The sequence below is a fragment of the Larus michahellis genome, chromosome 23 (assembly GCF_964199755.1).
Source record: "Larus michahellis chromosome 23, bLarMic1.1, whole genome shotgun sequence".
NCBI classification, from domain to species: domain Eukaryota; kingdom Metazoa; phylum Chordata; class Aves; order Charadriiformes; family Laridae; genus Larus; species Larus michahellis.
Genome location: NC_133918.1, coordinates 5,486,253 through 6,045,843, shown reverse-complemented (window position 1 = coordinate 6,045,843; position 559,591 = coordinate 5,486,253). Strand labels below are relative to the sequence as shown.

Genomic DNA, 559,591 nt, shown 5'->3' with positions numbered 1-559,591 from the left:
AGGCATCAGAGGGTGACTTCAGTAATAAAACGCTCTGCAGTGACAAACAGCAGCGGGAGAGGCACTGGCAGAAGGTCACATGTGTTTCCAGCTCCTTTCCCCATCTCTGCTCAGTGATCCCAGGCAGAGGTGTGACACCACCTGCTAACACACCGCTCAAGATGACTGATCCAAGTAGAAGTGACAGCTCTTGGCAACACATGACAAGCCTGAAAATTCAAACCAGGTCCTCCAAAATGTTCGGCTAAGAGTCAGCAAGCTGGGTTCTCGCTGCTTCCCCTCTTTCACAGAGCAGTGATGGAGAAGGGCCCGGAGCACAACTCCCCATGATGTCTCTTGCTCTAGTAGGGAACGTCGCCATGGCCCGTGGGGTTGGAAGGGTGGTCTGTCCGTCACAGCAGGCTCTGGAGGCAGCTCTCGGGCTGTTCCTCTGAAAGGACCTATGTGATAGCCCAGCTTTGGTGCATAAACCCACCTCTTCCTCCCCATCTCCAGGGCAATGAGAGACACCCAGGTAATCACAGTTGTTGGGTTCCTGCTGTTTGGCAGCAAGTGAGTGTGCCAGGAGGGATTCGGGTACAGAGGCATTGCTAGGGCCACGCACAGGTAGCCGTGCATCCACCCAGCCCAGCAACATGAGGTCTGAGTGAGCGGGTGTGTTGGTGCCAGGTATGGAGTTTTTGGGGCTGTGGACAGGGATGGGTTGTGTAAGTGAGGGTGGAACCATGTCCGTGACTCTGCATGGCAAGCCAGAACGTGTGCAGGAGGTGTGATGGGCTACTGAGGTACGTGTGGGATGTGGAGAGGGAGTGTGTGAGTGGTGGGACAGGCGACTGTGCGAGTGTTGCGGCTGCACGAGGGCTTCCAATGGCCCCATTATAAAGAACACAGAGCACTGAGACCCCAGTTGCTTTTTCTTTCTCAGCCAGCACTTAAATGCCAACACAATAACAAACACAATGCATTATTTAAAAGCCTCTGTGCTTGACCCTACAAGGAGCTTTTCAATCTCCTGAATGTCGAGGAGAAGGATGTTGCTGTTTCATTGATGGCTGGGGGGTTAACCTCCTTCCCGTTTACAACACGACTGGGTGAGCGGCAAAGAGATGCTGAGATGATGGGGCGGGGGGGCAGATATGTGTGCAGAAGGGACTGGGTATGAAACCAACGTAGTCACCCACACGGAGCCACCGGTGAAGTCGATGCTGTGGGCTGGGAAAGCCAAGGGAGAGGAAGGATCAGTCCCTAGAGAAGGAACACAAGTTTAGGAGCAGTAGCTCGTGAAGAAGCTGCTCTCAGCCTGTGCTGTGCAGACCTATCAAGCTGAGTTTGTTTGTTGTTTGGTCTTGGTGGTTATTAGTGCTGGCACTGAGCTGCCAGCAAGGCCGATGCGTCTGCCCGTCTCGGGGAGCTAGAAGGCCACAGTCTGTGGCTGCAGTGCCCAGGGGGCTGGACCTGTGCTGGGGCTGGGGTGGTCCACTCAGCGGCATGGGGTCGTTTGGTCCTGACTGTCAGGAACTGCTCCTCAGCAGTATGTCACCTGCTGCCCCCACTCTTGCGTCTTGGGGCAAAGCAGATTTGGCCATGGGCTTTTTACTGCTTGTTTACCAAGCTGCAAACTCTTCTTGCTCACTGTCTGCTGTTAGCAAATTAAATGTTTCCAACCTCCTGTCCTGTTCTCTGGCTTCAGAAGAGACTTTTTCTTTCTCAAACTTTCAGTGAAACCCCTTGCAAGGCTGCAAGTCATTATCTGCGAGTCACTGTTGGAAGGAGGTTGTGAGCAGTAGCAAAAGTCAGAAACCAGGATCTCTCTGTAAGCAAAAATCCTCAATCAGTTTATAAACAACCAGTGGTATATATCTATATCTAGCAAATGTTGTTTTGGAGATGAGAAAAGGTCACCAGTTGCAGTGGTGGCATTTCACCCCTTATGACCTCATTAGAGGTTTTTCCCAAGTAAGCCACTAGTTTCATTTATTTCACAATGAGACTGACTTTTTTTTCCCCTGTCTGCACAAAATATGAGCCAAAGCATCCTTTGCAGGACGAAATGTACCGTGTTAAGAGGAGAGATGCTTAGTGCTTAGATGCTTTTCACATTCAAAGCACCTGAAAGGTGGTACACAGGAAAAGCGAGAATTAAGCAGATGGGTGTGTGGGTGATGTGAGAGCACGTTCTACTGGGCAGGGCCATTCACTCAGGTGCTGTGAGGTTGCGATCACAGCCAGCTTTGGCTGAGGAGGTACAAAGACAGGTACATAGAGGGGAAACTAGCTGTGGTTTGGGATCTGGAAGCTGGGCTCCTAGCCCTGCTGAAAGCCGTGGAGTTCCCCTGAGGATGCTCAGCGTGCGGGTGCTCCTGCCTCGCCGTGTGGGAGGTGAGTCTGGCACTGAGCAGCTGGTGCGGGCACACCATGAGCCTGTTGCATGGGTGGGGGGAGACCCCACACCGTGTTTGGGTATCTCTGGGTGCTCGTGTGAGCAGAACGTCACGGGCTCTCTGTCCTGGGTAACGGGGGTGGAATTATTCAAGATTTGGTTGTTAAATAGTTAGAGCTGTCCTGGTTAGAAGCTGAGTTTTTTATTATTCTTCACTCTGTGGTGATTTTTGATGGCCCTGAGTAAAGTACCCACAATAGTCAGCAGCACGTGATGAGGCAGTTTGGAAATCCATCTTAGGCAGCTTGATAATTTTTGGCACATGCAAAGATAGGCATATTTGTGCTTCCCTCTTTTATTTGTACTATGGAAGGACCAAAAGGTCACAACTATAGTCTTGTCTTTGTAAATGCCGCAAATATCATATTTCATCTCTCCTTTACTGATGATGATGCTGTGCCCTGATTCCCTGCTGCTGCCACTCCAGGTAAGGCTACACCTGGATGAAAAGTTGCCTAAATCTAGCTAGAATGGGCTTGGTCTCAGGGTGCAGTAGACAAAAAGTGAAATTTCCCAAGCACTTTAGGCGTAGTTGACATGTTTTTGACTCATAACTAGGCACCTAACTCACACAGACTGGAACTTACAGCAAGGCTTAATCTCCTCACAAGAGCCTTTTAAAACTTGTTCTCCGAATCCAATATGGATTATAAATCATTCGAACAGATGAGGAGGGATCCAGAATGGATGAGGCACTGGTAAAATAGATTAGTTAGAATATAGAACAGATCTAAAAGCATGAACAGCTAGAGAGATTATTAGATCAAGAAGGTGAGATTAGATAGAGCAGCTCTTAGTCTGCTACCCTGGCTTTCTTCTTCGATCTCCCAGCCAAAAGCTGTTGCTTATGCAACGCCAAAAACCAAAACACACTTCCTTTAGGCTTCAAAATCAGGCAGCGTTTGAATTTGTCCAGAACTCTGCCTCCATCCCTGCCTGCCTGTGCTGAGATAGGAAAGGCAGGCGCTAGCAGTTAGCGAGGGCTGTGGTCCAAGGTCTTTCTAGAGTTGGGGTGCAACGGGCAAGCTCTTGGCAGAGCTCATCGACTTCAGTTCTCTGGAGCTAAAAATGAGGGGAAGAGCCCAGGCAGGCAAAGTGTGCTTGATTTTATTTATATTTCTGCTCCACACCAGCAGTTGCTGGAGTTGACCCTTTGGGTATCTTGCTTATTGTTGCTGGAGGTTTTTAATGTTTGTCTTTCCAGAAGCAATAATTCCAATGGATGGAAATGCAGTTAAAGCTTCTTAAAGCAATTAACTCGTTTGCTTTGGCCCACACTGCTGGGTAGTATTGTTAACTGGAAAACGTTATCCATTTGTTTATATTAAAGGGGAAAAGTGAGAGATTTGCAAAGAGATTGTTCGGTCCTAGTGGGCTGTAAACTGTTCATCTAAGAGGAGCAAGTGGAGCGCTCGCAGGCTCCACATGTAAACCGTGTAATCACCTTGTTAACACTCTTTCCAGCAGTAACTTCCCTGACTCCTGCCTGCTCTGGAATATTCATGTGCTCATGCATCATTGTAATGAACTTATCAACACATTCATAAGCTATTAATTAAACATTTATTAGTAATTACGCTTTTGGATTGCCTCATGCATAACTCCTGGTGTTATAAATATGACATCTCACCCCTGCGATTCCCCAGCCCATGGGGCAGGGAAGACCCCTCTGCGTGGAACAAGGCTCCTATCTCCCTTCTGCCCAGCCCTCACCCATATCTGGCTCAGCTCTTACTAATCAGCGTATTCTGCTTCCCTGGGCATTGTGGCAATGAGCTGGTAGGAGAAAACTGCAGAATTCACTGGGTGATGGCCCACATTACCAAGGCAAATGTGTGCTGCGGGGCAGCAGCATGCACAGCCATGGCAGATCCTCGCTGCAAATGTTACAGGGATTTCCAGATGAGAATTAATGGACTTTCCTTGGCTAGCGTAGAAGAAAATGTTCTACGTGTGGTTGTTTATTATTTCTGTTACAGTCACTGTACTTGCTTATTGCTTCCATCTGTTGGCATCAAACTATTGGCTCTTGCCTTATCACTGGGATGTAAACCCTTCACGGGCAAGGAGCGTGGTTTGGTGAGAGGCATAACAAAAGCGCCTGAGAAATTTAGGTGCTTAAAGACTGGGATGCCTTGGAATCAGTTCCAGAGAAGAATGCAGGTACTTAATTCCCAGAGGTTTCATTCAGGAAGAAATATATTTGATGGCCCGAAATATTAAGTGCATAAATTGTTACCCTTTCGGTCTTGTGAAGCTGTTTGCTCCAGACCATCATATCTCCGGTTGGTGCCTCAGGAGATCGTTAGCTTTGTTGTATGGTGTTCTTGGGGAACCACTCGACCCAGACCGCATCCTGCTTAAAGAATACGTAAACTCTTACTTGGGCATAAGTTGTTCTGCCTGTTCTTCCTTGCTGCCCTTCCTCTTTAGTGCCAGATCGGACAGGACAGGATCAAGCAGACCAACTGGGAGATCCAGAGTCATCATTAAAAATAAAGCTGCTCTCTTCCCCGTTCTCCAGGCTGTGTCTGGATCCACCAGCATCATTAGTCAAAGGAGCGCAGACTGATTTAGAAGGAGCCATGGGACCCGCTGGCAGCTAGTAGCCTCCACAAACAAAACTCTCTCTGTCCACTGCCCGCGGGCGCTGGCTCTCTGCTGCTGCAAGGGACCCTCTGAATGATCCCAGGCAGGTGGCCCCAGCTTTGCCGCTTATATGTGGTGATTTGGACAAATTGGCATGAACAGGAGATGCTGCACTAGGTCGTGTGCTGTTTTATAAATTTTAATCCTCGCTTTGAATTTTCCAGCAGAATGGGTTTGCTCTACCTCTAAGCTGGAGGGAAACTTCTTTTCGTTACCCTGGAAACATGAAGACGACAGATCCATCGTTCATCGGCAAGAGGGAGAGGATGAGAAAGAAGCAGATGACAAAAAAGTATGGAGGGGAAGACCAAGACAGTAAAAGGGCCTTTCAAAGGAGCCAGCTTCACCTACTGCATCAATGCTGGGAGCCGGGATTGCTCAGGCTACCACCAGTGATCAGGATTTCCCAGCATTTCATCAGATCTCCCGTAGCAGCAGACTCACTGGAGCAATTTTGCTCAACTTTGACAATAAAGTAACGGGTGATGGATTAATGTTAATATCTCCTTGCTCCCTTCCCAGCTCTGGCAGCTTGGAGTCAACTCACACTTTACATACTTAATCTTTTATCTCATATAAACCCAGGATGTTGCATATACAGAGCACACCCGAAGGTCAAAGAGCCTCTTGGTGAGGAAATGGCCAAGCTGCAGAACAGGAGAAAGCGGCCAAAAGACCTGTCCTGGTACTGTAGAGAGCACAATCTGGGAACAGGAGAAAGCCACCTCCCCTTTGCCGAGAGCCCGTGAGGACATCAGAGCAATTCACCTGGTTAAAGTCAGGCAGGAGTTTACATCTCCTGCTTAATTGGCTTTGCGAGGAAGCCGATGGGTTATTCTTGTCCAAGCAGCCACAGAAGAAGCTCTAACACCCAGTGTGGGCAAACCGGCCATACACACAAGGCACAGAAAGGTGGTGATCAGGCTGTGAATATCCATGCTGCTCTTGCAAGGAGCCAGAAATCAAATATGCCTTCGGCTACAGGTGAAGTCAGGGCATTTCTGGGTATCGTGTCCCTGGTGGCAGCTTCAAAACAAATCAGAGGAGTTGCCTCTTCTGCATCGTGGGGTCTGGCATAAGTGCTGGGGGAAGCTGAAGCTTGGTCTGTGCCATGGCACAGCTCCATCAAGATACACATCTATGCTGCAAAGTTTAAATTTAGGGCAGGGACCTCTGCACTCAGCTCTTGGTGAGAGTAACTCAGTTACTTCATGTCACCGTGTGTCCTGGATGGTACAGGGCAAGGAAATCCACAGTGCCACAGAGTCCCTTTTTTTTTTTCCCCCTGTGAACTGAGAGGTCTGGAGAAGATAAACTTCAGTTAAAGGGAAAAGAATGCAGATTTCTGCCTTTCCCACTGAACTTGCCGAAGTTAGACTTGGAATTTATTTTTTTTTCCCTGCTGTAAATGTGAGTGAGTACTGCAATGCAACATCCAGCTGCTTAAAATCAGGATATGTAGTTCCTGCCCCCCTAAGTTCCCTGTGCTCACCTCCTGTTTCCATGCCTTAATGATATAAATCCCGCTCCTGCACTTTGTCTCCCTGCTGCCCTCCAAAGCACCAGCTCATATTAATCTTCTCTCTCCTTGCTGAGTTGCAAAGTGCTTAAAGGCCAGGGCTCCATTTTCCTACTCTTATAAAGTCCCCTGTGCTCTCGTGGCACCATGCAAATAAATACACGGTAATAAGCAGTAGCCTCTCATCCACAGAGAGCCTGGGGTTTGCCCCAGAGCTTGCAGGAGTGCCAAGGAGAGAGTAAGTTCCCCTTGCCCTGCTCAGCTGCATCCTCCCCCATCTGCTGCCCTCGCTACCTCGCTCTGCTCCCCCCTGGCCCCCCAGACCTGCCTTCATGTCTCCAAGTTTTCCCTTGTCACTGCCCGTGTCGTCCTCTTCCATTGCCACCCTACACCTCCCAGCACTGCAGCTCTGTTAACTGCCTTAGCTTGCCTCTAAAGCAAGCCCAGGGAAGAAGAGAACAGAAAAAGGAAATATTTCCCTCAAAGCAAGAAGATAACCAGCGTGGGCCAGGTAAAAGTTGTTGGTTTTGTCCATATTGGAGGAACTGTATCTGCTGAGATGTGTAGGCTGCCATCGGAGGCAGAGAGCTGAGCTGGCTGGATTTTAACTTGCCACTGCCATCTGCGGGGCTGTTGTTGCTAGTAGCGAAGCCGGGCGGTCTCGGGAGGATACTGATCTGTGTTATGGTTATTATCCTCTTCCCCAAGGAAGTTTGCAGTCCCTTTTCCCTCCCGCACCCTGTTGCTGGAGCAGTGTCAGTGTAGCTGCCAGGCAGAGACAAGTGTAGCAAACGCTGTTTGACAGTGTGTTTTGGATGCATTTCAGGTGAAAACACAAAAAACCCAAGCGTGTTTGATCCTGGCTGTACCTGCCTTCCATATTCATGTTCGTGCGCCTCCATGTCATTATGGGATTAAAGCATCATTAAGCACACAGCAAAAGCCTTTGATAACGCTCTGCCCCATGCTCCTCCTTGCCTTTCTTTTTTGCATTTCTCCTACCCTATCCTCTTCTTTTCCTTTTTCTCTTTTTTTTTTTTATCTAGGCTTTTTCCACCTTCCTCCTTTCTTCTCCCCAGTCGTTTCAGGGATGCTTTGGAGTAATACCTCACCGAGATATGATGCAGTTGAAAGGACTGTATTCTGACTGGTGTATATATCACTTTTAGTGAGGCAAACTGGAGGTAATGTCATCCAGTGCAAATCTGCGCAGCTCTATCCGGGTCCACAGTGGCTCTGCCAGTCTGGAGAGCAGAGGCCGTGCTGCAGCTGAGTTGGTGCAAAGAGGGTGGGGAACACAAGCAGGTCCCCAGCGTTGGGTTCTGGTGTAAATCTGGGAGTTATTCCCCTGGCATCAGGGAAGCTGCTTCAGATTTACACCAGGATAGCGGTGATCAGTATCTGGTGTTCAACAGCCACTTTGCAATCTCGTTACTGAGAGCTGCAGAGTTTCAAGCAGCTGCTGTAGAACGCTAGTAGTATTTTTAATAAGGGTGCTGAGACCAATCTACTCCTGTATGGCAAACGTGACAGCAATTTAGATTGAAAGCCTCTGTTTTCCAGACAGACACTCAGCCAGTTAGTGCAAACAAAAAGGCACTTGTAACTCCGGTCCTTTAATCCTACTCTTTGCTTCATGATAGATAAGGCGTCGTGACATCAAATTGCACTAATATGGTCCTCTGAAGATTAGCGCTGTGGACAATGCTTGTCGTCTGGCTTTCCCTGATATGTTTTCTGAGTGTAGCGAGGTCTAGTGGTCAAAGCAGGGATGCTGGTATGGAAAATGGGCTGTTCTCATGCTCTCCCTGCCTCTGACTTCTATTCTGCCAGTGACCTTGCCTCTTGGATTTTGCAGTTGTAAAATGGGCATAATAGATACTAATTGCCAGGGTGGGGGGAGCTCGTTGGGGGATGGCTAATGATTATTGGCTTGAAAATTACAGAGGAGAGAAAGGAAGAAACTGAAGGAAGGTTTTGCAATGAGTGTGGGATGCAGGAGCTGCTTCTCTAGAGATCTCAAAGCTTTTTCCTACAGATGGTCTCTTCCTCTCATTTGAACAAAGGATCAAAAAAAAATAAGGTCAAGCAATTTGCCCAAGGTCATATGAGAAGTCTGGGAGTGGACCCAAGTGTTGCAGGTGCTGCTGGCCTGCTGGCACCAGTGGGTTGTGCTGCCCATTCACAGACAAGCTGTGGGTGCACACAAACACCCCACCACGTGCTTCAGTTCCCTGCACCGGGCCTCGGGCAGAGCTGGGAGTCGCTTCAGCAGACCCGGAGCAGCATCTGAGGGGGAAGTGATGGCCGCACAGTGGCTCTGCTTCCGCGCATCCAGTGTAAGGCCAAGGAACTAGAGCCTGGGCTAAATTCTCCTCCCAGTTTCCTTCTAAGTAAACCCAGAGCATCCCCTGGGAGAGAGGTGCAGACTTGCTGGGCTGGGTGTGAGAAAATGATGGGAGCCTGGAGTCACTGTGTATCTTCCCAGGCTCAGCAGCATGCTCCCTCCACCTTCCCAAGGACTCTCCCGAGTACCCCAGGCATAAAAAACAGCCTGAAGCCCACCTGGATCTGCCGTGCGTCTGTGGATGAGCCCCTGCTGAGCCCAAAGCCCTGGGCTTTGCTTTTGTTGGTCACTCAGACCACCAGGAGGAGGTTGCTGTGCTCAGCCCTCACCCTGAATGGGGCTGTGGGTGCTGTTCTCCGGTGGCTTCTCCATCCCATGGCTCGCATCCACCCTTCAGAGAAGCCTCACTGCTTCCATGGAGATGGGCATGTCCTGGTACATCAGTATTCATCTGCCTGCCTGTCCTACAGCTCCCAAAAAATCCCACGCTGTGCAAGGTGCTGCAGAGTCTCCCTTCTGCTTGGTGCAGGGGGGGCCATACCCTGACGGCACTGCCGGGCCAAAATGCAGCGTCAGGGAAGGGGAGGCACGAACACAGCGCTGACACCCCACTGCGATCATCCGTGACTCCATCAGCACCAGAGGAGACAGGAGGTGTGGGAGCAACGTCAGCCCAGCAGGGAGCTCACAGCAGCCTCTCTGAGATCAAACTGTAGAAGACTGGGTAAAATGGACAGGGGAACAGAAAAAAGGAGGAAGATGCCTCAAGTCAATTACACCAAGAAATACTCTGCGTGAGGTGAAGGAACTTCACAGCGGAGCCAAGGCAAAACAAGCAGCTGAAGTCGAGAAGCAGATTAGAGCCCTGTGGCCAGGAACAGCAGCCAGCCCTGCATGAGCAGCCGCAGAGGGAAGGGCCCAGCAGGCGATGCCAAGCCGCAGAGAGGCGAGGAAGACAGCGGGTTAAACACTCAGGCCTGGGAGAGGACGTGAGGACTGTGCTGTGGGTTGTTAGATCCCGAGAGTTCCCTGCTGGTGCTCCCTCTGGAGAGGCCTTGCTCAGCCGACTCTTGGTGGATGAAAACAGCGGTGGGTAGACACCGAGGGCTCAGTACGCTTGCAGGTACTGCTGCTTACCCAGCAGCAAAGACTGCTGGATAAAACAGCTCTGAAGTGAGGAACCTATCTGCACACTGCAGACACAGGGAGCTCAGAGGTGTCTTTTGTGAGTGAGTTTGTCCTGAAAGTTTTCAGTGATTAATTCTTTGCCTGGGCAATGCAGGCAGGCCACGGGCTGGGGCAGTTGTAGCTAAATCCCCACTGCGCTGCATTGAAAGTGTGGTGCGTGAGCGAGGGCAGTCTGGAGCCAGGCCCTGCTTTCTCCTGGCTCCCGGGCAGCGCTGCTCTGGCTGCCAGGCTCCCAGGGCCGGCAGCAGCCCTGTTCCTGCTGGCGGGGACCAGGCTGCACGCACGCAGCTATTGCCAGGCATGGCTACCAAAGGATTCCTGCTCTAGCAAGAGCCTTTTGTTGTTGTTGTTTCAAAGGCTTTGAAATGCATGTTTCATTCTTCCTTGTTCTGACATGACAAAGGACTGTTTTAATAGCTGTGTATTAAGTCTATTCAAGGGGAGAAAATGAAGGACTGGTTTAGCCTGCAGTTTGGGGAGTTGGTCTGTTATCAATAGCCTGTTTCCACCAGAGTTCACCAGGAGACGGCGTCAGCCTCGCCAGGGTCAGTGCTGGAGTATTCTCTGGTCTATATTCCCTGGGTGTCAATGCTCAGCCTCGAAGGAGGATATATTGCAATGCAAAGGGCTGATTCTTCCCTCCTGTCCCTCCCCTCCTGCTGAACGCCTGGAGATCCCTGACTTAGGGCGCTTCCCTTTCAAATATTTTCCTGCTAATATAAAGAGAGCTCTCAGGTCCTGGTGTTCTGGCGGGCAGGATCCTCGTGCCAGGCTGTGAAGCAGGACAGGCCAATGCCACCAAGCTGCTCCTGAGCAACGCGGTTTGCAGCAGTTTCCCTTGGCAGCAGCAGAGCTGTGTCCCATGCTGGGACTGCCCACACCTGATCCGGCCGGCCGGAGGATCGCAGGGGCAGGGAGCAGGGTGGACTCGCGGTGGAGCTTGCGAGGCAAGGGACTGAGAGTGACTCAATATGTGAAACCTGACAGCACTGTGCCAAGGTCTGGCCACAGCACAGGGCCACGGAGGGGAACGAGCCTCATCAAATTGAGCCTGGGAAGGTTTCCAAAACCTTGTCTTCACGAGGCAACAGCGTGCAGGTTTGCATAAATATCTCTGAAATTCATCAAACAGCTCAAATGAAATGCACTAAGGAAGGAACTTCTTCTGCATTTAAATCCGTGCACAGTTGCTCCCCTGTCTTTGAAATCCAGCGATGCCCGCCCCTCCATCAGCCTGGGAGCAAGGTACCTTCCAGATGGTTCCCCCATCCTAAAAAACTGCACTGCACAGCCGATTAAATTCTGCTTGTTGTAATTAAGCCCGACACAATTAGCTGTCAAGCAGGGCACTCATCTGTTTTATGTTGCAATCTCTTCAACAGGCGAGGCTGCTAGACAAGATTGTCACTTTTCGAAAAGATTTTCATTAGTTACCCTGGGCTCTGTGTCAGACTATGAAATATAAAAATGTGCTCTGTAGCCAAGTCAGGGAAATTCTCATTTAATGTTCCACATAGTATTATGAAAGTAATGTACTCTGAAAATGAATGCATTTTGGAACATTTCAGAAGAAATGTAATTTGTCTGCTAAGTAATAACTGCATGTTCATGAATTTACTGATTTTTTTTTTTCAATATGCCTTTCGTAAAGTTGGGAAGACTTTTTCTGACCTAAAATGAGAGGAAGAGAAACTGTTGATTTTAATGTTACTCCTTCCCCCCTCCCTCTCTCCCTCCCTCTTTCTTTCAATTCTTTCTTTCTTTTCCGTCACTTCCGTGCACCCTCAGTGTAAGAACCAGGCTCTGTCCCATAAAAGGGGAAGCTTGGCAGAGAAGAAATATGCAGCTCAAAATGGAAAAGACAGAAAATAATTGTAGTCGGTGAGGAGCAAGGGGGCTCCATCTTTCTGTGCCTTTAAGAACAGAGAGCAAGAAATCCCCTGTTGCTCCTCACAGTTCAACAACCAGCATCTGGCAGTGGAGATGCAATTACAGTTTCCCTGTTTTGGTGGGACTGTGAATTTTCTGCATTGCTAATGTCAGAGGCTAAGTGGGGGTCAAACACACAGAACGGCAGTGCTTCTCACCACCAAAATTCGGATTTGCAATCAGAGAAAACGAGGTAGTATTCCGGGCTGGCAGAGCCTTTTCCTTCCCTTATAAATAGATGCGGGACCATGGGGCAAATGCCATAACCCAGCCAGCGCGTTGCCTCCCTCTGCGCCGGTTCATCTAGGGAAGAGCCGTACCTTCAGCTCCAGTGCTGAAGCGTTCGTGACTCTGGGTTCGGATCTGATGGTCTAAACTGGGGATTTTGCACAGCCTGGGAGGTGGGAAGCAGAGCTGAACGGCCACCGAAATGCTGGCTGGGCTTTCCATCACAAGAGAAATGGCTGAGCTGGAGTTACTGGGTTCAACCAGGCAGGAATTTGGTAGGGGGCAGAGGGGGAAATGAAAAACTTGATTTATGGCAACAGGTTGGGAAAAAAAGGAGAAAATAGGTGAGGAATTCTAGTGAGAATTGGGACTGTAGTCAGAACTGGCATGAGCGAGGTCAGCAAGCTTCTGCATCTACTCTTAAGTAAATGCGTGATTTTGATGGTTGAAGGATGACGTGGTCCAGCCCTGGGTGAGCCAGCAGAGCTGAGGCGGGGGTGTCACTGCGTCCCTCCAAGCCACGGTCAGAAATTACTCTCCTCTGATCTGTTATTACCCCCGCACTTGTGTACTCACAGCCGCTGGGTGGCCTTGAACAGGAGCAAGTAAAGAGTGGCATATATTACTGTCTTGCTATGTCTGTATAAATTGGGGTTGTCAGTTTATATGTTGAGATGAAATATAGTTTTCAGATCATAAGAAGTTATGTGCTGAAGTTTGAACCCTGCTGTGACAAGCATTACCCGGCTTTGTTTGCTGCCTGTTACTGGCCATTAACTCCCCGGGCAGACTCTCTTATTCAGAATTCAAGTGGCTTTAATCAGGCTTCGTTTACCCTGCTTGGGAAGGAATAAAGTTCATTCAAATTAACACCACTTTATCTCCAAATAGAAGCACCCCCACATGAGGTTCAGTGTGCATTTTAAAGATTTATCTGTTAAGGCACACCTTTTCCTCACTCAGTTTTCCTTTGTAGTGAGGCATTTTCCGGAAAATAAGCTCCCATTTTCCCAGGAGCAGTTCTGGAAGTTGTCTTGTTCCTGCCCTGGGTGTCCGGAGCTCGGGGCTGGAGTGCAGCCCGGTCCACTAGCATTCAGCCGCAGAAGGAAGGGCAGGAAAAACTCCGCAGAAGTGTGAGACAGAGCAAATAAAAGCAGAGCGGGTGAGCAGGAAAACATTGTCTCTTAATTGAGCTGGGGGAGAAGGAGTAGTGGTGATTACAAGGCTTACAGATCTTTGTTTACGAGAGCTGCCTTCCAGCTGCTGTCGCCATTGGACAGAAGCATCCAGGCTGCCCTTGAGAGAGCATCACGCCGGGAGGAACTGAACCAGAGCGGCTGTATGCAAAGCATGTGGGGTGTGTGGCTGTGTACGCGCCGTTTCAGCGCTGTTCCCAAACGCTGCGCGCACTTTTGGTCCAAAAAGCAGAGTGCCAGGGTTTCTCCTCTCCAGCATGTGCCCTTGCTTCAGCCAGGGGCAGAATCACCGTGGGGTAGTGCAGAATAAAGCAGGGCTTGCTCTTGTATCCCAAATGCTGATCGTTACGACGGTCACATACACTGTGGCTTGCAAGAATGGGGCAGAACAATGCAGAGTCACAGTTTGTTTGCCACAATGACAACCTGCATAAACAAATTCTAACACGTCTGAGACAGGAGGGACTCGGGATGCCCATGCTGGAGAGCTCTGCTGCATGTGCACTGCGTCTCTGGACATCTCTCCACCCTGAGCTACTGCTCCAGCAGGCTGCCAGGGCTTTAACATCCCAGAGAAATGGCTCGCATCCTTTTTCACACCGAGATGAAACGCCTGGGCAGAAAGAGAGGGTCTGTGCAGGAGCCGCAGATGTATGGCAGCTCCGCTCCAAGTCCTGGAGCCATCTCCTGGGCAGGCGGTGATCAGTCCGGCAGATGCTGCCCTCAACACCCGCCTTCCCTGCGAGCTGCTTGCTCCACGTAGGGCTGGGACCCGCTGCGCGGCTCCCTGACGCTGGCACCCGCAGGGATGCTGGTTTTGCTGCTGCAGGTGGCCGGTACGTAGTGGTATGTGCTAGCAGGGACTCTTGGCTTGCTGCGACTTGCTGCTTTATTGCAAATAGCTTTGGCCATAGCTGCTGTGATAACAGTAAAAACCAAAGCCCAAAAAATCCTTTCCTGCTCCATCTTTTAGCTGGATCTGCTGCTGGCAGAGCCTTAGCCAGCACCAGGTGCAAGGGGCTGCTCAGGGGGTGCAATGAAACCCGGCTCTGCTTTTTTTGTGTCTGTTTAACCCTTTCTTCCCTCCATTAATATTTGTCAGTGGCAATCCCTCCCTTCCTGAGGGGCATTTTCCCCTTTTGTGAGTGTTTTAACGCTGGGAGAAGAGTGAGGAAGAGATCGCTGAAAGAAAAAGGCTTCCAGGTACTGTAATAAATCTCCAGGTGCCTCCTTTCTCCCCATGCCGTGGCTGCTCGCCACAGGCTGGGATACACAGGCAGCCCCATTTGAGTTCTTGTTTGGCCTTGCTTTGGGACATCGCATAAGCAGAAGCTTCAGCATTTACCCCTGTGCTGGAGTTGAAGCCCATGCTTAAGGAGATTCACAGCCCTTTTGCTTCCTCCTCAGCATCTCTCTGATGAGGGCAAAGAATCCTGCCAGTCCCATCTGGTTCATCCTGCTTGGACCATCAGCCACGACACGCTGCCCGTCTCGGCGCTGGTCACAACTCCCTGCTGCATTCAGAGCCTTCGTTAGGTTTCGTCGAAACCCGACATTGGCAAAGGTTTTACAGCAGTGACCTCCTACACATCACAAACCACAAGTATCACCCCAGCTCTCCAAAAAGAACCTGAAGGGGTGGAAGAGAAGCTTTCTGTTGTCTTTCAGGTAAGCAAATTTAAATACGTAACTCTGTCTGACAGTTTCAATTATTATTCTTTTAACCGCACTACAAGAGAGGGAAAAAAAAAAAGAGATTTATCACAAAAGATTATTTTGGGGAAAGGGGGGGAGTGATGGGGGAACTCTAGAATGTTTTATTTATGTGAAAACTGCAAATTACCTTAATAAATTCCTTTACTAAGCTGTGTCAGCTACTAAAACATTGTTCTTTGTGGGTGAATAACTTTTAATTTGAGTGTTCTAGTATTCAGCAGAGTGAGGTAATGGATTAGCAATTGCCTGTATTGTAAATGTCATCTTGGCATAATTAGGGTGATTATTGTTAACCAGTGGAGTTTAGTATTTATCTGTCACCGGGTGAGAGAATATAACAAAGCCCCAATTAGTTATAAATGGTGGTGGGTGGTGGGAATGGAACACAGCCGCTGAAATGCTATTTTTGTTTTAAATTTGTTTCAGTGTTTATTTGGTTTTAACATCCGCATTAATGTGATCCCCTCCTGACAAGAGGGGTGGCGAATCACGTGCACATGTAGATGCCGTGTGTGTCAGGCCAGGAATTACAGCAGAGGAGGCGGCGGGAGCAGCACTCCAACTCACTGCGTAAAGCACGGGTTGCTGCCTGCCTGTTCTGAAGCAGGTATGTGTAAACTCTCCTCCACTGCGCCCGGCTAGGAATACACATCATCCCTGAATCCGTCCAGGCTCAAGAAAGCGTGAAAAAGTGTAAGGAAAGCTTTTTTAACTGACTCCATCCTGATTTCTCCTTTCCTGATCCAGTCTCCTTTGGCTCTTTGCCCTGGGAGTTGTACTTACCCTCAAATGGCCCAAGGGAGTATTAGATCTGTGGTAACAGTCACTCCCTGAGAAATGGGAGCAGAGACGCAGGAGAAGTTCACATCGGTAGAAAAGGGATGCTAAATTGCTGGAAGACAGCAAACGTTACTCCAGCTTACACTCCTCTCTGATTGTGGTGCTTCTGCTCGCTCCAGTTCCCCAACATTTGCACCCACCGGTTGCTGTGCAGTTTAGGTGGCCTTTCCAAATCCAGCCCTGAAAGCAGCAACGCAGTCAGGAACCGCCTGACTGGGCTGCGCCTGCTGTGCCATCGTCTCCGATGGACACCAGCATGCCCAGACACAGCGCCAACGGGAAATTTTAGGTCTTAATTCCCCTGTAGGCTCCTCGCTACCCGTTCATTTCTAACAGCGCCCTGTTCCTGATGGTCAAACGGATACTTTAAGAGGAAGTGGTCGGAGTTCAGCTCTGCAAGGGAGGGGATGCAAAACCTTATTACTGGCAGCTATGGAACGGTGTCCCCGTAGGAAACATCATCTCCTTTCCCCCCAGGGCAGTCAGCAGCTGGCTCAAGGCACCGGGGTTAATGTCCTTTGCGAATACTTATCCGGCCTAATAGAACTGGGGATATTGCTATCACTCACAGATATTTCAAATCCTTCCTCTTAATCCTGACAAGCTCTTGCCCTTAATAACTTCAGTGGGACTTTTGCCAGAGCAAAGACTGTCAAGTCAGATTCTCAAACGGAATGAAAAGAAAAGCAGGAAGGGAAGTTCAAGGTGAGGGGTTTTTTCCTTGGTGCTTTTTATGGGTGTTCATAGCTGGAAACTGTTTTTTTTTCCTTCTGATTATCTAAATGATGGATGAGTCAAACATCTTGAGAAATGTTTCCAGATCCAGACACAAATGACAGAGGATGAACTGAGCAAAGCCATCAGAGGCTGAGAAAAGACAGAGAAAGAAGACTGAGAGAGCTGATAGGGAAATAAAAGAAGCGGTGGGAAGAAAGGAGGTTTTGGAGGAAAGCAGGGATCATGTACTTTATGAAGCTTACACTTCATATAGAAAGAGCTTATACATTTTTAATTAATGGATATTTAAGTACATTCCAATAATCAGTTGGTTTAGGCTATCTCAGACAACAGGTTTCTTGTGGCCGTAGTGTATTAGGTGGTAGCTCCTTAAATTCTTTGGAAACCTTTTGCGGTGCTCAGTCTCCTGTGGCACAGATTATCTCAGCTTTCTTTAAAAATGAGAGGAACATTTCTGTGCTCTCTCTGTGGCAGAAAACTTAGGAAACATGAAGCTGAGAGCCACAAAGCAAATAAAGATCCAGTTCTTGTTTTAAGACATTCTGTGATTGCCGGAGATGCTCCTACTCTAGGGAGGGAAGAGGCATGATCGATGGTGTGCAGGGTTTAGGGCAAGCGATGCTGATAAGCAATGAGCTCTTGTCAGGATATGAGCCACGAGAGGAAATGAGCAGCAAGAACAGAAGATTTGAGCTGCTCTTAGGAAGAACTGGCATTTTCCTGCACCTTTTAAAAGTAGGCACAAGGTGCCAGGGGATGCCTCCAGGACACCAGCTCAGAAACTGGACGAATCTTTCTCTGCCCAGCTCAGCCTTGTCCAGCACAGCACCATGTGAAGTCTGGCAACCTAATATCCTCCTGGGGAGCTCGTATCCCTCCAGGCCCAACCTAACCCTGAACCATTTGTTTTCTCCCAGTGTGCAGAGACTCACCTTTTCAGCCAAGGAAGGAACGGATGTCTCCACCTGAAAATCTGCAACATCTCTGGGAGGATCCGGGAGCCTGTGGCCACAGTAGGGCACGACTGCAGCAGCCAGAGGCTTGCCAATAAAAATAGAGCTTGACCTGGTTTTGGAGTGGGTGCAACCTGGATTTACTTCCCACAAGACTGCACAGGTACTGCTTCCATTGTACACTATATAAAGCTTGTAAATACTCTATAAGCCTAACTGAGATCCCGATTATACCTGAAACAAGCCCATAAATCCAATGTATTTTTTTGCAAATGCAGCCAAAGTTCTGCTATTATTTATTTAGATGCATCTGGGAGCTTACAAATTTGCAACGATTTGCCAGGACAAATATTTTTCAAAAAAGTGTTTCCTCCTCCTCTGTAAACATTCTGCCTCCAGCCTTTGTGGGAAAAAAAGATGTTTTGGCCAAAGTAGAAAAAATAAAAATCTATAAGCATTTTATAGAACTCGTCAAATACAATTTTAGTTTAGTTTTACAGAGAAGCAGGACTTTCTATTCTCTTCAGCATCTATGGGAAGGTCAATATTACTTCTATAAAACCTTCAGCAGCAAGGTTTTTTACATGGGTACGTCCACTTTCCATGGAAAGTCAATAGATACGCTCAGAGCAATTCCGGAACAGAATAGGAGGGATCAAAAGGGAGTTTTTTGAGAGGTTGAGCTCACTTGAACTGAAGAGGAATCTAATTCCTTAGAGGCTTGATCCAGCCCCTACTGAGAGATACGAAGTTGCTTCAACAGAAACAGGACCTGACCTCCACCAAGAGACAAGCCAGGACCTGGAGGAGCCCCAACTGCTTAACACAGGCACAGACACGCCAGTGGCCACCTCCTCACCCTGCCTCTGTTTGGATTGCAGTCAGTCCCTGGAAGAAAACAGAAATCTGTCGTAATGAATGGAGCGGGAGGCTTGGCTCAGTAGCACCATTTAACACCTGATAATCCCTCATCCCGATGTGCTTCAGTTTATTAGATATCCCTAGAAACAGGCGTGATGGAAATACCATGGAAACATGACAGCAGGTTGAGCTGTCAGTTCACGGCCTCTCCATCGATAGATCATAGAATCGTAGAATCATAGAATAGTTTGGGTTGGAAGGGAGCTTTAAAAGGTCATCTAGTCCAACCCCTCTGCCATAAGCAGGGACATCTTCAACCAGATCAGGTTGCTCAGAGCCCTGGTCAACCTGACCTGGAATGTTTTTCGAGGGATGGGGCATCCACTGCCTCTCTGGGCAACCTGGGTCAATGTTTCCCCACCCTCATGTAAAAAATTTCTTCCTTATATCTAGTCTAAATCTACCCTCTTTTAGTTTAAAGTGATTACCCCTTGTCCTATCACAGCAGGACCTGCTAAAAAGTTTCTCTTCTTTCTTATAACCCCATTTTAAGTACTGAAAGGCTGCAGTAAGGTCTCCCCGGAGCCTTCTCTTCTCCAGGCTGAACCCCCCCAGCTCTCTCAGCCTGTCCCCACAGCAGAGGGGCTCCAGCCCTCCCAGCATCTCCGGGGCCACCTCTGGGCTCCAACAGCTCCGTGTCCTTCTGCTGTTGGTGCCCCAGTGCTGGAGGCAGCACTGCGGGGGTATCTCACAGAGCGGAGCAGAGGGGCAGAATCCCCCCTCGTCCCGCTGCCCACGCTGCTTTTGATACAACCCAGGATACAGCTGCTTTCTGGGCTATGAGCACACATTGCCGGATTCTTCAGGGAGAGCGGAGTTGGCATCTCATGGGCAACTCCCTCTCCCCAGCTTCATGTCAAGAGCATGAAGACACCCCCATGCTGCAGCCAAGACGGACACTTTTTCCTCAGGTCTGGAGGGGGAATCCAGCCACCCACGTCCCCAACTGTCAGCACCAACAATCCTCCTGTAGTAACAGCAAAAACCCCAGTGTGGGCAGAAAGGGGCAGATTAAACTGGCTGAACTAAGCTGGTTGCATCTGGGGACACCAGAGGGAAGTGTTACTTCCTTCCCCCCGGCCTTTATGCTTCAGCATTGCCACTTGGCTCAGATAATTCACTTTTAATAGTCTGGTTACAAATGAGATTGCAAAGGAAGCACGTGACTCAGAACAGGGATTTCTGAGTCACATTCTCATTTCCCCCACATGCCTCCTAGGCCTCTAATAAACTACAAAGAGACATTAAGAAAACACTAAGAACTCTTTATCTGCTGAGATTCGGGAACTGGTACAGTGAGCAGGCAATAATGGATTCGGTGTATTTGCAATACATCCCTGCGGCAGCAGCTGAACAAGGGAGACGGGAAGTTCAAGTGCTCAGGACACAGACTGCCCGGATCAGGTGGCCAGCGGTGGATAGAAAGTGGGTGAGCAGCGTCTGAGGTTGAACACGCCTTTCCCAGACAGTCTCTCAGGAGTCTTTCAGCCATGCCTACGCCTTGTTCCCTGGGAAATCCAAGGGGATTTAAGTAGCTGTCATCTGTGCTTTGAGACATGTTCTACATCACATGCTGTAGGTGACCCTGCTCTGGCAGGGGGTTGGACTAAGTGATCTCCAGAGGTCCCTTCCAACCCTACCATTCTGTGATTCTGTGATCACCCCCCAACGCGTGCTGTATCACTTTGGCCAGGTTAGATCGCAGCATGCAAATGGGAAGAGGAAGGGGCCACAACCTACCTCTGCCTACCACGTCCCTGACTGTAACACCAGTTCAGCAGACAACTGCAGGTAATGGGAGAGTCAGGCCTAGGGAATCAACAGGCAAATGTCCCCCCAGGGCAAAGAAATCAATGCAAAAATCAAGTAGAGGTTAAAAACGCATACATACAACTAATTACAGAAAGAGAGCTAAGCCTGGGGTGGATGAGAGCCCTTGATAAAGGAAATGGCTCCGCCAGGTAAACGAAGGAGTTGGCCTCAATGGCTTGGGTTATTTATTTTATTTTTTCTCTTTCTTCATGTAGGTCAGATGTTTTCCCGAGGGGGTTTCTCTTAACCTCCCTCTTAGGATCTCAATTACATACTCAACACAGATTAACAACAACAACAGATAATAGAACAGTTAGAGCAAAAGGAACCTTAGAGGAAAACACAGTGCACTTAGACCAGAACAAATAGCAAAGGGTTCATGGGGAAGGAAAATCAATGCGGCTGATATTTATTGCACTCTTTATGGAGGGAGATGGGACTCAACCAGAGCCCATTTGGAGTTCTGTTCCATTTGGGTTTGCCATAAACAAAAATGATGAGTCCGGCCCTTCATTACGGTTTTGTGCCCAGCACATTTTAATAAGGGTTAGGAAAATAGACAGGGAGGAAAGAAAAAAGCAAGAAAAAATAAAGAGAAAGAAAAGAGGTGAGAAAAATCTCCAGCTAATTCATAATTTAGTATCAGTTCTGTTCAAGCTTCTGTTGGATCTTCCAACAGCAACATCCCCTTTCATTCGGATTGGATGGCTGCTGTTCAAACGGCCTTTTGATGCCACACATGAAGAGAAAACAAACAACCATGAGCAGGGAGGGGAAAGGGAAAAAAAGAAGGCAAACAATGCAATATGTATAGAATCTAACACAACACAGCGTCCCACACTGGGAGGCAAAGACCAGTGGTGGTGACTGTAATTCAGCACGAGCGGGAAGAAAGTAGAAAAAGAAAGGGCAGAGGAAAAGCACGTTGTGAGTAATCAAATCCTTCTTGCTCTCACGCACTTGCCTCTCAGCATACACACGCACAGCCAGGTGTGCACAGACACACTCGGAGCCCTGTAGCAGGAGTGCACAGCAACGCTCCTCTGCCTGTGCGCTCACCGACACTTGCAGGGACATAACCGTGATCTCCACGAGGGATTGCACGGCCCTGAGGCCATGGCATGGGGCACAGGACCATGTGCCGTGCTGGCTGCTGCAAAGCAGTTTCTCACTCTGCCCCACGCTGGCTTGCACGCACAGAAAGTCACATATGTGCGTGTGTTTGTGTGCAGGTGTCTGCAGTGACCCACAAAATGTGTTCTCCCGACTTGATCCATCCTATTACATGACTGACTGTGCTCAGACGGGGTGGAGACTGATAGCATTGAGATCGTGCTCCAGTCAAGGAATTTGAAGTCTGATTTGAGGTGAGTCCTGCTTCAAGTATAGCTCAAAATCAAATTATTTTAGTTGTGGTAGGGAGGGGGAAGAGAAACAGAGTTGGTGAAATAATAGCTACTGTCTAGCTAAGATAAGCCAAGCAAGACAAAATATTAATTCTGATTCTGTTAGCACACCAAACAGAGGGAACCGTAATTCCATCCACCTGTCCAAATCAGAGAAAATTACTGTCGCCAATGGTGCATAATTCAGGGGCAATAAATCATTAAAACCAGGTAGAAATGGTAACGTCCCACTATTTGATCCCATTGATAATAAACCTGTCTGGGAAAGGGAGATCCTCTGAGTTAGCGGCTCATGTTTCTTTGCAAATGGAGGTGTGGGTAGGCTTTGAAGCTTTCTTAAGGTTCACGAGCCTCACTGATAGTGGAGAATATTTCCAACCCAGACTGCATGCTGATATCTGGTATCTCCCCATTGCACAAGCCCAGCATCAGACTGAATTTGAGCCGTCTCCTCAAGCTCACGGCTGCGTCCGTCCACTTGCTCCAAAGGGTGGACGGGATGACTTCAGACCTGGAGGAGGCCTGAAGATAAAGCCCTGCCCTGCTGTGCTCTGCTTGCTCCCAGCTCTGCCAGTGATTTGCTGTGTCATCTTGAGCAATCACTATGGCTAGACACGTCCCCTTTCATATCAGATGGCTCATCCAGGTGTCCTCATTAACCTCATTAACTAATGAGCCAAACTGATCACACACGTCTGCTGATGAGACTCACTTTGAGTCTTGGAGTGCAAGTATTGCTCCATCAGCCCACAGTAATCCATCCAACATGATCAAAAGTCTCTTTCCAACATTTGCCAGCACAGCAGGAGTAAAAGGAGATTGCACTGAACTCGGTACTTGGAAAACAGAGGTGTTGCAGGTGAAACACAAGGAGTTCAAATCAGGATCGAGAGGAAACTATTCCCTGCTCTGTAAAATTAGTGCATTTCAGAAAGAGGACACATCCAGTTTCTGGAGCATCCTCAGTTTGTCATTTTCCCCGCTGCTCCAATCACTTTGGGCTACCCTGGAGGAGTGGGGCCGTAATCACTGCCAGCCACAAAAGAGACAGGGAAAAAAATCTCCTGGTTTAGGGAAGTAGGGAAACCTGTGGCTCAAGCTGTGTCTCTGTAGGAGCTGGAGAAAGCTGCAGCTTTCTGCAGCCACCTGGAGCTTAATTGCCACTTAAAGGAATTATCTTCAGCCTTTATCCCTAAGAAAAACAACTATTTGTACAGAGCAGACAGATAGGGAAGTACATTGGAAATTGCTTTGTAGACCTGCTTCCCCTTCTTCCCCCATGCTCGAAGTGAAAGAAAATAGAAACAAAATTCAGTCAACAGAGACAAGAAGGAGAAGAGGTGCTGGGCAGGGCATGAGCCTCCAGAAACTGGAATCGAGAAAACAGACACTTCCAAGCATCCCCTGGTCTTGTGTTCCTTCCTCAAGCGCCTGCAGTTGGTCTCTGGCACACGCTCCTGAGGGACTGGCCCTACGTCTCGCCAAGGGCACCCTTCTCATGTCATCTCTCAGCGTAGCTTTTGCTGCTTTAGGCATTACCATAATTAATGTTTTTAGGGAGTTCTCCCAGCCTTTGATAGCTCAATATCATCACTGGGATTCTGTCAGGAAGACTATTTCTTCTCTCCTTTAAAGAAAAAAGGAAGCTCCTTTCTCTTTCATATGTACCAGGAATAACTCCTTGCTGAAATGAGCTACTCGCTGTGGGAGAAAGGCACTGCACAGACAGGCTTGAAAACTGACAACTTGCTATTAAACTACAAAAAAGTCACCTCCCCAGTGATGGTGGAGGCTTAGCAGCAGGAGATTTTTCTCTTCTGGCATCCTTTTGCTGTTCTAAAAGGTTCAGAAGAAGTTGTGAGAAACCAGAACTGGGCAGGTCTAGCCTGGTGTACCTTAAACTAGCCCTGGCTTAAACCCTGAATCGCATTTTTTACCCTCTCCATTGTCATACAGTCTTGCCTCATAACGTCACGTCCAGACTCCCTTCTGAACATCTCTCTGAGCACTTGGTACTGGGGCATCCAGGCCTCTCTACCAGCAACCGGCAAGGGTGCCCTACAGTAAGAATGGCCTTCAATGCTTAGGGCTAGACAAAGGCTCCAGTTACTCGTTCTTCCTTTTTCCTCCTTCGATTCCTAATTTTAGTGTCTCATTAGTCTATGGGTGGCTCTCCTTACTCAGAGCTCTATCCTGCTTCTGCCTTACATCCCGGTCTCTCCTTCTTCACCCAGGCATCTCTATATACATCAGTCCATGTACATTATCAGTTGCATTCCTAGCATATGGCTTTCAGGCACTTGCTTTTAGAAGCATTAAAATCGCCTAAAATAATCCAGATTCACTCTCACACCACCACATTCTCCAATTCACAGTCAGGCGCTATCACCAAAAGCTTTATATTTAAAAAACTTATTGTGACTTTTTTCACAATGCAATATTTTAATTCAAACCATCTAGTATTACCTGCACGTGCCCTGGGAGGCAGAGCAGACAGCGGGAAAGTCCTCAAACTATCAGCATAAAAAGGGATTGATTGAAGGACAGCACTGGGTCAGTAAGACACATTCTAGACGTTCATATTCCAAAGAGGTAGAAGAAGAACTGATTTTGGAAGAATCACTTTTTTAGGCAATAACACATTTCTTGGAGTAACTACTTCCCTGGTCAAAAAGCTTCATACCTAGCAGTTTCTTGGTTTCATTTTCTTGTCCTCAATCCTCAGCTCGTGCACATCAGCATCTCTTTAGAGAAGTCAATAGAGATATGTCTGTTTATGTGAGCTAGCGATCTGGTCCAAGCCCCAGTCTATATTACAAAGAAGTTTCAAAGAGATTCTTGGCAAATGAAAAAGGAAAATAAAAGTCTTTTTGTACTCTGAAATTTCCCAGGAATAAAACAAATGCACAGTCAAAACTATTCAAATGACATTTCAGGAGATCAGTCATAGAATCTATTAATGCATTTCTTTTTAAACGGATGTAGTTTGCAAATTTACTTTGGGCTTATAGGCTAACCTGTTCTATTGCCATCATGGCCAAACCTGATTTCTGACATAAGACCCAGCTCTGTGTTCACAAGAGTCTCCACGCTGAAATGGATAGGATACTGCCTAACGTAGATAGGGTTTAATCAGAAGAATAACTTAATAAGAATCTTATCAAGGTTGTATCAGCTCTTGAAGCCAGGCTACATGCGTTTTCAAGTAAGTCAGGCACGTACCCACCGAAAATCACTCGATTTTTCAGAATACAAGGTCAGAATCAAGCACAGGGTCTCACATCCATGCTCGCATAAAGCAGTGCCGTACGCTGGGGAAAGCTGTTCTGAAATCAATGTGACTAGTCGCTCGGTAAAGCTCTGCACAGCACAGTCCAGTCCACAGCGTTTATAGCTAAAGGTTGTAGCTACAAGCTTGGGCCTGATTCCCCACTGCATGCTGTGAACAGTAAATTACAATTATTCCCACTTTTAAGGTCCTTACCTAAAGAGTTTTATTCCTATAAAAGCAAATAACTGCTCCCCATCTTCTGGTATTGCTGGAGCAGAAAATGTCTCTGCAATTGTGATTCTCTCTTGACTCTGTATTTGGTGGTGCTATTACACCTACCTCAGTACAGGTTTTATTATCATGTGCAGGAAGATCATTTACAGGCAGTGGGTAAAGAGTAGTGATGCTGCTGAGACTCTCCAAGGAGCCTGGCAAATTGGCGTTAGCTGGTTCCCTAGGAATACACGTACTTCGCAGTCCAGTGCTGCCCCTGGCTGCATGTGGTGCGTTCTTGAAGAGAGCTGGGATTGGGCTGGGACCCAGTTACTTCTCATTTCTGCTTTCTCTTTGCTTCTGAGCTCACATATGCCAACTTCACCGACATGGATGAAATAAGCCTGTGGTACGTGGCAAAGAGAGTTATAGAGGCTGTGAGCAATGAGTAAGCTGGAGCTTTTGTTTGTGTATCAACAGCACAACTGTCAGGTGTATCCTGGCTGCAGGCGTTTATTCCAGGTGATGCTGTAAAGAGCAGAAACAAGATAGCAAGACGCTGCGTGCCACATAGGGTCTGCAGTGCCAGCAGTGAGAAAGCTCTCACAAATTAAGCACAGCTGACCTGCAGGAATGAGCCTAAGCAAGAGTAAGCCATAATAGTCACACCTCTTTGAGGGCCTCTGTTTCATTAGAGAGGCTTTAATAGCTTTATAAAATCAGGAAAGTATTTATTATAGCAATTTACAGATGGGAACATAAAGATTCTGAGAGGTAGTGGCTGGCACCTTCAGATGCTGGTCGAGATCATGTGCGCTGTGTCGCTAACGATCCAGCAAAGGGTGATTGTGCGTGTCTCAGGCTGAACATGTACAGCAGCCGTAGGCAGGGGCCACTTGTGAAAATCTTGCCCAGTTCACTTTGTGAGGATCCCACAGAAAATCAGTGGTAGAGAAACAGAAAGGAGGGTTGCTGACCGCAGCGCTCCCCTGGCTCTTCTCCCCAGGAGACCGGGTGCAGGCCAGGCTCTGTGGAATTCAGACATCAGGCTCTCGCCAGTCCCTTGAGAGAAGGGTGTGCAGGCAAACAGTTATCCAGCTTTCCAAAAACACTCTCCATCACGGTTATTGCCACGTTTGCCTGGTTACCAGCAAGATTTGGATTTGAGTAATGGCTTTGACCCTCCCTGAATCCCATTGGCTTAAGGCTTTAGTTTGTTTGTGTGTCTTCCTCTCCTCCTCTTGTTTTAATTATGATAGATTTTACTAATTATCCAAGGAGAAACATGAACACAGATTAAAAACTGAACTGTGTAAGAAGCTGGGGTAGCTGAGATTGAAGGGAAGGGGCTGACGTGGCTGCGCTCTTACTCAGACTTTGCGCTTTTACAGTGACTTTCACCAGGGAGTCACATTTGCTGCTCAGACACGAACTTTCTCATGAAGGGTGCCCATGAGCAACAGGCTCCCATGGCCAGCTGCACAGAGAGGAGCAGTAACTTGCCCGCGGGAACAGAGCATGACACAATTTCCTCCTATTAGATCCATTAGGGAGGGTTATGGCTCCGTTCTGGCCATCTGACTGAACGCAGCAAGAGTAGAAGGATGACAATACTTTGTTTATCCACTGAAAGGTCTCCTGTGCATCCTAGGAAATAGCTGGCCCTGACTATTGCAGGTGGGAAGGCAATGAATTCGACATACTTTGGGGAAATCAGAATAGCTGTTGCTAAGGTCTGTCCTCCCGTGAGCTCAATCCTACTGCTCTACATTGTGAACGCAGAGGAACAGGAGCAAGTTTAAGTGACTCAGTACTTCAGATTCATCATAGGTTCTGAAAATGCTAGCGAGAGCAGGGCTCATTTGTTGATGTCTGTTTGCAGGGGTTTATTTGTTTGAACAGGCTAATCAGCTATCAGGATGCAGAGGCAATTGCTTAAATGTAAAGGAAAAGGAAGAAATTGTTCAAAGCTATTCAGATGAGGTGGCATGGTTTGCGTTTTGATGTCGGTGTGCAGCCAACTGACAAATGCTGAGCCACAGTCTGGTGTAAATCCAGATGAATTCCATTAGAATCAACAGACTTGCTTCCAATTTATTCTGATGTAAGAGAGAGCATGATATTTCCATTTAGATTTACATTAGATTTGTTTCCTGTTTTCCATAATTCAGTCAGTTTCCATTGTGTACAAAACCAGCCCGGGCCAGATCTTGATCTTATTTGCATTGGATGAAAACAGTTGTTTCAAATGGAGCTACACTGGATTTATAATTGCATAAATGAGAGCAGAATCTGATCTATTCCAAGTGAGAATTTCCCAGGGCGTTGCCGTGTGAGAACACCGCTGCCGTGGTGATCAGGTGCTTTGCCATTGATTTCACTGGAGAATTTTCATCTAAATCCTGGACTGGAGCCCTGAGCTTGACAGCTGCTGCTCCGCGCACCCAAGGTATAGAAGCCCCTCTTCCCTTCAGAAGATGAGCTAACAAGCCAAAACCTCCACCATCTCGTGACCCAACACACAAATACCATGCATTGGCTTAGAAGAAAGTCAGGAATGGAAAGCTCTCAGCTTTGCCTGGCAGAAGTCTTCCTCAAAAGATACATTGGCCCTGATATATTTCATTTTTCATACGCATTGTTTATAACCCAAGTTCTCCATGTTGCCTTTTGCTTCCTACAGATCTTCTTCCCTTCAGGCCTTTCCGGCTCCCCTTGTTCAGTTGTAATTGGAAACGTTAGAAGCAATACAATGATTCTCTGGCAGATATGGCTGGCTCTGCTTTGGTGGCCACACTGCCAGCGATAGATTGGGTTATTACTAATAACTAATAAGAGGGTTATTCTCAGCAACATGTGCAATCAAATGGATTTACTCCTCCCCATTGAAGCTGCTTATTTCACTGCTAGTGGGAAAATAAGGCCATTTAGAGTCATTTATGGTACTTGCAATGGCTTTTCTGAGTAGATATACAAGCTATGTGCCATAGCTTCTAGGAGGACGTTGAACTCCGCTCATCCATCTGGCTTCACCACCTCTCACTCTTGCTGTCCTCTAGAAGCCACCATTTCAATGGGACATGAACAGGCATCGCTCTCGCTCTGGATCTTACAAGTGCTGTACGAGCTCAGCTAACCCTTCACGCTGGCCTCCCGTGACTGCCAGCTATAATGCTTTATAAGCACAGATATTCCACCTCGATTCTCAAAGATGAGTTTGGCTGTGAAAACATGCAGCTTGATTCGTTGTTACCCAGGGCCTGGGGAAATGCAAAGCTGACAGGCAGTAAAAGCAGCTACATCAGCAGCGTATCACTTTACGTCGATAAGGCTTGCCATTTTAAATGAAGACGTACCTCTTCCATTTGCATTTGCAGGACTCCTGTGTGTTTAATTCCACAGTAACTTTAGGTTCCTTTACAAATTTAAATATTTCTCTTAATTTACAACACTTAGCACCAAACATGGGAAGACAACAATTACAAGAACAACAGCAATGACACCAATGACACCACCACACTCACAAGTCTATCAGTATTAGGAGCACAATATGTGGCAGATTGAAATTTCAGCATCTCTATGCTTCTCTCACCACGTCATCTCAGCCCTGTGCAGAGAGACTGGAAATTACCCCATGGGTTTGGCCTGCAGTATCTAAAACAGAGCCTTGAAAAAAGAAGGCAATCATGAAATTTCCAGTGTAGGCGGCAATCTGTCTGTTAGGTTTGCACACATACACATTATCGGGGCCCGCGAGTGCCTAAAGGCAGTCGTACACAGAGCAGCTCAGCAGCTTGTGCCTATAAAACACAAAGGCACACCAGGTTCTCTTCTGTCTGATGCTTCACAGCGAGCAGTAACTGAGCGGGACCCATCACGCGGTAACAAAGGCTGACATAAATACTTATTTGTGATTTTGTTCCCCACGGTTTTTATTCCACCATGCAATTTGCATTACAACTGGATCCTAATTGTCCATTTTAGCAGGCAAAGAGCAATCTGATACAGATTATAATATGCGAGGTAAAGCAGCAACGTCACAAAATAGGTGCTACCAGCTAAAGACAACCTTTCTGTCTCCCAGGGGTTTGACACCAGCTGATTAAGCAAGTGAGCAGCACTGCCTGGAATTAACACAAGCTCAAAAAAAACAGGACACTGGGAATCTGCTTAACCAAAGCAAAAGTGCCAGAAACCCTTTCAGCGAGGCTTCCTGATAGCCCTGAGCGTCTGAGGCAATGTAGTCCTGAAGGCACCTTTGAGGTGACATGGTGCTACTGTCCTCGGTGAAGGGACACCTGGGAAGCAACACACCACAGGGCCAGTATGGCACGATGGCCTGACAGCCCTGTGAGGGAGCATCAGCACAGCTGCCTCGAGAAAGGAGCCCCTGCGAAGCACCACTGGTCCCACGGTGTTGCTGGAGGTAACGAGGCACATTTGGCCTCAGCAGCCCGTCTGAGGTAGCACAGCAGAGCCACCATGGGGACAGAGCCCCAGAAAGCAGCGTGTGGCCCTGAAAAGCAAGCCATGTGGCTGAAAACCAGGAACACCTGGAAGGAGGGCGCTTCCAGGAGGGAATGCCACACAGCCGGCCTGACTAAGAGAGGCTAACATGGCACAGCTGCCCTGTGCCAGCCGGCCCCTGCAAGGAAACGTGGAGCAGCTGCCACGGGTTGGAGAGTGCGTGCAAGCACTTCTGCGGGAGGGAGATCCATAATGAAGTGGCCTCACAGGAGAGATGAGACAGCCTGCTCGAGACCCCGAGAGCTCAGCCGGCACAGCCACTGCGCTGAATTCTCCTCTATATGAAAAAACCTCTGTATTCCCAGGGTCGCTAGTGCAGACTCATTGATTAGAAGGCAGGGCAGGAAATTAAATGAGGCAGGTGAATTAAAGCCAGACTTCACAGGCTGCATCTGTTCCTCCAGTCCCTCTGGGTACAACACTGATGTAACTTTAAAAAATAAATTTAGTGCTGAGGAAAGCTGCCAGGCTGATGGCCCTGTAAACTGAAGCACTTGATGCATCCCCAACTCGGGTACAGGAGAAGCACAGAAGAGCTGCTGGAACATGCCCCAGCCTGAGCTGCCTTGCTGAAGCACAGCGGCTGGCACAGATGGCCTGCCTGGGCTTGTCGTCTCCTCGTGAAGCTCCGGAGAAGGAGCTGTCTGGGAAGGCCTGGCTGTGGCTCCAAGGTGGAGGTGAATGCAGCAGCAAACAGCATGCTTTTGGTAATCCTGTCTGTGATGCCCCGTCAATAGCAGGATCCCAAAGATAAACACTCCTGACAAGAAGAAATCCCATCCATGGTGCAGCATGTGAAGTTGCAAACGTCTCCATCTTGCAATACGCCCAGGCTGGCACACAGGCGGGAGCTTGCACGCCTTTCAGCTTTGGTCTTGTCCACACCTGTGTTCATGGAGAACAAGGGAAACACCTGTTTCAGAGCAGTTCTTACTATCAGCATCTTTCCTGGTATTTGGACATACAACAACAGCCCTATACTCTGCAGTCTAAAAAACCTGTCTGTTTTTTGATGGACCTAGATGAACGAGGAGAGGCAGGACATCTCAGATGAGACCTATTTTGCCACCTAAGTGGGTGTCCAGAAGAGGATTCAAAGCATGTGTCTGTCAGTTTGGAGACCCCACCTTCTTCTTCACCAGACTCAGGTAAACCCCAAATGTCTAAATTAGATTGTAAAAAGTGGCTGTCCCCTCTTCTGAGAGCAGCTGAACGGTGTCATCCCAGCATTTAGCGAGCATTAAGGATGCCTGAAACTAAGGTGTAAGAGGCAGCATGGGGAGGACGGGCAGTAGGAGAGACAGTGTAGAACAAGCGAGTAAAAGGGTTGTCCCACTGCCTTCCCAGTCCTCTCATCACCGGGGGGTGGCACAGTCCTATCTGCAAAGCATTAAAAATCTCTTGCAGGAAAACAACATAATGAACAGGCAAATAAAGAAAGAAAACAGCTCTTGTTCCTCAGAGCATAGCCTCTTTTCTCATATATCTTGCACTGGATTATGGCATAGAAGGAAAAACAGAAATATCTCAAATAGATCCAGTTAGTTTTACCTCTTTTTATGCTGTACCTGTGGCTGTTTCCAGGTGGTTTGCTTTTTTTTTCTTCTTCTTTTTCCCATGTGATAAAATCCATCGTTTGAAGGACAGCAACCAAACCAGCTCGTCCTGCTCTGAAGAAAGGCAGCAACTGCACTTAGAATAAAAGATTGTCAGGCAGATTTGAAGTGTCAATCAAAGCCTATCTCTGAAAAAAACATTAGTCCAGGCAGCTCCCCACACCACCACAGTTAATTTATTCTTTCCAGATATCCTCCTGAGCTGCAAAAAGCCTTCCAGAGCTGACCAGAGCTGCCAGCTACAGGCACGAGGTGTCAGAGCAGATACTGGACCTAATTCAACTCAGGTCAGTTTGCCTTTTGCAGAGCGAAAGACTGTGATTATCAGGTCCGGAGAATACTGGTCTCCCAGGCTTTGGTGAGGCAAACTGTACCTTTTACTAGACGAGGGGCACAGATTTAGAACTCTGTTGCTGAGTGTGTCCCATCTTCAGTGGCAAGCCTCCACTTTAATATTATTATTATCATTTAAATTATTATTTATGACCGTACCTAGGGCTGCGCGAAGCACTTTCCAAGCACTCAGGAAAGTACTGGCCCTGCTCCAAGAAACTCATTATTTTAGGACAGACAGACGCGCAGAGGCGCCGCACGGTCAAGTGGCAGAAATGCTGACCCAACAGCACCAGCGTGTTCTCCACTGCGTGCCTAACTTTTTGGTTGACCTTGGAAAAGTCACATTCCTTCTTCCCATGCTTAGTCCCATCCCACTCTTTGTCCATCTCAATTGCCTGTACTGAAAGTTCTTCAGTTGTGACTGTTCACATCTTTGCCTGTCCTAGAATCTCTTTCTGCACAAAGTCCAAGGAAGTACTTGGGGAAATATTTTTCTTCCTGGGAAAAAAAGAGACTGGAAAATGAGAAATTCCATTTGCCATGGTGTTTCTTCAAACACTTTTGTTGGGAAAAAAAAAAAGAATCAAATGTTTTCTCATTGCCAAAAAAAGTCCAGAAAGGCATGTTTTTCAGTTGAAAAACAGAAAATGCAGGTTTGAGGGGTTTGGTAAGACAGTTGCCAGTCAGTGAAATTTTCTGGGGAAAGTGCTGTAGTGGTTAAAGAAACATCCATTTAGTCCTGAAAATAAGTTTGAACCTAAAAATCAAGTTGTTCTGTGAGCAGGGGAACTGGTGAAACCCGTTTTCCTTGTGATTTGTATATTACAGGTGCTTTTTATTTCTTCCTTTCTTGGTGCTCCCAGCTCACTGTAATATCCCCGGGGCATCCTTATCCCCTCCAGACCTCGCCAGCAAAGTCCTCAGCTCTTCCAACAGCTTCTTGCTTTGCAGGCGAGGGCAGGAGCTGGTTTGAAGCGAGACAGGTACTGATTGACCAGCCGGCATCTAAATGCCACTTGGTCTCCTGGCTGCTGCATCTCGAAATAGATAGGGAGCAAGAGGTGTAATTACCTTTCCTTCAGTAGGATATTAACTTAAATGTCTCTCTTCTATCCAGCTGCTGTTTTTTCACAAAAATTGCAGGAGTCTTGGGTCTGTAAGACCTCTCTCTTTCCATCAAACTGGGCTGAATCAGGTCACCTGGTTCAGAAGGTATTGGAGCGGAGGGACTGGCACACAGATGGAAGAACAGCTTATAAACCTTCTAAACCCTGGCTCAAAAATAAGGCCGTTTCGATGTAACGATGGGTCCCCAATGTCAGGTGAGGTAGTTGCCGTAACGGTGACCAACCAGTCTCTGTCTTTTGGATATACAAAGGCTGTCAAGCTCCAGGACTGTCTGTATTGTGCTTACAGCTTATTTGCTGTATAGAGCCTTCAACCTAGAAATCAGGGCCCTGCTGTATAGGAACTGCTCAGGAGCCCAGACAGTCCCTGACCTAAGTCGCTTCCAGTTGGATGGACAAAGAGTGTGAGAAAGGGAAAAATAAATTATCTCAGACTTACACATAGGAAAACAAAGGCCGAGATCAGCAACTTACTGAGATGTTCTGTGAGAGAGTTGGAAGGAGTCTCAGTTGTCCAGCGTCCCCATCTAGGGCCCTAAGCAAAGTCCACCTCAGCTCCTTCTTGCTTCATCACCCAGGCAGAAGTCACCCTTTCACGGGCATTTCACTCTGATTCACTGCCCTCAGGAGCTGAGGCAGTCTTACCCGCACTTCTTTGGCAGCTGAGACCACATGGCACGCTGATGAGGAAACGTTATTTGTTGTTTTGTTTGGGTTAATTATTCATGGGTACTGTGCTGAAAACACTCGGAGCTGCTTTCTGAACAGTCCTTCAGCTGGCGTGCGGGGAGGGACTTACCAAAGGCTGGTGGCCGGGCTGCCTCTCCACAGCCAAGCTCTCTTCCATCTGCTTCCCTTCAGCCCTTGTCACGCTCCCCGTCTCTCATGGCTTTGGCTGTGCTCTTTGGCATCATCTGAGTAAGAAAGAGGCAAATACTTGGAGCACTGTAGACATGCAATCAAAAACGGCATTTGACCAAGGAGGCACTCACCCTGGCGTGGGGAGGATGTAAACCTGATCCTCTGACTGGTTTGTCTTTTCAGTCCCACTGTACAGCTGAGGAAAAGCCACTTGCAGGGTTTCAGACCTGTTTATCCTTCTGCAAAAGATGCCTTCACCCTCCAGATAACCTGCAACTGTCTGGAAGCCCTTTTCCCATAGGCAAGGCTCTCCCTCTTTAGTACCTGCTCCTGGAAATCCATTTTTCATCTCAAAACAGGGCAGCCTGTAGCTTTAGGAGCACTTTGAGGATGTTTACAGTAAGACAGAGCTTGAATTGCTCTAGACACACTCACCCACGTGCATTAGCACTAAACGGTGGTTTTCTGGGGTTATGGTTCCATAAACATTTTCTGATAGAGGTACAGGCCCCGCACAGAAGACTTAAGCTTAGCAAAAGTAGGATTACTTTCTTAGTTACTCTTCTGAAGACCCTTAGAAATCATCTAGGGCTACCCCCTGGGGTCTCCAGAACAGAGGCTGAAGCTCTTGCGAGTTTCTAGGGGTACCTCTTCAGGGCTAGCATTTGCTTAGAGGGCTCATTAGCGTCCCTTGGACTGCAACCAAGATACTCGTGGCCCGTAGGCAGCAGCTCTACCAGGCAGCCACCCCACCCAGCCGAGCCAGTAAGTGCAGGGCTGAGTCTTTCGACTCCTGTGAATTGCTCTTTGCAATTATGCAGACAAGAAACTGAGCCTGCGCTGCAAACATTTCATCAGGACTTACAGAAGTTCAAAGTTTACGGGGTGGGGTTTTTTGTTGGGTCCTAGCAAAGGCCACTGTAAGTCTGCTTCGGCTGACATCAACTGCAGGTTGGGTTTTCTGCAAAACCCAGAATGGGATTCATATTCCAGCACTTGCCTTCCTCACTTGAAATTCCAGGGGATTGTAACAGCCCAGGGTTTGCTCTGAGCCCACCCTGTAGCACATCTGCCACATACAATACCAGGACATGGAGAGGATATTTATCCCAACTGGGCAAAATCCTCACCTGGTGTAAATCAGCACAACTACAGAGAAGTCCAGGAAGCTGTGCCATATCACACCAGAAAAGAGCCTGCTTTAGAATATACTTTCCATTCATTAATTCTTTGCCTAGAGCCAAGACAGACCCCCCATGGGACACATCAGCTCAGTTTAATCTACTGCAATCCCATGCAACTGCGCAGGGGAGGAATTCAGATCCTGTGGACCATGTTCTCCGCTGATGCAACCCTCTGCTTTGCTTAAATGAGCTTCTTGTGCTGAACAGTAAGTAACTGAGCTTAATACAGGTGTCATTTTCTGGCCTGTACTCTGCAAGAGGTCAGCAGAGGTAACTGCACGGGTGCTTTCAGAACTTAAAAATCACTTAACTGATTTTAAGGAGTTTACACCAGCGGAGAGCTTGGCCCGTGAGTAATACACATAAATACTACCTTCAGCCACAGAGATGGAGAAGTCAGTCCCCCACCTGGCTGTTGCCTAAGTAACGCATCTCTAGGAGGATATTTTTTAAGCCAGTGTTATTTATCCAGTAGATGGAAGCGGGCCTGTTAAGGCCGTACCAGGTCAACATATGTCTAAGCATGTGCTGAAGAACTTAATTAGTTTTCCCTGAGAAGAGAGACTCCCAGTGCTATTAAAAGGATCGTTATCCTAGTGTGAGATGCCTTGGAGCCTGCTGCTAGGCCTAAGCTTAACAGGGCAAGTCTGTAGTAGTTGAATGGGAGCGAAAAGTCTCCCCTCCATGCTGGGGAGTAACTGCTGAGCAAGCCCAGGAGCTGGGAGGTCGGTGCAAGGAGCAGGCATCACAAAATCACACTGAGAGCTGCTGCAAGCGACTTAATTCATCTGGGCTGTAATGACAGCTTTCTATGCGGGGTCAAACTGTGGAGATCCCATTATTTTTCTGGCTTCTCTTTCTAGAGATCCAACATCATCTGCTGTGCTTGGTGACTACTCAGGCCATTCTAGTGAGAATGAGAAGGGGTGACAGGATAGGGGAGTAATATAAGCCTGGAGAGAGCCACTGCTGAGCGTCTGTCATCTCAAACACCAATCCTTAGGTCATCACGGGAGTCAAATGTAGGCAGTAGTTTCTTAGCATCAGCTAAACTGGACCTTATGCAAGTGGCTTGGTCATGGTTTTCATTTATGAGGCCAAAAATCAGAGTCTGTAAAGTGAATGCCAATAAGGGTATTAGCCAGGTTCCCCAAAGATGGATGGTTTTGTTATTCTGCCAGGAGGTAGCTCCTTGAGCGGATGGACCTTTGGAAAACTAGGCTGAACAGCCTCTGAAGGATAAAACAGGGTCGCAAGCATATTAAAGCTTGTACAAGCACTGGCGCTCACCAGGGACACTGAGGCTGGGTTGCAGAAGAGGGAGAACCCTGGACATGCTTATCTTGACCTAAGAGTGGCTTATATACCACGTGGGAGCTTGGTCTGCTCTTCGAGCTGTCAGGAGTTGTTCCTAGATGAGTTGTTATGGTAACTGAGCTAATGCCCCGAGATAGATGTTTTCAGGTGGCTCCAGGCCAGAAAATCAACACCAATAGATTCTGGATAATAGACTTCTGCTAAACTCAGTGCCGGCATCTACTTTATTTAACCTATTCACCAATGACTTACTGAACTCCATTCTCTGGGCAAGCTATATATGATGACAATAGCTGCCTGGCCTCAATGAACCTCGGCTTCCAAAAGACTGAGGGGATCCCATGTGCTGGGGCTGAGCCTGTGCCAGTAAATTAAATGTGCCTGGGACTTTATTCTGCATTGGGAGGACAGCTGGCACAGAATGGCCAATATTTTCCCACTAAATTCTTACCCTCCAAACCTGCATGGCCGCATCCAGACAGCCCATAAGGAACAGTCCCTGGCCCATGGTAGCTCCCAAAATGCATCTGGACTGGGCCAATACCGTAGTGCGATACTCCAACATAGAGCAGTCCAAGCACTGGTGAATTGATTAGTACAAACCGTGTCTGACTGGGTGCTAGAGGTGACCGCATGAGAAAGGAGCCTGACTCCAAGTGCGAGGGCTCTGTCAATGTGCTGTGCTTGTACCACATCCAGAGCCAGCTGGAGCTCTACATCCTTAGGAAGGGTCAGTGATGGGCAGACAGCACATCTAGGAACCGCTCCGGATCACCCATTTACATCCTCTATTTGAAATAGTTCGTGGGTTAAGTGGTGGATTCGCCAGTTCAAGACAATATCCCTCCACCTAACATCAAACCTCAAAATGCAGCCAACAAATTGTCAACGAGGAGCAGCTAATGCTGTACACCCACTATCCAGCACTGCTGCTCACTACACCATTCCACAACGTGCAGCCAGCAAAGAGCATCCAGGTGGCTCACTGCAGCAGACAAAATTTGGGAACAGCCGTGCCAGTTTCAGGAACTCCCACATCACCACCAGACCAGCTGAGCAGCTACCTGGCTCTGGGGCCCTGCACCGCCTCCAGAGCGAGCCAAACAGGTTCTGCCGTGGCGTGGTCCACAGTGCCAGGACTGATCACGCCTTGGGCGTTTGGGACAGCCTGCTGCCTGCTCTTGTGGATGCTCTTGCATCTGTGCTGCTTGGCTGCGCTTTCCATGTCGAGACTCACTGGTGGTCTCCTTGTGTTGGGCACCAACGGCTTGAACACCGCAGGCTGGCCCAAGGCCACTGAGCTGGGGGGTTTCTCTCTCTGCTTGTTCATTCACATTTCAAGTCTTGCTTTGCTTGTTTTACCCACTTGCAAACCATGTTATTGTAATATGTAGCTCTCTAGGGCAGAAACTGTTTTTCAGCGCGTTCTTTGCTCAGCTTCTACTGCAACAGGATTGCAATCTCAATCAGTGCAGCAGTAATGTGATTAACAAGCCCTGCACAAGGGGGAATTGCATCCCCAGTGGATGTGATATTCCCAGTTCTGGCCTGCCCGTGTGTTTTCCCAGGGCGAGAGGTCATATTGACTGAACTCCAGAATGGCTTGCTTGAACTTTTAAACACTAAGGTCCAAATAAATTTTCGGCATTAGCTGGTATGCTGATCCCTTTCCTGCCAAGCTGCAGCCTTAAGTGAATTTTTATGACTAAGTTATAAACCCCAGAAAACACGAGTAAGAAGTAGAAATGCTGACTTGGCCTTTGCTAAATGCCAATTATCTACAAAGGCATTAAAGGGGCGGGGGGGAGATGAAAAATAGGGTCATTTTCATGTTTTTTCTGGTTCAAAGTAAACTGTCCCGTGAGCCCCTTGTAGGAACACACAGCATACAGAGTGACCATTAATATTTATAGGCACGACACTGAGCTGCAGACCTTGGCAATCAGAGCAACTCCACTTTTGGAATTAACACAGCTCTGCTTGGCTGGCATCTCAATACAAAAGAGTAAGTAGGAGACACCAAGATTTTCAGGGAGAACTTAAGAAGCAGATGCTGACCTTTGATGGAGAGGGTCCGTACTTCACTGGAGTGGAGTGCTTCACTCCACCTCACTAGTACCTCACGGTGAAGTACTAAAACCAACTCTTAAATCCTCAGGGCTGCTGGCCAAACCCAGCACCGTGTTCTCTCTGCCTCCTAGACAGTCCCAACACTGCGTAGGCTACTCTCCTCCTATTCCTCAAGGCTGCGCAGTTACCCAGCTGATACAGACCAGCACATCTCCACGGACACTATTGGAGCAACGTGGATTTATAACACCTAAAGATTCTGGCCAAATATAGGCTCAAAATGGTGCTGTAATCTCAATTGCAATGCAGCACTTGCCTTCTCCCACTCTGTATTTCCTAACTCCCAGTTTAAGTGATAGAGTGATAAAAACTAGCCCTCTTTATGCTGAGGATCTGGCAAGGAGCTGAGTGACAGAGGCTGTGCTCAGCCCAGCACCACGTACCGAGCAGGGCGATGATGCCAAGCTACGCACAAGCATGTCTCAGAAATATCTAGGGGGACCACGCTACGATAGCTCGGTCACCCCTGTGAGCCCTTAGAGAAACGTATCTCCAGTACCTGGGCGTTTATCGCTCCTGCCACACAAAATACTTTGGGAGTGGCTGAGGTTGTCACAACCCAATAATCCTTCATGTCCAAGAACTCGAGGAGAGACATGACTTCAGAGAGAGACTCTTCACACACCCCCCAGTGCACCCAGCCCTGGGAAAAGGAATAAGAGATTGGACAAAGGTCCTTGTTTAAGAGCCAGGAGGGTTTTGATGAAATTCAAGGAGAAAAATATTAGAAATCCCACTCCTTTTTCATGTAGTCACAAAAATTGAGCTGGAGCTTTCAGCAAAAGGCTCTAAATTTTCAAAAATGGCCATGACTCCAAGTGGGCAGCCTGAACTCAGCACACTGGGGACGGGATCTCCTGGTGATTTTGGCATTGCCGCAGTTACGCCCTGCTTTTGCAGCATGTGGGAAGGTGCATTGCACGTTACGGAAATCAGGCATCTGTCAAAAGAGCGTCAATACGTGCGCTCCATCAACAGACTCCCTCAGAATCCTTTTTTACTCTCGAAAATTCAGGCTCTGCAGTTTAGGAAAATAAACACTGGAAACAACAACAAATAGAAATGTTCCTGCCATTAAAAACAAGGTGAAAAGGAGGAGCTGAGCCAAGTTAATCAGAGAGCTGAAATGAGATGTTGGAGAAAGGGGCCGTGGGTGACTTGGGGTTTGCAGTTAGCTGAGCGATGTGAAATCTCTTGTGTCTGGCTGAGCTCTGAAAGGAAATGCTTTATTAAATCTTCTTTGTGTGAGATTTCAAGCTGCCTCTGGACTGGAAAATAGGACCATTCCAGTATGTGGCATATAATCAGGAACTGAAGTCTTTAGTGCAGATTTTTCTGCAGTGGAAGCTCTGATCAGCATAGACACGTAACTCGGAGGGCTCAGGATTCAGAAAGCTGAATTAGACACAGCGCACCCGCGCTCTGCTGTGCACCTCTTCTACCCGCTATCCCCAAAATGCTTCACAGAATTTATCATGCTGGCAGCAACGACCAGGCATTAGGAAAGACAGCGCAGGTGAGCATAAATTCACCCCACTGAATCTAAATCATCCTGTGGGCCAGTGGGTCTCGGGTCCTTTATCTCAGCTTTCATTCCCACTGGAACACAATACTTGCCCTGACTGATCTCCTTCGCACTGGTTATCCTGGAAGTCTCTAGTCTCACTGTACTTTCTGCCATGTTCTGGCCACATCTGGGGAAGTTACAGCTTCTTGCCGTCTCTCTCCAACACCAGCACTCCTGGTGCTCTGCCGCGAGCTGGCGGCTCACAGCTGCCCTCTGTTAAAGCAGGACTGTGCCACCCCCACCGACTTGCGGAAAGTATCTAGAACAAAGAAAAGGAGGAAGCCAGGCATAGCAGGAAAGAATGAGGATGAGAGGCTCCCAGAGCACTCCCCTGTGTCACAAAATCTCCCTTGCCCTTTTGCACGTCTTCTCTCCCTCTGTGCTTGGTCACGGAGTTGGGAAAGTGAGACCTGATCAGAGACAGGACAGGCAGCATCAACCAGATTTCCTCCTCCTCTTACCCGCTTATTTCACTAGAGCTGAAGCGCCTTGAATCTCAATCTGCCTGCTGAAAGTTGCAGGGTTTGAGTTTCCCGATCTGCTTTCTGCAAACCCAACAGGGAAGCATCCCAAAGGGCTGAGATACGCCGAGCATTCCCCTTCCTTTGCACCGCCCCTGCTGCAGACGAGCTCCTTGCCTACCTTTTATTGCTGACAAGAAGCAGGACAGAGCCATTCTGGATATTGGCTTCTTTGAGAGTCTCGTGCTCTTCGAGCTGCCTGGAGTTGTAATAAAATGTCTTCTTCCAGGAAGTGACGCCCTCCCGTACTAAGTGAGCCCGCAGGTCCATCACTGTGTCTCTAGGCTTGACCGTCAGGGGCATCATCAGGTCCTCATCAGCCAGGTGCACCTTAATGTGGTACCTCTTCCAGCGAGAAAGGCTCCTTCGCAGCGTGTCCATCCTCTCCAGCTCAGCAAGGCCAGTGTGGCAGAGAGGAACATCCAGCTGGGAGGTTGGTAGAGCAGGGATGTGGCTCTGAAGAGGCTGTCTGCTGTGAACAGCTTAAAATGTCCTGCCAAACCTGTTCCTCCCAGTTGCCGTGCTGCGTGCTTCACATTCCAGGGAAGAGCTCACCTGGCTCCAAGAGCCTGCTGGCTGGGAAACGTCTCCATGAATCATTTCCACACACCCCTAAATCCCATAATAATTACAACGTCTTCTCAAAGTGCTCTTCATTCCAATGACTCTCAGAGGACTTTAAAGCTGGATCTCGATGGCCATTAGAAACGTGGGTGCATGTGAGAAATGAAGGGGTTTAGTAACCTCTTGTCTCCTGCTCTAAAAAGCTGCCAGCTATGGGGTAGATGATTAGTTCAACAAAGTAGGCGTTGAGGAACCTCACAGCTATTTAACGTGGCCATTTTAATGAAGAAAAGTACTCTGCATAGTGAAAAATTCCTCATGGGGGAGAGCCAGAGCGTCCTGAAGGAGACACAGAGCCTGGCTGGTGGGAACACCCCTCCTTAGTGCAGTGCAGTTTCCCCCGAGGAGGTGTGTACAGTTATTGTAGGCAAAGAGGCCAGGACCCTCCAAAAGGAGTGGGACTCAGTCGTTGCTCCTCATACTGTCAGATATCTAACACTGACTCACACGTGCTCCTCACTGGTTCATCATCTTGATTTCCTCTTCCTTTCAGATCCCTGCCTAATTGAAGGGCTGGTCGTATCCTGCTCTAGCACGTGAGCAGGGACAGCATCACGGGGCTGCAGACACACCACGCAAACAGGCGACAACAGAGGCCTCGAATACCAAGAGGAACAAGCAATACTTCGGTAAGTACGATACCTCCGAAAGGAAGGAAGCGATGCGAGCCGTGGGAGCTGGCTGTAATTGAATGATCCTGCAAGGCAGACTCTGGCAGTCACAAGATGATACTTCAGAGCAAACATCATCAAGATAAGGAAGTCCTGGTTTTTTCTTTTTCTCAAAAAGATCAAGTCACCCTTTTATCTTGTAGGTAATTTCCTCTAGCCCATATTACAGGAATTAATTCCCTTGTCCATTCTCCTCAACGCAGAGCAGCATTTTCAGACCAAAGTACTGCAGGATAGTTGACTTCAGAGTCTGCTCTTCACTAAAAATGGGCTGCTCCTGCCTATTAGATAACAAAACAAACTGTCAGATTTTCAGATATGGTAGCAGTCAGCTCCCATTGAGAGGGTCAGCTCCCAAGAGAGGTGTCCCCTATCCCACTGCCAAACAAGGAGGTTTCCATCCTGTCTTCACACTTCCCTTCTTTTTTCCTCTCCAGCACAGTATGTCTCTGCCAAGAAGAGCAGCGAATATCTTCAGTTACACTACAGGCCATGGAGATTTTCCTGTGCACTCGAGAAGAACTGAAGCTTCTGCTACCAAGATTTTCTTTCCAGAGTCAATCAGTGTAAAGGTATGATTGTTTTGGTGGGGACTGGGATTCTTGGGTCCTCGCTCTGCCACTGAGTTGCTGCAAAGGCTTGAGATGAGTCATGTCATGCCTTTGTGTTTCTGTTTGCTCATCTCATGACTGCTGCATGGTGTAACACGTGTCCATTAAGCACCTTGTGGGAAACAGGAACAGCTTTTAGCAGAGTCATGGTCTGGAAGCATTTAAAAATGCCTGGCTCTACAAATACGTCAATAATCTTCTTGAAGACAGGACACCACCGCCCTGATTAGAGCAGGAGAAACTGAGGCACGGAGTGGTGCAAAGCGGTTATAACAAAAAATACCAAAGGTTAGGCTCTGCTCCCCATATCTGGGCACCCCAGTGAGAGGTCTTGTTTTCAGAGAGCTAGAGAAGCTTACAAGCCTAGGGCCTGGTGTATCCTTCTCCATTGGGGTGACATTCATTTGGGGAGCCAAAATCCGTCCCTGGTGTAAAGCCAGAGTCTCAGGGGTAAAGCAAGGGTCTGATCCAAGTCCCACTGCCATCCAAGGGCAGACTCTCATTGACGGCAGCCAGAACTGGATCAGGCCCCAGACGTGCTGAGGTCTGATGGCTCCGGCCAACAGAATCTGCCCACTGAGTGCCAAAGGAAGCATAAGGCATTCTCATTTCAGCAGAGCCCGTCTGGTGTCAGCGAGTCCATCAGCTCCATCCTTCAAGCATACGTGACAGCCTGACAGCTGCCAAATACCTCCCTCAGACACCTTTCAGACGGCTCCTGTTTATTTTTAGGACAGCTCTTTCCAGTCAAGGCTCAGATGTGTATCATTGCGTAGAAAGGGGGGATGGTGGCAGAGAGAAAACACACAGCTATCATTTTTATTTCTTTGCCTATGATGTGCTTGCAAACTTCTCTCGTGTGCCCACATCCGCCCATATTGGGACCCCTGATTTTATGACAAGAGATGATATTCTAGCCTGTGGAAGCCAGGATAAGGAGAAGCATAGCAGCGAAGTCAGGTTATGAAATATTGAAGCAGTGAAACCCTCACTGGAACACGTGAATGTCTAATGCCAGTTCCAATTAATTTTGAATTTTTCATTAAACCATTATTAAAAGCAAGAGGACAGACGAAATAAGGGAAATTGACTTGGGCAGTATATTAAGTACCTTAGTTTTGCTGGAGGATGTTTTATTATCTGTCCAAAGCAATTATTTCACCAGCTCCTGACAGTTTGTGGGCTAAACAGAGGTACAGGATAAAGTTCTAGATGGTCTTTCCTCAAAGTTATTTTAATCTCCATCCCCTACCCTGCACCATGCAGCCTACTTGGGTGACGGCTCTGGCATGTCATATCTAGAGGACAAGACATGGAGTCAGAGTTCTGAGAATCTCTGATAATGTGTCACTCTGGCATTATTTACAAATCAAATAAAAACTTATTGACTTAAGCTTTTCCCCATATTGAGGGCAAACAGAGGACGTGCAAACATTCAGAGAAACATTCATTAGGAAAGCCTGAAAAGCAATTTAAAACCCAGGTGGGCTATGATTTTTTAGTGGGGAAAAAAATAAAGCAACAGCGTTTATAAAATGTTGTCTCCTCTTCTGTTCTGCAAGCTTCCTTACTGCATTGACTAGAGCAAAAGAGAAACACCTGCCTGAAGTAGGTGCTTCATTAAGATGCCTCAAGCTGGTTGAGGTGATCCTCGGCCTTATAATGTCTTCTTACAGTGCTAGAATAGAGACACTTATTTCTTAGGTGGGTTTGGGGGGTTTTTTTGGCAACGGCTGTGTTTTGCTGCTTGCTGTGCTGTTCTCCTTGCAAAGGACACAAAGAACTGGGATGTTGCTCTATAAGGAAATAAAGAAACCTTTATTTTGTAGTAACAACCATAGGGAAATTGCAACATCTGTGGAAATTTTGACCCTAATTCCCCTGGCAGAGCCTGTAAGTCTGGGGAAACCACTCTCACAGTGCTGGCCTTTCAGGCAAGGAAGATACTTAGCTGTTTCCTGACGCTCTCTGATCCCAGGACTTGCGGTCAGTCATGCTGAACACTAAGGATTTTCCTCTGATGTTTGTTTGGGGTGAGTTTGTGTTTGGGAGCAGATAGACAGCAAGGGATGAAGTGTGAAGATGGCTGCCCTTGTCAGGCTGACCGTGCTGTACCTGCAACTCTACAGCACTGGCTACCAAAGAGGGCCTTAGGACTCCCCGAGGCACACGATTCTGCTCATGGGCACGTTCTCTACCCTGCGATTGTCTTTCTGCTCTGATAACTGATGGTGCGGAGGGAAGGCTGCAGCGTTGTGAGCTCCGAGACCCACGCTGGGGGCTGGGGAGCACGGGGCTGGGAAAGGTTCGCTCACAGGGAGTGAACGGCCATGCAGGACAAATCATCAGGCTTGACAGTGATAACTTAACGTTAGAAATCTCCAGTCCAATGTGCAGCGTGCCACCTAATTCATCCAGTGCCCCAGATAGCTCAGGTGATGGGGCAGCTTAAGGCGCGAGTATTTATATTCCTGAAGTACCCAGAGGCCCCAGCTAGAGCTGTACCACCATGTGCCGAGCGCTTTACAGATAAGTAAGATGAGTAAGACCTTTCTTATCACCCAGTGCTTTCCTCCTCCTGAGATGTGCTTGGTTATAAAGTGACTGGGCTCACTTTATATGTCAAGTTACATCTACAGCAAATGAACAAAGAGCTAATAAATGATTAATAAATGCTTTGAAAAATGGGTAATTAAATGCAACAGCTTTTTAGAGTCCAATGGATAAGCACAAAATATGTAAGCGCAGGCGATAACGCTTTCTCCTGATATAACTTATGTACAGCATACCGCTCACATCTGCAAGAGTGCTTAGGAATACTATTAACTTCTTGCACACCAGAAATAAAGAGAGCCTTTCTATGATGGAAGAGCACTTCTCCTGGGGATTAGGGCAGAATCCTCATTGTTTAGGCCGTTTAAAATACAGACACGCTGGAAGGTGCTTATATTAACATATACGGGAGGTGTGAGGGATGAGGGAAAGTGACAGTCCTGACCCTGTCCTGTCATCTGCCTGTCAAGCTATAGGGTCCTGTGCTCCCAGACCAAATGGCTTTTCTGTTCCACTGAATTCCCAGCCACAATCTCCCATCCTTGCCTGGCACAGGGGAAAAGGTCCCTGTCATCCTGCCCCGTTCCAGACAATAGTCAGGAGTTCTCCATCTGCTCTGGCAGCATAACAGATTTTTTTTAAAAAAAGATATCTCAGAAAGGGAGGGTTTATCCCCCTCTCATTGTTTTTGGTACAAATGAGGATTTCTGCCACTTAAAGCAGCTGAAGTTACCAAGCCAGACAGATCCTGCTGCAGGATTGGACTCCAAAAGATCCTACAACTTCCCTGGCTAGCTGCCCAGCATCAATATTGCATTAATGGGAGCTGGTGGACTCTGTTTGGCATGGGATTGAACTTAAAACGGGCTCCAGAAAAAAAGCTATGTATATTCAGCTTTGGTGGAGCAAGCTTGCCTAGTTTTGGAACACAAATGAACCTGCACGTTTTCTGAGCAAAAGTTGGATGTGAGTTGGTGACATTTTCTGGTGGAAAGGGAAATGTGAAGGGAAAAAAAAACAGTAACGCACATGTTAAATGAACCAGTCAAGTGCAGACAATGGAAAAACTGAAAAACGGGTATGGGGGAAAGCATTTTGCGGTGGTAGTTATTTCTCACTGCAGTTCTTTATAACTTCCCAGATGGGAGATTCATGACCCTAGGAAGAAGTCTGTATCCTCCAGGGTTTGGCCTGCGGCAGCCCATGACTCACTCGCCTACCAGGTTTGGCAGTAAGCTGAGAAACAAGCAAGGCAGCAAAATGTCTTGTGGAAACAGCAAAATGAAACAAATTAATTGCTGGAAGAGCAAAAAAATAAACCTCTCTGCACAAAGGAGGGCCCTAGATGGAGAGAGAGTGAGCGCTTATGCCACTGAGGACCTGGTATCCCAGGCAGCCAGCTCCATTTATTTGCAGGAGAAAGAAATTAAGGATGCCTCTGTCTTAAAAAGTGAGGTAGACGGAAATAGAAGATTTGAGTCTTTACCAGCCATTCCACCAGCAGCAAGATGGTTTTCCAGGGCTCAAGGAAGAAGGAGAATTTGTGGATCTACATTGCCATCTAATGGCAAGGAAGAGCTTAAAGCTTTCACTGTGGCCCAGAAATGGGCAAAGTAACTCAAGAGGGGGTGGTCCAGAGAGATGACTGTCCTTCGGTATAAAGGCAAATCCTTCTCTGCAAAAAAAACGGTCTCACCGGTGAAGGCAACGCAGCCAGCCCAGAGAAAGGAAGAGCAGCCAAAGTCTTGGCATAGAGGCTGCCGATTCCTCCTCTTCTGGTGCTCTCCACTCCATTCTGTATTAGCCAGGAATGTTAACATGCATATAGGATGGGATTTGCTTTCTTCTGGTGTACTAGACATTGGCAGTGAGACGGGCTTCCCAAACAGGTGCATGTTTCAGGTGCTGAGTGAATTCTGCCAACCTATTCAAAACAGTGTCAAGTTCAGCATCTCAGGTGTTCAGGACCCCACTGGGAAATGCAGATAACCAGGATTATTTAAGAAAAGAGGTAAATTCCCCTTGGATCTAGGCACGGGAAGAGTAGATCTACCACTTTGGTCACACCTAGCCCAGTACCTTGTCTGCACCTGTGGTGAGTAATGGATGAGAAAGTATCAGAAAAGGAGTATTACAGATTGTTACTGCTGGGCCGTACGCATCATGCTGGGAGACAGCTCTGCAGGGAGAACCCACAAAGAAATTACGGATTTTTTGTCATTTGAAAGGAAACGCCAGGAAGAGACGAGTTTGATGTTCATTCTAGTGCCACCTTTGCTACAGTATGCTGCTAATGATACACCATATTATATAGTTTCTAGAACAGAAAATTTACGAGAGTGGACTATTAGGAGATACTTATAGTAGGAAACTGATAGAAATTTGGTAAAGGATTGTCAACAGCTTCTTTCTTCTGTTTTGAAACATTTGTAGCCTTGACACATGCAGCTTTACATACGAGGAGGAGTTGGAGCTCAGTCAATGGGAGAGAGAGGAGGTGATCTTTTATGACCAAGAGCTTAGAGCGGAGCAGGGGCTGGGGGAGAAAGTGGGGATATAAAATGTCTGCTTTTCCCAGATCGTGAAATGGGACATGGTGGGGTCCCACCTAACTCCTGGGCAATAAAAAAGGAGCACGGGTTGAGAGCATAGAAAATTTTGAGACCTGCCAGACTTCAGGCCACAGGTCCAACCCCTCTGCCCCAGTCTGTTAAAACGCCTGCTGCGACACGCTTCCCATGCAGCGTGCTGCCAAAGAAATGAGCACACTCTTGAACAATCCAGCTTCATTTCCTTCTGGTATCCTCTCATATTTATGCACCCAACCTTGCCAAGCCTTGCTGGGCCCAAACAATCCTTATGAAAGAAAAGGAAAAACAAAGGAACTCCTTAGAGCACCCTCCCGCCCGCCTGGAAAATAAGAAATGCTTTGGAGGGCTCTTCTTTCTCTCTTGGTTTCTCACTGTTTCCCAAGCTAATGAAAGCCAGAGGCTGTGGGAGTGACAGGGTTATCATTGCCGAGAGACCAGAGTGAATTTTTCAGGTACTTCTCTCCAGTTCGTGAAGCAGGGAGGGGAAGAAGGGAATGTACCTGGTTGAAGGGCTACACAGGGTGACGTGTTCCTTGATGTTCCTTTCTAAATGTGGCTCTGAGTCATGATACAGAGTTGATTAGAAAAATTATCTTCCTGCAGTAGAAATACAAAGGCAAAAGAGTCTTGTTCAGTGTTCACTTCTCCAGCACTGATTCTGGGCCTGCCCAAGCCTGCAGCGGGAGAGGGGCTGGTGAGCTGGCTGGAAAGCCACCTCTGCTCATCTCAATAATCAGAAATTATGAAGAGGCTGCGAGAGCAGCCATAGAAACAGCTCAAAACATGTGCCTAAGGCTATACGCAGCTGTAGTCCCGGGGAGAGGCGTGCACGGTCTTGCATCTGCCGCCATCACATGAGTTCCCACATGCGCCAGGTCAGACGGGGCTAACACGGTCCTCCCCCACCTGATGTGTCTCCAAAGCTGCGCCCCAAAACCTGCTCCTTCTGAAAAAGAGCTACAAAGAGGGCCTGTGGCACATCCACCCCCCTGGCTCGCGTGGAGCAGGAACACCCGGGCAGGGTCCGGCCTGGACGCAGGATGCCCCAAAGGAGCTATAAAATGTGGCTGACTGGTTTGAACTCACAGGAGTAGTGTGTTGACCTGGACCACCGGGTCACAGCCAGCAGAAGAAAGTTTTTAAAGGTGTACATTGCCCCAAAGAAGGCTAGTGGAGATCACCACGGCTGCACCGTCAGCCCAGACCCCTCCAGCACCCCCTGCCCGGGGCCGGGCCCAGCAGCAGCCTGCGGGGCAAGAGGGCAAGGGGAAACGCGAGCCGTGATGGTCATCAGTATGGTTTATTAGTTTTTAATGCCGTTTCTGCAGGTTCAGCAGCGCTGTTAATTTTAGTGCTTGACCCCGACTTCTTAAACCAGTTCCCAGGCTCAGGACCTTGATGCAGTGAAATGCCGAAGTTAAGACTCAGTAGCCTTGGTGACTATTAGGCAGGTATTCTTTATTGCGGCACCGGACGCACAGTGGACTGCTCCACCTAATGTGCAGATTTTATCTTTCACTGCTCAAATCATCAGAAACTGACAAAAGATGCCCGTGAGGCCATCTTGTTGCAGCAGGACCTGCGGGCCAGAGTAGAAAAGGCAAATATGGCAATTTCTGGGGGGGAAAAGCATGTTTAATTACGTGAGACATGCCAAGGAGTATGGGCACGATCTGAGTGGGGAAGAGCAAGCACCGATTTCCCAGCAAACACTCAACTTACAGCTGTTAAAAATTCATAGCATTATTTCATATATGGGGGGGAGGGGACGGGACGCAGAACGGGGTCATTTAATTGCCGCTAACGAGGGATGGAGGTACAGGAGGTGCTGGGCGGGCCCGGCCGGGGCTGAGGACGCTGAGGCGGGGCGGGACGATCGCGCACAGCCCTCTGGGAGCTGTAGTCCTCGGGCGCGCCGCCATCTTGGCGCCTCCAGCTCGCAGCCCCCCGGGGCGCTTCCTGGCGGCCATTTTGGGCTGGGGGGCCGAAGCCCTCTGCGTCAGGGAAAGGGTGGGGCCGCCGGGGGTTGAGGACTTGGGTTTAGTAGCAGTGTGAGCATTGGTTTTATTTTGAATCGATACAGCAGGAAATCTCTCACAAAAGGCAGCTTGAGCAGCCTAGCGAGCGCTCTGACTGGCACAGAGGTGCTTTGGGGATGTTTTTTGGGGTTCTGGCCTTGCTTATAGGCATTGTGCGGGTGTTGGCTCCATGTTCATTCTACCATTAGATAAATAAAGAGCAGTTTTTCCTTAGAAGTCTCTCTTAAGGCCTTTTGGTGCAATGCCAGCTCACTCCAGAGGATGAGGGAGTTCCTGTGTCTTGTGCTCAGTCTTTTGGTACCCCTCATGCTGGGGATGCTGCGAGCGCTTCTGAGAGAAGGCCTGGCAGGGTTTGTGAGGGTGTGCAAGGAGTTGGGCCTGTGTGTGGCCTGGGAGTGAACACAGGGCAGTGGAGGGCAGAGGCAGAATCAGTGGGAAAGTATCATGAGGTGGCTAATCGGACCTGAATTTGGGAAAGAATAGACTAGACTAGAATATCTCCAGTTGGAAGGGACCCGTAAGGATCATCGAGTCCAAATCATCATTTGTATTGCTGGTTTTTGCTTAGGCAACAGAAAAGGGGCATCTGTTTTATCAGAAAAGAAAAATAAGGAAGAGCATGTGTCAGTGTAACTCCTTTGGGAAGGCACCAGTGAATCTAACTCCTGTGGTTTTGCTCAAAAAGTGGGGGAATGTGAGGGCATGCAGGTCCCAGTGTAGCAAAGTCAAGTGCTTTCATTCTGCTCTGAGAGGTGCAGTAATTAAGCCCTTGCTACAATTAGGGCAAAGCGGGTGATGGGCGCTGTGAAGCTAAGCTGGGGCATCCGTAGGGATGGGAGAGGACAGTTGGAGCACGGGCATGTGTCTAACAGGGCTGGAAGAGCAAACAGGGCTCATCCCAGGGCCGTTGGGTGCTCTTGTTGGTGTCCTCAGTGGAGCTGCTTCTGATGATCTTCACAGAGCCTACTCATGCCTTGCCTGACAGAGAGAAGGTGACTGCTTCATAAAGCAGAAGAAATAATTTACAGTGCTCATACGACTGCAGCTTCAGGTGCATTGTTCAGTTCCCAAAGTATTTAGTGAGTGAAATTTCAAAGACAGACACTCCAACTCGCTGAATGCCTTTGAGCCTGAACTTGAGATCTAAATCTGAGTTCTGTTATGTTCCTTAATCCCAGTGCTTATTTTCACAGCAAAAAAACCCTGCTGTCTCATAACATATCCTGCATCTTCTTATAACATAAATTTAGCTACCTCTTAAGTGTAGATTTTTTTATTTTATTTTATGCATGGATTTATTTTGGAGTAATCCAAAAAGATCTTTCCCTTTCCTTCATTAGTCTTATGCAATTATTATAAGAAGCTAGGCCATCCCTGTAGATCTATTGGGCTGTTTAATTGCTCTGCAAACACGGAGGGGTGCTAATAAGCTTTCTTTCAAGCATGTGTTCATATGTCAACACTTTTGCTTCTGTCAGAAGCTTAAAAATGGAAACAGTTTTCTCTTTAAGAAAACAGGACCCAAATAAGGAGATGATGGAGTGCTGAAGATTCCTCTAGTGAGTCTGTTCCAGCTCATTCCTTAGAAAGGCTGCGTGTGAAAGATCAGAGAAGAGGCCAGTAGATCTGGGTTTTGTCCAGGGGTCTCTGGGTTTAAAGCTCTCTACAACCACTTGAGCTCATTTTCCATGTGGCTTGACTGAGTACAACTCATTTCACTGCCCAAGCTGTTAAAAATCTAGAACTTTACTCTTCGGAATTCTTTCAGTTGCGCAACAGATACAACCTATCCTTCAGCAAAAATGGAAGCTATCAAGAAAAAGATGCAGATGTTGAAGTTAGACAAGGAGAATGCCATTGACAGAGCAGAGCAGGCTGAAACGGATAAGAAGGCAGCTGAGGACAAATGCAAACAGGTGAGTAGAAATAAAGTCACAGATTGTGTGTGCACTGCAGAAATAAGTGTAACAAAATACTCTGTTGCAGCTTTCTGATTCAGAAAGCAAAATAATTTGAAGTCGGGTTTTCTGTTTATCTTCTTTTGAAGTCTTTTGCTTTTTTGTGATGTTACACTCCATGCAGCCAGGGCTAGGTATGAACTTATCTTTTCAGCCATCCAAGTCTTTGTGAAATTAGCATGATCTACACATTATTAAGAGTACTTTGTCTAAGTTTTCCTGAATCTTAAATAATTGCCTTAGTTTTCGTGTGCTTGTGGTTCCCTGGAAAAGGCCTGACGTGCTCCAAATCAAAGCTGCGTACCTTGAACACCTGTAGGACTAGTGTTAATACCTCCTGAAGAGTCAGCTGCGCCTAAACATTAATTGAGCCTCTCCTTGAAGTGAATTAATAAAGTTCACGTGACTAGTCCTTGGTATAGAGAGTGCCCCTTCAAGGTTCCAGCTCTGACTCAACAGTAGATATGTTGTATTATTTTTTTGTTAAGAATAATCAGAAATATCTTAATTTGAAAGCTCTTCTTTTAACTGAGTTTTAGTGATAACATTATCGTGTTCTTTTGTTTTTCAGTGTTCTTTATTCTGAGTATCTACCTTATATTTGAGCTATAGTATTTTCAGAATGATCTTGAATTGAGTTGACTACGCTCAGGTTTCTTATAGCACTTTGTGTAAAATTCCCATGTCTTTTACATCCTCTAAATGTGGCTGCTTCTACTACATCTTCCAGACTGCTAGAATACATTATTAGCATTCATTTGGACAAATGTGTCTTATGTTCAAGTTCAGATTGAGATCCTGGATGATAGTAATAAACTTTCAGGGTCAGCTGCTGCTGTCTTCCCTCTGCCCCCCCAGCGTAAGGAAAACTCCTTGTCCTTTCTGTGTCATTACAGTGAGCTCCTACAAGCTGCACACATCGCCCCGTGTACGTAGTCCCTGTTTCTTTCCTAGCTTCGGAGGTGTTGATCAGATGCTGTTCTGTTGGGACACACAGTTTCCCCGGCTAATCTTTCTGTGCTCACTAACAGCCACAGCAGATTGTTACTCAGTCAGTGGTGACTGAATGCCTACCCTTCCTTTATGTTTAGTTATCAAAGGTGATTTCCTACGGCGTGATAAATGACACACTTTTGGGAATTTTCAAGTATCTATATGAAGGTAATTCACAATAAAAAGCTAAAAGAGAAAAAAAAAATCTTTGATCTTACTCTTTTCTGAGTTGTCTAAAATTTTTCAGCTTTTTTTTTTTAATGTGGGCACAGTAGTCAAGTAGTGATTTTAATATCATACACAAAGGAAGCATCTCCTTCATCCTGCTTACTGGCCCTCTGTTAAAGCATCCAAACAAGCGTATTCTGTTCTCTCACACTGGTTACTCTGAGTAAAAGTATAGAAACATAACAATGTTCCAGAATAGCACGCTACCAAAAATGTCGTTAAAGCTATCTTTGAAGCTAGAACGAAGAAAGTCAGTGCACTAAAACACAAACTATTTTGAGTGAACTATTTTGATAGACTAAATTTATGTGAAGGCGGAGCTAAATGGTTAAATCAGTTTCTCTACAGACTGAACTGTTTTGTGTTGCAAATGAAATGATGGAGCAGATGGGCTTGCAGGCGCACCCTTATCAGCAGCCTCCTGATAATGTAAATTCTTCAGGGAGCATGAGACAGTTTGTCATTAAACAGTCTCCCGGCAGGTTATAAATAGGACTGTTCTAGCGTACAATATGGATTTATATGGTATGGAGGAGAGAGTCTGAACCTCATGGTAGGATGGAGCGTAGTTGGCCCACAATTAGCCAGAGGATAATTGGGGTCAGAAGGGACCTCCAGCCATCGCGTCCCACCTCCCGCTTACAGCAGGGTCTGTCATGGGCCAGACCTGGTCCCTACGGCTTCCAGAGTCGCGTTTGGTTAGAAGTGTCTTCAACAACATACAAAAGATGATTGGGGAACGACCACTCGTTTTTTCTCGCTATACAGGAATTTAATATTTTCCTAATAAATCATCAGGTAATAGTGTTAGAAAAAACACAAGGATGCCATTTTAAAACACTTATGCTGTAGAATTAGGTGCTGCAGGGTGTTGTGGAGTCCAAAATAGAAATGAGGTGACAAAGGCCTTGTACCCAGTTACGCCTTAAACCAGATGCTGTGTGTACGGTGGCAGGAAGTGTTGTCCTAAGGGTGGGATGTTTTTAAGGATCTTTGCCGGGCAACTGCTACCAGTCACGCTCAGGCTACCTGCCCCAGCAGAACTTTGATCTGCTCTTTCATGACTCTTTTCTATGTTATGTTAAACTAATAGTAAAGAGGGGTTTTAACCATAATAGGCTGTAACTGATAATATATCAAAATGCTCACTTTGGGTTTTTTTTTCCTCTCTTGAAAGGTAGAGGATGAGCTGGTTGCTCTGCAGAAGAAGTTGAAAGGCACTGAAGATGAGCTGGACAAGTACTCGGAGGCTCTCAAAGATGCCCAGGAAAAACTAGAGCAGGCTGAAAAGAAGGCGACTGATGTACGTACCTACGGCTAGTATTTGCCTGGAACTACTGGCTGGTTTGTGTGTAGCACACTGGTGCCAAGACCCACTGAGGACGTCTGTGTTGCAGCACTGTGAGCGCGGTACAGGGAGGGCAGCGGTACGTTTCAGCTACGTACAGCTGCTGTCCCCACTGCCAAGGTGGGCTCGCGCTGCCCGTCCTGCGCCAGGTGCGTGGCAGCCAGCACCGCTCAGGGCATTACGGGTACCCACAGGGGAATGCAGGGGGGTCTGAAACGGGGGGCAGTGTTTGTGGGTGGAAATCCTTTAGGAAAGGTGAAATCTCAGTATACAAAATGGTGGCGTTTGAGGGAGGCTGGGACAAAGCAGGGATCTGCTGTGCCGTAAGGCAGCAGTTTGCCTTTGGGCGGAAAAACCAGTCCCAGCTCCCCAGCCACGCAGCCCTTCCTTTTGCTCTCAGAATCGTTAGTTTTGGCTTCTCTCTTGCCTGCCCGGGCCCCAACCCGGCGGGCACACGCCGGCGGCGGTTTGCTGCACCCCACCTTCGGGGTCCTGGGGACGGCGGGGGTGGCGCGGGGAGCCCGGGAGTCCCGCCGCCGGCTTCGCATCACCGAGCGCCGCGGCGGCCGGGGCCGGGCTGGGCGGGGACCCCGCGGGACGGCGACCGGGGGAGCGGGCGGGGCGGCCCCGGCTCGCCGCCGTCCCGGCGCTGCTTGCGCCGAGTCCTGGGTGCTACGTCACCACCCCCACCTCCACCTCCAGCCGCGTGACGTCATCGGCCCATTGAAAGGCGCGGGGCCGCGCGCCGCCACGTGCAGCACCTCCGCGCCCTGCCCGCCGCCCGCGCCGCGCCCATGGCCGCGCCGAGCTCCCTGGAAGCGGTGAAGAGGAAGATCCAGTGCCTGCAGCAACAGGCGGATGAGGCGGAGGATCGCGCCCAGGTCCTCCAGCGGGAGCTGGACCTGGAACGGGACCTGCGGGAGAAAGTGAGACCGCCCGGGCTGCCTGCGCGCCTCTCTCGGTCGCTCTCTCCCGGGCTGCCCTGCTCCTTCCTTCCTGTCTCTGGCTCTCTCTCGCTGGGGCGCGCCTGGCTCTCCCCTGCTCCGGGAGGACGGCTCGGCCGCCGGCTGCCTTCGCTCCTCCGCTGTCCCCCTCGCTCCTCCGCTCCGCAGCCCCGCTGCGGAAACCGCTGGCGCTGCCGCAGCGCCTCGCCCATACCGGCCGCCGGGGGCGCCGGGCACGGCGGCGGCTCGTCCCGGGCGCCCGCTGCTTATCGCGCTTTGGGGCCGTTTCCCTTCAGAAAAAAAAGCGTTGCGAGCACCGATCGGCATCGGGAAGCGGTTACGAGTTGAGTAGGAAATGGCTGGTTAATTAGGAAAAAACGCTGCATGACAACGAGCGGGGAGTTCCCGCCTCGGCGCCGCACCGCTGGCTCCAGCACAGCTGGGAAATGTCCGAACTGCTGGAAAATAACTTTCCCTCCTGCTTTTCACAGAGAAATCAGAACTCTCCACTAGTGTGCGGCTCTCCCGGGGCTGGACAGCTGGTTTCACTTAGATTTGTGTGTGATCAGCCTTCCCGGCATCTTCCTGCTATTTTATCACATGTCAGCGAGTTAGTTTTACCGTATAAGGACTGCGGGCTGCTTCTGGGAGAGGTGGAGCCACCCCAACTCCGGCTTCCCAGTGGCCCCGACTCCATAGTTTTGGAATCTTGCTTAATTAAAGTATGACTTAAAAGTGGCCTGGCTATGGAAGGAGTCGCAGGCTGCCACATAACAGATGCCAGTTTTCTACATGATTGATGCCTCGATGTAAATCGAGAAAGTTAAACACATGGCACTGGGTAGAAAACAAATGAAATACAGGATAATTTGTGACTAGAGGAACCCTGGGTCAACTTCCATTTGGATAAGTCACTGAAATCCTTTCCAAGATGGTACAGCTATGAATGGAAACCACTTCCTCCAGCTTGGGAGGAGCGGTCAGTAACCAAATTGGCAAAGCTGCAGGAAAACAAATATTTTTTCAAAGTGTTTAACACAAAGCATAAAACAATATAGCCCATAAAAGTGGGGGTTTTTTAAATAAAAAAAAAGTTAATCTTATATATGGCAATCATGCTCAGATTTGCAGACTATTGAGTGCGCAGTTGTTAAAGTAGGGCTTTATTTTCCTTCAAATAACAAACAATTAAAGGATCCATATCTTAATAAAAACGATGTATTTATGGACAGAAATTTGTTCCTATTGTCTGTATGTGAGCATTTTTCCCAAGAATCTCTCCATTTATTATCTAGTCTTTTTTTAAAACATTAATAGTGTGCCCAATTACTGTGCAGTTTATTCAATAATATATAAACAGACCTTATTATTAAGAAATGCTTTCTGCCCAATCCCTTAAGTACCACAGGAAACAATGAAAAGGGAAACTGAACTTAGTTTAAGAACATAGCCAATTTTGCCCTATTTATGTTACGCAGACGACCGATTCTCCCATGCTGGGGCCAACTGCATCTGCCCAACTGACCGCGTAAAGATTATGTAGCGTTTGCAGGCTGAGGAGCCCAGAATGGATAATGAAATAGCTTTAACTCCAGCAGTGTGCTGTGACAGGATATTGCTGCAATCTGTGATGAAACCAAAACCAGGGAAATCAACTGTGAAGTTTTTGGAACAAGCCCTTACCCAAACGGTTCAGTTTTTAACTTTGGAATCCTATGGGCAGACCCAGCCCTGTGAAGTGATCTGAAAATACTTCTCCGTTGGCAATCCCTGCCGAATCCCTTGTGCGGCAGGAATGATAAGTACCATTAATAAAGAAAGGAGAAGCACATACTCCATACCTTGAGATTCCTGAGATGCCATAGTTTAAACAAACAACAAGCAGAGACAGAGGGGTTCCTAGAGCTTCCCTGCGTGTACCGAGGAGAAGCCTTTGCAGTTTTAAGGGAAGTGATTAGTTGAGAACATGTGTCGGCCGGCAGCTGGCTGTGCGTAACCCGAGTTCTGGGCGGTTGTTTCGTACAGGCCGAAGGTGAGGTGGCAGCGCTGAACAGACGTATCCAGCTCGTGGAAGAGGAGCTGGATCGTGCCCAGGAACGGCTGGCCACAGCCTTGCAGAAACTGGAGGAGGCCGAGAAAGCGGCGGATGAGAGCGAGAGGTACATTTCCTTCCGTTCTTCTTTTTCTTTTTTTTTGGTAAAAATTTGAATACATATGAATAAAGTATCCCTGTATAACTTAGTATCTGCTAATGCACATTGCAGGCCAGAGACCCACAACTAGAGGTGCCTTTTTTATAAGCTTAAATGAGTAATTCTGTTATCCTCGAAGAACATGATAGTATGGTCATAATGGGCCACTTTTTGGTTACAAATACTGAAGCCACTGTGGGATCTTTGAAATAAAACTGCTAAAATGCTTCTGCATTAAACACACTTGCCTTGACTTCTGCAGAGGAATGAAGGTTATCGAGAACAGAGCAATGAAAGACGAAGAGAAAATGGAAATTCAGGAAATGCAACTGAAGGAGGCCAAGCATATTGCTGAAGAAGCTGACCGCAAATATGAAGAGGTAAAAGGGATGAGGAGATGCTTAAACGTATGGGAGAACTGGCACCAGCTTTGTTACTCTCCAGTTTAGTCATTCCTTGTATGCTTTTCCCTGTGTGATGGTTCGACGTGCAACGTTCCCAAAAAGGGGCAATTTTAGTAGATATTTAGATATTTAATACTAAGAACACTGCCAAGTCTAACTTATTTGGGGGAAAAGTCTTTTGTGTCTGTACGTGTATGTTTTAATCTAATTTGTTCATTGAGAAGGAAATGACGAGCGCGGTGCTTTGAGAGAAACGGCTACGAAACTGCAGACTGGCTCGAGACAGCTGTTGTCTCTTTACAGGTTGCCCGTAAACTGGTTATTTTGGAGGGTGAACTGGAAAGAGCTGAAGAGCGCGCAGAGGTGTCCGAAGTGTGAGTAACTCCAGACACACGGCGGCAGTTCAGAACACAGCGAAGGGCAAAGCTGTATTTCATTAGAAAAATCTAGTACTGGGAGGCAGGCGTGTAGCATACGTGGAAGAGTTTTTTTGTACCCTGCATACCCAATTTCCTCCTTTCAGACTTATAATTACTTCACCGCTTCTATTTTTAGACTTCTTGAAAATTAAGTTAAGTCATAACAGGGACAGTAGTAATTTATACATTTATTTTTTTTCCTGTAGTAAATGTAGTGACCTTGAAGAGGAGTTAAAGAACGTCACTAACAACCTGAAGTCTTTGGAAGCTCAATCTGAAAAGGTTGGTTCTTTCCATAAACTAAGGGATGGGGCAAAGTCAGAAGTTGTAATTAAAGTCCATAGAAATAATCCAGAAATACAAAGAAAGTGAAAGTGACTTGCTCTTTAACAGAGACTGCTGAGAGCGCTGAATCCGTTCTGCCCAACCCAAGTCAGTAACCTGATAACCATCAAGCCAGACCCTAAATCTCCGTTTCCCACACCAGTCTGGTGCTGACTGAGCCTGATTTTCTGAGATTGCTCTTTTTGTGGGTTTTGCCCTCTTCATAGTGAAAATTGTTAAAACTCCTGATTTCATTAAAGAGTCGTTTCTGGCTAGTCTAAACCGGTATGGAAGGCTTCCTGCTCTCTTGCCCATTCCGCTAGTTTGTGCTGAAGCCTGTTAAGGTCTAAGATGACTCACGAAGGAGCCTGGGCATCCCCAGTCTTAAAATGATGGTTTGTGAACCAGAGTCTGAAACGTCTTGGCAAAGAGGAGCGACGGACAGAAAGGGTGTTTGCAGCCACTGTAAAAGGAAAAGTGGTTACAAATAGGTCATGGTTTCATAAACATCTATTATTGTTGCTACAGCTTCCCTTAAAGAGTGTTTATTGTTTTCACAGTACTCGGAAAAAGAAGATAAATACGAAGAAGAAATCAAGATTCTGTCCGACAAGCTTAAAGAAGTAAGTTTATCCGTCCCCAGACTGCATTTTGGCATCATTTTTTAAACAGCATCCAGTTACTCTATTTAATTTTTTTTAGGCTGAAACTCGTGCTGAGTTTGCGGAGAGAACAGTTGCCAAACTGGAAAAGTCTATTGATGACCTGGAAGGTATGAAATTACTCGAGTTTTGTTTAAAAGTGATCGATTTCAAATCAGAAAACAAAATTCTAGGAGGGGCATCAGATTTTATTGGGACAGGAGAGAAGGCGTACGGGTAGATGGGTGGGATGTGCCCACTGGACACGTCTGTCCCGTGTGGTACCTCCTGGCCGCAGGAAGTTCTCCTGAAAGACGTTCTCTTTAGTAAAACTGGTAACAATAACCTGATTTTGGCCAACTCACAGATACACGGACTCAAGGGCTCTTTTTATTCATAATAAGGTGATAACCCTGCTTCGTCTAATTACTGAAAAATAATTTAGTGAGATTAAAAAAACGTAGATGAAGCTTCTGACCTGGCAGCTGTGTGGATTTTTTGCTTTCATGCCGCTACTCAATTACGCATCTCTTCTCTTCTTTTGTTTTCCGCCCCAACTGCTCTGGCTGCTGCCTTCTGCCTGTCTGCGCCTCTCCTCCTGTGCGCCTCTTCCTCTGGACTGTTTTTCTGCATTTCTTGCTGAACGTGCCTCTGCCCTGGGGACGGACAGACGAGCTCTACGCTCAGAAGCTGAAGTACAAAGCGATCAGTGAGGAGCTTGACCATGCTCTCAATGACATGACCTCTCTGTGAGCGGTGCTGGGGCCGCTCTCCCTCCCCGCATCTCTTAAGCTTTTCTTGCCTGTAATACCTGTCACTTCACGCAGCTTCCACAAGTGATCCCTCAAGCTCCTCTGTAAGGACTGAGCTCAATAAAAACAAGATACCTCTGCCTTTCAGCTTTCGGGGTTTATTTCCTTACAACTCACCTAAAATACACCAGTCGCAGCTGAAGTACGTTCAGCCCCTCCGGCCGGGGCCGGGCAGCTGCAGCCAGCAGAGGCGTCCCCGTCGGCCGGGGCAGGGCCCGCGCAGGTTTTAGTGTTCCCGAGGATGCGGAAGGCTTTGAGCGTGTTCGGTGCGTGCTTGCGGCGCTGCATCTGCCCAGAGGCCTGTCAGTTACACGTGAAATCAAAGCACGAGTCTGTCACGTTAGGTGTAGGATGTGTCCCAAAACCTTACTTAATTACACCAATTACCAAAAAAATTGGCCCTGTTTCATGGATGCATAGTGGTGTCTTGACCACGAGGGTAAGTAATCATGGGGTTTTATTTAAGGGGAAGAGGCTGTAAAATGATGAGTTTTAAGGTGTGTTTTTCTTTTTTCTCACCAGAAAAACTCGCTCAAGCCAAAGAGGAGAACTTGGGGCTGCATCAGACACTGGACCAGACGCTGAACGAACTGAACTGTATATGAGCTGCCGACGGGTCCCTGCGGCCGGGGGACCGGCACCCTCCCCGCCCCCCCGCCCCCCCCCCCTTCCTGCAACACCAACTAAGTTATGCGCAGCCGGGCGGGGGTCCCAGCGCGGCCGAGGCTCCGCGGGGCGCGGGAGAGCGTCGGCCGCCCCGGCCCCTCCTCAGCCCCTCCTCAGCCCCTCGTCAGCCCCTCGCGCCCGTCCGCGCGTGTCCCGGCGCCGGCTGTGCCCGGCCGCAGCGTCACCCCGCCCGTCGCGGGCGGCTCCTATTAAACACTTTCTCCCGGTCCCGCGCCGCCTCCCGCCCTTTCTGTAGCGCTTCTCTGCGGGTGACGTCACGAACCGCCACGCCAAGCCGGGGGCGGTTAAAGGCGTGACGTCACGCCAAGCCGCGCCACGCGCCTTCCGCCCGCCGCGGGAAGTGACGCCCGACCCAACCGCCAATGGCGCCGCCGCTCACACGCCGAGCGGAGGCCGCCGGCCAATGGGGCGCCGGCCGCGCGCGCTTCCTGACGGGCTCAGCCAATGGGTGCGCGGCGGGCGGTGACGGGCGGCGGCGGCGGCCCGTGGGGCGGCGCGGGGGGCGGGCGCGGGCCGAGGGGCGGCGCCCGGGAACATGGCGAAGACGTACGACTACCTCTTCAAGCTGCTGCTCATCGGCGACTCGGGCGTGGGCAAGACGTGCGCGCTCTTCCGCTTCTCCGAGGACGCCTTCAACGCCACCTTCATCTCCACCATCGGTCAGCGCGCCCCGGGGGCCGGGGGGGGCCGGGCCGGGCCCGCCGGCGGCGTCTCGCTCCGCCCGGGGCAGCTCGGTTGCGGGGGGCGCGTTCGCGGCTGCGGGGGCCCGGCGGGGGATTCGCGGCCCGGCTTTCGAGCGGCTCTCGAAAGCCCGCGGCCGGGCGGCTCCGGCCGCTCTCGCCCCGCCGCTGGGGCTCGGCCGGCGGGCGGGCGGGGGGAGGGCGCGCCGCGGGCGCTCCCGCCCGAGAGAACGAACTGAAAAGCTTCGCGGTGAATCTGGGGGGGAGGGAAGCGTTGATTCGGTCTGGGGCAGAAACTCGGAGTAATTCAGTTGGTTCCCTTCGCAGGTATCGATTTCAAAATTCGGACCATCGAGCTGGATGGGAAGAGAATCAAACTGCAGATCTGGTAGGAGTTTGCTGCCGACGGGGCGTCTGCGGCGGGGGGTGCTGTTACCGTCGAGCCGTTCCTGCAGTTGTGCTCGTCAGCGCTTCACAACAGCTTAGACACTAAGAGGGAGTTTTAGTGCGTCTAAAGACTGGCTCGGCAATGTTTAACTGGAACTTTTGGTGGCTTTGCCTCGAGCAGGCCGTTTGGCTGAGCCCCGTGTTCTGTCTGTTCCAGGGACACCGCGGGGCAGGAGCGATTCCGAACCATCACAACCGCCTACTACAGGGGAGCGATGGTAGGAGCCGGACGGGTGACGCTACACCGATCCCGGGCGGTTGGGCTGTCACAGTCACATCGGCCAGGGTTAACGTGGGACACGCACAACTGTCTGTCGGCCAGGTGTAAACTCTGCCGCACTAAGCCCCTGGAGCAGTGCTCCGCTTCGGAGCGGAGCCGGGAGTTCCAGGGAGCTCCGGGGGCAGGTCTCCTCCGGGACTCGTGCTGTGGATGCCCGTCCCGCGCGCCTTATCTAGCGAGGCACAAGCGGCGGTTAAATGTTATGTAGAACCGTGAACCAGCTGCTTTAAAAATAGACTTCGTTGAGTCGCTCCTTTCTGCCGCAGACGAGTCTTTAACTCGTGCTTAAACTGACTGAAACACTCTGTCTCCTCCTTGTTCTTCAGGGCATTATGCTAGTCTATGACATCACCAATGAAAAGTCTTTTGAAAATATTCGGAACTGGGTCCGGAATATCGAAGAGGTAATTTCTCTATTTACTTACTCTATATTAAAGGCACTATTTTTTCCTCCCAAAGTAGTTGAAACTTAATTGGTTCGGAAGTTTCTTTTGAATTCATGTACTGGAGGGAACTTGGAAAATAAGTTCAATGAAAACCAGTAACACCTTCTGGAATGTGCCGGTTCACAGTTATTTGCTGCGCTCGCACACAGGGAGCACCAGCTGTGGGGACCGCAGCCCTCCTGGTGACGAGGGCACCTCAAAGTCGATGTTCTCCTGCCACGACAAGTGACCTGAGAGCTGTCGGTGTGCAGGACCCGCGCTGGGCATTGGGGAGCCCGTAAATCTGCGGAAGGTGCTCAGCAGCAGCATCTCCGTGTGACGCACTTGCCGCATGCCTCATCTCTCTGACAATATTTCTCTAAAAACACCCAAGCCCAAGTCTTTGCTTTGATGTGTTTCTGTCTCAGCACGCCTCTCCAGATGTTGAAAAAATGATCCTCGGGAACAAATGTGATGCAAATGACAAAAGACAAGTTTCCAGAGAGCAAGGGGAGAAGGTAAGTGCCGGCGCTTTAACGTGTTTCAGCTCAGGCTTTTCAGAGTATAAAACTCGCCGCCGTCACTGTCCGTGCGCTGGCACTCCGGGGGTGTCTGAGCAGAACTACTGAATGTCCCGAGCTGTAGTTCAATACGTTTCCCCGCTCTGATTAAAAAAACGAGTCTGCATTAAAAATTCTTATGAATGATCTGGTCAAGATGTGTTGGGTGCAAAGCACGGAGTTGGATTTTTTTCTTAGAAAAAGGAAGAAAAAGCATGCTAGAGTTTGACATTTAGGAACTGTCTCTTTTTGGCTAAAAGCCGCTGAGAGAAGGGAGACGGGATTGTCTTTTCTGGCGTCAGATGTTACTTGGTCAAGGTAGAGACGGTGTGTCCGTGTGCCGCAGATGTTACAAGACTGACAAGATATCTCTCTGTGCAAGGGAAAAATAAAAGGAGCAGATTCCAACGTGTGCGGGGTGTGAAACAGCAGAACAGAGCCCAGCAAGAGGAGCTGCTAATAGCAATGAGATCTAGTTCCTGAATTTTACTAATTGTTCTGCCTGAGTAAATCCCCACGTTGCCGTGACTCGCGCCGGGGCAGACCCTGCGCAGGTGGTTGTTTGTAGAGCTGTTCCCGCAATTCTCCAACTAACGTGAATCCTGCTTTTGTTCAGCTTGCTGCAAGTTTTGGGATTAAATTTATGGAGACCAGCGCGAAAGCAAATATAAACATAGAGAATGTAAGTACTGCAGCCTTTCTGCTACGTTTAGTGTCCTTTGTGCAAACAAGCCCTGAGGACACCTGCCCGTCCCGGCTGGATGCAAAACTCGGTCGTTAGATCCCGCGGTTGGGTTGTTAATGCATATCGCTTCTTTAAACTGACCTTGGCGCTTAGAGCGTAACACAGGGGTGTTGGAGCAAACAAAAGCTCAGCTGCCTCTTTGCATTCAGTAACGTGGTTGATGAAGGGTCACGTTTTCCCACTCGCTGAAGCCGGGACATGCCCCGCCGTGGGCACCGTGTGCCATTGGGGGGCTCGGGCTTGGAAAGGGGGTAGCGGAGTTGGAAAAGGAGCATTAAAACCTGGAAGGGGGGAAAAAACACTGGAAAACTTGACATCCTTCAGGAGTTCAATATACATGGAAACTCGGGAAAGCAGCTTATTGCTAAACAAAAATATTAGAATATATTTTATTAACCATGTAACACTGAACTGCTTTGTCACAGGCATTTTTCACTCTTGCAAGAGATATCAAAGCAAAAATGGACAAGAAGTTGGTGAGTAACCGTCACTTGGTCCACGCTGCATTTAAATAGGAAAAAAACCCAAGCACGAGCCAAATAGCAAGTACTGATGCGCGGCGTATAAAAGGGCTGTGCGGTCTCTTTCCTGGGGGGAGCACTGAAGGTTATAGACATTTATTTTTAGTTTTGTCGAGCTACGCTCTGACCTCGGCTTACAAACAATTGTCTCTGCGGTTCAGGAATTAGCTGCAATGGCTGAGGTTTTCTAAATAAAAGCATCTTATTTGTTCATTGAAAGTCAAGTGAGTGGTAGAGCAGTTTAATGGTATTTTCCTGCTCTTGCAGTCTGAAAAACGGAATCCTATAAATGAGACACGCGGGAGGCCCACTGCGCGCGTCAGGGTAGTGCTCAAACCAGGATGGTTAGACGTAGGTGAAGAGCTAATTGTTTCGATAACTGTAGCGGAAGTGTTCTGAGAAAGGATTGGGTTCTCTTTCATACAACAACCAAACGTACAGCGACGTCACTCTGTTCCTTACGAAATGAAGGTAACGGGGGTTCCTTCTGCGCCTACTGAGCGTTCCCCCTTCACGTGACCAGACGCGAGCTGACGGAGCTGTGATACTTTGGCTCCTGCTGACGATTCCTGTTCCGGCAAGAGCCAAACACGTTCCTCTGACTTTTCTTTCTAAAAATCTCGGCTGTCTTTGAGTTTATAGAAGGACAAAGCGTAGGTGCAGTGCAAGTAGAAATAAGTAACTGAATATTCTTTGCCTCTTCAGGAAGGCAATAGCCCGCAAGGCAGCAACCAGGGCGTCAAAATCACACCAGACCAGCAAAAGAAAAGCAGCTTTTTCCGATGTGTTCTTCTGTGAGGGACACGGCCTTAATCTGAGCAGCTGCTCAGCTGAACTGGACTGTGCCTGTTCTGAGCGAGAGTTCCTCTGTCTGTGGACTTAGCGTTTCCAGCATACCTTGTCACTTTGTGACCATCGGAATAAGAAATTGTTTATTTTAGTAATTGTCTGACTCTTCAATTTTGGAGATGAAACAAGTTTATTTTTGTCAGATTGCCACCGGGCGCGTGTATTGTCTAGCAGAGGGGGTACAGACCAAACCTGTGATACAGCACCGTTGCTGACAGGCTTCAATCTTTGTGTTCGTATCTGTAACGTAGCCCAATTAGAAAGATTTAAGTTATGATCAGAATAAGAAACTGAAACGCCAATGCTAATAAATACAGGTATGTGTCCGTGGTAGATGTGCATATCCGTAGATGCGATTAGATCAGTCGCATCGAGCCATCAGTAACCGCGCTCCGGTGAGCAGTACAGGCGTACGCCTTCCAGAAGGTGGAGGGAAGCGTTCTGATCTCCACCGCTTTGCTACTACGGAGAAAATCCTTTGTCTGCCTGTTCCTTACTCAGTTGCGTTATTCTAGACAATCCACAAGTACAATTGAAGTTTAAAAAAAAAAAAAAAAAAAGAAATCCTCCTCAAAGGAATCTCTATTTTTTTAAAAAACCAAAGTGTGCTGTAAATATAACGGATCCTTGCCATCAGGAATGACTTTATCCATGTTAGACTTGAACGTGCTTAATGAAGTACTCCGGGCGTTTAGACGCGTTTAACGGGAGACGACGGCTACGTTGAGTCCCACGCGAACCGTCCGTCCTCTCCTCGGGGAGAAACGGACCCTGGTTGGGGTAGGGACACTCACTCGACATCTGTAACGTTATGATGGGCGACTTTTCCTTCTCCGGTCGAGAATGACTCCAGATCTGTCAGGATGCAGTAGCTAGTTTTAAATCATGACAAGAAAATGTATTGCACTGCTTCCAGTTGTGTGTTCTCATGCACACTTGCTCACATATGCAAATAAATGTTGCACATATGAACACTTTCTGAAAGCAAACTTTTTTAAGCTGAGATTTGCCTTGCTGCTGCGTATGATCGTGTCAGATTTCACGCAGCAGCAAACCTGTTGATAGCTGGCATCAATGCAAATGACGTTTCGTCCTCAGTGGAAATATTCCACGTATTTATTCCTATAAACACAGTCTATTACATTCCGATGTATAAAATGTAACAGCCAAGTAAAGCTCGCAGGTAGGTAATAGCCCTCGGTTGCGAGGCCGTGAGCCTGACTCCTCGTTAGGCTGACTCCTCGTTAGGCTGACTCCTCGTTAGGCTGACTCCTCGTTAGGCTGACTCCTCGTTAGGCTGACAGGGGGAGCCAGGAGGAGCCATCTACTTCACAGTCTGCTGTCAAGTGATGGGAGTTACGGGATATTTAATGCAAGTGAACGTAGCGGCTGTGTCCTGCAACTCACTGGAATTGTTAACATGCTTTGTTTACATTGACAACTGCACTTAAGGGTAAAATTAAAGCTGATTTTAAAGTTAATGAATTTACTCACCGGGTTTGTTTTTTTCAAGTTTGTGGTATTACATTCTGGCCTCAAAGTAGCGCTCGTAAGTATTACTGAGTTAAGGATCTATCAGATTCATCATTAAACTTTGTAATCTGCAGCATGCAATTGGTCTCAACAGGAGTATTGCCTGTTCTTCTAAAACGGAAAAAGGAAATTTTACTGTATAATTTACTGGTTTATAAAAATGTATTTTATATGCTACCGCCTCTTTCTTTTTTTTTTTACCGAGCTAGCAGATTTCAGGGAGCTCTGTTCATGATTAAAGTCATGCGTAAAGCTTTCCTCTAACCAGAACGTTATGGTGGGGGTTTTTTTGTTTACTCGTGGCTTTTTAGCGTGAGGACTTGGTGAACACGCACCGTAGCGGATTACACGCAGCTGTGTTTGTAGGATAAAATCACGTTAAGCTACTGAAGAGCCTCCCAGTCACTGTGTGCTTCGAGTCAGCGTCTGCTTCAGCGTGTCGTTAACGCCGAGCGCTAGGTGGGACGAGCGATGCTTCTGTCTGCAGAAAAGGACGCTTTTAGAGGCTTTGTGTGCGCCTCAGGAAATTATCGAGGCAGAACTGGGGAGGTGGTTAAGGCAGGGGGTGAGTGTTGCTTTCCTGCGCAAACCAGATCTGGTTAATGATTTGTTTCTGGTTAGCAGTAAACGTGGACTGTCTCGCATCCATCCTTCTACTGTACGGCAGCCAGGGGTTGCAGCCAGGCATGTTTTTCAAAGTGACTGGAAAAATAAGTGGTTAGACAAACGTGATAGCACGGGCCGTCCACCACCGTACCGGCTGTTGCCTGTTGGCAGTATGTAAATCGATAACTCATCTTGAGACGAGAAAGAAAAACCATATTAATCTTGGATTAAAACCTGAAGGATGGAATTGTGTACTTCGCTCCCCATTTTCTAAATCTCAAGTTATTCTTTCTGCGTTCAAAGCTAACTCTTTGTGAATACCTTTTGTTTAAACTTAGGCTGGTTGTTGCACATGTTTATATACCTAATTTATAGCGTGATTTCCTCTTACAAAATGATTGGTTTTACTCCATGAACAACTACGTTATTGCCCGATCTCAGGAAGTTTCACGCAGTTACTGTGACTACAGTTATCACTACTTCGAGGGTGTACAGACTACACAGAAATCAAATCCGTGTGAGCAATATGAAACCTAAAATGCAGACGTAAGACAGGACAAGGCTACAGACACTGCGGTTGCATCTGTGCTTGGCTGCGTGTCGCTAAATACGGACATCAGATCTTGGAGAAGTACGATACGTAGTTGATGTTTCCATCACATCGTTAAATTACTGTGGTTTTTAAGTATGAATGTTATGGAAAACACAATGATCAAAAGAAGTACTGTGCACGTACATACAGTGATGTGTTTATATGTAAGCTTGCTTTAAGTAAGGAGTGGAAAATCTGAAATTGGATACAAAATGTGTAAAACAGGAATTTAAGTAGATATGAAAAACTAACAATGTGCTCGCTACCCATTCTCAGTGTCTAAATGCCACTAAAATTTCAGGTAATCGATTAACACTTGGTTTGTAGAGAAACAAACTCATTTTTGAGCAAGTTCTCCAATTCCCATACTTTAATGAGTATCATAGAATTCTGTGGTTGACCTTATTTTCGAGGCTGGGTGCGATATTTCATAGTCTTCACCCTCTCGGGTGCAGCCCTGTCGGTAGCTTGTCTGTCAATAAGCGGTGGAACTGCTGTGTGAACACTTTGCCATTTTAACACTCGCGTTGTCTCGGTCCCTGCTGATAGGCACAGCTAATCTTCCGTGACATCAGAGCCTTACGCCAGCATCAGACTTTCAGCCTCAGATTTATAAATCCTATGGATTGTTGTAAGTCTCTCTACTGCTGCTGAAAATTATTTGGTCTCCCACGTGAGATGCTAATCATCTCGCTGACAATTGCGCAGGGTTTTATTGTTGTGGTGGCCGTGTCTTTGGCTGATGATCCCGCTCAAAAGCTGCCACGGTTTCGTGTTCTCTTTGACTTGAAATGGCTGGTGTTTGTGCTGGAGAGGAAATGGACAAACAGCTGCGTAGAGGATGCTCTTCGTTTGTACTAGAAGTTGGTAGGGGTTGGGAAGGAATGACTGACTTCCATCTTCGTTTATAGATTAAATAAAGGTCCGTTCAATTGAACGCTAATGGTGACGTGCAGTCCGATTGTTTCAGGCTGCCTTAGTCTTTGACCCATCTCTTTCGCTGATCACCGGAGCTTTTCTTTCTGTAGGTGACACGAGTTTAGCAGGCTGGTCTCCCTGGCCTTTCTGCAGGAATCACATGCTCTACGTTGAGCGTGAGTTGGGACTTAGGACTTTGTTTTGAAGGGAACTTAATGCATCCCAGTATTTTTAAAAATAACTGTAAATTGTGTTCTTTAGAATGACCACTTTTGGCTGCCCCCCTTCCCACATTACAACTGCTTTCTTAAACACTTCTCATTGACTGTCATGTTTGTATTAAAAACAAAACTGTTGTTTATTACAGTGTGTATGTTTTTACTCTGTTGTACAGGACCCTAAGCACTGCATAAATAAACTTCTTATGAAAAGAGCATTTTACAAACTTGGTTTGTCCGTCTTGTTCATCATTCGTGTGTGTAGATTATTGCGTGGAAAATAGGGTGTTTCTAAAACTAGAAAAGAGGAACAGGAACCCAGGGTGGGCTCTTTTGTCCTTTAAAGTGTGTTGACTTTTCGTTATAAATTCTGAAATGGAGAGCTCTTCTCTGTATTCTCAGAACTTGTACTGGGCTTCTGTGACACACCAGGAGAACACTTCAGCAAGTTGATTCACTGAACCGTTTGTTAAGAGTGTTAAAGCTGATCAGAGGAGTTGCTTACGCAATTTTGATTAACCATCATGTTTTTGAAACTATTTTTGGGGGGGTTTACTGAATAAGGCATTTTCTTAGGCGTTTTTTTAGAAGCTACGATTTGATACAAGTTCCTTTACTACTTGGTGGTGTCTGAACTTTCAAAAAAGTACTTCCCATCTCACTGTCTAGGCCAGATTTGCACTAGCTGGTGGGGAAACTTTGTTAAACTACAGGGAAATCGTGATGAAGAGTTTAAGGAATGGTTCCTTTTAAAGAGGTGAACAAGAGACCGAGTTCTCTGACTGGTTCGGTTACCAGAAATTGTCCTCTTTGCTCCTCTCATTTTGCTCTCTCGTGGACGGTAATCTCAGGTGAAGTAACAGTCGTTGAAGGTTCAAGAAGCATTTCCATTTACACGTTTCACTAGATTCAGATTCGAATGTGAAATGTGCTATTAAAAAGAGAAATTAACGATCACTTATGTATCACTCTAGTCAAAGGGACTCACTACAGTTAATCCCAGGACTGTACAGTAAATTGGAAACTTTATTTTGCAAAGCAGTTGCAAAGAATAGGTACGTTAATGCAAGATCTGAGTGCTGCTTTGTGTAAGGCATTAGAAATCCCGTTAAGACTTAAACATTGGGTGAGCTAATCTCATATACTTGTCAATGAAGCCTAAGGGCTAATGTGAACTTTTTAAGTTACGAGGACTATCTGTCATGTAAGAAGTACATCGGAGGTTCAAAAAGCAAGTCGAGAAGCCTCCACGCTTTTTTGAGCATCTGTTTTCCCAGCCTTTGCAGTGGGCAGCTCTACTAGAAACTGTCAGGGAAGACTGATGATCTGTAATGGCTGAGGAGATGCAAAACACACATTTCGGAGACTTCTGACAAGAAAACTAAGAGCAATTTTGTGGTAGAAGTTAAAAGCAAGTATTACCTGAGGAAATCTGGAGCTCGTATTATCATATGCTGAAAGTCTTCCAAAGACAGCTTGCCATCATTGTCCACGTCAGCTTCGTAAATCACCTTTTCACATACCAGGCTAACTTCTTCTGGGGTAAGTTCATTTCGGGTTAATTTGTTAACAGTTTTCTCTAGATCTGATTTGCATATGTAATCATCATTGTTAAAATCTGTCAAAGGAAACAAAAGGAATTCAAGGTGACGAAAGTCAGCATTTTATATGGTTGACTGCCAAGACATAATTAATAGGAAGGGTTTGATTCCCAGGCCATAAGGTATTTGTACAAGTAGAACTTTCAAATCAGAAGTGAAGTCTTGCAGTTATCCATATTTGTTTGCACAAAAATTCAATAACAAAATAAAAATCCAGGAATTATTTCTTCTTATCTTCCCTAAGGGTAACAATTATAAATAGCTTAATGGCTAAACATAGTCTAGCCAAAATTAAATCATTCTAGCAATCAGTACTACCGAACTGAGCGCAAGAACAAAATGGGTTGTTCAGCTTTGGTGAGAGTTGACTTTTTTAACATCTTTGCTGAATCATGTAAAGTTTAAATCACACAAAAAAAAAAAAAGTTGGTTTGTTTGATATATTGTTTGGCTTTAGCTGATCATGAACAAAGTAACTGGAAATGGTACTGTAAAAATAAATCTTTGTATTTGTCCCTGGAGAAAAATGCTAGAAGTGAGCTTCCCTGCCTCCCGCCTCCCCCTACCAAAACCACCCGCAGATTTATGGGCAGCCAAATCCCTTGTGCTGCACTTTTCCAAGCAGCCCCTCAGGCAGAAGTATTTCTTAAATGTTTATCAGCTCTTGAAAACTGCAGATAATGCCAGGTTGCAAATTTTGTAGTAAATCCTAATCCTAAATAAGTAAGAGAAGGGTAGAGACAAAAGGATAAAGATGACCAGAAGTTTCTAAGAGAAAGAACTGGCATTCAAATGAAATTAAAAGGAAAGCCGTATTAAAAACATACCTGACTAGAAATCATTATGGCAGCAAAATGAATATTTTGCATCCCTACATGAAGCTGCAGGATTTCCCCAAAGTTTACTTTTTATGCATGTCTCACTCACCATAAATTTTAAAAGCATAATAAGCTTTCAGGTCTCTGGGAGCCATTTCACTCAGCACTGAAAACATGTCCAAAAAATCATCTAAAGTCATGTTGCCGTCTCCATCCTCTGAGAAAACCTCTGCTATCCGCTGGCGGAATGGATTGTCCTGGGAAACAGAAGACAGGAGCAAAGGAAGGTCATCTTTACTAGCATTTATTTCAGTGCAGATAAGACATAATTACAGAATCACAGAATCTTCATGGTTGGAAAGGACCCTTAAGATCATCCAGTCCAACCAAACAACCTACAATCTCTGCCACTGGACCCTGCCCTGAAGTGCCACATCTAGACGTTTCTTAAACACCTCTAGGGATGGTGACTCAAGCCCCTCCCTGGGCAGGCTGTTCCAGTGCCTGACCACTCTTTCAGTAAAGTCATTCTTCCTAATATCTAACCTAAACCTCCCCTGCCGCAGCTTCAGACCGTTTCCTCTGGTCCTGTCGTTATTCACCCGGGAGAAGAGGCCAACACCCACCTCTCTCCACCCTCCTTTCAGGGAGTTGTAGAGGGCAAGGAGGTCTCCCCTCAGCCTCCTCTTCTCCAAGCTAAACATGCCCAGCTCCCTCAGCCTCTCCTCACATGCCCTGGTCTCCAGACCCCTCACCAGCCTGGTCACTCTCCTCTGGACACGCTCCAGCACCTCAATGTCCCTCTTGTACAGCGGGGCCCAGAACTGAACACAGCACTCGAGGTGAGGCCTCACCAGTGCCCAGTACAGAGGCACCATCACTTCCCTGCTCCTGCTGGCCATGCTGTTCCTGATACAAGCCAGAACGCTGTTGGCCTTCTGGGCCACCTGGGCACACTGCTGGCTCATGTTAAGCTGGCTCCACCAGCACCCCCAGGTCCTTTTCTGCCGGGCAGCTTTCCAGCCACTTGGAGCGAGATTATTTCTGTTGTAATCCCTTTTTGGCAAATACTCCCCTTTCTGCTATTAAGTTCTTGTTTAATGTTGTATCAGAGGTAGACACGGCTGTAGCCTTCTTTAACCTTTGTGCAATTTCAGGGTGTTTCCAGGAAATTGCTTGAAGCTTCCAGAAAGACTTTTGACTTCAATAGCCAAATTTTTATTTGTATTTCAGCCTCCCAGCAATTAGTACTGGATGAATTATTAAAAAAGAATAGATTAAACGGAAATGTGTCACTCGATTCTAGCTGTGCTCCTTGCTCTGTACCTTCAGCTCTGGCATGCTGCCAATGAGTTCATAGGGAAGTGTCACGTCTGGTTTGTCTGTGTAGTCGAGTGGAACTAGCTGTGGGGCTAGGTCTCGGTATCTGTAGAACAGTCTGAAATAGAAAGACAGGCTTGTTTGGGGAACGCCGCGAACAATGTGTTTGCCTTTTCCGTATCTTCACACTTTGCATCCTTTACCAGACGGATGACATCCGTCCCTAAATAACATTTAGTATCCTCTGTAGTTGTGGGTAGAAGAGACAGTGTTAAAAAGAACAACATAGCGTAACTGGTGAGAAATAGAGAGCCTTCATGCCTACAACACAACAGGTGAAAATGCTTACACAGGTCAGGCAGCCAAACCGCCAGACACCCTGGTATCTGAAAACAGATTTTTACAAAGTTTCAGATTTACTTCTACGTTGCCACCAACGATATTCAGGCACATAGTGTAGTTATGATTTATGTGTTTATGATAACAGGGCACAAGACCTTCAGCCTGAAGGTCCACCTAATCAGTTTCCAAACATACCAAATCTTGTTACAAGGCACAAGGGGTCTGTTTTCCACATCCACAATAAATGTCACCAAAAATAATGGGCTTCAATTGGAGCATGAAAGATTCAGTTCAAATGTCAGCATAAAACCCTGAGTGCCTAAAGCCATGGGCATGAAGAGAGAGAGCTGGGACCAACTCTACCAGGTTTTTATCCACCCCAAGTATCCTCCTCGTTTTCCACAGAACTCAGGTTCAAGAGACAGAAAATGTGCATAATAATTTGGATGTATTCACCACTTTTTCAGCGTGCTATTTGCTTCAGTTCTCGTGCTAGAGTAAGGATCCCATTCACAGCTGTTATTGACAAAACAATAGGACAGAATTTTAAACGGGATCCTCATCAATAATAAATGTCTTATTCATGACGCAGTTATGGTTCTGGCCTCTATTTACTACATGGAAAGGCAGACAGATTTAGATTTCTGTTATTAAAGAACCATTCATATTTTAGCCTGTATAAAATTCATACACATATCAAGGTTCTAGAGAGGAACACGCTCCATACAAAATTGTCACTTGGGCTCTGCCCTTCAGAGAAATTAGCAAAAAATGTGCGATGACATCGTGAGAGATGCAGAAACTGAACGCTTCCCTTTCTGTTAGTGTGCCCGATGGTTAGGAAAGGCAAACGCAACTCAATATGATGTACGTTACTATCTGGGTAAGTCGTCTTTACGAGAGGAGAACAAGTTGAGGTTTTCAGTGAAGGCTCTCAGCCACTCATGAACAGAACACTGAACCTGTCTTTATCGGATCCTTTGGCCAGAGATTGAGGGTTTGATGAGGTGCATGAAGGCTTTGGGGAAAATGCACCTTAGAGTATTAGCATAATTATTTACATGAAGACACAAACAAAACATGCATAATATTTGACACGACCATAAAGGTTTTCATAAAACAGGCAAAGTATCCCAAAGAATAACAGTATACTTTGAAGCATTTGTCATAAAAAAGGTGAGGGGAACATGGATGTCACTGGCAAAGTATGTACTAAAATATAACTCATTACATTTATTTCTGATAGAGAGACTGGTACCGTAATATAAAATTTCATTTGTATATAAAAAAGTAACAAAAAATGTTCAAATTGCCCAAAGGTATTGCTTTAAATTTGTGTAAATCCATTTCAAAATAATTTTTAAAATACCTCACCCTATATGTAACCTGTCTTTATAGCAATCTCTGTCCTTTACCCACAAAATGCAAAAACAAGACTCACCTCAGAATCTCTTTCCTTGTAAAGAATGTGCAGTCCTATGAAATAAAAAAACAGGTAATGACAATTTTTAGCATGAAGTTATATTGTAATATACGTGGCTAAACATTAACACTCTTTCTTTTTGGCATATAATTAGGAGTATTTTATAACCCTTCTTCTTGATGTAAGAATCAAACTACGTTACTAAAATCTTTGCTGTAATTTAGTACTTCTACTTAATCATTTTTAAAAGAGATTGTTTTTAAAAAAATCCTCAGCATTATTCAATGTTCTGTCCAAACAGCCATTTAGTTTGTTTTATACCTGGTATGCATCCAGTTGCTCTGGAGTGAAAATGGTTTGCTTGTTGCCCATTTCTAGCTCTGAACGCTGATTCTTGTCCTATCTTTCTTTCCTCAAAGGCACCTTTATAGGAGGCCTGGATATTTAGTTATTAAAAGCTGCAACAATGAGGTTCAGGTATAGCAGAGGATCAAGTAACCAGCTTCCCTGTTCCACAGGCTGCGAAGTATCATAATAGGAGCATTTCATCAAATCTTTAGTCTGGCTACTTAAGGCTCTTCTCCAGCATCACTCACCTGTCTCCTGTGAGCACAACAGAGACTCATGTTACAGTATTTAGCCAAACAACTAATTGCTGCTTGTTTGTGTCTTTGAGGGAGCAGGTAGGCTTCACGGGCCGTACTTCTTCATTCCTTCAGGTATGTATGGTAAATTAACTAAAAAGTGTTAGTCGTGTCTTTCTTCTTTAAGAAGTAACACCAAATGCTAGAAATTAGTAACAGTGATGGTAACCCCTCGTCCTTTCCTCTTCACTTTTCCCTATAATAGACATTTACACTAATGCTAATGGTAGTTTGTACTGGAGGTGGTATCTATGAAGTTCACTCACCCCCTTTATTCTGCATTATCTGCTAACACAGATTGCCACTAGTTAATGATTATTAGCGTGATATGGTACATATAGTGATACATATAACACTGAAAATACATGTGAGTATATAGCTCATACGTGTAAACAGAAATGTGATGTTGCAGGCACTATGAAATATGGCCATCAAGGGGAGGAGGAGGAACTGACTGCACAACCAGAGCACGTGGCAGGCTGCCTTATTGATCAGGGCAGGCTGTAAAACAGGATCACCGAACGTCGGGGTGGGAAGGGCCCTCTGGAGATCGTCTCCTCCAGCCCCTGCCAGAGCAGGGTCACCCAGAGCAGGTGGCACAGGAACGCGTCCAGGGGGGTTGGAATGTCTCCAGAGACGGAGACTCCCCCACCTCTCTGGGCAGCCTGCGCCAGGGCTCTGCCGCCCTCAAAGGAAGGAAGTTTTTCCTCATGTTGAGATGGAATTTCCCATGTCCCAGTTTGTGCCCGTTGCCCCTTGTCCTGTCGCCGGGCGCCACTGAGAAGTGCCTGGCCCCATCCTCTTGCCCCCCGCCCTTTAGATATTGATGAGATCCCACTCAGCCTGCTCCCCTCCAGCTGAACAGCCCCAGGGCTCTCAGCCTTTCCTCACGAGAGGTGCTCCAGTCCCTTGACCATCTTCATTTCTTGGCCATTCCTACCGTCTGGCTGGGTGGGCCCCTCTGTCCGGTGGAAAATCTATTCCCCTCAGGGAAGAAACGCCCGCCTCACTCATCAGCGCGCCTTCAAATAATCAAAAATTATTCAGAATTGTTCTTTTCGGCGCGGAACAAGGCGCGTGGGGAGGGCGGGCGGGCTGGATTTTTTGCCCGGCGCGGAGCGGGTCTCTGGACGTTCCCCTCACGGGGGGCGCGGAGCGGCCGCTGGGGGGCGCGGCGGGGCGGCGGCGGCGCGATGGCGGACTACGAGGCGGTGCAGCGCGGGCCGCTGCGGCTGAAGGGCAGCGGCGGGGCCCTGGGCGCCGGCAAGCGGTGAGGAGGGGGCGGCGGGGAACCGGGGAGGGGACACACGCACACCGGGGAGGGCCGCCGGGGCCGGGGCCGGGCGCTGACCGCCCTCTGCCCGCAGGAAGAAGAAAAAGGCGAAGGACAAGGCCCAGATGCTGGAGCAGATCGTCAGCAGCAAGAAGCAGGAGGAGGAGAAGAAGCGCGGCCTGGACAAGCGGACGCCGGCGCAGGTGGCCTACGAGAAGATGCAGGAGAAGCGGGTAGGGCTGCCCTGCCTGGGCCAGGCCCCTTCCGAGGGCTCGGGGTGGGGGGGCTTCGAAAACCCCAATGGACGCCTCAGATGCGGCCGCTGAGGGGCGACGAGTGCTGAAGTAACCGGCCTCTCCTGTGTCTTCCCCCAGCAAATGGAGCGGATCCTGAAGAAAGCCTCCAAAACCCACAAGCAGAGGGTGGAGGTAAGCTAAATCATCCCCATTTGCTCAGGCTTGTTGGGCCGGAGGAGCCGTTTCCCCTCTGCCAAAGAGGAACGGGGCGGCAGAGGGTCTTGTGGTTCTACGGCGGCGATGTCAGCACCCAGCATTAAACGTTTTCTTTCTCCTTCTCTCCCCTAGGACTTCAACAGGCACCTGGATACTCTGACTGAGCATTACGACATTCCGAAAGTCAGCTGGACTAAGTGAAGGGACTGCTTTCCGAGGCTGGGGATCAGGAGTTGTGTTTTGTTTGGTTTGAGCAGGGTTGCCATGTAAACCTGCATCTGCTCCGTACTGAGAGTGTAATATATCTTCTGAACGTTTATGACTTTGTACTGTCTTATTTCATTGTTTTGTTTTTTAAAAGCAAATATTCAACAAAGGCTCTTCCTGGCGGATGAGCTCTGATTTATGTAGGCGCAGAGGGCTTTTTTTTTTACTGCTTAAAGTGAGATTAAGGCCAAGATCGATTGCTGTGAGGCAGCTGGAAAACTTGCCTTTGTTTAATACTAACAGTTCTTTTTGGAGGCGAAGGGTCTGACAGTCTCACATAGTGTAAGCTTCTCTTGTAAGTTATGGGAATTGTGTAATTTCCTTCTATCTAGAGTTCTTTCAGAGGTGGGGGGGTCTGCTGTAACTTGTAACTTTGATGTAACTTATTAAAATGCTGCTTTCATCCTTTTTTTGGTGCTGACTTAACCTATAAAACCAGGGGCAGTGCACTGATGGAACAGTTTTTGAGCTGCCTGGCCGGCCTTCGCAATTCTTGCACCCTTCGTGACATGATGCGTATTTTGATGTTTAAAATCCTAACGTGCCTCTTAAACCCGAATATTGACCCTCTGTTGTCACTAGTTGGGCCCTGGGTGCGCAGCCTCTGTCCGAGCCCCCTCCTTTAGCGCCCGGCCCCGACCCTGGTCTGTTCTCGGCGCCGTGGGGACATTTTCCAGCGTGGGGGAGGGGGGAAGATGGGACTATTTAACCGGCGTTGCAGGAGCTCAGGTGTTCTTCCGCGGCAGAGCCCTGCGCCTATCCCTCCCCGCCGCAGCCGGGTCTCGTTTCGTCACTTCCTGCCGGAAGTGCTGTGCGGGAAGCGGAAGTCGGTGTGTCTGCGGCCGGGCGAGACGGCGGGCCGGGCGGGAGGCGGCGGCGGCGGGGCGATGTCGGCCAGCGCCGTCTACGTGCTGGACCTGAAGGGGAAGGTGAGACCCGGGCCGCGGCGGGCTCCGCGGGGCCGAAGCGCCGGGGCCTCCCTGACCGCGGGGGTCGGGGGCGCTCCGGGGTGTGAGGGGGCCCGGGATGGCGGGGCCCCCCCCGGAGGCTGCAAGAGCCGCTTTCCCCTTCCCGGCCCCTCGCTCCAGCCCCGGTTTCCCCTGGCAGTGCGGGTCCGAGCTGTGGCAGGGGAGTCGGGGCCTGTGTCTCCTCCCCGCAGTTGCAGATGCTGCTGGTGGCAGATGTGCCAGCACGGCCCTTGGGCATCGCCTGGGGTAATTAATCTCTGCTGTAATTGGAGGCAGTTTGTCTCGGGGGAGCTGCGTGTTTTCGCACCTTAAAAGCACTACTAGGGCACGGGCAGCGATAGGTGAAGAATAACTCCGAGAAACGTTAATATGTGAGTTTGCAATGAAAGATTAGGATTTGCCTTCTAATCAGCAAAGTGTTTTGGGGTTGCGGTTGGCATTTATAGTACGCACAGAGGCTACAGCGAAGCTTGGTGACATTTTAAAGTTAATTAAAGAGGCCTTCCAAATATTTTGTGTGTTGGTCTTGCGTGGTAGCATCATCTCATGAAAGAAAAAAATACAACAATTTTGTTTCTCTCTTTATAGGTTCTGATCTGTCGGAATTACCGTGGAGATGTGGACATGTCCGAGGTGGAGCATTTTATGCCAATCCTTATGGAAAAGGAAGAAGAGGGGACACTTTCTCCTATTCTAGCACATGGAGGAGTTCGTTTTATGTGGATTAAGCATAACAACTTATATCGTATCCTTTATACTGCAGATAGCTCATGTATGCTGATAAGCCAAGTGCTGCTGTGTTATTTTCGGTGTCCGTGTCTAAATGCAAAACTAGAGAATGGGTGAAGTGACATAAGCAAGCTTTATTAAATAAAGTCATTTTATGCTTTACATCGTGTCACGTGCACCAGCAGCACAGGGTGCAGAAAAGTGTTTGTGTTAATTTTACCCTAATAAACTATTTCTTGAATGTTTATCTTCATATCTTATTAGGCCAGAAGTACTGTTAATTAATTAACTTTTAATTTTTTTGGCCGACGCTACTTGCCTAAAGGCTTTTAAAAAGGCACTTACTAAACATTTTATTGGAATGGTAACTTCGAATGCATATTCCTGAACATCCTTTATCAGTTGTTGCAACTTCTAAGAAAAATGCTTGTGTATCACTGGTGTTTTCATTTTTATATAAAGTAGTTCAGGTGAGTCCGACTTTTCAAAAGTAACTCTGTTGTCTTTTCTGTTCAATCTAACTCTGATCTAAACAGAAGCACATAGAGCTTTCACGTTGTTCAACAACTCTGTGGTAATAGCAATTTTGCTTTATATTTGATTATTTTATAGAACTATCTTCCTAATCACTAATAATGGAATTGGTATTTTGTAGCTGAGTAGGCAAAGGATGTGACACAATGCTGTAAGTAGTTGCACAAGACCTGAGAACACAGAGGAGACTTGTGAACTTGATGCATGAGTAGTGGCGTACCACATAGATTCTATGTTTGGTTCATCTGTAGCTGGTATGAAAAATATTTTCTCCAGAATAAATATTTTTCATAATAGTTAGAGTTGCTTGTAGGATTCTCTAGCTCTCTTTTAATTGAGGTGGGTTTCCTGAGGCTAATCTTCTGAACAGAATGCTGTTTGTGAATTATGGGGTTTGTTTTGGGGCTTCTTCATTATTATTATTTTAGAATGCAAGAATACATTCTGAACGTGCTGTAGTTCCCCAGTTAATGTCCTCCTTCTTCCCCTCCCTCCTGTCATTTTGTTTCAGGTTTTTTCTGAATATTTCAAGGAGTTGGAAGAAGAGAGCATTAGGGATAATTTTGTTATTATTTATGAGTTGTTAGATGAGCTTATGGATTTTGGTTACCCACAAACCACTGATAGTAAAATTTTACAAGAGTAAGTATCATTCCGTATCACTCACAGTGCCAAATTCCTTGGAAAGTTTTGAGCATTTTTCCATATACAAAAAAATATTTTGGCTTGGTCTAGTTATCAAAATTTAATGCTGGATAAAGTGTAGCTTTGTAGTATCAAACTTCTATTTATTGCTGATGTGAATCTAACATTAAAGGTGCTGCAAAAGTTGCAAAGTATAATTTTCATTTTTTTCATGCCAATTATGTGGCTGTAAAGGTACATCACTCAGGAAGGTCACAAACTTGAAACTGGAGCTCCACGTCCGCCTGCCACTGTTACAAATGCTGTTTCATGGAGATCAGAAGGGATAAAATACAGGAAAAATGAAGTGTTCCTGGATGTTATAGAGTCCGTTAACCTTTTGGTGCGTACCTTTTAACGAGAATTGTAATAGGAAGTGTTGAAAAGCTTATTGTCCGAAAACCTGCAAGGCTACAATAAACAGTCAGGCTGACTGTGGCTGGTGTACTGTGATGCTCCAAACAGTGTCGGTCATTAAGACTGAGTACCCATAAGGACATCCAGTAGACAGATAATGCCTTACGTGGCTGCACTGGTGATTTCTGATACGTTCTTCACACAACGGGTTGTCAGGCATTGGACCAGGCTGCCCAGGGAAGTGGTGGAGTCGCCATCCCTGGAGGGATTTAAAAGACACATAGACGTGGCGCTGAGGGACATGGGTTAGTGGTGGCCTTGGCAGTGCTGCGTTAACGGTTGGACTTGATGATCTTAAAGGTCTTTTCCAATGTAAACGATTCTATGATTCCTTTCCTGCTCCATCTGTGCCTGTCACCTTCCTGATCTATTTCTGCTCTACTGGATTAATTTCTTAGAAGAAAGACATCCAAGAAAACCTGGGATGTGGAGATGGGGTGGGAGTGTTGTTTGGTGTCACGACATACCACATCAGAGCAATCTTACCTTTCTCTTCTATTTTGTTCAGGTCAGTGCCAATGGAAACGTATTGCGGAGTGAGATAGTTGGATCCATTAAAATGCGAGTCTTTCTCTCGGGAATGCCAGAGCTGCGCCTTGGTTTAAACGACAAAGTTCTCTTTGATAATACAGGCCGTGAGTATTTCGGTGATGTCTCAGTAATTGTGAAAGATGTTATCTGCAGTCTTACGTTTTGGGATGCTTGAGGTTCAGCTGAAAGGATTTGTTCGAAGATGATAGAAATACTCCCTTTGTCAGTATAGAAAACCACATTAGGTCTTGTGTGACAGTACCAAGCACAGGTGAAATACCATGGTAATACATGGAAACCATCTAGGCTTCCTCATCTCTTCTTCATTGGGACTTCTCTAGTCCTACAGACCCGTAGCAAGCTACAGAGGATATTGGCCAAAGAGAGGAATGTGAGCAGACGGCTGCTTTGCTGTGGAACTGGCTGGGATGAGACTTTGGGCGTAAATTGAGTAGCACCTTGAAATGTGTATCTTCTGCTAGGTGGCAAAAGTAAATCAGTAGAACTGGAAGATGTAAAGTTTCACCAGTGTGTTCGTCTCTCTCGCTTTGAAAACGACAGGACAATTTCTTTCATTCCGCCTGATGGAGAGTTTGAACTCATGTCGTATCGTCTCAATACCCACGTAAGTCTGGATGTATGGATCTCGACTGTAGGATTTTATTATATGAGAATGTTTTAGATTGTAGGCAAGATTGCTAATAGCTTTTTCTTGATTTTATTTATATTTTTTTTCTTAGAGTAGTTTTCAATTCAACCGTTCATAGCAAAGCTTTGTGCTCGCTCTTTTTGGAGGAAGTAAGAATGAGTTTAAAAATAACTTGGCACTAACTCTCTGCCTTTTCAACTGCTGTTGAAACTGGTTCTGAAATACTGTTCCTGTGATGATTTTTTTTTAAGCTAACTACATGATGAAATGTCAAGCACAATGAATTGCTGCACTGACAGCACCAGTATTTATGTCATTTAATTTTATTAGAGCTTGCTAGCCACAGTAATAAGGATAAGCTTTCCTTTTAGAAAAGCAAAAATTCAATGCAGAGAAGGTCTATAATATGCAACCATGACAGGAAACAACAGATGAAAATTTTAAGATTAATTTTTTATTTTAAGAGTGGTGGTTTGAATTAGAGTCATTTTTAGGGCTTGTGATAGTTCAAGCCCTAGTGTGTTAAATTACCAAATATTTTGGAATGCAAGTGTTTGTTATTAGTCTGAGACATACCTCTTTAAGCCTATAATTCCTGTAACACTTGGTCGTTGGTACATCAATGCTTGTTCATGTGTTTTGGGTTTGTTTTTTTTTTTAATAAAAACACAAGTTGTTTTATCATTTCGAACACCACAGGCTTTCTGTTTTCTGTGGGGTTCACGTGTGGAGTGTAGCTTTGTGGAGAAGCAACACTTTAATGACCGTGTCAAAGTAAAACCTACAGCTGTGAGGTGTTTTTCCCCCTTAGGTAAAACCACTGATCTGGATTGAGTCCGTGATTGAAAAACATTCCCACAGCCGCATCGAGTACATGATCAAGGTCAGAAGTTCTAAACTCATTATGGCTGATTTTAGTCTTCTCTCTTCATTTCTTTTCAAAGCTTGGCCAGCACTATGTGTATTTTTGTACAAGTATTTAGTACTTCTGTGGGACTCACATCTTTTTGAAAACTTGATTTGTAAGTTACAATTTCTGCGTTACGGTTCTGTTTCTCAGAGTGTCGATAGGGCTGGAGGGGAATTGTGTGTCTTGCAGCTCTCTGAACTCACCAGTATTATGGAAATAATGCTGCTTTTCCGATTTTTCTTCTTCAGGCAAAAAGTCAATTTAAGCGTAGATCAACGGCCAACAATGTGGAGATTCACATTCCAGTTCCAAATGATGCAGACTCGCCAAAGTTTAAAACCACTGTTGGAAGTGTCAAATGGGTTCCAGAGAACAGCGAAATCGTCTGGTCCATTAAATCTTTTCCAGTAAGTGTTATTTTTAGTCTTATCGCCTAATAGTGTAATAATTACTTAGCGTTAATATTTTATGAACATTCAGACTAAAGCAAATTCTAATGGTATCAGAGGAGTCGTACTGTCCTCTTCCTCTTTTCCCTTGGTTGAGGGCTTGGAACTCGCTAATACGTGTTTAAGAAACTGTTTATATTTTTTGTTTAACTGGGATGATTTTTCAGAACTGGGTTAGGGAGCAGATTTTTGAGCTGTGTCTGTGGATGGTGTAATTCCTTGGCCTAGACCTAGCAGCAGCTGTTTTCGTTTGTCAGGCTGTGCTTCTTGGGTGGTTCCATGAGCATGAGCTCTTCCAAACGCTCGTGGTGCGGCAGTGCAGCGCCCTGTCAGCATTGCATCAGTGGCACCAAAAAAATGAACTTTTGTTGTTGTTGTTTTCCTCTTGTCTTTGAGTACGAAGCTGGTCTTAATTTGATCTGCATCTTAAAAAAAATAAGTGTTTTGTTTTTAAAATAAAAACAAGCGCTCACTTTTAAGCCCTAGAGAAGAGCTGAAGTGAACAGTGGAGTTCAGCAATTTGACATTTGTATCGTTGCAAGGGTTTTTATTTTCTGTTTCAAGAAGGAAAAAAAAACCACCACATCTGTCCCTTTTGGGTAGGGTGGAAAAGAATACCTGATGAGAGCTCACTTTGGACTTCCCAGTGTTGAAGCTGAAGATAAGGAAGGAAAACCTCCCATTAGTGTGAAGTTTGAGATTCCATATTTCACCACTTCAGGAATCCAGGTTAGTAGTTGGCAATAGAAATGCTGCGAAGTTAACATGCCAGGCTCTGAACACACGAGTTTTTCTCATCTTCTTGGTGATTCCTGTTCAATGTTATCCATAAAAATTATTTTTGACCCCAAAAATTTTTTTTGCCAGGAGACTTTATTTCTTAACATCTCTTTCTTTCCAGGTTCGCTACTTAAAGATAATTGAGAAGAGCGGCTATCAGGCTCTCCCCTGGGTCCGTTACATTACCCAGAATGGAGGTAAATGGAAAGCAGTAAGCTGTAGACGTCTCCCACTTGCGCTTTTTGTTTCTCCAGCATACACCTACAGACTGAAACACACAAAACCGGTTTGCTCGTATTCTTGAGTACTAAACTGTACGGTTTAGACACATGTTAGATTAAGGTGTGCTGCTTTTTCCAGTCACCTTTTTTGGTGTCTTAATAAAAGACCCAGTGGGATAGTTCAGTAATGCTGCTGAAGTATTGTGTAATTAAGATGGGATTCAGTGAGGTTTTTGGAATATGAATTTAAAAAGAAATTGCTCACACATATCATTCTGCCAGCTTTAAGGTGTGTAAGACACTGTCTACTAAAAGATACCAAATCGCAAGTAAAAGCAGTGGGGGTTTGAGGTCTTTGCTTTTTGTTGTTTTTGCTAATTAACTTCTTCCTGACTTGGAAGCATGAATGCCTGCAATTACCTCGGTAGCTTTAGAGCCCGTTTTCATGGCCATTCTACACAAAGATCTGGTTTTATTTCATATTGCTTCGTCCCAACGTGCTGATCTGCTTTACTGCCTTCAGTGAGACAACTTACTAAAACTGGGGTTTTGGGGTTTTTCTCCCTTTACAGACTACCAGCTTCGAACACAGTAAAGCACCTCGCAAGCACCACAGACAACAAAACTTCAGGCCTAGAATTTGTTTGCAGAAGCCTCTGTGGTCCTGAGAGCTGTGAATGTTGTTGCCAAGGGTCTCGTTTCTGCAGTCTTGGATTGGCAGGCGAAAGATTGGAAATTTACTGTTTTCAATAATGTGTTTGAGCATTTGAACCATTAGTGTTGATTGTGTGAATATTTATTTCATTCTTAGAACATGCTGATCTTGCTGCTAAATGCTAATTACATTAGGAGTAGCAGTTACCTTGAGGAGCCAGGAATACAGACCGAACCTTGAGAATGTCTTGTCAATGCCTCGTCCGTTACATTCGCAAAGTTTCTCCTATTCGTGTTATAGGATCTCTAAAGACGTTGGCAGCGTTACGCTACAAATTAGGGAGACGATTGTGCAATTAAATGACTGCTGAACACTTAGTTGTATTTAGCCCAAGGTATTTATTTTTTTTCTGGGCATATGGGTGCCTTAACTCATTCAAAGCTGTTAACTTATAAAAATTTACAGAATGAGTTGAAACTATCTGAAGTCAAAAAATGCTATTTGCTCTTTTTGCATGGTTTCAAACCAGTTAATCTGACAGAACAATTTCAAGTTGAAGGGTTTGGGAACAAAAATATGGGTGTGTTAAAGACTAAGTTAACCGAGAACAAGAGAGCGCAGAAGTAAATGTCTCTGGGAACATCTCTGTGGAAGCACGATGATTGCGAGCTCGAGGCAGTCGAAGTGCAGACCGAAGAGTTTCAACCCTCCGATACCCCTGGGGCATGCAAACCCCATGCCGATTGACTAGCATTTGCTTTTTTCTTTTTAATTTCTGTTCGTAAAGCAAGTTCAAAACTGTGATGTGTAGGCATAAGACCTTAGATTAATAATTAAAAAAGAAAAAAGACTGAACAATTTTGGAGGTGATGAAACTTGGTAGGAAGATTGGGCTTTTATTATTATTTTTCCAGATAATAGTAATATACTCCAACCTCTTCCTGAAATCGATTGTTGTTTATGAAAAGGCTGATAAAAATACCGTTGCCATCTTTCTTCCAGCTTGCCTTTGTGTTAATTTAGGGTAAATATTTCCCTTTTTTGCTATAGTTTGCTAGAGTTGTTTAACGTTGTTTGCCCTAAGGGGGATGCTTGCTTTCTCAGTCTTTTCCAGTTGTTAGCAACTAGTATTATAACTTCCTGGCAGAATGGGTAACAGTTCAGAATGTTATACTTAAAGGTATTATTTTTTTTTACGTGCCGTTTCATTTTTTTCTGAGAAGCTAAGATTGGCATGGGTGTACATAGTTATTTTGATTTTTCAGAAAAATTTTGACGGTTATCAGTATTTTCTTTAAACAATTTTTTAGAATGTTTTGGGTTGAATTTAGTACTCCTGACACGCTAAACTTAAACCACCGAAATCTAAATATATGTCCACAAACGTGATGTAATACACCGTGTGCAGGGTTCTCCACACCACTCTGACAGTCCTTGACTCTCCCTCAAGATCGAGAAGTCCTCGTCCCCACAAAGTCCATGTAGGCTATGTAGAGATATCTGTGCGTACAGTAGATACTATGAGCAAAAAATCAACTAAATTCCCCTGAGATGCAGCTGCTGTAACGTTTCAGGAAGACCTGCCTCGGAAAGGCCCGACCTCGGAAGGCCCCTGGGCAACGAGCAGAGCTGCTTGGCCAACGGTAGGTGTGGACGCGGCGATTCTGCAGGAGGGTTACTGTAGTTGTCACCCCACCAGCTTGACGCTGAAACAAACTAAATCGTCTTGTTCGAGATTTTGGTTCCGCTACTCGTTTTCATTTGAACAATTAAGCTTATGACTGGACTCAACACTTTTATATTAAAACTGTAACTGGTTGACAAATCGCTTTCTGATGACTCTCTTCTTCAAAGTGTTCGCTTTAATTATTTGCCTGTACAATGTGACTTTTAATAGCTTCATTTATATTTCTGTTGAAAGTTGTATCTTGCAGACCAGAACAGTGTTTTTCTCATATTTTGTCGCAATTTGACTTGATTTAGATGATGGGGCATAATAAAATAATAAAGGAATATTATGGAAATAATAAAGGGCAAAAAGTCCTCTTGGAATCAGTTGTGCCTCACTTGCTCTTTGGTGGGTTGTCTCCAAAATTTGCCCATGCAGCATAAAATCGGTGCTATTTCAGCGGGCAGCGATGGGGGGTCCCTGGGAGCTCCCGCAGGCGGAGGGCAGGAATGGAGAGGTGGGACGTTATTCCAGCACAAGCTCTTGTTCAAGGAGTAACTTTGGGTTTGGTAAGTTTTGTTCTTGGAGCAACTGCTAAACCTTTCTGTTCTCTGCCTAATGTGGAAAAATGTAAATTTGATGGTCTGCCACTACGGTACAGGTAAGTGCCGAATATAAAATACTTTTAAAAGACAATTTGCATAATTCAAATAAGTGGTAAAGTATCTCATCTGTGTTTTCAGCCCGGTGTGGTTTCCTAACTCTGTTACCTGGAATTTGGAACAGTAAAAGACTAAACTTCTTCGGTGGCCCCGAAAACACATCTCCGCTCTAGCACTAAGCCCGCAGTGATTAAATCTCCGCCGGCTTCTTTCTGCAGTCGGCTGGGAAGCAACTTATTTTCCTTCAGCAGCAGGAAGCGTCGCCCCCTCTCCCTCCCCAGCATGCGAAACTAAGCTCACGGACGCGTTGTTTAATTGCGAACTGCTCAGGGAGCCGTTCCCCTGGGGGCGTCAGTGGCGCTACCCCCCGGAGGAACGGGCAGCGTGGCTTCCCGCAGCGGGGTGCGCGGAGCGGGCGCCTGGGCTTTCCCGGGGTGAGCGGTGGCACAAAGCACTGCCGGGGCTCCAGCACTGCCGGGGCTCCTGCCCTGCCCTCCCCTGCCCTCCCCTGCCCTCCCCTCCCCTGCCCTCCCTCCCCTCCCCTCCCCTCCCTCCCCGCCGCGGCCGGCTCTGCCGGCAGATGGCATCGCGAGCGCGCCCGTCGCTTGGCGCAGTCGCTCACTCGAACGCTGGGTACAAAATGTGTCTCTGGATTTGGAAGGTATCGTTTTAGTTCCGGTGAGCTCATTAAAAAAAAAAAAAAAACTCAAAAACTCTCTCTATATTATTTTTTTAGGCTTATGCGGTATGATTTTTGGAGTTCTGGAACAACTTCGTTTGGTTTGACGGTTCTCTCGTAAGGCGCTCGCTCGGGTTGCTCTCGCGTGGCTGGCGATGGCGACGCTGCGGAGCGCAGGCCGTCGGCGCAAAGGGCAGGGATGGGCCACGCTCACGCCACGGGCGCAGCTCGAGTCGGACACTGGTGGTGGTGGACGTTGCTGGGGCGCGAGTTAAGACAGCTCATGGTCTGAAAGCTCCTGTTTGATACAACATATGAGAGAGTTTTCTTTTTCTTTTTCCTTTTTTTTTCCCCCCCACTTAATTACCTCTAGAGAAAACTAGTTTTCTCTCAATAAAAGAAGCCAGAACCTACCACCCAACCACGTACAACGGGTGCATTGGAAAAGCTTCGTCCCACCTCTGTCCTCCAGCTGGGAAGACTTTCGTTGCTTTTCTTTTATGTGTTTCTGCTCTTCCTCATTGCCAGCCTTTTATGCCTGTATACTGTTCAAACTGCTTATATTTACTTCCCGACTCTAATCTGAGCTGATTTTGTCTTCTAAAACATCCTTACACGGAACGAGAGACAATGTGACTTTAGCCACAGTGGGTTTGGGTTGGGTTAAGCGCTTGCACCTGTTTGTTTCTGACTGTATTTTGTGACAAGAAATGGGCTAAACCTTGGCACCTCTCTCTCGGTCCTGTGCCAAGCGCAGTATGTTGCAATTCGTTCAGCGCCTTTTTTTTTCCCCTCTGTGGTTGACACCCACTGCTGTTTGTAATTTAGCGGCCCTGGCACTGCGAGGGTTGATGGCCTTGCAGAAAATAGCGTGAGAGAGCGAAGTTAAGGGACAATACGCATAATCTTAATTGCTGTGGTAATTAATTATACACCGATGTCACTTATGCTACAGGAGAACTTGTTCTGAAATCGTGAACAATCGTAAACCTTTTTCCAGTGAATTTTGTGCAATCCGGAGTGTCATATAAGTCATGCCCTCCCTGCACACAGATAGAACTTGTTTCTCTTGCAGTTACGGCACGTTGTCTTGACTCAGCGTTTAGGAAAGCGCAGTTAGTCACAGCGCTCGCCCCAGTCAGATGCAGGAGGTTCCCTTTTGTAGTTATTTCGCGTTGTTATTAGCGCAATAGTTAAAGACTTCGGGTCCTTCTGTATTTCCTCCCCTCCCGGGGCTGGGGAACTGGGCTGGAGCTTCGACCTCTTTGGCTTGGGCAGCGCAGGGTCCGTGGCCAGCTCTGGCCCTGGGCTCTCCAGGACGTCACCGTTGCTCGGGGCAGCAGCGCGTCCCGCTCTCTTCCTTGCGCACCAGCTCCTAAATGGGAAAACGTAATGTGTTTGTAAAGATGGGGAGTTGTAGCAAAACTCTGTTGTGTTTGTTCTGAAAATGAAGGATTCTTGTTTTATTAGGAGGTGTTCCGGGCTAAGTTCACAGGAACCTGGTGCAAACGGCCATCTGAGACGGGGGTCGTCAATAGCCCTGCCAGATCAATGGCATCGCAGGGGAAGACGAAAGCCACTTCTCCCACTTCAGCTGTTCTGCCGCTCCGTGGTTGTTGGCAGACGGGCTGAACCAGAGGATTTGGATAATTTTGAGTTTAATATCAGAAACGATGCCCAGCTTAACCTTATGACCTCTCTCTCCTTCCCCTTCTCCCTCGAAGCTGCCAGCGTTTCTTTATGCTCATTCTGGTCCCGTTGGCGGCCCGGGCAGTTGCAGCTTTGCGCTGATGCAACTGGTGGTGCTGGAGGTGGAATTACTCTGGGTTATCCTCAAAAAAATTACGGACTAGAGCCTGGAGCCTCCAAGTGCATTTGCAGGCTGACGGTCACATAAATAAGCAGAAACAGGCCCGAATCAAATGATCAGCAACGTGAAGAACAAGACGCTCCCAAAGTCAGCGTGCTGGGCTACGGCCTGTTCTGGAGAAAGTTTTGTAGGCTTAGTTCAAATCTTGGCTGTGGATTTGTACCTTGGATCAAAGTTTTGTTGCAGGCCCTTCTCCAATATAAAGCAAAGAAACGTAGAACAACAAATATCTAGTGAAATCCAAACACAATCTGCTCTATGTTATGCTACAAAAATGAATGAACTCTGCCTCCCACCCTCTCCCACTGTGACTTGCTGTGAATAAGCACTGCTCAAAGGAAACGATTGCAAGAAGTTCTGCCTCTTTCCAGCAGGAATAACAATTGAGCAAGAAAAAAAGCGCTGACTAGTTTTATCTCTGCTCTTCCAGTTGGGCAGGTACAGGTGAAGAGCAGCATTGAAAGGACTCGCCCTTAGCACAGAACTAAAGCCCAAGTATTCAATTATAAGGCTTTAAAAATGTTTTTCCATTAAGCTAAGAACAACTCTTTTCTGATCTGAGACTTTCTTACACCCTCAGAAGCAGCATGGTGGTTCCACCATGGCTTTTGAAGGACAGAGGAATATCGAGGGGAAATCAGGCAGACTAGGCTAAACCCGTACATTTCTTATTTACGAATCTTCGAGCCACTGGGTTACAAGTCACGACGTACCCGGTGGGTCGCAAGGGAAGGCTCCGCAGAGTGATTCCTGAGGGGCAGACTCTGGATTGCACTGTTGGCAAACCAGGAGTCGAGCCTGTGCTCCAAATCACTCCGGGTTTTTTCCACTTTAAGCCTTAGTTCAAGAGCTTGTAGAAGCTGTTGGTTCCTCCCCATGTTCTGGTGAGCATAAATGTGCTCCTGCTCCTGCTGGCGACGAGGGATCCCTGCGTCCCGCACAGTCCAGGAGCGAGCAGAGGTCCTGGGTTTCTCGTCCTGTCAAGATTTAGGAGGTTTTACCATAAGGGCTTTGTGAGTGGGCTGGCAAATACCAGTTGGGTGTCAGGTGGGAGATCTCGCTTGTGCATTAGAAATAGACTGTTAAGAGGTGACATAATACCCAAATCCAGATGCAGTTTTATATTTTCAAGAAGCTCTTCCTTAAAGCTCCGCAGTGCTGCGTTCCAGGCTGCGTATCGGCCGCTGCCGCCGTCTGGCCAAGGAGATGTCGCAAAGCTACGCAGACAGCAAGAGTGTGAAGAGCCTTCGGTGTAAAAGTTGGATAAAAGGTCTGGGGGACATAAGGAGGTCTGTTTAGAAATGCCAATCTTATAAACAAATGAAATCTGCTTTTTAATCTTCAAACATAAAAAGCCAGTCTATACGTGGAAAAGGAATGTTTAAAACTGACAACAGAAAATATTACAGTGTAAAATTCCACCTTTTCACCGCATTTGCTTGGAAAAGGACCCGCGAGTCGAGCAGCGCCCCGTGGCGGAGGTAGGAACCCTTTGCGAATACTGCGGAGCCCTCGAGGCTCCGGCCACCTCTAATTGCTCCCAGGCCAAGAGCGAGCGCATGGCTCCAGAACGAGTGTTTATTTTCTTGCTGGCTTATTTATTAAAACAAAAGCACAAGACAGAGCGCTTCTACGTGTTGTGAACTCTACAATTGTTAAAGTTTCCAAGAGGTCACAAGGGTCCCAGATAACATTAGCAGCTAAGTGTGATGTTGTCCTTCTGCGTTATCAACAGGAAACATCTTTACCAGCACAGGAACTACAGCTTTGTAATTGGCCTGGTGCAAGAACATGACAGTATTTTCTCATCCTATCAGGACTCGGATATTTTGGGAGCTGGTATATAAAGCTCGCAGCACACAGTGTCTTTTGGACATTAGGAACAGGTTCATGGCAGAAATCAGTGTGCTTTGCTATTTTAGTAGTTGCTATAGTTGCAGCATGAATGATTTTTCTTGCCCTGCATGCTTCAGGGTGGTATTGCGTTACAGTTCGTACGTATATTTTTATTATTTGAGTGCAGATGGACATATTTAAAGTAATGAACGTGGTGATACAAGCCTTGTAAAGAAGCCTTTAGCAAATAAACAACGAATCCATAAATCATATCAATGCAGGCCTTGTTTAGCTTTCATTAAATACTCGCAGACTTCTATGGTGCGGGATTGAGCTCTCTCCAAGCAAATTTCAGATTCACTAGATGATAAAATGTTATATTTGGGCCCTGAAATAAGAAGCGTTCCATGCACTGAATGATCTATGTGTTGAAAGGAACAGCCCTTCTGTCTCACGGCAAAAAGTCCAGCAACGGCTATAACGAGTATTAGATCAGAGCAAATAGCGTTTAAATGGAGCTGTAAAGAGCTGAGCTGGAAGGGGGCCAATATCGCAATTAATATTCCGTACAGAATTACACCACTCGCTGATTATAGCAAACCTCATTCGGACCATTTGATAAAGCTGGAGCGGTTTTTCCGTGGCTGCCGTCGCTGTTTTCATCCAAAGTAACTGTAACGACCGAGAAGGAAAAACGACAACAACAAACCCCCAGCACGACGATAACCCAAAATTTGTCCTAAAAAGTGCATAATGAGACATTTTAGTAACTGGGGGGTTGTTTTAATCCTTCAGAATAAACAGCACTACGCAACCTTTACTGCACTAACCCATGGCTGCTCTTCTAGCGCTCCCAAAGTCAGATTTTTCTAACTTTCACTCTTACTACAATTTTTGTTAAACATCCCTTGCCTTCAGAAATGGCTGCTCTTGCTGTATAGCAAATCCTTTGGTAGAGATGGGCGAAGGGATCGGTTTTGTTATTGCTAAAACTGATTTCTGCCATGGGGAAAGTGGGGATTTTGTTTTCCATTTCAGCACTTGGTTGGTCACAAAGCTCCACGTGGCACCGCGGCATCCCTGGCCCATGCCATGGCTCTGGATTGCTCTGCAAACTTCTGTCCCCAAACTTATCTCCGTGTATTGTGTCAAATACCAAAAATATCAGGGGCTGGTGACAACAGGAGTTATTTCCGAGGGACTGACACAGTGCATAGATGGGGCATTGTAAGAGGGTTTTTTCCTCCCTCTGGCTCACTCTTGCGACACACCGGGGGAGGTGGCGGCGAAGGAGGGAACGTTTTGGTCTCCTGACTCCAGCGCTTGAGTACCCCAGCTCTCCGAGGCAGCACTCTTGAAGCAGCTTTCTTTTCTCCAAGCAGTGTTTTGTGACAGTACAGCCAGAGGGGTTTAGATTAATGAAGTGAAATTTTTTTTGTAGCAAGCACAAGATTTAATTTTTTTTTTTTTTATTGGGGTAGGAACATGAATTCGGCAGAGAAAAGAAACAGCAGCTGCAATGGCTGGAAGTTAAAGCTCAGCAAAGTCAAGTTAGAAAAGAAGTGTTTGCTTCCAGAAGAGCGTGTGTGTTTGCGTGCGCGTGTTTGCTGCTGGAAGAATTGATGTGGGGCAGAGCTGAGAGGTCCTTGCACGAAGATGGGGGTATCTATCTCCTCCAAAAGATGCACCTTCTCCAACAGCTGCAGTCCCGGAGCAGCGGCTCGTGTCCGTGGGGTGGGCTCTGTGCGGTGCATGTTATTAAAGGTGATGCTATAAAGGACCGTAGTGGTCCCTCGCCTCCAAAACTTCAGAGTAATCCTTCCTCGAGGTTTTTTTCCCCTGCTGAGCTCATCAAAGCTCCTGCCCTCGCAACAAGCCGCACACCTCCACTCTCAGTTTGAATTTCCTGCAGGTGCCATGGGACGTCCCCGGCTGAGAGCGGGGCACCGGGCGCTGAGTCAACGCGGAGGGAGGCTGGTGCCCGGGTGCCTCCGTGGGCAGCCCGCGGCAGGATTACGTCTGCTCTCGGAGAACTTCTCACCCACGTTTCCTGCACAAATCCCGGGTGAGAGTGGCGGTCGTGCGAGGGCACGGGGGAAGCCAGCGGCGTGGGAAGGCATGACGGCACACGGTATGTCCCATGCCTTCTTGGGCAGCTGGTACCAAAAACGTTCCATTCCCTGCCCTCCGTCCACATACACAGCCCACTGCTGGAAATATCGCCTCTTTTTTTGGACTGAATACCAGGTATTTTCCCCTTTCCCCCTCCAGCACTTTGGTCACCCTATCCTTTGACACATGGGTTAGAAGCTGCTGGCTTCGTGCTTGCGTGGGGGATGCTGGCCTCACGTCTGCTGGCTTCCGACCACCTCCTCTCCCCAGACCCACAGAGTGAGCGCGAACGTAAATGTTACAGCTGCTTTTCCCTGCATCCCTAGTACATTTCTGAAGGGAAGCTTTTTATGGTCCAACATTTAATCGTGCCCCATGCTGGATCCCATCAGCCACAGCCTTCAGCTCAGAGCCATTAGAAAGCGCCATAAGCAGAGGAAACATTTCAAGACTGTATCACAAATGCGGGGCCATCTCAGGGCGCAGGAGGAATTAGCAGGTGCCAGTCACAACAAATTTGCACCAAGATCTTTTTCTGGCGGTGGGAGTGCTGGTCCCCAGGCTGCCCAGCTGCTGCAGAAGAGGCTATTTGCAAGCAGGGCACTGCACCAAGCCCGTGTCCTAAAAAGCAGAGCTTAAAGGGCTTGGAATAAACCTGCTGGAGCTTGTGCAATGGGGCATGACCGAGCTGTGCCGAGCAAAGGTTTGCATTGTGGTGGAGCCTGGCAAAAGCTGTTGCTGTTAACTGGAGCTACCAGCGCGGAGTCGGTGCTGTCTCCGAAGGAAACGCGAGTACGGCTGCGCTTTGCTCACAAGAAGGGTGAGGCACCCTATTTAGACTGAGCAAACCAAACCTTCTGCAGGGCTTCGAGAGGCTGCAAAGCACAAAGTTTGTAGCACCCTCAGGGTGGCGAGGTGTCTGGGGCTGCGATGCTTCGCCTCTTTTTTTTTTTTTGGGTGGCTCCGTCACTGCTTTTATCTTGATCTACAACAGGGGAAGGATAGTTGTAGCTAATTCCCACGGGCCTGCAGAGCATCAATGAAATAAATTGGAAAAGCTCCTTAGAGAAAGGCAGGGAAGGATTGCCGTCAGCGTGGCTGAAAGTGAAAAGGCTGAAGGCCTTTGGCCCGCACGGGGAGGAGACCATCTTCTTGTTTTTCTGATACTCTTGAAGAGAAACAAACAGCTGCTTTTCGTTTTCTGTGTTGACCAGCACGGTGGCTTCAGCAGGGGCGAGCCACGGGGCCACTGTCGCAGCCGTCGCGATGGTGCTCGGGGCTGGGCTGAGCCCGTCTCTGGGCTGTCGGTGGCACCGCTCAGCAGGAGCCAAAAGCACCCAGGAGCGGGGAGAGGGGCTGGGACGCGGTGGGGGGAAAATGTCCTGAATATTGATTTTTATGAGAAAAAAAAAAATACAAAAAGACCCCTACAACTCCAGCTTGTTTTAGCTGGATTGCCTTTTTAGACATCGTTAGACCGAAAGCAACTGGGCACCTGTTAATTCCCATTCCCGTACTGGGGCGTTTAACCCCATTTGCGCTAACAAAGAGCCAATGCTGAGCTCGGTGCAGAGCATAAATGAACCGTTTCTGTAGAAAAATACACTCTTACAGTCTTCTGTAAAAATACCTTTGGGCAAAACAGATTATTTTGACTTTGGACACCATCATTCACGAAACGCTACGCCACAAGTTTGGTCTGAAGGAAACCACACACGATTTGACTCTTTTATCTCCTATCAGCGGCGGAGAGCTCGGTGCGGTTACAGTTCTCCTCATTTCTGAGAAGAGAGGATCATATTTAATCATTGTGTCAGTTGGCACAAACACCGTGTTTGTAGTGAAATGCTAAAAAACAGCACATTTATCTTTCCCTTGATCAAGATTTGTACGATAGAAGCTCTTAACGTTAAAACTCATCAGTAATGAAACATTTGAAGGGCTCAGCTACCCAGCTTGTTTACTGTAGCTTATTTTAAAGAATGGTTTGACATCTCCTGCCTAATATAACAAATACAATATCAGTAATCTCCACCCAAGGGCATTCGTTCCTTGGCAGACTTCGCTCTGGCTCTAAGATATTATTCCTGGACTTTTTTTTGCAGGGGGGTGGGGGAGTGACAACAACTAACTTGCTTCACTGAGCAGCACATTTCAAAATCCAAAGTGCCTGTAGGGGTTGCCTCATAGCACGTCCTTACCAGCTGCGCGAGTGGAGAAGCCAAGAGTAATTTGGAGGGGGAGAGAGATTCTGCAGCCCAGGAAAAGCGCTGTGATTCCCGCTCCGACCCACACCAGAGGGGCCAGAGAATTTCACCCGCCGGTTCCTGCGCTGCAAAGCTGAGATACGCTATTGCATACGGCGATACGGCATGACGCGCTGCTTAAACGGGCCTAGTATTGACCTGCCCTGATTCGTATCATTTTATTGGCACTGACTTGCGCTGGTATATGGAGAAGTCCCAGGCACAGGAAAGCCCCCCCTGCACCACAAAGTGGACAAGTGCCGAAGAGAACCCCAGGGCAGTCCGTGCCCTAAAGAGCTCGCGTACCACTCGCCTTTAAACCTGGCGGGGTTTGAATCTCTGTTGTAGGGCCAGCATCTGTACGATACCCGCCTTGTCAGGGACAGCAAAGGCTGAGAGCTCAAGGAGACATGCAATGAGTTTTGTGTGTGCTCAGACTGCAGTTTCAAAGAGGACAATAAATTCAAAGAACTCCTTTTCTGCAGGAAAGGCTATTTGAACTTTCAGGACACCAACAGGAGGAGGTGACGCCAGGGTCCTTCTGCCTGGCACCCAGGCGCTGCAAGGACAGGGGCTCTCATGTCCTTCCAGCAGCATCTCGCCCAGCCACAGCAGCACCCACCAAATCCAAAGGAAGAAGGAGTACTTCTAATAGTCACGCCGATTTACGCTGTGTCAGCGCAGCTCCTGCATCAGGTGCTGTAACAGCAGCTCACGGTTCACAGGACCATTGCTTTCGTAGAGGTTTGAGTTTCGGTGGTTTCTAACGACTTGTTCAGTTGATATGAAAATGTGGAGGAGTTTAAAACTCAGCTGTGCTTTTGGCAAAACCCAAGCCAAACAGCCGATACACAAGGCAGCGCTTAGCCTGCACCGTGTCCCTGAGAAGACTCGTTATCACCCCGAAGCTGCCTGTTTTCCCCCTGCCACCGAGATCCCATGGCCACACTGGTGCCAGTGGCTCCTTGGGCCACACTTTGCAGAATCATCCCTTTGCCGAAGCATCTGGGGTGAAAAACTGAGCTGCTCCTCTGCTGCCACGAGCCCATTTCCTTGGGAAGCGCTGCCACAGGGCCAAAGGCACAGGCAGTGGCATGATGGAAAAGGCACGGCGTCGGCATCGCATCTCGTAGCAACCCTCCCCACACCACGGCATCCCAGGAGGGATGGGATTGGCTTCCAAGCGAAAAAAGCCCAATCAAACAAACCCATCCAGATGACCTCAGGACAGCCAGCTCCTGAGCGTCCCAGCGGGGGGGTAACCCCGCGGGCAGTTGCCTTGTGCTGCCATCTCCCACCTTTGTAAGGCGGGAGCCTTGGCCGGGCTGTCTCGGGAGGTTTAATCGGAGCGTGCTTGTTTTGTGCCATGTGTTGCTCAGCTAGCGATGGTAGTTATACACACATGATACATATTTACACATACAACAAGGGGGGTTGTGGCGTTTTTTTCCCCAAAAAATATATTGAGACATTTAATTCTGAAAACATGCACTATGGCTAAATAGCTTCTTTTTGCATACAGGTCTCTGTCTACAGAGTCGAGAGCCCTTCTCCTACAGTAACCGTCCTCCAGTGCGCCGCTCAGATAAAATCCTTGCATTCGTATATGTGTGTGTGTGTGTGTGCACACGCATGTAAATATAAGTTATATAGAGAGAGGTTATACGTATGTAATTTAGTCAGAATGCAATGACTTAACTGTGCTTGCTCTAAAAACGAAGTACCAGTAAAAGATGAGTTATGATGTTATAAATCTCCATCAGTCAGGAAACTGGACCCAAGCTAACATTAACAATTGCAGCACCTCATACGTACTGTCCAGGACAGTATTTTATAGAAAAGCAGAAAGCGCTGAGTGAAAAACAAAGCCCAACCCGTGGCCAGCACAGGCAGCTTTCTCACTCGCTGCGCGCAGGGAGGGAAACAACTTTCATTTACTTGGCGGCTGCGAGGGAGCAGGTGTGCAGCCCGCGGCCGGCCGAGCTGGAGCTGTGTCACGGTGAGGGTCAGGGAAATGGGACCAGGGATGTGCACGTAGCTCAGTCTCATGCTCAGATGGCATTTTGTTGTAACCTGGACGCTTTTCTCTCTCTGGAGGCTTTCTTCTCTCCTGTCTTGGTGCACCTCAGAAGGGAGGAATTGAATGTCCCGTTAGAGTAAACCGAGAGCTAATGCTCATACGGTTGATTTAATACTTTGACACTATGTTGATTAAACCCAGATCCAAATCCTAAAGACAAAGCCATACATCCTGAAACATTAAAAATGCTTTATTTCATCTGTCATCCTGTATTGGAGTATTCTGAGCGTCTCAGGAAGGCTTGAGCTTCCTTGGGCACGGCCATTTGGGCTGGTTTGCCAAAGGAGCATCTCTAGAGACCCAGGATGAATCTACCCCACAAAAAGACATTGCTGTGCCATAGCCCCCAGGCTGGGAACCCAGGAAAAGGGCAGCTCGAGCAAACATTGGTGGAAAGAAAAAAAAAGAAAACAAAACTTGGGGGGAGGGAGGGCGGTTGGCCAAACACATCTCTTGAAGTTTTTCTGCAGGTGGCTTCAGTTTCAAAGCTACTTGTGTCCTTTACTACAGAGTATGTGGCTGTCCACAGCCCCTTGAGGTTTAGTGATCTGGAGCTAATAGCAGGGCTTTACACAGACGCGCGGCAGAGAGCACTGGCAGTCCGGAGGCCTGCAAAACACCCGGGGTGGATTCAATTACAGCTTTAAGATGAGCAAGTAAAGCAGCAACAAAGGACCGTAGCTTCAGCCTTTGAAATGCCAGTTTACAGCATGAAGGCAGTGAAAAATAATACTTAGTTAACTTCTTGTTTAGGAAAAAATAGCAGAACACTTCCTTTAATGACACATTAGCCAACAGTGGTGCTTTTATGACTCTTTCGTAGTTACCGATGAATCACTGGATGGAAGCGCGGGGACAGACTGTTCCTATCTAAAGGTTGCCGTCCTGGTGGTTCACCGTCACCCGAAACAAGGTGCGTCTCTTGGTCTTGCTCTCCCTCATGTCATCATCATCAGCAATTCAGCTGGTCCAAGCTCTTGCAGGGCTGATCAGCCCCAGATCACCTCTGATAACCCCAGAGGTCTGTATGTCACCAGCAGAGCCGTGGGCGAAGGCAGCTCCATCCCCGGAGCAGGCTCTGGGCTCTCGACACCCTCACGGCCAGCGTTACGGTGTGCCACGGCCAACCTTACGGTGTGCCACTGCCACCGCACCTCGTGCTTCCCGTCATGGCAAGCCAAGGTGTCTCTGGAGCTTATCAGGCTTTTCTTCCGTTGTATTCCCTCCTAATGCAGTTCATATGTTTATAGACATTTCCCTTCACAGGCATCCGTTCTTTCCAAATTCCTTACATTTTAGATTATATATCCTTGGTTTTGATCTTTTGCATTAAAAAAATGCTTTCATTTGAAGCTTAATAGTGAGGACTCAGTGCATCTGCCAGAGTTCCTGGCACAGCCAGCGTCCTGCAGGAGCAATTACTTTCCAGTGAGTCTCTAAAATTGCTTATTTACTTTCACTTGTATGCCAAAAATACTTTAAAATCAGGACAGTTTTTTCCAGTTACACAATCACCAGAAATATCTTGAATCCATACACTTCCACTGTGGTTCAATAGTCAATCTGAAAATAGTCAGAACCGTTTATAAAGTATGTAAAAAAGTGTTCTCTCCCAGAATTCAGGCTTCAGAAGCACAGCTCCGTGTGTCCAAGTCAACGAACACTACAAAGCAAAACCAATCTCCCTCTTTTATAACAACACGGGGAAAAGAGACGGCAAACGCGAGGGCAGCCAGCCTCTGCCGCTCTTCAGCAGCTTCCTGAGTGGAATTATCGCAGCCAACCACTTCTAGAAAGTCCTTTCATGTCTATTCATGTAGGGTTTATTTACTGCTCTTGGCAAAACAAAACGATGGTTGATTTCTGACAAGCCCTGAGATTGAGGATATTTTTCCATTAGGGTTTTTCAACTAATTGTAGTTCATTTAGAACATTAGAGTAGCAGCTCCTACCCCTTCAGATTTAGCAAAAGCACGGACAAAACCTAGTTTTCAGTAATCCTGGTTTAAGTGTCAGATCCTCCCCCCTCCCTGTCTTGAGGGCACAGGTAACAAAATGGACAACGACCTTCTAAAGATCTCAAAGCGCTCTGCAAATTGAGGGCTCCATTTGTTTTCCTTACTCATGCATATTTTAAATTCCCTTTTAAGTTTCAACGGTTTGCATGGGTGTAATTCAGAACAGACTGGGGCCTTACATATTTTGCATACCAACAAGTTATGTGAGTCCAATTTCTGAAAAAAAAAGATTATATGAGCATTATGATGCAGTTGAGGAGTAACTGTCTGGAAAAAAAAAAAAATTACAACAACCCCAGAAGGATTTACTTTGTAATTTTAAGCGCATGTTCACAAATGAAAGCAAGCATTGTGTCCACCAACAATGACCGGAACGGAATCAGCCTTTCTCCAAACCTACTGAAGAACCATGATCTTAATTTGCAGGTTTAAGTTACTAGCACTCTTTTTTTTATATATATATAAGGCATCTAGACTTTAAATGATATTGCAAAAGTAGAAATAGCATGATAAACCTTCAAAGCCGAAATAAAAAAGAACCTGTGTTTTAACTTAGTGTTGAGTATTTATACAGCCGGCACCATTTAGTCCGGCATGTTTGAATGAGTGCAAGTCTGTGGTTGCAGTTGTGTATAAAAATATTGTAGCCTGCTCCTGCTTTAGGAACTAAACTTCAGTTCCCAATAGCTCCCTCTGTAATTCTCTTTCCAAATAAAAGGAAGAACTATTCCTGGCTCGTAACGGTGTATTTCTGTGGCTTCTTGAACTATAATGAAGGCAGTCTGGAATGTTAAAAATTACATACTCAATGCCAGTTCTTAACCCAGGGTAATTTAGGCTTTAAATGTTTTGAAGTTTACATTTTGAGTCTGTTATTGTACAACTTTTTAATTAAAATGTTGCTGTAGTCCAGATCACTAATGCTTCTTGCTCAAAGATCCATTAACATCTATCTTAAAACCACTACTTAGGGAGTTTGATAATTTTGGTATTGAGGGCTAAGGCCATCTGCTTGGAAAATTATTTGGTTTTTATTTGGCTCCTTCTAATTGTAGAAATTCAAAGACATCTTTGATATTCCAACAACGGAAACATCAGTTCTCTTTCTGTAAATGCTTCAGTGCTTGTCTCTACTGTAGACTAAATCTTGATGCGGTTCAAGAAATAACCTGCCAAGCTTGTCGCTGATGAATCGGGTTTGGATTTTCCCTGTGCGCTGCAGAGGCGATATGTACCATTGATGCTCATTATCATCTCTATGTTTTCCCATCAAAATGCTACTAAATAAGTCAGAAAAATGTGGCAAGCTCACTTGGGGCTTCTAGATGTCATCATAACCCAATAATAGCTATTCTTAGGATTAATAGCACCACTGACTCTTCTTGTTATGATCTGCAGCAGAGACTCAGGAGATATTTATGCCCTGAAATATGCCTTCACGTTTACATCCTATGTACAAAGAAGCGAGACTTTAACCTGACTTTGCCTCTCAGCTTAAGATAAAAATCCTCTTGTACCATGTGTGGTATTCAGTGGGAATTTCAGTCCCGTATTAGTAAGGGATACAAAATCTGGTTTTGGTGGTTTATTTTGGGGGATGAGGGGGTGGGGGAGGAGGCGGGTGGCAGGGAGGTCCCTTCTAAAGCCAATGTTGAAGCTGTCCCACTTTTTGAAGGAGATTCCCTCAAGGATTTCTCAGCAAGGTCCCCAGCAACTGGCCATAGGAATAACTCAGCAGGATAGCAATGGCTTCACGATAGTTCTGCGTATTGAGGGGGCAGTCAGAGCTTTCCAGCTGAAAAGACCTGTGTGCTTCCTTCTGCCAAATAACTCAGCAATTTAATTACATTTAGCCCAGGTTTAGATTCCTCTTTGGCCTGAGGCACTTGTGTACATATCGTGTGCGTGTGCGTGTGTGTAAACCTACGCATGAAGCAGGTCTGCTTTGCCTGACAACTCACTAAAACCTACAGGACCCCACAGCAGAAGGACCCCGAAATGTGAGACAGGACACAGGCCCTGCAGTCCAGGAAAGCAGCTTTCTAACAGCGGGAAGCACCTTGTCCACCCTGAGCCTGTATAATGTACAGTTATACAGCTATTATTCTATTTACATTTGCTAATTATTGTACAATAATAACAATTTCCAGCATAGCAGCCATAGGATTTTTATGCAGCTCCCTCCCCGCGGTGCAAGTGGCCCCTAAGAGCTTAGAGAAACCTCTGGGCTGCTTTAAGCAAGCAAGGAAAAAAGTCCTTTCCTATCTCAAAGCGCAAGCCCACAATCAGTCAGCCAAAAGGCACGTTGAAAAATACAGCGGTCCTTGTTAGTCTCTGACTGTGTTGCCTGTGGAGGCCTCAGACCTTGACTTTTATCACCCTACACCAGCCACATGATTTTATCCACAGTGCATCTGCTGACATGACACGGTATTCTGCACCATACCTTATTTTTAGCTCCAAATTTTGTTTTTCAGGTGTAAGTAAAACGAGGTGTTATTATTTCCACATAATCAAGGCAAAAACAGTTTCACTTTCTTTGAAGCTTTTTATCTCCCTACAACTGGATTTGAATCTCTGACTTCATCACCACAACCCCAGAGCCATAACCACAAGGCCACATGGTCCCAGAGCTGTTTTTGGAGGTGGTAGTGATGTGAGTTATTTTAGAAGCTGCTAGCTATAAATTTCAGTTATATTTGAAGGAGGGTGAGTTAGCTTTGAAAGTCCTCGGTGAGTCTGTCCTTCAGTGACTAGTGGGCAATTACTGAGGCCACTGGCAAGAGCTCGAATGGAAGGCTGTCCTGCAGTTTCTACCATAAACCACCGAGTACAAACAAACAGCAATTGTGAACGACAGTTAAACTAATTGTCCTTGTTGGTATTACTATCCCAAGACGGGTTGTGACGCAGAAAGTCAATCTGCACAAAGTCAGTTTTTCATTACAGTGAGCTCCAAATAGCATCAAAACAAGTCAATTTTAGACCGCTTGGCTGCGCGTGATAAATGCAACCCAACCACCTTGATTCTTTTTTAAAAAGGCTTCACCCTGACCCTTCAGTTCATGATGCATTTTTGCACTCTTGGTTTCCTGCCTGAAAATAAACGTGAATCTGCTATTGCGTACTACTTGTTCCATAAACTACACGGGCAAATGCTCTGAGCTATGACTGCAACTACAAAACCTACATTTGCAAAATAAGGATCACTTGCCAAAATGATATCCTGAATTTGAAAGACTTGCGTGCCAAGATTCATTCAAAGGAAGGTGCGCCTGGCACAGCCAAAGCCCAATTGTTGGATATGATATAAGATAAAAGCCCCAAACAAGCAACGAATGAACAGCAGAACGAGTTGCTAAAAGCTACAAAACGTGGGGTTCAGCTCTTTCACATCTAGAAACTGTTTACATTTTTCTTTTCTCATAAGAGTAATTTTCAACTGCAGAAGTTAACCGCATCTGTGTGAAATGTAGATAACTTTGGGAGTAAAATGATTTCAATCAGAATATGGGTCATCTGAGAGATCATTCAAGATCGTACTTGATACACCCCAGCTCCCAGTTCAGTAGTTGGTTGTCACCCATGAAGCAAAGCACAGCTGCTTGAGCAGCGTTATTGGGACCAGTAAAACAGGCATTAATTGCACTCTCTTCTTCCTGATAGAGATGACCTTTTCCGATGGAGACGCTCTCACACAACAGCCAGACTCCAAGGGAAAGGCAAAGGGTAAAAACGTCACACAAAACCAACAGAGACAGTCAATCGTAAAAACAGAATAATTCATTTTTTCTTTCTATAAGGCATAACCTAGTGGTTCAGGGTGTGAGGGATGAGACTGAAGGACTGAAGAGAGTCCTTGAAGGAGGAAAAAGAAAATAGGAGGGAATCCTACAAGTCTGTAGATCTGGAATAGTATTAACTGCAGTTGCCTCTAGCTGTCTAAGAACTGGCCATATCATCCCAAGGCGGGATGAATTCTCCATCCCTCTCTCCTTTAAGTACAAACAGAGCCTTACGATTCCTTAGCCTACGTGCTCAAGCTGTGGATGATTAAAATTGCAGGGGGAGAATAAGCACACCTTACTGCCCGGCAAGCAAGAAACCGGGCAGGGCAGGGAAATCCTGCTCCAGTGAACCTGCTCCCGACGACCGACGACCGTGCTCGTCCCTCCAGCGCCTGAGGTCAGTCCTGGGACTGGAGAGGCCAGGTAGGTGTTACAGATGATTCTTGTTCGTGCCCAGGGCCATAAATAACCCTTAAGGCAACGCTGACCCAGACAAAGATGAGACGAGTGGAAATACTCCTAGAAAATAAAACAATCACTTAAGTCTCAAGTTCTAGAGTTATCAGCAATTATTCCAAGTCATTATTACTCATAGACATGGGAAGTCACTTCACGGTAAGATTTCTTAGCGCGTTTTAAAATGTCAACTTGGGAGAAAATAGCATTCACAGTACTGAAGGTCACATCTATTCCAATACTTTAAAGCAGTTTTGGAAGCAGGATTCCCTTTGGAATTGCAGTGAAAAATCTGAAGGAAAAATAAAATACGAAGGACTAACGTTACGCGTAAAACGCATGGTAAAGGCCCCGATAAAGTGCAACTGACCTCTTCTGTTGTCTCTCAGGAAATCAGAAGTCAGTTGTGCCTGTTATAACGATTATTTAATAGTTGGGGAATGGCAGCGTTTAGAGACCTGTGCTCAGCGCTGGACACAGGCCTTTTACTGAAGAACTCACAACAGCCATTTTGTCCCGGTTTCCAGGAAGGAAAGGTTGCTCCTGGAGCCTAAGAAAACTGTCACAAAAATCTCGAAGGAAAAAGGAAAAAAAAAAAAAAAAACAACCACCAAACAAACAAGGAAAACATTTCACTAGAACCCATCTTTGGAAAAATATAAAAATATTTTTCCATCCAGAGAAATAACTATAAATAATGTTTGAACTATTAAAAGGGTGAACGCAGAAAAAGGCTATTTACATAGGAGCATTTTGTGCTGTTTCAGTCTAATTTGTCACCGATGTAGGAGCCTCATACGTTAGCTGGAGGAAATCCAGAGCTTTCAAAGGTTTTCTGTCAGGGCTTGAATAGTTGCCAGTTTTTTTAACGGAGCCGAGCAGTCTCAGGCCTGTTGTTCTCAGAGATTTTGTGAGCCAGGGCCGCATGTTAGCAGGAAACAGAGCCAAGTGGGCTTCCTGAGCGTCTGAGAGAGGAAACACTGTAATAAGCATGGAGGCTGTGGTTAAAAATAACTCTGGTATATAAAGGCTGCGAAGGATCCCCTCTCGCTCATACGCGCCGCTGCCTCTTGGCCGGCTGCTTCGCGCTGATTCCATGTGAATGAGACACTTTGCCATCTCATCGGAGCAGGTGGTTTTCGAGCAGAAGACGACAGAAAACAGCCCGCGAAGGAGCCGAGCACAAGATAGCACTTATTTTGCATGGTTTTTTTCCAGCAAGCAGGATCCTAGGCTTTATTTCAAGAGGGCTGTCAGGCTTAGCTACGCTTTAGCTACGGACAGAGTGTTTCGGTATCTAACTTTAGGCTGAAGTAAAAGTTATGTTGAAAAATAACTCGGTTTTCTGTGATATGAAACTCAAAAAAGGGGAACAGGGTGAATCACGCAAGCTCTTGAGCAACAGGAGAAAGGGCCCCCTAAATTGTTACCACCAGGCCCAGCGTGGCTTGGACCACTTCTGCTACAGCAGCTCTAATCCCACCCTGTGCCCCCCCGGCCCCGGCGTTGGCCAACTGGAGGAGCTAAATGTGGCAACCACCAGCTGAAGGGACTGGCAACCATCAATCAGTGTTTTGCAGTCCCCCTGCGCTGGTTTCTCACCAGGCAGAAGACTGCCTGTGCTTCTCCTCGCCGAATTCATTTTGCATAGCATTAGGCCCATCTCTTTTCCTTCAAAGGCAGTGATTTTCCTTGCAAATGTGGGACAAAAAAAATCATACTTGGTTATTTGGGAAATCAAGGCACCCTTTTCCCTGCTGTAACCTGACACTAACATCCATTCTGAACACTTCTTTGTAGCCCACATTATGCTGTAATTGGCAAAACACATTCTTCCCAGGCTTGTATTTTTATTGCAAACATTTATTTGGCACTTTGTGTGGCAAATGAAAAGAAAATTTCACAACTCATTCTACAAAGTTGCATTGTATTAGGCTGTCCCTTGAAAAGCATTTTATTGCTCAAGAATAGCTGTAACCGTTCAAGGGATTTCAACAGCATTATTCTCTTCAACTATAATTGCTGTAGATACTATATCTGCTATAGCACAAAATATTAATAATTTTGACCAGTATCAACCCTGAAGACTGGCACTTAATTCCACCCTCGACCTTACTGTCGGCAATAAGTGTGACATTCCTTGAAGGCATCTCGGCTGAACAATTTGGAGTAAATTTTCAGGTGCATGAACAAAATAAGCCGAAGTTTTGTTTCTGAATAGAAAGCTTTTTCTACAAGACACAAAGCATTGTTTCTAAGCTCAGATGTATCCAGGAATCTAAATATATAAGTATCCTAAAAGGATATAATAGCTCAAGAGAAAAAAAATGGTCACAACAATGGACTGTCTGGAAAAAAGTCTGTCCCAAAATATCCCACTGAAGTTTCAAAGCTTAATCATTATGATATAACTAATTGTGATCATGGAAAAAAAAAAACCATATATATATATATATATACACACACCATTCTGAATACTTCAGTGATGCAAGTCCGAAAAGGACTTCACAGTGCAGGAAGACAAATGAGATCAGCTGCTCTATACATACAGCCTGTCCTGCGAAGATGCCTGTCTCCCTCTCACTGGCCAATGCACCAAGCTCTGATTCATACTTCCATGTATTCAAACAGGGAAAGTAATTCCAGGCAGCCAGCAATACCAATTAACAGTGTCACAGTTAATGAAATGCTTGCTCCAGTATTTCCCATTACTCAATGGCAGGACATATGACTAATAAATAATACAGGTGCAGTACAAAGACGGTATTTTATAAATGAGAACTAAACCCCACATGTTCATCACGTTAAACGAGGCTTTCCACCCTACGCCCTATATGAACTCCTACTTTGTATATTTGGTGAATAAACCTCCATTTATCAGATCAAACCATAACCTATAAAGATATTCTGCATGAGGGAAACAAACCCAAAGCCTTCCTAACTTCTAAGCAGTTCTCTGCTTGTGGCTGGTTTTAAGCTTTGTCCAGTCTCCTCTCCCCCTCCCCCAGTTAAAACCTGTGAACTTCAAAGTGACAAAAAAATCTGCTAAGGCGGCCATCTGCATCTGCCGTGCTGACTCAGACTGCAACACATCTCGCAAATTAAAAAGAGAGAAAAGTGCATCTGATTAGTTCTTTGAAGTCCTCTCAAACAGCATTTTTTCCTGCATTAATTAAACCCCAAACACAGTTCTCACTTCTAAAACCAGTTAACTTTGCATGTCTTACAACATTACTAATTGTCCCAAGTGGACGTAAGAGATAAGACATCATTTTACTTTTTCTCCTGTCATCTCCAAGCAATTATGCAAGTTCTCTCCTAAAATGCAGACCAGGAAAGAGGTGACTAGTATGAAACCTCACCGTGTAACACCCATTCTGTCCCAGAATTAAATGAGTTTCATCTTATTGGGCTCCTGGCTTCGTGGAGGCTCTTACATGTTTGTTAATAGTAACAATAATTTTTCTGAATGAAACCACATAGGTGCTTTCCGACCTATGCTCCTGTTATTCCACACCCTTGTTGCCCATTTCTTAACTAGGGGTTTGACTCTGTAATAAAAAGTATTTGGCAACAACTGAAATCTGCCAGTCATAATCAGTGACCGATATTTTAAGCAGTTTCGCCGATACAATTAAACACGCTTGCAGAGTTTTTGAAACTGTGGTATCATTTCACAATTCTGTAAAAAAAAAAAAAAAAAAAAAAAAATCTCTCAAATGTGTTTTTAATTGACAGCTGAAAGGGACATCTGCAATACAGCATATGTGCATTACACACACACCAGTAAAAGCTGGCAGAAACACAGCTACATACCTAATCAAAGCTGATAATTAAAAAGCTGGCATAAATTGTTTACATTTGAAGAGCGCCCAAATCAAAAATGACAAAAAAATCATTTACAGCTGAACACTATCATTCTTCACACAGCAAGCTCAAGTAACAATACGTAATTATCTTGATTAAATTCATTAAACGGCTGATTTTTTTTGCATGATTTACTGAACCATGAATGTACTTTAATGATGGGAACAGTATTTTCTTGCACATTTCTGAGAAAGGTTTGATTTGTATAAGTCAACTATTTTATTGAAATGGCTCGCCTTCAGGCATCGATGGAAGCCTGCCCAGCTAAAGCCTGCAGTGGTTGCAAGTATCGACGCTTGACATTGGCTAATCTTTGCGAGCTGAGTTAATTAGGCTTTCACTAAAACGAATTAAGATTGCCATCGCAATGAATGGAAATGGTACAACTGTCAATAATCGTGCTGAAAAAGCGGAAGTGCTAAAGAATATTTCTGTTCTCTCTTTGGGAAGAAGCCAGATGCTGTATTCAGATCAGACACTAATGATGTTGAAATACTTTCCATTCCAGTAACCAAGGAGGATGTTAAAACAACTGCTACTCATCTCAAACAATATTAAGTTGCCAGGTCTGGGCAACTTACAAGTGAGTGTTTCAAAAGAACCAACTAAGGACATATCCAGATGGGTAATGTTTATTAGCAATCAATTTCAGAACAGTGGGGAAGCCCCAGGTGACTTGAAGAATGTTAATATTATGTCAATATTTTAACATGGTAAACAGAGTGACCCAAATACGCCTGTCAGCGTTACAGAAACCCAGGCAAAAGACTGGAAGGACTTGATACATAAAAGGAATTATAAATAAAAACTGTTTAGTTAATGGCAATGGTGTTTTAAATACGGCAGTGGTGCTGATGTAACAAGCAGATCTCTGTAGGGATTTGCCTCAGCGCAGTATGATTTTCACAGTAAGAAACAAGAACATGACAAATCAATATGGTGTGCACACGCAAATTGGTCCAAACACAAGCTGATACATCTTGAAATCTAATTTAAATTTTAATCAAGCAGGTTTATTAGTTCTTGATCTTCTTTTATCATCACTTACCATTCAGTGTTGTTAACAATGACCTGGAAGACAACAGAAACTTGTTACTGATAAAGTCCTAGACGACAAAGATCAAGGAAGTACAACATAATTTGAAGAACACGCCATTGTTAAAGAACTACTATAACTGCTTCGCTATCCAGGCAGAAACAAACACCACACTTGGCTGTACAGACAAGCTTAAGGCCGTACTTCTAGCGATGAACAATGCAAGCAGCTTTGCTGGCATAGACAAAAATAGGTGCCTACCTAGGCCAAAAGGTAAAAAAAATGGGGCAGCAAAATTGCTCTGCTGGAGACAGCAAATGTCAGATGCCTCTTCTCCTGGTACCTTTTCAGTCCCTGCCTTCCATGTGTGCAGTCCTAGATAAGCTGGATTCCTCCCAGTTGTTCCAAGCATCTAAGGATGCTTCCCAGCCCTGCTCCACGGCCCCCCAGTGCTCCCACCGTGGCCTCCCAGGGCCCTGCTCCGCCTTTCAGACTCCCCTTGTGTCACCATTGCGACTGCCACCATTGCCATCAGTTACATCTAGTGGAAAAGCCTTGAGCCAACGCTGGGTGCAGCCCATATAGACATGGTGGTGGTGGTGCCCTTGACTGGGAAGCTGAGATGCGATGGAAGAGCTGGGGGAGAGGGGGGCTTTGCCAAACAGTTACTCACCCAGGAGCTTCAGTGCGATACCGCGACTGGAAGGGCACAAGTGGCTCAAGAGGGGTGACTCGTCCTTGCCTGCTGCTCCACATTTTCCGTGCTCAAACCTCAAGGAAGACTTTGGAAACACGCACATAGTTCAGAGGAGAGTCACTAAAAAATATGAAAGGAAAATATGCCATACTAAAAACTTAATGAGCCCCTTCAACTTCAGCTTATCAAAGAGAGGGTTCACCTTTGTCTTTTAAGTCTATGAATGGGAACCAACTCCAGTCATGAAAGGGCTGGTCAAAAAGGCTCCTTTATCCAATTAATTCATGATGTTACTTTAATCAGATAAAAGGCCTACAGGATTAAATCACTCCCCAAATGAAGAAATGCCTCTTCAAAAAAATGCCTGTATATTTCATTTTGTGTGGTTGTCTACATCATTGTTGTTTACATCTTCCTTGAGAGCAGGCTCTAAAAAGTATTAACTCAGAATGTGCAGTTTAAATTAGCAAAAATAATTGTATAGTCAACAGAACTATGGCACTTTGAGACGCAGGCAGGGAAATCCTCTGATAATGCTTGTCTCATTTAAATATGAAGTGGCTCGTCACAGTGTCAGCAGTATTGTGATTTTGAACAGTGGTGCTAAGAGGTCTCATTCTCGGCTCGTTTACCCTGCTATTATTGCGTTTGCTCTAGGTGCAGTCAGGGCTTTCTGAGAACAATCCCATGAGAAAGGAGCTTTTTGTTTGTTTGTTTGAGTTCTGTAATGACTCAGAGTGCTCTAGCAGCCAGGTGACGTGGCCATTCTCACCAACCCGTCCTGCTGCAGGCTTTCACCAAGGGTGCAGCTCGGCACAGCGCCCCGGTTTTGATCCTTCTATTAACATGGGGAATTTCGATTGCAATCCCTTAAAAAGTTTCCCTTGATGTAAAAGCAACAACAGAGATCAGCAGCAACACCTAGAAAAATCAACTTTGCATACAAAAATGGTTGAGCCTGGGTTTGCTTTGGCTGGAAGACAAATCACACATCGTTTAGCTCTCCTCTACCCACAGCAGATTAACAAATACTTTTTAATCTCGCATTCTTCACATTTATACACCAGTGGCATCACTCCTGACCGATGCTGCCATAAGTGAGATCAGTGCCAGGGTCTTGGCTTTAAATATTTAAAATAAGCGTTGCATATAGCAAAAAGCCAGAAAATGTCAGCACAACGATCACGGACCAAGTGGAAGGTCATGGCAAAGTTGTACTCACTTGGTACAGAACTAGTGACTCACAACGTAAATAAACTCTCACATTCGTCTCACCAGGTTTAGTATAGCTATAGTTTTTAAGCTTTGCCGCTTTACTTGAAAACAAAAAGAAACTAAAGGCAGTGACTTTATTATTTTGTGCGCTTGGCTTTCATCCTCACTACCCACTAAACATTTCCTTTATGCAAAGAAAAAACACAACACGGTTAGGTGACAGAGTCAGCGCAATGCTATAAACAAACGTCCTTCCAGTGCCTACTGGAAGACGGCATCCGACTGGAGCTTCTCAGTGAAACGCACACGTACTGTTGTATATCCTAGAAACAAAATATTTTGTTATAGCTGTTGCTGAAATCACAAGCACATAAACCGACGCAGACATTCGGGGTGTGTTATCAAGGGAACATTCACATTCATTCTGAATTCATCAGAGTATATTTTCTTGGCTGACTCACAGCACCATATATACGTATTGTACACTTACTAACATTTTATTAGAGGAAAAGAGTTTACACTGAAAGATTACACAAGTGTGACATTACATAGCTATGAGTCATACATCTTTGTGTACTTCGTTACCATGCATTCAGTGTATTGATTCTGCTCCAGTCACAGAAGTTTGGCTGCTCCTCCTGGCCATCCCGTGAACTTTTAGAATAAAAAGTATAGAAAGTTAAACAAGAGATATTCATTATTTTAAAACATGTGTAGCTATTGAAAGGATCATTTACTCACCCTAGCAACCGTGCTTTCCTGAGATGGCTGCGTACAGCCACAAGCCTGGGATGGGCTCTGGCGAACACGCTCCAAATGCTTCTGAGAACCAGAGCCCATCAAGGGCCATCACTCTTTCCCCTCATGGGGCACACAGAGCATAAAAGTGAGAGTTGTTCTCCTACACGCTTCTGATCTCCAGCTCACTTAGAAATCCTTTTAGAAGTTATTGCAAAGGAAATACGGAGGAGGTAAGGGGAAAGCATAGCTCTTTCTCTGAACAGGCTCTCAAAGAATCGGTCTGTCCTGTGATAGATCATCATTTTTCCTCCTTTAAGAATTGCCACTTTTGCTCTTTCGCTCTTGGATGGCTGCCAAGCAGCCGCGATCCTCGAAAACAGGAGTCTGGGGCACGTTATCAGAAATTATTGGAGAATAGCCCCTTCAGACTGGGCATCGGAGCTAGAGGCCAAGGTAAGGGAGGAGAACAGTCTTCCCTTCTGAAAAATCCAGCCCAGGACCATAAATTGGCCATGGCCAGAGGAGATCACAGAAGCTACTTGCATTATTTCTCTCATAATGTCATAGGGAAACGTTGATTTTGGCAATCTTTCTGCAGCAAATGGAAACTCTGCTAGAGACCTGGACTTCCATTAAACGCAAGTCTCCAGCATTTTCCTCGCAGGGAGCGGGTACAAGAGTGGCATTAAACACCTCTCTGTCACTACTGAGATGGGTCCACGAGACACGAGGGTGACCGGAGCTGGGGGTCTCTGTCACCAGCTCAACCCTGTGGCGCAGGGCAGCTGCTGCCCTTGCTGTGCTCCTTACACCTCCTGCTCCCACCCTCGTCTTTTGGGTACGGTCCCACCACGTCCCCCAGGGGCGAATCCAGGCTGTGAGGGGTGTGGGGAAATCAAGACCCCTCATTCACGGTGTCTTCCTCAGCATCCCCGGGGCAGGGATCCCTCAGTGTCCCCCATCCCACAGCAGGTCCCTCACGGTGTCTGTCGGAACTCGGACCCGCCAGTGTCCCCTCACGTCATGGCCAGTCCCTTGGTGTTTCCAGGGCAGGGACCCCTCAGTGTCCCCCATCCCACAGCAGGTCCCTCACGGTGCGTCTCACGCACGGTCCCCTCACGTCAGTGAGGGTCCCTCAGCGTCCCCGGGGCTGGGACCCCTTCTGTAGCCCCTCCTCGTCCCCAGGGGGAGGCAGAGACCCCTCGGTGTTCCCGGAGCAGGGTCCCCTCAGCGACCCGAGGCCGGGGGTGGCCGCTCGGCGGCGAGCCCCAGCGCGGAGGGGACGGCGGCGAGGGGGCCCGCCGGCCGCCCGGGCCCGGCCCCGCTCCGCTCCGCTCCGCCCCGCTCGGCCTGGGACCGCCGCCGCCGCCTCCTTTTATACCGGGGCTAAATTTAGGCTGCGCCCGGGCCGCTGCCTCCCGCCCGCCCCGTCCGGGACGCGTTTCCTCCGCTCCCTGCAATTGGCTTGAGGCCGCCCGCGCCCGCGTTATAAGCTGGGGAGGGCGGCATCGCCGCGCCGCGCCGTCCGCCCTGCCGCTCGGCCCGCACCATGGCGCTCAGCGACACCATCCTGCCCTCCTTCGCCACCTTCGCCAGCCCCTGCCGCGAGAAAACCCTCCACGAAGTGAGTCTCCCCCCCGCGACTCCCCCGTTCCCCTCCCGCCGCCGCGCTGAGGCCGGCGCGGCTCATCGCACGGGTGGGCGGCGGTGCCGCGGCCCCGCTTCGCCCTAAATCCCCCCCTCAGACGCCACCTCTAACCTTCTCCCTTCTCTCTCTTCCCCCAGAGGTGGAAGTGTGACCAGGAGGCCAAGACCCCCGCCAGCACCTGGGGCGGCCTCTCCCCGCGCAAGGAGGATGAAGATCTCAACAACGTGCTGGATTTTATCCTTTCCATGGGCAGCGACGGCTACGGGCAGGGCGCAGCCGGTGGGGACTATCCCCCTGCCCAAGGGGAGAGCGGTGGCTTTTACCAGACAAACCCGTCCCCGGGATGCTACAGTGCCCTGGAGCAGGGCAGCCCCCCGCCCTACAACAATGGCATGGTGCCGGAGATGATCCGATCCGAGATGGACTCCAACTACTGCCCTCCTGGCAATGTCCACGGGCGGTTCTTCGTGACACCCAGCTTTGGGGGCCCACAGTTCGTTGAGAACATTAAGCCCGAGCCCGACATGGACAATTATGGACCGGTGCTGGGTCTGGTGCCCCAGGCTTGCCCGAAGATCAAGCAGGAGGGCAACGCGACCTGCATGATGGCCTACGAGCAGCCCCGGGTGGCCAGCTCCCCCCAGATCCCTGGGGCAGAGACGCCCCCGCTGAGCCCTGACGATCTCATGGTGAATGACTGCCACACGCAGATGATGTGCCCCTCGTCCGTGTCTTTCCAGCAAAGTTACCACCCAGCCTCCGGCTTCCACCACCCGCAGACCCATCTCCAGTACCAGAACAACTCCCAGTTTGGTCTTTTCGAGGACAGCCTGCCCTTACAACCCTCCGCTCCCAGAGGCATGCTCACCCCTCCGTCCTCCCCTCTGGAGCTGCTGGACTCCAAACCCAAAAGAGGACGTCGGTCCTGGCCGCGGAAGAGGACGGCCACTCACACGTGCACCTACGCGGGCTGCGGGAAGACCTACACCAAGAGTTCACACCTGAAGGCCCACCTCCGGACGCACACAGGTAAATACGGCAGCTTGCCTTCAGCCCATAGCGCCTGTGTGAAACAGTTTGCAGCCTCGGCTTTAACCCTGTGGTGCCTTAACTCCAGGAGCATTCAGGGTTGAGCTGTGACAGCTGATCAGGTCTATCGTGTTTAAGTGTTTTCCTGTGTATACATAAGCTTTTACTGAGGGCTTCCCATGCCCTTTCTCAAAAGATTCTCACTGCAGGTATAGATTAGTGGAGGAATTGATAAATCTGGTTGGGCTTAAAAGCGCCTGGAGCTTCTTGTGAAAGGGCTCGGTAGCAAATGAAAGGCTGTGCCGAGATAAACTCGGAAGGGTGCCTGGCGTGTCACGCTGCCGGCCCGTGGGAGTGCCGCGCTGAGTCACGCTCTCTCTGGTCTCTCCGCAGGTGAAAAGCCCTACCACTGCAACTGGGAAGGCTGCGGCTGGAAGTTCGCTCGCTCCGACGAGCTCACCCGCCACTATCGCAAGCACACCGGCCACCGGCCCTTCCAGTGCCACCTCTGCGACAGGGCCTTCTCCAGGTCGGACCACCTGGCTTTGCACATGAAACGGCACATGTAGCCCGAGAGAGACTGACCTGCCGACAGCGGACGTTATTTAACTGCTCAGGTGCAGACGCGTTAAAAAACTTGTAGCTGGTACTACGTAGGGAGGCACCGATGCTCTAGCGATGGAAGCGGAGGAGGATTCGACACAAGGAGGCTTAGCCAGGCATCTCCTGCAGAGAATTTGACGTGACTGTACAGTGGACCTGTCCCGGTCAGGAGAACAGGGGTTATTTATGCAGCTTCTGTGAAGGGTAAACTCCGTAAGACTCCATACAGATTGTATAAAAGAGGCTGTAAATATGTTTTTTTTCCGATTCTAACTGCCCGGTCCTAAGCTTTACAAGACAATGTTTGTATGGAAACTGCCTGAAGTTGACCCTAGAAGAGATTAAATGAATGTTACTGTAGCTAACGATGTTATTTTAGATCTCAGTCGGAGGCATGGCTAAGAGAACACTCCTATTGTTAGACTGTTTGTTTCACAGGTGCAATAATATTCTTGTTTGCCATGATCTACACTAGAAGTACAGGGCTTGATGTCTTGTAAGAAAATAACCTATTTTACTGTAATTTTTTTATATATTGTAAATAATTTTATACAATGAAAAATATTGTATATGTAAATAGGAGACAAATGGGTATTTTGCCTATTTCTGTTTTTATAAAAACACGATTTTTCAATGTTTGAAAACATTTCATCTTTTTAATAAAATAAGTTTTTAATTGCTGTGATTTTTATTCTCCTTTTGAGCTCTCCCTGTTACTTTTTCCCCTGACGGCTGGACCAACAACCACCTGGTTGTGTTTGAAATTATCAACGACTGTAAGAAGCAGCTTCAAAAAATCTGAGCTATGGATTTTTCTAAAATGGATAACAGAGCACGTAATTCATTCTCAGCGGTAAACAAGATACAATACGGTGTTTTATCAAAAAAATCAAATGGGAAAGTAGATCACATTCAAAACACACTTCCTAAAAATGGTTAAGTAAGCAACACTCTAATTTCAGTCTCATTTCTAGTTTATGCTAGACTATTTTAATAGCATCCTTAATGTTTTCCAGATGCAGTTATAGTTTTGCCAGCAGTGTGTGGGTTTTTACTATAAATTTAAACACTGCATTTTTGTAATTACGGAGGCTTATTTTAAGGCATTCTTGTACATAAATTATCCTTGCTCTCGAGAGCTCAGTGCAGAATTCCAGCAGAACAGTAGTGGAATTTAAACATAAATTCACAACACAGGTTAACATACCTTCATAACTCATTCCCAAAAACTTAGAATTCACTTAATAATTTTAAATCCCACCTCAGGAGTTGAGAAAGATATTTACTATTTTTAAGGAAAACAAGGTAGTCAAGAATCCAGATTCCGGAAACTAATTTCAAGTAAACCGGATGCTGCAATAGCTGTAGCAGTGAAAAGCTGCAAAAAAAAAAAAAATCAAAAAAAATCAAAGGGAACCCCCCCCAAAAGCTCTTCCCCAACTGTAAATGAGCTCACGAGTCCACGTAGTTTATCTGTGCAATTACCCTGAGACTCTGAGGAGGATCCTCCGTTTTTGCAGCTCCGGTTTAGTGGTGAGCCTTGGCACTCCTAGAACAAGAGCACTGTTAACCAAGCATGCAGAGTCAGCTTAATGTTGGAGCACTTTTTCCTTACCATCTGGCTACTGGGAACTTGACTTTAATCAAGATTGTGACATTTTTCTGACTTTACAAGTTAGGATACGCAGGAATGAAATCAACAGGAATACATTTAGAGTAACTACAAATATAGCTATTCTTCTGTGAAAGCAAAGTCTGCAGTTGTTCATGTGGAACAGATGTATTTTGGGCTTCTAATCATTGACATGGAAGAATGAGTTCCACATTTCACTTTTATAGCTCTTTCAAAGTGAAATATAAGGGAGATTTAACATTTCTTCATTAAAAACAAAACGCATTTATTTGCTAGAAAAAAAAATTGCACAATCTAATTCCAGAAAGTGAGGATGACTTAAAGATGTTCTAAAATTAGCACATTCATTGTTGCAACAGTTCTAGGTATTTCTTTCTCTTTCCCCATAGCCGGAGATTTTCGTATTTCAGCACGTCCTTCAGTGTTTATAACCTTAAGAACATGGTTTTTGAGCTTAATTCTTACCCTTTCCATAGTCACCCGGCTTTCCCTTGCTCTTTCTGGGGAGCTGACCATGTTTTGGGTCATTCCCAGGTTTCATTTTGGTCACTGCCAGCGCAAGCTTAAGCTTTCTGCTAAGGTAATTAAAAGAGGCACAGTGGGTTGAGCCCTCGCTGGCATGGGTATGGCCCCCCCAGCGCGCATCAGCCCCCCGCTGGCACAGGGGGTCCCCCGCAGAGCTCTCCAGCGGTGGGGAGCTCGGCAGCATCAGGAGGTGTTCATCGGGCTCTGCCGGTCCCCGGCCACCTAGGTGACCCGTCGGAGGCGGGTGCTGGGCGAGGTGGCCCTTGGGGCTGACCACCTTTGCGCCCTCCCAGGTTAAAGGCGCGAAAGGCAGCTGCAGCGATGAACCAGCAGGACGCATGAACGCTGCACGGTGCCTGCATCCACAGATCAATGTCACTGCAGCCGCCGACCCCTAAAAACCCCACTTGTGTGGCTCCTCCATAGCACCCACCACAACGGCACGGGTGCTCCTCCTCCGGTAGCTCTGCGTGGGGGCGTCCCAGCTTCCCCTTGCTCCAGTCCAGCGTGAGGGGGGTAGAACCTCTGCTGCCTCTGCTCCTCTTCACTAGAAGGTCTTGAGATAAGGCACTTCTTATCTGCATGACATCATGTTACCAAATCGTGATGAACGGCGGGGACCTGCTCTGCTGCGAGCTCTTCACGATGTAAAAATGAGCCGGTTGCGTCCTTTGAGATTTTAGATTTGTTGCAACTCAACTGAAAATAGGGCAAAGCCATCCCCTGACACATAAATATAAAATAACCCATATAAAAATATATAAATACAGGCCTCTGAAAGTGGGGAGGGATGGGGGGCACAAAACAGTAATAAAAGCTCACGACCAAATTCTAATTGTTTAAGGGAGGGCATGTACGATAATTTCTGTGTGGTCTTTACAGGAAACTGCAGGTTCCTGAATCTTGCGATAATCTTGTAGCAGAAAGAAAGAGATGCTGATCTCATTCTTCTCACATTCTATTATGAGTAATTGTCAACTCTCTTTTTCTTTTTTTTTTTCTAAATTGCCTTAAATTAGTACATCCAAAGATGTGTTGATGTGATTCCACCAGTCTACCAAACCTCCCCCGGCCGGCAGCAAATCACTAATGCTCTGCAACATCTAATAACAGACCATCAGGTCCTCATCTTTTAAGTAATTTTGTTCTAATTAACACGAAAGACCCAGAATGCCGGCTGCCTCCCGGGGAGCACGCAGCGAAGACCTGCCCTTCCCATCTGCAGCTATCCCGGATCTGAGTTTGACGCTCCAGGGAAACTAAAATAATAATAATAAAAAAAAGAAGTTGTAGTTAAACCCAATGGGAGGAAATGTAGAGTCCGCTGTAAACAAGATTTTCACACGTATTCTTATAAGATACCACAGTGATGGGCTCACTACACTCGCGAGGTAGATTGCCAGATTAGATAGAGCACGTTAAGTACAGAGAGGAGCAAATCCTGCACAACGCTCCGAGTGAAAGTTTTAGCAAATTATTTCTGAACTCGAGACACCATCCAGAGGAGTTACTGTTTAAAGTCAGTTAATGCCACCCCGGGTTTCAGAGCGTCGTGTTTCGCTAGGCTGAAAACCGTTTTTTCCTCCTCTCACCTGCTGCCTTCAGACGCGTCGGTTAAACCTGCGCGATGGGACGGGCTGCAGCAGGCACCCCAAGGCAGAGGCTGCTCAAGCAGCTCCCAGCGGGGCCGTCGCAGCCGCTCGTCACCTTCCAGCTCCCCGGGGGGAGACGCAGCTCCCGGCAAAGCCACCCAGCACCCCCCAGCACCCCCCGCAGGCGGGCAGGGTCCCCACGAATCCATTTTTTTAAACCCCGAAGTACAAGGCTGGACTAGAAGCCCTCCAGCCTTTCTGGAAGTTCATTTCGATTTGCAGTTTTGCAGCTGATCAGGGCCGGGGGTGTGCGTTAGCCTTTAATTTTGGCCACAGCTCAGCTCCTGCAGGGAGGGGGGGTTTCAGCCTGCGCCAGACCTTGGTTACTCGCGGCCGTTTACACACTGCCTGAAAACATCCACTCGCTCTAAACTTTGGTCCTCTGTCCACAAGAAGTGCCAAAAAAAGTTTGTCCATTCTTCAAATTATAGGATTGTGCGGTTCTGTGGTTTTCTGTGGTAGAAGCTCTGTGGTTTCCAAAGCTATTTTGTGCACCTATAACACAGAGTAGCTGTTAGGCTTTTCTTAAATGGAATTTTCGAAGCCAGAATCCCGAGCTCTAGCAATTTCTTTAGCTATATTTAAATAAAACAACTACAACAAAGTCATGTAGCCGTCGCTATGGCAACTAGCAGTGTTGGGGGGAAACATAAAGAGGAAAATTCAATCCCAACCCCGTGTAATTTAACAGGGAGAAAGCTCTCCCCGTTGCTAACATGCGAAACGGACTTGGTGGCATCCACAAACCTTAAAATCCCTGCGGGTCCTTGGAGCAGCCGCTCTCAGCTGGGTGGGGAATGGGTCCCACCTGCCCGGGACTCATCCTGCCGAGAGCAGAGGGGGCTGCGGGACCCCCCCGCCGCGACCCCGGCTCCGTCCCAGCGCCATCGGAAAGGTGCTTCCCACAGACTGGGAGGAGAAGGGAAAGATTTACAAGCCAAACGCCCCTAACCTAAAGCACGCCGCCATACACAACTCACGGGCCCTGGAGGCAACTGGCTCCACTTATCGATTCCCAGGGACTCCTTAGAGCTCCACACTATGTGATCCCTAAAAACCGACTCCCCATCACTTCGGCTGGGACTGGGAACAGTCTCCGCCACAAAACAGTCTTTAAACTTGAAACGCACAGAGGAGGCAAGGATTTATCCTAAACTCGTTAGGCAGAAAACATGGCTGATTTAATCTTTTGAGGTCTGACTTTTCAGCCACAATCATTTGATCTTATAGTATTTTACGTAGACACAAAAAATGAGTCATATGCACTGCTTTATATAATGACAATGTATTAACTTCACAAAAACCACCTTTCCAAGCACAGGACGAGCAGGAGCAACAAAGTTTTCATTTACTCTGTACCCACAGTTAGCATTAGTTACCTGCTTATTTACCTGCTTCAATTATGATTCCCTTTAGCAAATCAAAAGTATTCTGCCCTTTGTAGCAGGCATAAATTCAGCGACACAGAAATTGCAGGCGAACTTACCTATTGCAGGTTTATAATTAGACATGGTATCCCTTTAAATTGCTTTTACTTTGGTTTCTTGCACTTCTTACAGCCGAGAGCATTCCTGGAGTTCTGACCTATCGTCGTGTCGTCAGGAAACATCTGGAATATCACATTGGACATCCCCTGTGACATCTAATGTATTAGGCGAGAAGCTACTGAGCCTGAGGCTTAAACACAAAACAAAACTCACACACACACACACACAAATCCCCAAATCCCAACCACCATGTTTTTTTTTTACAGCCCGTGCATGATGACAGCGTAAGTGGGTTTTGATATATTGATGATATTCTATGGCAAGCACTTGGAAACCGAGGGATACAGACGTCCGGGTGCCCTTCCTGCGGGTGCGAGGGACGGGCAGGGAGAGCACAGGGCTCGTTCCTCTGTACAGTTCCCTGCGGAAAAGCTGAGACTGAGGACACCACTTACGGGAAGCTGAACAGCAGAAATATACTGTGTTTGCAGCTGATGAGAATTCATCAATAGCGAAGGCCATAACTTTTGTGAAAAATGCCGTATCAGCACCAATAAAAAGTGTTAATTGCGGTCATTAAATTAAAAAAAAAATGCTAACCAGACAGGAGGTAAAAGACGTTCAGAGTGACTAAAGCCATAGTCATGGCGAGCAGACAGGAGATTCAGCAATTTTCTCCCGCCAGCGCCTCCCCAGGAAAAATATGACGGCAATTTGAGTGGCAGGGACGGCAGGAAGGGCTGCGAGAGTTTCACAACACAGGCTGGTCTTGGGTCACAGTTAGGTACAGTCAACAAAGGCTACGTTTGCTTTTGAGGTTTTGCAGCTGGGCTCGTAGCTTGGGGTTCCTTCACGTTTGAGTTCCCACTTGGAAATGCTTCTTTGCAAGCAGGATGCCTACGCTCTTCTTCCCTTCCCAATGAAGGGCCTCTACGCGACGCCTGGTACAAGGAATCCTTTGGGATTGGGCACGGACAACGGAGATGGGGCAGATATTTGGGAAAGGTACATTGTCAGACTCCAGAAACTTGAATGGGAGCAAACCATGGAGCCTTCGTGTTCTTCACGTTTCCGTAGGCGAAGAGGAGCATCGTGCGACGAGAGAAGTGGGGGAGGAAGCTGTGCCCGACTCCGACAGACAGCAGTCAAATCCTGGCTTCCAAATGCCAGCGTACTAAAAATACTGCTGGGGAGCAATTCCAAGAGAAACCTGCCTTGGCGAGCTGTGGTTATCCCTGCCAACGTGTGCAGAAGCAGAGTAAATAAAAGAGAGATGGGAGAATAATGAGTCAAAGTGAATAATGCGGAATAGCACGATGGTGAGGTGTGTTTTTCCAGCAAGCAGAAAGGGTTTGTCTCTGGTGAGCTCCAGCCCCTCCCGGTATAAACTGCCGGGATGTTTAGCGTTGCGGCACACAAAGGGTTTTGGAAAGGGTGCGGCGCTGGATTTTCTGACTGGTCTGTACAGACCAAACGTGGCTGGGACGAGGAAGAAGGGGAAGGAAAGAGGGAAAAAGAGTGCGCGGAGGGCACCAGCCGAAAGGAAAAAAGATCCCAACGCAGCGTTAGGTGATTGTTCTAAGCAAGAGTCACAAATTTGACACAAAAACTTGTGAAGTCACAGACAAAAAAAAAGTAAAGAAAGATTGCCGAAGTCTCAGAGCTCCAAAAAGTAACTTTTCATTTATTATATTAAACAATAACATTTCTCTTATTATATTAAACAATAAACACATGAGATGGGTTAAAATTAAAATACCTTTCAATTTGTTATGATATTTGAAAGATAAATATAACTACAATAATGTACATATTTGGAGATTAGTCAAATTTAGGTCAACACTGCAGTTTCCACTTTGTTTTTCCACCTTTTTTAGGTCAGACTAAAGACCGTCATACGAAAAGGGACCCCAGAAGAGCACTCTGTAACTCTAAGAGCAGAAGGAACCATAGTCACTAGGAGTTTTCCTTTTAAGGTTAAACTTCAAGGGGAAGTTGGAAAAATGAGAATTCCATTTTATAACAAATTAGCCTTTATTTATAAAACTTTCAAGTAAAAAGAGCAGTATATCAACTGATAAAACAGGTGTGTCAATGAATAATAGTTAACATATTTACTCTAAAAATAAATCTTCTATGATTCCACCATACTCCAAGCAAAATTCCTTTCTAAGAAAAGATGTTTGTTGTGAAGTCTATGGAGCGGTGCAGTGGCTGACACACAACAAAAACCCGGCTGTTCTGCCGGTGCAGGAAGAGATTTGACATAGAGCGTCATTAGCACAGATCAATTCACTTTAACAGAGTGCCAGCTCCAAACGAGGATTAAACAGAAAGAAGCTCCCGAGAGGGAGGAATAAAATGCAGAAGAAGGGAGAAATCAAACTCTTACACAAGGAAAGCAACGATTCTACTTGGACCAAAATTCCTTGGGCCTCGGTTCTACAGAATAAATACTCTTCTCAATGGAGAAACACTAAAGAAGAAATAGTAACCCCAAAAGGATTATAAGAAGAATCCAAGAAAAGTGCATTATCTTTGAGCAGAAGATGACAAAATAATTTCTACAAAATTTCTGACAACAGATCTCACAGACAGGAATTAAAAACAAAAAAGAAAAAGAAAAAAGGTTACACAGTCAGACACAGCTTGGAATTTCCTACACTTTGAGAGCACATTACATGAAAAAAAAATACATTAAAGACTGATGATCCTCACAGGGCGGGGATTTCATAAGGAAAAATTTGCCAATATAAAAATATTTCATACAGCATTATCGTAGAAGTACTACTTTTACGAGCATCTGTTTTTATTGCAGAATGACTGGTATGTTTTACAGCAAGACTATGTGGATATAACTTCGGGAAACCACTCGAGGCCAACGTGAACGCACTCCTCTATAAAGGATGATGTGGGTAATTCAATACCTGTGTCCTACATGCAACGTCTGCATGCGGAGATTCAACGTGAGCAATTGTCCGTCTTTCCTGTTTTAACTGTTGTGCCTCGGTGCCGTGAGCAATTCACGGTTTTCCATGAGTCATTCCAGCAGTGACGACACTGTGTATAAAACACACATGGGCCACTATAAAAGCCTCCTAAACTCTTTGTGATTGCTCAACGCACCACAGAGTCTAATAATTTACCCGAGTAGAAAGCAAGATCACCTCCATTCTTTCCTCCGAGCCAAGAATGCAATGGATAGTCATTCCTCCTGAAGCAAAAGCTTAGGTGGAAATGGAGGAAAACCAGAGCTGAAATCCAGATGACAATTATGTGCAACCCATATAACTGGAATGAAGCAAGAAAAACATGTTTTCCACCTTAGCGTGCAACTGTTTGGGGTGTATGTGTGCACGGGAACAGCTCCTTAAAAATGATTTTTAAAAAAAGGGAAAAAAAGAAAGAGAAGTGAAACTACAAGCAAATGCAGGAGAAAATTCATTGCCTCAGCCTAAAGAAAAAAGAAAAGATGACAGGACCATCACGTGCGAGGAGATCAGCAGTCGAGCCCACGGTTCAAAAGAGACTTTATGAACTCAGAAGAATGTGAGATCACATCCAGTGCAGACGGTACCTACTTTCTGCCAGCTTTCTCTCTCGCACTCGGCACAGCTACCGAACACAGTTTTTCATGCCAATGAAAGTAAACTTGAAACAAATTTATTAAAGAAGTCATTTCTCTTTTTTTTCTTTTTCTTTCACCAGAACTTTGAAATTCTAAGAGCCATGATCTAATCTGCATTTCTGTAAAAATTCCATTTCTGGATCCATCTCTGTTTAGCGAATACATACATACACACAAGCTTTAATATATAGAATATATATGCATATTCTACATATTCATTGTATATACACATTTTATGTACAGCACAAGTAACTATATACTAGACATAGTATGTGGACATATATAGTATATACACACACTATTATTACATTATACAATACACTATATATATATATACACACGTAGACACAAATAACATGGATCTCATAATGTACACTCTATATGCATTGTGTATACTCACATTTTATATGTCTTGCATTGTACATATTTTCTCTGCCCAAATAGCAATAGGCCTATTTGTGCTTTAAATTTCACTGTTCTGGAGGAAGAAGATGATCAACGTCTTGCAAAAAAAAAATGTTTTGTTTTAGAAGAACAAGTGCAGGTATTGCAGAGTTACAAGCCTAAGGGAAGAATGTGGGTCATCTTCCTTTTTGTACAGAAAACTGTATTAAACGCAATGGGGAGAAATCCCAGCAAAGTTTTCTTCCACTGCAGTCTAAAATTTTGCATCAAGAGTCTCAGTAAACCTAAAGTTACTAAATCTAATACACTGTGCATAGAGAACGTGTTCTGTCCTTGTTCATTTGCTTGATCGTCTGTTAGTGCCCAAGCAAATCTGAAGAACGAGTCAATAAGGAAACAGGAAAATGAGCAATTAGTTCTACTACTACATGGAATGCTAGATTAATTCACATTTCTGGCTTCCTGCTGAACATCTTGAGAACTCCGACTCGTTGCCTTCGAAGCGTTATGAACTCCAGTATTTTAGAGCCCTGCCAAAGCAGCAGAAAGCCTTGTTACGGTACGTAACTCAGCAAAGGAATCAGGCAATTTAGCTCATCCACCCTGTCCCACTGGAGTGACATCACCCAAGCACTCATCCAAAAGTGGTTTTCCTTTCTAGAACGGCACTACATATGAACGGGGGCTTATTGTAGCAGAAAAGACACCACAAAGACTCAGGCCCAAATGAAAATGAAAAGGAGAAGCTTACATGTGAACACAATTTGATTAACTTCACCAAGAATCCTGCAGCCACTCAATTTTGAAAATTGCTCTTTCAGAGCAAGTTTTATCTCACGTTAGCTACAGACAGACCCAGGTTTGCTCTCAGAGACTTTCAAGTCCTGTACCCCAACAGAAAAGAGAATTTGCTGACACTGTGGTATGTTTGATCATATAATCGAACGTATTTTAGAGAAAAATGACCACAAGGGGAAGGGATTTCAAATCAGTTCTGTAAAATTAGAAATACCTTCTACTGCATTCCAAAGGGGTCATTAAAAGAGTATTAAAGATCATTACATGGTTGTTTTTGATAGTAGAATGCATCGTCTCCCCTTCTGAGGGTAATTCAAGATTGACACTACTTGTAGTACCATTAGCACAGGAGACACACAGCGAACAGCAAGCTGTGACTCCTAAAATTGCATTTTGAGATACGGGGTTTTTTGTCGTACGTATTGCTGCACGTGGAGCTGGACGTGTGCGCACAGACACTCGCGGGCACTCGCCCACACACCTACTCACAAAAGCCTGAGACAACCAACGCCGCACCTTAGCTGCCTTCCAGAGCTGAAAACTACTAAGAAGATTAAAACGATCCAATCTGATTCTCACCTCCGTGTAAGGAAAGCATCCAGAATAAGGCAATTACAACAGAACGGGGAAAGACTGTTTTCAATCAGTGAACAGGCACTATCTTTGTATCATGAAAAATAAAAGGAAGCAAGAACGTAAAAAATATAAATGCATTAAAGATGATGAAGGAATACCACATTTTCAAAACAAATAGAGAAAATATTATAAGATAAGGGCTGCATCAGTAAAAATGCTGTTAAACTTTGAATTCCTAGAGAACCAAGGATAGGAAAGCAGATCTACATTAAGGACATTTTAAAAATTTTGTGCTAGATGCTTATTCTATTTAGACATAAAAGTCCAAGGCAAAGTCAACTGAAGGTTTGGAATTCCTGTAATCAGAAAAGGCGTTTTTAGCACGTAAATAATTCACAGACTCATCCTAAGGGCCTATTTTATACATGACCCGTAAAGCACATTCCGTGTTATCCTGACCAGGTGGAAGCATTGAGTTCTACAGACGGATATAAAATCTGTTCCTACCTGGACTTACTACTGCCCGCCGTGTTTTACGGCCAATCCCGCCTATCAGTACTTCTGTAACTTTGGCAAATAAAATCTGTTTCTGCTTGGCCTTATTTCAGCTAAATTACGTTTGATCTGTAGCCTCATTAAAATAAGGTAGGTGGAATTAAAGAAACAGCGGTCAAGACTGTCTCCCACAGTCAACTGGGTAGGAGAAACGACAGGGTCTGTGTTCTGGTGGCTGAAGCAAGAGAGGGTAAGAGGAGCCGTGGGGCTGAACGCTGCTCAAGCTCTGGAAGTTTTCCATTGCTTGATTTTACACGAAAGCAGCACTCAAACCTGTATCACAATCCTGCAATCGTATTCGTTCATGAGACAAAGCAAGATTTTACCTAATGATTTAATTGCCAAATTATTTGTCCAATCTACTACAACTGAATTAACTCCCTCTTTTACAACATCCCATTAAATTATTAAAACTCAATGCAAACAAATGTTGAAATTAGAACTACTCATTCATCGAGGCTTCAAATTTGTAATATTTGACACAGTTCACTGTTTGTGTTCATCATATACAAACTGCCAGATTCTTTTGTAAAAGCCTCATCTGCTGGATAAAAAGGGACCATCTAATAATGAATTTATGCTGGAGACTTCAACACAGATGACATACTGATTAGCCTACCATGAATCATTAAATAAACGTAACGAGTGAAAGCTAATTCTATAAATATTATCTTTTTATGACATTTTCTTTGAAATTCATACCGCAGCCTCAAAAAATCAATGGAATTCAGGTAATAAAAAGCCAGATTCACAAGTTGCAGTTTACTATATGCAACGTTGTCTTCTAGATAAAGAAACTTTGCTTTCAGTATCTTAGGATCATACGTTAAACTTCTTACAAGCAGTAAATTTTATCTAGAACATATAATACAGCTTATACAGTGTTTCCTGCTTATTATGCACTTGAAAAGCCACAGAGTGCCCAGTTTGACGTAACCAGTCTTGTTTAGAGTTGAAGGTGACTAAAGTATTCACAACATAAACCAAGAATTTAGTATTTTTTATAAAAGCCATGGTTAAAGGTTTCACTTGGACAGGGTGGAGCCAAAGAACCTCTATTTAAGAGTTTGGCATATCGGCCTTACTGAGCGCAATAGCCAGCTCAAGGTCTTCTTGCTCTTGTCTCCGCAATCGAGCTAGTCTTTCTTGCTCTGCTTTTTCGCTCTCACGCTTTGCCCACGCCAGCTGCTGCTCTTCATTTCCAAACTAAAAAATGAAAACGGAAAATAAATTAATAAATTTACCAAAAAGCTAGAAGAAATTAGGCGAAAAATACAATGAATCAAACTTATTAAATATATGAATCGAGTATACCAAGCTGTTTCAGGGTAGTTCTGGATTAAGACAGAACTTCACTCACTGATTTCCTCACTCCATCCTTTACTTTATTTCCTTAATTTCTTCCTCCTCCCACCAGGAAACTACCCCATCTGGGCTGCAGGTCCCTGCAGCCGTGTCTCAGTTGTGTATGAAAGGGCCAGGGGACGGGAGCCAAACAAAAACTCCACACGCACAAAAAAAGCAAGTTAGTGGTTTGGGAGCACAGCAACCTACAGCCGTTTTTAAGAATAGTAAATAGTGGGTAAAACCAGGAGTTATTTACTCTTGTGCAACTCCATTGCAGAGAGTTTTATTGTACGATTTCCTGCTAAGGCTGAGGGGTTTTAATAATGACTGTGGAAACTGCTGATTTGTGGGAAGTTTCGTCACCAAACCAAACGTTACAAAAAGTGCTTCTGTTACTGTTTATAAAATACATGCAGAGTTTTTTCCAGTAAGAAATAATGTAAGAGAATCCAATTTACTCCAGCAGAAAACAGTAAGGAAATGTAACACGTCACAACATGCAGCTTCTAAGCCCGTCTGAGCTTCTCAAAACACATTTAAGTAAGTTCACTGCAGCAAAACTATTCCAAAAGTATATTCCAGTATCTACACTGAAGTATGCAAGAGTTTGCTTGTTTTAACTTTTTGCACAAAATATTAAAATATTTTCTTGAAATCACAACAACTTAAAATATAATCTGTTACTGTTTAATTTTAGAATTCGCTGCAGAGGACGATGTTAACAGAAGCGCTCGCGCAGCTGCATGCAAATGTTTGCGTTATATCCCACTTCTAAAATTTGCTTTGTGCTGTCTTTTTTTGAACGTTCAGGAAAACATATTATTTGGTTTTTGGTTTGGGTTTTTTTTTTGTTTGTTTGTTTTTTACGAGAAAACTACATGGAATTTATAGTTTCAATTTCAGCTGAATGTATACTGCAAAAATTGCCGTGTGGTCCCCAACGCGGCACGGCTGAACACAGCGAAATCCGCCCTTGCCCCAGCTGCTCCGGCTGCGCCTTCCCAGGGCAGCTTCAAAGACTGAACCCAGCAGGAAATCCAAGTGCACGTGCCAGCCCTGCGCCCTGCTGCCCCTACACTCACTACCTGATGGCCCCCACCCTGCCTTCGCCACCTGCACTGTATCTAGAATTCAGATTTTTTAAATAAATGCATCTATTTGAATTCTTTCAACCCAAGTCCAATTCTCATTTACTCATAATTTAGTTAAATTATGCCTTATCCATGTACTTCTGGATATTCACAATTCCTCATTTTATTTTGCTCAATATGATTTTTCAGATAATTTGATGCAAAAAAAAAAAAGGGACTATTTTATAATTACTGTTCTTCAAACAATACCTCTGCTGTCATTGCTATCAAACTTTAGATGAGGATCTTTGCATTTGATATTATTAAATACAACGACAGTGCCACACATTTTCTGATGTTTTATAATGAAGAAAACTCACTATCGTTACTCAATTAAATATCATCTGACAGGTAAGATTTAAAAGCTCACTAAGACTTCAAATAGATGTTTTTTTTCAAGATACAATAAGGACCGACTCAAAGGGAAGTAGGACTTCTCCACTGATTCCAAGAATTCAAAAAGATCATATAGCCGGGATGGAGACTAACAGTTACTATTTTCAGAAATACAACAAGCTTTGGTCAAACCCTGTGGGGCGGGTTTTTCTTTTTTTTTTTTTTTTTTTTTTTTTTTTTTTTTTTTTTTTAATGTCGAGAGAACAGTTTTAACTTATATAGCTTACATCTTAGGATAAGTCTTCCAAAGCTTATGAGAGTCCCAATTACGGCTTGTTTATGGAACACAAGTTATATTTTTGTGGTTAGAAGTGCTGGTTAAAAAACAAAGTAAAAAGTAGGCAAGTGATTCATTGGAAACACATCTGGATGCGCCTCATTACCAATGGTTAGCATAAAGGAAAATTTTCAGGAGCACAGGAGACAGAGAAATAGCAGTTCATTAATGCCACTGGCTCTTGCAGACTGTCTATAAGAAGGTAATGTAACTGAATTACAAGCCATTTAACACAATAACAGCTTCTTTGCATATGTCCGGGTTTCAAGACATCTATAAATATGTATCACATATCTGTCAATTCTTGAAAAACCACTTTTTTCTTCTTTTTCAGAAGTACAGTTAGACCCAAGGCATAAATGAGGAAAACAGCAGCCAAACTTATCAAATACACAAAAAGCTACACTGACTTGCATTTACTGAATTACCAGCTTATATTAAGAGAATAATTTTAGTTTAGTTCTAAGTGCTCTATTTCTTGGAAATTTAAATGCTTTCTGTTGGCAGAAAGATTGCTTTCCTTGTTGTTCCGTAAACTGAAGCTGGAACCTCGAAATACCTGAAACCTGAGCTACCAAAAGACTTTGTTTTGGTCCAAAGAGTTACATTTAATGCCAGTGGAAAAGCTAAGAACACAATGAGAATATACTTAAACTCTGGGTGCATGAATTTGCCAGTCTCTCCAAAAAAAAAAGCCAAATTTTCTAGAGTGCTACTAAAACCGAGTAAGGTTCTCATGTTACTTCTTTGCAACAGCAAAGAATTCCAATCAAAAAATCAGGTTATTCAATTATTCAAACCTAAATGATTCTACGATTCTGTTCTGAGATTCCACGGACTCAAACTACGTGTCAGAAAACCTTCCGGAAGCAAAATTGCTTTTCATTTCCATTATGAGCAGAGTTTTCCAGACATTAGGCAAAGACAAGCGCAATATTCTTGCTGATTACGAGGTAACTTGTACCCTTAGGACTTCATCCAGAAGGGTTAGGAATTATCATGTGTAGCAATACAATTGTGGTACAGGCACGCAAAATATAAATATTGAAAAGAAGAGGGATGAAGTCTCTTTTCTTTTCAGTCAAATCCAGTTAACACTTTTTTTTTCCCTTACAGCAATAGAAAGTAATTCATGAAACCAATTAAAAATTAATTTCATTGGATGAAGTGCCACCTAGCAGCAATCAGAATTGGCTACTGCTCAAGATACAGTTTTTCTTACTTTATCCTTATCTTCTAAAGTTAATCTCATCTCCTGAAAACCTGAAGGCACGGCAAATTGCCCACTAGAGCACCCACTGGGATGGGCAGCAGAGATTTTGGTTAATCACCTGGTACAACCACTCAGTGTAAGCCACACTTTTAAGAAAGGCAGTCTGTAAAGCAAGACGACAATAGCTGGGTACCACTCAGTCCGCTCCGTTACTTGTCTTTCATTCATGGAAGAAATTAGATATTCAAGAAATTTCAGATAAAGCAAGTTTTGCGTCTTATTTTTATTAAGAATGTCACCATTTTGTATACAATCACAGAATTTAACTGTGCAAATTCAACAGGCTAGTACTAACTGTGGTAAAGCATACATCAGATCTCAAACTTTGACGTCTTCAGGATCATAGATAAATTAAAGCACTGAGGCCAGCTACGAGTATGCACAGATGACCTCAACTAACAATATCAAATAGGAAAGTGATACACATTTACTATTAACTAGGGGAAAAAAACCAGTAAAAATAAGCAACCTGAAAGATTGGGCTTAAAGTTCTCCCTTTGCTGAACACTGAACTGTGTCCACCAGAGTTAAGTAGCAGATTAAGTTGGCAATTTTACTGCATGGCAACGTGACAGAACAAAAACACATGAAAGGAGGAAGAAGCCTGGGGCGGTGGATGGAACAGATTTCTATCTATTCATGGAAGCAGCAAGAACCACACTACTACTACATTTACAACGATTTCCAACTCAGTAACGTACCTGCCAGCACTAAAAACAAAGCCGGGCTTTTAGAAACCCTGATATTTTATACTGAAGGGGTACTTGGCTTTGCTTTCAAACCTTCTGATACTGTCTTTTGGAGTGCAGGATGGATGTTTCTATATTGGTTCTACAAGACACTTTTGTTTTCTTTGTCTAACAAGGGCTTTTCTACAATGTCAGTAACTGAAACAAAATTCAACAGCTAAATTTTCAACCTCTGCCTCGTGTAAGTATCTTTACGACCACATTCCATTGTATACAGCAAACATTGTGACAGGATTGTCAGCACTTTTTTCACAAACAATTACAAATACTTTATGGAATCTTTCCCTTTAAGGAGTTGCTTGTCAGGATATGGTGAAATTGCTATAGAAATGTTTTCAACAATTGTTTTGGAATCTTTACATCGTTGGCTCCCAAAAATCAGTTTACAAAATAGCCTCCATGCAACAAAAACAATACACAGATTCGGCTACAGAGAATTTGTGAGTAAAGGCACACTGTACTAAAAGAATTTAAATGCAAGTAAACCCTTTAAAATTTAGTATGAAACTTTTTTTTTATTGAAATAATGCCTTTTTATTACAGAAATATTAATACAAAAACAATGAGGACAGCATGAAGGTACTAGGAGACAGAAGCCAGTGAAGAGTAGGTCTGCAGTTAAACCAAAACCCCAACAGATTGCTGCAAGCAGAGCAGAAAGTGGTTTGCTCAGAGACAATGAACTTAACTTACAGAGCTGAAGTCTGCAAACCCCAAGGAAGAGTCTTTAGAAGTTTTACTTGAAGAGGAGGGAGCAAATGGATCTTTTCCACTAAATGGGTCCCCAAACCCCTTTTTACTTTGAAACGGGTCACTGCTGTCAGCCCCAAACGGCTGGAATGGATCATGGGGCTTGGGAAAATCTGAAGACCCCAGGTGGCTTACAGGAGTACTTTTACCTGGAAAGTTTAGGAAAAAAAAAAAAAAAAAAAACAAACACAAAAGGAGAAAAAGAGAAGTTACTTACCATGGACAATGCAACCCCCTTACACAGGAAACTGTGCTGATACACTTTAGCATCATCCATTCCTCCTGGGGTGGCTTAAAATTGTACTGTAATTGTACTCATTTCTCAATGCAAATAATCTCAAACAGTTGTTTTATTTAAATGGATTTATCATCTTACTTATACATACCGCAATATTAATACCACCAAGATTTTACACGCTAAAACCCAACATAAAGGCATTAGATCAGAAGAATTTGACCAGCACGACTTTACCTCATTTTCCAGGATTAGAGATATTTCAAGTTTAAGTTTGGAATCATATAAAAGACAAAATAATTAAAAACGCATATTGCTAAAGATAAATAATTAAGCATGTTAAATAGAATTAAGCAGCCCCTTATCTGTGACTCTACAGAATGCATGCATTCTGGGTGGTTTTGCGGGACTTGTTTGTCCTTCTACCATCGCGTGTACAAGGGAAGAGAGCCATTAAGAGATCGCCTTGTTCCGGGTGCTTGCCGCGCAACCCGCCTCTTGTAGGTGACTGCTGCCGCCTATATTCCACCCCAACAACAAATGAAATCACAGGAACTATTGCGTACGCTCATAAATAATGGCTGTATGTTTTATTTGTTGCAATTGGCACCTCAATTTTTAATTTTTAATTCCCCTTGCAAAAAGTACTATTTTGTTAAGTCAAATAACTAAACAGATAAACGTAATTTCTTTTTCTCTTAAAAAAAAAATAATAAATTGCTCCTGACAGGTACACAATCTAACCTCCAGGGAAAATAACTCCTTGGATGAACAATCCTGATTATAATGCGTAACTGACAAACAATAAGGGAAAATCTAGAAACATTTTTAAAAGAAACAAAAAATCTAGAACTTCCTGCATAAGAACCTGAATTACATACATTATTTGCATTAATGAAGCTATCTTTTTTGAAACGTCCAGTTCTTCAAACTGTAATTTAATATAGGAATCTTATAATTTATTCATATCAGGATACACATACTGGGAAAGCAGAGAGAAATGGTGCTGAAACCCCAAATTTCAGAGCACGTTCTTGGCATATCTGAGACATAACCTGGTAGCTTTTAAGAAGGTGCTTCAGTAGTTGCCCATGAACTTTATGATATTTGCTCAAAGCTGTGGAAATCCTCCTTTGTCTAAGAAAAGCGAAGATCAGCAAACTTGCACTAAGTAAATAAGCAGCAGCAAGAATGCCAGGTTCGGGTTTCAGACAAAACACGGGGACCACTTGCAGGCACCGTGCTTCGAGGAAAATGGGGAGCAGGAAAGCCCAGAGCTGAACACGTAGACAGCAAGACGTAGAAAACACGACACATGCAGTAGGAGATGTAACTGGGTTTGTTCACTCTTAAAGAGTATTCAAAGGGAACGTGATCACAGCCCTGCAGGCACATCTTCCACCAAGAAAAAGGCTAACAGATTTAGATTCCACCAAGAGAGATTTACATCAGACAATCCGTAACATTTTTAACAGTTAAGAATACTCGCGACTGCCTAGGGAACTTGGTAGTTCCCTAGACATCACCACGTCCAGGAGGTCTGAGAAATGGTTTCTAGAACTCACACTGGTTTAGCTGCTGTGAAGCTGGAGGATAAATGAGATCTCTTAACGTTCACTCCAATGCTATTTTTCATGGTACAGTACGTGCTCCATCCTGGTTAACAGATGTGGCAAGGAGAGACGGACACCCATATTGGCAACCATGTGTGGGACTTCTAAAGCCAGGCACATCAGCCCAGTGATTTGTCCTTCATGGAAGGAAGCGACAAAATATACAGGAAATACCAGCAGCATTTGCTCTCCCCACAGGCATGGACCCTCCTTCACCAGTTCCAAACCGCTTTTCCTATCAACGGAGGCCATGTTTTGTTCTCTGAAACGGAGTGTGGCGCCTACATCCCACACATCACCACGCCCTTCAGGAGATCTCGCCTTCAGTCACAGCTATGCAGCGTTAGGGGACTAAGCAAACTGCGTCAGAGATGAGTAACTCAGCATTTTCTATGTAATTGTCCAGATAAAAGAGCAAATTACTTTAAATTATTTTAAATTACAAAGAGAATTAAAGTATCTATAGTTCTAATTTAAGGCCAAGGCAAAACAAGAGCCCTCTACACCTTCTTCTCCTTCCTCTATTGCCAGTTACTAGCAAGTAAATCCCCCCTGGTGCCCCTCACCCTATATTGCCCCAAACCAATTTTGATTGATAGAGGCAAAATTGACCCATTTTAAGCTGCCCTTTTCTTAGGTTAAATCTTCCGTTGACGAAACCACTTTGTGGAATTGGTGACTGTTAATACAAACGCAGAGTTTGCAACGGATTTGCTCAGCAAACCTGTTTTTTTTTTCTAGGTGGCCTGTTTAATGTTTTCGCACGAAGCCCCTAGTGGTTTCGGAACGTACACAAAGAGCATCGGGGTTTCTTGTGCTTCATCTTCACAGCAGATTACAAAGAATCACTTTACTGCAGAGGAAATGTCACCATGAATATTAAAGTTAGTGCTAATAATATTGAAAATTTTGATTTTTATGTTGTAAGTGCCATTTTCATCAGTTTTTGTATGTTAAAGAATAGAACAGGGATTTAATTTCGTTATTTTGAAGAAAAGGTGAAAGAGGGTGACCTTTCTAAAATCAGGTTTATTTTTTGCAGAGCTATTTTAAGGGCAGTGCCCACGCTGAATACGCCAATCCTGGCACTCACGATAGAGTCCTCCTTCACTGTACCTTGTACGTTGCTTATAGTTTGTTTTATCCTGCCACACTCAGCAAACACGGTTTTGAGGTCTGGTAGAAGTTTATTTCTTTCAGTTAGATGTCCAAAGTTACTCATTTATCGGCCACAAATTAGTAATAACACCATCAGAATTACCTTTCTGACATCCTTGCTGGCTTACACCAAGTGTGAATCTCCCAGTGCAGTAAGTGCATACTTAAGTACACAAAGATTTTTGTATTCCCACATTTAGTGTGTCAAGGATGTGAAAATACAGTATTTCTATAAAAAAAGCAAAAATACCTAAACCACATTAAAAAGCCACCAACTGAACTGAAGGTAAAATCGTAATATTGCAAGCTATGCACTTAATAGTAACTGCAATTGCATTAATCTTATATTCACTGGAAAATGGTACGTTTTTACATGATACTGCTCATCGTTTTTGAGGTATGGCAGTACGAAAGTGCAGGCAAACAATTGTAACCCTTACTTATTTGATTTTTCTGCTAATAGTTTCAGGGGAAAAAAGTTCAGAAAAAAGCAAAACAGGTCCTATTCTGAAACCACAGCAGTTTCAGCAGTTACCCAAGTGGTGCACCCAAACCACACCGAGGACTCACTTCAGCAAAAAGAGATGATGAACAAAATGGTTTACCACAGCAAATGCTGTTAACTTATAGTGAACTCCACCCATACGAAGGCTTTATCTAATTTCATACCCCACAGCAAACTTCAGGCTTGAGATCTACAGTTCAAGACAAATATAATCTCACTGCTAAAACACAATTATAAAATTTGTCTGACTGAATTACAAGATATTGACAACGAAACAATGAAGTGAAACGCTGATAGTTTGCTCGATGTTGCAACGATGGTCCTAACTTTCTGCTTAGGAGAGGCCCTTCCTGACCGAGGAGAAGCAGCTCGTTTCCATGTGTTTGAAGACTGGGCTCTGCAGGCTGATGGGCAAACAGGGCACAGTTGAGATGACACGACTTTAAACTTTCACTAAACAAACACTCCTTTCCAGGAAACTTTCTAAAGTGAAAAACACTTCGAGAAGTCAGAGAGATGCTACATAGGATAAGCAGTGATAGGGTGAGTTAAGTCCATACCTGCGATTATATTTCAACATAAAGTGCCAGGGCTCCTACCACTCACAGCTCTTATAAACCAGAGGAAGTGTTACTCCAGAAATCTTTGGAGACTGTGCAGTATGTGAGGTGCCTCCCGGCACACCTCTCCCTTGGCCCTTTACCAAATTTAGGTATTATTCCTAACTTACTCAGCAAGTTGTTCACCATCCTGTTAAATTATCCAGCTCTTCCAGTGGTGCAGAATAAGGCTTTCATGAACTGTGGACTTTAGGAACTTACAGAAAAATTATTACTAGTTTTCAAAATATGGTTGAAGTTTAGTTAAATTAAAACCAGTTTTCTACAGAATACTCAAAGGTATTTGTCCTCAACAGGGGCTATTTCTGCACTGTATTTCAAACATAACTGTTTAGCGATAAAGCTCTGCACAAAATCACAATATATGCTTTTAGTAACAGAAGGAAGAATTTTTCCTATGCAAAAAAGCCCTCAAAACTATTTTTGCTTAGTATTTGCAAAATGTGCACCGTGAGCCAGCCTGTAACTCTGAAAACCTTAGCTTAAGAGAAATATTCTGAAAACTATGAACCTCTTGAAAGGTGAGGTTAGAGAAATCGTTATACATTCAGCCTAACAATCCGTTCTGAAACAGATTCTGAACAGCCTCTTTCAACAATCGGTACTGAAATATCTTTGCTGTGAGAGATCAGCACAAACAACAGAATCAGAGCGTGAATGGAATTTTTAGTTTGTGGCTGGGCAGGTGCTCCACCCATGAGTCATTTATCCTCCTCAGCAAGGGATGCCTGTGTTCTAATGCAACTGTCAGGGCTTCTAGAAGGCATGAAAAATAAAAAAAAAAAGCTTTCCTGTCAGTCACCAACTTTGAGGCTAAATTTTTCACTCTCGGCTGCAGATGAGGAAAAAAAATATAAAGGTAAACAGGCACTGCGCTACTTGTGAATAACCCCGGGTACCCAAGAAGCTCTAAGGAAACAGGTGTGTGGTACCACTCCGAAATAAACATCACCCTCCTGTACTCCTGTGATCACGCAAAGAATAAAGAACAGAACGCTACACTCTCCTCTAGACCAAATGATTGATCCCCACCACTCCAGCACTTGAATATGCTCATATAAATAAATGCAAGGGAGTTATTTTATATTTTTTTCCCCCGCTTGCTTAATATAATTCTTTCTTTTGTTCATAACTCCTGATTACATCTATTACACCTAACATGGCTTCTTTCTTCTTAAAATTATCTTACTAAATACATAGAATAAATTTCTGTGCAAATTCATATCCTGGGGGTGTTGTACATGGTTCGGGTCAAAAAGAATGGCCACAAAACCATGGTGTGTTTAAACACGAAGTATTCATAAGACATAATTTTCTTTAAATACATGAAATCAGTAAATGCACAGAAAGCACAATTCTGTTTGGCTGTTTTAAGTAAGATACTGAGCAAACTGTCAAGTCCTAATTTTCATCTAATTAAGACACTGAAGACAAAGCACAGGCAAACACTATTATCGAAAAAACATTTCTATGTCCAACTCAAAAAGCAGCAAAGACCTATCTATGCTCTTTTTTCCTGACAATTGTCAATACAAGGTCAATGTGAACTGACAGTGCTCCTGTACTGCTTTATAGCTGAAAAATAAGTCTAAAATGGTAAAAAACAGTCAAACCATAAAATGCCTTAAATTTAGAGAAGTGACACATATGAAAAAGAACTATATTTATCATTGACATAAAGGAGGAGGAAGCATCAAATACAAAGGAAGACAGCAGCAGAACAGGGCTGTACAAACATCGCCCTTCTGATCTGAGCAAGCAGAGTGGTGGCTGGCAGCATCAGGCATCTGGTTATGCACAGCAGTAATAAGAGGCACCTAAAATGGTTCACGGGGTGCAAAAAACGTCCCATAGAGTGAATCCAGCTCAAAAGCTTGGAGTTAGACATTGCTGGTCCAGGTAAGCCCGGAATGTGTGTGCACGCCCCACCTGGGTACCCACTCACTCAGACTCTGATGGCAAACAGCCTTCAGAACATTTTATTTCAGTATATATTCTTAATTATGAGCACTTAGCGGGAAAATCTGTCTTAAATTTACCTTCCAAGGTGCACACGCCATATGAACAGAATGGAAAGCTGCTCTGTGAGCTGGCTGTTAATGTTTCTTGCTCTTCTAGCTTCTTTGGAGCTGACAACAATCTTCTCCAGCCACCACACTTGTGAGAAAAGGGCAAAGCATCCTCACCCCAAACTAGGGAATTATTACTTCTGTAGATGATGGATTAAAACACGCATCACAGCTAAAGAGTTTTCAGATCAGTTCAATAAAATATTAAGATCCTGAAGATCTTAATAGATCTTTAATAGATCTTAAAGCCTGTGAGAATGAATCGAAGTTCTTAACTCAAACACAGATGTGTTAACCACTAACCTCTGAAATGACAATTTATAAATTCAGTTGCCAGCATACATCAGAGCTACAAAGAATAAATGGATCAAAAACCAAAGGCAAAGTTCTCTGACAAACTCACTGTGTGCAGTCTAGCATAATAATTTCACAATATAATTTATTTTAATACCTGTACTTCAAATAGCAGCTAAGTAAATCCACTGATTCTTGTCTCACATGGGATGAATTCAATACGTAGTCCTTTGAATTCCAAGTTACAAGATATTTTTCTGCTATTTACGTATTGGCATCCCAAAGAAAAAAAATGAATTTTGAAGAGTACATTAGCATTGAAGAAGTTCACTATTAATACAATATCCACCACCTCCATTAGTCACTAGTACACAATATGTTTAATATAAATTATAACATTTACACAGGCTAAAAAAGCTAGTGAGATAAAAATAATTGGTTTTATTAAATAATCACTGCAAGAAGAAAGCACACTGAAATTGGAAAGTACATTTTCTTTCTGCGTTTTTAGGACTTTTATATTCTTTCAAGGTTAAAAAGGTCAAAACCACTGTAAGCAAGCAATAAAAATTTAGAAGAGGTTGAAGGTTACACACTGGTTAGTGGTGAAGGTTCTTCCACTAATATCACTGGTTAACAGTACTGTTATAACCGCAATGTGGAATGCATGGTGCTGCATTTAAAGGAAGTGGTAAGGGTGGGGCAAAAGCAGTAGGTCCCACGATCAAAGCACTAGAGCATTGAATTTTACTTATAACCCAATCACTGACACCCACACAGCAACTTCCTGTACTTTAAAAAAAAAAAAAAAAAAAAAAAGAAAAAGAAAAAAAAAATCTGTTTCTCTCTTTTTGTAATCAACAACTTTTACCTAGAAACTACTTAGCGGTGAACTCTGACTGATTTCCATCTGCAGCTCACGGCAGAAAACATAATTGTTAGTCTGTGAGAACCTACAAAAAACATTTTAACTGACAGGTTTCAGTGTATCGGTTCTTTCGGACTTTTTTTTATTCTTAATTACACAAAAGTCCCGCAAACCCCAAGAACTAGTGTAAGAAATATCAAGTGACCAGAAGCTTGGTAGTGCTAAACACTACAGGTAACAGACAATAAAACGTACTTATAAATCTACAAAACTTAGCTATGTTTTAGGACAACTTGAGAAAATAATTTGCACTGGAATTCAGATCCCTGTCACAGGTCACCTTTGCTTAAGTATGTCAATATACACTACTATTATTTTGGTTACTATAAGTAATTAATATTGTTGTGTTTTCTGTTTATCAAAGCCGATTAGGCAAAGCACAGGCCTGTTTATATCTGGATAATTTTTTGTTGCTTTTTGAGCATTATTCAATAAATACAGAAAACCTTCCCCTTCTCTCCAAAGAAACCTTCAAGTTCTCCAGTACCACCTGGTGAACATCAAATTACTTCAGCCAAGTCCCGGGGGAGCTGTACGAAACCTAATGTCCACTAGGAACTTCACAACCACGAACGTATTCCTGCAGAGAAAGAACACGCACATACTCCCCGTGTGGATTTTTATTAGAACAGTCTAGTCAGAAGTGCTAAAGAGCTTTTTCTTAACTGACCTTCCTCAACCTAAAAAGAGAATCTTAAACCAGGTAAGGGAGAGAGATACTGATTTTTCAAATCTTTGCATGTAACAGATATGTTGGAGCTTTGATGTACACTGGTATCCAGGCTTGCTGCTTCTGAAACACCTTCTCCTCGTCATTCTCTATTTTATTCACTGATTTATTACCCTTCCTCCAATTCTCTTTAAAGATTCTGCACTTTACTTTTAAATAGTTATATTGAAAAAACACAACAGAGCATTTAATCAGAAAAAACAAACAAATGAAATTTCTCTTGGACCAAGCAAGGATCAGTTTAAGACTCTGTAGCATCTAAAAGATCTTGAAAGACTTAGGTTCAAAAAGGGGTGAGAAAGAAGGAAAATGATTTAATGAAGGACAGAACACACGTAAGCCTGAGATTCAGCCTAGATACAATTTTAAGGAAATAACCTCATGATTGTCAGCCCCTCTCTTAACCTTAGTTTTCGAGAAGGGAAAGATACAGATCTCAAGGGTGTCTAATCCATGCCCCACAGCAAGTGCTTGCCTGTCCTTGCCAGATAGCAACAACCACAGGCAGCTCTGAACTGAAGTATCTGCTAACACAGTCAGCAGATCTGAAGGTCCAAGCTTTGGAAAAAAACAAACACCAACTAAACCCAACCAACCCAACCCAACCCACCAATCTCCACGTTACAAGCAGCCAGCAAACAGGCCCAGATTTGCAAGGTCAGACAACGATCGCCCACTGCAACCCTGCTGCGTCCAAAGCCGGCAGCAGCAGAACCGTTCCCTGAAGCCTGCTATGAAGACTGTCTCCAGAGCCTTTATATGAGAGCAGCTGAGCTGAACTACACATTCCTTTTCCAGGTACATCTGAAGGCCTTTTGATCTGGCCTTCACTACACGGTAAGCAGAGGCTGTGCCTCAAGCGTTTCCCCAGCCCCATGCTCAGAGCCAAAGGTTTGCTCTGCCTTTGTTGTCATGAAGAAACGTGACCTGATGCACAACTCCTCATGCATCTGGGCAAAACGGACACATGGGCAAGATGGGAACTGGGGCACACGTTGGTCATACCCTGATTGCCCAGGACACCCTTGACGGATTGATCAGACAATGCTTGCATGTCACACAACTCCTAAAAAAACCTGCAGATAGAAAAGCGCTGAACTGGGAACCATCCCCAGTGGATTTTGCTAGTTTCGCCTATCACAAACTACTTGAGAAATATGCAAAAATATTTATTAGTATTTTCTACCTGACTGTAGAGTGTTGAGGACAAGTAAAGCTTTATATTAGATCTTCACTGCACCTGTCTGACAAAATGAAGCACACCACACAAGTGCTTTTCAATATTAAAAATCCCCCCCAACAGAAGTAAGTTTTACTAAAAAGAATATGAAGTGGGAACAGAAAGGCAAACTACAGATTTGTCTGGTAATAACTAGCATTTATTCATCCTTCAGCAAGATCTTTATCACCTACTTGTTTTTTTAATTAAACAGACCAATGAGAAAGGTAAGAAACAACGGAAGTTTCTTGTCTGTTGTTTGTTTTCTGAGCAGCGTTCCCATTTCTAACACACACTTGTACACCCGTATCTCTCGCTAGAATCACACTATATTACTATATAATTTCTCATGCTTTAAGTAACCACTGAAGATTGCCTTAGTTGTGGAAGGAAGGGAGGAGTATAACTGCATAAGCACATGAGGCTCATTTGCTTTAAAAAAACCCTTGCTTTGTTTCCTCCTTAGTCTATTTTATCATAACAACATTTGCTTTTGGTAGAGCAGCGGAACCTTACAAATATTGTGTCTCCCAAGAAGAGGGGAAGGTACACATTTAAACAAATTTTTTAAAAGACTGATTAAAGGCTGAGTGCACATGTCTAAATTCAAAACAAACTAAAGCTAAGCATTCTCCAAAACTCCTCCATATGTACAAAAGAGGGAATGAAGAGACATAAACCCAAAAAAACCTCATGTAGGCAAGTCAATCTTCTGGCATGTATTTCTCATCTTTACTGCTACTATTGCACTGTATTTGCTAGGAATAATCACGTTTCGAACAAGAAACAGAAAGAAACCACATGAAAGAGATAATATAGGTATATTTAGTATTTGTTTGACTCATTCAACTTTTTATAGGCCCTCTAAACACTAAATTATTTTATGTAGACATTTCCTAAAAAGATGGCCACTTACATACTTTCCTTGAAAACCAAATACAGAAAAATAACATCATTCACAATGGCAAATAAGATTACCTTCAGCTTTCATATTTCTGCTTCTATTCATTTGTCTCCTATTAGTTGATATTTGTCATCATTACATATTATGGGCTTTCTAATTACTAAAGGCTCTCTAGTACCTCAATGGTAGAGAATATTTACACAAAGCAAGCATGAGCAGACCCCTTCAAGACCTTTTCCACAATCCTGGAGCATTTCCTGACAAATCTTCATCACTACTCACCTACACAGAACCTCATCATTTGATTTCAGGGTTTTAGTGTGCATCATCATCTCTTGAGCAATAAAATCATAGGAATAGGAACAAACTAATGCTGCTTGCTTATAATTCTATTGTAGTAAATAATATTTTGCAAACTGTGGATCAATCTACGGGATAGTTAATGAGATCTTCAGAATACCCTGACAAAAGAAAGCACTTTTCATGTTATCCAAGGAGCTAGTTCTAGCATAACTGGTTTGCAAAACCAGCCAGATCAACAATACCTTTTATAAACAGGATGGGTGCAGGGTGCGTGCTTTGCTACGAAATGCAGTAACAGAAAGCTAGGCAACCCACACAGTTAGAAAGGGAGACATGAACAATTAATCTGTTTTCTTTATGTTATGCTTCCTAACACTGTCAATGGATACAGGAGAATACTAGATATTGACACACATGTTCAGTGCAGAATTATGTGCCTATTCATAAACAGAATCCAACTTTTTTCTTTTTTTTGAGCCAACTAAATGCTGACTGCTAGTATTAACTGAACTATACCACTGTTGTTAAAAGGAGACTTGAAACTAACAGCTCTAAGTGGCTTCAGTTCTTAGAACAGTTTCACTGGTATCTGAATATTTTGAAAATCAACTCTAGGGAAGACGAAGAAGTAGAGGCTGAATCTCCATTAAAAGAGATCTTATTTTCAATTCAGGGGATTCAAACATCTCTAAGAATTTCCATACATAATGGACCTGAAGCAGGAACGAGCCATATATCCAGAAAGTGTTTTATATTAAATTAATGTAGCAATGCATGAACACAAGAATGATCATACCTGGACAGATCAGGACAGGTCTATCTAGCCCTGTACCCTGTTCTTGTTAGTATCGAGTGGCAGATGCCTCAGGAAGAACATCAAAACCAGGTAAAGACACAGCCATACTTCAGACTACCTTGCAGACATTCAGCAACACCGGAGCCAGAAAGAGTACTTTGGCTTTTGGTAGACCCTGTTGCTCCTGTTGGATTTTTCTTCTAAGAACTATCTAGTTGTTTTTAAAGCCCATTTAAACTTTTTTGCATTCACCATATTCTCTGGCAATAAAAAAAAAAAGTCCTAAATTTAGAGTATTGTATAAAAACAAACCTATTTGTTTATTTTGAAGGTGCCATTTACTAATCTCATTTGTTGCCTACTTGGAAAAGACACATTTCTCCCCCCGCCATTTTCCCTGCCACAAGTGATTTTACAGATCTGTCACACCACTCCCTAATCATCTGTTTCCCAGCCTGAAGAGTTCCAGTCTGGTTTACTGACAATTTCTGGCAATTTACTGATAATCCCATACCTTCCTCCATGGTTGAAATATAAGATAACAAGATAGAAGACTGTCAACTTGTCCTTATGTCCAATAATACACAGAAAATTGGGGGAATTGGCTATTAAAAAAGGAAAACCTCCTTACCACTGGGTGGCTTGGGTCGCGGAGGGACATTTTTCTTCGGTGGCAACGCTGGTGTGTCTGATTTGCTTTTGAAAGGGTCATCTGAGAATCCCACCCCTCCAAAAGAGGAGGCGAAGGGGTCTGAAGCTACTGACTACATGAGTAAAAAGAAAAGAAAAAGAATGTAAGCGCATTGTATAATACCTGTTGTTTCATGAAAGATACAATTTAACTCAAGTAAAAGCATTAACTTCAAAAAATGAGGACGCATTTACAGAATTATGTCAGTGGTGTAAGACACTAATGCCCACTGACAGAGGTGCTAGGACTTCATTAACATTCAAAAGTACTTACGCTCTTAATGACTTAAGTACTTCTAGAACTTTTAGCCCTAGCAAAAAGCTGATGAGAAAAATAAAAGGAAGTAAAACTCTGCTTTTTACTATTTGGCAACAAACGGTCATACTACACTCTGGCCCTTGCTCTGATAAACAGAATGATGATAGAAACTGGAAAAACATGGTAGATAGGAGAATGGAGAGCTTTTTTCTACGCTTTTCTTAAGTTACACACAGCTATTTGTCTTTTTTGTAAAAGCTCAAGGAAAATTCCAAACCCATATGTTTAATGTTTCCTATATTCAGCTGTCTCTTATGAAGGACTCTGCTATTGATTAAAAAAGGCACGAAAAAATTACGCCATGCAGGGAAATTTATCATCCTGAAATGAAAAAAGAGGAACTTTGTAGGCAAGGCTAAAGCTCGCAGTCTGACTTTCGCTAAAACTTCTAACTCAACCCAAACACATCAATATTTGTAAAGACTGTTGCCACCTAGCGGAGAGCTAAACCCCCCACAAAACAGAGTAACAACGGTAAGAAAAAACCCCCAAGAAGTTCAATTAGTCACAGTGACACGGATAATCTATTTTCTAACATCTACTCTACAATGTTGAAGCGTTCTTGTAGAACTAAGTGTAGAAAATTGGATAACTGATGTAAGTAACTGTAAATTCCAAACTCCATCTCAGAAGGCTAACAGCAGACTGTGACCGATCCAGATGAGGAGGTAAGGACCTAGTTCTATTTGAAATACCCTATTTACTCAGTTTATACCAAGAACCCAAGAAAAAAGACTACTCTGTTAAGAGCTATGAAATGTCAGCACACCATGTTTTCTACCTTCCTCTGGTTCCCTGTACTCACGGAGAAGTTTAAGAACAAGTGAGGACACTATGAGAGATGAAGTATCCAAGAAGCAGACTTCAGGATGGCTGGACATGGAAATATATTAATATCTGGAACAAGTACCTTTTCTTACAAGTGAAAATTAGAAGTTATTTCTTTTGCTCCTCTGGTATTTGAAAACGTTCATGAAAAGTTGATTCAGCTCTGCTGAATCTACCAGTCTTGCTAAGACTTTGCCCTGTTTGAGATGCATGGAAAATGCTTCGCTAAGTAACTGGTGAGGTTGATCGGAAAAAAAAAATTAACAGAAGTGGATTGTCAGCTGCAAAGTTACAGTCATCTCACACCCTTAAAAAAACACCTCTGCACATACATTTTTAAAAGGACAGTTGCTTTCCTCGTAACCTTTACCTTTGACATCTGACTGAAGTCTGCAAATCCCTCACCACTACTGAAAGCACCACTTCCAAACGGATCCAGTGTTCCAAATGGATCTGAAACAGATACAGGAAAAAAAGAATATTAAAATAATACTTAAGAATTATGAAGAATGCTTGGTGACAATGAAGTACAAACTAGGCACCTGGATTTTGACCTGACATGAGATGTTTAAAGAGAATTCCATAAAACAATAGGTTTGCTACCAGTTGTTTGGAGGAAAAGGAAAAAAAGAAAAGAAATAAGTCAAGTATATAGTGTATGCGAAGACTTAATCTTCATAATTCATAATAGGACCACAAAGATATTTGTGAACAGTTCACAAGACACCTTCTTTATTCTCAACTTTTACATTTGAATCTTCTTTCATAAAGAGATACCTCATTCATCTTCATGAGAAAATTTTTTTCTTCTTACCTGGACCTTTTGAAGAGATACTGGAAGATGTAAAAGGATCACTGCTTTCAAAAGGGTCAGGCTAAATAAGAAGAGATATACATAATTACTGTTCTGCTGTACTGCGCGCTTGTCTTTTTATGCACATCAAAATCTCTTGCCTTAAGACAAATGATTTCCAATTTCAGACCACTCTGTTCAGTGGATATATAGTAGCATAAAATCGACTGATTACAGGAAATTCGCATTATTAATGCATTTGGCTATTGAGAGCCTTGAACAAAACACCAAGTACCTACAAGCAAAACACATTCAAGTGAAAAGTGTATCACACTGAAATACAAGTTACCAGGGAAAAATAAGAAGTGACACCCCAAAGCCTTCAATCTTTAAGCAACAGGGACTGAATATTCAGGTCAGGTATTTACATTATTATTAATTCAGAGAGTCTGTATATCGCTTCTTTTTAAATAGATGGTGTTTACAGTTGCTATTCAGGTTGGAAAGTCTGCTGTTACCTAAATCCAAACCTACATTGCAAGACAAACTAACCTCCCACTGACTGACACTGGAATACTGTTCTAACCCTTGGGTGGCAACAGACAACGAGTGCCACAGGGTGAAGGAAAGGTTCAATTAACAAAAACAAAACAAAAAATCCACACTGCCTCTCCCAAAATAACCCTACACATACATGTAAGGGCAGCTTAAGAACCGTGACTCTACATTTGACAAATGTGTTCTGTGCAGTCCTTCCACTGTGCTGGTGGCTCAGAAATCCGTTAGCCAGATCAGTTCCTCGATCCGATTCACTATGTGACTGCACAAATAGGAACATCGACGGAATGAGGGTAACGGTGTGAATGAGTGGGTGCTGGTGGCTTGAAATTCCCAACAGAAAAAGAAAAAAAAAAAAATCCACCTAACTGCATCTTCATGGTGAATATACACCATTATCATGGAACTGGAGAGAATGAACAAACTCCTGATTGCCTTAACAATCCATACTCAATTTTAAGAAAAAAATTAATCATATTTCATCAGTTGGAAGAAAAGTATTTAGTGATATTTCATTCCTTTTTGCTTTCAGACAACTTGTCTGAACTTGTCAATAGTAAAGAAATTATGATGTGTAGATTTAAAAATTACTGACCTTTGAGGGTAAAGCAGGGGGTTTTGTGAATGGATCTGAGGTAAATGGGTCACTCTTCACCTGTTTCTTGAAGAAATCCTCAGGGGCAGAACTACGAAATGGGTCACTTTCCTTAAATGGATCACCTCCAAATGGATCTAGGAGTATTAAAAGGTAAAGAGAATGTAGTACCTACTGTGTCCATAATAAACTATTCTATATTTGACCTCATACTCACTCACCTAATTTTTCTTATTAAAAAACCACAATGATTTCGTAAATCTGACAAACTTCCAGATACCTCTCTATACAGGGTATTTACCAAGTTTTAATAAGTACATGTTTATATTAAGGTTATGGACTTTATAGAGAGTTACATGCACCTCATTAACATATTGATCCCAAATGCACACCCTGTCAAGGTTTCTATGTTCCCACATGCAAACGAAAAATCTGAAGCCAGGGAAACCTTGGAAGTCTTTGAGCTTGGCTACAAATTGTTTCTATCACATCTGTCCTGTCATCAAAAGGGCTATTACCTGCTGGAGCAGGTGGTTGTTCTGCAAAAGGATCATGCTGGAATGGGTCACCTATGCAGAATAGAAAAATCATTTGTTTTATCCACTACTTAGCAAGATGATAAAAGTTAGTGAAAATATCATTTACTCAACGATTGGTCTTCAAGGTCTCAGCTAAAACACTGGTCACTTACTGCCTTTGAAAGGGTCTGCTCCCTTAAACGGATCAGATTTGAAGGGATCTTCTGACTGGAATGGGTCTGTATGCAATTCTTGTGTATTATTGGTAAACACCAAGGCTTTATTCTTAAATGGATCATCCTAAAAATTAAGAGGAGAAACATTACAGCAACTTCCCACGATTAAAATGCTCAGTTAGCCATTTAGCAGAAATTCTAGGGTATCTGGGTTCCTGTTTAATGATCTTAAGAATTACTTCCTAAAGAACTTTCTGAATAAGTGGCTTCTAAGCAGAAGTAATTACACAGCAGAAAGTGTGTAGCCTTGGGCTACACAGAACATCAAAAGTATATACAGGTAACAATAAAAGGTTGAAATGTTTGTCTCATTAATATATTCAGTTCTCAAACACTTAAATAACAAAACGAAAACTCCAACCACCACACTATCCAAAATCTCTTCTCTCCCAGTTATTTTACAGCTCAGCTTCAGGTAAGACAGTTATTTAAAAGAAATGGATCCACAAATCATTTGTGGACTACAAATACAAGAAATTACTACTGAATAGTCATACACAAGATTGCTCCTTGTTAACTCATTCTTCAGCTTAAGGTTCCAAGTACTGACTTTGCATTGCAAAGCACTACATGGCAGGATGAGCGTCACCCCAACATTTTGACAATTGAGAGGTTTGTCAGTGGAATCCAACCCATAGCTTTGTCAAGTTACAAAAAAATCCTTTACAAGTAAACTAAAGCTGTGACACCTCTTCATCATTTGCATCTCATACCCCGTCTTATGTCTGTTTGGGGTCTCTGATGAAACCAGTCCTTGCCACAGCACCTGCACAACAGAGCCCCAGTGACAATCAACACCATTCCACATTAAGGTACGAAATATCTAATAACAACTACCCACTTACACTGCCTCCAACACAAGAAAGACATGGGATTTGTGTCATGCCTTTACAAGATGCAAATGAAGTAGTCTTAACTAATGCTTCTCAGAACAGCAGGGAGAGAGGTGGGGACAAGAGGAAGAGGAAGGAAGAATTAAGAAACAGGAAAAGGACACAATGGTTTAAAAAATTTACTATGAACAAAACTGCAGTTTTCTTCTGGTTAATGATTCTCAGGTTTTGCAAATAAGAGAAACATCCGGATGTTTCCACTGGAAATTAAACATAAAGTTTATGCAAGCCATGCAAGCACAGAAACTAAAGTGTTTTAAGAACACATCTCTCAATGTATTGTTGTTTTTCCTCTACACTTTTCTGCTTTTAAGCATTTCGTTTTTACGGAAAAAGTGTGAAGCAGGGCAGAAAGGTAGCGTGCCTGCTGAATATTTATTAAGAAACTATACACAATATATATTTAACTTCGTACTAAAACCTGTGCTTACAAGGATTCTGGAAGATATATTTCCCTAATGAGGAAGCACCAAGTAGATGTGCAAGCAGAATCAAGCAAGTATGCAACTTTTATATTTAAAGCAAAGAAACAGGCTTAAAAAATGAAAAATCTTGTGATTTGGAGTATTATAAAATATCCAAATCCACAACAGATACCCAACAGAAATTGACTGTAAAAATCTTGAAGAAAGAAAAGAAGAAACCAGAACACTTGAATTGGAAATAAAGTCCTACCTGCTTCCTGAGACTAAAGGTGTGACAGGTTACAAGTCAAGGGTTAACATGACCTTTTCTCTTTGTTTCCATAATTAGAGTTTGCTTATATATCCATACTGTTACAGTTACACAGGTACACGATCCTAACAATCCTAACCCAAAGCTTAAAAATCAGGTTTTCTACCAGCATTAAAATCTTTGCCCTGGAGATTGCTGCCTTGCAGGAATCACAGTATTTGCCAACATACCAAAAGCCAACTAAAACATCTTAACTATTTCAGACTAGGTGCAAGTCACAAACCTAATTATTCTAAAATACGCTAAACAACAGTATTATTTTTTTTTTACCATAGCTCCATAATTGTTTCTTTCCGTCTGCCCGAGGCCTTCACTTATGTCTGCTAAATTCGTCAGACTACCACCGTGAATCCCGTTGAGAGCTTCATTATATTCTTCTATACTCTTATTGACTTCTTGATGGCTCTCTTGAAGTTGAGAAAGTTTACTTCTTGCCTAAACAGTGAAAAATACTTTAGCATGTTACCCATTCAATAACGCTGTCATTATTGTTAAACATGGTTGCCAGACTATGGCATTTTCCCCCCACCAGAGTTGAACTTTTCTTGACTCAAACTGGGAATTAACCTACTAAGCACCAGTCAAAAAGGCTTATTTCATGAACCAATATTTTTTTTCCCTCTTCTGAAAAATAATCTTTCTAGGTGATGTTCAACTCTTGGTCTTCCGGGAAGCAAAAAAGAAGTTGTATGAACTACAGTGAATACCTGGTTTATTTCTTCCTGTGTTGATTTTAAAGATTTGATTATTGTTTCAAGCTGCACTTTTCCAGCCTGGATGCTCTGCTCTAGCTGAGTCTCTTCTTGCTGGAGGCGATTCAGTTCTGCTTTTGCTCTATTGAGGTCATCTTCCTGTAATTTTAAATCTGATTCCTGAGATTGAATCTGCATTTTTAGTGATGAAATCTGAAACAAAACATTACAAAAATCAGAGTGAAATTTGAAATAAATGTAACTTTATAAATTTATAATAGATACTAGAAAGTTGTAAAACAACCTATCAACTGCTAAGGAAGATAATAAGAACTTAACATGAAGAACTGCATGCTTCTTAGTACGTTACACAAAATCCTTGATAGAAGTACGTAGGACATTGGATAACATCAAGACAAATTACTATTTTAAATGATAGAAATACCACACTAATTATAAAGGTAATTAAAAGGTGTTTCTTAGATGGTCATCTTGTAGTTTTCTGAACTTGGCTCCTTTTCCATTCAAACATTTATCAAGTATTATAAAGTTATCAAGTACTATACAGTCCTTTCTTGGACCTCTGGATTTGTGTGGAAATTGCTATTTATGGTAAAAATGAATTAAATAAATAGAATGTCCTTCAACAAAAGGCACAATACTCTTGAGCACGTCCAGAATTAACGTACACTCACCACCTGTGTTTCTTCCTGGCATTTCTGCCTTACATCATTCAGCATATCTTTCAGTTTGGCTTTCTGCTGGTCCATTTCATCCAGGCGGTCTTGGGCATCTTGTTTCTGAGCCTCTAGTTCTTGCAAGTTACTTGTCTCCCTGTCCAAATCATTTTGCAGTTCCTGAGGAAAATTCCACAGTTTGTAACTTACATTTAGCTGCTGTCTTATAGGAATGATCAAGGACAGACACACAGGCTAGCAAGCTCCAGAAGACTTTCTATGTCATGTAGGCTATTCCCTGCACGCGTACGTTTTGTTTCTGCAGGAACTCGTATGAGACATCAGGAAGTAAATCAGTGCCCACAAGATGGAAAGAGACTGTGACACAGAGCGCTTGTAATTGAGCTATCCTAATTAACAAAACCAACACTCTTTGAACAATAATTTCCTAAACTACAGTGTTAGTCAAGCACTAACAAAAAGACATTTCAAACTGTTCATGTATCATCTTCTATTTATACTAACCAGCATCAGAAGAAAACGTTTCTGATGGAGAACAGGAAAATAAAGATATTTCTGTAAGTTCGAGGAAAATCCCACGAAAAGAGAAAAGAAAGACTTGCCCAGAAGCAACATAAGGGAAGACAAAGAATGCTTAATTCCCCATATATAATTTTAAATTAAAATGAAAATTAATAATGATAAACAAAGTTTTTACCTGAACTTCATTGGTTTTCTGTCTGATTGATTCTTCCTTTTCTCTAATGTCCTGCTCCAGCGAATATTTTTCTCTATAAGATAAACAACCACATGTATTCATCATCAGTTAAATAATACAACACACAAATGCATGCACACAAAGAAATCAATCAATATTATTCTGGAAACACCTGCAGCTAAAAATGCCAGCCCATATTCTGGTATATTCTTTGAAGGAGCCAAGGTGTATACATATCAATTATTCTTCAAAAAATACTATCTGTTCCATAATCAATCTTCTGAAATCACCTGGTAGAATCCAGGCCAGCTTTACACAATTGGCTAATTGTAGGATATCAGGGGGAAACCTGTCACCAACTTCAGTGACAAGTTATGATAAATTTACTACCAGAAAACAAAAACAATGGACACATCAGTATTGTATACTTAATTGGTTCTCCTAGTCCATGATTTTGTTAATAGTCCACAACTATTACCTTTGCAGCTGTGCAATTTCTTGACTAATATCATCCAGTTCCTTCACCCCTGTAAATTCTCCTGATCCAACGGAACTTGAACTATCCTGTTAAGAATGAAATAGCGAGACACAATCCTCTTTTTATGTATTTGCAAAATTCTGTGGGAGACATCGAATTATTATGCAACAACCACCAAGCACGCCACACAAGTCTGCTGGGAGACAGGGGAATTTTCCCTAAGCCCATTTAACAGATGGGAGAGTTAAAACACACAGCAGTTAAAGGACATGCACAATGTCCATGAATAAACTGCAGGCAGTGGTAGAATTAAAATTAAAAAACTAAAAACCCAGCTCTGCTACAGTCAGTAGCAAAACTTCCAGGGAACTTAATGAAATCAGATTGTAATTTCAGTCTTCTTGAGCCCTAACACAAATTAATGACAATTTCTGCAATTATGCCCAATTTCCTGCAGTGCAGGTCATTCCTACAGCCATTCAGGTGTCAATCAGGGAAGATGCAGTGGGTACCACTTGCCTTTTAAACAAGAAAATTGTCATTAGAAGTTCTTAAGAAAGGATCTCAGCATTTGATAAAAAATTTGTCATTATTATAAAAAGGATTGATAGCTTTTTGAAAAAAATCACGGCAACTCAGCAAAAACTGCAACCTGAACTCACTGCTAGTATGACAAATCAGGAGAACCACCATTTTTAAACAGCATTTTAAAAAGAAGAAAGTACAGTTTGCTTACTTGCTCACTTTGAGATTGCTGTGATAGGCACGGAGTTTGGCTTTATTCAATATAAAAAAAACCCCAACAACCCAACCAACAAACCACAAACATATAGCATAGTAAAATCTGACATTTTTTGCAGAAACAATAGGTGAATATCCAGTTTAAATAAGTTAATTACGTCCTCATTTTTGGATGAGCATTTCTTTTGTTAATATGCCATTAAGTAATCATAGATAACAATAATCCAGACTAATTCTTCAAGCTAGCAAATCAAAAGCTTCTAATATCACTTTTATCTTTTCTGACTAGATACAGATTTGCTGAGAGACCTGTACTGTATGCTGCACAGGATCATAATAAGGTGTTACCCAATATGATTGTGAAATAAGTTAAAACGAGCTGCTGTTTGATTAGGGGAACACAGTCCATGGTTCCACAGGAACAGAAAACTATTCTGCTATGTTCACAGGAGCATACAGTTTATTTCATGTTATAATGAGCTAAACCACAGTAAATGAAAAAAAAAAAAAGATACAATGAAGTGAAAATAATGGGAAGCTTAAAGCTCTTGCACCAAGGTATATTTATTGCCTACAGGTTCAGAGAACTAGTGCATTAATAACTTCAACGTGCCAACATCAAGCTGCCCGTCAAAGAACTTCCTGACAGACTGCTACAACTCAAGTTGTTGAGGGAAGCACTATCACCAGGTCAGCAGCCGATAACTTCCCACTACTGTGGCATTATCATCATGCCAAGAGCAAGTGTCACAGAACACAAGAGGAAAGAGACAGAAGAAGGTGTAGAAATAAAAACTGTTTTGAAGTTACAAGTAGCGAACATAAACAAATTTGCATTCTTTTGGGTGTTACAATTACTCACACGACGCATTTCTGTTAGTGCTGAGATCTCAGATCCTACAGGGGTCAAGTAACCTGACAGAGTCTACAGAAAAAGGATATAGGAAAAACTTTAAAAGGACCAGAGCAACAGCAACACTTAAAATATATTTAGAGGCTGAAAAGCTTTCTGGTTAGGGAAAATAAAAACGTAAAGGAAAATACTGTGTGATTTATAGAAAAGATGAATGTACTGACACGACAGAAGTTTCAGAAACACACTAACACATTACTGAGGAAAGGAACAAAGCAGGTTCAGTAGAAGATTAGATACTGCAGTAAAATGGTATTAACAGTGATGGATTAGGACTAGGGACTGTCATGCTGCAAGGGATGAATAAACCACCAAGTCCCAGAAATTAGGAAGTCATCCCCTTTCATTTGGAAGTGAGCAGAATCAGGGACAGGCTGCTAAACCAGCTCGTAACAGTTGCTTTTAACAGTTCCCTGAAGTTAAAAAAACAACCAAACCCTTCTCTATGACAAAGGAGTATTTTTCATGTTAGACTTTTCTCAGTGGCATTATTCCTTTATGTACGGTATATTCTACTGCATTCTTCTTTATTTATGGTCTTGTTAAAGATGTATGTATATTTTCAAATGCTAAAGAATTTTGTAAGAGGAGACAAGAAAAAAAAATATTGGCAACCCTTTACCATAATACTACCAAAAAAGGAAAAAATTGACAACATGAATACTCAAAGCCCACTACTTTCAAAGCACATAAGCTCAGTATTATGTACAAATAATCAATGACCTACCTGTATGGGAGTGTTCCTCTCTGTGGGAGGGATCATATCTGGGGTCAACACTTGTGGAGGATCAATCCCTTTACTGACCTTCTGCTGAATGAGATACATTGCTAGTGCAAACTGATCTTTGCTTAGCTTTCCCATCTGTCTTGTGTCTGCCAAAGCCCTGGTAAAAAATAGATCATACTCATAAACAAGAAAAGTTTATTTCTCTTCTACCACATATACACGTAATTTCTTTTGATTCATCTTCATCAGTTGCTTGTTCTAGTAAAAGAGTTCCATAAACAGAGCAGTATTTTATTAGACATACATAACTGAACAGAACCGTGTTACTCTGAGAAAATATTTAGAGCACTAGAACTTCAAAAAACAATCACAATTCAAAGACTGACCTATGCCCCCCTCCCAGAAAAGCAAAGTGAGTATTTATTTATCCCTTGTTTTTCCATATAGCCCACATATCGTAGTATGGCAACAGACAAGTAAAACAGGTGTTTTTTTTCATTTGGGTTTTTGTTTTTTCTTTTAATGTTAGGATCACAGTTCTGGCTGGATAATCTGACCAGATCAGCACGTTACAAAAAGACAGCTGCTAGGGAATTCTTACCATATATGTGCTAGGAGATTCTGAGACAGACCTGAATGCATAAAAATGTCCTTTACTTCTTGGCCACTCACAAAACCATCCATGTCTGTGTCGGTTTTTAAGAAAATTTCGTCGTATCGCGCTTTCTCAGACATAGGTACTACCCAGTTCACAGATGGCTGTAAAACAAAGTTGTATATTTCAAAAGAAGATAAACAGTCTTTACAAACACACTGACTATATATGACATTATTCAGAGCTGGACGTGCCGAACACCTTGCACAACCAAATTTGATTGGTAAATAGGTATTTCCTCTCTTACCATTAATGTTTTAGCTTAATACTTTTAATCCGAATTATAAATACTGACAAACAGCTATTCATCAGTTTAAAAGCATTCATCCTTTGGAAATACGGACCCAACTAGGCATAGTAAGTCCTCATGCTAAAAGAGCTTTGGAAGGTAGATTAATGATTTCTTTGCTATTAAAGTAGATACACGAATAAAACCTTTCTATGAAAAGTGAAAATCCACCATAAAATTTGCTACCTCATGATCACTCTGACTAAAATTCACCTGCTCTGCTTCCATTCTTACAGGTCTTACCATCCTCATTTCGTTCCCTCCATCCAAATCACCCAACAACAAAGGCATTTTCAGAAAAGTGCTCGCATAAAGCAGAAATTAAAATGCAGTTTTTTCCTGCAGTTTACTGATACCAAAAAAAAAAAAGAGAAGGAAAAAAAAGAGAAGAAAAAAGATTTGTACCTGTGCCTGTTTGATGCTGTGCTTGGGAGACAGACTCCCTGTGCTGTTCAGACTGTTGACACTACCATGAGACGGGGTAGAACGGAGACTATCTTTTGGCGGAGGACTTGCAGGGAGAACAGGAACTGCTCCAGGAAAGACAGGCGTCTTCTTTCTTTTAGAAGGTGGTATGAGAGAAGGGGGTAATAGTGAAGGAACTGGCTCTTTCTCAAGAGCTCTATAAACCAAATGCATTGCCTGCAAAGTCAGAAAGGCCAGATAACAATAACAATTATAAGAAAAAGCAACAAGACTTTCCAGTGTCATTCTTTTACATATTAATAAAACACAGGCAGTAAGATCAGAGATGTAAACCAGAGCAGATAATTTTGAATGTAATTCCAAAATGTTTAATCTTGATGACACGGGCAAGGGTCAGTAGATGGATTTAAGAAAGATCATTTAATAGCTTCATATGAACAATTTAGATTAGAACAGTGGACTGTAGCAGAGAAAGCTGCAAAGCTTTTCAGAAAAAACTGAGCAGTTTGCTCTAGCAGACACACTGTGAATTGAGAATTCAAAGCAACCTACCACAGCAAATTCATCTTTGTCCAGATGACCATCTTTATCAATATCACTGAGATCCCAGACCTACAGCAATTACGACAAAAACAATGATTTAGAGAACAAGTTGCATTTTGTGCTTTTGATGTTTATCATCATCAAATTAAGCATGCTCTCTAAAGACTCCTAATAGATCTTTGTGGAGATCATATTAGCTATATTAGGCCTAGCTAAACATTCTCTGATTAATTCATCCAGTCTCTGAAAAGACTGGATTAGCATTTTCTGGCAATGTGAATCAACGCTGGCTCTAACAAATTCTGGACGCAACACAGGTAAGTTTGTCATCTTTCTATGTTGCAATTAAGGAGTCATCAGACTGACAAAAACCATCCAGACGTGGCTTTCAGAATTGTCCAGCAGGTGTGGGCTAGCAGATCGTCCAGATTTGTCTTATAAGAAAGTTAAAATATTTTTAGAAAAGTCAATACGTTTCTAAATTGCATTCCATTCCTAAATTTCTAGTTTTCATTTTTAGTCAAAAAAAATATGTCCACCCCCCAAAATTTTCAACAGGAGAGAATTTAAGTTTCTATCAGCTTTAGTTCATTATTAGGTCAAGTACAGCCAACGAGAATTAGGAGGATACAAAACTTCGTGTACCCTAACGCTCAGCCACCAGCTAACACTGTTTAATCATCAATGAGACTTGGAAACGGTGCAGTAGAGTGGACAGAATGCTACGACTGAGGCTCAGGCATCTGAACTCTACTCCCAGCTTTATCACTGGACCCCTGTACAAGTTTCAGCTAGTTCGCTTAGTCCTTTCCCCATTTCCTCAGTCCCCCATCTTGTCCACAAACTTTTCTGGAACGGGAAAAAGCTTCCTGAATTTCTATTGTGACAACAACAAGATAAAATACAAAGCCTTTCAAGACTGAGTACTTCATAGTGGTAGAGAATTGAAACAAGTCATATTTAGATTTTGTAGATATACAGAGAAATACAGATAATACAGAGGCAGTTTTTCCTGAAGAGATGAAAATCTGTACCGCAGATACAGCTCTTACATAGAACGTATTCATTCGCAGTCATATCAATATGCAAAACATTAAAGAACACATATTTTAAATGGAAGCAGAAAAATACTTTAAGGTTTGCTTCCCATGCAAATATGCAATGGATGCACTAAACTCAGATCTCAGAAGGATTTATAAATATACATGAAAAAATACTTGACAATTTGACAGCTACAATAAATGAAGATGTTTTAAAGTGTTCTCTCATACAAACAGTGGATAGATTTAATCGTATGTCTAATAACCTGTATTTGTAAAAATGACAAAACAGTGAAATATAATGTTATAAAACCTATTATGGTTTAGAGCTTTCTCTTGTGTTTAAACAACCAAAAATCAAAATTTCCAGCTCTTAAAATGAATACAGAGATAACGAAGCCAATCTACTCTAGGGACAAAATCACTACTATTATTCTTATTTCTAAGAGGAAGACTTCAGAGCCTACTTAATGTTCTTGCTTTATAGCATGCACTCAATGTAAAATCTCAGCCAAAACCTGATCTATGTTGGTGAGTTACATTTAAATATTTAACATTGCAACTACGAGAAGCTAAATAGAGAACTGCTAAATCTAAACAGCATACTTACCCTTCCTAGGATATCAAGAGGTAGCTTTGAATTCATCAGTACTGGTTTTACTTTGTCTCCTGAAAGTAAACCATTTACTGGCAAAAGGCTTTCAAAAATACCATCAAACTTTGCTTTTTCTTCCACCTAGTTGGTAAGAAATAGCCTGAATAAGTAAAAAAGTGTGCCTGTGTGAGTGTTGAAAATGAGATCTTGCAAGAAATTAAGATTGGTTAGCAATGTATTCATTCTAAATGTCCAAGCTTTCTTGCAAGTGCCACCGTGCTGTATTTAAACGTAAACCCCATGGAGCTAGATTTAGGAGCTTAATTTCAAAGCTAAGGTTATGATAGCTACAAGATTTTAACATGCAGCATACAACATGTTTCCGTAGTGTTCTAAAAGGACAATGCATTCTGATTAAAACACTGCTGACCAGATTTTAAACAAACTTTGACAAACTCCATAGAACAAAAAAAATGTTCATCTCAAATAATTTGCTTCCCACTTTAAATTGCAACATGCGAGTACAAAAAAAAATCAGCATTAAAAGTTATTCTATTAGAAAGTCTTTTAGAATATGTCTGCATTTGAAAATTAACTATATCCAAGTATTCCCATGTATGTACCGAAAGTTACTGTTTTCCAATGATATATACAGCGTGTATCACTGACTACTAATTAGAACATATGAACTCCAGCTTTAAATTAATACTTCAGGACGGATTTGGTGAAATGCTTTGCTGTTCTCAGTGGGGTTCCTTTATACAAACATGAAAGTGCCTACTATTAGGATACTGGAAGAAATCCAGGCAGAAGATTAAATTCATTGTGTCTTAAAAACATCACACCAGGGGTTGTCAAAGCCTTGTTTAATACTTATTTCAAATACAAAACTACAGCTCAGAATTCTCTGTTGTGCACAAATCTGTCATCAGAAAGGGAGGACTTCTGAAATGTGAAATATATTTGATAAAAAATTCTCTCACTGGGAAAATTACAGACAAGGAAAATATTTACTTGTAAAGAATGGATGGAATGTGTTGTTTTTTATACTTACCCTAACAGCCCAGTGAGTCTCTGTTGAAGGTGGTGTGATCAGCAAAGGACTGCTAGTGTCATGCTAAAAATTAAAGATTTTTTTTATGTATATGTATATATATATAAAAAAATACATACACACACTTCTCTCTCTAATCCTTACTAATTGCTTTAAGAGATGGTTATAGATATGAAGCTTAACTACACTGAAAAAAGAAAAAAGGCTGCACGTGTGCCCAAATAAAAAAATAAGTCATACTCATTATTCTATTACAGTACTTGGATAAGGACTTCATGTGCACTAAGTACACAAACACAGAACTAAGACACATTAAAGGGGGTTCCACAGCAGCTGCTGCAGGCAAAGCTGCAGTCGTGCCCTTTACCACAGACTCCTGTTGACTGAGTCAGAAAGTAATTTCTTTTTTTTTTTTCTTTTCTTCTTTCATAAATTTAGAGTTTAGCCACATCAGCTTCCTGAACAAGCTGAGCGTAGTAAAACTTGCATCAGTTTTGCAGTCCAGGAAGGTGCTGGTACATATGACTGAGGAAGACAGGACTATGGCTGCCATGACTGCAGCTATCTTAAGGAACAGCCTGACAGCAGCCTGAAGTCTCAGAACCATGACATTTATGAAACAGAAGATTATTACAGAGTTCCAACTGAAGCCTTAGTTCTCATACAAGACATACATACATTTAGGTAGATATTACTTACAAATTTGGGAGGTGGTACAGTCAAGTTCAGACTGCTCAGGTTGACATCATGGCCATTCTGTGCGCACGCTACAAGACGCAACGCGACATAGAAACCCTACAAACAATAGTCGTTTTTATTAAAAAAAAAGCAGCCAGTCTAAATCAGTCTCCAATAACCCATTTATGATTTTTACTAACATTGTACAAATGAAACTCAGTAAAGTATGGAAACAACAGCTGTATAGCCCCATTCAGTTAACTGCATAGTGACAACTATCCCACTGCTTTTAAAGATGATTCAGGCAAAACTTTACAATAACATGGAACAAAGCTCAGAAAACTTCAAAGCTAGTTTTTAAGAAGTACTCTCCCATAACTAAGAAGATTTCAGCAGTTTTTCTTCAAAATTAATAATTTTTTTTTTTTTAAAAAATCTCTATATCAACAACTTGGTATTTGATATTCCAAGCCATTTTTAGTAATGCTAGTTATATTTTTTCATGCAAGACTTCTAAAATAAATCTTAAAATCACAGTTTGTATTTGTGAAATATACACACACACTGGTTATGTACAAAACGAAAGAAACAGAAAATTAGATCCAAATTCCTCCAGCAGCCTCACCAAGTATAATATACTTGGATATGAGCAGGACTAGGAAAAAACACTCACCTTATAAACAAAAACTTAAAAGAAAAAAAGCTAATGATAACTACTATTGCTATCAGGGTTTTCTTGAAACAAGGCTAATTTGTGGAAGGTAACACAAGCAGTCTACAGGCACATTTCACTTACTTGTTTATCCAAGTATCCTTTACCCTCCGGGTCAGCCAAATCCCATATCTGCGGAGATACAAAATAAAAGCCATTGTGATTTTAAGATAAAACTTAACTCATCTCAACAGTCCATATTTTATGTCTTCTTGAACTGTTCATTGCAGCTTTCAAGTTATGACATACAATGCTCCTTAATTCTCAAGTTAACAACAAAAATGTCACACAAGAGATGATTTTTCCTTTTAGATTCCTGTGAAACTCAGAACAATCCCTTGGAGCTATTCCCAATCCGTGGTTAACCTACTGCTCCATGGATCTGATTTGCATTCCACCCATCTCCGTTTTGCAAACCCCGTCTGCTCAATGTTAGCTGCACTTAAGCAAGCGCACACATAATTACTGCATTATCCAATTCCTTCAACTTACTTTTCCAAGGATAATATCAGAGAGACCGGATTTTTTAAGAAAAAGCGCAGCTTCACTTGCCCCAACTCTCCCCGTATATGTTGGATCTACCTGAAAGATAAAAATTCCCACTCAATTGAAGCATGTCTGTCACGAAAGCAGAGGCAACAAATGAAACATCTCTTCTCTCTAGGTCAAAAGAAGTTACAGAAGTATGCATTACCACTGCGCAGAGAGAACTTTCGGAAGTTTAGCACCGCAGTGGGGAAAGGAAAGAGGGAAATCTTGGGGAAGAGGAAAATGCACTTTATTTTTAAATTACTTTTTTTAAGAACCTACCTGTTTGTAATAAGTTTCGTATAATGGATTCCCAGTAGAAAACTGAAAAATAAGAGAAACATTAAGAAAACGAAGAATGAACTGCAATTACAGACAGCCCACCTTTAGGGATTGACAGAAAAAAAAGCGTATAGTATTTTGTGTATTACTTCTACCAAAAATATAGAACGGTAGGTTAATTTGCTGTGTTCCAAACTGGATACTTCAAATCTAAGTGTGAGTAACAGTGAACCCTCAAAACTTGCAGCCAACAGACTACTGTCACCTCTTAAAACTTCTTATTCACCAGCACTCATACTTATACTCGCACTTTTAATTAACAACACTTTATGGTAATAAGGTTTTGCAGAACAGCTTTGAACTATTTGCCAAAGTATTTCAGATCACAGTTTGAGAACACTGATATCAAAGGCAGAGTTTTCAACATAATGCTGACTTGGCTACCTCCTGCATTGTAAACATACTTATGGAATATTTTCAGCAGACAATTATGAACAGACACACACAGAGCGAGCCCTGGTATCAAAATATGCCTGTGTTTATACATTGTCAGGGCTAGGATCTTAAACTGAAACGGAGTTAAAAAAAATAGAATGAGTAGTTAATTAACAAATGTCAGAATTCTCTGGCAATGTTGTTTGAAGATTTCACCTTGGTGTCATCACTGCATTACACCAAAGCAGCAGACACAAAGGTGGGTCCTGCCCTTTCAGGACACTGAACAAGCAGATTCCTCATCCCTCTTGCTGACATTCCAAGCAAATGGGAACTGAAACGCCCGAAGAGGTGGAAGCCCCAACACCCATCTTCTCACTCGTCTCCTACAATTGCCACACAAGTTCTAGCCATGCGTAGGTTATACCTCCACACCGTTCTCCACGCTCAATGTCAAGAGCAAAACCGTTACAATCCAGTCTCAAAGAAGTCATCCCTTAGAAGAATCAAAAGCCTTAAAAACAAGCAACAAAACAACTCAGTAACGCACAGTTTAATAGGTGAGACACAGAGATGTTGAAACATCCCAAAGCCTGCTTGGACGACTGCTCTCCACCTACAGGACATAAGTCAGACACCTGACGAACGATTATTTCGCACTAACTGTGATCATTGGTGTGTCACCTCCCAAATGCTACCTTCTTCCTTGTCATCCACACGGATTTCTGGGTGTTCTTCCTATGCTGAGGGCAAGGGAGACAGAAATATGATGAAAGAAAAGACCAATGAAGGGCACGAAATTTTATTTTACACAAAGAGAATCTTCCTGTAAGTTTACAGTAAACTTGCCAAATCTTGATTTAAGGAGCTATCCAAAATAACTAAACCCTATTAACCAAACGCAAATACACAGACTCTTTGAAGATGAGTAGTTCTACTTGGCTAGAGAAAACATGTGTTTTCAGAAGTTTCCTAAGCATCTTAAATGTACTTCACTTATATCCATCAACAAAACAAGCTGCTGCATTCTCCAACATCAGTACCCTCTAGAAGCTCTTGCTCTTCAGTAGTGGACAGGAGTTCAGAAGATGAAACTTGCAACCACAACTCATAAATCTGACTCATCTTTTTGCTGGCTTGTAAACAATCAGCATAGATAAGCACCATGTTTCTGTCCAAAGTAGGAAACACATCATTCAGAGAAAACATCCAAGCAGGAAATAGTCTGTTCAACTCGGAATAAAATCTACTACGTTTTAGCCAACCACCACCAAACTATATACCTCTCGTTGATCAGAAAGCTCAGAGAAGCTGCCAAAGACCAACTACAAGCTGCTCTAACTAATTTGGCGAGCATCCCGCAGCACGCAGACATTGGATTCATACCAAGATCCAGAGCAAACCACTCCAGCAGCAGTGTTGCATGATCTCATCCCACCACCAGCCATCCTTGTCATCCTCATTTGATATTGTCAGCCATGGCATACAGCTGACTTACCTGACAGAGGTGGCAGGAAGCCAGGGGGGATGTGCTTAAATGCTGTGAAGTTTCTTCTACAGCAATATATTCATCCAAGTGCTGCTGGAAAGCACTTCATCTACTTGCAGAATTTTACAAAGATTAAGCCTCCCTGACCGATTTACCTAAATGACTGCATCTCTGTGATGAAGCAGACCAGACAAAATGGGTTCAAGTGATAAAAATAGCATAGCTGCACATCTACCCATCACCACATGTGACTACATCACTATTATTCAAGAGGATTCTGTAATTTGATGACAACTGCTGATGAAGAACCTACACAAGACAGCCTCAATGCTGGCAAACACCGACATGAAAAACACTTTGAAAAAGAGTTTGCAGTTGGTGAGTGGTCAAAGGATATATAACCTATTGTACAGCTGTTCAGTCTGACTTACAGGTTAACAACCCTCTGGTTTCTATGCCTACTCCATATTCCCAAAACCGTCACCTATGATAAACACTTTATGCCACCTCCCAAACAGACGCTTCAGAACCCTGGTGCCTTGTTTCATCTCTAAGTTGATTTCCTGTACAAATTCAAAGTTCAAGACTCAAACTTGCACTCTCAGAGCAGATCTGGTACACTGCATTTGTGGTATGCGGTACACGCACATGGATACACCTCCACGTCCCTTAACACAGGTCTGGGAAAAAGGCAGGCATAAGCTGCTGCCCCCAGAACAATTAATAAAGCCAGTTCCTAGCGGCCCCCTTTCCTGAGGTCATCTCCAGGCCACAGAGAACCCTGGATCAGGTGAACTATTTTCCTTGGTGTCCTCCTGTTCAACCACTCTTGTCACATCATAAGATGGATGAAAATAGGTACTGTTGAAAGGGGAGAAAACAAGGTGTTCCACAAAGATCAGAGCCAAAAGAAGGTTGCTGCTGCCCCAGAAAGATTACCTTTGCCCTTACTCTACTTCCCGGGTATCCCGAGTTGTCTCAGAAGACCAAGCTACAAAATGATCTGCGCTGTCCCACTATCTCTAACTTAATTCTCCACAACCTCCAGAGGCTATAGGTTGAACATGCCCGGCACAGTGGAAAGACCACTGATAAGGTGATCAAATATTCAAGAAAATAAAGTTACCAAAGGTAAATCAAATCCAGTTTCAGTTGTTGTTTAACCCCAAGAACTGATTTTACATGCTTGCTCTTCAACTGGGTTTATGCATAGCCAGGTGAAACAGACAGCTGAAATGTTAAATAGTTTGAATACTGTAATTTAGACATGTAAATTATCTTTCATAAAAAATAATAAAACCCATAATTTCATAGAATAGAACCACAATAAAATTGATTTATGGCAACAAATATGATTAAACACTTTCACATGCTTGAATTGCCCATATCGGTTATAGCTCCTAATATCTTGCTACCAATATTCTTATTGTATATCTTTCTCGGTGAACATGCTTCAACCTGACAGCATATGTAACATCTCCTATTCCTTTTAATACCAGTTCTGGCATTTGTCATAACCAGCATGTATCTCTGTATTAATCATGAAACTGAGACTATTAAAAGAGGAAATTTATTAATATCCAGGAAAATTCTGTTTACTGCTCGGATTACAGCTAGGTTACTCTTGTTAGTTCAATATAGTAAAAAAAAAAAAAAAGTTTGAAAACTAGAATGCTTCCAGTAAGTAAGCTCTAAAATAGTACGTCAAAATAACTGACACGTTCACAGAACACGGCGCTGTTCCCTAAAGATAATGTATTATGTTATACAAAATAAAATGCCACTGATGCCAGTCTCTCAAATATCAATTAGAATGTAAACAACACAGAAGCAGGATTTCTACTATAATAAATATTTGATATATTTTGTCAATGTACTATAGAAGATAGAAATTCCACAACAAACTCTTTCAAGTCCAGAGGTTATTCTACTTATATATTTTGCACCACATGACTGCTCTTGAAAACTTTTGGTAACAGTCTGCATGTGCATGGATGTTTTCAGATGTTTCTGAACACGTTCATTTAATTAGAGAGATGTTAAACAGGACTCCTACTGCTATTCAGAAGCTAAAAAGCAGTGTGCTCTCTTGATAGGACACACAGGAAATTACATATTACCCAAGTATCACATAACTCCATTGAAAGACAAATTTTCAGAGTATCACAAATAAAAGTCCATTATTAAAATAAAATTGATAAATTTAAATAACTTGAACATATCAATGGCAGTCGTTCTGAATTCCTGACTGGCCAGGCCACAGTGTAGAAAATAGTTTTAATTTCAAGGCCTTGGAAGGTGGTGGGGTGGTGCTGCTTTTGTTTCCAAAGAAATAAGTAAACTGACTGTCTTCACAGGAATATGGGAAAGAATAAACAGTGATCACACTGTTCAGGTTTAAGTTATTTGGGTGAGAAATTAATCAAAAAACTTTTAACAACAATAATCTACTCAAGGATCCCAAACATGAGAGCAGAGCTCGAAGCCCAGCCTCTCCCAGAGGCACGCTGTGCTCCTTGTGCGAGATAAGCTCCAAGGTCCAGGGTCTTCCCCTCCCCTCAGAACCCTCATTCTCCCGCTGATGGGTGAAAAACCTCTTTTTCACTCCTTCATTCTGAGTTCCTTCCTGGCGCACCCGCGCAATGGCCACGCTACTTGTGCACCTCCCAAGTATTAAGCACAGTCATGACACCCCGACAGCAAAAGGCGACATTAACCCTGCCTTACAAGTAGGAAAATAGGGTGACGCGACCAAATTCGGAGAGTCCGGAGCAGAGGGCGAGCCCCAGCCCCGCACCTCAGACCGCCGGAATGCCCGCGGCCCAGCCCCAGGAGCTGCAGCCGGGGAGAGAAAGCATCCAGAACGCCTCGGCGCTGCCCTTCCCCAGGGGGGCAGCTCCGGGGCCTCCATCAGGGGAGGGCGCCAGCGCCTTTTGTACCCCCACAGAACCGGCGCCTGCCCCGGCAGGCTCAGCCCCGGCCCGACGGCGGGGGGCCGGCCGCCCCCGTCTGGGGCCTGCTCCCCGCCGCGCACCGACCCGCTCCCCGCCCGCGGGCCGAGCCCCCTCCCCGGCGGACGGGAGAGGCAGGGCCTATGCCCCAGCGCCGACCCGGCCCCGGCGGCACCCGCCTGCGGGAGCGGGACCCGCAGCAGGGAGGGCCCGCTCCGCCTTCCCCGATCGGCGCTCAGCCGCCGGGCCCAGAGGGCCGCGTCTCCCCTCAGCCGCCCCCGGCTGTCCCCTCCCGGCAGCGTCCGGCCGGTTACCTGCTGGCTGAGGGGGATGAGCGCCGCCATCTTCCTCCCAATGATTCGGGCAGCGGCCGGGGCGGGGGGAAGGCGGGGCGAGCGGCGGCGGGAGGCCGCCCGGCCGCGCCTGGCACCGCGCGGCCCCGCTGGGCCGGGCCTGGGCGGGCGGGGGCCGGGGCCTGCTGGGCCGCCGCCGGGGAGTCGGTCGGGGCGGCTGAGGGGAGGCGGAACAAAGCGGGCGAGGCTTTATCTGTCCCCGGCAGGCGCTCCCCACCCCGCCGCCGCTCAGCCCCTGCTGCCCGCAGCCGCTCTGCTCCCGGCCATGGTCACCTCCCGCCGCCTCGGGGAGGCTGGCCCTGACCTACCTACTTAGGGACAAAGTAGGTCTCGGGGAGACGGCAGCTGCCCTGAGGAATATTCTTCCAGGTAACCGGTCGACCTTTTAGCTAGATGACCCGCATCCAGCTTTCTCCTGGACAAACCTAGTTATTTTACTTTATTACTCTAAACCTTGTCAAAACAGACTTCGCTACATTAAGCTTCCTCTGGTTTGCAATCAATATTCAAAGTTAACAAATCCCTGCCTGGAACGTGTAAATATCAAACATCAGACTGAACAACACTAAATCATTGTGGTCATATAAAAGATAAATAAACAGGAACGTGTAAAGGGCATTACAGTGTATCTCAATAGTTTTCCAAGTTCTTCACAGTGTTATTAGGATTGTTTTACAAGGGACAGCACTTGGACAAGCAGAAGCGAAAGAACTCAACCTCAGTCGCTCCACAGGCAAGAAACTGGGGCTTCCACGGATCCTCCCGCTCCCTCTCTCCTTACCCCAGCAAGGTCTGCGTGCTGGTGTAGTCCAGAGGTAAATGCAAAGCCATTGGCGCTGGAAGGATGGCTTCAGCTTCTGCTAAATTGATAGCATTAGTTCTTGGAGGGGGGGAAGGAAACACGGAAGACTGGAAGGACCTGAGGAGGAATGAAGGAAGTGACTGAATAAGGTTACAAGACAGGTCAGACAGAAAAATAGGCTCATCCTTCACTGTTTCAAATTCTTCCCCCCACTGCCATATTAGAAAAAAAAATTTAAGGCAGCATCCAGGCAGCGTATGTATTAGTTTCAGATTTTTTTGAAGGGAAGATTGACTGAACACATTTAAATTTCACGGATTTGTGGATGGACAGACCGCTGTCCCTCAGGTCCCACACCGAGGCTGAGCGCTAGAACGTTCTGTCAGCAGATGAGCAATGGCAGAAGTGCCAGGAGCCGCGGGGCTGCGGTAATCCCCAGAACCCTGCCAGGTGCACAGTTACTGCAGCAGCTTAGCAGAGCTTATCTCCTCTGCAGTGTGAAGTATGTTGTGAAACACGCTTCACGCACCTGAAACGCCAAACCTTTCAATGAAACATCATAAAAAGCTTATTATGATACTTCCTCAACAAAAGTGAGCATGAATTTTACATTTACTATTAAAGCATGAAAGTGTAAAACAGTTCCAAAACCTAGTGCTTTATTACAGGTGCTTTGAATACATTTTAGCAGTGTTAAAGATACAGTTAATAAAAAAAAGTAATTAACCTTTTCTATATAGAATTTAACTACTTTTATGGTATTTTTATTAAAAATAACTGAAACCAATTACAAAATTTAATGTTGAATTTTGTAAAAAATCCTGTTTTAGTACAACTCTATTGGTGAAGCTTTCCACAAGCTGTTAACAAAACATCAAAATCCTTAAGTGCAAAAATCCCTAAGTGATTTAAGTGAAAATAACGTGAGCTTCCTCCAAATAACAATTAAAGCTCCTCCTTCTCAACAGCATTACTTTCCACATTCTTTTTTTCTCTCTAGCTTTTTCTTAAACCGTTACTCAAAGTATTTTTCTTCTGTAACCCCTTCTCTCTCCTGCTCTTTTCAGGACTCTAAATATTAAGACTTCATTTTTACGCACCAATAGGTTCTTGATCAGATTAGACAGGGCATGTTTAAAATGTGGTAATAAAGAACCAAGACAGACAAAAGAATTTCATGTTACCTTCATTTCTCTCTCCCCATGTTTCATCTCCAAAGTCTTCTGCATAAACCTCATCATCTGTTATCAAGAACTTGCCAAAAACTGTCAGCTCTCACCTTTGAAGGAATAGGGAAAAAAATGAGGATGCCTCTTTGTTTTCTTAAGTGTCTTCATCTCTCTCTTTTCTTTTTTTAACAGTACTTTTTTATCATATATTCAACATAGAGTAATCATGTAAGAACCCCATAGATTTTTTCAGAATTTGATGAAGAATTCTCTCTTTTTGGGCACCTGTTTTCAAGAATCTAAAGAACTTGTTTTAACTTTAGGTACTTCACTGCACTTTTAAGAAGTTTTCAGTCTCATCACTGAGAGAGGAAGATCTCAGAGGCACCCTGGAGGGCAGTTTTCTCCTCATTAATCTTTGGGTAAATCAGGGGTCACTGAGCTGCCCGAAGCCTCAGTAAATGCACCTCAAGTCAGATGGAGCAAGTCATGCTTTACAATAATTACACAAATTAGTTTAGGCCCCTCAATTACCTGTAGATGATTATCATCCAAACAGTAACTACAAGAGAAGATCAGTCTGTTTTACAGATTTTTCAATTTTGTACACATATTTACATATAAGCAAGTTAAAGACATAAGTCCCTAAAATCCCAAACCAACAGATAATGTTTATATGGAGAGGGTAAACAGATTGCTACATACACAGTGAGAAAAAAGGTTTTCTTTTCCAGTAAAGGCACCTCACCTGCCAGACATCTAGTCCAATGATGCTAATATTTTCAAATCCGTAGACACTGGAGTCTGGCGAGTAATTTGGATTGTCAATCTGTGGATGAGGCCAAACTCCTCTGTAATATGGGTTATCAACCTGCCTTCGTTTCTATTCCCCCTGGGATAAACCACATGTTCTGAATACAGTCAGGCAAAGAAAAGTTGCTTAAAGTGTTATCCATAGCTAGGATTATGAGATTATTTATGCTCTGTATAGAGGATTCTTGACCATAGGATAATACCATTCTCCATTCACAGCATCATCCCAATCTTCAGGTTTCTCGGCGCTAGTGTCCGTAATGTATTCAGGTTCATCCCAATCCTTCAGAAAAAAAATAACAAACACAGGAAGATTAAGAAAATAAAAATAGTCCACAGTTCAACTATATCAAATGTGTATTAAGTAGGAATGAAATAATCCACTAAGGCAAAATAAGGAGAGCAAATTACCTCAGGCTGATGTCATTTGGATCATCAATTTGGATTCGATCATCCCAATCAGTGGGTTTCCTCACTGTTGGATCATTAATTTTCTTTTATGTTTTTCCACCATTTCCACAACCATCTTTGAAGAACTGCACAACAGCAGTGCCAGTATTTTAGTAATGAAGAAATAAACTGACCAAACATAATGTAGTAATGTGAATCTCCACTTAGGTTCCTCTGATACAAGTTTGAGGAAAAAATCTTAACGTATCCCCCACCGCAGGCTATCTTCTGCTCACGTTTCACAGTATACTGAATGACCAGACTTCCCTTTGTTACTAAATGGTTTAAAACATGAGGAGATAGCATAAAATTTAGAATTTTCACAAGGTTGTAGACCTGTGGGGATATTAGTAGAGTAGTCAAACTTAGATTTTTCTCCATTTGCAAAGAAAAAATATTTTTATTGCCATGCACGGCACATGGCAATATAAAGGCAAATACCCAGCTCTCAAGATGGTTCCCATAATGTATTTTGAACAACTCCCACATACCTTTATCTCACACTGGATCTCCATAAAACTTCCCTGCTGTGAGCTTAAACCTCCCGAGGTCTGCTTTGAGCTCAGAATTCATCCACCTCTTCACCCAGCTGGTTGTCCCATGAGGCCAGCACCAACACGACAGTGGGGTCAGTGAGTGCCGTCAGTACGCCAGACTTCCTCCCCACCACCTCACATGCTCCTGGCTGTTACCGGCTGCTGCCTCGCTGCCCCCTCTGCGCTACCCTCCTGCGCTCGGCCAACCTCCGTCCAGAAACTGCTCCTGGAAACATGCCGTGACAAATCCAGTGCGGCCCCGAGGAGCAGGGCCATGGCCGCCGCCCTCACACCACCACCGCCGCCGCCTCGCGCCTCCGACCAACGCCGGCTTCGCGCCTTCAGGGCCCCGGCCTTCCCAGGGCAGGCTCTGATTGGCTGCCCTTTCCTTATTTATTATGATACGGGATCGGATTGGCTTAGCGCCCCCCAGGGAGGAGCGGTCTGCCACGTACCCGCGCGGCGAGGTGCACGCTGGGGCTTGTAGTCGGCGCTCTCAGTATGCCTTCTTAGGATTGGCTGGCGCGCGAGGGATGGCTCTGAGCGGAGCCAGTGAGGGGGCGGGGTGTTGGGGAGTCGCGGTCTCCGGGATACGGTGCGGCGCCGACCGCTCTGACCGCGGTCTAGAGGAGTTGCCGCCGCCTCAGGGCGCTCCGTCGCGGATGGCGGCGATCGCTCGGGCACAGCGGGCGCCTGCGGGCGGAGGGCAGGTGAGGGGGCAGCTCTTGGCCCGGCCGCCGCCCTCGGTCTGCCCCCGGGCCGGTGCTTGAGCCGCGTGTGGGGAGGGCCCACACCGGGAGTGGGAGGAGGCGGCCCAGCACAGGCCGGGACGAGGGCAGGGCGGCGGGGAGCGGGGGCGTCTGCGCGGTCCGGGGGGCTGGGAGCTGAACCGGGCCGTCTGCCTCCGCCGCTGAGGGCTTTTCGCTTTGCATCCTCTTCTGGCAGGGACACAGCGATGGTCCCCGCGGGAGAGCCCTCACAGCCGGCTGCAGCCACCTTCCTCGCTCCTGCAGCGGCCTCTCTGTGGCTGACACAGAGTTGGAGAAACCTGGCAGAGCTCCGTTCTGCCGCAGTAGATTCCTAAAGGTGCGCAACGAAAACGTACCTGGAAGCCCATGGTGCCAGACTTCGGGGAGCGCTGGGCAGACAGTGAGCAGAGATGTAGTCAAGAGCACTCCGGGTAACGCTTCCCACACACGGTCGAGCTCAGCGCTGAGGAAAGTGGCACAACTGGAAAGCAAAATCATGAATCGAAAAAAGCAGATGGAATTGCAAAACACTGACTTGGGCCAGAAGCCTTTGGATGAAGAGTCCTTCTCATCTGCCTCCAGTCATGACCGTAGTGCAAGGGGCAAGAAATATCTGAAGAACTATGCTATTGCCAGTGGAAATATGACTCTCAATAATGCCTGTTCTAAGGAAGAGGAAAGCATCCAAAGTCCTAAAAAGAATGTTATGGTTAAACAGCAGCTTGGTTTGGATAGTGATGAAGAGGAAATGAGACAATTGATGGAGAGCTCGTTGGAGTTGTCCAGTGGAAATGAGAATGGGAGGGTGGTTGCAAGTGATTCTAAATGGGGTGGAAAGGTAAATACAGACTTCACTGGATTATGTGTTTTTATTTATGCGTTTATGAAATTGTTTCAAATTGGTAGGTCACTTTTTATTTAGATAACACCAGAAATTAAATTTTAATTTTGCATTCGTGGCTTGCTCAGGGTATGATTTAACTTCAATTCACATTTTAAAATTACTGTGGTTTACTCATTATAATTTGTTTTCCCTTTCAGTGTTCTACACATAATAAATGAAGTAACATGTAAATCTCTTTTTCATGTTTTTCAAAAGAGTAAGACTCCGGTTTCATCGGGAGCACCTCCTCCATCTCATAAGGAAATTTCACTGACAGAGGTATCTAAAAAATCTCCTTTTCGTAGCAAAGACTCAGAGAAAAGTGGTTTTGGTAGAGTTAATTCACCAACACCTTCAACAGCCAGCAGAAACCCATCAGTACGGCATAATACAAGATCTCAGTCGCTCTCTTCTTCCATGAAAGACAATACTGTAAAGGTTACTCTGCCTACAACAGGCAACACCAAACAAAGCCAAATATCATTTGACAGTGACAGAAGTGAAATAAAATCATTAGATGAATTGTTTTCAAAAGCAGATGATGCAGAAGATTCAACCAGTAGCAGCTCAAATGGTAAGTTAGTTCTAAAATATTGTCTCAGTAGACTTGGCATGAATTGTACTACTAATCTACTAATAAATTTACTAATAAAAATGACCAAATACTCACTTTGAAAGGATTCAGTAGTATAACTTTACATAAACCAAGGCTTTATCAAAGGAATTATGTTGATGTTTCTTTTTTCTAGTGTAATATATTTGTATTATTCTTGGCTTTTGATTTAATGAGTTCAGTTTTATGATGCTTCCCTGGGTGACACCTAATTATGAGATTAAAACAATTACAACACAATAATTTTCATATATCAGTGGGACAATGTACTAATGGGTCTGAGTGAGAATAAGTGTAAATGAGGGGCAGCAAGAATCTCTTGAACTTGCATTAGCAGATCCACTGATGGGCCAAGGAGGGAACTTTAGAAAGAGCTGCTGCTAAGTTAAAGATTTCGAGAGACTGACAGCTATTACTTTTTAGTATTACACTTTGAACTGGGAATGTAGTACCGATTCCCCCCCCACCACCACTTTTCTCACTTGAGGGAAAGCGTACTGTAATTTTCATGCAAATTCTCCTGACTATTTGTCATTTGATTGCAGATTTCAGACTGAATATCCTGAGCCTCGATGATTTGGCACCAAATATCACCAGTGAGGCAGCAGAATTAAAGCAGAAAGTAAGTAGAAATTCCCTACTAGCACATATTTTCATTGTGACTTACTTTGGTGGAGGATGGCTATTCTAAAATGGATACTTCTGTTCTACTCATAGGCGACCTGAGGTGTGGGCATGTCTCGCTTAGCTGTAAGGGTTAGATCAGGATTTTACAGTCTACTGAAACCTCATCGAATTATTTTTTTAGTGTCTGCATTTCCTTACTCAATGTAACAGCACTGCACAGTTTGCACGGTGACACAGAAGAGCAACCTTTTTATTTACTAATAAGGTAGTAGCTAACACTCAGTGATACGCGGCAGAAGAGATGAGGAATAATAGAGGCATATTCTAGGTTATATTTTGTTGATTCTCCTAACATACAGCTGGTTTGGTTTACAGGGGACAGACATGCAAATTACTCAAGAATCAAACAGAAAGCCAAAAAAAGATACATTCCTGGTGGAAAAAGACCAAACTTCTGTTAAAATGACAAGTACAGTGACTGGTGTGAATGATGCTTCTGAAGGGGATGTTGAAAAAACTGTGACTGAAGCTGAAATCTCTGAGCATTTAAGTGGAGTTTCTCCAGATTTTCATAAACACGAACAGGATTATCTTGATCATGATGAGAGAACCATTAATTCAGAATATTCTGAAGACTTTGAAAGGTCTCTGTCTACAACAGACAGGGAATCTGTTTCGAAAATGTCAGAGGAATGCTCTGAGAGCTGCACGTATTCTGGGAAACACCCATCTTCGGCATCGTCACCTTTATTTACCAGAGAGCGGCACAACCAGGCACAGAGAGTAACTGTCAGAGAAACTGCGGTCCAGACAGTGGATCCTCCATTCACCTATTGCTGGGCAAAGAGTAAGTTCATGAGATATCACCCTATTCAGGCGATTTTTAATTTTTATATTTTATATGCCAGCCTAGTCGGCATTGATAAGAGTTCTTAGTTTCAGTACTAGCTTTCCCCTAGCTGACATTAAACTAAAAACTTTCTAAAGCCCAAGACTTTGATCTGCTTTCTGTAGGAAAGGTTGGGATTGGACAACAGAATAAGAACTTGGAACTGTTTTTTGCTTAAAAAAAACCACAACAGGAACTCTGGATGGATGAGGTAGCGTTAGTGACAGAGTTTCTTCCAACAGCCCGAGTAATATTCTCAAACAGAATTCAACATTTTTATTGTATCTTTACTATTGTAAACAATACTATTGTATTGTTACTAACGTGATCACCCATCATAGAGTTCTTTTTTGCACTGTATTTATTGAGAAAGCACTATGGCCCCATTTAGAACAGACAGACATGACCTTTTACTGTTTCTGAGAGGTAGCTCCTTCCCTGCCTCTCTTTACTGAAAGGAAAAGTGGTAAAAGCCACTTCTTGCCACATTCAAGGAGGAGAAAATAGAAACTCGTGTGTGCCTGAAAACAGGAGCTTCCTTCAAGTACAAAAGCCTTTATTTTTACTCTGTCTTGGGTTAGAAAAGATGCCTTCCACAATGGCACATGTGGTGCACATAAGAATAAAGAAGTTGTGGAGCTCATAAAGCTATTTTAGCATTCTTTGGCTGACAGAACTCCTTGCTAGGCTCCACAGCAATGTCCTGAAAGACTGACGAAGATGAACCGAGTTCTGGTGCTAAACCTTCCCACCCTCTGAATCCAGCAACTCTCGTTTTCCTGCACACAGCAAACCCCTCCGCAGTACTCGACCCGCCTGTAGGAAACAGCTACATCGATCCAGTACCTATTGCCAGTCATGTCATCAGCACCGATGCAGTAGAAGGTACTGAAAAACGTGTTTCTTACCATTCTGTTTTACTCTATTTTATGCATCTAACCCCTACTTCGATTGCTTAGCCCTTACTGCCTGCCTGCAACATATCACTAAAGGACATACTCTCCCTTTCTTGCAGCCCTGACAGCATACAGCCCGTCAGCTCTGGTTTTAAACGCCATGTTGAAACAGCACCTGATGCTGACTCAGCAGTTTGTAGAGAACATTCACCACCTTCACTTCTCCCTCGTGGAGTCACTAGAGCAGGAGAAGTTCCACTACCATACGCTGGAAGAGGCTAAAGAGGTATCTGTGATAGACTAGGCAGCAGCCTGGATAGGTAGTTTATTCCTTTCCAAATGCTTCCAGGAGTCGCAGCAAACAGCTTTTGTGTATTATTCATTAATCAGATAAAGTTCATATTATCACTGAATATATTACTTCATAGAAGAATACTATAATGCTTGTGCCCGTATTAAAAACAAGTCAGGAGTTTATACAGTAACAAAGACTAAATCTTACTGGAGGCAATAGTTCTGAAAGAATAAGCATCAGCTGTGCCGTTTAGCTGTCCTCAGATGAGCAAGAATCTTTCTAATATTGCAACAGAACTATCAGTTTCTGGTGCTAGTATAGAAAAGTGCAGGTATCTTGACACAAAGTTATTTATTAAATGCTAAGAATATTTATCTACGTAATAAAGAAATTTGTGTATTAACTTTTTTTTTTTGCAGTACATCAAGAATCACAAATCCCCACCTCTAACACTTGAGCGAGCACGTAAAGAAATTCAGAAAGCACAGGAAGAAAAACTGCTTTGACTGTTTGAATTTTCAGTAAAATCTACATTTACAGATCTCAAGCTGGAACAAGAAACCCTTCCCAATTCTACAGATAAGTTATAAATGATGTAGTAGAAGAGTTTATACTAACTGCTAAGTATCTTGTTATAAATAACTTATTTTCCTACATCTGACTTTCTTTACTAATGTACATGATGGAGGGAGATGTAGGAGCCTTCAGCCAGACTGTGTCAGTGTTCAGCACGAGAGAGACCCAGAAAACACTTCTCTCTAAAGGCAGGGTGGAAATCATCACAGTGTGCGTGTTTATCGTGTACGTCCTGTGATCTGTGATCACGGGAGAGGTGCAAGTCTGTACTGCAGCACCCAAGGCCTAGGGGCACAGTAGCAGAATACCATAGCCTGACTTCAGTGCTGTATTTAAGTGGTGTTTATATATAATTAGCCTTGGCAGATTACTACAAAACCAGGCAAAATTAAGATAAATTCAAGACAAGAAAGGCTTATAGCCAATTACAGGAATCCACTTACTCTGAAATATGAGCTGCCATTTTATTTTTATTAAAAAAAAAAGTGTTTATTGGAAGGCAAAACAATAAAATTCACAAGTTGATAACATACAGGTGTTGTATGCCGATTCACAGACAGTTACAGCTCCACAACTACAGTAGATCTAGAACAAACTGATATTTCACCATATTAATTGAACGGTTTTAAGAGGGTTTCTGCTATACAAACAAATGACTCTGGAAGAGGTTACCACCACGCAGACCTCGGGAGTGGAAGTGCAGTGTAAGGGCCTAACATCTTTAGCTGGTGGTCTCTGCAAAGTTACAAAAGGTTTGGGTTTTTTTTTTCTCATTTAGATTAAAGGAAGCTTCCAAGAACGTTTCATCATTAGAAACCTGCAGAGCAGAGAAAGTCGATTCTCTTCTATTCAACTAATTAGCTTTTATTAAAGGGTATATACAAAAATAGAAAAAGCTTAAAGAATGTCTTCCGTTACAAAGCATTGAACATCCCTTAGAGCGCTTGAAAAGCTAGACCAGTGAACCCTCGTGTTCTGACCAGAGTTGGGACTGCAGCAGCTGGTGTGTAGGGGCGTTAAGGTGGAGGGTAGGTTCTAACAAGCTCGCACAGTGCTCATAGGTCACCTGTACTGGAACTAGGTGCTTCATTCCCCATTTAGACATTAGGATACACTGCTCAGCATCAGTCTGACTTGATCCCAAGGCAGCACCCCTCCACTTCAAATAGAATTAACCTTTTGAGAGAAATAAACATACATTATGGAACTAGAGAACATGTAACTGTATCAGATAACGTCTGTATTCCACAGGAATGAATGAATCACAATCCTGCACCAGGGAGAGCTTGACTGGGGTTTAATTCTAGTATAAAATGGGAAACTAATTAAAAAATTTTGCAAAATAAATGGAAGTTCTTAAACTTGCTAAGACATGTCATAGTTACGACTGGCCTTTTTTAAACACTAAACAACAAGTGTTGAGGTACATGTCATAGCTTTCCATTTTTCACCATAGTTTAAAAAGTAATTCATTTGTCACTTCCTCCAGACTTTAATCCGGATTTATACAAGTTTAATGTTTTGTAGAAGATGCAAGACATCTTTCTTCAGAGAGTCTTATTCGGGTGGTGGAGGGTCTTGCGTTTCACGCTTCACTGAAACAATAGGGAAAAGAGTTCTTACACATTCTGCAGTTACCTAAGCTGACTGAAAAGTTTCATGGACTGAGGGCTCTATCAAGGAGGAGTTTTTCTTTTTGGGCTTTATTTGAACCCATTTTATTGCACAGATCTACTGCAGCGTAGGCAGAAGTGACTTTTCATTGGGCAATTTTTTTTCCTTTTAGTCATTGGCAAGTGCAGTTGTTCTACGTAACACAGACTCTCTGCAAAAATCTATCATTTGGGTAACTGTCTTCATCTCTTAGGAAGCACCTTGACTTTTTCTGAACCCTTCCTGCGCTCCAGTGAGTTTGTTCCCAGTTCTGGCTTGGGCAGAAGACCGCGCTAATTGTCAGAAACTTGGAGTTGGGCAGGGCCCAGCACTAAGCGTGCTCCAACTTCATTCCAAGCAGGAAGCCCTCCCTGCGTCGGCAGCATCCCACCTGGGCACGGCTGCTGCCTCTACCTCGGGGGTTGCTCCGGGTCTTTGAGGGGTAACACTCAAGAGGTGCAGGCCATTGGTACTGCAGCCAGCACGTGGCTTACACAGCACTGGCTAATTAATGTTTCAGAAATTAGAATACAACACAACTCCTAAAAAGGAAAAGATGCAGAGTAACCAGAGTATATGTCTACTTACCTGTTGGTTTACTGTATCCGTTACATTAGAAAGAACTAAGAGTTACTAGTCTTTTGATTTGGGTTTACAGTCTACAGTAAATAGGACAAAATCAGTATCAAGTCTGCACAGGTTTTTAAAATTGCTTAGAAATGTTCACTTACATTCATCTCTGGCCTTCATGCGCGCAATAAACGAGTAACTTTTATTTCTTCGGTAGTTTTCGTAAGGGTCATCTAATGCAACTCCCACTCCTTTATATTGATCCCATTTGTCTCGGATATCGCCTCCCTTAATTGGATCCTGAATTCCTTGTTCCTTGGCTCCCAATCCACCCGATCCGCTCCATCCTGCAGAAAGGACACAACATTGTAATCCTGTAAATATTTTTTAATGACTAGAATTCTGAGAACAAACAGACATTTTTGGAAACAACCAAAGAAGGTGTTAATTTGATACAGCAGGACAGTGACAGCCAGCCTGAAGCAACATGAACCGTCCCGTTTATTGAAAAGCATTAACATGCAGATAAACTCTGGGAGCTGGCAAACATCAGCGCTGTCCCTAAGAACTCTGAAGGGGGCAAGGGGAAAGGCAGCGCAAGGCCGATGTGTCCAGTCAGCCCTGCTGAGCCGCACTGCGGGGGGATGAAGTGCCCCGGGGAGGTCAGTTCTCACACAAACTCGGGCCTCTTGTGTCTTCCATACCCTTCCCGGAAAGACAACTGCCACCACGGCTCCATGTTCTACATACTCGTATCTCTGAATATCCTTACACTGACCTTGGAATAACAAGGGATAATTACTTAGGAAAATACATGAATTAGTTCTATCCAGGAGCTGGGTGCCTGATTTTGTTTCCTGGCTTGTGCAAGACTCCAGAACAGGATCTTACCCATTTTCACTAGCATTTGATGGCCTTTATTTTCTTCTCCAAGTCTTGATTCTGGTATAGGAGGCCCGGAACTGGAGCCCAAACCAGCAGAAGAACTAAGGGAAGAAAAAGAACAAATTAGGAACAAGCGATCCTGTTCTGACCCAAGGCAAGGTCATTTATAATCTGTTAAACATTAACACCCAATATAATCCCATCCACTCTACTAAACTACTCTTTTATAAAGCTATTAGATTATGGAGTTATAGAGGTGCCAGAGACACCCTAACAGCTTCTCGGTACAAGGGAAAGCAAACACTACAGTCCTCCTAACAGCGAGTACTCAGAGGACTCCTCCTGCTTCCTAAGAAGGTGTAAGGAGGCTTTCAGAGTTGCACAGTGTTTTGTTAAAACAAAAAGCCATCACAACAGAGGAGTGTTCTCCCTATAAGCACATACAGCACATAGATTGTTTCCAAACCTGCTTTCCATCTTCTTTTCTACTATTTGTTGAAGTGCTTAATAAACCCAGGGTATGAGAAAGCGTCCTTGCTGGTACTTTCCCAAACAACCCAGGTAAAAAGAGAAATAAAACCCCAAAAGCTTACGGAGGAGTGGGGCTGCGAGACCGGGACCGGCGTCGCCTTCCTGGGGAGTACGATTTCGATCGTGATCGCGACCGTGACCGCGAGCGGCTGTGAGAAGAGCGGGACCTGCTCCGGCTTCTGCAGAGGGAGAGCACACGAGATCAGAGGCACAAGTTACTGGAGCAACACCCGCAGTTCCTCATTCGGCCTGGAGTGTTGGGGTTTTCCCACCCCCAGTTCCCCAGATCCAGCCCATTGCACTCTACCTGGACTGAGAGCGGGAATAGGATCGTGATCGAGAGCAAGAGCGAGATCGTGACCTTGAATAGGAACCAGATGATTTTGAAGATCGTGAATTGGACCGGGAGGATGAGCGCCCTCGGCTTTTAGACCGACTGCGAGACCGAGAAGGCCCACTGCATGGAGAAAAGCAGAGAAACTCCAGTGAAACTCCTGGGAGAAGCACGAGAAACACAAATATTCTTCCGATCAAATTCAAATTACACACGAGCAGTGTATTTCTGCAGACGATCCAGTGAAAACTTGTGTGGCAAAAACAACTTTCTGCAGATCAGACAAATTCCAGCAAGTTGAAACTCAGTTATTCCCTCAGCGTGTTGCTGAACAGACTTTCCCCCTGCATTTAGCCCAAGGTATTCCTAGCACCTCCCAAACAAAAAGCATGCATCGGAAGGCAGCAAACAGCATCTCTCACCTGTTTCTCTTCTCCTGACCTTTCCTCCGTCTCGCTCTCATTTTAGCTCTGAAGAATTCGTACAGTCCATTCTGCTCCCAACCTTCACTGCAATAAATCAACCACACAAAGAACCGTCAGCTGTGACGTTCTACTTCGATCAATGGAGACGTTCAGGATTTCCGCTAGATTTTGTAGGGAACAAAGGGCCTGGGCAAAAAGGTCTCGCAAATCTCAGCGTAAGATCAAACAGCTTTGCAGTTTAAAATATAACAAGAGCACTCATTTCAGCATTAGAAGAACCAAGACACAGGTGAAGGAAGAGAGCGGCACTTGGTGGTTTGAGACAGCTTCTTAGGGCATTTTCCTTACCATATCGTTAGCTACACCTACTCTTACCTGTTTCTAGGCCTGTCATGAGATGGTGGACTATAAAATGCCTCAACCGCAGCCAGTAGTCTCTCACTGGGGGGCATTGGGGGTGGAAGACGTATATCTTTAGGATCTAAAGGTTTATACTCATGATCTTCAAGCTGCCGGAAACAAAACAAATTACATTCGTGTCATGTGTCATGGGGTGGCTACCTGAAGAGATAAATATAGATTTAACTGTGTAGGGACCTCACATTTCACTACGGGATAAAAAAGTGGTCCAGAAATAAGGACTCTGCAGGTGACCCGATGCTTTCTCGTGCTATCACTACCATTCTGAGTTCTCTGAGAAAAGCCAGCACTACACAGGTTGCAGCATTAACTGGATCACCAGGTAGATAAAATGCAGCTCTCATCTATCCACCTTCGTGCTAACAGTGGCTGGATGGAAGCCTGGCAAGAGCTGGTGTGTGCTGAGAGTAACACAAAGTTTAGAGATGGAAGAGACGTATTTGTTCATCTCAAACACAGAACGCATAAACGTCTATATCCCCACAGATGCTGATACAGATACATTTCCTGTTCTCTATCATTCTTTGTTTGTATATGTAACATTATTGTTGCAAAACATCTTTGTAAGAAAGAACTCTGAATACCAAAAACTAGTACACAGTGGCCACATCAGAACTGCAAGGTCCCTCTCCCCATCTGAAAATCACTGGGGATTTCTATTTTCTAAACAGGGGGGTAAGATTTTCAAGAGTACATTATTCTTCCACTTATATGAACTCAAATGGCTTTCACTGGGACACTGGATCCAATTTTACCATTTTCACTACCTTCTCCCCCCCTCCTGCCCTTGCATACCCCTACAACAACTTTGGCTGATGGCTGCTGGATGGAAAGATTTGAAATTTTAAATGTCCATGTTAAGCTGTCCCTAATATTGACCATGGGATTTTGATCTTTTAATCCTACTAGTCAGGACCCGTTGCAAGCACTTACTTTTACAAGTGGAGCCATCAGTCCAGCGGGAAGATCAAAGTAGGGAACGTTTGGCACCAGACTAGGATCATCGTGGTTCATGTGAGGGGGCCCTTGTCGCCGCATGTGAGGAGGCTGCCCATTAAATCCATGCGGGGGAGGCCCGAAATCAGGGTGCTGTGGCCCTCCCCAGGGAGGATGCTCGCTGATCCCAGGATGAGGCAATCTGTGACCAGGGTGATGATGAGGAGGTCCAATTTCTGCAGAGTGGAAGGGTTAAAACATTTTATTTAGCTCTAGAGAAAGGAAAGCAGTCAGAGGGATGTACTTCAATCAGTGCATTTATCCTAAAAAACAATCTTGGCACCCAGAGCCCTGCAGACCAAGAAAAGCAACAGAACTGAAGAATTAAGAGGCCGGCTACAGGTGCACATTCATCAGCATCTCACAGCGCATCTCCCTCCCTGGCCACAGAAACTGCTCTCAAGACAACAGGACACTTTAGCCCTAAGCCACTGCTTTCTTTGGGACATACCATGGTCAACAAGTACCACAAGAAAGACGTGCTCAAGAACAGAAGGTTTCAGATGCAGCAGGGCAGCTACTGATGAGATCCATTTCTGAAGCCTAAATACACAATCATGTCTTAGCACAGACCTGTAATTAGTTCTGGCTCTACGCCAAATCATCCTACGTAAAGAAATAAACATGGCAGGAATTAACTCACATGAGTAGGTGACAAGAAAATACTTTGTTTAAAGAGGCGTTTCGAGAAGAGATAGAGATAATACCCTGTTAAAATAGAGAGGTGAATGACATACATCCAATCGCTGATGGACAAACCATTTGCCGTGAACGCCAGGACTGAACCCTGCTGAACTCACTGCACTACACAGAGAAAAACGCAAGACTGACAGTCACCGTCTTCTGCAGCAGGACCAACAGTTTTTCCAGGAACAGCCATTAGATCCACTGTCCAGTCTTCAGCCAGTGCTATTTCCCTCATCTTCATCAGAGCTTGAGCAGAGTCGGCATTGTCATCGCTTCACCGCTTTCCTAATTTTAGCCATCTGTTTTAGCAGATCCCCTCCTTCAACAACTTCACACGAAACAACAGCTGTTTTGGATCACCACTACAATCCAAAACAGAGCATCTTCTTCTGAGCTTAAACCTTAATTCCCCCAGGACAAGAAAAGCTGTTTTACCCACTCACTACCACAACTCTTAAAAAAAACAAACAAAGAAAAAAAAGAAAAAAGAACAGTCTCTACTGGAGAAGTTAATCACAATCCTAAATATATGAACTCCAATTCATTGGTTTTCAATGATTTTTGGACTGGGAAAATTGACAATCTTTTAAGCTTAAAATAGCAACTCCTACATAGCAACATAATTGCTCTTTTAAGCGGCTTGTCCTACAGAACCATGGTGATCTTTAGACTTTACCTTGATAAGGATCATTCCAGAATAATCTTAACTTCTGCATGTGAAATAGAAACATCGGGGCAGAACTACACCAGACTTCACGAGGGAGCCCGCAGCCAAATCTGAGCCACAAGGGCCGGGCAAGCAGAGCACTGACCGCACTCAGACACCCCCATTCCAGCACGAGAGCAAAGTGAACAAGAAGGGAGAACCAGAGGTAGGGACCACTTCAGCAGACACTACATGAAGGCAGGTAATTGGAGAGCTTTTCAGTAAAAATCAAGAGAAGAAAAGAAGGGCATGGATGAATGTATGCATACGCACAAACGCTTCCAGCCTGGTTTCCTCCATCTACGGAGGACACAGCTGCAGAGCCCTCACCTACGGCCTGCTGTACCGGAGATCGAATTTACAAACAAGCACATGCTGCTTCTCATCTTTGAACTTACTATTTTTAAAGCGAAATAGTGCCAAAAGGGGTGCCTGTAGAGATGCTGACTTGAATTTGGATTACGATTTCTGGTTATCTGCATTCCTTAGAGAAGGAAGACTCAAAAAGCAAGGAAGCATCCAAGTCTGCATCTATTTCCGACTGAGCTGTTAGCAGTAGCTTCCCAAACCCCCAAACTCAACATTTCTGAGGAAAAACACAACAGTCCACCAAGAATAAGCTGTCACCCCAAAGCACTAACGAATTTTGTAATGGCAATCAGCATCGCAACATAAGAAAACCTGGCCTGGTACACACTTTACCTTGAGGAAAATCCCCCTGGGGGTAATCAAAACGATGAGGATAAGGAGGCCTTTCAAAGGGATGGCGAGGTGGAAAATCATCCTGCATGAAGCGAGGTGGAAAGCGGTTGAAATTATGCGGATGCGGGGGCTGGTTGAATTGGGGATGTTGCTGATGTGGAGGAAATGGGCCTCTGAAGTGAGGTGGCCGCTGCATTCGAAATGGAGGTTCCCTTTGACCCCCACCCCATGGAGGTTGTTCATGCTGGTTGTTCCACGGTGCTTCAAACTGGTTGTTCCAAGAAGGATCGGGCTGGTTGTTCCAAGGTGTCTCTCGCTGATTGTTCCAGCCTTGATCTCTCTGTTCGTTCCACATTCCTTCATGGTTGTTATTCCATGGAGGACAATGAGGCGGTCCCTAGTGGTGAGAAAAGCAGCCTGGTCATTAGGCTACAAAAATAAAGAATGCAATAAAAATAGTCTACCTTTTTGAAGTAAATGCAGCCTGTAGGCAATACACACAAGTGAAAGAACTTTCCTAATACAGGGTCTGAACAACTGCAGCTCCAGAGAAAAGACAGGAAAAGACCAAACTGTTACTGAACCAAATAGCTCTGTGCTCAAGAGAGTACTTCTTGTTAATAGGGAAAGAGTGTGATGGTTGGCAAACTGAAATACACTTTATACTTTGCCTTTAACTGGGCTCAGAATGAGAAAGCTTGGCGTTTGAATCCGAATTTGTAACTTTCACAGCTTTTCATCACACTTCGGTCATTCTAAACCTCCACTTCCCTCTACGTCTTCTTTCAGAACTATGTTTCTTACCTGTTGTTGACCCCATGGTGCAACAGGGTGAGGTTGGTCAAACCAGGGTGGTTTATTTGCAGGAATCTGGTCATGAGATCCAGGGCCACGCGGTCCACCAGAGGCAGGATCCTGCACTCCAGACCCTGTTGTGTCATACTCTGTAGAACCAGCTAGAGGCAGCTGGGATTTCCCATCATCTGAAACATATTGGAGACTACTATAAGCATCCAGGTCACAGGCAGTTAATAAACCATGAGCACACCTACAACATAGAATCATAGAACCTTCATGGTTGGAAAGGACCTTTGAGATCATCAAGGCCTCCACCTGAATTTCTTTGGATGTGTAAACGTTCTGCAGAAATCTACTACTGGGAGAGAAGATTTCTGATCACAGTTCAACATTCATATCTTTAGTTCTTTTTATATTCCAGCATCAGACCATGCCAGCTGCAAGCCTCCAAAGAGTTTCAGGCTTTTGCCTGAACCAAACCAGCATAGCACAGTACACTGCTACCGAAAAAGGAACAAATTGAAAAAACCTCACAATGTTGCCACCCACTGATTTCTGCACAGGTGCCCAGAACAGGCTGGTACCTGCTTGTGTAACTGGAGCAGATGGCGGAGCCGAGGCTGGTGCTGCTGTGGGGGCTTGAGGTGGGGGTGTGGATTTCACCTCGTTCTCTAGTGGTGGTATTTGTATTTGTTGCTGCTGCTGCTGCGTTAAACTGTTTACAAACTCTTCATGTTGAGTTTTCAGGTTCTGTATCTGCTGTTGGAAGGCTACCTGTACAGGCTGTACTACCGTCGCATATTCAGTGATCAAATTTGCCTGATAAAGAGATAAATTAAGAAGAACAAGTTAACGAGAACACTGCACCTAAAACAGTTCTCCTGTCTGCTCAGACCCTCCTATATTGCTCTCCACCCCTGCCCAAGAAACACAGGAGAATGCAGGACAACCTGCTGGCACAAGAACCTAGTCACACTACCAAACTCTGTGCAGATTTCCAAAATATTCTCTGCAGGCTAGAATCCACTGTCTGTATTAATGCTCAGCTTTCAAATACAGCTAAAAATCAACACCATTAATTATTAACGCTAAAAATGAATAGTTCCTGCTGCCGCAACAATTTTTATGCCTAGTGTATACAATTTAAAGCCACGGTTTCTTTAGTTTCCATTTTACCAAACACTCATTTCCATAAAAAGAGAACACACTTGCAAATATGTACATGACTGTAGCAGTTACAAACACAAACAGACTTTCCGGGACGCTATCAGCAGCTGGATTATTGAATGTTTGAAATAACAATAGTATGTTTTACATTATTTTCATAATCCCTTGTAAATGACTACAAGGGCAGGGAGGGGGGGAATTAATATTTACCTTTCAAAAAAGAAAAACATTTCCTAAATTTGTTTTCAGAATATTCACATCAATAGAAAAAAGAGTTACTTTTCTTTTGTGGCTAACCTGGTACTGGCCAAGTCCAAGAGCCGGGCTCTGTAACTGCTGAATAATTGACTCATCAAAGTACCCATTTTTCTCCCATAGTTGAAGAAGCTGCATAAATTCAAAAGTGAAGTGTTTTTAGAAATGATGAACAATAAAAGAAAAGTCGAGGCACAGCATTTTTATGTCTCTAGCTTTGACAAAAGACCTAGGATTTCAGCACTTGTCTTTGAACCACCAAAGATTCAGACGCATTCCTCATGACGACAACTTTTAAACAAAGCCTAGGTACTTTCAAGTTCTAGTTTAAACACGAATTAAAGCACATCCTGTAACAGACTTTACGAAGACAATCACACTAGAAAAATCTCAGTGGTCCTCTTCCATCCTCCTGTTTTTTGTTAGCCTAGCACCAACCTAATGAAGCAGAGCACACAGTTAAACCAAACCCAGATACTCACTCTGGCAATTTTCTGCTGTTTATCCTCCTCCACCGCTAGAAAACTGGTACAATAAATAGGCACAACCACCTTCTGCAAAGCAGCCAGAAGGTCTCGTGCTTGCTTCCGCTGGCTTCAGAAAAGGAATGGGAAGAGAAGAGTTACTGCCTTTCGCTATAGTGCTAAGAGCATTGTAATAGTCAATTTCTCCCAACTTCTGCTACACTAAAAATAGTGGACTCATAAAATAGAGAGTTCCCTCCTTTACGTTTTTACTGTAAGTCTTGTCTGGAGGACAAATACACAAAGTAGGTAAAAGCTGAATTTGATTATTAAAGCACTAGATCTTTGTGCCAGCTATGGATACAGCTGCTAAAAAATAATGAATGCATTAAAAATTAAAAGTGACTAATCAAACTAGCAATGTACCTAGCAGAGAGAGACTTCACTGAATTAATCAAAACATCAAACTGAAAACCCCAATTTAACTCTTACCAGTGATGCAATACATCATTGATTAAGTAGATTAGATGTAACCGAAGCTCAAAGTGAGCTCCTTCTGCCGTTATACGATTTCGCAGGTGCCCAGCCATCAGCTCACAGTGCGCAGGAGATTTTGCGTTACTAAACATCCAGTTCTTGCCAGCCTTAGAAAAGCAAATTTAAAGTTTTTTAAGTTGGTCTGATGTGTTCACATTATATGGACTTCCTAGAACTCTGAAATAACTGCAAGAATGGAAGCTTTCAAGTAACAGCTATTATCTCACCTACCATACAACAAAACATTAAAGCTTCTGTTTATTATACAGACAACCTCAAAATTCAAACTGTATTTAAAGCATAACACCACCAAATAACTGTTCAGATTTAGATCACTTACTGAGATTGCATCTTTTGTACAAGTGTCAATTATCGGCTGCAACAAATTGTCAAATTCATTCATATCTAACTGGGTTTCCTCCAAAACTTTCTGCATTTGTTGCTCAATTGCAAGGGCTACTGCTGATGTGACTTGTTCCTGAAAAAAAAGAAGAAAAGAAAGAATTATATTACATCCAATATTCTTTTAATAAACTGAGCTGCTGTACCCCTGTCCTCTTAACTGGAAGTATCTATCTCAAAGACCAAGACCTTTTACAAGCAACGTGACCACAAATAAATATTCCAGTAATTTGTTTCTGAAAAGACTCTTCTCATTCTTCAGGAAAAGTCCAGTTCGTTCCCAACTCTAGAATCTCTCCATTCCTAATCAGAATCCACATTACAATACTACAAGCGGGAACGTCTTGCAGTTCACAGCAAGCTGCAGCATTAAACAAAGATTAAAGCAGTCACAATTTATTCCACTCTGCAAACCAACAAGGTTTTTCATATAACAAATAAATATTTTAATCACAGACGAATCTTGCTAGCACACCAGATACATCTGTTCTAAGGAGATGGCGGCAGTTGCCACAGAACAAAAATAAGCAAAGCGTGACTCCTTCTCTCTACTCACCAACACATGCCGCTGCTACTAGTCAGAAGGAAACCTTTGTCTCACCCTTCACTCCTATTTTTTACAGCCACTGGCAGCCTAGAATAAACCAGTGGAGTGCTTATCTTAAACCAACCTGTCTCATGGCAAGGAGATGCTGCTCCTGCTGCTGCAGGTTCCACTGACTCTGCTGGATAAGTTCCTCCACAGAAGGAGTGCCCTGAGGAGCTGGGATCGGTGCAGCCGGTGGGAGAGACGGCTGTGGCAGTGGCTGGATCTGCGTGGTAGCCTCGATATCTTGACTTTGCTTGCACAACACTATCAGACAAAGTAAACTTTTAAAGTAAGCCTCCCAGAGAGATCTGCTACCACCAGCCCACACACGAAACCCGTGCTGGTTCCAAGACAGACCCTCACTCTTTGCATAGTTGCTTAACACAAAATGAGAACCGTGCAGTCGAGGGTGGATGGTGCAAAAGCGGAATGTCAGCAACTCCTTGTGCACTTGGAGAGGAACGACTCCAACACAGGACCAGCCCCCGGCGCTGCAGCGCTCGGCTACCCTATTCTTGAGGGCCCTCCGGGTGTCGAGCTGCGTCCCACCGCACCGCCGGTACCGGCGGAGCGGCCCAGCCTACCTCCAAACCCGCCAACGGGGGGCGTGAGGAGCCGCGGGCAGGGCTCGGCCAACTACCTGGAGCTTAGAGGGCTGGAAGAGGCTGCAAACCAGTCCTGGCGGGTCAGAGCGCGGCCAGGAGGGAGAAAAGTGGCTCCGCCAGCCGGGACCGGGGCCCGGTGTCCGCGGCGGGGGGAGCAGAGCCCGCCGCGGCCCAGCGCCGGCCCCGAGCCCCCGGCCCGGCACAAGGCGCGGGCCCCACTCACGCTGCTGCTGCTCCAGGGCCAGCTTGTACTTGTAGTAGCCGTAGAAGTCGCCCCCGAAGAGGAAGGAGAATTTGGGGTTCTCCTTCTGCTTCTCCATCGTCATCTTCTCGAACTCGGGCCCGTTCCGCGCCACGAACTGCGCCAGCTTGTCGATGACATTCCGCAGCTCCTGGTCTGTGGGCAAGGCAGCGCCGTCAGCCCCCGCTGGCCCCGCCGCCCCGCTCCCACCCGGCGCCCTCCCCTCCGTCCCCGCCGCCGCCCGGGCCGCGCTCACCGTCGGGCGGCAGCGGCATCTCCATGGCTGCGGGACAACGGGCCGCCGCCGCTAGGCCGCACCGGCCGGAAGTGCCGTGAGGCGCCAGGCGGCACGCGCAGCCGCGCTTTACGGCCGCGTCGCCGTGGGGACGGCGCAGGGCACGTACGGCCCTTCCCCGCCCCACCCGCCTCGGGGGAGGCGCGGGCGGCGGCGAGCGGGCACCGGGACAGGCCCCGGCCGGGGCCTCAGGCCGCTCCCGGAGCCATCTCGGCCCGTAGCTCGCCCTCGCCCAGCGCCGCCGAAGGTCGCGGGCACGTCGCTTTCGCCGGCCTCTGAAGGAGAAGCTGCTTCTGGCCTGCGAGGCCTCGGCCTCTCCCGCTCGGCGCCCCCGGTACCTGCGGGGCTGCTGGGTCACTCCCACCCCGGAACCACGCTGTCCGTCTGCTTATGAAACGGCACGGCCAAGCTGCGGTTCAGTTGCCGGGGATCGATAGGGAGCATTAAAAGAAAGCACGTCTTGTAACAGCTGTTGGATGGCGGGGAAGCAATCCATGGCAGCGGCACTTCAGCTACGTAGACCGTTGGCATGATGTAAAATAGGAAGGAACATGGATGTGGAGGAGGCTCAGTAGGGAAGGAATTGAACCTAAAATGCAACTGTTAAGGAAAGAAAGTGCAGATGCTAAGCAGGGACGTTAAGCGCTGTTGCTTTCCTTAAGTGACTTCATTTCCTTGTGCAGTTAAAACTAAAATGTTCAAATAATTTCTGGTTTTTACCTTAACTTTCCTTTTGCACCTGATACTCCATTATTTTTCAAAGTGGGATTAAAATTACACCACATTCGCTTACCTGCTGGATTCAGGAAAACATTCCTTCAAAGCAAGGAACTGATTGGATCAGCTTCACATCCTAGTCGAGGTAGAAGGCAGAAATTGCTCAACTCCCTCTACTTACGGGATTCAAAACGCCCCACAAAACCCCATCCCACTTGAAGACCATTTACACAAGAACTAGACATGAAAGCTCAAAGTGGGGCCCAAATAATTTTGGTGTCCTGTAAGGAAAACTGCGTCTACAAGTGGAAGCGATCGTCTGGGAATCGTATGAGGCCAAAAGCAAACCTGAGTACCCTAACGCTCACCAGGAGCTGTAATCACTCTCTTAAGTTTCAGGCATTAAATTACAGGATTTCCAGTCGCACAGATAACACTCGCAGACGTCCTCACAAAAAGGCAGAACTTTTTATTCTTAACAAGACATACCATGAAGACCCCACTATATTATCTACAGAATACAAAAATTCAGAAAGAGGGATGTTTCTGTGTATCCAAATAACAAACAAACGCCAAAAAAACCATACAGATTCTGACCATGATTCTACATCACTCCGCAGTCCTGGAAATCAAGACTGATCCCAGAAACCAGAGTAAGTTCAAATTTTAGCTCATACTAAAAAAAAAGTAAGAAACTTTTCAAAATTCTTGCTGCCGCCTCCTGTTACTGCTTTGCACATTGGAGCCCGTGCAGTCACCGTCCAGGCTGCCGCGTTCCTCAGCACGCAGCAATGGTTTATCCACAAAGTGCCTCAAAAGCTACAGGTACCTGACAGAGGTGTCTGCCAAAAACCCTCTGAACACCTGATTTATTTCAGAGAGGAAAGAGTCCCAGTACCTGGAAGTCACCAGTGTGGTTTCCTCCCGGCAGCCCAGCCCCGGCAGCAGTACCGGCAGGCTGGAGGGGTGCGTGGCCAGCAATCCGGCCAAGGAACAGCCAGAACTTCAGAGAACGAGAGTTGAAATAAGAACAGGAAAACAATACAAAAGCGGTCATTGGCTTCAGTGCCAGTTTCATACAGTAAGGAGTGTATTATTTTTTTTTTTGTTAAACCACCCATATTCACATAAATTTATAGATTACCAACATAAAAAAAAAACCAACAACAAAAAAAAGATGGGTGGTGACTGCCACCTGCATATTTGCACTTGGGTATGTACACACCATGGTTGTGTCATACACCTCCGATCTCAGGATTAACAAATTCGTTTTACCGGCCTGTACCATCACCGCAAAGATATTCCAGAATTATTTTTAATATCTTACAACACGGTTCAGAAATGGAAGCCTTAGAATAGCAAAACTTTCCCTTTATTTATATTGCACCTTTTCCACAAACAGCTACATGGCAGAAGTTTCTTCTGCTGCAAAATGCTACATCAGAAAAATGTGGGTTTGAACAGACATGAGAAAGAGAAGGTCTTGAGCTTCAGGAATCACCATGAGTTGACCCCAAATTACCAACATTATTTTTACAAATCACTGTACACCTACGAAGCCTAAGTATTGCCTCAAATTTTTTTAGCATTCAGGTATTTTAAAAAAACACAAGCATTTTACCAGATGATAAAGATGCTCTAATTGCTACTGGGTACTAAAATTGAATCTGCAAGGGAAGTATTTCCAAGAGATCTTCAAAGAGCACCAAATACTCTATGGAGCTACCACCAGAGAACCCACACGTAGTGGGGAGAGATTGGTGTCTTTCACACTGGTGTTTCTAGAAACATCCAGGACTGTTTTGGGAAGAATTTCCCAATGTTGTGCTGTATTTCCATGTATGCTAGAAATGCACAATGGAAATCAACACATTTCTAAGGATACCAGTGACTGGTCTCTGACAATTAGCTACGGCATCCCCATCACCCTAGTTTCAGTCTATGTAACCACCCGGTCAGGTCTCACACCCGTACGGCGAAACAGTAATCCAGTTCATCTCCCAAGTGGCCATTACTACTAACGCACGGCACTCCCAAAGCTTCCTGCCGTAAAAAACCCAAACCAACCCCCTTTACTTTGATTTAATAACAGGGTCATTATACACGATTGTCTAGATATGCCCTTTTTATTCCAGTGTTTCCATACTTTCTACAGACCTATGTACATAGTTAAATACGTCATTAATTTACAAACCATGTTAAAACAAATGTTTCACCTTGCCAAACAAAATCTTCCAGCAGTCCAAGATTAAAATACATATTACAACAGTATCAGAAACTTCCTTTACCAGAATGTGGGCGATATTGCTTAAGGACTCGGATTCAGGTACTCAGCAAAACCACCTCTTGTAACCGATTTACGCGACCGTTTTAATTACATGTTCTACCAGACAAAATTACCCTGTTGACCACAGACCTGAACTAGAAGAGCACGGACACTGTCAGGCAGTCTCCGGGGAAGAGATTCACCCTCTGGGCCCTAAAAGACGATATCCTCGTTTTGGGTCCGTCTGGTTTTGCTCTGCACGTACAGCAGTTTTGCTTCAGAGACAAAGTGAGGCCACAAGCCCATACTGGAATTTGGGACAAGGTATTTTCAACAGAAAGCCCTCAGCTGCTGCCGTATTTGTGACAGAAGAAGCTGAGCTAAAGACCTGCCGCGGTAAGTGTGCAGTGCAAGCTTTCTCTGAAGAGACCTGCAAGAAAGATCTGGTTACATTCTTTAAACAGAAACCATCTAAATATGTTTACTAAAGCCCCTGGTCTGTGAATAAAGTATGCGGAGCGTTGTTCCGAGTACCCGTTCCAGTTGTATGACGATGGTACAGCGGCAGATGCACCCCAAGATGCACAGATGAACTCAGAGCACGCCTCCACGTCCCTGGGGCCCCCACTGCTACTTTTTCCTGGTGTTTCACGCCCCTGTGGAGCAGGGAAGAACCATCCCCATTTTCCAGATGGGAAACTGAGGCACAAAGAACACAATTAAGCATTTGCAGGAGTCTAACGGTTAACTTCCAGCTGCCTTTGAAAGCAGCTGGAGAACTTGAGCCCCTCTTAAAAATCTCAGCCTAAAAGTCTCACCCTCAAATGAGTCTGCTACAGAGCCAGAACCCAATCCACAGCCGGAGTCCACACAACCCTTTTTACGGGTATGTAAAAGCACTTAAACATTGGGAAGTGAGGCTTAGAAATACACATGTAGCACCTTCCCATATTAAGAAGAAATAATTATACATAAATTTATGCTGGAAGAGGCAAAAGAAATTTCACTGAAAGAATGTTGTTTTTTTCCCCCCCTCATTATCTTGTTCGTGTTAACCTGGGTTGGGGAATAATTTATTTATTTAGACTTTTCTAAGCTAAAAGCCCAAGTTCTGCGCTAGCATGGACAGATTCGACTCCAGTCAAGTCGAGGAAGTTCTGCTCACAAACATTAGCAGCGTTCGTAACCCACCTCTGCTTTCAGAACCATTTCCTCTCTCGGGCTGTGTGGTGGAAGGCAGTCTACGTAACTACCTCCACAGTCAGCCAAAAGAATAAGATCAGGTTGACTCTGCACTTAAAAATAAATTCTTTATTATCCAGAAAGGAGCCAAATCATCATCTCACATCATGGAAATGGTCATTTTTAAAGCAATAAATAAGTGGAGGGAGTGTTCTGTACCACACTCTGAATTTTGTCCCTGGGACTAATATGTCTCTAGTAAAACCATTATACTTATGCTATCAAAAATCTCACTGTGCAACAGCTTTTCTGTTAAGGAAAGAAGGCCCCTAAAATCTTCTTTTCTAAAGCACTAACAGTAACGGTCTGATTCAGTGAAACCCGAGTTCAACTGGTTTCATCCTTTCGTGCACAAATGCAGTACCTGACGCGCAACAATCAACTTGCCTAGGATCAAGTATGTTCACTGATATCAGCGAGTGAGTTCTTCTCGAGCACGATTTATCTGTTACTGCTGATTCGAGTCATTTTTTCTTAACAGTTTCCTACTGGAGCTAGGGAGCTGCAGAACAGAGCAGGACACGAGTTTTAACTTCTTTCAACAGGACGCAGAAGTCAGGCTAAGTGCACACAGCAACTCCAACAGCAGTAATTAGGAAATGTAAAAAAACAATTAGGGCTAAAAGGATAGACTTAAGAAACAATTAAGAAGGATGATTATTCAAATGAATGCATTCGTAATATACGGATCATGTAAGAGAGCATAATTTATGCATAAAACTGAGAAGAAAACACCTTAAACCTTTCAATTTCTAAAGCAACAAGAGAGTTTCGTAAGAACAGGTGTGAAGCAAGTAAAAAAAAATAATCATATTATTCCAACCACTTTATTTGTGAAGGTGTTTTCTGTATTGCCAAGGAAGAGCAACGTCTGAAGTTACAGGGCTACATTATTCAGAAACAATTACGACCTTAAGCTGCGTGTGTGTGTTTGTCACCTACAGTGACTGGGACAACAGTGATTTTAGAGAACTCCGTTTCTCGCTGCCTGAAGTACGCTTCTCCAGAGATCAATCTTTCCACTCTCTACTCTCTCAGAAACACTTCTGGTTTGCCAGCAAAAACCCAAGGCATTGGCACAGACGTACTTAATACCCACGTGAAGTTTCGTAGTTGCTCGCGATGAATTCAGGTCTACCTGTCTGCAACCGATGCACGTGAGCCAACCCTCCTCTACCAGACAGCCCCGGATAACCAGAAGTACGCCTCAGTTTCACTTCTTTCTGAAAGTTTCATTAAAAGAAAGTATCATTAAAAGACATCAGAGAACAAATTCAAGGTGACGTTACCAGTGTGGAAACAAAATACTGGCCAGAATTTAGCTGCCAAAAGAATAATCAGTTGACAGACTCTGAAAAGGAGCAGCGACAGCAGGTATTTTACTCTGCAGCTTCGTACGTGCGTTTCACCAGAATCTCCGTACGAGAGCTACGCTGTGCACTTAGTTCCGGTGTCAGATCTAGCTGTTTGGCGTTTAAAGCTCCGCTCAGCAGAAGCTGATGGTCTGTACCGCTTTCACTACACATGCACCTTCCCTTCTGCAAAACCTGTACGATAAAATGGCTTTACATTCATGGATGTACTAAAAGTTTCTGACAATGTTGGGGACACTTTGATATCACAGTCTGTACCTGTTTGCCAGGATTCTATATATCAAAACGATTTAAGTTGTAGGTAGTTGGATAGTTTTGCCGATTATACTGGAAGTGGTCTGTTAAGATATTGGTTCGACCGTACTGATAGTCTCCGTGCTGGGCAAACGCCGTAAGTCCGTTCTGAGACTTTTCAGGAGTGTTTCGATGCCGCTCCAAATTCACGAGGTCTCCAGTTGTAACTGGAAGTAGCTGCTTCTTTGCCTCTTGGTTTGCATCATATTTTGTCTAGGAAAGAAAGAAAGAAAGAATGTTTTTCTTAGATATCACCTGACATATTCGTATACCTAGAAAAAAGCATAGTTTTCCAACTGTGCTACTATCTATGCCTGTTAGACTCCTAAAATACTAGTGGCTTCTAACAAAACCCTCATTCCTCGCGCATACCAAATCAGCAAGCTGCTCTTTTGCTCAAGAGATTTGGAGTGAGTTACTTCCCAATCTTTATTTTTAAAGAAAATATTAAGATCAAAATTTAAGTTGGTTAGAGACCTAAGAGCTGGCCTGAGCCAAGCCCTTTGCTGAGGCGATACACGTTATCTCCTCTGCAATGACGTTTTATGCCACACATTCTGCGTTTTTGTTCCAGCTACTCAAGCTGCTAGGCTGTTTCAGGTGAGTTTCCTGAATAAACAAACAAACAAACAAATAACCCCCCACCTTGTTGTATAAGAAGACCCCTAAGATAGCTGTCATCATTCCGAGGACGTTGGTGCTTGTAACGGGATTGCGAAGCATTATCAGGGACACTGTGATGACCATGATTCTTTTCGTGGCATTTGCGACAGAGTAACTCAGCGGGCTGATCAGGTTGAGAATACTGAAGGCAATGACGTTTTGGGCAAAATTACAGAATCCACTGATTATAAGCAGCATCAGGGTCCAGGACCAATGAGACATCGTGCTCTGTTGTAAAGACAAATATTACGAGAAAAAAAAATAAATCTCAGGTTTCAGATAAGAGAAAAAGAAACAAAAATACGACTCGAGTCACTTTTTACCTGCCTTTGATAGGAAGAACATCTGCGACTTAACTCTAAAGAGGCACCCGAGTACGTTACGTGCAACTGGCAACTCTGAGAAAACATCTCTCTACGCACCCGTACACACGCTCCAGGGGCGTCTGCTCCTGCCTCCAGCTACTCGTTCCTGAGGTTTACGCTGTAACGTAAGCTACCTCTCCCAACCCCGACGGGAACTCTCACAATAAACACTATGCTTATTTTTTTATAGTGTTTTGTGAAACAATTTGCAGGTATTTCACAAGAGTTCCTTCCGTGCTGATGAGGAACTACACTGAAACACGGCAGTGCACTTTTTTGGTATGGGTGGTGGTGTGTCTTTGTTGGGGTTTTTGTCATTTTTTTTTAAATTATTTTTTCTTTCTTAATAGCAAACAGTTTCCCAAATACGACACTTACCAAGTCATTCTCTACTAAGAAGGAAGAAAGATCTACCAAAACCCACGTTGGGATCATGAAGAACACAGCATGGCACCCAAGTATGTTCAGCAACCGAAGATGATGTATTCGGGAATCTCTTAACACCTGACAAAAAACACCATTAAACATTTCTTCAGCTACCGCCTGCGTCACCAGCGGAGATTCAAGAGCCATGAAACAGTAACAGCTTTAGACAACAGATAAATTATGAAAATAAATAAATACTGTTGCGGTATGAAATTCCTGTAAGGATGACCAAAGAAAAACAGACGTCCATTTGAAAAACAACGGCTTCTTGAGTGGTGACTCTCAGCGTAACAAGACAGTAATACATTTAAAATACTCTACAGACCAGAAATCATCTGGTAACTAAACAGCTTCAAGACATACGTTTTAACTTTGTTTCTGAGATTTCAAGGAACGCCTAGTGTTGACACTGCCTCGTTCACTCCAGAGAAAGGATTTGATACAGCAAGGTACACTAAAAGCTTTCAAATGAACTGTTAAATTTAAGCACTATCGAACTGTCAGCGGGGAGAAAAAAAATCCATGCCAAGGAGTAAAGAATAACTCTGAGTTCTGCCCAATTTTCAGTATAACAGCTTTGACATGTAGCTGTAGAGAACAGGCGTGCAAAACAGGCAACCACTACTTTGGGCTCCTTTGACTATAAAGTCCACTTAAAAAAATAATACTTATGTACTGGAAAGTACGTACTGTCCTGCCAAAGGATGATGCTACCGACCAATCTCACGAACAGCACAACCATTACCTTCTTTGAGAAGATGTTCTGAAGCGAAAAACACAGAGTAGCAGCAAGTGCACTGATGAGTCCCCACATGTCAAAGGAAAGTTCCGTGACGGTGGCCAAGAGGACACCGGTTATTATGGGGATCAGAGACAAGTACACCTGAAAGAGGAACAGAGAGGAGTAGCTTCCATCCTGCAAGAATTTTCACTTCAACTCAGTTTATACATACTGCTGATCTGGGGAGGGGAGGAAAGGAGAATAAAGCAGCAGAACCAGGGATCAACTTTTATACTCTTGTAGTTTGAGGAAATTCAGTGATTAGAAGACACACCGTAACAACTATGGTGTATCTGAGAGCATCACCTTGCTCAATGCTTAGATGTGTTTTCTTTACATTCACAATAAAAGGAAAAGGAACTTGTAAAATCTGCATAATCTAATTTCAAGCACAACATTCACCCAGGTAACCCAGCCAGCCAGCAGAGCACACCACCACCACCAAGAGAAGAAACCTCAGCAAACCTGTCCGCACCTTCGTCGTCTGCTTTTCCTTCATTATGATCCGCGAAAGAAGAACCACCCATATTGGCATCGTCGCTTTTACTGAGAACGGAAAGAAAATGTCGGTGGGGACGCGAAGCTTGGGCCAACTCCATTAACACCATCAGCAGAGGGTGAGCGCTGGGGATGGAGGAGGGGCTCAGGTCTGGTCCTACCAAAGCCATAACCCCAGCCCACACTGGGCTGTCCCTCCTTGTCACCGTGCTGGGCACTCGTACAAACGCGGGCTGGTTCTCGGTGCTCTGGGACACTGTACCAGGCACCCAGAGGGGCACAGGACATGGCACTGGGCACCTGTAGGGCACGCGCTGGGACACAGGACATGGCACGGCACTAGGCGCCCACAGTGGCCCAGGACACAGCACTAGACACCCACAGGGGCACAGGAGATGGCACCAGGCACCCGTAGGGCCACATGTTGCAGCACAGGACACCCCACGGGGCACCCACAGTGGCACAGGACACAGCGCTGGAACACCCACAGGGGCGCTGGACACCGCACCAGGCACCCACAGGGGCACACGCTGGGACACTGGACGTGGCACTGGGCACTCACACAGCCCCATGCTGAGGCACAGGACACCTCAGTAGGCACCCACAGGGGCACGGACACCCCCACAGGCCTCGTGTCACTGCACCAGGCACCGGTACGAACACACACCGGGGACCAGGTCACCGCACCGGGCGCCCGTACGAGCGTGACCGGCGCTGGGACGCCCCGCCGGGGCCCGGGACACGCCGCCGAGCCTCACCTGTGTGGGCGTAGGAGACCGGGACCCTCCAGAGCGAGACGTGCGCGGAGACGGAGGCGAAGTACTTGCCGAAGGCGAGGGGCAGGATGTAGCGGGGGTAGGCGCGGGGCGGCAGCTGGGCCGGGCCGGCGGGCGGCACCCGCCAGGCGCGCAGCAGCGGCGGCAGGAGCCCGCACAGCCCCAGGATGTGGAAGAGGGAGACGGTGACGGGCCGCGGGAACCCGCCCAGCAGCAGCTTGTTCACCACGTTCCCGCCGGCGCTCAGCCCGTACCAGGCCAGGCACAGCGCCGACACCCGCGCCCCCTCCCGGAGCGCCGGCCCGCGGCCCCCCCGCCCCGCCGCCGCCGCCGCCCCCGTCCCCGCCCCGCCGCCCGCCGCCAGCGGGGCCGCCATGGCTCCCTGCGCCCCGGGGAAACGTCACCGCCGCCAACGCGTCGCTTCCTGGGGCGGGGCCGGCGCGGGGCCGCCCCGCCTCCGCGGCTACGGGTGCCGGCAGGAGCCGCCGCGCGTCACTTCCGCCGCGGCCGGTCCCTCAGGCCCGGTGGGAGTCCGCCGTCCGCGCCCGTCCCGCCAGGCCCCGGGCTCCCGCCGCGCACCGCCCAGCACCGGCACCTCCGGGCGGGCTCAGGGCGACGCGGGGGGTAGGGGGGGGTCAGGCCGGCTGTGCCGGGGTCACGCTCCCGCCGGCGGAGCGGGAGGAGCTGAGGCCCATGGGCCGGTCCACCTCTCTCTCTCTTGGGCAGGAGCCTTCCTCAGGGGAACGCGGGGGTTGAGGTAACGCAGGGGAGCATACCGGGTACAAGGAATGCTCAGAAATCTCTTTTCTGCTCTAGTTTTACAGGCCGTTAAGGGCCCGAAGGGGACGGCGGGCCGTAAGGGCGCAGTGACCGCCTCAGAACAGCCCTGGGCAGAGGCAGTGACTGAGCAAAGGTCACACGCTCACCGAGGTGACTGTTCCGACCTTTACAACCAGCTCCGGGAATCCATCGCAGCGGCTGCACTAAAATGTGGGCGAGACCCGGGAAGCAGGAGGGGGTTCTAGAGCCTCCTCCATCAAGAGACATCTCTACATCATGAACATACCTATAAAAACATGCACTTTAGGTAATGGCAATTCCCAAAAGATTTGCAGATGAGCCATTTCGTGTCATCCACTGACAAGAAGAGATGTCAGTATATAACAATTAAAGATTTTAGGAGTAAAAGAATAAATTCTGTAAGGTAGTTAGAAGAAAGTAGCGGAGAAATTGAGTTCATGCAAAAATGAGAGTACACAGCAGATAAGCACATGGTAAACTTCATTTGAACTTGTTTACAAAATTGACAAAAAAAAGATATCACCTTGTAAACTTATTCACATTTGTTGGAGCTCACAGAACTGGTTATACTGGCATGCTGAAATAAAGATTGTCAAGCCTCATCCCACCCTGGATGCCATCCAGGTGAGTCGACCCTTACAGCAGAAACAACCTCGGTGCAGAACAAGAGTTAAAGCTCGCATTGGGAGGGAATTTCTCCAGGATTTTGTACCGCCAGGGAAAGGGCTGGCTCCGGTACCTGATGCTCTCTCAAGCAAAGCGAGCGTCAGTGTGCTCAGCGCCCTGCCGAGAGCTGGGTGGAATTTGGCAGCAGTGATGAACTTTGGGCATCACCTCACCGAGTGTGGTCCACAAAGGCCATCGCTTGCGCCAGAAATGGAAGCGGTGGAGGAAAAGATCAGATTTATAAAGTGTAACGTAATACTTCGTCATTTCCTGAAATTTGCCCTATATTCAAAGGCCACAAAAGAGCACGGACCCTGTTCCTAAATAAGACCATTCAGGGAAAGGGAGGTGGGGCGGAGGGAGATGAGGTGCACAATATTTTTTACGTAAGCAAAACCCAGGCATTTTTCCAAAAAGACCAGCTTTTTAGCCCTCTACCATCAAATCTCCCTTCCTGAACTGCAAGACGGTAGGTAGCTTTCCCCAGGGCTAAACCACGGTGCTCGACCTCAGCAACTGCAGGAGGACAAAACGGAAGTAAACTGAAAATATACTTGGAAACATTTTTTGGTAAATTTTTTGCTCTCAGATTTCAGAAGTGGAAGCAAACAGGCATCAGTGAAGATTTCCGAGACACCCACACGTTTCAATACCGGTCAGATCACAAAAGCGGTAGGTTTAAGCAAGAACGACTTAAAAATAAACCAAACCTCATCAGTTGTATTCCATGGAATGAACCAACTTAACGCATACCTGGCGAGGAACACCCTTTGAGGGCTTGACCCCGCTCCCAGAGGCGGGAGAACTCTCCCCACGGCTCCTCTCCACCGAAGCGAGATCCAGCACAAAGGGGTTAACAGAGTTAACGTCGCTAAACCTGGAAAGATTTTTGGTATCGTGTCCCCCCCTCGTCTCCCCCGGCCAGACGCCCAGCACTGGGGACTGCAGAAAGCAACCAGTCCCAAATGTTAAAGCAATTACAGTTAATAGAAATTAGCTTTCTATACAGAACCAGGCCGCTTTAGAAAGCGTTTTAGCAATTAGGAATAATATATTACAAAGTTACTGAGAAAAAAAGATGAACTATGACCTTTTTAGACTTTGAGGTACATTAACAGCAATTGGGTTATCAGTCTCCAGCCCCTGGGTGCAACCAGAGTTACAAAAGAAATCCAACCCATGCGACTGAATCCCACCAACGTACTTGGAAGACATCTCGTAAATCCCTAACAGCCAGCGGCTTTCAACAGCGTCGGATGGGATTCAGCTTCGCCGCACTGCTCCGACGGATCCCAGCGGCGACGGTCACTTACAGCTGGTCTGAACTGAGCAAACTTTAAAAAACATGAGTTCAGTATAAATAATTCACAAACTGTTTTGTGCAAATTTTTTTTATTTCCACATTTATATCACAATGTGTCCACTTAAAGGACCAAATAGCAAAGTTGCTCCCTTCTGCATCCCAAGAACACAGAAGTCTAGTTACTGTACATTCACTAAGGCTCTTTGTTTTTGCAAATTGCGTTTATGATGGATATCCATAAGGCAAACAATATCTAAAGGAATGGTAACAAGTATATTTCCAGCATACAAACAGGCTTCCTTTTTCCCTCTCACAGTACAGTTACAAACTTGTAGCACCCTCATTACATTTAGATTCTAGAAAAGGTGATTTTTCTTTTTTTTTTTTCTCTTTTTTTTATTTTTTTCCTTTTTTCCTAGAAGTTTGCAGGAAGGGAAAAGGAGGAAAAATATTTGGCTGGTGGTGGTGGGATCAAAAATATTGTTAAACATCTAGTTTTTGCAGCATTTCTCAGAGACTGGATTTAAACTGAAACCAGACTAAAATATGTGGATGCCTATGGAATGTTGAGCTGAAGCTGGTCTCCCAGCCTGCAGTGCAACACCTGCTGTTTAAAACCCAATCTCCGTACCACATGACTCGAAAAAAAAACCCCAACGCAATCATGTTCAGAGATGTGATACAAATAAAACTACAGTTTTTGCACATTGTCTCTCGAATATCTCACTGCCAAATAAAAACCCAAATCAAGTCAAATAAATAGATGCATATTTTGTTAAGGTAACTTCCACAATTTTCTCTGTACCTGCCTGTAATAAGATTCCGGCATTCAGAAAGTGCTGGAAATCCTCTTCACTTCTTGGGGACTAACACTTTTTTATAGCTGGCTCGCTAGAGAGTTTTGAACTCAATTTATCAACCTTCGTATGCCTTCCTTTGCAAATTGTTAGTAAACTGGTAGCAGCATTTCACAAAAGGAGAATTTAAAGGAAAGAGCTGGGAGGAACCAGCTCCCTCCCCCCCTCTGCTCGTTGGGCCTGTTTGTCCAGGACAGGAGGCTTTCTCCATCTTTAAGTGGCATAGTGTCTGCCGGGTTTGCTAACTGCGGGTGTAAAAGCATTTTTAGCAAAACGGGACTCAGTCTAGGCAGACGTAAGGCAGGATGTTCAATCTACCGTCATCCCCGTGCGGATCTAACGATATGCACTGTGTCCAATCATACCAGTTACCCTGTGTGTCGTAACAACCGTTCACGCCTGGCCAGTTATGTTCGCGTATTCTGTCGAGGTCATCGCTCGTGACCTCTCTCGTGACCCCAGGCAAGTCTGTAGGTTTGCTGTTAGGAGCTAGAACGTGAGTCTTTCTAGCCTCTTTTCTAGTGCTTTCCTCCTGCTTTAAATATTCAGACATGAAGTAGTGAGCTCCTGGAGTCTGTACTCCTGATGAAGACAGCAAGCTACTCTGTCTGTTTAAATATGACTGAATGATTTCATTTCTGGATAATTCCTTCCAGTTCGTTTGTTCAAAGGGGCTTTGCAGGTTGGGTTTTTGCTCCTGCTTTTCCGTTTCTGTCCTGTGCTGTTCAGTAAGCGCAGGGATTTCTACCTGCAAAGGATCTTTCTGTGTTAAAGGTTTTATCTGTCCTGTCATGGGATCAAAAGTGAGCTTTCTCTCTTTTAATCTCACAGGTTTCACACCCCCTTCTGTCACGTGCCCATCCAGGTTGACTGTATAGTCTCTGGGTCGGTACCTTTTCTTCTTTTTACTATCGGAACCTGAAGCAGCATCATCGCTGTCCATTTTTGAAGCGTCCTGGGAAAAGCCCATGTGTGGCGTGAGCGATTCCCCAGGGTGGGAGCTGGTTTTGCAGCTGGGAGATGTGTGCTGTTGAAGTGTCCCTGCTGTGTGCCTGTGCTGGCTTTCAGAAGGTACCTGCTGCTCCTGCCAGTGCTGAGACACCTCAGAGACCGACTGCTGAGGGAACTCCAGTCTTTTTGCTGGCATCGGAGGTGTCGATGGTTGCATCAAGGATGGTGGCGGCGATGGCACCTGTGCAGAATCTAAGAACTGAGACCTTTGAGATGGACTAGGCATCGAATCCTTTGGTGAGTACGTAGTATGCTGCCGAGCAAAAGTATCATGCCTAACGTTTCTAGGGCTAAACGAGGAACAGCGAGGACTCTTAGGTTGGTGCGGTCCTGTGGTTTCTTCCGATTTCTCATGCTGCTGAAGCACTGCAGTCTTTAATAAGGAGGAAGTGCTTGAAGGTTTTACAAGTCCTGGAGAACTGGTGTGAGGTTTTACAGCATTTACCGGGATCTTATTGTGTTTATCGTTTTCACCGAGTTCTGTCCTGCTGCTTTCAGGCCCTGCGTGTAGATTTACGTCTACAGGACTAGGAAAATTTTCAGGACTACCTCCAATGCCATTTGTTGGAGGGGGTGAAGAGTTTTGTAATACTTCATGACTAGCTTTGGAGACTTTTGCGGGAGGGGGGCCCTGATGCCCATCCCTGTGTTCACCTTTCCTTTTCCTATTTCCCAATTTCTCTGGTTTTGGAGAATTTAGTTTCTGTATATCATTCCTGCTTTTCAATTCGCTGATTGGCTTTGACCCAGCCACAGCAGGAAGTTGCGTTTCTTGCTTGCAGTTGTGAGCACCACCATTTGCTGACCCAGGTGGGTTCGGCAACCCTCTTGGCACTGGTTCATTCTGGGTTACGGGTTCTATCAACTTTTGCCAATTCCGCAACAATTTCTTGGCACGTTTGGCAAGTTCCTCATTGGATGTCTTCTTCCTCACCTCATTGATAAGCCTCCCAAGTCTCGTTTCCTATAAAGAAAGAAAAGTTGTTTTACAAACGGGTACATTCTAAACAAAATTCTCACGGTAAATTTCTGCTTCGTAATGCTTACACTAAGAAATACCTACTTAAAAACCACTAACAATTTAAGTGTCGAATTAATCTTTTCGGAAAGGATTAGTCCGGTTGGTCCAGCGCTCTGCCATGCAACATGAAATCTGTAGGTTTCAAGTCACCCTGTCTTTATTCCCTGGCAAAAGCACCAGAGCTGTTAGCTGTAAAAAACATTAGGAAAGAATTCCTCCATCAGCACGAATCCTGAGAATAAAGGTGCAAGCTCAGATCCGAGGGGGAATGCAGCACTCAAGGCAGAAACGGCACGTGTTTATCACAACGCAAGTACAAGATCTGCAGAGGCAAGAGAAGAAAATCCGAGAACCTTTGCCTGTTCCAGGAACGTGTTGACAGTAAAAGCCCCCGTTTCACAAACCTGACTAGCCAGGACGCGACTTACGTCCTACCTTCTTCCTCCATCTCTCCTCTCCCTTCACTCCCCAGGATCTTGAAAGCGTATGAAAGACCGCTTTAAACAAGCATTCCTGGGGTGTCCCAAAGTGCTTTCATAAGCAGAAGGAAGTGAAGTGTTTGATGGTTCCCAAAGCACATTTGAAAACAAAGAATTGTTCCACAAGTCAGATTACTTAAGAAAAGCACTTCAAAGGAAAGCACAGACCGGACTCAGAGAGAAATAGGCAACGTGTTGTGATATGTGTGTTGAAAGTCAGGCGATAGTTAAAAGCAAGTAACACCAATAATTTCAATATAAAGATTGAAAAAAGTTCTATAATTTAGCCATAAAAGCCTCTTTGGGCTCTGTTTGCAAGAGTGGCCAGTGAGGCTGGCGCCACCGCCCCTCCTGATGCTTCAGCTTTTGCTACACCTCATCTCACCAAGGAGATCAGACACCGAAACCTGATCAGCTGAAGTTAAGATTGATTTTATAGCAGCTATATTCCTGTTCCAGAATCTTTGCTGCTTGGTCACCAAACATCTAAGAAGGTGATGGGTATTCAGGAAGCAGAGTGACGCTGCTGAATGCAGCAGAATTAATCAGCAGCAAGTGACGACTGGTTTCGTGCCCCACACGAGCAGGAGCTGCGCTGCACAGAACACTGCTCTCAATCCAGAAAAAAACCCTGTGTTTGCACCGAGATGCCAGAAGCAGCACGAGAGGGACAAAATAATATCTTAATTGTGAACCCTTTGCAAGCAATCTGTTGTTTCAAGAGAAGCTCTTATGGAAATTAGACAGGCAGAGAACATCCTTTTATACAAACAAAAATTAAGAAATGGTTAGGGGGTGACATACCTCAAGTGCCTCTTTGGTAATGGGGTATTTCTCCAGGCTGGAGATCACTTCCAGCACTGCCACCATGTTATGGATCTGCAACAAGGAAGACAAAGTCACTTCGTGTTTCATGTACAGGTCTTAGTTATCAAATGTAATTTAAAACCTTCCACTTTATAATTGCTGGAAGCATTAATCACAAAATTGCTATCACACTGTCTGGCTTTAGGGAGCTGATTTTTCAAAGAACAGGGACAAGGACACTTTACTGACCTAGTTGGAAACTGCAGGAGCCGTAACAAACATACTCTTATGTAAAAGTAAAGGAAACATTAGCAATAAAACCAGTGTGACTTACTAGCAAAGAGCTGAGACCCCCCAGCCAGGGTGTTAGTTAATTGTCCCACAGCCTAACTGGGAGGAAGCTGTGGCTGCCCCATCCCTGGAGGGGTTCAAGGCCAGGTTGGACGGGGCTTGGAGCAACCTGGGCTGGTGGGAGGTGTCCCTGCCCAGGGCAGGGGGTGCCACGGGGTGGGCTTTAAGGTCCCTGCCCACCCAAACCATTCTGTGAAGTAGAAGTGTCGAGCGGACCAAGAAGAGCAACGAGTCAAATCAGAAATCTTGCATTTATTCCTTTAGCACTGCTGTAGATTTACACAAGTCACCGTTCTACAGTTTTGTTCAAAATACTGACGCTTCCCATAGCTGCACATGGCGAGTCTAAAACCCCAGGTACAAACTGCTGGAGCAGAGCAGAGCTGAAGACAGCGCTGTGCCCGGTAGGTGTCCTCAGCCCATCGCCAGCACCCAGGGACCAGGCCGGGGACAGAGCTCGGCTCCCGAGCTGCCACCTTCGAACTCCGCACCCTCCTTCCCAACTCTGCGTGGTTCTGGAGCTGGATCTCCCAACAGGGGAGATGGTGAGGAGGCACCGCAGAAATTCACGTTACTTTAACAAAGCGTGTAGCAGATTTTCTGATGGGCTTCACTGCAGCATTGCTGCACGCCTGAGCGAGCTCCGCACAAAAGCGGTTGCCACAATCTGCAGATGTTAAGCACAAGCGTGATTTTAATAATTTCTACGAGAAACCCCAGCCTACAGAGAGATCTGCTTTTCCATTACCTGACGTTAAGAGCACCAAACCCTGGAATTTCTAATTCACCTTTGTAGATAGATTTGGAAAGGAAAACTTGAATCGCAGTGTCATTTATTGCTTAATTGCATTTGTGACTCAACTGGACCTGAACTGCATCTGAGAAAAATCTCGCAGCAAGAACCTCTGTAGGGATCCCTCGTTATCCAAATGTCTCATCAGAAGCATAATCAGGTGGCCCTGCCCTCCCAGCCACACACTCCACTGCAAGATTCTTCATTTTAAAAGAGACTGCAAGTCTGTAAGAATTATCTTTTTCAAGTCAATTCTACCCTTCTGTTAAGATACAACAAGAGAATCAGGAGCTGAAGCCTCTTCCTTTCAGCAAATCTTGTGCAGAAACAGTGTTTTTTCCATCACAGCAGGATTGCTTAATGTTGGAGATAGTCGGATAAGGCTGTCAGCAATGAAACACTTTGCCTGACTTTCAGATTTACTTTTATCAAACTTACGTTTAAAGTCTACATAAGGCTTTGAATGACTGTAAGTCTTACCCAGTGTAAAACCAACTTCAGACCAAAGATGAATTAATTTGTCACGGTCTTTCCTTCACCAAACTACAATGCCCCCGCAGATATTTAAAGCCCTACCACCCGGTCAGGTCTGGTAAAACTCTGTTAAAGCTTTAAAGCGGCAATAGCACATATTTTGACATATTTTACTTCTTACTATTTCACTTCAGTGCGCTTTCTTCCCTGTTGCAATCCTTGCACTGTCCTCAGTGCCTAGGAAGGACGATTTAGCGCCACAGTTTAAGTAATACATAACACCAGGGTATTTTTCTCAGTTTTTAGAACCAGAGCACTTAGAATAGCTAATGCTCAGTTCTGGGAGTTTCCAGACAAACATTTTTAGACTTGCAAAACATGATACTCTCCTTCCCAACACATATTTTAGACTATGAATTACCAGGGTGCGAAGAGGCTGTGTGTGTTGCACACACCAATAATTGGTACAATTATTTCTGTAGTTACTGGTAATCCCCAAATATTCATTATCTAAATGACGAACGGATGGCAAAAAAGGATCCTTAGTCTATCAAAAGATCAAGATGGGGAAAGCGATATGTGCATGTATATACACACCTACAGAATGATGAAACTGGTCAGGGAATTTCCAGCAACAGCTTTGCCTTTGTTCAGTATACCCAAATACACAATTACGGATGCCCCCGGATGCTAAAGCGCCTACCGGGGAGCAGGTCTACAACAGAACTGCCAGCCTGGCACCTCACCCCCTCCTTTGAGGGACACACGCTGCCAGTTAAAGGCAGGGAAAGCAGCCTTACACCGCTGAGCCCGTGCCCATCACACCACTTCTGGTAACACACTAAACACCCATTTCAGATTCTTCACACATTGGTACCCAACTGAAAACATGCCATGGCACTGAAGCAATCGCTGCAAGGAGCACGAAGGCTCACACTCAGACCAACTGCAAGAAGCTTCTCTCATATTCCCTTCTTTTTGACCTGCAGGGAAGCATCGTTCTTAAAAAAAAAAAAAAAGTGAAATGTTCAGGCAGGTTCAACAACCTCTCCATCCTTCCCCAGTAGTTTTGTGTAGTTTTCTTGGAAAGCTTCACCCAAACTGCAGCAAAGAGAACTTATAGTAAAAATCATATTCACTTATTTCAAAATAATATAGACTATGAAGTTTCTTGTGGTATAGTTAAACACTGTGATGAAAACAAGCTGTCCTCCCCAAAACACCTCAAGAATTATCTATTCAATGTGAAGACACCTACTTCGATAACAGCAGCACGTCAGCATTGCACACCACCATCTTTCCCTTAAACCACATTACTGGCAATGAAATTAATATATTGTCACATAACTGACATGAGACTGAAGTTACAAAACCCACCAGGACATCATACCACTTTAAGCAGCACCAGAAATGATAATTTATTAATGCAAGCTGCTATTAAAAATGCTTATTGGCTCCACAACAGAAAGGCAAAGTACGGTAAAGCAGAGGGGGACGAGGGAGTTCAGCAACCTTCCTCTCTTCAGGCGCTGCTCAAGAGTACAATTGCATAAGTCTCAGGAACTTGCACATCCTTTTAGTTTCTATTTGCCTTTTCCTACTTACCCTGCAACCCATTACTACCACCCCAAAACAAGAACTTCCATGAAGTAACCCCAGGACTTCGCATGTAGGAGCCTGCGGAAAACAGCTAAGAATAATTTATATGGCATTTCAAATTATCCCATGCTATTCCCATGTTGTGAAGACTCCCTGGCACACAGACTCACTCACTTGAAAGTCTACTGGAGAACATCTGCTTTGAGTCATCTACAATAATCCTTTCCAGCCAACCCTAGTGACAGTCACAAAAAACAAATCTTATTTATTCCATGCAAGTCTCCTGAAGTCATTCAGCTGTGCTCAGAGCTTACTACTGGTATCCAAGATCTCTTCCAAGTTAAGCACTAAATGTTTTTACTACAGCCTCAGACAAAAGCATGGGTTTCTGAGCTCTCTGGAAAAGATCAAGCCGCTTAATTTCCTTTTTTTAACTGCCATCTTAATCCTATTTTAGCTTTTATAAATCAAGAGCAATTCAGTAACTAACTTCATGGTAAGTGTTACACAGCAGTTGAAAAGGATAACACGTGTGTTGGGGTTCGGGAAGTTTAAGCTGTTCCTGCCACCTCCTTCCCCAGCAGATTTGAAAATAGCAGCAAACGCAGCATCGGCAGGTGAGCTGGCATCACCGTTCCACGTGCCGGGGGTGCGGAAGGGCTCGGGCTACCAACCTGCTGGGGCGCGTTTTATGTCGGGCTAGCAGACTCAACTGTCAGGCTTTGCTCCTCCTCCTCCATCTACAGACCAGTCCAGACAGAAAACCCAAATCAAGCACCAGTGTAACACCTTTCTTTCTGCCTCAGGACTGCCTCGACACGCCGGCCAACCTGTATCTCTCCCCACTGCTGCCTAAGAAACAAATCTTACAGAAACATCCAATTCAATAAAGCAATTTTTTTTTTTAATGGTTCACAGAGATGTTTCTGAAGATCTTTGCACCTATGACTAGAGCATGATAGATGACAAACCAGATCTGAGTTAGCAAGGACGATGTTGCTGAGACAATTATAGAGGCCTGGAGCAGGAGAAGGAGGAGGTATCTCCTTGTAACATGGAAACCTGAGAGTTAGGTGCAATTACCAAAAAAAAAAAAAATGCTGCGAAACTGCTAATACAGATCCCTATCCCACTGGATTCTGGCCAGAAAAGCTCATTTTAATCACCTACATGAAGTTCACATAACAGCACAACGAGGCATCTTTAGACACAGCATCATCATCCATACGGGTCACGTGAGTACCTTGGAAAGTTTCTAAAGGGTGTTTACACGGGGCCTGGTCGAGAGTCCCTAAGCACCGAAGCTTTTCCAACCCCAAAGTGTAACGGTGTTATCCTCCTGAAATCACAGGTTATAATAACCCATAATCTGACTCCACTGTAAGCACTGAGAAACAGACTATACAGATATACCAGAAGTCACTGCCTTTGAGAGAATGTATTTGTCATCGTACTTCAATGTACTTACACAGAACATGCTATAAATACTCAATATTTTGCTAGTTTCAAATAAAGTACTTTTGTAACATTTTCCCACCTGTAGCATCAAAGCAATTTTACAAAAGCAAGCAGAGAAGTGGACCCACCGTGGAGGACTAAACAGATCTTTATCTTTCCTACAGACACAAATCCAGATCTCTATCGCCAAGTTGGTGTTTTCTGTTGGCAATTAATATAAGAAACGCAGCATGGTCTACGCAGAAGTCCGCAGGAGCACTTGTACCAGTTTTTATTGCCTTCCCCCCGCTCCTAGGGACAGCGGCATTTTATTGGGTAGTTATAAAAACTGTCATATATCTTTGGGCCATGTATATCCTTAGGTAGCGTAAGATAACGTTCAAGAAAATCCCGGGTTCAAGGTCAATACTGCCTAAATACCAGGAAGGCGGAACCCATTCAAAAGGAGGGACAGCAACAGTACCACGAGCAACTGCATCCACTCACATTTATTTTCTCCAAAGCGGAATAAAAGCTACTTCATTGCATAATAATCTGAAACATGGAATAAGAAGTAAGAAGAGAGAAAAGTTGCTATTCATAGTAAGCTTTATTTAAATGCGGCAAAAGAAATACAGTAGTATAATGTTTATTCAGCACTTCATATAGGACACGCTAGATACCAGACACTAATGGTACATATCACGAACAGTAAACTATAATGGTATTTTTTCAAAGATACAGACCAAACACACGAAGTTAGAATCCAGGTTACAACCTGCTGGGATTTAGTTCAGTTCCCCTGCAACTGAGCTATTAACAGTTTCCCCAGCCCGCAACAAGACATGATGCTGTCTAAGGAGAGGGTACACGGGATGCTATTCACAGGAATGACAGACCAAAAAGATGACCATGCACTACTTTGCTCATAATTATTAAAAATGTTTGAAAGTCAGTTTGGTAAGCAGAGTTCAAATATTCACCAGTACACAATAGATATTCTTAAAGGTGGAGGCGAGTTTTCTAACAGTATTTAATAAAATGGACCTTTAAACATGAAGGAATTGATGATTTGGGTTGAAAATCATCCACTGGGAGTATCTTTTATGACAGAGAAATTCATTTGGAGCCCATGCTTTGAGAATTGATCAGAAATTTGTGCTGCGAAACACCAGGTGGAAGAAATGCTCCATCACTACCAAGAACAGTCACAAAACTGGCCAGGCACAACAAGCACTTACCCTTACCTCTGGATTTAAAATTGCCAGGTCTAATTTAAAGAGCCAAACAATCTGCATATATTTTATTTGTACTTAGGCTTTATTTCATGGTAAAGTAACATCATCCAGATACCTTCCCATATATTCCTTTACAAAGCCAGGATCATCAAACAAGAGTAAGGTGAAATTCCAACAAAATATTGCATTGTAAAGAAATCAGACCTGAAATACTTCACTTGAGCAAGACAACAGTTTAGCCCCGTTCCCTTTGGCAGTCTGTACGCACGCGAGTAAGGTGTAGAGAGTACACAGCCAAGAGATGAAGGGGAGTTTGCCCCAGCTGTTACAAACAGCCTGAGACACAAGCCACAGCAGCTGGGAAGTGCCACAAGCACTAGCTCTTCTCTACACGGTCCACTCCAAAGGTGACATCTAACCCTGGCAGGAGCCCCCACGTCTGGCCTAGACGTCGCAGGAACACGTGTGACGCTTTGGCAAGGCAGAGGAACCCACCCAATGGCAGAGGTATCCATCGGTGAGGTCATTTAGCAAGTGAAGATGTAAGAGGCAGTAAAATACAGATTATAGAGACGACGCGCACCCAGCACTGAACCAGTTCATACAACAGCAGGGGCACATGGAGGGAATCCTCCTGCTCTGCAGCAAAAGGTCTTTAAGGCAAATAGAAAACAGTCAATAGTACAACACTTTTCTCCATTCATATTTATTAGCTTGTAATAATTGGAAGACATTCTTGTTCCTACAGAGAGGAATAACTGTCAGCTTCAACATTCACTAAGCACTTCCCATGATATCATAAGAATCGTACCCGTAGCGCCTACCCTTCAGCTCTAGATGAAACAGAGAAGGCTCACTGCAACACAACCCCCCCATACTTCTTTTTCCATCCCCCAATAAAAAAAAACCCAAACCACCCAACCATGAAGCCGGGCAAAACCTTCTGGGGAACAAATTTATTAACCTGCTTTAAAACGCCCAGCAATTGAAGTGAAGGTTAGTTACATGCAATACTACTAAACTGGAAAGACATGTGTGGCACAAATTCGAGCTAAGGGAAGAGAGTGAGAGGAGGACTGGGTACTGCGGGCCAGGGCCAGGCGGTCACTGCCACCGCAGGGCACAACACAGCCTCAGTGGTGTCTCCCAGCGCACGCTGCAAGCGAGATCATTTGAGTCTTGTTCTTCGCCCAACACCATACTGATAAGGAATGGTAGAGGAATCAAATTCAGCTGGAATTACATGTTCATCCCAAGGCGTCACAGTTCAAGAAGAACATATACAAAGAGGAGTTTGGAGGAGAGCACTGATCAGGGGTTTTGAAAACATGGTTAAATAAGAAAAAGGTTTAAATACTCAGTTCACACAGTACTGAAAAAAAATAGGGAGGAGACTCAATGCTTGAAATAAGCCTTCCTATGCATTATTAGTCATAATAAAGAAAATGGTGATCAACCGTTTTCATGCTCACTGGCCAAATTTGCAACAAGACGAATACTGATTGTGTATTAGGAGTAACAAGAGCACTACCAATGCACTCCAATAAGCTCTCAAATAGTTTCCGTAGCCTCTACGGGGGTTTAAGAACAGATTAGACAAGTCTGGAAGGAGTTGTTTTATTCAGGTGATGGGGCACGTAGCTTCATGAAGTCTGCTCCAGCTGCACACCCCTATGATTCACACCCAGGGAGCAGAGACTGCACAGCAAGTAGTAGAAACACATCGAAACACCCATTTCTGTCTAGTCCAAATTAGACTCAAAATGGTAATTCTAAATTCTGTCCTCTCAAAGCAATACACACAGGCAATTATACAAAGCAGTTTGTATTATGAAGGACTTACAAAATTCAAACTTTGCCACTCGCTGCCCCACCGCAGCGGGCAGGCTCGCCAGCCCACGCGCAGTGCCCCGAGCCAACGCTGTCCCAGAAATGCCCAGGGCTGTCCCAGCCCTTGCAGGCGGCTCGTCACCACTCAGGCCCTGTAGTCACTTCACACCACCATGTCAGCCACCTCATGCTCACCCCTCTGCATCCCAACACCTGAACACATTTCTAACACAGCATGGTCCTGCCAAAACAAAGCATAATAAAACAAGAAACCACAGAAACTAATAGGTTTGACCAGCCCTATACATCCACTGCCTTCTGGTATAAATACAGCCAGCTACAAATGTGTTTAACGTTTAGCGGAACATCGGAGCACGTTTTATAGAATGAGACTTGTCAAGCGTTGAGCTGCACAACCAAAGAGTACGAAATAACGCAATGTGTCTCCTCTCCAGGTGCAGCAGTCGCTACAGATTATTTCAGCACAATAAACACCACCCACAGAACACATCACTAACACACAAGTCCTAAAAACCCCAATCACTACACTGCTCCTAAGGACATCTAACCACGATACAGTTTCGTTGTATACATGATAACCATTTCTGCTCCGCTTCCACCTGTACAGAAACTTTAACTACACACATCTTGGTAGTTACTATTTATTCTAAGTCATGAACTGAAGTCCAAAATTATTGCTTAAAAATTTAGAGCCACAAAACGAGATTGCTGTGCAATCAAAGCCACAGGAACAACTGGTCCTACGTCAACAAGAGAGAAACGCCGTGTTTCTTGATTATTCAGGCAGAATAATACAGAGCATATAGAAAATTCGACCTTAAAATGCACCCCTTTTGATTCACCATGAACTCGGTGCTTTCTACATTAAGGAGAGACCCACTGATTCAGCCCGGAGTCTGTACTTTGACTGCAGTTATTCGGGGAAGGGAGAATGCACAAGCAGCGGGTGCCGGTGGGGCCCAGCAGCTCTCCTGAACCCCCTGTTATTATCCACCCGCCTTTCGGTGAGAGCAAAGTCAGAGACTGAACTGGATCATGAGAATGACCCTTAAAGGCATCGCCTGGACAGAATCATTCTGCAATCACCTGCTTAATCTTAATGCACTCCAGAGAACCAGTGGAGATTTAAAATTATGCAACACGCATTTAAGGACCTGATGAGATGGCTACAAAGGGTCAAGAGCTTTCTGAAGTTCTTAAACGTTATGTTACCCATCACCTGGAATATCTACCCAGAGCTGTTAACATGAAGCAGTTTCCATCTGAATGTAATACAGAAAAGCCCTACTAACATCACCACAATATAGACTTCACTCTTTTCTTAAGAAAGAAAAACGTTTATCACTGTATTGGTGTACTTTTAAATGCAGCAGGACAACATTTGTAAAAATGCTAGGGAAGCTTCTCTGCTGATTCCTTAAACAGTAAAGGAGGCTCAGGTAAGAGCCTGTTGAATACTCTGCGTTGTGGCATTTACTAATTCATCACACAGAAGCACAATATGCTTGTGTGGTTGCTCATGAGCATTTAATCATGGCATATTTGTTCACAAAACCTGAGAAAAACAGCCTTACAAACTGGGAAAGTTCTAAATACAAAGTTTGGAGAGAAGTCGCCATATCCTTTAAACAGGAATTACTAATACAGAATATCCATCAGCATGTACCATAGAGAAGTTTTATGGATATGGAAAAAAACTGAACCAAATTCTAGATAAAATGTTCCTGCCTGCCACCCATTTCCAAATACCTCCATTCTCTGAAGACTGTGCAGGTCCTGGGGAGACTACAACCTGTCCAAAGGAATGACCCCCCCGACAATCAGTTGAGAATGCTCGGCCATTCCATGCAGTGGCACAATCATTAGCAGCTACTTAGAAACAAAATGAGTTTTCTATCTTTAGCTGGAAAAAAAATAATCTTCCCCCAGAGGACCATAAACACAGCACCTTTCATCTCAGGGCTTACGAGCTGGAGGGCTACTTTACTTTAACATCAGTAGCAGCAGCGTGACCATGACAGGACAAAAGAACCCAGTACCCCATCAGCATTTTATTCATATTTAAACACAGAACACTCAGGAAGCTGCAACCTGGCACTAGTAATTTCTAATCTAGTAGCAAAAAACTTGATGATTTCCACTTAAGAATGCCCCACTGATGCTTAATCCCCTTGGCAGCCTGTCTTAAGAAGTCCAGTAAAGAAAATACTACACAAAGTCAAAACTCATATTTTGACAGACAGAAACTCTTACATGCTCAATGATGGAGACATAGTTTTCATGACGTAGTTAGCACACACGCTGCAGACACCCCACCTTGGCAAATACACTTGAAACATCACCTCTCACATCTTCTCCTCCATCTCACTAAGCTCAACTGTATTCAAAAATAAACCGTAGTTCCTCCAAGGATAAACTATAATATTGAGGTATACACTCTTCTGGAGCTTTCAGGATGATAACTTCTATACAGACATAGATGTTCCTTCCCATGCGATTAATCTACACAGCACACAGTGTTCCACACTGCCCATGCCGTCCACCGTCCGCTGCACAGACAGCTCGAGTTACAGAAACTCGGAGCTGGCTGTAGACGTGCTGGAAGTTTGTTCGCTGGAGACAAGTTATGAATGTGCATCACTACCCTGGGAAAAAAAACATGCTCCTCTGCCATCAGAAGTTCAACACTCCTTAAAAAAAAAAAGAAAGGACAAATCCATTTAGACCTGCAGTATAATCGCGATACTCGGCAAGCTGATTCTGCATGAAAATAGCAAGAAAGCAGCTCCAGGGAAGTGCTGGCTGTCACTCTCAGACGAGAATTCCACCTCTGCACAGTCATCTTTACAGCACAAAGTTCCAAAACACACCCAGTTGAGCGTGTTGCTGAATACTACAGACAGACTTGGATGTAGGATTCCTCTCCTCCCCAGCTGCTGTGTTAGAAAACCACTTTGTTCAATAAAACAGAACTAATTACGTTTTACTTCCAGCAATCCCTCAATAGAAATTTCTACCACCAACTGTTTGGACATGCTGAAAATCGTATACTTTGATATTAACAATCACACTCCAGCACACACCGCTGCCCCATGAAAGCCATGCCCCAGAAAACACTGACACGCTGTTAAATTTAGCAGATAGATTGCACCTCAAATTAAAGCAATTTACTAGCACTTAAATATTGTTCCAAACACTGAAAGCATGAATTACCTGTAGAAAGAATAATTTAGTTGTTAGAATACTCAATAAACACACCTGCATTTACATTAAAGTGACTATGATGTACTTACCTTTACCTTAAATATTTCTTTAAAGACCAAGCGCGCAAGTGGGGCCACATCATACCGTATGTTATACAGACCCAAGAAAGTTTATTTGAAGTTATCACCAAGCACAAAATGGGTGAGACGAGATAGTGGTAAAGCGTTATCAGCCAAAACAGACATGGCTTGTTTTTTTTTTTAATTTATAAAAACTATACTGACATTAATTTTAACTCCAAATCTAATACATTGGAGTAACTATGCCTTAAAGAAGTGCTTCTTAATTAACATCAAATTTCCCCAGTAGGCAGAATCAATTCCTTCTTTCCCTACCCTGAAACTTTTGTGGTTCCTGAAAAAAACCCCAACCTTCTACTCATCTACTGCAGCAGCTCCTTGGAAGAAACTGGAAAAGGCTCTTCCCTCACAGGATACTGGGAGAAAAACCTTCAGCTGCCCTGAAACAACTTTGATCAGGAGCCAAAGGTGGCAGCATGACAGCGCTGCTGTGTCATCTGGCCATACCAAAAAACCTCAAGAGAGGCAACAACCCACACCTTATGCACTCCTAAACTGGGCTCACCTTCAACATACTGTACAAAACCCTAACAAATGGCAAACTGGGCCTTCTATTCTAGGTCCAGACTTCTGAAACACAGGCTAAGATGAAGGTATTCATGTTTCCTAAGACAGAGATTGGGTCTCTCCCCACTCGGGAGCTGTGACAGTATTTTTCCTCCCACCCAGGCAGTGCCTCGGCAGCAGGACCTGATCCAGCTGCAGCCCATGCCCACCCAGCCCAGCTCCAGCCGCCTCAGCTCATCGCTTTCTTGGGTTAACTGTGTGCCAACCTGCACCGAAACAGCCTAACACAGGACCTCCAGGGGCACCAGCGGCCACAGGAGCAGAGCTGTCCCCAGTCGGAGCAACTTGGGAAACTGCAGCCTCGGGTTCTTTGCTGTCTGAGAAGTTTGTTTCAGTATCTCTCTCCTGGAAGGGTGCGCATCTTGCACATCAGCTGTCTTTTCCAGGCTGTGGGTTGTGGTGGCTGTCACAGAGCATTCTTGATGTTTATTCTACCTACAAAACGTTGGTTCTTCCATTCAGTAAACTGCTTCACTGTTACATCAAGAAAAATATGTTACATTAGTTATTTCCCTCCATCCTCTGAGCAATGAAAGTGTTCATTTCTCATCAAGGGTCCATGCTACAGTGCATGCAGCCAGCCACTTGCTTGAAAGTTCTATCATTTGGATTTGAAACGCCCGATCCCCGTTAATGAAACAACCCGAGAGAGTGAGGGGTGCCTGGCTGGAGGGTGCGGCTCTCCCAACAGCTTCAGCTTGGATGGCTTGGGGCTGCCACCACCCCAACGTCACCTCTCCTTGCCACTCACGCTCCCCGCCAGCTGCCACTCCGTGCCAAAACTGCCACATCGCTGTGCCAGGAGGAGATAGGGCAGGGGAAGAGGCCCCAGGTCAGCCCTCTCCAGCGAGGGAGCAGGAACACTGGGTAGCGGACGGGGACCACGGCAGCTCTCCTGCCGGCTGTGGCTCCGTTGGCAGTTTCAGCTGGTGTAAGCACGTGAGTTTAAGCCAAGTCAATCGTTGATTATTTTGCGCATTGGCCACACGGCCTCTAGTGTAAGGTACTTTACTCTTTGAGTTGCAAAGCTCACTGCTCAGGAGCGTCCTCCTGGATACCCGTGATGAAGCTTTCCAGAGTTTCTCCCAGGAACACATGCCAAGCCCTCGTGTTACACAAGGGACAGTGACGATAAAGTCTCTACAAGTGAAAGCTGACCATGAGGCACCCAGTCTCATCTCCACACACAGACAGGGGAACTTTTCCAGGTGACACATCCCTCTTTCCTAGGAGGCCCCAAGCCAGCCTGCTAAGGCAGCAGGGAAGCATGAGGAGGCAAATGGCATTCCACTTTTCAGCTTCTGTACTTATTTAAACACTGTAATACCCGATTCTGCTGCCACACCTGTGCCACTGCTATTAGCGATGCACTGAAGTTTTACCAGGTAATGGAGCTGCATCAAAAACTACCTGGGAAAAAAAATTATCATATTATCTCTTCTTTTTTAAACCCCGATCAATTCCCCAGTTCAGTTCACCACCTGATCCTGCAAATCATTGCATGGGCGCGCATCAAATGGGTGTGTGTAGCAGGAATAAGAAGTGGGTGTTATTTAAATTGTCACTGCTGCCGAAACAAACACTCAAATTACAGCGTTAAGAGCAAATGACTACTGCCCTCATCACTGCAACCCGGGGAGTTTCAAGGAATTAACAATAGAAAGGCAATTTGGCATTCCCCTTGCTCTGACCCCTCACCCTAAACTCCCTGCTGCTTTTGTTTGCTCAGATTTTGTCTTGGCAGCCTCAAACTTCATAATGGTCTCACTACTGCGAGGGGTACTGTGCAAATGAGTTTTTAACCCCCTCCAAAAACCCTCTCAAAAAGTTACAGTATTACCACCCATAACAAACTAACCAGGACTATACAGGCGATTAACCTGACAAGTGCTAACTGGGACTAGTTAAACTCGGTATCTATACCTGCGTAAGCACCACCGGCGCTGTCGGAACATGCTTCTGCCAAGCAAAAAAGCTATTTTAGAAAGAGGTGGACAGGAAAGCTGCAAAGCAAGGCCAAGAAACCAACTACACCATTGCCCTCCAACAGGTGAATTCAAGTGTATCAGGCATATTAATGGCTTAATGGCATACAATACAGAGCATCAAAAAAGCAGTCGGCCCACTTAGGGGTATTTAAAATTATGAGGAAGGTGAATACAATGGGACTTACTACCTCAGGCCCAAATCTTTACCTGGAACCCAGGACTGAGATGATAATGACCCTCCAGACCCTACACAACAGGAAACGCCACAACCACCCGCGTGTTTCACCACACACCTGAAATATAATCCCCTGCCTTGATGCACAAAATGCTACTTGAATCAAGACGAGCTACAATAAGGAAACGCACAGAACCGGTGAAAGGTACAACAGGTCCCAGCCTCCGCATGCTGCAGCTTCCTCAAAACTGATAAGCTCATTAAGGCCTCCCAGAAAAGGATAAAGCTAAAGCAAAAGCCAAGCCGAGGCTACTTTCACCCACACGTAGCACTTCCCTGCATCCAGAGAAATCCCCAAGACCCTCCCGAAGGGAACCTCGTCCTCCTCCACTCTGCATCTGCAGCAGTGCCTGGCACCTTCTCCCCGCCTTTTCAAACTCAATTCTAGAAAGCGTATTTGTCACTGATGATAGAGGCTTTTGTTTCCAGGACTTTGGTAAAGCAATCAATACAGAAAACAGCCATGGGAGCATCTTTAACTATGCAACTCATGCCTCAACTGGAAGATCACCCCAGGCCAATGCACTACTTAACATATTACAACACATGGACCAATTTATTGTTAATAATTCAGATCACGGACCTCTCCTGAAGGTCTGAGCAGCAAGGCCAACTGAGATACTGCATGAATGGCAGCCTGCTTTACAATCAACTCTAACCACACTGTGAGCGTCCAACGGGTTGTTACTCAAACCAAAGCTGGGTTTGCATCACAGAGAGGTATTAATGGTAAATAATTAAATTATTTTCTAATATTTAAAGTCAGGAAGAGCTTGCTACATATTCAGGATGAGGAACCATTTAATTGGAAGCACAATTCTAACAGACAGTTGGAAACAACAGGCTTTCCCACAGAGAAAAACCTAACAGATCTCATTATTCCTGACATCAGGTAATAAATTCCCTGAAGAGCACAGAGCACAATTTAACAAGGCGAAGATGTTCTGCTTGGTGGAAGAGGTGGTTTCTCCACACACCGAGCCCGAAGGGAAAAGCATTGCTTCTCCCAGAAGCAAGGAATATCTCCCCTGTAAGACCTCACGCACCCACTGCAATAAGGTTGCAGACACTCTTCTCCAGTTCCTGTTTCCACACGGTTCTTCCAAGAAAAGGATTTTTCCTGCAAGAAAATCAAACCACCTGTCATTTTGGGTGATACCACTAAACTCACGTATTGCTCCAACAAGAGTCTTGGTACGGTCTTGCTAACACACAAGCCTTGGAAGGAAACTGGTGTTGATACTCAGTGTTTAAGTCATGCAGCAGAAGTAGTTTGCCCATATGCTTTTTCAAGGGGAAAAGGCTGAATAAATGAAGACATAATACCAGACACCCCTGGTGGCTTCCAAGATGATGTAATTTTTTTTAAATAGCTTATTTCTTATAGGTCTCCTTTGAAATAGAGGTTACCTGTGTAAATTCTGAACTAAGTGTGAAACTAAGTTATAAATACATTCTGCAGCAATTACTAGAAGAGGTCTCAAGCGCTAAATGCATGTGTACAATTAAAACATTGCTCCTGACTCAGCACGGCTTTATGTAGCAGTTACAATGAAGATGAACAATCGTCACAGAAGATGATTTCTCAAAGCAAGCAGATTCTGAAAACTTGGGAAAAGATTATTTTGACCAGTTCAAACCAACACAGCTAGGGAAACTTCTCTCTCTTTTCCTTTTAATTTAAGGCAGGACCTCAGAGTTAACCAAGATTTGTATATACTGCAAAGACCTTTACTGGAATGAGTATCCACACCAAAGCAGCAGCTTGTATTAGAGAACATAGCAGCAAAGCTTAAATTTACAGCACCCCACAGTAAAGCACTATAAAGAACCACATCCTCCTCCTCCTCCACCTCACAAAACTGGGCTTTTTTTGCACACCTGACAATATTAGTGCAGTTTTCACCCTCTCCAGAAACACGCACATACACACACCGACAATTATATTGAAAAGCCTGAATGAAATCCAGGCCTCAAAGCTTGACTTTCTTGGTAAACAAGGAAGTCAATCACAATAATGAATACTCTAAGTTTGAATGCAGCCACTTCTTTTGGGAGAAGATTCCAAAAGCCAGAAGAAAGTAGCCAGAGTTTTCTGTGAGCACCCGCAAGTGCTGCAGCTTGTAGCTGCACTGACTTCTTCCTGCGGGAAAACATCAGAACAGTTTCTTACACTTTTACACTGGTGCCCAAGCGCGATTAAATTCAGAGTCTGCTTTTAAGCATGTTCAAAATTTAAGTTTTTCTTCTCTTTTGTGAAAATGGCATGACAGGTAGTTTTTTCAATTGTTTACCATGTATTCTACGTGCTTTGGAGAAAGAAGTCCAAGAGCTAAGCCTGCACAATGAATCCCAACTACATACACCATCTCTGCTCTCCTTCGAAGAAAAGGTTAAAATGGAAGACAGCCCCCTGCCTACAGGCATTTCTAAACAATGGGCTGATTTTTCTGCCACCAATTATTGCCCTGGATAAGTATCAAGTATGTAGAATTATAATGTAACATACATTACTCCTCAGCTTATGGGGCTACTGACCTGTTGGAAGCTCAGCAGAGCTACTGGCCAATGCTCCAACTTCCCCTTGCAGGCAGCTGCCTGGGTATTTCTGGTGCCCCTCATCACAACCAAACCGCGAGCAGGTTCGCAGCTGAATGTAACATTAACATACGGAGGAAGGGAAAAGTATCCATCACAAAATGTACTTCCCAGCTGCTTCATTCCACGCAGCCACTGTGTTTTAGAAAGTAACACCAGAATTAGGGTGACCACTGCTGCTGACAGTTCTGAAGTTAAAAGAAACCATAGATCTGTTACAATTCTATTAAACTAGGTTGACACTTGGTCTAACGTAAAGTGAAAAATCTGCAGCCACAAAAAGAGAAGCCAGAGCAAACAAAATTCATGAAGTGTACTAACTGACATTTCAGCAAGATCCACGCTAAAGTACTGCAAACTCAACTAACTTTGACGTTTAAAAGCCCACAATTACCATTATAATTCATTACTGTTACTCTAACATGTAATATGGCAGCTGGTGACAAATGCACATCACAGGGGGTTACTAAAGAAGGGCGATTTTTCTTCTGTTTTCATGTCACATGCAGGCCACTCCAGAATGCTTCCAAACGGTAATAACTTTATTAGCTACTTTAAGACTTCAATACAGGTCTATTACAGCAAAACACTTGTTCAGACAGAGGCAGGTATGACTTTAATAGAACCAAAATACCATTTCACACACCCAGCCTCCTGGAATAACACACACACACACGCACGTTCAGCCTGACGCACCCGCAGCTGCCCCCACAAACTGCAGATGGCCGAGCCAAACCCACCTTTGCATCCTGCTGTGCTGACTGTTGATCTAAGATTCAAAAGTCTGACAGATTGCAGGCTCTGCAGTCCTCTCACACTAATAAACACCTAAGCAGAGAACTGCTTTAATGTGCCAAAAAACACCGTAAAAGGAGTAAATGATACTTTGGATAACCTACACTCAAACGTTCAGGCCACTTACAGGTAAAATATACGCCGACTTCTGTGCTTACACTCCATCCCAGAAGGAGCAGATAAGCTCATTAGCGCGCTGCAGGAAAGGATAACAGCGAAGACCGAGGCTGCTCGGTGCTGGAGCAGCTCCGCAGCCCCGAAGCCACCGTCGAAGCCCTCCCGGTGTCCCCGGAGCCCGGGGTACCCCACGGTACCCCAGGGCCTCGGGGAGAGGCGGCCACAGGGGCCGAGGAACAGGTGGGCGCCCCGGAAGGTCCCGGCGAGCCGCGGCGAAGCCCGGCCCAGAGCCCCCTGCAGGCCGCGCCCGAGCCGCGGCCTGGCGTGGGGAGGCCGCCGGGCCGCACGCCGCATGGCCGGGCAGCGCCGGCCGGGCCCCAGGGGTGCCGAGCGGCGGCGGGAGGCGGTGCGGCGGGGAGCCGGACGCGGCCCCCTGGGGATGAGGGAAGAGGCCGGCGGTGCGGCGCCAGGGCGGCCCCGTAGTGCCGGCTCAGGGGAGCGGGCGGCGAGGGGCCGCTGGCAGCGGGACCCCGTGCGGGCAGGGCGCCGGGGAGCTCCCCGCTACCGCCCGCAGCGGAGGCTTCCGGTGCCCGGGGAGGAGCCCGGCCGCAGCCGCGGTCCCAGCGGGAGGCGGCGGACGCGCGGCCCCCGGCGCCCCCTCAGACAGCGGCGGGGGGCGGCGGGGCGGGAGCCCCGGGGGGCGGCGGGCAGGCGGCCCGCGGCCGGTGTCGCCGCGCTGCCGGCACGGGAGCGGCGGGGCCCGGCGGGCCGTACTCACGTTGCTCTGCGGGTCGATGGCCTGCAGCAGCCGGTCCCTGATCTGCTGCGGGGAGGGGGCCGGAGCCGCTGTCATTGCCTGGGCGAAGCGGGGCGGCTGCGGCCGGGGCGGGCGGGCGGCGGGGCCAGGCCGGGCCGGGGCGGCGGCTCCTCACTCGCCGGCGGCGGCCTCCTCGGGGAGCCGGAGTCGCATGATTCGCTCCCCGCGAGGCGGGGGGCGGCGGCGCTCGGAGCGGGGCGCGGGGGGGAACCGCGGCGGCGCCACCGGGCCGGGCCCGACCGTTCCGCTCGGGGCCAAACTCAACTGTGGGCAGGAGCCAGCCCCGCGCAGGGCACCCTGGGACACGCCCGACGCCGTAACGCACGGCGCGCCCCTGACGCCCCGCCGCACGCACCGGCGGGCACGGAGGGCGCCTGCGCCGTGAGGCGGGAGCGGGCCGCGCGTGCGCCGTGAGGCGGGAGCGGGCCGCGCGTGCGCGGTGGGCGGGAGCGGCCGGCGGCCGTGAGGGGCGCCGGGCGGTCGCCGCGGGCCCGGCCCGGGGTGGGGGGACGGCAGCGAGTCCGGCCGCCTCCCCGCCGAGCGCCTCCCCCGGCCCCTACCGGCCGCCCTCGGCGGGGGGCGGCCCCGGACGGGTGGTGGGATCAAGTCTTGTGGGGAAGAGAGGGTTTCAGGGAATAAATATCGGAAATAAACCATCGCTACGCGGACGTTACAGAGCTAACGCAATGGCGATGCCTTATTTCAGGCTGGCAGGAAGGTAACGCGGACCTGTTAGTCTTGAAAAGCTCGAAATATTCATGAAAAAAAATAATTGCAACTAAAAGTTTTTGCCAAGCGGCAGAACTTCATATTTTCATTATGTTCAGAATAACGGGTGAGGCAGCAATTCCAACTTCCAGCCATCTGGGAAGAGCTACCCTCCAGGAACTGAACAAATAGTTCTTTACACGGATGTAGTTTACCTTCTCGCTTCTTGTCTTCTTGACTCGGAAGAAAGCGCAAGTGAAAAGTGAGGTTTTCGGAAGGTTGCAATACAAAAATGGACTTGGTACAAAGCAGCTGTACGGTAACGGACAGAGCGGAGGGCATCCGGCACCACTCTGGGTAAGCCACCAGCCCCGCATTAAACTTTCCACAGCATTTAAGAGCACCTTAAAGTTAACTAATTATTTTTAAAGGACCTGCTTAGCAGCTAAATGACACAACTTTTATTCTTTTGAACAACTGAAATCTTGAAGTGACAGCACAAAAATTATCCGTTTACCAGCAGAGCTTAATCATCTTCTGCTTCCTGTATTCACAGCATTGCTCGGAAAGCAAACTGTCAGTTCTTCCCAGGATCAACCATTTTTCTGAGTAAGAATTAAACCCCCGCGTACAAAACCGAGCCCGGCGCCGTGGTGCCGAGTCCAGGGGCCTCGCGTGGGTTGTGCAGAGGGTGACAGCCACTTCCACCCTCCCCTGGATGTGCCAGGGGAAAACTTGCTTTCATGAAGGTTAGGGAGAAAATGTTTTCCACGAACTATATAAAGCACTGGATGTTTGGACGCCATGACAAACCGCACCTGAAGAATCCTTTTTCCGTGTTCATTACAGCAAGGCATCTTCCCTCAAACTGCCTTTCCCCCAGAAAAAGCATAAAAACTTCAGGTAATACAAAAGTGGGCAATTCAAGTCAATTGCTGCGAGTGCCCAAGCCTGGCGTCTCACTACCCGACTGCACCCAGATAAAATTCAAGGTATTTGCTAAAACCTGAGCCCCAGAATCATTTAAATGAGGCCTCTCTCTCCTCAAGTCATGCAGCTGAAGAAATTGAGGCCAAGGAAGTTCCACTAATAGTGCAGTTTGATTTAGAAGCTTGCCAGCACTGCACACTCTCTTAATGATCTCGGTGATGCTGGGGAAAAGTTGCTGGTCAAGGAGGCTAACTTAACGCGAACAAAAATAACACAAGGCGGCAGACACAAGACTAGTTAAAATCTCTCAAAACACAACAATACTGAATTGATTTCTCCTGTAACAGAATGAACACAGCATCAAATGTGTATTTTACCCTTAAATAAAACTTTATTCAACCAAATCCAAGATTATTCCAAAACTATTCCTTTGCATTGACTATAGAATTATTTTTGCCATTTTTCCTATTCAAAATCCCTTACATATTGCTTAGAAAAAAAAATTTCTTATCTTTGAAATTTTAATTTACAAAGCATTTTGTTGGAAAAACAGGAGGCAAGAATCCCATTTTTTTAAATCATCCTTTTCTCCAACAAAACTACATGGAATAGTGAGAAGTTCCACCAACGCTTTGCTCAACGTTATAAAAATGAGAAGCGCGACTTCCAGGGCCGCCAGACAATGGTGACATCAGCAGACACATGACGAGCTGGGAGTGACTAACAACGCAGAGTTTTAAGATTGTGGTCTTCGGGCGTGCTCCGATTCCACCCCGCATACCAGGTACCGCGCTCCCTAAGCCTGGCAAAACAATTTAAAGTTCTCTTTATTTCAGTAAAGTTGAAATAATTTTACTTTGAAGATTTTTGGCTCGGGGACCTAAAGGCTCTGTCCCCCCGGCAGCAAGTGACCCCGCATGCACCGTGTGTTACGGGACAGGCTGACGAGGAGGAACATCTCCTGTCCCTGGAACGTGTTAGAGGAGCTTGCGCAGAAGAACAGGCCACAATCCAATCCCAGGGCTGTATTTTGAAAGCATTATAATCTTTTATAGAAAAAATTGCGTTTCCAGCCAAAAGTCTCTTCCAAGTTAACAGACATGTTTGTGGGTGACTTTCAAGATCCAAATAACCTAGTGGAGGCAACAGAAAAGAAGGAGATGAGAACCGGGTATGACTGGGAACAGTCACGCCAATGCCCTTCCAACTCACACCACCAGCGCACATCTGGCCAGCGGTTTCGCTCCCCCATGCATCAGACCATAAAGCGACCTAAGCGCAAGGGAAGCGGCCTGCTAGCCTGCCTACGGAACCAAAACCTGCTCTTTCCAGACACCATTCTCAAGGCCGACTCCATTCTATTAACTGGTGGGTTTTCTTCCCCCCCTACAATGAAAAACATCCCAAAAGTTAAACTGAAATGCTCCCCCAAATGATATTTTACCGAAGCAACCCACGACAAGGAACATTATATCTACGGCTGTATGACTTACGGGCCGGCAAAGAAGGTTTTCATGCACTACAGGTGGCCACGTTAGCAAAGACCTGTGAGGTCTCTTTGAAGATTGAAATAAAGTAGCAAAATGAAAAGGAATTACGGAACAATAGAGTAAGAGAGAAAAAGATCGGAAAAGAAACATGCCAGAAAAATCCCAACATATACAACTTGCTATAAACAAATGACAAGACGCGTTACTTACACAATCATGCAGAACATCATGAAGACATTCCACAAAGCAATGAAGATTCGAAAATATCTGAGACTCAGCAAAAACTCTCTGATATTATCACCTGAAAATCAAGAGAAGATGACTTTGATGTAAAAAAATACCTAACACACTGACAAATCACATTTTCAACACTGTCTGGAAAACATAAGCAACTCTGACACAGAAAAAAACCCCACAAAAAGTCAGAGAACAAAAACCTGGAAGTTGAAGTTTTAGGTAAATGATGCATACTATGTTCAGTGCATCCCTACTAAGGGCATGTGGGAGAATAAGCAATAAATGATAAATAAAAAGGGCAGGACAGCCCTCCGTGGGAGTTTCCAGCCTTCCTGCCACTTTCAACCAGCACGCAGAGGGACAAAGGAGTAATAAATGTACATACGCACTAGAATGGGAATCAGGCTGTAAGCAGTGTTACCTCTGTACCTACATTCAAACATGCAGAAAGAAGTGTGCATTTTTGTATTTCTCCTCAAATCACTCATTTGGGATCAACAAAGGTTTGCCACGTCTGTACGTAAGCATCATGGGGGAAAATTTCAGGTTGCAATTTAGTAAACCAATTATTCCAGCCACAGCGTAATTCACATCCAAACAAAATGGGGCTGAACTTGTACTTTGTCGCCTTGAAAAAAATGCTTTAAGCGAGAATTTCCTTCAGAAAACACCCGTTCCTGGACGCATTTGTCCCTCCCCGAGCCCTCGGCCCGGGGGCGCGGGCGCAGGCCGGCAGCTCCCGGCGCCCCTCCGTTACCGGTGGTAGGTTCCCTCGCCTCCTCGCCGAAGCCCTCCGTGTCTCTCTTCCTCCTGCGGGACAGCGAGAGGGGATCCGTGTGAGGCGGGGTGAAGGGCCCCCCAAGCCGCCGCCGCCGCCTCCTCCCTCCCTCCCTCCCTCCCTCCCCGTCCCCGCCCGCTCACAGCCTGAAGTTGAGCACGGCGCCCGCGTTCATCAGCAGCGTCCTAAGGGAGAGACAGAGAGAGCCGTCAGGCCCGGCCCAACCGAACCGGGCCGCCGCCGCCGCCGCCACCCCGGGCCCCGTCCCCGCTACCCGCAGAGCAGCAGGTCCCCGATCATGGCGGCGGCTCCGGCGGCGGAAGCGGAAAGGGCGGGCGGGGCGGCGCCTGCGCTCCCGGGGGCGGCGGCGGCACGGGAGCTCCGCGTCCGGGCGGCACCGGCCTCCCGCCGCCGCCACAGCCCCGTTCGAGGCGAGGCCGCGCCCCGGGACGTCCCTCCGGAGGCGGGCCCGGGGGCGGGCCGGGGCTGAGCGGCGGAGGGAGGGAAGGAGGGCGGCCGGCGCTGCCCCGCTGCCGCGGCGCCATGGAGCTGGCGGGGGCCCTGCAGCTCGGGGAGCTGGCGGCCGCCTTCGCCGCCCTGCCCGTCTTCCCGCTCTTCGACACGGCCTACTTCATCGTCTCCGTCCTCTACCTCAAGTACGAGCCAGGTGAGGCGGGGGAGCCCGTCAGGCAGGGCCGGGCCGGGGGCGGGAACGGCGGGGGCCGTACGGGCCTGCTGGGGAAGAGCAGCCACGTGCCCGTCAGGATTTCCGAGGTATAAACCTGACATTTTTGGTGCAGGATCAGGTCATCCCGCCCGCCCGATCCGTGCTTGTCCGTGTCGGCTGTCAGCAGCCGTGGTGTGAGGGGATATGGAGCTGTGAGCCTCCCCGCATTGCTTTTTCCAGAGGTTGACACGTGTGTAAATATAAGGCAGAAAAAAACCCCAAGAACTAGTCACTCTGATTTTGAAAATGTCTTGCATTTTATTTAAGATTGGATCCCAGACACATTGAAGTGTTTAAGTTCAGTCACCAGTTTGCTGCTGTCCCAGGACTCAGCATTACATTTCTGTCCAGCTGCTTGGCTTTTCTGTTTTTGTGGCAACGCTCTTCTATTTATACACAAAAAGGCTGTAAGTAAAACCTGATTGTTTCCCACATTCCAGGCCATGCCATAATCGGTTCTCAGGCCCCTTAACTGACCTTGCTGTTCATTCTCCTGGGCTCATCCGGTGAAGATCGGCAGATCTGCATCTTGCCTTTCACTTTCTGCGCTGTTGCAGCCTGTGCCTTCGCCTTTTCCAAATGCCATCTTCTCTATGTATTTTTATAGCGTTCATACTCTTCATGCTCTGTTTTGAACAGTCTCAGTGTAACTGCCCGGTAACTGAGGGGAAAGGAAAAATCCCCCCTGGAATGATTTTGAAAGGCTGCAGTTGTCAGATCTCCGTGCCGTACGCTCCACATGCTGTTCTATTTAAACTCCATGTAAACAGAAGTGCTGGGTTTTCGACAGCTGTCGATCACTTACAGCTGTCTTCCAGCATTAAGTCCCAAACAGAACACTTAACAGGCAACCCTTAGGAAAATAGCTTTTAAAAATACGTAAGCCCAGTAATCCAGTTGGACTGGGTAAGGCTGGGGTGTGCTTTTCACTAGATTGCTGCACTGCCTCATCCCACAGCTCCTGTGCTGCAGATCAGGGCCAGGGCAGGAATGTCCTGCTTCCTCCTTGGAGACAGCATGGCTTCAGGGAGCCAAAGAAAAACAAGTGTTACTAAATTTAAGCCTCAAGCTGAACTTCAGGTTCCTATAGAACCATCTACGTATCGTGGCTGTTGCAGCTGTCTCGCTTCCACTGGGTTCTCAGCTGGTTCAAATGTCGTTGAGGATGGAAGAGGCTGAGCAGTCAGTTATAGCATGTGCTGATTCACTTACTGCTATTTAAGGTAGGCCACTGTTAGCAACGTTGACATAACGTTTTAGCATTCTCTCTTTTGACTGCCTGTTACTGGCTTACTGACCAGAGTTTGGTATCTGAAACGTTGCACAAAAGACTCTGGAGCCGTTTAAGGTGATGAAACAATCTTACAGGAATTACGTTCTTGGGAGACTTCCTTGAAGAAGTACAGAGGTGGACGAAAATGTCTAGAGGAATAAAAAGAAGGCAAAAGGAGGTTGTGGGAGGAGACCATCGTGTATTACCAAATAGTAACGCTGTTTTAGTATCTAGTTGTATTTTCAAAGGGCATTTCCAAACTAGTACAGGAGCAGGGGAGAATCTTTAAATCCTCAAATAAAGATTAAGAATTACTGTTCTATTCTTACAGGTTATCTTATGAATGAAAGAGCTGAACAGATTGTTCATGAATTCTAGAGGGCACCTAGGTTGAAGCAATGGAGAGAATGGTACTAATATGCATTTTATTTTTAGAGTGTAAAAAGATATTGATTTCAAGGGGAAAATTGTTCTTTCTGATTGCAGTAAGTAGCAGCAAATGCAGAAGAGAAACTCGTAGCTAATTCATACGCTTCTAATGACTCAGTTCATTTGAAACCTCACGGGGGGCCTGCAAGCTCTGACCATACGTGGCATTTCTTGACAGTATCTGGTATTTGTTCAGGCTTCACAGAGTACACGTTTTTGTATTTTGTTTTACAAGCACTTTTCTTTGACTTGTTTTGTTGGAGAACATGCACCGCAAGCCTCTTTCTTAGCGGTTCTTGAAGTTTCAGCTTATTTGCTGAATCCGTCTTCTCAGTTAGAATTTGCTTCACAGGAGCCGTGGAGATGTCTCGTAAGAGCCCTTTTGCCTCCTGGCTTTGTGCTATGCTGCACTGCTTTGGAAGTTACATACTTGCTGATCTGCTACTTGGAGAATCCCCTATTGATTACTTCAGCAATAACTCCAGCGTCATCCTGGCCACAGCAGTCTGGTGAGTCTTTTGCACTTCACCTAATTTATTAAGCACGAGACGCCGCTGGGTGTGCACAAACCCAGCCGGTGTGAAGGGTGGTGTTCTGCTTGTGTCACACACCTGTATTACCTTGCTTGGATTAACTGGGAAAGAAGAGGTGGGGTGAGGTAGACTTCGAGTCTTTTGTATTGCTAGATCTGGTTTGCCGTTTCTGTGACCGGTTGTCCAGTGCTTTGATTATATGGGTTGGGGCCAGTCCAATCGCCAGGCATTTCTATTCATAGCTGCCGCGGCTGAACTGCAGCCAAACCACAAGAGCAGCATGCACTGTCCTGATAGCACAGAGACTAGAAGAGGGGCACATTTGGGGGCACTTTCTTCATTGAGTTAGAGAAGTGTGCACAAATTAACCACAGTTACTCCGAGTTTAATTTCCTCGGTGCGTCTGGGTTGTATGTGCTTTGGCACGACAGACCCAGCATTTCCTTCTCCCTGACATAATTCAGGCTGACACCACAGCACTCTTAATCCTCTCTATACGTCCCAGATCAGGACAAACAAATGGGTCCTTAAACTCTTTGTGGTTTTGTTCCAGGTATTTGATATTCTTCTGTCCCATGAACCTCTTCTACAAGTGTGTTAGCTTTCTGCCTATGAAGCTCATCTTTGTGGCAATGAAGGAGGTGGTCAGAGTTCGCAAAATTGCAGCCGGAGTCCACCATGCTCATCACCGTTACCACCACGGGTGGTTCATCATGATGGCTACCGGCTGGGCCAAAGGTGAAACACGAGATGCTCTTCATGCAGCCGGGAGGCAGCCAGCCCTGCGGGGAGGGATGGGGGGATCTGTGAGCGAGGCTTAAGGTGACCACATCCCTCAGCGCAGGGCAGCAGGCTGGTGGGGGGATGTGGTCAGCTGGCTTCAATCAATCACGTTCCCTAGAACACCGGTATTTATTCGTGCTCGCAGAATGGTTGTCAGTTGAGTCATTATCTGACTTTAACGGGGCCATGGAGAACTGGAGTCACTATCAAATATGGGAGCAGAATTCAGGAATTCTTCCTCCTGTGTTCTATTGCCTCTGGCCTCGCCTGATCTTTTCAGGGGGTTTCTGTCAGTGTTGAAACAGCCTGGTCAGTTTTCCTTTAGCTTTTGTTTGGAGCAGGCTTTGAGCGTCAGTAAATGGAACAGAGGCAAATGCCCTTTTCCTGCATCAGGAAACACTTTTATATAAGAGAGTCTAGAAAGCCCTTGCCCTGCTCTGTTATTTTAGGCTAACTTTTAAATTTGGGAAGAATATCATGAAACTTGTGTTCCCCTTAGGTTGTCCTTATCCCTTGGGGATCTAGAACAGGCAGCAGAGCTCTCCTCTGGCGTGGCAGTTCTAGCTCTTCACTTTTATTGTTTCCCAGGTTCTGGTGTTGCCTTATTGTCTAACTTTGAGCAACTGCTGCGTGGGGTCTGGAAGCCAGAAACAAATGAAATTCTTCGCATGTCCTTGTAAGTAGGTAGCCTGTAAATTCTCTGTCAGACCAAAAGTGGACTTTAAAGAACCATTCAGAACTGGATGCAAACCTTCAGGAAAACTTTATTTCTCTTCTAGCCCTACAAAGGCTAGTCTGTACGGCACAGTCCTCTTCACTCTGCAACAGACTCGCTGGCTCCCTATCTCTGAAGCCAACCTCATCTTCTTTTTCACCATGTTCATGATAGTTTGCAAGGTAAGTTTACAGCAGGTTTGCTGCTAACACATCTACAGAACCAGAGGAAGAATAGACTCAAACTGGGGGGTTCACCTTCCTACGCCACTACTGAGGACATTGGTTGTGCATACCAGGGAAGGTCTCTCAGGAAATCATAGGCTAAATTCTCCATCGTGTTGGCAGTGTGGTAGAAGATCCTTGTGATACAGCCTTGAGCCATGTAGCAGTAGGGACTTTTACCTGGGATAAGTGGAATGCTCCTTACTAGTTAGTATTTCATAGCTGGTGTATGTGATCTTTAAGTATTCACTGTTGCATGGCAGGTTTTCATGACGGCAACTCACTCTCACGCCTCGCCTTTTGCTCCGGTGGAAAGCTTCATCTGCCCAGTTTTCTTTGGCTCTGTTTCCAGTGGACACACTAGTCATCATCATGATCAGCACGGGGCCTCCCATGAGGTTTCCCATCCTCCGCCTCCTCTTGCAAAGTCAAAAGAGGAGCTAAATGAAGGCACAAGGAAACGGAAAGCAAAGAAAGCTGAATAAAAAAGCAACCACACAGTAAATAGGCCAAGAAAATTCTTCCAGAGCTGAGTCTCAAAGCCACCTGTGACCTCCTTTATCCTCCAGTCCTTCTCGCAGACGCCAGAGGAGAGGTGGAAGCCAGGACACTGCCAGGCGGGTCCCTGAATTTCATTTGTGCTCTCTGTGCCGCTGCTTGCTTCTTGGTCTCTGTCTCTCTATTCTGATCATGTTTTCAGGGATTTGCAGATTTGTGCCAGGATGACAAGTGGGTGCCAGTTCCCAAGCTGTCAGCAATTATGGTGCAGCATTTAGAATTGATGTATTTCTCTGTGTTTATTTATCAATGGAGGTAATGGCCTGTGCTCCTGCAACTCCCAAGTTCCTTTGAGTTTGCATTGACCTTTTTGATGTCTACCAAAACAACAAACTGTTTAGACACAATCAATGTGGAAATTGGATTTCATACTCAAGGAAATTAAATGGTCTCATATGAGCCTGATCTAATTTCTCCTAGCTCCCACATCTGCCATATCTCCAATTAATGTGACATTTTATATGCAATAAGGACATCGACTGGTGTCCTGGCCAAACTCCGTTTCTCTCACCTAAGTTCTCTCTGATTCCTAATGGACAGAACATTGTCACTTTCTTAACTACGTCTGTGTTTGCAAGAGCTCTGAAGCTGTGAAACGCTCCGAGTGCGATGTATGGGTACTGTTGTTATTCTAAACTGTTGGGTAGCGTTGCTGCACGTTGTTAATAATAGCGTGTCCCACCTCAAACCTGATCATATTTAACCAGGGGAGAAGCACGGTTCTGGTCTGTTTGTAATCCTGTGGGATACAAGAAGGGTGTGTGAGTGTAAATAAGTATTTATTACTATTTATTTATAACTGCCAGGGCACTTAATTAATGGACCTGAAACTGGCTTTTTTAAAATGTTGCATCTTTGTATAGAGAATGGGGTACTTCTAGGTATGGTCCTACGCCCCCAGCCATGTGCTGGGTTGTGCTTGCAGCACTGATTTCCATGTGCTGAAGGACAGCCCGAACACTCACGGGGTGCAGGAAGGAATATTTCCTGTATTCCCAAATTAAGGTATGAGGGCTGAAGAAGCAGATTTCACACCAGCTGATTAAAACTACTTTAAAGGACTGATAAACGCACACCAGCTGAAGATATCGATTATCCTTTGTTACGTCCCTTTTGGCCAAACTCCTGCTCTGTGAAAGCAGCTAGTGTCCCATGAGTGAAGAATACGAAATGCCTTGCCTGGCTCAGGGAGGAGCCTGTCAGTTCGTTCATGTTCTGCTTAGTGAATACTGGCTTTTAGGCTAGTTTTAAGCTGTTCTTAGAACTGATTTTGTTCTTAAAAGTGTCACCTTGAGCATTGCACCCAAAAGACCAGAATTTTTTCTGAGGTTTTTGTAATCACCAAGGCCTGGGATCGCTGCGGTGAAAATGGCACGTGTGGGGGTGTAGCAGCGTGTTGCCATCCCTCGCAGTAAGGTTTGCTGCTGTCAGCTTGCAACTGAGAATATAAATAGGATGATTTAAGAAAAGCGTTTTTATTTTTTTGTGCGTCCCCGTTCAAAACTGGAATTGATGGTTAACTAAAAATAAAAAAATATTCTTGTATACAAGCAGATGAAAGCCAGTACAAAAGGTCAAATGATTTGTGGGCTTGGGTTTTGACAGTGCCTTAATTCTGTGAGTTTCCCTCCCCTCCAGTAGAAGACAGGAATTCTGCCTGACAACTCAGCTGTCTGGTTTTGCAGATACTGGTCTACTGAAACCTGATGTATCACAAGCATGCACAAGACTATAAATGTTTTATGAGATGTCTGATTCAAGGGGAATTTTGTTTTATAAAAGCTGTCAACAAATAAAAATTGTGAAGTGACTCTGATTGTCCACTGTCGCTCGAGGAAAGAGGTGTGTTTCTTTTACTCTCGCCAGTCTCAGAAGCCACACGCTCCTTGATCTACGTAAAGTCTCCTCGACCCGATGACAAAATGATTCTACCTGAAGAGAGAGATCAGACGTTGATACGCCCTGCAAGTATGTCTGAGCCTGTTCTAAATGGAAACAACATGGTAAAAGGTCCGTTGCTTTTGTTGTATTTGTAGTGTTGTCGTCCAGGCACTTCCTGAGATTTCAGGGAGGGAAATAAGGAACCTTGTCTTCCTTTGGTGTTTATTACCGTTGATTCTGTCTTTCCTTTTGTCACTACAAGAAGGAGGAGGACACTGACCTGGGACAGGTAAATACACACACACACAATTCCAGCATATTTACATGGAGTTTCAGTATTCCTGTTTAAAACTGAAATCTGCCTGGCTCACTAAATGAGGACCTGCAAAGGTCTGTTTATTTTCTGAAGGGTTTCACTTGTCTCCCCCCAGATCTAACGCTTTTGAAACTTTTATTAATACTCCTTAATTTATCAGAGCAGTTGAGAATACAAGTTACGTTGGAGTGTGGGATTTAAAGTCTCTGTATGACCCAACCAGGGGAAAAATGGCTCAGTGCAAACCTGAAAAAAGCACTAGAAAGTTTCACGTGGTTTACCCATTCTCCTCTCCTGTGACACCCGTTTCGGTGTTATGAACAGATTTTGCTCAGGAGCTAGACGGAACGATAAACACGAGCAGGCTGATGAGAGCAGGCGTTTCATGTGCTGTGAAAAACCCTGCGATGTCTCGGACTGCTGCGCTGTGTTGGCCGCGCGGAACGTCCCCGGCTCCAAACTGCGCTGCAGCACAGGGCCCGAGAGGAGCGCGCCAGGGCTTAGACTTCCACGGGACAGACGTCATTCCCTCCAAAGATGTTCTGATCTGATAACTCCTGATACTAACTCGAGTGAGATGTGGCTAAATTTAGCAATAGGTTTAATCCTCAAAGAGGCCCTGGTTGCCTGATGGAAAAAGCAAAGTGTTTCAGTTGCTGCGCTCAGCATTTCTTCTCGATTGACAGGTTTCCCTTTTCTCTTACACAGAGTGAGCCAAACCCAGCGGCTACAGCTTTTTCCTCGTCAAAGATCAGCTTCACAGAGAGGGAAAGCTCTGCAGCCCTTACTGTGGTTGTAGAAAAAAACCCCACAGGATAATTTTACAGAAAGCATAAATAATTCTTCAGAGTGGATGAACTGAAGGAAAAAAAATGGGAGGCCAAAGGAAAGAATTTCTGTAGGGAAGAGCTTTTGCGAGAAAGGGCAAAGCCAACCCAACAGCGCACCGAGGCAGAGCAACCAGTGTTCTCCTTTTCCTCTTTTTATTATTAATGACAGCACATACATTCTTCCATGTTTTATCCAAACAGCAACCAAATTAGGTAACCCAGCTAAGCGGAAAGACCCAGAAGATAGAGACGGATGTCACCTTGGCCATCTCCTGAGCAACAGAGAAGTTGTTCCTTTTAACCCCTGCCAGGTGATCAGCTGCCAACTGCCTGCTTCCTCCCGCAGCCTATTTCATGTCTGTGTGGGGCTTTAAAGCTGTAAAGCACCAGGTGAGTGCTGAGAGTCTGGGTCCAAATAGCGCATAGGACACACAGGGGCATTAAAAATTACAGCTTTATGCATTTCACAGTAGCACATCTTTATTTGGGCCCTTAGCTATAATTGTCTGCTTTATGGTTCTCGTGCTATTCTTTAAAGGACCTGACTGGCTACTGTAAGACACACGGCGGAGGATTGTACGAAGGTAGGGCTGGTAGAGCACGCATTCCCTACGACTGTAGATACCCAGCTTTTTACTGCAGCAAGGCTTTTTCTCTCAAGATATTTTAGGTCTTTGCCAAAATAATGAGAAATCAGAATATACATCCATAAAAGACTTCCCAGAGAGCTGCCAAGGAGAGTTTGGATTTTGTACGAGCTGCTTCCACCTCTACTAGGAAGACGGGACACTGAGAAGGTGACCACCAGCAATGGGGAGAATACACCATCGATACCAAAGCCGAGAGCGCCACCGGGCACAGAGGGCTGATATCTGCCTCTTTAGGGTGCTCTCGCTATTGGCCCCAAGGAGAACCCCTTTGTCCCGTGTGCCCATCCACTGTAAGGAAAGGCCAGTTCAAGGGGTTTGGATTTCATCAGACACCAACAGCGTGGTTCGTTCTTGGTAAACACCCACAAAATTCCCTCCCAGCTAAGAATTTAATCCTGCTCTCATGTGGTCTGTAGAGGCGGCAGCCCGGGAGCAAGCTGGGGGGGGGAAGATGGCTCACGGAACAGACAGACGGTGAGAAAACAGTCCCCTGTCATGCCAGAGCTCACCCTGCCATCGCGACGCACAGTTACTACTCACTTCAGCTCTGCAGTGACATTTCTGACAAAAGGGAGATGCCGATAGTGCTAAGATCCACAATCAGGCGTGGCTCTGAGTCTGGGCTCTCTCTTTTACACTTGTGCATTTGCATCCTTCAAACGCTATCCCTAGAAAAAGTACCATTTATAATATTTTCTATCATGTCCCTTATCTGTTTCCTGTATGTTCCAAAAGAGAACGTGGGGAGGAAATTTCGTAGAGAGCTTTCAAATGTAACCCATTAGGAAGAATTGGTGTGAGACAGTGATTCTGTCTTAGCTTTAGGGTACAGGTAGGCTAAAGACGTGGAATGCAGGAAAACAGGTCTGATATGTTTAGAGGCTTGAACATTTTTATAGCCTGAGGAAATCCAGAATCTCACTGGAAAAGATTTGCTTGGTTGATTTTGTTTGGTTTTGATCTGCAAATTACAGAAAGCTCACCAGAAAGCGTACCACATGCGCTGCATTCCTGCCGAAAGCAAGCTGCTGCTTTTCCAATTATCCCAGCCCCTGATGCTTCTCAATCGAGCTGGTAGATTTTGACTTTCCAAAAAAAGATCTGCTAGTTTGGGGACTTCTGGTCCCACTGCAACCAACCGCTGGAACCAATGAGTGAGTTAATTTTCTTTGATTTGTGACAAGAATTGGTGCAATCAGTAATAACGACAGGTACGTGCAGCATGAGATGCATGTAGCGCATCACAGATTGCCGTGCCGTGAAGAACAGGCTGAAAATCCACGACTTTAGAGTCCTAAAGTTGGCTTAAATTAGATTTAGACTAATGTAGGCTAAACCCTAATGTAGGCTCTCTGTAATGGTTGTCTCTTAAGGTAAGATGCTTCGTCTCCCTGCCGGTTTGATTTATGACAGATTAGGATGTCGGTTAATCTCCTCCTACTTGGCTGGATAACTGTGGAGATTAATCAAGTATTGTCAGCAAAAGGAACCCATAAATACAGATTACTAATTTTTCTTTAATTATTGCTCTGTATGCCAGAGGGATACAGAGGGAGTACAGACAAGGACAGACACCGGCCTCTTAAATCTCATTTCATGAGAGAAACAGAAAAACTGCAGCAGCTGCTCTGGCTGATACGGGCTTTCTCTGACATGCTCGGTTCAGTTTCCTGAAAAAGGCAAAACCCCACAGAAATAATAGATTATGCTCTCCTGTGAGAAAATGGGGAAGCAGAAAGCGGTTGCGAGCAAGTGAATCTGCTCGGCTGCTGTAGCACCATCTCTGTTTCCACAGGGCATGGAGAAAGCAGCATTTCTTACGGGAAAAGCTACACTGAGCAAATACAGAAGCACATACTGAAACAAACTGAAATAGCAACGTGCTGTGAATGTTGGGAACGAGACCTGCATGGAAGAAAGACACTGAAAAGCACGCTCCGTGAACGTCAGGTGGAGACACCCGCTCTGTTAGGGCCTCGCTGAGATGGTTGCACCAGTAGCCTCCTCTCCCTGTGCGTTCCAAGGACATTTGGACAAAGATGTTATTTTTTCCACTTGTTCTCTGTTGACTTTGTAAATTATTACATTTTTCTTTCTGCCTTCTCCCATGTGCTGCTCTTTTGGGCATGGTACCCTGGTCCAAACCTAGCCACAAAGAAGTAAATATTTATTGTGCACGGTTTAAATGCCTTTTAGTAAATTCACTCTTGCACAACTTGACAGAAGGCAAATAGCATCAGGGCACCGACATACTCCCTGGGTGTTAAGAAACCTACTTTAAATGGCTGAGTGTCTGAACCATAAAGGATACTAGTACTAGGAGGCTTACGTGATGCTGAAATACAGAGATAATTATCTCTAAAATATTCAAGGGTAGTGAACAAAGGGACCTCAGGTGTACAGCACCTGATAGGGAGCACATTTAGTGCTTAGAAAGAGACCCTGGGGATCCTGCCCAAGTGACAAACACTGGTTGCTATAGAGATATCTGTCCTCCTCAAACACAGATGGATCGCTCCAGCATGCGCTGAAGTTTCACCGCATCTCAGTGCAGACAGTCAACCATCCCTACTCTCCCTGTCAAAGTAGCTGGAACTTCCCCAGGCTTTCCTCAAAAGAAGGAGCAAGCCAGCTTTCTGCAGAGAGGCACCGCTGTCACCGGTGTCACTGCCATTAGTCATCTCCTCTCTAACGAGCGGTCTCTGCGGAGGAGAGCTCGGGGAGCACAGAGAGCAGCATGAGCTTCAGCCCACATACACGCCAGGATCTTCTCTGCAGGAAGATGGTTCCGCTTCCTTTCCAGCCCTCCAGCCTGGTCCGAATCTTCATCAGCTCAGTTTTTGCAGGTAAATAAGCTGAAAAGCCCAGAAGCTGCCGAATGCATCAGGCGCTCTCGCTGCTAGACTCTGCAAAGCCTTGCCATGTGGTGAGGCTGCTGTGCCGAGCAGAAAAGCTGTAAGCTGGCAGCTTCATCTGAAAGCGAAGGCGCCTGTAATCTGCTGCGTTTTATATACAGCTTTATTCTGGCACACCCGATTCGCACTTAAAACATGTCAGCGATGGCAGAATTCTGCATTAGTTCAGGAACTAATGGCATTTGCAGTGAAGCCAAATTCACCCTCGGCTTGCTGCAGCGCGATGCCTCTGCACAAACGGCAGCAAAATTCGCAGGTTCTCCCGAATCCCTGGGCAACACACATTTGCTTCCCATCCGCCACTCCAACAGCAAGAAATATTTGTGCAGAACTTCTCTTCTTGGACAATATCCAAATATTTCCCACTTCCTCTGCCTACTGGGACACAGTTGCCAGCCTGAGCTCCTGAAGTGGTAACTGGCAGTGGGCAGCAATGACTCAGATTTTCAGGAATTACAAAACTCAGTTTCCCCTTCTTCTGAAAATCCTTCGCTCTCTCTCCATCTTTAAATAAGAAACCATAGGCTTAGACAGGCTCTCAATTCCACAAAAAAATGCCTTCCAAAGAAAGCAAGCACTGCAGCATCTCCTCCAGCAGGAGGTAAGGCGATGACACGCTGTTCGGACAGCGAGGTGTTTCCAGCCGAAGCAGACGGGTCAGCATTTACAGAAATCGTTACCATTGCGGTTTCTGGAAGGAACGTGTCAGAACTACAGACAAACTGAAATTAGTGGCCATAGAAGGACACAGCTAGTGTTAAGATTTTACCTACAACACCTGCCCAAGTTGTGGTAGATCTCATGTGTTTTCAGGACCCGTTTGGGGATGAAGGATGTGACCTGTGATTGGATTTTCAGCAGGAGACAGGGTTATAAGTTAAACACTCTCACAGTAAGGTTTGGAATTCGTGTGGGCTGGAGAGTAAAGCGACACAAGGACTTCCCGTAACTACTGCAACCTTGGTGAGAGCTAATGAATTATTCCAGGGGTATTACGCTACAAGTGCTTGCTCCCCGCTGGGCAGCAGGGCAGACATGATAATTCCTAACCCAAGGGAGCCCTTTCCTCATCTGACGCTGGCACAGACTTCATCAGTGATCACTTTTCACTTAGAACAGTCCCAAGGAAAGCTGCAGATACAGCCATTCCCCACCCTAATTTTAGCGTTCCCTCTTGTACTACTTTATCACATGATTATGGAGTGCCATGAATTTGTACATAATTTCGGGTAGCAAATATTCCAGTTCTGAAGAAATAATAATCTCATATGATAAAACATATGTAAATAGAAAAACACCTTTTATATTCTCCACGTCTTTTAATTTTGCAGGTGTGAGAAGTATCCATGAGTATAAGATCAGTGCGCAGGAGAGGGCGCGTGCATGCGGGTGCGGGGCGTGAGCACACACGCTTGTGTTCGTGTGCATATCTGTGCTAACCTTTTCTCCTACCTGGTTTGTCCTCTTAATTTACCCTAAATTTACCTAGTTTGTTGTTTAATTCCGTGAATATGTCACTTAAAAGGCGTCACCAGGATTTTTCTAGAAAGTGGTAATCTCTCTTGTAAAAAGCACAGCAGGGCAAGCGGCCATAAAAATTTCAAGACTTGACTCTGTAGGAAAAGATTCCCTGTGGGTAGAATTGCCTCTTATTGTGGCTATTTATCACTGCCGAGATGGCCAACAGTGTGGCTGAGTGGTCCTAAAACAGGATGGATTTGCCACAGAAAGATGTAAGAAGTATATTTTTCTGGAGCGGTGCTGCTGTATTGTATTCTGTAACTATGCAATCCAAAATTTCCAGATACAGAGCTTCCATATTAATAAATAAAACCACAGTGTGACAAGCCGGTATGTAACCTTGAAAATGCACTCGCATCAGTAACGGGCACAAGCCTTGCAGCATCTGGAAACCACAGTTTTACAAGACTTAACCACAATGCCATCTATATGAAACTCGGCATAGATGAGATGATAGCAACACCGACCGCATCTTCAGTGCAAGGTCTAGAATGACAAGGAGACAACCCGGCTCCAAATTCCTAACTTCTGGTGTGCTGCACAAATCCTTCCATGCAGACATGGCTGCGGAAAGAGAGACCCTCCTGGAGAAAGCGCACCCCGCAGCACAGGCCTTCTGCCAGAAACACAGCCTAATGCTTGAGGTAAAGCACTTCTCTCCTGTCTATCCTTGTCCTAAGGCCACCACAATATGTGATGGAGGAAAAGCCTCCGAAATGGTCATAGGTTTTTCATCTCTTCAGAAGCCTCCTAGGAGTCAAATACTGCTGTACTGATTTCCTAGAACTTTTGTATTAAGTATAGTTCTGTGCTTGAGCTGTATGGATTTCCAGAGTTAGGTGGCTGACCGTCTTCAAGCACTTGGACACATGGATACAGGTGTATCATCATCCTTTTGTTTCTGTGTTCAATTGGAAAAAAAGTTCCGTGGATAAATTCCACTGGGTATACTACAGGGGTAGTTGAGCTAGTCCTAATTATACTAATTAGCACAGAACTCTAGCATAAAAGGGGCTATTGAAATGTGGGGTATCCTTCTCTTCTATGATAGAAGATAGGCTCGAAATATTGCAGCAAATAACCTACAGTCTTGAGGTTCCTTATCCTGAAAGACTAAGTTGCTTACTTGGTCATCCATGGTCCAAATCCCAAGCCTTTCACAGGAGAGAGAAATCCCTACCGAGTGATTTGGAATATCTCAGTGTCTCTCGCAGAGTCCCAGTAATCAAAGTTGCATACCACTAGTGTTCAGACTGACCTAAAAATTAAACCTGATAGAATGACTTAGTTTTCCCACGTCACTGTTTTTATGATCGTATCGATGAGTCTAAGAATATTAAAAAAAATATTTTTGTGCAGGTAATTGACTTGAGATGGGGTATTCTGAGCTTGTAGACTCCGATCACAGAAACACACAACTCTCTCTGGAGGAAATCAAAGCTTGTCAGAAACTGTCAGCTGGTCCCACCATCATCGTAAGTGCCAGCACTGCGGTGCGTACTCCATCCCTGTGGCTAAAGTGAGACACAGAGCGGGCCGCACACACTCAAAGGTCTACTGGACAACACGGTGGTTTTCCAAAGTAATTAGCCTGCCTGAGCAGCTTCACGAAGCAGCTAGCTGATGGGGCTGAGGTGTCAATAACTGCCAGGAGTCCCTAAAAGACAAAAGGAGCCCCCCCAGACACACACAGAGTCCAGCCCTGAACAGAGAGTCTCTTCAGAGCAGAAGGTAACAGGGCTGTGTGTATTAACTAGCGGCTATAAGAGGCAGATGGAGATACACATAAGGCAAGAAGCTCTTGCTGCAAGCTTGCTCCCTGCCCAATACCTCAATATTGAGCAGGTTTTCTCAGTAACTAGGGAATAAATACAAATTCCTCACGCAAAGAACCAGAAATGAAAATGCCATAGCAACCAGCAGGGACAGAGCAGGGTGTCACACTGCAAGCTGATACCTCTTCCATGCTTCTGCCCCACTCGGATCCCTCCGATCACTCCTTCTAAGCCCTGAAAGCTCCCCATGGCAGCAGCCCACCTCAGCTTCCTTGGAGCGCTTTGGTGACAGCCCTGAACAGAACCCCACACCCAGAACTTTAAGCCTTGCAGAAGGGGAGAGGAGGCTGAGACACTTTAGCTTCCTCAGGTTGTTTTGGTTTTAGAAAGAGAGAAAGAAAGTTTTGCTGAACAAAGAGAATAAGTATGCAGTCCCGGGGGGCATATTTGAAAGCACAAGTAAATAAATAAGCAATTAAGTATTTGTGTAAGTTGTGCCTGATTTCTCCTGAGACACTTCCCCCAGAGACAGCAACAGAGAGGCAGAGACCACAAGAGCTTCACCACAGCGTTGCTGCACCCAGGAGCTCCCCGCAGCTCACACCTCTGTTATCAGCACCATTTGCATATGCAGATGGCACTAGCAGGCACTCAGGCAGCGTCTTCCTCAGACTGGTTCTCAGCCCGTGCCTAGAAATCTCAGTAGAGCCAGCCTCAAAGGTTTGACAGCTGCTGTAAAGCTGCTTCTCGCCGACCGTGGGGCAGGCTGGGACTCTGCCTGGCTGTCCCCATCCGACATGGAAGCCACCAGGGCGCTGTGGTTACCAGCAGGTTTTCCGAGCAGCCCTCCCTGGCAATCCTGGGTGCTGAGGCACGCAGCCAGTCCACATCCCAGCTGTCACCGCAGAAGCAGTGCCTGAATGCCAGACCTTTTTTGCCTGTTGCAGGGACTCCTGGGGGACCACTGTGGGCACCAGCCCGCGCCTCGGCTCATTGCCAAGAAGGAATTTGAGGCCCTAACTCTGCAGCTGCCCGGGGACTCTGCCCAGCTCCTGACACAGTGGTACCAGCGGGATGAGAACACGTTGCCCGCCTGCTACGTGCTGCAGCCGGCTGCCGGGCAGGCCTGGCATCGCCTGGAGGGACGCCTGGCATCAGCGCTGTGCCTGGCCGCCCTGAAGGCAGAGAGGTGCAGGCTGCTGGACCCGGAGCAGAGGCACCGCTACCACAAATCAGGTGTGTTCTGGCAGGAAAGATGCAGGGAAGGAGACTAACTACCTGCCATATCCTGAATCCAGAGGAGGGAGGTTTGTGCTGACTAGCAAACAGTAATACACCAGACAGAAACGTTTATCCTTTCCCCCCCCGCCCCCGTCTCCCTGACCGCATCCAGCAGCGTGCCTAACTCAGAGGACACGGGGAATGCTGACCTGCTAGCACCATGTGAAGTACAGAAGGACCAAGGGATGTCACATTAATGTTGATGGATGGCTTTTCCTGCGTTCTACTCTGAAACTGAATGCTCACGTCTCCCCTTTTCCTGTCTTTTTCTTTCTAGTGATTGAATGGGAGATTGAACAGGGTCTCCTCAATACCTGGCAGAGCAACCCAGGGGCTTTCGTATTCCTCAGAGAGGTTGAGGATCCCAACACACAAACTGGACAAGGGACAACCAGTGAGCTGTTAGAAAAAGAGGACAATCTGGACAGTGAAGCAAAACAGCTGCCCAGCAACCTTAAAGCAAAAATGGCAAGCCATTATCCTGAACACCTCAAAGTACACACACTAGCATGCAGTAAAGACTCCGGGAACCCTCAGTGCAAGGAGAATAATAAATACCTGAAACAACTTTGTGAGCAGTTCACTGCTGTCGCTAATCACCAGGTTTTAGAGAATCTTTGATATTGAGGACAGATCAGTGAGGAGCCAGGGCGACTTCTGCAGGAGCTGAGCCACCACGCAGCTCTGTGCCTGAAGAACTGCAGATTTTTCTGTGGGAGACAGAATTTACTGGATAACATTTTTCACTCTGTTAGGCAGAACAATGATAAAACCCACACAACCCTCATCCTTTATGGGCCACCTGGCTGTGGAAAAACAGCTGTGATGTGCAAACTCTCTGAGCAGGTGCAAGCTGTTTTAGGGCAAGACAGCGTAGTTGTGATTCGTTTGATGGGGACATCCCAGCTCAGTTCTGCCATTCGCAGCCTGCTGAGGGACATTTGACTCCAAGTGTGTTTAGCATTCGATTTGCCACCGCCTCCAACCCAGACTAAACAAGCTTGCAGTGATTTGGTCTTGTTCCTCAATAAACTCCTCCTCACCGTCTCCCACTGTGGCACACGGACACTGGTGATGTTCCTGGACTCTCTGGAGAGATTGCTTCCTGGGGATGGTGCTCACAGATTCCACTGGCTCCCTACAGATTGCCCTCCAAAGTCCACATTGTCATTTCCGTTTCCACAGGAGAGCCTGATACTCTGAAAGCTCTCCAACATCCTGTGCCTGAGGCTGAAGCGTACTTCGAAGTAGGACCCCTATCCAGTGAGGAAGGTGAGGAGATGCTAGAGACGCTCTTAGCGTCAGACAGATGATGGCTAAGCCCAGCTCAACAGGCCTATTTCCATCAGAGTTTCCCTAGTGGCGGTCAAGCCCTGCTCTTCAAGCTGGCCTCCCATGAGGCCAGAAAATGGGCATCTTACACTTCACCTTCAGAACTAGTGATTGCTAGCACAGCCCGGGACGCCACTCACCGTCTGTGCGAGAGACTGGAAAAGTCACACGGCACAGTCCTTGTGGCTCACGTGCTTGGCTATACTGCTTCCTCACGGCGAGTACTGCTGTATCTCTAATGCAACAGCCCATATTTCCCGCTCTTCATAAGGAATCTCTGTCTTAACACAGCCAAATGGAGTCAAAGCTCTCAGTTCTTTGAGCCTGTGAATGTGTTCATACGTATATTTAGCAAGCATAACATTCCTCACATACCTGGCAGCCTACTTAAAATATTGTCTTTAAGGGAGATGTTCTGGGATTACTTGGAAAAGGAACTCGATCTCCGTGGCTTATCCAGTGTCTAAACTCTCAGCTGAGACTGCCATGTATGCTTGTGAGCTAGTGATTTTTGGTGACTAGTACTTTTGAACTGCCAGAGAAACGACTCACCCTCCCACTACGCATATCAGTGTAACAGTAAGGAGAAGGATAAATAATTTCCTTTCATATATCACACTTCACTTGCAGAAATGGGCTGTCAGACATGGAGCTGAAGGACATTTTATCCCTTGACGATGAAGCTCTCAGAGATCCACCACTGCCACCTTCCTTCAAGTAAAACTATCCTGCGCCTTCCTCCTCTCCACTGGGCACGGCTATGCAGCGACCTGGGAGAGCGCCTGGCAGAACGGAAGGCAGATGGCTTCACCCTTCTTTGCGTTGCACACGGGTACCCTTAGAGGGCAGAGAACGAGAAGCCAAACCTCTGAGTACGGGATGTTCCCACCCAGGGCTTTCTACTCCTCTCCATTCTTAAGCTCTGTCAGTGCTGAGACTCTAGAAAACACCCAGCTCTAGCTCCCTGTTCCAGTACATCTGTCACTTTTTCCCCTTCCCAGGCAATTCGTTGAAATGGTGCAGAATCGTTACCTGTCAAAACAAGACCAAATCAAGAGGCATTTTCTCCTGGCAGATTTCTTCAAGGGGACTTGGAGCTGGGGAATGAAGAAACCTCGTACATTGCCGCACCTTATCAGGACTTTGAATGCCGACAGGAAGGTGATGAATATCAGCAGGCATTTCCATACCTTTAAGCTCTGGACTAGGGCTCTGTCTCTCCAGATTGCTGCACGGGCTCTGAAATGAGAAGACAATGGAAATAATAGTAATTTACACTATTCAGTGCTTTCAACAATGACAAAGATATATAGATATATATACACACACAGACATATAGATAGATATGTATTTTAAACAGGCACCTCTAGCCAAGGAGATCTACAGTCATTTACAAACTTTGTCACGCAGTCTACTGCAAAAAGGAAGGAAGTAATTTATTATTCACATCTGCAGAAAGGCAGCCTGCCTTAGGTTAAGCAAAAGAAATTTAGACCCATGAAAAACATTTCCTACTAACAGGAAAACAATGAAAGTCCTGGAGGTGCTGTCTGGCATACCATGAGATACCATCTGGCACTGAAGCTGTGAAAGCAGATTAATTCACAAGCCATGTCTCAAATCCACTGTTCTGGTTACTCCTAGGTAGCCCCTCAGCCCCTCTGGTTCTCCGATACTGTTCCAAATCTGAGGAAGTTGAGTGAATTGCCATTTCATTTACTTAATGCTGGACGAATTGAGGAGCTAAACCAGGATGTGCTGGGTAAGGACTGGGTATACGGTGCTCTGCAGAGGCATGCTTCACGCCTACAGCCACAGGTGAGAATCACAACCTTTCAGCACAGTATCAATAACCGCTGCGAGAAGGATGCTTGAAAAAGAGAAATAAGGTAACTTTTAGAAACTGTTATCCTAGAATTATCACACACTCCTTTAGTAGCTGAAAGAAATGATCTAGATCCTCCAAATGCTGAAAAGAAAAATATAAAATACCCTAACAACTCAGAAAAAATACATAAATCATTTAAGAGGCTAAAGAAGGAACTGTGACAATGGGAGCCCTCCACTTCCTCAGCAAATGAGTCCTAGTTCCACTGCTGGTGTCTGTTAATCTTTCTATCCCCTTCCTCCCCAAAAAAGCATTTTTTAATCTCAGTCTTTTCAGGCTAACTGTGCATTCTCAGGGCTGATGTTCTCTGCACTAATAGTATTTCTTTCTGCAGGGAATATGAACTGGATCAGCTGTAAAATAATTGCCTCTGGAATAGAGTGTTGTTGATGACTTTGCCATGTGTACTGAATGCATCCCTTGTCCAGAACTACGCCTTGTGCAGGAGACGCTTCTCCTTTTGAAGCCTGCACTCAGCAGCGTACGCAGCCCTGAAGGTAACAGCTATGTCAGAGTGACGGAGTGTGACACAAGTGTTTACCAGAGGAAAGAACTGGAATTTTCCTTTCCAAGTAAAAGTACTTTTCTAAGGAATTACAACCAGTGACAAAATTCTCTGTTCTGGGATCCATTAAAAGACTCATAAATGCCTCATGCTGGTATGGGAAGCTGAGTTTCTTCTTTGCCAACAGACATTTTGTCTATTTGATTAGGCCAAAGCGCCTGTTGCCCCACGGCTAGTAGAAGCACCTGTTGGCGATCTGGATTCCCTTGCAGCTGTAAAGCCAACTAGATGGGAGGGTACAGAGTGCTGCTCCGCCGTCTTCTCAGAATACCCACTCCTCCCTCACGGGAAAAATCCTGCCACGCCATTACATTTGCCCATGTTTTACGCTGTAGCCTTCCCTATATTGTTCAAGTTCCTAGCCACAGACATGTTCCAAAATGCTTTTTTGTCTCTGCCCTCCTAGGAGTGAGTATAATATACACAGAAATGTTGGCCAGGCTTCTTTCTTTCGTGCCTTCCTACCCGGCGGTAATCGCGAAGCTGTGCCAGCAGTGTCTAAGCCGGTGCAGCGTCTGTCCCTATCCTGTTCTCATTCCACTCTGCGGATTTCTCCAGCCACCTGGTGGGCCTCTACACACCATGCTCACCGGATTCCTCGAAGGTAGGGTCAGTCCTGGGGACAGATACAGCCCAAGAATACATCAAATCATTCATCTCTTCTGAATAAGATCTAAGAAACATAATACATAAGCAGAGCAAGAAGGAGAGAACATCTGTTTCCGTAGAAAGACGGTTTTGCCTGTGAGCTTACACAAAGGCAGGATAAAGGTCCATTTGCCTTTGTGCTCAGTCATGCACCAGTCCCATTCGTGACTGCTTCAACAAATGAGGATAAAGTGGGTCATTTTGTCGTCAGGACAACAAAAGCACACACTGACCTAGATATGTCTGAGGGAACCTAATCTTGCTCCTGGCACAGACTACAGGGTTCAGACAGCACAGGGGGGTTCCAGTTGGGGAAACACGGCATATTAACAATCTCAGAATGTCGCTTTTCTGTCTGTGGTCTCAAGATCAGCCTCTCCTCTTTGTCTGTCATGGCAGGCGTCACAGTGATGGCACTTAGTTCTGATCACCGGCTGCTGGTGGCAGGTTCCCAGGATGGCGCAATGTTTGTCTGGAATATGGAAGTTCTTGAGATGCTGCATGTCCTTCCTGGGCACTCCGGTGAGCCTTCTCCACGTTTTATGACTGGAAAGCTTTTTTCACATCTGAAAAGAGCTCTGACAGCTTGGCGATCCTTGAGCTGTAGGCACACAGACACCTCCTAGCTGCCAGTATTCTCCCTGGTGCTGAACACACTGAGAATCCCTCATTTTGCAAATCCTCCTCTTATTTTATAGCTGAGGTGTGTGAAAGTGTTTGGAAAAGGGACCTCTGCTGTTTCAGCTGCCATGGATCACAGTCTGCGCATCCGGAATTTGATTTCTGGCAGAGCAAGGTTTATTATCCGGGATACGCATATCGAAGAACTGCCCTCACATCACCTTCATGTGGATGAGGGGCACATGATTGTATATTCTTCCTCAGATACTAAGGCGTGGCAGTATGGCAAAGACTAGCAGTCTTTGACTTAAAGTATGCCAAAAGAACAAGAACTTTAGAAGTTACAGCCACAATCGCGAAGGTTGTAGGACAGAAGCTACCTCACTCCTTGCTGCTCCTATCTCTTTTGCCACCTCTTTACTAGGTCAATGCTTGGCACCTGGAGACAGCAGAACTCATCTTCCAGATTTCTGGAGAGGCGTCAGACACATGGATGTTTTCTGCAGTATCTGGCCCACAGCTGGTGATTATGACTGTGTCCGAAGGAGGAACGCTGAGCCTGTGGAACAGCAACACTGGCGAGCTGAGATCAAAACGTCAGCTGTCAGGGCTACAGGAAGAAACACCAACATCCAGCGTTCTGATCCAGAAGCAAGGGAAGATGACAGTGGGATTTAGTAGGGGATCTCTATCCATGGTACACATCTATCTGTTTAACCTTCTTAGAGTATTTCTTATATTTTTTTATATCAAGAAGCCAGACAACAAATCTGGTAACCAATGGGCACTCCTTCTCCATTCTGAATAGAGCATCCTCCTCAGACTTCCATATCCTAGTTCCCAAACAGACAAGCATAACACCTTCCACCCTTCTGCGCCTTATAGCCCTGCCCAATATCATGCGGCCAAATTAAGTTTCACTGCTAATCGATCCTGTTTCTTTCATGAGAGAGGCAGCTCAGCTATCCCAGATTCATGTCTTACTCCTGCCTTATTTTTCAGATCTCTTCTGATGGAAACAGTCTGCTGCAGAAGCTTCCTGGAAGGGTTTGCTTTGTGGTGGCATCAGAAGACGAGTCCATTCTTGCTGCAGGTTCAGTAGCACCCAGTCCTTTGGAAAGTGTTGGTAGTAGCTGCTCTCCAGCTTGTGGAATTTCCCATGAGCCTGGCCTTATTTAACTATTGTGCTTAAAGGGGTAAAAAAGATTGGGTGAAATTCTCTTTGTGAAGTCAGAACATTGCCTGCGTACCAGGAGCCCTTTCTCAAGGGAGTAAGGGAGATGTAAGTAGTGAAAAGGACTTAAGCTGGCATGATTATTTTTTAGGGTTTCTAAGCTACTTTTTGGGCTTGCCTTTAAATACAGGAATTAAATCATATGCGTAAGGTGTTGAAGGGGATTAGAGACTTCGTCTGCTCAATAAATCAGTAACTAACATTTTATCGTTTTAGGCTTTGAGGAATATGTGCGAGTGTACCTGGCAGACTCAAAGGGATTCCACAGGTTCCTAGCAGCAGATTTGGAACACGAAGGAGCAGTTCAAACGGCTGTTATCTCTGCTGGCAACGACATTATTGTTACTGGTTCTCAGGCTGCATCTATCCAGGTAGGAAGGAAAGCTGGGCAGCTTCCCTATCAGAAGAATCTCTTACAAATCCAGCTTACAGAATACGGCCCCGATACAATTAGGAGGTCGTCTTGATCCCCAGCAACCTGTTTGGGGGTTGGATTTGCAGTTCTGAAGAAGCTTCTAGTACTGCCACACTTCTAAAAAGATGATGACCATTGACCCTTCTCTTTATTGCTTCAGGCCTTCCCATTCTTTTATTTTTGACACTGAGTGGAGAGCACTATCAATTCAGAGGGCCAGCCTCAAGCCAGCGTATGCCTGAGGCCTGAAATACAATTTCATTTCTGAAATGTTATAAATTTGAACTCGTAAAAGCTGCCTTGTTAGCATGCTCCTGTGAACAGGAGCCAGATGGAATACACAACATCTGGAGCATCATCTCTTGCCAAAGAAGGAAGTAAACAGCCAGTGCAGTGCAAAATGTGCAGGATCTAATTAGGCATCTTTAAGAGCAAAGAGGCAAGTGGGATGAATGGCTCCAGGGGCTTCAAACATTTGCTTTAGAGTAAGTTGGTAACAGCAGTTACTCAATGTTTTGACTTTTAATATTAGGATGTTATCCTTTGACCTTACTTACGCTACAATTTAGTTAAGGTATATTGTTTTATCTCTGAAATAGGACTAAGGAAAAAGTAGCTCAGGCACTGATGACTTCTCCCTGCTCAACTTTTCCCAGGTGTGGAGTTTAGCAGAGCAGGGGTTGCTGACTGACACACTGGATGGCATGGGAGCACCAGTAATGCTCTTAGCCCTGTGCGACTGCACTTTGGTGTCTGCCTCCCACAGCGCACTGCATCTAAGAGGGTGGAACCTCATTTACAACCATCAGCAGAAAACCTTGGTTTTCTCATTTAGCTGGTGGAAGCTAGATGACACAAATCAGTGAAGAGAATGAGACTTTTTAAGTTAATAGCAACAGAAAGGGTAAATTGGGACAGCTCAGGAGAATCCAGTAGGGGAAAAAAAAGTGATGGTGGAGGCTGGATAAATGCTGTTACTCTTTCACCTGACAATGCACTGCAGACACACCTGAGCCACTCCTTCCCATAGGTGGAATAATGGGCTTTTGTACAGTCATACTAGGCTCTCTTTCTTGCACAGCTATAGAGTGCTTCACAAGCCAGGGCTTTATTTTGTGATACCTCTCACCCTCCTTCCAGGATCACTCTTGGAAAAATCTTTATTTATTACCACCACTTTTAAGCATTGAATAACCATTGACTACTCTAAGGCATCTTCTCTTCAACCTGTATTTACCAGCATAACAATCTAATCCTAACCATCCATTTTCAGCCCACATCCCTCCTGAAAGGCATTTGCTGTGCTTGCTTCTCAAAAGATGACAAGTACGTGTACACTGGATCAGGCCATTACAGTCCGGGATGTTGCAAGTGGTGAGTAATGGGGAAATGCAACGAGAAAGCCTGTACTCCTTCCTGTATTTAAGAGGCTTATAGTATCCTTCATGTTGTAAGGAGGGAAACATGCCATGCAGTGACAGTTTGTGCAAGTGTGAGAACAGCGGCTAGAACACCGAATCCTGAGGTAGCCTATTAGCGTTGTGACTGGGAGCTGCAACTACACTACCACAGCTGGAATATTTCAGCACACAGTAGGGAAAAATATTCTGGGTTCAAGTATCAGCAGCAAGTTTAAGGGCAAAGCAAGAAAAGCCTCTGTTAAGTCTCTATTACACAAATCATCTATAATGCTCTAAGGAAATACAAGCAGCATGGCTTATTTTTTCCCCTCTCCTCCTTGCTCTTCACGTGACCCAATTTTACTGAGGTAAATTCTCTGGCGACAAGGGACCACTTGAGGGAAGTGGCATATTTTAAGTCCAATCCTACTACACAGTAAATGCTTTATTCTGCGCTTGGTTTCCGCAGGTGCCTTGCTGGCTGTACAGTGTATATACACAACTGCTCTCAGAATTGTGCCAACTGCAGATGGATTTGTGGCAACAACAAAAGCTGGTTGTGTAATTCGTGAGCAGTTTCACTGCCCAAAGACCACCCCGCCTCAGTATAACCCACTCCAGAACATGGTGGCAACATGTACGGTAAAATCCAGAAAGAAAGACAAGGAAAACTCAAGGAAGCAACAGTACAACCAAGGAAATTCTTCTGTGAGCCTGACTCACACCAGCAAGGTCTCTCAAATCTGCTCAGTGGCGTGAAAAAGCAAAGATGAATAGGATAAAGCAGCACCCACACCCAGGAGTGAGCGTAAGGGTTTCTCTTTCTATCCTTTTGCCTTAGTACCTCAGAATTACAACATTAAACGTTGCTGAAAACGCCCTCGCTGCGGTTATTGAGTCCGGTGATACCTTGGCACAACACGACCGCTGTCACGCACCATAGTAACGACGCTTAAAAAAGTAAATAAGAAAAAAAAAAAACCAAACCGGCCCTAGACCCACATTGTATCCCGCTGTACCGGAGCGGGCACTACAGCTCGGCGCGGACCACCGACGGCAGCCCGGCCGCCCCCGGCGGGCACTCGGTACCGCGGCCCTCCCGCGCCCACCCCGGCGCTGCCCCTCCCGCCAAGGCCACCGGTTCCCGCCCGGCACACCGGGGACTTGGCCTGCCGCTGCCAAGCCCCCCGGCGATCCCCTCCCACCCCCTCCTCCCGGCCGCTCACCGGGGCCGGGGCCAGGACCTGAGGCGCGGCTCCCGCCATGGCGCTTGAACGGCCGGAAGCGGCGCGCGACGCCGACGGCGGCCGCCGAGGTTCCGCTGGGCCCGGCGGCGCCGTGCGCGCTGACGCAGGCGCTCCGCACGCGCCGACGGGGGGCGGGGAGGGGAGCGGGGCGGGGGGGGCGCGCTGCTGCCCGACTCCCAACATGGCGGCGGGGGGCGGCGGCGGCCGGGGGGGCAGCGCCCCGCGCTGGGGCGGCGGCGGCCGGGCCGCGGCGCAGGAGAAGTTGCCGGTGCATGTGAGTGCGGAGACCGCCCCGGCGGCCGCCCCCGCCGGGATTTCCCCCTTCCCCCGCCCTCTCCGCAAAGGGCCGCTCCCCGCCGCCCTCGACCCCCCGGGACGGCCCTGCCCGCCCCGCCGTGACCTGCCTGCCCCGGCCGCGGCGTCGAACCCGCCCCCCGGCGCATGTCCCCCCCGCCGGTACCGTGGGGTCTCCCGGGGCCTTTCCCCGCGGTGCCGTGGGGTACGCCCCCCTTCCTCCTCCAGTGCCGTGGGATCCCCCGGGGCCTGCGCCCTCCTCCTCCGGTACCGTGAGGCCCCCCGGGCCTGTTCCTCCCCTGCCCTGTATCGTATGCTCCCTCCCCAGCCCGGCTGTTCTCCTCTGGTACTGCGGACATCCTCCCCGGGGACATATCCCCCCCCTCCCCGGTACCGTGCCCCCCTCCGTGCCTGGCCATCCTCCTCCAGCACCCCGAGGCCCACCCTCCCCCGTAGCGCGAGGCCCCACCTGGGCCTGCCTTCCTCAGGGCCTCCTCAGCTGGTACCGTGTGTCCCCCCCCCCGGGCTGCTCGCCCTTCCCCGGTGCTGTGGGGCTCCCCCCGGGGCCTGTCCCCCCCTCCCTCAGTGCTGTGGGGTGCCTCTGCCCCCGTTCTGGGGCCGGGGAGTGCCCCAGGGCCTGTTCCCCCGCTCTGGGCCTCACCCGCCTTCTCGCCCACAGGTGGAGGATGCGCTTTCCTACCTGGACCAGGTGAAGATCCGCTTTGGCAGCGACCCCGCCACCTACAATGGCTTCCTGGAGATCATGAAGGAGTTCAAGAGCCAGAGGTAAAGCCCAGGCCCTGTGCCCCAGGGCTGCTCTGGGGAGCTCCTCAGCCTCTGCGGGGGTGTCTCTGCCTCTGAGAGGTCCCCCCCACCTTCATCTTTCCACCTCCACAGACATACAGGCCACGCTACTGGCCTGTCCCCCGTAGGGCAGTCAATAGACACTGGAGGTGGAGGGTGTCTGTCCATCCCATCATTTTTCCAGAGGTGAAATTCACAGGAAAAGGCAAATCTATTTTTACTTTGCGCTCTGAAACACAGATCTTGAAAATAAGTGAAGAAGCTTGAGTGCAGAGCCTGTCTGACCTGGCAGCCCTAGAGGTGATGGCTGTCCCCCCCTTTTTGGGTAACCTGCACGCTCATAGCTCCTCTCTGGGGATAACTCTCCCGGTATAAGCCTGCAGTGGTCATTCCCTCTGGGCTAATTTCTAGGTCTGAGGTTCCCAAACTGGCTTGTTAAAAATTGCAGCTCTAAGAAGCCAGATGCTTCACATACTTCTGCAGTTTTCTAGGCTTAACTTGTATTTCTGATTTGGGCACAAGTAACAAACTCTTCTCAATTTTAGCATTGACACACCTGGAGTAATCCGACGTGTTTCACAGCTTTTCCATGAGCATCCTGACCTCATTGTAGGATTCAATGCTTTCCTCCCTCTGGGCTACAGGATAGAAATTCCAAAGAACGGGAAGTTAAGTATACAGTCACCTTTGAATAGTCAGGTAGGTCACAGAGTTCATATTCTCTAGATAAATTCTGTTATATGTGTCACAATACACATTTCTTGCACAGTTTGGGCTATGTAGATTTACATGTGTTGCATATTGCTAAAGCTTTAACATTGTTTTCAAAGTCCATGATAACGGGTATAATATAAATTTAAATATTTATTCTCAAACCAGTTGTTAGTTTAGCTTACACAAGAATGATACTCGTGCATGAAGTGCCACTCCAAATACTCAGTCAGATTTGAAAACTGAAATTGTAATTGCCTTTACATCTTTGTATAGATTCTCAATACGTGGTGAGGGTAGTGACGAATTTTGAAGAGATCTTGGAAGAATCGCGTTTCCAGTCTTCCACTGAGAAACTGGGAAATGTGTTTAGGCAATAGGCAAAAAATAACATGTCAGGTATTGCCATGCAATCGCCAACACCCTGCAATGAAAGACATCTGCTGTGATACCGATGGATACATATTGGCCTCTCCTCCTTTGTTGTTGTTGCGTGGTTGTGGAGGCTGAAACAGAGCTATTGCCTGAATTCTACTGATAAACTTGTGGTTTAACTCTAATTAGTATCAGGAAATATCTTTTAGATTTCTGTTCCCTTAGATCTCTCTGTTGCTTAGAAATTTACCATCTTTAAGAGCCTTACGTTTTAATATGTTTCTTAAAGCTAACAGTTCCTCTGAAATAAAACAGCGGTAACAGAAACTGCGGTGCGTGTTGTTTGGTCACCCTCTCAAGTGTCGTGGATAATGCAGTGACAGCCAAAAGCAGTAATGAGTCAGATGGTTCATGAGCCAGATACGACTGATGGGATTTTTTTAACTGATGATGTTAATAAACTCGGCAGGGAAATTTATTGGCTAGTTAAATCCTTTTTCTTTCTTCTTCACGTGGTAATCTTTTTTTAGCTAAATGGCTTGAAAATCCTGATGTGAGATTGTTGTTGAACTTGCGCCTGTGTTTCTGTACGAGTCACTGTCTTGTGTGTCTTATGCCACTAGGTGCCCCCAGAGCCTGTCCCCAGCGCTCTCCCTGGCAGTGGGCTGTTGCTGCATTACTCCCAGGAGAATTCGCACAATCACAGCGACTGTTCCGAGGAGTTTAGGCAACAGCTTCCATACAAAGAAGATAAATCCCAAATTCCCTTGGAGTCTGATTCTGTAGAGTTCAATAATGCTATCAGTTACGTGAATAAGATCAAAACACGTTTCCTTGACCATCCAGAAATTTACAGATCCTTTTTAGAAATTCTTCATACTTACCAGGTAAAGAATCTTCCACATGAGAGATTGTGGGTTTGCAGCGTAGCTGTTTGAGTAGTTGTTGTCAACTGAAATGTCTGCCTATCGAACAGGCTTATACAGTTCCCAAGCACTAGCCTTTGGCCAACAATTGCCTCCTGGATAGTCACATGAAATGACAAAAGTGGTCAATTGTGGCACTTCTCCAGGGTCTGAGGTGTAAGGGGGTTGTATCCAGATCTGCCTTTACTAACTTTCACGTGATTTAGTGATATCCTGTGTGAAAGGATGCGCTGTGAGAACCTTGGGCTGTCTGTTAGTTATTTCAGGTTTGTGTACCGTAAGATTTTTGGCCAAGTGGATGAGTTTTCTTGCATAGTGCACTATGTTTTTGACTCTGTTTAACATCTGTGCCTATCTTTTCAGAAAGAACAGCTGAACACTAAAGGCCGACCCTTTCGGGGCATGTCAGAGGAAGAAGTGTTTACTGAAGTAGCAAATCTGTTCAGGGGACAGGAGGATCTGCTTTCGGAGTTTGGACAGTTTCTCCCGGAGGCTAAAAGGTCTTTGGTATGTGGATGCTTAGAGCAAGGCAGAATATTGAATAGTCTCTGGTTGTAGAATACATAAAGAAGTTTTAGGAATGCAAAACATTATGGAAAAACATAAAGATGAACTTTGTTCCTCTTCATTGTTTGGAATTTCACAGAACAGGTGACTTAGCTACGTGTTCTCTGTTCTGCTCTGATACATGGGGTTCTTTATTTGCACCAATCGAGAAGAGAACATTGAAGTCATTGTTTATTTACTCCAGTTCACAGGAAATGGACCCTGTGAAGTGAACAGTGTCCAGAAAACTGAGCATGAGAAGAATCTGGAACACAGCAAAAAGCGATCCAGACCACTGCTGTTGCGTCCTGTTTCTGGCCCAGCAAAGGTATCTTTAGCAAGCAAAAACTTAAAATAACCTGATACCACTCATTGTGTTTAAATAATTGCTTAGATAAAGTTGTAATGAGAAGCGTCTTTGAGGTATGTAGGTGTTAGGTATGAGAAACAAAATTTCAAAGTTATTTTTAAAATAACAATTACTGTAGAAAAAGGGAATTTTTGAAGTGTGCTTAAATGTGTGTGGTAACACATTGAATACTAAATATCAAGACCTTCTGTACAAGTATCGGCCCTGGAAGGGGACAATTCATTGCTTCTAGAAAGAAATCTTTCTTTGGAATTCTTTCTCAAGAGATCCTTTTTTTTTGGTTTTCTTCTCAGCTTCGAGGAGGACTTGACACAGCAGTGCTGGGTCACCGTTTGGGAAATGCTGAGTTTCAGCCTTGCAGAGGGTTGTTATCTGTCAGGGATGTAGCATTTTATAGCATTTGAGACACAACATTTTAAGTATAACTGCTTGTTCTTTTAACAGAAGAAAATGAAACTGCGAGGTACCAAAGATCTGTCAGTAGCGACAGTGGGGAAATACGGAACACTGCAGGAGTTTTCCTTCTTTGACAAGGTTGGTATTTGGCCTGTTCTCACATTCTGTGGACTTATTTTCTACCATTTATGTGGTTATTAATTGGTTGGTTTTCTATACAATCTGTGTGTCAGCACTTAGCAATTGCCTGATTTTTTGAGTTTTTCAAGACATACCAAGAAAAAAGAAAATAGATGGGTTTGGAGGATGAATAGAAACTGATAACTAACCTTTTCCTGAACGCTTGTCTCTTACAGGCATGTTTTTCTCTATTTTTCAGTGATATTTCCTCATGGTACCGTCTGTAGTTACTAGATTATTGTTTGAAACTGGGCATTGTTGTGCATATTCTCTTTTTATGTTGCAGTCTAGGCAGGGGTTTGTGTTTGTGGCTGTACCCATGGCGCAGACTGCTTAGACTATGAACACTAAGGAAAAGTGCTGTTTGAGTGGTCTGATCCTTTCTCTCCAAACTGTGCTTCAGGTGCGTAGAGTGCTAAAGAGTCAGGAAGTCTATGAAAACTTTCTCCGTTGCATTGCTCTCTTCAACCAGGAGTTGGTTTCTGGCTCTGAGTTGCTCCAGCTAGTTACACCATTTTTAGGGTAAGTTACTGACTGTCTTCTCCGCTCTGACGTATTTTTTAGGTCTTACTCTGTTACTTTTTGGTAGATGTGAACTTTGTTAGTGATGTTTTGGATTTAACTTCAGAGATACCTCCTATGTAGCATGCAAGAAAATGAAGGCTACTCCAAAAAGAGGTGTAATAAAATCTGACTCTTTTAACGTATCTACACATATCCTCTTTTAGGGAGGATATTTTCCTCTGCCTGTGCATCCCGTTGGAAGCCTCCCAAGCAGCAGACTACCTGATGTTATACTAAATCATGGGGGGCAGAGAATCGAATCTCATGAATTCTGGAGGGTCATCTCTGTTCACACTCCCTGTATTCATCTCTCAAAATATAATACAGATATAAACATGAAATCTCAGAACAGAGCTGAGAGAAGGATAAATAGTTCTAGCTCTGATGTGAGCCTCTCGTGCTTTTGGCTTCCAACAGAAGAGGAAGAGTCACATGGCAAAGTGACTCCTCAGTTAAGGGGAGTATTCGTGAAGTTGTGAAGGGAGATTCTTTTCCTGCCTTAAGTCAAAAAAAGAACATAAAGCGCATCAGAGAGAATGATAACAGAGGTAAAACGTTGGTGAAGGATTTCTCAGTGCAGTGCTGTTTGTTTAGATCTTCTCCGTCACTTTTATGACACACCCTAAAACTGTCAGAGTGAAATAACAAAATACACTTACTTGTGTTTTTGAAGGAAATTCCCAGAACTCTTTGCACAGTTCAAGTCCTTTCTTGGTGTGAAAGAGCTTTCATTTGCTTCTCCACTGAGCGACCGATCTGGGGATGGAATGAGTCGGGAAATTGATTACGCTTCCTGCAAACGCATAGGATCGAGTTACCGGGCTCTCCCAAAAACCTACCAGCAGCCAAAGTGCAGTGGAAGAACAGCCATTTGCAAGGAGGTACTTTGGGATCCCTGAACCCACGTTGCACTTGCGTACCTTGAAGCGGGGTAGTTAGTGCTACAGTTTATGCCTGTGGATTCTTCACTTTAGTGCTGATCAGCCAGCTTTTCTCTCAGATCAGCTATTCATCCAATTTATTGAAATAAGAGTGTCCACATGCATTTTACTAATTTTATCTAAACCCATCCCAAATCGTGTCTTTCACTTTAATGTCTTTTGAATCTATGTGCGTACACGAATTTATTCCTATAGACAGAAAAGAATCTTAAACGGCCTGAAATTAATTTCCTAGCAGTGGGCCAATAAGGCTTTTAGAAACAGTTTTTCTCCTGAAAGAGCACCATGGGCCAGTGACTTGGGCGCTGTCGTCACTGGGAACAGACACCTGCAGCATAGGTCCTTCTGCCACTCGCTGTTGTTGGCAGCTCTCGCTCCTCTACGTACAGTTGCTGATTACTGCAGAGTGATCTCTGGTTAGTGAGGAGATAGGGAAGGTGATTTCACGCTTTCTGAGCAGGTCCCAGTTTCCTCTAATCTTCTGAGGAACAGTCATGACAGTGACTTGGGAACTAGGTCTGAAACTTCCAACAGAAACTCAGGGCACAACTGTGCAAAAATAAACCAGAGAGGTGTCAGACCCCGTGAGAACAGCTCTGGGCTCACAGGGCTCCGTTCAATGTCATGTCTCTGCCCTGTTGCAGGTGTTAAATGATACCTGGGTTTCATTTCCATCCTGGTCTGAAGACTCCACTTTTGTCAGCTCCAAGAAGACTCCTTATGAGGAGCAGCTGCACCGCTGTGAAGATGAGCGGTTTGAGGTACCTCTGCTACTGAGCTTCCTTTCTGCTGGCTGCTCCTCAGAAAGCAAAACTTCTAGTTATGAGGATTTTAATTGAATTAATTGGTGGCCGAATACTGAAAGTTCTGTTACGGTTTGTTGGTTTGAGCTACGTTTGGTGTTGTCCACTTTCTTGGAGTCTAGTAGTTCTTTCTGGGCATGAGTCCAGTTTTAAAACGCGTGTTACCTTTGGGAGAACTGGCAGAGGTGTATTTTCCAGTAAGAAACCTTGCTGATGCTTCTTAGCTCCACCCAGTGGGGCTGGAATGCACGCCACAAACCTGGAGCCACTGGGCTCCATTTTCCTCCTATGCCTGTTCTTACGCGGTGTCTTTTGTGAACTCTTGACAGTTGGATGTTGTCCTGGAGACCAATTTAGCCACAATACGTGTGCTGGAGAGTGTGCAGAAAAAACTCTCTCGACTGACTCAAGAGGATCAGGAGAAATTTCGCCTGGATGATTGCTTGGGAGGGACATCAGAAGTGATCCAGCGCAGGGCCATCTATCGCATCTACGGTGATAAAGCACCAGAGATCATTGAAAGTCTTAAGAAAAACCCAGTTACTGCAGTTCCTGTTGTTCTTAAGAGGTAATTCCCATTCTCTTGGCTTCACCTGGGATCTTTAAGAAACTGATAAAGGATTTTCAAACAACTGTTTTCTGTAGATGTTGTTTTCAAAGGATAATTCATCTTCAGTGGCGGTGCTTTTATTTATTTATTTATTGCTTCCAGGGATACTGAAGAGGTTTTGGTGCATGACAGTTGGTTACGTTAAAAATGCTTTGCGTGTGTTTCTGTGGTTGTCTGTTTGTACTGAAGTAGATTATACATTTATGCAGATTAAAAGCAAAAGAGGAGGAATGGCGGGAGGCCCAGCAGGGCTTCAACAAAATTTGGCGGGAGCAGTATGAGAAAGCCTATTTGAAGTCCCTTGACCACCAGGCCGTCAACTTCAAGCAAAATGACACCAAAGCTTTGCGCTCCAAGAGCCTGCTGAATGAAATTGAGAGTGTCTACGATGAGGTGTGTATGCCAGGAGATAATCCGTCTTCTGTCTCCTTCATTTATGGTATTATCTAGATGTTTACGTAGCACCGGGGACCTTGTAGAAGTGGTAGTGCTCTGAAGAGTTCTCAGTCAAAAAGGACCGTCCCCAGCATAGCGTTAATACTGGCTTATTTCTTCTGGCAGGAATGGCTCTTGAGCATGGATTGGAAGGCTCTTTATCTATTTGTCTCTTGATTACAGCATCAGGAGCAGCATTCAGAGGGGAGAAGTTCGTCCACAAATGAGCCTCATCTTATCTTTATCTATGAAGATAAGCAGATTTTGGAAGATGCAGCCTCTCTTATCAGCTATTATGTAAAAAGGCAGCCTACTATCCAGAAGGAGGATCAAGCAACCATTCGGCAGATAGTGCATCACTTCATACCTGAGCTGTTTTTCTCTCAGCCCCCTGAGCACAGTATTTCTGAAGAATCAACAGATGAGGACAGAGAAAACCACCAGGGGCAGAACCTGGATACTCCTGAGCTACGGAAAAAACACGTGCCTGGGCCCCCGAGCAGTCCTCTGGAGGCAAAAGCAACCTTCTGCGATGTTACAGCTGCTGAGCCCCACAACACTCTGGATGATGTTTACAGTCTGTTCTTTGTCAATAATAATTGGTATTTCTTCCTCCGCCTTCACCAGACTCTGTGCTCAAGGCTCCTAAAGATTTATCGTCAGGCTCAGAAGCAGCTTCTAGAATATCGGACTGAAAAAGAGAGAGAGAAACTCCTTTGTGAGGGAAGAAAAGAAAAAACCAATGATCCAGCCATGGAACTAAGACTGAAGCAACCAAGTAAGAATAATCCGGGACACAGGCCATTCTTCATGCTCTGGTTTCTGGTGCTCGATTGTGTGTATCTGAGTACCTGAGCCCAGCAGGCAAGTCTGTAGGCAGTGTAGAGATGCAAACCTCCACTGTAGCTGTCGTTTGTGGATACAGGTAATTTAACAGGAGAGCTAGTTTGTAATTTATCTTCTGAGGGCTCTCGTGTACTTACAGAGACTTCACCCAAGCCCACTGTTGTCAGATGCTCTGAAGTGTCTGGTATTAGTCTGTTACTTTGATTTTGTAACAAGGTAGTTAACTGCATAAGGTCGTCATGGAAGCGTGTGAGATAAAACTGTTAGAGCCCGTTCTCCTTACAGAGAACTGTCTGTCTGTAAGCGTGTTCTCGGTTCTGAACGTCCTGGTTCTTGCGCAGTGCTGTCCCTTGTCACTCTTGACTTCACTCTGCCTCTCACATGCATGAAGTGACTGCGCTTATCCCCTGCGCAGGTGAGGTGGAACTGGAGGAGTACTACCCCGCGTTCCTGGATATGGTGAGGAGTCTGCTGGATGGGAACATTGACCCCACGCAGTACGAGGACACGCTGAGGGAGATGTTCACTATCCATGCCTATATTGGCTTTACCATGGACAAACTGGTGCAGAATATTGTCCGCCAGGTAACTAACTTGTTGGCTGTGCTGTGTGTTTGGGGGCCGCGCGTCTCCCTTCTGCAGACAGATAGGCTGCTGTCAGTACCCTGTAGTGCAAGGACTCGCTAAACTTAAAGCAAACTCATAGAAAAGTTCTATACATAGGGAAAACAGCAACAGAAGTTCAGTGAGATAGTTCAGCTTTGGTACAGGGGCCACCTTAGGGGATTTACCCTTCCTGACCTTTTCCAACATTTTTTGAGTTCCAGTCTCTTCAAAATTCTGCCATTCCCAAAATACATCTCAGGCAAAAAAAAAAAAAAAAAAGGTCCAGTCCTTTTTACTCAAATCTGTCTTGTCATTGTAGGTTTGTTACAGTTAAGGCCCATCAGCCCCTTGCTCTTCTCTGTTACTTTTAGTGCAAAGTAATGAAAAAGAATGAAATGTGTGAAGTCGCTGCAGTTAAAGCTTTGGTATTTCATCTGGGGTGTGACGCTGTGCTGAGTTTTGTGCTCCTTTCATGACACACTAGAGTTAACTCTTGGCCCAGGCTTGCTGACTGAATTCCCCCTTTTTTAATGGAAGCTTCACCATCTCGTGAGCGACGACATCTGCTTGAAGGTTGTTGAGCTCTACTTGAACGAAAGGAAGCGAGGTGCTGCTGGAGGTAACTTATCCTCTAGGTGTGTCCGGGCAGCAAAGGAGACCAGCTATCAGTGGAAGGCTGAACGTTGCATGGCAGATGAGAACTGTTTCAAGGTAAGAACTTGCTGCCAGGGAACTTCATAAAGTGGTACTTTATCTGGGAGAAAAGGGTTTGGAAGCTCCGAGGCCACCAATATGGAGAGAAGGGGCCAAAACCAGAGCGTAGACAGTAAAGCGGCATTCTGGCTCGCTGAAAAGCCCTGCTGCTTACTTCCCTCCTAGCTAATATTTGTTGCCCAGATGACTTGTGAGTATACAGCATTTTATTGTAAACCCAAATGGCCAATATCTTGTGCCTGTAACTTTATTACAGGTAATGTTTCTTCAGCGGAAGGGACAGGTGATCATGACCATTGAGCTTCTGGATACAGAAGAAACCCAGACAGAAGATCCTGTGGAGGTCCAGGTAATATCCCAGTGACCATGGAGTCTGCTGTGGCACAGGCAAAGCAGCTGTCCTAGGAACGCTTTCCCTCTTCTCGTTCCAAACTGAGAGACTTTGTCAGTAGGAGAAGTTTACCTGGGAGGCGGGAATATTACATGTGGGGCTGTGGTCACTGACAGAAATGGGTATGTTAGCAACAGTTTCGACATAAATCACCTTCATAAAAAGCAGCTTGGAAATAAACTAGTTCTTTGCAGTGGTGTTTGTCTTGACCAGAGCGAAATCTGACTAGGACTTGGTCTCTCTTGCGTAGCACCTGGCTAACTACATGGAGCAGTACGTTGGGGTAGAAGGAGCTCCTAACAACCAGAATGATGGCTTCTTACTGAAACCGGTCTTTCTGCAAAGGTGAGCGCGCTCCCTCTCCTGAGTGACGCCTGCAGCAGCCAGTACTGCTTCCGCTCTGCTGGTGTGGCAGTGATTTTAGGTGATGTGCCGTACGAGCAACTCTAGGGAAATGTGCTCATATTTGAGGTCCAAAGGGGCTGCTCTAGTCCAGTGCACCACATAAGAACGCTTAAGAAAAAAATCGTGACCACTGCACTGAGGTTTGTTCGTGAAACTCTGTTTAGAATGGAGTGGGACCGTTTAAGCAGTCCCTTCTGGGAGGAATTTGAGGTCTAATTTGTTCCTATTTCACGAAATATTTGTCAGAGTGTATGGAGGAAGATTTCATACTTGTGCTGTCAGCTCTGCTAGCTGAACGGAATGGATAACCAAGTGTGACACGCTTCCTGATCCTTGTTTTCTTCTAGGAACCTAAAAAAGTTTCGCAAGTGGCAATGTAAGCAAGTGAGAGCTCTGCGTAGTGAAGTGAAGAGCTCCTGGAAGAGGCTGATTGGGGTGGAAAGTGCCTGCAACGTGGACTGCCGGTTCAAGCTCAACACCCACAAAATGATGTTCATCATGAACTCGGAGGATTACATGTACAGGCGGGGCGCTCTCTGCCGAGCCAAGCAGGTGCATCTCCTATTACTCTCTCCGCAGCTCAGGCAGTAGCAGAGGTTGAGGATGTGAGCCAAAAGACAGGTACCGATAAGACGTCTTGTGGCTGAATTCCTGCAAACTGCACCCAGAAGTTACTACTCTGTGTGGGATGAAACGTGGAGGAGAGCTGGTAAATGCTCTGTACTTTGGTTTAGTTTAGCAGCCTTTTCTTTTTAAGGGGGAGTAGCAAACATTAATAGAGATCTTTAAATGCAGGTACGCGGTTTTCTGTTTTACTATTTGTCTTGTATTGTGAAGCATGCACGTCTCAGACATACAAGGAGGTGAGGGTTTTGGCTTCTCCCCCAGCAACCTCTCGGTGATCTTTACTGTCCTGCTTTCAGGTGCAGCCAATGGTGCTGCTAAAGCACCACCAGCAGTTTGAAGAGTGGCACAATAGGTGGCTAGAAGAGAACGTGACCATGGAGGCAGTTGATGTAGTTCAAGACTGGCTAATGGGAGACGAAGACGAGGAGATGGTGCCCTGCAAAACAACTTGTGAGACGGTGAATGTCCATGGGGTCCCGGTGAACAGATACAGAGTTCAGTACAGTCGCCGTCCAGCTTCCCCGTGAGCAGAGACTTGTTCCTGGGACCAAGACGAGTAGGAGCGTTGGTGGTGAAACACATTTACTCTGAGAATAGTGGTGGGAATGCAACGTATGTATTAATGATATTTATCCAAGCAGCATTTTACTTTGGATTATGATGTATTTTCCATATGGCATAGACTTGTCTCCTTGCAGTGTAATCCTCCAGCCGTCATGAAGAGACTTAAAAGCTTTATGGGCAGAGGGCTCTCGGCACTGCCACACACTTTTTCGTAGTTTCCTAGCTTTAGGCCACTGCTGGCCAGCCAGTACTGCAAGGCTGAGTGAGGGGGTGAGGCTCTGGGCAACTACCGCTGGTGGCTTTGCTGCAGAGATGGAGCTGGGCTGGTGTTTGAGCAGATGCTGGCAGCTGCTTCCACTTTGAAGGGTTTAATGTTGCCTGTCTTCCTGAATTTGTGCCGTCTTGGAGCCTGCAGAACTCTTCAGTGTAACCTCCAAGCGCCGGCACCTGGCACAGATTGCTAGCCTGGCTATGGGCTGCTTCGTTATCTACGTGTACTAATAAGGCAATGAATGCAGTATTTGTTACTGGTGCTCTGGTGAGAAAAACGCCAAAACTGAGACAAGGGTGAGCAGCGTGCTAAATGCTCCAACACCCACTCGTCAACTCAGTATTTTGGAGCGTGAACGAAGGGGAAGAAGCTCTCTGAGCTGCCGTGCTTGGCAAGAGAGCTGTCTGTGGCTCAAGACAGCCCCGATGGGCGCCGGATCCCCTGGTGTTGCTTTGGGAACTCACGGCCTGCTGCAGACTCTGCCTTCTCAGCTCCGGAGCTGCTTGGAGCGTGTGCGTGGGGAGGAATATCCATTGCGAGGTCTGGCCTATTATTTTTTTTTATTATTATTTTGTATTTTGCATGTTGATTGGCGGCCTCTGGAGACGGCGTTCTCAGGCGCTTCGCTTTCCTTCTGCATGCCCGGACGCCCTGGTTCTGCTGGGTTGTACCCGTCAGTGACAGCAGTAGATGGAGCTCTTGCAGCACCGTGGTGGCGCTGGAGCTGAGGTTTGTCCCAGATACTTGGCTGTTTCTGCTGGCTCAGCACAGATGCTCTATTTGCAGTGTCACATGGAAATCCATAACGGGCAGTGTTAGATCCAGCCACAGCCATCGTCAACGAGCTTTTCCACTGAACCGTCTGTACGTCTATCTAAGCTTTTTTGAAATGAAACCTAACAAAAACCCTACCCTGAACCATGCAGAACACTATGTCAATTGTCTGACTTAATCTATTGAAAAATCAAGAATCACAGAATGGTGGGGGTTGGAAGGGACCTCCGGAGATCATCTAGTGTCTGTCCCGCGACTCCACCGTGACTTCGCTCATTTTTCAGGGGCCGAGGGCAAGCACTCTGGCCGTGGAGTGTATTGCAGATGTAGTGGCGTGAGGCAGGGCCAGCCTCCTTTCAGCTCTGCCTCCACCTTTTTCCCTGCTTTTGGGGGAATAACCCCCCCCACCCCGATTTTTTTTGTGGCTTTGATATTTAGGTTATAATTTCTGCCAGACCTAAGCAGCAGCCTGTAGGATTTGTCCTGGGTTATTTCCACTGTACAGCATTTGGTTTTGCAATTGTCTCACTTGACAGCAGAAAAATTCCCTTTGGGGCACATTTAATAGAAAACTGTACTGACTCTTTGTTTCTTTTGCAAAATAATCTGTAGGAGGGAAGGAGGGAGGCCAGTCTCTGGCATTCGTGGCCACTTGCACAACCACTGCCAGCAGAGGACTTTTCATCAAGAACTCGTGTTCTCCATGTCTGGGTCTCTGTTAAATTTTGGTTACTGAAATGATCTGAAGGTTCTTCCCCTGCTCTTGTTGCAGTAAGTGATAAAAGACGCTGAGGGGGAGTGGGGGGACGAGCCCGGTGCAAAGCACAGTATCCCCTTTTTGCTTCCCGACAGCTCAACAAAATACACCTCACTCCTGCTCGCCTCTCTGCTGTCTTCCAGTGGAGATGACAACTGTGCCAAATTTTATGGTTTTATGATACAGAAAAATGTTTACTAGAAAATAGGTTGCAACTTGTGGCTTAAAACGCATTTGATTCCAAGTGTACCAAGGTGTAGGAGGGTCACGCGCCCGTGCACCGTCCCGTTCCATCTCCCCGTTTTTAAGTGTACTTCAGGTATTTTTAAGCATCCTTGTTTTGTAAACCTTAATTTATAACCTGAATGGATTAAAAGTAAGACTTTCACCCTTTACAGTGCTATTGTCTCAAAAGTGATAGTAGCAAGTGCTGTGAATGGAGTGAGCAGGCAGTGCAGGTTTGAGAGGGGCTTGCTAATGTCTGAGAGTTGAAGCTCGACCGCTGTGTATCTGCTCGCACGACCTTCATTCAAGAGTTTGTTCTTCCATTTTTTTGAAGGATCTTTGCTTTTGGGCTTGTAATTGCTTTGCCAGCTCTTTGAATGTAGTTTTTTTTTATATTTATTTGCACATTCAAGTAAAATAAAATATTGATTTTAAAAGTCTGCAGCTCTCACTGTTTTAAATTTCTTTTAAATGAATTTAAACTTTCCGACAATCCCCAGAACTGATTGTCTTGCACCTGAAACTGAATGTTAAATAGTAGAGAAATGCAATTGAAAAGTCGGATGAACTTCCCTTTAAGCAGTTGCAGGGCAGGCTGCGGGATCTGTGGCTTAGATGGGGGGCCAGCAGGCAGCACCTCTTCAGCCCTGCCCGCGCCGAGGAGGAGTCACGGCACAGTGAGCACGCTGGCTAACATCAAAGGGAAATAAGTTTCCTGCAAGGGCCGTGCAGGAGGAGATCCCGTGGGGGAAGATGGTGCCTGTGGCTCCGTGCTTAGGTGTGCACTGCAGGGAGGTCTCGGCGCGCAGGCCTGGGGCTGGAGGAGAGCACGGCAGCCCAGGGGGTGGCAGAGTTGCTCCACACACAGATAAATGGCAAAAGAATTAGCGTTGTATAGTGCCAGCAAAGCCTGGCTTTTTGCAGCTCGGTTTATTTCTAGCGGCACCTTTGCCACGAGAGGTGCGGCGCAAAAATATGGCCCAGGCCTGGTCCCCAAGTACTCGCACACTAAACACAACGGACGCTGAAGAAAAGGGACTGATCCCAGTTCGGAAATCTATAAGCACATCTGCTCCAGGTTAAGAAGATACAACTGCAACCATGAAAACAACCCTCCACCCGCTTTCCCTCGGCCTCCCCAAATTCCTGGGTAATAACATGTTTAACTGCGTTGCCTGTGAGCTCCGCACAACAAATGAATGTGTAGATTTTGCAAATTAAGCTGCAGCGATGCGACCCAGATCTGATAGGAGTTTCCTTTACATCATTCTCAACACTTCCGTTGCCATAACAAAAGGCAACTCTGCTTTCTGCGCAGCGTGTTACTTGCTCACAGGGAAACAAACTGTTGTTCTCCTCATAACAATCCTCTGATGCATAAATTGCATGGAATTATTTCATTAAAATGACGGTAGTGGTGTCTCGGAGGACACAGTCCACTTCACACGGGTCTTCTCGCAGAGATCTTGGACTTCTCACAAAACGGACGTTCCCTGCGCTCAAGGGGAGGGACAGCCAGGGCTGACATCACCCGGGAGCAGGCGGGGATCTCAGCACGCGGACGGCTTTGGCAACGACAGACAGACAGACACCTTCAAAATACCTTTCAGGTTTGCAGGATGGAATAAGAGTTAATGGTGTCCTGGATTAAGACAAATGGTTTTTCTAAATTAAATTAAGAATCGCTAAAGGGAGTACCTGACTTCAGTATTTAATATTTCAGGATTTTTTATTTTTTTTTTACATGTTTCCGTATCACAGTGATGCACAGAGAGAAAGATGCAGCTGCGAACCCCTGAGAGATAGTCTAGAGTACTAGAAGTACTTCTGACTTTATCTACAAGTGTGTAAGCGTGAAATGAGTTTTTTCTTCATGCTTAAGCCATTCCTCTGGATTAGAACTAACCCACTCAACCTTAATGAAACTAGAGGTACGCTCTACCTTCCACTCATCAAAATTAAAGTCTAAATTAAAGCCTAGCAGTTCTAAACCGTATCCGTGCTAAAGCATGAATCCAAAAAGAACCATCTGAGACCCGGTGCTGAAAAGGGAGGGAGTTGTCTGTATCAGGCGAGGTAGCCCTTACCCGGTGTCATTATCTTGCTCATAAAGGACCAAAAGAAGCTATTCCAGAACATCTAGCGACTTGTAGTGATGCTAATACTAAACTTCAAATAGGCCTGAAAAATGGCTTCATGTGGACTTCCTACACTCTGAGGTGAAAACCGCAAGCAAGCAGAAGAGTAGCTCTGAAAAAAACCTGTCTCCCCAGAAGTATTCCACCAGCATAAGGCTTACCGGCGGCGAGGAGACGGCGAGCACAAAAGGTGGCATAACCAAGGGAAAAGGTCGGGTGGGATCGCGGGGGAACAGAACTGTGGAACAAGCAGGAGAGGGGCAGGGAGATCCCCTGGGGCTGTGGAGAGTCTCAGGGCGATGGTACGAGACCTGGCGAAGAGAGAGCTGGTGTGATGGCAAAGTCAGGAGGAGCACCCAAAGCACGGAGTCGTCTTCTACATGGGGAGCCTGCCAAGACACTCTGGGGGGCTGGCACGGGGGGTTCCTGGTTCAAAGGACCATCGTTTCTTTTTCAATAGTCAGCAGACATTTTCTCTGCCTTCTGGTTCTGAGAAGGCTCAGACGCTCGCACACCCACCGGCTGGGAAAGGCAGGACCAGCGTTGCCTTCACGGAAAACGTGAGGTTGTGCTGACACTGGTGGGAATGCATGGTGCTGCTGGCACGAAGGCTGAGCTGCTGCCTCGGTGGTCAGCCGCCTCTCCTGTCTGCATCGCAGACGCGAGCTCAGCCCGGGGCAGGTCGCAGCTGCACGAAGAGTTCTGTCTTCACACCTGCTGGCTTGGAGCTGAGGAACTCTCTGAAGCTGCTGGAGCAGAGAAGAATCATAGAATCATGGAATGGTTTGGGTTGGAAGGGACCTCAAAGATCACCTAGAAGGCCCGTTATTTTCCTACCACAGTTTGCTCTTCCAAGCCTTAAAGATGTACAGGATAGGCCAGGTGGTGTTTGTACCCTCCCTCCGAGCTTCAGAATCCCCCGCCTGTTTTCCAGCATTACATCTGTTGGGTTCAGAGCCATGGACTAAAAGAGCACCTTCTCCCAGGAGATGATCTATTGCACAACGAATTACTTTAAAACCAAATTGTTACCCCAGAGGGCAGGGATCACACGACTTAAAGAGATGTTAACAAGCCGTGACAAACCTCTGGCACTAGAATTTTGAAGCAAGCTGTTCTGCATCTAAAGCAGTCACTAAAGATCACACAGCATCTGAAAAATGAAGGATATAGCAATGAGTAACCTCTCTCTGCTCCACTCCAGAGACCTGGCCATAGGAAGCAGGGCTGCGATTTGCACACTATCTGAACCTGATTATGTCTAATTTTTTGCATACAGACCATGGAAAGGATCCTGGCTGAGGCATGGAAAATATGTGGCCACATGAGTCATTCTGTAATGGTTCATAAATCCTGAGAGAATCACAAAAGCAAAACATCTAACATTGCGTCTTCCCTGTCCCTGCCAGTGGAACTCCACCTCTCGACACGCTCGGCACAAGGATGTGGGAATATGGTGAAAGCAAAGGAAATAGGATCATTTTCTCCTTGGAATAGAAGAATCTCATCAAACAGCAGCCAGGCTCAGCTTTGCAACCTTCACAGAAGAGGCCATTCATAAGCCGAGGAGAAAGAAATGAGCCACTCCTCAGGTTGCCAAACCAAATTTACAGTTCCTACTGCCCGGACTCCAGCTTCTGTCTGTACGCCCTCGCAGAGCCAGGCAGGGGACTGGAGAGCACAAGCCTAAAGCCCAACAACCTCTCAAGCTGTGGCCTCCTGCCCCACTTGCCTACCACGGGGAAGGGGCAAGCTCGGGCTCCTCCACTGGTGATGGATTGGGGACATTCCCAGCAGAGCACGGAACTCTCAAGGAGTTAGAGAAGGGGGGACCAAGCAGCAAATGGTCTTAAAGGCTCAGGTAACGTCTGCCAGCGAAGGATCCCTCTTACAAAGTGATGTGAGTTGTCTTCTCCATACAGCCAGCAGGTTTGTGGCAGCAGCACGCCGTGGCTCCAAGCTATTAGCTAAGTGTGCTCAACCCTCTTGGGGGTTTACGGGGTGGAGACTGCACATCTCTGGAAAAACACAGCTCTTCTTGGGCAAGAGCAATTGAAATCCACCGTTATCTGCTCAACAGCAGAGTCTTCCTGCGCACCCTTGTCAGGCCGCTTTCCTGCTGGATGGAGCTGCTCTCCCTCTTCCTGGTAGTTTATCAGCGGAAGCACAGCGTCTCCAGCGTCTTCGTCAAGGCCTGAGACCTTCCCACTTCTCCTTTCTATGTTATGGCACCCCAGGCTGGTGCAAGCGATCATTCTTTGAAATGCAAATAGCTCCAACCCACAGGACTTCTAACCAGCCTCTGCAGTAAGGACAAGGAGGAAGGTTCAGGAGCTTTGTCCCCTGCCTAGCCAGGGAGCAGGAGCAAATAAAGCAACACGAGAACCCTGACAAGGCCAGCCTGATCTGGGGGCTGCGAGGCAGATGCTAAAAACCCCTAACTGCCACAAGATGAGGCTGCAAGAGCCCCGTGCAATCCCTGGGGGCTGGGGACGTTCCTCTGCATCTGCAGCTCTCCAGCACTTCATTTATTTTTCTGTGAGGGGCTGATAATCTTCTCAATTTGCGCTACCAGGAAGCGCTTTGAATCAGGGCATGGGGGAAAACCTCGCATCTCTTACAGAGCCACTTGGGTCTCTCTTGGGTGGAAGGATGCTTGACACAGGAGGTCAGAAGTTCAGTTTACATACTAAACCAAATTCAAATAGCATCAAATCTGACCACATTTGTTATTTCCAGGAACATTCTGGAGCAGGAAGGAGGCCCAAGTAAGTCACTGGAGCCATCGTCTAGCTCTGATGATGAGGTACGTCCCCAATATACACTGGATCTGGATACGTGTGTCCCTCCCCGTCCGGTGTCTGACACAGGAGCTAAGTCTCCACTTGGGCAACGCGCACTCGTGCATGTCGTGACAGCCCCCATACGCCTCATCCTTCTCGGGCTGAGCCTGGTGCTTCCGTGAGTTAAGGAGCAGCAGGAGGAAATGCGTAAGCCGGGTCACTAATCCTGCGTTTCCCACACAGCGCTGAGCACAGCAGCACGCTCGTGGATCCCGCAGCAGGATGGAGACCCTCGGGAAGGGACGGCTGGCACACAGGCTTGTGCTGTGCTGCGCCTTTTGGGGACTCTGCCTGGCATCTTCAGACTACGATGGTGAGTGCGTGTCTTTGGGTGAAAAATTGCTTCTTCTTAAAGTACTGGATACTTCGTACCTTTTTAAGATCCCTGAAAACTCATTTTCAAAAGCTATCCATTTTTTTAAAGCTATTTTTTAAAGGATGGGGTCAGGCTCTTCCCAGTGGTGACAGGACAAGGGGCAACGGGCACAAACTGGGACATGGGAAATTCCATCTCAACATGAGGAAAAACTTCCTTCCTTTGAGGGCGGCAGAGCCCTGGCACAGGCTGCCCAGAGAGGTGGTGGAGTCTCCATCTCTGGAGACATTCCAACCCCCCTGGACGCGTTCCTGTGCCACCTGCTCTGGGTGACCCTGCTCTGGCAGGGGCTGGAGGAGACGATCTCCAGAGGGCCCTTCCCACCCCGACGTTCGGTGAGTCTGTGATCCCATGGGAGCTCACTCTCATTGAGATTCACGCATACTTGAGTTGAAGCAGGAGGTGACAGAAGGTGATACGTCCCAGAAAGAAATTGGGGTGGAAAAAACTAGAAAGAGGAAGAAAAATTAGAGGAGAGAGCCCCTGAAACCAAAATCTTTAGGTAAAATTTAGACTCCCGCAGCCACAACTTTACCCTGGAGTGGCCCCAGATCTTCGGGTTCTTTTGAAAGCTGGGCAGAGGCTTGGCACTCTGGCTCCCCAGTTCCCCCAGTTGTACCACACAGCGATCATTTGTGAGCTGTGGGAAGCCACACGACAGGGATTGTGTACGTTTTCAGTAAGGTTGCTGATGGTTACTCCTGTGCACCTAATTCTGCCAGCCAGCTTTTTCTGCCTGTCACACAACAGCATTTTATAGAATACTCCCATTTCTAGGGACCCCGACGTAAAATGCAAACCTCAGTGTTTGGGGTGTTGCATATGCAGCCTGCTCTGCAAAGCACAAGGGGAACTGCACAAACAGCAGGTTAACAGACTGCATTTATTTGGCAGATTACTCCCAGAACATCACCGACGAGCAGGTGACGACACCAGAGATCACACCATGTCCCCGAGCCATCCCTGGGGAAAAGGCAACCATAAACAACGTCACGTACCTGTTGATACACGAGGCCACACGTGCTCAGCTGGGCAGCGTGGTCACTGTGCGGCTCATCCCCTGCCTCTACACCCTCGTCTTCCTGGTGGGGCTGCCTTCAAACGGGCTGGCCCTGTGGGTCCTGGCCACCAGGACTGAGAAGCTGACCTCCACTGTCTTTCTGATGAACTTGGCCGCAGCAGACCTGCTGCTCATATTGGTGCTGCCCTTCAAGATTTTCTACTATTTCCTGGGGAACAACTGGCCCTTTGGGGAAGGCCTGTGCCGGCTGACCACCGCTTTCTTCTACGGGAACATGTACTGCTCAGTGCTGCTGCTCACGTGCATCAGCGTCGACCGGTATCTGGCCGTGGTGCATCCTTTCTTCTCGCGTTCTTTCCGCACGCCGACCTTCGCTGCCTGCACCTGCACGGCCATCTGGCTCTGCGCTGCCGTCCTCACCCTGCCCCTAACCCTGCAGCAGCAGTCGTACCCCCTGTACAGAGCAGACATCACTATCTGCCACGACGTCGTCCCCAGGCACGAGGATGACAGGTATTACTTCTACTACTTCATCTGCCTGATCGCCTGCGCGTTCCTCGCTCCTCTGGTGGTGATGCTGTTCAGCTACTGTTCAGTACTGCGAGCCCTCCTGCGCAGCGGGAAGCGCTACTCCTACTCTATGAAGCTCACAGCTCTCGTGGTGTTCACACTGGTGGCCTTCTACACCCCCAGCAACGTTCTCCTCCTCATTCATTACTCCAGCTACAAGTCCAAGCTGTACGGCAACCTGTATATCGGCTACATGGTGAGCCTGGCCATCAGCACCTTCAACAGCTGCGCCGATCCCTTCGTCTACTACTACGTTTCGGAAGATTTCCGGGATAAGGTGAGAAGGAGATTCTTCAGTCACAGAAAACAAAACACCACATCGCTAAAAACCTCCAAGGAAACACTCCCACAAAAAAGTTCCAAAGATTCACTGGTGTAAGCCTCCACCCCAGCTCCCTGCTCCCAAGGCACCCACAACATACACTGGGGATGAGATGAAGACGACACTGGGATCTCACAGGCTTCATCCAGAGCAGCGAGCAGTATTTTCCAGGACACGAGTCCTTTCTCCTGTCTGTACAGCTAAAACTGAATAAACCTGGAGCACAGGATTCCTCGAGAGGCGTGGAGTCCAGCCAAGATGTGGAGTGCTGAGCACGTACAGATCTGTTACTGGGACACCGCATGCTGGTCACACATTGCCAGGGATGCTCTTTGCCAATAGACCTAGGTCTGGTTTTCCTAATGCGGTTTTTGCAGACTGATTGCTATTTGTGTTCTATCTCCTTCGCTGCTACTGACTTGCTTGCTGTCCTTGAACGCATATTCCCTTCACCTAAAACTGAAAAAGAACAGGCACTTGCAGAACCACATTTCTAAACGTTTCAAAAGTACTAGGAGATGCCTCTGTGAAAGGTATTCCCCTGGACTCAAAGGTTCTGTCAAGAGAACACAGAGCACTGGCTTCTCTAGCAAACACATTCTTGGCTTGATTAGTAAGCAACAGCACAGTAATTAATGTCAGCCCGTTGTTGGTAACAACTGTAAAAATCCCATTCGCTAATCCCTATTTTTGCAAATGACCCTTGGCATCCATAATTTCTTTAGGACAAAGACTGTAGTAATGGATTTTAAAAAAATATTATGTCTTTTGAAGGGAAATATTAAAGGAATTGAGAAAACCCTCGCTCTAGAACTCCGCACTTCTTTGGTGTAATGTCACACACAATCAAGAGCTGTCTCCTATGAAACAAGCGACCAAACCTGTTGCAAATTTGACAAAATGCAGCCAGCTCATCTCCCAGACACAACTAGGGCATATCTCAAGAGCAGCAAGGTCGAAAATGAGTGATAAACCTCCTCAGAGTTCCTGAATTCTTTGGTTTTACTGGTACGGACACAACTTCTGTCCTCACCATAACTACGATCAAACAAACTTGCAGCCTACAATGTGAACAATAAGAAGAGGCAGACAAAATTGTCTTAAAATCAGTTTTTAATAAAATATTTATCAGAATCTAAACCAAAACCTTTTCTGGACTCAGACTTGCTAAGATTTGTGTGAACAAAACAAAAACGGTCCTAGAGCTGTTTGCGTGTACATATGTGTGCGGGGGCGAAACGCAGGTGAAAAACTAGAGCTTGTCTCCTATGGGTGCAGCACCGCACGCGCGGGGGATGCGCCAGCTCCTGAGCACAAGGAGACCTGCTGCAGCCAGGGCTATTGCCACTCACTCACACATAGCACCTACTAAAAAACAACAAAAAAACCCCTCACAAAACCAACCAACAAAACCCAAACCCAAACCCCAACTGCAAACGGGGCTGAGGTTTTCTAAATAGATCATCTATTCACGATAGTGAAAACCAGGTTATTGTGCATTACATGTCAATAGTCGACATCAGCAGAGCAAGTGCTGCTGTTTCAACGATGGTCTTCCAGCAAGATGAACATCCTGGTATTTGTTTTCTACTGAGGCTGATTAAGAAGCAGAAGAGGCGAGACCAAACACTTGGACAAGAAAGAACAAGGGAACTATTGCTTTAAAATAAATACCATGGTAATGATTACTCTGCGTAACGTACAGTTACAAATATATAAATATTAATTTCATTGAAAGGATTGCAAGCAAAAATCACTGATAACTAGCACTGCTGCAGCTATTCAGTAACACAACTTGATGTAAGTAGGAGTCTCTGCGTCTTACAAACCCACTGGCACTTTTCTCCTTTTGCAGTGAGGGACCATGAGAAAAAGGGAAGGAGAAGATCTCTCTGACAGAGGGAGGCGAACGCCTCTAAGCCAGAAACAAGTCAAAGCCCAAAGCAGCAGCAGGCCTGCTGTCCTTGCTGGCTTTCCACCACCGAGTTGGTGTCTTCCTTCGTGAGAAAAAAATAAAATCATAATCAATCCACCCACTCTGTCCAAACTCTGATTAGCTGGTCTTCACGAAGCTGGAGCCTGAGTTTTCAGTGCTGAGTTGTCCTTGTGCTGTCGGGGAGCGTGACCGACAACTTCAGAGTCAGAACTGGGCAAAGCCTATGAATAACGCTGAGTCCAATGCGGCCATGCTGTGTCCAGTGGTTCTCACGGACCGCGTCCTAAAGACTTTCTGTATTCCAAGTAGGATTTTGAAGAATGGAAGGAAAATAATCTAGGAAAATTTTCTTCCTGGATAAGAATTAACTGCGATTATGAGAAATGTGAACAACAAATCTGGGAGAGGGGAAAGCTGTGGACAGAGAGACAGACCTGCTCCTTTACTCCTGTGATGGGGGAGAAAAGGCAACCACAACTGTGTAATTGCAGGTTCTTTTATTCAAATCCTTAAATAAAATGACTTTTTTTTTTTTTTTTTTAAACTACAGAAAGGAGCTAGTTTAGTGTGGCAAGACTGGGGGGAGGCAGAGGCTGCCAAGAGCAGATGGACTAGTGATTTCCCTGAAAGTGCCAGAGAAGCTTCTGTGAAGAAGCACTCGAGGTGCAGCCTGAAACCCTGGCACACGACCCCACACGCGCTGTCCTGCTCTAACCGCCTCTGATCGAGGACGCTAAGGCTGCTCTGCCTTTGCCTTCTGAGGGTCTGGGTCTCTCTGGCTTTTCTTCTTCACAGAGACCCCACAGAACAAGGCCCTGATTGATGGGCTGGCACTACCAGGGGGAATTATTTAGCTGGCAGCAATGGGGAGGTGTCTGCATCTTAAATTAGTACATTACATGCACCAGAGCCTGAGGAAAGTGAAGAAAGTCAGGTTTGATACTTGGCTGGAACTCCCTCCCTTCATCTCCTTGTCCCCAGCGGTGATGCTGTTGGACTGCCCAAGGATCTATGAGAGGACCAAGCAATGTAAAATTACTTCAAATATCTATCCAGAAGCATACAATGGACGAGACAAGGAAACTAAGGCCAGAAAGGGACAGAGGACAAGAGACTGAAGAATCCAGAGCATAGGACCCATCTTCTGTGGGAAGCCAGTCACACAGACATTATCAGGGTGACTGAATGTCTCGTTCTCCCAGACTCAAAGCATTAAACAGCTGAGGCTGGAACCAGCAAACAGCAGGGTTTGTATTGTGCAGCTTTGATATTTAGAAAAGAAAAAAGAAACAACTCTTGCTGCAGCTCACACTAGGTCTGCTATTTACCCAGGGGATAAATATTGACTCAGTCCTGCGTGTGTACACAATAGCCAGTGGCTGCCGGGCCAGTCGCTTACAGGAGATGGAATTTAGTTTAAAGGCATTTATTTACCTGCCAGACAGGAATGCAGCCGCCAGTGCTTCTGCCGTGCTGTGCGGACACAGTGAGGACACGGTCTGTTCATGCACACTGAAGAGACGTGGCAAAACCCTCTGCCGAGAGGCAGTGGATACATAGAGGCAGCAGCCACGTCAGGATCCTGCGAGGATAGCTCAGCGTGGCCACGAAGAAAGGCTTGGAAACGCGCCAACAAAGCGGTTCTGAAATCCCTGGGAACTTTAAGACCCAGACCTTCATCATGTCAACTACATTCTGCAAATATCTGGTCCCAGACAAAAAAAGACTGGAAACTACATATGCCCAACTTCTGGGATACCTCCTGGTTCGTCCCCATGTGGACATTTTTCTGGAATAAAGTTGCCTTTATTCTGGAATGCAATGTCTAATGCTGGGATACATTCTTGTTATAGTTCCTGTGTAAACAAGCCCTGAAAATGAATGGAACTGGGCTTTTTCCTGTTTCCATTCACTAATAAACACCCTCAAAAGGGGTTTCCATCCCACTCTGGGTCCTGGTAACAATAGAATTGGGAAGATAAAATATTAATACTATTTTGCAACAGGCAATTGCATGTAACTCCTCCAAAGAGAACAATGCTGCTCCAGGCAGGAAGGGAAACAAAAAAAATCTTGGCTCCTACACTTTTGGAAACACAAAGCTTTTGGTTTTAGTTTTGCCGCATTGCTTGGGGCAGGTCAGTCTAAGGGCGTCCACTCTGACACCAGTGATCTGTACTGGCCAGCAGACCCAGGGCCCACGCATAGATTACCATATCCAGAACAACCATCGCATGGGGAATCCTACCGGGAGCAGAATAAAAGTGACTGGTGAAGTCAGGCAAGCATTTAAAAGGACCGTGCGTTGGGTCAGCTTTACTTTCATGCCAGGGTCACGGGGAGGAGAGGGGCTGGGAAGGCTGCAAGCAGCCCCCGTCGGCATATAGTGCAACGTGAAGAGGGCTCACCCACCTAACCCTTGCCGCTGCTCTGGCTGGCAAACTTCCCCGTCTGAAGCCTGCAGTCCTCTGGTGGACAGCCAAACCTTTCCGCCCTGACAGTGGATTTCACTTTTCTCTGTAAAACGTACCTCCCAAGAACTTCCCTGAACACGGAGCCAACAGGGAAGTTCTTCTCTTGTGGGACATTGTTGTGGGTGCAGCAGACTTACGGGCTGGAGAAGACGATCAGCCTCTTGCTATGTCATAATTAGCAAAACACACTGATTTTTATTGTTATACTTTGAGAGAAAACTTCTCAGCCATCTTTCCTCAAACAGCAGTTCAGCTAAGCACAAGGCCTGGACTTAGCTTCTAATTGTAGCTAGGAAATGGCATTTGCAGTATTCTGATAGTAGAGAAAACACTTGGAAATGGTCTATAGGTTTGAATTCCAGCCCCTATTTTTCTCACCTAGAGGGCACAGCATATTGGTCTCTCATCCTTGGAAGTACCCCAAAGAGGATGCACAAAAGGCAGAAAAACTGACAGAAAAATAATGCTGAGTGTCCCCCTTAGCGCTCCCGATCCCCCGCCATGGGGCAGCAAAGCCTACAGTTCTGAGTGCATCAGGAAGTAGTCATCGTTCAGTTTCTGTTCTGCAGCAGGTCGTCTGTAGGAACAAACTCATACAGGAGTTGATTCTGAGCCTCTTCTCTGTATTTAAATTATATATTTCTGTTGAAAAGAGAACATAATGAAGAAAAGTCACTTTCTCATTACGTATCTTTGTGAAACTTCACTGGGGCTGGACAGAGAAAAGCTTTAAAGGTCACTTTTTATTCTGCGAGGGATGGAGACGTTCGAGTCATGAAGACTTTTAAATGCCACCCTAGCAAGATCTTGTTCCTGGTGGTTCCTTGCTAAAGAGGTTAGGAATTCACTTGTAAGAATGGCCCTTTTGAGGAACCAAATACATTTGACCCAACAAATGAGTTAGTACAGTGTATATTGACTCTCAAACCAGATTTGTGATCCCCCGCTCTCCGGCTCACCATTCTACTGTGGTCACTGCTTCCTGAGTCTTGTCCACTTCTTTTAACGTGCTTGCTGTTGTCAGTTCTGCCACAATCTCAAAAACATCCGCTTCCGATGCATAGGGGTCCGGGTCATATTCATAGGAGTAGTACGACAGATCTGTCTGTAGCGGAGGGCCTTCCTCTGCTGGAAAGGAAACCAGAGAGTCTCAGGTCGTGCTTTAGCCAAAGAAACTGCATTTTGGCATCATATATTGCATCACGGAGAAGGGGAATGACATAAGAGAAAGACATTTTAATTAGGGAGGCAAATCAGGGGCCAAATGAGTGCCTTATGCAACTAAATGAGGCTACACACGTCAATGGACCTGCATGTGTGTGCTCAGATTCACGTGCAAGGAGACAAGCTACTGTAAATCAGAATTTTTAATCTCCGAATCTCAGACCTGGGCACTGGAAAAAAAAAATGAAAGGAATCATAGAAAAAAAAGAAAAAAGAGCCATGTAATATGAAAAAAATTCTCAAAGTCTCCTTTTAAAGCGTCTAATTAACTGAGGTGCTTAAGTTAGGAACAAGTTCACCCTGATATATAGTGAGATAAAAGTAAGAGGTATCTTTGGGAACACCAGATGTCACAGATGAGTTTCTCTGCACCCTGAAAATACATCTTTCTCCTTTGACTTGGTCCAAGCCACGTACCTCAGTTAAGGAGAGACCAATCCATACAAAGATGTGTAACGTGTGTGCTCTTTTAAGCCCCATTTTATAAAAGTAAGGTACAAAGCTAGAGGGCAGACTGCGATGGAGCAGTTTACTTGGTGCACGTCATGAAAAACATGCGCAAGATTTCTTTTCAGCCCAACAAGAATGAAGATTTTGGCACAACAGGCCAGGACCCTACATCAAAGCCACTCACATCTCCCTCAGCCTGACCTAGCAGTAGCTGACATACATCTGCTTCAGCACCCTCACAAACCACTGAGAAACTTCCATCGTTTAAGATGGGAACAGAGACATCGCAGGCAGAAACATGTATTTATCCTCCTTGCATTCGCTCCAGTCGACACTAAGGCACGGGCAGGTCGGTCACTCAGTGCGTATCCCACTCAGAACAGGCTGTGCCTCTCTGCGCTGGCTGATCGCTCACTGTCCAGAGGGTAAGACTGCAAGATAAAACTTCTAGGAATATCAATAGGTCCCCGTTTGCTAAACTGTTCCTCAAGGCAGCTCAGCTCTCCATCTTTCCTGTTTGTTCTGTGTATACACTGCTCTAATCCAAACCAAAGTGACCACTGAAACGTAGCTGTTGCAGGGAGGAAAAGTCTCTCCCCCGCCCTCCGCCCCGAGTTGGCTTTATTTAAGGAAAACGCTCATCAAGGCCTTTGAAAATGTTTGTTCTCCAGAAATAAAAATATTTGAAGGCTCTTCTCCATTGCCTCCCACATCCTCCCAGCAACAGGCTCAGCCCTAGGCGAGGGAACGCTCGCCTGAAAGCGGAGTCAGTCTCTGTGTTCGCTGCTTCTTGGCCTTCTCCACGTGAGAACCTGCCAGACCATGAGCTCGTTCTATGAATGGATGATTGCTGTCCACCAGGGACAGAATTAACATCACAGACCTCACTCTTCCCAGGAATGCAGCACTGGAATCAAAGCAAAGACGAAAGGCCGACGTTTCCTGTTGCGTACAAACCACTCCCCCATCTCCAAATGTTTGTGCCTCAGCCAATGTTTGCTGAACACCGATGGGGTGAAAGGGAAAATGGCCCACTGCCAGTTCAACCAAGCCGAAAAGAACAGCGGTGCTGCGAATAATGCGCCTGCCAGGGGGTGTTGCGAGATGACTCCACCTGGAAGCAGAGCTCACTCTGGTGTTCCTGTTAGCAGCTAGCCACGGGCGATGGCATTTAATTTTTTTAAAAAATAACACCCTCCCCCCCCCAAATAAAAGTATCACAATACCACCCAGAATTTTCTTCCAGCTACTGGCCCTTCTAACTGCTAGAGCAGAACTGCACAACCAAGAGGGCTCCAGCTGTGGGGAGAAGGCTGGGGGGCTCAGGCAGCACGAATGCGGGAGTGCTGCCTCCTCAGAGCAGCACCGGTACCACCGAGTGCTGCTGCCCCACACGTCGATCAAATACACGTGGAATCACAACATTACCGTGATATCAACATACTGTCTTCCAACATCGGCGGCTATACGTTTAGCACTTTTGGCAGAGAAGATCTAGGCAATTTCAGAAGAGCATTAATGATCTATGGAAGCAATCAAAGCACCACTTCATCAGAGCTGTTAATCAGAGCTACTGAGGACCCCTGAGGCTCTGACATCCACCCGTGTTTTTGTAGTCTAGTGAGACAACGATCTTAGGAAACCACAGAGAGGCATTTCAGATACTGATACTCCAGTGAGCAACCAAAGTCCTGCCCCAGGAGATTTCAGTCCAAACAAATACGACAGGACCGGGCTGTGAAAGCATGCTAGCAGAGCTTCAGTGCTTAGAGGCAGAGGTGGGTCCGTACTACGTGTCAAACACCTGTTCCGTCCCTCCTGGTCTCAGTAATTCACCTGTGAGAAAGAACAGCTGAGGAAGGGGATTCAACATGAATTGTTTCAGCGGAGTCTGTCCCGCTGCACACTTCCCTCTCAGTCCAGATAATATTTCTAAAGATGCGAAGAGGATCTACCCATCGGTACAAAAGAAAGCTACAGTCTTAAGATCAAACCTCAGCCACTCTGCCTCACTTGCTGCGACATCTGCTGCAGACTTTTGAAAGGCATTTTAAAATGCTTTGATGATAGCTAGGTGCTGCAAGAAGCACTGCATCCTGATTTTTCAGGACCATCTATGTACAATCGCTTACCTTGCATAGCATAACTCAAAAGCTGTCGTTTATTCTAGCTAACTCAGGGGCGTATATGGAACTACGCTGCACGTCTGTGTTTGCCAGAGTGAGCCCGAACACATTACGAAGTTCCCCACTGTTTGCTGGAAGGAAGCTGGCTCTCATTGTTTCCATCACTGGGGTAACACAGACAAGCGCTAACAACGAAAGCATCAATCAAACCAAGCCGAGCCCGCACCAGTCATATGGCAAATACAGAAGGATTTCAGACAATATAAACACCACGAGGTTCTCCGAGAAAGTGGTATTTCCTGCAGATTAACACACTGAGGCAGTTTCACCAACGTGCCCTAAGCTTGATTTGGCTCCTGGAGTTTTGCATCCTTTTAGGAAATCACAGATTTAGACATGGCTCATCAGAACTTTCACTAGAAACCCAGAGCACCTGAGCCGACTTAAACCAATCACATGCTTCAGTGCTAACAAACCAGTGAGTCCAAATGAGACCCGTGTATAAAGAGGGATTCATTCATTTGTTAAACTTTGATTCATGTACCGTGTGGTTGACCTGAGAGGAGCCCAGAGGATTAATGAAAATCACATGCTGGGAGCTTTTCCTGATGCAGGATTTAGTCAGTTTTATTTCTGAATGCTCACTCTGCCATGGCTGCTCACGCAGCTGGGTTCAGAAGGGGATCCGCCTTCCAGGAGACTCAGATTGAACACTCGCAGATCTACAACAAAGCCAGCTCTAAATGCTTGTGCTTCGACAAACACATCCGTACGGCATACAGATTTGCTAATCTAATATCTGTATAAAAATGCCACACACACACACAAAAATCAGAATTTCCACTTTTGCTCTTATTGATAGCCTTCTGAGCCAACATTGCTTTTGTCTGCTTAGAACAGAAACCAGAGGGCTATTTTTTCTTCAACAAATACTTTAATGCACATTATTTCAGAAACACTGTTCTAAAAATTTTTGGATTGTGGACTACCATCAAGTTCCACAATTTTTTCCCCAGGTAACCATGTTTTTACTATAAAGTTTCTATTTTAAAATAATGTAATGGCAGTCCCATTTTGTAGACCAGCATCAAAACACTTAGTATGGCCTTGCATACCAGTAGTGCCCTACAGAGCAGTCTGGGAATGCTGCTTTAAAGGGTTCAGGTTGCAAACACAGTTTCCATGCTGAGTACATAGCATTTGCACAGAATAAAAGGCAACATGCATTCATCTCAGTTATTCTAACAGACAGAAATCCGATATATACATTCACATTAAGTCCAGAAACAAAGGGAGGGAAAACAGGAGAGACATTAACCACTTTACGATGGAATGACCCACAGAAACAGCCACGATGGAATATTCCCCATGCTTTTACACCTTAATAAGAGAACTGTCCACTGATTTCTGTAGTGCGGAGGAAGGGCAAAGAACGGGATGGTGTCTCTCACGCAGGACACATGCTAGTCTGAACTCCGGTGCACAAAAAGGACACGAGAAGGCACAGAGTCTTCTCTTGAAGAATTAACTTGTTTTACCGATTTCTTAGGAGAGTTAGAGGCCAGGGGAAAATTAATGAGTGGAAAGCAGCCAGGAAAAATCTAGTCCAGTTTATTTACTAGAAACAGCATGAAACAAACTATTCTATTGACCCTCTGCTGCTTCTTGGTGAGATTTATTGTGAGCCATGAGCAAGTTCGACATGATCCCTGGAAAAAAGTGTATGAACATAAGCACCAAATAAAATGAGCAGCCAAATTCCTGGCTACTCCATCTACTGACCGTAACATTTTTGCTCCCTAAAGCCCTTTATTCCAAACAGCAGCTCTGATGGAATCAAGACTGCCAGCTCAATTTTTTCCCAGAACTGCTAGGGACAAAGTTAATCCTCCTGGATTCTAGTTCTTGCAATGGCTCGGTCTGTTGTCATGTCCTGTTCAGTTGTTTGTTGAAACACATTACATCAGCCTGGTTTTAAATGTGATATTTCCAGCTTCACATTGAAGAAAAGATCACGGAGTGTGAGTTGTTCACACACCAAAGCTGAGAACAGGAGGGCCACTTGCCCACTCCTGTGAACAGTTGCCTAAATCTTGCACATGCACTGAATAGAGCAGGTCTCATGCAAGATTGCCTGAAAGGAAAAGGACTAGAAGAGCTAGTCTGTTGTTGAACAGCTATCATCTTAATTTTCCTTGATCCCTTCATTTTTTCTGGTTTCTGAATGTTCTGTCATTTAGAAAACATGAAGACATTCGGCATCTTTCTTTAAACGTGCGTAAGAGTCATATATACTTTTATACAGTGACAGGATAAGCCTTAACCTTGGATAAATGCAAAGGTATGATATTACCTGCTGGAGTTTGTTGAACACTGGGTTGCTCAGCTGTGTGGGAGTGTGTCTCCCTTTCTTCTGGCAAATTCTTGGCTATAAATAAGAAGAAAAATAAATGCACTGGTCGTAAAATTTGTTAATGAATCTAGAAAATGTTCGCATCATACTCAGTTCACTGAGCTACTACGCTGCACGTCTTGAAAGGCCAGGCACAATCTCCACAGAATGTTACGTTTCATGGATGTCATTTTTATCTAGGATTATTCACTTCAGATAAAACAGTATCACTCATCTGCTCTGAAGCTCATTCTGATTGGTTAAAATGCACTCACACAGAAAACAGTTATTCTGAGCTAAGCAGAAAGGTAGCTGCTCTTATAACTTAATCCTCTGTAGTATGAGTAGTAAAATAATACATAGGAAGTTTTGAATTCTCCTCTTTTCCCTACCACACGTATGTAACTATCATTTGCTTAGATGAGGATTTGTAGTGTTCTGCAACTAGATCCTAACAGAAAAGGGAACTGAATGAAACCTACAGGCAGAACATTGAGGCATGGGCATCTGTTCTATCCTTGTATTATTCCTGCACGATGCTACTTCCATCTGGCAATGGTTCGTGTAAATCTGTCCATCTGATCCACACACAGGCTCCCCATCGTAGCCACAGTCTCGCGAACACATACACTGCTCAAAATACTCATCCTCCAAGCAGCCAAAAATGTTATTGCACGGTCCAGAGTGAACAAAGCCTGAAAAGTAAACAAAAACATCCAAAGCAATATTTTTGCATAGCATGGGGAAGGGGAAGATGGAGTGGCAATTTTCTTCTGTTTCTCTAAGTTTTCATCTTGAATTCCCTAAGACTTCTCATAGGAATTTACAAACTTGGTAGAATAAAAAGCTCTGGGAACAAAGTCGTCTTTCTGAAAGAATCATATTGCAGCAGACTGCAGATACAGGAGAAAGCAACTATTTTGTATGACATAGAGGACTGAAAGGAACATATAGTTTCCGAGGAAAGTTATTGCTTTCACTGATGCATGAAAACGTTCGATCTTCTTACAGTTAATTGTGCAACTCTATTGCAAGATACTTTAGAGAAAGAAAACCAAATTGCATTTTAAGGAGTTTTTACCTCTACGTTTATTAACACATCTCACTTTGTGCAGGTTCTTCGAGAATTATACATTATATCTTGCCTCTGAAGCACATAATAGTCACTTTCATAGAGCAGACTACATTGGTCTGGCTGTCTGAAGTCTAATACTGCAATCCCACAGACCTTTGTAAAACTTCCACTAATACATACTGTGAAACAGAGCATTTCTCTAAATATAATTTTGAGTTCTGAACTCCTGGAAAGTATGTCTGTGGGCTCCATTTTCCAAAAAAATCTGCTTGGCTTTGGTGCAACTTACCAACCCATTGGCTAGCCGAGCTTTCCACCTCATTGCACGTTGGCCCATCACACAGCTCCCGAGCCAAGGGACTGTTTTCACTCACGTTGTAGAAACGAGTTGCTTCAAAAGCTGCAGGCCAGCAAGAAAGAGAAGTCACAACTGAGCCTTATGCCTAGAGCTCTAATGCTGGCAAAAATTAAAGGAAAATGGGCACCTACCTGGCTCATAGTAATCGTACACTTTGATAGGAACAGGAGCTGTTTTCCCAACTATATGCTCTCTGAAAGCTTGAAACTTTACACAGGTCATGCACTGGCTAGGAATCTGTATGAAATTATGTAAAAGACTCATTGTAAGAATTGCACTTTAAGTGAAGAGAGAGACAAATAAACATAGCATGTGCCCCATATGTAACACACCGTGCTGGACACCTGGGGAGAATGAAGACACCTCCAATACCAGTTATAGAGACAAAGATAATGAATAAAAGCCAAACAGGATGAGTAAAAACACGTGATACTTTGCCGGCCTTTAAAGCACATACTTGCCATACAACAACATCAGAAAGGCAAACCTGAAACTCCAGCTGTATTCTCTGGCTTACCTAACACCACTCCCGTCATCAGCCAGCTCACTAATGCGACTCCCTAACAATTTACTGCTGATGACCGAGCCAGGAGAGAGCTCATCTTGCACGCTCAGGTCTGTGCTGAGATCGGAATTAGACTGCATTTATACTCCATCCTTTTAGCAATGCTAGTGGTACCTGAGGGTGAGATTATTTTGAGGCAAAAACTAAGTGATATCTGCCCAGCTGAAGCTAATCACCTGCCTCCATCATGCTTTCTTTTCCAAATAAAACCACAACACCCACCCGCCTCAAAAGAGCCTCAAGCAACCAGCTCATTAAAGCTGCAGGGTAATCCTCATCTGCGTGGGACCGCCAACGCCAGCAGACTGTATCCATGCCTCATGCACCAGCCATTTGCCTTTCACTGAAAAGCAACATATTTATAAGAAAAAGTCATTACCTCATCAAAATAAAAAAGGACTTTTCTTCCATCCACTTCATATCGTTTTAATCCAATTTGCTTGTTCATCAATAACTGGGGAGAAAAAATATCACCAGGTTTAGTTTCATCTCATTTTATAAAAAACAGTTTGAAATTAGAGAAGAAAGATTTTTAGACTGCTTAGAAAACTGATCAGACACTAAAACCCAGCGATTTCTTCTGCTGGAAAGGGACGTTTCAGCGAGAGGGGAAACGCCAAGAGGAACGCAGCTGCTGTCATACGACTCAGGAAAAAGCCATCTCTGTTCTTTTCTGTGACCTGATGAGGAACGCTGGCAAGGTGCGCAGTGCTGAGTGTTCTTCCTGGTCCCTGGTGCGTTTATCTCCCTCAGACTATGCCTGACATATCATCCATCATCTAATTGAATAGTTCCCAGGTTGTTTTCAGTACCAAGGCTCAAGCAAGACCTCAGAGACCCCAAAACACTCGATAAAGTCTCTTATTTACGCTCCTTCAGGCCGCCAGGGAATTATGCTGCTGGATTGCACTGGGTATTAAAGGTCCCCTTCTCCCACCAGCTGAAAAATCCAGAACATTCTTCTGCCAGGAAAATTAATCCTTACATTTGAAAAGAGCAGCCATTTGAAAGAGCCCTAGGCATCCTCCCTTTTAACGCACGGGGTCAGGCCACTCATCTTCTCTCCCCTGAGGCCCAGAGATTTGTCATTTGCATTGTACCAGCCAGGCCCGCAGACTCCCTCTTCTTGGGCTTTTTATTTATTGGGACAACCCGCATGGCTAAGGAGTGTCAGAAGACAATCTAAGAGTACTTCCCACATCTGGGGTGCTACCGCCCCTGGTCTTCCCCAGCCCTATGTAAAAATGCTCCAGCTCATCTCCTGCTGCTGCCCGCAGCTCTCTCGTGATCACGGGCTTCAGAGGAAAGTGCAAGAGCCCTCGTTTATGGAATTACTGCACCACCCCGAAGAATCCAGTAACTATCTCCCTGCTACAGAATGCTAACTAATCACCACCAAAACATAAATGCTATCATCTGATATAATTCTACAAAATTTTATTTTAAGATTTCCAAAAGAGTTACTCCTATGATTTTCCATATTTGGAATACTAACATCTCAATATTATAATGACTGACACGCTGTATGTACTTGATCAGTCGATTAATCATTAATGTTTTGATAAATTGTATCCAGAATACATCTGTCACGCGAAAAACATTTAATCCAGAGGCTGGGGAAGATGGTGGTCTGTGGAACAGGCCTCTTGTGTTTGAATCTCAGTTTGGGGAGCAAAGTAACGGCCAGAGCAGATACTTTAATTCTATTCTCCAAACTGTCCTATTACTTTAACCTCTCTGTCAGACAACTCCCTTTGCAACACAGGGATGATATTTTCTTGTCCCCCCCGCCTTTTTTTTTTTTTTTTTTTTTTTTTAATGTTCTTAAGTTATTTTGAGATCTTAGAACGAAAACTCTGTGGAAAGGAGAACAAAGCATTATTATTATTACACATTAGAATGACACGAAGCAAAAAGCATTTCTCCTGAAATTTGCCCAAACCTGCTACCAACAGCTTTAACTGTGAATTTCTTCAGCATAGTGCTTCTAGTTGTAAAAGCCTGCACACAGCTTCCTGCTATTACTGTAACAAGCAAAGGAACATGTGTTTAAGTCCCACACAATATGGAAAGGGCCAATTTAATTTGTCCTTATAATTTTAGGGGCCTGATGGTGGCTGTTATTACTCAGCAGTAGATGGCTGCAGACAGTCCTTTTATGAGGGCTTGGAGAGGCTGGCGCCACCGGGAAATGCTCGGCTCAGCTAAAGTTGCATTTTTCTGGTGAAGCTTGATATATACCAGCCTGTGGTGACCTCCTGACCTTGTCGACACCCGGCATTATTAGAAGGATTTGTGACTGCAGAGCCAGGGGGGCTGCCCTGGCCCTGCAACAGAGCATTCATTAACCATCAGTGCCCCGGAGCGGCGCGTGGGCCCGCTCTGCGCACACTGCTGCCTTGTGAGGCCAAACAACAAACAAGGAAATCTGATTTACAGCCCTGCCCCTCCGCACCACGAGGGGAGGGAAATGGCCAGGGTAACAAGAAAAGGCAGCAGTGGGAATGACCAGACTCGGCTCTGCTGAAGGTGGCGTTCAAAATATGAGACAAAACTAATACTGGGTCTTCAGCGGAAGAATTTTGGTTTTGTCAGCATGATTTCAATACACTTTTGATAGCCGCGCATTAGGGTTGTATCTGCATCTTCACTGCCTACCTAAATATATGCTTGAGCTTTGTCCCTGCAATTCATCTTTACAGATATGCAAAGGGTTTCTGCAATAAGAAAGGTGCAATTCAGCCCTTCAAGGGGAATATTGCCCCTTGAAGATGCAATATCCTTCCCAATTTAGCAAAGTCTCCTACTGCCCAAAGGAAGTAATTCTGTCTGGTTATGGAAAGGGACTGCCCAGTACTGAGTCCCAAGAGGGGAATCCTCTCTCCAAATTAAGGCATCAATACATAGTTTTTTGCCCAAAGAACTTTGAAAACGGTGGGTTTTTAGCCAGCTCTTTTGCATCTGAGAAGCACTGAAGAAGTATGTACGGCGTGAAGTACCTGACATCCTTCTGAGGCAGGCTTCCCAGACACTGACGCATCTATCTGACACGAGCACTGGGGGTAAGTCTCCCTGTTTCTCTGCTCTAGTTTCCGTGTGCCCAGTGTTTGTTTCTGGTGTAGGAGTGCTGACCAGCACCTGCTCAAGGAACTAGCAGTGCCAAGGTACCAGCGAGATGGCACTGAACGCAACAGAAGAATTTCTGAAGCCATGAGAAACCAAACATCGGAGACAGGCTGGTGTCACAGAGCACAAGGATTATGGCAACATGGTAGAAGACAAGAGAGAATAAGAGGTGCTGCAAACAAAAGTGTTTTGAAACATCATGCAGCTAGTTCATTGGGGAACCAGAATCAGAGTTTCCTTGCAGAGTGTATATCCTAATGTTAATCGTATATTCGCGGTTGTCTTCAGTGTTTCCTCTACTTAGAACACGTACAACACGCCCAGAGCACAGCTCAGTGTAAACCATCAGACACAGCACAGGCAGAGATTGCTGCGTGTAGCAGCCTTTTAGTAGTAACTGAATACAGTTACTGTCTGGCCCAGCCGTGCAAACCAGCCTCACGGCAGAGCACAGCTGCCCTGGCGAAAAGGAAAGGAGTCCAGGGACTGAGCTCGCAGAACCTGTGCAGTCCCTTGTGACACACGAGCTTATGGGACCTTCTCAGGACTCACAGCTTAGAAACTCTTCACTTTGTCCCCTGCTGAAACCGGTACAGGAGGTGTTCACTCAGTACAGCCTGGACAACAGGAACTCCTATGCCTGTAATTCCTTCTTAGCCCACTTCAGGAAAAATGAGTACAGGGATTTGTTACTTGACCTAACAATTTTTCTGCTCTTCTGTAATGAAAACTCCTTTGCACTCTTTGTTTCAACTCTTTCCTTCCCTTTACTCGTCCTTTCCCTCTGCTGATAAAACATTCCGTGGGTTTAACACCATAAAGATATCCTGTTGTTCTCCTCCTGTCCCATTTTGAGTTCTCTGGTCCTAAGCCAAGTTTCCATCCATATTTTTTTCTGACATTATTTATGTAAATTACTATGAAAGAGCTTATTTGAAAGCAGTACCAATGGCTGCCACTCTAGCACCTTCAGCAGGAGGAGATAAAACAGTAAGCAAACCCACTACAGGCCCCCTCACCTAATTTTCCTCCTTTCTGTTACCACAGGGATACTGGAGACCTCCTACTGGTGGTCCTGCCTCATCTGAATAGCCACATTCAGTTTGTTGCACCATTTGTTGCACGTGAGAGAGAATATCACACTCAAAGGACAACAGGCAAATAAAACCCCAAACATTTTACATGCATGCATTTGAAAACAGAATTCTCAAAATGCAGCTAGTGAACAGATACAAAATAACTTTGATATTTCTTTTTACAGGAATAATTTCAGATCTGATCAACACACATCTCTACAAGAGTACTCCAGCACAGCTCCCCAATACTGAAAGGATGCAATTCTCCTCTTGGGAAATAACACACAGGTTTCTCTGGCTTCAGTGACAGCCCAGGAGACCGTCTGACAGCAGCTTTTGACGTGGACTGAAGAGGAACATACTGGTCTCATTTTCTCCAAGAAAATGCAATGGTGTTAGAAGTTAGCCAAATCAAGTGAAATCCTAGACAAGACAAAGCAACGCGCACTTTTCGTTGAATTACAATGGCAAATTAAATTGCCTGGTCTTCACTACGATTCTACTTTTAAATTCTTTCCTCAAATCCCTCCCCCCCCAGCATAATAATGACAAAGTTACTAACAGAAGAGATCTTTTGTAAGTCAAATACTTTTTGCTCTTTACCGGTTCTCAAGGATGCAAGGATTTTACACCTCTTTAGTTACATAGTCCTTAAAAACTCTATTTGCAGCATAAAACCCACCAGTGAATACACTGTGATGCTCCCACAAAATCTAAAGCAAAGCTGCAGATTGCAGTTCACCTCCCCTAGAGGGCTGGCTGGGTAAGAGGCACATTCTGTCCACCTCAGTTTGGCTTGCAATAAACATGATGTTCTCGCAGAAGGGGGGGGGGGGGGGGGGGGGAAAGGGCAAAAAATTCCAAGACACAGAGCCTCCAAAGAAATGGAATCCAGATGTTGGAGATAACACAGCCCACTAAGAAGCCATAAACAGCTCCTGTTAGAGCACATTTTCACTTCAGCATTTCCAAATGGATCTCATTTAATTACTGCGCACTGCGCTCAGTAATAAACCTTCATTTGGCCACGTTTGGTACGTTTGTCAATCTTGCTCAGAACATGTGTTTACTCATCTCAGATAAATATTTTTTGACAAGTGAAATCTCCTGCACCCCCGATTTTAATTGCACCTTTTCGGACAGTGCTCTAACATTCAATGGCATTTGCTTCCTATGCTCCCCAAAGGGAATCCCTGCCAATTAGAGCACCAGATCCTGGCCCAAGACCATGCCTTTCCCTCTCATGCCATCTTACCTGCTCTAGGCTCTCAATATCTGCACGAAACCCTGAGAACAACGGCACTTCCAAGACAGCCATGTTAGAAGATCCAGAGTGCAGCCACCTTCCCATGAGAACAAAAAGAGAGAAAGAATGAAAACAAACTCAGGATCCAAGATAACAAATGGTACATGGACAACTCAGGATGGAGAACAACTGAAACAAACTTCAGAGGGAAAATTATGTCAAGGATCTACGCTTCTTTGAAGGACTTGTTGAAAGCCACAGTCTACTCAGTTTTACAAAATGTTCTTTTCTGCTGTTATTCAACAAAAAATAAGCACAACTCAGAGAGGGCAGAGAAGTAGGAGATGTCCAGGCAAATGGAGGCAGAAAACCAGAAGGATGGATGTAGTCTCCTGTGGGGCTGCTTGCATTATTTTTCAATTAATCACTGAGAAAATGCATTGGGTAAAAGGAAATAACCCCTTGGAGTAGAAGAAACTTCTGTTCTTTTCCAAGTGGAGGACTGTAAATGGATTGTGGTGTAAGAGGAATGCCTTCCCTATACCAGGCAGAGTCATTCAACCCCAGGGTTTCATAAATGGCCACTTCCCTCCAGCACCTACTTGACACTGAGAAAAACATCTTTGCTAGTGAGTCTGCAAACTCATTCTCTAGTTAGTAGTGTTAAAGAATTCAATGCCTATATTGTCCTCTATAATATCAATGAAGACTCCAAAAAACCACTGAAATTCAGAGTTATTACTGCTGAAGTGCGCACAAGGGGGAAAAAAGCCACAGGAAGAGGTGGAGAGAAAGTTTATTTGGGCCATTGCGAAAGATTTCTGTTTCTTGCAGTATGGCAGAAGGGTCGACACTGCAACAACAAAGCTCCTGCTAATTCTAGAACAATGCTCCTTTTCTCTGCATTCACAGAGTCAGCTCTAAATTATCCCTCCTTGGCAGCTTACCTGTTTGCTGCTTAGTCGCACCACAAAGATGATGAGCTTGGACCCAGGAGGGCTTATTAGCTCATGCCCAGCACTGAGACAACACAGTACACAGCTTCCAGGACCAAATTTGCCAGATCTGAACTGCCTGCTGCAGGGCTACTTGGAGACCTCCATATGGAGACCTCCAAAGCTCCAGTGGGTGTGTGAGTTTGATGCAGCCCTGCACAGAGCCAGCCTGGATGTAACGCCACAGCCAAGCTCATACGCCCACAGTAGCATGAGACGCTCCGTGGACTGATCTAGTTGGCTCCGTGTGAGACAGTTCAGGGCTGACAGTCTCCCAGAGACATCAAGCCTTGTTAATCCCCATCTAAGTCCACGCACCATACTCCCTAAAAAATCCTATAATATCCCTTTACCTGTATTTTTCCCATATCACAGCCCTCTATTTCCCATATTGTTTTCTAACTCCTTGAAAGTGCCCCAAGGACTTCATCACTGAGCATGACAACACTTAAAACAATTACATTCTGAAGAACAGCCCCAGCTCAAAATATTTCAGTTGTCATCCTTAGATGCTCTCCTCTATTTGCATTGCCTAACTAAGATGATGAAGGAGTTAAAAGAGCATCATTACAGGAAGAGGGGAGGAAAGGGAAGATTTCATTTGCTTTTGTTTTCTTTCCAAGCAATCAATCTCCTTGGACTGGGCTTCCTCTCAAATTTCTGTCTTTGCTCCAGCAATTCCCAGGGCAGAAGTTTCAGAAATAACACCAGAAAGGTTGTGTTGATGCAGGGCAGCCTCCTTAGTTACTGGCATCTTCAAGGACTGACAAGACTTTATAAGCCTGCCTCCCCAGTACTGACTTTAAGCAAAACATGTAAGTGGATCGATACAGGTCAGAAACTATTCTTGCTGCTGTTTGCCTATAGGCAAGCTGTTCTCTCTTAATATCTTAAGTTTCCCAGTCTATAAAATGAAGCAAGAACTGCTAATGTCCTTGCGAAGTGCTTTGAGAGCTAGGAATGAAACTTCTGGAGCTTTAGTATCATGCCATCTTTAAAAATTATTTTAAATTTCTTTATGCAGAATAAGGAGATAAGCAATGAGCTTTGGAGAGCTTACTAACAAATATCTGCGTATATTGTGCCTTTACCACAGATTCCAAATTCATACCATGGCAATAATCACCTTCTGTTAGGTTTTTGATATCCAAAACTGAAGAACGTGCAACTCAAACATTAAAGTCAAGTCAATAATATTTATAAAACTATCAACGCGATTAAGATATGAGTTATTGACTCTTAAGATATGACATTACATAGCTCTTTGAGGCTTTTAAGGAAGGCCTGTTATGAAGACCTAGAAAATAATCCAGAACTTTTTTTTTTCCACCTGATACAAGTAAACGACATTCAATTTGTCTTCTTCCGGTTTTGGAGATGCAATAATGAAACTTAATAATAAAAACCTAAGGTGTCGCCCTCTTTGTAAATTTTGTTCTTGTTTCTGTACATTTGACATATACTTAGCACTAAAATTATTAATGCCAGCAGACAAGGCTCGTGAATGTCCATGCAATAACTCAGTCCTACAACCCACTATTATGGCTGAAATTCTGCATTCTGCACGTGAGGTGCTTCTATCTTACAGCGTTTGAGATAGAGACAGCGCAGCAAGAAAGGATTTGGTATTTTTCCTTTATCAGTATAGATGTGCTGATCAGCAAACTAGATGGTCTCTGAGAAACAGGCAGGACATGTTGCAGACTGGCATTTCCTACCTAGTGCACGTCTCCAGTATGACCTTGTATTCCTGATGGTCCTGATCTGAAGCTGGGTCATCATCATCCACCAGTGTCCTCTCTCTGTGCAAGGCTTCAGAGCGATTCTCGTCTGGAGAGACAGACCGCAGGAGATTTGGAGCTTGAAGATGCTGCTCTGACTTTGGCTCCTTCAGGTTAACCAGGAGCTGGAAAGCTGGTTTGGCAATAGGATCAGGTACATTGTAAGTGACATCAATCTGCAGCAGAAAGGGGGAGAAAAAACCAAAACAAATCAGGGAGGTTTATTAGACCCCAGCGTTTCATAGCATCTACAAACGTTCCCCTAAGACCAGCATAAACGCCAGACCTCTTCAGAGAGAGGTAAGGCAGACACAGAGGCAATGGAGGCTTTGCAACACAGTCATATATAGGTAAAGCCATACCAGAGCAGATTCACCCCAGTACAATCACATTTGCTTCTACGAACCAAAGCAACGCCACGTTATAGAACTACTTTGAGAAAAATTCAAAGTGTGACTCCTCCCTCATAGCAAATTGGGATTACGAAAAGTAGCAAATAAACTGTGAGTTTAGAGACCACCTGCTCACATGCTGTCTCTAGCCCCATGGTAGCTTTACCTGCATCAGACAGCAGCCTTCACCTTTGGCACTCACAAACAGCCCCGTTGGAATACTGGGGATCTGGGGAGAATCCACAGTTAAGACACAGACAAGACATGGCACTCAGAATTGAAACAAATATCAATTTTAGCTTTATTCTGTACAAAATATCTTTCTGGTTACAAAGGAGACTGCAGAAGCAAAGCATGGCTCACTGTTTTCAGCCACCTGCATTTAACAGTGGTAGAAACAAGCAGCAGCACAAAATAAGCATCAGGCATTAGTGATGGTGAAAAATGCCTGTAACTTCGAGTGCTGCCTCCTTCACTTCAGAACCCAGCCATAAAACCCCAGAAAGTCACAAGACCTCAGTGTTTAACGTGTGCTTTTACCATTACTGAACTTATCCGCGTTGTCATTCAGAACCCGGCTCCTGTGGATCACTTTAAAAATTTGGCTACATAAGCACAAAACCACCTACCACTGCAGTCTGGAGGACTTTTTTATTCATCTTGTTAAGCTCAAACGTCTCCTGGTAGTCTAGATTAGTAGAAGCCAAGGAAATGGTAAGGTTGACTCCTCCAACATAAGAAAGGATAGCATATTCAGCCAGAGCCTGCAGGGCTACACAGGTGTCCTAGGGAGCAGAAGAGGGAGAGACCAGAACAGTGAGGAACACAGGAGCATAGTAAACTTAAAAACAAGTGCTGTGCTGTACAGTCATCAGCTTCTGGCAGCAGAATCTTCCTTATTAATTCAGATAGCAAAGGAAATATCAGGCTTTGTTCACTTTTACTGTCAAAGGCATTTGTAAGGACGAAGTCTAAGTTCTTTTTCAAATTATCAGTCTGAGAAGGAAGCAGTAAAGAGCACTGGGAAGTTTTTCTTCTTACCAGGACACAGACAAGTTTCTCTCTAGATGGAAACTCTGCATTGACCGTTCCTGAATTAATTGATTTCTACAATTGATTATGCATGCATTGAAGCTGCCTTTTTTGAGGGCAGCCCACCTGAGTAGATGAGAATCCTCCAAGTGCATTCCTCTGCTGTGAAAGCCATTTTACTACTGGGAGCGCAGAGGCCACGTCTCCTAGGAGTGTGTACGTCAAAAGGGCATAAGATGTCATTTCCACTTCTGCAGAAACAACTGCAAGGGGAGGAATAAAAAAAATTTATCAGAATACCATCTAGAAGTGAGAATCTGGGAAGGTGTAGAGATAGTTCTATCAATATGCACTAACTAAGCTAAGAGTCTGTAGAGGTAAACACAGGAAGAGAAAAATGAAGTTAAAAGATGTCTGCATCCAAGATGCATCATGTCCCAAAGATATCTCTGCTTCCAACACAAGCTCTTTCCTTCACACAATAGATAACCTTCTTTCTACTTGATTGCATGCCACAAGGAATTTCTCTCCCACTCTAGTTCTACTTTGCTGCTGCCCATGCTGTATCCCTGTCCTAGAGATCTTCATACAATATCTAGTTAGAGCCTTCCTGAACATTGGTGCACCTACATCCTATTAGAAGAGTCAATGGCTTTAAGTGACTTGAAAATTATAGCATCATTCACTGTTGTTGTGGCTTTGCTAGTTGAACTCTAGGAAATCAGCTAAAATGCCAGTGACTGCTGGGTATACAATCCCTAGGTCCTTTTGAAAACACAAAGCTAAACAGCTCTAAAATTAAGTGTATTTGACTTCTCTCAGATTTCCATTTCAAATTATTCCTCCCTGTTGGAATCCCATATGGCTCTCACTCTTCCATATCACTCACTTTATAAAACTGGAGTGAAAAATGGTGAAATAGTTGGGGCTCAAAAGCTCAAAAGACAGGTCGTCTCCACCACATCTAGTTCTGTCTCTCACTTGCTCTCAACCAGCTCTTTCAGCATAACGTTACCTGCCTTTTACGAGAGCTCTCATTTCATCCAGCCCCTGCCCTGACTGCCTGCCATTTTCAGAATACCTTGGCCCTTGGCTAAAGCAGCTTGCTTTGGGGATCAAAACCTTGTGTCCCTCCAGAAATGCTAACAGATTTAAAAAAAAAAAAAAAAAAAGGAAAAAACGGTGAGGGAAATTTTAAAGTGTATTATATAAAGTGTTCACTAGAACACATGCAGTCACGCGGCCCGTTGTTTCAGTCCATTCCCTTATCTCCGTCTTGGCAGTACAGGTACCTGATTGAGAGAGACCGTCATTAAATCCCATGAATGTATCTTCATCAGTAACAAGAGTTCCCGTCAAGCTCCAGTGTGTAAAGCCATCTAGAAAAACAGGACAGTGGAACATGTATGTTATTACAGCAGGACTGCAGCTAAGCCTCTGCATACAGGAAGAATCAAATTCTACTTTTGCGTTGACTCAGAGAAGAGATTCATGCCCTGACCTGCACTGTCCCTCCTTTTAGACAAGCATCCCCTGGGCAAGAGGCTCCCGTTGCAATTACAAAGATGGCTCAACGTCACAAATTAGGTAATTCTTGGATTTTGGATAGGGAATGTGACGTGTTACAAGGCAAACTGTCATATTGGCAGGAAAGGCACCGCAGAGCCTCTTGGTACACTTGCCTTCCTTCAGCATCAGCTGCACGCATGGAACTAAGGTTCCCTCTCCACAGAGAATCAGGAAAACTCTTGCCTTACAAAGTCAAATTGTGCGGCGAGGAAGACCTCATCTCACAGGCTCTGTCCTTTCCAGTAACTCAAATATACCATTCGCGTTGCAAGGGCTATTTGCTTGTTCCTGTGAGAGGATTCCCAGGTCAGGGACTTGCCAGATTGGGCCCCGGAGCGCTGTACCTTGTGTAATTGCCATGCTGTTCATTTTCCGCAGCGTCACAGCAGCAGAGGGGCTGTGCAGCAGTGTCAGGGCATATGCAATCAAGGCAGTAGTGTAGGGGTCTTCCGCTGAATACAAGTTGGACTCTAAGAAGTGTTTTGCTTTCTCGACAGCTGTTCTTTCTTCCTATATTTAGGGGAAAGAGCCCAGACATATCACCAGCCTCTGTAACTCAGAAGTTAGAATCACTTTATTTCTCATTACTTTACATTTACAGAAACAAAAAGCTAGGAAAGATGCATTTTTGCCCTGCAGAAAGACACCAACACTTTCCATTCCCTAAGAAAAGCCATGCATCACAAACTCAAAAAAAGGAGCAAATAGCATAGCAAGAATGATCTAGACTAACACTGAGGCACATTTATTCCCCCCTAAAGCTGCAGAAATCTCATGCCCCTGCAAGGCAGCAGATGAACAGAGCAGAAGCGAGCTCTCTGCTCTATGTTTGATTGTGTTCCTGACACTCTGGAGCGTCTAGCAGACGCCAGAGGATAATAAAGGCCAAGGTTCCCAGGGGTCCCTGCAGCCAACAAACATGTTTTATTAACTCCCTCAATGACCTCACCATGTAGGAACGTGGCTCTGATAATTTATAGAAACAATTTAATTGGACTTGATGTAATTTGGTTTCCTTTGATTTCCCTGTGGCACTAACCTTCCCCTTCCTCATTTCCTAGCTAAGATCATTAGTAACACTTGCAAATCTCCTCTAGGAAAACCATTAGATCCACATAAACTGCACTTCCAGCAAATAAAAATGCTAGGGCTGTCTTGACACACAGCAGCCCAGAGAGAGCATCACATCACTTCTCAGAGGAGGGACACTGCTGACAGAGATGCAGAAAGTTACTCTACGAGCACTGGAAGATTTCTCTAATTTTTTATTTTTAATTTTTGATAAGGTTGAAGGCCTTCCATGCCAGCGAGAACTGGGGGCTAGAGGATATCTGCCTGCAGTGGCAGCACGGTCTCGCCCTGCAAGCTCTACAGGGTTGCCATCAGAAGTGCTGAGGTTATCACAGAGTTTCTGAATAGATAGCGCTGTTTACACGGGCTGTCTCAAACTCCCTATAAACTCTCTGGGTTTTGCCTGAACGGGCAACGCTTTTGTCTGAGTACAGATCCCCAAGACATGCTGCAACACCCCCTGCACCTCCTGTTTTAATCTTCCAGTTCTACCTGTGCAGACCTACTCGCCCAACACCAGTTTCCCTTGACTGTTGAAGAGAAAGTGAAGAACTACATTCCTGACTTGCTCAGCACATCTGAAGCAGAACTGTTTTTACCATGACTTTTAAGAAGGAATCTCTAAAGTGCCAGTTGTACTGGAAGTGATTTTTTTAGTTCTGCTTCAAAAATTATGCAGCGTAACTGCACGCTCCTATGTAGCTATTCTTTTTTTCTGTAGTGTTCCTGTTCTGTCTCATTACAATGAAGAGAAGCATTTTCCTCCAGAGCTCTCAGTCCAGCATGTTACAGGAGTGCAGCTCTCCAAAGATACTGTAATCTAATAGCAGTAGCATTTTGGCCACTGTACCAAAGGCAGACCGCAAAAGTTTTCTGGATCCCCGAAGCTTACGCGGCCCTAGTTAAACTGCTGTTAGCACTAAGCTAGCTAGTTAACGGGTTTTTTTGAGTATATATAGGCAAGCTACCAGAATCTGCATAGGCTGCAACCACACCTTGAAATTACAAGGCAGAAAACATTTTTTGCAGAGGTTGGGGCATGCGGGTGCAGGGATGAGTTTTGCTCTGGCAGAATAATCCTCAAGCTGATGGCTGAAGGATGAGAGATCACCTTGAATAACTTCAGAAACTTTAGAATAATCTGACGGCTTTCCAACAGCCTCTGTTACCCGTACGCTTCCCCTCTAGTGAGCACAGAACCTTTGAAAGTGAACAGCTGTAAAATCAAGCTTAAAAAAACCCAACAAACCCACCCAAAAGAGATATTTTTTAGAATACGTAGAACACGAGAGCTATTTTAACTAAGTTTTTGTTACCTCGGAAGTTACACCTGTTTCCAGAAGAGATGCAACCACATAAGCTGTCAGGGAGATCTTACCATGGATTCCACCCTGGAGAGCAACAAACACAAACCACGGGATGAAAACTGGAGAAAAGGATGCTGGATAAACAGACTCTTGAAGCAAGACAAAGAATATGTTATAAATGTCAGAGAAGCTGTGGCATCACAGAACTTCTTTCCCTTGCACATAAGGAGTACAAAATTTCGGCACCCAAGCACGCATTGTAGCTTCCTTCCCCAGCAATAGCCTGAGAACATGCTCAATGCACAAAACTTCATACTCCGAGACACGACTCGGAAGTGTTTTGCAAGACTCGACATCTTGCTTTCCATTCTCATGGGGCAGCACACAGATATGTTCTGATAGACTTTTTCTTAACTGAAATTCTCCTGGGTCTTCCTATACTATTCCAGCCTTTCAAGTGCAATGTTCATATCAGGCATAGTGAAACCGCATCACTTCATGCTTTGATAACAACTTTAAAAATGCACCTATTCATGATTTTGAGTCCGTGTAGTTTTTACCTGAATGTCCTTATTTAGTATCCTACCCATAGCAGGAAAAGAACCATCTTCTTTCTGATGCTGGATGATCCAGTCTTTGGCAGCTGTTAGTTCTTTTGGGTCAATGAAAATAAACCCACGAGACTGTGCAAAGGACTTGAGGACAAAAGCTGTTAGCCTGTAAATACAAATTTATCATCTTTACTGAGAAAACAAATTCAGAATAATGTATCAGTAAGGGGAAAACAACAGTCTTAGAAAGCACAAATTTTAAAAACCTTGTTGGGGAAACATTAAATATTGTTAAAAAAATTAATGGTACATAAAAGGACCTGAACACTGTCCAGACTTCTGAATAAGAGCAGGATTAAGGGTCAACAAATTAAATTGAAAAGTATAAATGGAAGAGATATTTGTCTTGGTTATGACACACTCTGAAATTAAGTTCCCTTTTATAGGTGCTCATCTGCCACCCAAACCATTAAAGTTTTAAAATTAAGAGTCAATATCCTTATAAATATGGAATTATTTGTAAAGAAATGGGAGGAACAAATTTTTCAATTTTGTTACTGTCCTAACTAAAAAAAAAAAAAAAAAAAAAGAAATCTAGACCCATTGCTAAAGTCTGAGGCTGTGTTAGACTTAATACAGAATTAAGACTTAAGAAAGCAACAGAAGTGTTTTTGGAATTCTAAACCTCTGACATGCAACAAGTGCGAACTCTGGCCAGCTTTGGGAGATTGAATCATTCATTTTACAAGCCTCTGAGGAATGGGAGGGTAGAAAGCATGCTGCCTGGGCAGGGGATTTTTCAAGTGTTAAGTAATTCTGCCTCACCATATTTTACATCTAGGGACTGGGAGATGCCAGATCTGAGATAAAAGTTTACTATCTTAGAAACAGTGAGGTGGCAGTGGTACTTCCCCTCAGATGAGCTCACAAACAAAATCAGTTTAAAGCAAAATACAGAGCAGATGGAGAAGCCAAATGACAGCACAAACAAATGAATGAAGACAAGAACCTACTACATCTGAGACATTATAGTCAACTAACACGCCAATGTGATGTAACGTACACGCTTAAAGGCCACGGTTTCCCGAGGGGGACATTAGTGAGATGAGCTGATTTCTCAGTTCCATAATTTCTGGTTCTCATATTGTTTGACTCTGAAAGGTTCTGCACGTCAGTTCTCAGGGCATAAATCCATACCATTCCATTTCATCCACAAGGGGATGTAAAGCACTTTGGAGAAAGACTTTTGGGCTTTTGGGGTTGGTTATGGTGGGGTTTTCTTCTACCCTGGTAGAAGCCTCTGCCACTTCTAGAGACAGCAAGTTTTTCTGCTTCACCTGAAGCTCCATTCCCTAACGGAATTAGGTGCTCAAATGCCCCACACATTGATACTCCAATTACAGTAGACCAAACACGATCCTTAACTATAGTTTCTGTACCTAAAGCCTGGGGATATCAATAGATGTGACTGTCTTAACTCCCCTGAGTCTTGAAAGGCTTGCAATACACCTACTAGTGTAGCATGACCACTCAGCAGCATTGAAACAGTAAATCTATAGTCATTGAGCATTATTTCTGTTCTCCACTGTGTGCAATACCATGATGGAAGCTGGAAAATTACTCTTCCTTCCTTGCCAGTTGTGTATTTTTCCCATTTAGCAAACACTGAATTTTCTAACTCTGTTTTAAATAGCAACTCACCACATACTCCCCGAGGAATCCCTCTCGCCAAAAGCACTGTATGAACCATCTTGTCTCTTGTAGGTCAGCTGGCGCTGGTATCCTGGAAGTCACAAAAGAATTGGGGGAGTCCAAAATCCTCACACAGAGAAAAACAAGTATTTAAAGTGAATGAAGACTCCGACCATCTGGCACTAGTGCAAGGGATTCTGCTGCCCGAGGCAACCCCTTATTTTGCTGTGAGTGACAGAGCCCGCTCTGTGTACGTACACTGCAGCTTATTCAGAAGTCCATTCAGGCTCACATCTGTAAGACTACAACTCCTGCATTCTGGCCAGTAGAAATGTTAAAATTTTGAAATTTGAAAAGATGCAGTATTAAAAGAAAGATTTTTACTTAAGCATACAGCCATTCTCCTTCTGTTTCGCTGAAAGCACCACGCAGATGAGAATTTTTTTCCTTTGATGATACAACTGGATTCAGACTTTTCTCTGAAGATATTGCTTGGGACAACTTAATGTAACATGACAATAACAGCTGTGATCTTAACGTATACAAACACTTACTAGCTACTAGGGCTGTCTTATAAGGCTTGGTTTAGACAACAATTATTAACAAGTTGAATGCTGATGATAAGAACTCTCTACTGGAATGTCTTTTGAGATTGAAAATAGTCAAAATGCTCTTCCTATTAGGAAAAGAATTTGCTTCTCCAACGTGAGCTGCCCATCCTAAGAGCACTCTGAGCCTCTAGATTAAGGAACACAGAATAGTTTTCCCCTATTCACCTGCTTTTGTAGAACTGCATTGTGGGGAAGTAGAAAAATTACTGACTAGTTTAGCTCAGGCCACTTCTAAAGATTAGGGAATATACAGGAATTGTTGGGTATCAGCACTTTCTATGATGGATGACTAAGTGATGAAACAGTTTTCTGGCTTGGTAATGCACAAAAGCCTTCTGGAGTGAGCAAACGGACTTTTCCCATCTAAACCTTATACTTGGCAGGGCTCCAATAAACACAGAAGAGTTTAAAACTCTGGAGGATTTCTTCTGTAAGGGTTAATTAGCAGGCAGAGTTTGGAGCCAAAAACCTGGAAGGTTTGCAGATTCATAAGAAGAAACAAATGCAAATGATACTGCAAAGGAAAAACTGACCAGACTATTAAAAAATTCCCTTTGTCTTACTGCTATCAGCAAGCACAAAAAATTACAAGTGAAACAACTGTAGGCCAGGCAAAGGAAGCAGCATTGGCCTTTTGCTGCTGAATACAAGAAAAATATTACATATTAGATTTTATATTTATATTTTCAGAGGGGAACCACCTAATCCTGTCACCTCTGATTTCATGACATGAGTATTGTCTGACTCATACACAAGACAGCATTGTCCCTTTGGGTCATTCTTGTTTATAATGACCTCCGAATTCTTGTATTTAGTTATAAGACTATTTTGTATGTGGCTCTTCACAAACAAATGCTGAGAAAAACAGTGCATAAAAAGATAGATTGCCTTCAGCAGTTTAGGGGGATAGGACAGGACAGTGACAGGACAGAATAAAGCCTTTGTTATATAGCTGTAGGTTAACTGCTTTGCTTACTAACTTTTGAGTTTGGGTATACTGTTACTAAGAAAATACTATTAAAGAAGAAAAAGTTCAGAGAAGAGCCTTGTAGTGACTAAAGGACTAGAAAGAGAATTTGGGAATAAGGCAAAAGACTAAATATAGAGACTTTTACTAAATGTAATTTTCCTTGACATTCTGAAATGCTTAAACACAGAAATAAGCTGCCTAAGAAAAAAAAAAAAGATAAAAAAATAGATACAAGTATGTGATATTATACTACAAGAAATGATGAATCCTCATCACTTGGGATACTCTTGATTAGAAAGGAGAGTGTGATACTGGTAAAACCCTCTTCTAATTTACAAGCCTTTTCTCCTTCTATAAATTGTAAGTGTAGTGAGTTACCTTGAACAAGGTAATCAGTAGCTTCGCTCTCCACCTCGTGACTGAGTTGTTTGGTTTTCTGCAGATATTTCAGGACAAAAACATTAGGAGCAAAATGGATCATGTTCTGCTCCCCACATCCAAATGGTAATCGCAAAAGATTGTCCAAGTTGTTCAATGTAGGACCCATCACATCTCCTGTTTGAAAAAGAGGAGATACGTTCAGTAACAAGGAATTATGCTTTACTTCCTTTTGATGTCTTATGATTAAAACCCGCCTAACTACACTGATTTCTACTAGCTACTTATAGTCAGTTTAAGTAAACTGTGTCTTAATTTGGAAGTCCTTCAAATGTTCGATCTTAGCCCTTCAAGCTCTTGTTGGAATAAAGAAATTTCACATTTAAGAGTCTGATTATCCATGACTCCACAATTTAGACTATTAGTTTAGAACACAGCACAATCTGTGATTATGACGATTATGAAATGAATACTATGGATTCTAACAGCCAGTGCCTCTGCAAAGCCCTCAGACAGTATCAATTTTAAGTCACTGTCAACTCAAACAGGATCAAAGAAGCAACCAAAAAAAACCCAACCCAATTATTTGTCCCAGAATTAAGCACCTTTGTAACTGCCTATGACTATCTTATCTGGTCTGTATTCGTCAAATACTGGTCAGAAGCAAGGAACAGCTGGAGCATCTCTTCATATTTGATAACTGGTACCTAGTGATACCTCCTCATAATTGATACCTATTATTGAAGCCGTAGCTCTTTCTGATCCTGGAATTATGTTGTGGGGAACTCCAAGAGTAAATGCTTCATTGTGATTTTCATCAGTCTCTTCTTTTCTCCAAATTTTAAACTCTCCCATTGACCCCCAGCCTGTGGAAAAGCCAATGTACTTCACCTCAAGCTGTTTGGGAACTGTCCACTCCACAATAATAGACTCATTTAGCACCCGAGTACCATGGCCAACCTGAAAGGAACAAAAAACCATGCAGTTCCAAGAACTCACACATATGAATCCAGTCTGCCGTGTGTCCTTGGACCTAATAACTTACGCGTGCGTCAGAGAACGTTCTCGATGGACCAGTACCTTTCTCTTTCCCACCCACAAAACAATCCAAGGAAGTTCAATGAGAATTCCACAGGTTTGACCTCCAAGGCTTTCAGCACTTAGCACTAAAAATATTGAAAACTGAGGTCCTGAGAACATAATACGGCAAGCAGATATGTTCTGATTAAAACAGCCTGATCAAGACTTAATATAAAAAAAGCAACAGGAACAAAGCTTTTGCCTTCTGCTCTCATTTGTGTGTGCTCAAATTCTATTTAAGAAAGCAAGAGACTTCCAGACCATTACACAGATAAATTCACTACCTGGATAACTCCATTCTTCCAGCTGATCCAGAAGCTGCGGAATTCATCCCAGGAGAGGATGCCAGCTGTGTCCCTGCTGGCCACCGGCTCACCCATTTTGCTTACGGAAATCCATGTTTTTGTATTTTGATGTCCACCGATAACAATTTCGGTCATCTCTGCCATGTCATGTGGACCAGAGGACAAGGCCAGGTGGGCATCATTGTGTGCTTTCACAGCAATGTCAAAGTGTGTCATCTGGGCAGGTTTCTGCATGTATTGGTACTCATATTTGTTAGGTGTAGAAATATGTATTTTCTCTAGTCAGAAAAACAACGGAATGTTGTAAGAATTAGAGCTTAGCTCACATACTTCAAAAATAACCCATAGCTAACTACAAAAATTTAAACAAACAGATCTTTCCTAAGTACACTTTCTTTTTTCTAGTTTCTCTTATACAAACTATAAAAATACATGTGGATGTTTCTTCCCATCTTCTATTTATATCACCCTTCCAATAAAGATCTTTCAATTCAAACTGCTCAGCTGGATTTCTTATGAAGTCTGTAAGTGATTTTTCAGTTCTAATCTAGTGGTCAAAAGCATCTCTGTTTAGCTACCGGAGCCAACTTTGAGCTATCCAAATCTCAGGCAGAAAGGACATACTGATTCCAGAACTGAATTTTAAAACAGCAACTGAAAATACCGCCACAGTTACTGTCCACAGTGCTGAATACTTAAACTCTTTCATAAAGTAAAGGAATTTAATTGCCATTTCCAGAAATCACTTGGGCAGTTAGAGGAAATTCATAATTAGCCAGCCCGGTAAGAAAGCCTCTTTATTCAAAAGTTCCTCCTACACACCATAACTCATCAATCATAGACGAATATTTTTATATTTATTTTTTTCATGGGATGAAGCCACACGTTTCTATTTGTAACTAAATCAAAGAAACTTAATATCTCGTTCAAATCATGAACTTACCATTTGGGCAGAAGAACACACTGTAGGTGTATTCTCTGGACAGTCCCTCTGGCTATATAAAGACAGAAATCCACACATAAAAATACAGTGCTTGGATTATCAGTAACAGCTATTTGGCTTTACTTACAAAATACAGAAATAATATTCTGGTGCTGCACAGTGGTTTATATTCTTTATAGAAAAGTTATTACACTGTATTCTGCTAGCTAGAGATATGCTAACCACTACCAGCTAATGCCACATCACAGCGTATTTCTTAGCTTAACAGAGCACGCATGCCCAATAAAATTTCTCTTCTGAGCAGTATTGAAGATTCACCAGCACAAACTCAGAGCCAAACAGCCCTTTCTGTACACGTACCACTAAAACTGATTATTTCCAATCATGTAAACATACCATAAATCAACTTGAAGATTCTTATAAGCCTATTCACATTTGATTAACAACCTAAAAACTTCCATGTTTTGCCCAAGCGTTTATAATTTTTTTCTGAACTATTAGAAATTCATATTTTCGTACCTCAATAACAACACTACTGCGAACATAATCCACTCCCACCGGGGTCCTTTTGTCCATGTAATTGTCCTCTGAGTGCTTGCCATTCTTTAAAGTCTGCATCCCATCCTGACAGCAATTAGTTCCACCATAAGCAAAAGCTTTTGCTAAGAAACAGAAGGGAAAAGAAGCAGAGATTTTGTGATAGGAAGACCTTCAGGAGTTCAAGTGAAGATCTAAGCTACTTAGATACAGTTGATTCACGATACATCAAGTGTTTTGTAATTACAGCTCTCTTATTACCTTTATTCCCTAAGTATTCCAACAGTCACATCTAAAATTGGACAATATTTGGACAGTCACAGGGCAACAGAGAAACGCTTTCCTCATTTCCATTGTTGCACAATTTTTACCATGATTATTTGCGTGAAAGACATACAGAATTTGTTGTTATTTTCTTATTTAAAAATTTCCGCAGGTCTCTTCAGGGAGATGTAACAGGTCCAAACCTTAAATGACCACATATCACACAACAGGACAGCTGATGACTAGGGAATCTCCTGAAGTTTGTTCATACAGACTCTCCGGTGCATTACAGCTATAGAATCTGTTTCTAAGAAACAAATGAGGTTGAAAAGCTAAGGTGGCAGCAAGTGGAATGAATGATTCCACTTTGGGGTACGCTAGGGAAATAAGAATTTTCTTCTGAAAGAGGATTAAAAATAAACACTTGTAAAACTCCTGCAAGCAGCAAGCTATTTTTATTTCTGTACTACCAGTGATGTTGCTCAGTCCAAGCTCATTGAAGGACAAAACGATAGAGGTGGGTTTAGCTTCCCCAGGGGCAACGCACTTCTTTCTTGTCAGATGGTGTTTCCCAGGATGCCCAACAAACTTTATGCCTTTTGGAACAGAAATCTTCACATGGACCTGTGAAAATTTTTGAATGCCATTTATTGCAAATTTCAGCTGCAAAACCAACGGGTATAAATGAAAAAATCTGAAAACTACTAAATGCTTAATAAAGTCATAGTATGCACTGATTATTCATTCTTCAAACCTTCCAGTAATACATTTGATTGAGAGCGTTACTTCCAGCTCAGCAATTCTACCAGTAGTTCAGAACGATACTGCTGGAGCTAGACAGATAATGAGTTTGAGGAGAAAACATCTAGGGAGACAGGATTTCTTGGAAAAAAAGCATTCTTTCAAAATAAACTACTTTCGGCAGCTTTCAGATTATGAAGGAAATTGTTCTCTGTGGTTCAGCATAAGATTCCCAATTGCCTTCCCTACATTTTTCAATATTTGTGTTTCTGAAGTGTTGCAAGACACTTCAGACTACTACAGTTGTTTCAAGCTAAAAATAAATAAAGCAATGACATTTACTTGTATTGAAAAGCAATACTTTTATCTTGTTCAAAGCATTTATGATGACTTTGTCACTCCCTTATCCCTATACCTTCTCTACGCTAACTTGTAGATCACTTAGGAAATTTTGATGATAAACCATAATTTAGTGACTTGGCAAGGGGAATGAAGAGGGCCGTTACCTCTACACAGACAGCCAAGTAATTGTAGACAGTCAGCGGGATTTTGGTCTGCTCTCCCCGGATGACGTGGTATGGCAAGGTGAAATCAATGAAGAAAGGCTTAAACGTCTTCAGCTCTGTTTGCCTGGCAATGCCCAAGCCCTTCTCTTCAGACAGACCCACGGCTTCCGTTATCCACGTCGTGATGGAGTCCGGCACCTCCACCTGCAGCTGTGCTTCTCCCGACACATCACTACCAAAGAGAACAGGGAATAACTCGGGTTGATCGGATTAATGGTTTCTATCAGGTTTTTTGAGACCTATGCACATTTGTAAGGAGCAGAATAGCAAGTAGTTGCTTCTGCAAAACTACACACAAACATACAAATTCTTACTGGATTAAAAGCTTTACAGGCAGAGTCACTTTTCTTAGAGGCAAATGTCTGCACTAACTGAAAAAAAAAAAAAAAAGAGATAGAGAAAACAAAGAATCCTAGGCTGAGGTCCTGCATAAAAACAGTTCAGGAATAATTTATTTAACAGCTAGTGAAATAAAAGTAATTTTTGTTGGAACCCATTGTCCTTGTATACATCGACACATTGCAGACTCTGCTTGAACATAAGGGCAAATAAGAAATTTTCCAGACACCAAATTCAGCAACTGCTTGTCCAGGGGAGCGTACGTTGATTCAGAAACATTTTGGTTGGTTGGGTTTTGGAATGCCTGACTCTGAAAATTTCCAAAAACATAATTTTCTTCCAATGAGGATTGAAACTAATTATTAAAAATCAAATTTCTATTCTGAGTATTTAGCTTTACTGTGCATACCAGAACAGGATATCATAAACCTGGTATCCTCTTCCATGCTTTATAATAACAGAAAATCAATTTTGTTCAGCAAGCTTTGCTATCTCCCTCCTGCAAAGAAGCTTTGGCCTTGCCCGGAACAGAAAACATTTCCTCTAAAGCAAGAACAAAAGCTATTTCATGGCTCAACTGGCAGGATGATTGGTGCAGTTATGAGTACACCCTAAGGTTGTTTTCTCTCAAGTTCTTATTTATTCCCCAGGGCTTGATACACATGCTGCTCGCTCTGTAATCTTTTGAGAGCAACGTGCATCTAGTTGGCATGGAAAACAAGAGAGCAAGATCTTCGGAATAAGCTCTGCAAGTCTACAGCACGGCACGCTGTCTTTCAGCGCTGCAATTCCTCCTGATTCATATCCAGGACAAACCGAAGAACTGCGCTTTCACTGCTTTGGAACTGAAGGTTATTCGCATTTTAGGCACCAGTGACGTACCTTTACTTTCTTCGTCCAAATCAACTGTTTGTAATTTTCAATGAGCCTAAGCTATTGCAACTGTCACTAATCAGGCAGCATATCATGTACTCGTCTGTGTATTTATATTACAGTAGGAAAAGGATTAAAACAAACAGTTTGATAAAACAGTAGAGATCATTATGCCCTTGCACAGGCATGCTAGGTTTGGTCAGTCTCCGAGCACTCTGGCCAATGAACGTGGTTCCCCGGCTCAAGCTAGAGAGCAGAGAGCCTGGGAAATGAACTTGCCTTGACAGCACCAAGTGATTTTACCTTCTTTAAAGCACAATAGTGTCTTAATATTTAGGTCTCCATCCTAACTGGAGTTAGATAGCTGGTACCTGCAATAAACTTCAGCCCCGAAGAGTAAGCAGAAGAGTGTCCTAGCTCCAGAACTGGCACTATTCCAGTCTGTTTAACCGGACAATTTGTTGCAGCTGATGTTCTTTCCACTGGGATTTCAGCCCATAACCAGCATTAACATTATTTTCACACATGAGGGCACTTACTCTTCCGGGCAGGGGGCCAAAGTACACACACATTTCCAGCCATTAGACCCTCCAGCCAGGCTTTAGGAATTTTTAGAATTGGTTTGGGAAGTTGACATTAGGCTTTTGTTTCTTTTTTTGAGGATTGTATATTATAATTATAAATGGTAGAAGAAAAAAAAATTCTTCCTGTTCAGGAAGAATTGGAAATCAAGGAGATTGGAAATCTGGGAATGGATTTCCCAGAGAGTGGAAATCAAGGAATGCTCAACTTAGTGGTTTCTAATGAAACGAAGTGGAGAAAATGCAATCTGCAACTTTTTATTCCACACTCTCCCACTTATAATTAACTGCCCCAGCTTGCTGAGGCCCAAACGGGCACTTCTGGAATTCTTTGTGTATTTCTACAAAGCATATTTCATGCTCAATTGAACAGATTTGAATACACTTGCTGCAAGTTCCTGTCAAATTTAATTTATAATCTTTTATTGAGAATGAAGTTTACTTGCAAACCTGGAGAAGCCTTTTGATAATTGCTTCAAATTATCCTAGATGTGCTATTTCTGGGAGAGATCCATTAACTGCATATTCATTTTTTTAGTTCCAGTTGTACCAGGTGAAACCCATGATTTATTGGGCAGTAATTTAAGGTTTGGGGGAGTTGTTCTTGCAGCAGATGAAAGAGAATGAAGGGCTCTGTGCAATTTAAGAAGCGATCAATATAGAATCCTCACCAGTGCGCGGTTAGGCTATACCAGCACTTACAGAAGCAGCTATTCCGCCTCCTTCTCCTCACACACATTATCCCTGGATCATTTTCCCACTAAGGCATATGCAGCAACTGATGCTAGAATAGGGGTGGAAAGGAAGAAAAATGCTAGCGCTCTCTGAAGGTGACATTTGTGGATTACCCTGGGGGCCAAACACAAATCCAGACCTAAGTCCTCCCCCACTGTAAACTGGCTCTTCTGAGGGGCTGGTCTTGCCTCTTGACTGTCAGCTCTGGCAAGATTTCTGGATTACCCTTTGCTCTCCAGAATGGTACATGGAATTCTGGGTCACACGAAGGTTTTTAGCATAGAGCTAGAAGCGCATCATCCCTTTTCTTCCCTGAAGATAGGCCTCTGCTGGTGACACCACGGTGCACTACACGTGAGTTGCAATGTAGTCACAACTGACAGGTTCAACTTGAAGTGAACATAATTTGAGACCAGATGAAATGTTACAAAGAAAGGTTATTGATTAAAGCAGTAATGAAGAAAAGCAACTACAACAAAAAATATCAGAGAATGCCAATGTAACTCCAGTAGGTTTTAAAGAGCTTTGTTTTCTACCATTGAAGAGGACACAACCCTCTGGATATAATTAAGGGAATTCCCTGTGAATACCTGACATTGAGGCAGTGCCAAATCCATGTTTCAGGAAAGAAGGTTCTTTTTCTCTTCTCTGCTCTGCTAGAACAAGAAGTAAGTCATTGGCAACGAATTCTTTTAATAAGAGGTCTTTAAGAGTAACTGACAAATCAGTGTTAGCACCTGAATGCAGCTCACGTGACCGACCAAAACTCAAGCTAGCATAGAATCATAAAAAAGTGAATGGGTGTATCATTCATAACACAAGTTAGATAGTTTTTCCAAATGATCCCATTGTGCACACACACATTAAACAGTCCACAGACATAAATATGAATACAAAAAAATAGTATAAAGGAGATAATCTTAAAAACTAGCATAAATAATATAGTCTAAAAAAATAAAGGGTTTATGATCCAAATTCTTTCACCAAATGAAATCAAAAGAGCATACAGAGCATGTGACTTCCCATGATATCATGATACGGCCTCACTCATAGCAGTTACTGCAATCACTACTTTACATTCCCCTCCCTTTCTTCTCTTGGAATTGCCTTGATCTCTAATGTTTTCGTAATTTGTTCCATTTTTCTGCCTGTGGTGCTTCATTATCTTTTTCTTAACTTTCAAAACTTACTCTGCTAAGAGAGGCCACAAGGTGGTTCAGAATACACAGGGAAGGCACATCCGCAGTTTGCAGCAGTAGTCGTAGTACTTCACAACTTTTTCACCCTGCAGTCCCTCATTTTATTTATTTGGACCACCAACTGAGTGGTCAAAATAGTGAGCAATGAGCAACTCTGCAAAACAAGGGCTAGCTTGCAAATATTGAGAAGCAGCAACTAGAAAACTGAGATACGCAAAGAGTTTCAAAAGATCCTTTTGAAGAATATTACTTTGCATTTTTCCAGTATTAATTTAAATTTAACAAAGTAGCGTCAGTTGTAATTTTTGTTAGGTCTATCAAGACAACGGAAGAGAGTTTGCCCACCACTGACTTGTCTAAACCAGTTTCCTGGGGATACGGAGCTGGAAAACAGCTGAGAATATAGAAAAAAAAATAGTGAAAAGTATCATAGACAATATGCGTTACAACAAAAACATTACCTTGGTGCTATTTTAGAATGCATTGTAGCCACCAATGTCCCAGTATGCGGCTGAAAAGCTGGGACAGCCTCATCCGTGTACATGCCTCCGTTCTGTCTGTGGTTTAAGCTGACTATATCAGTCATTACAACCAAGCCAGTTTCCTGGACAATAAAAATGAATACCACAAAAGAAACACCAGCAAGAAAAAAAAAAAAAAAGAAGAATTAAACATGTACCGATAAAAACTTTTCTGACTAGAATCCTCCAACCCTATTCCAACATTGATGGGGTAAATTTCAATTGAAACTTGAGGATTTTTTAAAACTTTATATAAAAATGACTGCTAATGTGAAAACATGTAGTCACTTTATAAGCAGTGGTTTTACAAGAAAGCTCTTGATTGCTTGGAAAATGCATTTAAACCAATATCTAATGTTACTGGGCATGTGTAACTGTCAGACAGCTACAGGTGAAAAATTATTACACATATTTTTCCCCTAAAATATTACATTACAGCTTTTTACCCTTCCTAAAAGTTTCCAGTGTGTTCTGCTGCAGTTAGCAGGCAGCTCTCACAACAGACAGCACCAACTCTGCATTACCAGGGATGCCAAGCAAAATGGAAACTGTCCACACAGCTTCACAGTAAAAAATACAGAATTCATAAAGAATGTCTGCCAGCTCTGTCCCCTAAATGCACTTATTCATAAGAGACAGCAGTTCCCAGACACCAAAGGGAAAACAAGCTTTGTTCTCTTTATATATGCATCCAATTATCACAACTCAGGTACACAGCAATGCAGACATGCCAGCTCTGAATATATGCATCTTCTCAGGAGTTTACGCCTCTTAGTAAATAAAAAAAAAAGCATCAGAACAAAAACCCCCAAAAGATCACAGGGAGAGAAGAAGCAGTGACTTCTGCAGCAGTGGATAGTAATGAGGATTTAGAGTTTATGATTAAGAGCTCGAGGCATTGGGGGAATATGTGGAAACCTACAGGGGTTAAGACAACACAATAGAACAATTTAGCTAAAATTGCAAAAACGACAAAGAATGAAGAGACAGAGAATCAGGGTAACCTGACCAAGGATGCAAAGAGAACATTACTGTTCTTTCACACAGGTAGTCACAGAAGCTGGCAGAACTGGGGCAGGAAAGTAGTTTAAAGGTTTTCCAAAGGATAGTCTAAAAGGGAGAAGGCTGTAAGGAAAGACTCACGTTCCACCTTCCTTCCCTGTCAAAGTAACTGCAGAAGAGATTTGCACGCTCACCCATCTGTCTGATTCTCCAGAGCATCAGCATGAATTCCTTCACCCAACAGGATATCTGTCCCTCTCATCAAGACTGGCCAAAATCAAAGCACGATTCTCCAACATCTTTGCTGGAACAGCGTACTCTGTTCTCAGAAATTACTTTTCAGCCTACCCCCTGGAGAAACAGCTCTGATATGAAAAAAATAATGGCCTATGGAGCTGAAAATGATCCTGCAAACATGAAAATAAAAAAGACACTCCATAGAGAAGTGAGGATGATTCTTCCTACTGTAAACGCGAAGCGAGCATCCTTGGTGATGTCCCAGTGCCAGGGAAAGACAGAAGATCTACGGCGTCTACGTGAGGACATGCCTGGCCACCAGAAGTGCCCTTCTTCCTTCGGAGCTCCAAAAGCATCAGATACATCATATTCTGCAAGCTCTTGAAAAACCTGCAGGGAAAGGGAAAAGACTGCTGTCCTTAGGTATAAAGGCTACTTACTAAAGGCAAAGTGCAGACAGCGGTATTAAGAAAAAGACATCAGTGCCTTAAGCTTCCTTTTACCTGACTGGCTGTCAGCTGAAAACCCGTCTTCAGCAAGTAGACGCTCTTATCCACAGTGGCAATGCAGACGCAGCTTGATTTTGCAGCTCTGACCTTGATGTTCACAACATCACCAGGTCTGGTCTCATTTGCTGAGAGCGCCACTGCAACCTAGGAATATAACATTAAGTCCCATCATCTCAACTTATAATCAGCAGACAAAACTACAAAGAGTAACAAGACACCGTCCCTTCCTCTCCACTAGCTACATTGCCGATACCTGATTTTCAAAGGAGGACTTCACAGTGAACTGCAGGCTGTCCGTGACCCCTTCTCCATTCTCCCTGACGTAATACACCAGAAGACGGCCCAGGGGAGCCATGTTGTGAACCACTGAGAACCGGAGGAATGTCATGCAGACTTCAACCTCTGCTGCAGGGATACTGGTAGGTGCTAAAAAATAAGTTGTAAAAAGAACAGCGTTATTTATCAGAATCACTTTCTTCCTGCCCCATCCAACTGCTGCAAGGTGCAGAACTCTCTACCCAGGACTTGGGTTGTTCCCTTGCTCCTGTTGCACAGGTGGTTCTTGAACTCAGAACCTTTTCCCTTTCTTTTCCTTGTGTAAGCTGACAGGCAATTTGCACCCATAACAAAGAGCAGTGTGGAGAAGGTGGATAGAGAATGACTCCCCAGTGTTTTTCCTGACATAAAAATCAAGGAAATATACAATTATCTAGCCATTTAAAATAAACAAAAGAGGGTATCTATTTCTGCAGAACGCTGCTGACAGAAAAAGTATAAGTGAGTTTGAAAAAAGATTATGCCATTTATAGAACACCATTTCAGGTTGGAAGGGACCTTTAAGGATCACCTATTTCCAACCCCCTCCCTGTGGGCAAGAGACGTCTTTCACTAGATCAGGTTCCTCAAAGCCCCATCCAACCTGACCTTGAACACTTCCAATGACGGAGCAGCCACAATGCCTCTGGGCAACCTGTAAACACAACAGCTCAGGACCAACCTTCCATGCAGCAAGTTATGAATTCTTAAACCACTGATTACCAGAAGCTGGGTGGGTACATCTAGGGAAGTTTCTTTTATTTTTTCCCTAACTATCTGAAACTAGCTGCTATTGCAGACACATTACTAGGATAAATGGACTTTTCCACTGGCAGCTGTTGTATGCATCTTCCCAAGCATACCGTTCTTTATCCCCCTGTTCCCTGGATTCATGGGATTTGTGTCTTTCTGCTATTCTTTGTCCAAAGTAGGAGTCCACACCTCGTTTCCTTTCCCCATGCTAACTGCACAATCTTCTCCTTTAGCCTGATCCACGCTATCAGTCCATCTGATGTCCTCTCCCTAGTTTAAGCTCAACCAGCTTAGTAAATTCCCCCAGCCCCATCATACACTTCCCTACCAGTCACGGGATGCCAGGTCAAGTATATTAAGAAAGACTGGAGTTTTCTGAACAGAGAAAGACTACAGAAAGGCTAGAGGAAACTCTCCGAGAGCTTTCCCTCTTGTAGAAGTTTTTCTCTTTTCTATATGACTATGTGTGCAATGGATATCACTATTTTTCTTGCACAAAATTATTCTATGCATTTTAAGAAGCATCAAATTAAAAAAATTAGGATACTTAAGTATGTAGAAAGGTTGTTTTTTCCCTGAAAACAGGGGTGAGTTTGCATTGCATTTCTGGTGCTAGCTACCTGTTCCTGGGAAGCGTGTGATATCAATGTTCTTCTCAAAGGGAAAGGTGGCTCTTTTGCTCCTCTGCTGGGTGACGTTACTGGGCTGCAGTCCTGAAAGGACAATGTTGCCTCGCGATGCCACTTCATAATGTAGAGTGAAGTTGCAAGGACACGTGGACTTCACTGCAATCCAAGCCTCCTCTCCTACCTGCACCCAGAGACGGAAAAGCAAAAGATCTGGTCCGTTACAATGCATGCTTTCTATTTATAAAGCACAGAAATCTATTTGGGTTTCAGTCCACATGAGATGTGACCCCTCTTCTGAGAAATGTACACATTGAAAAGTATATTTAATTAGCACTGTTTTCATGGACATTTCACGATAAAAAAGGGCCTGTGTTCAGCTCTTCACTCCCTGCAAGTCTAACAGGAGAATGGGCTGGGGGGTTGTATTAATGAAAACAATAAAGGAATCTCTGGAATCCTGAAAGTTAAGCCTTTTGGCACAGAGCAGCTGTCAGAATTGGTTGAATTTTAGACACCCCTTCAGTAGTCCAGCCCAAAAAAAGAAGGAGATGGGTTGGGGGTGGGAAGAGATGTGTGTTTGATAGTCTTTGCAGTTTAATTGAGATTATACATGGTGATTACTTTCATATGGAAAATACTAATTCAAACTTAACCAATGTGGCATGAAAATGCTGGGAATAGATCTGAGGGAAAATGCTTTCAGATTACACAAGTCTTGATATTAATTTGCAAGTCTGGCACTCAAGGAGCTGTCAAACATACAAATAAATTAGAAGGGAGCTTTTTTTTTTCCTTCCCCCAAATAAACTCATCTGAAGCCTGCAACAGAGCAGCACACTGACCTCCTACACTTTTTGTGTCCCTAAGTCCTCTACCCAAAGCTATTCACTAAGTACTGAATCCCCTGGAGACAAAAATCCCCCAGATATTGCCAATCCCAACAGAATAGACATCAGTACTCAGTCACAGGATTAGGACTGTCATGTCTGGATGAGTGGAGCAGCCAGCTTTCCTAGGAACACAAACTTCTTGCTTCTGGGATACAAGGAGGAGTTAACACTTGTATTAAATAGGATTTCTTCAGCAACTTCCACCCATGATCCTCCTGCCATTTAAAGCATAGCAATGCCCAACTGAGACTGTTAAAACTGAACAGCAATGTTAAACCACAATGAAATATTTTGAAAAACCTCTTTCTTAAGCACTAACAGCGTTACATTGCCAGAATGTACATATGGCACAAACCAAGATGGCAAGGACTTGAAAACAAGGAGTCGCTAACGGTTAAATACAGTAAGAATGCCACAAAGTCCAAGAAGTGCCTCGTGACATTAAATATTTGAAGTATTAAGAATTCCCCAGTGCAAATGATGAAACAATTCATTAAAAAATGAATGTAGCTAATTGGAACACCCAGTAAGAGCTGGCAAAGCAGGGAAACAGTTCCCACATCAGCTGGTCATCCAACTCCTAGCTTTCCCACAGAAGAATTAGTTCTAATCAGGTTATAATAAGAACAATGTGTTCAGATTAGCAGTGTATAATCCCCTTTCCATACCTCAGGAAACTTGTAAAAGATTAATTAGCCATTAAACTACCATGAAATGCAATGATAAAAAATGCTCTTATTTGGATACAAAGAGTCTGAAACCAACCTGACGGATCTGCTGATAATAGAAATCTAACTGTGTATATTGCTAAAATCCACTTTTTTTTTTTCCCCCCTCTCCCCCCACTGCCCCAAAGCAATATGCAGACCCTAGGAGCATCTTCTTGGGTAGAGAACAAACCATAAACAACTCTCAGTAAAACAACATACAACAGAAATCATGGTTCAATCAGATCCTTCCTTTAGGAGAGAGATCATGACAACTTTAATATGCAAGGACTAAATTTTTAAGAGAGGTTCCTACAAAAACTACAAAAGAAAACATGATAACTATGTTCATAGTTTGATAACTGAGGACTAAACAGACCCAGCTGAGATGTAAACTGGAAGTTCTAGCGAGACTATATAGCACTAATTTGTATCTTTAGTAATTAAGCCACTCCCACTAACTTCCATTCCAATCCTTCAGCATTTGTTGACTTGAACTAAAGCAAGTCATTTTCATCAAACAATTCATGTGTCCGTTACTGGAGGTGCACAGAACATACATTCAAATACGAAAAACTTAAATGTTGGCAGTGTCTATACCCTCCCTGTCTCCCCTGTCCCCACAACACAAAGGGAAATGAGATGCTGCACAAGCATCAAAGGCACTTTTAGAGCTGTGTGCAGCCCACACTGAACCAGTATTTGGTGGCTGAAGTGCAGCTACATCAACCTTTGTAGCGGAAAAAACAACAGTTCAGGAACCCAGAAACAGAAATGGCTAGAAATATTTAATTTGAACAAAGTACTTTAAGCCAAGAAATGCAGTTGTTGCCATGACGGAATATGAAGCCAACATACCTGGAAAGGTTCATCTGGCGCCTGGAGCTGGATGTGACACTTGCTGGGCGAGTACCAGCTACTGATGGACAAGTAGTTTGGCAGATACTGATCCCCAGACGGTTTCCCATCGATCGCTGTCACTTTGGTCTTAACAGAAGTTACATCTGAATGTTATGCATGCCTATAAAGCCTGATTTGTATTCTCTTCTTACCCTGTATCCCCATCTCCCATTTTACACTTTCCAGCACTTCATCCTTTATCATCTTTACATAGCAACAGTACCCTCCAGATATCGGGCCCTTACTACTATGTTAAGCTGTATTTGGAGAAGCATCTTTTCACTTCTGTTGGCAGCTAGAAACAAAGCAAGTGTTTGCTGAATTTCAATCAAGAAGTTGAAGCTAAAAGGCACCGATTTCCTATTTGTAGCACTGACTTACAAAGTCCAGGTTTGACAAGATTAGTTACGTTAAAGCTCACTAATCCTATAAAGAGCTTTCACCCACCTCCAGCCAGACATATTGGGCAGCAGTAGGGATGGAGGGGATTTCAAACTCCACCAGCCCGTTTCTTGATATCAGTTCACTTGTATAAACGTTGTCCTTTGGTGTGAGTTCAGCTTTAATTCGGATAGTGACTCTGTCAGCTGGACTTCCATCGGGGTAAGTGACTTCTACCTACACAGCGTTTCATTTATAGAACAATTATAAGCAATTCCAGTCAATGACAGAAACAGCAGGTGGGAAAAACACACCAGAACATGACGTAATATCCTGGCATCAGGTCAGTATAACCTTACACCAGCCACATGTCAGTGTCTCTACTTTTAATCTTACCTTTCCTTTGTAAGGCAGTCCAGGTTTGAACTGTTTTCTGGTATCTTTGGAGTATTTGATATCAATCAGCTGTTTCTGAACAGGTGTTGAGTCATCAAATGTAACCTGCTTGCTCCCATCAGAGCTGATCACTGTGGCCCAGATATTGACCGTGCCTCGAAAATGTTCCGGAACATCAGCTGGCATCATGTCTTTCACACACACATCAAAACCAGCAGAGCCATCAATCTGCGAAGCGTGTTGAGGAATGTAAACATAAGCTTGCATTCACGTTCAAAAAGGTTCTTGAAGCCAAATCTAAACCTCCCTCAGCCCCATATGCTCTAAAAGTAGCCAACAAATTCTCTTCCCCCACAAATCATAAACACACCATGTAAAAACATGTAATATTTTTATTATGCTAGACCCAATTACCCTATTTATTCCTTTATTGTCTGATCTCCCATCAGTACCATAAAATAGAGCTGTGGTATTAACTTCAAGGAGTACAGACCAGGCATTTTATCACAGCCGACTCAAAGGACTCCCTCACCTGGGTGGTCTTGAGGACAGGGTGGCCCACTTCATGTCTGTAGTACCCTACGCCATTTATAGTCATATTGACAATTAACTTTCCTGTCACTGGTTTTCCAAATGTATATCTGAAATGGAAAGAAGATATAAATTATAACTTACAGCTATCTTCTCTTTTCCTGGTTATATAGAGGCTAGTACCATTTCTACACATATAGAAAACAGAAAAAAATACCACAGAAGGCTTTCCAGCTTCTTGTTGTTAACATGTTTTGTGAAGGCTCTTACACCTGAAAAGTCTGCAGCAGATGAGATCCAAGCTCCAGTGGCCGCACTACAATATACACTCATGAAACTTTACCTGGGACACGTTCCTACCTGGCATGGACAGTTCCTTTTTCACACAGTGAAAGGTCGCGAATGTAGCGAGGGGGGTCAATCAGCAACTCAAACTTTGGTAATACTACAATGAAAAGAAACACAACAGAATCTTTTCAAGATCTTTTTGTCCAGATTCTAGCAAAAGCATACACAGCTCTGACAAGGGCCCTGCTTATGGTCGGAGGAGGGCAGTGTAGCTAACAGAAGGCAGGACAGCACTCAGCAGAAAATGAATGAACGGAAGTGGCAAACCAAGACCATCTTGGCAAGATGGCCTTAGCTACACACCCTTCGGATTTTAACTTCTTTGCAGAGGGATCTGTGTCCCAGGATTTGAGCCCAAGCTTTTTTCTTTTAGGTACGTGGTAAAGAGGACAACTCACTACCGACTCCTCCACAATGTGTTGGAATAGACCTGAGATATTAGCAGTTACCAGTGTCTATAAATGCTTCTGTGATCAGACCAGATGTCATAGATGGCACGCTGGGTGTAACAATGCCCACCTTTCATCAAAGAGAGGGACTCAGACTGAAAAGGGGGGTAGCAAAAAGGTATTCAGAATTCCAAGGAGGGCTCTGGGAAAGGAAGGAAAGCACTGACAGACTTGAAAGCATCTTAAAGAGTTTTACAAAGCAAAATTAAGTCTTTGTTACGTGAAAATTCCGTTTCAGGTCCTTTACTTTATGAAGCGTGGAGAACACGAACAAAGGGCTTGGTTAAGTTGCAGGCGTCTATATCCCTGAAGTACATAGCCTCTACAGAATTTTTCCTCATGACATTTTAAATGCAATATTTCTCAGGTGTTTCATCTCAAATGAAAACATTTCATAATGTTTTGTTCTTCCAAACAGGCTCGGGTTATAGTCAAAGCTGATTTGGACACAACTCACCATATTTCTGAACTTCAAAGGATTTGTTGTATGTGTGCCCCTGCATTTCAGCAAAGATGAGCCATTCACCAAACACTGGCTGATCAGACAAAGGAAAACTCATATTTACAATACCTGAAAAAGGAAACAACCTGCCATGAACTCTATGTCACTCGTCAGTCTTTGTTAAAGCTTACTGAACACAACTCAGTATAAGCAAAAGCAAAGTCAAATAACAATACACTGAGAAAAAAAGAAATCCCAAACTTACCACAACAAAATGGCTTCAAATTGCTCCACTCTATCATACGAGACCCCCGAGGATCCTGCGTAGCGGTTTAGGAATGAGAAACACCACAGTGAAAATGAATATCACTAATACATTTAACTCAGTTTGCAACAAAGAACTTAATTTTATAACACATACACTTCACTAACAGCTCAAATGTAAATAACATCTGTGGAAACTTTTCTGAAGATACTTTACCAGGGGGGTATTTGCTTTCTAAAGTTCAGTACTCATTTAAGGACACTGCTTCGACAGCCAATGCACGCAAGTAAGCACTGTCAAGCGGCAGATCTTCCACCTATCTTAAGATACCTATTTTGGATGGGATGAACTGGCCTCTGAAGACACTTTATTTCTGTTCATAGAGGGATCTGTACAACTAGCAAGACAATTTTTAGATGACAAAGTCAGATGAAATCAATCCCACTGTTTTTGTCAGCATTAACTCCGTGACTGAATGCAAACAAGAGAAGAGGGTGAATTCTCTGCTTGCTGACAGCTAAAGAAAACACATGGTTTAAAAAAAAAAAAAAAAGAAAATAAAAAGACTAGACACAGAAGGAACCTCTCATTCACCTCATAAGGAAGAAGACAGGAGCACCCTTTCCTTGCCATGAATTTCTATTGTCCACTATCATAATGTTTGGGTGCAGAGATGAGATTGGCCCTGCTATATCAGCCCAGCCAGATGAAGGATAGGAGTGTGTCTGCATTGAAAAGAAGGGAGAAATTGAGTGGGACTGTTACATTTATAAACCCCAGTGAAACTAGCCAATTCTTCTCAGGCAGAAAAATGGGAATGGATTTCTGAAACTGAAGTAGAAAACAAGTATATTTGTTGGTGTTAACAAAAAAGCAAGACACAAAGATCAGTTAAAGACACAGGGACAGAGATAATTGCATAGGTTACAGTTTGGGAATGGCCATAATGGACTTCAGAAGGTACAGATGTGTGACTTGTTTCTCTTAAGGCTACAAGAATCTTGTGCCTCTACAGGATACATGCTAGATGATTGGCAGACAGATACTCACCACCACATAAGCTTCAATCTGAAAGCAAAAAAAAGAAAAAAAGAAAAAAAGGCCTTAAGAAACAAAGCTACTGTTCTGCTTCTTGTGATGAACTGTTGAGTTCACATAAGCAAGGTATGATTCACAAAGTGGCAAAAGTTTTAACATCTCTTCTTTGGTAAGAGCAGCCTGAGAAACATACATTTCATTCACACATCTAACTGGAAAAATAATCCTTTATATTTCTGTGCATCAGCTCAATAGAGTGAGAGTGTCTGAAAAATTCTTCTAACTGCTTTGGCACAGTTACATTGCATTTGCAAGCACTAAAAAAGTGTGTATTCTCCTTCAGCACTGATGTGACTAAATGAAAAAAAATAAGTTGTAAATAACAACAAGCAATCACAAGATATGTCTAAATAGATTAAGAAATTCAATTATACTTCTGCATTAGAATAAAATACACGTTCCCAACCATTCCATTATATTTTACAGTGTGAAAGAAAACAGTTTTCTTTACCCTGTCATTGACTGGTCTCAAGTCAGAAGTCACCATAAAGAGGTTTATCAACACTAAAAAAGAAAAAAGAGGAAATTAATTAGTCATCAGAGCTGACACTGAACAGAGTATGTCATCCAGGAATCTACCCTTGAGTTTTGCTTAAAAGCAGCCCTAGCATCTGGCAAGTTCTCCAAGGTCGCTTTACCTTTCTGCTTGGGTTTATAGACAGGTTTATCAGTCTGGATGAACACTGATGATCCTTTGCTATCAATGGTTACTGTGGTGTAGTTGTGAAAAATGTAGCCTTCCTCTGCGAGATGCCGGTTGCCCCAGACTTTTAGATGTGCTTGTCCACGAAGTCCTGAAGGCACCTAGAAAACAGGTCATGAGGTGAGGAAGATGCAGAAAAGCCTTTGAGACTTCTGGGGAATAGAACTGACACTGAAGTGAGCAAAGAGCAGCCACCTGCTGCATTTCAGTGTAACTATGTGTTAGTAATAAAAAGAAAATGAAGAACATGCTAGATCTTTTACAATGTAAAAACTTCAAAGGAGGCAAAGTCATGCTAAAAACATGGCAGGAAATTCTTGTCTACCCTTTCTTCATCACTCAAGCAAAGTGATATTTGATCTACACGTGCAGCTTCCACTAATGAAGGTGTGTTACATGGGGAAATTAACCATGCTATGGAAGACATGGCTCTATCAACACCAGGGAGAACACACAAAAAAAACCCCAAACCAAACCCATGTATGTTTGCCCATTTTCAACCAGCTGCTCAGAGAAATACAAGACTTTTAAAATGACATTAGATTAAAAATTACAAAGTAAAAGATCTCATAATACAGAAATACTATAATAGGTCATAATTTGAGTGTGAAAAAATAAATATAATATGAACTTTATGTTGAGCAGTGAGCTGCAGATTCAGCCACTGATTTTCTTCAGTGGTGTAAGGGCCTGGCAGATGAGCTGTGATGGATTAAGCTTTGTTCTTTTCACGCTCCACTCTTGCAAAGGTTGCTTCCTCCTTAGAGCGTGCGCCAGAGTGTGACCTGTATTTGTGCCTCAGCTGCTTAGAGAGCAATGCCTGATGTGGTTGAAGGCAAGCCCCTCATGTTTTCACCAAAAACATTTTAAAATAATTGACGCTCACCTTGAGTTTAATTGTTCCTTTATCTAAAATGAAAGAGAGAGAGAGAGAGTGTGTTATTCTTCTCAAGCTAAGGTGCTAACATTTGTGCCATTTGCAGTTGAGTGAAAGGAGACCCCATGTCACAGAACTGCTAACTGCAATACCCCTTCATTATGATTTCACCTGAAGTAATTTTCCTTCATTGTGTAAAACAATCTGCAGGGTGAGCAAGCTGGACCTAGTAGAGTTCTCCAAAATAAACTTGGTCCACATTTGTTTACAATTTTTTCCCAAGGTAAACTGCAAGGTGCTCTATGGTTAGAGAGTACCACCAAAGCTGAGATTTCAGCACGGGGAATCCTATGCTTACAGAAATACTTTGCTGTAAAAAGACCTGGCCTCTTTTGGGACTTGAATAATTCTCAAAACAAACACTTATAGAATCTATTTTGATTGCTGGGTACAGCCATACCTAAGATTTCTCTTTAGCATATGTTGTCCACATGTGTAAGCATCGCTCCCTTTGAATTACTTAGCAATTGTCAGCCAATTTCAATGACAAGGGGAGGATAAAACCAGAGACAATCTGTTCCAAGAAAGGAAATGGCTTTCATATAACTCCCAATTTTTACACACAGAAGGGTTAAAACATGATGGTTAAAGAGCCTGATTGCCTGAGTCTTGTCTACATTACAGCTTACACCGCTACTAGCACTGGTGGAACAGCGCTGCTGTCTTCGTTTTCAGTAATGTAAATTCATTCAGTATTAAGTTGGACATAATCAAAACACTTTTTTGTTTTACACACAGGACAGAGGAGTATCTGTCTTGGATTTTAAAGACTCAACCAACTGCACAAATATTACCACCTCTCTCAGCAGTACTCCGTCCTGAAGATGGGGAGACTGCATTTCCAGCACTTATTTTAAAATAAGGGTAGAAAAGGATGTTGTTGCAGATTTTACATTTTTTTTCCTTAAATTCAACTTATCTTATTCCTTATACAGCTCCCCAGTGTCAAATATTCAGGTTTCAAGAGGAAAAATATTCACTATAAAATCCTTGAATATCAGTTATCCAGGGTCTCTGTATGTCTTGCTGCTCCAAAATTATCAGCCTTGGATATTTGAGATACCATACATCAAAGCACAACCAACTGAGAACATTTAGCGGTAGTCAGTGTATTAAATATTAGTTTGGTTCCAGTTCCATCATCACCTAAAGCAATTCTCTATGAGACACTGATGTGCTCCCACAGCACCACAACTTATAAACTAATTCTCAAGTTCAGAATAAAAGGAACTCACCCAGAACTGTTCCGTGGCCTCGTGACACCGCTTCTCCTTTGACTACTAACTGAATCTGGACTGTTGTCTCCTTGACAGAGTTGAAGATGGTTACGCTTATAGCTTCTTCAACACCAGATCGGAAAACAGAAGGTGCCGCAATCAAATAGCCCCTGAGGAGCAAAATTGGAAGTGGACGGTCAAGAAGAACAGCAACAAGAGTGTAATCTTTATTTGCAAGCCACTTTATGTATAACAAAAAGAAAAGAACAGACTACTCTATAACATAGGTTCCCAGAATTTGTCCCTGTAGGGTCACGTTTGTGGACACCAGCAGTGTAGGTCTATATGCATAAAACGAGCAGAGAATGCACATAGAAACAAACAGAGCCTAAGTGGCTTACAAGTCCTTACTATTTAAATAAAGCCACTAATATAGATGTTCATTACAAATACAGTATATATACATTTATTTATATCTTATATAAATACAAACTAAACATACAACTAGCTAATCATAAAAAGGCTGAAGTTCATGAAAGAACAAGGAGTACCTGAACCTCCAGTAGAATTTTGTAGATAGTGCTTTGTTTTGAAACAATTTAGATACTTCTAACATTTTTGCCTCAATTATTTTTCATGGCTCCGTTTTCATAGTTCAACTTGATACACAAAAAAAGAAGTGACACTCAGTGCTGATACTCATCACTTTCTAAATGTCACATACATGTAGCACGTCTAAACTTACAGTTTACATAGAAGCAAGCCAGAAACTGCAGTTACAAGATTGGGCTCAAATTCTCTGTTCTGACACCACTTTTTTATGTTCAAACCATTATATCCTGCAAGTTTAAAATCCCTGGGAAAAAGGAATTATTTTAGCAGGCACACACATGGTTTTAAAGCCACCCTAGATGACCTCCCATATATACTACAATCCTTGTGTTTCTGAACAGAATCTGTACCATTCCCCTGTGCTGAATGGCACCATGCCATGAACTTGTCAACTGAAAGCATTACAGACTCTGAGTTCTTTGATGCGTTGGGCTGTAAGCAACACATTTATATTCTCTTCATGACATGCCTTTCTGGGGTTTTTGTACCCAAAACGATTTTTTTTTTTTAAATGAGGTGATTCCTCACATGACTCTCTCAGCCCAATTTCTGAGCCCGTGCCTTTCTACAGTTCCATGAGCCAGGTTGCTTTAGTTCATGATTAATTATCACTTTGGGATGAGGATGATGGTGTTTTACAGCCCCCAAGTCATCTTTTATCAAATTCCAACCCCACGTTTCTCTCTCAGCAGGCCTCATTGCCATGGAGATTCCATTACCCCCAAAGGAAGTTCAGATCTCTGTGGCATTTGAGTTAAATTGCATGGGGTACTTGCAGATTCAAAACCTTATGGTTGCCAGGTTTGAAAATTCATCAGAACAATAATAAATAACAATAAAAAGTTACTACTTAGCCTGCAAATTCTTGGTAAAAAAGACAGAGCTGATCTTGTTGCAGAGGGAGAAAGAATACCATCTGCATCCAGTATGAAATGATTAGATTCAAACTGTCACATAAGCACAGCACTACGATGCCATATGTGAAGCACATGTATTCACATTGTTCTAAATCGCTGCAACTCCTCCGAGGTACCACTCCATTGATACAACTATTTAAGTCACTTTATAAGTGGCATTTTAATTATAAATATTTAACTTGGCAATTAAACAGTTAACTTGACAGTGACTGGACAGATCCCTTAAGCACATTTGACTAACAGCTCTGTCAGGTTACACCAAAACTTGGCAGGACGTGAAATATTTTCTAGTAAGCAAGTGAAAATAAGTTCTCCATGGCACTCAATTAATGCAGCTATTCATGATGCTGACGGGCTATAACAAGCTAGGGATAAAGAACAAAGCAAACCTTAATCGAAGTTAACCTAAACACACTGTAACAAGCTGAGGATTCAGTTTCCAAAACCCAGAGAACTTTCCCCGCTATGAAATGTTTCTCCCCAGATGATTTTTCCCCCACAAGAATGTTTCACATGTTCTTCGGGAGCAACCAACATTACCTCCAACCATCCCAAGCACAACAGCAGCCCCTGAGCAACAACCCGGATTCCTTAAATAATTGTTTGCAGATAAAAGCTTCGAAGCCGCTCGCTGGAGGAGCCAAAGGCAGGTATTTCTAAGGAGGCTTGCTTCTTCTCTCCCCCGCCTCCCCCCCGCCCTTTCCCTGCACTATGCACTTTCGCACCGGCGAGTACAAACGTGCTGCTGAGCTCGGGAAGCGCCGCGATTCGCCTCCCCGACCCCAGCCCCTCCGGGGGGGTTCTCGCAGGCTTTGTTAAGTGCCCGGCGCAGCCACCCCCGGAGCCCCTCGGTGTTCCTGTCCTCCCCAACCCCGCCACCCTTTACGGGGAGGCTGCCGGCGGGGGTCCCTGCGACCTCCTCCTCCTCCAGGTACTTACTGCCTCTCCCGGGGCTGGGCTGCGCTCAGGCTGCAGAGGGTCAGGAGGACCCCCCAGGCGCAGCCGGGCTCCCCGCGGGACATGGTGCTCCGGAGCCCCAGGCCACGGCGCTCTCGGCGGGCAGCGGGAGCCTTTTGTTCCCGGCGAGCGCAGCCCCGGCTCCCCCGCCGCCCCGCTCCCGGGCTCGGCTCCCCGGTGCCTCTGGCCGCCGCCCCCGCCGCGTCCCCGCCCCCGGGCCGCCCCCTCCTGGCCCCGGTGCCCGCTCGGCTCCGGCCCCGGCTCTTTGTCTGCGGCTCCCCGCCCGCTCCTGACAGCGTGCACCGGGGGAGGGGGCCGGGCCCCGCACCCCCGCCTCCAGCCGGCCCCCGCCCGCTCCCAGGTGCGCCGGGCCCCGGTCCCGGCGGGCTCCCGGCTCCAGCCGCCGCTCCACACCTTCCCCATCCTCCCTGCAGCCCTGACAGCCCACCCGGCCGGCCTTCTGCCCCGAGGGCTGCTAGGGCACCGGCTCCTCTCCTGCCGAGCCCCCCCAGCCCCGGCAGCCCACCTGCCCGAGCTCCCTGCCTTCCTCCTCCAGCCCCTGGAGGTGCCGCTGAGCCTCAGGCAGACGCAAGAGCTGCAGAAGCTTTGGTTCCCAAAGGCGCCATCAGCCTGGACCAGGGCACAGCACCCCCGGCAGGGTCTGCTCCCATTAACTGAGCCTTTGTACTCCGAGGCGCCGCACCGAGCACCGCCAAAGAACCGCTTTCCAACTCAAAATCCAGTGCCAGGACTGATGCTTCTCCATCTCCTCCTCCATCCCCAGGCCCTGATCTCCCATCTCCATCCCGCTGTCCTCGCCCGTGGCTACCGGGGCTCGAGACAGGAGGGGGAGCTCTCACTGCACCAGTCCACAGAAGAGAGTGCAGCGTGTAAAACTTCAACAAATCGGGGAAAACCATATCCAAAGCACCAGCAGGGATTCCAGGCGACAGAATAAGCGTCTCGCAGGGGTGGATTAAATGCCACATACAGATACCGAGGAATGAGTTCTCCAACCTTTGCCAGAGACAACCCAGGATCCCAGATGTGCTTTGGAGCTGAACTCTCCCCCCAGGAATAAATGATAACCTTCAACATAGGTAGTTTGAATCATATTTTTCCCCTCAACGCTACACACCTGGCTTAAGGTAAACTACTATGAAAATAGAACAAAAAAATATAAACCACTGCCTAGATTAGCTCCATTATTTGAACCTCAGTTCTATTTCTTCTAAAAATCACTGATATGGAACCTCGCACTTTATTTAGCAAAAATTTGTATTCAAAGGTTTACCAAAGGCCCTTTCTTCTAGCTCCTGACAAGAAAAACAGCAAATCAAGTTGCTAAAGCTGATAAACTTTTAAAATTACTTTTCTCCCTCTTAAAATTATTTCAATCACCATGTATTTTAGAGGTATCATTACTAGCTAACACATTTTCTGCAAGTCATCCCATTCCCTAAAAACACAAAGTCATCAAAAGGAACGAGATTTCCCTGACCACTTCAGAGGCTGATCAGGCCATAGGCAGGAGAGCAACAAAATGGTGCCTAAAGTTTTATCTTGTTTGGAATTACACTAATTTTAGTATGATTTCTCTTAAAAAAAAATAATTAAAAAAATCATTAACTCAGAAGCTTTCTCAAAAGTTCAGATTACCTTCAGTAATGGATAACACTGCTAGATGTGGCTACGTTTTCCTACTTAAATCCATCTTAAAACAGCATTGTCTTATTTGCGGCGAGGCAAAGCAAGTCTAGAAGAAGAGGGAACAGATTTTGTCAAATAAAAAACAAAAGCTAGGCTAGGGCTTTAGAAAGTGTATCTCACCTGAAAATTCTTCAGACCAGACATCTCAAACAACAGTCTCAAATCAAAAGGACTATGTATTTTGCAAGGCTCGTTACAGTTTTTAGGGTTGGACACGACATTTAAAATCATAGCCAAGCAAATTTGGAAGGTTTTAAAGAAATCCCCTATTTAAACAGCTCTTACTATGTCAACAGTCCTTGACTAACGTTTGTCCACCGATGCTGTTTTAAGACTTGCCCTAATTGTCAAGATCTGTGTGGAGAATTGAAGGAATTTTATTCAGTACAATAAGAACACCAGAATTATGCTCTATCTACTGAACAAGAAGTTTTAAAAGATGGTTCACCACCTTGGTAAGCATTATTTTTATTTATTTTTAATGAGATTTTTCTAGCTATAGCTCATCTGTGGGAGGAGTTGCAGAATGCCTTGGAGCAGCTTTCAATATTCTGTAAGCTGAATCTATTTTGCTTGCTGCTGTGCTATTTAAGCACAACTGCTCCTCTCTTGCTCACTTCATTGCTCATGTATCTTCACATGACAAAACAACGCTACGAGAGCTACCAAGGGACTCTTGTTTGCCCAAAATTGAAGACACGTGCAAAAAAGCATGAAGTCAAAAGGAGGTCCTCCTAACACATCTTTCCTCTCCATTTTAAAGTATATTAGGTTTTTCCTCTGATCTCCCATTCCTCAGAAATGTATAATTGTACTCAAATGGGGCTATTCCTCTTGTACTAGGAGTTGTAGTAGCTGTGTATTACCTCGCACCGGCCATGATGGTCAAGGATGCAAATGAGGCAGGATCTGTAGGAATAGGTAATGTATTTTGTTAATTATGTTAATTAGTTTAAGACATGAACACTCTCCACAAACTTCCACTAGTATTCTTTGGGGTGATGTCAGTTCAACTAGTTTTACATGGAATTAAATAAAATGCCTGCCATTCAGATTTTAACAGCTGTATTTTTCTACAAATATTTCACTAGAACATTAGTTTTATCTTTCTCCATACTAAATTCAACTGTGCCACTGCTGAGATGAACATTTACTTGCACCAACTCTGTCAAACCTAGGTCAGACTTCAGTTTACAATACTCTTAATAAAATAACTCTGTTTTTTAACGCATCTCGGCCTTTGAAACTTAACTAGAAACGGAGATAGCTGGACTGTCTAAATTTCAAAGAGTGTGTTCTTCCTTACTGCTGCATTCTCCTTCAGTTTATTCAAACTCATTCAAAGTCTAGAATTATAGAGATCATTTCCCAAGCAAACCAGCTAGGCTTTATGAAAAGCAACTTATTAGAAAGTACATTAAAATGGGAACTTTTTTTTTTTACTGAGACAAACCGAAACATGCAGAATAAAGTAAAATCTGGTAATTCCAAATTCTTTTTCAGCTTTATCACTTTCTCAGATACATCCGCAGACCCCTGTGTGCCTCAATATTTTCCTGTCTGCACAGGAGCAACACTAAGGTTAGCCTCCTTCGAAAGGGTAACACTTAAGAGCATTTTGGAATCCTTTGATTAAAGACAATAAGGAAGCTAAACAAAAATGAAGCACCTCTGCTGTTCTGACGGTATAGCAGCCTGTAACTGAGGTACAATACCTCACCAATCAAAACAATGATTTTGAAAATAGTCTTGCAGAGATCAGGTATGTTTTGGGCGAAACAGCATTGTGCTTTCAAAAAAGTAATTATCGCTACACTTAATCTTTATAGATTATAGATTATTTATAGATTATAGTCTTTATAGAGCAGACCCACAAATGGCTCCTTACAGAGTCATGCCTGAGATCTATGGGGTACATACCAAAAAACCCACAAAGTGCCACTAAACATCCATCCACATTTTATCTTTGAAAAAGCTCTGGGTATGGACTTCGAAGAAGCAACATGATTCAGCAATGAACTGATGAACGAATGCAGCAGAGTGCACTTCTAAAATGGAGCTCCATCACCTTCAGCGTAATGTTAGAATACTTTTGAACACAAAACTGTGTATTTCTGTGTTTCAGAAATCACAGCTAGAAATTATCATTATGTGGATTACAGCCCTTTTAAATCACTGTTAACTTTTTTAAAAGGAGATATTCTTTCAAATGGAAGATTTTCATTTTGCTATTTACTGACTACAAGAAATATCAGGCAATTACAGTCTTTAAAGACTGCAAACCATCTTCTAATTATGAAAGTATGTGCAATCCTGTAAATAAAGCTAGAATCAGCTTGGTCTGAAAAAAAAGGAGGCTTTAGATATCATTTCAAACTATTTAGTTACTGAAATGGAATTTTCTGTGCCTGCCAAAATGAATCCTATTCAGTGTGATGCAACAGGTGTTGGAATTCCAGCAGCCGCCTGCAACCCACATCTGGTAATAGTTAGGAGTTTAAAGGAAGTTCTGTAAGAACTGCTTATGTATAAAAACTATTCATCAGTCAAATCTATAGGCCATATTCACCCACTGCTTGCACGGTGCATAGTTCAGATTTTTATTTCGTTTACAAAAAACGTAATTCTGCTCCTCATGAAATTTTAGGAATCTCAGGCAGCTGTCCAGGTTGAAAGTGTGCAGAGGATCAGTATGGCTATACTAGTGTGTCAGAAAGGTGAGGGAGGGACTGCAGGTTATAGAAGAAGGTGGAAATACTTCTATTCTGGTTCTGACGATCTAATTTATATCCTGACCACTTGTACACTCTCATAATTACTCTGCAGAAGAAAGAATGCCCCCCTTCCATGTTCCATCTACATAGTAAATAAACTATGTGCAATGTTAAAGTTATCAGACAGGTATTTGTCAGACAAAAAATAGAGTTAACACTAACTGCTGAATAATACTAATTCTTGAATACTGCTACTCTCAGCTGTGCCTCCTTTTGCTTTTTTTACCCTTAATTACAAAATTCAAATCAGTAAGACTACTTAAGAATCAAGTGGTAGGATCATGCCCTTAATAATTAGCCTTTGTTAACTGTCTCAGCTTGAGTGTTATCACTACCTTGTCACTGAGATGACCAGACCTAAAGAGATAATACTTATTTAAAGATTTTGAGAATACATGCATAAATTGTGCACATAAGAAAAGATGCTGCAGCAAAAACAAGGCTAATAAGTATTAGTTTTGCATTAAGTCCTGTAAGCGCTAGGCTTCAGTAGAAGGCGGGTGAAAAATAAAAAACAATGGACAAGTCATCAGCTTTAGGGAAGCCAGAATCATTTGTTCCCTCTTCCCAATGGGAAAACATTCATGTCAGTCATTACATACCACCAGACAAGAATAAGGTCTTAATTACTTTACAGCATTATTGGCATTACAGCATTAATGGTAAAGAAACCCACATCCATTTCTTTAACTTCAGCTTTTGTTCTCTCTTTGTGTTTCTGCAACAGCCTCTTTTCTGTTAGCCAAACACAGATATCTAATGTAGAAACTGGTAACTGCAGAACAAGCGTCCTATTGGCTTTGCCACACTAGTGCAAGCTTACCGGCAACGAGGAGAATGCCTTTCTACAGAAACTACAACATCGGTCCAGATACAGAGTGGCAGAAACTAGACTGATCCTTCCTCCTGGGAATACAAGCACATTTAGAAGAAAATTACAAGGAAAGGTTAATTAAAGAGCACATTCAAAATCAGAATATAATGTGAGTAGCATTTAACAACAGAATAATGATCTCGAGAATACAAATATTAAGTAGTTCTGTCAAAAATGCCTATTAATCATCTACAGAACAGGAGAGGCTGATCTGATCTTTCAGATTAGTACAACATTTTAATTCCCAACAAAATGACTGAAATAATACTAAGAAATCATTAATATGGGCAGATGCTGATTTAGAACAGGAATACAGTACTGTGCTTAATCAGAAGTGGCTGTCATTAAGACGTTTAGCAACAAATTACTTCCCAGTTTTCTATTCAGCCTCTACATATGACTGATGTAATAGAAGTTTGTGTGTAGTCTAGTGGTTGGTGAAAGTTTTATACATAAATAAGGATCTAGAGAGGTTGTGAAGTCTCCACACTTAAGTTACTAAAAATTCAGCTGGACATCTCTATAACTAAGAACAGGTAGAGATGTCCTTTTAGCATACAAATCATGTTAATTTGAGAAATTAGATTTTGTTCAGTTAGGCAAATTTCTCAAGGAAAAAAAAAAAGCTAGCAAGAAAGAGTTAAGGGTTCTTGACATCTTTGGGTACTGCCTTTACAGCCACTATACTTACCCTGCCCACACTACACTGATGCTGTATAAGTGTACTAACATTGCTCTATAGTCGCACGAATAAGTTTTGTCTTGGTTGAGCTGGAGACCAGTGCTGCTCTCCTGTAATTACTTGTTTACCATTTCATTTACTGAAATATTGTCTAAAAAGTTCTGAAGAAATACAGAACAAAGCCTGAGTGCTGAAAGGATTAAGTGCAACAGACAGAATATCTTTTTGGGTAGTAATCCTGAGAACTCTAGCGTTCAATCAGCTGTTTAACTTCCCACCCCCACATGCAGTAGATATTAAACCAAGGAATTAAGTTTTGATATCCTACAGGCCATCTCCAAACACACATTACCTTTATAAACAAAAAATTAGTTATGTCTTAAGAGGCAAATTGTGTTTGCTTCTTTAACATATTAAATCTAAGGTCTTGAAAGAGCAGGAAACTCAACAGGTCTTGCATATACGTCATTACAGAAATGTTTTAAAAAGAAACCTATCAGAGGCATTTGAGACCACTCTGCAAACCTAGTGGTCCATCCTTGTGCTTGCCTACAGACCACACAAGTGTAGCAGAAGAAACAGCCTAAAATCATTGCTGTGAGTTGAACAGGAATGCTCACATAATCACTGGAAATGCTCTTAATTGGTGTGGCTCAGTGGTGCATTTCAGAGCTGTTAGATCTTCTGCCGCTGTGGAACTCTTTTCATGTCCTGGCAATCACAGTCCAGCCAGCAGTTTGTTTATCATATTCAGTATGAGTTTCCGGATCTCCAACAAAGTGGTATTTACCACCAAAGGCAGGGAAGACTGCAGTAATCCAATAAGTTCGCATTAGCCTAAAATGCAGAAACATCTGCTGGGGTCATGAGCTGCTTACTTGCTGTTGATGAGCAAAGAATCAGCTCCATTTGAAGCCAGTGCGAACAAAGAACTGTAGGGTTGGGGGTGGTGGTGAAGAGACAAACGGGCCTCGATTATCTCCTGGGCTGCAGCCCCACTATAGTGCACCATAGGCACGAGGGATGCTCCCTCACATTGACCCCGGTGACCCTATCGCAGAGAGCACAGGAATTACAGCAAAAAATGCTTTGACTCAGCCCTCCTGATCTGGTGGTCAAAACAGTCAGGCAACAGCAGCGTAACTGAAGAGAATGTGGTCAGAGCTCCCCAAGAAATACCAGAATCCAGGCAGGGCAATCTCTGCAGTGCAAACCTAGTTTAAAATTATCTTTGCCAACTGCCTTTTAGACAATTAGAAGAATTGTGCAGGGGATGAGTGCTTACATTTCTGTGCTTCCCCCCTCTCCCACCCAGGCTCTCAGATCCAGCTGGATCACTTCACAATTGCTTTCAGGAAGAGGAAAAAGCGCCCCACCCCCGCCCCCCCCCAAAAAAAAAAAAAAAAAAGCACTTTAGGACACATGAACGTTAACAGTTGGTCAATAAGAACTTCTGGCCTAAAAGATGAATACATAGGTAATAAGTATGGCACAAGTTCAGCTAGAATGTATATCTACATTGATATAAGTTACGTAAGGGAGAACATTATTAACTCTAGGTCAAAACCAAAACAAAACCAAACCTCAAGAAGAGATTGATAATGTGAATAAAAAGAGTCCTGAAGTTGTTTTGGATTCCAACTGATTCAGAGCATGTCAGATATCGTCAGAAAATAAGTGGAAAATACAGAATAAGTGGTGTCACATCTGTTTAGCTCCTGCTCCAGTGATTTTGCAGTTCTTTGTTGTTTGTACAGTGTTCAATACGACAGCATCTAATTTCTGTGGCTATGTCAAGGTGAAGGAGCATAAAACACTTTTGCTAAGAGCTCAAACAGAACCACCTAGAAAGAATATTCAGGAAAATCAAGATGGAAAAGTCTCAGTTCAAAATAGTTTAAAACCCTTTCCTGGAGAGGCTGAGCTGTTTTATCTAACAATTGTTCTACCATTTGTACAAAGAATTACACAAGTGTACAATTGAGGGAAAAGAAGGACCAGAATGCTCAAATCAATGCCTACGATTCTGCTGAAACAATGAGTGCACAACCCTAAGCACTTCATTGTTTTGTCCGTGCAGTTGCCTTTTGCTCCAGGACTCCCACTTTGCCTTAGGCTCGTTGTATAGACAGTGACTGCCACCTGCAGCAGCAAGGATGAACTACTTCCACAAAAGATCATAGAATTATCAAGAAGATAATTCTAATTATCTAGAAGATAATATTGAACATCAAGAGACTTTAACTCTGATCCCAGCAAGCAGAACCTTACTCTGCCTCCCTTCTTCAGGGAAGAGAGCTAATTGCATACCACTTCACTTTATAGTGAAAATTTGTATTGCTGTCTGTTGCTTAAGTAACATTTGGGTATATATACACAATAGTACCTCAATGGTAGAAAGTCACTTGACTGAAGAGCATGGGCTTAATTTAAAAGTACTTCTTAAAAAAAAAAAAATTATTTTTTTTATACCGGTGAGAATGTCCACCATCAAGAAATCCTAGGAAAGACATTCTGACTTGTGTCTGTGCACGGAAAGAATTATCAAGACACTATAAACTCGATTTTCTTTTCATCCCTCCCCCTCATATTTAAGAAGACCCCTCTTAACTTTCTGAATCTCAGAATGACACAGGATAAGCAGGCTGAAGGCATGAGGACACACACCCTAGCAGTTACCTAAACCTAGGGAAAACAGTTGTTTGACCAGCATTTTCATCATATCAGAGCCTTTCTACCCCAATCTCCATCCACCAAAAGTGAACAGTCTACTAATTTGCATCTAACCTATGACTTGAGTGCTTAGCAAAGTTCCCCATCCAGTGGCCAACTTCGTACGTGCAGCTCATGATTCCTGGCCCAAAGCTTGATTCTGCTGCACGCAGCACCTACGGCTCTTGGGCTGAATGGCAGCACACACAGGTGACTATTAGGTGCAGTTCATCTGAAATGTTTGAGGAAGAAGAAATAACAGGTGAATATTTTAAAACTACTCATTGCTCTCCTACTGGCTCATGGATAAGTTGCTGCAAAAAAATGACAACGATATTATTTACAAGGAGGGTCTTAATAGTTTGTTATAAATTGACTTTTCATCAAGTGTACTCCACATCTTACTGATCCCATTACTATACCTTAATTTAATCCTAGTTCTTAATAAAAGGAGGTAAGAATCTTGTTAGACCCTTTGTAATACCAGGAAGAAAGGCTGAATAGCTCTTCAAGGAGTGCAAGGAGAATACTCCAATTATTTTTTGAGCAGGCCAAAAAGCTTTACAGACACAGCTTAAGCCAGAAAGCACTATGCAGATGGTATAAAGCAAAAAAATTTGAAAAAACATCACAGAAAGAGGTTCCACAGGTAAAAAAAAAAAAAAATACAGGATACAGCAGGTCTTTCAGAGCTAAATGCATTCCATGTATAAAAACTGAAAGTATGTTGAAAAAACCTGCCACATCTGGCAAGTACGTTCATGACAAGACCACACTCTCAGGCACTTACTCCGTTAGGTCTGAGGTTTCTCTCCACATTCACACTCTTCCTCAGCACTTTGGGTGCCAGTAGGTCATGGCTTGCCATTGGGACTGGAGAGCACCTATTGCATCACTGCACACATTGTGTATAAGCCCAGATGGAAACAAAAGCTGCTGTACATCAGTAAAGACATTCAAACATGAAGGCTATTGATATTGCAGTAGTCTTTATTATTAAAAAAAATAAAGTCCTTAAAGAGAAGGTGTCAGGTTAATACAAAAGCATTTATGATTTTAATAATTTGTTTCCAAGACAATTAGGCAACAAGTTACCAAAACTTTTCACTTGTTACAGGTGACCAGGGTCCTTCCAATCATCAGCCTCATTACTTGCAACTTCACATTTCCTCTCAACAAATCCAGAAATAAGGGACAATTAAGAGTTCCTCCAGAACTTGTACACTGAGTGATGAATAATCATGCTGTACATTCCTACAGATCCTCCTGATGAGATCAGCAAACACACAGTACCACATACACAATTCCACATCTATGTTCTGGTATGTCGCCCTCTAAGGAAAACCACTTTGGAAAGAGATGCAAATCACTGCACTAGAAGTCAGTTCCAAGAAAATAAACCAAGAAGTTTAAGAATACATAGGTCGTATATGCTAAGAAAATAGTTTCTTATTATTTACCTTTCAGTACTGTCACGGCAGAAAGTGATGAGAAAGGTGTCATAGAAATTCATGTTAAAAAAAAATTATGTCTCCTATGGGACAGCATGTAGAAGAAAACTCCACTTCTATATTAGTAAGCATACATGCTGCTGTTTTCACGTTCTGGTATATATGTTCATAGAAGAAGTAAAAAGGTAACAAGTCTGCTGGCACTGATTTAGTACCCACCCATTAGTAAAACAATACACAAACTTAGTTGAAGTACCAGTGTTTCACAACATCTAGTCCATGATTCTCTTCACATATTCTTTGGTTATGCAGAGAAACTTCTTTACTAACTTCAAACGACAGGTTCTGCACTTGTGTGAAGCTCCTGAAACAAAGGAAGCAAAATAAATCAGTTACTCTGGAGGATAATAACTTCCGCTTAACCCCAAAGGCCATGCGCCTGGACATTCCCATCATTGTCCTATCATGCAGCCACCAGAAGAAAAAGGTAAGATGTGAATTTTCTTCCCAAAGGCCAGAATTTGGAGGAGAGAAGGGGCAGGTTACAGGATGAGGAGATGTGTGGCTTTATGGTCTATCAGTGATACTTTGTTGACACAATACTCGAGGAAAAAACCTTTTCTGTGCTCCTTGTACCTCCTAAAGGATGATATATTGGTACCATTGTTATTTAAGACACAGCGCTTCCAGTTCACTTTTCTGTCTCATGGAGTTTTCCACTCTCCGACATATTTGCACTTTACCAGGGCTACTCTTGCTTACTGAAATTCTCAGTGAAAGTGTCAGCAAATGGTACAGTAAAGAAGTTCACTTAGAATACGCAAACAGAAAACCCCAAGCATCTTTACTTTGATTGTAGGTAGAGTAGGCTACAAACAGAATTAAACTTAGTTCTACTATCCCCTCAATTAATCCTCCTTCAATACACATTCTGGATATATTCTATTGAGATCTATAGATCTCTGAATATTTAGCCAGCGAGTCTTTTCACCTGACTGTTGTAAATACCTTTGAAGGTCTTTATCCAGTTTCTGAGATGTTTCTTTAAGCTCTTTCAGTGCACTACATGCTTTTGCACTTTCTTCTGAGTAGCTTGGCATAACTTCTGTCAGAAGTTCTTGTGTGATAGTTAACTGCTTTTGTAGTTCATCTACAATATGAGATGTTAAAAATATTACTCCAAAATGCCTGCAGTGGCATCAGTTAATGCAAGATTACTTAATAGCTGGAGTAACCATGGAGACAGGTGAACTAGATGATGGAAAACTACTGCTTGCTCAGCTGTCACAAACACACCATGAAAAATCTGGAAAGGCCAAATTATTCTTAGCTATTGTGACTAACACCAGCAACAGGCTATTAAAGTTGCTAATCAAACTCATTTAGAGTATATCAAAGACTTTTACAACACAGAAATACAAGAGGGGAAAAAAAAAAAAAGTTTTAAACATTAAAAATTCCCTGGCCAGTTATATATGTTGCTATTGGCATGTACCCCCAGCATGGAATTTATCCAGTCCTTTCCATTAGCATTCACAAACCAAAACCAGGTATTTATTTCCTTTCAAGCCTTCTTACAAGAATTCTAAGTTCTTCCAAAAAACCTTTTCCATTTGTTTTAAAGTAAGTAAGATTATTGTGAGCGGTTTAAGAATCTTATTTCTTGCAGAGTAGCAGTTTAAAAATGTAATTTTTTGTACAGACTTCAATACCAAACACAAGTACTAATTTATTAAACAAACATTCTCTGATTCAAGACATCACACAATGTATTTAAGCTCTAGTGCTACAGGAAACATGAGCAAGTCTACCCACGGGACTTTAACCCTTAAACACAGAAGAGATCAAAGTATTTCTACAACTCTACAACTTGCTTATCCATTAAGAACAAGGGAGGAGGAGGAATGCCATGAATACAGTTAAAAGATACAGAAACTCGCTAAAGTGTATATGAAGACTGTCCTAGTTTAGAAAGTTAATTTTTTCCTGCTACAGGATAAAAAACTTGTTCAAGTCCAGTTTAGTGGTTAAACAGAGACAAGAATTATTCATAGCAAACACATGACTAATGTTGCAGCCTAGTGTCCATACAAGCTCTAAGAGTACACAAAATTCCTCCAGTGGCCACAGACAGATCTAGCAATAACAATGTAAGAATTTTAGCATACCAAAAACCACTATTTCTGAAAGTAAATTTCATGAATCAAATTTTCATACCAAGGTATGTTAGCATATCTCCTTCTATGTGAATATTCTTTATGGGTAATTCATGTCTAGTGGCATCCAGGGAAACTGCAAAGCTTTTATATTGCTCTTTAAACTTTTCACAAACAGGAACAAGGGGAGAAAGTACTTCCATCTGCAAAAGAGACACAATGAACCAACACTTCTTCAAAAGCAGCCATTTTGTTGGTACAGCCCCAGCTCAATACAGAAAAGTAATTCATAAAAAACCCCAACTATGATTCTGAAATGCTCGTTGACGGAGGAATTCAAGAAGTTTGTGGTGTGATACTCCTATCATGCTGTTTAATACATTTTCCTCTACCACCTCAAAATACCTAGGTCAATACTGGTTTCCATGTTACCGTAGCTCAGACGTACCAGCAACGTAGCAGATAAAGTGTTATATTCGATACTTTGACTGTAGTTAAGTGTACTCTCCAAAAGACAAAAGTATTGTTTAATTTTTGCAACGCATATCTGTTAAAAGCAAACGTAGGTTCAATTTTGAAAATTAATTATTCCAAAATTAATTATTCATTAGAAATTTGCCTTCTTACAACCAGGCCAGAACTATTGCTGCCTAACGTATAAAAATAAGACAAATAAAGAACAGAAGATGTTCACTTCTCATTCAAGGGTTAGCATCTCAGCTCTAGCCATAACTGTAATTGCTTAACTGCAGGATGTTCAGGTGTTTTTAAGACACTTGCATCTTCTGTGCATCAGCTGCAAACTGGTCTGGCAACTGGTACGCTATTGTTGCCCCTTTCCTTATAGCTCTAACTTCTCCTTCCGGAGTATCCACAAAGGACAACCAAAAACACGACAAAGGCATTTGCTTAGGTAACTGGAGAGCTTTACATGCCACAACAGGAAGATGATGTTTATTTTGTTAAAGATGCATAAAATTGTACCCCAGCAGGCCACGGAAGCAGAGGAATCTTTTCTGGATAAAGGGCTACTTCATAAGTGAGCTTGTTTAAATATACGAGAAGCATAAACTGCAATAAAGCCTACCTGTTTGTCTAATGCCTCATCAAGCTTCTGCTCTCTCTCTTTGAGTAGAATTTCACGCTTCAACTCGCGGAGCTTCTCCTGTTGTCTCTCCTTTTCTTCACACAATGTTATCAAGTTATCTTCTGCTTTTTTCTCCAGCTCAGCAAGATTTTTTCCTGCCTATTACATCCAAAAAATACTCACAACTGAAGTAATACATCTAAGTAATTAATATATTCAGAATAAACAGAAGTAAGCCCCAGACCAGGTCAAAGAGCTTCAATTAATGAATCAGAGACCTCATGCAATAAGCAGAGTATGTTAAATTGAAGATCCCCTCCATCTTCTTCTCCCACCCCCGACAATATTTTTTGTAAAGTAAAAATATACACTGAGTGAACCAAGAACTAAACCACTGCTACAACCTTGAACTCCAAACACTCTCACTTGGTATTCGGTAAACTTCTGCACACCCCTACTTCATGAGGAACCAGCACCAGCTTAATAAACTGTCACTGAATTCACTCTAAGAGAATTTTCAAAGCAAGTAATACAGTTTTACAACCATAAACATATAAAGTGACAAAAATCAAACTTCTACGGATCAGAAAGCATAGATGAGAAATGAAACAATTCCTCAGTACTAAGTTCTTTTATCTGAAATACCAAATACTTGACTGACACTCACCTTTACTCTTAGGTAAGTTAAAAGCAGTGTCTGAGATTCCAGCTGTTTCATCAGATCATCATAATCCTCTTCCTTCAGAAAAGACAAGAATACGCTAGATCATTTTTGGTATTTAAACAATTATTTCTCCAATGTTCAAACAAATTACTGAAAGTCGAGTTTGTGCCCAGAATCATCATCAACAATGGTCAGCTTGATGAAAACAGTTTGGGTTTTTAAACAATGCATGTTAATTAAATACACCTCTCTGTTCCACCACTTTTCATAACATTTTCAGCAGATTTTCATAATACTGGTAGAGAACTTGAAGTTTCAGTTGAATGAGACTCCTGAATGGCACTTCAAATTAGGTTGAATCAATGTTAGTTTTCTGAGCAAAAGACGTCAGAAAATATTTAAAGATAACACGATATAATTAAAAAGTACGAACAGGAATACAAATAGAATCGACTTGAGGAGCTGCTACAATTGAGGCAGATTCTTTAAGACAGGAAATGGAAGCAGAACTTTGATCAGCGTTGAGAGATCCAATAAACAAAACAAAGACAGACTTATCCGCTGACTTCTGCCAGAAGACTTTAGATCATCTCAGGACCATGAAGTTGTTATCAAGACTAAAGATAAACAGAAAATCTTCATTTCACACATTTCAAAATAAATATGCTTAAAAAATGAGACCAGTGAGACTCACCTCTGTTTTGTCTTCTTCACATGTGTGTCTATCTTCTTTGCAAGCAGGAGTCTTTTTGCAGACAGTTTTATCTGTATCACAACAGAAAAGTTATTGCTCTCTTCTACCAAAGTATATAGGGTGGTTCAACACACCATCAGATTCTTCAAAGGCAAAGATAATTTCAAAATTATTATATGTATCAGTAAAGGAGACTTGTGCTCTATTTCTGTCCTTGATGATACTCATAAGATGCGGATCACATGCACGTTTAGCTTTAAGTGACAGTTACAGATAGATGTGATAAAATTTTCAGAAGGGCTGATAATCTAACACCCATCTGTTACAGCAACAAAGAGCTGAGGGTACTTTGTTCTTTAATGTTTGATCTTAAACAAAAAGAACAGAGCACCCAGAAGATACTAAAAATTGAGAGGTTAATTTAAAGCCCAAAGGTCTCGATACCTCTGCTTAAAGACACTTCATAGAATCATGGAATGTGTTGGGTTAGAAGGGACCTTTAAAAGTCATCTAGTCCAACCCCCCTGCAGTAAGGGGGAACATCTTTAACTACATCAGAGATCTAGACACTTGAAATAACATTCACCTTATTTAACAAAATCCTTCTGTGAACATAGTAAAATACAAGGGTAACTTATCATCAAGTTATGGCACATACATTAAAAATAATAAAACAAGAAATTGAGTATGAGTGGAAGCTTACCAGAAATAGCTGAAATATCAAAGTCCGGTAGACTAATTTTATCTCCATCTAATAAAGTAGACTGCAAGTCACCTTTCTCAGAACAGCTCTGATTTAATGAGCCATGGACAACACCTGAAGAAAGAAGCTGTTATCAAACTGAAAGAATTAGAAGAGATTCTGCACAATTATATATGCTTTCACTAACATGTGGCAACCTTATGCTGACTTTTACACATTTACTTTTTATGTATAATACTCCCTAACTTACCCAGAAATAAGGTAGTTCAGAATGTTCTCCTCAAGTATTTCACAGTTCAACAACAACACCACCACTCAGATGTGAAAAGGGAATAGTTATTTCCTCAGATTTTCAAGTCAAGTTCAGGTCTTACCAGAAAATTATTTTGCAATTCTTGCAAGAGAAATAAAAATGGACTATTTTGCAGACAGGGATTTTCAGTAATTTACACTGGATTTATTAAAAAGGTTAAATATAAAAAAAGCAGGGCAATGGTGAGGCCATAGTAAAAGAGCAGTTCAACGCCTTGTGCAGAAGGCAAGAGATACGCTTATTTTAGACAACCCAATTACTGAATTCCAGATTAGTTTTCTATCAGAACGTACAGAAAAGAGTTTGATGGACTTCAGTTTACACCTCTTAATCCCACAGTGAGTTTCTTAATTCCCTTTGTATACAGATAATAACTGGCAGCGATGCAAGTAACAAAAAATACCACCTCTTCACATCATTTTACAGTTGTTAAGAGTTCCACAGGTTGGAAACACAAATTCACAAAAGGATAACTTTTAAATTACTCCAGTAAAACCTACCAGCAGAAGTTTTACATTTCTGAGGAAGAACTGATCTTGATTCAGTCGCAGAAGATGATTTCTCAGTAGACATTGAAAAAGAATTTGAAGTATCCTGACAATCAAGAAACAGAAAAGACTGAACATAAGCAGTACCCATCATTGACAACATATCTTACCTCTGACTTGAATGCTGACAACAAAAAACTACAAGCCCAGTACACCTTGGAGCTTTGTGAGTCACCCGAGTGCAATTCCAAATTCCTATCCCCATCCGCATCTCCCCCAAAACCCCAGCAGAGCCCTTTTTAGCTTAGATCTCGCTGCCACACGTCCGAGCCAGCCCTCAGACCATTCCTACCCCTTGCTGAGCGACCCCCGAGCCCAGTAGCGAGGCGGCTAAGTACCTTCTTGGCGTTTTTCTCATGGCACTGCATGTAGCGAGACTTCACTATTCTTTTTCCTGAAGAAGGAGCAAAGAGACCTCAGCCGGGCCCGCCGCCGGGCTTCCCGCCTCAGCGACCCACCGCCGCGCCTCAGTGGGAGCGGGGCCCCCCTCACCCCGCGGCTACCTCTCTGCCTGCTTTTAGACACTGCTCCGCCCGCCGCCATAGTACGGGAGTCGCTCTGCAGCGCCGACATCCTGCAAAGACAGAGCGGGAGATGACAGCGTCGGATCCGGAACCAGGCGGCGAAACAACCACCCCCTTCCTCACCCTCCCGCTGCCTCAGCCGCCTTCTCGTTCGAACGGCCGCGCAGGCGCAGCACCGCCCCCGCGCTCCGGGGGAGCCCAGCGCCCCCTGGCGGCGCGGAGGGATGGGACGCGCCGCCACGGCCGGCGCCGCTCGGGGCACAGGGAACGGCGCCCGCCCCGCCCCGCGCTCCCCGCGGCGCCAAGCGAGGAACGAGGGGTGGACAGTGACTCTGTCACCCGATGAGCCCTCCCCACCCGGGAAGGGGAACCGAGGAAAAAACAAGGAAACCGAGGGTCGAAATATAAACGTATTTAATAGAGTAAGACTATTATTAAGATTATTATTATTAATGTTAATAATATTAAAGAACCAATGTAGATACCAATACCAACATAGAATCATAGAATCGTCTAGATTGGAAGGGACCTTCAAGTTCATCGAGGCCAGCCATCAACCCAACACTGCCCAAACCACCACTAACCCACCTCCCTCAGCACCGCGTCTGCCCGGCTTTTAAATACCCCCAGGGACGGTGACTCCACCACTGCCCTGGGCAGCCTGGTCCAATGCTTGACAACCTTTTCTGCGTAAAAATTTCTCCTAATATCCATCCTAAACCTCCCCTGGTGCAACTTGAGGCCATTTCCTCTTGTCCCATCGCCTGTTCCTTGAGAGAAGAGACCGACCCCCCCCGGCTGCCCCCTCCTTTCAGGGAGCTGTAGAGAGCGAGAAGCTCTCCCCTCCTCCTCCTCCTCCTCTCCAGGCTGAACCCCCCCAGCTCCCTCAGCCGCTCCTCACAAGACTTGTGCTCCAGACCCCTCACCAGCTCCGTTCCCCTTCTCTGGACACGCTCCAGCCCCTCAATGTCGTTCTTGTGGTGAGGGGCCCAAAACTGGACACAGCCCTTGAGGTGGGGCCTCACCAGTGCCCAGTACAGCGGGGTGATCACTGCCCCAATCCAGCTAGCCACACTATTTCTGATATAGGCAATATAAAATATACTAGGATTATACGCTGCCTATTCTACCATAGGAAGCTGTGCACTCCCAGCAGGGGACAGCAAATGTGGGACACTGTGAGTGCTGCAGCTTCAGGAAGAAGAGGAGCACCCAGGGCTCCAGCACCAGGGCAAGGAGTTCTCAGGATAGCAGCCATCGAGGAAGAGCGGACTTCTCAGCAAACTTTCTAATTTATAGCGAATGTGACGTTCACGGTATGAAGTAATCCTGTTGGCCAGTTTGGATTAAGTGCCCCAGTCTCACTCCTCCTCATCCCCACACCTGGCAAGCTCAAAAACACCAAGACCTTGATCTTGGCGTACCATAGCTGGCTATAAAGTAAATATTTTCACCAATTCAGACACTAGAGTCCTCTAAAAGCACAATTTTCCCAAGTGCTAGAAGGGACCTTACCAAGAAGTAAAATTACTGAATTAATCCTGTGTCGCTCAAGCCAGGACAAGTTGGTGAACCTCAAGAAGGCTATGCTAGGGATGTCCTGCCCTGAGGCCCTGACAAATGGCTGGAGGCCGCCGCCGCCCCCGCAGTGGAGCCCTCACAGCGCCGGCAGGCGACGCTTCCACTGGGGTTCTTCGGTTTTGACAGGAATCCACCCACTCCCGCTTCTCACCGCCGGGCCCTACCTCATGAAAGCACCTGGCTCCCTACGAGCGCCCGCTCCCGAGCCATGTGGGCAGGCGGGAGCGAGGCGGTCGGGCCGAGCGCTGCCCGCCATCGCCCCGGGGCTCCGCTTCGCACCTCCCGCCCCGCCGCGCGGCTGAGGGGGCGCCGGGTGGGGTGGGGGGCACAGCGCATGCGCCGTGCGCGAGCGGCGCTGAATGGGCGCCGCCCTGCCTCCCCCTACCCGGAAGTGGCGAGCGGCGCCTCGGCGGGGCCTGTGGCGGGCGGCGGTGCTGGTCGCTAGCGCTTCACCCACCGGCTGAGGTAAATGGCGTCCCGCGCCTCCGGTGGGCGCCCATTCTCCTTCCTTCCTTCCTTCCTTTCTTTCCTTCTTTCTTTCCTTCCCTCCCTCCAGTGCGTCCTCTATGGGCGACTGAACTCTGTGGTGGTGGCCCCTCAGAGGGACCGGGTCTCACACAGACCACCGAGCCCGGGGCTGGTGTGGCGGGCGCGGGCGTTCTGAGGGGGAAGCGGGCGGCGGTGGTTCTGAGGGCGAAACGTCTGGCGGGGGGGAGCTGAGGGGCTCCACCGCTTCCCTCAGGAGCCCGGGGGCCGTTCCTCGGGTCGCCCCCTCGGGAGCCGGCGCCCTGGTGTGCCTGGCTTTGGGGCGGCTGCTGAGGCTGGGAAGGGACGCGACGCGGTGGCCGGTGTGTTGTTGCTGACTCGTTTTGCATCTGATGTGCTCGAAGAGCTGGACGTGCCCCAAGGGAAGGAACATGCCCCGCCGCCTGTCTCTCAGGCGATGTGCGGGGGGAAGATCTCGATCAGGGCACGGAGTTAACTTCCACCTCCTGCTTTCTGCTCTTACAACCACGCAGTGTTCTGCTTTTTCACATGGTGTCTCTAGCTCTCGGTATGAACAGCCTGTAACCTTTCGTACAAGTATCTCGGCATCTTTCAAAAAATTCGTTGAAGCTCTCTGGGTTCTTTTGTTTCTTTGTTTTATTTTTGAGCAGCTCTTGACAATATCAGTGCTGCTGTGTTGAGGTCGTGCTTTATCATGGTGACCATCATTGCCTAGCTTATATATTCCTCTAGCTGTTTGTATCTTAGAAGCGCTGTGTCTTTTTGGTAAGCTGGGTTTTGCAATCTCTGGAAAGTAAAACTTTTGCAATCTGGGAACATCTTTTTGTTACGTGTTTTTGTAGGCTAAAAGTAGCAAAGTACCATCCTGATTCATGACTACTGTGACCATACCCTTCACATAGGTATGTGCAATCCTGATGTAAGATGACTTTCCAGTATAATTTTCAGACTTATTTTCTATTATTCTGTAAGTATTTTGGCAAAATTCTTACCCAGCTTTGTTTGCAAGTCCTGTTTGTGAAAAGTGAGAAGTACTTTAGATGCAAATGAGTTCAGTATTCTTTGATTTCACCTTCTGGAAATGGGCGGCTGTATAGCAAAGGGTTGGAGATGATCTCAGGCTTCTGGCAGATGTAATTAGCCTTTCAAAGATGTCATCAGCATCCTCCCACATTACTCCTAGAGGTGGCTTGGTATCGGTTTGTCTACCTAGCTGTTTGCAAATAAGAGTTTGTCATGGGTAATTAGAAGCTCTCTGATTTCAGGTCTGTTAGCTGGAATACATAACTGAAGTACTTGCCCTAAAGTAACAGTGTGAGGTAAGCCTGCAGTCTGGTTTAGTATATTGGTGTCACACCCATCAAGTTTTAGGAAGCCTTTGGTGTCTTTAACTTGGAATCTTGTCAGGAACAAATCCCTTTAATGTAGGGGAAACAATATGGGGAACTTCTAACGCATATGTGTATTCGTATTAGTTTCAAGATTCACTGTGGCTTTCTTTAGAAAAGAGTTAATTGTGATTATTTTTGCCTTTGAACTAACAATGAGATTCTTTACCTGCTCTACACTTGAAGTCCGGTAACAGCCTCTGCTTTTCGTGATGATGCATATAAGACCATTTCCTTAATCATTAGTGTTTATTTATTAGCATAAAAGTCAGGAGTTACTGCAGTAATGTGACAGAACTGTTTTTGTAGAATTGTACAATTTGGGTTGCTTGGGGTTTGTTTGGGTTTTTTTTGGTTTTGTTGGGGTTTTTTTTGGTCACCCTATTTGAAGGTTATCTCCACAAAAAGCTTTTTCAGTAGTTGAATGTAGTTTGTGCAGTGACAGGGCAGCTGTCTGTGCAAATGGATAGTCTAATCAGAATGGGAAGGCTCATAAGTCTGTGTTTTTCTGTGGAACCTAAAACGCTTATAGAACTAAATAATTTAGGAAGAGTAAAAGCAGCTGATGAAAAATTTAAGTGAGGTTCACCTAGAAAGTAGTACTTTGTACAGACTGAGGTTTCTGACAAATAATGATTCAAACATTAGACCTCTTGAATAATCCTGTGTATGAATAACAGTTTGACTCATATGCACGTAGTTCAATATTGCTTAGGCTAAATATGGCCTTTCCTTAGCTAGCTGGTCAAATACCATGATTTGCATATCTTAGGCATTTAAAAAGGAAAAATTCCTAAAAGATGCAGCAGTATTAGCTATCTCAATAGCCATGGAAAAGAGTGAAAAATTATGATTCAACCGAAAGTCTGTAGTTCAGTACTTCTTTGTAAATATAAAAGCTGAAGATATTTATTAATCGCACTTCTAAGAAACAAGACCTACTTATTCTAACATCAAGGAGAAGTAAAGCCTGAGGTGCTGATAGGAATTCATTTTCTTCAATAGATGGCTATTTTAATAGATTATCTGCCTTCTGAAAGGACTAGGAGTGTCTTTATTTCAGAAAATGAAAATTCAGAGGTTTTGTCTCTGGTATATCATGTTTTCCTGATGTATCAGGTGACCTAAGTGTGGCCTGTAGAGTTGCTTTTATCTAGGCTTTATTGTGTTTGTATCTGATTACCAAATGAAACTCAATGCAGATCCTAGAAAAATATTCTCTTCCTTTAAAGACCAACAAAGTTTAACAATAAAAGTGTTTTAAAAGGTATTTTTGACATGTCTACATTCTGCTGATGAAACCCCCCCTTTTTTTTTTCTTAATTCACACAAAAGTTCCACCTGGAGTTTCCTAAGAAAATTTCTTATCAGTGTAAATGCAGCATTAAACCAATGAGATTTTTACTTCCTTTACTGACAGCTGTAACACTACTAAGGATAAAATTAAGAAAAGTACAAAAGGTGGTAGAATAGTCTCCAAGGTTCTTTTGGCTTATACTCTTTGCAACTAAGACTCTGGTTTTTTGTCTTCATTCCTTTTTTTGTCAACAGGGACACTTTTTCATTTCCTCTGAATCATACTCGAGCCTACATCTGTAACTCTGACATCACACTTTTTGTAAGGTTAATAACATGCTATAGACCTTTAATGTCACTGTAAGACTGATAAGGTATCCTTGTCTTGAGGTTTAATTGTGCATCTGAGTCATTAAAAGAAAGTAGAGGCCTGCATCTTAGGTGGCTTGAGGGTGTAGATTTGGATCAGGGTCTCCCAGGCCGTAGGGAGTAGAGAGAAGGTGACTGAGAAGGAACTGCCTATAACGAAGGTAATTTCTTTGACTTTTTCCTGTATTACATTGCATTACTCGCATTGCAGTCCAGCTTCTCCTTTGTTAGGCAGTCTGTGGCAGTAACTTCTCTGGCAGGGTTGATTACAAAGAGTAGTAACAAATGTGTTGTAAATTCGCATGCTCCATTCAGAACTACTTCTTTTGGAGCAGAAAAAGCCAAGAACTTTTAGCTAAAGAAAACCAAGGATCTAAAGTTGTTTAGTCCAGCAGAACTTTTTATGACCAAGAAAAATATTGAAGTGTTATTAGAATGCAAAGCAATTTTCAGGTAATCTGCAAATGTCTGGATACTGGAAAAATATTAAAATTAATTATGCTTAACTAACAGCAACTGTATGTCCTTACGATATGAGGTAAGACTAGGGTCGAGACCTTTGCCTTACCTGTATCGCACAGTTAATTGTGGAAACTAAATTTAGAGTGTCTCTGTAGCCTATTTTGCTGGAAATTCCTTGCTTTGGAAATCAAGGATAAGTAATAGCTGAATATTTTTGAAATTGCTAATTTTTTTTCAGTTTGATTAGGCAGAGGGATCTCTTTTGTGCATCCTCATTGGTGATTCTGATGCTCAAGAACATTAGATATCAAGTACTTGTGCTATGTTTATACTTTTGTGTTGAAAATTACATGATGAAAAATGGGAGAAGCTTGAATCTTTCAGTTTGAGGAATGCAGTACTGGAAATGTACATGAAAATGTGAAGAACTGGCATATTATAAAGTTCATCCTCAACAGTTTTGCTGTAATGGTAGCTTTCCCTTTTTAGCTTCGCTATGATTCATTGACTAAATATGTGACTTCAGATTATGGCCTTATTTAAACTAAAAGGATACCCTATGCTGATTGGGGCAAAGTTCTCTTCTAGAATTTTACTGCATTATTAAGTGGACAATGTTGGCGTTAATGCATATTGAAAAATTAATTAGCTTAATGGAGACTTGAAAACACTTAGAAAATATCATGAAAATCACCATATAGAATTGGAATTATTGGTTTTCTATTAACGTTGTTTGAGCAGAAAGTAAAATTACAGACTGATGATAAATTATGTAGCCTACTGCATTTCTTCTACAAAGTATTGACATGGTTACCTGAAGCGTTACCCTACTCAGTCATTTAAGTGGCAAGTATAATCAATCCTCCAATGATGGACTAAATAGTAGAGCCCCATGTTCACTTAGATTATTGTTTGATAAGCCCACTGGGTTTTTCTTTATAAGGAAGTGAAAGTACTAATTGATAGGTAATATAAAAATAAATATAGTGTTAGAGTGTTGGTTTATAAGCTTGTTATGTTACTGCTGTTAACAAAATACACTGTCTGTAGAACCTGCAAAGGATGGGGTAGGGAAGGTAACAAAATCCTGAAAAAAGTTTTTAGATTGGTTAGACTTCCTTCCATTTTTCTAGGCCTGTTGGAATTCTCCTTCCAGGATAGTTGAGCGAAGGTGGCCTGTAACTGGTACGTTATATTTAAATTTGTCTAGCACTATTTCAGATTTACTTCTCTCCGATCTCACTTGAAATAAGTACCAGTAAATTGTGTATGTTATACTGGCACAATGAAACCACTGTCACAAGGGTGCAAATCATAAATCACTATATCCTTTAACACACTAATCTCATGCAGCTGTTGCCCCACTCGCCCACAGAATTGATTCAGTCTCATGTGTTGAATAAAAGGTTAGAAGCAAAAGCTTTGTGTATCTGATTTTTTTTTTTTGTCTTGCCTGGCTTACCTAACTCTGTGTTTGCATCTCTAGAACAAGACTATGGTGAAAAATAATGCTTTGCTGTGTTTTGTAGATGCCGATGACTGTACTTAGTAAATTTTAAGTGCTGTGAAGATGTATACTTGTGTTACAAAAGGCTAGTGAAAAGTAAAGAATTTTAAGGAAAACAGGAAGAAGTCTGAATGTGAAGTCTAAAATTAGTTGATGTGCACCTAGTGCCAGCTTCTGCCTTCCACTTATTAAATTCTCTGACACACAGCTTTGTTTATTTCCCATGCGTTGGAAAGGGACTTTGTATAAGAGAGAATATTGAAAAAATTGAGGTAACTGCATAATTTCCATCTGAGAGAGAACTCAACAGTGGTGGCTCGGCTGCTGTTTTCCTGAGTTTGCTGTTTTGCATGCTGACCAATACGGTTTCATTATTACCTTCTACTCTTGTATTTCTCCTTTTTCCTCCAGTACTCTCTGCACCTGAATTCAGGCTTGTGTTTCTTTGATGAGACAAATTACACTGAATAAATATTTCAATTGCTTAAAAATTTTCTAAATAACTAGAGATGATAAAATTACAAGGAATCATTGTAATCATCTGTTCAGACCACTTTTGACATAAATGAGAGGGTGGTACCTAATTAACTTTTTAGTTCAGGCACATCTGTAACTGGGGACTGGCTGATTTTTCTAAAGAGAGCTTTAGCAGTCAGGCCTCATCATTAGTGTCAGTTAATTTTTTGCAGTGTAGGGTAGCCTTCTGGTGACGTTTATATCTTACGTTATCCTGAATTTGTCTAGCTTTGAATTCCAGCCACTGGCTTGTGTTACAGCTTTGTCCTCCAGACTGGTGATTGTTACCAAACTCTAGTTCCCCATGCAAGGACTTAAACTGATATCGGTCTCCTCTGTGTGTTTCTCATAGACAAAGCTTCCATAGTGTTTTGCTCTAAGGGGCTATTTTCTAGCAGATTTTTTGTTGTTGTCATTGCTGTTCTTATCTCAGCTTCTTAATTGAATTTTGGATACATTCTAGTTGCAGTATGAGTCATGTACTTTCTGGGTACAAGGGTAATATGGCTGCCTAACTAAATATTCATTTGATGTGTAGCTGGGAATTACATTTACTTTTATATTAGCAGGTAATCATTTAAACATGGTATTCTATGGTTTTCAAGCCTATTTCAGGACAGCTCCCATTCCATTTCTCTGGTATGGATTGTTTCTTGGATAAATTTGAAGCTATATCTGTCTATAAACTGAGCTGAAATTTGTTTAGCATTTTTTTTCTTGCTGCTATACTACTGAACTATATAACTGATGTAGCTTTCTGATTACTTACTGCCTTCTCAATCTCTCTGATACATTCCTTACCAGTAACTCTTCTCTTTTGTTTAGAATCATCATGAAAATGTTTACTTTGATGCCAGGAATCCAGCTTCACTAGAATCTAATCCTCCACTTGCTTGATGATACCCTATCCTTAGTTGAATACTGGAACTCATTAGGTAACCAATTTATAATCTGTTCAGTGTATGCTTTCTTGCTTTTATGTTCTAATTTATTGCTTGAAATATTGTTTAGTGTGAAGTCGGGTGTACCAAAGTCTGTCTCTTTTAGAGCAATATTATCAAATAAATTTTATGTCCTTTCTAAGAAAATTACAAGTAGTTGGAGATGAGCAGGTTTTCCTCCAGCCTCTGTTTGTAATGACTAGATGTCCTCATTCTGATTCTTGGGTATAAGATTTAAGCATCATATTATTTCTTCTGGGACTTGTGTAGTACGTTTTTGGGTAAATAAACTGTAGGTAACAAAAGCAGAATTGGTTAAAAGGAATTAACAGTAACTGGGTGCTACTTTTCCTTAAGTGACTTTTAGAATTTAATTTTTTTTTCTTCTTAAAGCCTTATAATCAGTATTAAATGATTCAAATTAGCATATCTGTTTTAAGTTGTTGAGTGAAAGAGCAGTCTTAAAGCTCAGTGGTGTTGAAAGGAAGCAAGTAGTGTCTGGATTTCATCTCTGGTTAAAATGGGGCAATGTTATGCTGACTGTCTTTCTGTTGAGTGGTGATGTGACTGTGCATTGAAATCCTGTTTCAGCAAGTTTTTTCTACTGTAGATTATCTTCCAAATCATTCCTATGGAGTGATGGATTCCTGCTTGAACTTTGATCAAGCTGTATGATGGCTGCATAATTTGGAAATCTGTGTGTAGCATAAATACATTAAGGTTAATGTCTGTATGTTGCTTTGTCAGAAATCTGTCTTCAGGATGAGAGGTCGTTCTCTTTCTAGTTTTTCAGTCGTACACACCTGAGCAGACAGTACCAGCTATCGCATTGCTGCTTACTATAATTGGCATGGGTTTTTCACCAGAAGAGGCCATCTGTGTTCCGGTTTCCTCTTTGGAAAGTGTGATATGGGAGGCTTGAGCAATGTACCAGATATATCTTGGTAGCTGACATGAGACAAGCTTAGGAAACGTATATTCCTAAAGTCAGAGGTCAGCACCTAGGCTCAGCTTTTCTGTGAGCCTGAAAAGTTGGTGCCATGCTTCTTAGGGTGCAGTTTTGGTGAAAATGCTTACTGAGGGGACTTCCTCTATCATACCAGACTGTGTGTCTGAAACTAATTGCTGGGGAGGGGAAAAAGGAAGTCTGCACAGGACCGTCTCCCTTGAACTGGCGGGCTAACTTGAGGGGAAAATGGTCACTGTTGTTCTTTTTTTTTTTTTTTTTTTTTTCCTCCTGTCTGTGCTCCAGATTCATCTTCCCCGTGAGCTGTAGATTCTACTATATGTTAAGGTGTTTGAGCTTGATTAAAAATGTCTTACACTTGCATAACTACTTCAAAGGTACTTCAGACTTATTAGCCACTGGTCAGTGATAATTACATGAAATGGAGAGGGGACTTTGAGCTCACTGGTCCATCCTTCTGTATGACCAAGTTTTTGCAATAAACTTTGCTTAATGAACGAAGAATGAAATTTAATGTTCTCGGAGGGATCATAGAGCTTGACTAGAGATGTCCTGTGGTTTGTGTTGCTCCCTGTGGCTTGCGCAGCCTTCCTTTTGATGAGTAGTCACTAGAAATGATACAGCTTGCATAACAATGTCTTCTGTAAGCTTACTATTCAGAGTTCTCTTAAAGCACACTTCTCTGCTCTGAGGCTGTTCATGAGGCAGAACTATGTCATATGTTTCTGTGAAGTGATTCATTACATGCAGTGGAAGTGGCAGCTAAATGCTTCCAATTCTGCTGATTTTAATTTGAAATGATTGGTCTCTGTGGCCTTATGCAAGTTCCTGTGCAGTTGTTTAGTGGCAAAAAGCAATGAGAATTGGCATTTCTCTGCCTATTTATTTATTTTAATATATATATTCAGCATGTAAGTGTATAATTAGAACACTTTGTTTTTGAAACAAAAATTGAACTGATATTCTGGGTGTGAAGTTTTACAGACTGTTAAAACAAAGAGGGTACTTCATTATCCTTCTTCTTTTACTGCCCGTGGGTAAGCTAAGAAACTGTTGGACTAAAGCAGTGTAAGCAGACTTAGTCCTAGTGATCTGGGTGTACTGAATTGCATTTGAGAGAAAAATCACTGGCAAAGGCGCAGAATGTTGCTAAATCTGAGGCATTTAACTTGGCAGTAAGGAGGAGGTTGACTTCCGTGGGGTTGATGTTAGGTTGCTGGCCTGCATCAGGGATGAACGGAGGAAAAAGCAATCAGAATGATTTTTGGAGATTCATGCATGAGGTTTCTGAAACCCAGTGAGGGAAGGGTTGATGTGAAAAGTTCTAAAAACTAGTGAACGAAACGGGTTATTTGTTAGCTGAACTGAAAAGTAGTTGCAATAAGACTGATCTTACTTTGTTGCCTAAAATGGAAGATAAAAAGCATGTTCAAACCTTACCGAGGCAAGGATGTGGTTCACTCGAGTGAAATTAGCAGTCTCCCATCTGGGTAAATTATGCATGTTCAAGAAGTCACTATGGTGTGCTGGGATAGAAGGAATTGAGAGCCGCATTTCCACTGGTCAGCTATAGACACTGTCTCCTTAAAGCTGAGTGGGGGTAAATACTGTACCTATCTTCACCTTTCATGAAAAGAGGTCAGTTAGGGGAAACAGGAAAAAATGTGTGGATTGCAGTGTCAGAACTGTCTTCCTCCTTGCAGCTGTGCACTGCTTCTTCTGATGTAGTTCATGGCTGCTCTAAGCTGTCACTGCTGATTTCAAAAGTGATCAAACCCTCTTTCTACCTCAAGCTGCTTGTGCAGCTTTAAGGAAGGGTTTGTGTGGGAGGATGAAAAAATGTTTGTGTAGCCATACAGTGAACCGCGTCAGGGAAGTTATCTGGGTTAAAACTAATCTGGGGAAACAAGGAAGTTTTAATTTGAACATTTATCCCAGTTCAGTTTGCTTTGTGGCTGTTCGAATGCTTGTGCTCCGGTAACAGGGAGATAGGGATGACATGGGAATAGAAGGAAAAGTGAAAGGAGGATAGATATTGTGGCAGCTACCAGCTACATTGGATAGGCTAAGCAGACTGAAATAATATCACTGATGTGCAAAAATAGTGCATTTGTTCTTTAATTAATAATTTGACTATTAAATGACTTTATTCTCATCTGCCAGAAAATGATCATATCATATAGAATCATGGTTAGAGTTGGAAGGGACCTTTAGAGATCATCTAGTGCCAACCCCGCTGCCATGGGCAGGGATACCTCCCACTAGAATACCTTGATGCCTTGCCCTAATACCTCTTGTACACTTTTTTCTTGATGTCTGACTTTCTTTTTCTTTTTTTCTTTTTTTTTTTTTTTTTTTAGACGATGGGCACTGCATATTAAGCAGAGGTGGAGAGGTGGAAGACTGAAGCCCATTTGGGGGCAGAATGAGTTTAAAAGATGCTGACAGTGCAGTTTGCCAGGCAAAGGCAGCCTACAATCTTCATATTTACCCCCAACTGTCAACAGAAAGTGCTCCCTGCTGCAAAGTGACAGCAACCAAGGACAGCACGTCTTCAGATGTCATCAAGGATGTGATTAATATCTTAAACTTGGATGTCTCGAAACATTATGTGCTCGTGGAAGTGAAAGAATCGGGTGGTGAAGAATGGGTACTTGATATAAATGATTCTCCTGTTCATAGGGTTTTACTTTGGCCTCGTCGTGCTCAGGATGAGCATCCGCAAAAGGATGGGTACTACTTCCTTTTACAAGAAAGGAACACTGATGGGACCATCAAATATGTCCAGATGCAATTGCTTTCCAAGGAGACAGATGCTCGGCGATTGGTTGAAAGGGGTTTTCTTCCATGGCATCAGGAGGACTTTGATGACTTGTGCAATCTCCCCAATTTAACAGAGACAACGCTTCTAGAGAATCTCAAATGTCGCTTTCTAAAACACAAGATTTATACTTATGCAGGAAGTATTCTGATTGCAATTAACCCCTTTAAGTTCCTGCCCATTTATAATCCTAAATATGTCAAGATGTATGAGAATCATCAACTTGGGAAGCTGGAGCCTCATATTTTTGCCATTGCTGATGTGGCTTATCACACAATGCTTAAAAAACATGTTAATCAGTGCATAGTTATATCAGGTGAAAGTGGGTCTGGGAAAACTCAAAGCACAAACTTCTTAATTCACTGTCTCACAGCACTGAGCCAGAAAGGGTACGCAAGTGGTGTGGAGAGAACTATTCTAGGAGCTGGACCAGTTCTGGAGGTAAATTTATGCTAAAATTGCCTTCTGTGAAAATTGTTTCTTGAAAACTTCTAATAACTGCTGTTGAGTACTTACTTGGTTTGGGCTTTAAATATCACTGGGCTGCATTGGTATTTGGCTGTGTTGCTTGACTGCTTCTAATTGATTTTCCTTAATTTATCCTTCCATTCAGTTGACTTCCTGTTGCTTTTAATTTACATCTGACTTAACTTTCCACCACTAAACACTAATATTCTGGGACAGAGGTTACCTGTGTTTTCCATCTTAAAGTTTTGATGGCATTTGAATCAAATCGTAAGTAAATGTTTTCATAAAAACATTGTTCCACTGAAACAGTAACTGCTTAGTGTGATAGTGCCTTTGTGTGTAAGCATGTCCTGCAGCATTTTTACGAACTCGCTTTTTGAGGGAGTTATTTCCTTTCTACAATTGTTTGTTTTGAAGAGAGCAACGTTGTTAGTTAGGGAGAAAGTGTGAGTGGGTTTGGGCTTTTAACTACTACAGTGTTTCTAACAGAAAGCAAAACTAAACATGTGAGAAGGGGTACAGCTGGTCTTGCAGGACAAACTTAAACTGATCATTTGGACTTCAGCCTCTCCCTTTTACTCTCTCATCTGAAAGGAAAAACTCTAAAAGCTTCCATGAATGTAATGGTCACCCATAATAAAATCTTCAACAGCAAGGAGCTTGAATGTGGCCATTGTGATTTTTAGGTTTAAATATTCTCAAATGTAACAACACTTCCATGTAAAAAAAAAAAAAAGCTTTTAGTAAGGTGTGAAAAAGCGATGAGGTTAAACTTTAAAATGTACTTATAAACGTGATTTGAAAGCTTTTCTGTAAAGAATGAGGAATACATGCAAGTTCTTTTTTGCCTTCCTTTCTGCTGCTTGAAAGAAGAAGTAAAATTGTTTGAGGTTTGTTGGTTGCTGGAGTTCAAGTTTGCTGTTCTAAACAGAAAACAGGAAGGGGTCACTGTGGAAAGCACTGTTTGATCAGCTGATCTTGCTGCCTTTGATAAAATTAACTGTTTCAGATCCTGGTCTACCGGATGTGATACAGCTGTGTCAAACCAGGTAGACACGTAAAATCTTGAGTTGCGCTTTGTCCACTGAATGAGAAATGCACATATCCCCAGATTGAAAATTAAAATTAATAACTTTGCTGGAGTTTGTTGTGTCCAGTTTTGGGCACCTCAATACGAGAGAGATCTCGAGGTGCTGGAGTGAGTGCAGAGGAGGGCAACGAAGCTGGTGAAGAGCCTGGAGAATAAATCTCATGAGGTGTGATTGAAGGAGCTGGGACTGTTTAGTTTGAGGAAAAGGAGGTTGAGGGGAGACCTCATCACTCGCTGTGACTATTTGAAAAGAATATTGTAGAGAGGTTGGTGCTGGTCTCTTCTCACAGGTAATTAGCAATAGAACAAGAGGGAATGGCTTCAAGCTGCAACAGAGTAGGTTTAGGCTGGACATTAGGAAAAAATTCTTCACAGAAAGAGTGGTCAGAGACGGGAATAGGCTGCCCAGGGAGGTGGTGGAGTCACCATCCCTGAATGTGTTTAAGAGTCATTTAGGTGTGGTGTTAGGGGATATGGTGTAAGGGAGAACTCTGTAGAGTGGTGTTGATGGTTGGACTCGATGATCACAAGGGTCTTTTCCAACCTAAATGATTCTATGCCTGTGAGTGTTCATGAAGAGATATTTGTGATTTTCTACAGTAAGATTGGTTGTCATAAGTCCTGCAACTTCTTTAGTCTTCCACTGAGCATTAGAAATGCACTTCATGAGAAAATAGTCTTGCTAACTAGAAATATGATGACTGGTTGGAAGCTTAGCTTGCAAACTTGCCAAATGGGTTCTAGCATGGCTGTTAGAGTACATATTATCTAAAACGCAAGGCGAGGCTCTTCTCTGAAATGCTCGAAAAAACCTTCTCACTCTACTTCTTTGAGGGTGTCTGTCAGTCGCAGATTGATTCAGTGTAAACTTGTCCTCCCAAATATTGAAAAAGATAAAGGGGTTTATGACAACTAAATATAAAAAATTGGTGGGCACGTCTGAATCCTAAAACATCATTCAGAATTGAATATATGTTTTTGTATTAAAAGTATTATTCATTGACTTGAAATTATGGAGGAAGAAACCTTTTTGAAACTTGCCGAGGCTGAGACTTGTCCAGGCTGAAATAAATCACTGTTGTGCCTGTGATTTTGGCACAACTCTAGTGGAAATATACTTCTCTGTTCACATCACTTTAGCGCATATTAAAAAATGATGCTATGGTAGGTTTAGAACATAGAGAAGAAAAATCAAACTACTCTACTTTGCATAGTGCAGAGCGGATTCAGTGGCCAATGAAGCTTCCATGTTTCCCAATATGGATACTCTTGTGCAATTCCAGTTACTAAGTGTAATTTAAAAAAAACAACAAGTCAAATCTTGGTGTCGGAGGGGAATGTACGGAAAGCTTACTTTGCTTTGTGGAAGTTAAACTGACGACAAATTCTTCTGTTAGAGTTTGTCACTTCTAAATCCAACTGCGGTGACTCATTTGGGTTTTTACTTAAGGGAACTGAAGTCGTAAAAGGGAATTTTTCTTAAATGGATGTTTCAGGGGATTTTTTTTTTTGCATGAACAGTTTTGCAGTGTGCCTAAACTATTTGAGAATGTTCTGTTTGAAGTTTTGAGTGCCCATAAAAGATGAAAATATACTCTTGACTGAAATCTGTTTCCCTGACTTCATGATGTAGAAGTTGGTTCCATTTTGGGTCAGAACTTCCCCTTTTTAGTGACCTCTTATTTTCCTGACACCTAACTAAAATTTGTCTGTTTATAGGTTGACCTTTTGTTCAAGGAGTTAAAGCAAACATTTCTAGCACAGAGAGGTGAGCACTGTTAGTGTGTTATGGAGATGGATTTATAATTTTATCATCACATATTAAGTGAACTTGGAAACATATTTCTTACCAAATTCTGTTTCTGTGTTGGCTAATTAATCTCTGTTCAAATGTGTAAGTAATTTGAAGATAAACTATTGTTAATATTTTACCTCCTTGTTCACAATTTCTAGACTTTGAAGAATGCTGTTATAGCTGTACCATGAGAGATTTGACCTTAAATGTTGCTTCTTACTGCCCTCTCAAACAGCTGAGAAATGGAATACATGATACTGAGGCAGCGTAGTTAAAAATTAAATTGCTGTCACATGCGCTAGTGAGAGGAAAGCTGGTCATGGGTTAGTTTCTGATCCTTAGATGCTTCTTACTCAATCTCAGCACCGGAGTCTGAGCTCTTTATAATATTCCTTCTTGGGGATCTAATCAGCAGAGGTAACTTGTGCTGCTTCTGATTATGTTTGGCATCACTTGCAGCTTTCTAGGGAAAAAGGCTCTGAAAGGCTGTCTGCTTCCATGGGACAGTGATGCTTCAGCACAGCCTAAAGCTGTGATTTCTGCTGGTTTTTAACAGTTCGTGAGATGTACGGTTGCCTTAGCTGTATAGGAATTGCTCTCAGACTTTATTTTTTTTTAAATTGTAGGCTAATGTAGATCTTCTGTAGTGAAGAGCAGTTTCTTTAAAACTGGTAGGAAGATAGATAGGCTCTGTTTTAAGATGCTCCTGGCTTTTTTGTCCTCTTCCAACTTTAGTGATTATAGTTCCCTGACTTGGAGTTTTACCTTCTCTTACGGTTGATGTCCTAAGAAAGAATTTACATTTGGGAACTATTATTTGGGTCAAATTGGGAATAGTGAATCAAACCTTTGTTTATTTTATGAAGTCTTGAACAAGAGAATTAAACCTTTCCATACACAATTGCAAAGTTTCCAAGACACTTGTATTTTCCCTTTATTGGGGGAAAAAAATCTCTTAAAGCGCATGTTTCAGATACAAAATGCACAGTGTACAATGTAAGACTCTGAACTTATTTGGGAGACCTGGAGTTAATTTATTGGATTCTTAAGCCAATTAATTCAGTTAAACAGCAGAAAACTGAGCGAGGGGATGGGGGCTTGCAGTGAGGGACACAGTGAGAGAGAACTGGAGCTTCCTCTTCTTGTAGCAAAGCGGTTGGTTTGCTGCACGTTGTTAAATTGTAACCCTTAGTATCCTCGGTTTATTACAGCAGTTACTTTCTTAGTGTGCCGAGAGTTCATTTCTCCCTGAATTCATGGAAATACTGGGGTTGTCACAACTTTTTCGTGTATTATTTTGAAAAGCATCGCTTATTTCCATTTGGATGTGTCCTTGAAAGTTTCTTAATGGCTCTGAATCATTCTTTGGAAAGAATTAAGGCCCAAATAAAATGGAAAGTCAAACAGGAAGCACTCATTAGGTGGCCTTCTGAAGGCAGTTGTAAATATGAATTAATATTAACACTGCAGTCAGGTGGGTGGGGGGCATGAGATTTTCTAGAACTCAGCATATTAAGAAGCTTTTTAAATTTCATTGTAGAAAGCAAATGTTTATGCTTTACCATTTTATGGAAAACAGAGTGAAGCAATTTGCTGTCAGCTCTGTTTTCTTTATTACAGTTCCATTGTGCTTGTGGTTTTGGTATAAGATAGACTTAAGCTGAGTTGTGCTTCAACTCTGGTTTTCATTTGTATTTGCCATAAAAGTCTGCATATATATTTAGTGGGTGTAGCCTGTTCTATTTAAGGGAAAGTAGTTGTTTTGAGGCTATTATCTGCATGTGTTTGTTTTAAGAATCATAATCAGAGGAGGAATGGAACTTCCTCTTTCCATTTGGTTGGATGTTGCTAGGCTTTTTTTGGTAGAAATGTGTTGTTGCATGCTTTTCCCTGCTGCATATATCTCTTGGGGAAAAATCACCTTGTCCTTTGTACAGTTTTATCACGTGGATTGCTTAGACTTCCCCAGGACATCGTACAGTGTGCAGTGTTGCAAGATTACCCTGAACACTGCAACTTCTGTGTTAATGAGTGAATATTTTGCAGCACATCTGTGAAGACCGCAACAAAACTGAGTTCAACTCCGAAGCAGTCTTTTCCTTTTCCAGGGTGTGTAATTTGAGTCTTCAATGTCATTTGGCCCATTAAAAGATTGGTCTGTGCAGCGCTGGTTCTGCCATGGACTAGAGCAGTTTACATAGAAACTCTGACAGCTTTTTCAGATTTTGGCGATTCTTATGAAAGAAGTGAGATTTTTAGTTATGTTCCTGAGGTAGAAGATAGGAACATGTATGTGGTTTGGGGTTTTCTTTTTACAGCAAATAAAAGGAGAATTTGGTGTTTTTTTTCTGAATACTTTTAAAGCTGTCATGTTGTAGGAGTTTTGATTAGCAAAGTCCAGTTTATGCCTCTTGCATTCCAAGGTAAGAGGATGGGTTGGATGACTTCCTGACTCCCAGAATAGGCTATCCCAGCTCCGATTCCCGCTGGCCTTGGTCTGCTATTTTTGACTCACCCTGTTCTTATATAGCTAGAGTTATGCATTGGAGAGGGTTAGTTTTAGTTTTTCATTTTTATCTGTCTCCTCGTGGACTCAAGAGAAAACAGTAAATGGGTTTGGTTATATAGATGATTATTTCTCTTTAGCTGAAATAGTCTCTTGTCCCTTCGCATCTTCTGAATTTATTTTGTAAAGTAGGTTGCTCTCTGTAAAGGCAAACCGGGGAGTTATTTCAGTTAAATCTGAGCTACATATAGAGTACCTGGCTAGACTTATCCCTGAAAGATGCTTTCTGTGCAGAGCAATGGCTAGGTAATAAGGGAGCTTAATTCTTATCTGTAATCCTTTTTCTGTAGGATAAAGCTACAGTAGCTTAAAGATACCTAACTGCTCAATACCAAAATAAATAGTTCAGTATTTCAAATTTTTGCACCTTTCTGATTTTAGACAGGAATGTCACTTCTTTTATAGTTAGTTTGTCAGAGTACATTGAAGAATGCGGTAGCAGTGATTAGAGTTTAAGCTTGAATGTTACACAAAAAAAAAATATTCCCCGCTCAAAATGTTAAGCGACTTGGAATGTTCTTTAACAAGTTGTAGATGTTAAAGGCTCTTATGAGAACACCATTCAGTACATGAAAACTTTCCTAAAAACTGATAATATTAGATCAGCTTTTAAGAATTTGCTGTATGCTTTGACTAAATACCAGACACATGAGATCATAAAAGCCTTTAGTTTTAAACTGTATTCATTGCTTACATGAGTAATCACTAAGAAAAGTTTTTCAGGAAGCCGGGCTACGGGATTTCTTAACTCTATAATGCCAAAATATCTATTAAAAATTAATGTGATAAATTTAGCTATATTGTGGTTTGCTTTCTGTAATATAACTAGTATACTGACAGTTAACTGGTGGCTTAAGGTAGGAAACTTTCCAAAAAGAAGTTCTCGTAGAATCAATTTGCAAGTCCTCTATTCTGCAGCTTGGCAAAGTTCACTACAACAGATTTCTTAATGCATTAAATGAGAAGCTGGATGGTGTTCTTCAGAGAGCCACAGTTGAGCCACTGTCGGTGGGAGAGGAACGGGCTTCTGATCTAAGGACGCAGACAATTTGCTGTGCTCATGGTACTGGACTTTTGGTCTGGTGGTGTTTGGTAGCTGTAAGGAGTTGACCAGGATTTTATACATACATCAATATGCTGTGTATGCAAATTGGGCTCTAAAAAAAAATAATCTGTGAGATAACTTGTTGGGTAATAGCTACAAAAAGATACTGATGACTGTGGTCAGTAGTTGCTTTGAAAAATCTGAGTGGGGATGCTGTGTGCGTTATAACATGTGTAGCATGGTCTCTAGAAATTAGCAGGCTGAACTCAGCCTCAGTCATCTGTAAGCGCTGCTGGACACAAATTCTCTCCCTTTAGAGACCCATTGACTTTTCTGAAGTTACAGTAGAATCACCCTGCACAGGAAGAGCTCCTTTAGCTTATTCCTTTAGCTCAGAAATAACGGTTTTCTGCAGAATTATGGACATTCTCCCAGTTTCTAAGAAGTTTATCGTATTCTCTGAAAACTAAGCATCTGGCAGTGGAAATCTACTTATAAGAGAGCTTTGAGACCCTATTTTGGAAACAGTGGTCTAGGTGTCCTACTGCAGTGCAGCTGCAACCCTTGAGGTAGTTTAAAAAAAAAAAAAAAGGGGGTGGGGAAGAATTTAATATACAAACAATGTGACTGTCATGAAAACAGCACTCCCCTAGGAGATACACCCTAATTGGGTGGTTTTATGTATAAACAGTTTAGTTCTATGTTGTGTACAGTATTCGCATGTCCATCATCCTCCGGATGCGAGTATGTGGAGGAAGAAGGGGGCATTTTTGTAAAATCATTCCACAAATGTTCTATATTAGGGGAGGCGGATTTCCTAATGGAGGCCTTAATTGCTTGGAGCTTTAAGAGGAAATATCTGTGGCAGGAATTGCTGGTGATAGTCTACGCTCTGAGCAGTGTATTTTTCCAACCGATTGCATTTTACACGGTGTTTCTTCTCTATATGTTGGATTGCCTCCTGCATGTCAGAAGGATGACAAGTTTCTCTTAACCTAAAAAGACATAGTTAAGAGTTGATAAAGTTAAGGACATTCCCAATAACTAATTCTAGTGGACATTCAGTTGCAATAAGTTATCTTTATAGTTTGCAAGCGTGGCTCGTGCAGAGGATATTTTGTGTAGTGTGTGTACTAGCAGCTATCGGAGAGCTCACAATACAAGCAAGAGTAGTAAAGATGCACAATTAGAATTTGTGCCATACCTGTTTTTTCCTCTTTCCTAATACCTCCTAATAAAGCTACATTTTTGTGTTGTGTAGCAGTTAGCTGGCCAGTGAGTAGGATGTGGTTCTGTAAACCAAAGTCTTTGTTTGTCTTTTTCCCGTTTTTTGAATACACAACTCTGAAAACTTGTAGGCTAACTTTATAAATGAGATCTTAATGTTCTCTTCTCACTTAAAGAAAAATTATGTTTATTGTGACATTTTTGAGTGGGAGCAATACATTAGGGAATAAGACATAGCTTGTGGCTTTTCTGCAGGAGAGGCAATTTCATTGTAACTGTGCTTTCGTATTCCTCCTGAGTATCCTCTCTAAGGTCATAATTGTTAGTGGTTGAGGCTGATTTGCACCCTCGAGCTGTGATTACTTTTTCTGTACTCTTAGAAGTATCAAAATGTATTATTCCTCTCCCTAAGTCCCTCAAATATTATTCCATAGGGCAAATAATAAATATATATAGATCTGTGAGGAACAGTGGAGGCTTCCTAAGCTGCCTTTTTGGTATCTGTGTGCTGCCGTTCCCTTAGTATTTCAAGTTTATACTGGAGGCTAACGGGAGGCTGAACAAGGAACAGAAGAGCTTGAAAAGCTATGTGTTGACATATTTAATTTAATTGAAAATTAACTCATTTTCCTTTATTACAGGCATTTGGAAATGCAAAAACAGCACATAACAATAACTCCAGTCGTTTTGGAAAGTTTATTCAAGTCAACTATTTAGAGAATGGTATTGTCCGAGGGTAAGTACAGTATGTGATCCTTCTGGGGTTGGTCTTAGGAATTGGTGAAGAAACTGTTGCATATAAAATGCTGCCTTATTGAGGCTCTTCTTGTGAGAATAGCTTGCCAATGGGATAGTTTTCAAGACTCCTTGACTGAGCTTTGTGGAATAATCAGGTGATGCCTAATTTTCTTACCTTCCTGTACAACCTTATCAGGTTAAAAATTTGCCTGCTGCATCTTTACCTTCATGTTCAATGAAGGCTTTTTCCATAGGTTTTTTTCACCCCATAGTAGATGCTATAATGTCATATTACTGTAGTCCCTCAAAATTATTAATCAAAGATTATGATTCACTCTTCTTTGGTAGTGGGCACTTTTACTTCAAGTGAAGAATTTTGTTCAAAAATTTTCTGTGACATTAGTAATTTGTGTGCAAATACTTGTTACTTGTCTAACATCATGCTGTAAAGTAATTTCTTTCAGATCTTACTTTGTAAAATGCACCTTTAATTTTTAACACTTAGATCTGCAAAATTCGCAGTAGTATGTCATGCACGTTGTCAAGATGGACCTGTGCTAGTTTAGATGCAATGCTGTAACGCATAATATTGGTGTAGAATTCTGCCTGAAGCTGAAGCTTGGTGCGCTATGGAGTGTTGCTAGTGTCACTGACTCTTGTGCTCCGGTGTCTTTCCTTTGGATCTTACGTGTGTTTGCAGTTTACAAAATGGCAATAACATAAATGACTGGGAACTCTGTACCACATTTGCTTTGAGTGTTATTCTGAAAAAAAAATTGGCTTTTTTTCAGATGAAGTTGCAGTAGCTCAGGAGATTGGTGCAATTCGAATACATTTGTTTTGTCTTCAGGATGAGGAAAAGCTTCTCAAACTTTGGCCTCATTCATTGTATCCCGTGTCAAGGAGTTAGATTATTTAGGAGATTACTTTGTCAAACTGTAAGGGGTTTTCTGGATGGCTTCCATTTTAGGCTGATGTATATACAGTCATAAAAATCTAGCAAATTATCCAGTTAGCAAGTTTTCCAGTATATTTTTGGGGTCTGGTAGTCTTTGCATTCCTTGTCCTACTTAATCTTGGAGTAGATAAGATTGTTAGCACTCTGCATATCTTGCTTCTGCTTACAGTTTTTCATTAGCACTTTTCTAGCTTCGTCTGCCTTTCCCCAGTTATGTCTACTAAAACCAAGCACTGAAGATACATCTTCCTTGGGTATTTTCCTTTGTTCCAATTACAGTATAGTGCATACCGAATTTTTTGTTTGAGATAGTGACTAAGGTATTCTCTTGTAGATTCTAGTGCAGATTTAATTATTTGAACTCTCTTGGCAGTTGCTCTCTGGTGTTTTGTGAGGTCTTTTCTTTTGCACTCATGCTTTTTTCATTTTTTACGGCTCCTCAGGGCTGTTGTTGAAAAATACCTGCTTGAAAAATCTCGTCTGGTTTCTCAAGAAAAGGATGAAAGGTAAGAAATTAGTACGGTTTACTAACCCAAGCATAATTAATGCAAGAGTTTGAGTATTTGAAGTGTATAGAATAAAAGAAAAATCATTATATTTTCATGAAAGATAAATGTATTGACTTTTTAGGAACTACCATGTCTTTTATTATTTACTACTTGGAGTCAATGAGGAAGAGCGTAAAGAATTTCACCTCAAGCAACCTGAAGATTATTTCTACCTCAATCAGGTAATCTGTTGACAGGGATTTACAAATGCATTGATAAGTGTTGTCTGTCTGTTGTGTTAAAGTTGAAAGATAATACTTGTTTTCTTGTGATGTTTGGGCTTCATTCTTTGCCTTTAATTATGGATCTCTTCACAGCATAACTTGAAAATTGAAGATGGGGAGGATCTCAAACATGACTTTGAAAGATTAAAACAAGCCATGGAGATGGTTGGCTTCCTTTCAGCAACAAAAAAACAGTAAGCAGAATCCTTATAGCTTTTGTTACTGATAGCTAATGTTCATGAGTTGCAATAAACTGTGTATGTGTTGGCACCACATTTAGTCTGGTAGGAAGCAAGGAGAGCTGAGGATTTGAGGGCTTACTGAAAAATTCTTCAAGTAGAATTAAGTTGTGAAACTGTCAGAATGACCTTATAAGAAAAATTCTTATAAAATTCAATTTTTCTTCCTTAGGATTTTTTCAGTACTTTCAGCTATTCTTTATTTGGGCAATGTTACATACAAGAAGAAAGCTACAGGCCGTGATGAAGGGTTGGAAGTAGGACCTCCTGAAGTCTTGGACATTCTTTCCCAGCTGTTGAAAGTAGAGTATTTCTCTTTAGCTGTAATGTTTGATAAATCTTTTTGCCATGCTCTACCTCAGTGTTTTACTTGAATATCTTGTTGCTCAGTTTGCTGTATCTAGATCTGGTTTATGATACTTCCACAACATTTATCTGATGGGAAAATGGGTGAAATTATTGGGATTAGGCATGGAATGTAGCCCGTAGCACGGAAGTAGAATTTGTTTACTCAGTAATCATAGACCTGAGCAGGAATAGATTTAGTGGAGATATGTTCTTTGGGAAACATCTGAATTAATCTAAATTGAGAATAATTCAAAGAAGTTGAAGAACTTGTGAAGCTATTGATGAATGATAATTGTGGCTGTTGATAATTGAAGCTTGGGCTTCTCTGAGGCAATTGTAATGTCTGCTGTTGCTATCAGTTTACTCATTGGGGATTTGAGAGTGACAGTAACTCTTGTTCTTGCTTATTTTGAAGGTTAAACGAGAAATTCTAGTAGAGGTGCTAACAAAAAGAAAAACTGTGACTGCTAATGATAAGCTTATTTTGCCATATAGTCTCAATGAGGTGAGTAAAAGACCATTAATAGAATGATTTTAAATAACTGAAGCTTGCTTTTTTTAGATAAAAAAGCTAATGTGGTACACTTTCACATTTAGTGAGGGATGTTTGGAAAGACAGAAGTTAGCATTAAAGGAAAATTTCTGTTTTTATTTGTCTCTGATAATTATTTGAGTGATGCTGGCCTGAAATAGAAATGCTTTTTTTAAACAAAGTTCCGAACATTGTTTCATCTGCAGGCAATAACAGCTCGCGATTCAATGGCAAAGTCCTTGTACAGTGCTCTGTTTGATTGGATTGTTCTGCGAATCAATCATGCACTCCTTAATAAGAAGGACATGGAGGAATCTGTTACAGTAAGTTTCTCACAAAAACAAGCCTCTGTAGACAGTTGTGTATTTAGAGCTGACAGACAATGCTATAGATGACATGTTCAGAGATCCGGGATAAATTTTGATTCTCCTGAATTCCATGGTAAACTTCTTGGTAATATTTAATCGCCTCTGTTTTCACAATAGACGTAACTGTAAATATTTAAAATCTCTTAGCGTACACTACAGCACTCTTTGTAATGGTTAGCTGTTGGGGGTTAAGTCACTGCATGACAGATTGCTTAACTAGATTTCCACATCTTCTTTTAGTGTTTGTCCATTGGTGTACTTGATATTTTTGGATTTGAAGACTTTGAAACCAACAGTTTTGAACAGTTCTGTATAAATTATGCAAATGAGCAGCTTCAGTATTATTTCAATCAGCATATTTTCAAATTGGAACAGGTAAGAGCTGCTGAAATAAAACCTTTTTTTATCAAGTGTTCATATATTATGCAAACTTAGCCACTATTCTGCAAAACCCCATGGCGTAATTTTTATAATTGCTTGAATGTATTTCCAAAAGTCTTACTTTTTAATGTCTTGTTTCATTATTGCTTGTTATTGTTTGAAGGTTGTAGCTGTGCTCTATGTATACTGAGCATAGCGGGATCTCTTCAGAGGGCTAGCATTAAGTTTCTGCTTGACTGCAAGAAACTAAAAAGACATTCAGGCAGTCCTGGACAGAAGTCAGATGAAACTCTAAACTTGGAGGTTGAAAGTCTGTAGGTGAGGTGTTTGTTTCAGGATTTTTTGTTGTTGTGTTCAGTTTGGTTTTTTTTCCTAGAGGGTAGGCGAGGTGTTTGTTTCAGGTTTTTGTTTTGTTCTAATAGTTGGGGAAGAGTTTCTCTTTGTCCATTTGTAAATATTTAATAACCAGTCTCTGTTGTGTCTTCCACCTGACTGCGTTCAGGGGATACAACTGTATGTTGATATTGGCAGTAGTTCAGAAATCCTGATATTACTGGCATATGTTGATTTACTTGTTTGCAGATGGTATCATCTTACAGAGCACTTTGAGTGCTGCAAGAGCTGACACATCCTGGTTTAGACTGAGCTTTGGGTGGGTTTTTGCTCTAGACTTAGATTTTTTTCTGGCTCATGCTAAAGCCTTATTCTCAGGTCACTCTGCTGAAGCAAAGAAGTTATTCCGAAGTATGTGGTATTTTGTCAACAACATGTAGATAACTTTAAACAAGCATTTTAAAGACAAGAAAATTACCAAACGTACAAACTTCATATGTAAACATCATGTTGAAGTCCCTGTTTTGTAACTTATGAGAGAAGTGGCTACCCAGGCTAACTAGAGTAAATAGTTACATTGTTTTCTTTTTTTCTAATACCATTTTGCAAATAAGTTTAATCCTTGAATGACCCATTTCCTGTATCTCTTGCAGCATGAGGGCCCTCAGGGAGGATCTCTATATCTTTTTAAAGAAAGGCTTTTCTGTCTGTGGAAAATGGCATTTCAGTTCTGTAATGTGGCGTGCACACTGAGCAGTCTGTCATTAGACAGACTGAATTCTTACCTACTTAAAAATAATCCATTTCTTGTTGTCATCATATAGAACAGTGGGAGGTGCTCTTTGTCTTTTGTTAAACATAGAACTTAGTTAATTTTTCTGTGTGCTGTCTTTTTTTACATTAGTACCCTATCATTAGTTGTTTGGTGTGGGTTGTTTTTTTTTCTGTGGGCATTTACAGCATTAAGAAAAACCGGTATTTTGGCTCCATATCTTAATGGGAAGCTTTTCCTGTCAAGCATTTGATGCATTGTCATGTCAGCAGAAGAGCTTCGTATTCTCTTGTCAGAATGCTCCAAATTTTCTGAACCTAAGCGATATATGTTGCTTCCTTAGGGAAGTTCTGGTGTTGATGTTGTGTAGGGCTTAACTGCTTGTGTTGAAACTTCATTATTTCATCTGACAGTGCAATTTGGAGATTCTGGAACTTGATATCAAATATTCATTATTTCTTATAGTACCAGAACTATGAAAGAGAAAAATAGACTTAAATTCCTCCAATATATGTCTGCCTAGGGTTTTAATGTAATGATGTAGATGTAATGTCTGTCTCCATGCTCATAGGCTGCTGATTGCTGGGAAGGCACAGCAAAACATTCTTTTCACTGTTTTGGTTTTTAAATACTTTTACCCCAAGCATCTGCTGTTGAGTGACTTGCCTAGGTGGACCTTTGATCTGACCCAATATGCCTGCTGTTCTGTTCTTATTTATAAATATTTTCCTTATTTTTGTTTCTACTGCCTGAACTAACAAACTTAACTTGCCATAGCTGTTCAAGGATGTCTTTTAAGCACTTAGACCATAGGACACTAAAGGTCAGGGCACTGTACTGATGAGGGAATTTTCTTGAGCTACACAGGAGGAATATAAGAGTGAAGGGATCACTTGGCACAATATTGACTATACTGATAATGTGGCCTGCATTCACTTAATCAGCAAGAAGCCCACTGGCCTCTTCTATCTTCTGGATGAAGAAAGCAAGTAAGCAACAAACGTCTTCTGAAAAAAAATGTGTGGCAGGGAGGAGGGAAGGGCTGTGTAAGGGAACAGAGAAACAGCGCTTTAAAGAGGAAGGAATGTTGTGGGAAGCAAAGGGTCATCTTAAAACTGTGATCCACGCCGTGGTATGCTTCTAATGACTCCAGTGTGCTGGTGGTAGAAATTGATGCAAAAATTGAACTTTGGCTTAAGCAGACTTACAAACTTTAACTTTTGTGTTTTACCAAGGCATTAAAATTAAAGTAAAATGCATGTATGTAAGTCTTTGGAACATTAAGCAGCAAACATAGTAAATAGTTAATGTGGTGCTGACTAAACTTGTCTGGTGAAGTGGGAGGAAGCATTGACATAAACTTGAAACTGCAGACTATTCTGCTATGTGTGGAGCTGTTTGGTTTTGGTCCAGAAATTTAGCCCAGCTCTAATATTCAAAGCAGGTGTGTGAGTCTCAATTAAACTGTAGAGATCTTGGACAATAAAATATTTTCCACAAGGATCAATAGGTGTTCTTCAGTCTGTCACCTCAATAACTGTACCTATATTTGGAGAAAAATATCTGACTACTTTTGTTTTGTATTCCTAGTTTTCCACACGCCACCAACCAAACTCTACTTGCAAAATTCAAACAGCAGCATGAGGAGAACAAGTTTTTTGTTGGAACCCCAGTGATGGAGCCTGCTTTTATTATTCGACACTTTGCTGGCAAAGTTAAATACCAGATAAAAGTAGGTGATACATCTGATGACCACGAAATTTTTTTTTCTTACTTTTACGATAGCTTTTTGTCAGGGTGTAGAAAACTTGCTGTGAGTGCACTGGATCAGATGTGTCCTCAGATGTATTTTAGATTATTTTTTTGTGTGGTGGTCTAGGCTTGAGGATAATGCTCACTATAATGAGAATTATTAGAATAATGAATTATTCTGAATAGCGATCAATATCTTGGCTCAAAACACATCTTTCCTGAGAGCTTGTGGTTCAGTGTTCCTGTTTTGCAGGACTTCAGAGAGAAAAATATGGATTACATGAGACCAGATATTGTTGCTTTACTACGAAGCAGTGACAGTGCGTACGTTCGGGAGCTGATAGGAATGGACCCTGTAGCTGTGTTCCGCTGGGCAGTTCTGCGGGCAGCTATTCGAGCAATGGCTGTCTTTGCAGAAGCTGGACGCCAGAGAGCTCAGAAGACTGCAGGTACGGTATGAAAATATGGAAACGCTTTCAAATACTGTACAATTGGCTAGTGCTTGTTGACAGAACCAGTTTACAGTAAAACCTTACCCAGGTGTGATCTTGGTTTGGTACTAAGGACAAAACTGACTTGTGATAATGGCTTAATATTCATGCACCAAAGGGACTGTCACTGTTTTATCTGAGATCGTTCAGACTTCCTCCTCCAATAAGCACACCATTTCCAGCAGCCTGTGCCAAATTTGAAGTCCTGTTTGTAGAAGTTGGGGAAGATATTACTAGTTCTAATATGCATGCTTGTCTTATCACTGGTTTCGATCATCTCAGACCTCCCTGAAGTTTCAAATGAGTATTCAGGATTAAATACTAATTTTGATAAGCTTTTCTGAGCAGCTTCAATTTACTTTCTAGTTGTAGGGAGTTTGAGAAACAGAGCTTTATAGCTAGACAAAACTTTCAGGCACTTGGATAGTTTGCTTATGATTGGTGGTTTTTTTTTTTTTTTCTGATATGCTCATATCTCTGTCAAAATGCAACCTGTTGATTATTTCCTAACAGGAGTGGTACGTCAAGGACCCAGAGTTCCCCTTGGAGAACTCCAGAGATCAAATACACCAGTAGAAAAAGTTTATCGGTGAGAAACACATACTTAATCCGTATCAGGGAAAAGACATGAAGTGCTGAGTTCCATTTTCATGTAGCAAATGTCAACTAGATTTTTCCACAAGGATAGCAAGTTTTATTTCTTCTGTCTTGTTTTGTTTGGCCTTTTTAATACTATCAAAACAATTCTCTAGCTTATTTTATGTAAGACCCAGCACTACCAAATGTTACTGACATAGCCTTCCTTCCATTTACCACTGGGTGTTTGAGTTCTCTGTGTATGTTGCTTTTAGCATTGTGTGTTCCTCTGCAGCCAGTCTGTGTCACTGAAGGATTTGTAGGAGCACTGGTGATTTTTCAGCCTTGTGACATGATTAGGAGGCAGGGCAAGTCCTACAGAGCTGCCTCCATGCGTTGCTCTCTATAGGCACATTTGCCTTTCTATAGAGCATTTAGGTTTTATGCGTGTATTTATACGTATTCCTTTTACAGCTGCTCAATGCTTGATTTCTCATTTGATTGTTCTGAGGATTTCGATATAAATGCTTTTGAAGACATCATTTCTTTTTATGAAAACAAGAAGTAAGTAGAAGTAGGCCTGCACTTAAAGGCCAGGGAGGCACATTCCTGGACAGACTGACCTTCTGAGCGTGCTCTGCCTAACAGTGACACCATGAAGTACACAAAGTAGTGACTTCATGCTGCTTCATGAAGTAATTACTCCATCCTGGACAGTCTCTGTTGCTTGTGGCAACTAAGGACTAAAGATACAATTTGGGCGAAAGAATTGGTGATAGTGTAACATATCTGTTTCCCTGTGATATCTTAAAACAAAATCTTGATATTCAAAAATGTTCAGAGGTACCAAGGGAAGCAACCAACTGTCTGTAATAATGTTGCTGCCTCAGTGAGCAGCTCAGAATGGTGATAGCATCTAACAGTCAGAAGTGATTCTTACGCTTCTGTTATTTTTGGTTTGTGCCTCTCTGGAGAGTAAAGAAGGTAAGTTCTGTGCCAAGACACAACACTTCACAAGCACGGTGCATGCTTAATGGAATCTGCCACGATCTAGGGACTATCCCAGGCTTACTTTGAAAAGCTAAATGTGTGAATAAGCTTCAAATGGAAATGAAAAACAACATTTCATCAAGTATTCCTGTATTAGCTAGTTTTTAACTTACTTTCCTGGTATGTCTGCTTAAGCAGTCTCATTTTAGTAGCCAAATGTATATAAAAAAACATTTACTTCCTGATTATGAAGAAGCTTATATCTTTCTGAAAAGGCTGCTTAGCTTAACAAAAAGGTTCCTTGCACACTAAGTACATTTTGCTAAATTTCACTCTGATTTCTGAATTGATGGCTCAAGAATTTACGTTAAAAGATAGAGAGTAAGTTTAGTATGAGAGCCTGGTAATTAAATTTTAGGGCACTGACAGAATAGAAAGTGCTGACTTGACATCAGAATCATTCATGCTTAGGAAAAAGTAGTCTGGGATTGACCTGCTACTGTTTGGAGCACACTTGGTGATGGGATCTCTTGGGTTTTTAACTCCTTTTCCCCCCCCTTCTCTCATGGCTGTGTATCTTTGTTTGCCATCTTTGTTTTGCTGTGAATCATTTTAGAGACATGCATGAACAAATCATCGCAAGTATAAAAGGACTTCCATGGCAGGGTGATGATCCCTGTAAGCTGCTTCGGTCACTCAGTCGACTTCAACACCGCTCCCACTTCATGTGAGTTCTGGTGCTCTAGGTATTGCTTTGAAAGTGCGACAATAACCAAGCAGATATTCTAGTCCATAAAATATATACTTGTCCCTAGTTTGTCTTCTGCAAAAAAACTGAACAAGACAATTCGGAAGAAAGTAATTCCTTGTAAAAATATATGAAGGCTATAGCTAATGCAATGAAGCAACAAAGCATGCCCTGAAATTTAAACCTACTTTTCATGTAAACTTGCTAAAACCTAAGTATGTATTTACAAGCTTGTTGTTGCAAAACTTTCAGCAATGAAATCTCTCGCAAGTTACAACTAATGGTTTCCTGAAATTCAGGATGCCGATGCTGTGTTAACCCAGTTCCTGGGTTAAGACTGTCTACATGCACACAGCTATGCATGTGTAAGAAAATCAATCTGTGGTGTGTGAACTGGGTGGCGTGGAGCTGGAACATGCCCTGCATGATGGAGTTAACATGCTGAGAATTCGGAGGATGTGAGCTACGGCCTTGTTTCTGAGAGCTTCTGCTTCTAGTTCACCGTCTGGGTGTGGATGAGAGGTGTGCCCAAGGTTTATCGTGCCCCAGGAGGTTCTGGGGATGATCTCAGACATATCAGGATTCACAAGTGGAGTGCTGGGGCATGTCTTGTCCTTCTGTGAGCAGTTAAGTGCTTTCCCAGGGGTCCTGGTGCAAGCAGCGTTAACTTCTGAATCAAGTCTCTTTATTGGATAGTGCCCTATTATTATGACGACAGTTCAATGACTGTACAGTTAGCGAATAGAATAACTTTCACAAAAATAGTCTATGCAACAGTGCAGTTCTTAATAGTTTTAACTTTAGAGAAAATGTTTCACTTTTGAAAGTTTCCAATACCTACCGAGTTTATTTAAAAAAAAAAATAAATTTCTTGTTGCGAAGCAGTTTGCATTTCTTGCATTGATCACTTGCAAGACATGTGCATGAACACACCCTGATGCTGTTGTGCTAATTTTCTTCTATCCTTAATCTTGCCTCCTAAATTGCACCAACTTATGGCTTGCTGAAATAACCAAAGATCATGTGTATTTTTCTTAAATGATCTTTAATATTTTAACAGGAAAAGTAGAGGTACCAAACAAAAGCAGATCATTCCCAAGGTAAAGTTATTCAATAAACTTAGATTTCTCTTGTTGCTTTGTTTGTTTTTTTTTCTCACTGTGAACATTCATTTTGATTGACAGAACTCACTTCAGAAAATACTGTTTCATAGTGTAGGGAAGTTTTATCATTTATCCTCTAAAACTTCCTTTTTGACAATCTAAAGGATAGGTGAACGTTCACCTTTAAAAGAATTGCTGAACAAGAAAAAATTGTGAATTGTCATCTGTTTAATTAGACTAGAAATGCCATAAATACATAAAGCCATTTCTGATCAAGTCATTGAAGGCACAGTGATTCAGTAATTCACCTTGCACTCTTGTGATGGGGCGATGGAAAACTTTCACTCTTAAGAAGATGTTTTGGTCCAAAATAGAAATAGCATGAAGTGTAACATGTTACTGAATGTGAAGCTCTAGGTAGTTGGTTTCATTCTTACTCATTTGGATGCAAACAGAAATATTTCCCCTTCAGTGAAGAGACTTGCACTTTGTTGACTATGAAAACTTTCTTCTAGAACTTGCTGGATTCCAAATCTCTGAAGTTTATAGTAAGCATGACTCTACATGACCGAACTACAAAATCCCTCTTGCACTTACACAAGAAGAAGAAACCTCCTAGCATAAGTGCACAGTTCCAGGTAGGTGACTGATGGGGTGGTACAGCCTCTGGGTGCACCCTGACCTCATGGGAACGGACCTTCCTGGTCTGATCTTGCTTGAAAAACAAAATGGCTTTTATTCTTGGGATTTGTTTGAAGTAGGGTTTGTTACTTGATTTAAAGTTAGACCACATTTAGAGACTACCCTTATGCTATGAAATGTTTTAGTTCTCTGTACAATCAGCCTCATCCTTGTATGCGGATCCAGCGCTATTGTAACAGCATGTGCAAAGGCCACTGTGCATTATCTTGAGAAAAGGTAAAAACAAATACAGGGATGTATTGGATGAAATAGGATTTGTATAGCCGTCAGACCTGAAAGAGCCTTATTTCTGAGGAAGAAGCTGTACTGCTGTTAAATGCAACTCAAAATGCTGGTATCTGAAGAAAAAATGTTTTGAATATTTAATTTCAGACTTCACTTAATAAGTTACTGGAGACACTGGGTAAAGCTGAGCCGTTCTTCATCCGTTGCATCCGCTCCAATGCTGAGAAGGTAAGACTGCCTTAAGAGCTGAGCTGGTCTGACTGCTGAGGATCTAAGTCTTCTAGCTCTGTAGTATATTGCTTTCGACTTGTTCACTGTCACTCTGGACGAAGGTGAAAGGTAACTAGGGTGTGAAAACAGAATGTGCTTTTTCTACTGGACAGAAATAGGACTCTACAGGCACTTACTAGCTGTTGACTGCCGATCTTTTTCAGAAAGAGATGCTTTTTGATGAAAGCTTGGTGCTTCAACAGTTAAGATACACTGGCATGCTAGAAACTGTGCGAATCAGAAGATCTGGTTACAGTGCCAAATACACATTCCAGGTATGTAGAAGTGGATTATGCTTTCAGAAATATCTGTTCTTTTTGGAAAATCACGCATTGCCTCAGAGTCTTGTGTGTCTCTCTTCACATGAAGCTCGTGACCACTTGGGATGAACTATAAAAGTTCATTGTAGTTTTGACAGAGCCTGCATGGTGACAACTTGTAATCTAAACTATTGAGCGAGTCATCTACCAGTAAGTTGTTCTATTTGTTGCATGAAGGGAAGGCGTTCTGAGTGCTGGATAAGCAATCAGTGCTGCACATTACTGTCTCCGTATGTGAATTAGTGTTCTATAAAATACTTTGTGCATGTAGCTTCATAGAGCACATATAGGTGATATTTAGTGTTAACTGGAGACTGAATGAAGCCTGCACTTCACAGAGTAGGAAAATAGCTCAATTTGGAGTAGAGAAACCTCTATAGCTCAGATGTCTTGGCTTAATTTTAGAAATCTAGTTAAAATGCTAAACTTGTGAATTGCCTTCTAACTCTCTTCTCTTGCTGTCTCTGCTTTCCACAGGAATTCATAGACCAGTTTCAGGTGTTACTTCCCAAAAATGCCAAAGCCTCTAAGGAAGACATTTGTGTTTATTTGAATAAACTAAAACTGAATGAAAACTACTATCAAATAGGGATGACCAAGGTCTGTGAAACTTCTCATAAGCCAATAAGAAATACTGATGTACACCAGAAAATTTAGCGTGATTCCTTTACAACTGTTGCTCTTCTCTGCATTTTGTATTTAAATTAGCTATTTTAACTCTTGTAAATGTTGACACACAGACTTCAGTAGTTGCCTCGTTGTTCTTGATGACAGCCTGTCGTCGTGCAATACAGTTCAGTTCTGTACTGCCTGATAATACTTTTGGGAAATTGTTGCTCTTGGCATTTGTCAATCAGGTCAAGTTTTCATTTTAGAAGGGTTCTATGATTTGAAGGCTGTAAGCACGGTTGTATGTTTTAGAATCCAAACACTGAGGTTTGGTAAAACAAAAGGACTTTTACTTTTTGGGTGTGCTAATTGCTGTCAGCTGATACGGTTTGGTTCAGTAATAAGTATTACCATGGTCATGTTTTAGCTTGTGGAGATACCTCCAGTGGGGACTGAAAAGCTCCTATTACCTGTTTGTTGATGAACTTTTCTTTAACTGAGCAGGTTTTTATGAAAGAGGCTGAACGGCAGATACTACAGGATACACTACACAAAGAAGTGATCAGGAAAATCATTCTCCTTCAGAGCTGGCTCAGGATGGTTTTAGAAAGGAGGCGCTTTCTCAGAACGCGTCAGGCAGCCATTGTTTTACAGGTATCTTTGAGAATTGCTAGTCTTTTCCTAACAAACAAACCAACCCTCTCAAATAACACTCCCCACCTTCAAGTATTCCTCCCTTACTTTAGAAATCTCCCTTCCTAGGCTTGCTGGCGTTCCCGTTGTGTTAGGATGGCACTGCAGAGGAACAATGCTGCCGTTTATATTCAGTCAGCATGGCGAAGATACAGGGAGAGAAAACGCTACCTTCAGCAGAAGAGAAGAATTTGTCTCGTGCAAGCCGTGGTCAGAGGGCATCTACAGCGTAAGAGGTAAAGGAAGAGGAGCAATATGATGTGAAAAAGTGCATTTTTAACCACTTAGCTACTTGGCTTCACTTGCCAAGCTCAGTTTCTGTGTGATGTGTTGACTTGATAAACAACTTAAAGATAATTATTACTGTGTGACACTGCAGTCGGTATCAAATGGCTGGTGGTGTGTGGAACCTGGTTAAGGCCTTAGTACTTGAGCGTTATTCAGCTCAGCTGCACTGATGCATGTCAGTCCTGAGAAGCAGTCCTCCATACAGTCACTGGGACTGGAAGTGTATTTGTACTTTGTGTCTGTGTTGCTATTTAGGCTGCATTTAAACAGTTGGGTACTCTTCTTGACTGCTGTGCATTGAATATTTGTGTTTTCATCTTACAAATTCTTAACAGGTTTCAGAAAATGGCTATGGAAAGGCAGAAAGCTGAGGAAAAGCAGAGAGAAGTGCGGGAAGATCAAGACAGAGAAAATGATGAGAGCAAGGATGAGCCCAGTGAACCAGCAATAGATCAGTTGCCTGTGAAACACAAGTCAGAGCTGGATCAAGCTGTTGAGGGCAGAGATCAAACTCCAAATGAGCAAGCTGAAAACCTGAGCTCATCTGAAAAAGCCGCGTTACCCCAGAAGAACGTGACCGAGAGCTCGGAGAAAGTAACAAACAGCCGGGAGAAACGTGAATCTCGCCGGCAGAGGGGGCTGGAACATAACGAGTTACAGAATAAGCATGTCCTGTTTTCCTTCGAAGGACCATCTTTACTGTGTCATGAGGAGCAAACCTCTTCTGAAGAGGCCCTGGAAACTGTTCCGGTGCCAAAGGAATCCACAGCACAAGATACTGTCCTTCAAGGAAGCAACGAGAGAGAGAAAAGTCCAAGTGAAGAAAAAGCTCTTTCAGACACGCCACCATCAAACAAGATAAAAGAAAGCACTTCTACTCCTGAGCAACAACTTGTATCAGAAGGGGAAAAACCAGATAAGGCAACTGATAGAACGAAAACGCAAGGGAACCAGAATAACCAGATAAAAGGCAGCCAAAGCTTTAACTGCCCTGAAAGGCCAACAAATCTTGCACTGAATCTTCATAACACGCTGTCTGCTACTGGGAGCTTTCAAACTCCAGCTGAATGCTGGGCAGATAAAAACAAACGCCTCGCTCAGAAGGCAACCAAAGATCTGGATAGTCCCACTTCTTCCCTAATCCAGAGATACGTGGATGACCCAGGGAAACTAAAGTACAAGAGAGAGAAGTGGAAAGGAAAGAGACAGTCTGATGCCAGTCAGAATGATATGCTGAGTCAGTCTTTGGATGAAAGAACACGTGCGGATAAGTCTCCTCAGGATCAGCTAGAGTAAGGGCAGCTTCCTAATTATTTTGACTTTTTCAGAAAACAGATATCCATACTATTTAAAAATAAATGGAGAACTCCTGATAGCCTGTACATCTTGCCATGTTATGGGAGAAAACAGAGCTGTGAACAACTCCTGCTTTTTCTTGTCTCTCAGTCCACAGTCCTGCAGTAGAATCTGTATGGCTAGAATGTTTTCAGAAGCTAACAAAAGATAAAAAGCCTGCCTTGCTGAATTAAACTAGAAAGTCAGGGCTTCAGTTAGTGTCTGGAGTTTATTTTCATGTGTCTGTGGTCCATTGGAAACAAGATTTTAGTGACCTGCAGTTTGCAATCATCGTCCCTCTGGTATGGCAGGAAATCTGACATACCCATTTATTTTTACTTCTCCAGTACAACTTGCATTTAGAAGTGAGCTGCAAGAGTTGATCAGGATTCTCTCTCACATGTAATATTGATATATAGGTTATTTAAAAGGTGGTAAATATTAAGAGGCTACAGACTTCTATAAAATGCATAATCTGAAACTAATCTTGTAACATTGCAGGAAGAAGGGGAATTCATCTTCATTAGGTGATCTCTCAACACTTGCCCAGTCTGTTGCCATGAATCAGGTACTGGTGCCATTGTGCTTATTTATACTTATTTACCTTTGTTTATAAATTTTAAAGATTTGTGGATAATGGACTATAGTGTGTTCTGTATGCCCGTGTTCCTTTCAGGTTGACTTTTTTTTTGGCTTGATATCCATGTAAAAAAACTTCCTTAGCAAATATTATACAACGATTTGAAAACTAAATTTTTCATAAAAGGACCCTTGATCAAAGCATTAAATATATTTGTATCTTATATTTGTAAGCTAGTGTCTATTGGGTAAACTGTGTTGTCTTGATCAAGTAAACTTTTTTTTCCACCATTCTAGTTTTTAAAAGCATTTAAAGAATCTGTTTCACTCAACGTGCTTTTTGACATCTCATTCTCTCTACTGTAGCAATCACCAGATACGATAGAAGAAGAAAAAGGCAACAAGAAATATCCTGTGCAAAAGAAGCCCAGTGACCTCTTGCCTACCTCGGATGCAGTCGTTTCGATGCAGTCAGCAAGTCAGCAAATAGATGCCAAGTATGTATTCTGTGTGGGACTGGCCTGCCTTTAAGAAAATGAAAATGGGGGGGAAAAAAAAACCAACCCACCAAAAAAGGACATTTCCCACTGGTGTTTGAATTGGGCATCTTGAGACTCTGATTGTGGAGACACACACGTGTTGACATCAGCTACGTGAGTGGCTGTGTTGCTGGTTGACTTGACCTTCATGTTGATTTAAGCATGATATCTGACCCTGTTGAGGAACAGATTCTCTGCTTCCTGCATAACACTTGTCTTTGAACTGATTCTTTTTAACTTAAGAACCACTGTACAGGCTCAGATCAAAGGTCTGTGTAGTGTACTGTCATCCAGACTGACAAATAACATTAAGAGAAAAGCTTGAGAACCCAGCAAGCATAATGCTGTTTCCTTGGCCGGCTCCCCCAGCTGCTGGCATTCTGCAGCTCGGGGACTTCCTGAGCCAGAAATGATGTCTTGGGTAAGTGATGTGCTGTCTCTGTGGATGTCGAAGGTAGTACTCTTAACTTAATCTTGTTGTGGGTGTTAGCTGTATTGTTAAAGAGCCTTTTCGTGTAGTAGAGCCAGCTGCCGTTACTAGTGTGACAAACTTGTATCTGCTTTTATGTTCAGATCTGCTTTTAAGAGTCCTTTGCGCAGACTTTTGGGGAAGAAGCCAGACAAGAAGATTCCAAAGGAGAGTCCTGATGTGATTGAGGAAGGAGATGGCCCCTCTCTTGTATCTTGTGTTCTCTTTCCAGAAACAGGAGGAACCCAGAAAGTTTCAGAAGGTGAGTTACTGTGACTTAATCCCCAGCTTGCTAATATCATCTTTTCTGTAATGTTTTGCATGGCTGCTGAGGAAACAAATACTGAAGAAATTCAGTCGTCCTACTTTAATATAAAAATTAATTTATTTCCCAGCTTCTTCTGGACAGCCAAGTCGCCTCCAGGCAGGGGAGCGCCATATGAAAGAGAGCAGTAAAACAAAGAAGAACCGAACTATAAAGATCAGCAAGATCTCAAGTGTGTCTCAGAACTGGCGAGCTTCCATAGTCCATGAGATTGCAAATGCCAATGAACTGAAACATCTTGATGAGTTCCTTCTAAACAAGGTAAAAGACACTCACCTATGGTAAAATTCAGGTCTATGTTCGCTGTTGGTCTGGAGTTTTAAAGGCTACTTTTCTAGGTGCAAGTTTATATTCTGATTTAAAGCAAAGGGGAATTGATTTGATAACTTGACTGATAAGGCCCTTCCTATTCCTTCCTTTAAGTCTCTGAATGCATTATATTATGTTAAACCTTGGTGGCAGTCATGTTAGCTCTTAATTTCTTTACAAACAAGTGAGCAGCAAAAAATGTATTTAAAAAAAAAAGACATGAGTTGTAAGGAAAGAGAGTTCTTTAGAGCCTACCTACATGACCCCTATTTTTGAATCATCACAGTGCATTAAGAAATGTTGTCTTAAATAATTGGAATGGTCATAGATGGCTAAGCCCAGCAACTGAAGCTTAACACTGGTTGGACGTTCTTGCTTTAATGAAATTTGATGCAGATGTATTTGCTTTCTAGATCAATGACTTACGCTCCCAGAAATCTGGTGTTGAATGTTTGTTTTTTGAAGCCACAGAGAAGTTTAGAGGAAACATCAAGACAATGTACTCTGCTCCTGTAAGTAGTAAGTCTCAATAAATGAAAGAGTTGGTAGGTAATAAATGAATTGAATGTGCAGTTTAAATGCTTGACTTACAGCTCTTTAACAAAGCAATTCACCAATTTTTAGCATAGAATTCAAAGCTGAATGTTAGACTTGGAAAAGAATATTTTACAATTCTGCTGTGACTTTAAGCAGGCTGCTTTGCTTCCCTTTTTCTCATTCACTCAGCCGTAACTTATTTTTAGAAATGGATGGATTTTGCTGCCTTCAGCCTCTTCACGCTGCTGTGTTTGAACACCAGAGAGAGGTGCCAGCTGCTTTTCCAATATTCTTACAACACTGCCCTGTCTCTGCCAAGTGCCTTTCTACAGTGTAGTAGGGAAGTGTGTTAAACTGTGTCACGGGCTGCTGTCTTTTACTTTAACCCTGAGTGTACTTTCTTACCTCTGAACATAAACACATAGAAATCTGAAACTGTATCAACTGTATCCAAAAAGACTGTCTTCTGAATAGTATTTGTTCCTCCTCTAGAACGGGCAAATCCACGTTGGCTACAAAGATCTGGTGGAAAATTACCAGCTTCTAGTTACAAATCTGGCCAAAAAAGGGGAAGAGAAAGAAGTCAAGCTGGTTTTGAATCTCTTCCAGTCCCTTCTGGATGAATTCATCAGAGGATATACAAAAAAAGAGGAATTTGAGCAGCCCAAGGTATAGAACTTACTCTGTGTTACTGGTTTATGGGATGATTAAACAATGTTATTCTCCTAGGATAAGGAACCTGTGTTACCTCAGAAACCTTTTCCATAGCATTCTTCATTATTTGGGAAACACTTTCCATATTTTAATCATGCGTATAACAAATTCTGAATGCTGATACACCTTTTTGGGATTGCTCATTATTTAACTTACTGTTAGTATTTTCAGAATCTTAAAGCATTTGTGCATTTTCTTTGGTGAGAACTTAAGAGATCTCTGAGGGTTTTAGGGATGGAATTGCTTTGTTATCTGGCAGTGAGCTCAATTGATTTTTAGGAAGTTGACAGGGTGAGCTCAGACAACTCTCATACCAAGCTGAAGCTGTAGTATAGTGTCTCAAAATGTCTGGAGGTGAAGTAGAGTCTGGGAATCTGAATAGGGGGGAAAAAAAAAAAAAGGAATGGAATGTCTGAATTTCAAAGACTAATGCCAGTTCTGTACTCCACTGCAGCAAACCAAAGCACAGAAGAAGAAACGAAAACAAGATCGTGCAGTAAGTACTTTTCTTCTTACAATAATATAAGTCCTCAGCTGCACTCTCAGAACACTGAGAAAAACATTCTTGAAAGAGCTTGCTTTTGTACTGAAGTTCCGTTTTAGTTTGCATGCTAAATCACTTGCTGCTTTTATGAAGATGTGACACAATATAAAACTGGTTTCCATAAATCAAAGATCTTGCTTATGCAGTGATAGGTGGTGCTCTAGCATTTTCTTGCTTGTCCATACCATCTTTTAGAACCTAATGGCTTTCTCAGTATTGCGACTGTTTAATAAAGACAACTACTAAATATCAATAGCAAACTATTACTTATGTATTTCACTGATGAGCTTTAACTAAGGTGGCAAGTCAATTATGAAATGACCCAGCAAACCCAGTTGCCTTAAGATAGGGCGAAATTTGGTTTTATGGTCAAAGCTGTCAGGTGTAATTGTAAAATAAAAGTGGAAAATCTAAGGTAGGGTAGATAGTTTTATTAAAAATAATAATAATAAAAAAGGCAAAGAAGTCTGTGAGTTTCTTCCTGTCTCTGTCTCTCACCAGATTGAAGAACACAATGGCCATGTATTCACAAACTACCAAGTGAGCATACGGCAGTCGTGTGAGCACTGTTCATCCTACATCTGGCCCATGGAAAAGGCCTGTCTCTGCAGTGGTAAGCGCAAACACCTCGATCTTGCCACACAGGTTACAATACGTGCAGATTGATTGTGACTTGGGCTGGTACAGGTGGGGCTTAGTGAACAGTACGTGCGGGCTATATGAACACAACAAGATGCTTAGCGTTTTGATGTGATTTGACATGCTTGTAACAATTGCTCCTTTCTCTAGTTTGCAAGCTGACTTGTCACAAGAAATGCATGTCAAAAATCCAGAGCAGCTGTACATCCTGTGGAAAAAAGGTAAGGATTGTAGATCTGGGATGTGGTATAGTGATACCATAAGTGATGCATGCAAAATGCTGTCTTTTTTTCTCAGCAAATGAACAGTGGATGTCCAGGCACGGAATAAAAATCTCTTAAATAGTTAAGTTCCCTTCTCTGTCTGCATATAGTTAGTGCCAGGCCCTGCAGTTGCAGAAACAGAACATTCTTCTAAAAGGTGATACTCGAGGTCATTTGGGAACTCTTCCTTTAGAGTGTGTGTGCTGTGTTGGACAAACTGTTAAAGAAATCCTTCAATGTGTACCATGAAGTTTCTTTATTGCTGCAGCTCAGGAAATCTGCCTTATGGTCAAATGCGTGTAGCAAGCTAGAATAAAACACTCAGCTTTTGTTTCTGGAAGCATAAACTAATTGTAGCATGAAACACAGAATTTTCTAGTTTGGGAACAGGTATTCACAGTGCTTGACCTGTATCAATTCCAGAATGAACAGGATGCAGAACCCCGTCATTTTGGAGTGTGTGTGAGTTCCCTGACCAGTGAGAGAAATTCAGTCCCCATTGTCATGGAGAAGTTGCTGGAGTACGTGGAGATGCACGGCCTCTACACAGAAGGCATTTACAGGAAATCGGGATCAGCAAATCGTATGAAGGAGCTGAAACAGTTGCTGCAATCAGGTCAGGCAATGTTGTCTGCCCTTTTGGCTTCCTGGCATGATACCGGTTTTCCCTGCAATTCTATCTGAAAGTATCTGGCACTTTTTAGTGTTTTAAAACCAGCTTTTTGGTGGCCATGCAGGCTGTATTATTTTTGTTGGCTGGAAAAAGCTGTTTAGTACATATAAGTGACTATCAGCAGATATGTGTTTTCTTTTTTTTTTCTTCTGAATTGCCACTTGAATTCAGTGAACAGGAGATTTGAGTGTTTCTGATCTTATTTCTTTGGGGTCCCGTTGTGTACGTCAAAGGAATGACCTGCTCTAAATAAAACATTTCTTCTCAGATCCAAACTCGGTGAAACTGGAGAATTACCCTATTCACACTATTACGGGCATCCTTAAACAATGGCTACGGGAATTGCCAGATCCACTAATGACATCTGCGCAGTACAATGATTTTCTCCGTGCTGTAGGTAGGTTTTAGAAATGTTCGAAGCAATGGTTTTTCTTTCACTCAGTATGTCCTTGGGGAAAAAAACCTCTAAGGTGCTCATGCTGGCTATACAGCTTCCTTCCAGTACACTTACAACAATGATTTTAGACATTTTATATAAAACACTTTCCGGGGAATTTCTCCTCTAGCTTACTTCCTTCAAAATTCCGTTGTTTTTTTTTTTTGGTGTAGCATAATGTCACTATACAATCACTCTTCTTAAAAACAGCGAGCATGTGAGTAGGTTTCCTTTCATACAGGGTGGTTTTTTCATCCTGATGTTCTGAAACAGACCTAGATATTCAGATATCTCAAATCTTTACATTCATTTTTCTTCAGTGGGATTAAGGCACCCTAAATACTATTGGAGATCATCATGTGTCACTCAAAGATTGCTAACATCAGCAGCATCAGAAAAAGCAGGAAAATTGCCGTGCCGTGAGGGGTACTTTAACATCTAGTTATAACAATTGGTAAATGAAATAGTGTAACTTCTAAGCATTAATTCTCTTACCTGTTGCAGACAGTTTGAGACAATGTCAGAAAGTGCTTTCTGCTAGCCTTGCACGGTGATTCTGATCTTGTGCTTTTTCCCCTTGTGCAGAACTACCAGAAAAACAGGAGCAACTCTGTGCCATTTACAGTGTCCTTGAACAGCTGCCACAAGCAAATCATAATACCTTGGAGCGACTCATCTTCCATCTGGTCAAGTAATGAGTTTAATTATTTCATTTGGAGAGAAACCCCATGTGACTTTTCCGAGTCCCTCTTGGAAGCTTTCTAAAATCTTAAACCCCTTGAGCGTCAGTGTAGGGATCGTGCTGCTGGTTTAGAAATGAAAGAATTGAAGTTGATAGCTGTGCTTAAAACCAGACACATGCTTACTTCTACCATCTGCTGTATTTGTATCAAATCAGGTAAGAACAACTTGGAAGACAAGGTAGATCTGAAAGACTTAGTGAGTCGTCTGAACACAGGGTTTACACAGACAGTTCCACAGAGAACTGAGGATGCTAGTGAACTTGGTAGGGGCTGCATGAGGATTATAAATGCTCACGCATAAGCTAATCTTAGGAGCAGGGATATGTGGTACTGGTAAAGGGGCTGCTCTTATCCAAGGAACTTGGGAATTTTCCAAGTGGCCCTCTGAACATAGGGAAAAGGGATTTTTAAAGAGGAGGCACTGACTCACCAGGCATGCTTTGAGAGGCTACCAAACTAGCTTAACCTGGGTGGCTTCCTGTTCCTTTTTCTGTTGTGTGAAACTTTGTCTACTTAGTAGATGTGAAATATGTTTAAAACTTCTTTGAACTGCTGTACATGCTTAGTACCCTAGGGGCCTCCTTACATGTTGTTTGGGAACTCTGGTGAAGCTTGGTCAGATTGCTTGTATTCTAGCAAGGTTTGCTTAATTTTTTTATTTTTTATTTCCTGAACATTGAATTTCAGAGTGGCTTTGATAGAAGATGTCAACCGTATGTCACCCAATGCCTTGGCCATTGTTTTTGCTCCATGCCTCTTGCGTTGTCCTGACACCTCTGACCCTTTAACCAGCATGAAGGATGTTTCAAAAACAACCATGTAAGTTTTAGCAGTCTGCTGCAAAGTAGGACTTTGAAATATGATGGAAGGCCAGTACTGTCACCTGCTTTTGTTACAGCCTTATTCACATCAAGCTGAGAAAACTGAGGGTTAAGAGTTGCTAAATTCTGGTTGCAGGCTCATTCTGTATCTGCCAGTCTGTGCCAGCACAGGAAAGACAGGTAGAAGAAGCAGAAGCAGTTAGCAGCCATGGTAATGTCTGTTTGCTTACCATCGTTGTGTACAGTCAGTGTGGGAGGCTTAGGTATCCCAGGAAGAACATTTGCCATTACCTGTAACAGTCTGTCCTGTTTTGCTTGCCGTGTTGGACTCTTCACCCTGTTACCATGCAGTGCTACCCCTTGTAAGGCATGCACGGAGGCACTTTGATCGCATGCCATCCACGTGTGTGTGTGGCAAACATCTCCAAGCTGGGAGAGACATTTCGTCCCACTGTGGCTGTCCCTAGAGCTTTTATAGCGTGAGTCTGCTCAATAAACTCTTGCCCTTTTGTCCAGGTGTGTAGAGATGCTCATAAAGGAACAGATAAGGAAATACAAGATTAAAATGGATGAAATAAATCAGCTGGAAGCAGCTGAGAGCATCGCTTTTCGACGACTCTCATTGCTTCGTCAGAATACGGTAAGTGTTGAAATAAACCACAGAACCACACCATCCAGCAGAAAGCATCCCACCAGTTGGTTGGGAAGCGATGTGCTACTTATCCTGTCCATCCCATTCAGTAAGTCAAAGATCGATTGCAAGATAAGAAGAAAAGGGATTTGGACTTGCCCAAAGCTGTAGGTAGGAGCTAAATATACAGCTGCACTGGAGTCTGATAAATGAAGGGTGAAGGGGTGGGGATCTGCTCTTGTAGTGGTCAAAATCTATTCCCATATAATTCAATCAGTAGAACTAAGATTGCTGAGTCTCTTATGTAGCAAAGGAGATCCTTCACTCCAGAGGTGGATGGTTGACAAAATATGCTGCGTTCTATTAGGAAAAATACACATTTTCTTTTGTTTTTATGATTAAAACAAACCAAACTCTGTCTGATCAGAAGCCGCATTATAGTGAATTTGGTCTTCATCTCTCTCTAGCTCTGGCCTGTAAAACTTGGGTTTTCTTCCCCTTATGAGGGGATGCGGGTATGTACACTGCCTGTCTTTGAGTGCATGATTTTTTTTTCTTATGGTACTATTGCATGACTAAAATACTTAACATGTATTGTAACTTTGGTTTTAATTACTCTTTTGCACAAACGAGACTGCATGTATTGGTGCAACTTTCTCCCCAGACAGCATGCAGGGCTGATGACCTGTTATGTCATGACTGGTATTTTATAGACATTCTGAATGTAACTTGTATTGGAAGCAATAATATTACTTATAAGTGACTACTAAAACTACGCTGAGGCTGGCAAATCAAATTACTGTACTTCAAAAAGGGTAACAAAACTCCAGAAATTGGGTGAACAGAAAAATTTCTATTATTTTTTGAAACATTTGTATGGATAATTAATGGCTCTTCCATCAGTTCCGTCAGCCCTTCATTTGTCCTGCTCATTTGTCTTCCACACTGCAACTTAATAAGACAGTTAAGACTTGTGTACCTTATGATTGAAGTGTTACACGTAAATTTGCCTCGCAGAGTAAAAGCTCACAGGTCAAAGGAAATGAGAGTGGCAACTTGGAACTGGACTCGCTGCATGAAGAAGAGGAAGTTTCTGAAGCCGATAACCGGGAAAAGGAGATTCTCATTGATCGCATTCAGTCGATAAAAGAAGAAAAGTAAGTCACAGCTTTGAAAACCCTTTATCTCTCTGTAGGTCATGTCCTTTGCAGTTGGAGGTAGTACTGATAGTAAAGCAGTATACTTCTTGTCCAAAATGATATAGCTGATTCTGTCAGCCTTTATGAAGGTGAAAAGGAAAATGCATAGGACTAGTTGAGAGAAAATACTATGAGAACTAATCTTTAATGACTACATGCGGGAAGGCTTACCTCTGAAATATGTGCTGCATAAAGTTGCTTGTAGCAGAGATATTGCCTTTCTAGCGTGCTAAAATCTCTGTTTTGATGTAGGGAAGATATAACTTACCGGTTACCTGAGCTTGATCAGAGAGGCTCTGATGAGGAAAACGTAGACTCCGAGACCTCAGCAAGCACAGAGAGCCTGCTTGAAGATAGAACAGGACGGATGGATACCGAAGGTCAGTATTAAGGTAGTGTGTGTTTTTTTTTATTCTACATCTTTCACTGCATACAGCCAGGTGACCAGATGTTATCTGGTCACAGTTGCTTGTATCAAGTTACATTTTTATGCACACTTTCAGTACCTAAGTATCTTGTTTCTTTAAAGCAATTATTGGACTACACTGCCATGCTCAGAGCTCCAGTATGCCTGCCAAAGACATTTGCAAAGTGCCTTCTCTTTTGCGAAGCTCTTCAAATTCTTCCTCTGCATCCCTGGCTTCAAGACACAGATCATCTTTAACGCTGTCCAAGATTAAAGTGCCCCGTCGAACTCCAGTGATGCCAACAGCAAATATAAAACTTCCTCCTGGGATTTTCAAATGTACAGAGTCTCAGGGTGGGATTTCAGCTAACGAAGAGTCTCAAATAGTGGTGAGACGAAGGGAGCAGCCAGCAAGGCGAACTGATAAAATCCACTCTGTATACATTGCACAAGGGTCTGCAACGGCCCACGCTCAGGAACTCTTGGATGAATACGAACCCACAGCAAAAGTAAAACGGAGGTTTTCGGACCCTTTCTCTCACATTCCCTGTATAGACAAGTGAAATACTTAAGCTGTCTGGACTTTTGAAGTTGACTGCAGCTTTGGCTTTAACCCTTTGAAGGCTGTGAACTTGTTCATGTTCTTTTAAGTGGCTGCTGGGGAAGGCAGCTGGGAAACATACAGTACTGTAAGGGTTAAGCAAGGTTGTTTAAAACAAATATTCTTCACTTTAAATTAAAACCCTGCAAAGAAAGTAGAACGTAAAACTTACGTTGAGTGTACAGGAAAAAAAAGTCCCCTGATTCTGCTGCCATGCCTTTTTCCATTTGCCTTACAATGGACTCTAATGGGACCAACAGTGAGTGTGGGTCAATGTGTGTTGCCTTATTTTTTTTATGTTTTTATGACAACTTTCTGTGTGGTTTACAGAACTGTTAATGTTGTAGTAGCCTTAACTGAGACCAAAATATATAAAAATGTTTATTAATACATTGCACTTTTGAAAAATACATGTGTTAGTTTATCAATGTCTGCCTTGTCTAACAATTTCTTCTGAAGGAAGCCTTTTATCGGAATCGTGTGATCTTTGTCAGTGCTTTATAAAGCACTGCGAAGGCTCTCTGCACTGAGGAAGCACTAAGGCCGAGCCTGCCCTGTCACTTCAGAGCACTTTGGTGCTCTTGGAGCAGAGGGAGCTGTAGTGCTGGAGGCTTGTGCCCGGCTCCCCAGCTGTGAGGTGAAGCCCCTGAGGGTAAGGTGCCATCATCTTACCTAAAATGTTCTGAAGCAGGCTCTGGATGAGGGGTAATGGCTTCAAACTAGAAGAGGGTAGATTTAGATAAGGTGTCAGGAAGAAATTTTTCACTATGAGGGTGATCTTTAAAGTCCCTTCCAACATAAAGCATTCTGTGATTCCCAGAACTGCTCTGAAATCCCAGCTCTGTGGGCCCTGCTCCATGTTGAAGGGAAAGAAGAGTACGGCTCGGGCACCCCCTGGTGCTGCCTCCGGGGCTGTGGCGGTGTCACCACAGCCCTGCTGCAGCTGCCCCGAGCATCAGCCGTCTGTCTGGGGCTTTGTTCCGATTTTGGGGCGTTTTTTAAATAAAACCGCTCCAGTAAAGCCCCGCCCAGCGCCTCCCGCCCCGCCCCAAGATGGCGCGCGCCGCCCGGAAGTGGCGCTGAGGCAGCTTCCGCTGGCGACCGTCCGCCATGGCGGCGACGCGGCTGGAGCTGAACCTGATGCGTCTCTTGAGCCGGTGCGAGGCGCTGGCGGCGGAGCGGCGGGACCCCGAGGAGTGGCGGCTGGAGAAGGTGAGGCGCGGCCCGGGACCCTCCTGCCCCTCCGTCCCCGCAGCAGCGCGGTTCGGCCCCTCGAAATAACCTGAGGCAGCGAGTGCTGTGGAGTGTTAAAACTCCAGCCTCTCAGCCGTGCAGCGGCCTCTGCCAGACAGAACATTTCTTATTCGTGCTGTCGGTTAACAGCTTTTTTTCTCCCCAGTACGTGGCCGCTCTTGAGGACATGCTCCGGGAGCTGAAGAAGCAGTCCAGGTGAGTGGCTCTGAGGTCCTGGGGCGGGCAGGTGGCCTTGGTGGTTCCATTAGACTCTTACCTGTCAGACAGACATAGCCCACAGACACCACAGTAGTGCGTACACTTCCCTCTGGAAATATCGTTCGGTGAGGGAGAAGCTGTGCCCGCAGAGCAGCCGTGGCACAGGCCTGCGAGGGGCTGTGCAGCGCTGTGTGTTCTCGGGGACATTTCCCTTCATGTCGGTCTGTGCCCCATGCTGTCAGCATCTGCCCTGCCTTGGAAAGGGCAATTTGCAAGCGTGTTCCTAGCCTGAGCCTAGTTCTGTGAAAAGATGCTGCTTTGAAAAGAACCAAGTGTTGGTTTATAATAGAAAATACTGATAGCTTCTGGTTTTCATTCTGTTGTTTTTCAATTCCAATAGTAAGCCTGCTCCAGAGCTGCTGAATGAATACTCTCGCAAAGTGGACTTCCTAAAGGGACTTTTAGAAGCTGAAAAATTGGTAAGATCTACCAGTTCAGCTTGAAAAGACTTAAGTGTTCTCTGCTTTATATTCACCTCATTGCTAGGTTCCTGTGTTTGCCTTTATCACATCTCAAAATAACGCTTGTTAAAATCTTATCAGGCAGTCCTTGTAAAAACATTAATAAATACATTGGATTTGGGGATTTTGTTAAAAGGGGGTACTGTATGGAAACTGAAACTTCTGTCCTCCTTTCCAAAAGCAAAGTACATCTTTCCTACATCCTCCTCACTGCTTTGACGTGAGATACAGGTACTGTCCTCTAGGCCTCGTGCCCGTTTTGGACGGTACCACGTGCATCTGGAGAGCTACAAAATGGCAATAAGCTGTACCGCAATTAGTGCAGGTACTAATGAGTTCTTTGGTTTTTTGCTGTACGCAGTTAGTGCTGCTGTCCAGACTGACTTTGCTGTTCTCTGGGAAGCTGCTGTGGAAGTGCTCCCTGCGTCCTTATTGGTCACGCACCCAGTTGGCCTTACACTGTAGAATGGGATATTCATGACTTTCCATTGCTTCTTCCTACTCACAGTCTTCATCAACTGAAAAGGCTCTGGCAAATCAGTTCTTGACCCCTGGACGTACCCCTACAACAACCAAAGAGAGAACCCCAGCTACTAAAACAGTTCATCTGCAGACAAAGGCTCGCTGCACAGGCAAGATGAGGAGTGAGCTGCTTGGTACAGTATGTTTTGGTGCTGCTGCTTCTTTACTGCTACTTTGTAGACTGTATCCTGTTGCATTCAGCTGCCTTTGGTGGCTGTGCCTCAGCTGTGTCCCAGGCTGGGTGGGGAGTCACCTTTCTCTGGTTTGGATAGTCTAAATACTGAGCACAGGCACTGTGCTAGGCCTGGAGGACTGTCTCTTATCAGTGGCGCTTTGTAATCTTCTGTTTGGTTTCTCTTTCTGCCTCCCAGGACCCCTTGGCCATCGATGGTAAGTTTAATCTGTTGTTTTCTCTAACTTCAGTTAACCTGAGTCTTACAGGGAGAGGAGGAGGAAGGTCAGGTATTGGAGATTAGCCAAAGTGTACTTTTAATTTAGTGGCTCACTTCTTTTCAGGATAGCAGACTTTAAAAACAAACATAAACAAAAACTTTAACTGTTGAAAGCCTAGGTGTTTATCAGTATGGTAGCAGGGACTTGCAGGAACATATTTTTCTAGAATTTGTACAGAAACAGACATTCTAATTATAGAATTAGCAAAGACAATTTACGTTTATCGTTGCTCCTGTTCTCTTCTGCTCTGAGTAAATCATGTGATTTTAGGCGCTTAGAGCAGGCGTTGTTCAGTTCCTCTTAAATATACAGCCATGTTATTCATGTAGGGAACTGGTAGGAATTAATTTGCGGTTTCCATAGCTACTGCTACAGTGGCTGGAGCTAGGCCAATCTAACGTGTCCTGAAAGAGAACACCAAGACACACGGGCTTAAACCGTGCCCTCGGGGATATGATTCATCTGTTTTTTCTCTGCACCATGCGTTTGATGTTGTGTTGTCTTTTCCCTGTGGAAAGCAGGTAGGCATTTGAAATCCATGTTCCCTGGGGCAGAGGGACAAGTAGGATTTGGACGTCTGAAAATCCTTTACGGAATAATTGTTTAGCCTATGATTGCATGGGAATTTCTAACATGCTAAAGCACAAATTTAATTCTTTTTCCAGATTCTGAGGAGTTAAACATAAGGAAGCGGAAGTAAGTAAAAATTTTTCCTTACAATGCTGAGTGTTTTGGGAACTGCTTTCACAATGACCTTTAAATCACAGACGTACTTCCATTTGGGTGAAGGGCCTGCTGATAGACACCTAAACATAATGATTTCAACTGATTTAACTGTTCTTGTTGTCTTGTCAGAGTTGCAGAGTCTGGGGAGACCTTGGGAGATCAATCCACATGGAAGTACAAATGCCATTTATTTTTCTTTTTCCCTTATCCTCTTGCAGAGGCCTCGCATCTGATGAGAAGCAGTCAGCAGTCGAGCTGGACGCTGTGCTACAGCACCATCAGGATATGCAGGAGAAGTTAGCTGAAGAAATGCTAAGTTTGGCTCGCAGTCTCAAAAACAACACGCTGGCTGCGCAGAATGTGATAAAACAAGATAACCAGGTAGCGCATATTAAAGTGCTATAAACTCAATGTTGTAACCCAGAAGGTTAAAGTTGCTAGTATGTTAAATAGTGTACCTATAACTGGATTCCAGGTGAGATTGGAGTGGGGAGACTTGGAGGCGATACCTGTCTGCTTCTGTAGTGCAATTGAACCTTGTCTCTGTTGGAAGAAACAGCATTCAGGACTTTCAAATCTGAGTTTGAAGCTGTTTGTTCTCTTTGCTCCCCAGACGCTGTCCCATTCTCTCAGGATGGCAGACCAGAACTTTGAGAAGCTCAAGGATGAATCTGACCGCCTGGAACAGCACGCAAAGAAATCTGTCAACTGGCTATTATGGATAATGTTAATTGTAGTTTGTTTTATATTCATCAGCATGATTCTCTTTATCAGAATTTTCCCCAAACTAAAATGATTTTTTTTTTGAGCTGCCAGAGTGCAGTTGGAAAGCTCAGCTGGTATGATGACTATCAGCAGTCAATTTCTTTGCCACCTATTTTGTCCTTAAAGAGGCTGTCCAAGGCCTACCTGTGCATCGCTTTCTTGAGCAATCACTGGATGCAGTGAAGGGCTTCATGGGGAAGGCTTTCTACACTTGGATACTTGGTTCCTTTTTTTAACTCAGTGAATATTGTTGTCTATTGGGGGGAGAACCAGGATAAAGATAGCAATTTACAGGGAGCTGCTGACAAGTTCCTCAGTGGATGGATACAGCCCTGTTTTTAGTGTAGCTGTGGCAAATGTTCCGACTCCTAAAAGGCGTTTACTCAATACAAATATATAAATAACAGTTGAAGTCTTATAGTTTTTTCCTGTCTTTACAGCTTTACTGTACTGAAGTAGGACCTTGCTGCCAACAGGATATTTAATTACAGTTCTGTACGTACACAGCTGTAGGGTGTAGGAAGAGAATGCTGCCATTGAGCTGCTTGCCTGGCTCAGATTCAGAGAGTATCAACAGGTAACACTGTTCTCAGGCTCACCTTTTTCCCAGATGGGTACTTGGGACTCTGGACCTAGCAATCTTCTGCAGTTTAGACTTTCTATAGAAGGGCTGAAGTTGCTTGCTGTTGCAATGTTTGCTTCCCTTTTTTGTATGCGCAAATGTTCTCACTTACTCATTGTCTGTTGTGTTGATGCTGTTGCATCAAGAAAACACTGTGGCCCTGGCCCCGTGGAATTGTACACACAGTACTCTCCGTATGGTATAGACCTCGCCTGTGCAAACACTTTTTCACTGTAAAATGAGGGCAAAGGAGGCTGGTGTCTTCAAGACAGAAATAATAATAAAAATAAATAAATTAAAATTCAGTCTTTACCTTTTGAGACAAGTTATTCTGGTCAAGAGCATTTGCGTCAAACGGGTATTCTTAAGAGGTCGCTACGATAAAGCAGAGATGAAATAAACTGGGATGAGTATTTTTCAAACACTGCTACTGCTGGAAAAAATAAAGAGCCTGCAGTAAAGCAAGGTTTTGTGACAATGTAAGAGCCATTTTTAGGTGCTTGTGATAAGCTAAAAGCAAATCATTCCGCATCTGTGCTGTCGTTTCTGGAGTCTTGCTTTGGAGAGTGGTGGCGGTGGTAGCTGTGTGGGGTTTCCCGTTGAGGAAGCGAGCAGCAGCAGAGGTGTTCTTTTGCCCTTTCTGTTGCTGTTGTGAACCACTAGATGGGGCGTGTTGGGCCTCTCTGCCCGTCTCCGCAGCAGAGGAAGGTGGGGAAGAGCTGTTTGTCACAACTGAGTTCTTACGAAAATCCGACTGCTTCTTTGAATGCATCCCAAAGTAGCGGCTCCGTTTCAGAATTGTTCTTTGCAAAAACAGCTGTGTTAATGAAGACAGTTAACATTTTTTACATAAAGTATTTTTGTTCATTTAACAGGATGTTTGCAATTTATTACGCCATTCGCTTATGGATTATCAAATGAGTGATTATACTATGAAGTACGGCTCTTTCTTCCAGCTGCTCCCGGATGTGATAGGCTCGTTCTGTTCAAGGAAACTTGTTACTTTATAGAAATGTGTAGTTGTAGCAATCTGTTCGTGGACATTTCTACTCTTCCCAGAAGTTTTTCTTCAACTGTAATGTTTGACATTTCATTGTGCTTCATTAGTGAATGCTGTGTCACCAAATTATTTTTTTAATTCTAATTGTTTACTACTTTCCCTGCAGGCATTTCAGTGCTGAGCTCTTCTCTTAGAGCAGAGGTTGAATGTAGTGCTGGAATGGTTTGTGTGTGAGAGGTATTGGAACGATACAACATTAATGCTTCATTGGTTATAAGATATTTTTTTTCCCCTTTATTACTTGAAATAAATTTTTTTTCCAGCTTGCAAAAGATTTGGTGCATCATTGCAGACAAAGCTGAATTTTGCGATCAGCCATGCGTTGGCTGTAACTTTTTGGCACTTTTACAAATTAGAAGTTCAGTTGGAAAGACCTGAAAGGGAACTACTAGAGATAGTTTGCCCCCAAGAAAATATCCACCCTCCAAGTCAACAGCAGTTCCTTTACAAAGAAGCCTGCTAGGAAATCGGCTCAGAAACACATTGCTATTTAACTTTTGACCATTGACATTTCATGGGTGTTTGTTATTTTGAAGGATGAGCTGCCAGAGCCGAGATTGAATCCTGTAACTCCTAACACCTTCTGCGCTATCTCGCGTGACCGTTGAGCATAGTGCCTCCAGCGCTGCACTGAGCTGCTGGTTACCTCTGACCCGCTGGAAGAATGTTACCTTCTGCCCTGGCAAACCAAACGCATTAATTGCCTCAGTGGCCGGCAGGCTGCCTGCGCGCAATGGCTGTTTTGTCAACTGGCAGTTGCAGTCTTTGGTTTTTCTTGAGTTCATTTAGTAATTATAGTCATTCCAGAACACTTTGAAGATTAGTGCCAGTAGTATTTAGAATAAACAATCACTCAAGGCTTTGTGACGCTTCATAGACGGAGTGACAGTTTTTATTTTTGACTAGTGTATGTGTAGTGGTGGTTGTACGACCTGCTGCTTCAGCCCTCAGCTCCATTTCACGGCACCGGGCTCAGACGTGCTTCTCTACAGAATAATGATATATATAGAAATAGCTTTCTGTGAGAGTTGCAAACATTGTGAAGTGAGAATTGCTTAACTTTCCCAAAAGCTTGGGAAATCCAGATGGAGAGATGTTTATCAGGCGTAGGGCTGGGCCTCGGTTGGCTTCTTGGCAGACTACCTACTTTCAGGCAGCAAGTAAAAAAAATTTAAAAAGTCTTTTGGAGACTTGGGTCGTGTCAGGCCGGTGAATGCACCGCTTCCAAGCCTGGCAGCAACAGTAACTATGGGTCAGCCTGAGCTTTTCTGGCAAACGTTCTTGGTGACAGAGACACCTCGTATTATGGTACTTAATGTTGAAGCAGCGTCCTCAATCACAGCTAGATTTGATGTTTTGGAAGGATTTTTACAGTAGATAGGCTGTAAGGATGCAGGAATGGCAGGAGCTGTATACAGTGGCTCCTGGGTAATCTCGGCTTGTTTGGGGCGTACGTTCCCCGGGGTTTACGTTGCAAAGCCTCTGTCTATCAGACTTCATGGGCTGTGAGCAGCTTTCCAAGACTGGCAGCTATTTTGCCAAAAGGCAGTATCTTGTAAAAGGGTGAAAATGATGGAATGGACAGCCTGGGGTTCTGCTCCTGACTGTTCACCACCTGACACCAGGCAAGTCGCCTCTCCTCATCGTCTCTGCTGTAAACCTGATGTGAAACCTCAGGATCAAAGTCTTCTGACTAATAGTTACAAGCACGAAAAAAATGTTAACCATGATAATATAGCAGATGGGAGCCGAAAATAATAATCAAATTTCTTGGTCTACACCAGAGTGCTGATGCCATTCCGGAGTCCCGCAGCCCAGCGCGGGGCTGGCTGGTAGCTCTTGTCCTGATCTGCCACATTGCTGAGGCTCGGTGTGCACTCGCCATGTGTTCCCACTGAACAAGAGTGACATTAAAACCCGACCTGGCTAAATCAATACCACCTGCCACATGACACCGCCGTGACATTTCTGGCATGAGCGCTACCTCCGAATAGGAGATGGAAGTGGGAAGCAGCAGCAGTTAGTGAATAATGATCAGATATGCCCGATTCGTAACATTTACAAAGAAAGGGCGTGTCTCCTAGCTACAGAACAAACTGGTTATCAAAACGGGAACTAGAAGTTCCGTGTTGTCCAAAATGCGAAAAGTGAGATAAAGCGGCGTGCAGCAAACAGTTCGGGTTTGCTGACCTCCCCTGTGCTGCCCCCAGGGCTGTCCCTCCACCTCTGACTCTCGATCAGCAGAAACACACATTAGCGTCAGGAAATAAAAAAGAGACAAAGGCGGGGGGGTCGGGGTGGTGAGCCGCGGATGAGAACTGGTGTAGCCACCTGCTCGCCGGCAGCACGATGTGCCCATGCCGCGCATTAGAGAGTGGCGCTGCTGCGGCCACTGGTGGAGAAGAGCGCGCCTGGCAGCGGCCGAGAGGGTTGTGCAAACTCGACGTGGGGTTGGCTTAGGTGTTCCGCGAGAAGCCGTAGGACAGAATGGTGGATGAGGAACTTGGAGGGGTTTGAAGGCCGAATAGGTCTGTCTGGTTGTTTCACAGCTGGGCCCTGCTTGCTAGAGACGGGTTGGAAATGCTGGCTGTCGTCTGGTTCTTGTAGCAATGAAGAAAAGTCTAAATTTTTTTTCGAGTTGAAAAGTTTGATGCTGAATTAAAGCAAAAATATTCTGACAAGGAAGGGAGAGTAAGCGCGTTTGCCTCTGTGACATCCAAAAATCAAACTGGACAAACCCAGAAACGGGACAAAAATAGATAAAGCGAGGCAGCGCTGCGGTAGGCCGTGGAGAGCTGTGATCTCCTTTGCATCTTCATCTCCAGTTTCTTTGAACTACGTGTGGCAGAGAGATGCCCTCTGCCATTTTCACCTTGGGCAAAGGTTGTATTTGCTAATGTAACAATAGAATTCTCCAGAAGGATCTGACAGTGTTTCCTGTTTCAGCAGTAAAAATCCTGGGATTTCTGTCCTTAGCGCGTCAAGTGACCGGATCTTCATCCTCCGAGCTTTCTCCCGTCGAGACGAGAGCAGTCACTTATCGGATTTGGTGTGGACGGAAGGAAGGGTAAGAAAGGAACTTTGTCAGTCCATGACGTGAAATATTTTATATTAAGAGATCTGGCAAATGGTTCTGTGTGACTCCAAACAGGATGAGATAAATTTTCCAAGGTCAGCTCTTCTGTACTCTCAGCTTCAGGTTTAGTCACCGAGAGGTCAATTCTGTAGCCTTTACAGCAACATCCTGCCGGTGATGCGGAGACTTGGCTGTTGTTGGCTTCAACAGCAACTCTTCTGCATCTTCAAAGGGCGGGAGGCTGAATAACGTGCGTGCTGCATGGTGAGAAACTTGGGAGCAGGAAAGCACGTTTGGCAAATCACTAAAAATAGAGCAACCGGGTAACTGTTCACCCGGGCAGTTGCAACCTGTTGTTAAGCAAAGGCCATATTGAACGATGGACGAAGCAGAAAGTGAGGATTCTGACTCTCGGCTCAGCCTGCTGGCTTGCCATGTGGCTTTGGCTCACTGAACAGGTTTTCAGCTGTTCTGTTCTTAAAACAGAATTACTACCAATGTATCTTTTAGCAAGTCAAATGCTCTAAAGCTCCTTTTGGGCGCAAAGCTTTGTGATTCATTAGCGTAGAACTTCACTTTTGTATGGCTAAAAAGAACCCAAACCAACCCAAACTCCCCCCACCCACACATGTGTTCGGTTCCAGTGTGTGTTTCATGAGAGAAAGGTACATTTCACTTTCAAGACACGAAGCTTTCAGCACGTGCGGTCTCTTGGGGAGCCACGCTGTGTTCCTCCCCGCAGGCGGTGGTGTCACCACAAGGATGTGACTGCGCTCCCAGGGTAACGTGCAGACACTGCTGGATTTAGCGTACCCGCACCGCTGTGGAGAGCGGGCCCTGGCGGTACGGCTTCGGAGAACTGCATTCTTGGTGCCTAAACAGCTCGGTCTGTCGTATCTGTAACTGGAGCCGGGGAAAGTGAAATGAAAATGATGATAAAGCTGGCAGTTTCAGCCCGTTCAGAAGGTAGGGAGTAACGTCGAGCTGGTTTGCAAAGTCATCTTTCGTACTTGTTCGTGCAAAGCTGGTTCCTCCTCTAGGGATGTTGCCGCCAGGGATGGGCTTCCAAGGACTTCAATTCCTAGCGTCGTTGATCTGGAGGAGCTGGGATCTAATTAGGAAGTCCACCGAAGCTGTTTCATGTGGAGGCATTTGTGAGGCAGAGTGCTACGACCCCATGCTTCCAGTCTCACAGGAAAGGAGGTTTGGGACGCAGCTCCAGAAAGATTTTTCAGCCCTTGTGGGCTACACTAGACCAGTGCATGCAGAATGCAAAAAAAACCCCAAACAACTCGTGCAAGGTTTGGGCCCCGAAATTTTTTTTTCAGGTGACAATATATGTTAAAGTCCTTCTTCAGGACTCGAAGCCGTGCCAGACGTGCCACGTAAAAGGAACATAATCCGAACCAGCTTTGGGCATGACAACAACATGCCCATAGCCCTAGGCTATTCTAACCTTTATGTTTCTGTATATTTACATTAATGAGTGAAGAATAAGGGCCTGTGTTTGTTTACACAGTGGAAGCCGTTGTTTGGAGATCACTGACCCTACAGACATCGCGCACCTTTTATAAGGAGGCACTCACTAGACACACAGCCTTAAATTGCTATTTCTCTGGCATTTTTGTACCCTTTTAGTCTGTCCTGTGATTCTTGGCAGCTGTGAAGCGACCGTAGAGCAAAGATGAATCCCTGGGACGGCTCTTTTTGGGGATTTCAAAAGGAACAAGGCTTTTGATGGGCCTTGTAAATTCACTGCATTATCTTGTGAAGTACTGCTTGCGTACTGTGTAGTACATAGCACTTTTACTCTGTATTACCTCCGCTGAAATGCCAAAGATGACAAAAACTGAGGTGTGTTTTCATGAAAACACCACAGTGGGGGACCAGCTCTGGAAGTACAATAAAAATTTTGTCACGCTTGTTTTCTAAATAGTTTCAAAAGGAAAAGATCCCTGCCTTCCAAACACACTCAGCATTCTCTAGACACAAATCGTTACCTGGCTTATACTGTTTGTACGTTTTTACAAATTTTGTCCTATGGAGAATATCCTTCGGCAAGTGTACACTGTTCAGGTATATAATTATAGATAATTTTCTGCATCAAAGAGAAAAAATGTAAAAGGTTAGAAAACAGGATATTATTTCGAAGTTCCATACCCATTTCCCTTGCCTTCCCTGGCAGTTGATACTTAGGAGATTTATTTAAGGAATGGACCAAAACCAAACAAATACGTCTTTGTGGGGTCTAACAGGTAGATATCCTCTATTTCAAGTCTCTCTGTATTTATTTTCTTGGGAGAATTCAGAAATGAACCCCAGCAGTTTGCAAGTTAAGTAAACTGTGAAACATCTGCGGAGAGGAGAAAGAAATGTGAATGCGGTTGAAGAAAGGAGTCATATTTAATATATCACGCTAGCGATTTTAGTAGTTTTTTGAATCAGAAATTAGAGAAGAGCCTGCAGTGCAGCTATTAGGGAAAAAAACTGAGTAAGCAGGTGCTGGCTTAGTTCCTTAGCGCCCACATTGCTGCTGTAGTTTTATCTGATTGCAAACCTAGTGTACTGTAGCACGATGAATACATAGCAGTGAGTGTACGTGAAAGATGCTGGAAAGATTGCACCCTGATGTTCTTAATCAGTAATTAGAAACTAAAAATAGTATTTTAGGGAAAGATAATAAATCTGTAGCCTTTAATCCTCCTGTGCCAATCTGTAAGCTGATATCATTATTACATGAAAGGCAGTAAGACCGTAAGTGAGTAAGCAAAAGTAGGTTGCTATTACAGTCAGGTTATAAATTCCACGTAGCCCAAGCTGTCGGGGTGATGTTCGGCTCTATCTGTTTTATGCGAAGTCTGTAGTCATAAAGCTGGTTAATCTGCAAGCAAGAACACGTAGTTTTGTTATTTCCATTCCTTAACTGCCCTTACTTCCTCAAGTATTCTGAAGAGAAATGCATTAGGTTCTGAGTCTCTTCTGCACTCGTGAGTTGTCAGTAGCAGTACGTTTGAGAAAATGGCAGCAAGAAGAGAAACGTGGGGGAAATTTGTTGCCATGATGGCAGTTCTGACGCACCAACAGGCTCAAATCAACAGCTCGTGTGCTGTGCAGACACACAGCTTTTGCTGTAATGACAGAGAAGGCATCCCCGCTTACGCAGGGCCTTTCATCTAAGCATTTAAATAGTTTGCAAATGCTAAGTTCTCGTGCTGCAGGTACCGTCACAGCTAACACTGCTTCCGCTGGGGCCATGTAGTCGAATCAGGCCATCAGCCTTACCTCATCCAACTGGGAAACCTCAAAGAACATCAAAGATGTGATTGCACAGACCAGTCCTCCTCCCATTCACAACCACGTAATGTCCCTGTGACAACTGCAGCCACTCTTTAAATGGAAAAGTAACACAAAGTATTTAAAATAGCGCAAACTCTCGTAGTGCAATTCTGTGCCTAGAAAAGGGAGCCCGTGCTAAGTGACCTGCTGGGAGCCGCTGGCCCATTCAGCAGGAAACGTAATGCAGAAGTGAGATCTTTGTAAGCTGCAGGCGGTGGGGGAAAGATCTGAAAGAAGAATGTCTATTTACCAAGTATTTTTGAATTTAAAAAGCTTTATTCCAGCAGTTTATAACTCAGTATCTTGCAGAAATGGGTGAAAGCAAGTGCCAGATAAAATTACTGGAAGTTGCCAGGAGACGTACTGTCACGGCTTAGCATGACTACAACGCAGAGATGATTAAAAATGGAGAAAAAGGCACCAAATGCTAAAGACAACTGGAAATCAGAAGTGGCTGTTTGGATTGGGCTTTTTGATACTGAACGTGGTACCATTTAGTAGGAGACAGCTGTAAAGGGAGCCCCTGGGGCAATTCCTCCTCCTCAAAATTCTTCACGGGGAGGGCTGTCGAGCGCCGGCAGAGGCTGCCCCGGGCCGCGCCGCAGCCGCCATCCCCGGGGGTGTTTAAGCGAGGGGCAGACGCGGCGCCGAGGGCCGTGGGTTGGCGGGGGTGCGGGCAGCGCTGGGTTGATGGCTGGACTCGATGATCTCGAAGGTCCAACCTGGAGGATCCTCAAGGCTCCACCGGGAGGGGGGAGCGCAGCCGTGACGCTTCGGGGCGAGGCCGCCCCGTCCCCAGCCGGGACCCGCCGGCACAGAGCCCCTCCGCCCCTCCCGTTCACTCGCCCGAGGCCACAGTTTCCCCCCGGGGCCGCTCTTCCCCCCGCCGTCACAGCAGGAACCATGCCGGCCGCCTTGCCCCCCTCGCCGCCGGGGCGGGCGGGCGCTGCCCGGCCTGAGCGGGGCCGTCCCCGGCAGGTGGATGCCGCCGCCGCCGCCGCTCCTCCCCCGTCCCGTCCCCTGCCCGGCTCCGCGCCGCCTCTTGCCGCCGCCCCGCTCCGCTCCCAGCTGACGGGGGCAGCCCCTTGTTTACCGGCCAGGGAGGCAGCCGCCAGCCCGGCCTGCGCTGCGAGGGGCCGCCGGGGCCGACGCCGAGGGGGCCGGACGCCCCGTTTCCTGGGCCGGCGGCCGGGCGTTATAAAAGGGGGGGACGGCGGCGGCTCTCCTGTTCTCTTACCGACGATGCGAAGCCGGGGCCGGCCCCCGCGCCCGCCCCGACGCCTCTGATTCGCCCCCGCCGGGACGCGCCGAGTCGTCGTCGGCGGCTCCGGCTTCTCCAACGAGGCGGGCATGGGACCGAGAGCGGCGGCGGCGGCGGCGCTGGCCGTGGCCGTGGTGCTGGCGGCCTGGTGCGGCCGGAGCCGCGGGGAGAGTGAGTCGGGGCCGGGGGCGCGGCCTAGGCGGGCGGCGGGGGCGCAGGTGGCGCGGCGGGGCCCGGGCGGCGGCGGCCCCAGCGCCCTGAGGGGACGAGGCGGGCGGCGCGGGGCGGCCCGGCCCCGCCGCGCTGTTACCCTTTGTACCTGCCCGGGGGACGCGGGGGGGGAGGCGGCCGCCGCCGCCGGGCCAGGCCGCGCCGCGGGGCCGGCGGCTGTGGCAGCTCGGCCGGGGCCTGCGGCGCGGGGGAGCGGGGCCCGCCGCCCTCCCCGCGGGGAGAGCCGCTCGGGTCACCTTCACCCCCCGGGTTCGGCGTTTTCGGCCCCAAACGGGCAGCGAGGGTCGTGAGGGAGGGCCCGGGGGCGGCCGAGATTGGAGCCGGGACGGTGCCGGGAAGGGCGGCAGCTCCCCCCGGTTCGCCTGAGGGTTCGCTGCCGGGAAGGGGCTGAGGCGCAGCGCCCCGAGCCCGGTCCCTGAGGGGGTTTAGCGGGGCGAAGGTTTTGCCCTTAACCTCGGGAATACTTTTAGGTAGATTTTCAAATCCCCGGGTACTAGAGGGGGATGGAGCTCGGAGGTTGGGAGCGGTGTTTAAACAGGGGCTTGTAAAATAGAAGATGTTGTGTCGGAGGTGGCAAGCTTGTTAAATCCACGGCTGACACGAGTTTAAGCCTTACAAGCTGTTTTGATGGGTTACGTTAAGTGAACCTGCTTAGGAAATGCTTCTAGTTAGAGGCTTTATTTTTGGATGATGTTTAGAGATATTTATTTTTCTTTTAAATAAAAGTATTTATTTAAAGAGGGCTAACTGGATAGATAAGTTGTCTGTCTCAGAGACAATCCATAGCCTACCCGTTAGCTTTCCCATCGGAAAAGGCAATAGCAAAAGAATCGGTTCAAATAGAGACAATGCAGTGATGGGCGGGTTTGAGATGTATATGGTATTCGGGGAATAAAGCAGGACCTACCCTTAGGACAGTCTCTTGTCTCCAGCAATCGTACAAGTTATATATTTCAAAAATACCTCGGTTTCCTCCTCATACGTGGTTTCACATCAGAAGCCTTAAAAGGGACCAGCGGTACGGTTTTAACTCGAGAGGGTGATTTCCAGCTGGCGAGCGCGTACAGACCTGCCTGTTACCAATGGAGAAATGGAAAAGGTAGTTGACATATAGCACTAATAATAAATACGCGTACAACTTTAGCCCAGCAGTTCCTAACTTGAAAACATTGTCATTACTACTACACTGAAGCTTCTTATTTATTTATTTATTTATTTATTTAAATGACATTCTGCTTTTTGGGTTGCGAGAGATCTTAATTCCGTAATGTTCGCTATATTGCGACGTGGTAGGAAAATATACTCTACAGTTCACGGATGGAGGAACAGGAGCGATGCACGGGATGTTGAAGCAGAGTCTGGGGTGGAATGTTTTTGCATCTTTCATGCATGCAGCTGCTTTTTGAAGTATTTTACAGACAGTTTGGACGATAAGGTCCCTAATTCAAAAGGTTTTCAGCCACTTTGATGTTTGGCTCGGTTTTGTGAGAACGTTGAGATCCCGCAGCGCTCCTGCGCGGGTGGAAAAGAACAGGGTAACGCGAAGGCCTGCAGCAGCGTGGCTCGCAGGGTGAATGCACGTACAATAGTTGCATAAGCAAACAAGTTGTTCCCTGAGCAACGGAACTAATCAAGTCTGCTTTCTTGGAGATTTGGGTCCTGCGCTCTCTACAAACATGCCCCGTGATAACGCTGCTCCCCAGTGACAGTATTGCCCCTGTCCCTGAGCCCAACCGAACGTAGTTTTTCTTGTGCCCCGTATTTTTCTCTTGGCTTTACGTCTTCCAGCCCATGGCTGGTAAGAGGCTGGGGGAAGGCAGCTTGTGGTATGTGTGTAAGCGGTTGGGCGGATGGTTTGAGTTCACGCTTAGAGCATCCTTTGGGTGTAAAAGCAGAACTTTTCCTCCTTATCCCATCCTCAGTTTTCATGGGTCTTCTTAGGAATGAGTGTTCTCTTCCTCTTTTACATGTGGCTGAAGCTAGTTGGTGAGTTCAGAAGTTGGTGAGAGGAGTAGAAGCAAGGGTTAAGGAAAGGAGACTGACTGTGTATAAAATGGAGATACGTATATCTTATTTTGTGAAGAAAAACAGGTTTGCGTGTTGGGTTTTTTTAATCACGGCGTAAACATAATGCAGCTTCTTGTAATAAATCTCACACATGACTCACGCACGTCACTTCATTAGCTGTGGTATTTAGGGTGGGATTTACCTCTCCTAGTTTTAGGCATCTGCCAGCTGAGCAGCCTGCTTTGGGCTCCTTTTGTAATTAGTAGGAAACTAATCAATACGGTCAGTAGAGTTTAGAGTACACGTCCTCCCCTCCTAAACTCTTCGCCTAAATTTGGGCACTGCTGATGGTGGGAGTTAGAAATCTCGCTGAGAGCTCTCTGCCTAGATCAGGTGGGACCAATTTCACTTCATGTTCCTCTAGTAATAGCCTTTTAAAATAATTTGCTTCTTAATTATTATTTCTGGCTTATACAGGGTTTTTGTGTGCTTGTAAACTCATTAAGAGACCGGTCCCTTGTCCCACTTCAACACTGTGTTAATTTTTGATGTTGAGATACTCGATCTAGAAGGAAATTTTGCTCACAGCAGCACAAAGTAGGAAGGGTAAGTGCCGCGGGGCAGGGCTGTATCAAAACCGGGCAAGAGCTGCCCCCAGGGGCTGTCCCGGTGTGGCCCCTCGCGATTTTCAGGAGAGGGAGTGTGCTGACTCTCTCTCTGAGTAGTCTGTAACACCCGTAAGCTTTCCGGAGGTCAATTTTGGGGTGACTGTCTTGCGGAATATAATTTATGTTGATATTGGCAACGTGTAAAACCTGTTCCTGCTCCCTTTGAAGCAGGGAGGATCTCAGGGCTGTCGGCACCCGCTTCTGGCCGTTACCCTCCGTCATCTCCCGCACTCCCGGGACGCTTTCACCTCCCTGCCTTTAGCTTCGCATGGGAAGCGCAGCGCTGCGAGTCGTGGGGTTTGTTCTGATTTGAACGAGGAGAGCATCATGATAGAGCAAAGGCTTTAGCGGCCAGGTTTGAGGTTATGCGTGCTTCTGGTGTTACAGAAAGTGAGCTCCCTGAGAGGTTTGCCCCCGTTCAGCAGCGCGCTCTGCACTACTGACAGGGAACGGGCGTCCGAGATGTTTTCTGAGGGGACGGAGGTTATTTGAGTCCATCTCTGGATTTGCTTCATTGCTCGGATCTAAATGGCTGAGGTGGAAAACTGAAGTTTAAAAACTGAAATTTCACAATTAGATACTTTAATGTTTATGAAGCTATTGCTGCGGCAGGCTAGAACCTGCCTGACGGTCCCTTCTGGTAACCTGTCCCTTAACAGGATGTTTTCCTGTCTCAGCAGTTATCCCAAGAAACACCCGAAAGTCCTTTTTCCAGTTTCCTAATACCACTTTTAAAAGTCAAAACTCCTATAGAATCGCAAAGCTTTCGGCTTGGCCCAAGTGAGTGTAATTTTTCTTAAATAATGTCTTTATTCAAGTAGGCAGCAAACACTATAGAAGTGCAGAATTAACTAATAGTTGTCTTAAATAGCATGCGATCTTTCCATTATCCTGCTCTTGCCTCTTGAAGAGCCCGAGCGCTGGAGCAGTGAATCGTTACGGGTTGGTATCCACGTCGTTTGCTATAAAGAAGGCCCGAGTGCCGGCTCTTCCCCTCGACCTCGAGAGCTGCCCTGGCACCAGATCTCCTTTCCTCGGACCGTACTTCCAGCTCGTTACCAAACTAGTTTGTTCTAGAGGCTTGGCATCTTGGTGTTTCTTTGTTTGTTTGTTTTTTAAAACGCGTGCCTTGCAGCTTGTTTCTCGGGGGTCTGATGAAACACTTCTATAATGATTTTATTTATTTCAAGTTATTTTGAATAGCTTAGTAACTGGGGATGGAGGAGTGTTTCCTCTCTGGCAGCGTAACGCTGTGCTGCTGGACGTGGGGCCCGTTTCTGCTGAAATTTAGGCATTTATGTTTGAATTTATGTTCAGTAGAGATTTTGCCAGTAGTTTGGCCAGGAGTAGCTTTGGGTCTACTACCGGAGAATCAATTTGAGATTTTTATTTTCCCGGAGGCTGATCTAAGTGTTTTTTGAAACCAGGTTGTCCATCTTATAATTGACTGCTCCGCGTTGCTCTCCTCCTTCGTGGATCAGACCTGCCTAGCCTTCATGCTGAATTGTTGATTAATTCCCCTGTCCCCGCAGAAGAAATACTATCGAGAGAAGCTGTGGAAAAACACTTATTACTTTGCTTAAAACTGCTTCTTGTTGTCTTGGTAACAATAAATTTATGGGGTGACTTAAGCAGCTACTGCAAGAACAGAAGATACAAACTGCTGAACGGAATTCGAAAGCATGAAAAGATCGAGAACCTTCCCAACAAAAACGCATGTTTTGTTTCAGATATTCCTAACTCTTCATTATTCTCCTTGATCCTTGAGGTGGTAAAAAAAACGGAGCTCAGATGCTGTGGTGGTGCTTATCACCTAGAAACTAAACCGAAGTAGAACATGAAAAATATTTCTTAAGTGTAATTTTGTCTAAATGCAGAAAAAATCTGGATAAAGACTTATCTTTACCATAATGGTAGCCTTTTATTCAATTGTTTGTTTCAGAAACAAACCTCTAATTTGTTTTAAATTCCTCCTAAGTTTCTACGCCGGGCTATCATCGGTGTTTGACGCTGCCTTCCGTTCAAAGGACCGGAGCAGAAGCTCCCGGTATCGGAACCCCTCAAGCACAGCAGACAACGTGCCGGTTTATTACGTCGCTGTTGCTCGGCTTTGAAAGCCGCGGAGTTTGAACAAACTCGTGTCACATCCTGGTTTGCCAGGATGTGTGGAATCTCCTCCCCGGTCTCTGCTGGCAGCGCTAATTACAAACAGTGCCTTCGGGATGAGAGCTGGTGAAAAAATACAAAAATATTTCTAAAATGCAAACAGCTGATGGATTGTGGATGTGTACTTCAAGCTCCGGTAGATTTATGTGATTATTTAACACAAAATGCTGTGCTGTTTACTCCCGAGCTCGGCCGTCTCTCCCCGGCCGTGCTCGGGGAGCGGGGGGAGCTGTGGGGATTAAGGGGTTGTCTGGGGGCCAGCTTGTGGCCAGTTTCTGGTGACTTACCTAATTATAGTCGAAATGATGAAAGGCTCAGATAATTACACTTGGTGCGTATACGCGTTTTGTGGCCTTGAGCCACAAGAAGAGCCTGGAGCTTTCACTCTGCAAAGCAGCTCTTAGGCTGGCGAGTTGAGCTGTATTTTTTCGCCTTTCCTTAAGGTCAGCTGTGGACGTTCACATTACTGCAGGTAGTACGTCGTGCCGTGATACAGCAGTTTGTCGTGGGTTTCCGCCTTAACCTGCTGTATTTTGCAAGCGGCCAGTAAGAACCGAGACGTTGGATTTTGCATTTATCAGATAGTTTTAGCTGCTCCAGTGACTTGTATGTTGAATGTTGGAGTTTTATTTGTCCTGCTGTTGTTTCTCCTTTCGTGAAGAAGCCACTGGCCCGCACTGTCACGCACTTGCTTCCTCGGGAATACCTGTCTTAATTGTTTGAAATAAATATGCAGGGCACTTAAACTGCATCTCTCGCTCTTTTGGCCCGCGGTTGGGATGTGCAGCGAGGCAGCTTTCTGCCCTGCTTCCACTGCGGCTGCAGTTTTCCACGGGGCAAAGGGGCTGCCGCTAGTTGGTCCATCCCATTTGCTTTCTCACTTTTAAAAAGTACATCCTTGATCATCTCTGAGGCACCGTGTGCATTAGCTTTTTCTTCCAGAAAGCAATTTATGAAACGACTTGGATACGGTGCCAAAAAATCCCATTGGGCAATAACATTGCTCCAAATCCTATATTAGTGTTGCCAGATTTATTTTTTTTTATTGCAGTGGAGCAAATTTTTGAAAAAGTCATTAAGACATTTGCATAGGATTTATTTTTAATGCACACAGCAGTGGTCTGTGTAAAACCGTGAGGAGTCAGGCAGTCGTAGCTATTCAACATCTGTCTCTGCATCGCTTTTGTAAGGCCTGATTATCGCTGGGTGATTTCTGGAAGCTGTGACATGGTAATTTTAGAGTTGTCGAGCTTTACATGCAGTGACAAAAAGAGTAAAGGTCCTGCGCTTTTAAGTCTCGACGGGGCGGGGGGCTCGGCTATAGACAAAAGAGAGAATCCCTAAAGTGGATGCAGTCTTAAAAAAATAAATAGAACTCACCTGGAGAGGACAGGGACATGGCTGGTTTGTACCCGCGTGCTGCCGAGCAGCGTGCCTTTCCGCAGGCTTCTCCCTCGAATGTTAAAGCCTGGCTGTATATTTCTGTGAAGTTTGATTTTTAAAAGGGTTATCGCCAGGGCTTCTGTTGTGTTACACAGGCGTGGGGCTTCACATTTCCTTCTTGATTTCTTGCCTGTGCTTAGAGTTTAAAAAAAATATTTCCTTGTTCAGACTGTTTTCTTTCCATCTTTTCCTTTTGCTGGTGCCTGGATTCGTATTATTCTGTTTACCATCTAATTTATGCTTCGTGTAATTGTTCACTTTGCCAGTTCTTTGGGTTACTGGGTCTGCTAAATAAACTGTCCAGATAGTCAAGGCAGGGAGATTTGCAGCCTTGAGAAAATAATAACAAAAAAGCCCAAACACCTAATCTGAAAAGAATGCTCAGGGCAAAAATTACTAGTGTAGTAAATTACTCCTGTCAGCAAAGTCTGGGCAGGAGCGTAGGCTGGACTCTTGCGTGGGTTTGTTTCCAGGATTTTCTGCTCTCTCCCAAAGCACTACCATTTCCTAGCCATTACTCTTTTCCTATCTTCCCCTCCCTGCAACCATTCTAAATTACTCCCTCTAATCCACTGGCATTAATTGCACAATTGGAGAGGAGGTAGGTGTGTCGCTGGCAGCTCTCTAAAGAAAACAGCCTCTGTTGCATAGACAGCTCTTACTTTTGTAAACGCCAAATGACGTCTAGGGGCTGGTGTTACCCCTGCAGTCCTGGTAGAGGGAATGTCCAGAAGCTCAAGATGGCAGAAAAAAAAGATGAAATACTCTTTCGGTCTTATTTTGTAATCATATACCAGGGAATGTTCCCCACAGTATGTTTCTTAACACTTGAAGCCTGCTTCATTGGGAATGACTTAGCCGTGTGTTCCGAGTGCAGCTATATACCACCCCGCGGCTGGACAAACCTCTGTATTTAGAGAACGACAACAATTGCCTTTTCGTAAATAAATAAATATCATTGTTCTTTGCCTTCCAGTTTGCAGAAGCATGGACATTCGCAACAATCTGACCCGGCTCAACATGCTTGAGAACTGCACTGTGATCGAGGGCCACTTGCAAATATTGCTGATGTTTAAAACCAAGCCGGAAGATTTCCGCGAGCTCAGCTTTCCGAAGCTGACGATGATTACAGACTACTTGCTGCTTTTCCGCGTGTACGGCCTGGAGAGTTTAAAGGGACTTTTCCCCAACCTCACTGTGATTCGAGGAACTCATCTGTTTTTTAACTACGCGCTAGTCATTTTCGAGATGGTTCACCTGAAGGAGATCGGCCTCTATAACCTGATGAACATTACTCGAGGCGCTGTGCGGATTGAGAAGAACAACGAATTATGTTACTTGTCCACGATCGACTGGTCAAGGATTTTGGATTCTGTAGAAGATAATTACATCGTGGCCAACAAGGACGACAAAGAAGAGTGTGGAGATGTGTGTCCGGGAACTGTGAAAGGGAAGAGCAACTGTCCGCCTACGGTGATAAATGGCATTTTCATTGAACGCTGCTGGACCCACGATCGCTGTCAGAGGGGTGAGTCTGCGGAGTGGTGTGTGTCCTGTCAGCTATGGTTTTGCTGTCGGTTTTTAACCCATCAGATCTATCAGAGGGCTAAGAGGTACCTATTAATTGTTTCCTTTAAGCACAGGTTCCTAAAAGCAAGGCTCAAAATTGACTTTAGGTGAAGAGAGGGTCTTTGGGATGGGGCTGTTTTAGCAGTTCTTTCACCTATGAATAGTGAATAATTCACCTATGTGAATAACGTGTCCAAAAATGCTGTGTTTGGTTTCTCTGGAAAATTAGGGACTGCCTAGAGCTCCCGAGTTCAACATGCTGTGAGCGTAACTGGTATCTGGTATAGTAGTTAGTGGTATTGGTATCTCTGTTGGGACTCAGGTGGGGGATTGAAAGTCCAGATTGACCGAAAGGCTGCAGCAGGCAGAAACGGAACAGCAGGGAAAAGTCTTTATGGAATAGACCTGACTCTGCAAAGGTGCAATTACGTTTTTATTGAAACCTTCCTGGCATGAGAAAGTGTAAGATAGACGGATGAGTGAGGAACGTTTGCCCAGAGTAAGAAGCTGGAAGCCGCGTCTCCCTGAAGGGAGGAGAAGGAGCGGAGAGGACTTGGCTGGGGGTTGCCCATAGCGGGAGTCCTGGGGAGGGTGAAATATGGGCTTTGAATGTGGGGTTTTGGTTCAGAGGAGAAAGTGCGCTCAGAACATTAGCTGCTGTTGCAACCCCCAAACTCCAGTTCTTCAACTGTATTCAGGTGGCTTTTAATTTTGTACAGATTTGTGTTTTCCAAACTTGGAACTGAGCTTAAGTTTAGTTTTAATTATATATTTGCTTTGATTTATGTTAAATCTGACTGACGGGGAGCAAAGCGAATTGAGGTAAAACTGGGACATTTAGGGTTGTCTGTCTTTCTGGAGGTCGTGCATCCGAATGAAGCAGTGTGTCCTAAGACGAAATTAGGAAACTTGCGGGCTGCAGAGAATTTCTTGCCAAGCTTTAAAGGGCAACTCTGAGTGCTAAGTGCCAAATTTGAGAAGGAATTCCTACCAGTATGCATAAACTAATGAAATTAATGTGGTTTCCCCTCTGCTACTCCTCACCCCAAAATCGTCTAGCGTCCTTTTAAAGAAAGTGGTTATTTTTTGTCGCCAGAGTGACAGGGTATGAGCAAGAAGATGCAAGCGTGTATGTGTGTTCCTTTTCTAAAATGAAAAATAAGGTTATAAAGCATTTCAGTTTACAAACTCTTTTGGTATACAGTTATTACCAGCGCTGAAACTTGGTTTCTTGTGCACTTGTGTTTTATGTTTTCTGCTATTTCATACGGTTAAAGATCTCACTGAACCGTTTTCAGTGGCTAGATCATTCGTGATGTCCCTCATTCCTGTGAATTTTCTGGGGCTGTGCTACAGCAGGCTGGAATGTAGGGTTTCGCTCCTTTATATGGCTGCGATTTCCATGAAAACTGTAGGAATGTTGTATTCTACCATTGGGGCAGAAATCTCCGCTCCTGAGCCTCTCATTCAAATTCAGCTAAATTCCTGAGAGGGTACCCGTGCGGTGTCGCGGGCTGTCTTAGCTCGGTTGCTGAAGGAAGCCAAGCTGGTAAGTCCACTTGACTTGGATTTGAAGTTGAAATTTGAATGTGAAAATTGTTTCCAAAGTAGTTACGTACAGATGCTCCCATCTGGTTTTCTGAGTTCCTTCTGGAGGATTTAGAGGAGCAGTGCTCCTGCAGATTTTGGCTGTAACTGGTGTGTGTTTTGAAAACCACTTAACCAGCCATGCTTATCTTTGTTTTGAACGCTAAGGTTTGTACTTTTCTTTATTGGTAGCTGGGTGCTCTCAACACCAGCTCGTTGGATTATATTTTGCCTTGTGACACCTGCCTGTGTGCTTCTGAAGTTATTTTCACAGCTTGAGCAGTCGTTTAGACTTTTTCGAGTCGCCTTTAGACTTCAGCACACACGGACGCTGGTAACTATAGTAGAGATTGTGACGTTTATTTAGTGAACCGGGTGGTGGAATCGCGGTGTTCTCTGTTCTCGCGCCAGCCATAACGTATCCTTAGCGTGTGTAACTCCTTTGTCAAGATTATTAAGAGCTTGGGTGAATTGTGCGTTGGCTTTCCTTACCCTGAAGCGCCTCGTAACAGCTCCCGGTACCAAGGGTATTGATGTCATGAAGTCTTTCCCTCCGCATTTCTGCAGCTTATCTGGGAATCTCCATCAGCTGGTGCTGTGCTGAAGTCTCCAGTCGCTCTGCTTTTAAGTGTGTTCCCCTCTTTTGTTTTTGCTCTTTTTCGTTCCGGCATTGACTAAAAGACACGTATCAATTCCAGTATAACTTTCCTGGGGGAAGTTTGGTGTTTGTGTGTTGTTTGTGTTAAGGCAGGTTGTTTGTGTCCCTAGTTTGTTTTATAAAACTTGGCGTGGAATCTCCTCTTTGCTGTTTTTGCTTTTGCATCTCTGGATGGGAAGTTGTTGCTGTCAAACCCCTAGCGCTGCCGGAGAGTGCTGGGACCGCGGGTCAGGATGTTTTGTTTGCTGTTTTGTCTACCGGAAAAAAATCCTTAAAGAATATGTAAATATTGATGTTGCCGAGTGTGTGTCAGTTGACCGAGAGGAGTCCCAAGCTGGCAAGCTCTTCCAGCCTGCTGAGCCTGGAGAGAATTAGGGGATGGGCAAGGAGTCCGGGAGAGCACGAGGCTGAAAGATGTCACAGAAAGGTCTCTGTGAGTGGGCAGGAGATGGCAACGGTTGGGTTGGAGTGGGGTCCCTGGTGTCCCCCATCGCTTCCACCCCAGTCCCTGCCCGTCCCCCACCTGCTCCGCGTGGTCGCCGCCTTCACGTCATCCCTGCCCCATCTCAAACGGTGCATCTTTGATGGTTCTTTATTCTCATCAGCACAGATATCCCAGTTAACTCCAAAACTAACTTTCAGTTACAGCATATAATTATCTCTGAGGCACACGTCCAAGTCTCTGAATCATCCTTGCAGCTACAACTCCAGCCCAGAAATTTTTTCAGTTGGTGATAACATGTTCAAGACAACAAAGTAAAGGATCTTCTTACAGACGTTGGAGCTAAGGTTGTGGATGAAACCGGCTGGGAGGAACTGAAATGATTTGTGGGCAGCTGCGCGCTTTGAAAAAACAGTTGCGATATTGAGGAATCTGTGTGTGAGTGCAAAGACATGTAGGTGGAGAGACCATAGATTGAGATTGGTCGGCATGTGCTTCCTGAAAGTTTCCTTTCTTTTTTCTAAATTACTCGTGTTGGTGTGAAAAGCAAGTTGGTTCAATTAAGGCCAACTCATGTTATATTTTGGGTAGGAAGGGAGGGAAGTATGTAGTCTGTTTGGAATTTGGGTCTAGCCGTATGCTCTTTATGGCAGGCAAATGCTGTCCCTGTTCTGGAGGTTTTGTACCTTTTCAGCCCACATTTTTTTAAGGCTTTTTTTTACGTACATACTTACTTTTATTGCCGTAAAAACATAGTTCTTAGTTCAGTGCAGCATGTTTGTGCAGAGAACGTCTTTGCTGAAGAATGTAGACAACAAAAATGCTGGAAATGCCACGTCCTAGACCTCAGTTTAGATCTGCCAAACATGATTTTCATATTTTGCATTTTTTTCCACGTTTTTTTATGTAATAAAAAAATGCTATATGTCTGTCACTCTACTTGCGGAAGGAACAATTCCTTCTGAAACAGGATTTCCTGCCAGTTCTCTTTGCAGCGAGTCTTCTGTGCCCGTACATAATTCGAAGCAGCCTGATGGTTTTGACAGTCTAATTATAAAGGCGAGTTCAGCCATTTACTCGCATATTGGGTGCTTTGGAGGTGGAGTAAGGTAATAGGAAGGAAAAGTGGAATGGCCAAGTAAAAATGCACGGGAAAATGACCTGCAATATGAGACAGACCCTTGGTGAATATTGGAGGGCCACCTTTCTGGAATATAAGGGTGAATATCTGAAATACAGGCTTTGTTCCTTAGAGGATGTGATGAAATTCAAGTTCTCCTGTTCATGCTGAATGAAACCTTTGTAGGAGTCTGTTACCGTCTTTATCTTGGGATTTCATGCTACCAAGAAATTGGAGTTATTAAGAGTATGGGCCATTTCAGGTTTGTAGACAGACTCTTTCTTCAAACTGTTATCTTGCTTTATGCGATAAAACCAAAAGTGTCCATTAGTGCAGTCTAGAATTTGTTGTAAAATATTAACGTCTTGAAAAGAAAGCGGAAGGTATAGGAACCGCTTGGGCCAAGTGAAGAAGATGGTAAAACGGGGCTGATAGAAGGGACGACAGTCTGGGGTAACTGCCCTGCAAAGGAGCTGCTAAAGAACAGTGCTCTATGAAAATAATAATGTTTGTCCAGATTTTTTTATGATGTTGGGGAGGCAGGTCTGGATGCAGGGGTGCAACGGAATCTCTCTTTAATTTTCCTGTGACTTATTCAGGGAAAATTCGGGGACAGGTAGTGGACAGGTAGGGAACTGAGGAGTAGCTTTAGGAGCTTGTTTTGTTTCCTAGTACAAGCAACACAACAAAGCACTCGGAAAAACATTGCTCAGCCTGAAATGTTTTTCAACTGCTTTGAAAAAGCACCAAGAGCTTTTAAAGAGACCGGTGCCAGAAGAAATCCTGCAACTATGAACATCTTCAAGGCAGGTTTGAATAACAAAGTTCAGAGGTGTGTGTGGGAAACGTTTTGTGATGTTTACTTAGGTAGAAATATTACTTAGCAACAGCTTCCTGTAATTTTTATGTGCTGGGAATTTCTGTAACCATAAGCTTAGTTTTATTACCTTTGTATGGGAAAGGGGTCTCGAAGCGCTGAGCAGACGTAGCCAACCTCAAGGGCAAGATATTTTTAAAGCTTCAAACACAAAAGAAATGTTTCCAGTTGCTACCACATGAAGTGGAAGTGCTCCTTTTATTTGGAGATCTGATAAGAACTGCCTTCCCCCCCCCAGCTCTGACAAATGCCAGATGGAAGTTGACACCCGATAATCTCACTGGGGCGTCTGTTCTGAACCTTGCCAAGCGACAGCTTTATTGAGTGCATGTAGTGCTTGTGGTTGGGGCTATTGTGATGCTTGCGAACGGCTAGACATCCTAAACTAATTAATTTTAGCTAATTAAGAGTAGTTAAAAGATTTATGGCGCTTGGTGGTGTGATACAGCCCAGAACTGGGGGAAAGGGGTGGAAACGATCCGTCCGTACGAACGGCTATTTAAGAATATGCTACTTACTTTAAAAGCACCAAACAAAACTTGGGGCTGTGAAGAAGCATCTCGTTGGGCTTCTCTCCACCGACCTGGGGTGACACAAGACTGTTGGATTTCAATACTTACAGTTTCAACATGCTGAGAAATCCCCGTGTGTGCAGCTCCCGTGGTCTCACCGCATTTACGTTTCTTCCACTTCTTCACTGCTGCACCTTTACTGAACCACGGCGGGGGCTGGAGGTCGTCTTCCCCCTCCCCAGTTCGCAGCCAGCACTTCAGACAGAGGCCACCGTCTGATCCGTTCCATCGTCAGAGCATTCGAACAGAACTAATTCCTAGCTCATCCAGCAGTTAATAAGCAGTGAATATAGAGAATTCTCCCCAAAGTTAAGATACTTTGATTTCTATACAGAGGTCTTGTCAAGGCAAAGGTTTCTGGTGAGTTAAAAAGGAGAATGAGGTATTTGGCTGCTGATATGGTGAAAATTGGGAAAGTGTTCATCTCGTTTGGTCTGAGTTGCCATTTTAATTTTTTCATCCTCAGCCCCTTCCCCAAAATACTTGTTATCTAAGTCAGTGTTCGCGCCGTTGCGGGGACCGGGAGGAGTTTAACATTTCTCATGCAGTGGTTCAGCACTAACGTTGCTGCGGGATGTTTTAAGGTCTCTGATCTTCAGAGGTGACGTCGACTGCTTGTGATTTCCAAGGGTGGCATGCCAAGGGTACTTCAGGTAGAATACTTATTTTTCCCACTTGAAGAACAGTTCCAGGTTACCTTGTTTGCTTAAACAAGGTAAAAACCTTAAACCTGCACTCCTCCTTGTCAGACAAAATACAGAAGACTGACTACACTTGGCAGACACGTTTGTTGGAAAACCCTGTTGTCTGGGCATGGAAGTAGAAGCAGGAAGTCCCAGAATGTTAAAAAAAAAAATAAAAAATAATACTGAGCAACAGAGTTAACCTGTGTTAGTAATGCGCGAGTGGCAGGGCTGCGAGTGGTTCGCCTGATGCAATGTGTTTGCTCGGGGAGGAGGAGACTGGTTTGGTTTCGAGCGAATCCTGCTGAACGCTGGGGAGCTTTGGTGCCGTGAGTGAAGATAAGGAACTGGCCAGTTCATATAACCTGTGTGTTTTCCTTCCTTCACCCCCCTTAATGAAAGCAGAACAATGATTCTGTATTAAAAAATTTAATTATAAAAGTATTGTAAATCAAATGCAATTCTGATGCCTCTTCTCGGATCGAGGCAGACAGAGCAAAATAAATTTAAGGTGTGTACGGTGGTATAGCATTCCTTCATTTTGTGATGAAGGAACTGGAAATCTGTCCTGTAAAAGGCTTTGAAGGGATTGTGAACCGTTGAGTCCATACAAAGAAGTATATTCAGCACGTGTAAGACCAACCGAAGTATGGCCCTTGGCGAAGCTCTCTGAAACGTCTTTCTCTATCAGGAATTCTACTTGACAGGGATTGCAACTGTAAATACATTTTGTGTTTAAAAAAAACCCAACAAAACACACAAAGCAAAACACAAGAACGGTCAAAACCCCCCAGGTGTGCCCAGTGGAAAGATTGTTTATAGCCGAAAGGTTGAGGATTTCAGGACCTTTTGATTAATTATGGAGCTGGTGAATAACCGACCGTGTCCTGGAGGAAGCGACACTAACCCTTCTCTCAGCTTGCAACAATAGCTGGTTGAAAGTTCAATGATCATGCTTCCCAATTATATCCTATAATTGTCTGCCAGTTCCTATTGGAGGGATGTGAATGAACTTGCTGGGATGTTTATGCTCCTTAATGAGGGCTGTTGGGTAGCTGAGAAAACATCCCGTTGGGCAGCGGGAAGTTGCGGGGGCAGCGGCCGAGCTGCTTGGTACGTGCCCGCAGTTATTTCAGTCGCTGCTTTGATCCAAAGTTTGCGGCTGGAATTGCGTAAGGGGCCAAGCCAGCACGCTGCGGCTCGGCCCCCGAAATACTGCAGATTACAACTGTGTGCCTTCACCGTGTTTATCTAGACTATTTTTTTTTTTTCTTTTTTTTTCAGATGGAGGGTACTGGGCGCTGTGCTGGCTGGGCTGACGTTGTTTGGGAGTCTTGCTTTTATTTTGGCTTGTGACATTTAAAACAAGCAGAATTAATTTAGGCTCTTAATGCTTAAATGTTGGCTAAGTGAGTATAATGTCTTCATTTGAGACTGGCTTCCTTGAGAATCTGTATTTAAATGAACTGAAAAAACAGGGCAGGGTGCTCGGCACCTGTTTGTGTCCAAAAAGTTTTCTAATGTGGAATTTCCTTCTCCCTTCTTCAAACCAGGGTCAGAATTGCTGTGGAGGAGAAGGATGCGGGCAGGGCAAGAGAGTGCTCTGTACGGACACGGAGCTTCTCGCTCAGTCCCCTCAGTGTGAATTCCTTAATTTGAGAATGTGCTTTCTTACTTACCTGACCAGAGGCTGCCTCACGAGCACCTTGAGAGGTTGGAGGCTCTGAGGGAGATTTTTTGAAGGAAATCCCACGAAAGAGTTGGAAAGAGGGTCCAGTCAGAATAGCATTCAGCAGAATGCTGGGAATGATTATCTTCTACATATTTTTAAAGAGCTCAGGGTGCGTGTGCACTTTGGTGCACTCCAGAAAAAGAAACGTGATTTTAATCTTGTGTATCAGGTTAGAGGTGCCCTTTTTCAAGGATGTCAAGAAATATGGCTCCATTGTAATTGTAAATCAGGCAGTTTCAGCTTTTGCAGACACCAGCTCCCACACTGTAGTCGCTGAAGCACCGGACGGTTGAGCTGTTAAGTATCGTAACCCTTGTTCATGTGGAAGGATAATAAAAGTGACAGGGTTTTAGCAAGATTGCTCCAATGAAGATTGTAAAATTTGCAAGGTCTTTTTAGTTGGGGAAGGGGGATTTCATTAATGTGTTGGTAGAACTACTCCGATCTTTTGTTTTCTGTGCAGTTTGAAGGCTCCTGGAGATGGGCACACCTTACTGCTGGTCACTCCGGGCTCCCGCAGAGTCGCTGCTGGTATGTGGCCACGCTGGAATTTCAGGGCCCTGACGCGATGAGCTGAGCCGCAGCTCAAGTTACAGGGAAAGACTGATGTTTTTTTAAGTCAATGCACAGGGTTAAGGCAACTTAGGTAGCAAGTTTGCCGGAGATCAGAGAAAATACCTCCAGACTGAGCAGCAATAAGGTCTGAGGTTGTTTTCTGGTTCCTCGTGCTCCTCAAAGCTCGCTTTATCCTGACCCCAGGCACGATTCCTCATTTAGTTGTGTTGTTTTTTTTTTTAAAAAGTGGATTGTCTGGGGCAGTGCGGGAGGAGGTTGGTCTCAATTTGCTCAGTAAAATAAAGCCTGCTGGACTGCAGCAGGGAAGGTTTATAGGGCCTGGGAACAGGCATGGCTTGGAGTTGCGTAGTCACAATTTCCAACTCAATTTTTGATATCTTCTCTGGTTTTGTAGCTGTGGGGGGTTAATTATATTAACAGCACATGGCGTTATCGCAGTGTGAGCCTTTAAAGCGGTGGCAGGGGCAGCAGTGCCCGGGCAGGAGGGAGAGCTCGGGCTCCAGGCAGCGTTCAGAGGGGCAGGAGCGGATGGGCCTCTCCTGCCAAGGGAGAAGGGTTCGGTGCTGAGGCGTCGTGTTCTCGTCTGGCAAAACGGCAAGGCAGTCTGCATGGCACAAAACGGGGTTGCCCGTGTGCCAGCTGATTTTTCCCCTATTGACGTGAAAAGGGCCAAGTCCGATGCGGTGTGTCGGAGGGAAGGATTGTTCGGTGTCTGTGGGAGAGCTGTGGAGCATGGCAGCTTCGCTTCCGACAACGCGAGTGAGGTGCCGTTCACTTCCGAGCTGTTTGCTCTGAAATATCTGAAAATAGCAACTGAGATTTTTACTGAGCAACCTGCAGCAAAACCACCAAGTTCCAGCTATTGCACTGGACTGAGCGTGTGGAAATCTCTTGCTTCAGCCGTCACCTTAAAACTCTCAGAGTTTTATGATTGAGATAGTGCGTAAGGAGTGCTCGCACTTGAAGGGGGGCTTGAACCCTGCTGCACTGTTACAGACACGATTAGGGAATCTTAGGAATGATGCAGGAAGCGCTACCAGTGTATCGGGTTTCCCAGGAATAAGGCACGTGCAAGTCAGCAGACATCACGGGATAACTAAGCATTTTTCTGTTACCATTTTAAACTTCATTAGGCATCTACGTTGCATTACGACACTGCGAGGATTTTAATACTTCTTGAGCAATATTCATTACAATTTGAGTATCAGACAAATATCTTTCTTGTCTTTTCTGCAAAGACAATGCAATTATATTCTATGGGCAGGGAAAACACAACAGCAGTGATTTAATAAACCAGATGATAGGACTTGTTTTTTCTGGCCTTCAGTCTTCTCTGAATGTCATCTTTCTGAAGGAAGGCCGATCGCGCTGGATGTGTTTACACAGCTTCAGTTTGGGACGAAGGAGTCCAAGAGTTCCCTTGCAAGTACCCCTCAAAAGCTCCCAAAAGCCAGAGAGGAAATGGAGCTCAGTCTCGCCCAGCGGAGCCTTAACGCAGCTTAAAGGAATAAGGCTGTTGTTTTAAAACTGTATTTGAAGCGAAGCCTTTAAAGCTCAATAAACTGCTTCTCTGTTCATTCAGTTCTGTGGATTTTAGGCTCGGGGAATCTCTGGACGCTCAGTGTTTCTGGCAGAAGGGAAAGCCTAACGTGCAGTAGCACTCTTACCTGGAGACTTAATGGAAAAGCAATTGTGTGGAAATGGGTGCTTTATCCGAAACGACTGCTCACCTTGCCGTCAGGTTCCTACAGTTATTAAATTAGCAAAAGAAATGTGATGTGTAGGTTACCTTTTCCTTAGGCTTCTCTTCCACACTCTGATAACCTTATCGCCAGGGCTGCTTAAATAATTTGTATAGCATTTGGCTGCTCTTTCAGTGCTTAGATATCATGTTTCTAGTCCACAAAATGAGCGTACAAGTCTGTTAGAACTGGGTATCTGCATCAGGCGTCAGGTTTTGTTCTGGGGAATATAAAATGTTCTCCTGTGAGCCTGTGCAGCGCGTGAATTTGGTGGGTGTGATAAGAGAAACGTCCCCGTGTTTTGCATGGCCCTCTTGGCGAAAGGAGGAGTTGCTGCGTGACGGTTCTTGTTGATCAGCACCGGGGAAGAGCGTGTTGTTTTTCCACATGCTCTAATCTGTGATAACAAAAAGAACTCCAGATTGTGTTTTTCAGACAGGCTCTTGGTCTCTCGGTGCTCAGATTTGCCAGTGACTCTCCGCTGCAGTAATACACCCATCCGCCCAAAGCCCGGTCTGAAGTGGCAGGGTTTCAGATACCAGCCTTGCTTTGATACTGAGGAGACTGAGCAGGGCTCGGCGATAAACTGTCAAGTGTTTCCCTTCGTACTAAGTGTTTTGCAGAGGATCGTGAGCTGGATGTGGACCAATACCACCGATCTCTTCGTTGGCTGTGGGGCGGCTCTGTGCCCCTCTGTGCCTCGGTGATGGGTTGTAACGGGGAGCTGATGGAGCGACCTGCTGGTAAACTTCAGACGGCGAACGCAGGAAGTGCCTCGAGGCAGAATTCAGGATGGGTTTAGACAAGCAACTGTCAGAAATGTCTTAGGTAAAGTATTTGGTCTGTCCTTGGACAGGTGGATGGACTGGGCGGCATCTCGAAAACTTCCTTGGCTCCCTTCCAGTTGAAGGTTGCTCTCAATAACAGCAGCTCCGTGCTGAGATTCCAAACCTCCCCAGTTCACTTAAGAAAAAGACTCTTTCTCTCTGGAGAAACTTTAGATTTCTTGTAGAGGAGAGTCCTATCTCTTCCTCTTGCTAGATAACACTGGTTTGTGTAATTTTTTTTCAGAGGACTCTGTCTGTTGTAAGATTATTTCCATAAGTTTCCGCCCCTCGCAGTAATTACCCCGTTTGGGGATCGGCAGGTGTCCGGCTCACGCTATGGCGTCAGTTGGACCAGCTCTGAATAGTCTTAATTGCTCTGAAATGGGCAGTGCTGATGGTAGCTGGTGATTAGACCGTATCTTGCCTCCTGTGCTGATAAGCATCCACGAAGCTCAAGCTTTTTAGCAGCCCTGGCGCCTGCGCCGTTCGTGTTGGGTGAGCGGAGCCTGTTCTCTCGACGGCCGAGCGTAGTTTCATGGGCAGATAATGAGACTTTTGCTACCACTGTACTTCCTTGTTATCGAACAAAGTGACTGCAGTGACGGTCAGTTTTATTTTAAGAGTTTACCACGACAGAGGCATGAAACGAAACAGAATTTTCAAGAGTCTGTTAATTGTCAGTTGGAGCCATTAACGATTGCAGAAGAAAGATTGAGAACCCAAGATCTCCCCCGAGTTTAATACAACTTCAGAAGATTCAGTTCCCTTGTTGTTGGCCTCTCCTTGATGGCAAAACTAGTTTGGGATTAAATTCCTTCAGATTACAACTTTCTCTTGCATAATTTACAAGGAGAAATAGATTAATAGCTGCTAAGGGTGGCTTGTGCAATGGAGTTAATGAGGTTTGGACTAATCTATAGCCATTTCTTTTTCCTTAGGGTTGTATTTGTGTGGCTTTTGGTCATTTTTATCATTTCTCGTTTGGCGCTTTGATTAGAGAAGCAGAGTGGTGTGGCACAGCACACATCCTATGGATCAAAACCCTAGGGATCAGTATGTTTGCAACGAGAAGCCGTTAAACCGATAGCTATCTGGATAGAGCCGAGTTGGTTAGTTTGTGTGGGACCACGGACTATTCTACATTGAATTACTTGAACGTGGGCCTTGCTGGTATGCTGGAGATGACAAGGGCAAGTAGTAAATAAAAATACATTTCATAGAGAGGTCTCAACTGCTTGGCTCTGGGACTGCAAGCAAACAGTATCTATTTCAGTACTGCTAAGTAAATTCTTATACCTAGAAATAAACTGTGGAGAGCGTACTTACTGCTTTAGGGCAAAGGGAGGAGGGTGTATGAATTAATGGGCATGAGCTGCTGAGGCCAAAATGACAAGAGTAATCGAGAGAATATTATGGGTGCATAGAGTCTATGCATTTGATACTAGCGTGCCTAGTAACGAGACTCTGCGTATGTTTCTCCTATCCCCAGTTCAGACATGATTCTGAAAAAAATTATTGTAGGTTCCAAGAAAACTGTGAGAACTATTAAATTACCGGAAGAGGTGCTTTACGATATTTAGTTTTGGACGTATCTACGTGGGAAATAGGTTTGATAGCAGCAGGACGAGTGCGTTAGCCCTTTGGGTGACTCCTTCTGTGTGCTGGCTGCTGGCGTGGGGTATAACTGCTCTGGTTTCTGATCCCTGCCAGGGTGCTTGCTGCCGGCCTCAGGTCATCCTGGGGAGCGGGCAGCTGAGCAGCAGCACTTCTTCCAAGGGCGCTGCCTGCTCAGAGAGGCTGCTGGAGACCCGGCGTCGCCTCCCCTGGGCTGCCGTCTCCGGTAGTCGGCCTCTCCTGGCACGGAGCGAAACCCTTCGCCCTCGGAGCGGCGACGGCGGGACAGAGACCGGCATTGTGATGGGCTTCCCACCGCAGCCGGTCCCTGTCTGGCGTGGATTTGGGCAGCATGCTAAACGACCGTGGGCTAAAACAGTTCGTGCATCCTGGTAACTTAAGAAAACACAATTTGGTTAGCAGAGCTAGTTAGCTGTGCCTTGCGGGGAAAATACATCCTCTGGGTAGATTCTGTGCACAACTGGCCTTCAGGTGATGCTTTACCTTTCTCTCTCCTCGTCCTCTGCGGCTCTCTGGGAGGTGAGGTCTGGAATAAGTTACGTTCCTTCTTTTTCTCTGCCTTCTTTTCAGTGTCTTCATCCACAAACACAAATTCGACGTCAGTGTTGATGTTTACAACTCATGACTACGCTGTGAAATCTGTCCAGATTAAAATCTTAACCTCTGTCTGACATTTCTGCGTAGATCATTAGTTATCGGCTTAATCTCCTTGTGGTTAATCTTATACTTCCGCCCGTTTCATTACCTTTCTCGGTTACGGGCAGCTCTGCTTTCCCATTTGCTGTAAACTGTACATCCTTTTTGGTGTAGATTTGCTCTTCTTTTGTGTGTCGGGGTTACGTTTTACGCATCTTTTCACATAACATATCTAAAACACAATCTTTCTTATCCCCACATAGCTGGATGTGTCACCTTAGCTTTCATTCTTTCCTGCCTTGTTTACTACAACATTCTTCTCTGTGGCCTTGAGAAAAGCGATCTTATCCCTCTCTTATCTTTGCAGAAAGCAAAGGTTATATATTTCGCCTCATGCTTTGATCGTATCGCTCCTCATTTTCAGGACAGGGTTTGTAGGTGAAGCGAGCAGCTTGTGTTAGACCTATGTTTGGAAAAATTAGACGAGACCTTGTTCCTAGACCATGACTGTACTTTGAAGCACTTCTGCCTACCTCTTTGTCTCTGTTTCTCAGTAGAGCAGATACAAACTTCCATAATTCTCTTTTATGGCTTGTCCTGGTGCAGCAGCATCTTCTCTCATTCAGCACTAAGCTCTCGACTTCTTATTCTGGTCAGCCCATGCTGCCCATCACTAAGAAATCAACTGTCCTGCTGAGAAGCTTGTCCCCAACACTGTGCTGATACAGTCACCTGGCTCTTGGTGCGATCTGTACTCAAAATACAGTATGGACAGAGACTTTACACCCACTTACACTTATTTTTAGGACATCCGCGGCTGCCTGTATCACTGGATTCTCCTGGGTCTTCTGGGGTGGCGATGGGAGTGAGCAGGTTTGAGGGGAGTAGGTTAAAGTGAACGGGGATGTTTGCAAGATGCTGTACATCGGAGAGAGTAATATATAGTTAAATATTAACGTGAAGCTTTCATGAGGCTCCCAGGTGGCGTGTCAACCGTTGAATGATAAAAACAAATCCTTAGGTTGTAATAAGGATTGAAATTTAACAAACCGTAACAACATAAAAGCACCCTCATAGCTGTGAGTAAAACAACGAGCAAAGCTTTGCAGAAAAACGCCCCAAATTAACTTTAAAGGTTCTGGTCTTGGTCTAAATTACAGATCTTCTGTTCTGATGTACGGAATGAAGTACAGTATGAGGTGGCTGATGTCCAAACTACTTTAAAGTTATCTACTCCTTACAAATCCCTGTGTTCGCCACAGGTTAGGTATGCTGAACGTGTCTCCCCCGTTTTATAGGGAGACAGATTTCACTTAGTGCCCCTTCAGCAAATTACTGTCAGAAGGACCGAACCTTGGAACCGTCTGGCCTCCTGGTGCTCAGGGACCCGAGGGACAGGAGCGGGTGTGGTGGCTTCTTAATCTTCTTTAATTATAAGCCGTCAAAGGCACTGACAGTATTGATTTGCATGGGGACATGACATTTAGCGATAACTGGCTGGGGACTCCAGGTTTTGCCTGAAGATGTAGTGTCATTTTTGGGACTCGGCTATTAAAGGAAAGCAAGGCGGCGAGCAGAGGTTGGGGTTATTTCTGATCCCTTCTGCTGCGCTGAGCTCCCGTGTGATTTCGAACACAAAGTACAAGGAGCGGGCTTGATCCGCTTGCCAGAGAGCGGCACAACAGCAGTGTTGTAGGCACTAGGTAAAGCATTTACAACTTCTCGTCGCTACCCTTGTGTGCACTCTGTGACACTTGTTCCGCCTCTAACAGTGCTGCCGTGTTTTCACATCATACCCCCTGTTTTGAGAGTTTTGAGCTTGATGGCCAACCATTTAGCCAGATTGCTGAGAGTTGTTTTTACCTGCCTGGGGAATCGGCTTGATTGAAAGGTAGCAGGAGAATGAAAACAGACCTAGTCTTGTGTTTTAATTTTTTTTTTTTTTTTCATTTAGTTTGTTTTCAGCTTTGTCTCCTAGCTCTCATCAGAGAGAGATGCTTTGCACTCTGCGTTCAGTTCATGAGGAGCTTGCTGCCACGGTGTAAACACCTGTGCACTGCTTAAAATGCACAAACGGAAAATGTTTCTTTGATCTTTATTCTCTCTGGGCAATTTTAGGCACACCGGAGTGGGAGGTATCCACTTCTCCATGTAGGTAGCTGGCATGACAGAGGAGAGCAGGAGGGAAAACCTTCAAGGGAAAGAAACAGAAAGGTGTAGAAGATGGGGGAAATGAGAGCCTGTCCTGAAGGTTTATTGGGAAAAGGTGAGGGATGTTGATCACTGAGGTTTGTAACCCAAGAAGATCCTATCCCTGAAAATAAGAGGTGATATTGGACCATCTTCCGAACTCCAGCCACGGAGGTGAGCCGTGGAATCCGGAGTTACGCAGGGCTTTGTACGCCTGGGCGCAAGTCCTGCCTTGTGTCCTTGGTGCGGGGGCTGGAGGAGCTCATTTGCAAAGGTGATGACTTCTTAAGAAGATAAAGAGCAAGGGACCAAAGGCGGCGTGGATCCATTGCGGTTGAGGATTTCCTCCAGCCTTCATCATATTAAGACAACTGAAATATAAAGATATTTTTATAGATTATATAAAGGAAAGTACGGGTGTGTATACATATGCATGCATGTATGTATGAGTTCATCGTAGCGTCTTCTGTATTCCTTGGCATAATTCGCCTATGAGTAAATTTCTCTATTTCCAGAGAAATGCTCCAGCAGCAGTTGTAGCGCAGAAGATAATAGATTATCTTCCGTCCAAGCCCCAGGGCAGGGGGTTGGAACGAGATGATCTTTAAGGTCCCTTCCAGCCCACACCATTCTATGATCACTCCACAGGCTAAGCAGCAGAAGGTTGGCATGGAAGAGACTGCGCTTCTAGAGAGATCTCCCTTTATCCGCTCTTTCCCTCTATCGACACCAGAGCTCAGCTTTCCCCCCCTATCTCCATTCAACAACTCCTTTCACCGACCTCCGTACCAGCCATTATCGCCACTGGACAAGGTGGCACACCACTCCGAAACCTTTTATCTCTTCTAAACTCACGTTTGCTGATCCTAACAGGTCCAGGCAACAGTACCAGCATCTCCGTCGGTTTTAGCTGTGCCGGCTGTTCTTGGCTGGGAGGATGCCTTGCGGGAAGCAGCCAAATACCCGGTGTTTGCAAATGGCACCGCTTCCGTTTTGGAATATTTGAGACATTCCCCGTAGCTCCAAATAAGCACGTAACTTGTGAAAGGGTTGGGAGGCGAAACAAGTTTTTTCTTATCCTTACTGATAGATGAGATAAGAGTTGAAACGTAGTCCTGAGAAATGTCAATGGGAAGAGTTTCCTTGACGTTTTGGTAACAGTGTGTTGTTTTTGGAAGTCGCTGTCTATGGGAAGGGAGGCACCTGCAGTTAATTTTATCTGTTCCTGTGTAAGTACGGACGTCCTAACGTTCCCAACTCGCAATGCAGTGGGGTCGTGGCATTATGTACTGCAATATCTTATTTTATAAATAACACTTTAATTTTAGTGCTGATTGTGAAACCTTGAATTTATTTGGCACTTTCTCCTTCCTGCATTGGTGCTAAGAGCCGAAGTCCTGTGTGTGGATAACGGCGTTCGAGTTGATGCGTTTTGGGAGAGTTGTTCCTTGGGCGTCTTTGGCGTTGGGGAAGAGGGAGGGATAAACGTTAGAGCAGTGTGAGTAAGTGACATAGTTTGCTAGAACGTCTTGTGATATCTCCTGAATTTTTCTTGATAACTACAGCCAGAGTAAGGCATTGCTGGTAGGTTTTTTTGAGAAGCGCGTTAAGCTCTTATTTTTTTTATTCTCTTCTAGTTTCTCCATTGATCTTGTAGATTCAGGGAGGTTTGGGAGAGCTACTGCTGTTAGTCACCGAGGCGGTCAAAAGTCCTTGTGCGCTTTACAGTCTGATGGGCCTCTATGACCATGTTCTTCCCAGGCATGGTACAGCCATCGGGATGCCCTGGGAGTAGTTTGCAGCCCCAGAACTGCCGCTGGTGGGGCTTGGGCTTTAGATTTCTGCCTCTCTAGTCCCCTAACATGAAGAAATAATTACGGACGTAAGCCCCAGTGCAGAGGGGTTGGCAGCACACTGGTTTTCTCGCAGCAACCCTCTGCCCACCCACCATACTATGGAATTTTAGGTTTATACGTAGTCTTCACTGGACACAGTCTTATTTAATTTTTAATAGCTCTTTTCAACCTTACGAAATGCTAATGCACTGGGATTAGGTGTCATCTTGGCGTATTCAGATCAAATAAACGCTCACAAGAAAATAGATGATCATGAGCGAAAACATTAAAAATTGTTTTGCAGATAAAACTTATAGAACTCTGTAACAAACACTACTTAGCAACTTACTGAATTTGGATCTTCTTGACAGGAAGATAGTGAGTTAGTCTTGAGGAAAAGCGATCAAGTGAAAAATGCTAGGTACGTATAACGTGATTTGATATGTAATTTTATAAGGAGATGAGATTCATGTGGATTTTGATGGCAGCGATGCCGCTCAGCACTTGCAGAAACTCAGGAAACAAGCACAAACTCTGTAGTGCTAAATTAAGATCACATGCTTGCAACACACGCTCAGAGGAGTTACTGCCCTGGGCGATTAGTCCTTGGGTTTCCTTTTTTTTTTTTTTTTTTTTTTTTTTTTTTCCTCCTTGTTGGTTTGGTTTTTGTTTAGAACCGCAAGAGCCCATTTCTACAGAGGTCATTATCGCGACTGCACAGTTAGGAAATTAAATTACAGCTCCCACTGCAACAGTAACTCAAGTGTGATTATATGTGTGTGCAAGGCTACTCGGGGGTGAATTTATATGGCAGATATTGCAGCCATTTACAGTAACAGGGGAAAAAAAAAACGCGGGGAAATGCCGAGCCCTCTGATACTGTTTCTGTGGGGCTCTGGCTTTGAATTAGACACGTGTGTACGTCATATAACATTACACTAACCTAAGCTCTGGCACCGAGCGATACATTATCGCAGCCAAAACAAGCCATTTTAAGCTGTGTCAATGCCGGGTCCGTACTGGCTTCCTCCTGCGTTTTTCTCCTGGTTATAAATACGCCTCGGGAGTGAAACCCTCGCCGCGAGGAAAAAAACCACCCTGCGACAGTCGGATAAATTGCGTTAGCCTCATGAGTTTCGCGGCGCGGAGGGTGGCGTGGGGTCGCGGGCGGGCGGTGGGGGGCGAGGGGTTGTTTGGGGACCCCCGTCTGGGGCGGCTGGCAAGGGGTTAAGGCGCGTTTGGCTGCGCAGATCGGAGCGGTTGGATGCCTCCCTGCCCAGGCAGCCAGTGCATTGGCTGGGGATGAGGGCGGTTCTCCTGCCGCAGTTGTTTTCTGTCCTGGACTTTGTTGGATCCGGAGCCTCCTAATTGCCTTGTCTCTAATCAAAACACAGCTTGCGTAATTCATGAAAAAGGACCCGACGGCGCAAGGCGAGTTTGCTCCTTGCTCGCCCGGCAGCCACGAGGAATGGCTTGCACGGGACACGGCCGGTAGCCCCGGCCAGCTAGGAGGACCCGTGGTGGCCCCACTACCCCTGCTGACCCCCGTTCACATGGACGGGGCTCGTCGTTGCAGGGTGGAAAGATCACGTCGATTCGAGACCGATCAGTCCAAAACCGTGTGGGATCGTCTGTCCCTGTGCAGTACATACGCAGCATCTTGCTGTTCGTAAATGTGGGTTAGAATTTCTTCTTAATGCACAGTGTACCTCTTGCCGTACCCAAACCACCACCCCTTTGAAGGCTCAGTTCAGCTCCCCCGGGACGTTGCTCTTCAAACCCATCCAGAGGCAGAGGATCCCGAAGGAACAGCAAAACTTACCCTGAGTGATTTTTATCTTTTTGGTTTTTCCCTTTTTCTGACAATTCCCTGCTATTGTTCTGTTAGCAGAAAGAAAGAAACGAGACCTAATGCAAATGTTTTTAATCATACCTCAATATCCAGACAAACTGTGTTTATAACCTGAACAGCTTAATGCTTAATTGACTTGCCTGTTAAATATGGATCTCCTGGTTGCCTGTGTTGGCTCAGGAGTATGTTTACGGTATCAGCCTGGTTTGTTTCCACCTGAAGCACAGGGAAGTGGCGAAACGACGGGGAGCGATCCGCAGAGGTAGAAATTCCTTTGCACTGACTCTGCTGCTTTTTGTCCCCCCCAGCTGGGCCTCTGCAGCATGAAGAAATGTCGGTTTGAATCTATAATCAGAAAGGTTTGTAAAATGCATTGTTTCCTAAGTCTTTGGAGCCACTCTGGCTAACTAGTTAAATATTTATTCACCCCTGGAACAACAGGTTTGAACCTCCGCGTCGGCTCCGTTTCTCCCCCTTCCAGGGCAGATTATGTTGTTTGTCGTCTTTGGGACAGGGGTTTTAAAAGTCTCGTTCTTAACGATCTGATGAAGTTTCGTGACTGCCATGAACAGCTTTGCTCTGGTGCTGAAGCACTTTTTCCTGCAGCAGCTTTTATGGTACAGTGTGGTGGCTTCTGCCCCTACCCCAAAATAGCTGTTCCCTTGTCTCTAACCAGGATTTATGAAGTTGCCTTTTGACTTTTCTCCTCTTCGGTGAGCAGCGAAGAGAGTTGACTTTTTCCCTGTGCTGAGAGGGGGGCACCGCGGTCTTGGGGCTTTGACTAGAGGCTGGGGCTGCGCAGACGCCGTGTCCCAGCAGACCCTGTGCCTCCGCGGTTTGTACCGGCCCCTGCCCCAGCTCCCAAAATGCGATCTCATTGCTGAGACACCAGTCGATGTGGGCCAGGGACAATTACCGGAGTCCGCAGTGGTCAGTGAGGAAGGGGTAACGAGGTACACTTGGTCAGCACCAACCTATTCGGGGTTGCCCTGCAGTGAAAGCGTAATGTGGCAGCAAAAAAATCAAACAAAAAACCACATCTGAGCCATCTGGAGTCACGGAACCTGGATGCTGTAGTAATAGTTACAAGAAGCGTTAGCGAAGATACGCTGGAGAGGTTTCTACGTGACATTCAGGTGCCTTTTAGCATGCATGCGTTGATAATGTCAAGACGACATCTACTCAGGATCTTGTGTAATGAGAATTTGCACAAGAAAGTGATTGACAGCTTCTGGTCTTGAGTGCTTAATGGAAAAAAAGCAGTTGCCTTGGCCGCTTTGCTTTCTTCAAGCTGTCTCTTAGACATCAAAAGCTCGTACAACAGGAAAAAGAGAAACGTTAAGAACAGTTTAAAAATAGTTTAATTGTATCTTCTAAAAACCTTTAAACTTGAGAACTTAAACAGTTTCTGCCCTGTGAATATTGGCAGCTGAGTTTGAAATGTGTAAATGAGCGTAGGACTTTGAAGATTAGTTTCCATAACAAATTAAAAAAAAATTCTCTGTGGCTTAATGTTAAATAGGTGCCGTGTGTCACAGGGTGTTTTGCATGAGGGCCAACTTTTCCAAATTACCCGTCTGCTCCGCTGACTCCTTGAGAAGCAAATGTTGTCTTTTGAATTATTTTAAACTTTGTAGTTCTTAAGCATGAAACGGACCCGGGAAAAATACCCCTTTGCAGGAAGCGCGGATGGTGAACGCTGTGGTTTGCGCTGCCAGCGCCCGCCCTCCAGCTCGCACAAATCATTCTGGCGTGCCGTCACCGCAGGATCCAGTTCCCAGCTGGATCTAACCCCACTTGAGGGAGGCGTGTGCCGCAGCGAGCGCGGGCACCAGCGAGCGTGGAAATCCTTGTGAGGCATCGGTGTGTCGGTGCTCGCGTAGGAACGTGGGGAGGTGTGTGAGAAATAGCCCAGACTTCCTTTTTTTCCCCCCATAAACCTCGATATTTTAGACTGGAATTAGTAAGTTTGATAGTGTTTGGGACCAAATTCTGGAATTTTCTACCTCGGGTTTTTCTCTTGCCAAAATTTCTAATAAACTGCAGCCATGACATCTGTTGCTAGACTGTGCTCCATCTGTGGCCTGGTAAAGAATGTATAACCGTGCTTTTAAAACAAGCTTCTCATTTTGTATTTAGTCTAATACAAGGTATCATCTGCAAGTTGCTTCTATTTGGCTGCTGCATTTCGAGCAGTTACTAATTGTGACAGGTTCACAAAATAAGAGCTAATGCTAGAAAAGGGCAAAATGTTGGTCAGCGTAAAAGCAGGTGAAACACACTCCTGTGATTCTGGTTAAGGGCTGAATCTTGGGGGATGCACAGAGGAGGCACCTGCAGTGGATGACTGACATGGAAGCAGTCCGGTATTTGAGATTAAATTGACCTTGTGATAGAATTTCAACCTCATCCATTTCATATCTCTTCAAAGGATTTCTCAGGCTGGAGCAGACCAGAGGTTGCTCATCGTTACCATCCCGCCTACTGCAGCCACTGCTGCTTATTCCAAGAGTGGCATTAACCGCTTTAACGCACTTAATTCTGCAATCCTTTAACGTGGGGCAGAGGGGGATTTTCTTCCTAACCACAGCTGGGGATTAGATCATCAAAAGGTTGGTATCGCGCTGCACTGCGGGTCCGACTCGCTGCTCATTTGGTTGAGTAAAAGTAGCCCACGTTCCGCTCTTGGTCTGCTCGCGCGCATTAGCCAGAAATTAAAAATAACATTTTAGCCCCTGAACATCGTTGTGCCTGGGACCTCCCCAAGTAAAGTCCCTCCTGCTTCAACACTGAATATTGGACAGAAAGCTTGGGAAATTTTGAGGCAGATGGTATTAATTCAGGGTGAAGTTCCTTGGTCTGGCCAGCACAGGAGGACTGATCTCTTCCTCCCTTCACCGAGGGCACGTGGGCAGGACATGGGAAGCCGTTCCGATGTGCCCTTGGACAAAACCCTCCTGTGTGGTGAGAAGAAGGTGATGTCTTCATCTGCGTCATGGCAATTCACAGCTTTAGCCCAAAAGCTGTTTGTCACCATGCAGATAAATCCAGGCCCACGTCCCCCGTCCTTCATCTAAAGTTCTTCCTCCTGCTGTTTAAACGGCCGCGTCAAAGCCGAACTTGCCTTTGGTGCTTGCTCTTGTAGTGATGGTTTCAGCTTTGTTCTGTCTTTTCTGACTTGAAGTTCTGTGGCGTCTTCTGGATTAAGCGGTTCGACTTAATTGGTTCAGCCTCGTTTGAATGGTTGAGACGGCGTGTGAAGGTGCTGAGCGGCAGAGGGACAGGTCTGTCCTCTCTGCTTCCTTGAGGGCTTCTCTGAGTGCGCTCAATGTTAGTCATGGCGTTTGCTCCGAGCTACGCTGCTGCTTGGTTTCTATTTGAAAGCCCAAACCACTCATTAGAAGTATTGTGAGGCACTAAGTAATGGGTAATTAAAAAGTAAACCACAAAAAACCTCAAGCAGTGACACTCATGGGTGCCCTTCTTTGTGGACTTGCTGGGAGAGTCCCCGAAGAGCTCGTGTTGGGTGCCAGGGCAGCAGGCTTCCTCCGGGGAAACCGGTGACAGGCTGAGGGACAGATAGGAAGCAAATCCTGATAAAGCTGAAGGGTTACGTGGAAGTATTGTTGGACATGCACTATTTGCAGCATTACTGTGGGAACCTTAGTTTTGCAAACTAAGAAACAAGAATCTTTTGGCTGAAACTGGCTATCCCAGGCTGGGGAGCTCTCGCTGTAGAGTCTCATCACTTCTGGGCTTCAGAAATAATGTTGGAGTCACCAAAGCTCTCCTGGGAGCCTCGTAGCACTGGACTGAGAGAAGAGGAAAACTCGGTTTTCTCTTTTTGAAGATGAGCATTAATGACTTGTGAGGGTGAATGATAGCATTCTTCAAAAAGGTTGTTAAAATTTGGAATTTACACTGAAAAGGGGAGATGAGGCAGACATCTGCACTTCATGGATGCCTCTATGAAAAGAAGGTTGCCAGGCCGAGCAGGATGAAGTGTCGTTGCTCGTAAGCCTTTCATGGTGGCACATCACCGGGTTGTCCTGTGAATACTCAGTTGCCTTTTATCTTTTCTCCTCCCAGTTTGCCCAGCTGCCTGCAAGTCCCAAGGCTGCACCTCCGATGGTCAGTGCTGTCACAGCGAGTGTCTTGGGGACTGCACGGAGCCCAACAACCCTGAAAAATGCGTGGCTTGCCGCAACTTCTACCTGGAAGGCAAATGCGTGGACACTTGCCCACCCGGTTACTATCGCTTCGAGGGGTGGCGTTGTGTGACCTTCAGCTTCTGCCAGGAACTGCACAACAAATGCAAAAACGCCCGGGAGTCGGGGTGTCACGTTATCCACAATAACGAGTGCGTTCACGAATGCCCGTCAGGGTACATCATGAATTCCAGCAAGTAAGTACAAGTGTCTGCAGGTAAAGAAACCGTGCTGTCGGTTTTCTGCTGTGCTTTTCTCTCGCGTGGGCAGCAGCTTTGTGTTCTGTGTCAAGAGCAAGAAAAGTTCCCGGCGTTGGAGTGTCTGTGACAATTACCTGGTCTACTTTAATATGATTTGCAAACTAATACCTTGCTAATTCAAGCCATTAAAAGCAGACGGGTCTGCCTACCACGTGCCAGTAGTTTAATTCTTCCCTTGGCTTCCCTTGTTTCCTCTCAAGCCTGGAAAAAGTGGGGAAAGGGAGATGGAGGGAGAGGACGAGGAAGAGGAGGGTCCTCAAGCTGGAGGGGTCTTTCTGTGATCGGGTGGGACGAGGGAGGTGGGCGATGGAGAGGCGTTAGTAGCCCTGCTGCCGTCCCCTCCAAAGCAGACCTCAGGCTGGAAAGCCTTGCTGTCGAGCAGAACAGACAAAAGTCACGTCTAATGAGAAGAGCGTGGTGTATTTTTGAGTGGATCATTCTCAGAATATCTGTCCCTCGTCCCTGTAATTACTTTCATTGAGCAGGTTCAAGCTGTGCCAGACATAAATGGACAATGTAACAAACAAGCATGAATCAAAGCAGGGAACAGCCATTCCGGCTATTCCCAGGGTTTTTTGACAAAAGAATTAAATAATTTATGTTGCTGAGCTGTTTATCACTGAAAACTTCGTTGTTTGTCCCACAATATCATTATATATTGTGATGAGTCAGATTTCCTATGAATATTGGTAGCGTTGTGCTCCCATGTATTTGCTCCTGCCGTAATAATTTCAGGGAATTCATTCTAAATGGGACTTTTTATTCCATTTCCTGTTTTTCTTTCCAAAAGAATGAACTAGCAGCCCCCAAAGTTGACACGCCGCTTGTGTAACAGCAGCCATCGCCTCTCTCCTGCGCTTGGTCCAGGCTGCTGTCAGTGGGACCTCACCGCACTGCTCCGTGCTTTTCCTAGAGCGTTTATTTCTCTGAAGCAGTTGGGGACACGTTCTCGTGGTGTTGTGACCAGGGCAAGCAATCGTCTTGCTGCCATTTAAGAAGTATTTCCCCAGAGCACAAAGCACATGCTTGCCTTTTTCTGTTGGGTTTTTTTTTGGTGTTTTTTTTTTTTTTTTCCCAAAGCAACTTTATGTCCAGTCCTTAGTCAGAGGGTTCCCAGCCGAATGGCCAGCTCTCCGCTCATCAGTTACATGTTTGGATAACGATCTTGGGATGGAGACTGGGCCTGGGTTTCTTGATCTTGAAACCCCTGGTGTGTATAGTACCGAGCAGCGTCCTGGTGGAGGTGCTACTCAAAATAGTGAAAATCTCCTCATTCTGGCTCCTGTTACGTAGGAAGGGCCAGAGTGGTTAGCGTTGGGAATGTGGAAATGACAATTTAAAGAATTAGCATCAGTTGTTTGGTGTTCCTAAGAGCCGTGTGCTGCGCACTGCAGGTGGATCCCGTGCCATATTGTTGCTTTGAATTGACTGCTCGCTTTCGAGGGCTGCTGGGGACGCCCTAGATGCCATTGCGCGAAAGCATCGCTTCTGCATTCCTGATTCCCTTGTTTTTCAGCTTGCACTGTACGCCCTGCGCCGGGCCCTGTCCGAAGGTTTGCGACTATGGGAAGGAGAAGACCATCGACTCGGTGACGTCGGCCCAGGAGCTCCGTGGCTGCACAGTTGTCAATGGAAGCTTAGTTATAAATATCCGTGGAGGAAGTAAGTTCTGCATGAGTAAGGGGGTAGGGAGCGCTGGGTGTCAGCTCAGTGAATGTGGCACCGGCCGTGAGCTGGGGCACCGCTCCTTCGCTGTGACCGCTCTGAGTCTGAGAGTGAGTCACAGCAATAACCGCAGAGCAAAGGCCCTTGTGGTGTTCTTTTGGTGGTTTTTTTCTAAGTGTTTTTTGTAAGTTCTTAGGAATTAACGTAAAGCAGTTCTATTTACCATGTTTGGGCTCCGATATCGGTGATTTTCTCTGTGGTATCAGAAAACTAAACCTGGTGTTTTCCTCTCCACAGATAACATAGCGGCTGAGCTAGAAGCGAATCTTGGCTTGATAGAAGAAATCTCAGGTTACCTCAAAATTCGCCGGTCTTATGCCTTGGTTTCTCTTTCTTTTTTTCGTAAACTACATCTGATTAGAGGAGAAACACTAGAAGCTGGGTGAGTGCTTTCAAAAGGTACTTTATTTTAGTGCTTTGAAGTATAAGGAGTGCCGGTGCTATCAGGGTGATTTGTATTGGTAAACAATTCCTAGGTTATTTTTGACTGTTTCACTGCCCATGGCCTGTGGCCTACCAGGGAAGATAGTTTGCATTCATTTTTCTTTGGTGTCTGGATTAGTGCATGAGAAAAAAAAAAAAAGTCTTCGGTGGATTGCCCCCCAGTTTCAGTGGATTGCCCCCCAATCCACATTTCCGTTCTCTGCTTTCAGGAATTACTCATTTTATGCCTTGGATAACCAGAATCTTCGCCAGCTCTGGGACTGGAGTAAACACAACCTCACTATTGCACGAGGCAAACTCTTCTTCCATTATAATCCCAAACTGTGTTTGTCGGAAATCCACAAGATGGAGGAGATCTCGGGGACTAAGGGGCGACAGGAAAGGAACGACATAGCCCTGAAGACCAACGGTGATCAAGCCTCATGTAAGAAAGTCTCAGGATGCAGCGAGACTTGATTCGTTTTCCTCTCCCTCTGCCCTGCTCACCTCCGACTCTCGTTTCTCCAGCCCAGCCTGCGATGCTTTTCCAGGGACTGTCCTTGTCCTTTGGTAAAGCACCCGGCATGTGACTTGCCGCTTGCTTGTGCGCCGCAGCGACGCTGTCGATGTGCCATGAGTAAAAGTCCTTATGGGTTCCCCGTCTGGCCAGGAGCCTGCCTTGCCAGCTTTGGTCTTCAGAAGTTTGCTCTCTGTGTGCTCAGCTGTGAGGTTTTCGGGGCTGAGTGTATTGTTGTGCCTTTTGGAAGAGTTTAGCACAACATAACCTCAGTCCAGGCTGGGACTTGCTGTTACTGCCGAGTACCTGATTAACAGGCATAATCTTCTTTTCCCATGTCATGAGGTGACAGTACGCACACAGAACAAACATGGTAGAGAAATGGGATTTCCACCCATCTCTGGAGCCATGCGGGCGAGTTGCTATGACAACAGTCAGAGAAATTTTTCCAACAATTTCTGTTATGCTTCTCGGAAGTTTTTAAGCTAACAGCTTTCTTCAGAAACAACGATAAGACAACGCCTGTGTCAGCGTGACTGAGGGGCAAACACACAGTGTTGCTTTGTGCTCTAACTGAAGTCGGGCTATTGAAGGGGTAGTTTTGCAGACAGGTATTTTGGCAGCAACACTGCCATAAGCACATCCCTTCGGCACCCCCAGCCCCGCCGTTTGTTCCCGTTCTATGCCCCACACAACCCCATTTCCCTCTTGGTGCCAGTAGAACTCTTACGGCGCCACGTGGCGATGCCTACTCTGAATCAATATGGGGTAAAAAACAGCAAGGCATTTCTGCTTTCTTGTTCTTGGGTTGTGTCATCTCTCTGCTCTGATTTATTGTCTGGCCCCACGAAGTTTTACGTGCAGGCAGGGACAGGAGCACACACCGGTTGGCACATTAGGTGTTTAAGCAGGTATCGCCACCGATACTCTTGGCATTAATTAAACTGTGATTTCAGTCCCTTGCATTTTGGTTCCTTGCCCTTTGCACAGCCCCTTCCCCAGTTCTGTCCTTGTGCTGGTGCAGCTATTTGTGAGCAGACGTAGAAAGTGAAGATCTTTCAGCTGAATCAGTTTCCTGATCTGGTTTGCAGCACATCAACACGTGTGGCCGTGCCAGCACTGTGGGGAGAAGGGAACGTAATGACTGCCCACCTAAAAACTGGCAGTACCAGTGAAAGAACGTACACAGAGCCGTCCCTCGGGTATCGCAGCCCTGGCCCGGGCAGAGCGAAGGAGGCACAAGGAATTAGCTGCTTGTAAAGGTCATCTCCTCCCATGAGACGCTAACGAGCTCTTCCCACATTTGGGGATGAGACTGGATTTGGGGTTCAAACCCAGCTCTGTGCGGGGTTGCGTGCGGCTCCCGGGCTGGCTGGTTGCGTTGTTTAAGGGGGCAGGAGGAGACGGTTTCATTTCTCTTTGCCAGCTTTAACGCCACTCTGCTGAGCTGCTCCTGTGCCACCCCCCACCTCAAACCACAGGTTGCCAGTCAGTGTGTTTGGCTTTTTGTTTGTTTTTACATTTCAAGTCTAGTTTTCACATGGGCAGCATCCTGTTTACCAAAAATATGGGGGGGGGAAGAAAAAAAGCCTTGTTTGTTCTGGATGTTGTGCCCGTGAAATGAATGTTCTTCCTCCCTTGTGCAGCTACTGCAGGAATGGCAAATCCAGTCAGAGCTACGCAGTTTGTCCTTCTTGGGCTGCGTGGACATACCATATTGTAACGCGTCCCCCGAGTCTCAGAACTCCACCCTCCTGCAACTGTTCGTTGTCCGTCGCTGCGAAGGGACCGGGCAGGGCTGGGAGCCCACGCGCCGGGCCGGCCGAGGCTGCAGAAGCCGTGCAAATCATACGATGGGGTTCAGCAATATAGATCGTGATGAATTTTAAAATACGTTGCCTCTAGTTTTCACGCTTATTAGAATTTAGTTCGACTCTTCTACAGGCTCATTTTCATAAAACCAGTGAAAAATTTCAGCTGGCAGGAACCGCAGGAGGTTCCAGCCCCTGGCTTAGGGCAGGAATAGCGTCAAAGTGAGATGGGTGTTAATGAGCAGCTCTTCTCAACACCAGCGTCCTCATATTTACCTGTGGAGAAAATAAACTTCTAAGATAATTAAAAATAGAAGCCTTTATTTTTTAGCGTTAACAAAATTATTGTCACTTCTCTTTTGTTACAGGTGAAAATGAATTGCTGAAGTTTTCTTCCATTAGAACATCTCATGACAAGATCCTGTTGAAGTGGGAGCCGTACTGGCCTCCTGATTTCCGGGATCTCCTGGGATTTATGCTTTTTTACAAAGAAGCGTAAGTGATCCAGCGTTAGGTTACAAAACAATAGCCACGCTGGGCTGCCACAAAGGGCAGTTGGCATTGAAGGGTAGATATTAAACCTGCTGTGGGCGCAGTTATTTAGTTTCTGTGATTGTCTGGCTCCTACGCTTAAGTTTCCAGTGTTACCCTTACGTAAAAGGGACTTACCTGAGTTGTGTACAGTCAAAATTCCTCATTTAAGAGCAATCCAGACATTAGTTGTTCCAACTATTCTAGATATACATACTCTAACTGTGGAGTTTATCATCTCCCCACTATCTCCGTGGAATGTTGAGGTATTTATTCCCTCTGAGGTGGGAAACGTTCTTTCAGAATCAAGGTTACTGAGCTGATTTTCATAAAGCTGAAAATAATTAGCCTGGATTTAGTTGTTGGGATCATCTCCGGAACGCTGCCTGATCCGTGATAGTGTTTGGAGACTGGGTTGCAAAGCTCCCTCGGCTTCATTTTCAGAATACGTACAATGAGGTAGTTATACTTTCTCCAAAGGGTAAAGGATTATAACTTTCAGTGATGTCTTTAGAAATGTTGTTTTTAAAAGTTTGAATTAGGATTCTGTTAATTTGAGGCTTTTCCTTTTATTCTAAAGTCCATACCAAAACGTGACGGAGTTTGATGGCCAGGACGCTTGTGGGTCCAATAGCTGGACGGTTGTGGATGTCGACCCACCCCCGCGGTCGAATGAGCCCAAAGCCCAGGCCCAGCCAGGCTGGCTTCTGAGGGGCTTGAAGCCATGGACGCAGTACGCCGTGTTTGTTAAAACTCTGGTCACCTTCTCAGATGAACGAAGAACATATGGTGCAAAGAGTGAAATCATCTATGTCCAGACCAACGCTACTGGTCAGTGCCATTAAACTAGTGCTGCTTTGCAAGTGAAAAATAGATAGTCTAAATAGTCTTCTGCGTGGTAGTTGTGATAGTCGCGTACCCATGAAAGTTTCCACTGCCATTGCTGCTCTACTCGGGTATCCTGCCTAAGGGCATCCTTGCTAAACAAATGGAAGGGCGTGTGCTTCCCTGCATGGGGAGGTGGTGCCAACGTGCACTTCTTCCGTCGGGCTCGTGTTGGCCATGCATAAGAGCTTGTGTGCACCCTGGTGTCTCCTGCCGCAGGACTGTTGGGCGTCAGTGGACCCACTGCGGAGAACGCCATTTGTTCCCATGGAAATGGAAACTCGCCTGTGTTTGTGCCTCGTTCTGTCAGGCTCTCGCAGAGCAGTGGAAGTGACCTCTGTCTCTTTTCCCACCCACGCAGTTCCATCGGTCCCGTTAGATCCGATATCTGTTTCCAACTCTTCATCCCAAATCATTCTGAAGTGGAAGCCGCCCTCGGAGCCCAATGGAAACATCACGCACTACCTGGTGTACTGGCAGCAGCAGGCAGAAGATAGCGAGCTTTATGAACTTGATTACTGCTTAAAGGGTGAGTGTCTATTTTTCTCTCTGTGCCTGTCTTTCACGCTGTCTCAGAGTTGTCTGCAGAATTTTCACACACTTTAGAGATGCTCTGGGTGCCTAATTTTGCTGTTTTCAAGACTTGTTCAAGAAGCAGGCTGAGATGCAGCTGTGTTCTCCCACCGTTCAGTTACATTATACATTAGGCGCTATTGCCAAGTTATGTGCAAAAGCTCTCCAAAAGCATTTTTTTACAAAGTACTCAGATATTTTTTCTTTTGGGGATCTCCCTTCTGCGCCTGTTCCTTTTAAACTCAGTAATAAGTTTAATAACAGCTGTGGAGATAGGAAGGGAAAAAATTTCAGTGCTTCTGGAGATCGGTGGCCGAGTTAATTTTTGAAGGCATCCTGGGCCTGTTCTGGATTTTTCTCAGGATACAGAGTTTCACTGAGGGCTCCCAGGATCTGACCTGCTGCCCTGGGTTACCTGAGCTGGGGTGGAACTGCCTCTGACTCCAGCAGCACCTGAGCTCCGTTTCAAAACCAGCACAGGTTTGAATCACAGGCCTGTCATGCGAAGGCCTGGATACGGAAGCTCAGGATGCCCAAATGTGCTGTGAGTCTTGCGTACGCTAGTTCTGGATCTTTGTGGGATCAAACATCTGCTTCTGCCACGCCAGGCACGAGTGACAACTGAAATTGTTTTGTCCACAGGATTGAAACTGCCCTCAAGGACGTGGTCTCCCCCTTTTGAATCCGAAGACCCTCAGAAGTACAATCAAAGTGAAAGTGAGGATGTCAGTGGGGAATGTTGTTCCTGTCCTAAAACAGACTCTCAAATACAAAAGGAGCTGGAGGAGTCTGCTTTCCGCAAGACGTTTGAGAACTATCTTCACAATGAGGTTTTTGTGCCCAGGTACAAAATGTCAGACGCTATTGCCCAGGTGGTCAGGGGCAGGGAAACGTAGTTGATTATTAAACAAAAATATTGGGCCGGAGGTGGCCACGTTGCCAGTCTCCCTGGGCTTCTGTGGGACCATCTAGTCCAGCTGAGTGTGTGTTGTGGAGACTGGGGCGAGCTGAGCACCTGCAGCTGGTGTTACTGCAGATTTGGAAGATTCTGCTCTTATTTCCTGTCTCTGAATTCTCCTCAGCTTGAGAATAAAGTGAGAATCCTTAACAAATAGCTAAATGCCTGCAGCTCCTTTAAACTTGTATTCTGCCAAAAATAGCTCTTTTTTTTTTCAGTTCTCAAATTTTGTGGTGTAGCTTTTCATCCAGTTGCAAAGAAAGGAAAAGAAAAAGGGAAGTTTACCATGCCACAGCCTTGTCCTTTAGCGTGGTATTTGCGGTCTTCCTTGCACTTAGTCTGGGAAATACCTCCAATACCATGAGGAATGCGACTGCTGTGGGTGGTGAATGTCCTGTTTTGAATGGCACACACAGTGTCACATTAAGTGGTGTTGAATGTCTTCACACTTCATATGCAACTCACAGAGGAAGCTCTGGGAATCAGGTTAGAGTCTCTAATGATTTACCCTCTTCACTGCCATGCATTTTGTGCTCTAAATTTGTTCTCTGCTTACCGCCCTTAGCTAATAAATGTTTATTTTCAGCTGCTTGACAAAAGCTACGTTAGTGCACTGAACATTTCTTGCCATTGAGTGCCTTAGCAGACAGTGTCTCTGCTCTGCCAGCCTGGTTTGATGCCTGCAGTTGTCCCCGGGAAGCTTGTGCAGAGTCGCTCCTTGGGCTGTTCCTTCGCTGTCAGTGCTGACCCCAAGGACAAGTTTCAGTGTGCACAACGATGCCAGGACACAACATACTCAAAGGCAGGGGAGAACCAAGCCACGTACAAAAGCCAGACTCCTCTTGATGTAGGCAGACAATTCTGACAATCTGATTTCTTTTTTTTATTATTTTTTTCTCTTTCAATTTTGTCGTGCAGCCAGCCCGGGATGCTTCTCAGGCCAGTTTCTGGGGTATGTATTTTAGGAAGAAACCAATCACCAGGATGTGCCACCTTGTCAGCCTGCTAAGGAAGAGATCTCCACTTCCCCTAGGCTAACTAATCCTTTTAAGACAAGCCCCGTTTGCTGTTTTAAGGCAGCAGTAGAGACACCTTCCTGGCATGCCTCCTGCTTGTCTTTCCTGACAGGCTCCAGGCTGCGGCAACGTAAAGCGGAATTAGTTTTCCCGTGATTGCTGTGCCCGTTGCCTGCTCATAGGGCAGCCTGTCCAGAGCCTGCCAACTGAAGATGAAGTGTGTTTTACTTCAGGTGCTTTTTCTGTAGCTCCTGGTAGTTTATTGACCTCTCTGGAGATAAGAAACCTTCTGCCAGTCACGGAGAGGAATCTCACAGCTGAGAATATGAGGGAATATGAGATGGCAGGGGTGCAGGAGACAGAGCAGTTGAGAAGTTACTCCTCCTACCTCTTGTCTCCTTGTTTTCCACGTACTGTTTGTCTCCTCCTGTCCTGGTCCCAGCTCTCTGACCCCTGTGCGGCGCCCGCTCCGTACCAGGCTCTGCCGCAGGCCAGCTCTCGTCTCCCCTGACTTGCTGAGAGCCCCGCTGGAAACCACAGCGGCTGTTCCTTCCCCATCTGCATGGCTGGTTACTCTAGGAGACACCGTCACAGGTCTCGTGGGTTAATTTGCGCTGGCACTGGCAAGGCAAACTGCAAGTTTCTAAATGCTTCTTGCCATACCCACCTTCCCAGTCGGAGCTCGCGGGTATCTTTACGCCACGCGCTTTGTACCCTCCCTTTGTAGCTGAACAAAGTGGCCATCAGAAGCTGATGCTTTGTTTCTTCTTTCCTGTGTTATTTGCTCTTACATTGGAACGTGTTTTGCACAGATTGGAGCAAATGGGTGATTGTGCGCTGGAACAGGTTGCCCGGGGAGGTTGTGGAGTCTCCGTCCTTGGAGATACTCAAACCCGACCGGCCACGGTCCGTCCTGAGCAACCTGCTCTGGCCACCCCTGCTTTGAGCCGGGGGTGCATTAGACAATCTCCAGAGGTGCCTTCCAACCTCAGCCGCTCCGTGATTCTGTGGAAAGCATGGAAAGATTTCAAAAGTAATAAAAGTCCTGAGAGGCAGAGGGGACCTAAACGGCTGCTATTCAGGATGTGATTTCTGTATACTCGCCACCATCACTACTGCAGAAGCAGCAGTCTCACTCTTCTGGCTGTCTCTGTCCTCTCTCTGCCACACACACTTGTGCCATTACAAATACCAGTGGGTCACAGAGGGAACGAGATCTGGGAAATGGCTCACATGAAAAGTCTCTTTTTCTGGGTTTCCCAGTTCAATGCACTTAGTTGTACAGACAAAAATATAAATGCTTTTGCCAGCAGAAGGGGGAAGACGGGCCAGCTGTTCCTCTGCTGGTTCCACACGGGTATGTGGAAAAACGTAGCCTAAGCTAGGTGATGCATCTTTAAAATCCCCCAGCACAGGCCATTGCACATGATGAGTTGTCACTTCTGTCCTTCGGCGAAGCGAGAGCCATCAGATGCTGCCAGTCTCTGGCAGTGGGAGGAGAGGGAGCCTGAATGCGAGTGTTTCACAGGGCAGGTCATTGGAGCTACTGAAATGGCCCTAATGAAAATTGCACTGGAACAACTATGGGAAGTCATCAGATGTTTGAAAATACAGAGAATTTGGCAAGAAAATTGCTGCAAATCCAAGATAATAAATAGGGGAAGGTTGGGGTTTACAGCTTCTGAAGTTTTTCTTGCTGTCTGTTACTTGAGAAGGAAGAGGTCATTCTTGCATTTTACCTGTGTTGCATCAGTGGTCAAATTACTGTTTTACTTGTGGAAAAACAAAATTCTCTTAAACGTGAGGAACAGCTGAATCCACACTTTGTAAACAGTGGGGTGGAGCTTTGCCTCTAAGTCCGAACAAGGTTCTGGTTGACCGTCAAGGTTCCTTCCAAAGGAGCGAGGTGGCACGACCCCGGCCGGGGCCGCTGAACTCTGCCCCATTGTTGGGGGACACTGTTCAGAACAATGCACAGGCTGAGATAACAGCGGCTCCAAAATGAGTTAATTAGTAATTAGAGAAAGAGAAAACCAAGAACTGGAGTGTGCTCTGCTGAACCTGCCGTTTGGCGTCCCGTTTTGTCATCAGGTGGATGAATATCTTAACGTTGTCGTGTACAGCCCAAGGTTTAGTTTGAGGAAATCTTAAAATCTGCTTTCCAGCGGGTTGCGTTTGCCGGTTGAGAAAATACCAGCAGGGAGCGGAGCTGGGGGTGGCAGGGACCCGGTCTCTCCATGCCCCGCGTAGCTGCACTTGGCCAATCATGTGCCTGGTCCTCAGAGGGTGGCAGTGGAAAGGTCGGTTCAGCAGCAAAGATTTGCTTCAACAGCTCGGTACATTTTTAGAGACTGGAGATGCCTCAAGTGTGGGTTCAGTTCAGGTCACTCTTTGTACCCTTTAATAGCTGCGCGCACATGCACACACAAAAAAAGATCGTCATCCTCTTAAAATACATGGTCCGCTTTTCAAATGGCATTAATTCCTTTTGTGTAACTAAACACCATTACTGATTCACCGCGTTGGTTACTTCCCAACCTGGAATTCCTCGTGGCGAATAAGTGGTAGAATGGGGAGTTTTGTTTTGGTGCTTGTTCTTTTCTTTTTTTCTTTTTCTTTTTCCCCCCCCCCAAGAAAGTTAAATCTGTGGATGTTTCTTAACTCTGTCGAGTTCATTCTGTCTATTTACTGGCAGAATCTGACATTAAAGTTGGCCAGCGGCACTCACTTGCCAACAGGGGAGTTGACAGGATCCCACTGCCGGTTCTGGCTTTACAACTGCAAAAATCTGATTTCGGACTGAAGCGCAATAATTTGAGAGGCAATATTTGGTAAACAAAATCGTACAACTAATACGTAATCTAACCTGTGAGTTTCAAATGTATCTGTTGAAAAGAACGTAACAGATTTGGTCTCTGAGGAAAAGGTTAAAATTATCTGTCTGTATGAGCTGGGAAACTGGTCTTACACTTTATAAATGCAAGTTTGTGACACCTGGGACGTGTGGCACACCTGAGGTTGGGGGCTGCGATGCGACCTCGCTCGCTGGAAGCTAGAACGTGGAGGGGATGAACGGCAAAGCGTTGCAGCACCCTGCAGGGCGTCCGCGAGGCAGCCTGGCAGAGCTGTGTTCAGCTGGGAGGGTCTAAAAGAACTTCCATTCTCAAGCAAGTGCTTTAGGCTTGTTGGTTGCTTGAGGGGTTTTCTCCCCTGTATGGAGCTGTGCAGGGAAGAGTCGGGGGGATACCTGATTTTAAGAAGCGACGTGCATTAGAGGGTGAGACAGATTGCTCGGGGGCTTTTTATAAAAAAAAAAAAAAAAAAACCAAAGTCCTGAATTTCTTTGTTGCATCACAAATATGAGGCTTGAATTTGCATTTTCGATGGCACTCTGAGCCATTCGAACTCTTCAGGCGAATGTGTTTACAGTGAATATAACACATAAAATTGTAACCTGTATTATTTAATAGGCCATCAAGAAAACGAAGAGACCTTGGCTCTGTGGCAAACGCCACTGTGGTGATACCCACCATCGCATCCTCTCTGAACAATTCTGCAATAGCATCTGAGAACGCAGAGGAACAGAAACCTTTCGAAAAAGTCCGGTTTAAGGAGTCTTTGGTTATCTCAGGCCTGCGGCATTTCACCGGGTATCGCATTGAGCTCCACGCCTGTAACCATGATGCTCAGGAGTCCCGATGCAGTGTTGCAGCTTATGTCAGTGCCAGGACCATGCCGGAAGGTAATTAATTACCTCCCTGAGCTTTGCTTTGGGTTGATGGCTGTTTCCAAAATGCTGCTTTTCCTCTGGGAGCCAGCTGCAATACAGAAACATCGTGTAGGACTGCTGCTCTCTTTGGGTCCTGGTAGGAAAGGGCGATGGATGAAGTATTATCAGAGAATCCTAGAACGGTTTGGGTGGGAAGGGACCTTAAAGGCCCTCCAGTGCCCCCCCCTGCCCTGGGCAGGGACACCTCCCACCAGCCCAGGTTGCTCCAAGCCCCGTCCAACCTGGCCTTGAACCCCTCCAGGGATGGGGCAGCCACAGCTTCTCTGGGCAACCTGGGCCAGGGGCTCACCACGAATTTCTTCCCAATATCTCACTCAATCTCCCCTCTCGCAGTGTAAAACCCTTCCCCCTCGTCCCACGGCTCCCCTCCCTGCTCCAGAGTCCCTCCCCAGCTTTCCTGGAGCCCCTTGAGGGACTGGAAGGGGCTGGAAGGTCTCCCCGAGTATTGGCAGTTTTGAATTTTGCCAGACATGAAATAAAACTATGATTAATCACGACCTTCGTTCTAGCCAAGGCTGATGACATCATCGGTCCAGTTACCCATGAAGTGGTTGAAAAAAATACGGTGCATTTGAAGTGGCAGGAACCAAAGGAGCCAAATGGTCTTATTGTGCTGTATGAAGTAAATTACGGACGTCTTGGGGAGACAGAGGTGAGAATTTCTGCTTGTCCCTTAACTCAGCATGTTTGGAGAAAGACCTCCGCCTGGGAGTCCAGGACTCTTCAGTCTTTAATAGCCCTCGTGCATGTGGTGTTCTGTCCTGTCTGGTTTCCTTGTGCACCAGCCAGTGTGACGTAAAACTCTACTGGTGAATTTGTGTCCTCTGGAGGTCTGTCTGTGGCGACACCAAGAGATGAAAATCCGCCTCTCTGGTGCCAGTTTGCCAGATCAACCTATCTGATTTGCCAGTTTTCTGCAGGGAGCTTTTTTAGGAATTTTATTTCGCAGAAGGATAGAAAACAGACATCTGAATGTCAGTTGCTTAGACAGAAATTAGGAAGGCGCTGGGCAGCCCGCGAGCCGGTGGGCAGCCCGGCTGCCCCGCAGCGTGCCAGCGCCGTGCGGGCAGGAGCGTTTGCCAGCCCGGCTCCGGTTTCAGGGCTGAGGTCTCGTACAGCAAATGGCATATGCACGCTGTAATCTGAACTGCTAAACTGTAAAATGCAAATCCAGGACAAACCGCTCTATGGGAAAAGACCTGAGCGTGTGAAAGCCCTGTTTGTGTAGCTTTGCCAGACAGGGCGGTGAGGTGGGAGTCCCAGTGTGCTGTTGCAGAGCTCGGGGCCGTTGCGGAGGCAGCGTAAGGCAGGTTTCCTCTTCCCTCCTCCCGCAGGAAGCACACTACTGCGTCTCCCGTAAGCATTTTGCCAACGAGCAGGGCTGCAAACTACGTGGACTCCAGCCTGGAAACTACAGCGTCCGCATACGAGCTACATCACTGGCTGGAAACGGCTCATGGACAGAACCTACCTATTTTTATGTGGCTGATTATTGTGAGTTCTTTTTTTTTTTTTCCCAACGCTTAATTCCTGATAGAAACCCAGGTTATTTTTGGAAGACGGGGGTTAGCAAGCACTGCCCAGGGAACTATAGCAGGGCATAAAATATTTACCAGTCCATCTACTTTCCAGAAACTGAAATTACCTAGAAACATATGACTTCTCTTCATGAGTTCTCGTTCTGACCAGCCCCGGGTTCCCTGTCTGAAGTAGCCTCTAGTTTCATGTTTGTTCCAGTTTGGTCAAGGGGGAGATTTGATTGAGGAAAAGACTTGGATTTTGGACCTGTGTAATACCTCCAGCTCTCTCTTTCTCTCTTAGTGAATGCTCAGCCTAATATTGCTGTTATAATTGTTCCGATTATTTTTGCCATAATAATTGCTGGAATTATTGGAGCTGCTTACGTCCTTGTGAAAAAGAGGTGAGTGCAATTTTATGTTGTTTCCACCAGAACAAGCAAAACTTATATCCAAAGATTTTGTTTATTTGTCGGAAGTAACTCTGTGTTTATTTTCTAATTTAGATAATGATTGCAACATTAATTTAGTTTAGGAAATATTTTGTGCCTTTGGAAATTGGGACAGTTTGTATTTGCTGCGTGCTTTGGGAATTAATCAAACTGCCTTCGGTTCGAATGTGTCAGAGGCTGCAAAAGTGCTGAAGAATTTGTGTCTCTCTTCCAGACAAACGGAAGGACCGACCGGACCGCTCTACGCATCCTCTAACCCCGAGTATCTCAGCACCAGTGATGGTGAGAGCAATGAGGGCTTCCTCCAGTGCCTTATTTCTTCTCCGGTCATTCAGGCAGTGCAGCAGTATGGGATTGGCATTGTCTTTATGGAGTTTTTCTACTCTTTTTTTTATATTTATACCCGTAGCATCCCGTGGCAGCGCTACACAAGGCTGCTGCAGAAATGTCTTTCAAAAGATACTTTGCGCAATTCAGAAACATTTCTCTCTGCTCAACAGTCTACGTCCCCGATGAATGGGAGGTTCCACGAGACAAGATCACTCTTCTCCGAGAGCTGGGCCAGGGCTCCTTCGGCATGGTGTACGAAGGAATCGCCAAGGACATCGTGAAGGGAGAGCCGGAGACTCGCGTAGCTGTGAAAACCGTTAACGAATCAGCCAGCCTCCGCGAGCGCATCGAGTTCTTAAATGAAGCCTCTGTGATGAAGGGGTTCAGCTGCCATCATGTGGTAAGTGTCTCTGGGTGCCTCGGATGATGAGCAAGTCCCGTCACATAACTAATGGGTCTTTGGTGCTTTCAAAGCTTGGCGTTCAGCTTACAAAAGCAGCCCTTCTGCAGAGGCGGTTGATCAAAAAGAGCTGGGATCTTTCCACGTCGTGTTTTATAAAATGCGTCTTTCAGAACTTCTTGCCGCGACAGGGCGTTGTGGTGCTGCTCGGAGCTCTTGTTCGGGGGGTGCTGGCTTTGCTACATCCCCCTCTTTCAATAGCTGGGCTCTGCCCAGCACGTTTGGACACAGCCGTGAAGGAATTTCTCTCTCCATTTTCCAGGTTCGCCTCCTCGGGGTGGTCTCCAAAGGGCAACCGACTCTGGTGGTCATGGAGTTAATGGCACATGGAGATTTGAAAAGTTACCTTCGCTCTTTGAGACCTGATGCCGAGGTAAAGACAGGAGAGAAGGGAGTCTGTTGTGCAACGGACTAACTTGATTTGGTTTTTAATACTTCTTTTTATTTGTTGTAGAATAACCCTGGTCGTCCGCCACCGACGCTGAGAGAAATGATCCAGATGGCTGCAGAGATCGCCGATGGCATGGCCTATCTGAATGCCAAAAAATTTGTTCACAGAGACCTTGCAGCTCGGAACTGTATGGTTGCAGAAGACTTCACTGTAAAAATCGGAGGTATGTAGTGTGTGATCAGAAGATAATTCCATGGGTCGTATTTGTTGTAAAGGCAAATATGTGAAGCCCAGTGCAGCAAACACAGGGGATTTTCCCTGGCTCCGTGTGGAAATGCAGCAAACTTTCCTCTTTTTCTTCCCTGTGAAAGACTTGTCTGGACTTCAGTCAGAAAAATCATCTCCCTTAGAGCCAGAGCAGCTTTTCTCAAACTTCCCTATTCTCAAACCTCTGTCCCAAAGGTTTATTGCCTTTCCAGCCTAAGCTGCCTGGAGTTATCTCACTGTTCTTTGCTTTCATGAGAATTATGACAAAGAAGGTGTTGGGTACAACAAACCAAGTGCTGATAATCCTCTCATTAGGTGAGGTGCCTTTTAAAAGTCATTTATCTTCCACAAGAACCAGTTTTTAACCCAAACTCTTTTAGAAATAAGTAAATACAACATTTAAAAATAAACCAAAACTCCACAGCCTGGTGGTTTTTCAGACCTCTCTGGAATTAAAGCCGAGGCAGTGGGGTTTCAGGGCAGAGAGCTCTGTTTCGCTTAAAGGGGATGAATTTTTGAAATGAAATTTTAACTCTGGAGTCTCTGTCATGGCTCGTATCAAAAACACAGGGAAAAGGAAAATGTTTTGAATGTTACTCGCCAGGTGACAAATGGCAGCACGTTGGGCTGTAAGAGGCTTAGGGGGGGTGACAACAGCCTGGTGTCAAAGGCAGGAAACATTCAGCTGGAGATGCTGCGCAGTGGGAAGAGCGTGGAAGGAGAGACATGTAACACGTCCCAATTGCTTTTCTCAGACTTCGGCATGACCAGGGATATCTACGAGACGGATTATTACCGTAAGGGAGGCAAAGGGCTGCTGCCCGTGCGGTGGATGGCGCCCGAGTCACTGAAGGATGGCGTTTTCACCACTTATTCCGACGTGTGGTGAGTTGTACTCTGCGATCCCTGGTGGGCTCTAGCTGAAGAGCTCCCTGTTGTAACACGGACGGTGTAAATTGGGAGTTGCTGACTTTCTTGGAGTACACGCAAAACAAAAACTCTTTTTTCGAGACCCTCTTCTTAAACATATAGTGGTGCTTTTTTAAAGTATGTGTTCTTCAAAATAAGGCTATCGCTTGTAGCTCTCCGGGATGCTCTGTTCTCACCAGGAGTCTTCTCTCTCTCTCTCTCAGGTCGTTTGGTGTTGTCCTCTGGGAAATAAGCAGTTTAGCAGAGCAGCCGTACCAGGGGCTCTCCAACGAGCAGGTGCTAAAGTTTGTGATGGATGGGGGGTACCTGGATCAGCCGGACAGCTGCCCGGAGAGGCTGTAAGTAGTAAAGCTGGGGACAGTCGACCAAGCCGCACTCATTAGCTGAAGTGCGGCCAACAAAGGTGGCCCGACATGTGGCACCTCATAGCCCCTTCTTTCCTGAGGAGGAGCAAAGCAGACTTCCGTGAGCCACCTCTCAGAAACTCAACCAGCGCATCCTTAGTGGTCCAGGAGTTCAGGACCTGAGCCAGCCTAGTGCGCTGGAAGGGAAATCAAACCAACCCGGACCTTACTTCGTGAGTACAGGTTCAAGAGAAGGAAGGACAAAGCACAGGAAAAGCTTAAAATACAAGTAAGCGCTGTATCGAATGCTTTTCCTCCACTCCAGACTAGTGGGTCGCAGTGGGCTTATGTCACGTGGCAAAGCCTGGCCACCATCTGCACCCACGTGGCTACAGAGGCTGGAGACCAGCTTGTTAATCCCAGGTCTGCTGAGGTTTTCTGTCATTCATCTCTCTCTACTACCTAAATAGTCTTGAGAATTAGAGCAACGTTTTATCGCTGATTTTCAGAAATCCAATTTATAGCTAGTGAGGAGGGAGAGGCAGAGAGTGCTGTGCCGAGCCAAGAGCTGTTTGTCATGTCCGAGGCCTTTTCATTTCTGTTGCAGACTCATTGCCCCACTTAAGTTCAAGGCTGGGCTGCCTGCAGGGTTAGGGAGGAGAGAGGGCACTGTGTGACGACAGGGAGAAACACCTCGCAGGGATCGCACGCAGCAGCCAGACCTTCTCCCGCCCGGGGTGAAGGGTTATTCCCTGCAGCTGCTCGTGACGTCCCCGTCTGGAGGCTGCTGCGTCCCCGGGTCTGCCCGCACGGCTGCATGCCCAGATGCTCCCTGAGCCGCTTCTGTCAGAGTAATTAAGAAAATCCCATTATTAACTGTTTAACCCGGGCTCGGGCGTTCTGACGGAAGGGCGTGAGGAGCCGCTGCTGAAGCAGGATGCTGCCGTGAGGGGCAACCTGGGAACCTCTTACCCCAGCCCGCATCGGGCCAAAACAGCACTTCCAGAGTCAAAAAATAAACGTGTTTTGTGAGCGTCCTTATGGAAAAAGCCTGCTGTCCTGGACACTTGTCTCTCGTGGCCAGTTACCAACTCCAGTTTGAAACTTTATTTGTACTTGTAAGTTCTTTCTCCGTGGTGTCTGATAACACATGACCTCTTGCCGCAGCCTGTCTTTTGGGTGGGATGTTTACAGGACCTCTGTCCTCCGCACAACCTCCTATTTTCCTTGAAGTTTTAGGAGCTTTGTTATCTCTCAGGCTGAGTTAAAATTAAAATTGAATGAATTAAAAAATTGTGACCTGGCTACAAGTGCTTCCATACACAGAGCGTGTGCGCACTTACACAGAGTATGTGAAGTGCAGCCCCGTTTCCTTCGGAAGCAGAGTTAAGAACAATTGAAGGAATTGGAAGGAATTTTTGATCTAGACAGAAATAGAGAAAAAGGAGTGTCAGGATCTGCAGGCAGATACGGAGGCTGGAAAGAGAACAAACAACTGGGATGGAGTGTCAGAGGAGGAGCGTGGGTGGTGGGTGGTCTGACACGGACACGGTCTTGGTCCGGGCCAGCCCTGCCTACGTGAAGCTGTTTCTTCCTGCCCCTGACTCTTCTTTCTCCTGGTGTAGGCACAGCCTGATGCAGATGTGCTGGCAGTACAACCCGAAAATGCGCCCCACCTTCATCGAGATCATCGAGATGCTGAAGGAGGACTTGCACCCCAGCTTCCACGAGGTCTCGTTCTTCTACAGTGAGGAGAACAAACCCCTGGAAACGGAGGAGTACGAGATGGACTTCGAGAACATGGAGAGCATTCCCCTCGATCCCTCCTCGTACTCGCAGAGGGACAAAGTCCTGGGGCGGGACAATGGACCCTCCATGGCCCTCAAGGGGAACTATGAAGAGCACATACCTTACACTCACATGAACGGTGGCAAGAAAAACGGGCGGATTCTCTCCATGCCCAGGTCAAGCCCTTCCTAACGCCTCCTCTTTGGCCCAAGGGTTGTGTCTGCTTTTTTCCCCTCCACAAATCTCAGGACTCTTGTTATTGCTGCCACAGTGTATGACACAGATCTACAAACTCTTCAGATTTTTAATCATCTTATGATTAATACTTTTCTTTTTTTTTTTTTTTTTTTTGCCAAGTTGACTGGTTGTCAGTGGACTTATCTGTGAACATAAATGGAAGAGGTTTCCATGGCTGCTGTCCCTCCTGTAACCATGGTTTCAAAACAGGAAGCGACCGTGTAAGTTAAACTGAAGGAGGAGCATCCACGTTTGCCAAGAAAAGACGTGAAATTTGCTGGTATCTGAGCTACAGCGTTAACGGTGCGGAACAAAACTTCTGCAGGACAAAAAGCATTTCCAGTAGAATTCCAGGCTTTCAGGCATAGTCTTCACTACAGCTGAAGGATTCAACACAGCAGTCGGACGCGCCAGATCCTCAGATTGACCAATAGCTGCTGCTTTCATACCTTTTAAATGGGTTCAATCCCAGGGGTGCGTGCGTGTGCGTATGTGTGTGTGCAGTATATATATGTGGGGTGTATATATATAGCAAAATATACGCTTCTTTTTTTTTGTACAGAAGTTTTGTATGTTCTCACAGAAGCTTTCCTCTTCTCGGAAGTGTGTACTTATCTTTTTTCCCATTTCCCTGGAGTGACTGAATCCTAAACAGATTATTTTTATACTAAGGACTCTTGGGAGTAGGTTTTCTCTCATTAACAAATGAGGAAAATGTGCTGGGAGCCAAAGGAGCAGAAATCTGAGATTTGTGGGTACTTTCAAGACCAAACGACGTAGGAGTCCCCTGACCTGAGATACGGAGTTCTCTGCCCTTGCAGCATTGAGTATATATATTGTTTGTTGTAACATATTTAAAAATGTCTTTGGTTTAAATTTTAACTTCATATAAATTATTGACTGTTTATGATCCTTTCGGGGAGGGGAGAATTTGGGGGACTGTTTGGTCTTAAAGTGGTCCAGAGATTTCAGAATGAACTAATTTTAGCGGATGACCCTTTCAGGAGCTACGAAGCACGTGTTGAGTTTATACTCGACAAGGCTTTCTAGCGCAGTTCCCCGATTGATCCCCTGCAGCCAGCTGCCTCCAGCCGAAGCCCTGAGATAAAGTAGTTGGGACTTTGCTTGGTCGTTGGGGGCTGAAGGACACCGGAACATCCTGGTCCTGCTGCTCCTGTGCCCCTGCGCCCCCGGCTTGGCCTTCTGCGCGCGCTGTGCCGCAGGAGCAGCGGCAAGAGGGGAGGACCCTGACCCAAAAAAGAGACACTAAAGCCAATGTGAAGGGGGGAGAGCGCGAGGCTCTTGGCTCTGCACGTCGAGCAGAAGCTGAGTGTGACTGTGGTTAGTACCCGCTGCCTGTCTGATGCTGCTCCGGGGTCTGGCCTCCTGCTGCCCGCGGGCCTTCGATGTTTTCCTGAGATACTCACACTGCGTCCCGCGGGCTCCCCGGGGCGCCTGCCGCAGCCACCGCTTTCAGCTCCTCGAGACGTCAACTTTCGTCTTCTGGACTGTGCTTTGTTTTGCTGCTGTTCGCCTAGAAGACAGAGCCGATTAGCATAAGGTGTGAGAAAATAATTGTGAAACTAAACGTGTCTGGTGGTGCTGAGGGCGCGTGCTGGCAGGGAGAAGCGCTAAAGCAAGAAGTGAAGGTGATGGATGGTGCAGGCCCTTGTCATACGGGAGGTGGCTTCAAAAGGGGAGAGAGATGCTCCGTCCTCCGCTGCTCCTCCGGGAGAAGTCCACGAGCCAGTTCGTGCTCTCTGCCAGGAGGAAAGGAGCTTCTCCCGACTCAGTGCGAGTGGGGAGGCCGAGCCCGTGTGTGGCTGTTTATTCCTGGCAGGACGGTGCTGCCGGGCTCTCCCCGTGGCCGCAGGAGAGCGGCTGGAGCTGGGTGGGAAGCGCCTCTCGATCTGCCCCGCGCCGTAGCTCAGCCCGTCGGTGCGAGGGCAGGGGAGGACGACGGACCCTGAGCACCCCCAGGAGCTGCAGGGCCTTTGCGCTGGGTGAACGGGGTCGGTTCGGCCAAAGGTGGAGGGTGCCGGGTGCTCACAAAGGTGGGTGGCAGGTGGACAGTCCAGACAGGGGTAGGAACCTTCGATTTCAAAAGGCCTCGTTTACATTTCTTCTGCTTCATGAAGTAGTAACTGTTTAGCAGCTCTGTACCACACTGCAGGAAAGAAGACATATTCTCACACTTTTCTAAGGAAGAGAAGTTTTTCTTATTAGAAATTTTTTATTTATTTTAATATATAAAACACAGTTTAAAAAAAAAAAAAACAACAAACAACAATTTGTTTCCTTAAACACACAGAACATGTAAATTTGTATCCGTAAAATCTTGGCAGGTGGATGTGGTGGGATTATTTTTGTCCTGTTCTGGTGCAGTCTACCTCAGTGTTTCTTAAGGATATTTTTAATACTACGCACCTCTGAACCTGTTTAAATATTCTGGTCTGGACCTATTGTGGATCAGGGAAAATCAATATCAGCCGATTCCAATACCAGGGACCATTCGCCGAAGGGAAGGGGCAGGAGAACGGCTCGTCACCGGTTATCGCCAACCCGAGCGGTAGCCACCAAAGGAACCGACTTACAACTTTGGATGTGATATTTTGATATCATCCTCTTAGTTCCGTTGTGATAAAGGAAAAAAAGAGAACAAAAGAGCCGTTTAAATGTTGGGGCGTTAGTGAACGGAGAGGAGCAGAGCGCTTCCGTCCGGAGCAGGGACTGCGCCCAGCCCTCGGCGCTGCCGTTGCATGGGGGCGTCCTGGTCACTGCCCTCCTGGCTGCGCGCGGGTGATCCGGGCTCCTGCCGGTGGGATGGGACCTCCTGAAAGAAACCCTCCCCGGCATGTCCTTGTTTGGGTGACATTTGAAATTGCAGCGATCGTAACTGTGGGAAAAGAAGATCTTTTCTATAAACAAACCTTGGAACCTTGTATTGGGCCTGGCTTTGAAATTCAGTTGATATTGGTTGGCCCTCTGGGTGCGCCCGATTTGCAGCACGCGGATCACTGGACGAGGGACTTGTCTTGTGGCCAGACAGCGCTTTCGCCTGGCTCTTGGGGTCGTCTTCACTTGGCACCACACGGAGCAGCTGTTTATACCCAATGCTGCGCCTAAAGATTATCCCAGTCATCCTGTTACAGTGCCAAGGGTGAGGAAAGGTGTATGGTACTAGTGCGGAGATATTTTTCCCCTTTTTAGAAACAAAAAAAAAAATAACACTAGCGGTTGCCACTTGTGGCTGTTAAAGATTACGCTTGCTGAACTGTAGAATTAGGAAGAATAAATGAACATCGTTTGTAAAGCCCAGCTCTCACTTCCGGAAAACCCTCCACTCCCAGCCCGCGGCCGACGCTTTGGTCTCTGTTGGTGGAAGATCCTCGCCCTGGGGATGCCAAAATCCCTCCTGGGATCTCCCCGATGCTTGTTCAGAGGCACCGGGGGTTGACCACAAGCTTCGATTGCACGTACTTGACGAAACCTTCTCAGTGCAGGGCGTTGCCAAGGGCTCCTGCCCGGGAAGGTGCGGGCCGTGCCTCCGTCAGGGAGCTGCTGCTGTTTGCTCCGGGAAGATCCCCGTCGGGGTGAGAATTCCGCAGCTGCAGCGGGAGCAGTGGCTGCTGCGGAGTGACGAGGAGGCGGCAGCGCAGGGAGGATGCTGGAGGAGGGCAGCCCTGACCGGCGGGTGGGAAGCTCTCTCTGTCCTCGAGGCAGCTTTCGTTGGAGGGTCGGATCCTGCCCGTTGTGGGCAGAGAACTTCCCCCTCGCAGCAGGACGGACTTGTCAACTGTTGAGGAGCCGCTGGAGCCTCCTGCGCGCGGTCTGGGGACGGGGAGGGTGCCAGCAACAGCCAGAGGTTCGCTGTCTCCAAAGCTGGTGAAGCGGGAGGTATAAAACCAGCTTTCTGTGCTCTGCTGTGTTTTTATTAGCAGGTGTTCGAAGCGTGAGGCTGGAGAGGTTTCTCAGAAGCGTTTGCACGTTGAATTGCCACTTCCTGAACGCCTCTTGCAAATCTGGTCCTTCTCTTGCAGTACGGCGCAGCGTTGCAAAGCTCGGCTGCTAGCTTAGAAACTGCCTTTGTCGGCTGCTTGTAAATACTCTATTGCGTTGTAAAATAGAAGAGCTACTAACGTAAACTCTGTGCCAGGAAAGGTGACAGGAACTAGACCACGCTGCAGGGAGAATATTTTTGTTGGTCGTAAAGCAGCTGGGTTGGGGTGGAAGAGGCTGCTCTGAGGTTGCTAAAGGGTACTCTTAATTTATGGGTAGCGTATCCATCTCCTCCGCAATTTGTATTATAGCGATGGGACACTTTGCTTAATTTTAGTATGTTGCATATAATGTTGGTATATCTTTGGAAAAATCTCAAAGTTACTTACTGTGTTGTTGACGTGACAAGGATGAAGGCGAGTAGGAAAAGACAGGAGCGGGACGGGTGCTGTGTCGGTTATTCTTGAGCCTCCGTTCTGGGGAGGGAGAGAGGCCATCGAGTTCCCTTTAACATCACTGTGATACGAAGACGGACCCTGAGGTATTCCGGGCCCTTCACTGCGAGCAGTGATTCCTCATACCAAGACTGGAATCTTGTTTTACAAGTCAGAAAGTAAAATATCTTTGTGCCATAAAAAAAAAAAAAACAAACCCACAACTTACTCTCAAGGCTGTGCTAGGTGCTCCCGTGATCCATGTGAGATCGGTCCAGAGCCTGGAGTGAGCAAGAAACTGCGGATAAACCCTCTGCTGCCCGGGCCGCGTCCCTCGGAGCTGCCCGCTGTCACGGGGACACTCGCAGCGCCGGTGGCACGGCGGCGGCTGGGACCCCCTCCCCTCCCCTCGCCCGACAGCCCGCGCCCCGCGTCGTTCCCTGTGCGCGTGGTCCAGGGAAAGGAGCTGTTGAGTGGATTGGAATCGAGAAATAGTTAGTTGAGAAATGCGTGAAATTCAAAATAAGATTGGTTTGGTCTCTGTGTGAACTTAATTGAATTTGGCCTTTTTCTTACCTTCTGCTTGGCGCCGTGTTGCCTCTGCCGGGGTTCTGTAGGTGGGTGTCGCTGTCGGGGCACTGACGCCTCCCGCCTGCCCCGGCTCGCCTCGTCCCGTCCCGAGCATCGCAAGGGTGAAGCCAGTCGGACAGTCGACTTTTGGAGGAACCCGACTGTTCAAAAGCAACTCTAAAGCTACCGTTTTTATCAAATCTGCTGTCAGTAAATGTGTATCTCTTCTTAAAATGAAATTGCTTGTCCTTCTCAAACGGAAGGACTTACTCTTGCAGTTTCAGCAGATCAGCTGCAGCACAATGCAAGCTATAAGGGGACAGGTAGAGAAATGACTTTTTAAATATTGTATAATAAAAGTTAGTATTAACTCCTCCAGCGTTGTTATTTTTTTGCCAACAGATTTGCAATCGGAAAGAAATGATGTTTCTGGGAGTCGTTTTGTTCCGAGCCCGGTGTCCCAGCCGATGGTAGGGAACAGCCCCGAGGTCCCCGCGGGGGCGGCCGGGGGACGCGGGGCCGTTCCGGCAGCTAAAGAGGAGCCGTCAGCGGAGTTTCAATGTGGGCACAGACGCGCTCGCCCCGCTGAGTCCCAGCCCCTGTCCCAGTGTCACCAGTAAAGCTTGAGCTCGGGACTCGTTACCGAGATCTGAGCTGGACTCGATACCAAAGCTCTGCTCTTAATCCGGGTTTTCCCGGCAGCGTCCAGCGACGCTTCCACCATCTGAGTTCCCAAACGCTTCTCCCGTAACCGAGGCCCGTGAAAACTGGCTGCTGGAGAATTTTAGACCTTTAGAATTTTGGCCCCTTCTAAATCTGAAAAGATAGGAACTTGTTTAAACAGGAAAAGTGTTTCCTTTTGCTTCAGTTTGGGGAACGGTTTTATTCATGGAGTATCAGAACTGGTTCGTGTTTGAGGACGTGCGTGGCTGGGGGTGCTGCGCATCGGCTTTATCAAACACAGCCAAAAGCAAATGCTTTCTGCTCGCGCCCAGGCTGCAGTTTCAGTGACACGTTAAACCTTCTGGGAAGTCTTTTTTTTTTTCTCCTTTGTTTAATCTTGCTGCTCCCACTTTTCTCACTTCATATCTAAGGTTCCAGAGTACAAATGGTATTGCAGATACCTCTTGTTTCAAATAAAGGATCAAATGTGCCATGATTTTTTTTAAAAGGAAGGAAAAAAAAAAAAAGAAAAACCTTCCCCCTTGATCTATTTTTTCAATGTTTTCATATGTAAGAGCCAAGCAGTGACGTGTACACAAAATATCTTTGAATAGTAAGAAAAAAAAATCTTGCTGTGTGTCAGACTATTGAACAATTAACTGTTTATATTAAAATTCTGAATAAATTGTCCAAGAATAACTGTTCATTTTGTGTCTGCTGTCTGCGCAGCACCGAGTGCTGCTTTACCACAGGGAGGGCACCGAATTCACAGCTTGGAATAACCGATACTTTCAGTTGCAAAATGAATGGTGTTAAGAAAAAAAACCAAACGCACACCTCGATCTAATTGTAGGCTCGCGGCCTGACGCCCGCTTGACTCCTGTGCCCACGGCTTGGGCGAGCGGCGCCGGGCCGCGTCCGCACCACGGGGCTCTCGGCCGCCTCGTGCCGTGGGGTGAACACGGGTGACGGGATTCCGTCTGCCTGAAACACCGAGAGCTGCTGCTCCCCGACGGCCTCCTGCCACTTCCACCCAGGCTTCCCTCTCTGCAGGCAATTTTTTAAAACGATGGAAAGTCTGAGGATCTGCTTCATCCCTGGCCTTCGGCCGAGCAGCTGTAAGCGGGGTTTGCACTGGGAACCGTCTCCCCGTCTGTCCTGCCGCAGGCTGCGCTGGAAGCACAAAATCTTTCTAACTGGTTTTGTTTCCCCAGAGGCGAGAATTCCTGATCAGCGGCACCGAGGAGGCGGGGGGACACTCACTATTCTTCTTCTCACTGTATTTAGCTGCCGGTGAAGATCTGCTCTCCTTCCACTCGGCAGAGCCGTTGGGTGTTGGGTTGTTCCTCGCAGCCGTGGCATTGCCACCGCCCGGCTCTGCTGCCGGTCCCGGCAGGGCTGGTCACCGGGCAGGAGGATGCAGCGGTGCAGATGCTGGAATTAATAGGTTTGGCTTAATATTTCCTTGCCTGTGGGTCTGTCCAAGCCCCGCAAGGTTTGCCCAGTGCCTTCACGCCTCGGCCCTGGCCGTGGCCTCTGCCTGCCCGACCGGAGCACGGGGTCTGGGGCTGCCCTGGGCCAGCGTGGAGCTCAGCCCTCCACCGCGCCCGACCTGCCCCTCGGCAGGAGCCGGGGATGTCGTCTGTCACTCAGGCAATGAGTTGTTATAAAAACGAGTAGCATGATTTTCTTTTTGCAAAAAGCGCTTCTGTTCCGCAGGCGTGGAGGTGGATCCTCCCTGCGGCCCTCGCCCCTCTCCCCGCGGCAGCTCCCGGTACCTCTTTGCGCAGCCCAGGGCTGGGCCGGGCCGGCAGGGAGATGGTGGTGCTGGTTGAGCAGAAAATGTGCGGAGCTGATGCCACCTAGTGCCCCCGAAGGCGGGACTGGACGAGGCAAGCGGAGCCGGCCCCGCTCTGCCCCACGCCGCTTTCGGGGCCACCGAGGAGCTCGGCTGGACTTCAGCCCTTGGCCAAGGCCGTCTGCAGCTCCCTCACCGTGGGAGCGACGAGAAACAAAGTCGTATTTTAAGATGTTTTGGAGTTGCCTCCTCTGGCACAGGCTTGTTCTCTGGGGATCCAAAAACGCAAAATTAAGCAAAGCCACAGAACTTGACCCGTGCTCTCACGGGAGGTTTGCTGCCCGCTGGGCTCTCCGGGATGCTGTGGAGAAGTCCCCGAGGCCCGGCCAGCCCTCCTGCTCTTACCCCTCATCGCTCCTCCAGGCCGCCTCCACGCTGCCCCTTCCGTAACCCCCGAACCACGGCAGACCCTGGGCAGGAGGAGAAGACCTTGTCCTCGTTTGAGCTGAGGACAACTCACCACCCCGTCAGCAGAAGCAGCTGCCTGGTATTTAGGAGCAGCCCTGATCTCTGATACTAATCGAGCTCTTGTGGACTTCAGAGAAATTAAACCTTAATTCCTCTTTGCTCTTGCGGTTTCCTGGAGCACGGGGTAATTGCTATTGCAAGGGCTGCCAAAGCTGCGGTCTCTGAGTAATTGGAGTGTGAGCGGATCTTGTTCTGATTAGGGCTCGGCCGGGGCTGGCGTGTGCTCGGGGCGGTGGGATGAGGAGCGTGTGCTCGGCGGCCCACGGGGCTCGTTGGGACGGAGCAAAGGGCCGTGCCGGGGGCTCTGCCTGCCGGAGCGCAGACAGCGGGGGGCATCGCTGCCTCGGCCCTCGCGCTTTGGGAGCTGAAGTGTCCGTCTCTCACCTGCACGAGTGACTGTGGCCAGCACAGGCGTGTCTGTGCTTTGCTATCGCTTCATCCCCCGTAAGACTGGGACCTGCTGGGCTTCGGGGTCCCTGTTCCTGACCAAGGTCAACCCAAGATGAAGGACTCGTTAACGGGAGCCCTGTGCGAGGCCTTGCTGCCCTGGCAGGAGGCTAACAAGCGATGGTGCAACGAGCCCGCGGGCTCTCACGGCACACACCGAGCGGTTTTTCTCTGAACGGAACAGGAAGCAGTTTGCGGCAATTGCTGTCCTCGCAGCCATCGCTGGTTCAGTGGCTCTCCGGGCCCCCGCACCGGGTGCTTCAGGGTGTGAAACCCCCCGGGCGATTCTGCTGGACCCTCCCAGAGCCCCGACCCCCGCGAGGGTGGGAGTGAGCGTCGGGGCAGCACCGGGGCCGCCGCTGAAGGAGCTGCAGCATGGGAGAGGCGGGTTTGTTTGTGCCATCGGAAAGGGGAAGCGGTGACATGGTTGAGCCAGAGGCCCCCGTGAGCAAACCGGCCGCACGGCTGCTGCTTCCCCGATGAGTCTCTGCTTTTTGCTTTGCGCCAGCAGCTGGAGAAGAAGCCGGGGCTGTTGGGCGCGAGCGCGCACGGGGAACCCGCCAGAGAGATGCCTCCGGCCCTTCGGGTAAGTCACTCTTCACACGAGCTCCATCCCACAACAACGGGGTTGTCACTCTTCTTCCTCAAGGCCTTGTGAGGAAGCTGTTTGTCTTGAAGCCAAAAGCCCAAGTTCTGGGCTTCGTTCAGCCTCCCCCTGCACGCGCTTGGAGGCCAAACGTGGGCTGGGGAGCCTCAGCCTACGAGGAGCTTCACTCTGCTGCGAGCGAAGAGGAGGAGACGAGGTTTAACCCGCAGCGTGTCCCCACGGCCGCCTGTGGGGCAGTGCTGGGGTGGCAGAACACCCTACGGGTGCTGCTCTTGGCTGTGCCACAGCTGGAGGTCTGCAAGGACACCTTGGCACTGCCATGGCAGGGTACAACCGGGCCCCCAACCCCCCTCCGAACTGCCCGCTCTGGGGCTGGGCACCCCTGTTATCGGGGAGAAGAAGCCGAGGGGACGCGGGGAGGGTTGTGTTGGGCAGATGACGCTTTGGGGTTTGCAATCAGGCGAGGGAAATGCTCTTCACCACGTGCCTTTGCATAACACCAGCCCAGCGTGGGCTCCACGCCGTGTTGGTGCCTGTGGCCATTCCCAAACTGGCTGGGCTCTGCTCAGCGAGGCCACAAGTGCGAGCTGAACAGTGGGGAGAAGGTTCGATCTGGCCCAGGAACCGCACAGGAGTAAAACACGGCTTCTTCAGCCTCATCGAGGGGTTGGGAGCCATGTTTGGAGCCGGTGGGGCTGGTGCCAATCAGGAGCACTGGGCCTGGAGACCTCAGGGTGGGGAATTTGGGCTCTGGGGGCAGTTGGAGATAGCTCCCACCTGCGGAGAAGGGCTTGGAGAAAGGTCCTTGCCAGGGGCTGGGGACTTGCTGTGAGCTGCACGATGATGCCGCTGTTGCAGACAGTCAGGGTCTCGTGCGTTCCCTCGCAGAGGCTGTGCTTGGCACTAGAAGACGATGCCAAAGGGGCAAGTATCGAGCCTGTGGTCTCAACTCCCACCCTGCGTTTCCCAGGTGAAGCTCCTGCCCCTGCAGAACCGCCTTAAAGGTGGTGGCTTGTCAGGCCGACAGCTGATAGTCATGAATGGAGCAGGGAGTTTTCGGCAGAGAGGGGAAGGGGGTCACAGCGTGTTAACAGCTCGTCTTCTGGTTCCACCCGCAAGCCTGCAGCAGCGTTCGGGGGCTGCGTGTGCCCTGGTGCCGCTAACCCCCAGGCCCCGCTGGAGGAAGTCACTGACCCATCGCACAGGTGGGAACGCCAGAGACCAGGAATTTCTCTCTGGCTACAGCCTCCATCAGCTGATGCTTCTGACAAAACACTTGGCTTCTCCACTCCCCCCTTGGCAGCCCCTGGGCTGCAGCCTGCAGCGCTGCCTTAGACCGCGCTGAGCTCTGCCGTGCTCCGTGTGGCGGCTCCTGCTCGGGGTTATACCTTGCACTGGGCTCCCAAATGTCAGACTCGCTGCTCAACCACTCCTGGCCGTCGTTTTCGAAGCGCTGGAAGAAGAGATGGTCCTTTAAGCGAGGTAACGGCCCTGTGTGCGGGGAGAGCGGTCTGAGCCGTGTGTCGGGAGCCGGGCGGCCGCGGGGCGGTCGGGAGAGCCCGTCCCGGGCGAGCAGGTAGCAACGAGCACTGGGGTCCCCGGGCAGAGCCTGGTGTTGGGCGCACCCCGCTCCTGGCTGGAGGGGGGCTCTGCGTGAGTGTTGGTTAATGCTTTTCCTTCCGTTTCATCTTCTTTTCAAGGCACATTAATGCTTTTAGGAGCTGGGTAATGGGTTAAATATCAGCCTTCTGGTTTTGTAATAACTTTGTTTCGCTGCTGGCAGTGAGTTGGAGGTCCCGGCGTCTGCAGACAGCTGTCTCTGCACGGCTGCCTGGCCGGGGCTGAGCCTTGTGTATGTCGAGAGCTCGGTGTTTGAGCAGATGCTGGGGGAAAGATTCCTCCAGCGTTTCCGAGAGGGCTGACGAGCAGAGCCGCCCCGTCCGGAGCACGGTCTGAGCCGCGGCGGTTTGTGTGGCACCGGCTGGGCTTCACGGTGCCCGACAGCAGGGATGGGCAACGCCAGCAATGGTGTGAACTGGTCTCATTCCCGCATGCAGGGCCATGGCTCCGAGAGGGACGTTCCATCCTTGGAACTGGGATGTCTGCAGTCCCGGAGGAGCTGGACACTGCTGTCCTTGCCTGCAAACACTGTCCTCAGGCTGATGCTTTCGGGTACCTTGATCTGTGGCACTAGAGCTCTCGATACAGACCAGCGCCTTCTCCCTCATTACTCTCCCCCTGGTTCTCTTCCGACGTGGATGTGCAGAACAAGATCCAAACTGAATGATCAAAGGAAGGTTAATTCTGAGCAGGGGGCCGGGTCACCCAGGCTCTGGTCTGTTGTGAGCCCCGAGCAGCTCCCTGAGCCCCAGCTGGGACACCCCAGTGCAGCCTCCCCAGTGCTGCGCCTGCTGGGGCGGTTATGGGCTAACTATACATATGTGCATATAGATATATACATATATGCACCAGTCCGCAGGGGACCTTCTCTCACTGCCCGGCAGAGGCACTGGAGGAAGCTGCACCGTGACTCTCGTGACTTGGAGTGTACCAGAGGGGCTACAAATCCCGCTCAGCTCCGCCGAGACCCTTCGGCTGAGAGCGAGCTGGGGACCGCGCTGGCTCCCCACTCCTCGGGCCCTCCATGCCCCAAACCCAGGCCCCAGACGCGGTGATAAGACAGCCGCTCGCTGTACAGTATGTTACAGTGTTGGACAGCTTATCTTCTCCCCTCCTCCAGCCCGGGCCGCATGAGCCAATCCCCTCCGCTGCCAACGGCCGGCGATGTGGGGCCCAGCCCAGGCGAAGGGCTGCACTTCATCCCGCTTGGGCACAGCGAGTTTAGCACTGGCTTTACAGAGGTTTTACCCCACGGCTCTAGGCATCCTGCAGGGTGGCATGGAAAGGCCAGCAGGGCAGGAGCCAGGCAGAGACTGAATAATTTTTGTTTCTTGTCTGTGATGCTCCCCGTGGTTTCCCAACAGCCTCTCCCCCTGATTGCTGGGAAACGCCCCGACGCTCTGCTCTTTCCGTCCTCCTGGGATTTTTTCATGTAGCAGAACTGACCAGTGCTTTTTACTCGGTGTGGCCTTTCCCCAGTGGAAACGCAGAGAGTGTTTGATGCTCGGAGGATGTGATCGGTGTGGCGAGAGCTCACATCCTTGTTTCCTCTGCTGTTTCCCCCCGCCAGCGCCAGCCCGGCTCCAGGGGCGCTCGGGGACCCGCAGCATCCTGCGCCTGGTGGCGCGGCGGGCAGGTGAGGACGGGCCGTGCTGGCACAGCTTGTTCCAGTGCCGGCTGCTCTGGTGCCGTCCCCTGCTGTGGCACCTGCGGGTGCGTCCCCAGTGACCGAGGGAAATCAGCAGAGGCACTTGCAGGAGGGAGGTTTCGACTGTAGGTCTGAAATGGAAGTATTTCAATCTTTGTTGGGCTCCCACTGGCTTTGCACGCAATTACGGAAGCATGGAGTTTTCTTCCTCGAGACAAACCAGCTCAGCTGGCTGACCCCACTGTCCCCACGGCATCAAAATCCCCCAAGACTGTCCCAGGCTGTCACATGCGGTGACGCCTGTCACTACTTCCTTCCTTCCCACGCAGGAGCCCGGAGCCGTCACGTTTTGCCTGCCGGGAAGCTCTGGCAAAGCGCAGCAGAGCCCCGCTGGTGTGCGGGGACCTGCCCGGCCTGGGCAGCGACGCTTCCTCCCAGCTCTGCCCTGGGAATTCCTCTGATGCGGCTGCTCCCTGCAGCAATAACCTTTTATGGTTCCCAGCCAGAGACGAATTAGGCAACTGCGATGCCTAATCTGCTTAATGTTTCCCTAAAGCAAACAGTGTATGTTCTTGAAAGTGTCATTTTGTCATCCCATCACCAGCTTCAGCTGCGTAAAGGTGGACGCTGCTGTCTGCCAGCGCCCGGGGAGCTACGATGTCCCGTCCCCTTACCACCACGCCGCAGCTAGACGCAGCACAGGTCCTTCCAAACGGGCTCCAGCGCCAAGCCCAGGAGGCTCGAGGGGCTCCAGAGTTTGCCATACTTGCTGATATATGGGTGACCACCTCGATTGTGGCTATGGGGATGCTCACAGCCCCTCGGACCTGCCTCCCTCCTGTGCGTGCTCCACGCTGGCCGTCCCTTGCTCATCCTGCCAGAACCTGATGCCTGAAAGCGTTTTTCCCCCGTCAGCCCCTTCAGCAGCCCCCCTTGCCCAAGCGTCTGCACAGCTCGGCTCTAGACACGGTGTCAACCGACGGAGGCGTTAGATGCGGGGAGCCCTGAATTGTCTGTCTGGTGCTCACACATTGCCTAAAATGGTCTCCCCATGGCTGTAGCCCCGTGCACGCCGCGTGCTGCTGCCTGACGGCCACTGCCACCAACTTCACCGGAGGCTGGCTGCAAACCTGATTTATCACGTGTTGAACGGGAGCGTCTGAAGCCTCCGAGGAGGATACAAGTCGTTCAGTGGGCCCAGAGGGGGTCTGTGCACTGCAGCTTATGCCTTGGCCAAATCCTGAGCCCTGCATGGCACAGGCAGAGCACAGGGAATATTTTCCAGGCCTCCGAGGAGCTGACTCTCTTCCAGGGATCCACTTCAGAGCCGCAGCCTGGTGCTGGCCCGGAGTGGCCTTGGCAGGACGGCCGGACCCTGCTTGGGAGGAAAAAACATCTTTGTTTTAGCGAAACCTGCGGTGCAGGGCTCTGGCCGCTGTCAGGCCACAGCGCTTGTCATCTACCGCAGCTACAGCCCTGCCGCCCCTCGGGGCTTTGAGCTTCCTCTGCAGGGAGTTCGCTGCCGCAAGGGACCGCGAGAGCAGGGAAATCTCCTTTTCCTTCCTTCCTTGGACTTGTATGAGGGGAAGCACCGTTTGTCCTGGTCCCCCTGGGACCCTCCCCACCAGCTGGTGGCTCCCCTTGGCTCCTTTCTACCTTCGACTTCATCCCAGCCTGCTCTGGGGGCTCAGTGGCTTGTTCTACCCGCCGACATCTTTGGCTGCTCAGTTTCCTCCAAGCTCATGCCAAAACTGCGCTGCTTCAAATGTGAATTCACTTCAAAATGCTGATCTTTGATTACAAGCTGATTAGAGGCAACCCAGGTGCATCTGAGGGAAGAAAAGGTGATGTTCAATAGCTCAGCAAACCTCTGCCAGTTTTACAGATCGAGCGTTACAGATGTGGCTCAAGGGCAGGAATTTGTCTGTTAATTAAAAATGTCTCCTGAAGTAAACTCTACAACCTTGCTAGAAAGCCTGCTTCAAATTTTCCCTGCTCTTATCATTAGAAAGCCCTTAATTAAAATAGTGCCTTCTCAGGGTGCTTGCTTTCTGTATTATTTATAGACTCTCACTTGAAATTACCGCACACGTTTAAACACACCAAACGCTCCTTAAAACAGAAAATCTGGCATCTGCCAGATCCTGCAGCAGGATCCAAGGAACAAACCTCCAAACTCTCCCTCACGTTTGCTGCCTTTTTCTAGTTGGCACCACGCAACTTCTGGCTGCGTTGCACAGCATTAAAACCCACAGCAGGATGCAAGGTTTCCAAGAGTGTGTTTTTTAACAATACCTTCCTCACATTAATGTTTTTTATCCTTGGCTTTCCTGCAGCATGATGGGTTTCTAGCAGTTTCTTGCCCTTTTTTCCCACTGGATAGATATGGCTGCTTATGGTCTCTTGCTATTGTTCTCTGCATCTTCAGAGATCCACCACCGTGCTTCAGCCAACAGCCTGGCTTTTTTCCATTCGCCTCAGCTGTATGGATCTCGAAGGAATAAAAGGTCTCCGTGAGTCATGCGATGGTTTAGAGATCGTGGCGAACGTTTACAGTGTGTCTCGTTGCATAGGAATGTGCTTCGGTCAGCTGGACGATCTATTGTAGCACGAAGCACGTCCAGACCTTGTTTTTGTTTCTCAATGAGTTATCGGAGGGTGTACACACGCTCAGGTTCACACTCTCTTAGCACTCCTGCGTGGGGAAAATCCACGCGAGTGAGCCGGGACCAGGAGAATAACCCACTCCCGCTATTGCTCTGCACATTCAGTGTTGTCTGGAGTCACTAATGCACCTCCAATTTGGCCTCCCAGTGGCATCCTTTATTCCTTAAGGATGAAAATAAAATCAGTCAGTATTTTTTTTTCATAGATTCCTGCTTTAAAGGTCCATAATGCCATTAGCAGCCCTCAAAATATGCTTAACTCTTCTGTTCCACGGTGGAAACAGCCTCTGCAGCACAGGGCACCCTGCAAGGGTCTGGCTGGGATGGTGCAAGCCTGGTCCCTGCCCTTGCACATTCCATGGCTCGAGGGATGAGGTTGCTGCTGTTAGGGGACCCCTACACCAGGTTCCCACGGGATCAAGGTTGCCAAGGTCTGGAGATTGCCTGGCAGTGCCTGTCTGCAAGGGGTTTGGGAGCAGAGGGCCACATGGAACATTTTGGTGATGCCTGAGGTCACCTCTCTGTGCGCGGATGAATTTACATCCCCCCTGGCCATCTGCTGACATGCCGTGACCTTCTCTGTCTTGCAGGCTCCGACTGCAAGCCATGCTTACGGGAATTCACTGACCACAGCACCCCTGCTTTGGATTATCCCAACCCCAAAAGCTTCCTCCCATCCCTGATTGCTGAGGATGTCACCTTCTGCACCAGCATGGCTGAAGAAAAGGCAAGTGTCCTCTTTCCTTCCGCTACCACCGTGCGCGGCAGGAGCCAGGTCAGCAAACTGGGTGGTCAGCAGCATATTCGGAGGGAATGTGGTGGAATAAGAATGGGGGAAAGTGGTACCGATCCAGATTATCGGGGAATACAAGGTTATACTGCTTCTGCTGCTGGGAAAAATCATATCTCTGTGCTTTGTGCTGGCGTTAGGGGGAATAAAGCAGAGAGAGACCTCAGGGACAGGGGGAAGCCGAGCTGGTGGGGCTGGGGTGGGTCTGGCCGCGAGGTGCAGTAGGAGGGTGCTGCTATTAGGAAGCCTGGCTGGAGAGGCCAGCTGCAGGCCTGGCCCCGCTAGCTGCGGGTGGGCTGTTTGCCATGAGGAGGGAAAGAAAAGCAGCTCCAGCTCCGCAGGGGACCTGTCCCCTTCGCAGGACGGCCGCAAGGCTCTCGGACGGGATGTGTGAGCTCGGGCTGAGCTGTCGCTGCCTTTGCAGGAGGACGCATCTTCCACCGAGCTGGACGTCCCAGCAGCGGACTTGCACAGCAGCACGGAGGATCTCCTCTCAGACTCTGCTCTCCGCGGGACAGAGTATTACAGAGATCTGGGACTCCTGAGCCCACCAATTGCCAAAACAGCGCCAGAGACGGCAGCGCAGCCAGAACGAGCAACCCAGGCTGTGTCTGCCATTCGCTTATTGAAAGAGAGACCGGGGGCTCTGAGCAAAATGTCTGTGGATGTTGCTTTTTCCAATCCCGTTTCCTGCTCGGTACGTTACGGCGAGGCCGACTGCCGCTTTCTGAACAAAGGCCACGTTTGCTCCTGTGCGGCGGTGCCGGGAGATGGCACCAGCACTTCTGAGTGTCCTGCAGAGGCAGGCAAAGAGCTGGACCTGCAGGAGGCCAAGGAGTCCTTCCCCACGCTGGTGAGGTCTATGTCTACCTCTCGGAGGCACAGCTGGGAGAGCCCTTTATCACCCGTGGACAGCAAGCGCAGGTAAAGCAGGACCGTGAGCAATATTTGATGTGTAGAATACAATGATGCTGCGTGAGGCGGGAGCGCTCACACTGCCCTGAGCTCGAGCTGCTGCTGGGTGGTCCCCCTCCCTCGTCAGCTTCTGCCAAAGCAGCTGGACGCCTACTGCTCATGTTGGGTGGGATGTGGAGGAACAGATGCTAGAGCAGCAAGAGGCTTTAATGTCTCCTTGGCGGGAGGAAGACCCTCTTTTCCTCGTTCTGGGGCCGTGAAGAGGATCTCTATTCTGGGGAGAGCTTGTTTCTGTCTTGAAGGAACCTTGAACAGCATCAGCTGCCCTGACGGCCTCCATGCTCTGGCTCAAAGGCAACTTGGCCCGCCCCAGAGGGACTAAGAGAGCTCCATCAAATGCGTTTTCTTCTGTGAGTCGGCTTGGTGGGGCCTGTGCCTGCAATGGCCACCGTGTCCTCCAGCCCTGTGTCCTCCATGTGGCTGCAGAGGACAGTGCATTTTGTAGCCTGATGCTGAGCTCTGTCTGGGGGTGGTTTCCAGGCCTGGCATTACCGCCGTGCTGTGCTCCTGCCACACGAACGCCTTGGGCTCCATGCTACATGCACGCTTTCCCTGCTGACAAACGTATTGATCTCCCGGATGACTGGGAGTTAGGTGTAAGCCAGCAAGAACTATTTTTATCTCTGCTCCTTATAAGGTACCCTAAAATTATCTCGGCCTGAAATCTTGGCACTTCTTCGTCAAGCTCAGACTTTGGTCCTCAGACCGATTGTTGTTCCGTGTGCCACAGTTTCACAGTTCGTGTTTCACAGCTTGTTCCGTGTAACAGGCACATGAACGATGGCGGCACAAAGCTCTGTCCGCGTCAGGGACGTGTTCAGTCCCCTCGCCGAGTGATTAAGCATGTGTGAGCACGGGGCCAGGGAAGGGGAATACGCCCCGCTGTCCCCTAAGCAAATGCTTCCTGAAGCCTGTCTCTGGCAGCAGGAATGAAGTGACAGTGATCTGCAGACAGAACCCATGCAGAGAGTAAGATTTTCCACTGAGCCCTATCCATCATTTTGCTCCTATGTTGTTGGCACTGCAACAGCACTTGGTGTTCAGGAAACCGTGGGGCACTGGGGGAGCTGGTCCACCCCTCGTTTCCCAGAAAAGGATTTATTTTTCCTTCCTCGAAGCTGGGCCCCGGTGGGAGCAGGATTTATGACATGATGCCACAATGATGATTCGATAAACGACAACATCTGCCATTTCTAAATGCCCAGCGGGACTTTCCTGGCACTGGAGTGAGCAGGGCAGCAGCTCCCACACAGGCCAGGCAGGCTGCTGTCTGGGTGGCTGCACAGTCTCAGGGGTTGCTAAGAGATCAGCGAGGGCCGTCCGGCACTAAACATCCCGGTTGACCAAGGAGCTTGTGGTCTCGCTGATGGCAGCCAGAGAAGCTGTTTTTAACAGCCTCAGGATTTGGTGTCAGGCTAACGCTTCCTGGCATTTCCTTTTCCACGTGCCTGCTGTGGTGACCCTCCTCGTCCCAGTTGCATGAGCTCTTTAGGACTGTCCACCCAAGGCCAGGACATTGCAGGGGCTGTGCTGTGCCTGGCACGATGGGATGGGACTGCTAAACTGGCTTGTTCCTCTTCCTCGATTTAGATTCAGCCTGGATGCCAGAGAGATGGGCAGCGACGCAGAGCAGGAGGATGTGGAGAAGGGGAGCCAGTCCTGCCCGCAGCCTTGTGTGTCCCTTCAGCTGCCCAAAGGGGAACTGGAAAGCTGGAGCAGTGGCGGGGGTGGCACGGTGATCAAAGTGGAGATAGAGCCGTTACGCCCGAACCTCACGGTCATCCCCGGCTCGGAGGAGGCGGTGAGTGTGTATCTTGGGTCTTGATCCAATCCTGATATGCCACAGGTATCAAAGCACGCAGCAAGAGAACCTGCCCTCGGGCTCCCAGGGTGGGCATGGAGGGCAGGAGGCTGTGGGAAGGCAGGGATGATCACTGGCACTTGAGTCGAGATTCCTGCCTTGCCAGCCATGCTGTGCCGCGGTGGAGGCTCCCTTGGTGCACAAAGGACCAAAGGTGTCTGTGATTACTTACTTCTCCAGGAATGTGGCAGCAACGGGAAGAGACTGAGGTCAAAGTCTGTCCCATCAGCCTGCGAGACAGTTGCCCCCCCTCAGATCCCTTGCAGTTTCGACACTTCTCTTCCAGCCGTGGAAGGTTGGTATATGGCATTAAATGAGTTCAAGGGGTTTGTGATTAAGAAGATTAAAAACTGGAGATGTAGCCTCTGCAAGCCTAGACATCCTCTGCCCTTCCCTTCTACGTGGTCTCAGGAGCTCCTGAAATAAAAAGTCAAGCTGACTTTGAGTCTGATCCTGGCTAACGGGGTAGTCCAAGCTTAGACATGCCGATCCCCAGCGACACATTGCCATATAACCTCTCTGTGGCTGGTGCACTGGTCACTCCCTATTCACACAAGACAAAGATGGTTTCCTACGAACAGAAGGCACTGCTTTGTCTGCCTGGGTTTAAATGTGCCCTTTCTCCTGTGCCCCAAAGAATGGGGCAAACATGGTCTGTGTGCAGGCCCCTTCCAACAGCAGTGCCCTTAATTAACCCACCCTGCGCAGGTGGCAGGGGAGCAGGCTTTGGGACAAGGCTGTCAGGTTCTGGTTTCTGCACTGAAAGCTGAAGAGCCTTAGAAAAATAGAGGCCCCAGCTCCTGTAAACTTAATTTTGGCCTTCTGGCCAGAGGTCTCTGAGGTGTATCAGCTCTTACCCTCTGGCTGCAAGCAGGGTCCTCAGAAGTTGATGTAACGCATATTGGAAAAGGGAGGGGTAACACAGAAAAGTGATGTAGCCTTTGCCTCCCTCGCAGAAATGCAGTGCAGCCTTTTCCTCTCGAACTTGTCCCTCCCCAGTAAAGGCAGAGTGGGAGCCCAGCAAGATTAGTGGGGTCCAATCGCACAGCTTGCAACATGGTGCTCTGCAAAGGCAAACCAGGATCCCTGCTGAGAGTGGTTTGTGTTCCAGGTGTTGAACCCCCTGCTCTGGAGATGCTGGAGAAGGACCACGTGTCCCCAGACCACGTGTAGGTATTGTCAGTCCTGGCTGTTTTGAGATGGCAGAGATTCTTCAGTATCTGAGCTACTGGAGATGCAATAGCAATGGAGATCCCACTCCATGCTGGAACACAGCTGAGTAGTTGGTCATAAAACAGCGACTGATGCTTTGTGGGGTGCAGAATGTCTTTGCAAAGACATTTTCTAATCCCTTGCTTTTCTTTTGCCCCATCCCTGGTAGGCTAATTGTCCAGCAGGTACTTCATGAGCTGAAACAATATCATGGGTAAGTGAGTCTGGGAGAGGGATGTGGGTGGGGAGGTCATGGGTCTGCCTGGGACCCACCGGGCAAATGGTACTTGGTCCCCTGAGCAGCAAGTCCCCAGGGTACCAGAATCACTGTATTCTTCCAGTGAAACTAGGGTAGAATTGCAAGGAGAAGTAGCATTTCATGTGCCTCTTTGGTAAAGCTAAGCATGTTCCTGCCCCATCTCCAAAGATGGGCCTTTCCGCTGACCCAGAAGTTCTGCTCTTGTGTTCTTTGCTGTGTGTCTGAAGTCTTTTCCCTGCACAGGGCGAAGCAGAGAGCTTGTGTGCAAGAAGGCAGTGGTTCTTCCCAGCAGAACCTCACCTGGTTTGAGTTCCTGTCTAACGAGTAAGTGAGCCAGACAGTAACCCACACACTTAGTGTTTCCGGAGCAGACCGATTTCGAGCCCCCCTCTATCTAAGCTCTACTGCCCTGCTAATACTGTGTGCAGGACGCTGGTACCTGCCAGGTTCAGCCGGGACCAGGGCCTCATTGTGCATGGTGTTGAACAAAACCACAGACACAGCCAGAACTTGCACAAATAATTTGAAAGTTCAGCTCCTTATTTGCAAGTGTCTCATTAATAAATAACATGACTGATGCCAAACCAGATCCTCCAGCAGACAAAAAGCTCAGAGATAGGGTCCTAAAGTAATGCTTCAGATTAACTCCATCAGTGATCTCCCCAAACTGTGCTTCGACAGTTAACCTCCCCCTTAGTTAAGATGGTTCTGGTCTTGTTTCAGAAATGAGGACAGTGGAAAGAGTGATAAAGCAGAGAAAGGCACGAAGGTGATGCGACGTCTGAGTTCCCTGCGGAGCCGAGTCACCGGATCCTGGCAGAAGGATAAGGTGAGGGGGAGATGCTGAACTTGTGGAAGGAACTGTTGAATTGTTCAAGTAGAAAAGGGGATTCTGAGCCCAGGGACCAGTTAGTTGGATTCCTTTTGGATGGCTGAGGCCTCTATATTGGTCAGCAGATGCACTGTGACCCCTAACACAACACACTGGACAGAATGATCGTGGACTTTCAGGTGGAGGTGGACTTTCAGCCCACCTTGCTCCAGGGCACGTCCTGGCTGCTTTCATGTTGTCTTAGCAGGAGTTGCACAGACCAGGAGAGAGTGCTTTGGCTGGGTGACTGCCTGGATCACCCGCTGCGGTAAGGAGGAGAGCCTGCAGAGGCACAGACATGTGCCTTCATCAGGCCCTTCATCAGGCATGACTGTCCCTAGAGGGACTGGCCTGAACCTTAGGAAGGCATTTGGGAGAAGCACTGCCATCCCAAAGGTTGGGGCACAAAGGTGCCCTCAGTACTCGCTGCACATCAGCTTTCTGCATGCTCGTTTTTACCAGGGGCGAAAGGAATGCGTGGGCAGTGCGAGGCCTGTAACGGAGTTGTGTTTTTCTCTCCTTCCAGGGTAAGAACAAAGAGCAGACGAAAGAGAGAGAGAAGGAGAAAGAGACAAAGGAGCCAAAGGAGAGGTGGAAAGAGATCAATGGGCACCAGCTTGTGCCAGGGGTTTTCTCCAGTTGCACCAGCTGCTCACTGTGTGCCAAACCTCTTGTGAATAAAAGTGGTCTGCAGTGCCTGAGTGAGTATGGCTGTCGCTGCCTGGCTCTGACCCAGCCTGGCCGTAACCCGCTCCCCGGCCTCTCCCCCGGCACAGGCCGGCCATTCCTCTGCTCAAATCAGCCTCGTGGATTGCTTCACTTTTCTGCCTGGCTTGACTGTATGCCATCACCCTGCTTGGCCTGGCTTGGTTGTTTCTCCAGATAGCCTAAATGATCTCTAAATCCTGCCTGGCAATAGTTTGTCCTCGTTTTCTTTGGCCGCTTGACCATTTCCTGCCCCTTTCCCCCAAGGAGTGCTCTAGGTCAACTTTTCCTTTAATAATATTTTTTCCACCAAGTTCTGCTTTGCCCAAGCAAATATCCCTGTTGCCTGAGTGAAGCTGGATCTTTTAGGCTGTTTTTCACAGCCGCAGTGATGCATCAGCTCAGCATCTGCCCTATGCATGGGCACAGGGATTTCTAGAGCATCCAAAACTTTATTAACTAACACAAAAGTCAAATGGTGCCTCCCAGAACCCGCAGGGGTGAGATTGTTGCTTTTCAGATGTAAGTAGTGCACAGGAACGGCACCTGCGCCTTTGTCGGCTCGCATGGGTCTCTGTCCTCCCACTGCTTTCACTGGGGCACGGCTGCATGGCTTTGGCTGACGGAGAAACCCTGTCCCTCCTCTTTGGGGCAGGGACTCAGGGCACTGAAGAACATTTTAATTCCCAAGGGGCTGTCTCTGGGCAGAGAAAATCTTCTGGAAATGAGAGAATTGCTCTCTTTCTCTGCCTTATATCCTCAAGCAATCCTCGTTCTCCAGTAAGGGTCTCTCAGAGACTCTTAAGGTCAGTAAAACCTTCCTGGGGCATAAAAGAACTGGCTGCCCTTGGACATGTGCTGCGAGAAGCGTATTTTCCCTTCAGGGCAGCTGGAGGGAAATTGGAAAGGACCACAGGCCCGGCTATTTGTGAATATTTGTCAGGCGTCACAGCAAAAAGTAGGAAGCAGGGAGCTGAATAAGAGCAAGTGCTTTGTGGATATTTTGAACCCAAATATTATGGGAGGAGGCAGAGTTATGTCTTGTCATTCCTGTCAAGGAACCTCCTAGCAGAGGCTCTGTTTGCACTTCTGCCATGCTGCTTTACAAAAAATATCTGAACGTGAGAGGATACAGACAGTCCTTGATCCCCAGCTTGGAGCCATGCTCTGTATGGTCTTGGGAACTCTGGGCTCATTGCTGGTGTGAGTGAGTCTTCTCTGGACAACCGCTATGGAGATCTGTGATCTGGAGCGCACGGAGCTGGAGCTAGCTGTTGAAATGGGCGTATGGCTCGGTGTATTGCCGTCCTTTAGAAATGCATGGGGGTTGGACATGAGTTATAGTAACTTTTATCTTGCTTCTCAGGCCTTCCATGAGGAATCTGTGTTCTTGAGTCTTGCTAACATTCAGGAGAAAAACTCCAAGGTGGCTGAGGAACCGGTTTGTGTTCGGGACTCTGTGACGCCTCCTTTGGCTTTCTGGGCTGCTGAGGGAGACGCTGCCCAGGCTGACGTGGGCTGCAGGGCAGCAGAGCTCGGTTTTGCGTGTTCCCTTTGCGGTGGCTTGAACTGAGGCTGAACAATTGGGCAGGGTTCTGAGAAGTTTGTTAAAATTAATGGCTTGTCTGTGGTCAGATCTGGATGGGTACTTGTTGCGTGACAGCTGTTAGCCTGAGAGTGCCTATATTTGGATTATGCTGGGCTGAAACCTTTGTGAGCCGCTTCTGGGTGGTGCAGTTGATAGTTGATATCACTAACTCTCGTTATTGCAGCTAGAAGCAGTGCGTGGCCTCCTGACAAGTCACTGATAGGGCTCTTGAAAGGCAAGCTCCAGGGCCACCCCGTAGCCAGAGCGGCAGGCCAGCTTTTCAGAAGTGTGAGCTGCTCTGTCAGGGCTCAGTCCGAGCTGTAGCTGCTGCCAGGATCTGAGCCCATTTGGCTGCTCCTCTTGTTTTCTCATCATGAACTCACACTTCACCATCTATACGCTTTGGCCCTCGGCCAGCTCTCGGTCCATCTCATGGTCAGGTGCTGCTGGTTGTGTTATCGCCATGGTATTTTTAACTGCAGCACCACCACGTGGTAGAAGACAAAACAGGCTCTTCGAAAGACAAGAGAAGAAAAGATGGTGGTTAAAGATAGGGATGAGCTGAAGCCAGGGGGATGAAGGGTAGGGAAGTGATTAGGAAGTCTAAGGTTTTTCCACTGTCTTGTGGACACAAAAAGTCCAGTGGCTACCATGTGATGACATAGAGGAGTGAGAGGTCTTCTTACTACGGAAAGTAACAGCAGGAGGAATTCTGCTTTTAATTCAGGAGTCATCACTCTGCTAGAAACATGCATGTGAGCTGTGAAGAAGGTAGGCATCTCAGGGGGCCCTGTACATGGTAACATGTTTCCCTCTCCCATCTGATTCCTCCCATCTATCCTGACACCACACGGCACGAAGTCTCCCAGTGAACGAGGGAAGGAGGCTGCGGTGTGTGTCGAGAGTATGAATGCAGGAGAGTTTCTGCAGCTTCAGAGTCTCACAGATGTGACGTTAGGAGCCTGGCAGGGATGAAAAACAAAGAGGAATGATTGCAGTCGCTGGGATCTCCACAACAGTGGCCACCCAAACTTTGCTCCTACATAAACTTTGAGCTGTGTGTCTCTAGAATTATTGCTCACCTGGAAATAGAGAAAGCTCCTTTTGAGCCTTTGCTGTCAAGGGTGGAGAAGGTTCTGTGTCTAAATTAATCCTCTTTTATAAACACGCTCCCAGAGTTTATACAACAGGAGTTAGATGAGTCCCAGGAAAACCCTGACAGGAGGAGAGCTCTCCAAGCAGGCTGTGCCATGGAGGTGAGCCAAGGATATGGCACGGAATATGGATGGTAAGAGGATTGCTTCTCTCCTCGCAGCTTGAGCTGAGCACTGGGGTAGAGGTGGGTCTTCTACATCATCATCAGTTGAGTTACCTATTACTTTATAGGAAAAATAGAGCCCTAGCCCCCGTAGGGAGGCCAGATCGGCCATCCTCTTCAAAAGGAAACCTATAGCTGCAACAGTAGGCTTCAGACAAATTCCTCCTCTTCTTTAAGAGAAGGTGCTCAGTTTAATGAATCTTCCTGAATAATACGGGCTGTGCTGGATATCAGACTGTCCACCTGCCCTAGCCTGACCCTTGCTGAGCGCTCCAGTATACAGGCTGATTTATAAGAAATTACAGTAACAACTAGTTTCCAGGATTTATTTAAGGCACGTTGTGAAAGACGTTTGGAGAATCATTTCCTTTCTCACAATGGTTCTGCCAGTAAATGGGTCTCTGCAGTTTCTCAGGCAAACATCCTCCATCCATGCTGCTTTATCTGTAAGGAAGGAGGCCAGCGTGGCTTTTGGTTGGGACTTGAAATTCAGTGTGAAATTCACCTCTCACTCGGCACTTGTGCCAGCACACTTTTGCTTTTAGGATTCCCAGTGCAGCACCAATAAGCTAATACGGGAAGGAGAGTTTTGGCTTAAAACAAGGAGGAATTACTCGATTTTCTATCCTGAAATTTCTGCTCATGGCCCACACAGAGTCCTGAGAAATCTGAAAAGCAACAGGCAACCTGAAACTTGGCATTTCTGGAGGGAGACACAGCCACCAAAAAGCTTTTATTTTGGGGCGGGGGGAGAGGTTTGGGTGCTGTAACATGATGACAGTGATACATGGACTGGGAGTCCCGCTTGGAATAATTGATTGCTGACAGGAATCCAGATAAAATAGGCAAACCAGAGCGACTGCGACAGGCTGTGGGTTAATGCCATTATAAGCCGATGAAGCAGGATCTAAAGCAAATGTGAAAGCGGTCTGCAGCGCTGGTTTCAGAGGAAACACTGAGCGATGAGTCTGCTGACATACAGCTGGCTCTGCCAAACCCTAGAGGTTTTAGAAAAGGAAGCTGAAGAACATACTCATCTCAGTGCTTCTCCTTTTCTGCTTTTCACTTTCTCCTTTGTATCTGAGCAGTGTTGCCTTCATCTGGAACATCTCCAAGGTGCTGCTCCTTGCATTCCTTGCTAAAACTTCAGGATCTTGTACACTTGGCCAGACAAATGCATAAGGCTGCACAGCAGTAATCTACCTGCAACTCATTCAATAAGAAATCTGTTGTTATTATAGAATTACAGAGGATTAGAAAGTCAGCGCTCTTCTCTTCTTTGCAATCCAAACCTTAGCTCTAAGCTACGGAGTCTTTCAGCTGGTTGCTCTGCCAGATTTTGCACTGATTTTGTGGAGGTGCCCTGAGGCCAGCTGCACAAGCACAGCACGTTCCCTCCGTGACAGCTGTAGTTGGGTAATCTGCAATGCTTTACTTTTACATTATAGCGAAGCACAAAGTTTGAAGTGTCTAAGGATTAATCTGTCACCAAGTGACAGCCAGCTGTTTACCCCCAAACTACTTTATTTAATGATTATTTCTCAGCAGTGCTGAGAGGCCCCAGTAAACAACAGGGACCTTAGTGTACTTAGTCTTGTACAGAAGCAGCACAAAAGGGAATACTTCTGAAAAGCTTGCAACTATAAGATGAAGACGAAAAAATAAAATCGATTGAACAGGTTGCAGTGTGGAAACCAGAGACAATATTGGTCCCAGGGTAGTCTAGGATTTCAGCACATTTCCAGCCCAAATGGTGGCAGGTTCTTTCAAAGCAGCGCGGGAAGGCTGTAGGGTGGATTTTGAGAAGGAAGTTTGTTTTGTAATCGCGTACGTTGCATTTTCAAGCTTGATGGGCAACCTGGATGTGCGTGACTTAAAAACATGACAAACTTGCGACGGAGATCAGTATTTTAAGTCCTTGGAGTGAATCATAGATCAGGAGGTAAGGTTAGGTCATGAGCTCTTCTCATTTTTCCTCCCTGCACAGAGCACTCCAGCAGCCTGGTCCTAGTACTGGGTCAGCCCTTACTGTTGTCACGGAAAAGGTGTTTTTTCCAGCAAGCAATTTAGCTGTACAAGTCAGGGCATGAATCTGCTGATAGAGAAGATAATTCGCCTTTGTTTTTGCCGTTTGCCTGCGCAGGGGTCATTTGCGAAGGCCCGGGCAGGCGCTCATGGGCGCGGGGCGGAGAAGGAAGCCAGCGCCCTGCCAGCGCGCCGGGCACCCCGACCTCGCCTCGGCAGGGGCGCCCGTAAACACTGCAGCACGCGCCGAATGGCAAATCCCAACAGGCTTTTAATAACAAATTAAGTATTTAGAGTTAAGTCCCGGGCGCTGTGCAAACACATGAACTCCCACGTTAAAGCTGTCCCTCGGGATGCTACATCCCATCCGTTAAGGGCCTGTTTTGTCTTTGTTCCTGCCGCGGCCAGGCACTGATGGAAGGCAGGTCCCCTGGAGGTGCCCCGTGGTTGGGATGTTTTACCTCCGCCGGCTGGGGCAGGGGAGAGCCCGCAGCGGTTCTCAGGCCTGGGACCCTCCTCAGGGAGAGGCCTGGGGTCTCTCGCCGCCAGCCGCCTCCCCCATCCCAGGAGCCGGGCTGAGGATGGTGGTGGTCGTGCCGTCCCTCAGGGGACAACATGGGCTGAGGTGTGGTCTTGCCCTCCCGGAGAAGCAAGCACGGGATGAGGCTGTTCATGCCCTCCCTGAGGGGAATGAGGCGGCTGGGGGTGGTTGTGCACTCAGACGGGACAGCGCGAGCTGAGGTGGTCGTGCCCTCCCCGCAGAGAAAGTGCGGGATGAGGGTGCTTGTGCCCTCCCTAAAGGAAAAGCACGGGCTGAGGGTGGTCATGCCCTCCCTGAGAACAAAGTGCGGGATGGGGTGGTTGTGCCCTCCCTGACGGGAAAGCCGGGGCCGAGATGGTTGTGCCCTCCCTGAGGAGAAGGCGCGGGCCAGGGGTGGTCGTATCCTTCTCGGAAGGAGAAGCGCGGGCCGAGGGCGGTCGTGCCCTCCCTGAGAAGAAAGCGGAGACCGGGGGTGACCGTGCCCTCCCTGAGGGGACGGCGGGCAGCGCGGACGGTCGCGCCCCCCCTGCGGGACAAGGGACCCTCCCCTCGGCCGGGCGGCGGCGCGCAGGCGTGCACCCTCGGCTCCCTTTTGCTTCCGGGGACACGGGGGCGTTTCCTGTTGCTGTGGCGGCGGCTCCCGGGACCGAGAGTGCAACCGGCGGCTCCCCGGGGAGTCCGGTAAGAGACCGGGGTTGACAGCGCGCCCGCCGGCGCCCCGAGCCTCGGCCCCCGGCTCCCCGCGGCAACACCCCCCCCCCGGCCCCGCGAGCCCCCTTCCCCGGGGCAATGGGAGGCCGCGGCCCGGTGACTGGCCTTCCCCTCCCGGTCCTTGTGGCGGGGCAGCGCTGCTCCCGGCGTTGCTGAGGGGGTTTTCGGTGGGGAGCTGCGGGGGGGGAGCCTGCCCGCCGGCCGCTGCCGCCTGGCAACCTCCGGCAGTGGGCAGGTACACAAGGCCGGCCTCCATGGCAGCGCGGTTGAGAGCCAGAGTTTGGCCAGGGTTTATCTGCCCTTTCTGACAAATCCTGCAGGGTTTGTGGCCGTCCCAACGTTAGCAGCTCAGGGATTAACGCGGGGGACTAGGCATAGCATGTGAAGATCCAGTCTTTATCCAAGAGACCTCTTTCAGGGGGTAAGGAAGGAGCTGAAATATGGCTGTGCGTTGGGGACGTGAGCTGGTGTAGCCCCATGCGAAACTGGTTCACTTTATGGCACAGCTTGAGTCTGAGCATCCTCATGCTTGTGACAAGGAATTCCTGCGCCTCGTCTGCTCGGTTGTTACACAAGTAGTACTAGTGCTGCAGCAGCGGGAAGAGTCTGGGATGTGAATAAAAAAGACCTTTAAATGTGTTAGGAAAAAAAAAAAAATAGTGGTGAAAACCTCTTATCCACAACTGTGATCACTGACCCGTTTTAAATATTCCACAGCCCTGGCATATTAGGGAGAGGAGCAGGAGATAGTATCAGATTGGAGGTTTAGATTGTACGCGCTGGAAAGGAAACAGCGGTAGGAGCGGTGATAGATTTTTGGAGGAGTGATTCAAAGCTGAATGAGTTTTCTCAATGTTTCTGGTACTGCATTTGGTTTTGCTGCTCTAAAAAATAAGCAGAATTTCTGAATACTATTTGAAGATTTTATGCTGTGGTTTTGTTACTGGAGTATCTGTGTGTCTTCTGTGTAAAACCAAGCGAAGAAATGGATGCATCTCAGTTCCTTCTCATTCCCCTCTTAGGAGACAGTTTTGTAGGTGGGTTTTTTGTTTGGCTCTTTTTTAAAAATTTATGAAGTTACAAGGTAATAGTTTCTCTTTTGTATCATAGAAGAAATCAACCCATGAAATATGGCTCTCAAACAGGAGCCATCAGACATTGTGTGTTGTAGTTCCACCTAATGTTTACCTATGAAATATTTTAAATACCTTTTATGATTGTCATAGTTGCTGCTTCAGTCCTGTAGCGTTCCTGTAGAATGGGGGAAGGGTTCAGCGTGAGAGAATTGAAAGGGTATTCATATTTCTCTTAGGATAATATGCTAATTTTAGTTTACATTGTTTAAAAACAGAAACATCAGTTGTTCGTTTGTTTGGTTTGGGTTTCTGTGCTCAAAGAAAACCCCAAGGTCACCAGAACGTGGAGTGCTGGGAACGACACAACCCCACCCCGCCATCCATCTATCTGATATTTTGACAATAAACCCAGATACAGGGATAAAGTAATTATAGGTTGTTTTTGGAGACAGAGACGAATGCTTTAACAGGGAAGATGAAACTTGGTAATTTAGTGTCATTGCCTTCTCGCATGGACTGTCTCTATTTCAGAATGTGAAGTATCTCATCAGCCTGCACCCTTCCAGTTTTTGGTTTCTGCCTGTGTGTAATTAGGCGAGTTAGCAAAACAAGTAAACACCAGTCACCAAAGCCACTAGGACAAAGTTAAATCTGCTCTGAGTTCCTGCAGATACATGACCTGGATTTACCGAATACAGAAACTTCTTCATGTTCCACTGAAACTCCTCCTCTTTCCTGAGGAGATTGATCACAGAGTCCCTTGCTCTTTCTGGAATGCTGTAGTGGTTTGAAATGTTTCTCAGCTGTTGTGTTGCGTATCTCTATGTATAAATTCAGATTTTATATACTGCATTAATCATTCATATGCAAGTGGTTTCCTTTGTCAGTTGCAGAGAGAGCAATTAACTTGTATGGTGTAAGGGTGAGGAAAGAGGGAAGAGATTCTCTTTGATCCCTGGAGCATCGGACACATGAAAACAGAAAAATTATTAATTTCACAAGAAAACTATTTTGTCCGTGGTGCTCTTCTGCTGGTTGGATTTAACAGGTGGTGAATATATCCTTAGCATTAAGATAGTGCTTGAAGTCCTTGTATCGTTGTATTGTTAAAAGGTGTCCCTGCCTGAACTTAGCTGTTTTAAAGGGGTTTTTTAATGTCATTTAAAAAACACCAAAAAGCATATGTTTGAGGGGAAAAAAAATCAGTAGTTCAATTTTAGGTTAATCACAGCGTATCTGCCATGTTAGTTGTAGTTGTTTGCAAGTGGCCTTTTAAGGGTTATTTTATTGGGCAGGACCGTTCCAGACCAAAGGTCAGGGTCATAATACTCATAATACCTGGTGAGTCATAGATTTGTCCTGGAATCCAATTCTGGAAGACATTTATAGGACATTGCCAGTGTCTGATCCAGTGGAAGGTATTCCAGCTGGGGGAGAAAATGTATTCTCCTGCCCTTTTTCAGCTGGGTTCATTGCCCTCTTGCATACTGTGAATCAGTGTTAGGCTTTTGGGCATTGGGATGCATTGTCCAATAAAATGCTCTTAAGTTGTAAATTGGTTCCTGTGAGCCTTTGGGAAAGCATCTCATTAATAAGGGAAGGTTTTTTTTATTATACTAGATATTAATTTCATTACCCTCAATCATGAACAGGATCTTTTATGATGTTTATGAGCCTCTTGGTCTTAAGTGCTCCTTTGCTGAATGAGGCCCCTGTTTCAGTTGGTCTGTCAATGAGCAATAGGTCATCGCTGGCACCAGCCCACACAGAATGCTGCAGAGGCAGTGACAGCCCCATCGTGAGCAGAAGTGCGATAATGTGGTGCTCCCAAAATTCTCAGTCTTAATTCCCAAACTGTGGATTTAAGCCCAGAAACAACCACGGTGGGTTTGCTTAGTTGCCATGCTGTGTGTGGTATCGATTGCTGTTGTACCTTTAGCTCTAGCAGTGGGGGTCCTGCCCCCATCCAGTCAAGGTAACCCAAATCCTTGGACTTTCTGGGTGTGCAGGCGGTTTAACTGATGTTCTCAGCACTAGTCAGAGCTACAGCCCTTCTGCAGGGTCTGTGTCGAAATGAAATCCCTTGGAGGATGTGTTTTTCCCTGCCAAATTAATCTTCTTGCAGTTCCAGTGAGTGATCGAGGGAGGAGAGGACAGGGAAGAGGAAGGGAAGAGCCTGGATGGCAGTCCTCTTGAGTTTTTATCTCTGTCTTTCTCAGAAATACCTTCTGTGCCTCTCCAGTTTGAGAAGAGCTTGCTCACATAACTGTCCATTTCATTTTGGTACCTTCCCAAATAATTGATCTGAATAAAATGGAATGCTACCAGTTACTGATAGTACATGCAAAAATGTTTCTCTCTGTCAGTTTTGAGTTTACCAATGCTTCATTTCTTCAGATTGCCATCTGTGCGTTCTAAGGTTAGATATCTATTATTTCTGTACACCTGTAACAACCCTTCATATCTATCTCTGCCCTTAAATATCCGTCTCAATGTGTGCAGGTTCCTGTCACTTCTTCACTGTCCTCAGTCCCTCATTCTTCTCTTTGCCGTTTTCTTGACCCCTGCAGTTCTCCAATACCCTGTTCAGAGAGGCTGTCCAGAAGAATAAAGAATGCAAAGAGATACTATGTTCAGAAAATGGAAATCAAATCCTCTAGTATTCGAATGCTTGTTCTCATCCTGAATTGGAGTGTAGTTGGTTCAGCGCTGTCTGCAAAAGTGTGTTGAACAGGGAAAGCAGGAGCGTATTTTGTAAAATGCAGTGTGCTTATAAAACAGCCTGATTCTTCTGCCAGTTTTCAAAATTCTCTTCTCTTACGTGGGCAAAAATAATGCCACTTGGAAATCACTAAGTTAATTGCATTTCAAATAGTCTCTTGGAGAATCAAATCCTTGGATTCACCTGCAGTTTTCTGAGGCTTTTCCTGTTTTCTAGTATGTTCTCTCCTGTTATGTAAAGAATCTTTCAGCAGCATAGGAAACCAATACATAGCACTACTGGATATATTAAGTAATTAAGTGAAAAATACCTACCGAGAGTGTTATAAGCTGTTATCTCTAACATAATGAGTGCAGGGTTTTAAAATTGAAATATATTCTTAAGTTGATAGCCCTTTTACAGTTATCTTATCAAGGTGCCCAAGCTTTTGAAGCAGAATTGCACCTACTAATCATTAATAGAAAAGAATTATCGCATGGTAATCACTGATATGTAAATGTCAGGGAATATGAATGCCTAGTTAAAGTTTGATAAAATGTTTATCGATGACTGTATTACACAACTGTAGATGAATGAAGTGGATTTCGGGAGGAGAGGCGATGTCGCGGGGCCTCTGGGGAGGGCAGTGGCTGTATGAACACATCCCTCCCTCCGTGTGCCCGTTCTGTCCCGAAGGGAGCCCATCTGTAAGCGAGACTGGAATCCAACCCAGCTTGACGTCATGGAGAATTTTTTCTGTTTCCTTTTGTGCGGTGGTTTTTGTCCTACAGTTTGCTCCTTTGTCTCAGGAGGAAAGGGGTTTCCATTGTCAACTAGTTGTTTGTTGTTGTGGCATGTCTTAACACGCTCTTCATTTTCTGGTGATAGGTGCAGGCCTTATCAATGCTGCAATAGCTAATATATTTGTTATTCTCTACCTAGTTTTAGTGAGTGGGTAATTTTAATACATTTTTATCATACGTTTAGAGAGGCACACACATCTGAAATTAGATATACCGCCTTTTGTTTTGTTGCATGGGGTGCGGTATTGGTAGAAGCAGGACAAATAAGAGCGGAGTTCTGGGAGGTGATTGTTTTTGTGGAGATGTTGTGTGTGGCAGGCGCTCAGAGTGCCATATTCTGCTCCGATTTCCCACACTTGTGGAAGTTGGATAACACGTAAGCATCTCTCAGGTCTGTGCACTCAGTCTTTCAGTCTTGTTTTTATATCTTTATTAACTTATTTGTGTTTAAGGCCAAGTGAGCATTTTGCTCCTGTTCTCAGAGTTTTACTGTAATTATGGAAAATGCTTAAAAGTAATCGCTTCTCTACATTAGCCAGGATCCTTAAAGCACGACACCAGTCTTGGCGCCGGGCGGGGGTGATAGTTCTGTTTGGATGAAGAGACCTTAGTTTTTCCTCCGTGCTTTAAACAAACAGGCTTTTCCCTAGGAGGTGTCGTGTTCGTCTTCCCAGTTTTGTTCTATTTCTCTTTTATCAGGCATGCCTGAAATATATGGGAAGAACAAATCCTGGTTTCCTTTACTGTCTGAGTTGCGGTGTCCTGCTTCTGATGAAGGATCTTATTTTATAGATGGGCAGAGAGACTGCAGAAAATACTTGATGTTACCAGTTATCCTGTTTTCTCAAGCAGTACTTATTATAAGGAAAAAAAGAGATTGGATTTTACTATAGTATAGTGGGTTTACGCCTTTTGGGTGCGGGAGGGCTGCTTTAGTTCCTTTATCTGGAAACAGCTTCTTTGTGAAGCCAGAAAAGTGGTAATGCTCAGGTGATTCTGTGGTGCGGCTTGAACTTCACTGTAGTTACTTCAGCCCCTGCTAATACTCCATGCAGGAGGGCAGCTATTCGCATGGAGCCAAGCGAATTGCTGCCGCTTTGCATTGCTTTTTCAATTGCGATATATGGAAAGGGCCTTTGCAGATATGAGGACAGCGGTGCTCTGGTTGAGTGGAGATTAAGCAGAATGCTGTTAGTGCATTCAGGAGCGTCTCTTTGTGCTTGCCTGTGTCAATTGCGTTATCAGTGATTCTGAGTCTTACTGACAAAGCTCGAGTATTTGGTGTAAAATCAAGAACAGAACATGCACAACGAGGATGCTCGCTGAAACACCTGAGCTTACTCTGCATCGCTTCCAAAATTAAGATCTTTTATGTGTCAATGCGTCACTCTTCCTGTCCCTAGATGGGAATGACAAGAATAATTTATGTGTGTTTCAGATTGTGCAGTGAATGTCCATAAGAACTGCAAGAGTTTACTGGCTGAATGCAGCAGCATCAGACCCAAGGTGGGTTTTAAAACTTGTTCTTCGTTTATAATAACAATGATTGACATAGTAAGTTTAATCTAGTGCCTGTGTTTTAATTTACATTGGTACAGAATCTTGCCCTACTTCTTCAAGACGTTGAATGGTTATTCACTTGTCATTATAGTAATTTATGACAATACATGTAGGGAAAATAAAGTGAAATGTGTTATTGCTGTACTGAAAATTACTTACCGTTGCTTGTGTCTGTCAGAACTGTGACTGACCCCTATGAATGCTTGAATCTATCACGTTTTTGGGGAACATAATTGAATTATATGGTACTTCTGAATTTTATGCCACTGTATTTCAATAGGTTATGCCATCTCAAAGCTGATGGAAGAGTGTGAGGGGTAGAGAGGAATTTGGTTATAACAGTTGTGTATTATTTATAAGCTGAGCAATGCAGAATAAGAGATTTCATTTTTGAACTGTGATGAACTTCATATCTTGCTAAGCTGTTCGTTTTTTATCTGTGTCACTGTGGTGCCTGTGATTGCATGTAAGGTCACAGGTTGGTTTCAGATAGCTGTCTATCTCTTGTGTTTTTTATTCTGCTGTTGGTTTTGAAAATCATTTCCTCCTTCTTATAACTAATTATACTTGAGGGACTTTCAGTTTATTTTAACGTGCAAGTGTTGATGATTTCAGAGCCTGATAGCAGATTAGGGAGTACCATGAGGGGGAAAAGAGAGAGCAGAACAGCTCAAACCTGGGCAATTGGAGGTTAGAGGAAGTGCTTTCAGCCATTGGTGATTTAGAGTGTAACGCTTTTGAAGGCAGAAATGTTCTTATGGGGTTTTTGATATATACTTACAAACTTCTCAAGGCATTGTGCATTTTCCTTTTAAACCAAAAAATTCACTTGCTCTGATGCTTTCATTTCCACTCTTGACTGTCTCTCAAACTTTCATGGTTGAATCAGCCCTTACAAATCACTCCTAAAGAGAGCAAAGAGGGAGCGGTAGCACAAAATTATATGGGGAATGAAGTCAGAAATGAGATGCTCAAAGTGAAGCGGGACTCCCAAAAAGCCATTTCTTACAGACTGTATTACTTATTTAATTTCTTTGCATCTTGGATAAATTATATCTCAATGAATTGTAATGTCCTGGTGTTGTAAGAACGAGAAAGTTGTACGGATTACCAAAGATGCAGTTTTAAATGGGCACTTTAAATTTTAGTTGAAACTGTCCGGGTTAGTTTAGTTAGTGTTGCTGTGAACTAAACGGCAACAATGTGTAGGTGAAGACTGTCTACATTAAAGGTTTGCTTTCATTTAATAAATTATTTATGATCACAGCTTTAATTCAGCTGTAACTTCATTTTTGTTTCTCTTTCAAAAGCCTGTTTTATACTTGATGGGGTTTTTATACAAAGTCATAATGTCTATATGCCATTCTTCTGGAATGTGAAAAAATCAAAACTGTTACTGTGTCAAATCTTTCCTACTTTCAGCATACAGCTTCATGTACAGTTCGTGCTATATGACAGGAAAAATATTATTCACTTTGGACTGAAAGATTGGTCTGTATGTGTAAGAATATTGTATTTTTTCCTATAGCAGAAAGATTTGCAGCACAGACCTTCTGGATCTCCACAAAGTTCGCCCCAGTGCATTTCCCCAGGTTTGTACTAAAGAATGATTTCTGTGCTCAAGGCTTATCTGTTCAATTGTATTTTTTTTCTTTAATATGTTTTAAAGGCTATACACAGTGTGTTATTGAAGTATAGAAAAGGTCTCTTTTAATAAGATGGCTTCATTTTTTTTTCTATTGGGAATGGCTTAGAGCTCCTAGCAATCTCCTGTGTGTTTTTATCTTTTTATCTTTTTATTTTTCTTTATACCTTCTTGCTGTGTAACCTCAAAATATCATGGTGAAAAGGGATCAATAAGCTAGTTTTTCATTGATTGTCTATTCTCTGGCCTCTGAAAAGACTAGAACTGTGAACTTTGTTTTACATCAGATTTTCATAATTGTCTATTTAAAACTTGCCTGCAGCTAGTGGTTGCTAGAAATCTCTAAGACAAGCTAGCACTAATGGTCTGAACATAAATCTTTGTTGAAACAAAGTGGGAAAAGGGATCTGGGAGAAAAAAAAAAAAACAAGAAGAACAGCTCTGTTGCAGCATAGGCTTTGAAATAGCTTTTTGCTACTGGAAAAGACTGTCACAGCCACAGGTGTATGATTTAAATAGCATTTTAATTTGTAGATGTTACAAGGTTTGCATTAACAGAACAGGCTTCTTGGCTCTCAGGTGATTGACCTGAACCAGAGCAGAATTTTCTGCCTTGCGGTTGGTCCCTTTGGTTGCCTTGATGGCTGTAAGAAACACAGGTGACATGAGTGTCCGGATATTACTGTGAGTGTCGCATGTATTTTTGTTTAGGTATCATTTGACTTGCATTGCAAGGTGTACTTCTTTATGAAACAGTCCTTACAAAGGGGTAGGGCAAAGGGAGTAATTGTTACAAGAAGATAAGTGGCTGTGTGCATTACCAAGAATGGTTTTGTGCATTTAGGGGAAAGTGCAGAGCCTAAAATAGGAAACAATACGGAATAATGAAAATAGGAAAAGCTGGCTGTAGGGCTTGTCGTTGAAACAGCTCTGTGGTACACAGTCTGGTCTGGTGTGATAGGTTAACAACGATCGATACAGATGCTCAGCAGTGTGCAGACAGTGCTAATTGAACTCAGAAAATGGCTTTTTGTTGGTGCAGACTCTGCTAGGCAGCCAGTACTTATTTTCTATAGTCAAAAGCAGAAGCTGGAAGTTAAAGGAACAGCTAATAGCATGGGCATTGTATGTCTTTACCCACAGTATAACACTGCAAACTGCGGGGCCCAGCAAAAAAGCCAAAGGTATTGTATCAACGTAAAAGAGAAGTACCTTTTAAGAAAGGTACAAACTGTGTTGTTTGTGTCCCCCCGTCCCTCTCCCCGTGTTTGGCCTCTGGAAATTTTTAGATTTGGCCTACTGTTGTGGAACAGAACTTTATGTTCTTGGCTTGTGGAGCACAGAAAGAACTTGATGGCTGATGATTTCAATACTTCCCCGAACGGGAGGGCATTTATCATTAAGCCCTTGTTTAAGAAATCTGCCTTTACAAATCTTATTAATATCTACTTAGTCTCCTCTTTCAGGATAGTGGGCTTGGAGCCCATCATTTGGAAATGATGGAAGAGGACTCAGTTTACCCAGTTTGTTGTAGACTGAGAATGTGCTCTGTGCATAGCCAAGAGATTTCAAACCCAAGAGGTATTGGGAAAGGTATTTCCATCAGGAAAAGATGAGGTGATATAATTTCTATTAAACGTCATTGATGAAACTTCCCCTGCAGCCCTAATGTGATTCTAATCAACTGTTTCAAGGAAGATGAAATGAGAGACAAGCAGATGTAGAGTATGGGATATCAAGAAATGTGGAAAAACCTGTTTTATGAGAAGAACCATGAATACCTTTATTTAGCTGCGTTTGGTTGAGCAAGGCGGAAGTGGAGGGAGAGGTGATTGTTGGCGGAGGTACACCAAGGAGTGCAGACTAAGAAAGGGGAACTTTTGGGGATGGGTAGACACCAGTGTTTTTACAAGAAAAGTTGGAAATTGACGATGCATAAACCTTGGCTGGGAACTGGAGACCCTCTTGAGCTGCTCCAACAGGAAGATCGTGGAGCAGCCTCCCAGACACGGTGCTGGCGGAGGAGTTCGGTCTGGGTGTAAGATAAAGCTTCATTGCAATGGCAGAGCCCAGGGTTCAAGGATCCGTGAGATCTCTTCCACTCCCATGTCCTTAAAAGCACTTTGGAAAAAGGGCAGCTGCAGACCTTCTCAGTGAGAAGTTTTAAAGATTGTCTGATTCTTCATCTTTGACTTCCCTGAAGTTCCTTTTTTAAAAGGATGTATTTTGTCTCCTGTTCTTTACCATTCATTACAGACATTAGTGCTAAATAATTGTATCCATTTTTTATAAGTCTATTACAGGCTTCCATGTATCGTGTAATAGTGATTAAAGTTTTAAATATCTTTCCAGTTCACAGTCTGTCTAGATTTAAAAAGCATTAAAAAGCTGCAGTATTAAAATTAAATTTAGCTCTGGTATCTATTACGTTCCGTGTATGTGCATGCAGATATAAATCACTGTGTAGCAATAAGCATTGCAAAGAACTTGTGGTTTTTATGTGACCTCAGATTTTTCTTGTTTGCCGTTAAATGTTCTGTGCCCTTATACGGTAGGGTGTGAATAATTGTGTGTAGGTTCTGGTGTTTTACTAAAGGAGAAGATACTTTGCAATTTCCACACTAAATGGGCACAGTAGGGACCAATTTCCTGCACTTCAGACCTGCTGATTTAGCCAATACAGTAAGTTAAGTGGCAGCTTTACATTTCTAGAAAGATCACAGGTAGTATAAAAACAGTGCATCTCTGGGGCCACTTTACTGTGCCAAGGCTGAGGGCAGCCAGTAGTGAGCATGGGGAATACAAATTCAAAAAGCAGCGGCAGAAGCAATACAATTCCAGCTCATCCTGAGCTCTCTTTTTGTGGTTCCTTTTCAAGAAAATGGAATGAGAATGTTTTTTTGGACAATGAGCTCTTGACATCCAAGATCCTGTCTGTTCTCCGTCCGCATTCAGAGAGAGGTTTGAGAGCAGGCGATCTGCAGTGTACGCCTCATTTTCTGAGTACCAATTCAATTTTTGCCTCTCTAGCCGCTTCTTTGAAGGAGCAGCCCCGAAGTCTTCTCCTGGGACCGGATGGCACCCCAGTACTATCACGGAATCTCGGTATGACTATCGCCCAAAGAGGAAATTCTCAGTCTTCGTTGAATACTACTGGAGCTGTTAATAAATTTGGGTAAGTAAACTGTTTCTCTTCTAATTTGCTAGCTTCTGCTGCCCCCCCCTCCCCCCAATGTGAAAAGAAAAACAATTACAGAACTAAAGCAAGAACTCACGTTGCCTTTCAAGCTCAAAAGAGATTTATTGAGCTTCTAATGCTGCAGTTCATTTCCCTGAACAGTAAGCTATTTTTTTGTTTAAATCACAGCATCTTTAGTCCCTCTGTACTGTGTCATGAAAGATACTGTGTAGAATAGGGCAGTATTTGACTGTCTCTGTCTAGATGATGCTTTTCATGAGTATATTTGTCTTCAGACTTGTTGAAATTCAGTAGTCTCTTCTGAATATCAGTTATTCTAGGTTGTGCTAGTTCTGACTAGTGTAGGAGGCAGCAGTGTTATAAATTGCAGGACACCTTAATTAAAATAGTAGACAAATTCCAAGCTGCCTGCTGTTTTTAAGTAGTTGTTTACTTTTTATGTGCCACAGTTATGCTCCCTTCTCAGTGAAGGTGCCCTTTGTACTCTGAACTGGCAATGGCTTGTCACCAGGTGATGTCTTTTAAAATGTCATACCAGAAGTTGCATATTTGCTCATGCTGCTCTAATTAAATCTGTAATATTTCAGTGATGGAGTTGCTAAATTGATTGGACTGTTTAAAGATGGAGTGCAATGATAGCTTTTATATATTTATTTTAAGTTAATTGCAGGATAGTTTTAGGAAAGTTGCTTGTTAAAGTAGTTGGATTTTTTTATTCTTGTCAAGGTACTTAAAAAATGTTAATGTTCTGTTTTGGTCCCTTCGTCTAATTTCTTTGGCCGTTTAGACTAATTTCAGGAGACATGGATGAAGGGGATTCAGGCTTTATAAAATTTAAGCAGACTTCAGATGATGTTGTCTCGCTTGCACCTTCAACAGCAGACTCCATTTTTCTGGAAGGTATGGAATTTCTGTGCTTTTCAGGAGTTTTACGCAATTTCTTACACAGTCTTAAAGCAGCACTGAGATGTTTGTACTCTTGCAGTTTTTGTTAATGATGGTAATGAGAGATATGGTGGGAAACAATTTAATAATAATTGAAATTGAATGTGCTTTTGGTCTAGATACATATTCTGTATCCCTCCGAACCGAAATAGAAACAGATGCTCATGAGTTTGAGGCAGAGTCTTGGAGTGTTGCAGTGGAACAGCCATATGCAAAGAGGCAAAAGAAAGATGTTATAAAAAGGCAAGATGTCATTTATGGTAAGAGTATTTGTTATTCTTCTAACTTGTTCTATTTCATGCTGCCACTGTTTTGAAACAAAGCAGAAATCATTTTTATTGGCTCCCATTTTGACTTGTGCTTGAAAACTAAAACAGAGTGAAGATTTTTCAACTCTGTTACCTGTCTTAGTCCTCCTATTAATGATTTCAAGCAAGCCATGGTTTTCACTATGCCTGTGTAAGCAGCAAAGCCCTGCTATGCATTTAAGGAATAGCTCAACTGCAACTGGGACATGAGGTTAAATAAGTAGGGTCTGTCACTGTTTGGTTGGGACATTAACAGGGCAAATCTAGGAGCTTCGCATCAGTGATGCAAAGATTGCGGTGAAGGAGAAAGCAGTGCAAAAGATGGTGGCTTTCAGAGCTTGCTCTTTCATATCTCACTAGTCACTGCACGGCATATAAATGATTTGTGATTTTTATTTTTTTTTTTATTTCCCCTTGCCCAGAACTAATGCAGACTGAAATGCACCACGTTAGAACGCTGAAAATAATGCTGAAGGTATACTCCAAAGCCATGCGAGAGGAACTGCAGTTCCCAAATGCAGTCATCAACAAGCTCTTCCCCTGCGTGGATGAGCTGCTGGAGATGCATGGGCAATTTCTGCTCCAATTAAAGGAGCGACGAAATGAATCCTTGGAAGAAGGCAGTGACCGAAATTATATGATCCAGAACATTGGGGACCTCTTGGTAAAACAGGTGCGAATTAAATTCTATCAAATGTCTGTTATATTTCTAAAAAGCTAACTGTAAGGTTAAAGTTATGTTATATAAAGACTGATTTCATACTGGGTTTAAGATTATCTCCCAGTGTAATGTGGGAGCATGACTCCCAGGAACGTATCTGGTCACAAATAATGTGAAAGGTTCGTTAAACGTTCTTTGGGCATGTGCGTATGCGTGTTGTGGGATATGCGACTGCAGATGGTTTGGTTCTATTTTTCATTTGTTCATTTGGTTCTATTTTTTCATAAAGTAACATGTTCCTGGTGCCCATCCCAAACATCGTTCTCCTGCACTTAATGCCGAGCTTCTTGGTTCTCAGCTTTTAAAAATGCAGTAAAGGTCCTTTGAACTCATTACAGCTTTAGCACCCATTCAGATATGGAGTGGATGCAACAATTTCGTTCATATATCGTGACCATTTTTTGCCCTTCACCTTTTACAGTCCTCAGTCTTTGTAAGTGCAGAGGCCCAGAAATCCTTTTAAAACTTCTCATAATGACAAGCATCATTTAATATTTGGTTATCTTGTGGTTTTCCAAGCTCTCAGATGTCACACTGCATAAATCTCTCATTTCTTGTACAGAAGAAATTGAAATATTGAAGAAATGTCTCAGAAATCAGTTACCATAAAACCATGTTAAACCTGGGTCTTGCAGTGGAGGTAGGTTTACTCGTAATGATTCATGTCTTTCATTTTTATCTTTCCAATTAGTTTTCAGGTGAAAATGGGGAGAGAATGAAAGAAAAATACGGTGTGTTCTGTTGTGGACACAATGAAGCTGTTAGTCATTATAAAGACCTGCTCCAAAGCAATAAGAAGTTCCAGAACTTAATAAAGGTAAACAATGACCAGAAGTCTCCCATTCTGACTGTGCAAAATATGCTTGACCGCTTTAGGTTTGATTTTGTACCTGAAGATCTCTTAAATTTGAATGAGCAGGCTTAGAGGCATATTCTCATTATTTGATGGGTTGCATTTTAGATCTTTTGAGCTGTTTGGACAAAAAGCAGCAATTAGCAAGTGTTACATTTGAGGCAGGCTCTTGAGAGCACACAGGAGTGGGGAGTAGAGTATTTGTTCTGTTCATGGCTCTATCACTGACTACCCTGCTGCGTCACCATCTTTGTAAGTTGGCTTGATAATAAATTAAATCAATGATAAATGCTGTTGATGAACCACTACAGAAAAAGCAGGTACTCTTAGTCAAGTTTTGCCCATTACGTCATCTTTCCAAAACCAGAAGATTGGCTCCAGGCTGGTTTGTTTATCTGCTGTATGCTGTAATGTGCAATTAATAGGAAGGGCTGAAGAGACAGCCAAAGTGGAAGGCTGTAACTCGAATCTCAGATGACATTGCACAGTCCGAAGTATTCTCGTTTTCCAGTCATCAGTAAGTGATACTGTGTGAACTTTCCAACATGGCTCTATACTTGCAGCTCTTCTTAACTAGGTGACTTTAATAGTGAGAACCCTTTACTTTCAAGGAACTAAATAAGTGACCAGAGTAAGTTTTTAAAATATATAGCCTCAGTTCTTGCGAAGAAAGATCCTGCTGTCAGGATTGTTCTGTACCTGCGGTCAGACTAGTGGGATTCTGATGCCTTGCAATCTTCCCTTTCTAAACAGAAGTGTGTTTCTGTAGATCATGCTACCGGTGAACATACAGTGGTAAAATAAACATTTAGTTTATTAATTTTTGACCTAATTTGGCTGTGAGGTGGTTGGGGTCTGGTTTTAAAAATATAGCACTTTTCTATGTATTTAAGGACTGATCCTATTATAAAAGGCGATCAGTTAGCAAATAGGCAGTCAAAGAATTCAGATTTGAAACTTTCTCTGCTTGGCTCCAGATTTAGCTAGCAGTAGTTGAAAATAATACCTAACATTTTTGAGTAATAAAATTAAATTTTGTTAATGTTATCAGGAGTTTTGCTTTGCTAAAAGAGCGCAGCTAATATTGTGATGCTATGCCTAATTGTACAAAAATGTTTTGAGACAGAAAATGTGTCAATTTTGAGAGAGGTGAGGGGGTTTGAAGAGCAATATTTACAGCGGACGTCATGAGTCTGTCTTGTTTTCTAGAAAATCGGCAACTGCTCCATTGTGAGGAGACTCGGTGTTCAGGAGTGTATCCTTCTAGTTACCCAGCGCATCACCAAATACCCAGTCTTGGTGGAACGTATTATTCAGAATACAGAAGGTAGGTGGTATAGTCTTTCCTAGAAGCCTCACAGTTGTCTGCTGATCCTTTTTCTCCCGTGTTTTGCATGTTCTTTCCTCAGACAAGGAGAGACAGGCAGGAAACTGCCTTACACCTGCGTTCTCACTTCTTCGTTAGCTGAAGATGTCGTTCTAGATGCAGATACAGATCAGTCTCACCTCATCAGAGGGTCAGGAGCAGCGTTCAGTTTCAAGTCTGCAACTACAAAACCTTAGTAGTTAAGCCTGTCAGTTTATTAGAGATTTAGAGCTTTAGGATATTTTATTTTATTTTATTTTTAAACTTAAGCTCTTGGGAAACGCTGTTAGATGTTCATTATGGAACCTTCATCTTAAAATACATTGGGGTGGCTCATATCTTGCATTCCAGAGTTGAAAATGGGACTAACTGCTACTCTTTTCTTTTAGCTGGAACTAGAGATTATGAAGAGCTCACCCAGGCCCTTAGTTTAATTAAGGACACAATCACTCACGTAGATGCCATGGTAAATGAGTGTGAGAAGGGGCAGCGTCTTAAAGAAATTATGCACAAAATGGAGCTGAAATCATCTGGGAAATGCAAGAATGGGCTTTTCTTTCGCAAGGATGACATGGGACGGAGGCGGCTTCTACTGGATGGGATGCTGTACTGGAAAGCTGCATCAGGGCGACTCAAAGGTAAAGGACCACGAAGGGGAAAAGTACAACTAGGAAATAAGATTATTATTTTATTTTTTTTTTTAGTAACTGTTTATTACCAATCGATTGAGTATAAAATAAGATGACAATAACCTGCTTGTTTAATAGGATATTGGAGGAAATAGCACTTGTTCTATTCTTGGCATGTCCAATAAGCATCTCTATAATGGTGCATGATAAGTTCCTTATGCTGTTTGCTTATTATCTGTCTGATCTGCTTTCCAATTCAAGAGGGAGGTCTTTAGGTAGATGACAAAGCTTTGAGTCATACTGACTTAGTCTTCTGTGGAAAGGCATTATCTTGTGCGAGCTCTGGTTCACACTTTGAAAAATTGTGTCGTGTCAACCCCATGACACCTTCATTCTGCTTAGTGTCTCTTTTGCCAGAAAATCCAAGCAGTGTCCATCAGTGAATGTTTTAACAGCTTCATGGCTCAGGTGTTCATGGAGAAGCTTCAATGGCACATAAAATGCAGCCAGGAGTAGGTGGGGCTGTGAAGGTCTGCAGTTCCAGAAGAATCTGCAGTTGAGGGAGACATGTTCCCTCGTGAGTCGATGCGTAGGATGCCTACGCAGGTGTTTTCAAGCTTTAAATCAGCTTTATTTGTATTGTGCTGGTTCTGCACAACCACAGTCTGTCTGTGGACACCCCAAGTGGGAGGCAGTAGGAGACCCAATGCAGCAAAAGTTGATGTGCTCTTCCCTGACCCACAGGGATTTTAAGTCAAGTGATTTTTTTAGTCTGGACCAATCTTTTTGCTTTAAAATAATCTTCTCCCCCCTCTCTCTGTTGTTACTGTAGATATTCTGGCAGTCCTGTTAACTGATGTACTGTTGCTCTTACAAGAAAAGGACCAAAAATACACATTTGCATCAGTGGTAGGTATTGTTCTCCTTATTGAATACATTCGCTTAGAGTATTTATGAAAGTGACAGTAACTACAGAAGAAATACAGTTAGAGATGTTAGATACTTGTTATGGTAGGTTCAGAAGGAAAATTAAGTGAATAAACCAGCCAGCTATTATAGAATCACTTTTTCTGAAGCAGTTCTGGTACTTGTTGAATCCCTCCTGCTGTCGCTTAGTGCAACATAGTGTTCCCTTGCACCAGCTGGTTCTAGCTGCCACCTCTCCTGTGGCTTTCTGATGCCCTGAGCATGTTCTGAGCTTCGCTGCTTCTCCTTTTCTTGTGCTGTGACTTTCCCTTTCCCTGAACTTTGATATTTTATACCAGGCATACATGTTAAACACACTAGAACTGTCGTTTGAAAGGCACTTGCAAGTAAGGTCTGCTTCTGTGTGTTAATATGAAGGGAAATAATCTTCCATTTCGGTTAGGGACGTGGTAACCATGATCACAGTAGCCTAAGATTTACTGGGCGCAGAGAACTTTCCTGAAGTAAATGTAATAAGCACTAAATGCAAATGTAACTACTGCAGCACTCAGAGCACTTGGTGCATTCGCTTACTTTTCTAGGGCATTTCCACAGGTAGCCTCAGAGCAGTTAATTGTGTACATTTTGTCCTGATCTAGTTCAGTTATGGCTGTAAGAGAACCAGTAACAGAGAAACTATTTTATGTAATTGTTTGCTTGGGTGTATTTTTTTCAAGACATTAACATTAGAGCTGAATCCTAATGGCAAAAGCTATTTTGGTGACCTCAGGGCTGTAAAAGCAACTGCTTTTCAAATTACGCTGCTTCTAATGCCCAGAATGGGGATAGTTTCACAAATCAGGATGGCTGGAAGTTGATTCCTCTTGAACAGCATTAAGTGAATCTTTGAACAACAGTTCGTTTGATAACATTGACTCTGAGATAACATTGATATCTGAGCTATGAGCAGAAGAGCAAGTTCATAGAGGGGGAAAAAAACATACTGTTAATGTACAGTGTCTCGAGTGTTGTGGCAGTTTTCCATATGACTGCTGTTGCTTTGAGATAAGTGCGAGCAGTTTCCATCGAGGGTAAAGTGTTGTTCCCAAGAAATAAGAGCATGCATACGTGTCCTTAGTCAGTAGAGCTGTTCCACTGCAAGGTCACGCTCTGGTTTATGTGTCCCCTAGTAACTTTTCTTTCCTGTGAGCACATGTCATACAGTTGTTTGGGTCAGTCCCCAAAAGCTGATTTCTGCTACATGGTGGGTTTTTTTCCCCTCCGGTACCATGGCTCTGCAGCTGCAGACTGATCGATTATTTGCATTTTGTATGTATATAGTTTATTTGAAACTTAGATATCGCTTCTCCTTAGATAAATCAAGCGAGAGGAGCAAATGGATCTGCTCAGTGATTCTGTTTTTCCAGTGACCTCTGTTCATGGCTTGAATTGCAGTACAGCTGCTCAGAGAAGTTGGCAAAACCTAGCGTTCCTGATGCCTGTTCAGTTTTCTTGTCATCGCTCTAGATTATGCTGTGAAGGTTCAGCAGTTACAAAGAGCGAGTTTCTTCTGGGGAGGATCTTTCTAGGCTACATACATTGGACCTACGCTGTGTGAAGCATAGATAGGTTTTTAGTAACTAATATCCCTCCTGTAAATTTTTTTCATCCCAAAGACAGGCAGCTAATCCAGCTAATCCTTAGTTACACAATACGCTATCTGTCACCTTGTTTTATTATTCACAGGGCCTGATGGCATGCTGTAACACCTCTGTGTTACGTTTCTTTTGTAGCTAACTTGCCAACTTAGAACTTCTAACACTTGCTTTTGTTCTTCTCTTTCACTTCACATGCGTCATCAAGGCTTTTGTTTTTCTTTTCCAAATTTGGTTTTGCCTCTTTTTGAGCAAAACTTTTGAGCCTGTTCTTGAGTTCTGGGACCCAGTGGGAATCCTCAGGTGTTCAAATTGATACATGCTTTAATATTCAATCAGGTACCAAGACCTCTTGTTTTTGAAACGTATATTCTTCATTCCATGTTTTGATCTATGGTTGATGAGTAAAAAAAGACAATGTCAAAAGTGTGATGTGGAAAGGCCGTAGCAATAAAGTTATAGTGTTGCGGTGTCGTAGTGGCCCTGTGTAAGTAGGAAGACGGGGGGAGCTAGGAGGCACAAACTCTAAAAAACATATATAACATAGTGCAATAAATTTATATTTTGTTTTACAGGACTCTAAACCACCAGTTATCTCATTGCAAAAGTTGATTGTAAGAGAGGTAGCTAATGAGGAAAAGGCAATGTTCTTAATTAGCGCTTCCTTAAAAGGACCAGAAATGTATGAAATTCACACAAGCTCGAAAGAGGAGAGGAATTCCTGGATGGCACACATCCGCAGAGCTGTGGAAAGGTAAATGATGAGTGAATCCTGAGGTGGTTTTAAGTTATCTAATGTGCAAATCAAACATCTGTCTGTCTCCCCCTTTGTACAGCTGTCCTGATGAAGAAGGAGGAACATTTAATGAACCTGAAGCAGAGAGGAGGCTGGCTGAAGCAAGAGCTGCTAAGTTAAAAGAGTTTCAAGGTAATGACTTAGTTATATATTCCACGAACTACTTCTCAGCGTCGTTTGTGATTTATGACTGTCTTACTCTTCTATCACATGATGTGATTGAGTTTCTCCTTCATAAGTCTTTCAGGGTAGTACAAGATTATATAGAAATAGTTAAGTTAAATAAGTCTAATAAGCTTTCTATGGTCCACGAGTTTTCCCCTTAACTGTTAAGTACGTCTCTGCATTTGATGCTCTGACCATAAAATTAATAATAATCTTCCAAATTGAACGTTATAGTCTGACAGTGATTAGGAAGGCAGAACTGAGTTTGTTTCTTCCTTTAGAGCGTTTGAACGTGAAAGATGACCTGATTCTGCAAAGTCTGACGGAGAAGCAACAGATTTATGTAGAAATGTCTGAAATGATTGGGTTTGAAGACCATTCCCAAGGATCCCGATCTAGGCTACTTCTTCGGGGGGATACCTCAGAAAATCTGCAAGGAGAGGCGATTTTGAAGTCCGCAGTGACAGAAGGTAAATGCAGTGTGGGATGCGTATGCGTTCACTCAGATGCAGGGGTGGGGATAAGCACGTAGGATCTAAGTACAGATCCTGAAAATCATCCTGTAATAACATAATACTTTTATGTAACACTGTTCAGACTTCCTTATTCTCAGAACCAATCTGCAACATAGTACAGCGCGCCTGTGTTTTTAGGTGGAGGACCTTCTCATGGCTTGGATTGTTTTGTTTTTAAGGATCAACCAGTGGAGTCTTAGGATGAGTCTATTCAGATGAGTAACCGACTGCTCTAATAATGCACCAATCCTGAAATATAATATTATATGATGGTTATATATTAAGATAGTATATTTAGAAAGCAAATAAGCACAAAGATAATTTGGACTTTGAAAAAAACCAAAACAAACACTCAAGGCTTGATAATCTAACTTGCAATCAAGGAAGAGCTCATCTTTATATGTGCAATACGGAGAGCCTGTTGCAAAGAGCTAGTCATGAAAGAAAATTCATCTGTACTGCAGGAAATCTCTCAAACTGTCTGATATTTTAATGTACTTGATGGTTGAAATTTTTTTTAACTTGGTGGCATGATACGCTTGTCTCGCTACGTGACACCTTCTCCTTTTTCCTAGCTGAAAATCTCCAGAACCTCATCTTCACTCACTTAGGCAACGGATCCTGTCAGCCTGAGGATGGCTCTGGGTCGGGACTGCCCAGGAGAGCAGAGACCTTTGGAGGATATGACAGTAGTCCCTCAATTTCAAATAAAAGTAAGAAAAGGACCGTTCAGCATTCTTCTGAGCTTCTTGGCTCCTTGCCGTGTTTCTCTGTGCAGAGAATGAGATAAGAACGATGAGTTAAGCGAGTCTCTGATATAAGGAGACTTCACCAGACTCTAAGAGGAGGAAAGGAGCACAATTGTGGTATTAGTATGTTGTAACTTTTGCGTCTGATACCAACACTAGAGAGCAGAGTAGAGCTCTCGGTTGGTGTTACACTAAGGGCATTCATTATCTTAACCCATACTTTCTAATTACCACAATCCGACACAGAATTTTAATTTTGTTGGGAGGGGGGGAAAAAGCTTGACCTGAAAACCTAGGAAACGTGAATTCAGCTGCAAATTTTTTTCCACTTTCTTTTGTATCTGCATAGTCACTAAAGGGTTGCTGAATCCTTAGATAATATAAATTGTCCTTTTGGCACAGATGCTTTATCAGTTAATTAATGAAATAAGTGGAAATACTAGATACTACTTATCTCCATTTTTGCTTCATGCATTTATTGAAAAATAAAATGGTGTTTATTTCACTGGTCGTTAATCTCTGGAATACTTTCTGTTGTTTCTGAAAGGCTATATACGTCTGTCGTGCTATAGCTACTTCATACAGGATGGTTTCTGTCTCCCTCTACCTCCTTCCACGCTTACAGTGGTGCTGTAATAGAATTTTTCTTCTAACGAGTATTCCATGTTACGAATAGAATTTTTCTTCTAACGAGTATTCCATGTTACGAGCTTGCAACTCTATTAGCCACAGACGATCACTTTCATGCATACATTGTGGTTGCTTCACTTAAAAATAGTAAAGTGTAATTTGAACTTACTCTCCCTGTTTATCTTAACCCACTCTCCTCGAGTTTTTATGCTTCTTTGAGCAGTCCTACGCGTCAGTGTTGTCTGCTCTTCCACTTCGAATCAGTGTGGATAAGCCATGCAGTTGCATATTGGTTCGAACTTCAAAGTCGCAGGTTTTTTCTGCCTGCCCTGTTATGCGATGAGTTTTCACAGGCCCCGTGCTGGTGTGACCTGCTCCTACTCCACTCTCCTTTCAGGTGGTAGTTTTAGGAAGAACAGTGGTGGTGACCAGAGACAGTGGGACTGCAGAGGCCCTGCAGTAAGTTCAGATGTGCAACTCCATGACCTCCCTGCTGATGCAGAAGAAGGCTCTCAAACCGTATGTTGGGCTTATTCTTGATTTAAATGCATTTCCTCATGTTCCTCTTTATAATAGTGGTGCAGAAAAAATCTTGCAAAGTTTAAAAGTTGTAATGGCTAGTAGGGCTAGACTGTAAGTTCTGTAAGTGAGTTCTGTCTGTCAAATTACTAGACTCTATTAAGGAAGTTTTGTGGGACGAGTTGATAGCTTAGTACTCACAATGCATGATAATTTGGTTTTATGTTTGTTCATTTGGTGCTGTACCATTAACACGAGCTTTAATCACCACGCATCTGTTTCAGCCTGGCCTCTGATCTAAGTATTTTTGGTATGTGTCCTTCAGTGTATGGGAGCAATCTCTGCTCCAGCACTAAACACTGCACCTTAATGAGATGAACCCTTCCAGCTTGTTCTGGCAGTGCTACCAATGCCCAGCAAGCGTCTCTAGCGCTGATGTTGCTTTTATCTTTTTTACAGAGTGATGTAACAAGGCTGGATGACAGCAGTGGTTTTCAGCCCACAATAGAGTCTCAGGTATGTTACTTCTGCTGTTAGGAAATCTAATGGCAAATAACCATATTATAATAATAGCACGTAAAAACAAAACAAACCAAAAAAAAAAAAAAACCACCAAAAACCCCACTATTTTTAATGTCTGTGGAACCACAAGCACACTAACAGCCTGTACTTTATGACTCTAACGCATTATGAATGCAGAGATAAAAGTTCCGTTAGAAAACAAAGATGGGTTCTGGGTATGTAGACACACGTTTCGAAGAGCTGGCTGGCTGCTTTCCCTGGCCCTTTGGAGGGATCGCGTGTTCTCAGCTCAGTGACAGAACTTGCCTCTGAGTCTCCCGTGAGTGCTATACCTGTGTAGTGATTCAGTGCTGGAGCCTGGGAGGAAGTGGTCGTCAAATGGCTCATGTGAAGAAAACTCGTGATGACAATTGCTCCCTGGAATCCCAGGGAGATTTGCTGGGCACTGATTTACATCTGTGCAAGGACTAATGCACTGAAATTCATCATGCCTGCGTATCACTACTGCCTGTTACTGTGTTCTAATAGAGTTCTCTTGTAGCCGCGCTTCCATTGTGTGTTGTACAGATTGTATAACACGCGCGATTGTACAGATGCCGTTGATTGTGTTCACCGTTTTAAAAATAAAAAAAAGTTTAATGCATCAAAACAGAGCTCTGTTCAAGTGTCTAATGTCTCTTTTTTCTTCCTCCTGCCTCCCCTCCTCTTCAGCTTGTCCAAAGGATACAAACGCTGCTGCAGTTGCTCTTCAGTCTTCAGGTAAACCACTGTTACTATCCCAGAGGTGTTTTAGGCATTGAATGTAATAAAATTTATGTGGGTGTGGAGAAGAGCTACCTTGAAAATATCCCCTAAAGCTGGAGTGAAGTGCAGAATTTAAGACCCGAGGCTCAAGGAAACAAACGCTGTGTCTGGTACTTTGAAGGAAGTGTTAGATCTGTTGTCTTAAGTAATTGCTTCCCTTTTCCTGCTCACTTAAATGCAATTCTTTGGCTACTTTGAGCTCCAGCTGCTCTCTGTGCTCATTTCCTCTTAAAATTGTTGTTGATACACTCATGTGTGTATGCATTGGTTGGTTTTACTGTAACCTTGTGATCAGTAATATTTTGACTGATTGGATTCACAGTAATAATTCTGGGTGCAAGAAATGTTAATTTTTACATGCGTAACCATAACTTCCTTGCTTAGCTGTCTTTAGTATCGTGTCAGTCACTATGGGCTGGAATTTAGATCTGCTCTTGAAGACAAAAGTCTCTGTGATATAACTTGGTAGATGCTGTTGTCTTTTCTCTAGCTGTGTGTGTTTATTGAACCCATGTGCCTTATGCTGAACTTCTTCTCTCCCCTCCAGGCAGTGATATCGCAGCAGGACAGCTACATTGAGATGCAACGAGCCACCATGGTAGACCGGGAGAAGCAATACCGGCTGCAGTCTACACGAGGCAACCTGCTGCTAGAGCAGGAGAAACAGCGGAACTTTGAAAAACAGAGAGAAGAACTGATGAACGTACAGAAACTTCAGAGCCAGCTGAAGCTGGAGCAGCAACGCTTGGAACGGGAAAGGAGTCGGCAGCAGCGGGAATTTGAAAGCACAGAAGCTCGGCTGCAGGAGCGCGAAGAGGAGACTCGGCAGCTGCGAGAGAAGTTGAATCAGGAGCGGGAAGAACTCGAGAGGCAGCGAGAGGCCTATCAGCATGACCTGGAGAGACTGCGGGAGGCTCAGAGAGCAGTCGAGAAAGAGAAAGAGCGTCTAGATCAGCTAAGGAAGCTGAAGAAGCAGAACACAGTGTCAGGCACGTTCTCCCCAGAAATGGGACAGGTGAGGAATTCATTTTCTTGAAGTTTTATTTGTGTTAATTTGCTTGCCTCTGAATGAAGGTTGCCCTTTTTGCAACACTAACCTATGTTTGCTTTTTACTGGGCTCCTTAAATCATCATCTGAAATAGCTGGTGATGGCTCCTGTCAGAGAGATCAGAGCTTGGCAGTTCCCAGTGTCTGTGAGATTCCACCCAGACATTTGGTAATGAGACTATTTTTTTAAAAAGATAGAAACAGAGTAAGTTATTTTTGAACGTGGCTGACTGAGGATTTTTGAAATACTGGCACTGCCCTGTTGCGGGCAGGTGATTGCAGAAGGTCTGCTACATCGGTAGCATTTTGTACAGTTGATCTCTAAAAACATTTCCTATGTTTCAAAACATAAAGGTTGGGGTCTGATTAAATGGGCTCATTTGTTACTGTCTTAAAGTCTTGCTTTCTGTCCATCCTGTCATCACCTAATGCAGTACGCTTTTGCATTCCTTTGCACAGTGCAATATTAAGCAGCCTGGAGCTGCTGAGGTTCTATTCAGTGTTCAAGGACTTGCACTCTTGCTCTTCCTTCTGTTTGCCGGCATGCCTCGGGCTTCATCTAACCTGTGGCATTTTTCACTTTTGTTCTCATGGCTTTCGTTCTCAGGGCTGAGGGTGGTCTCTCCTGGTTGTATCTGAGAGGGTGAAAATACCCGTTTGACTTACAATGCTTTTTTCCTCACATAGAACCAGATGCTATGTCATTCTGTTAGCTTCAATGGAGAAGGGGTGGAATCTCTGCCCGTCTCGAAAACCTCTGTGAGAGTGAGCGTCTCCGGGCTGGATTACCTGGAACGGTCAGACTTGGTTCGGAGGGACAGTACCACCCTGGAGAATCGTCCGGTTCTTGCACTGAAGAATGAAGTGCCAATACATCTCCTGAGTGCGACTAATCAGATACAGAAACCAGCTGCCGTCCAGCAGCAGATTCCTACGAAGCTGGCCGCTTTCACGAAAGGAAGCAAAGAGAAAGGTGGGAAGAACAAAGCATCTCATAGGACAGACAGTTCAGGTAAGTGTATTTAAAATGCATTTCTGATCTCTGCCAGAATCACAGGGAAACGGAATGCTGTTGTTTAAACCTCCGGCTAACCATGTGGAACTCAGAAATTAATATGAACAAATCGTTAGTGTGCTAACTGCAGCTAGTAGGCTCTTAAAATCCTTAAGTTAGGCGTTACATGTGTACGCTATTTAAAATGGAAATACAGCCCAAAGGGGTGGTGTGGAAAGTGGAGTTCTGTAATCCAACAGGACAGAATGATGGTGAGAGTTTATAAACCTGGATGAAAAACCTTCCTGCCTGACTGTAGGCTTAAAGGAAAATAGCAAATGTTTTGCTTGTTCTGCATGAGTGAAATATTTTGAGGCTGGCGTAACCTTTTCACACTATCTGTCCAGAGTTGTAACGACATCGAATGCAATGCTTTTCTTAGCACCAGTCCGTCATTAAATACAGATTTCCAGGCCAGAATTGATATGCTGTGTGTGTTGCGGAGGTGAAAGGGGTTAATTTTGTCAGAAATAGAAGCAAGTAAAAATACAGTCACCCTGACATAGTGTAATTTCTGCTGCTAACTGCTAGGTACTAAAGTAGTGATCTGTGCCAATGACAGACACGGTAAAAACCGCCTTTTCTCTACCGCTTCAAATAGCCTTACTGCCAGCTTAGGAGAATGGCCTATAATTTTAAGTTACAAAATTATCTTTTTAGCTTTGTATAGGACTCAGACTTGGCAGGCTTACCCATCGTTTGGGCCTACGCTACTATAGCGGACTCGGGGAGAGGAGGGGGAAAGTCTTTTGCACGTTGTAGAAACATCTGTCTCTGTCGTGCCTAAAGTTTAGTATAATTGCAAACTTGCTTATGTTTTTGCACATAAATGAAGCCTAATATGCTCTTACCCTGAATACCAAATGCTGCCAAATGGGAAAATAAAGCTGTAATACCACATCTCCCCAAGTTTATTTTTAATAGCTCTTACATAATGACCTCTGCAGTGGAAATGTACTTAATGGTGTTTTTCTGGAATTTATGTGAAAGGTATAAAACACAAATGTATTGGTCTCTGTTCTCTCACGAGCATTAGTGGGATGCATGCTTGTATCCCCACATGGAGATCTTAGGATAAAATGGAACAAGACTTTCTGTACCAGAGGCCAAATACTGCGTATTGAATTTGGGTTTTGTGATGTGTAAGGAATGTGCACTGAGGAGAGTTTTTTGGATCCAGAGTAACCATTTCATGAATTGCTTTTATTGTTGAAATTAAGAAACTGACAGGCCCCAACACCAGAATCAATGTACTGTGCTGAGCAGCTGTGAGACAGATGGAGAGCAGAGACAAAAGTTCATCACAGTTCTCTGTGTTAAAAGTGGCACAAATAGCCGTTGCTATTTGAGTGCTAAGGACAAAGACTTTTTTCTTAGCCGTGCTTTATAATACTAGGTTTTAAATCTGTGGTCGTCAGGGGCTGCTAGTAGCCGAATTAGAAGCTCTCAAGGAAGAGGAGGGAGAAAGTATTAATGGTCTAAAGAGCTGAAGAGAAAATTTAAGTAACTTGCAACAAAAGCACCAGCTCTTTGTGGTATAGCAGCTGCCTTGGATGTGCAAAGGTGTCAGTACAGTGGGCCCCAGCATGAAATAGTGAAATGTCTGAAGTACTGCTAGCCTCAGATACTAATTTATAAAATATTTTCTGTAGCATCTGTTGATCAGAAGCAGCTGCTTCCCCCCAGGCTTGTCAGCCGAGAGGAGGGTGTCCTGAGAGGCAGACGATCAGCAAGTCCAGTCCTCCCAAGCAGCCAGACCGCTGCGTTCCAGCCAGGTATGTCTTGACCAACTTGCATGTCCGTGGAAATGCATCGGCCTCGCTGTGCAGTGTCGTGAATCTGTTTTCTTCCATTTTTTTTTCTATAGAGTTGTATGGCCCTACAGATACTCAGCCGGAAGCACTTTCATCTGCCTCAGTGAACTTATTCAAGCCCAATAACGTCCACGTTCAGACCCTGGTGACCTCTCAGCCGAGTCTGTTAAACGTGCAAGATGATACCAGCAAAGAAGATGTGATTTTCTTCTAATCGTTTCCATTTAAAGATTAATCTTCTGATATACTGTTTCAAGAGCTCAGGCCGCAGTGTTCAACGTGACAGAGACCTGACGTGGATGTCTCTTCATCCCTGCCCCATTACTTCTAGCAAGGACCAGACCAGGATTACTGTTCTACTCTGTTGGCTTCTCTGCCAGCAGCTCAGAATGAGGGCACAGCAGTAACAATTTGCTTTTAAATTCTCCTAACGTGGAAATGTATTGACACATGGCATGGGTATATAAATTCAGAGCATGTTAAAATGCTGCCACTTACTGTAATTTGTTCTTTTTGGAGAATGTACGCTCTCGGTGGGCACCATCTTGTAAATTGTTATAGTTGATGTAGAACCGCCCAGATTTTTATGTAAAAAGTTTTAGTAGGCCGCAAAATGGCTGCAAATTTTAAATCCGTTTTCACAGGTACATGGTTGGTAATGGATTCTGCTAACAGCATGGTGATAACTAGTTGACTAGCAAGCCAGTCTGCGTACAGCCAGGCGTGACAGACGTTGTGATACCCGCTCAGAGCAGCCAGACTAGTGTCTGTTGCTTTAGTGAATTCAGTGGAGCGCGTGCTCCGTGGCCAGGTGCAGTGGAAGAGAGAAGGTAAGCTTCTTAAGAGAGTCTTCAAGGGTCAGGAGCTTCACCTGCTTGTGGATGAGAAGGGTTGGACGTGTGAAAATACATGACGGAAATGAAGAGTTGGACTCAATGCACATTTCATTGCCCATCAGCTTGCGCTGGGATACCTGTCTCCTTGGAGACCTTGGGTAGCTCTCCGCGTCAGTGAGAGCGGTACAGCTTCCCAGCCAAAACTCACGAGATGGTTCAGAATGAACTTCGAGACTTGGATTTTGTTCTTTGCTGAAGACATGTATAAGAAGCATTTGAATGCAGTGACTTATTGTCTTGTTTAATCCTAAGTTTTCTGCATCTTTTGTTTGTCTGCTAACTTGTTGGGACTCCAAGTACCAGAAGATATCAAAGCTGCTGTTACTGCAGAGACTTCTTTGCAGCGCTGTGGTAGGAATGAAGGGAATAAGAACTGTTTGGTTTTAAAATTAAAAAAAGAAAAAAAGAAAAAAAACACTCTTAGCTAAACCTGTGTTGGTTTAGCTGCTTACAGCTGAACCAGCTTTGATACCTCTTGTTAAATGGGTCAGTTCTTAATCATGAAATGGTGATGCCATTAAGTGTTCTGCTCAAAAGGCATTATTTCCCTTTGTAGTAATTTGCACAGTCTTTTTGTTGTATTCTGTTACTTCGCTCTGTATCTCAGTTCTTGATTACACACATCACCGAAGGATGTGTATTCCGATATGTGTTGAATGTGACCGGTCAGATACGTTGTGCACAGGAGAGATTGTTTGGAGGGTATTATTACAAAATTAAAGAAATCAGTGTCTCAGAGCTTAAAAACTTGGGTTAAGACCTTTCAGAACATGATAATAGTTTTTTTTCCATATCTTTAACCCTGGGTAAAGTGATTTGTAGCGCTGGTGGATGGAATGCTTGGTCAGTTCTCCATCCAGTCACGTAGCAATGGCATTGAATGGCAGTTTGTCGATCTCTTCAAATCATTGGTGCTGTCTCAGTGACAAAGAAATTGAAAAATGCAAATTTACTGGTCAGTGTGAGAGGGAAAAGATAAGCTACAAAATACTTGGTTGGTTTTATGGAGCAAGCACTCCTTGCTGTAATGCTCCTTGGACTTCAGGGTCGTTGTCTCCAAGTGACATTGGTGTGAACCTGAAGTGATAGCACTGAGCTGAATGAAAGGAAACTCCAACCCAGACTGGTGATACTCCCCCAACCCCCAGGAAACTATTCCCGTGAAGTTGGACACACTTCACTGGAACACCAAAGGACTGCTTGGTAAATGCTGGGCACTGCAGAATTTACACAGCTTGTCGGTGGCTAGATGTGCGGAAAACGTTATGGGGAACATAGTGATTTTTGTGGCGTTGTGATACGATGTTGGTGACGGTTAGAACACAGTTCTGCCCTCTGTTTGCTTTTCGCATTCCTAAAAGCTAGCTTGCAATGGAGGGGAATTCTTCTTAGAATTAATGTAACTTCTGATCAAGCCACTGTGTGAGATCCAGCGGGATCCAGGAGTGATTTTTCCGTCGGCTGATGTGGAGTCTCCAGTCATCTCCGATACCCGTGGTGTTTCCGCTGTAAACATGCGGTGAAGCAGCAGGAACGCACAGTACGTTCTCTCCTTCGTGCTGTGGTTTGGGCCACTCCTAGTGAAAACTCTATGCCCCCGTTGCCTTAAATTACCGGGTTTTAGGGAGTTTTAGCCTAAAGTGAAGTTGCATCAGTGGAATAAACCACCTCAACCAGAGAGGGATGTCTCTGAGTCTTTGAAAACAATTTTTGGAAACAGCTTAATTTTGTGCCTGTCCTAAAGTATGGGGGAGAGTATTCTATGGGCTGAAGGGATCTGTTTGGCTACTTTCTTCTTCTTCTGTGCAATGAATGAACTCAGAACAGCGACATCTGGAAAATAAAGTCTGCAGTGAGGTCTCATTTCTTTTAATGTTTTAACTGTTTTAGTACTCGTTGTCAGCAGCGCTTTGAATACGTTGTGGCTGTTGGCGAATGGACGCGGGACCATTACAGGCTGTTGGTTCAGCACCCCGAAAGCACCTTGGAGTATGGGGCTTCGATCTGTAACTGTGAAATTACCTTAAAAGTCATTATCTGTCCTCAATATGCATGTCTAGCTTTCTGAAAACTGTTTTCACCTTGACTAGAGACTGCGTCTTCTTTCACTTGGGTCAAAACCATTTAAGTGCCGTACCAGGTATGGACGTGGCCTCCTGTTCAGTCCCGTACCCGGCGCGGAGAAGGGTTTGGAACTGGCAAATGCCGGGATATCTCGCTGGTAGTGCGGGTTTTGCCGTACCAGAATATGGTAACGTTATTTGTAGAAGGCTGAGGGAAGCAAGTGAAAGATTTTCTTTAACCAAATAATGGGTCATCTCTTCACTTCCGCAAAACTGAATCTGTGAAATTGCTGTTGCTCCAGTTGAGTGAACGAGTCTTGGACTCCTGACTCGAATCTCCTTCCTAGAAAAAGTAACTTTTCTGGCAGATTGGATTGCAGAATACTGCTGTGTCCTGGGCTAAGCAACCTGCTGTTGACTCTGAGTCATATCCTTTCCATTTGACCTTTTGATTACCTCAGATAAAAGTTTCCTTTTAAGCGATATCTGAGGATTAGACGGTTCAAAACTCTGTGCCTCCCAGGTGCCTTTTGGCTTCTTTCTGAGCTGGGGTGTGGAGGAAATTACAGCACGAGCTTTGAACTGCCGCCACCTTTGCTTTGTGTTGCAGCCTTAAAATTATTGTCATGTTTGTCCTTTTAATATCGTGATGTTGCAAGGTAGAGGCTGTTCCTGTGGTTCTGATTTTCAGTTTTACCTCTGGCGTGAAGGAAGCTTCCTCTTTCCCCTCCCACTTGGACTACGGTCATTTTGTATTTGGGACTGAAAAATCCCCCCGTGTACCGAGCGCGTCTGCCCTGCGTGTATCGTAAATGCTTTCCTAGTTTTTAACTGTGCTTTCTGTGGGTTGTAGTTGCGGCGTATCCCGCAAATGGAGATCGCTGATCGTTTCCCGGTGCGAGGCAGAGGGATTGGTATTTCTAGAGGTGCTCACTCCTCGAGGTAACAGCGTTCCTGCGAAGGCAGGAGCGACTCGAAATAATTTGCGGGCAGTTTTGTCTTTCTGAGGAATAGTCAGATGGTGCTGCATACATGGAACTTGGTGTTTGTCGTTTGCATTTACACTGAAAGTTGAAACTTAAACTAGGAAAGGGTTGAAAATATATATTTCGTTTCACTTCTACTTTCAACTCTGCAGAACCGGAGCTGGGGCTCCGCGGTGCTGCTCGGTGGTGTCCCTGTGTGTCGTGCCCCCGTGCAAGGGAGTTGGGAGCCTTTTGTTGTCTTCCCCAGCAGTTCTCACATTTACAAGGGGAAAAAAAAAAATATCTTGTCACCAGGTTACGCGTGTGCGATCCTTGCCTGACTTTCTTGCTGAATAGGTAGAAGAAAAGCCTTTTCCCCGCTCTCTTTTGAGGCCAGACCCGAGATCTTTGTAACCACTGGCGGCTCTTTATCGTTTACCATCAGCGTGTCGCTCATCGAACGCCGTTTGTGTGAGCTCTGCTTCACGCCGTTCGTGCCATGTTTATAAATCAGGGGGTTTTTATGTTTTTGTACTGAAAGAAATTTGGAGCACTTTAGAAAAGTTTCTTTCAAATTGCATTTCTGTCGGGACCTGGAAGGAGATCTCTGCCGAGGGCAGGTCCTGCTGGCGTAACCGCGCGCGTCGCACCGGGAGCTCTCGATGCGCTTCAGTCCTAGGTCTGGTTTCTAGGCCCACTTGCACTGTAAAGATTTAATAAATAATCGCGGTCCATGGTTAAATTGACCATTTTGTTGGGGAAGCGTTTGGGTTTGGTTTTTGTTAGGGTGTAAACATTGTAAATAATTCCTTTACTGTTGATAACTGCAGCAGCAGCATCTTTGTAGTCTTTATTTTATTTGTAAAGTCGATGGTTGAATGTTAATATTCTGTTGAATTGTGCACTCTTCATTAATTGTAAACTTGATCTTAGCACACCAAATGATGATTTTTACAATGATTGCAATGTTTCTCCACTGAAGGATTTCAGAGCTGCAATAGGCCTGAAACCAACTTCTAGCAATAAAAAAAAAAAGCATTTAAAAACTGGCTGCCTTTATATATATTTTGATTTATATTTTTTCTATCTGAGACAAAGATCAAAGCAGCAGCCGCTTCTCACGTGTTCCTCATTTTCCACCCTGGACAGAAATAACGTGCCGTACGAACGAAATGGAGAGGACGGAGCATGGGAGGCGTTGAGTGGAGGATACGGATGGCCGCGGACCTTGCCGGCGAGGTGAGCGCCCCAGGAAAAACCTCAGCTGGGCTCCAAATGCCTGAACTCGGCGCACCAGCGAAGGCGTGAACGGCAGGTTGCTTATATTAACATGTAGGAGCCTTGCACGGTGCCAGTCCGAGACATGCCTGGCTCTGTCCCAGACAGTATCGGTTCCCATTTGGAACAAGTATAACAAAAATAGAAACTTTCTCCCTGGTGCTCGTGCCAATTTGGCAGCCCTGGCTCCCAGCGCCTCCGGCTGGTGCTGGGCTTCCCGGTGCCAGGCTCCGGCAAGTTGCGTTTCCTGGTTAAAAATCCCCGCTTGTGGCACGCTGGCAAGCTAACCCAACGCTGCAACCCCAAATAAATCCTGGAGATTAGAGCAGATGCAAAACTGGGGAGAGAGTGGGAGGACTGGGACTCGGGTCTCTGGAAGGAAGAGGTATGATTTTATCATCAGAATCCCGCGCTGGGGCCAGCATTGAGGGAAACCCTCGGCCAGTTCTGGATGTGCCAGTGGCGCAGTCTGGGGGTCACTTCGCGCAGGGATGACTCTCTGTGTGTCAGAGCATCTTTGGAGGAGCCGGGGTCTCCGTGTGCGGGAGTCGGGAGAACACAGGCTGCATTTGTCAGGCTCTGAACTGCGGCTGACATCTGGGTTGCGGCACAAACTGGAACTCAGTTGGAAAAACACGAGTTTTTCTACTTTTCCAATGTATGTAAATAATCAAAACCTCCTCGGCACATCAGTGTTTAAAATACGACTTGATCTTTATGGGAAGTAACAAGCTGATGTGTTAGCGAATGAAATTTTCAAGTGTGTGTGTGTGTGTGTATAAGCTTTTGCTTACGCCGCCTTGGGGAGAAAATCCCTTCCATCTGCCTCTGCCCTGCTGGGCCTGCAGCGCGCGGGGCCGCTGGAGGTCCCTGCCTCTGCGCCCTCCCCTCTCCCTCTCTGTCGCTAGAGCAAGGCGAGCAATCAATTTCTACCCATTTTTCAGCAGGAAGAAATGGAATCAAGGTGATTTCATGGGGGACGGCTGAGAGGGACAGTCTAGGGCACAGGTTACGGGGAGCTGCTTCCAGAGCAGGGGGGTTAATGGTTATTTTCTAATCGCGCTGTGCTCTCCTGCAGCCACGATCGTGTGTCAGACCCGCAGGGATTGTTTCTGCAAAGACAGGCTGGATCGGGGAGATCCAGGGTTGGCACGGCCAAGAGGGGTCCCTGCAGCACGGACTCCCACTGGGATCTGCCCGGCTGCCGCAGCCCAGAGCTCCGCGGGGGCAAGTTTAATTCTGGGGCAGAATTTGCATCTCTTGGAAGTTTGGTGCCGCTGCAGCCGTCGGTGTTCCAGCCAGCGCGGGTGTTTCCGTGTTATGCTGCGGTTCTTGCAGTTCCTTTGGTGATGGCAGACCCCTTGGCTGACGGTATCATTGACAACGCTGTTGCCCGTCTATGAGACACGCTCCCTGTTTTCCGCAGGCGGGGTGTGATTTCGGGACGGGTGGCGGTGCCTTCAGAGCTGTTAACTTGCTCATACCAGTATCCCAGCAGCTCCGCCCTGCCTTGTCTCTCTCTCAAATCTGTAGCTAATTAACCCGAAACCCAAACCACATTCTTTCTATTTGGATGAATCATTCTGAGGCCATGGGCAATGACCAGCTTTATGCTAAACCTTCCTCTTTCATGTGGGTGAGACGCGGCTGATGGTTCCCATACGCGCATCTGAGATTCATCGGCAGCCAGATGCTTGAGGACAAACACGCACGGAGGACGTTGGCTCCGGAGCGTGCTCCGACAGTGGGAATGTGCTGCTTTTCTGCCTTTCCCCTTCCTCGCCCCCGTGACTCAAATCCGGTTTAATTTCTCATCCCGGCGATGGGGCCGGCGCGGGGCTCAGGAGACGGGGGGTGCGCGGGGGCCTCTCCTCGTGCGGTGCCTACGGTGTCTGCTGCTGCTGCGCCCAGGGGACGTGGCAGAGGGTAAAAGCCAGACCCTCTTGGAGCTGGCAGTGCTGGTGCGTGACACAGGGTCCCTGGCTCTGGGACGGTGTCACACGCACGGGTGGCTCAGGCGCAGTGGGGATGGCTTTGTTACGCGGCCCCGTGTACGCGGGAGCACGAGAAACCCGCCTGGAGCAGCGCCACGGAGATGTGCTTCTCCCACGTCAGCAGCAGCTGGTGCCGTTCCACGGTGTGTTGCGGGACCCGAAGCTGTCCCAGATGCGATATGCAAAATTTTCAGGGGGTCTCAGGCGGGTAGATGCGTAATGTTCTTTTCCCTTCTAGAACGTTTGACGTCACGGACACAAATCACACTGTGTGTAGTTAGGGCTTTGCTTTCCCCGGGCTGCCCTGGGTTGTCATCCTAACAGCAGCGTCTGCTCCAGCTCCTGGCTGGACGCGTGGGGCTGCACCGCGGGACACTTCGGTGATCCGTACCCCAGCTCAGCCACAAAAAGGGCATTTCTCAGGTACCGCTGTGCTGGTTTTCTGCAATTAACAGCACCGGCCAGCGCGTGGGGAAGGGAGAAAGGCTGTGCGCTGCCTTGGCACTCCGGCAGCAGGGGCTGTGGAGCACAGTGCAGCTACCAGCCTAAAAAGCAGCGTACTTCCCTTAAAACCAAGGCCGGTTGTCCTTGTGGCCAGGAGGGCGGCGGGTCCGTCTGGCGCGGTGTTTCTCCGGCTGGGGTGGTTTTGCAGGCTTTGTGTGAGAAGAGGGACATCCCCCGGGAGAGGCGATGTCACGCTGGGCTTGCTTTGGCTTCCAGCCTGGCGCTGCCCGTGTGCGCTGCCGCTTCCAGCCGTGGCTGTGGGCTGGGCTCCGGCTCCGGCAGCGGGGGCGCAGGATGGAGCGGGGCTCGGGGCTGGGAGGAGAGGCTTGGGTTTGGGCTGCGTTGAGATTCTAAATTAATTCTATTCATTCAAGAGGGTTTCTGTCCCAGTAACCAAATTAACCCCTAAACCGCATTCACCTGCAGCCCCCTTGGCCTAAATCTTCTGGCCCCGGCGCTGAAGCGATGATTTGGACGGATGCGTGGAAATGTCAAACTGGGAGAACAGGTCGGCGCGGCGCGCTGCTGGGAGGAGAAGGTGTCTGTGCGCCCCAGGGCTGCTCCCCGCGGGAGGAGCTGGAGCCGCAGGGAGAGCGCGGGGCTTTGCTGGCTGAAGGAGGGTGAAGGCCACGAAACGCAGCTCTGGGCGTCCGCTGCCGCTGTGGAGCGGCCGAGCCCAGCTGTGCTGGAAGCGTTGGTTTTCCTTGAGAGGCAGTAGTAGGGAGAAGTGCAGTTTGAAACCAGGGAACAATTCACAGAGGCTCGCAAAGGCTTCGGCAGCAGGGCTGCTCGGTCCCCGAGCTCAGAACGCCCGGAGCGCGGCTCGGATAACACCCCAGCGCCAGGAGCGGGAGGCAGACGCAGCCCCGTGCTGCTGGGAGCCACTTTGTCCCTGGCGCAGAAGGCGGATGTGGCCGGGAGCCAACGCTTATTGCTTGGCAGCGTAAATAAAACAGCTGCTGCTCAAATGGCCGTGAATGAAACCTCCGTTCCTCCGACCTGCTGAGCACAGTCGGACTTTGTCCGACCCTCAGGAACAGCTGTAGGTAGAATAAAGGTGAAGGAGCTGTGGGCTCGCTCACCGGGGCGGGGATGATTTCTGCTGGCTCCTTGTCCCACCGCGTCCTGTGCTGTCACTGGCCCCTGGGCTGTGGGTGCAGAGTCCTTGTCTGCCTCCTCTCCCGGCCGAGCTGGGAGCTGCTGGATGGTCGGACTCGATGATCTGAAAGGTCTTTTCCAACTTAAACGATTCTATGATTCCATGCTGCTGCTGCCCACGGTGCTCCTGGCTGGGGGCTCCTCTCCCCACCGCCCCCTGGGCTCGGCAAGCGCTGGAGAGGCGGCACAGGGAGGGGAAAGGGAAAAGGCCCAGCCTGGGGCTGAACATGGCGGAGGCATCAGAAAACAACAGAGAGCTGGGGGGGTTCAGCCTGGAGAAGAGAAGGCTCCGGGGAGACCTTCCAGCCCCTTCCAGTCCCTCAAGGGGCTCCAGGAAAGCTGGGGAGGGACTCTGGAGCAGGGAGGGGAGCCATGGGACGAGGGGGAAGGGTTTTACACTGGAAGAGGGGAGATTGAGGTGAGATATTGGGAAGAAATTGTTTGCTGTGAGGGGGGTGAGCCCCTGGCCCAGGGTGCCCAGAGAAGCTGTGGCTGCCCCATCCCTGGAGGGTTCAAGGCCAGGTTGGACGGGGCTTGGAGCAGCCTGGGCTGGTGGGAGGTGTCCCTGCCCAGGGCAGGGGGGGCACGGGGTGGGCTTTAAGGTCCCTTCCCACCTGAACCGTTCCGTGATTCTATGAAAACAGGATGGAAATGAAGTCAGTTTATCTGCTTCAGCCACCAGCAGCAGGGCAGCTTGCTTCCTTCCAGTCTTGCCAGTTCTTGCCTGCACTAGCAGCTAGGAAGGGTTCTGACATTGATTTATTTAACGCCGAAATTGAACAATGGATCACACCCAAACCATGCCTCTGTGGTGAGACAGTCGGTTGCACCTTCGGTGCCGGTTTCCTCTGACCGTGCCGAATCCTGTCTCGTTCCTCCCGCCCTTAACAGAGCTGGGCCTTCCCCCCGCCGGCGGCTGGGCCCGGAGCTCGCAGCCCTCGGGGAGAGAAGGGGCAGCGCTTTCCTCTGGTCTTTTTGGCAGTGAGGAAACCCAGCTCTGCAGAGGATGACCAGGTAAAGGCAGAGAACAGCTAAATCTTCGCTGTTTTAAACAGATTTGCGCGTCCTTCAGATCTGGAAGGCAGTACAGAGCCTGAGCTTTCCCGAGTCCTGCTTTACAAAGATGGAGGAAGATCTGAGCCCCCTCCGGCCGATGAGGGTTTGGGCTCTCGAGCAGGGGCCGCTCTTCTGCTCTTCGCTCTTGCCAAGCGTTAGCTCAAGTGTGGGCTGGGAAAGCTTGCAGCTGAAGCACCCAGAACAGGCAAGGGACACGGTGGATTTTATTCAGATTTATTGAAGCAGCTCCAGGCTGAGTAATAAACACACACAACTGCTGTATATAAAAAAAATAAAATAGATGTACAGCACCAGCCAGCTAACCATGTACTGTCACATGTTAAGACACTTCAGGCAACCGCCTCTGGCGCTGCCCGCGTTCCAAGTCACAGCAGACAGCAGCGCGCTCCGCAGCCTGCTGCCAGTTTCTTAGGAGCTTCTAGTAAATGTCACATAAACCAAAATACTAAATGAAAGAAGTAAAAAATATTCCTCTGGTTCCCGCTCTGAGATCACACGAGTTAGGAGAAAACTTGGAAACCTTTTGCCGTCTCAAGGGACAGCACAAGCTGCCAGCCCAAGGAGGTCCCTCCGTGCTTGTCCCCTCCCTGGTCCGAGCGAGGGGGATTTACGGAAGCGGTTCGAAGCCGGAGCCGCGTTGCCGTCCTGCTGCCGCTCACGAGCTCCGGGCAGGGGCTGGCGTCCAGGACAGCTCACAGACGCTGCTACTGCCCGCGTCTTCTCTCTGGATCCTCGGTGAAGTGAGACACTGGCAAAATGGGCTGTGAAGCCTGTAACGCAGGAGAAAGTATTGTGAGCCCGGCGTGCGGCAAACCCGAGACCGCTCGAACGCTGCTCTCCCGGGCTGACGGCTGCCTATTTCCCTCTACAGCCCGGAATTTTCTATAGGTAGCGCGGGATATTTTATCACAAGTTCACTGGGGTAGTGTGTCTTTTGCAAACAAAAAAACCTGCAGGGATCTGTGATTCACTGGCATCTTTTCTGCCAAGAGCCTTTAGAAAGGTTTAATTCCCGTTGCAAATTTTTAAAAAGTTAATGGCTGCGTAGCAGGAAAGAACCGGCATGAAAGGGACACCAGAGAATAATTAGAAGCGGAGAAACCCTGTGTTTATATGTAGACAGGGTTTGTCTTACAAATGCAATTACCAACCATTCTGGGACTAAATCCCAGCTATAATCTTGTTCTGGCACCAGCTCCCAGCCCTCGCGTCCCACAGGACATCTGGGTGCCACCAGCAGATTCCCCGTGGCACCAGGAGGAGGCGGCTGGGCTAAAAGCAGCCCGTTCCCCCCTGGCACCGTGCCGTCCCCCCCCAGCCCCTTCGCACAACCCTCCACTCCACGAGCCTTCTGCACTGGGGACGACACCCAATCCTCCCCGCGGAGAGCATTCCCCAAAATCCTTGCATAGGCCAGGGCTCAGGGGAAGGGCTTAGGATGCCAGGTTAAGCATCTTGTTATTTATACTAATCTTCTCCCCGCAGCACTTCAGCACCTAGAGAGGCGTTCTCTCTCCCGCAGGGTTTTCGATCCCAAACCACCGGCCTGGAAGCGCGTTTCTGGAGCTGATGTTCGCGGGAGGCTCCAGGACAACTGCAGTCCGGATTCACGGGCGTCAGCCCCTCAAGGTTTAACCCTTGTGCAGCACAAGGTTATACAGAAGAGCTCTGGGCTGATCCCTGACTATTTACCTCCTTTGTCACACCGTGACTCAGGCTGACAGGTACTTCCAGGTGCTGACAAAGGCGGTGGGGATGAGGGAATAAGGCACCGTCGTGACGCTGCTCCAGGTGTCAGATGATGGGTCGTAGCAGTCCAGCGTTTTGCAGCGCTGAGCCCCGCAGTAGCCCCCCACCACATACAGTCTGTTGCCCGACGTGACAGCACGGCAGCTGATGCGCTTCGCGGTGACGTCCCCGAATTTGGACCACTGGTAGGTGTCACTGTGGAAACGGTAAGCGGAGCTGGCGGAAAACTCCGTGTCCCCCCCGATGACGATGATGTGGCTGCCCACCACGGCGGCGGCCGTGTACCGCCAGGGCTGGGGGCAGCTGACGGGCACCGTCCAGCGGTTCTGGCAGGGATCGAAGCACTGCACCTTGGGCAGCTTCTCCTGGTTGGTGCTGGTGCCGCCGAAAACAAACAGCTTCATCTTGGCTCCCACCACGGCGGCGTTGCTCACGCCTTCTCGGAGAGGGGCCACCAAGGACCATTTGTCCAGCTGCGGGTCGTAGTGTTCGACTTGCTTGAGAGAGACAGAGGGAGAGGCCGGGAAGGCACCGCTCACTGCTGTGTGACCCCCCACCACGTACAGACAGTGGTCCAGCTCAGCGGAGCCGTGGCCAAACCGCGCCACCAGCATGGGAGCGGCTTTTGCCCACTCGTCGTGGAGGGTGTCGTAAACCCAGACGTCTTTGGAAGCGCCGTTCTCGGAGCCTTTGCCGCCGGTGATGTACACTTTGCAGCCGATGGCGCAGGCACTGCACTCTTTACGAGGGCTTGGGATGTCGGCACGAGGAATGATCTCGCGGGTTTTATGATCCAGCATATAAATCTTGTCGCACATGAAGGTCTGGCCCCCCAGCAGCAGCAGGGCCTGGCTGACCTTGCGGGGTCGGGCGCAGCACCCCGTCACCAGGCCATCGTTTTGCAGGATCTTCATTTTGCATCGTACGGCGTCGGCCACGATCTCCTCCCCCAGCTTGTGGCTGGTCACCAGCTTCTCGCAGGCCACTTGCTTCCGCAGGTAGGACTCGGGCAGAAGGGCCAGGCGGACGGAGCGCAGCAGCTCTGGCAGAACTTCATGGCGTCGGGGCAAATCGTACCGGATCCAACCTATAACAGCTTCATAGACCAGCGTCTCATCCTCGACCTCCAGCTCTTCACTCTCCACCAGCTCCAGCAGCTTGTCTTTGGGCAGGCGGAGGAAGTCCTCGGTCTTGCAGAGCGAGGTGAAGTTGGCCAACGCCATCCTCCAGGAGAGCTCCAGCAGCCGCTCGCAGCAGTGGGCATCCGACAGCAGCAGCATGTTCAAGCAGTTCCCAGGGTAGAGATTCTTCTCCAGAAAGTCGGCCGAAGCATCCCGGATGTCCTGAAACTGCAGCATGTCCCCGGCCTCCAGCAAGGACTCCGCGTTCTCCTCGTTAATCAGCACCCGGGCGGAGTACGCGTAGTCCAGCAGCAGCTCCAGCACCTCGGGGTGCAGGGAGTCGTGGAAGTTGACTTCGGCGTCTCTGCTCTCTTTCAGGCCCCCGCTGAACATCGCCTCGAAGTAGCGGCTGCAGGAGGCCAGGACGGCCCGGTGGCAGTGGAAGGCCTGGTTGCCCGCCCGCAGCACCACGTCGGTGAAGAGGTGCCGCTTGCGGAGCAGGTTGAGGTGGGTGAGGAGGCTGTCGGCGTGGCCCGGTTTGTGGAAGAGGTGGATGTTCATGGAGCCGGAGCTCGAGCGGGATTTCCGGTTCTCGTGGCTGCTGACGGACATGGTGGTGAAGCTGCTCTGCAAGGGGAAAACCGGAGGGTCAGCGGGGAAAGCGGGAAGGCCAAACAGCCGTTCTTGGATTGCCCCAGCGACGTGAACCCTGCCAGCACGGCCAGGGCTGCGTGACACCCCGCCCCGCCAACGGAGCCACCAGCACCGGCGGGGGTGCTGCTGGGGCCGCCCCGGAGGGCGGCAGGAGGAGCACGACGGTGGGAGCACGGAGCCCGGCCGGTAAGCGGAGCTCGGAGCGGGCGTCCCGCAGCGGCGGGGCTCGCCCAGCGCAGACCCGGGGCACCGCGCGGTCCCGCACCGAACGCCGGTGCGTGGCACGGCCCCGCGGGGCACCGGGGAAGGGGCGGGGGGGAGATGTGCGGTCCCGGTGCTGCCCGCCCCGCCCGCGGTCCCGCACCCCCGCACCTGGCCGTGGCTCGCTCCGGGGCCGCCGCGCTCGCCGCTCGCCGCCGCGCCCCGCCGCGTGGCCGCCCCGCCGCCGGCCCCGCCCCCGCCCCGCCGCCACAGCCAATCAGCGGCCGCAGCGCGCTCCGCTCGCGCTTTGTGAATGGGAGCCGGGGGCCGGGCGTGCGCATGCGCCGCCCATTAACCCCTGCGCGCCCGGCGCCGCCGTGGCGCCACCCGGCCCTAAACGGGCCGTAAAAGCCGCGGTCGGGGCTGTGAGCTGGAGCCAGCGGCTCAGCCCTAACGGCCCTGCCGACAAAGGCAGGGCACGGCCGGAACAAACCGTCCCTGCTCAGCAAACGTGTTCCTGCGTGGGGCAAAGCCGGAGCTGGGCTGGGCCGGGCCGGGCCGGCGGCCGCAGCAGAAAAAAGGTGAAGAACCCCACGGGTTTTGGGGAAATCGGGTCTGTCTGTGCAAGGTGTTGTGCGCAAAAAGCATGAGTCCTGCCCTGGGCGGTCAGCAGCAGCCACCACAGGTGTTTAAATATTCTGTGTCAGTGGGAACCAAAACCGCTCTACAGAAAATACGAATTTCAGAAGTTTCCGAATTACCAGGTTTTGCTCTATCGTTGCACGTTTCAGTTCATCCTGCGCTTCGCCGGCTGCAATTTGAAATCTGTCAGAAGGAGCAGCAGCGGATGAAGTAAACGTGCTTAGGCCAGTTTACTGTGTCCTTTCTCTACACAAAAATCAGAAGTGTGGTTTAGTTTCACTAATTTGGCACCAGAGGTGCATGTAGTTGGATTATTTTTTTTTTTAGGGAGGTTAAGAATATAAAGAGAGAGAATCTGATTTCTTATTAAAAAACACTAAATTTCAGCAGGGGCCTCTGCAGCCGGTGCCAGGACGGGGCAGTAGCTACAGCAGCAGGATGCGGGTGCTCTGCCTGCTCGGACACAAGACCTGCAGCGTGACTAGAGAAAAAAAACAGAATCTCTTCCAGATAATGCCTGCCTGCACTCCGAGTTGTACCAAAACCTATAAATCTGACCCCAAATTCTGAGCACAGCCAGGAAGGCATCCTCTGTGTCACTTGGTGGGGTGAAGGTCCAAATAAACAGCAAGGACGGGGCGCAAGATAAAGAGTATCGCTCTGCTCTTTGAACGTGAGCAGGAGATAGTTTCACGTGTCCGTGCCAAAAACAACAACAAAAAAAAAGAGCTCAAATCTCCTGGAAATGGGGTCCCTGCCGTGCTGCATTGCAGAGAGCACCAGCACCGCGCAGACTAAGCAGAACTGTTTTCAAAAGATGCACTTCCATGACAATTGGTCAGGTGCTCTGAATTATTTCGGGAGAAGGACGGCTGGTAACAGATGGGGAGCTGCAGCCAACGCAGCAAAACGCTTTCTGTCGCCTAGGCACTCTGGAGCTTTCTAGAACCAGATAAAGAACATTTGCCCAGTTATCGGAAGCAACGATCACTCAAGGCCACCTTTGAAGCATTCGTCTTGTTTATTATTGGCACCGCCTAGAAATAGAACTGTAAAACTCATCTTGGCATTGCTTTGATTGGTGCTTTGAAAGGTAATTAATAAATTTGCTGCTGGTTTTTTTTTTTTTTTTTTTTTTTAAAAAAAAACATTCCGTTGGCTGCTGCCAGAGCCTGGTGGAAGAGCTCCACCCGGTGGCACTCTGTAAAGGCACAGCTGGAGCCTCAGCGCCTCTTCTGGTTTAACTGGAGTCTCAACTTCCAGTATTTCTCCTTAAATGAGTAATACAGAGTAGAAGAAAGCTTCGCAAGGCACTGCTTACAGCTGCTGCTTCTTTCTAAAGAAACACAACCATGGCAAACAAAATAACCCAACAACCTCCTTCAGCCGCTTGCTCCTGTTCGCGCTTGGGGCATCTGCTCTGGGCTCAAACACCAAAACATCTGACGGAGAAAATTCCATGATTCCTGGGTCAGCGGAGGCACAAAGCGCTGAGCCTGGAGCTGGAATTTGCAGGATCCATCCCTTAGAAGTTTTGCGCGACAGAACCATGGCCGTTCCTCTGCCCTAACGCTGGTTTTGTGCACTTTTAAGTGACAGCGAAGACCGGAGGGTTGCATTTGTCTTTTGGGACATAGGAAGGAAGGATGGAAGTGACTTTTTTCCCCTTCTATTTTACCAATCCTAGGAGATTTCTTGACTTTCAGAGGATTCACCTGAAATATTTCTCTGATGAAGAGTGATAAAAATTGTTAACCGCAAACAATCCTCTCTGTAATAGACATCTTGAGTACAGTCCCAATTACAGGATGTGTGGAACCACAATCATCGACATCAGAAAGTTAAAATACACCCTGCCACACTAAAGGCATTTTTACCATGTAAAAAATGGGCTCCTGAAGCTTAATTATGGTTTACACAGCTTCAGAATTTCCTCCTCTAGATGCTTGGTAGATACCAATCAGGGAAGATACGGTCCCCAGGAGACCTACTAGCCATGGAGGAAAGCGTCCAGCCCAAAGGAAGCCCGGAGGCAGCCAGTGGATTGCGTTGGAGAGATCTGCCATGTCTGTGAGGATGCTCAAAACTTCAGCCTTCACTTGGGCTTTCGTTTCCTTTTGACTCCGAGGCGAAGATGTACTGCTGGAAGCAAGTGTAATATTATTGATGGCCCATAATTCAATAATAATTGGCAATAGCTCACAAATGAGAACAGATACGTTTGGGTTAAAATAGCTGTATAGCCAAGGAGGGAAATCATACCCCTTGTGCTGCCTCAGCTTTCTTCTTAACTGGAACAAGATTCTCAGGGATCTGAAAAGAACAGAGTTATTTCTCCTATAGCACTGGAGGTTTTTTTCTCTAGCATTAACCACATCTGTGAGGAAGAACACCCTTCTACAGCTGAGAGGGGCTTAATTTTAGCCTGATTACAGGGAACACGGTTCATTCCCTGTCCTGCCTGCGGCCCCCCAGCCAGCCTTACCGCAGGATGCCCAGGAGCAGGGAGAAGGCCCAGAGCCCCATGCTCAGAGTCCACCACTTCTGAGAGCTGATGCGGAGGACGCCGGCGTCAGCCGCCCAGGCGACGTGCTCGCAGGGGTAGTAGAGCTGGTTGGCCAGGTTGCAGAGCACCGACAGCCCCCGCACCAGGCCGTCCTCGTCCTGCAGGGAGCACGGGGGACACACCTTGGTGCCTGCGGCGTGGCCGGGGAGCCTGTTGCTGCACCCCGTGCCCCGCGCTCACCTTGGGGCCCAGCCCGTAGCTGCAGCTGTAGCTGAGCATGGCGAAGTCGTCGAAGAGGCGCAGGGCCGTGCGGCAGGCGTTCAGCTGGGCCGACACGGCCAGGAGGCTCCCGGGCAGCCCTGACGGCGGGGCCTGCGGCCCGGCCAGCGCCCCCCCCGCCAGCTGACAGCCATAGCAGAGCGCACGGACCTGCGGAGGCACAGTCCGGTAAGGGCCCGTCCGCACGGGGCCGGGCAGGGCCCCACCGGGCCGCCCCCGCCACTCACCACCCGGTCGCGGCCGCGGTAGGTCTCCAGCGCGGCGACCAGGCCGCTGAGCGCGCCCGCCGCCATAGCAACGCTTCCGGGGTGTGACGTCACGGCGCGCCTGGCGCTGGCGCGGGGCACGCCGGGAAGGTGGTGGAGCCGTCGCCATGGCGACGTGGCCTAGTGGCTGCTGAAGCCTATGCGAAGCCTCCCGCCTGCTCGGCCATGACGGCCCCGGCCATCCCGGCCCCCCTCACGGGCGTTCCCTTCCTGAAGGCGTCCCACATTCAGCTGGGGGCTGAGCGCTGGGCGCCGGGAAGCGCTCGTCAGCCATTTTCTCACACCCAATTCCCCCCCTTCTGGGGGGTTCACCGGCCACCGCCGGCCCCGCCACCCTGCAGCGGGTGGGTGCTGAGCCCGAGGGGCGGCGGCGGCGGCGGCGGGGGAACCTGCTCGGAAACTCGCCTGGCGTTTCCAGAGAGGCCCCTGCAGCCAGTGGTCCCGTTTGTTCCCCCAGAGTCGGAAAAGGTAACAGCATGATTTTGGGGGGGGACCAGGACACGGTTAAAGGGCAGCACATTCCCATGTTGAATTCTGGCCTGAAAGGGGTGGGATCTGTGCAAGTGAAAACCAGATGGATGGAAGGAGAGGGGAAACAAAGGGATTATGCTTTAAGTGGCTGTTCCGTAGCTCTCTTGGCTTCCCTTCAGCACGTGTCTCGTATTAAATTTGGGGATCCCAGAAGCAGTGGATCTTTGAGCGAGCAGAAACACGCCCACAGTGCCCCAGAGAAGAGGACACACAGGTATCAACAGGAGAACCAGACGGACATCCCCAGGAACGGCTCTTTCCGATGAACATTGCTCGTTAAGCAGCTCATATCTGGTGTCTTGCAGAGCCTACGACAAGGAACGTGCTGCCTCCCAGATCCACCACACGAACCTGCAGCTGGGGGATGGTCGCACCAGATTCTCCACCTCGACATCAGTGCTCTTCCCGGTGCACGATCCAGGTAGGGTAAGTCTGTGACACACAGGCAGCGTGTGCAGACCACTACTGAGGTTTATGACAAGCTGAATCGTAGGTTTTATCACTTGGTTTTAGTGATATAAAGACATAATGCATTCATATAATATGTATATAATTTTATATTTTTAATGTTTTATATTTTTTATGTATTCAGCATCAGTGTTGTCACTGTGAGGCTCTGTTTCATCCTCCCTCCCCTTCCCTGGCAGGTTAAATAGCTGTGTTCGTTCCTGTGCTCTATTGCATGAGGAGAAGCTGCTGTAGCTATAAATTGTTCAGAGACTGGAGTGCTCTGACATCCTTCACTCTCGCTTTTCCCAGAGCCTGTAACTATTGTCCGTCCAAACAAATACGCTTCATCCATCCCCAGAGGTGATGAAGACCCTGAGAGAAATCAAGCGTTGGCAAGAACTACTACTACGCAGCTCTCCTACGCAGAGGTCTGGTCCCAGCTTTGCTGTGCGGGTGTTTCTCTGGTAGAGACCCTCTCTTCTTTTATGTACGCTACTCTGGCACCTAACGGCGATGCTGCCGTCCCTTCTCCCCTCCCCGTTCTGGGCTCTGCAGGGTGTAATGTGCAACTGGGCGCCTTTCCCAGTTACAGCCCATTTCTGTTAAAGCAGCTCTTGTGTTCTCCAGACTGACAGGTGGAACCTCGTACCGAAGCCTGACCTGCTGAAGCATCGAAGCAAAATCTGCTTGGGAGATGAGCGTTCAGCCTCCCGTTTCTTCAGCACAACGCAGCAGGTGGACTATCAGCCGCCCTGCCAGAGCCAGAGGGTGATGGCAGACAGCAGGAGCCACCGTGAGAGCCACGTCCCCTTCAACTACCATGGTAAGGCCACGTTGCTCAGACTTGTGGTGCCAGAGGAAGCCTGCTGAGGTTCTCCTAGCTCTGTGCAAGGGACAGCAACGCCTGGTGCTCTGGGAAAGGAGGCAGCCCAGACACCTCGGGCTGGAGATGGCAGGAAAGCACTGGTGCAGCATCAGTGCCTGTAGTAAAATGAGACCACTACCCCGGAACCAGGCAGGACAGCTGTGCTCAGCCCCATGTCTGCTGCTGCTGGTTCTCACAGCGCCTGCTGATCTCGGCACTTTCACTTCCCCAAACGACATCTCACTTATCAGCCATCTCAATGCCTGTGCCAGACATAGGCACTCACTGCCATCGTACAGCAATGTTTAGCATGTTCAGGTGACGTGAGTGATTTCTGGGATATGAACCAGTGGCTTGATCTTTCTCCCTTGCTACATTTCTTTTTAGAAGTTGTTTTGCATTTGCATTTGGGAGGAAGGAGAGGATTTTGATCAAAAGCTGGGCTTATGCAACCTCGGAAAGGGATGCGGTTAGAGCTGGTCATGGAAGGCATTAAGAAAATCCTCCTCTGACGTTGCCTCCTGTTTCCGATGGCCAGTGCTCTGCAGCTGAGAGAGGTCCCTCCATGCCATGTATCTGTTTTTAAGACATTTGTTTTACTAAATGTGGAACAGATCACAGTTGAATTGACCTTTTCCTTGGCCCCAAACTTGTGGAGCAGCTCCATAACTAGCATATGGAGTGATATTCCTATAAATTCCATGTGAATTTCTTCATTTACCTCCTCACCCTGAGAATTGTGTTCTGTCTGGGCAAAGGTTTTCAGCAAAGTGCTGACAGCAAAGCCTGTCTTTTCCTCTCATTAATGGAAACGCATGCAGATCTGTGACTGCAACTCAAACTGCAAAGCTTTTCTGATGTTGCCTCCTAATTTACTGGCTTGAATTTTCTTTTTATTTCAATTCCATCCGTCAGCAGATGAAAGTTCTGTCACAGCCACACAGGCCATGCTGGTCCCACACAGACAGCAGAAACGACGACTCTCTGAAGACAAGTTACAGCAGGTAGAGCCTTAATAGGCTTGGATTTAGCACGGGGCAGCGTGTGGAAGCGGGATTATACCAAGCGAAGCTGTAGCCTCCCCGGTAACATCATCAGATTTGGTGTGTGCTCTTGAGCCACTTGAGATGGGACAGCCACGCATCAAATCCCGTCTGCCTCCAGTCTGAAGTAAATGCTCTGTGGGGAGCAGAGTTGTAGCTGAGAAAAATCTTTGAAGGGGACGGAAGGACAGGCAACAAAGTCCCTAAGTTGGAGGGAGGGGGAAGGTGAATCCGGTCCCCCCCAGAGGATCAGAGGAGGAAAACTGGCATGGCTAGAGGCGTCCAGCCAGGGTAAACGTCTCTCTGCACCACCAGCAGAGGAGACTGTGCATCTGCCAGAGAGAGGGCGCAGGCAGGCACAGACTGCAGCTGCCCAGCGGGGTGACCCCTCAGGTAGCAACATGGGGCGCAGATGTAGGGGCTGCCAGGTTCCACCTGCCTCTTCCCCAGCCCCATGTCCATCTGCTGAAAGCTCTTCTCTCTCCTCAGATCAAGAGCTCACACCTGGAGCTACCCTGGAGGGCACAGGACCTCTACAGGACTGAGCAGAAAGATGAGTTCACGCCCAAGTCCAGAAGCCCAGCAGAAATCCAAAAGGCAAACTCCCAAGTCAGCTGCGTGCCCCTGGGGACCCTGAAAGGATACTGTCCCCAGAGGAAGGTGCTCTTTGCACCATGATCTTCTCCCTTCTTCAGTGACCACCCAGAACTTCCTGCACTGTGGGCTGCGTACACATCGTGTTACCTGTCCTGATGCCCTGCTCTTGGCCTGTCTGTGTGTTATTATAGGGAACGTTTATTTCACAAGTTGAAAGAGGACACAAGAAGGTGTTGTGACAGCAAGAATAAACATGGGGAGATTAGCCCAAAGACACGGGTGACAGATCTCCCTGGATTGCGAGACCCACTGAGCGCCTCTAGGCAAGCGCTGGGGCAGGAGGAAGCAGGTGGGGTAGGGGGAAGCTCAGAGAAAGGGCAAGAGATCAGAAGCAAAGTGAGAGGCACTGTCAGGGCTGGGGGCGGGGCTGGAATATTCCCTTATTATCTGTTTGTGTTTTGGTGTCAAGGCCTGAAACCAAAGGTCAGTGAACAGTCGGGCGGAGAGGCAGCCCTCCCCAGCTTATGATGAGTGGGCTGTTTTCCTAGAGGCGAGCTGGGTATTTTTGTTGAGTTGGTAACTCACGTGGGTTTCCTGAACGCTGAGCTTGCACTCACTCTGTTTGGGATACAGGTAATTTAAAGAGGGTAATTTAAAGTGTCGGCCAGTCAGCCCCTTCCCTGGGGAGGCCGAGTGAGCAGGGTCAGCTGCTGCCTTCTCACAGCTGCCGCTTCACAAGCTCTTCTCAGCCTTTTGATGCAGATGGGCTTGATTCACACGTGCCGTGAGCCAGCACCGAAGCATTTGAGCACGGGCTACTAAATCATTTCCAGTCGCTGCAGTTTGTGTGGGAGCAGTGGCTGTGGCCGCAATTCCCCTGTGCTTTCCTCTTGGGATTTGACTCTACATCCCTTGGGAAAAGGACAGTCTTTGCTCCATGTGTACTTCAGAGAAGCCGCGTACTCAAGTCTTGCAAATGCACACAGGCACCTCACATCAGTATTTTACACCGGTACATTGCAAACACCTTGATTCAAACACCTAGATCGCATCATTTGGTGTAGTAACAGGGACTTGCATCTGCTCCCAGTCTGCCCCATTAATTTTATGTGACCCTGAGGTGGCATCGCCACCTGTGCTCCCGCAGAAACAGCCACGGTTTACCGGGAATAAATGGTGAACATCACCCGTCTGGTGGAACCAGCTGGGAGGACCCTGTGGTTATTCGCTTTCTTTTTCATGTGGATTTTGATACAACTTGAGACACAGAAAGTAAAACTGGCTTTTGGGGTAAGGGTCTTTGCTTTCTAAACTCCTCTCCCACCCCTTCCAGCAATGCCCCAGGAATGGTTGATCCAGGAAGACCAAACAGCCTTTCTTTGATTCCCCCAGCGACGTGAACCCTGCCAGCGCGGCTGGTGGTGCGTGACACCCCACCCTGCCAACGGAGCCACCAGCACGTACCAGTTGCACGTCGCCAGTGTCTGTGACTCAGAGATAAGATGAAACCACGTTATTTCTTGACGGGTTTAAGAAGACTTCACTCGCCTCCGCGGCCCCCATCCTCGGCATAGCATCAGCTTCACGCGCATGAGGTTAACGCTAAAGCGTCACTGCAAAACAGGGGCTTGGTCCAGCCCTGGGGAAGATTAGGCCTGCAGGGCTGGGCTAGTTTGGGGCAGGGATAAATTAGGGGATCTCGGTGTAGCCTTTGCTCTTTCCTCCCTTCTCTGGAAGGCTGCAGAGCTGCTTGTCGCACTCGCCTCAGCCCAGGCGGGCACCAGCCTCCTGGAGCTGCTGGATAAGCGGTGCCAGCAGCGATGCAGCCCCCGGGGCGCCTGCGGAGCTTGGCGGTGGAGCTGGAGGACGGGCGAGTGTGGGGCGCCTACGGCAGCGGGGAGCTGCTGCACGGCCGGGTGCAGCTGGAGCTACGCGGCGCGCTGCGGCTGCGGGCGCTGGAAGTGTGCGCTCGCGGACGCGCTGCCGTGCACTGGCTGGAGAGCCGCAGCGTGGGGCTCAACACCATCTACCGTGACTACACAGCCTACCAGACCTTCCTGTACCGCCGCTGCCAGCTCATCCCCGGTAAGGCTGGGGCACGGGAGGAGTTCTCTGCTCCAGGGCGTTGGGTCGGGACCCCCTCGGGCTGCAGGCATCCCCTCTGGGAGGACCTCCGCCCTGGGGGGTGCTTACCGACCCGAGCAGCGTTCTCCCTCTGGGACACCTCGCCGTTGCCGAGGGTTTCTCTGCTGCCGGTTTCTAGGAGGCAGCCTGCAAACTCGGGGCTGGTGAGCACGAAAGGGTTGTGGCTTTTGTTCTGTTTGCGCAGGGAAGTGCAAATAGAAGTGTCTGTTCACAAGTGTGGAAAGAGCACTTAGTATTTCAGTAAATATTTGTTTTCAGTTTCCTGATGCTGGCACCGCATGCCTGGCTGGCACGTTGCTTAGATCTGCTGCAAGAGGACAGGCCGCTTGAATTCTTTGTGTGGCTGGGATGAAATGATCCAGAGCCGAGGGATATGGAACATCTCAGCTGTCCATCCGCTCGTTAACTCTGTCTTTTCTTATGAAAGCGCACGTCTCTTATCCTCCCCTCCAACGACAGCGTTATAGTCATGGCTCTGTGGCTTTTTCTCCCCCTTTGCCTGCTCCTGGTGGCCTTGTTATTGCCTGTGACACTGTGCTATGTGCTGCCCAGCCCCAGAGGTGGCCGCAGGACTTCGCTCACGCTGAGGGCATTTAATTGTGTCAGTGGCCAAGTGCGACCTAGAAAGTCGTGCCAGCCCTAGCTGGCAAACGTAGAGGTTGCAGGAGGGAACTGGCGTGATGGAACGGGGACGTGAGCTGCCTTCCTGGAGGTGTTCTTGTCTCTGGACTGCACGGGGGGTCATATTCGCTATTTCTGGATGACTGTACCTTGCCATCTGCTCCCAACACCTGCGTTACGCTGGAGTTTCTGTCTTTTGGCAGTGGCTCTCCCGTGCTGCGCCTAAGGATCGCCCCTCTGCTGCTGCAACTGTGCTAAGTGTCCCGATTACAATTAAGGACATGGGAGAAGCCCTTGCCCTGAACTCCAGCGGAGAAGGTCCCGAGCACTTGGTCACTGCAGTGTTTGGATGGTGGCCGCGTTAGCTGTAAGGTCACAGGGTGAGTTTTATTCCCCGTTATCCCTGCAGTGAATGTCTGTAGGGAAGCCACAAGCTGCTGCGAGCGTGTTTGGATTTTGCTGCTGGGACTGTGTACGATAGAGGCCCCCGGAGCCATCGGGAGGAGGGCGCTCGGCCAGGGCTGGAGGAATCGAACGTTCTGCTCAGCCTCGCCAGCGTCCTGTGCTCCCGTAGCTCGGAGGGGATGGTTTCTGGCCCTCGTCTGCCGCACGGGGAGAGTTGAACTGGGCTCCCTGGGGAGCACGGAGCCTCACCAGGACTCGTGGGGTGGGATTTTATTGTCTCTGTCCATACGCGGATTCCTTTTCTGCTTTGTGAGAGGGACACAGGCACGTGATCACAGGAGCGTTTTAAGGGGGCGAAGGCTGTGGGCTGCAGAGAAGAGCTGTTCTGCCGCCAAAACTGCTTCTTTTGGACCCCGCTGGGTCCTGCTCTGTCCTGCTGTCCCCAACAGCAGCGTGAGGACCTTCCTGATGTCGGCTAGCGAGAGGCTGCTGAAAACGTGCCATCATCGGAAGGTCCCTGCGACTGCTCCCTTCTTGTTGCTTCTGGCTGAGATCAACCGTGTCTTCGGTGTTTAAAAAATGCAGGTTTTTGTCATGGTAACAAGGCAGCGCAGAGGAGGGAAGCCAGGCAGAGATAAGAGCCCTCCCTTCTGCTCTCCCCTGAGCCCTGAGTTTATCTGCAGTTTCCTGGCAGGGTGGTGAGCGCTGGCACCAGGGGGCTGTGCTGTGAGACAAGAGAAAGGGTGTAAAAGGGATGTTCAGGCGGAGTGGCACGGCCATTAAATGTGTATTGTGTAATCATCTTAGGGAGCAGGGAGTGAGGAAAAGACAGGGGTTAATAGGCAAAGGCAAGACAAGGAAAGCCCTGCACTCCGCTGCATGAGGTGATGCGAGAGAGCCCTAGGAAACATAACCCTTTCTGTCCAAAGGCTCACGGCGCTTCCCAGAGGTGTACGTCCTGCCCCGGTGGGAGGCAAACCTCTAGAAGCCATTTTATTTTCACGGAGACATCCAGAGAGTTGTGGCACATGGGCTAAGAGCACGTCATGGCTCTTGTTCTGTTGCGGGGTGGCCCTCGCTCAGCGCCTTAATCCTCGTACGTGCGCAACACTCGCAAATCCGGCAGGGACGGAGCTGATTCCTCAAGCCGGGAGCGTGCGCTTCTGCAAGGCTCCGCATTGTCCTGTCTTGTCTCCCTATAGGGTCAGGGTAGAGCTGCTGACTCGCCTTTTTATCTGCTGTGATCCCCTCTCTCTGGCTTTCCAGGGACCCTTGTGTGGCTCCAGGGTCAGCGGGGAGAAGCCACCGGGTCCCCGCAGTGGGTCGGGGAAGGAGAAGACCCTTCAGAGCCGGGCAGGGTGTCAGCTCCTGGTGGGACCGGCGTAAGCCTGGCCAGACTCTAGGTGGGGCTGAAGAGTTGGAGATCTTGCACCGAGTCTGGCCTGGGTTTTACTTGGGTTTGGGCACCCAGGAGCATTCCTGAATGGAAAGTCCTTGGCCGCGGTCCCACGGCCCCTGCACCCGGAGATCCCGGGAGAGGGGAGAGACCCTCTCCCGGCGCTGGGGCCCCAAAGCGCTCAGAGAGGGGCTTCCCGCCCCACGAGGAGGTGGCTGTGTCCATCTCGTGCAGCTGACACGAGGGAGGTTTGCAGAGATCCCCATCCCGTGGGCGAAGGCTGAGTCACGGGCTGAGGGCTGTGTGCCGACAGGCGGGAGGAGGGAGATGCCAAGCGCAGGATGGAGCTGCCTCAACCCGGCCGAGGCTCCAGCCCCTCTGAGAGCACCACGGCCTCTCATGTCACCCTGCATCGCAGCGGGGACAACAGGCACCTTCCCAGTGCCGGTGTCACCCGTTAACTCATGCTGTGACGTGCCTTCCTTCCTTCTTTCCCTCTCCCGTTGTTGTTGGGCTCTCTTTAATAGCGTTCGCTATGATTCATGTTTGCTTGTGGCAGCAAATGGTGGTGCGCATAAAATAAAATACGGTCCCCTTCCCTTGCCGGGAGGGAGACAGACAATTCCAGTTAGCCTTTGGAGACAGCTAAAGCTTTGCGAGGCTTCAGCCCAGCTCATTTTCGATGGCTGAGATCAGCCCAATTCAGCACAGCAGGTCCTGCCCAGCATGGCTGCGAGCAACTCGAAAATCCTTAAAGCTCTGGCGGCCAAATGCTGAGTAACATTTTTAATGCCTGTTTTGTCTTATCCCCAGCCCGTGCCCGGGGTGGAAAGCTCTGGTGCTCTGCAAACGTGACAACCGTGATTAAAGTGGAAGTTTCTAAAGCTGCATTAACCCTTGAGGGAGGGCACAGACCCCCTTCTCTTCTCTTTTACAACATCTCGGGGCTCTGCTAATGGTGATGGCCGCGCTGAGAACCACCAGTTCCCGGTTTTTATGCATTTACCCTGGCTGAACACCGGCAGGCGGGGTAAAAGTCCCCACGCCGTGCCTGCCCATGCAGGTGTAATTTGTCGCTGGGTTTTAGAGCGGCACCACACAAACCCCAGTACGAGCTGGTAGAAAACCAGTGCTCGCATGGTTAAAAAGCGCTGGGAAAGATGTATTGCTCACTCTGTAATTGCACAAGCTGAACGCGAGCCAGTTCTTGATTTCTTAGAAATAAGTGAAGCGATGTCCCAGACCAGTTTTCCCTTCGCCGCCAGTTGGCCCGGCCATGCCGTGCGAGGAGCCCAGATCCAGTTGCAGCCTGTTCCAACCCCTGGGAACGGCTCTTGGGAAAGGAAGGACGTGGATCCGCATGCGGCACGGCCCTCGGCTCTCGCCTGCGGGAACTGGAACGTCCGAGGGAGAATTCCCCCCGGCACAGCCGCTGGGACCCGGGGAACACGGATTCTGGATGGTGCTGAGTGAAGGCCGTAGATGGGATGGGAGATGGAGGGGGGTTTTGGGGGGCACCGAGCAGCACCGCAGCAGAGAGGGGGTTATCCACGGCTCCCGCACACATCTCCCCGCTGTGGTCCATGCAGGGCCGCTGCTGCTGGGCCCCGTCAACCATCCTGCTGCCGGACACGTCCCCGTGGGGGGCCGCGGTCCAGACCCCAACCTCGGGACGTCTCGGGGCGGCCGGAGGAGCCGGGGACCGGGGCTGCGATGGGAACCGACACCCCCCCGGAGCCGGGAAGAGCCGGGGGAGGGGGGGGGCGGCCCGCACATGCTCGCTGCCTTGTTTTGCAGGGCCCGGCGGGGCCGCCCCGTCCCGTCCCGTCCCGCCCCACCGGGGCCGCCCCCGGGCGCGCCGGGCACTTAAAGCGCGGCGGGCGGCGGCGGGGCCGGGCTGCGCCGGGGACCGGGATCGCTCGCCATGATCTTCGATCGCCTCAAACGCTTCTCGATCGTGCTGGAGGGTACGGAGAGGGACGGCCCGGCCGCCTTCAGCCCCGGGCAGGCGGTGTCGGGCCGGGTGGTGCTGGAGCTGGCGGCGGCGGCGCGGCTGGGAGCCCTGAGGCTGCGGGCGATGGGCGCCGCCCGCGTTCACTGGACCGAGTCCCGCAGCGCCGGCTCCAGCACCGCCTACACGCAGAGCTACAGCGACCAGGTGGAGTTTCTCAGCCACCGCGACACGCTGCTGGCACCCCCAGGTACGGCGCCCGCCCCCGGGTACGGCACCCCCCGGGGCGCCCCGAGGCGCCGGTCGGCTCCGAGGGCGGGGGTGTGGGTGCACCGAGACCCCAGGGGCTGAGATACCGGGGGGGCGTGGGGCAGCCTGGGGCACCCCAGCTACTGGGTGCTCCAGACACCCCATCCAGCTGAAATCTGGGTGCCTGGGACACCCTGGCTGCTGGGCGCATGGTGCCCCAAGCAGCTGCATTGGGGGTGCATGGGGTGCCTTAGGGTCCGGGCACGCTGGGGACTGGGTGCATGTCCCCCCCAGACACCTCAAATGCTGAGTGCATGCCGGGGTCCTGGGGTGCATGGCCAGACCCCGCTGCTCTGCAGGGCACCCCGGTGAGGGACTGGCCCCACGCAAGGCTCCCCCTTTGCTGCGGGTGCCGCTTGGCAGGGAAGCAGCGTCGGAAAACTCCTGCGGAGGTTCAGGAGCTTGCTTTGAGCAGGGGGCTGGGACGAGGTGGTCCCCAGAGGTCCCTTCCCACCCCAGGTGCTGTGTGCGAGGGAGGCAGGATGGGGGTGCAAACCCTGGGGGGTATGGGGGCGCTTGGCCGGCCATGTCCTGCCTTGGCGGGGCATCTCCGGGCTCTCATGCCCGAGCCGTAGCGCAGGGTGGCTGCAGGATGAAGCAGAGCCCACGCGCGGAAGCTGCCCAGCTCCCCGAGGAGGTGTCCCTGGGTCGTGCGTGCCTGGAGACACGTGGAGAGCAAACAGTGCCCGGCACCCACAGGACATGCCCGGCTCTCATGTCACAGCTGTTCTAGTGCTGCTGCAGTTTAACCCTGCCAGAAATAATTCCTGTGCCATCGTGCTGCTCTTTCGCTGCCTACTGTACATCTCTGCCACGGATTTGCCCAGGGAGGAAGTTCTGCAGGAGAGAGATAATCGTCTCAAATCTGTTTTGCCCACAGACAATGGTGAGGTCACCGTCCTGCAGGCAGGAAGGCACGAGTTCCCCTTCACCTTCCAGCTCCCCGAGTAAGTTGACATTTTGTTGTTGCCTTCATAAAGAGGGAGAAGAGCCGCTTGGTGCGTGATACAGGTGCTGGGAGAGGGGACAGGGCGCCTCGAAAAGGAGGGTTTTTTTCAGCAAAGCCCTTCTAAATACCCGTTGTTTATACGCAGGACCCTGGCTACCTCCTTCGAGGGGAAGCACGGCAGCGTGCGCTACTGGGTGAAAGCCAAACTGCACAGACCCTGGTCGACAGTGAAGAAGGTGAAGAAGGAGTTCACTGTGATTGAACCCATCGACATCAACACGCCTGCGCTGCTGGTGAGCCCCCCCTGCTCCGCCCCGGGGCAGCGGCACCTGAAAAGTCCATGGGAAGCCCACGGGGAAGGTGTCTGTCTCCCCTCCAGCATTACAATGCAGGCCTGATTTCCAGAGGGAATATTTGCCCCCTGTAACTTGTGCCCCCCAGCGTTACCTGGGCTGGGCAGGGGTCCTCTGTGTCTCTTACTTTTTGGAAACTTCAATGCGTTGCGACAGCATCTTGCATCAGATACCTAAGAAGTTGCTGATGCTCCCCAGCAGGTTCTCGGTGCCAGGGAGGTGCTTGTTTGGGAGTTTCATCCTTTCTTATTAAATAGCTTAAATGTTTCCCTTTCTCCAGGCTCCCCAGGCCGGTGCTAAGGAGAAGCTTGCTCGTGCCTGGTACTGCAATCGTGGCCAGGTTTCCGTGACTGCCAAGATAGACCGAAAAGGCTACACCCCAGGTAAGATGATGAGCTGGTGTCCGTGAGCCTCTGCGGGCCCTGGGGTAGACCCCAGCGGGAGGGGATTTGGGGTCGCTGTGAGCTGGGCTCTCGACTTCTGGCACGAAATCAGTCAGAGAGCTTTAGTGCGTGCACCTGATGTGGGCGGCCTCCTCGGGACACGCTCCCGCTGGACTAAACCTTGTGCCTGCGGTGCTGGGTAGCACGACCACCCCTCGGTGATCCTACGCAGCCGTTCCTTGAGGCAGGACCGGGCTCCGTCTCCCCTCTTCCAACATGTGCATCTGTTTTGGTAGGTGAGGTCATCCCTATCTTTGCTGAGATCGACAACTGCACAAGCCGAGCGGTGGTGCCCAAGGCGGCCATCATCCAGACTCAGACCTTCATCGCTCGGGGCACCAAGAAGCAGAAGAAGTCAGTGGTGACCAGCATCGTTGGTGACTCCATTGCAGCGGGGAAGCGGGAAGTGTGGCACGGGCGGGCGCTGAAGATCCCGCCGGTGGGTCCATCCATCCTCCAGTGCCGCATCATCCAGGTGGAATACTCCCTGAAGGTGAGGGGCCTCGCGGGGAGGTGGCTCAGCTCCATGTTGAGTGTCCCCCTTCTCCCCAGAGCTGTGCTCATTGTGTCTGATTTTGGCTGGGGCAGAGATTTTGGGGCTGGTGATTTGTACGGGGTCTTGGGTTCTCCCCGTTGCCCCATTGCGTGCTCTCCCCATTACCCCTCATGCGCAGCGGGAGGGCTCGTGCAGGAACGTTTCCATCTCCCTTTGCGTCCCACCGCAAGAATTCCCTCCTGGCCAGCTCGAGCCAGTGCCCTGGGGACATATCTGCCCCTCTGGCCTGGGAAAACGCCAACAGCTAAGCTTCCCTCCTGCCTCCCTTCTCTGAAGGTTTGTGTGGACATTCCTGGGACGTCCAAGCTGCTCCTTGAACTGCCACTTGTCATCGGAACGATCCCGCTGCACCCGTTCGGGAGCCGCACGTCCAGCGTCAGCAGCCAGTACAGCGTCAACCTGGACTGGCTGAGCACCATCCCAGAGCAGCCGGAGGGTGAGCATCCCCCTCTCCCGGGACCTGTCAGGGTGCTCCAAACCCCCCCAGTCCATCCCGCTCCGACAGCGAGGGTCAGAGCAAGTTCTCAACCTCGTCTCTTGCTCCAGGACCAACTTTTGCTTTTTTGCTTAATTTTTTCTGGTTGTGGTGCTGCATCTTCTGGGTTCCCTCCCTGGGGACTGGGAGGGTTTGGGAAATACTGGATTTTAAGCCCTTTTTGCCTGCACGTCTCCCATCAGTGGAGAGTGTTTGCTATTCCCTGATGCCTCCCTTCTCTCTCCAGCTCCCCCTGAATACTCGGCGGTGGTGTCCAGCCCGGAGGCCGAGCAGAGCCTGGCTCCACCGTGCCGCAGTGAACTCGGCGGCATCCTGGAAGGTCCATTCTTCGCCTACATCCAGGAGTTTCGCTTCCGACCACCTCCGCTCTATTCAGAGGTAACAAATCCCCCCAGGCTGGGATGTCTGGTGGAGATGGCTGGGATGTGCCCACTGCTGAGGTTTTTGACCCTAAACTTGGCTTTGCAGATTGATCCAAACCCCCCTTCAGACAACATCCGTCCGCGCTGCATGACCTGTTGAGAGAAGCGCATCGGATGCGGTTGACAGCATGGCGATCCTTTGGGATGAACGCTTGCACCCTCACAGCACTTCGGTCTGGAAAAATGGGTCCGCGGCGGCCGTGAGACCAGAGCTCCCGCCGCGCCAAGACCCCGGCTCCGCGCACTGCCCCCGGCTGCTCTCGTCGTGACTGTCCCACGGACCGGCACCAAGCGTGGTGTCCTGGGCTCGTGCGTGGGAGGAGAACACGTGAGACCCCGCGGTGCGGAGCGGCTCCGTGTGTGGTTGGGCAGGACGCGGAGGGTTAATAACCGCCCCAGGATTTTGGGGTACAAAGCGGGGGTATTTGCTCTCCCCTTGCCTGCAGGGGCTGGGCTCTGGCAACTCCTGTCACAGAAAACAGGAGCTTGGAGGTGTCTCTCAGGATTACTAGAGAATATTGTAGCCTTGCTCGGGGTTGGAGTCCGATGGTGATGCAGGTGCGGCCGTTCTCCTGCAGTAGCTCACCAGGACTGCAGTTCCCTAAGGAAGGGAAGGGCCTTTTCCTGGTCAGATGAAGCAGAGACTTCGTCCGCTGCTGATAAGCTTTGCCGCGAGCCTGGTGATGCCTGCAGGGGGAATGGCCTGAGCTGGTCTGCCGGAGCTGTAAAGGCTTCCGTGGGCTGTTGCCGGGGCAGAGGACTTGGGGGACGAATCTGTGATCTGCGGCAGCATTTTAGTGCCGTTTCTCAAGAACAGGAAAGCTGGTTCCTGTACGCCAGCACCAAACCTGCGCGGTGGGCTGGTGCCTCCCCCGTGACGGGGCTGAAAACCGACCCCCAAAGCGCGGTACCACCACGGGGGTGTTGGAGCTGGGGCTGCGGCGTCTCCCTGGTGGCCAAGGAGATGGGAAGGAAGCCCGGTGCGAGGCTGGTGTCAGGCACGCGCGCTGATGGGAGATGTGGAGTTGAAATAGGTCCTTTGGGGCCAGGAGTCCTGCTGAGGATGGGCTCGATCCTGTGCCCGCAGAGGGGGGGTGGCCCCGGCGCGGTGGGAACACACACAACCTGCGCTCAGCGGTGGGGAGGTGGAGAGCCGGGTGCCGCGGCCGGGACCGTTGGAGCGTGCGTGCCGGGGGCTGACCCCGCTCAGCTCCGGCGCCGCCCGAGCAGAGTTTGGGTGCTGAGGACCTTTGCATTCCCTCACTGAGACAATCCTGCCCGTGGGGCTGCTCGCGCCCCGCGCACAACCAAAGCCAAGAGTGCCTTAGCCTCCGCGCTGGGCCGCGCTTTGCACGCCGGGGATTGCTCAGATGACTTTTTTTTTTTTTCTTTTTGTATCTGTGAACACTTTTGTAATGACCACTCTTTGTCTCCGATTATCCTTTTTGTACGACTTCTTGTTGGGGAATTTTTCTCTGAAATAAATTCTTTAAACCCAGATGTTGCCTGGATGTTTTTTCCATTGCGCTCTTTCTGCTTCCCATTGCCCGGAGCCGTGCAGCTCACGTGGCTGTCGGGATGTCGGAGCCGCAGCACTCCCTCCCCTTCCTTCATCGCCCCCTTGGCGCCCAGCTCCACCCTGCGCCCAGTCTGCACCACTGGGATTAACTGGGTCGCGGCAGGGGTTGGGGAGGGGATTGGAGCCCCCCTGCCCTGCCCGGGTGTCGGGGTCCCCCAGTGAGCACGGAGTGATGCTCTGCACCGTGCCTCCGGCTCCTCCACCTCTGTGCGGGTTTGGCCCTTTTCCCGTCACCACCTTAGCAGGGCTGCGAACGATCCCGTTGTCTTTTTCCACGCTCGCTTCCTTGCTGGGGATTTGGGGTTTTTGGTGGCATTTCTGCGCTCCACATCTCTGCTAAGCACAGCAAATCTGGGCGCGTGCAAACAGGGCTTGAGTCAGGGCCTTAGTTATGTCTTCCGCAGACCGGGCTGTTTAAAAAATATTGCCAATGGAATGTGTTTTTTTTCCCCCCTCGCTTTTGGGTGTGTTTTTTTTCTGTTGTTTGCTGAGCTGCTCAGGGCCGCGGCTGCCTTGGGGCACGTGCTGCCATGGTGGGGTGGGCGCTCGGCCACAGCCCGGCCGGATAACCCGGCCCTGCGGCTGCCGGTGAGAGCCCGGTTCTCCTCCAACCTTTATTCAAATCCGATTTTTATTTGGCATCCACCAAGGAGTCTTCCTCGGAAGAGGATTAACCCGCCTCACAAAGCGTTTGTTTGCGTCCCCGGTAGGGGATATGCACTCCCAGAGTTGCCGCTGGCGGTCGCGGCGGCCGGTGCTGCGTTGGGGGCGTTTTGGTGACATCAAAGGGTGCAAACAGCGGTGCTGCAGCCCCCCTGGTTAAAGAAGCCTCCGAAGAAAACCCTGTGATCGGCCCCCCCGGAGCTGGTGTGCAGCCAGCCCCCACCATGCCACGGCACGGCACAAGGGCTCCATTCTGTGCTGGCAAACGCCGAGCAGCAGAGATGGCCGGGGGGTGTCGGTCAGACCCCGATCACCTGCCCCGGCCGCACAAGGGGATGCTTATTCCCAGGGCCGGAGGGGGAGCCGAGCCGCCGAGCAGCTCATCCGTCCCGCTGCGTCGTTCTGGGAAAGCACGTCATGCCGTGACGGTGACGGCCGGGGGACAGGCCATGCCGGGCCAGGGAACCCAACACCGGTGGGCACCGCTCCCGGCCCCCACGTGGGAGGGATCTTTCCAGCAGAAATTCTTGCGAATGCCTCCAGGTTTTTCTTGTAAAGCCGGACAGTAGCACAGCAAGGCGGCCGGGGGGGCACGGCCGCTCTTGGGTCTCTTGCCAGCTCCTGAATCCCGGAGGGGCTAAAAATACCCCGTCTGGATATTCGGAGCCTGGGGGGAGGCGCAGACCCCCCCCCGACAGTGCTTTCACAACCGCTGGCAGTGCCGCCGGTGCTCCCTCCAACCTTCTGCTGTTTATCTTCCCAGGCTCCAAAGTCCTTGTGGAACGGCCCGGACTGTTCTGCTCATTGGCACACGGGGGGGTCGAGGCATGGGGGGGCTGCCCGGGGGGCTGCTGGGCCCGGGCGGCCCCGTGCCATGTGCGGCGATGCCGGCGGGGCCACGGCACAGAGACCCGCTGCCGGGCAGGGGTTGCGTTATGCAATTACAGTGCCGGCAGTATTTATAGCTCTTGGCCCTGCGCGTCGGAAAATGCTTCCCAGACCACCCGGCAAAACCTGCTCCTTGCGAGGGGCATGGAAACGCCACCCCCCCACCCCCCCCCGGCTCTGCTCTGCTCTCTTTTCCTTTTTGCCCTTCAGCCCCCAAAGCGTGGGACCCCTCTGCTTCAGGCACGGGGGTGTTGGGACCCCCCCCAGTGCAGCTCAGGGCCCTGCAGGATGTTGGGACCCCCCCCCCCCAGTGCAGCTCAGGGCTCTGCAGGGTGCTGGGACCCCCCCACTGCAGCTCAGGGCTCCTCAAGATGCTGGACCCCCCCTGCTGCAGCTCAGGGCTCTGTAGGGTGTTGGGACCCCCCCCCACTGCAGCTCAGGGCCCCCCCGCCCCTTTCTGCAGCACACGGGGGGGCTTCTCCTCCCCCCGGACCCCCCATCCCTGGAGGATGCTGGGTCCCAGCCTGGCGGCCATGGCCTTTGCTTGAGGCTGTTGTCCTCCGCGTTGGGTCAGCGGCGGGGGCCAGCGCGGCCATGCCGCGGGGAGGGTGACACGCGAAGCTCGCGGCCGTCCCGGCGCTGGCAGGGACAGAATGTGCCGGGGATCAGCTGCGCGGCTGCTGCCTGCCGGCCCGGGCGCCCGTCCAGCGCCCGCAGCGAGCGCCGCCTCCCCCGTCCCAGCTGGGCTCAGCCCCGTGGGGGTGGCAGCTCGCCCCAAAAACACCCACCGTGGGGGCAGCGGGGGCCGGTTGTTTGTGGGGCGGGCGGGCGGTGATGGTAAATGTGGGGTTTGCCCGAAGGGGGATGCCCCGCGCTGTCCCCGCGCTGGGGATGGGGTCGATCCACTGCCCAAATTCAGCATCTTCGCAGCGGGTCCGGAGCCGGGCTCACACCCTGGGGAGCAGCGAGTCGGCACCGGTGGCTGCTCGGGGGCACGGGGACCGGCTCGTCCCCAAACTGTGCCAGCGAGCACCTCGGGGTCACGCACATGGTCCCCGGCAGCACCAGGCCCTGCTTTGGTTTTGCTCCAGCCTCTGGTGCTTCCTGGTCCCGGCGGCATCTCCGGGATCCCCCTTCACGTGGCAGAGCTCCGGGGGGGGTGCCGGGAAGCAGCCGCGCACCCTGACATGCCGGGGCGGCATCGCGGCCGTCCTTCGTCCGCTGACTCAGCCGCCTGTTTGCCGGAGCCGCTCCCGCCCACGCAAACCGCAGGCAAAGTCCCCGCATCCCTGCGCCGGGGCTTTCCCCGCCAGCTCGACAGGAATCGCAGCTTTTTCCCAGAGCGGCGGCCAGGCCTGGGCAGGGGAAAACTGCAGAGAAACCGGGGCTGGTTTATGGTGAAAAACAGGGTCTGGAGCAGCCAGATGGATGCGCTGCACGTGCCGCGTGCCCTGGGAGCATCGTGCCGGTGCGAGCGGGCATCGCGGCGCTCACCGAGATGCCCCACAAGCCCTGATGGCGGCAGGCGCTGCCGGTGCCGCATTTACCGCAGGGCATTTACTGCAGGGCTGGTCGATGCCGTGGGCTGGCTGGGAGCAAAACACCACCTTTATTCACTATATCAAACCCAACCCCGTGTTTTTCTGGGATTGACCCCCCCCCGTTTGGGGTCCCTCGCTGTGGGGCTGCCCGGCCCCTCGCGCGGTCACCGTGCCCTCCCTCAGGCAATGGAAAATTTTTATGACTTTTTGACTTTTATCCAGTTGTTTGGGAGCGAGGAAGGGGCCGGGCACCGCGCGCAAACATGTCTATGTATAAACAGCGGGGACTGCGCGGGGGGCCGGAGCCACCGGGTGCCAGCGGGGACCCTCCGCACTGAGCCGGGTGTCCCCTCTCCCGCTGGGACCCCAGCGCAGCATCCCGAGCTCAGGTGACCCAGAGCCATCCCTGTGGGGACACAAATATTTTGGCTTTGTTAAAAAAAAAAAACAAACCACAACGCTAAAAAGTCCCCCCCGTCACGAGTGGTCGCGTGACGTGTTGGTACACAAACAGGGCGCGTGGGGATGGCGCTGGCCCGGTTGGGGACGCGGTACGGCTCCCACGCCGGCACGCAGGGATGGGCGGGGATGTGTGGGTGACAGGGCCGTGCTGGGGACACGGCGCCATGGGACTTTGCACCCAGCGCCGGTCCCACCCCGCTGCGTTTGCCGTCGCTCCCGGGAGCCGCTCCACACATCGTGCAGAAACCCCCGTCCGGCACGGGGCGCCTGTCCCCTGCCACATCTCGGGGGACGTGGCACGGTGGCACCCCGTGCCCTGACCACTGCATCTCCCTGCGCTGAAACCTCGCTCGCGCAGGGCGTTTGGCACCAGGGAGGATGGAAGCAGCACCGCCACCGGTTGTCGGTGGGGACACAGCCGTCCCCAGCCAAGAGGCAAAGGGCCATCACCCCCGCTGCTCCTTGTCCCCTGCCGCCTCGGTCCCCCTCCCAGGGCAGCTCCTGCGATGGGGCAACCCTGGCAAACCCCACCGCTCCCATCCCTCCTCCCACTCCCCAATCCCAAAGTCTCCAGAAACGGGGTTGTGCGCCTTTTTTCTTCCCCCCAACAAGCAGCAGCAATTTGGAGCTGATTTCAACAAAAAAAACCCCTCGGGGCAAACCCAGTTTGGGGGAGGAGAAGAAGGATCCAAAGCAGCTCTAGGCATGCCCAGCATCGCCAGGAGCTTCCAATTAAACCCCCTCCCCATCCAGTGACCTCGTTAGCAAGCCTGCACCCAATTACTTTTAAAAGCCAGGGTTTATGTAGAGCAGGGAGATGGATTTTCCTGCTGAGCAGCTGTGTAAATGCCCCCGTATCCCGGCCGGTGATGGAGGCGGCGATAGCCGGGGGGTCCCAGCCGGTTGGAGGTGGCTGTGGCGGGCAGTGCCGGCAGGGAGGGCGCTGCCGGATGGTCCCGGGGGGCCCCGAGCCGGTTCCCTCCGCTTTCCCGGCGGTTTTGTGTGTGAAAAAATGAGGGAGAGTCAATCTGCTTGCAAAGAGTTGGTAAACAGCGGGGGGAGCAGATCTCAGAGGGGGGAAGAAATCGCTTTTGGTCTTGTATTCGTTGCTGGTCGCTTGCTCCGGGATCAGTCCTAGCCCTGTGTGCACGGGTCGGGGTTTGATGCAAAAAATGGGATTGTTTGGGGGGGGCGGGGGCTTCTGTGGTTCCTGCCGAGCCGGTTATCCTTAGCTCAACCCCGGCCGCCTGCTCGAGCAAAATATGTTTACGGCGCAAACCTCTGGGCGTCCCGGCTGCCAAGTGGGCAGGGAATGTGTGTGCGCCGATAAGGGCGCCGCGTCCTTTCCTGCCAGATCTCCCGATAGCCGGGGAAACACAGGGAGGAGGCGGCCGCCTGGCTCCCAACGCTCTTGGGTTATGACTTTTTTTTTTTTAATCGGTATTCTAGGGTTTTGGTTGAAAAAAAAAAATTAAAAAAGGCAATAGCTGGGGCTCTGCCACGCCAGGCTGCTGCCAAAGCCTGGAAAGCTTCGGCCCTGCCAGAGGCTGAGCTGCCCCCGGGGCTGCCAGCCCGGAGAGCAGCCGTCCGAAAACCTTCAAACTGCAGAAAGAAAAGATTTCCTGCCATCGCCGGCGTTGTTTCTTGCGCGGCAGAAGGAGAAGATGGTTTCTAACCACATCTCCCGGCTCACGCGCCGGGGCACGCAGCATCCCAGGGGGGTTTTTGCAGTGATCCGAGACACCCAGCGCAGCCCCTCAGGGCGGGGAGAAAAACGCGGATAAATATTCAGTTTTGCTGCAGCTTCGGGTCGTTTTCCATTCCTGGGTTTGGAAGTAACGCCTGCCCGGGTGGAGCCGCTGCAGCGGGCGAGCTCAGCCTGACGCGAGCAGGAAAGAGCCGGGGGGTGCTGGGCCCTGTTTGCAAAGTAAAACTGCAGTTGTTGTTGTTGTTGTGACACTGTACGGTTGCGAAATGCCCGGCGCTGAAATACTGCCGTGACTTTCAAAACAAGCCCAGCCCGGCAGCGGCCGCCCGTCCAGCTGTGGGTGTCCGTCCAGCTGTGCTCCCCGTGTCCCCTGCCCCGCTGCACGGCCACAGCTGGGACGCCTGCGCCAGCGATGCCTCGGGGGTGGAGGGGGGATTTTGGTGGGCGAGAAGCCCAAAAGCTTTTCTTAGGGAGGAAATGCAAAAATTCCCCAGCTGTGGAGGTTTTTCCTACCCCGAGGACCTGCATCCCCACCACGGGGGTTTTGCAATGCCAGGGTGGGGAAAGAGCCGCCAGCCCCGGGGTGAGATGCAGCCCGTGAATTCTGCGTATGGAATTAAAAGAAATATCCTAGGGATGGGTTTGTTTGCTTAGCGATTAAGTCAAAGCGGCTCCTGAACGGTCACCTAATCCCCCCGGGAGCGGGTGACCATTGTGTAGGTGGTGGCTTCTTGCCCGGCAAATAATCCTCCTCCCTGCCACGGCTCGTGGTCCGGCCCTGCTCAAACACCCTGCTGGCATCGGCTCCTCTCCGGGCAGGGAAAAAGGGTGCGGGATGGACGCGGGAAGGGGCTGCAGGTTTGCAGCCTTCTCCACTGCCCGTGCTAACAGCCGGCTGTTCCGCGGGGCTGTGCTTGCCCCCAAGGCTGGGAAACAGGTTAAACTCCTCCATCTGGGAGCAGAATCCCAGCCGGGACCCGCAGGGATGGACATCACCTTCCCCCGGGGGCTGATGTTTATGGGCCTGTAGCAAACCCCCCCGGCTGCTTTATGCCTTTCCTGAGCTCGCATCCCCCAGAATTCTAAAACCGGGGAGCCCAAAGCAAAAACCCCCCAGGGCTCTGAGCATCTCCTCTTGGCTCCGGCTGCTTCCTCGGGATGCAGCGCTGAATTTTCCGCTTAACAAGAGCCAAGCGGAGGCGGTGCGGGGTAAATCCATTCGTGCGTGTCCCCGGTGTGATTCACTTGCAGGGACAGGTTGCCGGGACGCTGCGGGAGCCGGGGGAGGTTTTCCACTTTTGGGCAGGGATGCTCAGTGCTCGCCTTGGCCGGCGGCACCTTCTCCGGGGCAGCGCCGGCGGCTGTAAACAGCCGAGCAGAAATAGTCAGCGTTATCAGGCAATATAAAAAGGCAACGCAGGACATAATCATATGTCCTCCTCTAAAAATAAAAGGCAGTGGCGTCTTAAAATTAGCTGCTTGTAAAGGTGTTGGGGTACGTGTGTGTGGATGGCTGGGGCTGCTCCGCTCTGCGCCCCCGGGGAGCACCCCAAAGCCGGGGGCACCCCATGATTCGGGGTGCTTTTGGGATCAATGCCGGTCCCGCCGTCCCCCCGCGCTGGGCTGAGATTTGTTCTCCCCGTTGCAGTGGCTTTTTTGCTGCTTACCCCAGAGCTGTCTGACAAGGAGTTCCCCATTCGATGTCACGAGTTGCTCGTTCTCAGGCTGTGGGTGGCAGTGGCTCTGGCCAGGCACAACCGATGCCCTGCAGCACTTCTGGGTCCCACACGGGGTCGGATCCAGATGGCGGAGCGGAGAAGGTCATGTCCTGGCTGCAAGAGACGACCCGGCGGCCGTCCTCGGGTCGCTGGGCTGAGAGCGGCTCCCGGAGACTCGTTTGGAAAACAGTCTTGTGAAATTTAAACTAATTAGAAAGTCCTGAGCCATTCAGTTGCACTAATTGGCAAGGCCGGCTTAATTAGTTTTCCCCGGCACGTTGCCCGTGGGCTCTGAGTGGCACCTTGTTGCCGGCAGAGCACTGACCAACTTGGGACATGTGTGGGGACGGGGCTGTCCCTGCAGGTGTCAGGGGGGACGCGAGCGGCACCATGGGTGGGATTGATCCCCAGCGGGTGACCCCATGGGGGTGACGGGGGGTGTCCTGCCCCCCTCTTTCCCCGGGGTGCTTTAGAGCAGCAGTGGGGACTGGCTGGCCGGGCATGAACTTGTTCCACGAAGAGGAATGATTAACCACCGGCGGCGCTGGCCACGCGCCGGGCAATGTGTTTACTGCCGCTGCCCAACCGTGCCGAGCCGTGGCCCCGGTGCCGCTTCCTTCGCCGCTCCGGCCCCAAAAATGGGCTGTAAACAGGGGCCGGGGCTGAAACCCAAGGGCGCGCTCGCGCCCAGCCGGTAACCGAATACTCCCTCCGCACGTGGCTGGCCCGGTGCGTGCTGACGGCAGGCCCGGCATCACCCAAATCCCAAGAAAATCCCTAACAAATCCCTACATCTGATCTCTCTGGCTGGATTTCTGGGGCCGGGATCCCCCTTATCCAGCCGATCCCGAGGGATTTGGGATGCGGGAGAGCAAGGATGGAGGCTGCGGGGATGCAGGGGCCGTGGGGTGATGCGTGGCGGGGAGGGAAGGATGGATTTGCTCTGCCGGGAGGTGGGAAAGCACCGAGGGGACGCGGGGCTGGTGCCACCTCGTGGCTCTGCCGGCAGCTGGGACACCCGGGACGCACGGTGCCGGACACCGGTGGGCACAGCGGCGGGGGGCACGGTGGCAGGGGGTCCTGTGTGCACCCAGCCATCCAGGACCCCCGGCCATGGGAATGACGCCATTGCAGCTGTCCCCATCCCCGGAGCACTGGGAAGAGCTGTAAATCCCGACCCTCTCACGGCTGGCAGGGGTTGTGCCGGGGAACGTGCCGAAACGCAGCCATGTGCCGCCCCGGCCGCGCTCCCCGGTGTGTTATCTCCAGTTCATCAGCGCGGTTTCTGCGCGCGCGTGCCGGTGCTGCGAGTGGCGTTTTGGTGGAACCCCTTGCAAAACACGAGCGGGGCTAAAAGCAGCAGCGAGGAGGCCGAGCCGTACGCCGGCAGCTGCGGCAGAGCCACGGCGGCTGTGCCGGCGCTACCTCTCCCCGGACTTCCCCATGCAACTAACCCCATTTTTTTTTTTTAATTTTTTTTTTTCTTATATTTTGCACTCTCAGCAAGTAAACGCTGACGCCTCCGGCCCCCGCGCGCGGGGCAGACGGAACCGCAAACCGCTCTTCATCTTCAGCAGCATCTCCCGTTCTGCCCCAGATAAGGCCGAGGTGGCGGCGTGGCCCCACAGGTGGGTGCTGGGGGGGACCCTGCGCTCCCCACGTCACCCCCAGTCCTGGCCCCGCTGCCCGGCTGCGTCCTCCGCAGCGCCGTGGAATGCCTCCGCTCTGACTCCTTGCTGTAATCCACGCGGGTCAGGCAAGGGAAGCCATCTCAGCCCTGCTGCTTTGCGCATTTATTTTAATTTTTAAATTTTTTTTTTGGCATTTACTTTTTTATCTTTGCATTTATTGTTTTATTTTTTGCCTTTTTTTTTTTTTTTTTTTGCATATCATTAGTTTTTTTGCGAGTAGCCGGCGTTTGGTGCTGGGGCTGTTTCCCCGCCCCCATCCCGCAGGGGCCGGGGCGATGCTGGCTGCGGCGGGAGGGCAGGAGGCAGCCGAGGTGAAGCTCTGCCTCTGCTCCCCGTCCCACCCTCAGCCCCGGCCGGGCTCTGCAGCCGCCTTCCCTCCTTATCCATCGCCAATGAAAGGGAATGAGCATCCTGAGGCTGGGAAGTGGGTGGCCAGGTCCTGGCCCCAGCGTCTGGAGGCACTGCCTTCCATATCCTGGAAACCAGAAAACCCCCTGGAAGCGCTGGTGCGACCGTGAGCCCAAGAGGCGGGTGCTCAGCATCCCGCCTGGGTGCCCAGCATCCCGAGGGATCCCCTCCTTCATCCCCCTCCTGCTGTCCCTCCCCGCTGCCCCAGCCTGGAGATGGTTATGGCACCGACTTCTCCGGCGATGGGTCCCATCCTTCCTCGTCCCTGATGATGATGGGTTTGTCAGAGATGAGCAGGGCAATGGGGACCAGCGGCTGGCGCTGCCCCCACCTTCCCTCCTCTTCCTCCTCCTCTTCCTCCTCATCCTCCTCCTCCTCGCCAGTACTGCTGTGCAGTGGAAATCCCACCGGGCTCAGCACCTCCTGCCTCCGGTAGGTGAACGGCAGCTCCTTCTCGCAGCCCGACGGGCACACCACCACCGGCTCTTCAGCCACGGGGACGGGCTGTGGCGTGCCAGGCCGTGTGCTGGCGTCGGCCATCTGCTTCCCGGGATCCAGCTCCATTATCAGCAGGTCGGCTGAGCTGAACCTCTCTGAGGGCTCCACGAAACCTGGCCGGGGCTGGCCCTGAGGGTTGGATGCGTTTGTGGGGGGAACGTGCCATGCCAGGGACATTGATGGGCGTTGGGCACCTGCTGGGGTGCAGGATCCGACCCCTCTTGCACCTTGCGTCTCACCTGGTTCACGTCGCCGGTGGAGAACTGGATGGCTTTGGTGCCCACGGGCTGGGGCAGGGGTGGGAAGAGGAGGTGGCGAGCCCTGGGGAGGGGGTGGTTGGTGAGGGGGGGTAACGGGGGATTGGGGAGGGGGGGATGGCTGAAGAAGGGGGGCGAGGGTGCCGCCGTCACCTCTTTTTGCTCAGCTGGTAGGCGGTGGCCACGGCAGGGAGAGCAAGCAAGATGCCCAGGTACGTCAGGTTGGATTTCCACACCGCTCCTGGGGACGGGCACAGCTGGGTGGTGGCATTTCTGTCCCCGGCACCCCGCCTGGGACACTGGAGCTGTTTAGGGGTGAGGGCGAGCACCCCACAGAGAGCACCCCACGGGGACCGGGGAAGGGACGGGGTCTCCAGCCATTACCCAGCGCCTTGGTATGGAAGTCCCGTGAAGTGCTGCAGGTCCTTCCGCTCTCCGCTGTCACCTCCCAAACGCCCACCTTGTAGGTTGTGCCGGGACGGAGGTTTTGGAGGGCGAAGTGCGATGCCGCGGCATCTGCTTCAGCATCTGGGCAAATGAGAAGGAGCAGGGAGTAGCCCGGCGGTAGCCAACCCTCCTCCTGCCCCATGGGGACGGGGGTGTCGCACTCACACGTCACGTTGTCCCCCTTGGCCACGTGGCAGATGAGGTACTTGGCCAGCGCCCCGGGACAGGCGGCACGGGGGGACGGGCTCCACTGGAGGACGATGGTGGCATCGCTGGCGTTGATGTGGATGGGCCGGGCCAGCGAGGCTGCGTGTGATGGTGGGGGGTGCAAAAAAAAAAAATAGGGAGGGGGTTGTCGGGAATTCCCCTTTTTGCAGTTAAACCGGGAGCGGGTGCTGCGCGTTTCCATACGTACCGTTGCTGGAGTAGTGGTGCTGCAGGGCGAAGGTGGACCAGCCCCGCGCCGGGGCCCAGCCGTGCACGGCCAGGCGGTAACACGCCGGCGTGTCCAGTGCTCCTGGGGCAGGAACCGGGGATACTGGTTAAATCCCTGCCAGGATCCAGCCCCAGGCGGCAGGGACGGGTGTGGGGCTCCCTTGCCTTTCTCCACATGGATGCTCTTGGCAGGGAAATCCCGTTGGGTGCAAATGCCCTGTTTTGAGGCTCCCGGCAGCAGTGGCTGCTGCTCGAAGCAGTAGGCGACGCCAGGGCTCCGTGCTTCCCACCGCGCCGTCACGGTGCTGCCGGCCACGCTGACGTCCTTGAATCTGAGATCTGGGAAGAAACAGAGAGCGCGAGGGATGGCTGGTGTCCCGCTTGGTGGAAAATAACTCCCTCGAGGTCACCGGGAGCTCGGTCCTTCTCACGGGGCTGGTACCTGAGCGCTGGTCTGCCGGCACACGGAGCTCCCGCACCGGCCCCGGCCCCGCGGCGTTGGCCGCTGTCAGCAGGATTTCGTACTCAGCCCCGGAGAGGGTGAGGTTGTGCGCTGTCACCTCCGTCCCCAGCTCCACCGTGTCCTCCTCGGCCGCCTGGGCGCAGCGGCACGCCAGCATGCGGGCGCACAGGGTGTAGCTGACATTGCCTTGCTCCTCGGGGGCTCGCTGCGGGAGGGAGAGGGGGCGGCTCGGGGGGTGAAATGGTGGGGGGACACCCAGGAGGGTCCCCGGGATGCCGCTGTACCTGCCAGCCCAGCCTCAGCACCCGCTGCCCATCTCTCCCCAGTTTTCCCAGCTGGTAGCTCAGCTCCGGGCTTTCCAGGATTTCTGCAAGAGGAACGAGCCCAGCCAGGCTATCGGCATTTTCGGGAGCCATTGGGATCGCACCCGCTTCCTCTCCTCTTCCTCACCCTCGGGAACGAAGATAGAGCTGCTCCAGTCGCTCCAGTAGCTGCTCCAGTGAGGGAGCTTGTGCCGGAGCTGGACCTCGAAGCTGCCGTCCCTCCCCAGGGCGCAGGTCACTAGAGCAGGGTGGCAGGGTCAGGCGGGGGGTGACCCCCCCCTTTCTGCCAGGTCTTGGCCATCGCAGGGTGCTGGGGGGAGCATGGGCAGAGCCCTCCCACCGGGACCTGGGAGCACTCCGGGGGATGCCCGTCCCCCGCATCCCTGCGGGATAAACCGACCTGAGTCGTTCTCGTCCGTCACCGACTCACACGTCACCTGCAGAGAGAACCGGGGACGGACGCACCCGCCCAGTAAAACCAGTATGTTACTGGGACATAAGGCAGACGCTGCCCTGTGTCCCCCAAACATCCCAGGGGCTGAGAGTGCCAAACGGGATGCAGGGGACACGGTGGCCAGGAGGGTCCCCTTGGCTGAGGTACCATGGGACCCCGGGACCCCCCTGTCGGCAATCGAGAGGGGTGGGGGCTCGCTGGCTGCGGGGGGTTTCACTGGGGACAAGCGTCCAGATTTCATCCGTCGTCGTCATTAGTATAATCTGGGGTTTTGCCTGTGTAATCCCTGCGGATCGCGGCCTGATCCTGTTACGGGCGGCAGCGGGATCCCACGGCCGGGAGGACGGGGCAGAGCCCGTAACGCGGCAAAACAGATGGGACACGGCCGCGTTTGGGGGGGGGCCATGGCGTCACTGAGCCCCCACGCTCCCTGGGCTGCTGTGATGCTACCGACCATCCTGTCAGTCACCGCCGGCCCCGGCAAACGGCATTTTTACCTGCGTCCAGCCGCGATCACCCTTCCTCCGGAAGCGAGCCTCCCGCTGCGGCGGCTGGCCCCAGTCGTGGCACGGCGGCCGCGGCACCCGCAGGTGCAGCTGGCCACCGGTCTTGGTGAAGGGCATCCCGGTGGGGGGTGGATGCAGCTTGACTGTAAGGACGAGGTGGTCTCGCGGTTATCGGCGCCACTGCTGGCACCTGTCCCAGCCCCACGGGCGCTTACCGGCCTTGTCAAGGTACAGCGTGAGGTTGGGGGTCCTGTGGACATGGGCCCCCCAGCGCGCCTCCACCCAGGCCGTGGCGTTGCTGAGGACGTAGACATGGCGATAGTTCAGGGTGTACGTTGTCCCCGTGCCCGCCTTGAACTGTTGGCACTGCGTGCGGCTCGCGTAGCTGCCGGGGGGGGAGCGGGACAAGGTCGGATGCGGGTGGGCTTGGGATGTGGAGGGCACATATCCCCACATGTCCCCACATGTCCCGGTCAGGACACATCCCATGAGCTCCCCAGGACGGTCCCCGCCACGGTGCCCGACTCACCAGAGCGTCAGGAGGTAGGTGGTGTTGCCGTCGGGGCCGTGGGGGGGCCAGGAGCAGCTGAAGCTGCGGGAGCCGCATTGCTTCCAGCAGGAGAAGCCGGGGGCCGCGGCGGTGCCTGGGGGAGAGGGCAGCGGTTGGGGGGTTCCCGCACCTCAAACCCCGGCGGTTCAGGCAAGGCCGGGATGGAGCAGCAGCGCAGCCATCGCCCCATCCCCACGCCGCTCGCCTTGGGGATCGGAGCAGCCGCGTGGGCGATTCTCGCCCAAAAAACAAAACATTTTCCCGCTCCCGGGGATGCGGTGCTGGACGGTGCCGCTCGCCCCAGCTCCTGCCCACCGCCGGTGGGGATTCACCCGCCTTGACTCCATCCCTGTGGCTTCAGGCGAGCGTCTCCATCACAGCGACAGCTCCCCGGCCCTTATCGCCCCCGAATCGTTCATTGAAAGTTCTCTGAAGTTATCTCTCATCTCCCGACGCCGCAGCAGCACTTACCGCCCCGCGCCAGCGCCGCCAGCGCCGCCAGCAGCCACCCCAGCATCGGCCACCCGGGGGTCCCACGCCGCATCCAGGGCTCCGCTGCCCTTCCCGGATGCCCCGTCCCCCAGCACCCAGTGGGTGCCCCCCCCAGCTCGGCGGCAGCCCCGGCGCTCGGTGCAGCTCCCCGTGCCCGGCGTTTCCTCTTCTGCTAAAAGCTCGCCGAAGGGCGGCTGGTCCCAGGCAGGGCAGAGCGCGAGGCGTGATTGCATGCCTCACTTTTACCAAAAATGAAAGAGAAAGCAATGAAAATATCCCCCTTTTCTGCCGGCGTGCCTGCCGGGACTTGGCCAAAACCTGCCCCAGCTGCAGCGCGTGCCCCGGCCTGGCGAGAAGTGCAAGGTAAGCAAAAGAGATCTCTTGGGGTTTTTGGGGTTTTTGACCTCTTTTTTTTTTTTTTTTTTTTTTTTTTTGCAAACTTCACGGCATGTTTTCGCTCCCCTGCACGTAACCGGGCGAGTCTTGAGGGGCTGCTCCAAGGGTTGGGGTTGTTTCGGCAGCGTGTGTGTGTGTGTGCGTGTGCGCGTGCACTCGTGTGAGCGCTGCTGTCCCCAAAATTGGGCTCCTTATGCCCATCCCCAGCACGACTTGTCCCCTGCGGTGGCGAACAAAGCCCCAGTGATGCAGGAGAGCACGGTGTCACCGGGGCAGCCGCATGACGGGGCGGATGACCCCGGGACTGTGGAGCCGGGTGGCACCGAGGGCCGTGCACAGAGTCCCCTTGTCCCTGCAGAAAGCGTCCCCTTGTGTGGCTTTTGCTCAGGGCCGGAGGGCGGCGGTGGCAGGAGTGTCCCTGCGCCAGGACGGCTCTGCCGGGACCCCTCCGTCCCACTGCCGCGGGCATGGCCGGGGCGGGGGCACAGAGGGTGCGGGGGGTGCGCACACCATGCCGTGCCGTGCCAAACTGAGCCGTTGCCGGGCTTTGCCGTACCACAGCACACAGCAGGGCTGGGCTGCGCTGGGCTGGGCTGTGCCATGCCGTGCTACACCAGGCCGGGCTGTGCCGCGCTGGACCACGCCACGCCAGACTGGGCTGTGCCGTGCCGTGCCATGCTGGACTGCACTGGGCAGTGTTTGCTGTGCCAGGCCATAAGGACTGTGCCGTGCCGTGCCGGCTGCAGGACAGACGTGGACCCTGCTGTGCCAGCCCCATGCTTTGCCAGGCCAGCCCCAGGCCATGCTGTGCTGTGCCATGCTGTGGCGGGCTGTTCCAGCCCTGTGCCATGCTGCGGCATGCCGTGCCATGCCAGACCGTGCCATTCTGGGCTGTACCACGCCAGGAAGACTGTGCCAGTTCTGGGCTGTCATATTCTGTGCTGTGCCAGCCCCATGCCATGCTGTCCTGTGCTGTGCCATGCTGTGCTGGGCTGTACCGAGCCAGGCAGATTGTGCCAGGCCTCTGCCAGCCCCGTGCCGTGCCAGACCCTGCTATGATGGGCTGTACCGAGCCAGGCAGACTGTGCCAGCCCCAGGCTGTGCCATATCGTGCTGTGCCATGCCAGACCCTGCCCTGCTGGGCTGCGCTGAGCCAGGCAGGCTGCTGTGCCGTGTCGTGCCAGCCCCGTGCTGTGCTGTGCCATATCGTGCCATGCCGTTCCATGCCAGGCCCATGCCAGGCAGTGTTGTGTTGTGCCAGCCCCGTGTCATGCTGTGCCATGTTGTGCCGTGCCATTCTGTGCCAGACCCATGCCAGGCCCACGTCATGTCATGCCGTGCCATGCCATGCCATGCTGTTCCATGCCAGCCCCATGCCATGCCATGCTGTGCCAGCCTCAGGCCATGTTGTGTCATGCTGTGCCAGCCCCGTGCCAGGCCATGCCATGCTGTGCCAGTCCCGTGCCATT

The 559,591-nt window shown here is 46.0% G+C and overlaps 27 protein-coding genes, 3 long non-coding RNA genes and 1 pseudogene across 77 annotated transcripts; 17 read left to right on the top strand and 14 right to left on the bottom strand.

The window, feature by feature from the left end:
- Positions 1-40,669: 40,669 nt before the first annotated feature.
- TINCR (TINCR ubiquitin domain containing) lies at positions 40,670-40,933 on the bottom strand. Its single transcript, XM_074565773.1, has one exon. It carries the CDS (start codon positions 40,931-40,933, stop codon positions 40,670-40,672), a length of 264 nt encoding a protein of 87 aa, XP_074421874.1.
- A 10,240-nt stretch (positions 40,934-51,173) lies between these two features.
- Positions 51,174-60,798, top strand: TPM4 (tropomyosin 4). 2 transcript variants are annotated; one of them, XM_074565565.1, is made up of 9 exons: positions 51,174-51,557; positions 53,998-54,123; positions 57,138-57,271; positions 57,567-57,684; positions 58,012-58,082; positions 58,334-58,409; positions 59,012-59,074; positions 59,154-59,223; positions 59,763-59,991. In XM_074565565.1, the coding sequence occupies exons 1-9, from the start codon at positions 51,444-51,446 to the stop codon at positions 59,843-59,845; spliced, it is 855 nt and encodes a 284-aa protein (XP_074421666.1). In that variant the 5' UTR covers positions 51,174-51,443; the 3' UTR covers positions 59,846-59,991. The 2 variants fall into 2 exon arrangements, with proteins under 2 accessions (XP_074421666.1, XP_074421667.1); XM_074565566.1 differs by lacking the exon at positions 59,763-59,991 and adding an exon at positions 60,427-60,798 and having other exon boundaries at positions 51,180-51,557.
- Positions 60,799-61,084: 286 nt separating this feature from the next.
- On the top strand, positions 61,085-66,806 carry RAB8A (RAB8A, member RAS oncogene family). The gene is made up of 8 exons (XM_074565568.1): positions 61,085-61,250; positions 61,599-61,659; positions 61,876-61,936; positions 62,325-62,402; positions 62,852-62,941; positions 63,600-63,665; positions 64,154-64,204; positions 64,955-66,806. Exons 1-8 carry the CDS (start codon positions 61,127-61,129, stop codon positions 65,045-65,047), a joined length of 624 nt encoding a protein of 207 aa, XP_074421669.1. The 5' UTR covers positions 61,085-61,126; the 3' UTR covers positions 65,048-66,806.
- A 3,457-nt stretch (positions 66,807-70,263) lies between these two features.
- Positions 70,264-74,841, bottom strand: CIB3 (calcium and integrin binding family member 3). The gene is made up of 6 exons (XM_074565569.1): positions 74,791-74,841; positions 74,488-74,522; positions 72,711-72,822; positions 71,494-71,641; positions 70,388-70,583; positions 70,264-70,300 (listed from the first exon to the last, which is right to left on the bottom strand). The coding sequence occupies exons 1-6, from the start codon at positions 74,839-74,841 to the stop codon at positions 70,264-70,266; spliced, it is 579 nt and encodes a 192-aa protein (XP_074421670.1).
- Positions 74,842-76,227: 1,386 nt separating this feature from the next.
- Positions 76,228-77,514, top strand: FAM32A (family with sequence similarity 32 member A). The gene is made up of 4 exons (XM_074565570.1): positions 76,228-76,383; positions 76,481-76,619; positions 76,761-76,814; positions 76,971-77,514. Exons 1-4 carry the CDS (start codon positions 76,307-76,309, stop codon positions 77,037-77,039), a joined length of 339 nt encoding a protein of 112 aa, XP_074421671.1. The 5' UTR covers positions 76,228-76,306; the 3' UTR covers positions 77,040-77,514.
- Positions 77,515-77,888: 374 nt separating this feature from the next.
- Positions 77,889-86,684, top strand: AP1M1 (adaptor related protein complex 1 subunit mu 1). The gene is made up of 12 exons (XM_074565564.1): positions 77,889-78,034; positions 78,662-78,818; positions 79,205-79,272; positions 79,848-79,978; positions 80,216-80,363; positions 80,946-81,072; positions 81,451-81,593; positions 82,429-82,500; positions 82,776-82,934; positions 83,580-83,705; positions 83,878-83,953; positions 84,550-86,684. Exons 1-12 carry the CDS (start codon positions 77,993-77,995, stop codon positions 84,570-84,572), a joined length of 1,272 nt encoding a protein of 423 aa, XP_074421665.1. The 5' UTR covers positions 77,889-77,992; the 3' UTR covers positions 84,573-86,684.
- A 26,418-nt stretch (positions 86,685-113,102) lies between these two features.
- On the top strand, positions 113,103-115,569 carry KLF2 (KLF transcription factor 2). Its single transcript, XM_074565917.1, has 3 exons — positions 113,103-113,228; positions 113,390-114,281; positions 114,675-115,569. The coding sequence occupies exons 1-3, from the start codon at positions 113,154-113,156 to the stop codon at positions 114,848-114,850; spliced, it is 1,143 nt and encodes a 380-aa protein (XP_074422018.1). The 5' UTR covers positions 113,103-113,153; the 3' UTR covers positions 114,851-115,569.
- A 10,890-nt stretch (positions 115,570-126,459) lies between these two features.
- On the bottom strand, positions 126,460-166,713 carry EPS15L1 (epidermal growth factor receptor pathway substrate 15 like 1). Of its 8 annotated transcripts, XM_074566000.1 has the most exons (25): positions 166,542-166,713; positions 161,353-161,394; positions 161,035-161,124; positions 160,627-160,674; positions 159,852-159,947; positions 159,153-159,215; positions 158,114-158,239; positions 156,473-156,532; positions 155,900-156,136; positions 155,152-155,309; positions 154,551-154,707; positions 153,773-153,835; positions 152,170-152,255; positions 151,692-151,764; positions 150,992-151,153; positions 150,312-150,509; positions 149,875-150,039; positions 147,914-148,040; positions 147,741-147,791; positions 147,223-147,359; positions 146,091-146,151; positions 145,647-145,729; positions 144,071-144,203; positions 132,009-132,214; positions 126,460-127,349 (listed from the first exon to the last, which is right to left on the bottom strand). In XM_074566000.1, the coding sequence occupies exons 1-25, from the start codon at positions 166,569-166,571 to the stop codon at positions 127,203-127,205; spliced, it is 2,799 nt and encodes a 932-aa protein (XP_074422101.1). In that variant the 5' UTR covers positions 166,572-166,713; the 3' UTR covers positions 126,460-127,202. The 8 variants fall into 8 exon arrangements, with proteins under 8 accessions (XP_074422101.1, XP_074422096.1, XP_074422097.1 ...); XM_074565995.1 differs by lacking the exon at positions 147,741-147,791 and having other exon boundaries at positions 166,542-166,697; XM_074565996.1 differs by lacking the exon at positions 153,773-153,835 and having other exon boundaries at positions 166,542-166,697.
- A 1,639-nt stretch (positions 166,714-168,352) lies between these two features.
- On the bottom strand, positions 168,353-170,500 carry LOC141734172 (calreticulin-like; annotated as a pseudogene).
- Positions 170,501-170,654: 154 nt separating this feature from the next.
- C23H19orf44 (chromosome 23 C19orf44 homolog) lies at positions 170,655-177,251 on the top strand. The gene is made up of 8 exons (XM_074566005.1): positions 170,655-171,060; positions 171,296-171,937; positions 172,199-172,556; positions 173,141-173,217; positions 173,598-174,069; positions 174,901-174,996; positions 175,127-175,293; positions 175,722-177,251. The coding sequence occupies exons 1-8, from the start codon at positions 170,749-170,751 to the stop codon at positions 175,806-175,808; spliced, it is 2,211 nt and encodes a 736-aa protein (XP_074422106.1). The 5' UTR covers positions 170,655-170,748; the 3' UTR covers positions 175,809-177,251.
- On the bottom strand, positions 176,329-189,219 carry CHERP (calcium homeostasis endoplasmic reticulum protein). Of its 2 annotated transcripts, none has more exons than XM_074566003.1 (18): positions 189,102-189,219; positions 188,828-189,001; positions 188,082-188,263; positions 187,349-187,486; positions 186,964-187,115; positions 186,490-186,601; positions 186,050-186,139; positions 185,170-185,404; positions 184,592-184,770; positions 183,788-184,184; positions 181,630-181,868; positions 180,652-180,785; positions 180,274-180,360; positions 179,825-179,974; positions 179,580-179,696; positions 178,993-179,087; positions 178,263-178,448; positions 176,329-177,473 (listed from the first exon to the last, which is right to left on the bottom strand). In XM_074566003.1, the coding sequence occupies exons 1-18, from the start codon at positions 189,124-189,126 to the stop codon at positions 177,436-177,438; spliced, it is 2,730 nt and encodes a 909-aa protein (XP_074422104.1). In that variant the 5' UTR covers positions 189,127-189,219; the 3' UTR covers positions 176,329-177,435. The 2 variants fall into 2 exon arrangements, with proteins under 2 accessions (XP_074422104.1, XP_074422105.1); XM_074566004.1 differs by having other exon boundaries at positions 176,329-177,054; positions 189,102-189,204.
- Positions 189,220-190,306: 1,087 nt separating this feature from the next.
- On the bottom strand, positions 190,307-198,929 carry SLC35E1 (solute carrier family 35 member E1). 2 transcript variants are annotated; one of them, XM_074565634.1, is made up of 7 exons: positions 198,524-198,929; positions 197,743-197,813; positions 197,232-197,369; positions 196,439-196,564; positions 195,678-195,923; positions 194,997-195,245; positions 190,307-194,588 (listed from the first exon to the last, which is right to left on the bottom strand). In XM_074565634.1, exons 1-6 carry the CDS (start codon positions 198,915-198,917, stop codon positions 195,012-195,014), a joined length of 1,209 nt encoding a protein of 402 aa, XP_074421735.1. In that variant the 5' UTR covers positions 198,918-198,929; the 3' UTR covers positions 190,307-194,588; positions 194,997-195,011. The 2 variants fall into 2 exon arrangements, with proteins under 2 accessions (XP_074421735.1, XP_074421734.1); XM_074565633.1 differs by having other exon boundaries at positions 190,307-195,245.
- Positions 198,930-201,383: 2,454 nt separating this feature from the next.
- Positions 201,384-223,997, bottom strand: MED26 (mediator complex subunit 26). Of its 3 annotated transcripts, none has more exons than XM_074565630.1 (3): positions 223,652-223,997; positions 205,484-205,558; positions 201,384-204,143 (listed from the first exon to the last, which is right to left on the bottom strand). In XM_074565630.1, the coding sequence occupies exons 1-3, from the start codon at positions 223,724-223,726 to the stop codon at positions 202,449-202,451; spliced, it is 1,845 nt and encodes a 614-aa protein (XP_074421731.1). In that variant the 5' UTR covers positions 223,727-223,997; the 3' UTR covers positions 201,384-202,448. The 3 variants fall into 3 exon arrangements, with proteins under 3 accessions (XP_074421731.1, XP_074421732.1, XP_074421733.1); XM_074565631.1 differs by lacking the exon at positions 223,652-223,997 and adding an exon at positions 216,523-219,376; XM_074565632.1 differs by lacking the exon at positions 223,652-223,997 and adding an exon at positions 216,529-217,588.
- Positions 223,998-225,695: 1,698 nt separating this feature from the next.
- Positions 225,696-228,241, bottom strand: SMIM7 (small integral membrane protein 7). The gene is made up of 5 exons (XM_074565901.1): positions 228,108-228,241; positions 227,977-228,018; positions 227,813-227,865; positions 227,029-227,119; positions 225,696-226,461 (listed from the first exon to the last, which is right to left on the bottom strand). Exons 1-5 carry the CDS (start codon positions 228,131-228,133, stop codon positions 226,446-226,448), a joined length of 228 nt encoding a protein of 75 aa, XP_074422002.1. The 5' UTR covers positions 228,134-228,241; the 3' UTR covers positions 225,696-226,445.
- A 74-nt stretch (positions 228,242-228,315) lies between these two features.
- On the top strand, positions 228,316-234,886 carry TMEM38A (transmembrane protein 38A). 3 transcript variants are annotated; one of them, XM_074565899.1, is made up of 6 exons: positions 228,316-228,489; positions 230,615-230,771; positions 231,349-231,533; positions 232,167-232,254; positions 232,358-232,475; positions 232,781-234,886. In XM_074565899.1, the coding sequence occupies exons 2-6, from the start codon at positions 230,626-230,628 to the stop codon at positions 233,000-233,002; spliced, it is 759 nt and encodes a 252-aa protein (XP_074422000.1). In that variant the 5' UTR covers positions 228,316-228,489; positions 230,615-230,625; the 3' UTR covers positions 233,003-234,886. The 3 variants fall into 3 exon arrangements, with proteins under 3 accessions (XP_074422000.1, XP_074421999.1, XP_074422001.1); XM_074565898.1 differs by having other exon boundaries at positions 228,323-228,500; XM_074565900.1 differs by lacking the exon at positions 228,316-228,489 and adding an exon at positions 229,001-229,783.
- On the bottom strand, positions 228,796-229,176 carry LOC141734314 (uncharacterized). The gene is made up of 2 exons (XR_012584498.1): positions 229,038-229,176; positions 228,796-228,946 (listed from the first exon to the last, which is right to left on the bottom strand). It is a non-coding gene; the product is annotated as an uncharacterized LOC141734314 (long non-coding RNA).
- Positions 234,887-236,303: 1,417 nt separating the features above from the next.
- On the top strand, positions 236,304-238,855 carry LOC141734311 (uncharacterized). The gene is made up of 3 exons (XR_012584496.1): positions 236,304-236,492; positions 236,641-236,686; positions 236,764-238,855. It is a non-coding gene; the product is annotated as an uncharacterized LOC141734311 (long non-coding RNA).
- Positions 238,252-253,698, bottom strand: LOC141734312 (uncharacterized). Its single transcript, XR_012584497.1, has 5 exons — positions 253,574-253,698; positions 246,609-246,815; positions 245,717-245,900; positions 244,803-244,954; positions 238,252-238,422 (listed from the first exon to the last, which is right to left on the bottom strand). It is a non-coding gene; the product is annotated as an uncharacterized LOC141734312 (long non-coding RNA).
- NWD1 (NACHT and WD repeat domain containing 1) lies at positions 241,577-253,227 on the top strand. Its single transcript, XM_074565902.1, is given in 20 exon segments — positions 241,577-241,832; positions 242,548-242,578; positions 242,581-242,663; positions 243,911-244,199; positions 244,522-245,397; positions 245,400-245,793; positions 246,207-246,269; positions 246,271-246,408; positions 246,578-246,737; positions 247,221-247,338; positions 247,799-247,844; positions 247,846-247,961; positions 248,436-248,633; positions 249,077-249,202; positions 249,374-249,570; positions 249,723-249,995; positions 250,301-250,391; positions 250,749-250,903; positions 252,221-252,321; positions 252,817-253,227. Coding segments are annotated over 20 exon segments (3,711 nt in total). The 5' UTR covers positions 241,577-241,679; the 3' UTR covers positions 252,920-253,227.
- SIN3B (SIN3 transcription regulator family member B) lies at positions 253,523-268,169 on the top strand. 2 transcript variants are annotated; one of them, XR_012584495.1, is made up of 20 exons: positions 253,523-253,868; positions 254,568-254,674; positions 255,238-255,391; positions 256,402-256,665; positions 257,068-257,211; positions 257,456-257,578; positions 258,065-258,154; positions 258,600-258,718; positions 259,434-259,641; positions 260,346-260,462; positions 260,834-261,072; positions 261,324-261,507; positions 261,733-262,327; positions 262,811-262,980; positions 263,539-263,712; positions 263,972-264,064; positions 264,357-264,451; positions 264,859-265,063; positions 265,435-266,702; positions 267,360-267,518. XR_012584495.1 is itself a non-coding variant. In XM_074565897.1 (19 exons), the coding sequence occupies exons 1-19, from the start codon at positions 253,611-253,613 to the stop codon at positions 265,663-265,665; spliced, it is 3,570 nt and encodes a 1,189-aa protein (XP_074421998.1). In that variant the 5' UTR covers positions 253,523-253,610; the 3' UTR covers positions 265,666-268,169. The 2 variants fall into 2 exon arrangements, 1 of the variants encoding a protein (XP_074421998.1); XM_074565897.1 differs by having other exon boundaries at positions 265,435-268,169.
- A 4,719-nt stretch (positions 268,170-272,888) lies between these two features.
- Positions 272,889-276,141, top strand: F2RL3 (F2R like thrombin or trypsin receptor 3). Its single transcript, XM_074565734.1, has 2 exons — positions 272,889-273,023; positions 273,981-276,141. The coding sequence occupies exons 1-2, from the start codon at positions 272,933-272,935 to the stop codon at positions 275,054-275,056; spliced, it is 1,167 nt and encodes a 388-aa protein (XP_074421835.1). The 5' UTR covers positions 272,889-272,932; the 3' UTR covers positions 275,057-276,141.
- Positions 276,142-277,476: 1,335 nt separating this feature from the next.
- CPAMD8 (C3 and PZP like alpha-2-macroglobulin domain containing 8) lies at positions 277,477-329,428 on the bottom strand. 2 transcript variants are annotated; one of them, XM_074565732.1, is made up of 43 exons: positions 329,258-329,428; positions 326,808-326,959; positions 325,522-325,544; positions 324,571-324,736; positions 324,384-324,436; positions 323,885-323,902; positions 322,835-322,889; positions 322,585-322,698; positions 321,691-321,775; positions 321,332-321,440; positions 320,800-321,027; positions 320,470-320,640; positions 319,981-320,109; positions 317,517-317,706; positions 316,082-316,254; positions 315,823-315,972; positions 315,548-315,709; positions 314,021-314,163; positions 312,951-313,016; positions 309,773-310,004; positions 308,996-309,149; positions 308,244-308,386; positions 307,725-307,776; positions 306,761-307,059; positions 306,131-306,356; positions 305,397-305,573; positions 303,447-303,528; positions 301,755-301,911; positions 301,204-301,278; positions 299,161-299,326; positions 298,540-298,626; positions 297,374-297,510; positions 296,845-297,000; positions 296,382-296,444; positions 295,761-295,999; positions 293,057-293,144; positions 287,979-288,053; positions 287,166-287,271; positions 286,966-287,076; positions 286,084-286,296; positions 285,563-285,637; positions 280,369-280,537; positions 277,477-280,051 (listed from the first exon to the last, which is right to left on the bottom strand). In XM_074565732.1, coding segments are annotated over exons 1-43 (5,553 nt in total). In that variant the 5' UTR covers positions 329,341-329,428; the 3' UTR covers positions 277,477-280,050. The 2 variants fall into 2 exon arrangements, with proteins under 2 accessions (XP_074421833.1, XP_074421834.1); XM_074565733.1 differs by having other exon boundaries at positions 312,951-313,013.
- Positions 329,429-338,999: 9,571 nt separating this feature from the next.
- HAUS8 (HAUS augmin like complex subunit 8) lies at positions 339,000-348,292 on the bottom strand. 3 transcript variants are annotated; one of them, XM_074565392.1, is made up of 11 exons: positions 348,206-348,292; positions 346,147-346,217; positions 345,982-346,037; positions 345,596-345,689; positions 344,783-344,896; positions 344,080-344,150; positions 343,389-343,460; positions 342,722-342,880; positions 341,696-341,837; positions 340,487-340,628; positions 339,000-339,842 (listed from the first exon to the last, which is right to left on the bottom strand). In XM_074565392.1, the coding sequence occupies exons 2-11, from the start codon at positions 346,214-346,216 to the stop codon at positions 339,722-339,724; spliced, it is 1,041 nt and encodes a 346-aa protein (XP_074421493.1). In that variant the 5' UTR covers position 346,217; positions 348,206-348,292; the 3' UTR covers positions 339,000-339,721. The 3 variants fall into 3 exon arrangements, with proteins under 3 accessions (XP_074421493.1, XP_074421491.1, XP_074421492.1); XM_074565390.1 differs by lacking the exon at positions 348,206-348,292 and adding an exon at positions 347,913-348,036; XM_074565391.1 differs by lacking the exon at positions 348,206-348,292 and adding an exon at positions 346,291-346,314.
- Positions 348,090-393,114, top strand: MYO9B (myosin IXB). 13 transcript variants are annotated; one of them, XM_074565379.1, is made up of 44 exons: positions 348,132-348,213; positions 349,098-349,157; positions 354,619-354,728; positions 358,062-358,963; positions 367,355-367,449; positions 368,853-368,915; positions 369,040-369,139; positions 369,275-369,375; positions 369,593-369,722; positions 370,184-370,273; positions 370,507-370,623; positions 370,909-371,043; positions 373,022-373,143; positions 373,745-373,886; positions 374,160-374,355; positions 374,911-374,986; positions 375,448-375,537; positions 376,580-376,690; positions 377,772-377,811; positions 378,330-378,452; positions 378,889-378,969; positions 379,176-379,286; positions 379,809-379,931; positions 380,445-380,594; positions 380,703-380,869; positions 381,257-382,213; positions 382,758-382,824; positions 383,202-383,332; positions 383,948-384,105; positions 384,239-384,429; positions 384,891-384,989; positions 385,507-385,683; positions 386,183-386,224; positions 386,774-386,885; positions 387,062-387,132; positions 387,598-387,790; positions 388,116-388,244; positions 388,869-388,974; positions 389,714-389,845; positions 390,364-390,487; positions 390,946-390,993; positions 391,496-391,635; positions 391,930-392,057; positions 392,207-393,114. In XM_074565379.1, exons 4-44 carry the CDS (start codon positions 358,127-358,129, stop codon positions 392,644-392,646), a joined length of 6,645 nt encoding a protein of 2,214 aa, XP_074421480.1. In that variant the 5' UTR covers positions 348,132-348,213; positions 349,098-349,157; positions 354,619-354,728; positions 358,062-358,126; the 3' UTR covers positions 392,647-393,114. The 13 variants fall into 13 exon arrangements, 12 of the variants coding, with proteins under 12 accessions (XP_074421478.1, XP_074421486.1, XP_074421483.1 ...); XR_012584447.1 differs by lacking the exon at positions 349,098-349,157 and having other exon boundaries at positions 348,090-348,213; positions 389,984-390,487; positions 391,930-392,069; XM_074565377.1 differs by lacking the exon at positions 349,098-349,157 and having other exon boundaries at positions 348,090-348,213.
- Positions 393,115-393,729: 615 nt separating this feature from the next.
- USE1 (unconventional SNARE in the ER 1) lies at positions 393,730-398,050 on the top strand. The gene is made up of 8 exons (XM_074565832.1): positions 393,730-393,896; positions 394,084-394,133; positions 394,537-394,615; positions 395,166-395,318; positions 395,551-395,569; positions 396,298-396,328; positions 396,577-396,739; positions 396,972-398,050. The coding sequence occupies exons 1-8, from the start codon at positions 393,795-393,797 to the stop codon at positions 397,152-397,154; spliced, it is 780 nt and encodes a 259-aa protein (XP_074421933.1). The 5' UTR covers positions 393,730-393,794; the 3' UTR covers positions 397,155-398,050.
- Positions 398,051-406,283: 8,233 nt separating this feature from the next.
- On the top strand, positions 406,284-458,524 carry INSR (insulin receptor). The gene is made up of 21 exons (XM_074565327.1): positions 406,284-406,649; positions 413,970-414,521; positions 437,616-437,931; positions 439,511-439,656; positions 439,957-440,101; positions 440,373-440,587; positions 442,839-442,965; positions 443,582-443,832; positions 444,248-444,415; positions 445,102-445,303; positions 449,904-450,175; positions 450,733-450,875; positions 451,558-451,717; positions 452,045-452,144; positions 452,407-452,474; positions 452,693-452,922; positions 453,245-453,355; positions 453,437-453,596; positions 454,396-454,525; positions 454,774-454,908; positions 456,540-458,524. Exons 1-21 carry the CDS (start codon positions 406,568-406,570, stop codon positions 456,892-456,894), a joined length of 4,068 nt encoding a protein of 1,355 aa, XP_074421428.1. The 5' UTR covers positions 406,284-406,567; the 3' UTR covers positions 456,895-458,524.
- Positions 458,525-467,283: 8,759 nt separating this feature from the next.
- ARHGEF18 (Rho/Rac guanine nucleotide exchange factor 18) lies at positions 467,284-513,396 on the top strand. Of its 5 annotated transcripts, XM_074565427.1 has the most exons (31): positions 467,325-467,467; positions 472,510-472,646; positions 473,134-473,633; positions 475,275-475,485; positions 475,726-475,840; positions 476,657-476,714; positions 476,927-476,971; positions 477,260-477,340; positions 477,740-477,845; positions 478,414-478,588; positions 490,794-490,861; positions 492,444-492,507; positions 495,591-495,735; positions 496,547-496,659; positions 496,824-496,964; positions 497,435-497,685; positions 498,425-498,550; positions 499,796-499,913; positions 500,342-500,590; positions 501,414-501,490; positions 503,718-503,896; positions 503,979-504,070; positions 504,385-504,573; positions 505,194-505,331; positions 506,395-506,516; positions 506,976-507,032; positions 507,750-507,797; positions 508,390-508,857; positions 509,578-509,902; positions 511,597-511,719; positions 511,812-513,396. In XM_074565427.1, exons 1-31 carry the CDS (start codon positions 467,392-467,394, stop codon positions 511,970-511,972), a joined length of 4,758 nt encoding a protein of 1,585 aa, XP_074421528.1. In that variant the 5' UTR covers positions 467,325-467,391; the 3' UTR covers positions 511,973-513,396. The 5 variants fall into 5 exon arrangements, with proteins under 5 accessions (XP_074421533.1, XP_074421528.1, XP_074421531.1 ...); XM_074565432.1 differs by lacking the exon at positions 478,414-478,588 and having other exon boundaries at positions 467,284-467,467; XM_074565431.1 differs by lacking the exons at positions 467,325-467,467; positions 472,510-472,646; positions 473,134-473,633; ... (5 more) ...; positions 477,740-477,845; positions 478,414-478,588 and adding an exon at positions 484,601-484,745.
- An 8,482-nt stretch (positions 513,397-521,878) lies between these two features.
- Positions 521,879-529,278, bottom strand: PEX11G (peroxisomal biogenesis factor 11 gamma). Of its 9 annotated transcripts, XM_074565308.1 has the most exons (7): positions 529,073-529,185; positions 528,807-528,995; positions 528,546-528,724; positions 528,323-528,373; positions 528,052-528,199; positions 523,386-525,190; positions 521,879-522,463 (listed from the first exon to the last, which is right to left on the bottom strand). In XM_074565308.1, the coding sequence occupies exons 1-6, from the start codon at positions 529,136-529,138 to the stop codon at positions 523,406-523,408; spliced, it is 2,418 nt and encodes an 805-aa protein (XP_074421409.1). In that variant the 5' UTR covers positions 529,139-529,185; the 3' UTR covers positions 521,879-522,463; positions 523,386-523,405. The 9 variants fall into 9 exon arrangements, with proteins under 9 accessions (XP_074421409.1, XP_074421405.1, XP_074421406.1 ...); XM_074565304.1 differs by having other exon boundaries at positions 528,052-528,202; positions 528,807-529,275; XM_074565305.1 differs by having other exon boundaries at positions 528,807-529,273.
- On the top strand, positions 529,155-533,887 carry SAXO5 (stabilizer of axonemal microtubules 5). Of its 4 annotated transcripts, none has more exons than XR_012584441.1 (7): positions 529,155-529,579; positions 529,762-529,856; positions 529,948-530,063; positions 530,402-530,520; positions 530,720-530,915; positions 531,873-532,127; positions 532,490-532,866. XR_012584441.1 is itself a non-coding variant. In XM_074565317.1 (7 exons), the coding sequence occupies exons 1-7, from the start codon at positions 529,277-529,279 to the stop codon at positions 532,676-532,678; spliced, it is 1,107 nt and encodes a 368-aa protein (XP_074421418.1). In that variant the 5' UTR covers positions 529,155-529,276; the 3' UTR covers positions 532,679-533,887. The 4 variants fall into 4 exon arrangements, 3 of the variants coding, with proteins under 3 accessions (XP_074421418.1, XP_074421419.1, XP_074421417.1); XM_074565317.1 differs by having other exon boundaries at positions 531,873-531,961; positions 532,490-533,887; XM_074565318.1 differs by having other exon boundaries at positions 531,876-531,961; positions 532,490-533,805.
- Positions 533,888-534,122: 235 nt separating this feature from the next.
- On the top strand, positions 534,123-544,141 carry ARRDC2 (arrestin domain containing 2). Of its 3 annotated transcripts, XM_074565315.1 has the most exons (9): positions 534,228-534,682; positions 535,567-535,743; positions 540,305-540,371; positions 540,519-540,666; positions 541,007-541,109; positions 541,406-541,662; positions 542,002-542,161; positions 542,448-542,599; positions 542,690-544,141. In XM_074565315.1, the coding sequence occupies exons 2-9, from the start codon at positions 535,713-535,715 to the stop codon at positions 542,741-542,743; spliced, it is 972 nt and encodes a 323-aa protein (XP_074421416.1). In that variant the 5' UTR covers positions 534,228-534,682; positions 535,567-535,712; the 3' UTR covers positions 542,744-544,141. The 3 variants fall into 3 exon arrangements, with proteins under 3 accessions (XP_074421415.1, XP_074421416.1, XP_074421414.1); XM_074565314.1 differs by lacking the exon at positions 535,567-535,743 and having other exon boundaries at positions 534,123-534,682; XM_074565313.1 differs by lacking the exons at positions 534,228-534,682; positions 535,567-535,743 and adding an exon at positions 538,942-539,365.
- An 8,945-nt stretch (positions 544,142-553,086) lies between these two features.
- On the bottom strand, positions 553,087-558,078 carry IL12RB1 (interleukin 12 receptor subunit beta 1). The gene is given in 17 exon segments (XM_074565608.1): positions 553,087-553,928; positions 554,039-554,120; positions 554,210-554,297; positions 554,441-554,584; positions 554,669-554,809; positions 554,919-555,020; positions 555,104-555,277; positions 555,381-555,606; positions 555,686-555,768; positions 555,852-555,962; positions 556,125-556,161; positions 556,676-556,827; positions 556,900-557,069; positions 557,214-557,328; positions 557,706-557,756; positions 557,759-557,840; positions 557,843-558,078. Coding segments are annotated over 17 exon segments (2,283 nt in total). The 5' UTR covers positions 557,960-558,078; the 3' UTR covers positions 553,087-553,520.
- Between the last annotated feature and the right edge of the window lie 1,513 nt (positions 558,079-559,591).

What these genes read in the sequence shown, in the direction of transcription:
- TINCR (XM_074565773.1), bottom strand. Translation starts at nt 40,933, where the DNA reads ATGGACACGCTGCGAAGGAGCCTTTCTCGCTGGAAGAGGTACCACATT.
- TPM4 (XM_074565566.1), top strand. Translation starts at nt 51,444, where the DNA reads ATGGAAGCTATCAAGAAAAAGATGCAGATGTTGAAGTTAGACAAGGAG. An exon ending in CTGAAAAGAAGGCGACTGAT is followed by an intron (nt 54,124 to 57,137) that starts GTACGTACCTAC and finishes TGTTTCGTACAG; the next exon opens with GCCGAAGGTGAGGTGGCAGC. An exon ending in CGCGCAGAGGTGTCCGAAGT is followed by an intron (nt 58,083 to 58,333) that starts GTGAGTAACTCC and finishes TTTTTCCTGTAG; the next exon opens with TAAATGTAGTGACCTTGAAG.
- RAB8A (XM_074565568.1), top strand. Translation starts at nt 61,127, where the DNA reads ATGGCGAAGACGTACGACTACCTCTTCAAGCTGCTGCTCATCGGCGAC. An exon ending in GGGTCCGGAATATCGAAGAG is followed by an intron (nt 62,403 to 62,851) that starts GTAATTTCTCTA and finishes TTTCTGTCTCAG; the next exon opens with CACGCCTCTCCAGATGTTGA. An exon ending in CAAATATAAACATAGAGAAT is followed by an intron (nt 63,666 to 64,153) that starts GTAAGTACTGCA and finishes GCTTTGTCACAG; the next exon opens with GCATTTTTCACTCTTGCAAG.
- CIB3 (XM_074565569.1), bottom strand. Translation starts at nt 74,841, where the DNA reads ATGGGCAACAAGCAAACCATTTTCACTCCAGAGCAACTGGATGCATAC. An exon ending in ACAAGGAAAGAGATTCTGAG is followed by an intron (nt 72,823 to 74,487) that starts GTGAGTCTTGTT and finishes TTTCTATTTCAG; the next exon opens with ACTGTTCTACAGATACCGAG. An exon ending in GCAGCATGCCAGAGCTGAAG is followed by an intron (nt 71,642 to 72,710) that starts GTACAGAGCAAG and finishes TCTGTTTCCCAG; the next exon opens with GACAATCCATTCCGCCAGCG.
- FAM32A (XM_074565570.1), top strand. Translation starts at nt 76,307, where the DNA reads ATGGCGGACTACGAGGCGGTGCAGCGCGGGCCGCTGCGGCTGAAGGGC. An exon ending in GCCCTGGGCGCCGGCAAGCG is followed by an intron (nt 76,384 to 76,480) that starts GTGAGGAGGGGG and finishes CTCTGCCCGCAG; the next exon opens with GAAGAAGAAAAAGGCGAAGG. An exon ending in CCCACAAGCAGAGGGTGGAG is followed by an intron (nt 76,815 to 76,970) that starts GTAAGCTAAATC and finishes TCTCTCCCCTAG; the next exon opens with GACTTCAACAGGCACCTGGA.
- AP1M1 (XM_074565564.1), top strand. Translation starts at nt 77,993, where the DNA reads ATGTCGGCCAGCGCCGTCTACGTGCTGGACCTGAAGGGGAAG. An exon ending in TAGAGTCCGTTAACCTTTTG is followed by an intron (nt 80,364 to 80,945) that starts GTGCGTACCTTT and finishes TATTTTGTTCAG; the next exon opens with GTCAGTGCCAATGGAAACGT. An exon ending in TCACCACTTCAGGAATCCAG is followed by an intron (nt 83,706 to 83,877) that starts GTTAGTAGTTGG and finishes CTTTCTTTCCAG; the next exon opens with GTTCGCTACTTAAAGATAAT.
- KLF2 (XM_074565917.1), top strand. Translation starts at nt 113,154, where the DNA reads ATGGCGCTCAGCGACACCATCCTGCCCTCCTTCGCCACCTTCGCCAGC. An exon ending in GCGAGAAAACCCTCCACGAA is followed by an intron (nt 113,229 to 113,389) that starts GTGAGTCTCCCC and finishes CTCTTCCCCCAG; the next exon opens with AGGTGGAAGTGTGACCAGGA. An exon ending in CCACCTCCGGACGCACACAG is followed by an intron (nt 114,282 to 114,674) that starts GTAAATACGGCA and finishes GTCTCTCCGCAG; the next exon opens with GTGAAAAGCCCTACCACTGC.
- EPS15L1 (XM_074566000.1), bottom strand. Translation starts at nt 166,571, where the DNA reads ATGGCGGCGCTCATCCCCCTCAGCCAGCAG. An exon ending in AAGGATACTTGGATAAACAA is followed by an intron (nt 159,948 to 160,626) that starts GTAAGTGAAATG and finishes TATTGTTTGTAG; the next exon opens with GGTTTCTATGTCGCGTTGCG. An exon ending in CACTAACAGAAATGCGTCGT is followed by an intron (nt 152,256 to 153,772) that starts GTGAGTAATTGT and finishes CATTCTTAACAG; the next exon opens with GATAGTTCAAGTTCCGTTGG.
- C23H19orf44 (XM_074566005.1), top strand. Translation starts at nt 170,749, where the DNA reads ATGATACGGGATCGGATTGGCTTAGCGCCCCCCAGGGAGGAGCGGTCT. An exon ending in CAGCAGAATTAAAGCAGAAA is followed by an intron (nt 173,218 to 173,597) that starts GTAAGTAGAAAT and finishes TTTGGTTTACAG; the next exon opens with GGGACAGACATGCAAATTAC. An exon ending in CACCTATTGCTGGGCAAAGA is followed by an intron (nt 174,070 to 174,900) that starts GTAAGTTCATGA and finishes TCCTGCACACAG; the next exon opens with CAAACCCCTCCGCAGTACTC.
- CHERP (XM_074566003.1), bottom strand. Translation starts at nt 189,126, where the DNA reads ATGGAGATGCCGCTGCCGCCCGACG. An exon ending in ATCTCCTTGCCATGAGACAG is followed by an intron (nt 187,487 to 188,081) that starts GTTGGTTTAAGA and finishes CTTTTTTTTCAG; the next exon opens with GAACAAGTCACATCAGCAGT. An exon ending in TGCTCCAGTTACACAAGCAG is followed by an intron (nt 184,771 to 185,169) that starts GTACCAGCCTGT and finishes AATATGTTTCAG; the next exon opens with ATGATGGGAAATCCCAGCTG.
- SLC35E1 (XM_074565633.1), bottom strand. Translation starts at nt 198,917, where the DNA reads ATGGCGGCCCCGCTGGCGGCGGGCGGCGGGGCGGGGACGGGGGCGGCG. An exon ending in AGGAAAAGCAGACGACGAAG is followed by an intron (nt 197,370 to 197,742) that starts GTGCGGACAGGT and finishes TTCCTCTTTCAG; the next exon opens with GTGTACTTGTCTCTGATCCC. An exon ending in GGGTCTTCTTATACAACAAG is followed by an intron (nt 195,246 to 195,677) that starts GTGGGGGGTTAT and finishes TTTCTTTCCTAG; the next exon opens with ACAAAATATGATGCAAACCA.
- MED26 (XM_074565630.1), bottom strand. Translation starts at nt 223,726, where the DNA reads ATGACAGCGGCTCCGGCCCCCTCCCCGCAGCAGATCAGGGACCGGCTG. An exon ending in CCATCGACCCGCAGAGCAAC is followed by an intron (nt 205,559 to 223,651) that starts GTGAGTACGGCC and finishes TCCTTGTTGCAG; the next exon opens with ATCCATAACATGGTGGCAGT. An exon ending in TTACCAAAGAGGCACTTGAG is followed by an intron (nt 204,144 to 205,483) that starts GTATGTCACCCC and finishes CTTTCTTTATAG; the next exon opens with GAAACGAGACTTGGGAGGCT.
- SMIM7 (XM_074565901.1), bottom strand. Translation starts at nt 228,133, where the DNA reads ATGATCGGGGACCTGCTGCTCTGCGG. An exon ending in GGGGACCTGCTGCTCTGCGG is followed by an intron (nt 228,019 to 228,107) that starts GTAGCGGGGACG and finishes TCTCTCCCTTAG; the next exon opens with GACGCTGCTGATGAACGCGG. An exon ending in GCCGTGCTCAACTTCAGGCT is followed by an intron (nt 227,866 to 227,976) that starts GTGAGCGGGCGG and finishes GCTGTCCCGCAG; the next exon opens with GAGGAAGAGAGACACGGAGG.
- TMEM38A (XM_074565898.1), top strand. Translation starts at nt 228,377, where the DNA reads ATGGAGCTGGCGGGGGCCCTGCAGCTCGGGGAGCTGGCGGCCGCCTTC. An exon ending in CTACCTCAAGTACGAGCCAG is followed by an intron (nt 228,501 to 230,614) that starts GTGAGGCGGGGG and finishes TTTGCTTCACAG; the next exon opens with GAGCCGTGGAGATGTCTCGT. An exon ending in ATCCTGGCCACAGCAGTCTG is followed by an intron (nt 230,772 to 231,348) that starts GTGAGTCTTTTG and finishes GTTTTGTTCCAG; the next exon opens with GTATTTGATATTCTTCTGTC.
- SIN3B (XM_074565897.1), top strand. Translation starts at nt 253,611, where the DNA reads ATGGCGCTTGAACGGCCGGAAGCGGCGCGCGACGCCGACGGCGGCCGC. An exon ending in TTGAGAGTGTCTACGATGAG is followed by an intron (nt 261,508 to 261,732) that starts GTGTGTATGCCA and finishes TCTTGATTACAG; the next exon opens with CATCAGGAGCAGCATTCAGA. An exon ending in CTCTCTGCCGAGCCAAGCAG is followed by an intron (nt 265,064 to 265,434) that starts GTGCATCTCCTA and finishes TCCTGCTTTCAG; the next exon opens with GTGCAGCCAATGGTGCTGCT.
- F2RL3 (XM_074565734.1), top strand. Translation starts at nt 272,933, where the DNA reads ATGGAGACCCTCGGGAAGGGACGGCTGGCACACAGGCTTGTGCTGTGC. An exon ending in GGCATCTTCAGACTACGATG is followed by an intron (nt 273,024 to 273,980) that starts GTGAGTGCGTGT and finishes TTTATTTGGCAG; the next exon opens with ATTACTCCCAGAACATCACC.
- CPAMD8 (XM_074565732.1), bottom strand. Translation starts at nt 329,340, where the DNA reads ATGTCCCGCGGGGAGCCCGGCTGCGCCTGGGGGGTCCTCCTGACCCTC. An exon ending in AGCTACGGCTTCAATAATAG is followed by an intron (nt 305,574 to 306,130) that starts GTATCAATTATG and finishes TTTTTCAAACAG; the next exon opens with GAGATGTGATGGGTCCTACA. An exon ending in TACTGATTACCTTGTTCAAG is followed by an intron (nt 303,529 to 305,396) that starts GTAACTCACTAC and finishes TGTGACTTCCAG; the next exon opens with GATACCAGCGCCAGCTGACC.
- HAUS8 (XM_074565390.1), bottom strand. Translation starts at nt 348,004, where the DNA reads ATGGCGGGCAGCGCTCGGCCCGACCGCCTCGCTCCCGCCTGCCCACAT. An exon ending in GAAATGTAAAACTTCTGCTG is followed by an intron (nt 344,897 to 345,595) that starts GTAGGTTTTACT and finishes TTCTTTCTTCAG; the next exon opens with GTGTTGTCCATGGCTCATTA. An exon ending in AGATATGCTAACATACCTTG is followed by an intron (nt 340,629 to 341,695) that starts GTATGAAAATTT and finishes CTCATATTGTAG; the next exon opens with ATGAACTACAAAAGCAGTTA.
- MYO9B (XM_074565377.1), top strand. Translation starts at nt 358,127, where the DNA reads ATGAGTTTAAAAGATGCTGACAGTGCAGTTTGCCAGGCAAAGGCAGCC. An exon ending in GCATAAGTGCACAGTTCCAG is followed by an intron (nt 378,453 to 378,888) that starts GTAGGTGACTGA and finishes ATTTAATTTCAG; the next exon opens with ACTTCACTTAATAAGTTACT. An exon ending in ATGAGTTCCTTCTAAACAAG is followed by an intron (nt 384,430 to 384,890) that starts GTAAAAGACACT and finishes TTTGCTTTCTAG; the next exon opens with ATCAATGACTTACGCTCCCA.
- USE1 (XM_074565832.1), top strand. Translation starts at nt 393,795, where the DNA reads ATGGCGGCGACGCGGCTGGAGCTGAACCTGATGCGTCTCTTGAGCCGG. An exon ending in GAGCTGAAGAAGCAGTCCAG is followed by an intron (nt 394,134 to 394,536) that starts GTGAGTGGCTCT and finishes CAATTCCAATAG; the next exon opens with TAAGCCTGCTCCAGAGCTGC. An exon ending in TGATAAAACAAGATAACCAG is followed by an intron (nt 396,740 to 396,971) that starts GTAGCGCATATT and finishes TTTGCTCCCCAG; the next exon opens with ACGCTGTCCCATTCTCTCAG.
- INSR (XM_074565327.1), top strand. Translation starts at nt 406,568, where the DNA reads ATGGGACCGAGAGCGGCGGCGGCGGCGGCGCTGGCCGTGGCCGTGGTG. An exon ending in GTATCTCAGCACCAGTGATG is followed by an intron (nt 452,475 to 452,692) that starts GTGAGAGCAATG and finishes TCTGCTCAACAG; the next exon opens with TCTACGTCCCCGATGAATGG. An exon ending in CTTCACTGTAAAAATCGGAG is followed by an intron (nt 453,597 to 454,395) that starts GTATGTAGTGTG and finishes TGCTTTTCTCAG; the next exon opens with ACTTCGGCATGACCAGGGAT.
- ARHGEF18 (XM_074565427.1), top strand. Translation starts at nt 467,392, where the DNA reads ATGTCAGACTCGCTGCTCAACCACTCCTGGCCGTCGTTTTCGAAGCGC. An exon ending in GATCCTGGCAGAAGGATAAG is followed by an intron (nt 477,846 to 478,413) that starts GTGAGGGGGAGA and finishes CTCTCCTTCCAG; the next exon opens with GGTAAGAACAAAGAGCAGAC. An exon ending in AGACTCCATTTTTCTGGAAG is followed by an intron (nt 496,660 to 496,823) that starts GTATGGAATTTC and finishes CTTTTGGTCTAG; the next exon opens with ATACATATTCTGTATCCCTC.
- PEX11G (XM_074565303.1), bottom strand. Translation starts at nt 529,220, where the DNA reads ATGGCGACGGCTCCACCACCTTCCCGGCGTGCCCCGCGCCAGCGCCAG. An exon ending in GCTACGGGCTGGGCCCCAAG is followed by an intron (nt 528,725 to 528,806) that starts GTGAGCGCGGGG and finishes TGCTCCCTGCAG; the next exon opens with GACGAGGACGGCCTGGTGCG. An exon ending in CTGCTCCTGGGCATCCTGCG is followed by an intron (nt 528,374 to 528,545) that starts GTAAGGCTGGCT and finishes TGTTCTTTTCAG; the next exon opens with ATCCCTGAGAATCTTGTTCC.
- SAXO5 (XM_074565316.1), top strand. Translation starts at nt 529,277, where the DNA reads ATGACGGCCCCGGCCATCCCGGCCCCCCTCACGGGCGTTCCCTTCCTG. An exon ending in TTCCCCCAGAGTCGGAAAAG is followed by an intron (nt 529,580 to 529,761) that starts GTAACAGCATGA and finishes GCTTCCCTTCAG; the next exon opens with CACGTGTCTCGTATTAAATT. An exon ending in CCAGAGAAGAGGACACACAG is followed by an intron (nt 529,857 to 529,947) that starts GTATCAACAGGA and finishes GGTGTCTTGCAG; the next exon opens with AGCCTACGACAAGGAACGTG.
- ARRDC2 (XM_074565313.1), top strand. Translation starts at nt 539,089, where the DNA reads ATGATCTTCGATCGCCTCAAACGCTTCTCGATCGTGCTGGAGGGTACG. An exon ending in AGGTGGAATACTCCCTGAAG is followed by an intron (nt 541,663 to 542,001) that starts GTGAGGGGCCTC and finishes CCTTCTCTGAAG; the next exon opens with GTTTGTGTGGACATTCCTGG. An exon ending in CATCCCAGAGCAGCCGGAGG is followed by an intron (nt 542,162 to 542,447) that starts GTGAGCATCCCC and finishes TTCTCTCTCCAG; the next exon opens with CTCCCCCTGAATACTCGGCG.